This window comes from Polistes fuscatus, unplaced genomic scaffold (assembly GCF_010416935.1).
Source record: "Polistes fuscatus isolate 324 unplaced genomic scaffold, CU_Pfus_HIC Scaffold4, whole genome shotgun sequence".
Classification (NCBI taxonomy): domain Eukaryota; kingdom Metazoa; phylum Arthropoda; class Insecta; order Hymenoptera; family Vespidae; genus Polistes; species Polistes fuscatus.
Window position 1 is genome coordinate 13,119,068 of NW_025113118.1, and position 477,304 is coordinate 13,596,371.

The 477,304-nt window shown below is 35.9% G+C and overlaps 50 protein-coding genes, 7 long non-coding RNA genes and 1 other non-coding gene across 115 annotated transcripts; 29 read left to right on the forward strand and 29 right to left on the reverse strand.

Annotated features, from left to right (window-relative positions):
- Nucleotides 1-21,333: 21,333 nt before the first annotated feature.
- On the reverse strand, nt 21,334-25,214 carry LOC122520950 (transient receptor potential channel pyrexia-like). Its single transcript, XM_043641280.1, has 9 exons — nt 24,825-25,214; nt 24,274-24,526; nt 23,941-24,143; nt 23,608-23,829; nt 23,186-23,511; nt 22,853-23,111; nt 22,360-22,653; nt 21,970-22,223; nt 21,334-21,892 (listed from the first exon to the last, which is right to left on the reverse strand). Exons 1-9 carry the CDS (start codon nt 25,212-25,214, stop codon nt 21,724-21,726), a joined length of 2,370 nt encoding a protein of 789 aa, XP_043497215.1. The 3' UTR covers nt 21,334-21,723.
- Nucleotides 25,215-26,267: 1,053 nt separating this feature from the next.
- LOC122521099 (cysteine-rich protein 1-like) lies at nt 26,268-33,274 on the forward strand. The gene is made up of 3 exons (XM_043641540.1): nt 26,268-26,507; nt 32,316-32,468; nt 32,668-33,274. The coding sequence occupies exons 1-3, from the start codon at nt 26,468-26,470 to the stop codon at nt 32,709-32,711; spliced, it is 237 nt and encodes a 78-aa protein (XP_043497475.1). The 5' UTR covers nt 26,268-26,467; the 3' UTR covers nt 32,712-33,274.
- A 4,508-nt stretch (nt 33,275-37,782) lies between these two features.
- On the reverse strand, nt 37,783-130,831 carry LOC122521100 (nuclear hormone receptor FTZ-F1). The gene is made up of 11 exons (XM_043641541.1): nt 130,630-130,831; nt 124,282-124,311; nt 63,095-63,260; nt 58,765-58,962; nt 46,043-46,299; nt 42,129-42,214; nt 41,609-41,954; nt 40,308-40,388; nt 39,649-39,879; nt 38,964-39,059; nt 37,783-38,504 (listed from the first exon to the last, which is right to left on the reverse strand). The coding sequence occupies exons 1-11, from the start codon at nt 130,829-130,831 to the stop codon at nt 38,266-38,268; spliced, it is 1,932 nt and encodes a 643-aa protein (XP_043497476.1). The 3' UTR covers nt 37,783-38,265.
- Nucleotides 130,832-187,466: 56,635 nt separating this feature from the next.
- LOC122521408 (maternal embryonic leucine zipper kinase-like) lies at nt 187,467-192,134 on the reverse strand. Its single transcript, XM_043642119.1, has 13 exons — nt 191,859-192,134; nt 191,626-191,776; nt 191,422-191,531; nt 191,198-191,351; nt 191,012-191,118; nt 190,771-190,938; nt 190,492-190,689; nt 190,270-190,411; nt 190,111-190,197; nt 189,640-189,712; nt 189,417-189,567; nt 189,043-189,146; nt 187,467-188,961 (listed from the first exon to the last, which is right to left on the reverse strand). The coding sequence occupies exons 1-13, from the start codon at nt 192,000-192,002 to the stop codon at nt 188,691-188,693; spliced, it is 1,860 nt and encodes a 619-aa protein (XP_043498054.1). The 5' UTR covers nt 192,003-192,134; the 3' UTR covers nt 187,467-188,690.
- A 173-nt stretch (nt 192,135-192,307) lies between these two features.
- Nucleotides 192,308-194,609, forward strand: LOC122521409 (gamma-secretase subunit Aph-1). The gene is made up of 2 exons (XM_043642120.1): nt 192,308-192,905; nt 193,043-194,609. The coding sequence occupies exons 1-2, from the start codon at nt 192,673-192,675 to the stop codon at nt 193,524-193,526; spliced, it is 717 nt and encodes a 238-aa protein (XP_043498055.1). The 5' UTR covers nt 192,308-192,672; the 3' UTR covers nt 193,527-194,609.
- On the reverse strand, nt 193,911-198,258 carry LOC122521406 (mediator of RNA polymerase II transcription subunit 17). Its single transcript, XM_043642118.1, has 8 exons — nt 197,744-198,258; nt 197,442-197,624; nt 196,893-197,209; nt 196,626-196,838; nt 196,335-196,540; nt 195,684-196,256; nt 195,408-195,556; nt 193,911-195,332 (listed from the first exon to the last, which is right to left on the reverse strand). The coding sequence occupies exons 1-8, from the start codon at nt 197,830-197,832 to the stop codon at nt 195,119-195,121; spliced, it is 1,944 nt and encodes a 647-aa protein (XP_043498053.1). The 5' UTR covers nt 197,833-198,258; the 3' UTR covers nt 193,911-195,118.
- Nucleotides 198,259-198,790: 532 nt separating this feature from the next.
- Nucleotides 198,791-204,970, forward strand: LOC122521411 (RNA-binding protein Rsf1-like). Of its 2 annotated transcripts, none has more exons than XM_043642124.1 (3): nt 198,791-198,971; nt 199,577-200,167; nt 201,023-202,083. In XM_043642124.1, the coding sequence occupies exons 2-3, from the start codon at nt 199,584-199,586 to the stop codon at nt 201,048-201,050; spliced, it is 612 nt and encodes a 203-aa protein (XP_043498059.1). In that variant the 5' UTR covers nt 198,791-198,971; nt 199,577-199,583; the 3' UTR covers nt 201,051-202,083. The 2 variants fall into 2 exon arrangements, with proteins under 2 accessions (XP_043498059.1, XP_043498058.1); XM_043642123.1 differs by lacking the exon at nt 201,023-202,083 and adding an exon at nt 204,806-204,970 and having other exon boundaries at nt 198,792-198,971.
- LOC122521410 (centromere/kinetochore protein zw10 homolog) lies at nt 204,469-207,879 on the reverse strand. Its single transcript, XM_043642121.1, has 10 exons — nt 207,550-207,879; nt 207,258-207,460; nt 206,362-207,169; nt 206,143-206,291; nt 205,974-206,074; nt 205,728-205,903; nt 205,430-205,636; nt 205,209-205,346; nt 204,977-205,110; nt 204,469-204,729 (listed from the first exon to the last, which is right to left on the reverse strand). The coding sequence occupies exons 1-10, from the start codon at nt 207,584-207,586 to the stop codon at nt 204,514-204,516; spliced, it is 2,169 nt and encodes a 722-aa protein (XP_043498056.1). The 5' UTR covers nt 207,587-207,879; the 3' UTR covers nt 204,469-204,513.
- LOC122521412 lies at nt 205,018-205,685 on the forward strand. The gene is made up of 2 exons (XR_006304751.1): nt 205,018-205,138; nt 205,236-205,685. It is a non-coding gene; the product is annotated as an uncharacterized LOC122521412 (long non-coding RNA).
- A 521-nt stretch (nt 207,880-208,400) lies between the features above and the next one.
- LOC122521413 (protein bark beetle) lies at nt 208,401-222,996 on the forward strand. The gene is made up of 27 exons (XM_043642125.1): nt 208,401-210,080; nt 211,731-211,906; nt 211,973-212,166; nt 212,252-212,426; nt 212,487-212,656; nt 212,755-212,993; nt 213,064-213,313; nt 213,398-213,783; nt 213,870-214,525; nt 214,610-215,066; nt 215,163-215,553; nt 215,624-216,054; nt 216,145-216,390; nt 216,473-217,419; nt 217,498-217,973; nt 218,065-218,261; nt 218,352-218,750; nt 218,845-219,122; nt 219,206-219,459; nt 219,553-219,764; nt 219,860-219,984; nt 220,046-220,276; nt 220,345-220,470; nt 220,548-220,806; nt 220,879-221,080; nt 221,167-221,414; nt 221,496-222,996. The coding sequence occupies exons 1-27, from the start codon at nt 209,736-209,738 to the stop codon at nt 222,288-222,290; spliced, it is 8,865 nt and encodes a 2,954-aa protein (XP_043498060.1). The 5' UTR covers nt 208,401-209,735; the 3' UTR covers nt 222,291-222,996.
- Nucleotides 222,997-226,351: 3,355 nt separating this feature from the next.
- LOC122521440 (RNA-binding protein fusilli-like) lies at nt 226,352-248,783 on the reverse strand. Of its 5 annotated transcripts, XM_043642183.1 has the most exons (12): nt 247,689-248,152; nt 240,988-241,182; nt 240,606-240,834; nt 237,827-237,916; nt 235,408-235,462; nt 235,201-235,311; nt 234,500-234,770; nt 234,204-234,419; nt 233,883-234,116; nt 233,596-233,797; nt 227,197-227,429; nt 226,581-226,845 (listed from the first exon to the last, which is right to left on the reverse strand). In XM_043642183.1, exons 1-12 carry the CDS (start codon nt 247,863-247,865, stop codon nt 226,660-226,662), a joined length of 2,199 nt encoding a protein of 732 aa, XP_043498118.1. In that variant the 5' UTR covers nt 247,866-248,152; the 3' UTR covers nt 226,581-226,659. The 5 variants fall into 5 exon arrangements, with proteins under 5 accessions (XP_043498119.1, XP_043498118.1, XP_043498117.1 ...); XM_043642184.1 differs by lacking the exon at nt 227,197-227,429 and having other exon boundaries at nt 226,352-226,845; XM_043642182.1 differs by lacking the exons at nt 226,581-226,845; nt 227,197-227,429 and adding an exon at nt 248,186-248,783 and having other exon boundaries at nt 231,761-233,797; nt 247,689-248,012.
- Nucleotides 248,784-253,172: 4,389 nt separating this feature from the next.
- Nucleotides 253,173-256,474, reverse strand: LOC122521443 (GPI mannosyltransferase 3). The gene is made up of 3 exons (XM_043642193.1): nt 256,383-256,474; nt 253,669-256,231; nt 253,173-253,324 (listed from the first exon to the last, which is right to left on the reverse strand). Exon 2 carries the CDS (start codon nt 256,154-256,156, stop codon nt 254,678-254,680), a length of 1,479 nt encoding a protein of 492 aa, XP_043498128.1. The 5' UTR covers nt 256,157-256,231; nt 256,383-256,474; the 3' UTR covers nt 253,173-253,324; nt 253,669-254,677.
- Nucleotides 256,454-260,239, reverse strand: LOC122521444 (venom acid phosphatase Acph-1-like). Of its 3 annotated transcripts, XM_043642194.1 has the most exons (8): nt 259,722-259,834; nt 259,557-259,656; nt 258,581-258,630; nt 258,246-258,350; nt 257,863-258,128; nt 257,630-257,786; nt 257,222-257,551; nt 256,454-257,120 (listed from the first exon to the last, which is right to left on the reverse strand). In XM_043642194.1, the coding sequence occupies exons 1-8, from the start codon at nt 259,773-259,775 to the stop codon at nt 256,923-256,925; spliced, it is 1,260 nt and encodes a 419-aa protein (XP_043498129.1). In that variant the 5' UTR covers nt 259,776-259,834; the 3' UTR covers nt 256,454-256,922. The 3 variants fall into 3 exon arrangements, with proteins under 3 accessions (XP_043498129.1, XP_043498131.1, XP_043498130.1); XM_043642196.1 differs by lacking the exons at nt 259,557-259,656; nt 259,722-259,834 and adding an exon at nt 260,148-260,239; XM_043642195.1 differs by lacking the exon at nt 259,557-259,656 and having other exon boundaries at nt 259,722-259,856.
- On the forward strand, nt 260,238-266,868 carry LOC122521439. 4 transcript variants are annotated; one of them, XM_043642178.1, is made up of 10 exons: nt 260,238-260,311; nt 261,195-261,497; nt 261,611-261,871; nt 261,940-262,169; nt 262,240-262,480; nt 262,573-262,785; nt 262,872-264,567; nt 264,659-265,314; nt 265,393-265,520; nt 265,596-266,868. In XM_043642178.1, the coding sequence occupies exons 2-10, from the start codon at nt 261,324-261,326 to the stop codon at nt 266,620-266,622; spliced, it is 4,626 nt and encodes a 1,541-aa protein (XP_043498113.1). In that variant the 5' UTR covers nt 260,238-260,311; nt 261,195-261,323; the 3' UTR covers nt 266,623-266,868. The 4 variants fall into 4 exon arrangements, with proteins under 4 accessions (XP_043498113.1, XP_043498112.1, XP_043498111.1 ...); XM_043642177.1 differs by having other exon boundaries at nt 260,257-260,333; XM_043642176.1 differs by lacking the exon at nt 260,238-260,311 and adding an exon at nt 260,803-261,070.
- A 273-nt stretch (nt 266,869-267,141) lies between these two features.
- LOC122521448 lies at nt 267,142-267,452 on the reverse strand. The gene is made up of 2 exons (XR_006304769.1): nt 267,317-267,452; nt 267,142-267,215 (listed from the first exon to the last, which is right to left on the reverse strand). It is a non-coding gene; the product is annotated as an uncharacterized LOC122521448 (long non-coding RNA).
- Nucleotides 267,176-271,825, forward strand: LOC122521442 (polypeptide N-acetylgalactosaminyltransferase 35A). Of its 7 annotated transcripts, none has more exons than XM_043642190.1 (9): nt 267,176-267,304; nt 267,405-267,585; nt 267,662-267,745; nt 267,878-268,556; nt 268,657-268,774; nt 268,865-269,353; nt 269,462-269,593; nt 269,666-269,861; nt 271,738-271,825. In XM_043642190.1, the coding sequence occupies exons 2-8, from the start codon at nt 267,408-267,410 to the stop codon at nt 269,825-269,827; spliced, it is 1,842 nt and encodes a 613-aa protein (XP_043498125.1). In that variant the 5' UTR covers nt 267,176-267,304; nt 267,405-267,407; the 3' UTR covers nt 269,828-269,861; nt 271,738-271,825. The 7 variants fall into 7 exon arrangements, with proteins under 7 accessions (XP_043498125.1, XP_043498123.1, XP_043498121.1 ...); XM_043642188.1 differs by lacking the exon at nt 271,738-271,825 and adding an exon at nt 271,375-271,462; XM_043642186.1 differs by lacking the exon at nt 271,738-271,825 and adding an exon at nt 269,933-269,993.
- On the reverse strand, nt 269,611-270,980 carry LOC122521447. Its single transcript, XM_043642198.1, has 2 exons — nt 270,819-270,980; nt 269,611-270,752 (listed from the first exon to the last, which is right to left on the reverse strand). The coding sequence occupies exons 1-2, from the start codon at nt 270,876-270,878 to the stop codon at nt 270,327-270,329; spliced, it is 486 nt and encodes a 161-aa protein (XP_043498133.1). The 5' UTR covers nt 270,879-270,980; the 3' UTR covers nt 269,611-270,326.
- Nucleotides 271,042-272,451, forward strand: LOC122521446 (gamma-glutamylcyclotransferase-like). Of its 2 annotated transcripts, XR_006304768.1 has the most exons (5): nt 271,042-271,256; nt 271,375-271,673; nt 271,738-271,842; nt 272,066-272,168; nt 272,360-272,451. XR_006304768.1 is itself a non-coding variant. In XM_043642197.1 (4 exons), exons 1-4 carry the CDS (start codon nt 271,152-271,154, stop codon nt 272,085-272,087), a joined length of 531 nt encoding a protein of 176 aa, XP_043498132.1. In that variant the 5' UTR covers nt 271,043-271,151; the 3' UTR covers nt 272,088-272,275. The 2 variants fall into 2 exon arrangements, 1 of the variants encoding a protein (XP_043498132.1); XM_043642197.1 differs by lacking the exon at nt 272,360-272,451 and having other exon boundaries at nt 271,043-271,256; nt 272,066-272,275.
- Nucleotides 272,452-272,939: 488 nt separating this feature from the next.
- On the forward strand, nt 272,940-275,469 carry LOC122521121 (glucose-induced degradation protein 4 homolog). Its single transcript, XM_043641587.1, has 4 exons — nt 272,940-273,390; nt 273,859-274,026; nt 274,111-274,343; nt 274,559-275,469. The coding sequence occupies exons 1-4, from the start codon at nt 273,244-273,246 to the stop codon at nt 274,620-274,622; spliced, it is 612 nt and encodes a 203-aa protein (XP_043497522.1). The 5' UTR covers nt 272,940-273,243; the 3' UTR covers nt 274,623-275,469.
- A 1,869-nt stretch (nt 275,470-277,338) lies between these two features.
- LOC122520705 lies at nt 277,339-279,005 on the reverse strand. The gene is made up of 2 exons (XM_043640920.1): nt 278,006-279,005; nt 277,339-277,921 (listed from the first exon to the last, which is right to left on the reverse strand). Exons 1-2 carry the CDS (start codon nt 278,331-278,333, stop codon nt 277,563-277,565), a joined length of 687 nt encoding a protein of 228 aa, XP_043496855.1. The 5' UTR covers nt 278,334-279,005; the 3' UTR covers nt 277,339-277,562.
- A 457-nt stretch (nt 279,006-279,462) lies between these two features.
- On the reverse strand, nt 279,463-281,695 carry LOC122520538 (ras-related protein Rab-40B). The gene is made up of 4 exons (XM_043640610.1): nt 281,134-281,695; nt 280,840-281,033; nt 280,529-280,751; nt 279,463-280,451 (listed from the first exon to the last, which is right to left on the reverse strand). Exons 1-4 carry the CDS (start codon nt 281,291-281,293, stop codon nt 280,144-280,146), a joined length of 885 nt encoding a protein of 294 aa, XP_043496545.1. The 5' UTR covers nt 281,294-281,695; the 3' UTR covers nt 279,463-280,143.
- A 118-nt stretch (nt 281,696-281,813) lies between these two features.
- On the forward strand, nt 281,814-283,550 carry LOC122520537 (developmentally-regulated GTP-binding protein 2). Its single transcript, XM_043640609.1, has 5 exons — nt 281,814-281,982; nt 282,085-282,392; nt 282,448-282,878; nt 282,961-283,162; nt 283,239-283,550. Exons 1-5 carry the CDS (start codon nt 281,919-281,921, stop codon nt 283,323-283,325), a joined length of 1,092 nt encoding a protein of 363 aa, XP_043496544.1. The 5' UTR covers nt 281,814-281,918; the 3' UTR covers nt 283,326-283,550.
- A 68-nt stretch (nt 283,551-283,618) lies between these two features.
- Nucleotides 283,619-288,091, forward strand: LOC122520534 (ATPase family AAA domain-containing protein 5). 3 transcript variants are annotated; one of them, XM_043640605.1, is made up of 6 exons: nt 283,620-284,563; nt 284,642-284,897; nt 284,995-285,347; nt 285,613-286,741; nt 286,851-287,259; nt 287,340-288,091. In XM_043640605.1, exons 1-6 carry the CDS (start codon nt 284,008-284,010, stop codon nt 288,048-288,050), a joined length of 3,414 nt encoding a protein of 1,137 aa, XP_043496540.1. In that variant the 5' UTR covers nt 283,620-284,007; the 3' UTR covers nt 288,051-288,091. The 3 variants fall into 3 exon arrangements, with proteins under 3 accessions (XP_043496539.1, XP_043496540.1, XP_043496538.1); XM_043640604.1 differs by having other exon boundaries at nt 283,619-284,897; nt 284,995-285,329; XM_043640603.1 differs by having other exon boundaries at nt 283,620-284,897.
- Nucleotides 288,092-288,840: 749 nt separating this feature from the next.
- LOC122520536 (eukaryotic translation initiation factor 3 subunit L) lies at nt 288,841-291,006 on the reverse strand. Its single transcript, XM_043640608.1, has 3 exons — nt 290,881-291,006; nt 289,343-290,803; nt 288,841-289,245 (listed from the first exon to the last, which is right to left on the reverse strand). The coding sequence occupies exons 1-3, from the start codon at nt 290,899-290,901 to the stop codon at nt 289,111-289,113; spliced, it is 1,617 nt and encodes a 538-aa protein (XP_043496543.1). The 5' UTR covers nt 290,902-291,006; the 3' UTR covers nt 288,841-289,110.
- A 56-nt stretch (nt 291,007-291,062) lies between these two features.
- LOC122520533 (gamma-tubulin complex component 6) lies at nt 291,063-297,203 on the forward strand. 2 transcript variants are annotated; one of them, XM_043640600.1, is made up of 14 exons: nt 291,063-291,432; nt 291,519-291,730; nt 291,825-292,063; nt 292,133-292,220; nt 292,290-292,649; nt 292,728-292,838; nt 292,907-293,077; nt 293,153-293,448; nt 293,536-293,987; nt 294,064-294,256; nt 294,334-295,939; nt 296,002-296,211; nt 296,322-296,494; nt 296,592-297,203. In XM_043640600.1, the coding sequence occupies exons 1-14, from the start codon at nt 291,237-291,239 to the stop codon at nt 296,887-296,889; spliced, it is 4,605 nt and encodes a 1,534-aa protein (XP_043496535.1). In that variant the 5' UTR covers nt 291,063-291,236; the 3' UTR covers nt 296,890-297,203. The 2 variants fall into 2 exon arrangements, with proteins under 2 accessions (XP_043496535.1, XP_043496536.1); XM_043640601.1 differs by lacking the exons at nt 291,063-291,432; nt 291,519-291,730; nt 291,825-292,063 and having other exon boundaries at nt 292,130-292,220; nt 292,294-292,649.
- Nucleotides 297,180-301,512, reverse strand: LOC122520535 (isoleucine--tRNA ligase, mitochondrial). 2 transcript variants are annotated; one of them, XM_043640606.1, is made up of 15 exons: nt 301,202-301,512; nt 300,997-301,119; nt 300,723-300,882; nt 300,416-300,620; nt 300,021-300,325; nt 299,780-299,946; nt 299,467-299,703; nt 299,222-299,394; nt 298,998-299,136; nt 298,765-298,922; nt 298,444-298,596; nt 298,104-298,320; nt 297,762-298,020; nt 297,497-297,678; nt 297,180-297,417 (listed from the first exon to the last, which is right to left on the reverse strand). In XM_043640606.1, the coding sequence occupies exons 1-15, from the start codon at nt 301,424-301,426 to the stop codon at nt 297,181-297,183; spliced, it is 2,940 nt and encodes a 979-aa protein (XP_043496541.1). In that variant the 5' UTR covers nt 301,427-301,512; the 3' UTR covers nt 297,180. The 2 variants fall into 2 exon arrangements, with proteins under 2 accessions (XP_043496541.1, XP_043496542.1); XM_043640607.1 differs by lacking the exons at nt 300,997-301,119; nt 301,202-301,512 and having other exon boundaries at nt 300,416-300,636; nt 300,723-300,814.
- Nucleotides 297,249-298,978, forward strand: LOC122520539. Of its 2 annotated transcripts, none has more exons than XR_006304559.1 (2): nt 297,249-297,325; nt 298,626-298,978. It is a non-coding gene; the product is annotated as an uncharacterized LOC122520539 (long non-coding RNA). The 2 variants fall into 2 exon arrangements; XR_006304560.1 differs by lacking the exon at nt 297,249-297,325 and adding an exon at nt 297,918-298,095.
- Nucleotides 301,513-301,928: 416 nt separating the features above from the next.
- Trnar-ccu lies at nt 301,929-302,001 on the forward strand. The gene has a single exon. It is a non-coding gene; the product is annotated as a tRNA-Arg (tRNA).
- Nucleotides 302,002-302,062: 61 nt separating this feature from the next.
- On the reverse strand, nt 302,063-307,675 carry LOC122521432 (asparagine synthetase [glutamine-hydrolyzing]). 2 transcript variants are annotated; one of them, XM_043642170.1, is made up of 10 exons: nt 307,659-307,675; nt 304,793-304,947; nt 304,578-304,703; nt 304,262-304,498; nt 303,996-304,170; nt 303,678-303,907; nt 303,464-303,591; nt 303,021-303,310; nt 302,679-302,913; nt 302,063-302,582 (listed from the first exon to the last, which is right to left on the reverse strand). In XM_043642170.1, exons 2-10 carry the CDS (start codon nt 304,916-304,918, stop codon nt 302,408-302,410), a joined length of 1,722 nt encoding a protein of 573 aa, XP_043498105.1. In that variant the 5' UTR covers nt 304,919-304,947; nt 307,659-307,675; the 3' UTR covers nt 302,063-302,407. The 2 variants fall into 2 exon arrangements, with proteins under 2 accessions (XP_043498105.1, XP_043498103.1); XM_043642168.1 differs by lacking the exon at nt 307,659-307,675 and adding an exon at nt 305,235-305,948.
- LOC122521434 (MICOS complex subunit MIC27) lies at nt 306,144-308,213 on the forward strand. Of its 2 annotated transcripts, none has more exons than XM_043642175.1 (7): nt 306,144-306,294; nt 306,546-306,718; nt 306,860-306,996; nt 307,188-307,421; nt 307,668-307,849; nt 307,969-308,065; nt 308,138-308,213. In XM_043642175.1, exons 2-6 carry the CDS (start codon nt 306,564-306,566, stop codon nt 308,014-308,016), a joined length of 756 nt encoding a protein of 251 aa, XP_043498110.1. In that variant the 5' UTR covers nt 306,144-306,294; nt 306,546-306,563; the 3' UTR covers nt 308,017-308,065; nt 308,138-308,213. The 2 variants fall into 2 exon arrangements, with proteins under 2 accessions (XP_043498110.1, XP_043498109.1); XM_043642174.1 differs by having other exon boundaries at nt 306,155-306,281.
- On the reverse strand, nt 307,884-314,265 carry LOC122521436. Of its 4 annotated transcripts, none has more exons than XR_006304763.1 (4): nt 314,039-314,265; nt 310,915-311,193; nt 309,806-310,009; nt 307,884-307,990 (listed from the first exon to the last, which is right to left on the reverse strand). It is a non-coding gene; the product is annotated as an uncharacterized LOC122521436 (long non-coding RNA). The 4 variants fall into 4 exon arrangements; XR_006304764.1 differs by lacking the exon at nt 314,039-314,265 and adding an exon at nt 311,318-311,395; XR_006304761.1 differs by lacking the exon at nt 314,039-314,265 and having other exon boundaries at nt 310,915-311,315.
- On the forward strand, nt 310,961-312,142 carry LOC122521438. The gene is made up of 2 exons (XR_006304765.1): nt 310,961-311,047; nt 311,308-312,142. It is a non-coding gene; the product is annotated as an uncharacterized LOC122521438 (long non-coding RNA).
- An 18-nt stretch (nt 314,266-314,283) lies between the features above and the next one.
- LOC122521435 lies at nt 314,284-323,896 on the reverse strand. 3 transcript variants are annotated; one of them, XR_006304758.1, is made up of 4 exons: nt 323,370-323,896; nt 322,914-323,133; nt 318,895-320,891; nt 314,284-314,395 (listed from the first exon to the last, which is right to left on the reverse strand). It is a non-coding gene; the product is annotated as an uncharacterized LOC122521435 (long non-coding RNA). The 3 variants fall into 3 exon arrangements; XR_006304760.1 differs by lacking the exon at nt 314,284-314,395 and having other exon boundaries at nt 320,333-320,891; nt 322,906-323,133; nt 323,370-323,890; XR_006304759.1 differs by lacking the exons at nt 314,284-314,395; nt 318,895-320,891 and adding an exon at nt 322,620-322,802 and having other exon boundaries at nt 323,370-323,887.
- A 1,249-nt stretch (nt 323,897-325,145) lies between these two features.
- Nucleotides 325,146-339,306, forward strand: LOC122521433 (ets DNA-binding protein pokkuri). 3 transcript variants are annotated; one of them, XM_043642171.1, is made up of 6 exons: nt 325,146-325,714; nt 326,938-328,258; nt 334,574-334,809; nt 334,892-335,599; nt 335,688-335,937; nt 336,024-339,306. In XM_043642171.1, exons 2-6 carry the CDS (start codon nt 328,212-328,214, stop codon nt 336,292-336,294), a joined length of 1,512 nt encoding a protein of 503 aa, XP_043498106.1. In that variant the 5' UTR covers nt 325,146-325,714; nt 326,938-328,211; the 3' UTR covers nt 336,295-339,306. The 3 variants fall into 3 exon arrangements, with proteins under 3 accessions (XP_043498106.1, XP_043498108.1, XP_043498107.1); XM_043642173.1 differs by having other exon boundaries at nt 334,892-335,482; XM_043642172.1 differs by lacking the exon at nt 326,938-328,258.
- A 16,865-nt stretch (nt 339,307-356,171) lies between these two features.
- On the forward strand, nt 356,172-357,210 carry LOC122520794. The gene is made up of 3 exons (XM_043641064.1): nt 356,172-356,514; nt 356,740-356,973; nt 357,068-357,210. Exons 1-3 carry the CDS (start codon nt 356,362-356,364, stop codon nt 357,206-357,208), a joined length of 528 nt encoding a protein of 175 aa, XP_043496999.1. The 5' UTR covers nt 356,172-356,361; the 3' UTR covers nt 357,209-357,210.
- A 107-nt stretch (nt 357,211-357,317) lies between these two features.
- Nucleotides 357,318-360,272, forward strand: LOC122520792 (trafficking protein particle complex subunit 13). Its single transcript, XM_043641060.1, has 10 exons — nt 357,318-357,724; nt 357,897-358,065; nt 358,173-358,257; nt 358,331-358,458; nt 358,544-358,667; nt 358,739-358,835; nt 358,908-359,134; nt 359,216-359,316; nt 359,432-359,579; nt 359,650-360,272. The coding sequence occupies exons 1-10, from the start codon at nt 357,682-357,684 to the stop codon at nt 359,740-359,742; spliced, it is 1,215 nt and encodes a 404-aa protein (XP_043496995.1). The 5' UTR covers nt 357,318-357,681; the 3' UTR covers nt 359,743-360,272.
- LOC122520793 (GPN-loop GTPase 2) lies at nt 360,065-362,135 on the reverse strand. Of its 2 annotated transcripts, none has more exons than XM_043641063.1 (8): nt 362,117-362,135; nt 361,731-361,807; nt 361,541-361,648; nt 361,160-361,470; nt 360,889-361,094; nt 360,695-360,809; nt 360,406-360,601; nt 360,065-360,325 (listed from the first exon to the last, which is right to left on the reverse strand). In XM_043641063.1, exons 4-8 carry the CDS (start codon nt 361,278-361,280, stop codon nt 360,088-360,090), a joined length of 876 nt encoding a protein of 291 aa, XP_043496998.1. In that variant the 5' UTR covers nt 361,281-361,470; nt 361,541-361,648; nt 361,731-361,807; nt 362,117-362,135; the 3' UTR covers nt 360,065-360,087. The 2 variants fall into 2 exon arrangements, with proteins under 2 accessions (XP_043496998.1, XP_043496997.1); XM_043641062.1 differs by lacking the exon at nt 362,117-362,135 and adding an exon at nt 361,920-362,095.
- On the reverse strand, nt 361,305-362,173 carry LOC122520951 (proteasome assembly chaperone 3-like). The gene is made up of 4 exons (XM_043641281.1): nt 362,117-362,173; nt 361,731-361,807; nt 361,541-361,648; nt 361,305-361,470 (listed from the first exon to the last, which is right to left on the reverse strand). Exons 1-4 carry the CDS (start codon nt 362,171-362,173, stop codon nt 361,305-361,307), a joined length of 408 nt encoding a protein of 135 aa, XP_043497216.1.
- A 73-nt stretch (nt 362,174-362,246) lies between these two features.
- Nucleotides 362,247-368,515, forward strand: LOC122520791 (PAX3- and PAX7-binding protein 1). 3 transcript variants are annotated; one of them, XM_043641058.1, is made up of 17 exons: nt 362,247-362,424; nt 362,501-362,741; nt 363,010-363,188; nt 363,868-364,024; nt 364,099-364,198; nt 364,328-364,482; nt 364,568-364,650; nt 364,752-364,951; nt 365,095-365,284; nt 366,092-366,215; nt 366,395-366,583; nt 366,772-366,971; nt 367,070-367,220; nt 367,303-367,498; nt 367,592-367,790; nt 367,877-367,995; nt 368,093-368,515. In XM_043641058.1, exons 2-17 carry the CDS (start codon nt 362,567-362,569, stop codon nt 368,142-368,144), a joined length of 2,469 nt encoding a protein of 822 aa, XP_043496993.1. In that variant the 5' UTR covers nt 362,247-362,424; nt 362,501-362,566; the 3' UTR covers nt 368,145-368,515. The 3 variants fall into 3 exon arrangements, with proteins under 3 accessions (XP_043496993.1, XP_043496992.1, XP_043496994.1); XM_043641057.1 differs by having other exon boundaries at nt 362,504-362,741; XM_043641059.1 differs by having other exon boundaries at nt 362,541-362,741.
- A 100-nt stretch (nt 368,516-368,615) lies between these two features.
- Nucleotides 368,616-375,679, forward strand: LOC122521098 (vitellogenin-like). 2 transcript variants are annotated; one of them, XM_043641538.1, is made up of 22 exons: nt 368,616-369,463; nt 369,641-369,873; nt 369,955-370,200; nt 370,314-370,472; nt 370,540-370,682; nt 370,754-370,901; nt 370,991-371,175; nt 371,262-371,581; nt 371,662-371,837; nt 371,924-372,141; nt 372,222-372,441; nt 372,534-372,735; nt 372,853-373,069; nt 373,136-373,293; nt 373,356-373,501; nt 373,584-373,717; nt 373,811-373,940; nt 374,019-374,201; nt 374,279-374,608; nt 374,707-374,962; nt 375,062-375,341; nt 375,450-375,679. In XM_043641538.1, the coding sequence occupies exons 1-22, from the start codon at nt 369,451-369,453 to the stop codon at nt 375,619-375,621; spliced, it is 4,269 nt and encodes a 1,422-aa protein (XP_043497473.1). In that variant the 5' UTR covers nt 368,616-369,450; the 3' UTR covers nt 375,622-375,679. The 2 variants fall into 2 exon arrangements, with proteins under 2 accessions (XP_043497473.1, XP_043497474.1); XM_043641539.1 differs by lacking the exon at nt 375,450-375,679 and having other exon boundaries at nt 374,707-374,865; nt 375,019-375,116.
- Nucleotides 375,680-375,959: 280 nt separating this feature from the next.
- LOC122520801 (DNA-dependent metalloprotease SPRTN) lies at nt 375,960-379,596 on the reverse strand. 3 transcript variants are annotated; one of them, XM_043641077.1, is made up of 6 exons: nt 379,424-379,596; nt 378,447-378,586; nt 378,180-378,340; nt 377,901-378,009; nt 377,708-377,827; nt 375,960-377,639 (listed from the first exon to the last, which is right to left on the reverse strand). In XM_043641077.1, the coding sequence occupies exons 2-6, from the start codon at nt 378,543-378,545 to the stop codon at nt 376,017-376,019; spliced, it is 2,112 nt and encodes a 703-aa protein (XP_043497012.1). In that variant the 5' UTR covers nt 378,546-378,586; nt 379,424-379,596; the 3' UTR covers nt 375,960-376,016. The 3 variants fall into 3 exon arrangements, with proteins under 3 accessions (XP_043497012.1, XP_043497011.1, XP_043497010.1); XM_043641076.1 differs by lacking the exon at nt 379,424-379,596 and adding an exon at nt 378,841-378,878; XM_043641075.1 differs by lacking the exon at nt 379,424-379,596 and having other exon boundaries at nt 378,447-378,799.
- LOC122520800 lies at nt 379,120-390,970 on the forward strand. Of its 4 annotated transcripts, none has more exons than XM_043641072.1 (20): nt 379,120-379,330; nt 381,293-381,678; nt 382,567-382,694; nt 382,939-383,111; nt 383,230-384,138; nt 384,223-384,410; nt 384,636-384,675; nt 386,007-386,174; nt 386,803-386,941; nt 387,050-387,256; nt 387,351-387,521; nt 387,636-387,812; nt 387,917-388,071; nt 388,218-388,300; nt 388,515-388,847; nt 389,108-389,375; nt 389,534-389,610; nt 389,711-389,930; nt 390,020-390,465; nt 390,625-390,970. In XM_043641072.1, exons 2-20 carry the CDS (start codon nt 381,437-381,439, stop codon nt 390,740-390,742), a joined length of 4,242 nt encoding a protein of 1,413 aa, XP_043497007.1. In that variant the 5' UTR covers nt 379,120-379,330; nt 381,293-381,436; the 3' UTR covers nt 390,743-390,970. The 4 variants fall into 4 exon arrangements, with proteins under 4 accessions (XP_043497007.1, XP_043497006.1, XP_043497008.1 ...); XM_043641071.1 differs by having other exon boundaries at nt 381,314-381,678; XM_043641073.1 differs by lacking the exon at nt 386,007-386,174 and having other exon boundaries at nt 381,314-381,678.
- A 209-nt stretch (nt 390,971-391,179) lies between these two features.
- Nucleotides 391,180-393,849, forward strand: LOC122520802 (aquaporin-11). The gene is made up of 5 exons (XM_043641078.1): nt 391,180-392,043; nt 392,336-392,564; nt 392,657-392,931; nt 393,075-393,213; nt 393,306-393,849. Exons 2-5 carry the CDS (start codon nt 392,384-392,386, stop codon nt 393,500-393,502), a joined length of 792 nt encoding a protein of 263 aa, XP_043497013.1. The 5' UTR covers nt 391,180-392,043; nt 392,336-392,383; the 3' UTR covers nt 393,503-393,849.
- Nucleotides 393,850-393,989: 140 nt separating this feature from the next.
- Nucleotides 393,990-400,110, reverse strand: LOC122521527 (1-phosphatidylinositol 4,5-bisphosphate phosphodiesterase). Of its 2 annotated transcripts, XM_043642374.1 has the most exons (20): nt 399,874-400,108; nt 399,716-399,775; nt 399,499-399,639; nt 399,333-399,412; nt 399,124-399,259; nt 398,929-399,029; nt 398,694-398,860; nt 398,275-398,485; nt 397,922-398,180; nt 397,646-397,834; nt 397,367-397,532; nt 397,108-397,265; nt 396,769-396,972; nt 396,470-396,668; nt 396,205-396,375; nt 395,966-396,106; nt 395,727-395,901; nt 395,101-395,304; nt 394,661-394,907; nt 393,990-394,428 (listed from the first exon to the last, which is right to left on the reverse strand). In XM_043642374.1, the coding sequence occupies exons 1-20, from the start codon at nt 400,042-400,044 to the stop codon at nt 394,360-394,362; spliced, it is 3,249 nt and encodes a 1,082-aa protein (XP_043498309.1). In that variant the 5' UTR covers nt 400,045-400,108; the 3' UTR covers nt 393,990-394,359. The 2 variants fall into 2 exon arrangements, with proteins under 2 accessions (XP_043498309.1, XP_043498310.1); XM_043642375.1 differs by lacking the exons at nt 393,990-394,428; nt 394,661-394,907; nt 395,101-395,304 and adding an exon at nt 395,623-395,650 and having other exon boundaries at nt 399,874-400,110.
- A 457-nt stretch (nt 400,111-400,567) lies between these two features.
- LOC122521528 (sodium- and chloride-dependent GABA transporter ine) lies at nt 400,568-413,461 on the reverse strand. 6 transcript variants are annotated; one of them, XM_043642379.1, is made up of 14 exons: nt 413,074-413,461; nt 411,678-411,744; nt 410,985-411,609; nt 410,476-410,802; nt 406,753-406,943; nt 404,131-404,265; nt 403,621-403,846; nt 403,221-403,488; nt 402,812-403,040; nt 402,544-402,656; nt 402,321-402,461; nt 402,030-402,230; nt 401,766-401,942; nt 400,568-401,651 (listed from the first exon to the last, which is right to left on the reverse strand). In XM_043642379.1, exons 3-14 carry the CDS (start codon nt 411,551-411,553, stop codon nt 401,472-401,474), a joined length of 2,757 nt encoding a protein of 918 aa, XP_043498314.1. In that variant the 5' UTR covers nt 411,554-411,609; nt 411,678-411,744; nt 413,074-413,461; the 3' UTR covers nt 400,568-401,471. The 6 variants fall into 6 exon arrangements, with proteins under 6 accessions (XP_043498314.1, XP_043498316.1, XP_043498311.1 ...); XM_043642381.1 differs by lacking the exon at nt 411,678-411,744 and having other exon boundaries at nt 410,985-411,601; nt 413,115-413,461; XM_043642376.1 differs by lacking the exon at nt 411,678-411,744 and having other exon boundaries at nt 413,115-413,461.
- Nucleotides 405,316-406,639, reverse strand: LOC122521529. The gene is made up of 2 exons (XR_006304790.1): nt 405,978-406,639; nt 405,316-405,910 (listed from the first exon to the last, which is right to left on the reverse strand). It is a non-coding gene; the product is annotated as an uncharacterized LOC122521529 (long non-coding RNA).
- A 1,292-nt stretch (nt 413,462-414,753) lies between the features above and the next one.
- LOC122521530 (protein wings apart-like) lies at nt 414,754-420,296 on the reverse strand. 4 transcript variants are annotated; one of them, XM_043642385.1, is made up of 12 exons: nt 420,204-420,296; nt 419,523-420,005; nt 417,287-418,935; nt 416,932-417,180; nt 416,610-416,858; nt 416,295-416,519; nt 415,990-416,212; nt 415,684-415,899; nt 415,411-415,590; nt 415,239-415,327; nt 415,029-415,130; nt 414,754-414,928 (listed from the first exon to the last, which is right to left on the reverse strand). In XM_043642385.1, the coding sequence occupies exons 2-12, from the start codon at nt 419,704-419,706 to the stop codon at nt 414,782-414,784; spliced, it is 3,513 nt and encodes a 1,170-aa protein (XP_043498320.1). In that variant the 5' UTR covers nt 419,707-420,005; nt 420,204-420,296; the 3' UTR covers nt 414,754-414,781. The 4 variants fall into 4 exon arrangements, with proteins under 4 accessions (XP_043498320.1, XP_043498321.1, XP_043498318.1 ...); XM_043642386.1 differs by having other exon boundaries at nt 420,118-420,204; XM_043642383.1 differs by lacking the exon at nt 420,204-420,296 and adding an exon at nt 420,085-420,197.
- A 1,249-nt stretch (nt 420,297-421,545) lies between these two features.
- LOC122521162 (nucleolysin TIAR) lies at nt 421,546-423,972 on the forward strand. The gene is made up of 3 exons (XM_043641653.1): nt 421,546-422,530; nt 422,897-423,193; nt 423,552-423,972. Exons 1-3 carry the CDS (start codon nt 421,943-421,945, stop codon nt 423,837-423,839), a joined length of 1,173 nt encoding a protein of 390 aa, XP_043497588.1. The 5' UTR covers nt 421,546-421,942; the 3' UTR covers nt 423,840-423,972.
- A 5,462-nt stretch (nt 423,973-429,434) lies between these two features.
- LOC122521164 (spastin) lies at nt 429,435-434,814 on the reverse strand. 5 transcript variants are annotated; one of them, XM_043641657.1, is made up of 8 exons: nt 434,637-434,814; nt 433,464-433,725; nt 433,192-433,362; nt 432,358-432,624; nt 431,256-431,611; nt 430,669-431,000; nt 430,258-430,568; nt 429,435-430,079 (listed from the first exon to the last, which is right to left on the reverse strand). In XM_043641657.1, exons 2-8 carry the CDS (start codon nt 433,591-433,593, stop codon nt 429,916-429,918), a joined length of 1,731 nt encoding a protein of 576 aa, XP_043497592.1. In that variant the 5' UTR covers nt 433,594-433,725; nt 434,637-434,814; the 3' UTR covers nt 429,435-429,915. The 5 variants fall into 5 exon arrangements, with proteins under 5 accessions (XP_043497592.1, XP_043497594.1, XP_043497593.1 ...); XM_043641659.1 differs by lacking the exon at nt 434,637-434,814 and adding an exon at nt 434,434-434,452; XM_043641658.1 differs by lacking the exon at nt 434,637-434,814 and adding an exon at nt 433,805-433,892.
- An 87-nt stretch (nt 434,815-434,901) lies between these two features.
- Nucleotides 434,902-441,165, forward strand: LOC122521163 (pre-mRNA-processing factor 39). Its single transcript, XM_043641654.1, has 13 exons — nt 434,902-435,051; nt 435,288-435,412; nt 435,530-435,811; nt 435,891-436,385; nt 436,475-436,652; nt 436,741-436,991; nt 437,146-437,271; nt 438,082-438,230; nt 438,290-438,695; nt 439,134-439,298; nt 439,369-439,755; nt 439,843-440,129; nt 440,338-441,165. The coding sequence occupies exons 1-13, from the start codon at nt 435,003-435,005 to the stop codon at nt 440,630-440,632; spliced, it is 3,195 nt and encodes a 1,064-aa protein (XP_043497589.1). The 5' UTR covers nt 434,902-435,002; the 3' UTR covers nt 440,633-441,165.
- A 1,464-nt stretch (nt 441,166-442,629) lies between these two features.
- On the reverse strand, nt 442,630-446,285 carry LOC122521166. Its single transcript, XM_043641662.1, has 3 exons — nt 445,889-446,285; nt 443,290-445,633; nt 442,630-443,185 (listed from the first exon to the last, which is right to left on the reverse strand). Exons 1-3 carry the CDS (start codon nt 446,084-446,086, stop codon nt 443,037-443,039), a joined length of 2,691 nt encoding a protein of 896 aa, XP_043497597.1. The 5' UTR covers nt 446,087-446,285; the 3' UTR covers nt 442,630-443,036.
- A 734-nt stretch (nt 446,286-447,019) lies between these two features.
- On the forward strand, nt 447,020-448,443 carry LOC122521172 (26S proteasome non-ATPase regulatory subunit 7). Its single transcript, XM_043641672.1, has 5 exons — nt 447,020-447,272; nt 447,408-447,500; nt 447,574-447,752; nt 447,838-448,041; nt 448,132-448,443. The coding sequence occupies exons 1-5, from the start codon at nt 447,098-447,100 to the stop codon at nt 448,441-448,443; spliced, it is 963 nt and encodes a 320-aa protein (XP_043497607.1). The 5' UTR covers nt 447,020-447,097.
- Nucleotides 448,444-449,466: 1,023 nt separating this feature from the next.
- Nucleotides 449,467-461,557, reverse strand: LOC122521165 (protein artichoke-like). The gene is made up of 10 exons (XM_043641661.1): nt 461,519-461,557; nt 455,506-455,731; nt 454,254-455,424; nt 453,471-454,177; nt 452,611-452,935; nt 452,070-452,336; nt 451,413-451,773; nt 450,609-451,341; nt 450,149-450,534; nt 449,467-450,042 (listed from the first exon to the last, which is right to left on the reverse strand). The coding sequence occupies exons 2-10, from the start codon at nt 455,673-455,675 to the stop codon at nt 449,492-449,494; spliced, it is 4,671 nt and encodes a 1,556-aa protein (XP_043497596.1). The 5' UTR covers nt 455,676-455,731; nt 461,519-461,557; the 3' UTR covers nt 449,467-449,491.
- On the forward strand, nt 458,013-462,142 carry LOC122521169 (L-threonine 3-dehydrogenase, mitochondrial). 3 transcript variants are annotated; one of them, XM_043641668.1, is made up of 6 exons: nt 458,013-458,997; nt 459,161-459,424; nt 459,981-460,241; nt 460,680-460,946; nt 461,164-461,372; nt 462,083-462,142. In XM_043641668.1, exons 1-5 carry the CDS (start codon nt 458,862-458,864, stop codon nt 461,322-461,324), a joined length of 1,089 nt encoding a protein of 362 aa, XP_043497603.1. In that variant the 5' UTR covers nt 458,013-458,861; the 3' UTR covers nt 461,325-461,372; nt 462,083-462,142. The 3 variants fall into 3 exon arrangements, with proteins under 3 accessions (XP_043497603.1, XP_043497602.1, XP_043497601.1); XM_043641667.1 differs by lacking the exon at nt 462,083-462,142 and adding an exon at nt 461,496-461,563; XM_043641666.1 differs by lacking the exon at nt 462,083-462,142 and having other exon boundaries at nt 461,164-461,448.
- A 156-nt stretch (nt 462,143-462,298) lies between these two features.
- Nucleotides 462,299-463,907, reverse strand: LOC122521173 (DNA primase large subunit-like). The gene is made up of 6 exons (XM_043641673.1): nt 463,880-463,907; nt 463,550-463,703; nt 463,143-463,480; nt 462,803-463,030; nt 462,589-462,726; nt 462,299-462,385 (listed from the first exon to the last, which is right to left on the reverse strand). Exons 2-6 carry the CDS (start codon nt 463,698-463,700, stop codon nt 462,380-462,382), a joined length of 861 nt encoding a protein of 286 aa, XP_043497608.1. The 5' UTR covers nt 463,701-463,703; nt 463,880-463,907; the 3' UTR covers nt 462,299-462,379.
- Nucleotides 463,908-464,069: 162 nt separating this feature from the next.
- On the forward strand, nt 464,070-468,603 carry LOC122521167 (acylamino-acid-releasing enzyme-like). Of its 3 annotated transcripts, none has more exons than XM_043641663.1 (15): nt 464,070-464,221; nt 464,448-464,494; nt 464,660-464,877; nt 464,996-465,159; nt 465,249-465,397; nt 465,470-465,734; nt 465,813-465,961; nt 466,041-466,209; nt 466,767-467,021; nt 467,136-467,273; nt 467,348-467,568; nt 467,661-467,740; nt 467,801-467,848; nt 468,061-468,276; nt 468,455-468,603. In XM_043641663.1, the coding sequence occupies exons 2-15, from the start codon at nt 464,477-464,479 to the stop codon at nt 468,594-468,596; spliced, it is 2,232 nt and encodes a 743-aa protein (XP_043497598.1). In that variant the 5' UTR covers nt 464,070-464,221; nt 464,448-464,476; the 3' UTR covers nt 468,597-468,603. The 3 variants fall into 3 exon arrangements, with proteins under 3 accessions (XP_043497598.1, XP_043497599.1, XP_043497600.1); XM_043641664.1 differs by having other exon boundaries at nt 464,070-464,216; XM_043641665.1 differs by lacking the exon at nt 467,801-467,848.
- A 156-nt stretch (nt 468,604-468,759) lies between these two features.
- Nucleotides 468,760-471,155, reverse strand: LOC122521170. Its single transcript, XM_043641670.1, has 5 exons — nt 471,114-471,155; nt 470,882-470,998; nt 470,589-470,800; nt 470,273-470,519; nt 468,760-470,175 (listed from the first exon to the last, which is right to left on the reverse strand). Exons 2-5 carry the CDS (start codon nt 470,976-470,978, stop codon nt 469,706-469,708), a joined length of 1,026 nt encoding a protein of 341 aa, XP_043497605.1. The 5' UTR covers nt 470,979-470,998; nt 471,114-471,155; the 3' UTR covers nt 468,760-469,705.
- LOC122521171 (cell division cycle protein 123 homolog) lies at nt 471,021-474,013 on the forward strand. Its single transcript, XM_043641671.1, has 7 exons — nt 471,021-471,906; nt 471,977-472,081; nt 472,194-472,416; nt 472,503-472,625; nt 472,777-473,039; nt 473,325-473,524; nt 473,640-474,013. The coding sequence occupies exons 1-6, from the start codon at nt 471,703-471,705 to the stop codon at nt 473,388-473,390; spliced, it is 984 nt and encodes a 327-aa protein (XP_043497606.1). The 5' UTR covers nt 471,021-471,702; the 3' UTR covers nt 473,391-473,524; nt 473,640-474,013.
- Nucleotides 474,014-477,304: the final 3,291 nt, after the last annotated feature.

Below are 477,304 nucleotides of genomic sequence, written 5' to 3' on the forward strand. Positions count from 1 at the left end.
AGAGGAGGTAGAGGACAAGAGAGGGGAACAAGGAGACACGCGGGCACCCACTCCTCTGCTGAGAGAGAAAGAGAAAGAAAGAAAGAAAGAAAGAAAGAAAGGAAGGAAGGAAGAGAGAGAGAGAGACCCCCGTTGCAGTACTATCGGTGCATTCCCTGTTAGCGATGCAACTTCCGAAAGAAAGAACCAGATGGATACATTGATTTATGATTGCATACAAATTTTAAACAAATCACACCGTTTGCTTATCCAAATTACGAGCATTGTTTTAACAAATATACATTTTATTTGTTTAATTTAGTTGGAGAGCAAATCAAAGGGATGTCAACGATATCGTCAAATAATCGAAAAAAGGAGATAGAAAAAGAAGCAAGCACGAATAGGTTGGAGAAGTCGCTCGTCAGTGTCGTAAGTCGCAAGGATAACAGGACGATAAAGTCCCAAATTAGGCGGCTGAAGTTCTTCGGGTGCTATTCTCCTTCTCTCTCTCTCTGTTTCTTTCTTTCTTTCTTTCTTCATCTTCCAAGTCCATTCGTAGAGAGGATACTCGTCGACCGGTTCGAGTTCCAAAGTTGACGCGACGATCAGACTCTTCTTATTCCTTGTGTGTAACGTATACGTTTGTTTGTCGATTCGTTGCTATCATTGCTACTCGACGACCACAGCACTCGTTTTTCGTTCGTTGGTTGATTGGTCGGTCGGTCGGTTGGTTGTTGGTTGGTTGGTTGGTTGGTTGGTTGGTTGGTTGGTTGGTTGTTGGTCTGTCCGTCGTGCACGCGTACCGAGCAACCACACGACGATATCTCAACGCTTCCTTTAAATTAAAGTCGTTAAGAGAGAGACTCGATCGGCCTCACTTTTTTAAGGAGCCATCGAAGGTCGTATCGAAGCACACGAGTTATTTGATATTCTAGACGCGTTCGGAGAGAAAGATAGTTGATGAACCGTGGGGGTTGCTGACACCGAATAGAAGAGAAGCTATTAACGATACTAGACAAATAGTCACGTGCAGACGTATACCGTGACATCCGCCCCGACGCGATCAATCCTAACGCATGCTTACAACATTTCTTCCTTCGTATTATATTCTCTCTCTCTCTCAACGATTTTTCGAAATATTTATATTTAATTTTTATATATATGAGTGTTATTATTAATGGGGAAAATTATTATGCGAATATTATATATAAATAAAAAAAATGACTAATTGATGCGTGTACGAACTTTTGATATCCCTGCTAACGTATGTTATTCCATAGATGCATGTATATATATTTAAAACCTAAATTGAAATGAAGTTGTTCGTTGACGTGCACGACTACACGTAAATCCTTTATTATGTGCTAAAAAGTCATTTGTACCGGCTAATTACCCGGTTGTACCCTCGTCTTCCTTATTAACGTTTCCCCGTAACATAATGACAGAAAGAATGACGGAAAGAGAAGGAAAGATAGATAACAGAAAGAGATAGAATTATTGCACGGAATCTTGAAGTATTTTCACAGAACTTACATTCGCATTGTTCGCGCTCGATCGGAACGACGATCGCATATCCGTTTGAAGTTTTTTTTTTTTATTTTTCTTCGTTACGCAGGAAAAGAAAGAAATGCACAAATAATACACACACACGTACATATATTTTTCAATGCGTGCATACGCCTAATAATACTCGTGCTTACTTACTAATATGCGCATTTACATTGGCGCCGGTCGTTTGAAAAGAAAATCATCGTTAGAAAACGTGTTGGCACTTTTTCCTGGATCGGTGAAACGCAATTACGTCGTATAGAAGCGAACGCGTTATCTTTGAGTAGAGAGATAAGATTAGCGATTCGACGAGAGCGCGAAATCAATGTTTCATGTACGATCCAAAGAAAGAAAGAACGTGTCTATGCATGTATCATATATGATAGAAAAGGAGAGAGTTAGGTACTTCAATGTGTCACAACCTGACGATAAAAGCGTTCGCCGAGCGATGACCAATAATCTCCGCAAGAGTTCCTCGTGCACGATAATGAATTTCCCAGATCGTTGATCAGCGATCGGTGATTTACTTTTTCTCATCGACCTAACTCGCTCACTCTTACTTACTCTCTTGCGCTCCAATTTTACCTTCCAGGGCTGTATATTATATACACGGAGAACGCAAAGGACGCAACGATGTGCATCGTGTTCTAACTTTTTAATTTCATCAAATTACCGGAAAGGAATTTCGTCGGGAAGGAAAGAGATAGAAAAAATAGAAAAGAAAAGTGATCCTTAAGAATTTCCGTTCGTTCGTTCGATCGAGAAATAATAAAAAGGGATCGTTTTACAGTGCCAATAGAGGACACGACAGGTAAAGCATGAATGCCTGCCAATAATTACGAAGCTTGATATAAAATCAACTTCCTGAAATAAGAAATCGTTGCACGTTTCTTTATCGACCCTTTTAAAATATATATACGACACTTTTATATCTTTACGTCCATGTAACATAATACAGGGTTGGTCGAAAAGCCTAGGGTGAATTTAGGTTTATAGTTTTACGATCTGAAAATAAAGATTAGTTCTGAAAGGTCTCGAAAAGAAAAGAAAAAAAAAAAATAAAACATTTCTCAAACCACTTGGAAACTTTCGGACCACCCTGTAAAAGGATACTATAAACGATAGCATAAGTTATAAACGGAAAATTATTACTTTATATACCATTTTTAAGAAAGCATGATTGATAGTTAATCGACAAAAATATGTATTGTTGTCTAAAAACACGGAGTATATGTTTCGGAGTAACGTTATGATTTTAGAATTTTTATCATTTTTATGTAATTATTTAACGAAGTCTAACAAAAAAACTGATTTAAAACAATGTATGTTATCGGTAAATTTGATGTTTATATATTGGCTCGGTAACGAAATCAAGTTTAAAAAAGTCATCTAAAAACATCAAAGAAAAATATATCAAAATGATTTTCTATTTAAAATACGTTAATAGGTAATGTAATATTTGAACCAATATATATGTGTTAAAATAAACAGAAATATAAAAAGAATGTATTAGAAAAATAAAATAATTATTAATTAATCGATAGAAGTGTCTATTGTTGTCTAAAAGCTAGGTGTATAAGATCTATGTATCGTCCCCTTCGAAATTCACCGTTGAAATGAGACGTTGTCCTCTGAGAAAGTACTTTTATTGAAAGTTATTTACAAGACCTTCCGAACGTTGCACGTGTGTATAAAGAGAATAATATTCTTAATAAAGAGATTTAACGATAATAACGTCCTAATTTAAGCATTTTTATCATTTTTATGTAATTATATAACCGCTCCTGCGCAGTGGAGAGTTCGAAGGTAAAATTATTTAACCGAGAACGTTTCTTAAAAAATCTAACTCTTATGCCCCACCTTAAGAGTTTCACCTATTCGCAAGTAATACGTTTACGAAATCTAACAAAAAAACTGATTTAAAACAATGTACGTTATCGATAAATTTGATGTTTATATATTGGTTCAGTAACGAAATCAAGTTTAAAAAGGTCATCTAAAAACATACAAGAAAATTATATCAAAATGATTTTCTATTTAAAATACGTTAATAGGTAATGTAATATTTGAACCAATATATATGTGTTTAAATAAACAGAAATATAAAAAGAATGTATTAGAAAAATAAAATAATTATTAATTAATCGATAGAAGTGTCTATTGTTGTCTAAAAGCTACGTGTATAAAATCTATGTATCGTCCCCTTCGAAATTCACCGTTGAAATGAGACGTTGTCCTCTGAGAAAGTACTTTTATTGAAAGTTATTTACAAGACCTTCCGAACGTTGCACGTGTGTATAAAGAGAATAATATTCTTAATAAAGAGATTTAACGATAATAACGTCCTAATTTAAGCATTTTTATCATTTTTATGTAATTATATAACCGCTCCTGCGCAGTGGAGAGTTCGAAGGTAAAATTATTTAACCGAGAACGTTTCTTAAAAAATCTAACTCTTATGCCCCACCCTAAGAGTTTCACCTATTCGCAAGTGATACGTTTACGAAATCTAACAAAAAACTGATTTAAAACAATGTACGTTATCGGTAAATTTGATGTTTATATATTGGTTCAGTAACGAAATCAAGTTTAAAAAAGTCATCTAAAAACATCAAAGAAAATTATATCAAAATGATTTTCTATTTAAAATACGTTAATAGGTAATGTAATATTTCAACCAATATATATGTGTTAAAATAAGCAGAAATATAAAAAGAATGTATTAGAAAAATAAAATAATTATTAATTAATCGATAGAAGTGTCTATTGTTATCTAAAAGCTAGGTGTATAAGACCTACGTACCGTCCTCTTCGAAGTCTTCCGTTAGACTGAGTCATTGTCCTCTAGAAATTTACTTTTATTGAAAGTTGTTTATATGACTGTCCGTAATAGGAAATTCTATCTATTACGAATATTGTCTATGTTAGGCATACGTAGCCTTCGAAAAGTCATGTAAACAACATTTAATAAAAGAACTTTCACAGAGAACAACGTGCCAGTCTAACAGTCGACTTCGAGCAGAAAAATCACACCGAACGTATACTCCGTGGTTTGAAACAACGATATACATTTTTTACGATTAATTAACAATTAATTAAGGTAAATCGAAGACAATACTGTACACCAGTAATATTCTCAATTGTTTAAACCTAAATACATTTGTTTTAACGTTTCTATCTAGCGATGAATTTCAGTTGAAAATGTTTACTTAATAAAATATAACATTCAAAGTATGTTAACAGGTATGTAACGTTTAAATCAATGCACGTGTGTTTAAAAAATCTGAAATATAATTAGAGAGATGAATTAGAGTATTAAAATAATTGTTAATTAATCGAAGAAAATGTATATGTATATGTTCGATGCACAGTTGTCTTCGAAATCCATCGTTAAAAACGATTAAATTTCTTTTGTTGATTGTTGTTTATATGACTTTCCAAAGAGAAATAAATTAAATATGTATATAATATAGATAAATAATCTTGCAATAACTATCGATCGACGTATCGCGTACATACACAGACAGACACACGTACAACACACTTCCGTAACTTGCAGCCACCATGCCGGCGCGATCCAGCGTGGTGCACCGAATTTACGGTCAGAGGTGTCTTGTATACACATATGCACATATGTACACAGATATTCTCGCAAAATGAACTTTGCGGGTGAGCTCTCTCTCGCCTAGCGAGAATTTCCCCCATCGAAAACGATTAAACGATCGACGAATACACGCGTTTCCGTCGCGGTGGCGGCTAGCGTGAAAACGCGTCGAATCGAGGAACCAAAGGGAATAATCTGATCGTTGATCGGATCGCAATAAAAAAAACTAACGCGAGAGAAAGAGGGAGAGAGAGTGAGAGAGAGAGAGAGGAGGACCAAATATGGTTATCTACGAAAGCCAGAAAAATTGTGTTCGTTGCGAATTATCTATCCTTATCTATCCTCTACCACGTTTTCCCTTCTCTTCCTCCTCCTCCCTCTCTTTCCGTCTGTCCGTCTAACAAGCTTCGAATCTAAAAGTCGACGAGCATCCACGCAAGTTCGTTCCGGAATTGCAGAGAGTCGATGTCCATAAGCGCGTTAGGAGAGTAGTCGTCACGCATGGAACACCAAAGTAGGAAAGGTTTGCTAGTGGGTGTGCGGGGAAGGGGACCACAAGAATAGATAAAAAGAAAAAGGACAGTCGGTGCTGGGTGATCGTCTGGTGCCACGTGTGCACGCTAGTGTGGTAAGTGCAGGTTTATATACCATGGAAAGAAAAGGAGGAAGAGTAATGGTGGTAGTGATGGTGGTAGCGACGGTGATGGTGATGGCGATGGTGGAGGAGAATGAATACAAGAAGAGGTGGTGGAGGAGGAGGAGGAGGAGGAGGAGGAGGAGGGAAAGTGTGCTTGCCAGGCCCAGGCGTGTACCGAGGTAGCAAGTGTCGGCACCGTCGGCTACGCCCATATAAATCCCGACTTACCTAGTAGCTCCACGAGATACAATTATTTACGGAGACCGGTCAGCTGCCTTATTTAGTCCTAGTTAACTCACCGCCCGATGCCAACGACACGATTGATCGACCTTTCCATATACTTCTATCTCTCGGTTAGCTTATTAACTATTCTTATTTTTCTTTTCCCCATAACTAGACGATCTTTATTAATTCTTTTTGTTTTTTTATTTTGTTTCGAATAAAACTCGATCCTATATAATGAAAGAAATAAAGTTGGCTCGATCTCGGACGATTTTCGAGAGGATGCCCGAGAGGGACTTGGACTTCTTCCTCCTCCTCCTCCTCTTTTTCTTTCTCCTCTTCTTCCTCTCGGGTAAATCAGCTTGTAAATCATTCTCACTGCTTAAACCTGACATTAGCGTGACAGGGTACCACTATCCCTGCCTCTTGTCGTTTTAGCATGTGGTTAACAGATGCCACCGGATTCGCTGGCAACTTCTTTCCTCGATTAACCGATTTCACTCTATCCTTGGTTACTCTTGCGCGAACGACCTATCGTCAATTTTGATGCTAAATTTGTGACCATTTCCAAAAAGAGAAATGAACAGGGGGTAGAGCGACGGGGTAAATAATTTAACGAGAAGGAAAGTATATAATATATAATACATATATGTATATGTATGTAGGCGGGTGGTGGAGGAGAGAACGCGTCTCGATACCAACGAACCGAGCCTAAATGGCTTTGCGAGAGAGCCCATGCTCGCCGTGCGAGGAAGGGCAAACTTTCGAAAGCCGGACTAGCTGCTCTAAACAAAGAGCTTTACGACCATATTTATAGTTGTCGTAAAACACTACGCAGATTGCTAACCTTCGCTCGACGGACGCGCGGAGACGACGGGGCCTGTGCTCGGGCTCTTCTTCCCATCCTTTTCCATCCTCCTGATTTTCTCTTTTCTCCGGATTCATCGTCGTTTCGCCTCGTTCAAAGATTCCCTTTCCATCTACTTCTCTACTCCTCCTTATCCGCTATCTCTTTTACGCGCATTTCAAAATATCTTATCTCTCTCTCTCTCTCTTTCTAGACTTTGCTTCTCTTCTACGGTTTCACAGTTTCGTACGATGCTTCTTCCTATCATCATCCTACTTCATAAAAATCAAACCTACATAGATTCTTTTTTTCCGAAGGATAACTCCTTAATCGTAACCGTCTCTTACGAGGGACCACGGAAAAATGGCGAATAATTAGCGAACGTGGACTAATCGAATACGAGCCAACTATCTTTTTCTTCTTATTATCATTTTCTATTTAATTGTTCTTTTTCTTTTCTATTACAAGATACAAGTTGGAAGATTCGAAAACGGTGACGAAGAGTAACTTCTCTCTCTCTCTCTTTCTCTTTCTCTCTCGCAACGTTAATTGACTCGAAGTGGGGAGTCGTGCACAGTCGAACGACTTCCTTTGACGAAAATCGCTTCGACGGGCTCTCGGAAACAAGGAGACAAACCTGAATCGTAACCACCAACCTGAAAGAAAAACCGGTATTTCGGTGAACGCGCGCGCGCGCGCACGAGCGCATACAAACCTTATTAACATACGACTCTCTCTCTAACATCTTACGATGTCTCGACACCACCACCACCACCATTACGAATATATCATTTGTGTATTCACTTACACACGCATGTGCTTGTGGAGATACTAAAGTATCTACAAAAGATAGAGAGAGAGGGAGAAAAAGAAAAAGAAAAAGAAAACTCCCTGCGTGTCGAATTAAAACAAAATAATATTCGTCGATGTTTACCAAATTTCTTTGATTTTTAATAAAATTATTTGAACTAAATAACACGAGGAGGGATGGGGGAGGGGGGGAAAGAAGAAAAAAATATTCGCGCAAAATAATAAATTGCATCAATTTATCCGTACCTCTTTAACTTTCTTTTTTCCCCGGCTAATTCTGATGACCATCTAGATCCCTATCCTCCCTCTCTCTTTTTCTTTCTCTCTCAAACTAATTCATATTATCTGACAAAATGAAAGGAACACTTTTTGTTAGCCGAGAGAGAAACGCGTTAACATTTTAAATAAATTATTCGATAAGTTAAAAATTGCTTTAGCTCGAAACTCGTATTAGCAGACAGTAATCAAGCAGGCAACTAGCCAATCAGAAAGCAACACGGCACACCACGCTCGTTGTCCAGAACGATAGCGTAGAAAAGCTGGATGCTGGGCGGCTGCCGTTGTGCCGTTGGTGGTGCTATTGCTGCTCGTGGTGATGGCAATGGTGCTGCTGCTCCTGCTGCTGCTGCTGATGGTGGTGTTGGTGGTGGTGGTGATGGTGCTGGTATGGGCTCGTTTTGGCTGGCGTATCTCTCTCACGCGGCGGATATTACATTTAATAGCTGTGCTTTTTACTGCGCGCCGTGCGACGACGAAATCCCCGCGTTATTATTGGCATCGATGCGTACGCCGATGGGAGATTATCGAATCGTAAATGGAATATTAAACTTGCTGCGTCCGACGATTGATATTCCGTGTAAATAAAGTGGCCCAGATTGGGTACGGAACAAAAAAAAAAAAAATCGACAAAGTGGAGAAAAAATGTAAAATAGAAAGAGAGAGAGGCGGTAAGAGAAGGTTCAACAATTTTATAATAATTGCGATACATTCGTTACTTCTACTAAAATGTGTTTCAATTATGCAAAAAAATAATGTTTCAAGAATAAATATAATTTTCTTCCTCTGCTATATATATATATAATTGTAATTAATCCAAATATAAATATATCTGAAAAAGACAAAATATTCGACTGAAACGCATAAAGAAACGGAAAGAGTTGAAAACGTAGAGATGTAATATTCATAATGAATAATCTCGCAATCACAAAAAAATGCTAATAATAAATCTGAAAATATTAAAGGAGGAATGTTTTCGAACGAAGTTTTCAACGAATAATATTAGATCTATCGTTAATGAGATAATTGAAAGAGATCTGGTTACGTCAGAAGCGTATTCGTAATTCGCGCGAATCGAAAGAACCACCACGTGCTCGGCACGTGTCTCGAACACGCCGGATATCAGAACGGTTCGGGACATTCCACGAGACCGTACACCGGAAATTATCCTTTCATTTTTAACCCTATACATTTCTAATTTTAATCCCTTCTTAAGAATGTTATATCCAATTACGAAAAATCATTCGAGATATTTTTGTATAAATTGCGGATGAATTTATCCTCAAATTATCTCAATCGACACTATACGTTACATCATTTTATTCTTTTTTTTCAGGCTAAACAATTAAATTACGTATTAAATTATAAAATAATCGTTACTTTTTCCATTAAGATATTTTCGATCGAATCGATAATAATTTATTTAACGCAAGACTCGTCTAATTTTCAATCGAAATAGATGCTTTCTCGAAACGAAGTTCAAATGTTTGCAGGAGTCGAAGGTAAAAGAAAGAAGATAGGAGAAGCAGCATCACCTTCGGGGTATAGTTGTCGAACCAAGGGAATATGGGTGGGGTAACTTAGCCAGGATGGAAGAGGAGGAAGAAGAAGAAGGAGAGGAGGAAAAGAAGAGGGAGGGCAGCAGGAGGGGAAGGAGGACTTTCTCGACCAAGCTCTCCGAATGCAAGAAGTCCGGCAGGTAGGCTCGTTAGCGAACAGGTAGGTAGGTAGAGGGGAGAGACCAGGGTAGGTGTATAATGCTGACTGTAGTCGGTGTATCTGTATTCATATACCGGGTGTGTCATTCGGTCGTAGCTAACAAAAATTCCAATTTCACGGTTAATTTTACGGCTGATTAAAACTCAAGTACTCTCGGTCGCTAGAAAATCGAGGAGACCGGGTTCTTTGTGAGAGAAGAAAATATAAAAAAAAAAAAAAGAAAGAAAAAAAAAAAACCGAATCTATTTGAGTTAAATCGAAGAGAAAAAAAGAAAGAAAAAAAAAGGTAAACGATTGTTAAATCTTACGTCGTATAATATACCAATGTCGTAAAAAAAAGCATAGGAATGAAAGAAAAAAAACAAAAAAAGAAAAGATCCATAAAAAGGATTACACGTTTTACGTAGGGTACAATTAAGAACATTGAAATAATGTAGAAAGAAGTAAAATTTGAGTTCGGAACACCCAGTATGCTCGGGCGAGCGCAAGAAATGGGTGGGTTAGGTTCGAGAGAGGAGGTGAAGCGAGAGGAAAAGAGAGACGGACGTAGGAGACAGGCGTGAAGAGAGAGGAAAGAGAACTTGCTTGGGTGCCATGTGCATCGGTGAGCGGATACACATCGTGAGGTTCGGAGGGAAGGTATTCGGGCAAGTTCAGGGTGATGCAGCAGCCTTCCTTTTTCTCATAGGGGAAGGGGAGGAGGGGGGGGGCTCCAGAGAGGTTGGCTCGTTTCGTTCGCTCGCTCGCTCACAACTCCGTGTCCCAGCTTCCATCTTTCTTTCTCTTTCTTTCTGTATCCTGAGCATCCTACGACTGAGAAAGAGAGAGCGAGCGAGCCAGGCTCGTTTCGGCGCCGCCGCCGCCTACACGCGAACTCGTCAATTACTTCGCACAACGAGACACATCGTTTCTCCCTGCCTGCTCTTTCTCTCTCACTCTCTCTTTCTCTCTCTCTCCCGCATACGACTCGCATTCGCTCTGCATACGATATTCGCGCCGAAGTGCGATCCAGAGGCGGAGGCAGTTTCCAAGTAGCGACAAATCAGTCGCTTCTCGCGCGCACCTCTACACGTATTACGCGCACGCATACATACGCGCATAAAAAGACACATATACTCTAACGTATTCTAACGTATACGACCTTCTCTCTACGTCCGACTAATTTCTTACGACTCCTATTTTTATTGGGTCAGTATATTTTTATAACAAAAAATATCTCAGCGTGAAATATATTAAACAATGAAATTATTCATTTTCGGAGAAAATATTTGTCATGTGAGAATTCATTTTAAAATACTCCGATTAAATAAATCAAATTATACCTTTCTTTCCTTCCTTCCTTCCTTCCTCTCTTTCTTCCTTTCAATGCGAAGTTCTATTTTAAGCATATGCGTGCGTGGCTCTTTATCCGAAGGTATCATCTTCGCTCCGATCTTAACTCGAGAAAATTATCTTTAGGTCCTTGTCGCGTTACAAAAGGACCAACTACTAGATTAAAACTTCAATATTTTCATTAACGATGATTAATTAAACAATTTTTTATTTGATCCCGCATTTGTTTCGCTTTTTAGCACGTTCGAATTGTTCGAACGATGACTTCTCATCTTTCCTTTTTTCTATACCCCACCCCCCCTCAAGTGTATATATGTGTGCGCGCGCGCGCGTACGCGAACACGTCGATCTTCATTTGCTAAACTACCCAATCACAAGAGATAAGGGTTCTAGTAGACGACGCTGAATCGTACGAACTCTCATCTGTCCCTCTTGGAATTTCGTTTTGAAAAGAATTTTTCTTCATACGGAGACGCGTTGCGTTCTGTACAACATTGTAGCGTGTGTGTTAGTAACGTATTACATCGAAAAGAAGAATCAACGTGGCCCGCACGTTCTGCTTTTGTACTTTTCTCTCCGTTATTACCGACGAGTAGAGAGAACGTTTCTCTTTCTCTGTCTCTCTCTGTCTCTCTCTCTCTCTCTCTTACTTCGACCGCACACACGCGATATATCTCACGAAATTACAGACGGAATTTTTCGAAGCCACGTAGAAGCCTCTTTAAGAAACATAAGAGGACGCAAACTGGTTTTCGAATCTCGTTCGGAGGGAATTTTAAAAACGAAGTTCCTCTCGTTGTCGTCCACTTAGGAGAGAAGAATGAAAAACAGACCATTTTTCGTAGAATGTCATTAACGGGAGAGAACAAAATCAAATATCAAAAGTAAAATAATAATATAAAGAAAGAAAGAAAATATAGAAGCATCGATGAAACAACAAAATTTCACGACGATTAACATTCAATCGTTATTCTTTATCGATACCTAGGATATAAAAAGAATGCATGAAATTTGAATGAAATAAAGATACGCGTACAATATACGGATAAAATTCGTCGACTAACCTTCTTCGACTCTCTATTATGACTGAAGAGGATGAGAACGATCGGAAGGGGGATTCGGTGTCTTACATACACAAGTAGTCCTTGTTCGAGATATGAATATGACCGAGCATCGTAAACGATTAATCGAGTATAGCGAATTTAAACGGTGCCCAAACTCGACTGCTGTCGCTCAACGCTTGTTTGTCGTCGTCCTTTCGAGGATCGTCAGATTGCTCGAACAAATCTGACGATATTATCTTTATTCGACCACGTTCTTCGCATTCTCTCATAGAACGAATTTGGTTTAGGCTAATATTCGTCCAATGTTACGCTGCTCAGTATCCTACGATACACGTGTATTCGTTAATTATTCGAAATCTCGATATATATCTCGTTTGGTTTGATAAATTGACGAGTTAATTCAAAAAATCCTTTTACAAGGTGTGTATCCGAAAAAAGATCGTACGCGCAACGAAAGGAACTAGTTTGAGAGAGGAGCGAGCGAGCACTTTAAAAACGGATCTTCGGTGAAGTAATCGACGGGAAGATTAATCTCACCTCAACCTTCTTTCGCTTTCCTCGAAGCACCGTAATTAACCACTTAAGCGATTACGAAGCAGCCCGCGACGTATAATGTACTCTCCGCATGTTTCTTTGAAAGCGAGAACGAACCTTCGCTTTCGCTCGACAAACAACGATGCGCAACATCAACGTATCAACTTAGAGAGTATATACCACCCTCCCCTCCCCCACACCTATCTACTCCTTTTCCTAAACTTTTCCTTCCTTACATTTTTTATTCTAATCGAAAATCTACGCAATTTTTCCAACAATGCAATTGGAATTTTTTGGTTAACGTTTAAAAAATATCTCGGAACAGAGACGAATTTGTTTTTGTCGAGAGAGAGAAAAACAAGTTATATTTTTTTCTAACGAATACCGAAATTATTTCTAGCAAAGCATTTGTATCTTCGAACGTTCGAAGTTCTCGACACGCGTCGTCTCATGTTAGCCTTTAAGATCGGCTTCGAACAACGTTACTCGTTAAAATGTTTTGGCAACATGCTCGACGCTATGTAGCATGCGACGGGACTCGATTTGTCACAGAGTTGACATACAAAGAAGTCCATCCGAATAGGAGACGGAGAAAGAACGCAAATAAGGAACAAGGAAATCTTTCGATGATGATGATGATGATGATGATGATGATGATGATACAAGTTGACCACCGTGTCATTTTCAATTTACCCTGTCGTAAATTTCATGCGACTTCTACCACTAGGAGCCGAACGGATTTAAAAAATCGTCATTCCTTTCTTTCTTTTCGACAAAATACGAATGACACTCTTGTCTTTGGTGTCCCTCGAAAAACACGGAAATTCGGATTGACGTTAATCTAATTAAACGCGTGTGATATTAAGCATAACGCGTTATCTCTCGTAACGAGCTCGATGGAAATCAAATGAACTTGGATATATCAAACGATTACTAGTGAAACCGTTAAACTCGATGCGAATAATTAAAAGAAAGAAAAAAGAAAAAAAAATAGATAAAAAAAGAAAGAATAAAAATCAATAAGCAAATAAATATATCAATGAAATAACATAAGAAAAGGGAAGAGAGATGAAATAACGTTTGGTCGAAAAGTTGAGAGGTAAATGATCGACGCGATTTAAGATGGACAGGAGAAAAAAAAGGGATCAAAAGGGAGGGAGAGAGAGAGAAAATTGGTAGGCGGTCCAGCTAACGAGCGGATCGAGCATATTTCTTGGACGTACGAGCTCCTAAAAATGAAAACGAGCATCGACGGTAAATTCAACGTTTCAAACGGGTGTCTAAAGGAAGGGTTGGCAAGCACGTTACGTTTAGTTGTAATTTTGAATAAGCGCTGATACGTTGAAATCTTTTTTCTCGATGTAATAGCAATTAATAGAAACAGCTGATGCAACTAGTATCTTTTTATCTATTTACTCGATGGTCAATAACTCTATAAAAGACGACGACGATCCGAGGAGTTATCGAGTGGCGTCGAGTGTCGATATCTTTGTCGTAGTTCGATTCTTATCGCATTTCGATCGTTCTTAAACGACATTAATCGAAGAAATCGAATCGAGATATCCTCCGACTATCTCTTAGGAACAGACAAGCTTATCAGATCGTTCGGTATGTCAAGGAGGAGGACGGAATTGGCGCCTTCTGATGTCAACCTACCGCAAGATAGAAAGAGAAAGAAAGGAATTCAGAGAAAGAGAGATAAAACGTGAACGATTTTCACGCCCGAAGGCAAATCGACCATTTGAAAACGTGTTCCAAAGGCATTTCTCTCGAACCTGAACACCAACTGGACTGGATTCCTCTTTCTTCCTTTCTTCCTTTCTCCTTCGCATTCGACGATCAAAAAATAAAGATTCGCGACGTCGCGACAAGGTACGAGGAAACCTAAGAGAGAGAGAGGTTGACATCAAATTAAATTGGAAAATCAGTAGAAGCTAACGAGGAGACGTTGGTTTACGAGATAACGGTCTACACGTAATACGCATTAATATGTTGCACAATTCTTCACCGATTTTACACGGGATCATTTTGATTTGAAAGATAAAGAATAACGTCAATTCGGATTATAAACATCTTTCTTGCGTATAGCAAGCCTACCGTCGATATTATTTTTACTACCAAAAAAGAAATGCAAAAAATATTAGTTTAATTAGATAATTGGTCCCATAATTAAGGCGTCACAATAATAATAATAATAATAATAATAATGATAATAATAATAATAATAATAATAATAATAATAATATCCCGAGGATTCTCAATATCGAAACAAAGGGGCACCTTTTAGTATTCCAGTCGAACGATAATGGTTGGAATCGATCGGAACATTTCTCTTTCAAACAAGGTGTATGTATTTAGTACTGTTGGAACGTAGCGTACCGTTCCTACCACCTATCTACCTGCCTACTACCATCCTACATGCACAAACGCCACGTGCTCGAAAGTACTTTTTCGTGGAATTCTCGGTTAATCGAATAATTCGTGGACGCATTTCCGCGCTCCTAGTTGGCACAAGAACGCGCTATATTTCTCGGTGCAATAAAACCTCAAGTTTAATGCGAACACGAGTTCATTTATTTCGAAGATCTGAGAAAGGAATCGACCAAAGCGTCGAGAATAAGATTATTCGCATCTAAATTAATCAAATTGTCTTATTAATTAACAACTTTTTGTTTTATCTCTCTTTCACTCCTCTCTCACTCTCACTCTCTCTCTCTGCCTCTCTCTCTTTGACTATGCGCGCGACGATGTTACGCTCGGTTAGACTTAACGTCGTTTCTTTCATCGAATTTTTCCGGAAATTGACACACAAACTGGTATACCCTTTTTTTAGGTTTAAAAAAAATACAAAAATAAAAAATAAAAATTCTCGAATCCAACGTACTATATATTCCTTTAGCTTACAAACATTAATGCGACTTATGCACTTCTATTAATGCCCTCAATATAATCTACCAATTACGGAGAACAATAAGATGTATATCGGTGTTGCCGAAAAAATAGAACGCCGCTTTGTTATCTCTCTCTCTCCCTCTGTATATCGGATTAAATATTTTAAAATAATAGAAACGCGATTCGATTCGAGATCCGAATAAAAGAAACGTTACTTTAATTCTAGAAATTTAATTTGTTTTCTCGATAAACCGCTAAGGCTAATAAATATATAAATATTTGTATCTACTTAAAAAAAGTAATTAAGAATTAAATTATTTGAGTATCGTTGCAAGATGACACATAATAATTATGACACTTGATAAAAAAGGGAATAAAATTATACAACGGAAAAAGAAAGAGAGATAGAAATTTATTAAATTAACCGACATAATTTGCGTGCTTAAAAGTTTCCAGAAACTCGTACTATTTTAGTCTAATCCAGATGAAATTTTCTATGCTCGCTTTTTACGATTTTACGAAAAAATGAAAGCTACTTTACTCGTGGAAATATTAGCTATAAAAAAAAACCTATGAGGCTTTAAACAAATATAAGAGATAGAAGAAAAAAAATTGTGCGAAGATTAGTTTTATTTGAAATATACCTAGGAAATCAATCGAAAAGATTTTCACCCGGATAGAAAAAATATAGTAGGACCGTTTGGGAAATTACATAAACCTAGATGAATGCAATTTCAAATTCGTCTATGATATTCCCTATAACTACGACGAGTCGCTCGTATTGGCCTTAGATACGCGTCGTGATTGAAAGAAAAAAAAATGAATATGATAGAAGAAGAAGAGAGATAAAAAAGACTCACCAAAAACGGGACTGAGGTCGGACCTAGCCGACGTCTTGCCCGTCGTAGCGTAGTTCCCAGCGAGCGAGCCCTTTTCCTGCAACAACACACACACATCATCGTCCTTATGGGTTGGTGTCCCGTCTCTCCCGGTAAGAATAGAAGAATGACGTAGGACGTAGTTGTACTGATGAGGATGAAGACTAGTAGTAGTAGTAGTAGTAGTAGTGGTAGTAGTAGTAGGAGGAGTAGTATGATGATGATAATGATGATGATTATCGTAGCGCACCTCGGACTCCGTAAGGTCGATGAGGGAGCTCTTCTCTTCGGTGAGGTTTTCCGAGGACCTCTTCTCGTCCTCCCCCTCATCCTTGAAAACCTTGACCTCGTCCTCGCTACCGAGATCGTCGCCGCCGCCGCTGCTGCTGACGTGCGGCATTATTGCGGGCCGAGCGACGGCCACCGTCGTCGTCGTCGTCGTCTTCTTTCTTCTTAGCCCTTTTCTCCTCCGCCTCCTTATTCTCCTTATCCTTATCCTTATGCTTATTCTTCTACTTCTACTTAATCGTAGATCCTCCTTCTTGCACCTCTTTTTTATATCCGATCGTGATCCTCCCCCCAACAAAATAACAACGAGGAGAAGAAGCTTATATTATTACAATGATCCTCGTTAACGTCGCGTTTTGGCGCTTGTCTCTCTCTGGTCCTTTCCTCCTTTCTTGAGGCGGCATAGATGGGAGGAGGAAGGAGAGCGCCGTGAACGGTCCGCCCGGGGGGAGGGGCTCCCACGAGAACAGGACAGAACGAGAGAGTCGAGGATGGGAAATGTCTAGGCGGGAAATTCGAATTTATCCCTCTTTGACTCCTAGACTTTAATAATTTCTTGTCTTTCTCTCTCTTTTTTCTCTCTCTCTCTCTCTCTCGCTCGCTCACTTTCTTTCTTACTTTCTTCTTTGGCCTTTCATCGAATTCACAACTCTACTTCTCCCAGCCGTCGGATAAGAACCGCGATCCGCGAGATCAAACTGGACAATAAGTATTTCGGTTCACCTTCGGTCACTTTCAGTAAAGGGGAAAAGGGCGGAACACTGAAAAACGCACGATTCGTGAAACAAGGGTGGAAGGGCTAGGTCGGGGGCAACACGACTAGCTCGACAAAGCACTCAAGCACTCTTTCTTTTCTTCTCTTTAGATTTCTTTTTTTTCTTCGCTGAATATTCCCGCGCGCACAGTAAAAGAAGAACGGAGAAAACAACACAAATATGCGCGTGTGTATGTCGCACGCGCGAAACAAAAAAAAAAGTGAAAGAGAGACACCCCGGTGGCAGCGACGAGAATGCGAAGGAGAGGGTCGGTCGTCGGAGAAAGGAAGGGCACGAAGGGAAAGAAAACGGACCAAAAAAGAAGACAGATAAACGAAGACGAGATGCAATAGTAGTGGAAAGAAAGAGAGAACGAGAGAAAGAGAAAGAGAAAGAGAAGTCGAGGGACAAGGGAAGAGAGACGGATAGGACGTATGTTTTTACGTGTCGCGACGAGGCGTGCGTTGCGTGCGGGTGTAAGTAGGATGTATATATGTGTATATAGATATACGTGTGTGTGTGTGTGTATCTGACGCGCGCGCGTGGCCGCGCGCTCTTTTAGTGCGCGGCGCAACTGAGCCGAGCCTCGCGCTTTTCTCGCAGCGCGGATCCTCGCAAAGAAGACGACGATTCTGCTGCTACTGCTGCTACTGCTGCTGCTGCTGCTGCAGTTATTACTGTTGCCGCTGCTGCTATTGCTTCTGACGTTGTTATTGCCGTTGCTGTCGTTAACGATGTCGATTCTATGTTTTTACCAAGAAGAAAAAATGTTGGTTCGCAACGATAACTCTGTCGGTAATGCGTTTTATCCTCGTGTTGTTGGCGAAGCACGTTGGCGAGTCCGCGACTGCGACGACGAGGAGAAAGAGGCTGTTCGAGATTGCGAGAAGACGATGACGATGATAACGAGGACGAGAAGACGGTAGAAGAAGAGGATGACAGTAGTAGTCCGTGATAATGACGACGATAATACTGATATTTGTTGTAATGTTGTTGGTGCCGGTCCACGCGCCGGCCGGCCATCGTGACCCGCTCGCGGGATACCGAGCAGTTAAAGTACCGCGAGCGACCGAGAGCAGCCCCGCGCGACTAAGCTCTAGACATGTACGCTCGCTCGCTACTGTAAATCACCCACGCACACATATATCTATATATCAACAACAACACACTCCGCCAACAAGCTCTCTCTCTCTCTCTCTCCCTCTCCCCTCTCTCTATCTCTTTCTCTCTCTCTCCCCCTATCTATTTACCTATTTACCTATCTACCTATCCTTCTCTTTCTTTCTATCCCTTTTCTATCACGATGTACGCGGCGATGAGAGAGAGCTGGTGCGTGCGCGCGCGCTACTATCCTGTCTCTCAATTACTCTCTCTCGCTCGCTCTCTCTCTCTCGTGTCTCGAAACCAAATCGGTCGATCCACTCCGCCTGGATGCTCGGTGCCGACTGCCGGCGTCGCCGAGCTCGGGCGGGCGGCTCTCCCACGCGACGACCAATCACGACGGCGTATTCGCCGGCGCGCCGACGCGCCACCTCGCCCCCCGCAACACAGACACACCGGCCAGTCATGGCAGGCAACCACGACCGAGCCGAGCGAACCCGACCGCCCGCCGAGCCCGCCCGACCGAACCCGATCCTCCCTCCACCTCCGCTCTTATATCCAACTGATTCCTACTCCTACTCCATCGACTGTCTAAGAGAGAGAGAGGGAGGGAAAGAGAGAAAGAAAGAAAGAAAGAAAGAAAGAGAGAAAGAAAGAAAGAAAGAAAGAAAGAAAGAAAGAAAGAAAGAACAAACACACAAATTTATATATATAGTATATGTACATATATACATTACTTATGTATATATATGTATATACTAATCGTGCGTTGATCCAACAATCGATGCCGATAGATTTTTTTGTAAATTCCTCGATATATATATATTTATCTCGTACTCGATTCATTTTTATTTTTATCCCTTAGGTAAAAATTCCAAATCTTCGATAGTGGACACTTTCGTACCTCTCCAATAACCCTTTGCACGGATGATGTCTTTTTAATTAACAAAACGCTCTAGTATTAGCCACGAACGGTTTATGAGTGGGCTCAAGATTAGTTGGTAATAGAGTATTTCGTAGGTTGTATTTACGGATCTCGATAGGGGTTCGATAACGGTCGAAAACGGGCGCCATTAATGAGTTCGAATTCTAGCGCGTAATCCCTTTACTCGTAGCACGTCGATTCCTCCGTTTATCTATGTATGTAAGTGTTTATGTATGTATATACATTATCGTAATTATGCCAATTGCGTAATTGGAAATACGATCGGTGGTCGCAGGGGTTTAACGCCGCGTAATTTCCATAGTAACGGGGAAATCCGCGCACGAAGAACAACATTTACACGCTAGGATATGTATTTTGTCAACGTCGATTCGACCGAACTCACACTTTTATATCGATTACGTTGGTGTGCGCTTATGAGTCCATATGTGTATGTACTACACGCACACGTATATTCGTTAAGCGAATTCCCTGAGATTATGAACGAGGTGAGAGTCAACGCAACAAAATTTCGAGCATTACGCGTTTTCTGCAATGACGACGACGACGACGACGACGACTACGATGACTACGACGACTACGACGACGAGTTCAAAGAAAAGAAAGAAAAAAAATAGTGCTCAAGCACAGTGCTTTCGAAATTACGACGGTGATCGTCGACGAATCGCGGCTACACGTTGAAACGTATATAATCGTCGGTACGATGTTGAAAATTTAATATGTCGTGAAAGCTTCTAAATTCGTCATGTACCGTTGCACGTTTCCATTTCCGTGCCGACGATTTTCACTAATCTTTCTCTTGTTGCTTTTGCTTGAACGTCACACGTGTTCAGAAAGATTGAAAATTCTGACCAATTCCAAAGAATGATGATCGCTCGTTACGATTGGCCGATATTTACATAGAATCTTTTATATCGAGTTACCATTGGATAATTTGCCTTTCTTTTTATTTTGTTTTTCTTTTTTTCGATTTTACTGCAATTACATCTTCGTTTATAGAATGCGACATAAATTTAATACATATATATGTTTTTGTTTTCTTACATCTTTCAAATAGATTGGAAAACCAGTTTTAATTTTAATGGTCTGGCAGGGACATCTATAACGGCGAGAGAATGTAATAAGAACGGCATCGGTCTGACTCGGTGCATAAGAGAATGTTCTACTTTATCGACCTGTACACGGTTATGCGTTTACGTTTCCTCACAAAATCTGTAAGGTTTAAATACGTTACCTACCTACATCCTGCACGAAACTAGACGATATTCCTGTTAATAACGGCCGAGTAATGCTGATATACATGTATATACTTATATATATAATGAAATTTTTAAATATTTTTTATTATCCGGTAGAAGGGGTACTACTTTTACCACTTACATACTATTTTGTAAAAAAGGTTTTTTTATAAGTCATTATTACTATAATTACATTATTATTATTAGCTATTATTTTATAAAACATATCATATGTTATTTAATTTTCTTTATAATCTCTCTCTCTTTCTATATATATGTAAATATACACACATGTATGCATATTCTTATTAATCATTTAAATAATAAGAAATAAATGAAAATCTATCCTTAAAAATACAAAACAATACATCAACAAAAAAGTAGCGTTCGATACATTATGATACTATGCTTTTTATTTGTAAGAGTTTATTTTCTAACATGCGTATTTACCTTTTATTTTTATGTGTAGTAACGATCCATACAATTCAATGTATATGAAGAAAAAGAAAGACACGAGAAGGAGAAGGTCAAAGTCAAACGTTGGCGAACGTTAGCTATGTTTCTATTCCTCGATGAATTCCGGGAAAGTCCTTTATACGAGTACGCATAGAAAAACATTCCGAACGACTATCTATGCTTACTAGGAGGGGAGAGGTGACACATACATACAATACATCTTTTATTTCGTGTTTGAACGCGATACAGGTAAGACATAACGATTTCGCTCTCTGTGTAAACTTTTAATACTGGGTAATTAAATAATATTTCATTACAGTAATTGATATCTAATTAAATCTTATTTGATTTACAGATTGATGCAGTCATAATCGATGGTGCGAATGCATTGAAATTAGATAAAAAGATCTACAATCAAAATTACAAGATCACATATTTTTCTATAGTTTCAACAAGATTTTTATACCATAATCTCATTTTTTTTATGGTTTTAGGAAAACGCAAGTTCTTACTTAACAAATGAAACGTATGTATATATGAAATAAATGTTGAAAGTGCGTGTGAGTGAGTGCAGGTGTGTATGTTAATATAATGTATGTACTAAATGGACATTTTTTTACACATTGTTCGTTTTCCACGTAATTTCGAGCGTTTTTTGGAAATAGGCGGATTAAGAAGTTTCTGTAATTGATGAACTTGTTCTTGCAAATTGATTAACGAAGACATTACGTTCGTGTCGGTGTAGCGTGATTTGAAGCCAATTAGATTACTGAAACGAAATATTTCGATTGTACGTTTACTCGTTAAAACGATGACAATTTTTGATTGACGTAATTATTTACATACCTCTCATTTTGCTGATTATTCTTCGAGGCTAAAAGAAACAACGATTCTATTAATTTAACAGACATTCCACGACAGGATTCGCAAAGATTATTGTCGCGACAGTGCAGTACAATTTTCGTTGGCATTACGCGTTTCGAATCGACGATTTTCCTAAACCAAGAATGTAAGAAATTGCTTTTGAAAATTTGATGAGATGTCAGTTTCTCCAAATGTGCCACGAATTCCGCCTGTTTGAGCAATTGACGAATGTGGCCCTGAAAATAAAGAGCCGAGTGAAATCGCACGTCTCGTGTCTTCGTTTCTGTTTGCTCTGACAAGTTACTTCTTATTTGCGTTTTTTGTCTTTATGTATGTAAGTGTGTACATATATGTATATATATGAATACATACCATTTTCTGTAAGCCTTGGATGTCGTTGACGGCGAGGCCGATCATCAGGTTCATTAGAACCATACTCACGAGTATTACAAAGCCAAGAAAGATGACCCTAGAGGTAAACTCTAGAAAAGACTTATCACTCTTGGTATCGTTTGGAAAAAGACTCTCGTAATCGTACTCGCCCATCATCATTACTGTTGTCTTTACGATGGCCCTCCAGCAATCATGGAACTGTTCGTTTTCGTAAAACAAAACGGTAAAGCTCAATGCGAATCCAAAGACCATGCAGATGAATGCTAGGAGCACCTAAAAGTATTGAGTAACGAAAAGTTATGAAGTGGTTTTCATTACACCAGTTTACAGTACATCTGTTGCCGGAAAAATGTTACCTGTTGCTGACAACATATGTTATACATTATCAACCATAAAATTCACGTCAACGGATAAAAAGTTAAATTTTGTAAACTAGTGTTATCATAGGAATGCAAATTGCTATTATGCAAACCTTTAACATATTCGACAAGACTGTTGAGAACATAAGAGCGTAATATCCCCAAATTGGAAAACGTCCCATCAGCAACATCATTCGTATCCAGGCCAGTAAAATGGCGATGCTGATGAAATGTAACACAAACTCGGGAATAGGTATTTTCTCGTCTTTCGTATTTATGATAAGCCGTAGATTACTAACGATCATGCAGGCCATGAACGATAATGCAGCACTAATGATGGACAACCATGTTTCAAATTGTTTCATGTAGTGTCTGTAAAAATGTAAATAATTAGAATATAAGAAAAAAATCTGATTTATAAAAGATAAATAATAGATAATAATTACCTTGGTAACATCAAAATTTGGGTACCGTTATAAAGTAACAATATGGCTGAACACCAGATAAGTATGATTTGCAGTAAGAAAATGTTATATTTTCGAAGAAGATTTATGGCAAAGATTGATAGAGAGAGAACGAAAAAGGCGTAAAGGACGACAAATAGAAAAAAAAAGAAACGCAATTTGGCCCATTTCAAGCAAAGAAACGTCTCGATCAATGGATGTTGCAAAATCGCCAATTGTTCGTCATTAGAAATCGCAGCTATGAGAGCTATGATAACGTTGGTTTGTAGCTCGCTCCGAGGTGCCAGAATGCCAAAGTCAACGGAGATCTGAAACAAACGTTTTCTTTTTAATATATAAATAATATTCTAGTTGAAATTTATCGATTTCGCTCATTTTTACGAAATGATGCTAAAGCCAATTACGCGAGCATCTTTTCCAATATTTTTGTGACCGATTAGTTGAACATAAGAATCCATAATGTCCGTTAAAAACGATGTTGGACTTTTAATGTGGGCAAACACTGTGTCAATAACGGTGACGCCGCTTTTCGTTTTTGCCGATAAATCGCTACCGTAGTCGATCAAAACTCGGGCACATTCGCGATGACCTTTATAACAAGCTCGGTGAAGGGCTGTCTGACCAATCTGCAAAAAAAAAAGATATGACTTGCGTACATATACGGAGTGTGTGAAAAGTCGTGAATTTAACGAAACTAGTTGGAAGCACAGAAATACCAAAAGAGAAACTGGTCTCACCTCGTCGCGTATGTCAACGTGTTCCCGACGGATTTTTTGAAGTAAAATGATTAGGACTTCCAAGTTTCCATCGGATGCTGCAACATGAAGGGGAGTAATCTTCGAGTCGACGCATTGAAAAAGAGGCCACGCGTCTTCGTCGAGCAATCTTTTTACCGCTTCGGGACTACCCAATCTTGTTGCATGGTGCAATGCCGTTAAACCTGTAGAAATAAGCGCGTCAGAGTCGTATTACCTACAATTTGACTATTTTTCAAAAACTTCTTAAATAACTTGGCTCGATTTCTATAATGAGATTCTTTTTTTTACACCGTGGGTAATATAAATGCATACCTGTGTTCGAATCTACGACATTGGTCAAAGCCTTCGCGGAAACGAGAACGTCGATAATTTCAACGAACTTCGACATCTCGATAACGTCGTTGGAATTCACATTATGTCCTGCTAAAAGCAAAGCTGTATTACCACGCTCGTCTTGTGCGTTAACATTTGAACCGGCTTTCACCAAAGTTTTCACTACATCGGAATGATTATTCCTTACTGCTTGGTGCAAAGGAGTTCTACCGCAACATTCTGGTACCGGCAGCTACGATAATCAAAATTCATTGTTAAATTCCTCGCCAATTTTTTATCACTTTCTACTCGCTATCGGTTCGTTTATTTATTACCACGATATGTGTTTGCTAGCAATCGAACATTACTTTTTTTCCAATTTACGTAAAAAGGAATACTTTTTCTACACTTTTTCAATTTTTACCCTAAGTTGCAAATGACGACGTAAAGGAAAAGTACACCGTAATGCTGATTGTTAACGACAATTGTTAAAAACAAAAATGAACCGATAACGAGATAGCACTAAAAACAATAATAATGATCACACTAACGTCTTGACCAACGAGATAATCGGCATTATTCCTCGATTGTATTTGAAAATGATGATTGGAACAGGAATCAATGCCGATTCTACTTTCCTTGAAGCTGTTCCGTTTTATTAACCATTGGGTAACCTCGAGATGACCAGCATGCGCGGCATAAAACAAAGCACTTCTACCGATTTTATCGGAAGTATTAATATTAGCTCCTCTTTCGTAAAGTTGCTTCAACAAATTTAAATGACCCTTCCAAGCGACCAAGTGTACCACGGTGATTCTAAGCAATCCGATCGGTTCGAGGAGATCCTTGCTGTTATCTTTATCTAAAATTTCCAATGCTTTCTCAATTTCATCGTTCGCTATTGCCAGCATCAGTTTCACTCGATTTTGATTATCCTCCATTATTTTAACGATTACGTTTTAATACTCTAAAAAATAACAATATTCTTTTTACGCATAAAAATATAACTTGACGTAGTTATTTAAGTGCTTTTTTCGCATCGTGCTTACGTTTTGAATATTCAAAAAGAACTGCAACATTATACTCTATATGATTTAAGCAAGGTCGTCTATTTTTCTCGTAATCGGAGGATGTGGTTTTGCGAAGGATGTGGGTAGTATTTTGGCTTTAAAAAAGTTCTAATTTCATCTGATCTGTCGTGATTAACGATCGATCTGTTTTTATCAGGGCAATTGAACGTGCTCTTAACAACATCCTGTTTACATCCTCCGGATTAACTACTCCGATAGATACAATCGCAAATCTTATTATTCATTATTAAATCGATATTCTTACTTTCCTTCATTTTTCCTCTAAGAATCAATGATTTTTTAATCAACGGGAAAAAAGCAATTCGATTATTACCAAGAAAAGTCTGATTTATAAGTTCGTTATTATTTTTCCCCGAAGTTAATAGAAAATATTCGCTTGAAAAACTCGCAAAATCCTAATCTCTCTGCATTATCATAGCATGTATTCGCGTTTTAGTTTAGCCTTCAAACGTTTATCGCTAAACTAAACGTAAAAGGTATTCGATAGACCAAATAGAATAGCAACGTAGCGTTTCGCAACCTAAGTTGGACTATTTGGTATGCATTAGTATTGATATCGAATCCGCCAAATAGAAACGGATAACGGATAACGGATAACGTTTTCTTCCTCGGACATGTTTCAGAACAGGAAAGTAAGTTGACTGATGGATATAGGTGGCCTTAAACGTGACCGTTATCGGCCGAATGCACGTACGATTACGTCTACATGGATATCCCTTGAACTAAACTTACATAAGTGTTAATATGTAGATAAAAATATATACGAATATAGACGTATATGTAGATCTAAAAAGACACGTATGCACGCGGCACACATACATATATAGAAATGAGTCGTATTAAGCACCAACGATGTACGGCTTCACCTACGATATTTCTCGTTGAACGAAGGCACTCATACCCTGACGACGCAACACACTTGCGTTCTCACGTTCAATCAACCGTAGAGTATTGCGTTAGCTCGTAGAGAGAGAGAGAGAGAGAGAGAGAAGAGAAGAAGCAGAGGGCCCAGTACACGTTTGACCACGCTGCCGAGAACATCCTTCCACAACTCGTGCGACGTTAGCCAAGAGAAAACCGGTTCCGAGGATCTTTCAACAAAGATGCCCAATTGTCCAAAGTGCGGCAAACCAGTGTACTTCGGTATGTGTCACGTTGAACATGCTGATCGTAGAAGCCGCGTCTTTCATTTTCGATCATTTCATCTAACGATAAGTAGGTAGTATCTTACTTATGGCAAGGGTCGTGAGAAACTTTCCGATCTTCTCTCCGATTTACTCGCTAATATCTTTTACCTTCCGTAATAATGTTACAAATTGATTTAACAAATTTACTTCCCTCTTATTCCTCCCTAATGATGATTTACGAGCATGAGAAAGAAAGATAGAGAGGAGAGAAGGATAGGCAATTTGATGAAATTCGTCCATCGCAATCGAAGTTACTACAAATTATATAACAAGACGAGTTAGTGGTAATGTAAGTGTCGTCTCGTGATAATTGCGTTAGGCGAATCGATTAACTTCGATATTAATATTCTATCGTTTTCCGTCATCTTACCCACTCGTGACATTTTCCTCAGAAAGGAAAATAACGAACGTCGCGTTTTTTCTTTTTTCTTTTTTTTCGTTTTCTAATATATTACTCGTGCCATGTAATTTATTGAAAATTTATGAGAAACTTAGACGAGTAATACAATCTTGTCGGATTATAAATTAGATATACGTAAGCAAATGACGGCATCGATGATGTCAGGGTCTTGGACCTCGTGGTTTACCTTAACAAAGATTATGTCAGCGCTTTCGGCGTATGTAATCAAATATGGAATATGAGAACTCGCCGATATCATTGAATGCCTCTCTCTCTCTCTCTCTCTCGCTATATGTATATTTGTTTATATTTTTTTTTACCTCTTCGTTTTTTATCTATCTTCTTTTTCGTCTTTTATGTATGCGCGGAATACTCGATCGAATGCATAAATATTAACGAAGAATGGGCTCGATAGGAATACTTCTTCTCAATTTTCCTTTGCATATTAATGAAATATTGTAAAAATGAAATTGTAAATATTTTTTTTCTTATTTATAAAAGTATAGTATTGACTTTTTATTATCTTTTTCTATTGTAAAATGTATCGATCTTAGGAAAATGCATATGTATTGCACGAGTATGGATATAGATTGTAATTACGTAAATTATACGAGTCCTTGAACAGAAAAAAAAAAAGGACATTAAGAACGGAACGCAAATAAACTAGATAGTAAAATGAATTATTCACGAAACTTGCGATAAACAAATAGCCAGAGTCACGAGTAATTTACACGTGGTGGTGGGTGGTAGGTGTTCCTACAAATTCTTCATTTGTTATTGAAGAACGTAAAGTTTAAAATGACTCGCGGAAAATTATTATCATTTGTACATTTAACAATTGTATAACATTATTTAAGTATGATTCACGTTTAAAAGTAAAATTATAGGAAGTAGACAAGAGTCCATATTGCGTGCAATAAATGCATTATTCGTAAAACTAAGATCACGTATCAGAAATATGATATTCAATTGCAAAGTCCCGAAATATGAAATAATTAGTGATCCTCGAGTTACGAAAAAGCATTCGAGCATACTTTATGAGCTCTTCCAAAACGTTTATTAACATATTACGATAATGAAATAAACTCCTTGAACTTCGGAGTTTTTTGCAAAGGAAAAAAAGGAAGAAAAAAAAAGTCGCGTAAATACAACGTAACTATAATAGTATACAACACGTACACGTACACGTACGTATATACGGATATAGTAGCGGGTAATGAAAATAAAACTGTATGAATAAACGTGGACACACACACACGCACACACGCGTGTGGCGCATACTGCTAGAAAACACGATGCAATAGTATATACCCTTTTTTTCCATCCACCGGCACACTTAAATGTAAAAAAGTTTCGTATTAAGGCGGGCCGCTTTTAATTGCTCGCTTCCTCTTTCGAGTAGCACTCTTTTAAACGGCCCGAAAAGGTACTATTAGCGTTGAAAGCAGATTTTTCTGTATGCGTTTCTTCCATGCTTCTGGCAGCCCACCTACGTCAGCCATCGCTGGACGCATTCTAATTGGTGCAAGGAGGGTAGAGAATGAACGAAAAAAGGTGCTGTTAGAGGGGAAGGAAGAGAAAGAGAGAAGAAGGTTAGCGAATTAGAGAAATGACTCTTCTTTACTTGTCAAGTAGTGCGGAGTTTGAAAGGAAGAGGAAGGGTCATTGGCCTAAAGGCCAATGCTTAAAAGCTTAACAGCAGCACCCGGTGGTAGACGTTTTTCGCAGGTGCGAAACTCAATTTTAGGCTGATTTTAGCTAAAACGGAAATGCGATAGTCGTAAGAAAAGTTGGCCAACGTTGGCTCCAATCGTAGGGCGATTAGAATGAAGATCTTTGCATTTAAGCTATTTTAGATTATTCGTTTAACGATTCTTACGTTCGATGACAAAGTATAAGGATAAATTTAGAACGAAATAAAACTACGAAATAATGCGTATCGTATTTTGCAAAACAACAAAGACGACAAAATGCCCGGCCGCGTGGACAGTGACAAAGGTGCTTCTCGTGCTCTAGGGGGAATCGAGTAATAGGTAGATGATGATAATAAGACGAAAACGAAGGAAAAGTAGAAGAAGAAGTAGAAGAAGAAGAAGTAGAAGAAGAAGAAGAAGAAGAAGAAGAAAAAGAGAGAGGAAACTGGTTTGCAGAAGAATGGACCAAGCTGCTGCGGTAGTCGTGGCTATGAAACGACTCGGCCGGCTGAGTTTCGAGAAGGAACGGAAAGAGAGAAAGAAGTTGGTGGTTGAAGCGAGAAACGCTTCTTTTTACATGCCTCGACTCCCCCGAGCAAGCGAGATAGAAAGAAAGAAAGAAAGAAAGAAAGAAAGGAAGAAAGAGAGAGAGAGAGAATAGTCCGGGTTGCGTCTGGGATTCGCGGTATACCGTATGAAAAGAACGAGCGCGATAGAGACGGAGAATGAGTACGTGTGTCTGCATGTACGTAGGTGTATGCAGGGGTAGGAGGTTGGCTGGGAGGGTGGACGGTCTGCCGAGGAAGTAAAAAAGAAGCACGGGGGTGCAGGGAAAAAAAGATGGAGGAGAAAAAGTAGGGGGATGATGTTCCAAGGCTATGCAATCAGCAGCCGCCGATTGTTTGGCGCCCGACAACTCTGTGGGGGTTGCAACGTGCTACTGCTGCTGCTGCTGCTGCTGCTTTTGCTGCTGCTGCTAACGCAACGATCCGTGCTTGCACACCGTCTTTTCTCTCTCTCTTTCTTTCTTTTTTTCTTTCTTTCTCTTTCTCTTTCTCTTTCTCTTTCTGTGTCTGCCTTTTCGCGCTGGCAATGAACGCCAGCGATGCTTGACGATTATGCGCTCGCTTCTCCGCCGGCAGATAATTAGGAGTTAATTAACTAATGGCCCTTTATGCACCGCACCCTTCTTGTCCGCCGAACTCGTTCTCTCTTTCCTTCTCGTTCTTCTTCGTCTTCTTCCTCCTGAATGGTCGCGTTTCTCTACTCCTCTCGTAATTTTTCAATTCCCCTCGTAGCAGCGTGTACCGTTCTTTGTGTTTCTTCTTAGACGAGAGCGGAGGAACGTTTGAATGCATCCACCAAGCCGCACGCCACCCACACACCACTCTCCTCTTCTAACTCTTACTCTTCTTCTTTTCACTCGGTTTGATACGCCGTAATGGCGTGACACGAAGGAAAAGCAAGCTTCTCCTTCTCCCCTTCCCCATACCTGCTTTCTTCTTTCTTCTTTCTTCCGTGTTGCTACTTTTCGCTGCCTCCTCCTCCTCCTCCTCCTCATCTTCTCGAGAAATCCTAAAACGAACAGTATTTTCGAAAAGAAACTTTGCTGAAAGTCGGAGAAGATACGTGCTCGTTGCATCCGATCTGAGTTAATCAACCGATAGTTTTATTTCCTTATTAAACATTGCACTCAATTCATACGATGAAATTCGTTAGAGAATGAATTTCTCCCCTTGTAGAGAATTAGAACAAAGATAGATAATACATACCGATCGATCTTTCGTAGTCTAACAATAAGATACCAATACTTTGAAAGAAGAAAAAGGGAAGGATCGAAATAATTGAAACGAAAAGGACCGAAGAGCTTATCGAAGTGTTTACTATACCTAATATCGCGAAGAGGAATGATAAAATATTGACAAGAGCGTTGCTTTTGTGGAGTCGTTTACCCCGAGGTCAAGTCGTGACGAAAGAGTAGTAACGGTGATGGTGATAGTAATGGTGGTTGGTGGCAATGGCGATGATGGTAGTGGTGGGTGGGAAGGAAGGGATGCTCGGAAATATTTCTTATTAAAAAAGATTCGCGACGGACGGTCGGTCGGAGAAATCCTTTCGTTCGTTCGTTCGTTGGTTCGTTCGTTCGTTGGTTGGCTGGCTTGACCCGAATCGAATCGTTAGAAGGATAAATATTTATTAAGAAGCTTCTCTCGGGGGAGAGGGAGAAGCTGATGGCGGAGCTGAAGTAGCTATTAATTGGAAAGACGAGAATCGCGCGAAAGAGAGAAAGAGAGAGATAACGGATACGGTTCTCTCTTGCTTTTCAAAAGGCATCTTTTATCAGTTGACGTTCGTTTAACCCGATCGACGACAACGCGATCGCGTGTTGGAGGAAGAAGAAACGTATACCATCTATAAAGAGTTCGAAACAAAGATAAAGACGGAGAGAGAGAGAGAGTTCTCCGTCCGCTCGAAATATAAAGGAAATCTCAGAAGCCAGCGATACTCGAACCAACCCATTCTTCTTTCTATCTCCTTCTCTCTTAGTTATATCTCCTTTTCAACGATCGACGATACGTAAAAATGCGTAAATAGACGTTTTCATCAAGTATCTCTCTCTCTCTCTCTCTCTCTCTCTATTCTCTAACTCGAAGGATCTTGCTCGCCCACGCACGTGGGAATTGAACGTACTCGGAAAACATAATACGGGCGAAGGGTTAGTACGAAAGACCTCGGCTGAATGAAATGCTCTTCGAGATGGCATCTCTCTCTCTCTCTCTTTTTTTCGCACATCGGAGATAGAGATTTTTGTGAGGGCACAATTTCGTTCTCGCGCCTTTAATCAATGCTACGTGCAATTCGATGACGATCGTTCCCCATCGGGAACGGGCCATTCAATTTGATAATTACGAAATTGCTAATGGAAGAAATTCTCTCTCTCTCTCTCTTGTAACTTCTCCGATCTTTCCATTTTGATCGAAGGCACGGAAGCACACGAGGGAACGCGCGTCGCGACGCTTTCCTTTTCTTCTTTTCTACACCTTTTTCTTTTCTTATTCCGTTCTCTCGTTTCCGCTAGTCGCGTCGACGTTTCCCGTTTTTCCAGCTTTTCTTTCCTCTTTATTTCGCACTTCGTTTTTTACACGCGAAAGGAAAGGATACGTAAATAGTTGGATGAATGATGAATGGTAACAGATGCAGATATGTCGGTTTTACGGTAGAATATTTTTTTTCTCTTTTCTTTCTTTTTTTTTTCTTTTTTCTTCTTTTATTTTTTTTCCTTTCTCTCGGTATTCTTTCCTAACTCCAAGTCTATTGTCTTTTGACCTACTTAAGCTCCAACGATAATCCAAATTATCGTTTGGACCGTACGATGGATACTCGTGAATTTGAAACGCTGAAAATTCTTGAAAATTTATTGGCGAATTAAGAATGAAATCGATGAAATATGTCTAGAAATTTGTTAATATCGTAGGCAAATTAATTATACTATTCTGGACAATTCGTTGCGTTTCCAATTAATTCTTTTTCGTCGCTCTCAAAGCTAAAGGGTTTCTCAATCGAACACACCGAAGGGTTTCTTAATCGAACCAACGTAGGGCTTTCTCGATTCTTATCATGCTTGTTAACTTTGATTCTCTGTCATTCTTATTTTTATTTTTTTCTATAGCCGAACGGAAGACTTTTTTGGGTAAAGATTGGCATAGTTCGTGTCTAAGATGTGAGAAATGTAACAAGACGTTGACACCTGGTAGTCACGCGGAACACGAGGGTAAACCTTACTGCAATCATCCTTGTTATTCGGCCCTTTTCGGTCCAGGAGGTAAATAACTATTTGTTAATAAATAAAAAAGAAATTACTACAATAATGAGACATAAAGTAAATATAAAATACATTCAATTTTATGAAACACAATGAATCTTTTCTTATATCTGAACAAAATGGAAAACAATAAATATTAAATCGATCGATCTATTCGTTAATCCTTTGAACTTGATTAACGTTAATCATTTCATTTCAGGTTTCGGAAGAGGCGGTGCAGAGAGTTACATTTACAATAAATAAAATGAAACATTAATAATAATGTGTTCGCGTTCGTTAATTCATTAACGAACTTAATACTAGTATTAATTGTTATGAAGCTTGTTGTAAGAAATATATCCATCGGTATATATATATTTATGTATGTATGCATCTATTAACCCTTTGCACTCGAGAGATTATTCTCGGTAAGCACCCATAAACCGGGCAACTTACGAAATAATAGGTCATTTCGAGATAGCTCTAAGAAATTAACCAAATATGCGGAAAATCGTTTCGAGTGCAAAGAGTTAATTATTAAGTACAAATATTCGAATTGAACCGAATCGACTGTACACGTTGGAATATACAAAACTTTTAATATAAATTAGAAAAAAAAATATATTTTATGTAACGTTGACAGTTTTAAAAAAACGTGTCTGTCGCTGATATCCTAATGAATTTCAAATGAATATCAAATGAATTCTAATTTAAATGATTCATGCGATACTTACAGGTATCAGAAGAGACAGATCCGAGCTTTCGCGTTTCTCTTTGTATAATTTGTTTTTAACTCGACGATAAATAAATAAGAAAAATAAACGAAATAAAGAAAAGTGGGGATAAATAGAAAAGAAAGAAAAAAAATGATTAGCACGTTGGTCATTGCATATCTGACAAGAAGTGATATTGTAAAATCCACACAATTACATGATGTGTGAGTATTTATTTCTCGCTCTCTTTACAAGCTAAATTGGAACGCATTTATCGAGATAAGGATCGTCTTCGACGCAAGGATAACATCGTACTTTCTCTCTCTCTCTCTCTCACTCTCTCTCTACCTCTCTCTTGTATTTTTTATTAAAAGTTCATCATCGTTCTCTCATTGCTCGATCATTCTCGTTACTCCTTCGCACGCGCGAAGGCAACTTCAATTTGGAAAATCGATCACGTACGGAGATGGGAACGGCGATGCAGGCCATCGTATATAAACCTCTCAGTGTATTTATTTAAAAAGAATTTACAGAAATCATTTCATTCTCTTTCGATAATTCTTTTGTTCCATTTGTTTCGTTATTTAATACGTACGTTCGTTCTTTCGTTCGTTCGTTCGTTCGTTCGTTCTTTCTTTTTTTCTTCCTTTCGCAATAATTATGAGCAGGATGAGGAAAGTAAAAAAAAAGAATGAAAAGGGATTTCGTTTGATTGAACAAAAAAATACATGATATCAAAAGAAACGTAAAAATGAGAAAGAACAAAAATTAGGCAGATCCTTCCCGAAGTAGCTGGATCGAAAGGGGGTGGCGATGACGGTAGGAATGATGGGGTGGGGGGTGGATGAGAGTGATTGACGAACGTAGAAAAGCAACGACAATCAAATCAATAATTCAAATAATTCTTATAAATTCACAATTTGGATTTGCTTGTCGGTGACTCGTGAGAATTTTTTATCTCGCGTTTCTATTCTTCTTCTTCTTCTTCTTCTTCTTTTTTTCTTTCTCTTCTACGCCATACCTTTTTTCCCTTTTACTTCCGTTATCTTTAATCTTCTTTTTCTCTCTTTCAATATCCTATCGACTCATATATCGTTATTTTCCAAAATAATATCGTGTCTCGTTTCCATTCGTTTCCATCGCATGGATGCAAATGCAAACGTAACCGCGATTTATACAACAGATATAGCTACTTTCTTTTCTTCTTCTTCTTCTTATTCTTTTTCTTCTTGTTAAATCTCTTCTTTCTTGTATGTTTTTTTTCTAAACGGATTCTTTGGCAAAACTTATTACACATAGGTCGACGTTATAATTAATAAATAATAAAGACATTAAATAATAATAATAATAATAATAATAAAATAATAATAATGATGTGAGACGACGATGATGATGATGATAATATCGTAATAATAAAAGTAATAATAATAATAATAATATTAATATAATAATATTGTAATAGAAATAAAATAATAAGAAGAAGAATATTGTAATAATCGTGAGACAATAAAATGAAAGTATAGAAAATAAAAAGAATGATAATAGTAATAATAATAATAATAATCAATAATTATTACAATATAATAATAATAATAATAATAATAATAATAATAATAATAATAATAATATTAATAATAATCAATAATTATTACAATATAATAATGAATGAATTAACAATTGAAAAATACATATTTAGGGACGTGATCTTATGTCTGAATGAATGAATGTAAGACGCTCTCGACAGGGACCGCCACTGGTACCGTTTTCTCTTTTTGCCCTATGGTAGAATAAAAGCGGCCCTTTTCGATCGGTAACAACCCAACGTTTCCCTCCTCGTTATCGACCAGGAAACTTTGTTTCTTTCTCTCGAAACGTCGAATCAACGACGACAAGAAAAAAAATGTTCGTTTCGCTTAACAATTTCTTCGTAATTAATGATCGTTATCGTCGTTGACAAATAAATGTGACAGAAGATAAAAGAAAAGAAAAAAAAATGAACGTACGAAAGCACGATTCGTCGATTAAACGAAGGTGTCTTTTTAATAAACAAAGAACAAATAGAGTCGAATAAGAAATAACAATAAAAGAAATGATGTTCGTTATATCGTACGTACACGTTCGTATTTCAAAACGAGTGGAGGGAAGAACTGCGTCGAAAATGTTTTATAAGTTTTGTGTATTTTTTGGTGTATTTTTGGTTTATGAGCGCAACCTCATAGTGATGATGATAACATCTTCGTCGATTATTTGGATTATCATGGCGAAAATTTGGAACAAGTTTGGATCTTCGAGTCGTTGGGTAAACCTTTATCTAAAATGCGACATCAAATAAATTGATAAATTTGTATCGATCGAAGATCGAACTTGTAGAATTGCTGTAGGGGTGAGAGGGTGTTAATCATTAAGATATGTTTTTTCGTCTTAGATTCGTCAAAGATGCGTCCTGAATTTCGAGGAAAACTCTCAACTTTTTATACTAATTAATCATAGCAATGTACGAACGTAGACATTTACAGGAAACCTCTTTTATAACACGGAATTTCTACAATATGTTTTCATACTAATTGTAAGATAGATCGAGAGTTAGGGAAAATTAATGACCTCGATATCGCGCATTACAAATTCTGCTTTAGCAAGTATCTTACTATTTCAATAAAATATTATATATATCGTTTGGAAGGGAAACTTATTTTTGCTATAAACTCTTGTTTTCGTATGACTCGAATTCGCAAAACAGAGGATTTTTGAGGAACCTAACGACCGTGTTATATCGGGGTTACCTGTACGTAAGGTACACATGCGATCTCTTCCTTCGTTAACGTTAGCCATTAATTACGAGTGTTCCGTAATTGGCTCGCTCGTTACCGGCCAACGAAACCGCGGAAGCGACAAGCGACTTCCTCGTTTTAAAAGTAATCGAAACGGAACGTGTAACAACGAGCGCAACGAATACGTACGTACGTATATATATATATAATATATATGTATATATATATATATATATATATATATATATGTAGATATATATATATACATATATACACGTGCAATTATTATTAATTAAAATTATTTACATAGAGATAACGATCTGACATTCTTTCCTTTTTTTTATATTGCAATTAGACATTCGTTCTCGAAAATAAATTTATCGGTGGCTTAATAAAAAAAAAAAGAGAAAAGGAAAAAAATATTTCTTCGACATCGAGTTAGCGCTTTCGTTCCGCCAGCTTTTTCGGGTTATATTTTCTACGGAATAACAATAATGTAGGATTCGTGAAAAAGTTAGGCCGTTGGATCTGACTGGACCGGGTCTTCCGCTTTCCGGGCGACTGCACTAATCCTTCAGTTATCCAGGTCAACTTCCTCGCGAATGCCTTGAGGTGCACGAATGAATTGAGGTGCACTATCCCACAATAAAATACGAAATAATATTAACGCGTTAATTAGACTCTTCTTCTTCTTCTTCTTCTAATTTAAAAAAGAAATTAAAATTAAAATCTGCCGATATATCCTGTGCATTACTCGAGGCGGGAAACGTATGCACGTGAATACGCTTATGTACATGTCTTGAAAAAAAAAAAAAAAAAAAAAAAAAAACAGGAAAAAAGAACACGAGAGAGAACATCATTGAATATATATATATATATATAGAGTCGCACGATTTTGAAAAATGTCTCCGACTGACATGAGCGCGCGACGGCGTAAAAACATTGCCATCTTTTGTTTTTAAACGACGACGTTCACTCACTCCTTATTACTTTCGACGATCCGCGTGTGGTCTTTGGTTTCTACAAAAAATATATATAATATCCTTAACAGTAGCGATCGCGCGTTACGTCGACTTCTGATTTAAAAATCTCAATAAACTTATCGATTACTCTCTGCTATACCTTTATATCCTTAGGGAAGGGAAGGGATTTGAATTTTTAAGGATTTTATGGAACGGGCTGATAAGGAGTAATGAGGGGAGGTGGTATTTCTCGCGCGGACTACCAACGCTTTTTTTTTTTCTTCCTTGCTTACATAGGTATACTTTTCGATTAAATGGTGTCCGTATTCATTTTCCTTTTTTTTGTTTTTTTTTTTTTCTTTTTTTTTAACATTCCATACCTATCTCTTGCTTTTATCGTAATTTTAAATATGTCTTTTTTTTTTCCTTTTTTTCTTATTTTCTTTTTATCTCATTCGAATGGAAATCGAATAAGGACACCATTCGAATTGCGTTCGTAAAATTTTCCATACGAGAGGTTACTCCCGAGAAGAATTTCCTCATTGTACCTTTCCAGTCGTAGTTTGTGAACCCAGAGACAGGTGGTACGAGGATCAGCGCTCGCGAGCAACGCGTCGTATGCGTGCACGCGCGACGCAACGCTCTCCGATCGCTGATTGGTCGGCCAAATGCTCGCGGCAAATTTTCAAATACGAATTTCTTCGAGCGGGAAAATTGAAGCGATAACGAGCATCGAGTCAACCTATCAGCGCGCGTCGCGCGTCTTTCGATAATTACGCTATAAACGAGGATCGTTAAATTAAACTATCTAGCGGCTGCGCGCGTCCTAACGAAGAAAATCTCTAACGCTGTGCGGGAAGGTCTTTTTCTCTTTCCTTGATCTTCGTTCTTCTTTTGCTTCCTCTCGTTTCTTCCGCGTTAGAAGACAGTCTCTCTCCTCGCAGTTCGATAAACTTTTTTTTTCTTTTCTTTTTCCAAAATTGCTTTCCTCTTCGTATCACGAAATAAATAAACTACTAATGTAAGAGACGGTCCTTGCTTTCGAACCTCTTGGCTCGAACGCGTTTCTTTTTATTATTTTCGGCCGGATTTGTTGAATGAGAAGAAACGAGAACGAAAGAGGCAAGGATACGAGAAAGAGAAGGATGTTTCATTTCTTTGCTCAGCTCCTCTTCTTTCTCTTCATTTAATCCTTTCTCCATCTTAATCCTCTCTCCTAATCCTCCCTCCTGCCATCGTCATATTCTCAGCGTGAAAACTCAACAGGAGATCATAAGTCGGTAAGACGGTTTTTTAGAGTTTTCTGAATGATATGGCGTCCGTTTTATCCGCGATCGGTCTTTCAGAGTGAGGAATCACGTGACGCTTTTACCGATCAAGCCAAGTAAAGGTCGGTCGGTGTGGAGGCGTGATCCGGTTTGGTACAAGCGCTTCCGGTAGGTGATGCTGCACTCGCCCCGCTACTCGCTCTGGTAGCAGCCAATGGCGAACGACTAGCCACGTCAGTGGTGCTTTCCGCCCCACCACCACCACCATTGTTGCACGCTCCGCCCGCTTGCGCATTGTTTTGGGAAGACGCCAGCGTATCCCCGTTGCAGTAGTAGTACGTGGAATCTGTTTATTTATAATAAAATAACTATTTATTATCTTCTATTATTTGCAGCGAACGTCCCTTCAAATCGTAGACAATTATTTTTACTAAATTTTTCCTTCAAAACTATCGATATTGTACGATTTTAAGAGACGCTCCCTGCATGCATTTCTATTTCGAATCACAGTACTGCTAGCCGCGTCACCGAAACTCTAACGAGATTATCCAATTCTACATTTTTAGGATATTCGAATTAACGTTAAAAAACAAATTATCAACGTACGAATTAAGATTCCATAACCGATAACAAGTTTTGTAACGTTCGAATATAAAAAATGACAGGAAAAACTCTGATGCAACCCTCTCGTTTGTCTTTAATTCGTATTCGTGAAAAAATCTTTCGCACAGACCTACGAACGTATTAATTGTTGGTATTTCGTTGACCCTATGCTAATCGGTACTCATACTCACTGTTTACTTACTGAGCAACCCGCTTGTCGCTGCTCCATAGCCATATCCACTGTACGGTGCACTCGAATATTGAGAATACGCTGCGCTGTACGCGTAGTCGCCACCACCTGAACAGACACGCCAATTCGAATATTAGTTTAGCTGAAATATTCTATATTCGCAATTAGAACGTTCCGTAAATACTTTTAATCATAAACGACGAGTTGAGTAATTTATCGAACACTTTCAAACAAACGAACGAATTCACGATCTATGCACACATTTACAACAGGTAACAACAGTTAGACAATAGTGTTATATCGCGGATGTGAAAAAAAAGATGTGTGTCGTGTCAAAACAGCCATAAGCGTTTACTATGTATCTAGTTTTGCAAATGTGAAAGCGATTTCGTCGCGAATAAAAGATTTTCTCGAATCGATAGTTAAGGGATGCGATCAACTTTGAAACGGGATTACCATCCGTGGAAAGAAGGTTCGAGAGACGCGTTATCGACTTTTAGTCGGAAGGGTTGAAATTCACGGTAGGTCGGTCGGTCGATTGGTTGGTCGGTCGGTCGGTAAGTCGGAGATCACGTTAACCATGATCGTTGACTTACCCTCCGACGAGACGCGTCGCGGTCACGTGAATCGACCTTCGGAGGGTCTTTTACCCGAAGGTCAACGGTCTCGTTCGCCGCACATTCGTTCGTATACTCACCGGTGGCGTAATGTCCGAAACTTGGAAGCATCGTCGAGTAGGGTGGTATTGCAGAGGCTACCTGAGGTTGAGAAACTGGCGGCTGCAAGACCGTGAGTCCGGGATCCCCTCCCGGGGTGTTGGGGGCCGCGGGGGTGGCGTTCGTCTCATTCTGCAAGGAAATCGGGGGACTCTGCTCGCCCCCGCCGGCCCCAACCCCTACGTACGAGACTGCGACGGTACCGCTCTCTGCTATGGCCATGCACAACACAACACGACATTCGAGTCAAGCACTAGCTAACGATCAGCGCCTTACGTCTAAAGCTTATTTCAACCGATGTGAGTTTATTCTTCGGGAATCGCTTTGGGATTCGATCGTGGACTGGATAATTAGACGTTTAGGTATATTCAAGGATATAGGTATTAAAGTAGTAGTTAGGTATATTCGCGGAAGAACATCGAGGATGACGAAGAAGAGGAGGAGGAGGAGGAGGAGGAGGAGGACGGGATTGTAACGTTGTAGCGATATCGCGCGTACATCGAAATAACTTGAACGTATTGGAAAAACCAAGGTGTCCAGGCTTGAAATGATAATAATATACCTTAGGGCTCGGCGTACTTAGGAGCGTACACGAGCTCAGGCGAGAACCGTAAAAGAACTAAAGAGGTGGCGAACTCACCGGTGGCGTGGTAAGGAGACATGTTAGCCCCGTCCAATGCTTGCATCGTCAGTGGCGCGAGCGGCGTCAATGTACCACCTGCTATATCAAGGGATCCCCATTTTTCCGTTATTCCAATTCACCTATCGTTTACGATCGATCGATCGATCAAAGCGGAACGTTCACATTGATTTATCTTTATCAGATATTATTATTGGAAATCTAGTTCGTCATTTTTCAACTCTCTTCCCAACCGTAATCTTTATCAACGACGACGACGACGAGTCATTTTAAGACTTGGCCAGCTTTCTTAAAGAAAATTCTTCGCAAATCCGTAAAAAGATTCCCCCATTGAATTTCATGAGATGAACCGACCGTTACACGGCTCGCTTCGTCCATTCCGCGGAGGCATCGGCATCGGTAGCAACGCGTTCCGATCGTGTTACTTGCAACACGTTGCTGTTGCGAGCGGAATTAAACAAAAATCTCGCGATATCTTTCCCATGTCAAGGGTTACAACATAGGGAAGCAGATAACTACATACGTATATACGTTCCACCGTTGATCGATCATCGTCTTTAAACAGAACTAAAGAGAAAATGTTGGCTAGAGAATTTGCACGTGATGTTTCGGACAGGGATGATACTTAGAAAATGAGTAAAGGGGATGGAGAAAGAGTAGAGAATAGTCTAATAAGAAAAAGTACTTTTTGTAGAAGCTGGGAGCAAAGAGCGAAAGAATGAGAAAGAGAGAGAGAAAGAAAGAAGGATAGAAATAGAAAAAAGATAAATTCCTCGAAGGCTGAAAATTCCAAAAGAACCACCGAGTGAAGCCTTCCGCCACCTCTTCGGCCGTTGCCGCCGTTCCTCGGCACAGCTCATGCATTATTAAAGCCATGTATTTAACCGATATGGGTATGCAAAGCAAGACGTAAGCCGCAATAATAAGCGTACGGGGAATGAGGGGAGAAGGAAGAGGGGAAGGTGGAATCGTAGTCGGAGCAAGAGGACTGCGATCAACGTATATAGGTGTTGGATATGGTAAAGGAGAAAGAGTACCTAAAGGAGAATTAGAGAGGGGATGAAGTGGGTTCATGGCGTAGAGACGTATTATATACACGTATAAGGGGTTGCGGTGTACACACTATCCAGGATTTCGTGGCTTACGAGGGTTGGTCCAACGAAGCGGGAGAGTGACACGGGGAGAAAGAGAGAGAGAGAGAGAGAAAGAGAAAGAGAGAGATGAAGAGAAACAAAGATATAGAGAAAGAGAGAGCGAGAGAGAGATAGTAGTAGAGAGGGTAGATTTGCTTTCTCTCTCACCTATGGTGCCCCCTATGGGCGGGGTATAGAGATGCGGTGTTTGCGCCTGCGTCATCGTACTGATGGTGCCCAGGGAGTCGTAGAGCTCGGCGGAGGTGGCAATCGCGTTCCCGGGGAATCCAGCGTGTTCGTAGTAGGCACCACCGCCTCCTGCACCTCCGCCACCTCCGCCACCACCTCCTCCTCCAGCCGCGTTCGTCGTACCGTTGGCACCACCGCCACCGCCGCCTCCTCCGCCGCCGCCACCTCCGCCGCCGCCTCCGCCACCTCCGCCACCTCCGCCGCCTCCTCCGAGCTCGTTCAAGAGCTTGTGCTCGTCCTTGATGCTCCATTTACTCGACCACAGCTGCGAACAGAATGGAAAGAAAGAAGTACAAGAAGATCTCTCGAGTATTTCCTTTTCGTTTCAATGCGTCTCTATGTAAGTGTACTGCATGTCGTCGTGGTATGCGAGTATGTTTGTTTTCGAGTATCGAGGGTCAAGATCGTAGCTAGAAACTGATTCCTTTCGTATACTCACGTTAGAATAGAGTTGGTCGCCATTGTAATTACTTCGCTGTCTCTTCAAGTCGTCTTCGGAATGATCACCCAAGTCACGATTGTCGTCTGCAATGAAAACTACGAATGAATTGTAACATTTTGAAATATTCGTATCGCGAGGACAGTTTTTAACGTTGAATCGGAACACATCCAGGGAAATCGTTTTTGCACAAAGAGAGAGAGAGAGGGGGGGGGAGGGAATTGATCTCTACTCGATCATCTCCTCGTATTAGCTGGCTGCATATCAAGACGGGGAGAAATTAAAGCTGGCCCTCGAAACTAAATTGAATCTGTCGCTCTAGCCGCGCGAATGTTCGACCGGCTTGCCATTTCTCGCGAAGAGAGAGACTATGTATGGCATTGATAGATAGAGAAACAATTTCGATTCCATTATACGTCTTTATTATCTTGCGGCCATCCCGCGTCGCTTTAATATAGAAACACGGGACACGTGGGACAACGACAACGACGACGACGACGACGACGACGACGACGACGATGACGAGGACGGGGACGCAATTCCACATACACGAACGACAGGCAATATCATATAGGTGTGTAGGTATTATATTTTGCGCGCTTGATTCTCTTTCTCTCTACGACCATCCCCCTTTTACTCTGTAACCCTGTTGGTTCGTTCGTTCGTTCGTTCGTTCGGAGAACGAAAGCCGCGAAAGGGGATGTGTGCGAAGCTATGGACAGTGTTCCGCAGTGTGTAGCAGACGTAGAGCACCAACGTACGGGGTATCTCGAATAATTAAATGACCATTCGAGGGTAGGAGAGTCGAGGTAGGATGGGCTTGGCGGTGCCTAGCATAGGGCTCGTTAAACCTCCCTGTCAAGTTGTGATTGTCCGGCCAGTCCCGACCATTCGACCGGCAGGATTCGTTCCTGGACCGCTATAAAAGCCCCGTTTCAAACCTACCATCTACCCAACACACATCTACCCAACGCGCGCGCGTTTACTTTTGCTCTTTCTCTCCGTCTCTCTCTCGCTCGCGAATACCACCCCCTGCTCCGTGCCACTTGCTTGAATTTTACGATTCGATCAGCCGAGTTAATCCATCCCCTACAACTTGCAGGTATCTCTCTTTCTCTGCGTCTCTATCTTTGTCGGTGATTCCCTCGGTTATTGCCTCTCGTACACCGCGTTACCGTTCTGGGATTTCCACTTTTCTCTGTCGCCGGAACGAGTAAGAGCTTTGTTTTCATAGCTATGATCTTTCTTTCCTTATCTTTGTCCCTCGTTGGATATACGACGTTAGAGAAACGCGGGCCAAGTTAAACGATATAATCATTCATTTGTAAAATATTCATTCGTAATATGGAGAAATAAAAGTGGACAACTGGCGCCGTGGAACTTTTCGAAAAGTTCAAACGATTAATGCAAATTTTTATAGCGATATAACCTCCCTATCTCTTTCTCTCTTTTTTCAACTGACCGATGTTCCAAAATGACAAGAGTTACGACTCGTTCAATAGCTAGGTCAAAATGCATATCCACTGTCCCCTTTTTTCTTCTTTTTTTTGACGTCAATTCATGAGAACGTAATAAAGAGATTCGAGAGAAAGAGAGAGAGAGAGAGAAAAGAGCAGTAAATCGAATGATTCGATTGATGCTCGCGAGGGCAGCTAGAGAAGAACTCGTGAGCAGAGCAAGCACGTTATTCGAAAGCAATTGAGTCAATGTTAAGCAATACAATACACGAGTAATAATGGACTTTGGGGTGAATCTGGTCCCGTTGCCAGTCCCCTCCAACTTTGTCGTTCGCTACCGATCGTGTGTGTACATCTTTATATACATATATATGCTTGTATGTGTTTGCGTGCCACGTAGGGTGGGACAGGAACGGCCTTTGGAATTCTACGTGGGGCGAAAAGCGCGCAGATGTAACGCGACAACAAACAGCCTCGATAGATTGCAATGCTTCCCTCGAGAGGTTCTTCGTAAATTCGTAATAAGCTGGAGCGACCAAAACCTCGGCGACGGATTTGTCTTCAAATATACTTGTTTCTATCCTTTTAAGATTTGTCAACGACTAAACTTGTATTTATATATGCGGTAGTTATTAATGATAATTCACAAATTTGGTGTCTCCTAAAAATCGATCAATTTTGTAAAGAATCGTTGAAAAATATATAAATAAAAAATCGCCCATTCCCTTCGTAAAGCACGATATTTCATCGCAATTTCGAAAAAAGTTTTTGAATACATTTGTCAAATCTAGGAGATTGGTCGAATTTTATTCACAGAATGCATACAAGATAAATAGATCAACGCAAAATGCATATATTCATTTTTTATAAAAGCATTCGATAAAAAATGTACGTCGAGAGCTTATTTCCTGTGTTTTATTGCTAACGTAACCGAATACTGTTTTTTCCTTCCTCTTTTCTTTTTTTCTTTCTTTTTTTCGATTATTATGCACAGTGAACAGGACGACGCTACGTATTATTTAGAATAGCCGGAGAAATGAATTTGTTGACAATGAAATAGATGTAGTATACGAGACAAAGTGAAAAGTTATTGAATAGAATGATTTCGGAAGGAACGATAAGAGTCCAGCGTTTGCGTGTATGCAGAGACCAATAATATCCCAGGAGAGAAAGAGGGAGACTAACTAATGTGTCGTTGGGTCGAGGATATAGAAGCTGCTGCGGTCTGTGAAGTTTATAATCTAATACGTACACCCTCCGCGGCCGCAAAACATTGAGTGCTTTCGCCGCGGACGCAACCACTTTTGCGACCGCATCCGTCGCTCGCGTAATTCGATTATATCGAATTACTCGTGTATCATCGGCGCCGGTTTCTGCATCGGTACGAATCGATATATATGTGCATACTTATATACATTTGCGTCGTACGTGGCAAACGTCGTTCGTAATCCATTCCTAGAATATGTTCGAGTCGTATATTTTGTCGCGATACTTCTTCCTCGTCGATGTGTGAGCTTTTTTCGTCGAAACTCAATTAGATCGTTCGTAAAATTGCCATTTCGATGCGAAAATGTGTTAAATGAAAAATAATTATGGAAAGAAGCATCAAACGTTAACCCTTTAAAAGCCTCGGATGAAAAGAATTTGAATTAAGTTTACTGATTACTGTGTATATTCTTCTAACGACGAAAAAGTTTCAACTGGTAGATACGAAAAATTGTTCCTTATTAAATGACGTATAACGAATTGTTTATAAATTCGATGCGTACTTTTTGCTTCCGTTCTTTCTCTCTCTCTCTCTTTTTGTTTCCGCGAACGCGCATCGTCGTAGGTCACGTGTGTACGGCACGTGTCAGGAATATTTCGGGCCGCGTTATTCACGCAATGACAGCAGAATGAATCGCAGCACGTGCTGCGCGACGTTTGACCGATAACCTTGCCGTGTGTGTGGCTAATCTTACTCGAGCCGCGACAACCTCTCCTCTCGCGGTAACCCCGATCGCTCGTAAATAAGTACTCTCTCTCTCTCTTTTCTCCTCTCTATTCCCTTCTCGAAAACAGTTTTATTCGTTCGCTCGAAGTACAGGCAGCACCTTGCCACTAGGTTCGCCTTCATTCGAGAGATTTTATCGCGTCGAAAGAATAAAATAAACTATTACGGAGAATCTCTCTCGATTATTATCTCGATAAGTGTGTGTTCCTAAAGATTATATTTAGAATATTTATTTTTTTTTAATTGGAACCGTTAATCGGAGAAACCATAAATATGATAATTTTGAATAATAAATTGAACTAGTTGTATACAAATTCGAGATTAATTATCATTTATTATTCATAATTACCGCGTATTATACTTCGTACCGATATTAAATGATCGAAGAAACATTTTGTACAGATTCGAAATCCAGGATAAAGTATCGTTATAGGAATTCCGTATAAAGCAGAAGGGTGACTCACCGTCATCGGCTCGCTTTCTCTTGATGCTGTTGCCGTTTGGATCCTGATGGTGTGCGGGGATTCCGAGGATGCCACTGATGCTGTAGGCATTGGGAGCGGTGGCCGCAGGATGACCCGTCGGCGTTGCAGGTGCATGGGCTATCACCGACACGGAACCACCTGATCCTGGCTGACCTTGCTGCTGACCTTGCTGCTGCTGCGCCTGCTGTTGCTGATGCGCGTGCTTCGCCTTCTCCGCCGCCTTGTTTCTCACGATTCTGCGAACAATAGGTCGTCGCCGGTAGGTACACTCGGTTCGGTTCGACTCTTAACCCGATAACTCAATACTTTACGCTCGTGCACCATCGGGAGAACTTTGCAGCACGAACCGTACTATAATGCAATAGTAAATAATACATAGGCTCCTTCCAAAGAGAAATCTTCACAATTTCAAATAACATTACACGCGCCCGAGTAAATAGCCTTAACGCAAATGCGAGTTCTTCCCGATATAATTCCCAATTAAAGGATAATTATTTAAAACGTAAAAACGATAAGTATCGATCTATCGTCAGTTGAGGTGACTTTGCTGAACCATCGTGTAATCGTAAACGAGAAGGAAAGAGTTCTCGAGGAACCTTACGGATCCGTTGGTTAGGCTTCTTCTTCTTCTTCTTCTTCTTCTTGTTCTTGGAGCATGCAACCCGCGCTTATTATCCGTGATATATCGTGCGTGCGTTTTGAATGGTCAGCCGGTTGGACGTCGGTATCAATTACCTCGGTGAATATTCGCGGCAGCGCCGTTAATCTCACCGCGTGCTGCTTGCTCCTCGCAACACCGGTTTCGGTTCGCGGAAGAAGTTCATACGAGGCGCCAACGACCGACGGCTACGCCCTTTCGCCCTTCTATACACTTATATAACTCTTTCCGCACACGGAAACCAACGGAGTTTTATTATTTTTTCCTTCTTTTTAAATATCTATCCGCTTATTTGTTCGAGATATACCTAATTATATTCGGAGATACACCTTTATAGAATATTCATATTTTATTACGCGAGATTACGATCTTTCTCTAATTAATTTATTATTTTTTTATCGTTTAAATAGCTTGTTATTTATGTTTTCGGTATATGTATATTAATTATTACTCGATCGTAACACGCGAAAGAATGATAATTACGAAAGCGGATTATCTTGAAAATAGGAGCAAACGAACTAGGAAAAGCGAATCGATTTTGTTCGGAGGAAAATCAGCGATAAAAAAATTCAATGCGTCCTGAGAGACATCGATACGTTGAATGGTTTCGCATTACCAACTCCATTTTCTCTTTTCGTCTGATTTTGCGTTGGCTTTAGTCAACGGTGGTGGGTCAACGAATTCGCAGTTCGGGATGGACCAGTTCGTAATGGATCGACATTAAGTCCTTCGTTTCTGTCGTGAATGTGTTTGTGGGCTAGGTAATCGTGAGGGTGCGAGTAACGGCGATCAATCAGAGGACACCTGTTGCCCGAACTCCCTCGTTCGTTCGCCACCTTCGCCAATTCGCAACAATTAGCAACGATCCTTATCAAGGTTAGGCTCTAGGGTGATTAGAAGGTATCAAACGGTGTTATGCAAGAACGACCCGACTTATCGCCATACGTCATCGACATCAGTTGTATCAACGTTAACGTTTACGTAATCTTCCGACGATTATCATTGATTAACGATACAACTTTTACATACGAATTTCATATCAAATACATATGTAATATTGTTTTTTTGCACAGTTTCTAAGTGGAAGTTAGTTAATTTCCAGTAGTCTTCCGTGGTGAAATCGCGGCGCGTGTCTTTCGCGAAACTTAAGGAAACGTAACTACGAGCGTAGACACATACATAAGTACATAACTAAGTAAAAACGCGAGGCGATATACGTGGAACGAGTTAGCCGCACGCGGGCTATAACGAGCATAATCGGCAATTTAATTAAGTGCAACGACTCGTCGGGGCGTTCATGTAACAGTTTGAGATTTTATCTGTGCCGCGGTGCAAGCGAGACTACGAAGAAGGAAGGAATAAACAACACAAGCGCGTTTTCTTTAAACTAAGGAGCTTCGAGCAAAAGCACAGTCATCATTGGCCCCGTCATCACAGCCATCATCATCATCATCATCGTTGCTCCTACCATCCAGAAACGTGCTCGCGTTAATTGGCGCTGCGTGCCATGCCGATCTAAAGATTGCTCTCTTCTTTTATTTCTTTTTTCCAACTCGAGGATATCGATCGACGTGAAAAGTCGGATTCGCGGATACAAGGAAGGATCAAAGGGTTCTTTTATGGTTGCTCCTTGTCGAGAAAATCGAGGAGAGAATGGTGGAGAACATAAAAAAGAGAAAGAGAAAGAGAAAGAGAGAAAGGGTGGATGGAAACGAAGAGGAAATGTTAGGATTTGCTTCTCTCTCTATCCTTCTCTTTTTCCAGCCCTCTTGCACTTCATCTAATCATTGAGTGTCTCTGTTCCGTACGGACCACCCTCTCGTGGTTTTATCTACGCCCCTGTTGCGGTCTATGGCCCGTAACGTTGCACCTTGCCTCAGGATTCCGAGTCGAATTCCGTGCACTTTAATGCTTTCTTCTTCTCTCTCTCTCTCTCTCTCTCTCTCTTTCTCTTTCTCTTTCGTTCTTTGGGAAAGAGAGAAAATTCGGAGTCACGAGAGGGAACGAGCCACGACTTTAATCGAGTTCAATTTTATTCGGCGACAAGTGACGCGTTCCGGATCTCGTGGCAAACGGACGAATAAACGTCTTTTAACTATCTTATTTTGTTTTTTTTCTTTCCAATTGTAAGCAAAGAATACCGAATCGAATGTAAGATTCGAAGATTAATTTTGCTCGTAAAATCAGATTCTCGCGTGTGCTGCACCCGGAAAATTTACGAAAACAGGCAGGCAGGAAGGCAGGCGTTTGAAAGGATCGAAGAGGATTCAAAGGAAAGTCGTAGGTGACGCCTATTCGGTGCCGTAGACGAGGACGAGTAGAATTATGAGGGTGAAGCGTGTCGGGGGTGGCACGTGGTGGGAAGAAGCCATTCTTCCCCTGGCGCCAAACGATCGTTCCCAAACGGCCACTCCGAGTAAACTCTTCGACTTTCCTCGAAGCGTTTCGATCCACCCCTATGATCTTCTTACCTATCCTTCTTATCCTTATCCTTTGTTCTTGATAGTTTTTCAATGGGTTATTCAAAATCAAAAAGAAATAATAATATAACGAGATAGAATGTTCGAATGAAAAATAGTCGAGGATAGCTTATAGTGGTACTTGGTCGGTTATTATTTCAACTATACGACGACGAGAGACGCGATTTACCATCGAGAGTATCCATTTCTAGAAGCCATTTTCGACGTCGCCGTTTTTAAACGACTCCGAAAGCTGATTTAAATCACCGGCCGGTCGTACTATACTACGCTCGTATCCGCTCGTATCCGCTCGTATTCCAACGTAACGTCGATATCGTCGCGTTACTTTATCGGGACTGAGGCCAAGTCGATCCATCGAACGATAACTTTCGAAGATAGAGAGAAAGAGAGAGATGGAAATACAACATAAAGATCATACTCTCGGATCCTCGCATACATTTTACTCTTTACGTTATTAGTTCGTAGTTTATCTCGTGAAATTGTTTTTTTCTTCTTTTTTTTTTTTTATCATATTTCTTTATAGTTGCCTAGTGTGTTTTTTTTTTTTTTTTTTTATTAAGATATAAAATAGCATATTATTTTATTCGCCGAGTTTTTCATTTTTTAATCACGCCATAACTCTTCTCTTCTCTCTTTTTCTCTCTATATCCATAAACTCTTAGATTCTTATTCCGGTCTGTCTTGACGAATATAACGAGGAAAAGGCATAGGTACGAAGTATAGTTCGTTGGGTCGTTCTTTCGACGAACAAACGCGTGAAGCTTACGAGTTAGAAACCATTGGAGTAAGCTACTACGATGGCGGCCCAACGACGACGACGGCGACGACGACGACGACGACGACGAAGAAGAAGAAGAAGAAGAAGAAGAAGAAGAAGAAGAAGAAGAGGAGGATACGGCCGTGGTATGACTCTGGAACCACAAACTTTAATGTTGGCATTACTTTTATGCGCGACTTTATGCCAAGTATCCCATCAAATATATGACCCGCGCTTCTGCGCTCCTCTCCTCGTGCGCCTCTTCGCAGAGGGAGGAACGAAAAGGCGAGCAGCACACCTCTCTCTCTATATATACGTATATATGTACTATATAGTACATATACACCTATATACATAGGTAAAGTTACCTATGTTCGTCCTTATTCGCCACCCTCTTCTTCCACTGCTACCCTCTCTCTTTCTCATTCACCCCTCCCTCCGAACTAAATTATTGCGAATAAAACTTTATACTCAAATTACCTCTACGCGAACTTTATCGCATTTCTCAACGCGATGCTTTCTCCAAGGGAAAGAAGAAGAGAGAGAGAGAGAGAGGGAGAGAAAATGGAAGGAGAAATAGGAGGTTTCAGTCGGTGTTAGAAGAGGATTTAAATTTTCTCTCCAACGGAGAGCGTCGGAGCTTAATTTCTTCGGATTTAATCGCCATTTATACGGTCCGCTTTCGAAAGGAGTGTCCTTCGAGCGTAACGGGAACGCGCCTTTCTTAACATTTATAAAATACAGAAACGATACGAGATAGAATATTGTTATAGCACCTATGTTTTTCCACGAATCGTTATCTACTCAAGTATTATTTATATAGGTCGATATATTCTTCAAATTAAACTAATTATAATTAATATCTCATCTCTTTTCCACCAATCCGGTCACCCTCCCTCCCTTCCTCTAACTTTTTCGCAAATCAACCGACGACGACGACGACAGGTCTCTCTCAGGTGAAGAGATTTATTCGCGAGATTAATATCGGCGGCTTTTAAAGTTATTACAGGCCATTATATGCTCCCCATGGAGAATCGCGTGGAGGATTTCAATGGGGATTTTCGGAGGATTTAGCAGCAGCATCCAGGCAGATGCTACGAACTATGGACTAACGCGAGAATATAACTCTAGAACGGAACTCCTCTCTCGTTAACTCCAGAGTCAAGAGAATGAGAAAGAGAGAGAGAGAGAGAAAGAGATGAATAGTGGGTGTAGAGAGAGAGAGAGAGAGCGAGAAGGAGAAGAAGAAGAAGAGAGTAGCGAGAACTGTTCCGTCGCGCCATAGACACAATACGGGACTCGCTCCATGGCTATTGTACGCCCTTCAGAGGAGCACAATGCCTGGAAAAGGTGTATCCTGATATTCCGCCACTTCGTTCTCTCTCTCTCTCTCACTCTTTCTCTCTTTGTAGCGTACCAAGTTACTCACTCTCCGAGTCCTTCGCTCTCTTCGCGTTGATTCTTGAACAAAAGTTATACCCTTTCCTTCCATCCATCTTATTGTCTTTCTTTATCTAATTTGAAAATTATAGTTTGTTTAGTTATTTTTGGTATTATTACGAAATTATTCGTTATTTAAAAGATGAGTATCTTGGATAAATGAACATTTGTATCTATTTGTATTCCAAGGCAGACGATGGAGGGAACGCGTATCGTAGAAATTTCGGACACGAGTTACGGTCAATTCCCAAACTCGTAGCTTCGCAGTGTCGGTGTCTTCTTAATCTTTCGAGGGTTGGAAGAGTGCCATCGGAAGGATCCGCTAGGCGAGCACGAGGAAAGAGGAAAAGAACGAAAGCTATCGAAAAGAAAAGAAAGAGACACATTGAGTTTGCGCAGGAGTTCACGTAGATGCACGCGAGAGAACGTGCTTGCGGATCAGGTATAGGTATAGGTATAGCTTTAGGTATAGGTATATACACCTATATTCCTATATATATATAGATATAGCTATAGGTTAGATTAAAGCAGAGTATCGTAGCACCACACCATTTCTGCGCCACCCCAAATGCCGCATCCTAGTCATTTTGATGAAGTGTACCCCTCTGCTTGGGACGAGTATATTATTATACACGTACTACATATATAATATATATATATATATATGTTCGCACACGTATATACATTTATATATAGAGAGACACGTAGGATGCATTGTCGAACAGCAGCTGCCGTTTACCGGGTATTATATACTAGTAACTATATATATATACACAACTATATTAACGTAGGTAACGCGTAGAAATACGCGAAAGGCTTCTCTCTCTCTCTCTCTTTCTCTCTTCGTAGAGTCGTTTGCGTGTATATTCCCGTGTGTTTGTTTGCTCGATTCTTCGCCGACAAAAGGTGTGCATCCAACAATACTACCGGCCGAGTCAACAGTCACGACGATACCCTCCTAAGCACAATGTAACACACGATTTATAATGTATCGCCTTTACTGACACCTCGCACGTAAGTACACACGCGCGCGTGCGTTCATGTACATGGTATCTATATACGGTGAGAAGTCAAGAGGAGGATACCTTCCGTGTACGCGAACTATTATGAAGTCGACCGTGCACGAATGTCGAACCTTGTGATTTATTCGATGGAGAAATGGTCCAATGTATATATACTATATATATATATATATAAGATATATATATAATACTGCTGTCAAGGCAGTCAATTTTTTCCTCAATTCGTCTCTCTTTCCATCGGATAAAACCTCTCCTCTCTCAATAACGATTTATTAAAAGATTCCGCTTGAAAATATGTACGTCTTTGAAATGTTGGCCGAGCTTCCACTTCCACCAGCATTGTCGCAGCATGCATCGCAAAGTTGCGGAAGGCTCGTCGCCATTTTGCTTTGGCCAGTCGATTACCGAGAGAACGTATTGTATTCGACCGATCGATAATATTCGATTACGTATCTACACGATCGTTTCATTGACGATATCCTATTAATCTACGAGTACTTGGCGGTTCGTTAACCGTCGGTCATTGCGTTAATCACCGGACCATTAAACGTACGATTCCACGATTCATCGCCCGGTGAATAGCGGTTTCGCTATCATTTTTTGTCTCTCTCTCTCTCTCTCTCTTTCTTTCTCTCAAATACTACATTGGTTCTTTTATAACGGTGCTTTACTTCTTTGCTTCTTCTTTCGACTTCGTTGTCGACCACACTATAGTAGATCATTGTTCGATACTTTTTCAAGTTTCGAAACTTGCGATTTGATCAAAATACAAATAATGTTTAACATCTATAACCGCAGGTACAGCTATTCTTGACTGTTGAAGAGGAAAATAAGGCGGCATCTTTTTGACTCATTCTAGCGGCGAAGTACTTTTACCCCGTAGAAACTTCTCCGATTGCTACACGGGATATTCCGGGTTCTCGGGTATAGGGAAGGACGGGGGAAGCATTATGGGCCGCAGGTAGCGTACGATAGTGGAAGAGGGAGAGAGAGAGAGAGAGAGAGAGAGTAGAAGCGACCATCCGGTTTCATTGCGGTTCCGTCTGTCCTCTGACGTTTCCAAGGCAACCTGGATTTCGTGTCCCGGGCGACATCCTCATCTCCTCTTCTCTTCGTCATTGTTATCCTTCGTCCTCGTCCTTCGTCGAAATGTCGTCGAGCAGAAAGCCGAAAGTCTCTTTCTCTCATACCTGGTCTCGTACCAGCACACTCGTCGTTGCCTCTTGTTCAGGGAGAGAAACAAGAGGATGAGAGGAGGAACAGAGGGTAGTAGAGATAGCAGAGGGCCCGTAATTGTAACTTCATTTGAGGCTAATTTTAGGCGGGAGGGTATGATGAAACGCGGTAATAATTGCGTTATCCAGACAAAGGACGGTTATGGATACGCGCTGCTACCGCCACAGCCACAACCTCGAAGCATCATCCTCCGCCCACCCTTGAGGGTGCCGTCGAATAAGGTAGAAGCCTCTCTCTCTACTCTACCCGTTTCATCCCTCCCTCGGCAAATATGGCCGCTTTAACGAGGCACACCACCGCGATACACCATATTGTTCTCCTTCGATCTCCCTTATACGCTTTTTTATACTCTTTTATGCTTTTTTAACTATCTTCTTTTCTTTCCCGAATCGTTATCGAAACAAATCATCTACCCTTACAACGATCTATCTTTTATTTCAATTTTTTTTTCTGCGATTAATATTACGATCCGAGTTATATAGTATATCGATAAAGATAAATGACAGAGAAACCGTGTTAGTTAGCCAATCCGAAGCCGAAAGTAGAAAGACGACCAGGAGATCCGCGAACAGTCGGTCATATGAAAAATGGATTTTTTATACGAGCAGACGTATTATCTTAGTCTCTTCGACGACAGAAGAGGAAGGAACCGAGTCCCGTCTTGGACTCCCAACCCCTGCGAAGCAAGGAAACGGATGACGAATGCCGATTTGACGGTGGCTCGTCCCAGGGAAGAAGGGGAGAGTTCCCGAACCCGATGGAATGGTAAATAAGGCTACGTTCTAGGTAGGCAACGTTATTTATGAGGACGTAATTTAATAAGCGAAAGATGAGCAGGGAGATAGAGCAGAGAGAGAGAGAGAGAAAGGGAAAGATATAGAAAGAAAGAAAAAGAGAAGAAAGAAGCGGCATCCGGAAAGCCGAAAGTGGCATGAAAGTAGCAGTCGTTGTTGTATCCCATTGGTCGTATCCCCATGTAAAAGTAGTAAGCTCGTATATACTAGCTAGCAGCCATATGGCTCAACGCGAGAACACACATACGCATTACCTTTCTCTTTCTTTCTTTCTTTCTTTCTTTATTTCTCTTATTCGAAACTAAGTCTGTGAATTCCGAGGGTGAGAAATGATATGGAAGTAATGTTGCCCCCGTTTGCTTGCGCCTGGCCTCCGCGGGAGATTGACCGGTACGATAGCATCCAAGGAAAAAGTACTAACTGGTTCCCTCCTCCTACCCCTAAAGAGAGCTCGATGACAGATTGATACGATTCGAGTTCTGGATTTCCTACGACAGATTTTCAACCAACTGTTGTCGAACTCTACCGATCATTACGTCGAATTATACTTACGAGATAGATAATATAATACTTGATCGATGAGTTGGACGATATTTTCTTCGCGATTTCCTTCCTTCTCGATGTAGCCCAGTAGATTTAAATTAATCTTTCGGTCAGTTGCGTCAATTTTCTCCAAAATATAAGACAGACACCCGCGTATCTACGATTATTATTTCCGCGTTACTTCTTCTTTCTTAGTAAGTTCAAATAGATCGAACCTTAAGAGTTGAGGCTTTGTTCGAAAGATAAAATAAGATGGCGATAACTATTATTTCGGAGAGCTGTTATGGCTTGCTCGTCTTTAGGATAAGATTTATCTCGTCGGAAGATCGTCGGATCCGTGGCAGGAGTTAGGACGAAGGATGTTCCGGTGGAACAACAGGAAGTTAAGGGAGGCTTTCTCCCTTTCTAGGATATCGACTTCGTTGAAACCACAGAAGAGAGACGGAGACGGAGAGAAAGAAAAAGAAAGAGAGAGAGAGAGATGGAAAGAGAGAGAGAGAGAGAGAGGGTGAAAACGCGAGCCACGCTAAAGCAGAACGTCGTCGGGGGCTGTGCTCGAGGAAACGAGAAGAAGGAGGCTGTGAACCCGGCGTAAAGCCCTCGGGCAAACCTCGCTCCTTATCGATCTGCCCCTGAGACGAAGAGAAGAGTAAGAGAGAGAATAAGAGGGTTACAGAGTAGTAGCAGCGGCAACCTAGAGTGGTGAGTCTTTCCCTCTCTCTCTCTCTCTCTCTCTCTTTTCGGTGGTGGTTTGGATAGATATAGGTATATATAGATGTATATATATATAGGTATAGGTATAAGATAGACCTCAGCAGAGAGCCACCTACTCGAGCGTGACTCCGCAGCCAAAGTCGAGCCTATCAATATTTCCTCCCAAAATCCTTCCTCCGTACCTCTTTCATTCCTTCTTCGTCTTCCTTCTTCTTTATTCTCCTTTTCGATTCTTTCGAGTTCTTCTCTTTTTTTTTCTCCCACAAAGAGGTCGGGTAAAGTACTCTAAAGTTCTACAAAGATCTTTTCGTTCGTCATTTTTAAACACGCATATTGCCTTTTCCAAAAATAACAAGATATTTTTCATCGTACAGCGGCTCAACGATGTAATTAAAATAGAAATACGCATAATTTGATAAAAAGATATAAATATTTGAGAGTAATAAAAGATATAGATGATAATATCTACGGATCGCTAATCGGTAATATTATTTTCGAAGGACGAGTGCTGACTATGAGATAATAAGGAAATAAAGCGAACAAGAAAAATCACTCGGTTCATTCGTATAAAAGAAGAAGGTTAAGGAACAGGGGATGGAGGAGGAGGAGGAGGAGAAAGAGGAAAAGAAGTAGACGACGATGAAGAAGAAGCTCGGAACTGTTAGCGTACAATCTTCTTCTCATTTTTCGCCTTGTTTTTATCCTATCCTCAAATCTGTCTCATACTCGCGATATATAACCGTTATTTTTCGCGAAAACCACTCCATTATATCTTTCTTTCTCTCTTCTTTTCTTCGTGCACGTTTTTTCCTCGGGCAAAGACGTTCTTCGCGTCACCCCAACTCTTTCCTCTACTCATCTTCCTCTTTGGTAACTAGCTAGCAAGCTTTTCGTGGACCGTCTCGTTCGAAAGTGGCCCGACGACAAAACAGGACAATACTTTATATTAACTCCATCATTATTTCTTCGTCCGGAAAAGTAGTTTGGAAAAAGCGAGTCGTGCTTTCCTAATGGGTTGAAATCACAGGGAGGGAGGGAGGGAGGGAGGGGCTTTTCGATCATATCTATGTCCCCTTGTTTCTTCGAAAACTCTTCTTCTTTTCTCTCTCTCTTTGAATATAATAGTTCATCCATCAAATGAAATTTCAACGTGGTCAAAAAATCTCTTGGTGGCAACTAAGAACGACTAATCGAACTTTTACAACAACTCGCTATGGTTTATTTCGGAAGGAAATACGTTTACCTAGTCACAGTTGAGAAAGTTTTCGGACACGTCTAGCGTACGTAAGAGAGTGTAGAAGAAGAAAAGATAAGACTGGCTCACGTAGAGGGTGTACCAGAAAGGTAGTAGCTAGGTAAGTAACCGCGGGTTAAGTTTTTCCAGGCGATCTGCTATCCGGATTCAGATCAATACCTGCCATCTGGACCTTGGCTCGAGGAGGGCCACGAGGAGGGCCACGAGGAGGGCCGCGAGGAGGATCGACGATCTAAGAGAGAGAAAGACAGGGCTACCGAAGCGAGACATGGTGCGCGTGCGAGTGTGTGTGAAAGAGAAAGAGAGAGAGAGAGGTGGAGGAGTCACTCGAGCAACAAGCCACCGGCGCACCCTCGACTACTGGATCCTTCGAAGACGCATCGAATGCTCGGCCAAAAAGCCATTTCTGTAGCTACATACGCCTAGCTTTCACGCTGTTCTGAATACGTGCTTATCCTTTCCCTCTCTCTCTCTCTCTCTTTTTCTGTTTCTCTTACTCAGGAGCGAATGAAAATAACCGTAAGCAAGCCGAAAGAAGCGCACGAGCAAGTCTGGCGCATAGCATGACCGTCGAAAGTGTCCGCGAATCGACGAAACTTTATCGTCCGTTACATCCCTCTCAACGTCGCGTCGTAATATTATTTAGATCTTGATGGCCCTTACAGTCTCACGCTTTTCTTATCTTTATATTTCGTTCAAACGATCTCGCGTGCTCGGCACAATATATTCTACGATTTATCGTACAATGTTTTATTCGCGTTTTACATTTTACTTTTCCAAAGTATTTTTCTTTTTCCCCGTTATTTCCCTATACTTAGAAAAATTATGTTAAAATTTAGATAGAATATTCGATGGATAAAAGTAAAAGAGGAAGCAAGAATGTTAGATTAGTGGTTTAGATGCTCGTCAACGCGTTAAACTCATTTGCGTACGTTTCCATTAGCAAGTCCAGGGAAATCGGATTAGTTGATCTCGCTTGTAGGAAATTCGATCCGCATTACGCTCGATTAGATTATCAGTTATCCACTTGTAGGGCTAGTAGGAATAGGGACTCTAACAACACGCTAAAGTACACGAGAGATGAGGCGGATGAGACAGGAGATAAGGTCTTAAGTAGCGACTGATTAAATCTCGGGACATATGCGAGTCGATCAATGGCTCTCTCTCTGCCTTTTCTCCCTTTATCTCTCTCTCCTCCATTCCAAACGAAAAGAAAGAGAAGGAGAAAGAGAAAGAGGGAAAGGGAAGAGCAACAACAGCAACAGCAGCAGCAGCAGCCGAGTTGTTCAGTTTGTGCGGTGCTGATACGCTGTAATGCCGTCTCATGGGAGTTAGTTCCCCTGTTTTTCTCTTTGTAGGACGGCCCTTCGAAGTCGTAGGTAGTAGTACTACTAGTGTTCCACTCCGAGCCGCTGACCCGAGCCACGACGCGACGTAAAAACACTCGAATTAATCGGCTCGTTCCCGAAGGAACCTGCGAAAGGTCAATAGGATCGGGGGTGTCGAATTGGTCTGTGTTGTACACTTATCTCGATGCACACTTGTTCGAAATGAAGTGGCCGAGGGTGTTGTTGGTAGCACAAAAGTGCTAGGACTAATCGCTCCCATCGGTGATTCGAGCGGAGCATATGTCGAGCGATTTCGATGATCGAATTCCCCGCCCCTTTTTATTTTTTCTAAAAAAGGTCTCCGGAGAACTCTGTCTTTTGTTTCTATGACGGGGGGGTTCAGGTGTAGTCGAGGTTATCGTTATTCGGAGATTTCGAAGAGACCGATAAGATATGTAATACACGTTTACTTACCGATTGATCGAGGAGACGGAGGGTACGTTGTCCTGCGAGCAAATCCCTTCGGCTAACAACCTGTCTCGTATCTCCCAAGCAAACATCGTTGGATTGTCCCTCTTGTAATTAGCGATAGCATCGACCACTGGTGGCGTTGCTACCTTAGGTTTCGAACCACCTATCACGCCAGCCTTGAAGCTACCGGTTTCGTAATACCTGTGTTGAAACCAAGTTAAAATCACTTTAGTTCGTACATGCGTTACTTTCTCTACGTAAATTATTTTCAATTCGCTTCGAGATAATGCAACATTGAAAAAAATATGAAAAAAATGTATAAGAAAGGAAAAACAATGTCGATGGTTCAGTTTTTGTAAGAGAAAAGGGTAAGAGAGAAAAGATTGCGCATTTTTCCGGAGAGGCAGTCAGCCAACGTTGGAATAACGAATAGTCGTCCAACGGTGCGTCAACGGCCGGCTGTTTTAAAACAAACGGCTTCTGCCCCCTGCTGGCCTACCCCCGTCTCTCTCCCTCTCTGGCAGCCACCCGCGGCTATAGGAACTCACGGGCTCGCCAGCGGCGATGGACGATCGCGATTGGACCGCCGTGAACGCGCCCTTTGTGCCTAATTAGTTAAATAATATCTTCGCTCGTGCTTAAATTCAATTACGGCAGAAAGCCCGCAATAATGGTCCGCTTGTGGGCCGCCTTGATGGATGTGGGTCCGAGAACCTCGCTCGGCTTCTCTCCTACTCGTTCTCGATATATATCCTCCCTTTTCTAGCCGTTTATTTTGCGAACGTACCTACCATTCCTACACGACACTTTAACAATTTTCATTATTCTAACAGTAAGAAAATAATTCTGGCGTTATCGATCACATCGAATTCAAAATTGTTCGAGTTTTCGTGAAAGATTATTTCGAGCCAACTATAAACGATATCGTAGATTTTCGGTTTGTTCCGTGGGATCGTTAATGCGTTCTTACGGTTATGGCAAAGCCTAATATGATTTCGACGAAGGAACGCGGTCGGCACTTGACGCGGAACGCGCTAACGGCGAATGGAGCCGTCCCCTAGCGAGCTTCTAACGCCGTTCTTACTTTCGGGGGGGGAAGGGAGACCCGGGGGCAGACACGGGGAAACCAGAAATTGATCTACCACGCTAAAATTCGATTATCGACACTTCAACTTGTCGTCTCTTGCTTCTCGCTTTATCTCTCGATATGTCTCTTGAGAACCGAGAACTGAGAACTTCCCCGAATCCTCTAACTCGAACGCTTCGCGTGAAATCAACTGCGAACGATTCGAATGCCAAAAAGATTATTATTCTACGAAAAACAAATTTATCTATATTTTTACATTTGTCGATTAAACGAAGCTTTTTTTATACTCTCCGAGATTGTTAGCTGCGCGATACGAGAAAATATTTATCTCGTAATATTTTTATTAATCGATGTAATACCGACCCCCCATCGTATTGCAAATACTGATCGCGAATTTTTAATGATCCAATATTTATTGTAATAGTCGCGATAAAAGAAGAGGAACAAAAAAAAGAACAAGAGCGAGAATTATTGAGAATAACGTTGGATTTTGAACCTGCTGTTATAAAAGCGTTGTGGCACCCTTAAATAGTAGAGGTCACGGGTGGAACCCTTCGAAATTATTAGATACGATTATATCTGGCGTAAAACCCCATTCCAAGCACACATGGCAATACTCAACCGTTGACATTTCACTCTCCCTCTCTCTCTCTCTCTCTCTATCTTTCTTGATCTATGCCGTTCGCTTTGTAACAACTCTCTTTTTCTCTTTTTGTTCTGCTTCGGGCTCCCTCGCGTGAAATGGTCATTAGATCGTACGATTTTTCAAATCGACCGAGTGCTCTCGCTTAATTTCGATTTAAATGCGTTCGAAACAGGTTCACGTATGATTCACTAGACTTTCATTCTCCGGGCGATATAAACGTAGTTTTTCCTTCTTCTAAATCATTGTCGTAGATAGATCACGATCATTTCGATCGTAAATCATAATTATGATCAATGGCAATAAATATCAGTTTCAAAATAATATTTATGACGAAAATTTAGAACATTTTTTTCTTCTTCCTTTTTATAGTTACGAATGATTTCATTTGCGACGAGAGAAATCCTTGAACATTTACCGAAGGATTAATTTCCAAGTATTGCATAGAAATTCTGTTGACTTCGACCGCGTACAAAGATAAACCGATTTACTCTTTGCTTTACCACGAAGAGGAAGAAGAAGAAGAAGAAGTAGAAGCAGGGGAAGATCTCTTTGTGTCTGGACCAAATAATTTTGGGTCTCTTTTTGTTGCCTAAAAAGCGGTAGATGCTTATCCTTCTGTAAAGGTCTAGTGCACAAGCTTTTCAACACTAGGCGCGGCTCTTTTTACGAGCTTCTCTCATTTCGATCGGAGAATTCGGCTATTGAACGAGTCCCGTATGTCGGAGCGTAGCTTTTCGGTGGCGTTTTCGTGGCGTTTCGGTGGCAATTCGGTGCCCGGTGCAGACGATTCCTCGAAGACGAAAGAGAACGCGCGCGTTCTTACGAGGTTGTATCACCGACGCGTGACTGCGTAAAACGGCAACAACCTCTTGCGTTTTAACGCTGTTTCCTTCTCCCGAAAAGCCTTTCGGCATGGCGCGAACGTTCTCCAGCCGTAAAATTGTACAACTCGCATCCGTTTTTGTTATTTATCGTCTCTTGCCACTTCTTCCTTCTTCATCTCCTTCTTCTATTTTTAGAACATAACTCGTCGACGAAATTGCGAACGAAAGTTTTTATTTTTTCTTCTTCTTCTTCTTCTTTTTTTTTCGCGGAACATAGTTCTCACAATGTTTTTAGCTTCGACTCTCTTTCTCCAAGACGAATAAGTATAAAATTGCGAGAGTGAGACGATTCGAATTGGAGCGGAAAAAGGTACGCGATCACCTGTGTGGTGCGTGCTTTTACGAGCAATCGATTAATTCGTCGACCATTGGCTATTTCCGTTGGTTTGTAAATAAATCATTTAGGAAATCGTAATTTCATCGACGAGATCCATACACACGAGCACATGGGATAATCATTTGTTTTTTTTTGTCCTAGTCGCGATCAATTTCGACCACGTTCAAATTGCAATTCGCGCGATTCGTCGAGAAGCTATCGATCCAATAAGAAGAGAAAATTGCGTTCGCTCTCCATCTTTCTTTGTCGTATTGAAAGTAAGTACTTATCGATGGTACTACATACGTGCAACATGCAATAGCCGTTCGTTCTATTCATTGCCGCCCTTTCTAGTATCGCGTTCGTATTCGATAAATGGATATTGGATAACAGTCGATTAAGTTTATAACTGTTAACTTTTACGGGCCTGAGCGTTAGACCGTCCTTTCTGTCCGACCTATAGGAAACACATACGCGCATACCTACCTACATACCTACATTCATAAGCACACACGGATATGGAGAAAAAAGTGTCTCGTGTTCTCGCGGATCGCGATTGAATTTCAGTAATAAATACCACAAGTATAATTTCTATGACATGACATCGAATACATTCGTTATGTCCACTAGACGTTGACCTTTTTTTATTACATATTTTTCTTTTCTCTATTTTTTTTTTTTCCTTTTAACAAAACACTCTCCGATACTTTATTATTTATTTAAAAACATATAGATATATTCCTATATATTCGAACGCAACGAACTTTAGTTATTTTCTCTCGGTTTATCAATGCAGAGAAAAGAATCGAAGAGAAATGGATATATACGGGGGGGGGGGGTTTATTCTCTATGAAGGGTAAAATATTCTCTTTCCCTCTTTTACTCCAGTAGCAACAAATAATATAATCCGTCTATTATATTGAATCCATGAAAGAACTCGCTCGCATACATGACAATGATATTCTAAAGACGAGAAGGACGACGGCGGAAGAATGACATTCGGCCCATCAAAACGGCACGAGGCCACCCGTTATAGCCGAGCGGGGTAGAGGGTGGAAAAAACACGGAAACCGCATATCGTCGGCTCCCTTGGCACCCCCGCGTCTCCCCGCCAACACACAGAGAGAGAAAGAGAAGAAGGGTGTTTCCTTCCGGTCCTGTCGCTACTTCCCGAGCCTTATTTCTTACTCAAACTTCTAACGGCGTCTTTAATTAAATCACTCGGATCCGAAAATAGAGAATACTTTGTTCATAGTCTTTTTTTGTTTGTTTTAGCCGAGAGACGATTCTAATCGCGATCCTATGTTTCCAATATTTTGTTTTTTATGCGATATAACGAAGAGAAATAAATTGAAAAGGTAGTCCATTATAATAAGAGTAAAAATAAGAGTTACACTCACCTAGACAATATCTTGGATACACAGCCGTGAGATACCCTGAGTTGTCTCGAAATGTCGCACGGTCTGACACCACTGTGCGCGAGTTCGACGATCCTTTGCCTCACCACGTCCGGTAAGGGCCTCCCATTCACAAAGACACCACCAAGCTGGTTAACTCCACCGTGGCCTGGAAAAATGGAAATCGATGGAACATTAGTCGAGTCGAACGATCCTACCTACTCGAGCTTTAAGAATGTACTTTAGAATGGTCTAACGACGCTAAGAAGGAATGAAAGAAAGGAAGAAAGAAGGAAGGAAGGAAGGAAGGAAAGAAAAAGAAACAGAAAGAAAGAAAGAAAGATATCATTCGGGGTCAACCTTCCGTGCACTCTCGCGAGACTTTCGAGCTTTCGATTTAAAGCTTGCGACGTTCCACGAACTTCCTACAAGGATACGTATTGGACTTTGATCCTGTGGGGGGAAAAAAAGTATGAGAAGTGGCCTCTTCTTTTCTTTACCATTTCATTTAAATGGAATTTTTTTTTAACCAAGTTCTATGCACAAATAAGCCTGTCCCAATATTTAGACAAATTTTTAAGATATATTTGTCGTTAGAATTGCTTTACGATTTGAAAAATATTCCCGCGAATCGAATAAAATGAATCGCTTTGTGTAAAATCGATCGAACGAAGCGCGCGTACGTTTGTATTTTTTTGAGAAAAGTTTTGTTATACTGTATGTTTTCTAAATGGTAACCGAGTTATGGTTAACTCGACGTAGCAATGTCGTTGTTGAGAAAGCAGGTGAAAGTTGTATCGCTTTTGCGAGAGAGGAGTGGAAGTTATTGAACGTGACCGATCGTCCCCTTTTTCGGAAAATTGCGCTTTTCTCTTGAACGTGCCTGCTAAGAAAAATAAAGAAAAGGGAGAGTACAGGAAAAAAGGGAGGAAAGAAAGAGAAAGAATAGAATATGATTTTTTTGTCGAGAATTTCATAATACTGGAAAGTATCGTTGGAAAGGGATTATTGTAAATCGGTGAGATTTTCGAAAGATCTTTGCTATAATTTCTCATGGTTCTTATGGGAATTCTAGAACTACGTAGGCGGGTTCTCGAGGTTTATTTTCGATTTATCTTACGGATCTTTGGCACGAGTTTTGCTCAGGAGAATCGAACGAATAAAGCGATAACTTTTGGAGAAGAACCCAAACACCACCGCGCCATTTAATAACGTTCATTATTTCGCAGACGCGAGGTCTTAATTCACGTATGGTGTTTAATAACGCAAATGGAGGAGGGTTCTGTCTAGTGACATATGCCCTCGTGTTCGCGCCGTTGCGTCGATGATTCGATGATCATCTCGTAGTAACGCGTCGAGTGTTCCTTCTGACTTCATCCAACTCCGATCGTCCCTTATACAACGCATTACATTAAATTATCTCTTTATTCGCGTCTGGAAAAGCTCTCCCTCTCTTTCCCGTCTCCGCGAAACAAGGGGGGAAGGAACGACGAACGAAACTACGCGATTTATTTTCCGAATTTTGTTAATTCTTCTTTCTTTTTGATCAAAGCAATTACTTTTAATTTGACTGTTACCGATCGCGTTCGTTGCGGTTATCGTGGTCAACGCACGCGCGCACACTAACTCTAACACGTCTTTACACATGCACGCGAGCTGCCTCCCCGATGAAATCTATCGTTGCAATTACCCACGGATAATTGCGTTTGCTAGATTACATTTCGATTTGATTTATCGATGCTTTCGCGCGAACGATCTCTCTCGGTTTTGTAGATTATTTCATTTTTTACAGGTTTTCACTAGTTTTCATTTTTTATCATCATCATGGGATAAAGGAGAATACTTCACGCGAATACTCGAAATAGTATATTATTATTTACGTCGATAGAAATATATTCGGCATTAAATTTTGTTCGTACTTTGTACGGATTTTTCTCTATTTTCTAGTCGTTTATTTTTTGGGACAAAAAGATAAAAACAAATACAAAGTTTGTATCTCTCGCATAGAGAGAAGACAATGAGAGACTCCCCGATATCATTACTAGAAACGATACTCGCTTTCCGGTCGCAAATCAATTCGCTTTCGCGTTTATGGTCGCATCCCCGTGGCGTTGGCCGGTAGTCAGGAGGACATCGTTGGAATCATGGTGGCATTTCGACGGCAAAAGCACCATGACTGGCCTACGCGCGACTCACACACGCGGCGTCACGCCTGCTGACCACAACTATACGAGGGTTCTCTTTGCCAACCTCTCGACCACCCCCGCCGATTTGCCGAGAGAGAGAAGTAACAAACCGAGTCCGCTCGGTTTGCACTCGGTTTGCACTCGGTTTGCACTCGGTTTCCAATGGTATTACCGAAACTTATTACTCGAATAAATCGAACTCTCGATATTTTCGACCAAAATAACGAGCTCGGATTAACGAGATTAGGTTTATACTAATAACAGCGAAAAGATAGATCGATAGAGATAGTGCTGCATCGAAAAGAAAAAACGCTACAACTTAATTACTCTATCTTACTTTCTCTCCGTGCATTAGGTTGCGTCAATAATTAATCTCGATCTGTTTTCAAAAGATTTTCTCTCGATACACATTTTATATTTATATAATTAAATCGATCTTACCTAATATTAAAAACTAGCAAAGAAAGAGAGAGAGAGAGAGAGAGAGGTAGTATCGATATTGCTTATTGGTCAATCGAATACGATTCAGAAAAGTATATAGACCGGATCAAAAGAATCTGGCGTTTCGCGATCGATTCGTTATTTATAAATCGTTATACGTAGAAGAACAATAAGAAGAAATGAAAGATTATTAACGAATCGTGCCTATCGTCGTAGCCGTCGTCGACGATGCGACCAGTCATCGTAGAAAGTTAGCGAGAGTAACAGAAGAAGACGCGATAAACCCAACCCGCTTTCTGTACGCGCGATCCCAATTATAAAGTGTCTCGTTTTAATCGAACGAATCGAACGCAGCGGTATGAGAATGGGATTTCATCCATTACGATTTGCTCGATCGTATATTGGGAATACATCCGTCGGTTTAAATACGCGAATAAAATCGAGTGTGCGGTGAAACGTATCCGGCAAAATACGGATCGTCCGTTCGTTCGAAAATAACGAAGGTGGATCTCACCAACGAGGACTTTTACCTTCCTCTTCCCTCCCCCTCCCCCTATCGATTCTGCCATATTCTTTTTTTATATTCCTTCCTCTTTCCATCGACGATATAAATTCGATACGAACGTTCGTTCATTTATTTATGTATCGTATCGATGCATATGTATTCTATGATCAAAAAATCCCTTTCTCTCTCTCTCTTTCCTTCTTTCTCTTCCTTTCTCCGTCACTTTTTGCTCTCGCGCTTTTTTCACGTTCGATAATTTTTCTCGATCGGACTCCCTTCTAATCGATCACGATTCGTGACGCGCCGATATAAGAAGCTTCCACGGAGAGAAATAAGGTGACCTGGCTGTGCGCCGAGCTGTGCACCGAGCAGCTACCGCGGACTACTTTTCGATCTCTTGTCTCGAGTCTCCATTGTGTTTCCGTTAAGAACGCGCGTCCGAGGACATCAAAGAGATCATCGTTTATTTTTTCTATTTTTATCAGTGGGACTTAATTTTTATCCTACTACAACAATCGATTTTTGATTTAATTCGATATACGACGAAATAATTTTGAAAATGACACGCGAACTCGGTAGATCAAAACAACATTTTGTTCGTAAGATTCGACATCTCGCCGACGGATCGGAAATTCGATCTGGGAAGCCCGAACTCGAGTCAAAGTTATCGAGAATCGTGCGTTAGATTCGCGTGGAAGCACGATATAGATCCTCGAACGTAGTCACTCGATATTTCTCGTATCGGCATCTCGTGCCTTGCTTTGTTCTTGTATTGTATTACATACTCTCCTCCTCCTCGTTAAATATATATATTACTCGAGTCCCACCTGCATACGATAGAAAAAAAAAACACGGAGAGAAAAATTCGTACGCGATTATACTTCGTTGCGCTATATCCGCCATGTTTCTTCTCGTCTATAGTTTTTTCTACGCGTTTGTTTGTATTTTTCCAGGGAATCGCTGTTGAAACGAGTACGTCATACATCGAAATAAGATTCGAGCAAATATGTTGTACTTTTAATATCATTTAAAATGAATTCTCGTTGTATTTTAATACGACGCTCATTAAGTACATCGAATATGATTCAAAGTTTTCTAAAGAAATGATGACACGTATTTATAAGAATTTATGAAAATGGCGAATGAATTGGTAAGGTAATTTGCGACAAGCGGCGGATTCATTTATACAACTAATTAAGTTTATTTTTCTCGCCATCGGAAAAGGATTACTCTGGTTTGCGCGTCGCGAAACGATTTAACGACGAGCTACCGAATACGATTTGCGCGAATGAGAGCCCGTTCTCCTGCTCGTATTTTATAATTATTATCGTTTCATTAGCGTCATCGCGGATCCACACCAGACGCCTATATAAACGATCCTTTTCCTATATGTGTCGTCGTTTGTGCAAAACGATTATTAAAAGGATACTCGAATTTTTCTTCATTACTACCTACACCTTAACCTTGATTACTAATTAAACACCTACGTGAAAATCTTTTCGATCGACGTAGCAACGATTTATCTCGTTTGTATGCACGAAAAAAACCGATTACGTTTTTATCGAGTAACTTTTTTCCTTTATTTAGATTTATCTTAAATAATTTATCTCAAATTGAATAATTCTTCCGAGAGAGAGAACACAATTTGATTTTTATTGAAAAACGATAAAAACTTGAGAATACGAAACGTTTACGTTCCTCGGGGAGGGTGGAAGGGAACGATGAAGAGATAGAACAGCATGGAACTCATCTTTGAAATGATGATGATCTTGTACGTAGATGAGAGAACGCATCAACTGTGGTTAGAGTTTTTTCACGAGTTTCGAACGTGATTCGGGATCACGAAACGAAGGCCGTACACGATTGATACGTATTTCTGTCCGTTTTCTTACGAACGAAAGTTCGTAACGATCGTTTTGGTCTTTGGTCGGTGAAATTTTTTTCGCCTCCTCGATCGTTCTACTTTGTTTCCTATTCGTTGCTTATAATCGATTCGATCGAGAGAAATCAATTTTCTTCCATAGTTTTTCCTCTTTGTTTTCTTATCGATTATACAAATAAATTCTATCCGATGCAAGATTTCTAAGCGTTCGCAAATTTGCTAGTTTTTCAAATTAAATATTAAGATAAATAAAAGGAAAAAAACAGGGTAGAAGGATAGGAGGGACCTCTCGCCGGTTGGTCAGAGATCATCGGATCTAAGAATTCTCACGGATGGCTTACAAGTATAATATTCCATCATGTTCTGGTTGTAACGATAGGCAGCGGTGCTGAGGTCCATCGCAGCACTTGTGAGGGCCGACGGCCGTCGGGGTATGAGAATCCAGCAGCTGGCTCCTCTTTCTCTCTATCTTTTTCTGATGCATTCACCGCGAGGGTGTAGAAGAAGGAAGAAGAGCGTATACATATATATATACTGTACATAGGAAAGATCCGAAAAGGTGAGAAAGAGAAGACTTCCTATTGACTTTCGATAAAGACCTCTTTACACGCTACTTCAAAGCTACTTTCGTCCCTTTTTAACGACTGTTAGTTCTCTCTCTATGGCGATGGTCTACAATGGCTATCATCAAGAAGGGCTTTGTGCGAATAAACGACGGGTGGCTTTGCCCGGCACCCGGCCGGCCGTCGCTTCATCTCCGCCAACTTCTTCTTCTTCTTCTTCTTCTTTTTCCTTTTCCTTTCTCACACTTTTGGGAAAAAAATAGTCGATTCTCCTGGTCGCGTCACAACACTCAACTTAGAAGACACACCACTCAACTCACACTCGCGGCCACTGTCCGCGAATAATCCAACTTCGTGTCGTTTGGATTTTCCATTGGACGAAGATCGAGTCGAGGAGGAAACATCCTCGTTGAATCCTCTTAGCAATCGTCTAATATCGAGTTCACTGCATCCATATCGTTCATCGTCATCAGGGATAATTCATCACCGACGCCCGTATCGCTGATTTTTCGTATCGCCTTTCCATTTTGGACACTTACTTTTCGCGCGATCGAACGAAAGTCGATTTGAATAGAAAAGGAAGGGGAAGGTAATGCAGAATAAATTCGCGGTTGGAATCGCGAAAACACTGGATTAACAACTCTCGCCGTTCGGAGACGCGGAAACACGGAAAGGTGGCTTCTGCCTGTCGTCGGCGTACACACGTGATTTCGGCCAGCTTTTCCTCCCCCCACGGACGCAGGGAGCTTTCATCCCCACGCGGCCGACGACTCCGCCCTTTGCATCCCTCGAGCAGCATCCACTCGGGACAGGGAGACGTCCGATTGGTCCACGCCGGGATCACGTGTCCTCGCGAGGTGGGATCAAAGTTAACGCGCGACGCAGGGTTTCTACGGAAACGCGAGCGGCGTCGCGCGGGATAACGTCGTTATTGGCATCCACGGAGAGGGAGGGAGAGAGAGGGAAGGAGAGGGAGAGAGACGACACAGAGATCTATACGCGTGTAGGTATATACCTACGGGTGTCTCTTTTCGAAGGGGTGGTCGACGAGGCAAAGGTTGCGAAATAAACGTTCGCCGGCTGGTCTACCGCCAACAGTCCCACGCGAAATCACGCGGCGCACACCCTCGCTCTCTGAGCACTGCTTATTCATGAGCTTCTTCTTAACCCGAGGAGACCTTCTTCTTCTTCTTCTTCTTCTTGCGTTTCCCCTTACCCGAGGATTCTCTATCGATCTCACCTACGTATTTTGATCTTTCGCATTTTTCGATCGATTAAACTTGAAATAATTGAACGATGCGTCATGGCATGTTCATAATTATTTTTTGGCACTGTCTGTTTCACTCGAGATACATTTCTTCCACGTTTTAAATCTTGCCAAGGATAGTTTCTCTTGCCAAAAAATGAATAAAATATAGTCTAATTCTGTAGGTATACGTCTCCCCGTGAGAGTTACTGGTTTGTTGGTAAGGAGTTAAACTTGATCTATAGCGGTGGCTTTTTAAAAGCGTAATCGATGAGTCGACGATGACCCGTTCCGCGAGTCACTGTCCGTCCTCGTTATATTCCCAAGAGTGTTGTCCTTGAAAGTGACGTTTGCCAGATCGTATTGTAATCCTTCTTTTCGTTTCTACCTTTATTCTTTAATTCGTTGATAAGTAAGTATCTTTCGCATAAGTAAGTGTACGAGATCTTGAAAGCTCGGAAACTACGATGTGTTCCTCCAACGTAGACCGAACGTAGTTGGACGCGCATCGAGTCCTGGCACGGTTAATTACGAGACTGATTACGTCTCGACGTAAATCCCATGGACGGTGTCCGTACTAGGTGGAGAGGGATGGAAAAGGTGGACGAGGGAGTAAAGGGCCGGTTAGACACAGATACTGTACCCTGCTAGGTGGGGAGGAGTCATGGAAAAGTGGGGACGACGTATATACTGGTTTGCAATCTGTGCGTAGCACGAGCCTTGCCTTCTCCTTGAGAACTTCTTACCGATTGATATTTGCATACGTTCGAACTATCTATGTAATTCGAGATGTTTTTGCAATGTTTTTCGTTCCATTCTTTCTTTTATCTCTTTTCAAATTCTTCCTAGTTCGTTTCATCGTCCCTGGGATAAGCTTGCAAAGCGTTGGAAACGAGAAATCTTTTTGTCCGAACTAATTAATTGGGTAAGAAAACGGACTACCCTTGATCATCGAAATTCTTTCGACACGAGAGAAATAAATAGGAGTATCGAGAAGGAGAGGTGGTTAGTACACCTTTCTAAATGTTGCTCTGGGAAGAAGAAGAAGGTCTGGTCTGCGTTGGCTCGGATCGGCAGGATCGCCCGGAAGGTGCGGTCAGCCATCGGCGGCGTTGGTGGGACCGTCGGTGGGCCGCGAATCTCACAAGGGTCCGGTTTACATTCGTCGAGTGCGTTCCTTCTCGCGGCAACTGTATTCTTTCTTTCTGTCTGTCTTTCCCTTGCCTTCCACGGCATCTCCTTCCTCCTCGCAGCACCCCTTTTCCTCGTCTCGACACGACACAATCCTGTCATTAGATACGGGAGATCACGAGAAAGAACGAGTATAAACGCGTGTAGCCCATGTAAGCGTAGAACTCTTGTATTCACCAATGTGCGTCTCTTGTCAAACGAACGGATTCATTACGCAACGAAAGTCTTAGCGACACCGACACTGCTTGCTGAATACGAGCGGGGGAGAGATGAATGAGACTTCCTTCGTATTTATTCTTAGCCAACTTTGCATTACTCGGTATCCCGTTCGCGTCGATTAATAATTACCAATTGTTACAAATTAATCATATATTTTTTGGAAGTTGGCAGTTGCGAAAAGATTAATTCGTCAACGAGGAGGATTTGTGGGCTAGGTGGTTTCTCCGAGAGAACGGAGAAGAAGAGAGCATTATATTTCCATATTATATACTCTGACAGCTCGCTTACGACTCGAATGATACATAACACCGGAGGAAATATTATAAATATTCCGGTTCACCTGTTTCCGTGTAAACCTATGAGAGACTTATTCCAGTGACTTTTCTCACGAACGTAATCTCTGGAGGATCACTCGAGATTACCAGGATTGGCATATCATTTGAGCGAACGAACGACCGGCTCTGCTCGTGTTGACGTGCAATATGTCGCAACACGATTGCGTTGCTATTCGGCAACAAGACGCATTTGCGGCCGAATGGGGACGCACTTCTCTCCGAAGGAGAGAACCAGAGAGAGAGAGAGAGATAGAGGATCAGAGAGTGCCTCGTTACTAGAGCACTATCAGAGGGTGAAGGAACGTTGGTTGGTGGTTGAACAGATGCAGATGAGGTCGCTACTCTAGGTGCATCGATCATTGGGGTAATGTAGCTGCATCGTACTCTCTTGACTACCCCTAATCAGTAGCTAGACTCCCTCTCCTATCCTTCCTAATCCGTTGCCTAGCCACCACATTAATCTCATTTGTCATAGAGTCGAAGATCGAGGACCAAGAAATTCCCTAGTTGTCTTCAAACTTCTATTTAAGAGATAGAGCTTCTTCCTCCCCCTCTCGAATTTCATTTTGGATCCCACGATATTTAACAGATTATCTACCAGTTATGATCTTCTTTATTCGTTCTTTCGAGTTTGATAATCATTTCTCAAAGAGACCTACTTTTATCGGTAGCTCGAGTAATAGCGAATGTGTAGGTAAAGAAGAAGAAGAAGAAGAAGAAAGCGGAGGAAAGAAAGAAGAAGGAGAACGATAAGTTACGAGATTTGATGTAAATAGCGCACTTACTTATTCGCCACCGTCGCACGGCACAAGTTAAAAATACGGAGGCCAAAGTAAGGGGAGAGTGGAAGCAGAGACTTTTTTGCGTAATGAAAGCAATCAATTCAAGTCCCTGTCGCCTCCAACATCTCACTGAGGGTTCCATTTCTCTCTCTTTCTCTCTCCCTCTCGCTAAGGCTAGAAGAAGAAGAAAGAGAGGGTGGTGGGCACTCACCCTCGTCTCCGCAAGGCGCAACCCTCTTTCTCACCACTCCAACGGTGGCCACGACCACTTTTGTAGTCATCATAAAATGCCTTGCTTTCAAGTTCCGACGATTGCTACTCTTTCTTTTTTTTTACTCGCTTCCATCCACAATGAAGGTAACGGTGGTAGGAAATAACGAAATGGAGAGAGAGAGAAGGAGGGGTTGTTGCCGAAGAACGAAAAGAGAAAAGGGAGAAACCTCCTTCCACTACTCCGGGATGCTCGAGGATGCTGGAAGGAAAGAAGAAGAAGAAGGAGCAGGAACAGGTTACTTCGCGGAGTTCTTCTAGTAAGAAGGCAAATAATCCTCGGATCGAGCCGTGAACGCGAGAGGGAGGAGTACTTCGAGGGCGGTGAGTCGAACGATCCCTTTAAAACAGCACTAAAGTATCGTTAATCTTGAGAAAAGGAGCTCTTACTTTCGACGAGACAAACTGGTTAGACGCATCTACTTGATGCAAAAACAAATTCTCCTTTGCCAGAGCCACGATATAACTTCTGTCTTTTATTTCGTTTATCTTTCTTTTCTCTCGAGAATAATAAGAAGAAGTTTTGTTGTTAACTGCAATCCTACTCGAACGATAACTCTCTTTCTTTCTTTCTTTCTATCTCCTTTTTTATATACAAATTTTGTGAAAAATATTTCTTTTTTATGTATTTGAATATTTTTATTCGTTATATCGTCGTGTATGAAATGTTAAAATAAACGATCCACAATGACGTTAATACGACACACGTTTAATTGCGATAACGAGAATGAAAATGTCTCATTGATGAAATTAGTTATCCCATTTTGGAGATAGTGACACTGTTCGTACTCCATGTTGGATAATACGAAAGGGATTCCAGGATATAGTAGGAAGTTCGAAACGCCGCACCTTCCCGCGGGAAATGCTAAATGTCAAACACAGAGGCCTCCGGTATTCTCGTGGGATCGAAAGGCCACAGCATCGTAATATGATTACGTTCTGTCCGTCGCTCTCTTCCCCTTGTTTAATCCACGATTACTATATCTCGCATAGGGTCGAGTACTCTTTGTCCGATGTATTCGCATAGGTATATCACTTTGCTTTTCGACTATGACCATTCAATTTTCATACGAAATCAATAATAATCCTATGATTCGACGTTTAATTAGATCACTCGTTAACGATCAAATGAAATTCTTTTTAAAAACAATTTTATCGTAATATAAAATTAGAAAAAACATGATAGTATGCGTGCGCGAATTCTACAGGCAGCCATTGACATCGTAAATATGCAAACGTATTTTAAAAAAAATCGAACACTCGATATCGGAAAGACACGTATCTTCTTTCTAGTATTCTATCCGTTCTCTATCTCTCTCTCTCTAGCAGAAGGGACACATGTTCTTCGCTCGGCGAATCGTCTCGCGTCCTTGAACTTTCTCAATATTTATATTTAAACTTTCTCAAGGGTATCGTGTTTTGTTTCGAATTCCTAGGAGAACTAGCACGGCTCATTTATCTCTCTCGTTACGCGTCGAGTTGAGGTACCTACTGATCGTATAGCAGCTTCTTATCCTGTGCGAGAGTATCGATATTTTATTTGAAAAATGAATTTGTCGTTAAAAAATATATTAGGTTCTTTTCGTCGAGAGAGATTTGGTTGCATATTTTCGTCGGGTTGAATACGCTTTAGGATCGTTCCTCGTATTAGGTATGAATAGCAGAAGGGTAATGGACAAGGAAGGGTTATGCCACGTACCTATATAAGGGGATGCACTCGAGTGGTTTGTCGTTTGCGGTGGGTGGAAAGCTCGCGTAAGTCGGAGCTAAGTGGGTGCGCCGGTAGTTTCGGTAAGGCGCACGTGCTGCCGCGTGTCGCCCTGTCAGCCCTTTTCTGACATATATTTCTCCATGTATATGTAGAAGAGTGTATAGGTGTGATTGCGAGTTGTTCCATATACAACGTTCCTATACGAATACCCACGTACCATTGACTTACGATTTATATGGAAATTATTTAGCTACGTCCTTTAAATATATCCCATTCTCTATTTCTCCCTTCTTTATTTTTTTTTTATCTTCTTTTTTTTCTCTCTTTCTCTCTCTCTCTTTCACCCCATCAACCAACACAACTTTTTATCGAGAGGCCACTTCGTTTCAATAAAAGCACTTTAAAAGCTATCGATTGTTTGGGAATCGGAAGTTATACTCCCAAAGTAGTAGATCACTCTCGATGAAAGCATCCACAGATCGTTTTAGAGTTATTTCTCTCTTTTTATTATTATTGTTGTTAATATTTAAAAAGAAACGACGTTTGTATCATCTCTTTCTACATACGCGCATCCTCCGAGAAATTCTCTCGAGGACTCCCTCTGGAGAGTCTCTCTTTTCATTCCCTTAAAGATACTTTTTCTTGGAACACGGTTTGAATAAAAAGACCATCGATCATCCGTGATCGAAAAGTTTTCATAGCGATCCACCAACGTTCCAATCGGGAGGACCATTAATTTCACGTGCGCGAAGTCGATTTTAAAGTGGTACACGCATCCGCGCCATCTTATTTTCAGCTGGGATGCACCGATAAATTTGTTCCTATGATTACTAATTTATCCTCCTCTAAGTTTTACGAAATTAACTCCTCTGCACCACGAGAGTCGTGACAATAGGAAGATTATTTTCAAAGTTACTCATCCGAATAATTTCGCATTCATTATTAATTAATAAATACAATGTAAATAGGTCGAGGAAAGGGAAGATAATAGTCTGGAAATTGTTGGAAGAATTCGCGCGAATTCGAGGCTGCCGTTGAAGAAGGAGAATAAGGATAAGAAGATCCCGAAAGGAAATCTCTCTTCCTCCCCAGTCGTATGTCTGAGGTGATGATGTGGTCGTGAATAAGGGGTGGGTGGAGCGCCTCGAGGGGGTTTAACCTAGGGGTTGGTGCATATTTCACGCTCGGTGGTCCCATCTCGCGGAGACAATCTGAACCAGTGCGGATACATCATCGCGTGACGCCACGTAATAACCTCTAGGCCACCGCGAGAGAGAGAACGCCTTTCAAAACCCTCTTATTTATTCATCTCACCTCGTACACCTCTCCCTCTTGCTCTGCCTTTTCACCCTTCTCCTACCACCCTCTTCCTATCTTCCTCGAGCTTTATCGAGATAATTCCCCTACTTTTTTCCTTTGATTTTTCCTTAGATTGATCGATGGGGATTTTACGATTTTCCGAATTTTAATTAAAAATAATAATCGTTAGGCCCCCCGATGACGAGGGTATAACATTTGATAGAATCGTAAAATAAGTTGTCACATATGTGGACGTCTTCGATGGAGAAAGGCGAGGGGCGTAAAAAATTCGAAGAAAATTCTTGAAATAGAAGTCGAGTCCATCATCGAAAACACTTTTTCTTTCTTCGAGATTAACGTTGAGATAGGAAACCAGATGTTTGGTTGGACGGGAGTAAGTGCATCGACGAAGGATCGGTGACGAAGACGAAGAAGGCCTCTCTCTCTCTCTCTACCACGTTTTCTCTTTCTTTCTCTTATTCTCGTGTTTTGCACCCTTTTCGCGTGTAATAATAATCCGAGTCAACGTGATAAAAGGAAAACGAACGACGAGTAGGATGGGTATCTATGAACGACGCTACACGTACTTGAACTTTTCTTGGCCGTGTGGGCGCGCGCGCGCGAGCGCGTGCCAGAAAGGCTATTTGTCGGATGACAAACGAGCGGCGGGCTACGTGGGTGGCTTCGACGAGAAGCGCCGTGCAACGCTCCGTGCACCGCTCCGTGTCGCAAACTACTCCTCCGGATTCTCCGGATGCGTAAACTTTATCTAGGAAGTCTTTTTCTTACACCCGCACACATTATACGTGTGCAAGATCTACCAAAAAGGAAATTCAATCAAAATTAATAATAACTGTCCAACTATAATTAGTTTACAAATATTATAACATACTAAATATAGTATTTTTTTTTCATTCCGCAGTAATTTAATGTCGAAAATAAATATTTAACGTTGCGATCAATCGATTAGGATCGATAGCAATAGTTCGATATTTAATCTACCAGAACGAAGGAAGATTTAACGGCAGAAGAGATTTGATACTTTGTATGTGGAAAGTTTGTAAAAGAAAGCACTCGAAGAAGAACGAGTTAACGCGGTCTTCCATTCATGCAAGTTGATTGTAGCTCGCATAGGATACGTCGCTGGCAGTTAGAGTAGAAGCTGCTGCTGCTGTTGCTGTTGCTGTCGCTGTTGCCACAAATCCAAGCCTCCTCGTATCGTCGTTGCGGCTAGTAGACCCGGTAGATCAGTACAAGTATCATAGCTCAGGAGTGAAACACCGAATACATGCGTGCGATGGAGAGAGAATTGGTAGCTACTGCATTTCGGTACTGCACACACGCTTGCGCGAGAGCCTGTGTGTGAGAATGAGGGACAGAGAGAGAACTCACGTGCGATCGTCGTCGTGCGGTGGTCGGGAGGCACATAATGTCTAATGGGGGTGATTGTGCTCGCGCTCCGTGACGGATCAATCTGCCACCCTCCTCGATCCCCTTCCTCTACTACTACGACTGAGAGGGTGCAGAATTCTAGAGAGAGAGAGAGAAAGAGAGAGAGAGAGATGTGTTCCAGCCGAAAGCCAAGCACGGACTCGAGTAACGGGCCTATTCGTCATATCCATCGAGTTGCCTGGGATTAGACGTTGGCTGAGTTATTAATCGACTCGTGTCTGTTTCTCTATCATTGCTACCGTTCTCCCTCTTCCGAGTTTTAATCGGGAAAAACTAGACGTCTTCATTTCTAATCATTAACAATTTGTTTAGATAGATGTGTTAGAACAAAGTGTTATTATTAGAGTATGCGATCATTTAATTGTGCATAAATCTATCTAGATTACACGTAATGCAATTAGTAGAATAAGAACGTTCGGTAGAGAACACAATAGGCATCGATCGGTACTCAATCTTTTATGATTAACTTCCTTTTTCTATCGAACTGTAAACAAGACTCGTGTAGCTCCTTCTCGATCCGTCAATGGGCGCAGCTTGTTTTAATTGGCATTATTAATGGCGCCGATATCCGGGACGACGGCACGATCCATCCTTGGCCGATTTTTTTAGCCCCGTTTGTTTTCCTTTATTTTGTAGCGCAATAAAGGAGAAGAGGCCGTTATTAATTATTATCGCCCTACCGATCGCCTTTGCCGTGCGCTAGCTAGCTAGCCAGTGCGCCCTTTTTAAATGGAAAAAAGAAGCAGCAACTTTGTTGAGAGGAAGAGGGACAGGATTGCGATCTTACCAACGGAGGCTGGTCTCGTGGTTGGCGACTAGCAGCGAGAGGTACGATCAAGAATTTTGCTTCGCCTTCTAGGGTCACAGATGGCGACAGCGACTCCTCCGTTTCCGCCATGCTACCAATCGTTCGTCAAACTCTTTTACAAATTGCAACTTTGTTTGTTTCGAAATTCAAGTTGAACCTCTCGATTAACGACCATTCGATTATTCTCTTTTCGATCCGATCGAGATTAGATTTAGCAAGGAAAGCGTTCGTGATTTAAAGCGTGAAAATCATCGGGTACGATGATTCATGAACGAGATAAACGTTTCATCAAATTGCTAATATGACGTTTATTGGATTTAAGCAAACTTCTCGTCGTTTTTTCTTGACTTTTTGTAGATGAAATTGGTCGATTTGCCGTCACGACTATCGCGTTTTTAATTTTCTTCATTTTCGTTCGTGTAATTCATGGATCATTCGCAATATTGGAGAAGGATATACCGAGAATAGTAGAGGGGTACAGGAACGAATCGAATAACGCGTCGATTCGTGACTCGCATACCGACATGGGAAACACATTATCGATAATCGCGATCTTAATAGCTGCCGATATTCCAGATCACTACTGCCAATCGGCAAAATCAAAGCTGCAGTTCGCCTTGCTACGTGTTATATACGTTACTCAGCTTTTAGAGAAGCATATCGGGAATGAAAGAAAAAAGAAAAAAAAAAGGAAAAGAAAAAACAAACATTATTTTACGCTCTCCTCGCCTAAAATGTCATGGCGTACATACGTAATTACCACGTTTCCTTTTTCAATCGGTCTTATAATGCAAACGATTGAAAGCGAATTTGACGTTTCGATGGAATATTTTTTCGTATCGCTTATTTTTATTCTTTATGCCGGATTTAACAAAAAAGTAAAAGTAAAGGTAAATGAAAAACTTATATACGTATATTAGCTAACGACAAGCGCGGGGAGGTGTTCCAAAATGTAAAAGGTGTATTCGTTTCAAAAGTCAGAGGTAGAAACGATGAAGAGTATAAGAGGGAATTCATCGTTTAGAAGAGTAAAGGAGCAAAGCAGGAGGAGTCGTCAGGTGATCCATCTTCGGACGATTACTCAGAATCCTTCATCTTGAACGTTGAATGGACAAGAGCGATTGGAAAGCGTCCACTCGATCGTGAATAGTCCTTGCGAGTGACTACAACGACGACGACGACGACGACGACGACGACGACGACACGGCGTAGAACGATCTACCTGCATATCTCTGTCTCTGTCTTCCTTATGTTCTCGTATTGCGAATCTCGAGCGATACGCGTCGACGGACGGCAAACGCGGACTGTCCGTAGTTTTGCGGTCGTGTCGAGCAATAATTGACCGCCGGTCGTACTCGTCCCGAGCGCGTATATTATAAATGCGTGCTGTGTGTCGGCTACCAAGCAGCTGTCTCTCTCTCTCTCTCTTTTTCTCTTTATTTCACTCGCTCACTCGCTCACGCGAAAGAGAGCGGCGAATCGGGTAGTTAAGAAGTGGCTGGAGCTTCGACGTGACGTGTTATGGCTTTAACCGCAACAACGCGCCTCCAACCGCAGGAACCCTTTACTTTGCTCTTTACTCGCCGAGAGGGCCGAGCTCTCCTCTTCGCCACCGAGTCCCTCTCTCTCTCTCTCTCTCTCTCTTCCATAATTACTCTACGATGATACCAATGCTATATCGATCATCATCTACTGGCTACCTTCTTTCCTTTCTTCCCTCCTTGTGGTTCCTTTCGTTATTCGATTCCTTCTCCATCGAGTCCATAATCCTTATTAGAAGATCGTAATTATAGCTTCGTGTTATGTATCCAATAGCAATGCTTTATTATTGTGTTCGATTAAATGAGAGGGAAGTTAGTGGGATAAAGAACGATTGCACTCTCGTGTCCACAACGTGAAATATATATAATACGATGATCCAATTCACGATCATCCTTATTTATTTCAATCGAATTGACATTAGGAATATGTTGAACTTTTCGAGAGAAAAATAGGTGCGGATTTATTTTCGAGGTTCGTTTCGTAGCACTCATCGTAGGATGAGTCAGTCACGGTAGCGAGTATTGTTCAGCCGGACGAGGAGATACGACACAAATCATTTCCTGCCGTATCCCCGTGTATCCGCCTTTACGTTTTACGCCGATCCATGCTTCTGTGTGTACATATGCGAATTATATATCTTTGTTTCTTTTTATCTACGAGCGTGGTGCATGCATGTGTGTTGCGTATTCGCGCGTCACACGCTCGAGCGCGCGCACGCTCGACTCTTTTGGCTCGTGCACGCGACTCTTCTATCTCTCTTTCTCTCTCTTTCGAGTATATTTACATGCACCCATACAAATGAATATACGCAAACACGTAACGCGTATCTCTATCTCTCCGTGTAAACGTTGGAATATTTCGCGGATGGTGTGAGACTTTTTGGAGCGTTTCGAGAGACACGTCGCGCCTCCGATAGACGCGTATTTCTCCTTTACGAGCAGCACCGCTTGTCGAGATTTATCGAACGACACGCGTGACTCGTACCGGTTCTCCGCTCTCTTCGAGGGAAAGAGAGAGAGAGAGAGAGAGAGAAATTATACTATCTTTTTTTTTCCTTTTCGTTCTTTTATTTAAAATTACTTCGCAACACACATCGACGAGAACTTTCATGTACGATTTATTTTACAGCAGAACTGCCGTATTTGTCAATTTGACACCCGTTAACAACACCTGTCGGTTAATATTACTCTAATAATTTTTCTTTTTTCTTTGAAATTTAGTTAAAACGAGGAATTTCGAATTGAATAATCGACGATATCGATTTGTCTCGTTAATTTATCGACTGAAATGAAGAAAATTCTCGTTGCGTGTAGAACGTGGAATAATTTCAAATATCGGATGGATCAATTCTCCGTCTCTTTTCGATTAATGAAAGAAAAAAGATAGGGAAAGGGAATATCGAAGAAGAATCGAGGTTTCCTTACGTCCTCACGAAGTGCGGTGAGTCTCGGTAGTCGGCTGGTAGAACCTCGAGGATCGTGTCTACGGTACTTACGTCTTTACCACGAGGCACGACTGTAGTAAGACGATCACGTCGAGGCAATAAAATGACACGATACACCGCGGCAGGAAGATACAAAGGAGCTCGTGAATGCCGACTGACAAATACCGAATGAATAATTATGTCCTTTATATCCTCGTTGAATTTATCCTATTATCCTCTTCGAATTCATTTTCCGATGGACATCGAGAAAGTAAATAATTATACGTGAATTTATTCCAACGATAGATCTTCGATGAAATATCGACTAATATTGCATTTCCTTTTATTTCCTTTTCCTTTTTCGCGATTGTAATTGTAAGTTAAACGTTCGTAGAATCATGGCACGCAAATTTACGATATATTTCATTCGATCCTAGAAAGGGCCGCCGCCGGTTAAAATAAGATCGGTCGTTGGCCATAAAATGACGCGGAAGGTATGATAAAAGAAACGTATCGTAGGAGTAATCCACTGCTGTTATTCGATAAGAAAATATTCCAATAGGAATAAATAAATTGGTCATTCTCGAGTATTCTCGAACTGGAATACTTTTCATCGGGACTTATGAAAATTATTCAATTTGTTTTTTCAAGAAAAAAAATAATAGAAATAGAAACAGTTGCATCAGGGTGTATCGTAATAAAGGAACGATTCGATAGCTCTCAACCGGTTCACGGAGCGATGAATCGTGAACCTGTGTAAAATCTAGATATAAATTCACGAGTAAGGCGGATATCTAAGCGCGTGCTGCGTTAATCCTTAAGAGAAGCAATCGTTCTAAGGTGTTTGAGAAAAAGAACGAATGGATAGAGAGAATCGGTCTCTTTCGTGCATCGTCCTCTCGATTCGATTAATTCGATCATATCGAGGAAGGAGCGATAACGGGTTCCCAAGAAAACGTATGGCTTCCCTTTTCGCGTGATCTCGTGCGCACGGAGAAAGCGCATTAGACACGCTTAATCACGATATACGCGTGTGCACGACGTATATAGTTAAGTGTAGGTATATGTTCTACCTGTCTCGCGAATCGCTCGATTTGTTTCGTGCTCGATAGGAATGCGCGTCTCCTACGCTCGCTGAAACAAAATGAAGAAAGGAAAAAAAAAGAAAAAAAAAAAAGAAAAAAGAATATAGAAGAAGAAAGAAAGAAAGCAGCAGGATACGTTCTCGTTAACATTAATCTCCTCCATCCACGTATATGCTAATAATAATGACGATAATAATATCCTCGAGCCGGTGGAAGAGATTTACCAAAAGAATCCTTCTATCTTTTCGCTCGAGTGCACGATCGGATGTTCATATATATTTAAAAAGAATCAAAAATAGAGGAAAGAAAACCGATGACGTATGTATCTTTAGTAAAGGAAACGATAACACATATAGAGAAATTCTTGACTCGATACGTCCTGACGTCGAGTGAGGAGACATCTTGGAATAGAATCTTTCTCTCTTTCTTTCTTTCTCCTTGTCTCATATATAATAAATAACTCATGGTGTAACGAGCGAATCTCATTGGTATAACTGCTGCTGCTGTTGCTGCTGCTGCTGCTTGTGCTGGTGCTACTTCGGAGAAGCACGTGTCTCATTCCTTCTTTGCTTTTTCTTTATCTCTCGCTCATCGTTGCTGTGTGTACACGTATTATAGTATATAGGTAGGTGTAGTATTAAGGAAGAAAAGGATGAAGGATCTTTCCCCAATAAAGAGATAGGCGCGAAACGAGCGCGTAGATCGGTCACCGGTGGAAAAGTTGTACATATGTAGGCACGCTTGCCGGTATGCGAGTAGGTATATTCTCTATACGCTCGAGTTGGCATAGCGATACGCGACTTTGTAGCCCGGATAACCGCGAATAAATCCTCTAATCTAATTGATAGCGGCACGGTATGCCGCGGACGGTTCACGCGTCCCATACATTTACACGGATATAACCTATAGAGAGTAAACTCGTGGAACTTGGATGGCCCTAGTGTACTTAAGTAGCTCGCGAGCCACTCGCGATAGCGAGTCGAGTCTCTGGCATGAGCACCAACCACCTGGGTCCCCGGCCGTTGCCCGGTCATCCGCTTTAACAACACGAACAACTCGAACAAACGAAGAATTAAATGGAAGAAGAATCAACGATGGGGGAACAAATATTCGATAAAACAAAACAACGAGAACGATTAACTCGCTTCGATTTACGAGGTGTTACGAAGGTATTGACACTACCGGATGTTCGTAAATGCGATCGAGAACGTTTCCATTTGTAATCATATTTTTTTATTCCTATTTTTTCTTTCTTTCTTTCTTTTTGTTTTTTTATTTTTTTCTTTTTTTTTTAAATGGGAATAGAAATGTTAAGTTGGCAGTATTGTTAGATTGGTTAGTTGGGATCTAACAGTATTCTGTGTTTCAGTTGCACAATGGCGTTGGTTAAGAAAAAAGGTACAATGTGCATTGTGGTGAGCGAGAGATCAATGTCAATTGTCGGTGCTCGATGTAACATTAAACACAAATACGGTACGCGAGGTATATCTTGCAGAACGAGTCGTCGTACAATAGATTTGAAGAAATTGAAAGCGTCGAAAAAGAAAAATCAGCGGAACGGCCGAAACTTTTCCATGTTCGATATGTCGCACGACTTCTCTCTGGCAATGCGTATCTGAAATGATCTAGAAAGCGAAAGAGAGAGAGAGAGAGAGAGAGTGAGAGAGAAGAAAAGAGATTTGTAAGGGACAAGAGGATCGGTTTAGATTCGCTTCCGGTAGGAGCGGCCATCTCGATGGGTCGATGCCCCATACTTGCATCGAACGTCTTCTTCTTCTTCTTCTTCTTCTTCTTCTTCTTCTTCTCCTCCTTCGTTTTCTATTTTTCTTTTTCTACCATTTATTCTCCGTATTCGTTTCGAACACCTTCTTACGATAAATAACAGCTGTATTACTTAGCTCGTCGAGATGATTTTAATAAGATCTCTCGATGATAAGAGTTACTCGCAAAGTAAGTGTATAAGTGTATCTAATCGTTTAATCAAACCTTTTGTAAAGATATCTAAATGTTGATACGAATGCACGGATCTGTCAATTTTCTAAGGTTTTATTACAAAGATTTATATTGCATTGATGGGTGTTATCGTTAATATTATATGGATAGGATTCATTAATTAAACTAAACGAAACAAAATAATGAATGATATTCCGATAGAAAAACTAGCATTAATAGTTATTTATCATAAAATTACATTACGTTACCTCACCAGAATGTATTTCAATGTTCGAATGGTTATTTTGCGTATTTGGAGTTTTAAATCGTATCGATCGATCACCGCGAGTAAAAGTCGATAGATAAAATAATTCGATGGAAGTCCAAGAAAAAGAAAGAGAGAGAGAGAGAGTAAGCGTAGGTGTTGATCTATTTTTTTTTCTCCTAATTAATGCGTAAGCTCTTGAATACGCATGTACGTTTATGTTTGCAGGCCGGTTCGGTCTACGTAGATACGTAAGTCGTAGAAAGTGTACGCGAGTACATCCGAAAGAATGCGGTCTGTTTATAAAGTTATGAGTTATCTTACCGTGATCAGTTGTTCTCTCCTGGCACTTCGTTTCTTTCGCCTGACAGTTATATCGTAAGTGAGAAATCACGAGAAAGAAGTCTTCGTCTCTTACACAAATCTCTATTACTTAATACTTATTTTTATTTTACGATCAATGCGAATGAAAAAAATAAATTACTCATGCATTCGACGATACTAAAGGAAAATGCGACTGTAGGAATTTGCATAACAATAAATGCGTCGCATAGATAGGTTTGTTTTGACAAAAAAAAAAGAAGAATGAAAGAAGGAAGAGCCAGGTAGGAAATAAAAAAAAAAAGGAATAGGTTAGTTGTAAAATGTCGATCACATTGTAAAGAGGTTGGAACCGGTTCGCTTGTTTAGCAACGATCAGGATTCTCTCTCGGAGACTTTGCGGGGGCCTGGGGGTGGCGGCGGATCATTAGACGCGATATCCGTAACGATTGCGCAACGTTACGCGTTACGTATGCAAGAGTGGCAGGTTAGCTTTATGGCCGGCCGACATAACGAACATAACGAACGCGTTTCGTCCTTCTGTTTTCGTCTTGGGCCACTTGGAACACGTGTTCGAACGATGTTCATCGATCTTCGAGAGTGCACTCGACTCGAGCTTGTCGTCTTCTCCGACGCCACCGAGAGATACCTTTTCGTTTCCTTTTGCGTCTGGCTTCCTCTAAATTAGCACCGGGGAGAGAACAGGGACGAGTACTATTTCTCGTCGCGATCTTAATTAGTTCATTTTATGCGCGTACACATTTTCCTTTACAGAAATATCATTTAATATCGTAACTCGAGTTATGCTTCGAATAATGCGAGAGTGAAATCCTTTGCAAACAAAAAAAATATTATCAAAGAAATTCGATCTGCTTTGTACAATTAACGAAAGATTAATTGCAATTTGATTTTGATCGAAGGTGTGGAGAACTTTGATCTCGTTAACAAAGTCTACTTCCTTCTCTTCTCGTCTTTTCTTGTATGGACCGACCGATCGGCAAAGATGGTACCGTTTGATGATGGCTCAAGAGTCCGACGTTCGCGTTGCTGTCGAAATCGAGGAGGAATGGGAGCGCGGTTTAGTCGTTTCGTTTCGTTTCGTTTCGTCTCGTCTCGTCTCGTCTCTTTCTCTTGAAAAGATCCACGCAAAGTGGGATACAAGGATCGTCGTTCCGACCGCATCCGACATGTGAAAGCGAAACGATGCAATTTCTGCAGTAGCAAGCACTCGTGTGTTCGCGCGCAGAAGAACGAGCCTATCATAATCAATCGTTACTAAAGATGGCCATACGTGAGATAGAATGAGCAAAATTGCTCCTAGACGATTGCATTCCTTATCTAATTATCCACGTGACCTTTCGCAAACCATCCTTCCATCCGTTAGATCCATCTAATCGAAAATTATTTTTTTTGAAAAAAAAAAAAATCAAAAAATTAAACTTTACGATGAAAAATGTCATCAGTCTGATGTGGGACGACGTTAAAAAAAAAATTAAAATATATATATATATATAAATACCTGGAGAAAGGAAAATATTAGAAACGATCCTTCCTTCGTCGGATAGTTTTGCAATCGGAGAAATATGTCGATAAGATAAAGTTTTGATGAAAAAAATTAGAGAGATAAAAAGGAAGAGACAAAAAAGTCGAGGAAGGGTGTTAAGGGTTTTAGCTGCTAAGGAAGGAAGGAAGGAAGGAAGGAAGGGCCCCCCACGAGCCACGAACAAACTCAACTCTCCGTGTGGTCTCCGCTACGCCTCGCGGCGACCTCATCCCTTCTGCCACGACGAACCTCCTCCACCTTCTTTTTCTTCTTCCTCCTTCTTCTTCTCCTCTTTCTTCGTTCTCCTTCTTTTCTTCCTCCTCTTCCTCTTCTTCTTCTTCTTCTTCCTCTTCTTCATCCTTCTTCTCTGCTTCTCCTCCTTGTCGAACATAAATCTCGGTAGGTTGCATTTATACTTAATGTTGCCAATATCCCGCTTGATTCCCCCTTTATTCCCCCTTTATTCCTCTCTCCTCCGTTCTATCCTTATCCTCTTTATTAGCCGAGAGGCTCACCACCGGCACTCGCGATGTTCCTCTCCGGAGTTCACCCGGTCAACACACACTGGCCGGGGTTGAATTTATCGTCCCCCTTGGTAATGGATGGCCACGACGCCGTACGTCATCGATGTCTCTCGGCAGCTCTCGTCTTTCTTCTCTTACCTTACCACCGATCTACTTTTTCTTTTTTTTCCCCTTTTCTTTTTCAGAGCTACGCAACGAGGATCCGTGAAAATCCGTTGGATTGTGCATCGATTATCGTTCATATAAATCGTATATAAAACAAACAAAAAAATACTTTCTCGCAATCGTTAGAACGTTTCGTCGAATTGCTATTTGAAAATTTGTCTCGTTAAAAGGGTAGTTTTCTCGCGTATGACGTGGAGGAAGACTTTGGCGTATCGTGCTTAAGAGCGCGGTTCTTAGCAGCTATCCGCGAGCAGTCCGGGCCCGTTTTTCTGTCAATCTCCGCGTGATCCCTGTAATTTCCTGTCTAGAAAAGCACGCCGTGGCTTTAATGCTCCATTGTCTCAGTGTTCTACCTTCTCCTCTTTCCCTTCGGCCTCTACGTCCTAAGCGAGGACCCAGTACTACTCCCAGTTTACTCCCACTATTTCAACTGTGGCCAGTGGTTCTCAATATTTTTACAGATAACTCTTATCGTTATTTGTCTTTACACAAATAATAATAATGTGTGTGTGTGCGTTCTTGAAAAATCTATTTAATCAAATGCACCTTGTTTCAAAGCTGATGATCGTTTGGATCGCGTGATTTTTATATGACTTTCCCGGAGTACTCGTTTTATCGTTTTCCATCGATATAGAAAACACGATGCAATTTATTGAATCTTCTTGGAAATAGGAAAGATAGAAACAAAAATCTCTCGCGAAAGATTAACCTAAAGACCCAACGTGTTTCGTTATACGTCGTTATGCGTCATACTAATTATTAAGACATACAATAGAGAGTTTTCATAGAAGAAGAGGAAGAGAGGATCGATCCATCTCTTTCTCTCTCTCTCTCTCTCTCTCACGCACATCCACATTGTTTCTTTGGCGAATATTTTTCAAACGGCACGAATGTACGTTTCGAACGGGGTTGCGTTAAAAACAAAAAGGTAGGAGAGAGAGAGAGAGAGATAGAGAAACAAAGTGGACGCATAAAAGTACGAGCGAGGAGAGGTGGCTCCAGGGTCGAAGGGTGGTCGAGGGTGGTCGAGGGGTGCGAGGAGGGAGCATTGTGATGCGCGGGAGATCGGTCACACGATAGACCCGGTCAAGGACGTGCTCCGCGTCGGGTTCCCAAGCGAACAGCGGCCAACGTACACGCCTATCTCCCTCTTCGTCTCTTTTCCACGTATACAACGAACTTGTGTTCGTGTACGTGTGCGAGAGTATCTCTACACCGGCAGCACCACCCTTCCTACCTTCCATCCTTCTCCTCCCTTTCCTCTCACCTCTTTCCGATTCTCTTTACACTCTAGAAAAATGACTTTCGTGCGGTGCAGAAGTAAATTAGTCCTTTCGATAATAATCGATCGTCCTTCTTTTATCGAATTTATATTGCAATTTTTAGATTACTTTAGTAGTAGTAGACGTTGTTGTTATATATTACAAAAGAGAAAGAGAAAGAAATTATTGGCGAAAATAAATACACGGCTCCTACCGTGTATCTAAACGTGGTCTCTAAGACACGGACTTCCATCTAACTCTAACTGGTTGCTAGTCTCGCTTTATATGTGCATATTGCATAATACGTTCACATAGTTTGTAGAATTTATAAAATGGTAAGGAAGGAAATCGTCGAGAATAATGCACAACAATTTCGCGTAGCGAGTATTAAGAAGTTAGCTTCTTGCTTCGTTGGAAGTAGCAAATATTAAAAATTAAAAAAAAAAGAGAGAAAAAAAAATACGTGAAAAATCGTAAACGTGTCTCTTTGGTACATTACGAAATGGAGATCGAGTCGATATAATCGAGAGAAGGCGAACGAAATCGGTGTCACTCTGGTAATAGTTCGTCGCGCATGCGAGCAACGCGTGTTTAGAGATTTGCATGTAGGCAGGAGGTAAGTTTTGTCGATTCGTACAACAACGATCAGGACGAAAGCGTTAGGTACGCTTTCGCTGGCCGCGAAGGTTGCCGCGGTAACCTCGGCTGACCTCACCGTCGTTGTCCTTTTCTTCTACTACTCGAGCTTGCACCTTCTTGCACGCTGACCAACTCCCGATCGACGACGTCACGTATCGATTCCAAGGCTCGACACGATCTCGCTAACCTAAACGTGTTCCGACTATCTACTATTATAACGTGGCGCCTTTGAATTCCCTAAGAAAAACTCGATCGATTGTGTGTATCGAGAACGACGGAGAGCTTTCGCTATTCTTACCGGTAATAATCATCTTTAGCATAATAAGCTTGACTCGATAAATCGATATCCTAATGAATTTCACGCTTAAATGATTTTCTACGTGTAGTAGCTACGATGAGATATCGCTTACGTAACAGGCCTTTAATGAATACGTATATCTGCACGTACACATGCATCCTTATCTATCCGTGCTTCTATGTTACATTCGTTCCTACGTGTATTCTCTTATATTACAATTATCGTAAATCTTTTATTATTATCCTTTTCATTTTCTTCTTATAATACAAGTGTGATGTATAATTATCTCCGAGATACAACCTTTTTTACTCGATAAATGTTAATTACGAATAACACTTTCGCAATAATATTAGGAATTTTCTGTTCGATCCTAAATCCGTAGACGAGGAGAGTCGATGCGCGCATGTGCACAGGTGCATCCTCTTCGATTCGTTTGTCGGCCAAGTTCGGCACCGAACTTCCCCACGGCGTGCCTTTGAACTAATTTGACCTCCCGCTTCCTGCAATTTGGCATTCTTTAAAATCAATGTGCTCTCGACCCTTTCTCGCGGTTCCCAGCGCGTTAGCTTCTTCGAGACTTTGTCCAATTTCTTTCTCGTACGAACGAGACCATTAAAAAAAAAGGAGGGCACGGAAAGGGATAATAAAGGAAATCGAGGATGCTTAATATGCCTTTTGTTTAAGATCTTACCAACGCGACACACCTTCGACGTTTATATCGGACAGAACGGAAGGACGATTCTTTCAAATATCTTTTCACCGATAATGATTTATTAGTTGAAATATAATCTCTCAGGACAAATTATAATGGTTTTAGTAAAAAACGATAACAAATTATGTCGATAATACGTTAGATTACATATGTATCGTGTATACTCTATATATACATCTACGTGCGTGCGAGGAAGACAGAGTATTAATATAAACAAACGATTTCTTCAAGGATATTATTCGACGTCAGTCGTTCCGTAACCGTCAACCGAGCAACTTATACGAACGCGTGTCTCTCTCAACTTCCAAATTATTTCTTTGTCTTGCATTTAACGTAGCAATATTAATATTTAATTTTCAGACGAATTTGCACGCTTATCGATGGATGCCCATACATCTGCCGTCTCTTTTTATTCTTAATCAAGAGGAAGGAGGTTCATCGGTACGTTAAGCTCGACCAAGAAGGAAACCTTTCTCTTCGATCTAATCGAGTAAAATCACTTGATCAACTAATTACTTTTCTTTATTAAACGTTTTCATTTACAACATGATTTTAATAAATATAACATCGACATGCTCGAACGTTCATGGTAATTATCGCATTAAGAGAAGTCAGGACCAATTGAATCGGTTCAAAGATCAAGTAAGTCTTTTTCACGCTTCGAATCTTCGCGCATAAAAGCATACTAATAATCTCCTTTTTCGAGTAGCACTATTTTCTCTAACTCGTATTGCGAAAGGTTGTTGTTGCCAATCTTTCTCTCTCTCTCTTTCTTTCTCTTTCTCTCTGGGAAATATTTGCGAAATCGATGTCGCGAGCTAACGCTCGTGATATACATATATGCGTGTACGTATGTACGTAAACTATGGGCGAGAATTATGTGATAATTATGATTACTCACGTCGGAGTTTCGTTACGAGGCAAGCACGTGCGAGGGAAAACCAGGTGCTTCGTGAGAAACGGGGCTTCTTTGTTCAAACTTGTTTAGAAAACAGGAGAGAGAGTGAAAAAAGAGATGAAGAGATGGATGCGTGTTTTTATTACAACTTTTAGCTTATATTCGAATAACGCGATAAATATTAACGTTCCCTTTTTTTCTTTTTTTTTTTCATTTTCTTATACGCCTTTATTTTTGTAAACACCGTTTTAAAATGCAAGAAACTTGTTTATTCGATGCATACTTGCATAAATTCGTTGCACCGGAGATGAAGAGAATATTGCGAAAGCAATTGAGAAAATACAGTATAGCGAATAATATAATAGAAGCCACAGCAGATTGCACCAGATATCGATTTTCACAGTTTTATTGTCTGTCATCAGCAGAATCAATCCGCAAAAATTGAATTCGTCTTGAAACTGAATATCGAGTCTACACTTTTTTGCGTGCCTCGACTGTAATTTATTTATTTAATTGAATATTTTTTTTTTCCAGATTAAAGAAGATATCCTTAAAAACGCGAGTATACTTTGCGAAATTACATTTCATTCGTCGTAACATTTAGAAACCGTTTGCAAATTCGAATTATAATTTCCTTAAAAAGAAAACTCGTTTTCCTATCGTTAGTTAATCCATTATGCAAGCGCGAAGGTATTTTTTTGCTATTTAAAAACTGGTTTCCGATTATTTCAATTCATTTATCTATTGGATTGGCTAATAATTAATATCGGAATGTTAAGTAGTTTATAATAAAATTAATTATGTTAGTATTTTTAATTGAAAATCTTTATAATCGAATACGTAATAAAAAATAAGTATTTTGGATATCTTCTTCTATAGGAAATTACAAATTAGAAATTTGGAAGAGCAACCTAACGTCTTAGGATTGGATGGTTGCAATTTGTTAAGCAAAGTAATCCACTTTCGATGGTTACCGGATGGAAGCGAGCAAAGTAAGTCGGCAAACATAAAACAATGGGGGCCGCGGGAGTAAAGACAAGGACGATCCCATGATCGTCGTTGTCGTCCGTTGTCGTCGTCTTCTTTATTGTCGTCGGTGCAATTAACGATAGAGAAACTCCTCGTCTTTCAACTCGATCTCATTATATTATTTTACCCCATGGAATGTCTTATTCTTATCAACGAGAGAAAAATGATGTATCGTATCGTGCGAATGTCTATTCTTACGGAATTTATTTCTAATTATTATTCGTTCATTTTTAATTACACACCTTACGTTCCATTTTTTAATTAAAATAAGGTAAAATTTAGGTTTACTTTTTTGAAAGCATAAGTTACGTAGCAATGAAAGTAAGAATTAGACAATTTGTCTTTCTATTCTCATTCAAATATCGAACTAATTATTTTAAAAGATAGAAATCTTTGTATTCTTCCAGATCGAAGCGTAACATAATTTTCAACGATTAAAAAGTTACAAATTAGATTAGAATCGATAGTCGATCTAACGATCGATCTGCATTGTTTACGTTAGCGAACCTTGAACGAGAGAGAACCGTTGCCTCATAGATTACATAGGCGCCCTTTCTCCCATGCAACACACCATCGCGAGTAGTATGCACCGGTCCTATAGATTATTATGCTAATGACAATGCTAATCGCGTGAAGTCAGCATCGAAACACTCTTGTCGTAGTCGTCGTAGTCGTCGTAGTCGTCGTAGTCGTCGTCGTACTGCTTACCAAGAGAAAGGGAGAGAAATAGAAAAGGAAGAAAAAAAAAGTGAAGAAAGAGAGTTGGTAACGTTGATCGCATACTAATACTTCCTTCGCCATTAAACGACGTAAAACGCGATTTATTCGAGATCTCGCACGGATATCGTCGCGTTAACTGGCGCACACGAATACAACCATAACTTGATGGATACTCCAAGGGAAACGATCGTGATTTTTCCGAAGAACGTTGTTAACGATCGAAGATAATGAGTAAAGTAGTAAAAAAAAATAACCAACAGAATTCAAGGACATCGAGGAAAGAACGTTCGGACGATTTTTAAGAGATTTTTTAACGATCTTTTAGATTTCTTATAGATCCGGTTCGAGAACACTATGTTGTACAAGATGTTTTATAATTAACCATAAAATCTTTTAGTGTAATACAAGGTATTCATAAATGATGGACAACATTAAGAAAATGATTATCTATATAGAAACGATAATTCGTTTATCGAACAAATCGGAAAAAGCTAAAGTTTCTGTTACCCGAGTTGTTACATTTAAAAAAGAAAACATTTCTTAATTAACAATTTTTTTGTCGCTTTAATTTAGTATTTATTTTATAGCTTATTAATGCGAAAGACTCTCCGTATATATTTGCGTTCAGACGTGTGTTAGCAGTTTATCCCAGTGTACGTGCACCGAAGAAGAAAACTGACCTGCCGCGTTAGGTTGGTTAACGGCCACGCGACGACACCTGTCGCGGCGCGTTTTTTTTTTCTTAGCTCTTTTTTTTTCCCCTCGCGTGATAGTTCTTACCTACAAATTTTTTCCCCATGTAATTTACACGTATCTAACGTAGTAATCTACATAAATCATTAATACGATAATAGTGAAAAGAAATAGTTGAAATATTTCAAAGTAACGCGTTTAACGTCGTGAAAATTGTCGACGTTCGACGGTACAATTAAATCGAGTCAATTTAGTCAATTTTACTTTAAACATTTATATAAATTTAATAATAGATAGAGAGAGAGAGAGAGAGAGAGAGAAAAAGTGTCAAAGCAAAGGAGATATCGAAACATAGTCGACGCGTTTGAATCTTCCCGGAAGGCTCGGTTCACCGTTAACGATACGAACATCCTACGTAGGATCTTTCGAAGAAAGTAGGTTTAACGATTCGCAGCTCTAAGGAAGTAATTTGGTTTATCTTTTATTTTGACGCGGCCGGTTTTGCATCTTGGACTATAGGCGAGAAACGTTGAACGGTAGCAGCTCTCATTAGTCGACACCTGAAAGATAGGTTGAGAGCTAGGAATGAACAAAGTAGTGCTCGCGTTGCCCGCTCGCAACAGATTTCTCGGTTGTTTCGTCTTTTTCCTCGGGCTGGTCTCTTTCTCTCTCTACAATGAGGATACATCACGCCCAGTTGTAGGAAAAAGTGGATGAATTCGAGCCAGTAACGACATAACGACGACGATCGTCTCGCTAATGGGAACGAACGACGTGCCTTCGCGTGAGTATATGGTCACGTATTCGAAACGTTAGATAGATAGATAGATGGATGGATCGATAGAGAAGAAGAAGAAGAAGAAGAAGAAGAAGAAGAAGAAGGCTTGATATCTCTTCTTAGCACGAAACAGTCACGAAAGAGCCGCTAAAACGATAAAAGGAGTGTTCTCTTTAGGGCGGATCAACGTTGTACGATTGGATCGTTCGTTCGATATGGGAGGAGCGCTCGATCTCGATTTGCCACCAGCACGAATCCGAAGGATAATCGAACGATGATAAAGCCAGAGGAATAAAGGCCCTCGCGGCCTTGACGCTTCGCTTACAACAATTTCTTCGATTTATTTCTTTCTTATTTCGTTGGAGCCTATCTTTTTCGATATCGAGCCGAGCCCTTCCAAGTTATTTCGTATACACGCGTGTTCGATTATATAATAGATAGATTTTTCTCTAAGAGTATTTGTAATAATAATAATTATTATTTGAAAGAAGAAATAATAGAAATGGTAGGATCGAAAGGAACCTTTCGTTCTGTTTGCCGAGCACGTGTCCGTCCGTCGGCTCTGCGAGCAACATTGCCGATCGGAGAAACGATTTCTCGGTCTGCAGAACTCGCGCGCGTGGACCAGAAAGTCCGTACCTGTGTCCGAGATCGAGCGCACGACTCTAAGCTCGACTCTAAGCTCGACTATGCGCTCGACTCACATCCGATCGCGATAAATTATCGCAACGGCGTTCCCGGTGGTGGGCTCGGCTCGACTACGACTACGACCACGAAGACAAAGATGACAACGACAACGAGGATAACTCAAAATTACAACGTTGGCCCGGCCAACGATAGAAAATACTATAACGGAAGCCAGCTTCCGTGCGACTTCTTCAAAGTGCCATCGAAAATTATTAGATATATAAACGCGCTTCCGCTTGAAAATCTCTTCCCCGAGTATCATCACTCGCGAACGTTATACTAATCGATCCGTAAATTCATCTCGACGAGGTTACAAGAAACAAATATCGCAGGAAATTCGATTAAATTTTGTAGCTGCAAAAATTAGCGCGAAGTGGGTACCAATTGGAATTTCTTCGTCACTTCCTACTTTTTTTTTTTTTGATTCTTAGGAAGGAAAGAAGATAGCACTGATTGCGAGCGGCGGTGGTGGTGGTGGTGGTGGTGGTGGTGGTGGTGGTGGCGGCGGCGGTGGTGGTGTTTTCAGTGTGTATTTACGGAAATTGCGGAGCCCGCGGGCTCCTACTTTTCTGCCGACAGTGATTCGTATACTATAACGGCCGCACCGGGGGAGCGATTACAGCTCTGTTGCACTTCTAAGAACCGTTGTCCTTAAGGTCTCTAGACCTTCGAGAGTCCGTAGCTCGGTGCGCGCTTCTCTTCTTCTTCTTCTTCTTCTTCTTCTTCTTATCTTGGCAAGAACCTTCCGAGGTACTACACCTTCCTTCCTTCTCGAACACGATTTCCTCAAATACCCCGGCGTACCTCTACCACCGAAGAGATCTCCGAAGAGAGATCTGCCTGCTGTCTTTGCACAAACGAGAAAACCATTCCACTTACCTTCTATTATTTTCACATTTTTAATAAATTACTTATTACGCGCCATTTGTCAAAAATCTTCTCATTTCTTCCATGTATACGTGTAAATAGGTTGTTCCTTTCCAATGGGGGAAGTATCGGGATAAAAAATAATGGTAAAAATGAAAGTATCGAAGTAAGAAGAAATTGTATAAAAGGAAGAGGAAAGAACGTCACGAACGAGATGTTACGTTCCTGGAGAGTAGATTTTTGCGGCCGTCACGAAAGACCGCTAATAACAGCCGCGCGAATGGCTTATTTACATGCAACATCGAGGCGCCTTCGATGGATCGCGAGTTTCCTCGTGGTTTTGCGCGTGCCACTGTTTCATCGTTTCTCTTACAGCTAATACAAAGATATACACGCTGTACGGAACTATTTAATTTAACAACAATTTTATACAAATCTTATTTACTTTTTTACGTATACGTTGTAACAATTGTCGGTCGAAATTATTAGACGCGCGAAGAATACTTTGACGCGTATTGTACGTTTAATCTCGTATCTCGAATAAAGAAAAGATTTCATTTTGTCTTCGTCATTGGTTTCGAGATAATATCGAACGATTCACGAACGAACAGTACGATCGAAGAAAGATCGACTTGACCGTCATGGCGTTGGTGGTACTCCGAGTAGCCCGAAGGGAGGAAGCCAGATCGCATATCTTTCTCTTTCTCTCTCTCTCTCTCTTGCAGCAAAGTGGACGCCAGAGAAACGGGAACGAGTTGCATCCGCTAGGCGAAGGCGAGGCGGCCTTAAAGCCCGGAAGAAGGTTCGAAGGTGCGTACATCTGACATACGTGTTTGCGAGTATATCTCTGTGTAGATATAATTCTCTTCTACGTTCGATGATAATAAAATTAATATCTTTCTAACGGCGCGTACAATTTATTTTTTTTTAATTCTATAAGATTCGTATTTAAATTTAGATGTATTGCTATTTCTCTCTGTCTCTGTCTCGTGTACCGTTTTACTATTGAAACTAACCGTGCGGCATGTATCTAATGTTTTATACTTTTTTTTTTCCTCAAAAATTGTAAGGTAATACTTCAATCTAACCGAATAAATCGTAGAGTTGTATATTAATCTAGAGATTTCTCTATTACAAAATAATCTTCTCGAGTAGGTTGAAATTGGTTAAATGAAAAATAAAAAGATAATAATATAATGTTGCATAAATATTATAGGAAAAGAAGATAGTTGGAGAGGTTCCAAATGTATTTATAGAAGATTTAAATCCAGCTCGTTGTCGAGATAAGATCCTTAGATCCGATCGAACGGGTTTCTTTCGGACTCTCGAAACAGGATCCACGAAAAATACCGAATCGTAGCTCGAGGCTTTGTCCTGACCTGGGTTAACCGGTGGCTGGCCTCGTCTTTCTCTCTTCCTTTCATTTCCTACTCTTTCTTTCTCTCAGCGAAGATGCACCTGCAGCAGCAAGACAGCCGGTCGGTCGGTCGGTCGTAAAAAAGGAAACGGTGGGTCGTGCGCGCACTTTCGCCAAATGATTGAAGAGAATCTTCAACGAATACGTCTCTCTTTCTTAGATATATATATTTTGTTGCTCTACCTTTCTCTTTTCTCGTCATTCGTTTTATTTTCCTCCCGTCTTTATCTGTTTCACTCGATACGCTTCCTTTTTACGATATTCGTGCTCGTTCACGGCCGATAACGCGTTCGCATTTATTCTCGTACCGTGCGTACTCCATTTCACGCTCCTTTCCGGCTTAACACCAGGGAATGAAGTAATCGTATGATTTGCAAAATCCACGAGAACGCAAAGAGCTCTGTTAAATTTCACACATAACACCGTCCGTATTCCTTAGAAATCACGAATATATACACCAACCTGCTATATGTTACGTAGTTACGAGATTAGTTGGCACGTGTGCCGAGATTACGATCAAAGACTAAATTGATCAACGATTAGAATCTGTTTCGATCGAGTTTGCTCCTATTTTTTTTTCTTTTCTTTTTTTTTTCTTTTTCTTTTTTCATCTCTTATCCTCGAAGAAATTCTTTCGACCTATTACGAGGAACGATTTCGTATTTCGAGATTTACAATCTTTGTTAATTATGGCTCATTAAAATAATCGATCATTATGTTACATTTCATTAATTGAATAAAATCGAATAAAAGAAACGATAAATTCCGAATGGAATATAAATCAAATCTTTGTATAGAGAATAGAGTCTCTCTATCTTGGTTTCTCCGACCATTTTCCATCCTCCTTAACCTTGTATGCACGCTATTGGAATAGGAAGAAGGAAGATGGAAGATCCATTCACTACACCGATCTTCCCTTTCCATCGAAGTAGGAAGATGAATTTATGGAGAAGAGGACAGACGGTCGTGCACCGGCCGCGAGGTGCAGAGGTCACCGTGCAGGCGAGTTGTTCCCCTCGAGCCCTCCCGCATCCCGGGGCAAGGACGCCTACATCTCTCTTTCCCTTAGGCCTCTTCCTTTCGCCAAAGAATTCGCGCATTCCCATTAGAATTTGCATCGAACGCGAGCAGAGCGAGAAGGCTACTTACGCGGGTTGCAAGCACTCTCTTGCGAACAATCGAAACAAAGCTGCGCGCACCGCGAACACTCCGAGGAATTTCGAGCTTACGACCAGGCGAGTCCTGTCACACCTGCTACGAGTCTTCCACGAGTCCTTAATAAAGAAGCAAAATTAGATATTATTTGAATTTGTAAATTGAAAGATGGCTACGACCATTGACACCCTACGATCTTCTTACCTGGAACACAGGCTGCTCTCGTGTTAGCTACCTCTTGAAATTACGAGTAACGCGATATTCTCGTTTCGTTATTCTCTTGATGCCACGAAGAAGTAAAAGGAGGAGAAGAGCAAGGTAGGATAACTGGTGCAGCACAAGGTCCTTGGGGTTATCTATTCTCCGTGAGAGAGAAGTGCGAGACTAAGCAAGTGTAACGAAGAAAGAAAAGTAAGTATTGCTCGTATATAGGATGAAATCGTTATGGCGAGAGAGGCGTAGTTGCACGAAAGTCTACGACTAAAAAGTGACGAGAGTCGATACGTGCTAGGCTCGCTTAATTAAACCACGATTAGTCCGGATCCAACTACCTTAGAGTATCTTTTTCATCTTAGTTAGACGATGGACGACTTAATACAGGCAAATGAAACGAACGCGTTCTACCTTTGCCATGCGTTTTATCACTTCCTACAAATCCAAAGACACAACCTTTATCGCCAATAATTTCAATTAAACTCTCGCATACTTCGTCTATATAATATACGATACACAAATACCATTTTATATAATACTTATAATATATAATCTTTTTAATTGTAGTATTTTATTTTCTACGTGGCAACGTAAATACGCGTAGAAAAAAAAAAAAGAAAAGGAAAAAGAAAACAATGAAAATGATAAAAATGACAAGAAAATAATCGCAGCGTGGTAGCAACGATTGGCAATTAGCTGCTCGGCAATTAACGTTGCGAGATACTTAAAGAGTTCTCGAATACGTAATACACGTCATCAAAGGTGAGATTTCTCAATGGATTTTCTTTCTATCTATCTATTTATCTATCTATCTAGCGATCGAGATCGTGAAATCGGCCATTAGAAATGATCTTATAGAAATCGTGTTTTATTCTTTTACAAATAGCGAAGGAAGGAAGGAAGGAAGGAAGAATGAAAAGAAGAAGGATGTTAGAAATGTTAAAACTCGTATTCAGCTTATTATACGACGTCGTGACATAAGAGAACGGATAGTGAGTCAGAATAGGCGAGAACGGGGTGTCGATTGAGCGGTAAGATCGACTCTCTCTCTCTCTCTCTCTCTTTCTATTTTATGTTGGCACGCTGGCACGCTCTAAACAAACCGTTTATGCTAATTCCGGACAAGTATAAATCGCCTTAGCCGTGTTTAGGAGCGAGCGACTTTGAACGATGCAGACGTTCGTAAAACCGACTACGTGCTCGCTCTGAATTCAATCGAAACGATACAATGGAACTTTTCTTACTGTTCTTCGGGATCGACAGGATCGACGTATGTATCGATATATGTTCTCGATTAACTCGATGGCCACTTACCTGAAACATTAAAATAAGGAACGCGTTAGAATTGAGAGATTATATTGGAGAAGAAAACTATTTTAATTTTGTATCTAGACTAGAAATATCGAGAAATGAAATGGAACAAAACGAAAAAAGGGAAAATGAGATGGTACTCGCGTTAATCAGTATACCGATCGATATATTTTTTGAACGATCGTGGAACGCGCGTCGAAGTGAAAGCTAGCTTGGTCGGTAACCACGAACGATCGAACGGACGGACGGACGGACGGATTAAAAATAATGAATAGAATCCAAGGCAACAAGGAGCGTTGGCGTTATTAAGGCTCGAGGATTATTATTGCAGGGCCCGACCAAGGAGGAATTAGAAAAGGAGTCGTCTCTCCGTTCGAGAGCAAGTAGGCACCATCGACCTATCGATTCTCTGGCAATAAACTTCTTACCTCTCTCGTAAATCAATTCTCTATCGAGGATACCACTGTAAGGTACAAAGGTACGGGGTAGTTAAACTTTGAATATGCGCCAAGCTCGTTAATACTTCCCTATCTGGTAGACACAATCAAAAGAGACATTTTCGTTCGATTTCTCCCGAGTATTTTCTATGTATACGTACACATATCTAGACATTCCCGAGAATCGTAATTAATGGTTCTCAAAGGCGAGTTAGCGAGACGTTTTTCTTTCCACCTGTTTGGTGCGTAAGGAAAAGGGGGTTGGGGGGAGGGTAGAAAGAGAAAGAGAGAGAAAGAGTGCTACGAGTATTAGCATAAAAGTCTTCATTTGCGGTGTCGTGATCGCGGACGAGACAACCGCGACAAGGTCCAACGTCTCTCGGTGCAATAAATTAAATCGCGAAAGGGCCTCCGGCGATCTCGCAGGGTTCTGCTCCTCTCATCTCTTCATCTCTCCGTCTTTTTTTATCGTTATACTACGTCCTAACTGTACAGGCCAATTAATCGAAGTACCGAGAAGCTGGTAATAGTATATCTTTGTATGTGCTAGCTCGTCGAGACGGCTAGCTAGCTGTCCTCGACGCGCTAGAAGTAAAACGTGCTAATCTTCTCTCTTTATTTCTCTCCGTCGTACTTCATCTTTGTCTATTTCCTTTTTCTCCTATTCTCTTTTTTTTCCCATCTTTTTTTTCTCTCATTCGCATTTTCATTCTTTTCTTTTTCTTTTTCTTTTTCTTTTTTCTTTCGACTTCGGACAAATTCCCAGCTTCGAGGAAGTCCTTCGTCGCCGTCCGTCCGTCCGTTCGTATCAACGGATTTTATCTTCGACTTGTCCTCGACAAAGAAAATGCATTTTCAGTTTCTCTCGCAGCGTCTCTTCCGCTTGCGATCGATGATTTTTTCGTTTCTTTTTTTTTCTTCTTTCCTCGTAACGGGTATCTTTACTCGAAGCGTTCTACGAAACGAGCCGAAATAACGCGAGTGTCTCTTTCGCGATTCCGAGAAAGGTGGCGACTGTATAGGTACGACCTACCGGTCTTACCGCCATTATCGCTGCTACGCGGTCTTACTGGACCACTTGCGTAACCACGTTCTCCGTCTTACGTAATTTTGACACCAGCTTGTAACTCGCGTTAGCTAGCTGTTTAATGCGTTCAGGTAATACCGAATAATTATCTCTCACTCCCTCGGTAGCAATTCGTTTCTTCTCCCAACATACTCGATGAAATATGTAGTTAGGTATATTGAAACGAATGTCTATACTCATTCATTTGATCATAATTGATCGTAAATATTAACAAATAGACATTTTCTCCGTTGAAATATTTTCATCTATTTCCCAATTGATCGTAAGATGGAGCACGAGAAGGGTCGTTCTTTCGACGAGACGGGGTTAAGTCGGTACAAAGTGCATTCGCGAAGATAAATCCCGAGAGTCGGGGGAGTTAGGTTTAGATGCATCTGGCGATGCTGCAACGGAGAGAGAGAGAGAGAGAGAGAGAGAGAGCTAATCCGTGATCGAGACGCTGCGAGGGTGGCACGGTTGCATCGTATAAGGATACATGCCCGGATTCTGTTCTCTCTCTCTTCCTCTTTGCCCATAGAATTTGTAAACATAACCGTATCACACCATGGTGGCTAGGAGCAATGCAAGGCAAAGCAAGGCAAGGCAAGCGAGCAGGCCGTTGTTAAACATGAGATCGCATTGGATCTGTTGCGCTGCGTTGCACGATGCATCGCATTAAAACGAGTCCCGATGCCATTCCTCCTCCCCCTTTTCCGTTTTCCCTCTTCCACGAGAGACGAGGATACTTCCGCGTCGGCATTTTCGCGCGTGCGAACGACTCGGGGAAGAAACGTGGTTGTGTGCGATCTCGAGGACGAGGGGCCTTGTAATTGCCGTCATCGCGGCACGCGGCACGCGGCAAAAGCCGACCACAAATTGTCGCTGTCACGGTAACGAACGCAACCTGCCGCACCACTCGGCATAATGAGCCCGAATCCGCCGAACGAGCCACTACTTCCAACGCGATCGGATTTTCTTTCTTTTTTATTCTCCTTTTTTATTTTCGTCGGGTAAGAAATCGTATTCCCGGTTAGTTTCCTTCTTCCTCTTTGCTTATCTATCGATTTCTTATATTCTTTCATAAATCGGACACATCGAACCATAACGCGTTGTATTTATAAACCGTTAATCGATGTACCTACGATCTTAATCGCGTTCATACTTTTCAATCGGGTGTACGTTCGTGTAGGTTGTCTTCGCGTAACGAGCGAGCGCGCTTATGCGTATATTTATTTCATCCTTTTTACCTTCTTTACCTTCACGCCTGAACTTGACGATTATTTTTGCGATTTACGGGCGAGGCTACGGGCCTCTTCCTACACGTGACTATCCATTCCTTCAACGTTAACGGGAGATGTTTCTCCTCTCTCTCTCTCTCTCTCTCTCTCTCAGATTATCGAACGAGGGAGATTAGCGCAGATTGCTTTTAGAATAGTACGAAGATGAGGAAGCATGCTCGAGTTTGATTAACCATCCAAGCACAAACTCGATATACCTACGTGTGCGTGCGTGCGTGCGTGCATCTACCTTTATGGATGTTTCATTTAAAAATAAAACAGAAATATGAAATATAAATAAAAAGTATTTGAAAAATGCGCGTATAAACTTGTATGTAAACTCGCGTGTACTTTATCTGAAAACACATGTATCTCTGCGTAAATCCATGAAAATTCTTTAATTTGGCCTCATACAGATATTACCTACGGACATAAAGACATTTATAGGTACATTTGCGCGGGTATTAAAGTAACATTTTACAAATTCTACGACTTATCGATAATTTATGTGACAGGTGTATACTTAAACGTACGCACAAACAGGGTAATATCCTTGGATTCGATCGACAAAGTTGCAGTCGGAGTAAGCGACATCTGCGAGATCGATTCAATATTTTATAATTAAGAAATTTATGAAGACACGCACCGGGTAGCTCGTGCTCGTTGGTTCGGCTCGTCGATTCGTCGGCAAGTCGAGGAGGAGGTAGCAAGGTGGAGGAGGGTCCGATCGGATACGATATCGAACACGTAGGTATTTTTCTTCGAAAGGAGAGTCGTTTTCTCGCGTTACTCGCGAAAGGACCAGCGCAGTCTACGGGGAAACTATTCGTCCACGTTTCCGCTGCGGTTTGCCGAGGGTGATGGCTGATAAACACGGACAGGGCTCGACGTGTACCTACGTGTCGGCCGCTCGGACGTAGTCACGCGAGGAGTTGCCGCTTTTTTTTTCTCATTTATTTCTCGCTCTCTCTCCTCCTCCTCCTCCTCCTCCTCCTACTCTTCTTCTTCTTCTTCTTCTTTATCCCCTTCTCCCGTTGCTCCTTCTTCGAGCAGTCGATCGGTCGTTGGTCTCTTCCGCGTGCCGATTTAGACGTCTCCGTTGCGCGAGTGTATCCGATTCTGATCTAAACGAGATCCTCCGAGTACGAGAGGGATCGTTCTGACCTTTCCCTCTCTTTTCCTCTCTTTCTTTTTCTCCTCTCGCTCGTCTTCCAATCTAACCATCGGTCGTCTTTCTACCGAGATCGCGCTAATTCCTAATGCGCGTCTATCAAAACTATTTCTTCTTCTCCTTCTTCTTCTTCTTCTTCTCTGTTGGAATCCTCGGACATTTGTTCCTCTCGCCTGTGCTCTTGTTAACTCGCGATATTTTTCGATTCGGTCTCCTAACCAATGGCAACGTCGGCTTCCCGCGCTTCAACTTTGTAACCGGTCTCTACACTAATGGAATTAACTGGAATTGGCATCTGAATTTACCGCGGCTGGGCCCCGTGGTATCATCGCCCCCAGCTTCTATTAGATATTATCGTTTCATCCATTATATCTTTCCTTTCTTACGTTTCCTGTATCTTTACGGCACTTTTACGTGCTCTCGATCTTACGAGTAAACCTTTAACGCGAGTTCTATATCTTATTGGATTTGAATGTTATCGTGCGGAACTAAACGAAGCGACGACCCGTTAATTGTTCGGAAATATTTTCAACGATCGTAGACAATTTTCTTCTACGATATATTCGAACGATATCAAACTTTGTATTTATAAACCGACGCAACCCTGACAATGAGACGCGAGAAATTGTTCGTAATTGTATTCATCTTATTAGAAAAGCTAATAAATGAAAAAACATGATTGTCCTAGAGCGATCGAGCGGATTCGATGATCCGAAACCAAATCCTCGGTATCTTTCTCGGAGCGTGGAAAAAGCAAGACGAGAACGGTTTCGATCTCGTCTCTCCTCGAAGGGTCTTCTCGGTAGAATAAGGAAAGGAGATTAAAGTTCGCGAAGGGCCGCGTTCTAATAAACACGGAAATGATTCCGCCGCCGGAGGAGTTCCCATGAGGCTGCTCGAGAACGTCCGACCGGTGCAATAAACAATAACCAGCGGCTGTGACCGCAGAAAACGAAGCGATCGAAGAGAAAGAGAGAGAGGGGGGGAATCGATCGTGCGAGAGGGAGAGAGCCCAGGGGCAACTCTTTTGCTTCTACCTTTCTTTTTCTTCGCTCATCTTCGTTCGTTCGTTCGTTCTCCCGTACGATTCGTTCGATTCTCGACGATCGATTCTCTCAAACTCGAGCGTGAGATTCTCGATCCTTCGCGACCAATGCCAATAGAAATTCTATTCCGATTTTCTTCGAGGGCTTTCGTACGGTCGTTTGTTTCATTTACCAACATTATCCCGTGTTCATTGATTTTACCTAGATTGTAAAAATAAAAAATAGTTAGCGTCTCGGACATTGAAATACATAGATTAGCATAATACAAAGATCGACGTAAAACTCCGTATGATAAAATGAAAATAATAAAAGGCGATGCGAGAAGGGAAGAAGAAATCAGGAGCAGGAGGAGCAAAATACTGGTCTCATCCACCTGTTATGGCTCCTTTCACGGTTATACGAGCGCGCTCGAGGATCCTTCGGACGGAATGGTAAATTGCGTATTTACTCGGCCATATTCCGAAGGAGAAGGGTAAACCGCCAGGAAGGCCTAGGAGCGCTCGGTCAATAAAATATCATTGATATTCCCCTACGCGAGCCGAGAGAGTCCAGTCTAGCCGCGACGCCTCGTTAGAACGCTTGTTTATCGTCGTTATTATTACGTACCGCACATGCATTAGGCCTCTCCCCTAGCCCTCTTCCAACTTTGCCATGATCGTGATTACATACTTCTACAGGTGCTCGCAAAACGATCGTTAGGTTATCGAGAAATTGGAGAGTCCGTAACTGTGTTTTGACAACGAAAGAGAGAGAGAGAGAGAGAGAGAGAGAGAAAAAAAAGGTGTCGGACGATTTGTATCGGCTAGCGCAAGCATGATTTCGTTATCGTATACCAGGACGGTACGATATGAATTCTACTAGACAGCGCAAAGAATGGTTATCAAAATAGCTATCTTAAGATCTATTTATCGCAGGGGAACGGTAACCGACGCTTAGAAGCTCCATCTTTCTCGAAAGTATCGTAAGTATAGGAAGTTGGCGGCTGCGAAGTATGTATCCTCTCCTCCGTGTGTGCTTCTGGTAGCTCTAACCGATAACTACGCGCGATACATGCACTCGAGCTATGGATAAACGCGATCGACTAGGATCGAAGATACGCCGAACCTTTTTTCCCTCCTTTTTTTCTCGCTCTCTTTATCTCTATTTTGATCCTTAATCGTAAGTATCCGAGTAGGACGCCGAGGAAAATATCGGATTTTGTCGCGAGAAGTGCCGACTGATGATACAGGAGAGAGAGTAAGACGAGCACGTAGAAATACCGATACAGGCACCTGTTAAGAACAAGACTCGAGTATATCTTTCTTTAAGATCTTACCAAGAGGATGGTCTCTCATCTCGCTCGAGTGAGATGTCCTCTTTCGACGGTAATTTATAATAGATACCATCTACTCTTCGGTGTGCGAAACCATTTTTTTATCCTTCTTTTTTTCAACGACCTTTTTTCTTGCTTTTTTCCTCTCTTCGAGAGAGAGAGAGAGAGAGGGTGTGACAGTCGTATAGCTTTTGAAAGTATGCAAGATTGTCGAAGAGATCGCTCGTTATCCAGTAACAACGTAATGGCATGAAACCAATGAGAGAAGAGTATTATCTAGATGAAAGACTCCAAGATTATATTTACTTTTTATTCCTTATCCCATCGAGAAAAATCAACGCGTTTGAATATTTTCTAAATTTATTATAACGATCATTCTCGCAACTCCTATATTACAATGAAATATAATTAGAAATCAAATCGAGATGAGTCTCGAGTATCGCGTTTGGATATTTATTAGCAAGATAACACCGACGACCAGCCCTTTTTCAACCCACCAGAGTCCATTTCCGGGACAAAGTCGTGGCATCCTTCGACTCGATCGCTCTCTTTCCGCAGTTATTGTCGCACCGGCTCGTAAACATAATTACGCTCGGTTTTTATTTCCTTGCCTCTCTTTTCTTCTCTTTTTGTCTTTCTCTTATTTTTTTCTTTTTTTTTTTACGTTCAATAATGATATTCCTCTTACCTTTTACGATCACGGTCTGTTCTCTGTCAAGGTATGTGAAAGTTATTAGGAAACACGGTTTATTATATGCTTCTTTTGTTATTTATATTACAATATCCTTTTTCTATACATATGTATATAACGTACATACCTTTTTCTTGTACGTAAAGGAAAGATACGTTCTCATCGCTAATAAACTTTTCAATTTTCTTTTGTTCGTTATCACGTCGATAACCCTTTAAGTGCAATGTTTATCGTTCTCGATTACAACCGAAAAAAAGAACTTTATTTTATTTGAGACTCACCTTGTTAAAGATTTCCCATAGGAATATAGATGCATTTGTGTGCGCGTGTGCGTCTACACACACACACACACATATATATATTTATTGTATAGGTATTGGGCCAGTAAAAAGATTCGCGCGAGCACCATCGCCTAGCCGTGCCGTTTACTTTTAATGCACTATAAAATCTACTCGCCGGGAGAATAATTTGCGGCGCGAAGACGTTTGCTATATTACGCCGAGGATTCCAATAAAGATCGAAGGATACCTTCCGCGTATTCTCCGCTTATTCATCCTCGATATCGTTTTAACGATCGCTCCGAATTCTTTGAGTTCTTTTACGAAGAAGATTTTTAGGCTTTCTCTAAGATTACAATTATAGAAAATCATTGATAATGATATTAATAATAAATAATTTCATTTAATTATCATCCGCTAACATCGCGTAATATCGAGATAATCAGGATTAGAGATTCAATCGGGATACTTCCTCGTAAGTTGTTTAAGACCGTTAGAAAATCATCTCAATATTGTACGAGCAAAGTCCAAAATATGTTGAGTTTGTTCAAAGACTAGACGGAAACAAGCTCTTCCTCGCATGGTTGCGAGAACCACCCTAACGTAATTTATGAGAGACCAAGGAACACGACATTAGCTCTCTCTCTCTCTCTCTGATAAAAAGCCTACATTATGCGTAGGCTCTATCTACGTAGTCTAGCCATTGATGTTTTCATTAATTTCCCGAGATGGCCAGTAATTTCTATCGTGACGCGACGACGACGAGGAAGAAACGAAACACGCGAGATGCCGCCTAGGTAGCTAAGAGATACTACGAGGTACTACCTTAACCCAAAGTTATTGTTTATCGAATATCGTGTATGCATTTGTGTGCGCTATAATCCGATCGTAAAATTATTAAGCATCTTAGTAAACAGTTTCTTCTTCTTCTTCTACTTTCTACTCCTACCAGAAAGATTCACGAGAAATTCTCTCTTTCGTCGAGAATGTAATATCTTCATTTTACATAGAGACATATAAATAATACGAATGTTGATTTCTGAAATAGTTATATTCGTATCGCGTTACTCATGTCGTCGTCGTCGTTAGATTCGAATTTGGATACAATTTGCGCGGAAGATTGTTTCACGGTCGACGGTGAGAGGGTAGGAGGGGGAGGCGATTCATCCGAAGGATGATTGATAATGACTCGTAGTATAATAACAATGCTCGAACATTGCCGCTTGCCGTTAAGTAGTCGTGAATGTAAAGTGCTCGCGTGGATTCAACGAGCCATAGCGAAATACGCTTGCACCGTGGCCCCCACTTAATGGCTCGACTATCAACGCCGTCCGTTTACTCTCGATCCTCTCCAATCTCCGAGCGTGTAAGATCAACCTCTTCTGCGTGCAGTCTCGATCACGTAGGGAACGAATCATCTTAATAGCGCCAATGCCGATCCACGTTTCGGGATAGAAACGAGCATACGTCTCTCTCTCTCTCTCTGTGTATACCTATACAATTTAACAATTTATATTTAGATATGTAACACATCGAGATACGGACGGATAGGATAGATCGTAGAAGCTATTTCTTAAGGAAAATCATAGTTTCGTCGAGTATGCTAAGGTATTACGTTAGTTCGTGGCCGCTTGCAATGCCGCTCAGCGATATCATTATTTCGACTAGAATGATAATTGAACGATTGCGCTTGCTTGCGGCCCTAACAAGCTCCTCGCGGTAACGGCCGATTGTTTCGGGACACGTGCCCAACGCGAGCGTGACGATCAAGTTTCTTCCTTATTTTTTTCTTTCTTTTTTCTTCTTTTACTTTGTAACATTTTTATTTTTACATATTTTACATACATATTATAATATACCTGTTACAGGTAACTCGTCGAACCAACGTGTTTCTCTTCCCTACAAATTTCGTTTCTTCGTTAATTTCATTATAAACATTATTAATCAATTATTAATTCTTTGTGTGCACAGTTATTCTCTTTGTAAATGTAAGACGTTTATGCGCTGACTCACCGACCTATATAATTTCATTCAAATTTGTTCCGCTGACACACTGATCTATATCAATTCGAAGAATTTACGCGACTCGACTGGACCAGTTTTTCGACTATTACTAACGCTACCGTTACTAACCTGCTATTACTACGAACGCACAGGTGTAGATATTATATGAATTATAAATAGAAATCTCTTTCAAAACGATAACTCGCATTTATTTATTTGTAATAAGTAATATAAGATTTTATTTAATAGAATCAGCAATGTATGAAACCATTCGGATTTCGAAAAATCGAGAACCGGAAAGATTATAAATTCGAATAACAAATATGGTCTACGTTGTAGCTACTTCCACCGAAAATCATTTTGCAAGGCGGCGTGACAGGCTATCATCCTGAAACCGCAATCCCAGTTATTGTACACCCACCGACAGCAGCATAGTGCCGCAGTAAGGATGGGTCGGTGGACTCGGCTGCGGCCAGCCATTATCCACGTCCGGTCAAGTGTTTCTAAACTCTCGATTCTCCTCAACGTTCTTTGCTCCTTCCATTCTATTGGCTTGCTCGGAAACTTCCTTTAACTTTATTACAAACATTTTTAACGAACAATACACACAATTTGTAATTAATATAAATATTATTCTCAAAGAAATAGATGATTTTTCTTTGAAAAACTTAAATTTGTCGAAAATTCTGACAAATTATTTCGGCCAACGGTTCGACGATTCGATTTTCGCTCCCGACATACTTTCTACTCGACGATGCACGCATTTTCAAGCAGTTTGCGACAATAAGACTCGCTCTGATTAGTCCTACGTTCCTCGACATAGACGACTATTCTTCTCGATATTGCAATAAAACGGAGAGACAAGAAAGAAAGATGAGTAAAATTTGGAAAAAAGAACGAAACGTTGAGGATAGTTTGGAAATTCATTTAGTTAATCGATAAAACTCTTTCGAATTATTATTGTCTCCTACTGCATGCAACTAAATCGGGAATCAAAAATGCGCAACACTAGTTGCTTCTACCTGGTACGTATGTAAGTAATATGTTGTAACTATACACATATATTATAGCGTTGGTACAGATGGTCGAATAAAATGAGACGAAAATAAAAAAGAAAATAAAGAAAGAGGATAGAAGAAGTTGAATCTTTTTTCCATGGAAATTTTTTGATCGAAGTGGACGATAAATAGCCGCATCCAGTGGCGTACTACGTTGGTCAGTAACTATGGGAAATAGCGAGGATGGAACGTTTAGGGCCGAGGCCGTATTGAAATTCCGCTCCCGGAGTCAAAGGACGAACCGACGGGAGCTTCTTCCTTCTAGGATCAAGTGTTTCTTTCTCGGTGTATAGATATACATATATGTATACAAAAAAGAAAAGAAAAGAAAATAAAAGAAAAGAAGAGAAAAAACGAAAGGGAGAGGGAGAGGCTTAAGAGGCTCCACTGGTATTCCGGATCAATTAACCGAACGCCGCGGAGGTTAACGCGGATATGAAAAGGGACGACGGCGTTACTAAGCCGAGTGAACGAGGCCTTAGGTATGCGTGTACGCAGATGGTAGAGCTCCGCGAAATGCTCGTAACAGACTGATATATCGTGCGAACGAGTTCCACTGCTTAAGGAAGCAACAATCACGAGTGGATCTTTATTATTTTCACTTTTCTACCATTTGCTTATTTATTTTTTATGCCCCAACAATCATACAATATCCGTTTTTGTTAATTGACAAATTATTAAACGAATAAAAAAAAGAAGAGGAATATCTATTTATTGGACAGCATCCGTTTATCTCGTCTGCTTGCAACAAAAGAGAGAGAGAGAGAGAGAAAGAGATTGTCACCTGCAAAGGTAGACCTAAGTATTACGAAGCCGTTGCACCAGGTGTGTCCACCTTCCCTCGATAGAATCTCGATCTTTATCTGCTCTCTACCTTGTTTCATAGTGTAGAAACACTCGTCGACGATACCAACTTCTTCTAAGGTAGAAGAAGAGAGAAGTAGAAGAAGGAAGACAATTTTCTCGCCCATGGGCGAGAATGATTTGATATCTTGCTCTTAGTATCTATATATTTCAGCAATCAAGATAACATCTTACTTTCTTCCTTTTTCTCATAAGAAATAAGTATATTAAAATTGTGTTTATTTTATGTATACGAATCGGTCAGATATTTATGACGGTCATTTAGAAAATGAACAAAATATAAATCCCATCGATTGAAATGGTTATGTAAAATGAAAAGAAAAGAAATATCTGTATGATATAATAAACCAGTGTCATAATCGGCAATACTTAAAACGATTAGTTATCTAAAAGAATAAAAAAATGCCATAAATGCAAATGATGAATCGAACAAACGGATACCATAGGGTAACATAAGTGGCATTAGTTGAGAAAGTTAATGCGGACTTATTTGAAATAGGTAAGTAAGTACTATTCGATCTTTCGCATAGCCGACGGTATCGAAAAGCCTACGCCTATCACATTGCGCGCACATTGTTTATGAGATTCTTTAATAATCCTGCTAGATATGCATCGATCGACGCCATTGCTAAACGTTCGATATGTATAATACATGGGTTAGCTAGTAGCTTACCATTTCCAACGTAGCGAGTTCTCCTATGTATCCGCGAATATATCGCGACCTTTTAGTTTCTCAAAATCACAATCGAATTGGCCACATTCCGAATGTTATTAACGTTAATTAGGTATGTAATATCCCAGAGAAAAGGGAAAGGTAAAAAAAGATAAAGAGAGATAACAGCGAATGGAAAAAGAAAGATGGAGAGAAGTTTGGTCTAACAGTATTATGGCGAAACTCGAGCAAGTATATTACGGGAGATATCTGTTATGGTCTACACGCGTGTAGAGGTACACTTAATACTCCCTTACACAAAGTTCTCAGCGTAAAGTAAAATTGAAATTATTCCGGGTTCCTGGTATATATCAGTGCTAATCGAGACGGCGTAACTTAATACCACTCAGAACTTTGATATATACATACATATGGCGTCCCGCGAGCGCGGAAGCCGAGGATTACAAGCGGTCGTCTTTATCGGACCAACTTATCATAGACTTTTGTGAGCTGAGGCGGTTATGCAAATAGACCTCTCCCTCTCTTCTTGCTCTTTCATCGCCGTCTTTACTCTACCTTACTCGCATTCTCTCTCTCTCTCATTGTTTTTATATATGGAGGAAGCATACGGCCTGTAGAGAAGCCGGGCCTTACCGTAAGGCCCTTCTGGCGAACCGCCAGAGTACCGAGCACAAGCTCGCTTCTAAAACATACGACCATGAACATCGAGACTAGTTAACTTTTTTCTTTCTTGCTTTTTTTTTTTTCTTTTTTTACTTTCTTTGCCTGGAAGGACTGAAAAAGACATATCAAATACTTATAAGAATAAAACTCGATTCTTATATTACTTTCGTTTAATGGATATGCATAGTGTAGTGTATATCTATAGCGAGTCACGCGAGCAACTTTTCGAAAGTTTCTATTCTATCGCAAAAGGGACAATTCGATAACTTCCGACTTCTTCGATTACTTACATAAGTAAATGTACCTATAATCCGATGTTATTAATCGCGAGTATCGATACCTACTTAGAGCTATGTAATTATGAACACAAAACGAGTAATATTAAATGCAAACCAAACGGAACGATTAAAACGTAGTTGTTTATCTAAAACAGGAGCAACGAGTCAAGTTCAGTACTCGGTTAAAAATTGTGCGCTGGAAGAAGTATAGAGGATTTAAAAAGAAAAGAAAAGTTAATTTTAAAGTCTTATACGTTAATCGATTAAATATGTCACCCCGATCGAAAGTTCAGGGGGAATCGATGGATATTAATATTTATTCCGCTGGATCAACGGGGGAATGTACTTTCAGAGATTAGATCGAAAGGGCAAGAAAAATTGATCTTACGGTTTGCCCTGTAAATCGGAACGACCGCCTCAAGGGCGCATGCACGGAGTATCTTTCCTCTCTTTCTCTTTCCATCTCTTTTCAGCAGGGAAATCATCCGCATTATCCGCGAGCACGATGAGATTATGATAATTCCTAGGAGTAGCCGAGAGTAGCCCTCTCGGTACTCATTTTTCCCTTTCCATCCGGCACCGGCCGATATATCAACGTTACGTGAAACGGGTCAGTACTCGATCGACGATACAGATAAGACCTACGGAAGAAATTCTCCGCCACCGTCGTCGTCCTCGTCCTCGTCCTCGTCCTCGTCGTCGAAACGACGTGCTTGTCTCGATACTAATCGAAAATTGGATACGCTCCTTTGCCTTTTCTCTCTGTCTTTCTCCGCTCGGTAAGATAACGATTCGTTTGACACCGATGATAACATTAATTTATAATAATATCGTATTAATCTTTTAAGTGAATCAAGTTTGATCGCTTTATACCTGTTCGTAGAAATTTCAGAAAAATTACTTGAAACCAGTAGTGACACTTTAATTGGTATATAATATAAATCTAATATATTTCGTAATTATATCAATTATTAGCTATTTTTACTTGTTAGCATTTATCAAAATTGGATAGCATGTGGGCGTTTAATTTAATATAGCAATTATTAATTATTGATTGTAAAAATATTGAATTTTCATTTAACCGGACCGTCGTGTTATCGGCAATAGGAAGAAAGTCAAAATTGATTGGATGGAAGGATACGTCGAGGAAAAATAGGATGAAACATCTCTTTCAATTTGGACATTAGTTTAAAATAGAAGCTTGGGTGTACGTAGCAGGTTTCTAATCGAGCCGACCACGACGACTACGCGACGATTGGTCACGTCGCGAAAGATTTATGAAATACCCTCCTTCGCGTCGCGGTACCAAGTAGCGACATTTATATGCACGTTACATCCTCGATTACAGTTATTAGCTTCGCGTAATGGGTCAATAAAAATTTTATGTTATGCCCGTCATTCCTGTCGTAAAACTCGACGACGAAAAGGAAGAAGAAGAAGAGGAGGAGGAGGGGATTCGTAGATCAATTTTTCTCTCTCTCTCTCTCTCTCTCTCCTTCTCCATTTCTACTTGTAACGCAAATGTAGGAAATTTTTAACGTCAACGACTATCGAATCTTATCCGTTCTACGTCGATGCAACGTCGCTCGCGTTGTCTCTCGAAACTTTCACCAAGAAAACAACGGAATATATACACGATAGTAAGATTCGTGTTCAAGGCTAGAAGAAAAAAAAAGCTTTAGCTGGTCTATTAGATCGAGACGATTCGAGGACAAGTTGGGAAGGGAAAAAAGAAGGGAAAAAATGTTATACAATCGAAAGAAACATCTATTTGACATTAAAACGTTCATATATATATATAAATATGTGTGTAAAGCTACACTTACTTGTGGAATAAATACATAGAAAAAAAGTCGATATTTCTCTGTGAGAATGAACACACGCACGGAAAGAGAAATCGAATGGCCATCGAGAAGTTTGAAACAGAGAGCGAGCGAGAGAGAGAGGGGGGGCAGGGGGTGGGGAAATAAAGATACGATCTCTAATTGTTCTTGATTCGGTAGAAAAATGGATTCAGTGGTAGTATGTCGAGTTCTAGTCGACAAGGCCCCACACGTCGGGCCCGTTTACCGCCTCCTATCCAGGTTGGATAACGCGCGTATATGGGGCTCGCGCGCTCGCGCGCAACCGCACGCTCCGAGGCGAAAGGTCAGCATTGGCTACCGCCGCCACCGCCACCGCCACCACCACCACCACCACCACAAGTTGGAAAAGCGACGCAGAAGCAACAACATCGGACCACTTTCGTTTCGCAATTGAGCAAACTAAACTTATGTACATACGTACCTGCATACCTACCTGAATAAAATATCGGCGTTAGAAAATCGATACTAATTCAATATATCTATCTTCGAATCAGGTGGAAAATATCGCGATCGGATATTTCGTAATAAATTATCGAAAATAAGTTGTATACGATCGATCTCGATAAGAACGGAAGAGGAAACGATCTAACCGAAGGAGTTGGGTGAAATAATGCGTGGGTATATGAAGAAAATGTCTATCGATGGATAGAGTTGTTTAAAGCTCGATCTTACGTGTTCTCGAATCGTATATGTGTGTTCGTAGGTGTGGTAAAGAGATAATTAGAAACTTATCGACGCTTTATGTTGTTAAAATTATGGTAGATAGTTAGATAGGTTAAGGATAAGTAATAGCGGTAGTGGTAGTAGTAGTAGTAGAATTAAAAGTACAAGTAAGAGCAATAAAACTAGGTAAGGTCTATGCGTGGATGATCAAGCAATTATATCAGAATTATTAGGAACGCCTACCAAAGCACGCATTTTCTTATCTATAGAAACGATTCAGTTAGATAAGAAAACCGTCTCTCGATATATGTTCTTACTCTTTATAATTATATGTTCTATTATTATTTTCCTCGATAGATCTTTCAAATAGATCTTTCTCGTATATTACGATGGAAAGAAGAAGAAGAAGAAGAAGAAGGAAGAAATTCTTTTCATCGAGTACGGAACTACTACGCGAGGAACGGTGAAACTCTTTTTCTCTCTCTCTCTCTCTCTCTCTCTCTCTCTCTCTTTACCTGACAATACTCGTTTCATATTCGTTGAACTATGTAATGCAAGGAACAGAGATTAATAATTTGCAGTTCCCACCCCGGTATTATCGGGGCACGAGGCAGGCGGATTGCGAACATCGTCTGCCTAGATGAGGGAGGGGTGGGGGCTGAAAGAGATGCGGACCGGAGAGCGGTGTGCTCGGCAGCCGCGGCTGCAGGGTCGACCGGTCACGATGGCTCGGGTAATGATAGCCTGCCCTCGCCTCATAATCAGTCCCCCATCTTAATTTATGTTTGCCCCTGCCCGTCCGTTCGTCCGTCCGTCCGTCCGTCCGTCTGCCCACCCGTCCGTCCGTCCGTCCGCCCGTCCATCCAACTTCTCTTCGATGTAGGTACCTGCTCACTGCTCGGGCTCTTTACTCCCGCTAATTTACCGTAATTCGACTGCGAGACAGACAAGCCACGTCCTTTCGATTCGTCCTTCTCTAACCGATTTGTTAAGAACATTTTACTCGAGATACGCGACAGGATCGTTGGACTCTGCTTCCTGTCTCTGCCGATCAAATGGTAGTAGCCCTTTTCGATTATCCCTTTTTCTTTCTCGATAAGAGATGCCGTTTCTTTCCTATAAAATAATTCGAAGGTTTGGACGTTTTTGTATGAAAAGTAATATAGAGATTTGACGTAACTGTTGATAGGTTAAATCTTGATATCCCAGAAGGAAAGATTTATTCTCCTTCGATTATGATGTTCGCACACTTATCTGATTCTCCGGCCGTCATCTCGTCGCTCTCTTTATCCTTCCTATCTTTCGCGCCGATGACGAGCACTCGACGACTCGAAAGAACCTTCGCCGTTCGCTACTCTTTTTATTTTCCATCGTTCAAAAGAATGATTTGTATTATATTAGAGTATAAATGTAAGGTAATCGACAAAAAAGGTAATTACTCCGAGTTACGACCTAGTTTCTTCGCAGATCTATCAGCTGATCCTTTTATACGCGTACTTTAACGAAACTAAATAATAAAGCGAAACGATCCGGAGACAAATTTGTCCCTCTGCTCGTTAATCGAACGGTTGGATGATTCGAGAACCAGTTCGCGAGTGGAAAACTGGACTAGCAAAGAGATGTTTATGATGATGATGACGTCGGCACGTGCGGTGATACGCGTATATGCGCGCGTATATATATGCGAGCTCGCGTTTACTCGCGTGCGTCACTTTTATCGGGTGTTACGAGAGACACGAATAGTCGAGGAATGCGCAACTTCCGATCGGAATATAATTGCGAGATATCGAGGGTACTACTAAGTACGCGGAGGTCTAGGTCTAGGAATCCATTGCTAGCTAACGTAGGCACTCGGGGCTGATATAGTTCAGTGCTCGCGAGGGTGCGACGTGTGGCCTCGTTACGTTAATGGCGTCATGCTCTGCCGCCCCAGACGACTACTCCGCGGACCGCTTGGCTGAACCAGCATCATGCTTACTCTCTCTCCTTCCCGCTCCCCCTTCCTCTATCCATCCATCTATCTATCTATCTATCTCCCTATCTCTCTATCTCTATCTTCCTTTTGAAAACCCTAGGACAAACTTTGACCAGCCACTTCCGAACTTTTCGACAAAGTTCGAATACGCTAAAATCGATAGTCTAGCTAGCCGTTCGAACCATTTCCTTGTTTATCTCGCGAGATTTTCTTTTTCCAATCGAAATCGTCATTGAAAAATAAAGAGAAAAATAATTGGAAAGTTAGGATAGCAATCAAAGTCGGAAGCGGAGTTAGTTGCAAAGAGATTTGAAATGAAAGAGGGGGAGCCAAGGGTAAATCGTTTTCGAAGGCCAAGCATAAAGTTGGTACTCTAATTGGAGCTCGGCGTATCGGCACGGTGGCATCGATGCATCGATGCATCGTCGGACGAGGCATCGTTCACTCGGAGCTTGTCGATCGTGATCGTTAACGGATAATACGACGGCTTAGTACACGCTCGACATCGGCGACCACCTTCCCGACCACCTTCCCGACCACCTTCCCGACCACCTTCCCGACCACCTTCCCGACTACTTTCTCCGCTCGCTCGCCAACTCCGACTCCGTACTATTATCCAATCCGGAATCTACTCCGCTTGGATTTTTCAGCTCTCTCTTTCCGTCCTCCTCTAACTTCCTAGCTTATTGCATTTCCTTCGGATCATCCTTTCAGCTAAACGAAACTCATCGATTTTCTTTTGCTTTCCGTTTCAAACTCAATCGATTCTATCGGATTGAGAAACAATCTTATTATACAAATTGATTACCAGGAAACATTAGTTTCAATTAACACCAAGACTCGAAGTATATAAAGAAGACAAAATCTCGAGTATTAATCAGCCGCGGTCGTTCCTACAGTCCACTCCGTTAATATCCTAATAGCTTTCATATAAAATCGAATTCGTTATTAGAGATAAGAAAGAGACCAATAACGATCGTAATCTCTTTGAAGAAGATCGTAGCTTGGGACCGTTCGATAAGATATAAAATAAGTTATTCGAGTGCGATCTCGTGCCGGAAAACATTGATAAAGCTTAGTACCTCGGAATCATATCGATATCATTAGCATACTAAAGAGAATGAGAAACTTTGATAATAATTATTGATCTTCCCTGCTGCGAACGTTATATTCGCGTATCCTACGTTTAGTTTTGCATCTTCGTTTTAATTTCGCGCCAGATAACGATCGAGATAGAAGATTTTCTTTCTCGGGCGCAAGTGGCAGGACCTTATTGCGCTCGCCGAGAAGCAGCGAGAGCTTTAACTCTTAAGGCTCCTCTAGCACGAAAAAGTCTCAACGTTACACGCGATCCTCGAACGATTCCTTAGCGATTATCGCGCGCGCGCGCGCGCGAGTTCGTTTACGCACGATCGAACACGACGACGCACGTGCGTTCGTGCGATAAACGCCGGACGCTTTTATCTTCCGCGACTTTTTTTTGTTTCTTTTTCTTTATTTCCTCAAGGAAGATAGAAGAAGGATCATCGACATGTATCAAAGAATGCGATCAATTTTTCATAAACTCTACTCTAATGATAATCTTATCGATAAATAGAGATTATTATAATTAATGACAACTTTTTTCGTTAATACGCGATTTGTTTTGTGATATTAATTACAACAACTTTACGATAATGCAAGAGTGAGATATTATACAATCTGCTAATATTCAATTATCTCTTTTCTCGATGAAATATTATACAAGCAACTATCATATACATATATATATATCTTATCACTTTCATAGCGATTCGTCGTTTAACTTTCGCCCAGAGCTAGCGGATCTTTGGAAAAATTTCCGAATCGAATATGGTAGAACGGCTCGCTTATCTCGTTTATCGATAAACATCGGAGAGAAGGATATAACCGTAAAATCGAGCGGATATCATATTGCGAGTAACGAAGTATCCCTAAACAATGTGTCGGGTGGCGGCATGGACGCACCCACACTTGCAACGCTTCGGCTCGAATACTTTCCGTGCGCGAAGCTACGCCATTGATAGTAAAAGCTGGTGCAATGGCAGAGTAAGTATATGACCATTAAGGCGCAAGCAACACGCGAATAGCGGGCTCCACATTCAGGTTCTCTTTCTCTTTCTCTTTTGCGCTCTCGCAACTGCACTTCCTCCGACTGTTTGCGCAAGTATCCGACGTAGCGCGCTCGATAGCCGGGCATTACGAAGGTGCGTTTACATTGGCAGAAAAGCCGAGATACCTTAGAATATCTGTGTGTGCTCGTGTTGTAAGTTTGCGAAGGCACGTTTCTCTATCCACAACTATCTCTCTCTATCTTCCAACTCCGAGAGAGCGAGTTAACGCGTTTTAACCCGAAGTACTTCGCGGTGAGTCGCGGCCTTCGAATTAACTGGGATTTACACCCGAGCTGTGAAGGATGGAAGCGGTAACTGGCAACTTTGAGATCGCCTATGGACGATAAAAGGGAACCCTACTTTGACGCTTACCACGAACGAGATAGAGGAAGAAGAAGAAGAAGAAGAAGAAGAAGAAAAAGAAGAAGATGAAGGAGGAGGAGGAGGAGGAGGGCGGTACACGAGGTGTCAAGAAAAATGAAAGCAATTTTCTCTCGGTCTCTCTTCTCGAAGGAGGTATCTCGATCGAAATTGTTTCAAGGTTTACCTTGCTTTAACTCCGAGCTCCCATTTTCCCATGAAGAGTTAACTCGGAAAAATTCCAACTATTTCGACGATCTATTTCGCAGTCTTCTTTATTTCTCTCCATTTTCGTCTCTTTTTTTTTTTCTTCTACTTAAACTCTTAACAAATGTTACCAGATAAGAATAAAATTGTTTGCCAAGATGAACAAGCCGATAGAAAGAAGACGAGCTGGGAGTTCTCGATCGATAGTCGAGCTACGAGTCGAGTTCATCGCGTTTCCATAGAACCACCTGAAAAGATATCGCCGGATAATATGGAAATGAAGGAAGAATTTCGTAGCGATGATCGGTATGCACCGACGCGATGATACCGTTGCGAACCAGAGCCACACCCTTGTCCGTATACACGCATATACCTGTATCTACTTATATATATATATATAAATAGTAGTAGACACATATGAGTACGTATGTGTAGATAGAAATACTAGTAACACGTGGCAATAGTGGTCATAGCGGAGGTGCCGAAGGTGGTGGAGGTGGAGAGATCCCCGCCAGGTTTGCAACACATATACACATAGTCTTACGTTGCGACTACTACTCTACAGTAACCTGCGCTCGTAACCGATTGTATCTTTGGCTATCTCTCTCTTTCTCCAGACGTGCTATGTAGAGTCGAGAAGAAAAAGGAGGATTGCAGTTGGAATTCGAAGTGAAATCACCGGTTCCTTCTTCTTCTTCTTCTTCTTCTTCTTCTCCTTCTTCTCCTTCTTCTCTCCCTTTAATCTCGATCCATGCGAACCTATATCTCGTGCTGCGAATCGCCGGGAGGTGGAAAGAAAAGAAGGAACAACACGGGAGAGACGAGCAATACCATCGTCCACTCGTACGTTAATCGATTCGTGCTTAGAAAAACTTAATCTAACAATAAGTGAAATGGTGAAAAAGAAAGAAAAATATTGCGCATAGGTAGTAGTAGTAGTAGATATATACATAGGTCTGTGATGTACGGGACGTAAGAATAGAATGAGATATGGAATTCGCAATGGCGTGGACGATATTAATAAAAGATAGATAGTTAAGGTACGTGGCAAATATCGGCGCGTAGAAATCTTAAGGATTATTTTATTATAAGAAATGGGTAGAGCGGTGAATAGATTGCAGTGAATCAGCAGGCTCTCCTCTTTGACTCGATATAGATAGGCGATCGGGTGTGCGTTGGTAAACGCATTATAAGCCTCCTCCGTTGCACGCCACTCCCCTCCTCGTCGGCTAGTAGTCATTAAACCACTACTCTAGACAACTGGTGCTGATTATTTAGCAATACAAATCATTCGTCGTACGATCGTCCGTCTCTCTTCCCTCTTGTCACCCTAACTCCGTCTTTCTCTCTTTTTCTCGTTGGTGTTGCCTCTCTCTCTCTCCCTTTCTCCCTCTCTCTCTCTCTCTCCCTCTCGGTCTTTCATCCGGCAAGCAAGTTCTCGCGTGCGCGGGCGTGGTACTAGCGCATGCATATATACGTAACGCTTACACCGACACATCGATACACGCAAAGATCTTTCGCAGTGTGCGAACCAGCATCAGATACGAGCCAAGAGAAACAGTTTTGTTGATTAGCGAGCTCGTTGAACCGGCCGTATTACTTTGTCGAATCGTAGAAACGTTCGCTCGGTCGGTCTCGTTCGACGAGTTATGGCGGATGGACATATTTTAAATCCCACGTCTCCCTAACCGATACATTCAAAAAATTAGTGGATTCGATTGAAAAACTCTAATGGGGAAACATCTTTCTAAGAGAGAAAATATTGGAACGGAGCGAAAACGTTTTCGAGAAAAGACATCGATTTTGTTAGGAGTAGCCATTAGTGGGATAGCAAAAAGCGTTCAAGTTAAATAGTTTGAAGAAAGATAGAGAGTGCACCGTCACGATCCAGAAACAGGTGCGGAATCCTTGGTAATACGGATGCATTAGAACTCGACCTCGGTCTTTCCTTCTCTCTCTCTCTCTCTCTCTCTCTCTTCGTATCTCTCTGGCTCTCTCACGTTCGTCGATTCATCGTCCAGGGCATTTGCGATAACGCGCCGTTATCGCTTAGCCCGTCTGCCAGGTCGATGTTATCGGGCGTGCTTCTGCTAATCGGCTTCAACCGAGTTAGAGAGATAGAAAGAGGGTGAACATTTATTCGAAAGGTAGAAGGAAGAGAGACACGAGACGGCCAGCTTCCTGAATCCTTAGCTAAGACGGTGGCATGTCCTGATGGACGGTAGGAAAGACGCTTACTTTGCTATCGTACCTAACTTGTATATGCCGGTATCTTTGAAATCGGCCTACGATAGGCCGGGGTCATCTGGGTCAACTTGTACCTTCCTGCTTCGTCGTTTCTTCTTCTTTTTCTTCTGCAGAAAGTTGCTTGGCCTTCCTTTACGATCTATGTATCTCAGAGGGGTTCGGTCGTACGGAAGGATTATTCTGTTAGGATGATATCGAAGTAATTTATTGTCTCGTAGGATGAATCTAAATTAATAACCAACGGTTGCCTTCTTTTACGTTTTAACAAAGTATATCCCATTTAGTAGTTTTTTCTTTTTTTTTCTATCGGGAAAATCTTTATCGTTTTCCACGTAAAATCATTAATTTACCATCATTAATTTAGAGATCAAAGGTAGATCGTTGGACGCAGTCACAGTTTGCGAACCGCTAAGAACTTGAAAGTGCTTTGGCATAAGAGCGCCAGCCGCATAATCGCGAGATTACGTAAGCCCGGCGAGCTTGTGTTGTTACGCTATAATTAGGATCGACATAACCGCCGGCAAAGCTCGCCACGCTGCTCGTCTACGCTTGCCCGCGTGTAATCCGCGTCGTATTAATAAGCCTATCGATATAACGCTCCAACGGAACAAAAGGAAAAGGGGGAGAGAGAGAAATAAGTTGTCATTATCGCGCCGAGAAAATTCAGATATCGATTGGTTATACGATTGTTACGTTCCGCTTCGCGATCCCTTACATTTTGATTTCGTTAATCAATTATCCGATTGATTTTAAACGGAACGTTGAACTTTCTCTCGGAAAGATAATAACCATAAGCAAAAGAAAAAAGAAAAAAGAAAAAAGGAAAGAGAAGAAATTTCGAATCATTCGGGAAGGGTCGTAATTACGCGAAGCACCTTCTCGTCGACGTGTTTCCCATTAGAGATTTGAATAAGCAGCTAATAAATCAGATTTCGCGATGCGGTTCGTCGGGATAATTTACGAGAGGAATGATAAAAGAGAGAAGTGACGCGGAAACAACACGTTCCACGCCGATCGATCTATACTCCGGGCTAAGTATCGCTAAACGGGCGGAGTTAAGTAAATTAATAATCCCATCTCCGTAAGGGGAAGGGGGGAGAATATCGTAGAGATTAGTAGTAGTAGTAATAGGTAAGGTTGATGATGGTGTCCATCGAGTTCCACGGATCGTTCCACGGATCGCAGCACGGATCGACGGTGGTCACGAGCGTGAAATTCGTGCGGGCCTCGGTGAAAATCAAGATCTCTGCGAGTCTTCTGGCGGACGTATGCTTGATTAATACCCGCCCGTAATTACGCGGCTGCCCGAGGCTTTCGAAGGGCGTATGTGAGAGAAGAGGGCAGTCCTCGTTGATTCGCTCCAACGAAGAAGGATGCCGCGAGGCTGAAAGAGAGAGGGAAGACGAATAGGAAGAAAGAGAAAGGGTGGAGGAGGCTGTTAAGGCAACGCGAGCGAACGAAACCCTGACAGATTTCATCGTGGGCTGACGTAAACAATTTGCGAATGTAAATACCTGTTGAATATTGAGCGTGTTAAGAGAGGGAGAATGAGAGAGGGAGAGAAAGAAAGCCCTCACACCGCGAGTTTCTCGCACCTTACAGCCGTTTACCCTTTAAACTCGTGATTACTCTCCGCGCCACCTTCGGCCAGCCCTTCCACCCACCCACCGCGAAGGGAGACTCTACCTACGTCATTGGCATAAATTATGCGAACGTCGTAGCCGTCGGTGCTTCCAACACCTTCCAACACCTTCCAACACCTTCCAACACCTTCCAACGCGTTCCTTCTCTCCTTTCCTTCTTACTTCTCGAGCCTAAGTTTCGTGTAGATGGGAACGATCGAGTGGCTTGATATATAAAAAAAACATTTATCAAGATCCTACGTAACAGATATGGAGAGCCCGTGTAATATTCTTCTTTTTTCTCCATACTTTTTATTCGCTTCTATTTTTTTCAGTTAGTATTTATAATAGAAGCAGGATTGCATCAAAGTACACATTGATACGGAGTAAACACGTATACTAATATTTTATTCGAAATACCGATCGAGAATAATAGCCTTTTCGATGCTTTCATTAATACGATCTTTGATCGAATCTAATCCCTTAGAATTGGATCGAAAATGACGGTTACGATAGGAAATAAGAAGAAATTTGGTAAAACTTTCTCACTTAAGTACGCGGATAGATAAGAATCGTAATTTCTCGGTAGGAATTGCTCGTTGTCGATAAGAATGATAAGGAGTTCGATATTTAGATGACTCCCTCGTTTGGTCAAGACTTTCTTTCATTTAATTGCCGTGCACCGATTCTAACGGTATTGCTGATAACGGTCTAGAATAATTTCCTTCTTCTACTTACGCCCGTCGTGTCTCGAGGAACGATAATCGTTCGCCGCGTATTTCTCTTTTTGCCCATCTTATTTTTGTATTCAACATTTCCGCCAAAGTACTGACTCATTCGATAGAAAGTTACAAGCTCAGAGACACGTTGTTTATTATTATACGTATGCATTCTAATACGTCTAGGTAGAACATTGAAAAGATTTTACTCACCGTCTTGATTCATTCCATGGCCACCGTCATCTGAAAAAGAAAGAAAAAACAACGATACAATTACGGATCGGTGTCGAGAGACAATTCTTAAATAGATTTTGTACTATTTTAACGCGTTATAACACACGCACGCACGCAAAAATCGTTGAATAATTTTAGTATAACAACGATATTCGCATATATGTATATTTGTTCTTATTGAAACGTTGAATCTTGCATTCGAAAGCACTGTTACTCGCAACGAAATAAAGAAAGAGAGAGAAACGATAAGCGTCGCGCGTCTTATAGTTTAACTCGAATGTACCCGTTGCCTTGGGTCATGACGACCAAGCCTCGATGGAAACTCGCAGTGCAACCTATTTGTACTTGGACTTGGTCTCGGTATCGCCGCATCTCGCAATGTTCCTTTATTTAACCCCATAAATAACCGACGCTATCTCACCCCGAATGCTTTCGAAGGAGCGCGGACTACTCCAACGAAATATTACGTCCTGCCACTCAAACTGTTACGGAATTTACATACCGAGTTTCTATACTATCCGCATATTAAAAGTCTCCCCTCGTCGTATCGTATTTTGATAAATTGATTTATTCAACGTTACGGAGTTCGATAATTTGTAAATAATCCATTCGAAAGAAAGACGTAGAAGAAAATATACTCGTAAATAATTATAATCTCGTTGTTAAATAAATTCTCTTTGGTCTATACGAATTTTATAATAAACCTCGCGAAGCTCTATAAATAACTATGATAGGTTTAGTTTTTTAGCGTGAACGACAACAAGAAAAAAATGAAAGTAACATTAATAACTTGGAAGTAAATCGTTCGAACTTGTACGGGTTGTATGCTTTAGATCGATGATAAATGATATATGATACATATATCGTAAAATTGACCGATCTAATATCATCTTGTTTGTAAGATGGAACGATGGTTAAATAAGTATATTCGTGTAAGTATCTCTACGGGCATCTATAGATATGCATAAGTATGCAGAACGAAAGTCTAAATATTTTTCTAATAATTCTTTTTTTTTTCTAACGAATCGAACATTAATCTCTCGGATAATCTTATCGTTAAATAAGATCGTTAATGATCGGTAGAGACTAGGAATCAGTAAAATTTCTTATTTCGTTCGATAACCGAGTCTCGGCACGAAAATTCATACGTCGTCGTTGTTATTTACGATTATATCGACGTACCTACGTCATTACGCGAACATGAGGATGCCTCGCATATGCGGCATGATTATGACATTCGACGGGAGTATCCCCTTCCTCGTCGTCGTCGTCGTCGTCGTCGTCATCGTCGTTACTTCGATTAAATTTATTGAACGATTTCGAGATAGTCGGTAGACTTCTCCGGTAGCTACTTTTACAGTTAACTTCGCATCGCGGCATATTTCTTGCGAGGGATGAAAGACGAATATTCCATTAGACAAATATGTTGTCGGTGATAATAAAATGTTTAATAATTATTCGCAAGAGAATTCGAATAAGATGACGCACGGATAGAAACTTCCAACTTCTGTGATTCTCCTAGAAATGTATTTTTTCTTTTTTTTTCTATATATTTTGTTATTATCTTGCTTAATAATGTATTAGAAAGTATCTGTCAGCTTAAATCCGTATTAATACAAGTCATAAAACTATTGCACATTCATTAAAAAGAATAAAAAGAGTAAAGGTATATGAATAGTAAACGGTTCATTATTAAAATTCGCATTTTATTCTATCATAATAGGCAGGTTGATTTTTTTCCCAATAAAAAAGAGACAACTTTTTATGAAAATTTTTTTTATCGTAGATTCTTTTTTATTAACCTACCGAGAGATCATGAGAAAAGATTTACGCGATCGATCTCGAATGACGTAATCGCGAAGAGCAAAAATCGAGAGAGTCGACCAACTTTCATATTTCTTGCCGTCCTTTCTTATCGGGTGTCCGCGGTCGAGTTCACAAATTTTGTCCACTAATTTTGTCCATTGCGTTCGCGTCATCGTCATCAATAATTCTCTTTCTCTTCTCGTTCCTTCTTCTTTCCGTTGACAATAATTATGTAAGCTTTGTAAACGCCGATCGTCTTAATTACCAGACAACATAACGGAATCCAACCAAGAAGGTTTGTTCTCGCTTAGTCACGATCGCAAAAGTAATCGGAGAAGGTGAATAAGAAACAATAAATTGATTCCGAGCGCAACGGGCACCGATACGCGAAATAATCGTTAGGTAGCCTCTCGGGTTAGGGTTACTAAACGATTTCATTCGCATTCGCAAACACGGAGATTACGCAGCGAACGCTTTCCTACGCGTCGATGTATTTTAATGCGTGTCTATCTGTCTCGGTCTCTGTTTTATTCCTTTTCAAAGGTACTCGAGGTATTAATTACAAATTAATGCGACCGCTCAGAGACACGCACCATTAGAGATAATCGAAGGCTGGCAAGCGTTGAGTCCTGGTCCCCCACTTCTTCTTCTTCTTCTTCTTCTTCTTTCAAAGAGAAACTGAAAGATACATTTACTTACGCGTAAACGGACCTTCGACTCCCATAAGTTTCTACCAAACGCGATTAATTCGTAGACCGAGTAGTCGTGCAACGAGGGATCGACGAAGAACGATGTCGTACCGATCGCGAGATAAAATACAGAGGACAACAAAAATATCGCAAATTACAACCTATCGGAATATATTATAGACACCATTGAAAACTCGTTATATACATTCGACTCTGAGCTTTATTTTTTTATTCATTTATAGATAGAATATGGAAATTACAAAGGTTGATTAAGATTTTCTATTTGGACCTTGTTCGAAGTCGTATATTTCTATTTAAAAACTTTGTATTAAATGATGTCAATAATATATACGTTAAACAACGTTTAAATTTGCAATAGTATTTTTTCGCATTCGATAATTAATGATCAAAATGTCGCGATTAAAAATGTTTTCTTTCGATCTTTATTCGAATTTCGTCTCTTTCTCGTTTGATTATCTCGAAAAACGAAGGACTAGGGATTTTTAGGGGAATATTTCCAAGAGGAAAGGTCAAGCACGCTCGAGTCGTTTCCAGATTGACATTAAAGCCTCGAATGCACGGTCGATCACTGTCAGGAGCGAGTCGTTTTCTCTCTTCCTCGATTCTCGTTATTGGGCGCTAGATCGGCGATATCGATAATATATCCGAGAAGCACGTCGAGGAAGGTGGGCCATGCGATTGATTCGATTGCAAGCTCTTGGCTCTTCCTCTTGTTCCCTCCCTTCCGCCGGCCGATCATCGGCAACGTGAGACAACAAATATTTAGAATCGCATCGAACGACTAACGCGCGTATAATAAATATGATTAATACGTAACGATATGAATAATCGACAAAGCCTGGTATCGATTCTAAAAAGATCGATCATAAATCTTTCCTTCGCGAAATACAATTCTCCTCGCAATTAATCATCGTTCAAAAGTATTACCTACCTATTATCTCGATACGAAACTATCTATATCTTTTGATAATGGGAAAAAGAAAGAAGCGGTACGCGTATGTTGCATCGCGTTACTCGTTGTCCGTGGAATCATCCAGATGTGTGGTCTCGAGATTGGTCTTGGTGGTTTGGCTTTGTCAAATAGTTGATATCATTAGATTTAACGACCCCTTTTGGACTTTCTCCTCTTTCTCTCTCGTTCTATCTATCTGTCTACCCATCTTTTTCTCTTTGTTGATTTTTTTTGTTCGTATCGAGAGCTCATGCCTTGTCACTGGCTCCTGCCACGGCGGCGGCCTTTCATCTTCCTTAACCAGCACCACTGTCTTTCTCAGTCCCGAACGACTGTTACACGTACGTGCTCGCGCACAACCATGAAAAAGCACGTAAGCGAAGGGAGAGGAGGACGAAGGACGAAGGACGAAGGACGAACTCTTCGGGATATCCCGAGCATTGCTTCTTCTTCTTCTTCTTCTTCGATGGTTGTCGTTTACCAAAGCACGTACTCGAGAACGTATGCACGTAAATACACGTGCACGAGTACGATGAGTGTCCAGGATGACGGGCTGGAGGAGGAGATGGAGGAGGAGGAGGAGGAGGAGGAGGCGAACGTTCGCAAGGCATCCAAGCAACTTCAGCTAACTCGATTGTTCCGTATGGAACAAGGCCGTCTTTCACGCGCTAACTTCGAGTCCGAGTTCTCTCTCTCTTTCCACTTGTATACCTGGATGCTTTAGTTCGAGTGATATCCCGCGGATCGAAGATTTAATTAGGATCACTTTTACCGCGATTATCATCCTCGATGACGAGAACGAATGATCTTAAGCGTACGTAATTATTTATATCTATGACGTAGCAATTTATTCGATAATTAATCGGGGCGCGATATACGCTTATACGCGTAATTATTATTCGAAAGACTAATGAAAATTTCATCTATGCTTAATAGAAAAATGAATTTCTTGGAAGGAACATCCGACGCGGAGCGAAGACTCTTTGGAAAACAGTTGTTAAAGATATTGAAGGATAAAAGATAGGAATAAAATGTATATATATACTTGTATACGTATACATATATAGGATGTATGCGCTCGAGGATGCATCGTCATCCTTCGAGATCGTAATGGAAGCGCCGGCTGTGCCTTGCCGGGACGAAGATTTATCGGCGGCTTTCCACGAAGCACGTGCCTCGACCTTTTTGCCCGGTACCACATTCCTATCGGTTATATGTACCACGCCAAGCGGCTTCGGGGTTAAGAGTAAGTAAGCTCGTCTTCGATCGACGGTATCCCCTTGGATAGGGAGCCCTTTCGAGCCCTTGCTCGCACTCGCACTCGCACTCGCGATTTTCCCTTTCCTCTTTGCCGGTATTAATTATCGACCGGTAATATTCTAAGCTCGTGCGCAACCAAGAAGCACCGAGATAAGAACCCGTGCCTCCTCCTTTTATCGGCCATTATGGGGAGAACTTTAAGGGGGGAAAAAAAATTGAAAGAAGGAAAGAAAATCGAGGAGGACACCGAACAACCGATAGCGATCCACGACGATCGAGTAATTATCGTTCGGGAAGGAAAGAACTTGCATACTCGTCAAAAAAATAAATAAGTAAATAATGTGCGAGAGAGAAAGGAGATAAGAAGAAGAAGAAGAAAGAGAAGCCGCGTGTGTTTAGCGAGTAACAACTTATATCCCACACGCACACGGATAGATAGTACATAATACAACGCGATACCTAAAAGTTTCGCGATCGAGGTTGCTCTTACGGCGTTCGATTTTATCGTTCGATATGCACCGATTAGTCACGGCTTAAGTGCTGTTTGAACTCCCTGATTTACGCGTGCAGAAAAACACTGAGAGGGAGAGAGAGAGAGGAAAGAAAGGGGTTACAATCTCGCGTCTATGTAAGTAAATCCTATACGTGTAATTTCTTTTGGAATTAGCGCTGAATAAAATTACTTTCGTGCGAAGAATATAGTAAGGTCTTCTCGCAGGTGTACATACCGACATGTATATATGTATACCTTATGTATCGTGCTCGTGATGGAAAGGAGGAAGTTCTCTCGCGAAGGCGCAGACAAAACGGTAGAGAACGGAATAAAGAAACCCTCTCGAAGGCGTGCGTATCGTATTTGCTTTCGATTCGAAGCGGAGAAAAATCGAGCTCGATTCGCTCGATATGGGAAGACGAATGATTGAGAAAAAAGATTGAGAGAGAAAAGAAAAAGCGGAGAACGACTACGAGGAGCTCGGAAATGGTGCAAAGTAAGTACGACACCGGGTGGAGGGAGAGAGAGAGAGAGAGCTTGTATGTACGAGCGAGTGTCGGCATCTCACCTGGGGTCGTTTTTACGAAACCAGCGTCGACTCGGCAACGCGGACAAGAAGAAGACCAATTACGGCGACAAAACACCGACTATATACCGTCATCCCTCTCTTTCTTTCTCTTTTCTCCCGGAGAGAGAGTACCGAATGTCTCGCGCCACCTTGCTTTCCGATCGGCCGAAGAAAAAGCGCTTGAAACTTGCCCGATACGCTCGACTTTTCGATTTTTAATCAACGATCTTCTCCCTCTTTCTCTCTCTCTCTCTCGGGGAATTTTCTTTTAATAATGAAATATTACGATTTTATACGGACTCGCGGCCGCGCGTGCAAGCGCTCGTTATTCGTTCTTTCCGACGCTTTCGATGTCCATGAAATTCTATATCAATTTGTAAAAGAGACGCGTTTAAAAATTTTGTCCATTGAAAAAAGAAACGATTAGAGATATTCGTGAAAAAAAATTCTATTCCAAGGACAAGGAAAGATCGAAAATGTTAAGTAATAATAATAATAATGACGAGGAGAGACTTTGGATTCGTAAGAAGAAACATACGTTTTTTCTTGGAGTCCTCATGCATACCTCCGGGTGTCGCGGCAGCGTGATTGTGATGGTGGAGGGCTAGGGGATCCTGGGGATGCGGATGAATGGCGGCTAGAGTACTTCCGGCTGGATCACCTGGATTCACCGCGACCCCGACCCCCAGGTGAAGAGCACCATGCTGCGTCGCGTGGGCCGGAAGCTCCATGCTGATCATAGCACGCCACCCTCCTTCCAACCCTCTCCTCCCGACGCCCTCCTCCACCTCGGACAACACCTCGCCGATTTGGACGAGGCGTCTGGCTCCTCCCCGCTTCTTTCCTTTCTGCGAACAGAACAACATTTTTTTCTTTACAAAAAAACAAATGTTATTTTAGATATTGTATAATAAGCTGTATAAAAAATCGTAGACGCATCTATCTAAAGTGTATATCGAGTGACTGGTCGATCTCATTGTGTTTTTTTTTTTTCGAGTGTAACGCAGGTGTAATCCGTTCTATTCTTTCCAGACGACGACGACGACGACGACGACGACGACGACGACGACGAAAGATCGGTCACAGTTCGCGTCGGTCAGTGACTCGCGGAGAGATCAAGGAGATCAATGGTGAAAGAATAGAAGTTGGACGGTGTTTCTGTAGGTATCGGTATTCCTATACCCTTCTGGGTATAGTACGGGAAGGATGACAGAAGGAAGTTAGGTAGTATTCTCTCCGAGGAAGACGAAGGATTACAAAAATAAGTCTCGGTGGTCCAACCACGGTGGAATTGCCTTTGCCACGCTTTTTACGCCCGGAGTAGATAATTTCTTCGTTCCTTTCTACGTAATGGCCTGCCGGGTGATCTTTTTTGCTTATTATGTCCGAGAAGGCCGCCGCAAAGCGACACACCGGGCCGCCTAGCCGAGAGCCCCTCCGAGGGCGGCTCGGTGGGAGGAGTGATTCTTCTCCGCGAGGATGAATGAAAGGATGAATGAAGCGTAATTTCGTGTCCACGCTTTCTCTCTCCGTCTCTCCCACTCGATATTCCGAAACGATGGACTTTGACGACTACTTTCGAGACCAGCCAGCCACTTCTATCTTTTTTTCTTTTTCTTTTTTTTTCTTTTTATCACCGAGATTACTTTCCAAACGTCAAAGTCATTACCGCCGTATCAACTACCTAAATTAACCCGACTCTCTTCGTTTCGTAGAGATATACGAGCGTCTGAGTTATTTATACGATAAATCTCGTCTTATTCTCCGACGTATTCGCCGAAGAACGCGGTTCGTAAATTTTCAAGAATAAATTTCATTTTTTCCACTCCCCGCGTCCGTGGGAGAAAAGCTCGGTCGCGCACAAATCGTCATTCGTCGTTCATCCGTGAAATTCAAAACTACTCCCGCGTTCCGTCGATTTGCATCGCGAAACAGGACGTAGTAAACAGTCGGAGAGATGGTTGGGACGGGGGGATACAGATTTTCTCTTTTCCCTTGCGAACGGTCACGGTCAGACGCCCGAAAAGATGCACTTTTCGTGTTGTTTTTTTGTATCGGCGGGGGGGGGGAGGGAAAGGAAAATTCCGAGCGAATTACGACGGACAAAGCGTAAACGCGCGAAATAAGTTAACGCGGGAACAAAGTCGGCAGCCTTTTTCCCACTTAACGTAGACGTAAGTATGGGAACGCCGAGAGAAGCATAAGCGCGCACTCTTTACTTGACACCCTTGCCAACGAGAGAGCAGATACCGAACAACAAACGCCGAGAGTCACAGAGAGTTTAGCAATTCTCTACGAGGAAAAATAAGAGAAAAGGAAAGAAGAAGAAAAAGAAAAAAGGAGAAAAAAAAAAAGGAGGTTGCTCGGTTGAAAGAAAAGAACGAACGAACATTAGTCACCCAACGATTATATCGCATATAATTATATCGTATTATGCGCAACGTAAGTACGTAGATCTATTTGTAGAACGTACACCACCACCACCACCACCCGTGCGCGTAAATCCTACAGGTATTTACCGCTTTTACCAGACAATTTCGTTTCCCTACGTTTCCTCGATGAAATTGTTTATACGATCTATCCCGTCTAGAAAATAGTATTGAACGGGCAAAAAGAATAAGAAATTGGAAATAAGGTAGGAAAGGTTGGCTCAGGGGGAAAAGGAACTTAAGTAAAACAAAGTAGGCAAGTTGTAGTTGGGCAAAGTACGAGCGTAAAGATCGTGCGCGAGTCGGAAGAGAGGAATCGTCTTTTCTCTCCATCTTTCTCTTTGCAACCGTGGGAGTCGGCTCGAAGTATATACGTAGTCGCTAAAACCATTGTTTATGGTCCCTGAACGGCCGCGTACTTTACTAACTATCCCTCTCACGAGGCCCATAGGACTACCATCGCTACTCTCCTTCTCTGGCAGGCAGCACTCTTTACGTCTCTAAGAAGGAAGGTAAAGCTCGTCGGAGGTGGACGAGGAAACGCCAGAGTATAGCGGCAGCAGCAGCAGCAGCAGCAACAGTGAAACGAGTTTCGAGTCTTGGCTCGTGCACTAAGAAAGAAGAAAGAGAGAAAGAGAGAGAGAGAGAGAGAGAAAGCAAAATGGAATCGTGTTTGCGTAGAGAGGAAAAATCCTGGGCGCTACTCTCCTCTCGCGTGTGGTCGAACGATCGGGAAAGATCGTCCGAAGGGTAGCTCGTGTTTCTCTAACGAGCACAAAATAGAAACTACGCGCGCTCGACTATTTTATTTCTATCGATGACTCAACAACCTCTTCCTCCTGCCAAAGAGAACACGCCATGGATGATAGGACGCCTCCTAAATTTCACTAACGATAAATCGATTATTTCTTTTTCATCTAGGAACCATTCGAAAAGAAATGATTTCTTTATTTTTTTTCTCAAAATTGTCCATTTCCATCCTTACGGATGGTTATTACTCGTCCGGAGAAACATGAAAGTTCCATCGAAATAACGATCGAGATTTTTTTCGAGCGATCGAGAAGATTCGTAGAACTCGTTCATCCATTTGACGTCTACGATGTTACTACTCCCTTTAACGCAAAGAATCGAAGGACGACGATGTGCCAGCCGGTTAAACCGCACGTAAAGGATCTCGAGAAGACTCCTCTTCTTTCTCCTCGTCGTACCAAAGAGTATAGTGGTAGGATAGTTGGAAGCAACAGCGAAGAGTAGCAGCAGCCAAAGAACGGTGGCTCACTCGTAATGGCGGTGCTCTCGAGGCTTAACAACGCGTGACAATATGCATCAAGAAATTGCTCGACCGAGGAGCCTTCTTTCTCTCTCTCTCTCTCTCTCTTTTATATACACACACACATACGCGCACGTCTCAGCTACCGGAATTCTCGTACGCACGCGCGTAAATGCATCCATCGTTCGTTCGAAGAACATCGAAACTGCACCGAGTCTCACGCGAAAACAGTCGATAATACATTATGCAACTCTTCGGTCCATGAACGAACGAATACTCTCGCGTGGAATCTCCCAAAGGAATCTTCGGAAACGTGCTTCTCTTTCTCACCCTTTCCGATTATATCATCCTATCGATTTCACATAGATATATATATATGTGTATATTTATGAGAGTACGAATGACGATGATCCATAGATCCTTCGGAGTTGCTTACTTTCTCACGTATATTTTAATATCGATCTTTAAATTTACTCTAATTTTATGCGATATCCATTTTACGATATAACAGTTGCCTCTTTTATTTATATCATTATTAAACATAATAAAACATTGTAAATCTCGAGTGAAAACGGCTTTTCAATGATAAATATTAAATAATACTTAAAGATGTGCGCAACTGCGAAGGATAATTTCGTGGAGATCTCCCTTTTCCGTAGGCAATTAGAAAATTAAAGTACACGCTCGCGTTGGATCGGAAAGCGCAGCTCGAGCTTATCGCGAACTGGTATCGAAGCATCGATGATGATCGTTCTCGGTATCGGCGATTAACTCTAACTAGAGAGAAAAGGAAAGGGGATAGACGCGCGTGCATGAATATTCACGCGAGGCGTATCTACTCGACGAAGGATTACCATCGAGACTCTCGATCGAGCTTTCGAGCAAGAAAAAAAACGTCCTCTCTCTTCCTCTCTTGCTCATTAACCCCGTTACCTAGGTGCATGTATACACCATCGCTCGAACGATACCTACAACAGCGACCCATCGCAACGCGCATATATCTACATTATAATTGGATTTCCACGCAAACGAGAGTAGCTTAGTCGTTTCGTTTTCGATTTTACAAAGTTTATACGTTTCGAAGGAAGAAATTATAAAAGTAACTATAAACTTAACGTAGAAGTTCTCGAAGCGAATGGTAACAGAAGCTATCGAAAGATCGATCCAATTGGACGCGATCTACCATTGCGTCTAATTTAAGTTGAGAATAAAAATAATTTATGCGACTACTGGAGCATATCTCATAGCTCGGTCGACCCACGTAAAACGTATTTACGTTAGACGGTAAATATGCGGTTTTACGCGCGGGACGTTTGACAGGAGCGAAGTCGTCACTCCTGGGTCAAGTAATTCCAGTTTCTCGATGCTAAGAAGTTTTAACGAGTAAACTTATCAACGATAAAAGTGACTTCGTTTCCTTTTTCTTTTCTTTTCTTTTAGTTTTAACTTACAATTAATGTCCAGAGTAGCATTTTTATTTCGTACCTCGTCTTTTTTCCAAAATCTTATTACAAGCTTCACCGATGTTCGTTTCTTTTTATACGACTCTTTAGTCTTTCGAGATTATCGTCGCGTTGAAGTTGACGAGAATTCCTCGGAGACCGGTCGATTAGCTTCCAACCGAAGTATACTCCGAGGGAAGCTTCTTTCTGTTCCGGTTTTGCAATCTCTTAGAAATGAACGAACCGAGCACTTCGACAACTTTGCAAAGTCGTTCGTGGGAAATTAGCCGATTTACCTTAACCGTAGATTTTAACTAATTTCGAACGTTGTGGCTGTAACAGTCTTGCAAATATTCCTGTTTTCTTTAATATCATACAATTTACATTCCATATTTGCGGTTCGTTAACTCGTTTGTTAGTTTTTACGAGAAAAGATGCTATCGAGAGTTTGGCATGTCGGATCGTTTGGAGATAAAGGAATAACTCGACAAAAAATATAGTCGATCGTTTAGCTTTGTTTTCGAAGGGCTTGCTCGAGAGAGAGAGAGAGAGAGAGAAGTTGGCCGGCAAGTTTGAAAGAGAAGCACCTGTGTCGGTGGCGCGTGCCACCGACAGATTAATCCCAAGTTTCTCCCTTCGGTCCGGTCCCCGTCATACGCGCGGGAGAAAGAGAGAAAGAAAGAGGGTACGTGTGTATGTGTGCGTGTGTGTGTGTGCCAGCAGGTAAGAGGTACGAAGGTGCATCCCACCATCGTTGCGCCCGATCTGCAGCACCAACTTCTGCCGCGTGCATCTGGTAACGGCATCCCTCGTCTATTCTTCCGACTCCAACGTCCAAGATCCTATCTACGTTCCGTATAAACGCCGATCCCGCTATTATCGGTCCTTCCATCTTAACCGGTGCACGCCCTCCCACCTTAGTTTTAACCCTAAACGTGTCTTTCCTTTCTCCAACGAGTCTACGCAGTTTTTTTTTATCATATCACGGTCAAAAGTAAAGGATAATTTTGCTAATTGGAAAGAGTTATTAGCAGCGACAACTAGAATATTTTCCAAAAATTCCTAATCGTAATTGTAACGGTGTTAGAAATTCGCGTAACATTACTTTATACTATCGTTCGATTGAATCGTATAACCTTTTCGAATGTATTTTCCCTCTTCGTTAAATCAAAGGGGAGCATTGAATCATTCGCAAGACAATCGATAGACGGTCATTGAACGATTATAAACTCGATCGACTATCGAATCGAATATCTCCGCTGCGTAACGGCCGGTTCTACTAGTTGTATATACGACTAACGTAATAGAAAGATAAGTCGTATAGGAGTAACTCACGCGGTGGTACAGGGAAAGGCGTTTTCGTGGCGTAGGAGAAGGGCACACTAGGGTGCGGGGAAAAAGAACTGGACAAATGTAGCGAATCTAATGAAACCACCGACCGATCTTAGTTCTATTTCAATTTCATTCTATCGCGAGATGAATACTTGCAAGAAATGATGAGATACTTGCCATGCATCCAAATGCATTTGCTCGCATCGAATAAAAAATAAACTATAGTCGATAGATATTTTTCTTTCGATTGGCACGTATTTCTTCGAAAAAAAAAAAAAAAAAGGAAAAAAAATACAAATAGAGATTGTCGTCGGCGGAGAGCCTCGATTTTATGTATCGCGGTTATTAGCATGGAGAAAGTAGGCCAACGTTAGGATAAATCGAGTCTTTGAAGTTTTCGATAAAATCGATTTACTACCGAACTTTAAAAAACATTCGAAAATCCAAGTTCGAATAAAGTGTCCTTTTATGCTACACACGACGCGATCAACGAAATCTTTGCTTTTACTCGAAAATAATAACGATCGTTAAACGAATGCAAGTAAATTATATCTAGGCGCTTCGCCTGACACAAATACCAAAGCATTTACAAAGTAAAACGACTTAAATAACAAAACTAAAAACTAGGTAACCGGGTAATAACAGTTCTACTATAAATCTAATCGCGTCGAAGAGAATGTAAATTTACAAAGACGTATTTCTTAAAAAAGATTCGGTTACGCTTTCGATCGGATTTTTGTAAACCGACTAGGGTCGCGAAACTTTTATAATGCTCGTTTAACGGTAAAAGCCTGTTGCTCCGAGGGCTGGATAGTGCGAGAGAGAGAGAGAGAGAAGCTGTCGACGAGTTCATTGTTCTTTCCATTTCTGTAGAGCCTAAATCAGAGCGACAATGGTTCTCTTTAGAAGTCGATCGTCCGTTAAGAATAATCAAAGGATTATATACACGTTGTAACTGTAACGATCGCGTCCTGTTTCCGTCCTCCTCCTCCTCGGCCTCCTCCTCGAGCACCTTCCACTCCGATCGAGTCTAAGAAGACTCGTCCTCGTCTCTTCTTCCTCTTTCCTTCCTCTCGGGCTCGGTTATTCAGCGAGAATACCCGTTTCTCGGGCGACATCGAACGTTCGATGCACATGCACGCACTCGCGCACGCACGCACGAATGCATGCATGCATGCATGCATGCACGGACATGGGAGAAGGGAGGGTGGGGGAGGAAGGTGGGAGGAGGAGGCATGCACGCGCGAGCAAGCACCTGCTGAGAAACGCGTTCGCGTGCTCCAAGACGATACGTGCTCTTGGTAGAAAACATCGACGATCGCGTAACACGATCGATAAATTCGATCGGCGGATTCCCTTTTTATGAATTCGCTCATAAGTACTGGCTCGGTACCGTTTGTGTCATTTGTGTGCACCAACGACTATTGGCGTAGTAACGTAAATCATTCCAATTTATTCGAGTCTCGATCGAACGAGAGAAGTTTCGAATAGAAAGGGAAACGCGCTCTCTTTCATTTTTGTATAATTCGCAAAATTGGCGCGTCCGTTAATTTAGTTATTATATTTACAGGTTGGGAAAAAAAGAAATCAAATGAATCTCTTCTAGCGAGGAATAAAATAAAGGAGCAAGATAGGTATCCGATTGCTGTCGTTTAAAAAGTATTACATTCCGGGAGCATGGAAAAACAGGTAAAAGGTTCTAAGGAAAAGTGATAAGCATGCATCGTTGGAGGGTAGAGTTGGTCGCACACGTGAGGAGGTTCGCGATAGGACGAGGCGTCTCTCTTCCGACTTGCGTGGCGCCTTCGAGATCGGCGAATCTACCTTAGAAATACGTAGAGGTATCCTAGGAGTGTAGATACTACTACTACACGTAGGAAGAAAGCCGGATAAGCTCGCCGACTGTTCGTTGTAGGCTGCCAGTCCAGTCCAGTCCAGTCCAGTTGCCTTCCCAGTTGCCTTCCAGTTGCCTTCCCAGTTGCCTTCCAGTTGCCTTCCACTAGTTGCTAGTCCGCCCACCCTATCGTATACCCGTTTGTAGAGTCAGCGAAGGTCCAGGCCGCGTGCCACCTTGCATTTTTATCGATCCTTCCACGATAAGCGAGCGCACGCGGTGGATCTGCAGCGCAGTTTCTTTACACTTTCACGATCTTAGACCGGGAAAGAAAAAAACCAGACGACCGACGACTCCCCGTGTCACGACTTTCGAATACAAAGGAGACTTCAACGATCCTATACCACTAGTTTCTTATTCGCTTCTAATTTTCCCCATTAGATTCGTCTTTTTTTTCTCTTTCTCTATTTCTTTTTTCGGACAATTCAGGAAGTTATTACGTATCCCTCCGGCTCCCCCGTATAAATCGTTTTACTCTTAATTAGTCGACCGATTAATTTTAATTTACAGGAGTACGCGTCAAACTTTCGCATATATTTGATGGAAACGGCAATTAAATCTCTCCGAAAATAAATAGAAGATATTTGAATTTGCGAATTAAGAATGAACAGGAAACAAAGGCGAAAGTTTCGTCGATCGAACGATTCGTCTTCGACGTTAAAGTTCCTCGTTCAGTTCTTTCACTGAAATTCCAATGTTCCTCGCTAGTTAAAGAGAGACGGAGAGCAAATATATAGACGAGGAAAAGACGAATGGAAACGGTAAACGAAAGAGAGGGAACAAATAAAAAGAGCGGCGTGTACAATTGATCGGTCCTGGCACATCCTGCCCCGCCGCGTCTTCCACCCCTTCCTTCATGGGAAAGTCCTATCATCGAATGTTACTACGCTTTTTCGTAATCCTTTTCTTTCCTCTTTCTCTCTCTCTATTTCTTTTTCTTTTTTTTTTTTTTTTGAATCATGCTGTTTCGATTGCATCGAAGATGGACCATTTCGGAGAATAGTCGGAGGACTCGTCTTTCGTTGTCCCGCTATTCGGTATGATACGTAATGCACCGATATTATCGTGCTTTCGAACTGGCCAATGGAACGTAATGCACTATTTTCGAGAGAGAAAAGTTTGGATCGGCGACGATCAAAGAAGTAGGTGGAGGAGGAAGGAAAGAGCACGGGCCGTGACGAATGCAAAGACCGCTTTGAGAGACGTCTCATTCATAAATGGGGCCGATCGCAGCTTCGAGAGAGAGAGAGAGAAGTGTTACGCGTTTACCTGGCCGCCGCCAACGGAGCAGGTGTGTACAGGTGAAGCATCGAAGCTTCGTCTAAACACAGGAAAGGCCCGATATTGGCAGATCGGTTATGCCCGACGGAGACGAATCGATTGTCGCTCGGAGCGCCTCGAAGTAACTGGATTCGTCGACGATGATGACCGACTTCGTTCCTCCGACTTCGTTCCTCTGCTCGACCGTTTCCTCGGCCTAAGGCCAACGAGAAGAGGAAGAGGAGTAATAGGATGGCTATCTGAATATTTCATTGTTCGCGATATCGACAAATTCGACCCCCGAGTTAGGATCCAAATTGGACCCATTCGATAGTCTATCTATTGCGGTATTCCAAAGAAAATCAAATCGTTTGTTTTCTTTTTGGTATGCAAACACCGATAGATTTCAAATGGAATCGTTAGAAAACTTGCCGCGGAAGTTTTGTGTAATAAGAAGAAGACGGACTCGGTATATTTGTTCGTTTCTCGAAGAAAAACGAGCCCTCTTTGAACGTCGAGAGAGCTCGACCGGTCTCTCTCTCTCTCTCTCTCGTTTTTTTCCGTTGACTTTTTTCCGTTTTTTGTCGTTTTTCGAATGATCATCGGATCCGTGGAAAAGTGGGAACGCTGCGGGATCAATTGAGCCGCTCCAGTTCGCGGAGGATCCGCCGCTCTCGTCGTAAACGTCCGGCAAAACCGCGCTTAGTTACGAACAAGTTCGAGTCTATAAGAAGTACACCGATCACTCGGAGAAAGAAAGAGACGCTTGTCCGAAGGATAGAAAATAAAACAGAGAGAAAGAGAACACTCGAGCGGGTGTCGTTAAAGTGTCTTTTCGCGGTACGTTATCGTGTATCTCGAATAAATTCTCCATGCTTCGTGACTAAATAAAAAAATGCAAAAAATACCGCAAAATCAAAAAGAATGAAAAATAATATATATATATATATATACATACATATATATCTTCGTCAACGTCATTAATTATTTTTAAACGTGGACGTGGAAAGTAGCAGGTTGACCAACGAACGATGTCAACATTTGCTTTCGCGTTTTATCTCTAAATAAACAATACTATCGCATAATACGCAATAGTATTGCATCTACATCTTTTTCTACATCGTTTATTTGAACGTAAAATAGAATAATTTGCGAGCGAATATAAGGAGTTGTTTAAATGCAAATTATTTATCACGGAAAGGTATGGAAATGGAATGGAAGGATCGCTTCTTCGAACCGATCGATACCGCGTCGATGTTAAATAGCATCGCGAAACGAGTTTAACATGGAATGCGAGGTCTTTTTACCGTGTGAGAAAAAGTCTCGCGTCGTTGTTTCATACGGAATGACGGATAACGCGGAGAAACGAGGGAACGTTGAAAGAGGATCGACCGATCGATCGATCGATCCAACGATTCGATATAAATTGAGACGGGGGTGGCGGGGAACTAAATTCCAACGGTACATTTCTAGCCAATCCCATTCCGACGATCTGTTTCTTTCGATCCTATCAATTTATTTATTCTTTTTTTACGAGAAAGAAAAAAAGAGAAATCGTCCTCGCCAAAAATGCAAAATCTCATAAATACGCGGGCACGTTTTGGCCTCCGACACCGAGGATCGTGCGGTAAACCAGAAAAATATTACGTTTCTCTCGAAACCTAATTCCAAACTTTTCTCTTTCCTTAACGATATTCGCGGCCGATCTAAGAGAATCGTGAAAAAAAATAATTAAGTAATTTTTTTGCACGCGCGTTCAAATCAGAACTCGAAGAAACAAAATGCGAAAAAAAAATCTGGCAAGAAAAGGATATTAGAAATTTCCGATTCGTCCCCTCCCCCTTGGTATTTTCAACGACTCGGAGACTTATCTTTCGCTAACCAGGAAGATGTTCGCCAAAGTACTTATGGATTCTAGTCAAGTTATACTTACGTATCGACTCGCGCGCGCATGCACGCACACGCACACACACACATACATATTTATCTTACTTTCTCGCATAGCACATCGGTAGATGATCGATGCGACTGCAACGAAAAAGAATACGCATACGGGATCGCGTGATTTATTTCGTCCTGCATTCGCGTAAGCCTTCTTTACATGCATTCTATCTGGATAAGCTTTCTGGTATCGCGTGACAAGGTCCGCCAACGCATTTTGCAACGATTTTCAGAGTTGGTCCGAAGCCGGACGAACGATTCCAAAGAAAGAAAATTCTTTCCAACAGATTTTCTAACTTTGTCTCTCGTTTCTTCGAAAACTCCTCATTCGTATTTTCTCGCAATCAAATTCCTCAACGATCTTTATTCGGGATATCGTTTATACAATTTACAGTAAACCATATCCGCGTGATGTGTTACAGCTTATAAATGATTTATATCGTTACACATTTTTGTCTTTCCGGGGTTGGAACGATTTTTTGTCTTTTGTTTCTCCGAATGGGTCACCCATCCGTGTAAACTAACCGTTACTAACGTTGCTTGACTTTGTGACACTCCAACGTGTTTAGGCCGTTGACTATTTCGTTATATAATTAATTACGAACAAATAAATAATAACGAGAAGACAGTGTAGTAGTAGAAAAATAAAATTTACATTTAACGAAATCGTTTCGTAGAGTTTTACCAAACGTCCGATATTTTATATAAAAATTTACATTGGCGGGAGAAATGTTAGGAAATTTTCAAGTATTCGTTCGCGCGGTTCGATCGAATAGAAATGTTCGTAAGACAAGAGAAGAGATAACGTTAGTGTGTAGTAACATAGAATGCCGAAAAGCAGTTCGTTCGTAGCCTTGAAGGAGTCGATTAAAGTAGAGATATCCGCGAAGTAGTCGGCCATAGTAGGTACCTGAGATCGCGTAATGAGGCGACCTTGGACGAAGGCGGGTGGCACAGGAAGTCGACAAGGTTTTTATCTGGCCGACGACGCTCTAACGCGCGACTGGTTGCCAGCCAGAACAACGAAGAAAAACAAAGAGAAGCAACATCCTCGATTAATGCAAGACAACCTGCGTTTTCTCCTATCCAAATGTTTTTTATTATTATTATTTTCTTATTTTTCTTTCATACCTTTCTCTACAATTTAATACAAAAAATAGAAACGTCTTAGAACTTGCGTATCGTTTTTTTTGTTTACTCGAAAATGAAAAATCAGTATGGTGTCCTCCTACGCGATATTCCAGGGGAATAAATTTGCGATAAGAGTATCGGCACGAAAAACGTATCGGCCTTGCGGAGCCACGAAATAAGTCGACAATTCGTATTTGTTTTTTCCTTTTCTCTTTTTTTCTTTTTTTATTCCTTTAGGAAACGGATGTAATAAATTAAAGAAAACTCGTAAAATGTAGCTCGAGAAATCATTGTGATCGCGAGTACGTATAAGCGTTAGGTATGCATGTAGACGGAGTAAAACTTGTATCTCGTGTCCGAGATCGTACGGGAAAGCGAATCGTACTAAAGATAATATCAAAGAGCGCGCGATTAAAAGTAAGCTTGGGACGAAGGGAATCGCGACGATAATAAAAGGTACAAGACAACGGTGCGAGAGCAATTACTCGAAAAAGCGAAAGCGGATTCTTTCGCTCGAGTTTACGAAAGAGACGGGAACAAAGTAAAAAAGAGAAGTGTCGGATAAAAATTCTACGAAAAGTAACGGGCATACGAAATTGAAATAGAAATACATGAGTGGAAACAACGGGATGAGAAATATGCGTAGAACGTAAACGTAAAGAGAGAGAACGACTCGAACATTTTTTTATTCGATAGGTATTTTGCAAAAAAGAGAATCGAAAGAGAAAGAAGGAAGGAAAAAAAGAAAGAAAGAAAGGAGTAACAACTAGAATGGCAGAGGCACATAAAGTGACCCAAGGAGTTACCAGGAGCATTTATAACGTATCCGGAGAGAGGAAATATAGGCTGGAGAAGGGCACAAAGCACTTGTAAACCGTGCGGCCGTTGAGAGTACGGTAATATCCCTGAATTATTACCAAGACGCCCTCTCTCCTTTTTCGAGTATAATTGACGTCGCCAGGATCTAGAAGGAGGAAACGTTTCCGTCGACGATGACGGCCGGCACCAACGGCCGGCACCAACGGCCGGCACCAACGGCCGTTTCCTTTCCTTCGCAAGACCTTCGAAATATCTATACGAAAATTCAGATTTTGATTTAATACGTTCCCGTGTTACACTTTATGTCGGCCGCAACTCGATATTATAAAGAATACGATATACGATCGATGGCGAGGAGATTCGATCGAATCTCGATATCGCCGATAGCCCCCTGGGCTCGCAAATAATGATTGTTAAACAAGCGTTAGCGCGACGTTAGTGCGATGGCAATTGCATTATGGTCGTTCCAAGAGAAGAAACAGGAGAAAGAGAATTCAACGAGAAGTGCAATGGTGCGTACGGCGAGAGCTAAACTCCGTCCGGCACCTCGTTAAGAGGCGCCCAACAAAATATGGCGCAGATATAAAGTAGTATTATAATGGCTAAAGAAGTACCGACACTCGACTCGAGCATTACATGCTACCGATTATGCTACCACGACCAACGCTTTTCTATCTCTTTCCTTTTTTCACACCCAACTGCTTGTTTCGCGATTGCGTACGCGCGCCATTTATTAATTACACGATTAAATTAATACGATTTCGTGGATATAAGAATATTTCATTGTAAAACAAACTGAATCGTAGAACACGGACTGAAGTGGAATGAAAAAGATCCGCTAACAACGATCGCTTTTAATCGTATAAATCTTCCGAGAGAAAATGTACAAAGGGAATTTAATTAATATAGCGGAAGACGATTAAAGTCGGTCCGATCTCTGCTTTCGCAAGGAGAAAGATCGAATCGCGACGAGTCCGAGTCTCAAATTTTATCGAGTCATGGCCGTTGACGCCTCTTCCCTTCGGAGGAGCCTGACACAGAGCTCTACCCTTTTCCCTTTCCCCTTCTCGGTCTCCTCGTTATTGCGCAAAAGAAGGAACGCGGTCTATTAACTGGCCGCGTTATCGTTGCGTGCACTTCCAATTAGCTGGAGTTAACGCGCCGTGAGAGAAAATTTTTCTTTACCATCTTCCTCTCTATCTTTCCCTCAACTTTGACTGTAAAAATTGACCAACGATTATGTTAACTAGGTGGAAGGGGAACCTTAAAAAGAATAAATAAATCAGAGCAATTATTTCTAATAATTAACCGTAGTTAAGGGGACACGTTTCTAAATATTAACCGACACTGGTTACCGACAAATTTTGAAATTCTCGATTCCGTACATCGACCGTATAACATATATATTATATATATATACACATGTAGGACCCATTTTCAACGCGTGGCTTTTTCCCATAAACATTACTTTTTAACGCCATTATATCCTAGCAGCGTAGGAGAGAGAATATAAACGCATGCTCGTTTTATCTCTCCTTCTCCCTCTTTCTTTCTTTCTTTCTTTCTTTATACTTCGCGCGCTATTACTTAACTACTGTTTTCTTTCGTTCCTCTTCTCTCACGCGATTTCTTAAGAGACTCGCGTTAACCCACTCGCTGGATAGATAATCTAGCCTTTAACCCTCGACCGACTAATGCTTGCTCACTTCTCACTCCTATTGTTAGATTTTTCAAGTACATTTAATGCACTAAATGTTAGAAATAAAATCTTTATTCGTATATATTCTTTTTTATTTCCGACAAGAGATTCCTTAGGCGCGACCGCCATTGAATTCCACCGAGCGATAGAATCGAAGCGTGACATACACCTTCCACCATATCTGTCATTAACGACAAGTTGAAAACGTGTAAGCGGACGTCGTCGCCTTCCTTCTCTCAAACTAGACAAAGCTTCATAAAGCAGCTGATACGAGCGCATTGAAAACGTACCGGGTTCGGTTCGATTCGTTTCGATTCGATTTGACATCGTAAGACATCGGTTAGCTCGGATAGAAACGTAGGAGTTGACATTGCGTTTCCGTGAGTTTCTTTTACGGTATCTTTTTCGATTAGGTTGTACGACACAGAACTAGAACCAGAACTCGCGCGAAAACATTTAACAAGAGAGAGAATCGAATTTTTACGTTTGAAAGGTATATCGAAAAGTCGTCGAGGCAGAACGAAATTTATCGGGGCTCGATGAAAACTCGATGGGTTCCTTTTCATCAAAGGTAAAAGATAAAAGTTAGGCATATTTGAAAAATACCCGAAACACAATGGGTAAAAGGCCACATTGGTTGGGGTATTTGCTCGATTCAAGAAGAGAAGACGACGGAAAGTTTTGCTACGCGTGGTACGTGCTAGCAACAGGAGGTTATTTGCTAGATAAATCTTGACCCGCCTCCTTGCATGCCGCACGATAGTCGATCGACGCTTCGACCGATCCTGTGTACGAGAGAGAAAGATATGTATACCACCGGACCTCGATTCGCCTAGCTTTTCTCGAGGAAACGTGCTCTCTGCCGTTACCTACTCTGCCTAGACACGTTCCGCAGAACCTACGCCTTACACCTGATAGAACTTTGTATGCTACGTGCCTCGGATGATCGAAGAGACCGGGGAGCTCTTTTCGACCCTACGGAATTCGATCGTTTCGATCTTATCGCGATTAACGTACTTACCAAGTATCCTTTTGAGGAAACTTAACGACTTAATTAACCAACTTCCCTAATTAACCCAACGACCAATTTTCCTACGCTTTTTTCCTCGTAATCGAAAGAAAAATCGAACAGTGTATCGTGTTTCTTTTAGATTCTATCGACAGATAGAGCAAATTATAATTCTATCTACGATTTTATTGACTTACTCGCTATCAATCGATTCTAATTATGTTTACTAATTGTATATATGAAATTATGTAATAAGTCGTTAGAAGTTTGATCAAATGTCGACGTTATCGATTAATTAAGCATTTAATGCGCGCACTCGTAAACCGTTTATACGAATTTAGGTAGAATACTTATGTATTTCTAATTAGTGAATATAAAAAATGCAGTTACGCGAAGTTTGTTCGCCGGTACTCGTTTTATTTATTTCATTCTATGTGGAAATTGAAATTGGTGGTTGGTGGCGGATCGGTTAAGGGTTTTGCTCACGTGCCGGATCGGTAACGGCCACGTTTGCATGCACCTGATACCTATGAGAATGAGAGAGAAAGAGAAAAAGTCGTACGACCTACCATTACTCGACGCTAATTCGTACCGTGTCCGTTTTCTACGATGACGCACGTACCGACATGGAAAATATCCGGTCGTTTATGGGGGTGGTCAATGTATATCACATACAATATAAATGTTTTTATACACCTGTTGGAAAGGACCCTTTTAGACGCAACAACCTATTGTAAACGATCCTTCCTGTTTAACGATAATTACTCTCAATCGAGAAAGCCTTTTTTTTCCTTCCTTATAATTATCCATCCACAGGTAGCTATAAATTATTCGATAGAGACGCTTAAGCCTCATACGAAGCGACTAGAAGAGAATAGCTCCGATTATTCCTCGCGCGTTAGTTTATTTCGATTCAATTAGATGCACGTAAGACGCGGCTAATTACTTAACCTTTCGACCCATAAACGTGCTAACCTATCATCATCGCGAGATTATAAAGTCACGCGTTCTCTCATCGTGGCTATTAATTACGTTTGAGAAACAATCGGAAGATCGAGGTAACGACAGAGAGAAAGAGAGAGAGAGAGAGAAATAAACGCTACGATTATTCTCATTGCACTTTCTTTTTTCAATGATTATCTGTTTGTTTACATTAACGCGATCTCGATGCGCGTTAGAGTTTTACGCGTTGAAATACTTTGCAGGCAGAGGTATATATCTTTGGAATAAATTTGTCGGAGATAAAAGAAACGAAGCGACCTTGACAAGAAGCGTCAAAACGTTCGCAAATCACCGGAAATTTCCGTGGGAAAGTCTAGGTAGTATTCCACCGGTAGTCGTATCTTATATACCGAGATACATACCCACATGAACGAACGTGCATGCATATGTATGGTCGGATATAAAAGGTATACTACTCGCAAGTGTACGGGTCGGTTCGTAATAAGCGCGAGTTGGTATCAGGTGTGCCTCGCAGAAAGGTGTATCTCGTACACAGTCCTGCACTTAGGCGGCATCGTCGTTTCGATATAGTCGTGGTGGTTAAGAAAGTAAGAGAGGACGAGCGGACGACAAGACGACGTCATTCTCTCGCAATCGTTTCTTTCTTACGACGAAGAAAACACGAGAAAGTCAACTTTCGAGTCCTATTCGAATGTACATATCAAAATCGTCTACTACGCGTTAGGAAATGTAGTATCTATGATCCGCCACGAAAACTGACTACTGCATTTGAAGCACCCGCCATTACTATGCAACGCTACTCCAAGAATTTATCCTGACCACGGTTCGTCCATGCCAATTCTCATGAAATTCTGTCGCGTCTTCTTATCGCTAACCGAATGAGACGGAGAAATATCGAAGGTGCTACTGCTATGTCATAAATAAGCTGAAATTTGCTCGTTCATTAATCGGCGGCGCGCCGCGTGTCGCATCGCGTGATGATGCACCGCCGCTCTCTTCTATGCACGTTAAAAGCTTCGAGAAAACATTAATCACCTATCGTTTATTCGAATTCGATCGGGAATTACTTTTAAACGTCGACGATCTTGCCAACAACAACAACGACAACAAAAAATCGCACGAATCGTGGATTTTTATTATCGGAGATCTTTTCAATGATAGATGGCTAAGCGAAAAAGTCAAATGAAAGCCAAGAGACGTTTGCCGCGATAAATAATTTATGAACGAGAAGACGCGTGTTAGAGATAGCGTTCGCTTTTTACGCTCGAGAAAGTAACGATCGTCGAAACGATCCTCCGAACGATCGCTGAACATCCGAGAAACGTCATTTTCGAATAAGAACGGGCGCGCGTCTCAAGAATTTCTCGATCGAAAGGGAAAATTTCTTCTAGATAGGCGTAAGTCCTACCACTCGTAAATCATCTCGTCAATCGATCACAATGTTTATCCGCGTTCTCGTCGAATCTTCAAACGACTCGACAAAGATCAGAAAAAAGATATAAGTAAACGCATATGAAACACGTCGGTGATCTAATTATACGAGTTGGGTAATTAATTATTTTTCAAATATATTTTTTTTATTAAATCACACTTTCTCGTATATATTTGACAGATAAGATTGTAGAAAAAGGATAATCTATCTTGCGCCATTTAAATTTGACTGGTCAGCAGTTTACATACGCGCGTATAGGTATCGTATATAGATAGAAAATACACAGGTATATCTAGCCGTGCGATACGAGAGGGCGCGCTAATAATTCAATAATCTCAGCGGCAATAATTATTCTACTTGTCCGGCGCAATCGACCCTGATTGGAGTTAACTGCGCGGAGTACGTATATAGATCGTGCCGGGGCAAGAAAGTGTGTAAGCTCGTACCGGCTCCCTGATTGATACAGATGACTACATCCGACTGATGTGTGGCCCCGTACAAGGAGACGCGCGAGAACAGGTTCGCGAGTGTACCCAGCCACGGGGGTATGGATTGAGAAAGAGAGAGAGAGGGAGAGAGAGAGGGAGAGAACATCCCGAGCATTGGGAAAAAGAAGGGACCGCTCGCGCCATTGATATCGTTCCGACTGTCACTGACAGGTGTATTCCCGAGTTATTTACTACGTGCTTCGCATTTCTTAACTCTCCCTTGATTCTGTACATGCCTATCGATACTTTTTTTCTATATCACGTGTACGCATCGATATAACGTACAATTAATAAATAAAATAACATTTCACTCGTGGTGAAATATTTCTATCGCATCGTATATGATAAGTTAGAGTAATTAAAATGAATGTGTGCATATACTCGTAGAAATTCGATTAACTTCTAACGTTTGAATTGAATTTCTAAAAGCTTCGCATATATATTCGCTTTTACGTACCGCACGATCCTAATGCGTATGTGGTCAAATGAAACGCAAAGCATTCGGTAGCGAATTAGAAATTAGCTCCGTTAGATTTACATAGAGCGCAGGTGGCCGGCCGTTGCACTGTTTTCAGGATAAAACGAGTTTCGCGATTGAAAAAAGTCAGGGAGGAGGAGGAGGAGGAGGAGTAGGAGGGAAAGAAAACGACGTGTAAACCGGTGACCGGCATGTAATATAAAGATTCATGGACCAACTTCGAATCCGTCGGCGTTAACGGACGTGTTTAAAAATCATTCGAACCGAAGGTGAATTTTATCTCTCTCCCTCCCTCTCTCTCTCTATCTTTTTATCTCGAACTTATCTACCCACGTAATTCGTTCGTTTTATTCGTATAAAGAAAAAGGGAGTTATCGGCGATCTTAAAATACTTTGGCGCGTTATTTAATAAAAAAAAAAAAAAGAAAAAAAAAAGAAGAAAATAAGAAATAATAAAAGGAAATGTCAAGCTTGTTTTTTCTCTTTCTCGGACGTAACGCGCGAGGCAGGTAACGCGAAGATAAGTAACGATCGATGCGTCGTCAAGGAGCAGCACACAGGACGATAAACTTTGTGGGCTGGACTCGCGGTAAATTCATCTCTTAGCTTCGCCGCTGGAGATATCGCGAGTAAAGTTGGAATACCTACTCTGCGAAATATCCTCTCCTCGGGGGGGAGGAGCTCGGAAGCGGGAATGCATGCGAGAGGAGATACGCGTGCTTCTCCTAAGTGGAATAGATATACAGGCTGATTCACGTGCCGACTCGCGTGGCTCTCTTTGCATCCTTCCCCTCCTTTCTTTCCTTTCCTTCGCGCATCCTCTTTATTTCCTCGAAAATTCTCTACAGGATAAACGTATTTTATAATAAAGCTTTGTCAGCAAATTCGAGCGAGCTTTATAGCTGTAAGATATAAATTCGATGCATAAAAGAGGTAAAGTCAAATGAATCGAAGAAAAATCAAAATACAAGATGAAAAGGGGCCGTATGAATCGTCCTGTATAGGTGGGACCCGATCGAGCCCAGGTGTGGCTTACGCACACACTCTACCTATCTTACGTATCTTTCTCTCGCTCATAAAGGCGCATAAACAAACACGTACACGTGCCGAGTCGACTCGCTCTCGCGAACGCAAACCTTCCGAGAGAGTATCGCGAGAGCGTGTCTATAGGACTATAAATAGATTGGAGCTACCTGTAAACGCGCAAACCTGCAACCTTCTAAGCTAGGTCCTCGGTCCACTCTCGGTGGACGCTCGTCTTATGTTGGTCGGAGCTACCTACCACACCATTTTCTACCTTTCTTACTCTTTTTAAGTCTATCGGTTAACTGTACTCTCTATCCGAGAGAAAGAGAGCCAGGCCGCAATTAACTCGCTCGCCGCGGTTAATAAACTATAGATGGGGACGAGAGAGAGAGAGAGAGAGAGAGAGAGAGAGAGAGAGAGCACCCGCGCAGCATCCTTGACATGGCCACGATGAGATCGACCACCACCTAGACCGCATTCCGGACCGCGCGTGACAACCGTGCCCTGAGATCTTCTCCGATCCACTACACACCGCAACTATTACTACTGCTATCGCCCCTTGCTACTGCTGGTACTACTACTACTACTGCTACTACTACTACTACTACTATTACACCGCCCTGTTTCATTCTCGATCGAAAGGAAATCGGGAGCAGGAAGCGAACGGCTACTCTCCCTCTCCCGTTGCTTTCGATTTCAGCCACCGGTGATCGTTTCCGGTTGGTATCTACATCTACCTACATACCCATGTACCTAGCTATTTGTCCGTCTGCTCGTTTTACCCCTTGGAACGATTCGTGATATTCGATTCGAGCGAGCCCGATCGATTCCTTGGGATTTTCCTTCGATCGGTAGCGCAAACGGTCTTGGTATATATTTATCTATCTATGTATCTATCTATCTGTCTATCCATCTAACTATATCTATTCATCGATCATGCTCCGGATCATGGTAAATAGATAATAATGAAGTCGTAGAACGTGGTCAAGGCGAGAGAGATAGAGAGAGAGAGAGAATGAGAAAGATTCTTAAGTAAAAAAGATATCGACAAATAATACGCTTCGAGTAGATTTGATCGATCTAAGGATGCAACTCGACGACGTACAAATGATGTGGAAATAGAAAGAGAGTCCTGCTATAAACGGTATTAATACCGATACGAGTATACCGAGACGAGATGACATCTGTTTATGGACCAATTACGAGTATACGGATCGATCTCATCGCGAGAGAGTGCCATTTCTCGATTGTTATCTTTAACGCTTGATCAGCCCGCCGGAACGTTACGATTATTGGAGCTAGACCGAATCGTTCAAATATCCACCGGGTACCTAACGTACTCTCTTCCACGTTGGGATAGCGATGCCGAATAAAAAAAGAGAACAAAAAAAACAAATAATAATAATAATAAAATAAACAATAATCTAAAAAAAAAAGAAAAAGAGAGGAACGGTTTTAATTTCTTTTTAGAAAAGAGTTTCCCTCCCGTAACGAGCTACTCTACTATTTACGTGGACTGTCCTTTACCTTATCCCCCCATCCTCTCTATCTCATTTCTATCTTCTCGATTCACGGATTTCGTACGCTTCGATTACGCGCAATTATCGGGATTTATCGATTTTCTCGGCAATAGCCAATTGGCCCGTTCCCATGGAACGTAAAACGAATAGAGAAAATCTACAGATTCATCTGCTAATATATATATATATATATGCTATATTATACACTTTAATATATATATAGATGGGAGGATGAACTATGATTTTGTAGCCGAGAATCGGAGCATAAACAAGCGATCGAATTAAATGACGACGGGGGCCGTTAGATTCTCAAAATGGTCGATAGTATTTTGTATCCATCCATCCATCCATCCATCCATTCATTTCTCTCTCTCTCTCTCTGTGTGTTTCACATGTTGACTCCTTTTCAACGTGGAAAACGTCGCTCGATATATATCCGATCGTAGTATTATAGTTCGGCTTTCCGAAGTAGATCATTACCCAGACCACATTCCGATCTGGATATATAACGAGTAACAGCGCATAATAGTGCGGTAAAGTTTCCAATGCCAGCAAACGCATACGTTCGAGTGAGAAAGGGAGAGAAAGAGATAGAAGCTAGAACGAAAACTCCGAATGTCTCGATCGTTAGCCAACGGGAAAACGAGATTCGTTCGAGCATTATCGTAATAATTGCCGCCTCAAAGATGCCACGCCATGAATTTTCATTAGCGACAAGATCGAAGATTCATTCGATCGAACGGTAGCTCGATGCAAGAGTTACGTCCCCCCCTCCCGCTCCCCGGCCCCGCTCCCGGCCCCGTTCTCCTCGTCGAACCAGTCGCAAAGCATGGAAGAACATCGAACGATTCGATCGATCGAAATTGAGATATCGCGAATCGATTTGCAGCGAACGACAGGATTTCTTTTATTCGTCGTTGCTATAACCCCTCCCTCCTTTCTTCCCCTTCTTCTTCTTCTTCTTCTTCTAACGCATCGTAAAAAACTGTAAAACGAAGAGTGGCCCCCTCGAACGATCGGGGAAAATGGCCGATTTAACGTTAAACTGGTTCGACTTCCTGCTCTCCGCGAAACCTACGTATAATACCTACTATCATTCGTCGAGAGCTTGACCATACTAAACTTTGATGTATTTTAGAAATAAATTTGGAAAATAAAGCAGTCGAAAGAAACAAAGAGAAAGAGAGAGAGAGAGAGAGAAACTACAGACGGCAGTCGTTCTAAGTCAACGCGAAACGTCGCCACGGGAATTACGTCGACGTCCAGCTGAGATAATCTAAGACGATTTAACGTTCGGTCTCGATGATTGACCAAAATTTCCTCGCTAGGATGACGTACGATATTTATGATCAATGTCGTACCCGTTCGTGACATTTGCGATACTATTTTAATATCTTTCCATCTTTTCCATCGACCTAGTGATCCTAAAATCTTCGATGAAAAAATAAAGATCGAAAAAAACAGTCGATAATTAACGCGAATAATTATGAGAATAATTCGTCTACGATCGCGCGGACGCGCGTAAAAATGGATGAGCTTTTTTTAGAATTGAGATAACCGTTTTCTATTCCACCCTTCCAATTATTCGCTCGTTGTGTGCGTCGAGTTTGAACGTTACTTTTATTAACAAAATAAAAGAAAGAAGAAAGAAAAATTGGAGACTACGTTTAACGATCACCACCTGACGCAACAACTGCCCTTAAGAAGAAGACAGTTGCCTTTTGGTAAAACCTACTTATCGAGGGGTTGACTTTGGCGGGAAAGAAGTCAAGGGGGTTGCGAGCATACCCTCTATAAAAGGCAGATGCTTTCGAGAAAGAAACGATTAGAAACGAATTCCTTATTTCTCTTTCCCTCTCTTTCTCTTTCCTTCCATCGAAAATTATGTTCGCACGAAAAAGCCAAAATAACGTTGGCCGAGACGAAATTCTTTATCGGGAGATCTTTCGGTCGAATTTCTCGATGAGACGATAATAATTCTCGTGTGTGTCGACGATTCAACTTGTCAGATATATCATATTATCTATCTGCGCAAACCCTGGCCGGTTGTTTCGTCGATCGGAAATATGGATATTATAATGATCGTATTCCGTGATGATGTCACGAATTTACGCCATCGTTCTTCGTGAGAAGTAAAAAAAACTAAAAGAATAAAAAAGATGTAAAGAAAAAGAATAGGAGGAAGGAAGAATCATCGGAATTACGATCTACATACGTTAGGTACACACGTAAATAAATACATATCACGTGCACTTCTACATTGTAAATTGGAAATCGTTCGTTAACGATCGAAATCAGTTATTTTCAATCCACAGGATTTAAACGACGACGGTTTCGCGGGCGTCCATCTTTTCCCTTTCTGTCCGTTTTTACGAAGAGGAAAAAAAAAGATTATCCGATCGAGAAGAAGGAAGGTTGTTGAGCGTGTGTGCAACGATGATTACAGAAAGAGAGCGCAACGTCGGCCTTGAAAACTTGAGCGAACTCGTACGAAATATCCCGAGGAGAATCGTGCGAGTCAGGTATTTACAGATAGGAAAACAGGAGGGTCCGAGGGAGGGAGGGAGGGAGGGAGAGATCAAGAGGAGGAAGAAGAATAGACGAGAAAGTACGACGTGGCGCAGCGGTAGCAACCTAACAGCATCCGCGCTTTACAACTGCGGATAATAATTGCTCGATAATAATCGTTCCTTCTACTGTAATTATATTAAATCGATCTAATATATATATATATAAGAGAAAGAGGAGGGCGAGTAGGGTATTTTATTGCATCGACGAAACAACTACGCGAATCGAGACGAGACGAGACGAGACGAGACGAGACGTCGCAAAAGAATCACGTTTAGTTCGGTTATGGTTTTTAGGAGTAAAATTAAGGAAGAATAAAGGGAGCTTTGCGAAGAATGTTATATGCGTCATAATTGTTTAATTATAAGGACCGACCAAAAATGTTTCAAAATACTGCCCATTTTCGCTACTACTTTTTTTTTCTATTTGAGAATGAGAAAGAAAGAGGATCCCCAGAGAGGTTTCTCTCGTTGGAGGATCATTCCCGGCAGTTTTTGCGTGGATCGCTCGTCGGTCATTAGCTACGCCGGCGGATCTATCATTATTGCGTACGACCGACTATCTGTAATTGGCGAATGTAAACACAGAGTATGCGTCTCGACTCTACGTGCATACATACATACGCGTGTCCGGCCGTTGCCGTGCGTGTGAGCACGTGTGCGTAACCCCTGCGTGCACGCAAGCAACGTTGTTCTATTCGGGATTTATCTATGGTTGACGCCCGACGTTTCTTTCCTCTCCGAATCTGTCTACGTTGCTTTTTATTCTTTACGTACTTCAAATGTGCCCGCACCTACCTACATGTCCTTTGTCAAAATAAAATAATTGCAAGTTTTTGGATGAAAAATTTGACTAGATCGTTGGAAAGAAATCTCGTGAGAAAGGAAAAAAAATTCAAACGGGATCGCATTATTTTGAGATTAGAAGAGCTCGGAGAGTTGCTCGGAAAGAGGCAAAGTTAATGAGTATAATTGAACGTCGCGAGTCAGTGGTACGACAGCTTCGAATTATCGCGTCGGTGTCACGCGATGCTTGCAAGTATAACGGCATTAAAGCTGGTCAGTTTAAATATTCTCGCGTTTTCTCTTACTTTGAGAAACTAAAACTCCGATATATCGAACAAGAAAAAACACAAACTTTTAATCTTTATCAACTAGATTTTCTTCTAATATTAAACATATATTTTCTTTTATTTTCCCTTGTAATTTTGACATATCATTGACCCTTAGGAGATCTTAAATGGAAAATCAAATTGATAAAAAGATGAATCTCTTTACCTGTTAACGCGATTCCAACCCTAAACGTTGTTCTTCGTAGTTCTCTTAATATCCCACCGGTATCTTCTATTCGCGCGTTGAAGTCTCTCGTCGTTGGGAAGCTCGTACTCACTTTAACACCCCGGTGCACGGTGCAACACTTCACCGTTCCTGTCTTCCGTCGCACGGCTCACAGCGTTGCTCTTCTTTCATGCCCGCACAACGAAACACTAAAGTTTGTCGAATCTCGAGATACGGAAAGTATATCGATGGAAATAAACGAACGAATTAACAAAAAAAGAACAAAATAGATGAATTCTTTAGGGAGAGAGATGGGAGTCAACTTCGGAATATCCAACCCCTTGTCATCTCGTTATCGACAAAGGACACAGGATTATCAAACCGAGTGCGTATATAGAAGGATAGAGAAGACGACGATGTTTCGGTGTTGTTGCGGTCAATCAACGTAGATCAGGTGTCCATTAAGAGGGTCCGGCTCGTTGGTCACCGTAGCGCGAAACCTTCCGGATCGCTGATCCCGGGTCGATCGCGTGGCTGGACGCGGGGGTTCTCCCGAGGGTGGCGGTGGTGGTGATGGGGGGGGGCGAGGGGGGTGTCGACGACGTATCGACGTGGAAACGACGCGGAAACGACGACGACGCGGAGATCGGAAGGTGCCTCCTCAGTTGACCGTCGCAACGTGCCGAGCTCGCGTGGTGGACTCTGCAACGGGTCCACTTTTCAGCGGAGACCACTTTTGACAAGTTGGGAAGATCGAGGAGGGGTTGGTAGGGCGCGGGAGAGCGCGCGCGCGCCAAATTCGCGATCGGCGATCGACGATTGACGACGATTGGCGGCGGCACACGAGCTCGGAGAGGATTCGGTTTGGATTTTGGTTAGGCCCGCGAAGATCGACGTACGTCCTCGTATATCTACAATACTACACGTTCGTCGTTCTACCTCGTGGAGCGTGCAGCAGGAGGCGTGCTGTCCCGGACTGGACTAGTCTGGGCCCCAGGAGTAGAGAGGGCCGGTCGCGCTTCACCTCCGCTTCGCCGACCTCCCTCCACTCGACGTCGACTTCCTCCCTCCCTCAAACTCCTCAAGCCCGTCCTTCTTCCTTTCTCTCTCTTTCTATCTCTGTTCCCCTTGCCACCCCACTGCCACCCTCTCTTTCTCTCTTTCCGTTCCTCGCGAACACGATAGAAACGTGTGCCACGACGAAACGCGGCTTTACCTGTCTCTTTCCATCCCTCTCTATCTACCTACCTACCAACCTACCTACCTACCTATCTATCTATATATCTATCTATCTATCTATCTATCTGCCTTTCCCTCCCTCCCGTTCTCTCTCTCTCTCTCTCTTTCGAGATCGGCCTTCTATCCGTTTGTCCATCTCTCTTTCTCTTTTTCTCGGCTCGCTCCTACTACAACCGACTTCTCGCGATATCAAGGGGGAGAAAGAGAGAGAAGGGAGAAAAAAAGACAGAGGCCCCATGAAATCGGCCCCTCTTTTTTCCCTTTCCGTGCGACGCCCCCTTCTTTTCTTTCTTTTCTTTTCTTTTCTTCTCTCTTTTCTTTTTTTCGACCCGCCAAATTTGTCCTCGATCTTTCACGCATTCGAGTTATTCTACAATTATCTCGGGAATCCTTTTATTCGTAACTCGCAGAAGTAACCGTTCACCGATAATGACGATAATGACGACGATAAAGGATCGGTTGGATCCTCCAAACGCGTATCGATCTAATAACTTTAACGAGAGAAAAATTTACATCGGAATTGCCAGTCCACTCGAGTCGAGATTAACTCTTATCATTTTAGCTGTAATAGTCGATTAACTATTCCGCTAATCCTTGCCGACCAACGGTTATCTCGAGAACGTTTGTAATTACAAACTGTCGTTATGTTCTTCAATTATTTTTCACAACTATATATATAATATATATATACGATATCTCGAGAATCTAAATTTAAATTCTCTCGCTCTCGAAAGATAGCTCTTCGAATTACGTATGACGATTAAAAGATATCGCGTGCATTTTTGTAGAAAAAAAAATCGTTACAAAAATTATAAATAATGCGTGTCTTAATCATTAGGTCGACACAGAGTTAACACTTCGATCAGATTAATATAATATATTCGTCCCTTATCACGTTCGCCAGATGCTTCCGATCGATAATACGTCGTTGTAACAGTTGATTTCAAAAATTTGCTTTTATTTATTTTAAGCTTCGATATAAAATGCGACGGTAGATATACCCGTATATTTCTTAGGATTAGAGTTAGGACTATAAGAAAAGATGAGCGTGAAAAATCTTATCGAAAAAATGTTCTCCCAACCCGTCCATCGTGGCCCAGAGTTCACACCGTCACCGTTACGCGGAACCAAGCGGAACTACGCTTCCTGCACAGAACAAAACTTTGCGTTCCCTCCCTTCTTTCTCCAACAAAATTGGACTTTGGGCAAACTTGTTGCTTCTCCCTGACGTTAACATACACGGTGTACGCGTACAGGTATTTTACCTACGTGTATAGGTGTCTCTACGTGCTCCGAGTAAATCAACGCGTTTCCATAGGATCGAAAGAAAGCAGCATAGGCGTGTGAAATGGATAAAAACGGAAAGGGAACTTCTTGATTGGGGAACATTTTAATAACTGTCAGGACATGACCGACGAAAAATTTCTGAAAATGAACATACTACATATGTAGAATTAAATTTATCGAAGGATAACTAATGGTTATAATAAAACTCCTAAATTAATCCCATATTCCCTGCACTCTCATTCCACACGCGACGATCTTCCAAACTTTACCGAATCCAAACGGAAGCTTTTCTATCATTTTTACTTAAACATTTAATCATTTTCTTGGTCTACGAGATAAACAAGGTTCTACATTAAATAGCAATAAATAAATATGCTTATCTCTATTGTCTAAATAACAAAATCTCTCGTAGAATCGATGCTGCGTGAAATTCCGTGTTACGTGAACGAAAGTAACAAGAGTTCGTTAATAAAAAATAGTCGTTAATAATGACACTATAGGCAATCCGAATAGGTATACCCGATGAGATCGTAATTCATCGTGATGTTTATTACGAAAATTCAACGACGTTGAATTACATTAACCGTCTATGCTTGTACGATATCGTAAATATCGGTACCACGCCTTGTCGTGTGCGTTACTATCCGTAGTCAATATTTTACCAGGTTGCATAAGTACTCGTAACTCTTGCAGGATAGTATCCCGCACGTGCAAAGAGAAGAGGGCTTTAACGGTGGTTAGAACGGCTAACGTTAACCTTACTCCTATTTTTATTTTCTAATCGTACGATAACGGCTTTGCAAAATATAATCATATTCTAACCTTATAACGTTCTATTCGAATACGCCAATCGAGAAAAGAAATGGGGAAAATTGATCGGACGTCGAGGGTGAATTTAAAAAGACAGGACGCGGATGCCATTAACCCAGGACCAATGATCTATCCTGGCGGATATTACAGGGTGAATTCGATAGAGGGAATTGTAGAGGTATGTATAGGGGAAACGTTGCACCTTACGCCAGGAAAGTCAGCAAACAGGTGCCACAGCTGTTTCAGCAAGTGCAACGAATAACGAACATAGACATACGGACATTAGAATTGCCGCTGCAGCTTGTGCGAGTTGTACCGCCATCGCTCTAAAAGGGGTGCATAACTATTTAGGTAAAGTAGCCTGAGTGGGTACTACTGCGTTGATGTGTCCCTTTTGCACCTAAAGCACGACCGTTGAACCGTCGGCCCGAGTCGAACGTGTGACTTCTCGCTAAAACTTCATTACGTATTCCAACGACATGCGGATAAGAGAATTTCGTGCGAGCATTAACTTTCTTATCGAGCTTATCGATTATCTTCAGTTTGCCTGCATCTAAGAACCGTAAAAAGGGATAAGCATTAATAAACAACCATTGGAATTTATTTATATAGCAATATCGATTCGTCATTTTATATTATTTTATTTAGAAATATAATACATTTAAGCCCACTATTACGAATTCTAATTATCTCATATTTAGGAATACCACGGTGAACGAACTATTACGAATATTTGATGATAGCGTTTTTCTTATTGATGGTCTTTAAGAAGAATGTTAAAAAAAAGGTAAGAAAAAGCGCGGGAAGCACATGGCTCCGGTGGTGGTACTTAAAATAGAGGGGGAGTTCGATCAGCTGGTGTTCGTCTGGGTTGCCGAAAAGGCAACGGTTAAAACTCCCTTTCGTCCTTGTTCGCGAAGGAGAGCACATGGCCTCTAGGACGCGTTGGACTTGGTAACCCTCTAAGACACGCACGCGGCATCTTTTCCCTCTTCTACGTCTATATTCTTATTGGTAGCATACATTATTATCGTAGTAACGGCCGCGCGTCAACGGTCTCGGGCACCTGACGCCTTATAACGAGCGATCCTACGTAAATGGGCGGGGCCCTTTCTCGACCCTTTTCGTCACGATCACGTCGCCAACTTCTTGCACGCGATTTCTTCTTTTTCTTATTTTTTTCTTTATCTTTTAAAGCATATTCGCACCTACTTCATTTTATATTCATTCGAGGGAGAGAAAATTTCGGCTAAATCGCGCGTGTATGTGTATGTGTATCTGTTTTATTTTCTATATTTAATATTTTAGGCATGAAATATTTGCAAAGGGAGTTACTCGCGTTGGGTGCACGTGTGCAAGCGAGCCGATGCAGAGCCGATGCAGAGCCGATGCAAGAGAAACGCTAGAGGCGCTGGGCGTTACAGGACGCACGAGTCGAGAACTAGGAGAAAATAGAAGAAACCCTTGTGCGTGGCGGAATAAGCAAAGAAGATAACATTTATTTCGCGTGGAGGAGAGGATGATAACGCGCCTCTTAAGTCGATAAATTATATTTCGCATGATCGATGTTCCTCTCAGCGATTTACAATTATCTTCCTCGCTCGTTAAAACGGTAACTATGATATGAAAATGATGAATAAATGACAGTTGGAATGAGTGACCCATAAATGAATTTATAGCTAAGCCTAATAATGACGATGCAGACAAAATTCACGATCGCGATAGACGTATAGAATTCCACGAAACTACTCTTCTATCTGCATATCCTTCCCTGGGAAGGAGCTTTTTTCGTCTATCCTAGGATGTCGATGATGACGGTGCATTTTCGAAAAGGATATCCTGTGATTTTCAGTGGCACACGGTAGTGGATATGATCGATCGGACGAAAGGAAGAAAAGGCAGAAAAGAAAGATCGTAATCGTTTGGAAAAACAATTCTCGAAAGACCGAAAGACGATGTAATCGTTGGGGTCAACGAGCATACATCGGGCCGAAGAACGAAAGCAGGTGCGAGAGACCGTCTTATTCCGTTTCGGTGTGTGTTCTACCGGAACACGGTAGGGTAGGTAATGTCTTTCAGAGGAAAGAGCTCTACTTTTTTCTTCTTCTTTTTATCGAGCATTTGCATCGACGATGACTGTGTAGGAAGAGCGAGGGAGGGAGGGAGGGAGAGAAGAAGGAAGCTCTTGAAATATTATAAATGACGAGAGGTCGAGAGGTCTAACCTTCTTCTTCCTCTTCTTCTACGATACTCTTCTTAAGAGATCGATAGGCTTCAACAATAAAGTTCATGCTTCCCGAGCAAGAGCCTATAATCATCGGATTAAATTCTTAAAGAGCATCCTCTCTCTCTCTCTTCCTCGATCTTGATTCGTTCGCGCATACGCGTGAAATCCTTTTACAATTTCATCGAACTTTGTCACGGTATTTTATCGTTTCAACGCCTTCCTCGTCTTCTTTCGGCACCGGATTACGCATTTGCTTCGAGCCGAGTCTCATCTTCCACGTTCTCTGCCCCTGTGCGAATATAATGAGAAAATAACGCGAAATTACACACTCCGAGTGGAATAGGACGATTCGAGACGGTTGCAAAGGTGATCGACGACCGAGGTCGAACATTCTTAGCTGAAATTTTTCTTTCCTATCTTAAGGCAGGAATGAAAAGTTGCGTGTAACCCCTGAAGAGGATGCAACCCGATGAACGAAGAACTGGGAAGGCTCGTTTGTCGCGTGGACCGAGGGGTTCGCGACCCTGTCGGGACCGGCCCCGTGGTGGGAGAGAGAAAAGAAAGAAGAGAGGCCCGGAGGGGCCAGAGAGCAACGGCTGCACACGGGGCCGCGGGTGATTACGTCGCCTGTCGGCGCGGAACTGTCTCCTCCTACCCGCGGCGCCCACCGTGCTGCGATTGGCCAGGCTCCCTGCCGAGGAAACGTATCCGGCTCTCTTTCGTGTTTCACCTTACATAGACTACTACTACTATCCTTGCTCTATCTACCTATATATTTCTACATGTTCACCGTATGTCTGTAGAAGAGAAACAGCGACTCGTCCAAAGACGACGACGACCATTTCTTTTTCGGCCCCACTGCCATCGCGAACCGGGGAGGGCTTATTTTCTTTTATTCGATCACCATAGGCGACAACGCGAGAGGACTCGAGCGCCGACAGCACGCGACCACCGTTACTCCGGATCCTGGTAATCGATGCAAAACGATCTACCAATCCATCATTTGATTTATCGAACGGCTATTCCGAACGATACGAAATTGATTACCTCGCCAATCCGGTCGACCTTTTCTTCTTTTTGTCTTTCCACCATTTACGTGAAAAATCTACACTCGTAACAGTATCGATAGCACCATTACGTACGACGCTACCGATATGTTTGCATAATCTTGCGATAATAAGCGACGAGATCTCCCCACCCCTCTCTCTCTCCTTTCATATAAAATCTACTCGCGAAATAAAGTGGTTTGTAATACATATACGTACATGCATTCTCCTGCAAGAAGAGCAGAATTTATGCACCGTGCGAGCTCGATCATTTACAATGTAAATAATTTTGCCTGCCTTCCTTCCTTCCTTCTTCCAAAGGAGAGAGAGGACTACGATATCCTTTCAAAAAATTCCACCAGCTCGAAGAAATATGATTGGCCATTGATAAATGTTTCCGAGGACTTTTGTGGATGGACATTCACGCTTAGCTGAATCGATGTACCATTTGGCATTTATCAAAATCAATGGGGAAATACGATCAAGAAAATTGAATTAACCGAAAGAGTTGAATTATTAACGAGCACGATTCTCTACCGTTACGTCTTTTATTTATTTACTTGAAAATGTTACCTCTAGATATAAAAAAAAATAAAAGAAACGAGGGAGTTTGAGACAGGAGGAAATTGGAAAGGCTGGAGATTTATCGGAACGCGTCGAACCATCGTCTAAACACGCGACGACGCCATATCCATCGGACTTATCGCAAGAACGGCAAAAAAATAGTTTCACTCCCGTAACGAAGTGAAAATTCTACGGACCCGCGAACTCGCCGGTCTCTATACATCTAGGTATGTATATGTAGATATACATTTTATATACAGTTTTAATAACAACAATTAATATTAATGATATAAGAATTTGAAAAGGTACTTGAATCTCACTTAACTGCAATAAAATAACGTGAAATTAGCTTTTCCAATGTTTAAGACAAATAGAAAATATTTAAGGAAAAATTGTTCTTACTTAGCGTAATATACCTAAATATAATATAGACTTTGGTCAGACTTTTTATCTAGGCTAGAAAAAAAAGTTAATCAATTTTAGAAAGTTTGAAAAATCTTTCCATGACTCACGATCAACGTAGTATATATAACATTAGGCGTAGTAAGTAACGTATAAATAAAGGCCTCTGGCTAAAGGCATCATCCTACTTTCGTTTAAGGCGGAAGCAAATAAATAGATTCTCGCGATGCGAGAATACGTTTTATAGTTACGTATAATATATCAACGAGAACTTACGAACTTGATTTTATTTGAATTTTCTTGTTAGTTCTTTTCTATCAGAGGACGACGCGAAATTAGAATTCTTCCTATCTCGAGAATCTATCGTAACGTGTAAGGAAGTAGGAAGAGGCGTATCTATTTCTCTCGGTCCCTTTTGCAATGCTTTTAACTTCCGTAGACCCTTAATAGTTGCGTCTTCGCGTTCCAACAACGATCTAAGTATGGTAACGAATCGGATCGAGTGGAATGCGATATGCTTGTAAATAATATATTCGAGTAATTTTCGTCGTTGTTTTGCTCGTCGATGAAAACTGTTTTCTTTGAAAAAAATTATAAGAAATTTCACGCGTGCAACTAAAAACACGGTTAAAAAATGGTCCTCGGAAAAAAAAAAAGGAGTATGAAGATTTGCGGAAAATAGTCGAATTGAAAATATTTAGTCGAGCAAGCGAGTGTGACGCGTCTCGTTGACCCGCAGCGGAGGAGAACCGAGGCTAAACGCTAAAAAATCATCTATTTCTCTTCTTTCCCGTTAATCCGAATCGAAGGACTCTCCCACGACAATACGATTCGCATCGTATCGCGATATTCTTCTTCTTCTTTTTATTCTTAACAGACACTGACCGCGAAAAGATAATGAACAACGGTGTAAAGTCGATTTTCTTTCTCGTGGTTCTAGTCACCGAGCAGAATGATTCATTCTCGTCAATAAGAGTTACATTTATCTACGATACAAACTTCAAAATATATATTTTATGTTCCAATAATTGATCCAATCTTTACGCAAAGTGTGACAGAGAGAGAAAGCATATTGTTTCGGTAATAACTATTAATTAGAATATTTACAAGCTGGGACTTTCCGAAATCGAAAACGAGCATTTTTCGCGATCCGCTTTTATAATCGATTCTTCGAGAATAAACATATAAATTACTCTAGTATTTTAATATTTAACGCGAACTCACACTTTGCTAATCCACGTTGATCTATTCGACTAGATCGATGCGAGTAAAATTCATCCAAGCATAAAATTGATCTCGAAGAAGTCGGAAAAACAAATTATTTCTCAAACAAGAATATGTCGCGTGGAATTGAAAAAATCAAGTAAATAAATAAATAAAATATAGAATATTATTTGGGAAGTATTTATTATAGGAGCGGGGAAAGATAACGGAAGATGAATGGTTTGAGCGAAGTAACGCTTCGGGCAAAACGGTACGATATCGAACGAGGGTGTCGACTGTAAGCCGAGCGAGCACCTGGTCGCACCTGTCCTCTCACCGCGCTTCACGGATTGCCGTGCTCGCTGGACCACGACGACGAGGAGTCTCGAAAAAGTCTTCCGGCTAAACGCTCATCAACATTTACTTACCCCGAAATGATCGGGAATCAATTCCCTTTCTATTCATTTGCATGCCGGAAAAATCATTTATTATTTAATATAGAATAAATAATTTGTTGAAAAATGATATCTCGCGCGGGGATGGAGTTGTCATCGTTTAAATGTTATGCATCGTAGATAACGCAAAGGTGCATAAAATATTAATCATGTAAAACACGTGTAAGGCAGATTTGAGCGCGTGGCAGTTCGCGTGTGTCGGACTTTCCCTGGTCGTAACGACAAGCAAACTGCAACTGCAAACTGCTCGACGTCGATCCGTTAAAGATGATCACGTAATTTATATCGAAGCAATTTACAACGGTGATCCTTATTGCCTCTGGCAAGGCAGCAAGGATAACGGTACGGGAGGACGCTCGATGTCGCCGCGGGTCGTGCCTATGCTAATGAACGATTCAACAACCTCGACGTGCACCGAGCATTCATTCATAAACTATACCTTCTGAATGAACCCGTCTATACGAGCAAGAGAGGAATAAGGAAAGATTAGACCTTCTCCTGGTTTGATCCATCCTCGGGTCCGATCTTCGACTCGTGATTCGTACATTTTCTTCTATCCTTCTCTGCGAACAAAAAATCAAATCTCAAATATAAGATACATCTAACGCCCATAGACAAATATTAGAAAATATATCAAATGTAAAATGGAAGTAGACGCGAGTCGTGCATACTTGAAACGATATTATTACAGTCAGGTGACAGTCCTTTGCCGAGCTATTACGCAATTCGATCGAGTTCAGGTAATGCAATTAATAAAATTAACTTGGTCGATATCTCAGGATAGGAAAGTAGTCGCCCATTAATGAAGCAATCCGTTCGATACAGTTGTATGCGTTACGAGAATACAAGTTCCTCGAGTAGTTGCTACCGTTCGACAACTAATTAACATGGATTTTACAGAGAAAGAGATAACCCTCGACGAAACTTTATCAACAGTCCGCAAAAAGTCTTCAACGATATTTCACTCGGATCTGTTCTACTTTTACGACAAATCTAATTTCGAGTTTTGCCGGAAATTTCTTATTAAAATGAGATTTAGCCTTCATCTTTTGAAAAGTTAATCATCTTGAAAAGAAAAGAAAAGAAAAGAAACAAAAGAGAAGCCAAAGTAGAACCAAAATGAGACATAATCGAGTCCCAAATCAGGGAGAGGCCCGATCAGAAAGGTTATTTTCACGCGCGAGAATGATCGTTTCTCGTTCTCATTATAAAAGAGAAGAGTGCCGCCACGTTCGCGAGGTGTAACTTTGGTCTCTCTTTCTCTCGTAACGGGTGTAAGACGGATATTAGCATTCGCAGGTGTATTATTTACACGCGTAGATGAGAGCCCTTTGCGGTTTGCGGAGGCCTTCCTCGCTTCTCTCGGCGGGTAATCGACGAGACGACTCGGTCCTCCAGACTGGGATAGATTAAATTGGGACAGGTAGCTGCGAAGTGAAGTCAAGAGGATCGGAGTCACGTGCAACCTCATTGCGACCGGAAACATGCTATAAAGAGACCGCCGTTCTTCTTTATCTCTCCATCTCTCTCTCTCTCTCTTCTAAAAGATCTACGAGAACACCACCACAGAAACACAGGCAAGAGATGATTTGACCAATGGAACGAACGGGAATTCTTCTTCCACTTTTGACCCAAGCTTCGCGAAGTACCTCGAAAAACTCTAAATCAATTCTTATTTCTCGCGGTATTAGAGAGACCGAGAGAGAGAAATCATCTTGGTTTTTCGCTCTTCTTTTTTATCTCCTCGAATATACCGGATTAGATCCATTAAAGCTAGGCGAGAAAAGCCTGGTAGCCGAGAAATGACTATTAAAGCAAGATGCTTTCCGCGTAACGGTATTACGCGTGTTATGCATAAATAAGTAAGTCTATCTATATATATATATATAGAAAAAGAAGATGCTTTTCTTTAGGATGGAAAGTGGATTGCACGCGTTGGTTAAATATTATCGATTGCTGAATTATTCAAAACGATGTCGGACTCGTACGAGTCTCGAGTATGCAAGAAAGATCATACGAAGAAGAACACGAGGAGAGTTGGAGAGAAAAGTAGATCCCGTGAGTTCCCTCTCGACTTTTTTCGTCGTTGGCAATATAAAACATCGATGAGACGCATTCGTATAAATAACATTCTTGTTTCTAAGAACAAGTTGTGTACCTCTTTATAAGAATTTATCGATTACACGAGTTAGAAAATTTGCCGAACGATTATTATTAAATAAGAGAATGAAATCGCGGGGTAGTTATGAAGGAATTATGATAGAAACAACGCGAGTCGGTGGCTCTGTGCCGAAAGGAAAAGAAAAGAAAAGAAAAGCAAAGCCGATCGTTGATATTTAAGTACTTCCATACCTATTTATAAATCCTTGAGACGATCGATACAAAGTATTATTCGAGTTAGCGATCTTGTACGAGAATTGCATCCTGCATCGTTGCAACGTTCTTAGGTAAGGTTCTAAGGATCAAAAATACTTATGCATATAAATATACACATATTGCTCGAGGAAAGAGAAAAGATGCTTTCCGGTTGAAGAAAATATTCTCTTGCTAATATAAAATATTACTTGGACATTATTTTCCTCACTCGTTGTGGACTCCTTAGGAATACGAGCAGCTATGCGAGAGATCGTAGAAATTATTACTTGTCTTGTACGGTGTCAGTACGTTCAAAGCGAGAGAAAGAGAAAGACAAAAATTAAGGTCGTATCTAGTTCGCGCAGGACAAATTGTTTCTGAACTCGATCGCCTCGACGCGTTCCGATCCTTATCGCGCCGTTTCTTTTCCCGACTCGGAGGAATTCGAGACACGTTATCTCTCTCTCTCCATTCTTTTACGTTTCTTTCTTTCTTTCTTCTTCTTTGCAAATCATTCCAAAGTTCGTTAATTGTATTCGCGAGATTTTCCAGAATTTTCAATTCGATGCGATTTCGATCCGTCGATCGATCTAGCAATCGTTAAAAATGACGGTCCGCATAGTTGCGGCTAAACTACTTCCTGTCTTCTTTAAAATCATTTGTCCTTGCTCTCTCACGATCTTTCAGCCATTTCTTACGAACATTCCATCAAGCTGGAGGTCTTCGATTTGCGCTTCTTAGCAGAGCAAAATCCATAACCGGAAGGATTCCCGTTTCGCATAAAAAGGAATATTATTTTCAATAAGGTTAGTAAATGATAGAAGAAAGATATATATTCGAACGTTCATTTCTCCAAAGAGATGCATTTTCTTGTGCTATCGCATACTTAGAAACGTGCTTACATAGCTCGAATTATATAAGTATCTCACACTTTGCGAGCCGATCGTTTGCCCATGCGCGATCCTTGAACCGGCTTGTGCAAGCACAGCCGGTCTTTAAATACATTTCTAAACATAAGTGGGAGTCGAGTAATATATTCCAACGAACGAGTTCTAGATCCAAGATCGACAAAAAATACCTCAATTTACCGATAAACTCGAAACTTTATTAATCGTTTTAAAAAACAGATCGATACGAAAAAATATCAAACTTGTCTTTACCGATGTCTGCTAGCGATCGTTATCTCAACAATCTTATTTGTATTTTTTTATCATTTTCAATAGATCAAAGATAATATTCATTCATGATATTCTAAATAATTCATAGAGAAAAGTGGACAACACTATAATCGTAGAAAATAAAAATAGTAAACGCGCGCGCACGATTGGAAGGAGTAGATGAAAATGTGTAATAAATCAAGATCAAAGTCTTCGATATTACGGTATAAAACAGTAGAATCCTTTAGAGGATGCTTAGGCATCGCGTGGGTTGTCAAGATCGTGGCAGGATCGTGGCGGGATCGTGGCGGGATCGTGGCAGGATCGGTGCAGGATCGTGAGGTAGAATCGCGAGATAGGGTGCCAGCTACCGTAGGTACCTTTTCCCCATTGGCTTCGACAAACAACATATTCCAATCCGGTCCGTTCGAGAAAAGCTTATCGGTCGTCTTTATATTATAAATTAAGAGAAAGTATAGGTAGACCCCGATTTGGCACGAGTCTAAGGTAATAGAAGTAGAAGCAAAACGAGAACCAACTGGCAACGAACTCGCATAAGCGTCTTTCGAGAAAAAGAGAGAGAGAGAAACAACCATCAGCGAATCAGAGCTGAACTATCGTGCAGTATCAATGCTCGGGGAGCTCCGAGTTGACACAGATAACCGTTTGCGAGACGACGACGACGACGACGACGACGATGTTGTCGATGCGAGATTTTACGAGGCTCGCTAAATTATTCGCCTTAACGAGGGCTGACCGATGACAGCTCGACAGGACCGGTCGTTGATTCATTCAAAGATACTCAAGTGGAATTCAGATCCAACGAAATTGATTCCAAAGCTCTAACTCTAACTAAGATTTTTTCTAAGATCCGACATTATCGCCTCTAATCGATAATAATCATGCAGCAACATGACGATAATCCATGTTGAAAAGATTCAACGCAAGTTGCATAATAGAAAGTTGTAGTATTCGACTCGTAACGCGAGTATAATTCTACATTTTGAAAAGATCCTTCGTGATATACTCACGTATATGCTAATTTTTTTTTCTGCTTTGTACGATGCTCTTATACTATTTACACGTGCCAATCGCGAAAGTTAATTAGACGGAAAATACGCAACGTCAAAAGTATGTCGGTCGAATACGGAAGTGTTTTTTTTTTTTTCTTTTTTATTAATTACAAATTTTCGAGATAAATAATATTTCAGTGGCAAGATTTTTCGTTAGATCGATCATCGGTTATCATCGAATCAGCCGTGACAATCTATGTCGAATCAGATTTTTAAATAAACGTCGATCACTCCTATATAAAGACACCGTACAAGCTTGTTCGAGCGTGCTTGACAACGTGCCTGACTTATTATCTTTACGACTGCCTAACGCCTGGCACATGCCTGTCCTCAATGAAGTTGCTTTATTGTTCTTCCTGTCTTTCCTTGAACGACGTCTGGATCATTAGGTACTACAAATAAGTAAAAAAAAAAACCGAATGCTGATTGACGAATCTAATCTGATTATTATATCAAATCGTATGTTATATATCGAATGCCTAATCTCGGTTATAAATAATGCTACGTATCTACTACAATAAAACTTCATGAAAATTTATCAGAGAAAATAAATATGAATATTCTCGTATCAAGGAATCTTACGATTAACTAAGAGCAACAAAATTGCAAAAATCTCGACAAAAATTAAATAAAAATAATAATCGACGATTTCCAAAGCAACATTTCCAAATGAAATTTTGAAACGTTCCTCGATCACGAAAGGATACAATTTTTCTTAGACGCGTTCGATCTAGCCTCGTGCTCGTAAAACGATCAACTTGTTCCGAACGTCGAGCTCGTAAGTCGAGATCTCGTTGACTTAAGCCTAACTCGAATTCCGTCGTACACCTATACATACGAAATACGTGGTATTTGGATAAGTAAAGTACACTATCAATCCCTATCACGATCGGTATCGGACAGACGGATACAAGACACGGTAATGAACGATCGGAGAAGAATCTTGTAACAGGAATGTAACCTGCGCGTCGATAGATAATATTTCTTTTATAAACGAATCTGAAACCTTCGTGAACTACGTTGCACTAATAAACGTGCATACAAATATAAATGCATAATATTAGAAGTACTTGTGTGTTGTGCGTGTTTGCTCGCAAACACAACGGCTGTAACTCTCGGTGTCCGCCCCCTGATGTATAGCAGTGAAAGCTAGGTGTGGAATAAGAGGCGTGACAAATCGTAGAATTAGGTCGGCCAATGTATAACGCAGGTTTGTGCGTGTGCGTGAAATCGACACAGATATCGTATGGCCGCGTATGCGTGTATTAGGTGCAAATGAGCTCGTAGAAAATCGCGACTCCCAAAGCTGCAATGTATATCGTATATGTTTCTCTCTTTCCGTATCTATCTATCCATCCATCGATCTATCTAAAACCTTCCACGCTTGTCCTCCGCGTGCGAGCGTGAAATACACGCTTACGCGGTCCGCACGAGCAAGCACCAGCAGCAAGCACGTTTCCACTGGTGATTAATCCCCATGCGAGTCCGCCATAATTCGCCCCTGAATTACCTCGTAAACGGACCGAGCCACAGCCGACGGATTAAATAAGAGCTTTTCGATACGGCTTCTGGTCTTATCTTCCATTGCGATTTCTTCTTATTACCGAGCAACTACGCGCGCACGTGTAATCGTTGATCCTCGATTATTACGCGTGCTTCCACTACCACGAGTGTACTTCTGCGTGCAAATATTGTCTTATCCAAAATTATTGATTTACATTCGTTTCTTTATAAATGGAAGAAAAATAAATAGAGTAAACGTCCTACTCCCGGCACGTTGTACGACTCGTTCTTCTAGAAGACTAGTCAAACCAGTGTAACACGAACGAGAATAAAAGCGAGGAGAGAGAATAGAAGTAACCGGGATAGTGTATTGTCGCGCGACGATACAATACACTTGTGCCTTTAGTTGCAACCGCGAAAAATAATCCTGCTTTGTCTATGACGTATATACGTACTGGTATATGCACCGGGTATATCCTAGTGCTGCTTGCTCTTCGTACATACGTAAACACTCGAGGATGAAGAAGACACGCGTCTTCCCGCAATGTCCTTCTGCTCTTCTGCGATACTTACACCGCGCACAGTTATTCGAAACCCTCGACCACGGACGAAGCTTCTTTGACGATACGATTACTTTCTTACTCTTTGCAAAACCTTCCGATCATGAAACTATTTTAATGACTAAATCCAACTATTCTGACATTAATTATCAAAATTTACATAATAATTTTTTTTTATATATTTCATTGTCGGCGAATCTTTATTTTACGACGACGACGACGACGAACTCTCATCGAATCATGGAAAAAGGAAAAAAGAAAAAAAGTTTCGTCGACCTGTCGGACAAAGAAATCGAAATGGAGAGGAACAATGAAGCGTGGCTCTTTTGCTGAAACTCGGTAATCATTTTCCGTAGTTTATTGCGTCAGACTTATAGGACGGGGCAGATTTCTACGGTGCGGTGCTTTCGATTCTCCATGAAAGGCGGCGGCGGCGGACGCTGAAATACCGGTAAAAAAAACCTCATGACTCAATCACGAATCGGCAAGAGAAATCGCGCGACGCGACAAACTCGTCGCGGGATTCCTTTCCGTCGGAGAGAACCATTATTTTTTCTTTTTTATACATTCCGCAATATTCTCATAAACGTGCCAATTGTATCATATATTTTTTTTTCTTCTCCTCTACGAAACACATTTTTTATCAATCAATTATCATTATTATTTTTCTCTTACACATTTCAGCTTTCTTCAAATATTTGTTATTTTTTTTCGTTTTCTTTTTGTATAAAAATTGCTATATAAAATATCAATTGGTTACACTAGTGTATATAATAACTCGCGAGTAATATCGAATCGAAATGAGTCGGTGGTTGTTTCTTAAACTCTCTTTCGTCGTGATCATGGGCCACGAAAGGGCGCGTCATGCAGGAAAGAATGGTCGGAAAGAGAAGAAGCGAAAGAAAGAAAGAAAGAAAGAAAGAAAGAAAGCAAGAAAGCAAGTACTATATAAGCCGGATACCAAATGTTAGCGTTTCAACGCGAGAAGAGGTTCGTTTGAAAAAGAATGGCAGCATTTAAAGGGGCTTAAAGTCAGCACCGACGTAATCGCTCCTGTCGATCTCCTCTCGTCGAAGACGTGAGCCTCTCATAATCCTTCTCCCTCTCATGTTAGATAAGAAAAAGGAGAAAGAAAGCGACGATCTGTACGAGTAGTCGATTATTGGAATCATTGTGTTCCACGCGAGAATTCATAATAGGCCCCGTCGCTTCCATCCACTTTGTCTGCTGCTGATACGAGAATAAAGAGCGTCCCTTAGCGAATCTCAATCTGCCCTTTCCCCTCTTCTCCCTCTCATTGTAATCTCAAACTGTTTGGAAAAAGAGAGAGAGAGACGTCCACGATGATTTCCTCAGTCATCGTAGTACGGATCGAGTTTTGTTGAGATAAGATCCTGATCGATGGTACGCATGATCGATCTCTCTCTCTCTCTCTTTTTGTTTTTGCACGAAATGTAATTTGAAAAGAAAATGTCGTCAGGTGTTATGTAACTCTCGTTCCTTTCGATACGAAACGTAACGCGAATTGTCAAATATAGAAAGAAATAGGTTTGTTGGTTGTTCAATAAGAAAGTTAGGATCATGGAATCGTGACTCTTCTTGGACATTATTATTCGCGAGTAAGAAATGCTAGAGATTACACAAAACCCGATATCATTAATTCCGCTTTCTTAGAATTACCTTTATTTTTCGAAGAACTCGAATAAAAATTCAGTCAAATAAATAGAAATAAAATTGGGTTCGTTAAACGATGGGAAAAGTCTAAGAGAGAGGAAAGAGATTTCTCGGAATTTGTCGCACAGAAGAGTCCGAATCTAAGCGCGGGAGAAACGCGAATGGCCGAGTAGCCATCGGAAAAGACAGGATGTCGGAATAATACACATTATAGTCCGGGAATTATTACGCAGCGAGCGACGGTAGTCGGAGAAGAATAGGCAAGTATAGTTGAGACGATGCAACGCGATGCGACGCGATGCAATGCCGTGGTTGCAACGATGGTGACGGCGGTGACGGTACACGGGTATGCCGGAAAGACCAAACTCCCGCGTGTCTACTTGCTTTTCCTGCATGAATGAAATGTAATTTAGACTTACTCAAGTACCCGTATTTTCATTCATCCTACATTAATGTGCGTACAAGATTATGCGATTATTCCGTCGAGTAGCTGCTGCTGCTGCTGCCGGTTTAAACCGTCTACCTTTGCAAACGTTCTCGCGAAAAACTTCCGTCGAGATAAATGATCCTATAAATCCCGTGATTTTATTATTTGCACATTTTCTATATCGATTATGCGAACAATTTTTTTCCAACCATTTATTCGAATATGTAACATACGAACGTATCTATCAAATATTACGTACATCGACTTACTTCTTTTCCTATGGAATAAAAATCATTTTGTAGATCGACGAACGCGATACCGGGAATAATATTAGAATTAGAAACGGGTACCTGCCCGCACGAGTTCTATGAAACTGAAAATTATATAGGCTTTAATCGCGAAAGGCATCGAAGAGGTAATAGTGCTCGGACGCACGGCGAGGGTGGTACCGAGAAGGTCAAGAAAGGGGTAAAAATCGGTGAGGAGGAATCACGGCTGGATGCACTCCCTCCCTGCGTTCACGCACTTTTACCGTCGGACAGCATCGGCATCGTTGCTGCTGCCTTTTTCGATGAGGGGAACTAACAGCGTCCTCGGCGACCACGACCTGTTGAGTACGTACGATATTTAATACAAATTCCATCGAAAAAAAAAAAGTGACATTTAGTTCGAACCGAAGCATTTAATATCGTACGAGCGATATGTACTTTCTTAAAGGCACGTCATTCATCCTGCTCCGCTTTCTCTCGCATCGTCATTTTTGCAAATGACACTTATTAGCGAGAAGACCGGTGTAATGATCGTCCAACGACGAACGTTGCCACGACCCATCGCTGCTTATTTCTTCTTCCTTTTTCTTTTCTTTTTTACGTAATCACTCGCGACAACACTCTCTCGGGTCGCCGGCTTCTCTCTTGCATGTTGTTCTCTTCCTTTAAGGCATATATAAAAAGAGAATACGAAGAAGCGCGATGCCATTGATAGTTTTCCCTTCGATAAGTTCCAGTCACCGCAGGAGCATCGCCAAGGATGATAAGATTTGCTTTAACCGTTGCGATCCTCGTCGCGACGAGTACGCTCGCCGAATTCCCAAGCATTCGCAACAACGAGTGGAGTGCGTTCAATTTGCAATTTCTCGAAAGACGAGCTCGAGCAACAGGTGAACGACATTCTAATCGATCATCCAACGAATGTTTCTTTCGTATTTTTGTCCTATTCTTTAATCCATTCCAAACGATTTGCAGATCCAGCTGACGCCAGAATTATCGAATTACTGCGAAAGATATCGAGCGGTCAGTCCGATCCGAGAGACGACGAGGAACTCGTCGAACGTATAAAACAAGTGATAATAACGACGGCCACGAGAATCAAAACGTCTTCCGGATCGATCGAGGGTGCAGCGCGAAGAGCTCAATATTTAGTTTCCGAATTGACTTCGGCCTACACCGGGGCGATCTACAGATCGAAGAGCATCGACGAGGCGCGACGAAACTTTGCCAGATTTCAATATACCGTGCAACGTATCGTTGATTTTACGAAAAGTGGACGTTTCGTCGTCGCTTGAATTTTTTCGTCAAATTTCTTTATACTTAAAAAAGAAAAAAAAGGCAATGAATAAAAAATGATGATTTTCTAATCTTCCATATCTTCTATCGACTTATCCGAACTACGAGTTTAGAAACTTTGGACCTACCCTGTAGATAAAATACGTTTAATATCAAAGAGAGCGAATTTAATCGATTTCGAGGTCGCATCCGAGACGCCTCTAAAGTCGGAAAACAACGTTGGCATAAAGAACGAGAAGGAGAAAATAAGAAGAGAAAGAGCTGTGTTGTTCTTTTTACGTATTATAACGCGAAATGTGGCAAGAGAATTATTATCCTCGCTGACGTATCACCAGCGAGCGAGCGAGCAGACGATCCATTGTAAAAGCAACGTCGGCGTCGAGCTCATAATCTGGTGGCGATGTACGTAGGATCTCGGAGAGCCCGGAGAGCTGACCGGAACTGCGCCTATGCTCTCTCGCCGGAAGTGCCGCTGCCACATGTAGTAATATAAATTATAATGCCCTTACGGTTTTTCCTTTCGCGGGATTTGCATTTAAAACACCAACCGGAATGGCATTGTCGTTCAAATCGCCAAATTCAATTTTCATGGAAATAAGAAAGCCATCTGGTGTCAGCCTCGATCCACCTATCCTCCAGTCCCACCGATCGACGCTCGATCAAAAACCTTTTCAATTCGTTTCGAACCTATCTTTCGCATCGTTCATTGTCTATTTATTTCAAAACTATACGACTATAAAACGAACAAAAAAATCATTAAATTAATAGAATTATTCGATCCGTATAAGATATTTTATCGGACGAATGTAAAAGGAAAGCAAAAGAACAAATGGGCAAATTAAGGTCACTCTTCTCGCATCCGACAACGGTGCCAAGGCCTATCGAGGATCGAAATCGTTAAGAAACGACACGCTTTCACCCACACGTCCTAGGAAAACTAGTGCTTTTTTTCTCTCCATTTTCAGGGACGTCTTTCGTAAAAAGGGTGCTTTTTATTTGCATATAATACCTTTCAAATAAATAAATAAATATTTGCGCCTATTTTCGAATCGAAATAATAGACGCAAGATTCAGGAAAGTCAACGTAAGAAAATAAAATAACGTTAGAATATTTTTTCTTTTGCTCGTTGCACAAGAGGATAATAAACATCGCGTCGAGTCTGCTACCGTACCGACTAGATAGAGGTACAACGACGAAACAATGCGGCATTGTTCCGACAAGTTCGACCCGCCAAAGCAAAGACCCGAAGGCAAGCACCGTGTTAAAGTCATGAGCGCTATTACAGGTTGCACGTGCTCCTCCTCGGCTTCGGAGCCAGCACGAAACTTCAAATCTATTTTTTATTATCATACTTTTATATCTCTAAGTACGTACCAGAGCAACGATCTTTCGGTTACGCCTTTACGCATCTAATTCGCGTTTTATTTGAATTTTATAGAAATTTGATGGAACGACGGTGTTGGTTGATAAAATTGTATAATCGTCGCCTAACATTTCGAGAAGAAAAATTAGAATTAACTAGAATTCGTAGGCGAGTTGGAAGGTAATAATAAGCGTTGTTTAGCCGTAATACCGAAAGAGAATCGGCACCGGTATGCAGGAGCAGCATTCCGTAGGGCATAACTTAAGCGAGCACCGAGCTCACGAAGAGAGAAGAGACGGGTCACGACGCCATGTGTGCGGCCTACCAACCACACCCACCACCTATTTATTTATGTCTACCTCACGGCTTGCTTTTTGTTCCTAGATGGTCGGAGCTTTCACTGCGATGCCCCGACGCCGGAACCTTACGTTCGGACTTTCTTTCAAAAGTCCTTTTCCTGCCAAATAAATTCTCGAATTTTATATCAAATTAATTTGACGACGAGTCATAGATGCGTAACGAGAACATGGCGATACTTTGAAAATTATCGAATCAAAATATCCGATTCTATCGCGCGCACCCCAATTTTATACAAATCTGATCACGTATAATAAGCAATTATTTCTTATTCTTTTTTTTTTAACTCGCTACTCTCTCATCGTTAACCAGAAGAAACCGGTAGAAAAATGCATAACACGTGAGGACGATATAACCGAGCGATAAGCGAGAACTCGGACCGATAAACTTTCGGCATAACGCAAAGTACGAGGTCTCGCGTTCTCGAGATGGATATAAAACGTGGAAGCGAAAAAGAAGCCGAAAAGGGCTCGAGTCGTGACTTTTGAATTCCGACTGATGCACGATTCTCCTGAGAATTCGTATGATTTCAACGTCTCCGTGAATATTTTATTTTGTATTTTTTTCTTTTTTTACAACTTTCATTAATTTGAGACATTTCTACGCGCGCAGGGTAAACGCGAACCAATCAATTATCTTCAGATTCGGTATTTTACTTTTTACGTTTACACTAGCTGATTAGTAAAGGCAAATAAATCTCCCCCATCGTTATCGTCCTTCCAATGTTTACCGTTAAAACCGGTAACTCGTTCTTCTCAAATATACGATATCTTTGTTTCAACGTATTATACTTTACGATCTCCCGTTAATTTTCAAACGTTAAGCTTCCGATATCGTTTAGTCCGAAACTTTTCGACTTCGATATTCGCGTTAGAAAAAAAAAGTCTTAACGACTCGTCCGCGTATCAAAATTCAACGCATATACGTACATATTCATGACAATTAACAAACGTATGAATCAAAAAGTGTTAATTTATATATCCAGCTTTCGTTTTTGATTAAAATCTGCGCGAGTGATAAAATAAAGAAAGAAAAATAAAAAAGGAAGAGAAGTAAGGCAACTGTAGAAGGCACAAACTAGATTTAATCTTGGACGATAGAAACTCAGGTAAATATAACGATCGAGAATGGAAGGTGCGTGGCTAGATCGTCCCTCGGCGAGAAGAGAGAGAGAGAGAGAGAGAGGACTCCTCTTTCTATCCCTTTGGCTCTTGGGCTTCACAGGTCTCGCGCGCGAGTCGAGTCTTATCTCGGCACTCGATCTTGACTAACAATAAGCGAGATGGTAGGTGTGTATGGGTAGGTACGTATAAAGTGTTTCGAGAAGGAAAAGAATAGGTGACGGTGGCGGTGAGCTTTTCAAATAACTATAATGAGAGCAATTATCGTGCGCGCGGGCAAGCAGAGTGTGACGACGTACGAAGAGATGGCAGAGAGGATTAAGCGGAGAAACCAAAACAACAAGAAAAAACAAATTCGATAGTAACGACTACGACGACGACGACGACTACGTTGACAAAAAGAAAAATAGAAACTAGGAAAAAAAGAGGTAGAGAGGCAGGAAAAGAAAAAAGAGAAAAGAGAAAAGAGATAGGCAGCGCGTGGCAGGCGTTTCCTCCCTCTCGAGCAGAGTCTTCGAGCGTGCAACCGCCTCCTCCTCGACTACTTTCTTATTCGCTCCTCGCGTTACCTGAGTTCCTTATTCTCTTCTTCTGCCGCCTCCTTGCCGCCTCCTTGCCACCCCCCCAACCTCCTCCACCTCCCCCGGAAGACCGTACCCCGAGAGGAACTGCGGGTCAGAGAGCACGAGGCATATTCGACGCAGACTCGTGGCTCGTGCCTAGATCCATAGGCGTCCAACGTTATTTATTCTATTTATTCCTTTACGCAGGGTATAGCGACATTTTCGATATTAATCGATCAAATCGATGGAATAATCGGTGATATACTTGGGATTTTAAACGAATCTAGGATTATCTTTGCGTCAAAATAACATTCGATTTGATCTAGAACTTTGGATATAATTACGAATATTTGAGATGAAATATCAGAGGGTGATGGGTGGCGGCGTGTGCTAAAAAGACGTAACAGGGATGGCAAAATGTTGATATTTGGTAGGTTCGACGCCGATGCGAGGTATACGATATAACGAGAAACGTGTTGCGCGGAGAACGTACGGGAGCGAAGTAGCCTCGCTTATGGTCCGGTGGTGCCCGAGGAGCATAACAGTTCGCGGAGCATAACGCCACGAGCCATCATATCCTCCTTCGGCTCTTCGTCTTGGCTTGGCTTGGCTTGGCTTCTTCTCCACGTCGTCCATCTTCTTGCTGCGCGTAGGCGAAACGACGCACGAACACGCGCCGAGAGTCTACGAGACCACCAGATTCCTCTCTCTCTCTCTCTCTTTCTTGTTTTTTAACGCGTCCTCATACATCTTGCTTAATGATTGTGAGACTCCGTTTTAAGTGGCTTTAATATACGTATACGTATACGTATAAAATTGCGATGATTACTATTCGTTTCTTTGGCGAAAGATTAATATCTTCCTTTTACCTGTAACTTCGTTGGAATAGTTAAAATAATCGAAAAATAAATATTATATTTTGTCGACACTTCGAAGTCGATAGATTAGACAAATTTAGGAAATATTTCAATATTCTTTACATCGAAAATACGATACTTTATTTATACATTAAAAAATACTTAAATGTAACGCGAAGATTCGTTTGATGTTTTTTCAAACGAGTCTGGCCTAACGCTTATTCATTTATATCTAGCACATATGAAAAATATAATAACGCCGAAGTGACAAAAAAAAATAATAAGGATGAGAAAAAATGTGAATGAAATGCGAGATTTAGCGTGGAACAACGAAGCGTGTGCGTGTTCCGTTTACGCGCGCGCACGACGTGTTCCTTCGGTTTCCGCGAACTAGATCGGTCAGGTAGATATTAGGAGCATCGCGTCTGCCATTGCACCGGCAAGTGCACCACCGGCAAGTGCACCACCGACAAGTGCTCCTACTTGTCTGCTTCCTTGCTCCTTTAATTCTCTCTGTGGTTATTATTGTCCAGCGCGAACTCGTACGAAAAATAAACGTCTCTTCAAATTTTCTTGCAAAACTAACTAACAATATTTAATATCATATACGTCATTTACATTGCATTGTTATTTAGAAATAGATAGAAATAATAAAAAAATATCGTTAGTCCACGGTTCGATCCAGGACTGGAGAGAAGAGTAGGTAATCGTAAAAATTTTACGCGCCAGTGATCCTTTTCTTTCGCACCTTCGAATAAAGGAGAAAGTTTGACTTCCGCGTATACGTTACCCCTTCTCATCGCGGTATTCGAACTTCCGCAAACTTGTCCGTACAAAAGAACCAAATTTTTATTTTCGATTTCAGAATAATATAACTGCGACGGGAAAAAGAAGCCTCCTAACCGACGACGATCTGATTAAACTTTTTTTTCTTGTTATTATTGTCCATATATAGAAGACAGGATTTTACACTAACTCGTTATAAAAAGTAGAATCAAAAGTAGACTGTTGACCGAATAGAAAATAGCAAACGCGAAGATCCGAGTTGCGAGAAAGAACCGTTGTCCAGCGGCGAACGGCAGGAAGCCAATAAGAAGAAGCTAACTCGCGATGAGATTTTCGGTACGATAATCGTAGGGAAACTACGGACACCCATTGTGACAACCCCTTTCCCCTTCGCCCTCTTCGCCATCGCTATGAACACGATAATTGCGCCGGTAATAACTCGGTAAACAGACGCGTTCGCTATCTTCATCGTCGTTATTGTTGGTCAGGCGGGTGTTACTGACCGGTGAAATAATTATACACCGTTCTTTTCGTCGCTAAATTCTTGTGCAATTAAACATTTACAATACGCGTTAACCGCGTATAAGCTTACAACTATTTTCGCCTTTCTTCTTTTTCTTCTTCCTTAAAATCATTTAGAAATAATCCATTTTGTTTCTATTTGATAGAAACTCCTCCCTTCATTTGGAATTTCAATCAATTTTTCGAGTAGTTTATCCTGCGGTAGTTATTCGTATCCGTTTCTCCCTTACTGATTTTTCTTGACGGACGTTGACGCTCCAAGATAGAAAGGGTGAAGGGTAAGAAGAGGAAGGAGGGCGAGTGAATGAACGAGTGGATCCAAAGAGAAGTTGGAAGGAGGTAGGATCGCCAGGGCGGCACCTGACCGGAAAGCGTCACAGTCACCGCATTCAGCCTCGTTCTCCTCCTCCTCCTCCTCCTCCTCCACCTCTTTCTTTACCTCCACCGCTTTTCTCCGATTCTCTTTTTCTTTTTTACCATATTCCTTTCCCTTTAAAGGGTTGCTCGTTATAATATTTTTTACCTTATGTTCGAAATTGATGATAGATGTGTCCTTTTTTATATCCTAAAAAAAAATATACAAATATGCAAAAACATTTAATGCGAATACACGTTATACATACTCGATATATTTGTTCATTTCTTTCGGGAAAATAAACAAAGTCTAGGACGATACATTAATGTCCTGCATGGCGAACGTTAAATAAAGATTCAATAAGGTGAAAGAGAGAGAAAGAAAGAGATGGACGGTAAGGACACATAATAGCAGGATGTTACAACGCCCGTGTCCGGTACATAAGTATCTGGTTTCATAAATGAAAGTGTCTTCATTCATAGATACATATTTCCATACAATTGCAGCTATTGGTTCGTATCTTATGATATCGCCATTATGTGCAGACTGGTGCGTTACATATGTACATAGCGCCATTATATACAAATTCCTAGATAATGTCCTGCCACTGCTGCATTAATGATAAAGTTGTTTAGATCTTGCGATATTACGTGTGTCCAAATATATACACAGATATATGTAAATAAAAAAGGAATTAGACGGAGTAAAAAAATGATCGATTATGCGTATACGTCCTATTCCTCTTTCGAGAACTAAAGAAAAATCTCTCTTGTTCCGGTCTTATCCGTAAGAATAAATTGAACGGTGTGACAAGAAAACACGACTCTCTACCTCGACGCGCCCTCCTATACGCTAGGTAGGAAGCCATCCTTCCTAGCATCCAAAGTCCACACAGGAAATCTCAGACGCACCCACCGAAACACCCCGCCCCTCTGTCCGAGCCGATTTAATGTCTCGTTTCCTCCCGGACGATAAGGGGGCTACGATTTTATAAAAGTTCCATCGCACGGTACGCAAACGGAAACGAACATTTCTGGGGTACGAAGGCTATCCTTCGAAAATGTATGAACAAATTTTCGAAATATTTCTTATTCGATACAAAAATATAGATACAATTCGATTTCATTTCGTTTCATTTCATTTCGTTCCAATCACGCAAGACGCACAGAAATAGTTCGTGACTTTAGCAATATATAAGTTTCGCAGGTGCGCTCGGTCAAACCGATCAACCGATGATAAACGAATAGATACCGATCGATGCAAATATACCTTGCGAATGTATTCCCGAGACTCTCTCCCTACAACAAAATTTCATCTTTAAATGTTAATTATAATAAAAAGAAAAAGAAAAAGAGAAAAACATTATACGAAATCGTATCGAATGATTTGACTTGGAACACGTTGAGACTTGGAATATACTTGAAACGAGTTTCGATGGTAATCAAAAGAGGAGAAAGAAGAAGAAGAAGAAGACGCCATTTTGATTAGGACAGCTGGTATTCTCTCATTAAAATGAAAAATTCTTTTGCACCGTGTACGTGTAGGCAGTTAGCAATCGCGAATAGAGGAGGCACCGAGCGAGATAGTAAATTTTATAAAATAATAGCCCAACGGTGGCTGCATATTCATTTTTCCGGAGGGTCCCTCCCCACCTTAGTTTACCTCATCGTCGTAGTCGTGGTCGTAGTCGTGGTCGTAGTCGTAGTCTTCGTCATAGTCGTCGCTGTTGTCCACGATACTCGGACTACATATGTATGAGCTTCTAGCGAACACGGTAGTCATGCCTCGGCGAACTGACTCCCTCTCCGCGTTCTTTATTTTTCCTACGAGCTCTGCTAACGCAACCCTCATTTACTCCTACCAGAATATAAACAATAAGAGACTCGCGTAACCCAAAAATATAGAAGCCAACTGTATGGGTAAGCCGGATGATTAGCACTCCTTGCTTTCCTTCCGAGTGCAAATCGCATGACGATTTTTGTCGGGACGTTTCCTTCATTATTCCTGAAATTATTATTACGAAGAATTTTAAAGGGCTGGTGTGTATAGATAAATAGGTGAGAAGAATATAGAAATAAAAAGGGTGACCGAGTTTGTTTGAAATTTTTCTTACTTTCTACATACATTCTTTGCCTGTAATATGCTTTATGAATATGAATTAGTAACGTTATTGCATTGAATATTAAAAATGTATACCGTCATTTGAAACAGTAGATATCATATATAATCAATATATCATATAACATACTCTTTTATTTATGATAGATTATTATTTCTTGCTCTAATCGATACGTACAAATTATGGCATCATTGTATACACGAAAAAAAAAACAAAACGTATCAAAATTATTCGAAATTGTTCATCTCTTTTGAGTTGTCGCGAAAGGGATTTTTTGTTTAATTGGACGTTCTTAAAAAACAAGACGCTTCTGCTCGTCCGTTCGTTGGTTCGTTCGTTCGTTCGTTCGTTCGTTCGTTCGTTCGCATTAAAGAGCAATTAGCCGCGGCTCGCGATCACGCTGATGCCCGGAAGCGATAGAAGCCGGCCGCGCGTGCCACCCTTACACGCGCACACAAACTCAAACACGCGCCTTCTACGGCCTCGGTAAAGCTACCTTTCTTACCTTTTTCATCGTCTTTATACTTATTGCGATATTCAACAAGAGGCACGACGAGCGTGAAGAAACAGAAAAAACGATCAAGAAGAAAAAGAAAGAGGAAGAAAGAGAAAGAAAGACGGTGGACGACGTCCATCTTCTTTCTTTTCGTTTCTCTTCACCCTCTCTTTCTACCTCCCCTTTTTTCTACTCTCCCCACCCCCTTAAACTCTCTTTATCCCTACCACAAGGCGTCGTGCACTCAATTACCGTCGAAGATAATCATTATCACGGAAACTACATCGCTGGGCCTCATTGCCCCAATCCTTAATTAACCGACAGCCGTAATTGGCCGTACTGGACGTATTTACGTATGTACATTTATATATATATATATATGTGTGTGTGTGTAAGTATATATCTGTGTATACGACTATGTAGCCGTACGTTCCGTATGCGGTAAGCATGCGTTAAGAAATTGTACTCGCCCGATAAATATGTTCTGCCAACGTGTATCCTATGTGAGACCAATGGATTTGGATTCTCATAAAAGATTTATAACGACTAACATAGTCTACGATGATGATCATTATGCGAATGATGCGATCGCGACTACCAAATGAATCTTATTTGTAACGGTTGCTTTTTACTTATTAACTCTTATCAATGCGTATATAGTTATATCTTTATAAATATACAAGAACTTTTTTATAATTACTTATAAGAAATATTATAATAATAATAATAATAATCTTTTTTTTATACCAAATTGTATAAATTCTATTTTTCTAAGCTTACATTATTATTATAATACTTCTTGCCTATAACTTTCTCTTATCTCAAAATGGATGATCGTTTGAAAATCCGGGCTACTTCGTGGCATATACTCTTCATCCCTTCTTCCATTTCGACCAGAGACTTTCTCGAGATAAAATACAGGATGAATTAAAGACTGGGGCTAAAGTAACGCTTCCATATACGAGAGAGTCTCACGCACGCACAGGCCAGTTCTCAACGTTCGGTTAATTGTAATTTATGTTCCGTAGACTTAGGTCGTGCGCCATTGCATTAACTATACGCTTACGTGCTTAGATGTTCCTTCTTTCTTTTTCTTCTCTTTTTATCTGTTAATTCCTTTTTAAAATAAATTATCGAATCGGTGATATATATATACTAGGATACGAATAAAATATTATTTAGAAAGTACTATGTAAATTTCTCTGATATCGTGATTAGAAAAAATCGAATATTTCACTTTAATCTCTTGAAAGGAAAAAATCAGTTTTATCCGCATAAATTTTCTATACCAAAACCAAGCATGATGGTTTACGTTCGCTATATATATTTTCTATTCCAAAAAAATTCGTTAATTTAGTTTTTTAATTTAATGTTGTTTAAATCAATGTATATGTGTTTAGACAATCTTAAATATATGCAAAGTGCATTATAGTATTAGACATATCTTAAATGATTGTTAATTAATCGGAAAAAATGTCTATTGTAATCTAAAAACGTGAATTTACCATCCGATGAACCGTCCTCTTCGAAGTCCCCTGCTAGACTGAGTCATTGTCCTCTGTGAAAGTTCTTTTATTCAAAGTTGTTTATATGACTTTTCTTATAAGGAAATTGTATCTATTAAGAATACTGTTTACATTATAAACATGCGTAACGTTCGGAAGGTCTTGTTAACAACATTGAATAAAAGAACTTTGACAGAGGACAAAAAACTAGTCTAACGGTGGATTTCGAAGAAAATGGTATATAAAAAGGTAAATACACGTTTTTAAATTACAATATACATTTCTTTCGATTAATTAACAATTATTTGAATATTCTAATGCACTTTTCTTATATTACAGCTAAATTTTATCCTCGAAGTCACGACTGCGCAGGAACATTAAAATAATTACATAAAAATTACATTATTCTCGTTACACACATGCGCAACGTTAGAAAAGTCATATAAACAATATTTAATAAAAGAAATTCTATAGAGGACAATGGACTCGATTCAACGGTGGATTTCGAAGGGGATGGTATACAAAACATATATCCCGTGTTTTTAGACAACAATATACATTATCTTTGATTAATTAACAATTATTTCAGGTATAACGTACTTTGAACATTAAATAATTTCGATCTGATGTTTTATTAGATGGAAATTTTACTCCACCTCCTCGAAGTCATCACTGCGCAAGAACATTAAAAAAAATATACATTTGTTGAAAGAATTACATAAAAATGATAAAAATACTAAAATCAGAACGTTATAATCTTAAATTCTATTAATTACGAATATTACTCCCGTTATATACATGCGTAACTTTCGGAAAGTCATATAAACAACTTTTAATAAAAGAATTTTTATAGAAGAGAAAGTGCCAGTCTCAAGGTGAATTTCAAGGAAGACGGTTGATAGATCATATATTCCGAGCTTTTTAACAACAATAGACACTTCTATCGATTAATTAGCAATTATTTTAATATTCTAATGCACTCTCATTATATTTCAGATTGTTTGAACGCATATACATTTATTTAAACATTACATACCTTTTAACGTACTTTGAATATTAATTAGTTTCGATTTTATGTTTTATTAGATGAAAATTTTACCCCTTTTCTCCGAAGTCGTCACTGCGCAAGAACATTACAACAAATGTACATTTGTTTAAACAATTACATAAAAAATAAAAGAATATTAAAATGAGAGCGTTATAATATTAAATTTTATTTATTACGAATATTAATTTATTACGAATTAACAATTATTTAAGGTTATCGAACACAGTATTGTTCTCTATTAATATTTTGGATTATTTAAACATTCTAACCTAGTTATTAGTTCAAATTTAAAATTATTTTATATTCAAAGTATATTAACAAGTATGTAATATTTAAAAAATATATTATTGTTTAAACATAAGTTAAGTATATTCCACGTACATTACATTTTGTTTAAATAATTGAAAAATAATTAATTTAAGCTTACCTGTACGGAAAAGAAAACTTCGATGATCACTTATCGGAATGCGAAATAATACTTTTTTTATTTATTTCGATAATCGAAGTAATATTAAACTTTGATCTTTATGACGTTAATCGACAACTTCAAACTTTCGATTAGTCTATAAGATGTCAAATCCAAATTATACATGTATGTATGTATGTATGTATGTATGTATGTATGTGTGTATCCAACATAAGATCAATTTGATTTTTCGTCGATGAAAAAACAGATCATTCTATTTCGTAGATATATATATATACATATATAAAAGATCTCAAATGAAAAGGGTTAATTGTAATACATGTGCAAGGATCGATTTTTAAATAACTTTTATATGTTAACAATAACAAGAAGGGATCAAAAGAAAAATACAAAATTCCATCGGCGAAACCTTTGTAAACCCTTTTTCGATACATTTACCGACCGTAAAGTAAAAGTCATGTTCAAGCCTTATTTCTTCATTTTGCAAGGATCCAAAGAAAGAGATCGATCGATCGAAACTGACATAGAACGTACTAAGAAAGATATATATATCCACTCGAATAGGAGAGTTGAACACGAGTGAAGGATTCGACGAGCGGTCGAAGATAAAGGGATCGGTCTTACCTTTCCCATAAAACAAAACGGCTCCATTTTATGCTGATCGATTTGTTCTATTGTGATTTTATATCTTCACCTGTCTATACTTACATTCCCGCACCGATGCCAAGGTTCAAACGTACCGCGATATTTTAGATCCCTTTATCCCTTTCCTATGAACATCAAAACGAAGCTTTACATATTTCGCGATAAGGTCGGCGAAATTCAAAGATTCTACGTTCTTTCGGCGAGCTTTCTTACACACTTTTATACCAACTTGTAAGTATAGTTGGTACAAAGGGCTCATACTTACGATACCTATCGAATGCATTCCAGTTTTCAAAATGATAGGTAGAAAACAGAATACAATCGATCTGGTGCAAAATGAAAGTTGGAATTTGTCTTAAATATAAATATATATATATTTGTGTTTCACACACACACATACTATATGTTGCATTTCTTTAACTATTCATTAAACTCTATAATGATTCTTATATAAAATGTAACGTCTATAACAAGGACAGAACTTGTCTTATACATACGTTCTATGAAAGTTACTTTCATCATTGCATTTTATAATACCATTACACGTAATAAATTTTGCATATTTTTTGTTTTTTATTTTGACAAACTTATCATTTATATAGAAAAGCCATTCTATTTTGTTATAAAAATGAATAATATATTAATCATCTGAACAAGAATGTGCGATATAAAGTGATAAAATTTTTTATTTAATATTATATGCTTGCTTAATCAGTATTGTATATTTGAATATATGTACACCTCTGTTTGTTCTTTCTTTTTTTTTTATAGAATATCAAACATATTATATATACGCGACCGATGCATATTATCTGAGATCAAAATTTGTTAAATCTTGGACTAAGTAAGTAGTATTTAAAATCGTCAAAATGATCTCTTTTTATATCCATTTGAAAATGCTATTATTTTTTAAATAGGACATTTAGATTCGGAAGAACCATCTTCTTGCCTACTAGATATATCTTCAGCTGCCAAAGCTAAAACCTCTTCGCATACACGTTTATAAACCCATGCATCACCTTTTAATCTTTTTCTTCTAATACCAACCAATGGTTTATCATCAGAAACACCTTCTAATAAGCATACTTCTAATTCGAATGAACATGCATTTCTAGGTAAAAATGGTTTCGCATTATTTAGATCTTCCGTACAGTCATCTGTTTCTCCTTGTAGAGTAAAACTACGACAAATATTTATAATTTTATTAATTATTAAATCGCGTGTATTATATTTTAAAAATATATTTTTTTTTCTTATTTACCCTTTTTGATGGCACATAATTCCTTTACGCCGTAAGGCTCGTCGTAATTGTGATAAAACATATTTCGGACAATCGCTGGATGCCGATGACACATTACACAAACCCTTCAGAAGAAAATTGTTTAAATCATTTCATTAAATTTATATATATATATTATGTACGTAAGATATTTTTTGTAACTCTACCTGGAAGATACAGACTAACGAAACTCGATTTACTTTCTCTTATGGTTAATATATTAAAATATTATAACTCTTTTTTTTTTTACTCTTTCAGATTGGTCAATTCACGACTACACAACTATTGATCGAACTCTCTCATACTCACATACACACACACATACAACTGAAATTTTATAACGAGAAAATACATACTTTTCCAGAAAGTACAGTCGGCTGATCAGGGTCTAAATTTTCATTTTTAATTCGTCGTTTCGGAGTAAGAACACACCTAACGCGATGCAACCCCCTCTCCAAACCCATCATAACTTTTCTTGCACTTCCCGGCGTCGAAGATTGTGCATCTCTATATATAGAATATTTTTAATATCAGATATCAATATTATTCTATAAAGAAAGAAAATGACAATAATTTTACCTAAATTCTGTTGGTACGTTATTAGTAGGAGTAGATACGAGTTTATTTTTGTCAATACATTTTTTTGTTGGAACTGCAATAAAATATTAAAAATATTATAATAATTTTTATGTTAGCAGAAATATTAAAATGAAACACAAAAGTATATACTTGTAGAGATATAAAAGTAGAACATATAAATTTCACTGAAAGAGAACTTCTAATTCTTTCTCTCTCTCACTCTCTACTGTAATTATCCACTTTACGTATATCTACTGTAATGTATAGATCTTGGGAACTTCCATTAAAGTTTCTAATTAAGCTGTTAGTATCACCTAATTAATAGACAACTTTAGAGAACATATTGCAGGCAGAGAGAGTATAGATTTTATTACCAAAGTAAAATAGCTTTCTTAAGCTGTGCTTTATAAGAAAACAAATATGTTGAAATATATATTTGCTCGCATATAATTATAATAAAATAGAACTTACCAGGTGAAGAAACATCGTCTAATTCTTTACTTCTTAATCTTTTTCTACGAGGACTGTTTGGTTCTGTGAATTGTTTGCGATTTTTTTCTAGAAATAAAAATACAATTCGATATTAAAATAACATCGCAAATAACAAAAGGAAATTACTACAGTACTAACCAGCAACAGGAGTTTTGTACTGACTAGTTGGACAATCATTGGTGGCAGGTAACTGTCTAATTACTTTACTTCTTGGAGAGTGATCCAAATTTGTAATAAAATTATTCATTGCACTTTCGTGCTGTGGTAAATCCATTCCTATCTATATAGAATACGTAACGATACGTAATATCAATAATTAGGAACGAAAAATAGGTATAAAAAGTAATAATAAATATATACCAAGCCCTGTCTAAAATAAGACTTTGCTGAGGATGATATTTTTAAAGAAAGCCCACGTAGTTTTCTATCGAGTAATAATAAATATGTAGCTGTCCTATAATCAGTTCTGTCACTTTTAGCTAATGCGTTCCATATATCCGAACTGTGCTCTCCGCAAATAGCAGACATAGTACTTAATACGTCATCGTCTCTCTCAAACTGCATGTCCATGTAACAGAATATTTCTTTTATTGAAGTAGCCTGATATACCGATGAGAAAATTATTTTTAAATTTCTTACATTAGTTTTATGAACAAATGATATTGGATTAAGAAAACCTGATGTTATCCATGAATGATTGCACAATTCTTGAATCGTTATCCTTTTTTTTGGATCTCTTTGTAACATTGCACGAATTAATCTTTTGCTACTAACAGACAACCAGCTTGGCTCATCATATTTCCCGCTCTGAGTGTAACAGATAAATTTAAAGTAGCATTTAAATGAAAGGAAAATAATACTAAGGCGATGATGTTCTTACCAAAATTTTTTTGTATAAATTCTCTATACTATTGTCATCAAATGGAAGGAAACCACAGAGTAACGCATAAAGAATAACTCCCATACTCCAGATGTCTACTTCTGAACCTATTCAAAAATAATTATAATAATTTCTGGTTTTTAGTAAGAATAATAAATAATTTAAATTTTAAATATTGGTAAGAACCTAAGTATTTTTTGCCCAATATCAATTCGGGTGCGGCATAAGTTGGAGAACCGCAAGACGTATACAAATGCGATTGCATTCCACTTTTTGGTTTTGCGCATAAACCAAAATCGATGAGTTTTAAATTTTCATTTTTATCTAATAAAACATTTTCCTATAAATAAATAGAGCTCGTTATTTCTGTCTAATTATTAATATGGAATAAAAATATAAAACAAACATACAGGTTTAAGATCACGATGAGCATATCCTAGACTGTGCAAGTACGCTACTGCAGAAACAATTTGACGAAAAAATTTACGAGACTCTGACTCAGACAATCTATTTCTTTCGACTGCAAAAATAATAAAATTATGCCTTGACTTCTCATCGATGGTAATATGTCAGCGTAAATAAAATAAATCAAATAAAATGAAGTGAATAATCACCTATGTGGTCAAACAATTCTCCTCCTGAACAATATTCTATTACCATAAAATAATAAGTATCTGTTTCTATAACTTGATACAACTTGCATATGTGTTGATGTAACAAAGTTTTAAGTGCCTCTACCTCTAATTTAACCCTTGGTAAATCATCCTACAAATTTCCAATTGTACATATATTTCAATTTGTCTATTTTGAGAAAAATTCCTTTAAAATAATACAAATAATTACTTACGCCCAAGGCTGTCTTGTCCATGATTTTGATGGCTACTTTTTCTCCAGTTGCAACGTGAATACCGAGTTTAACCTTAGCGAAACCACCACTTCCAATGGTCCTTTCCAATTCGTATAACCCTTTGAGAGCTGCATATCGTACCATTATCAAAAAAATTCAATCAATTCAATAAAAATACTGTGCAAGCGAGTGACACTCGCTACTCGAATAATTTTTCAAACTATGAGTTTAACGTAAACAGTTTTTAAAAGCCAATCAAGATCGCTGCCTATTCATAACTAAATTCATAGCGTCAATAGTACCAACGTTATAACGTTAAGAAAAATAATAGCGAATGACAGTTGTTTTCCTTTGATATTTTGAACATTTTTCTCTGTATATATTTAATAGAAATCATGTCAAATATATTTTTTTTAAATTGTTATTTCTTTAAATGTTTGTAATACTTATATCAGTTGCGTAAAATAAAGAATGACGTTCAAGCTTTTAATACGAAGGATATCGATAAACAATCGATTATAGCAGTGGTTTATCTCGATGTATCTCATACAAAAGTGCTTCCATTATCAGTAATACGATTTCGAAAGATTGTTGAGAAAAGTCACACTTAACCTTATAAGTAGATTCTAAAATGTCAAATTGAAAAATTGTGTCTGTAGGAAAACGATAAATGCGCCCACTAAACATCGACATCCGAGCCGTAATAAGGCTGTGTAGGGTTAGAAGCAGTTAGCATTTGAAGAAAGGTCAATTGACAAAGAATAAGCACGCGCGAGTGATTAAGCATTCATCCTAACAACTAAAAACAACTAAAATGACGGTTATGGATTTTTTCGGTTGTGCTTTCTTGGCTTTTGGGCCTCCATTTGCCATGTTCACATTTACTATAGCTAATGATCCTATCAAAATTATTATATTAATTGCCAGTGCCTTTTTCTGGCTTATTTCTTTACTTTTATCATCCGTGCTATGGTATGCTGTTGTTCCACTTCAAGATCATCTTTCATTTGGATTAATATTTTCAGTATTGTTCCAAGAAGCATTCAGGTAATGCATTTGTTTACATTTGCTTTTTTATATATATATTTTTTTTATTTTTATATATAAATATATATATGTTTATGTATGCGCGTATCCCCTCGTGTAAGGACGGTGCGATACTAATTAATATTGTAAATTGGTAGGTACCTTTTATACTGGGTATTACGCAAAGCCGAAAGAGGCTTAGAAAAAGTAACAACAACTCACGTAGCTGATAGCAGACACGTGTTTGCATACGTTTGTGGCCTAGGCTTTGGTTTCATGAGCGGAGCCTTTGCTCTGGTCAATGTGTTAGCAGATGCGGTAGGTCCTGGAACCATGGGTATTCGACATGGTACGGAATACTTCTTCATTGTATCAGCATCCACCACATTGTGCTTCATTTTACTCCATACTTTCTGGGGCGTCATCTTTTTTGCTGCTCTCGATAAGCAAAAATGGGGACAAATAGTGTGGGTCGTAGCATCGCATTTGTTTGTCTCTTGCATGACACTATTAAATGTATACAAACTTTATGTAGCCAGTATCTCTTTCGCTTACATTGTTTTAGTCATGAATGCGGCTCTTGCCTTTAAGGTCGCAGGTGGAAAAATACAGAATATCGCTCAGTGCTTTTTAAGAAACTAAGAATTTATATAAGAAATACTTGGCTAATAAGGTATAGATTTAAATAACAAATATTTCGTTTTTTATAAGAATAAAAGTCTGGACGCAATACGTTTAATTTCCTAATAAATAACTAGTAAAAAATTTTATGATCTCTAGTTATACTTATTAAATATTTACTATCAGAATAAAAGAGAACAAAAAAAGAATTAAGAATAAACAAAAGCATCGAGAACCACAGCCAAATTGTAAATACACTATTTAATTGAATTCTTCTAAAATTTCTGTTGCAAGAGCTATTTTAGATAACCCAATCTATTTAACTTGGTACGCTCTAGCATTAAGTTTTTTGGTAAAATTGCTAGTCCGTCCCTTAATCCATTGAGATAAATGATAATACTGTAGTTATTGTTCAAACTGCAGTAGAACAAAGACAATGTTTTAATTTAAAATCTAGTTACATGATACAGTGTACAGCGTATTCATTTGGGAAAACTAATATCTACAATGTGTGTGACTGTATGAATGTATGTTGTGTATTTAATGTGTATGATATAATGATACAGATTACATTATGCAAAAGTTTAAGAACAGATTATTACTTGAATATAATATACAAAAGATGCGATAAGTAAGGAATTGTTCATTAATTTTATATATATATGATAGTTTGTTAAAAATGTAATTTAGATAATTACTAGATCATGTTATATCCTGCACTCTATTTCATTTACGTCATGTCATATTTCATAGTAGTTTATTAACCAACTCATATTACATTTCATATATTATGTAATTCAAATAAAAAACCATTTTTGTACAATCGCAGGTGCATTGATCTATTCCTTACCATCATCTCGGAAATTAAGTAAATGTTTAATGTACTTAAAATTCATTCAAATGTTAAAATATATTTTATATATCACTGTCTTTAAAAAAAGAACTCATTTTTTTTCACACGCATTAATAAAAAAATAATCAATTAATTTTTTGGATGGAAATGATTTTTCAGTGCATTATTGCTCCTATTCAGATCAAATCGCCATGCATACTTTTTGACTATTAATATCACAAATATATTTCTCGAATACTTTAATACGCAAATTTTATAACGTTTATAATCATTTTCTACATAATCTAAGTATAGGAATATATATACTTAGATTAATGAGAATTTGGTAGAATCCTTTTATCAACCCTTATCTCAAATTAATTATTACAAAAATATTAACTTTATAAACGTTAGACTTTTTGAAGAGCAGCATCTTCGGAGTTCTCTATTCTTTTTTATAACGTACATAAAATATAACAAGGTGATATTGAATATTGACTTATAAAATCTGTTTAATAAAAGTTCACTGGTATTGATATATAATAATAAGTATACTTATTGAAATTTATAGTATGTTACATAATTGCAATAGTTCGAGAAAAACTGCTCTTAAGAACTTTTCAATATATCGACATTATCTTGTTTTTCTAAAATAGCAATATATTGCGTCCAAATCTGTTAAATATGATACTTTGTACAATTGTCTAAAATAATATGATCTGTATGTTTTGCACCCTGTGAAATGGAGAACTACAAACGAGCCCTTTTATGTATAACGCGTTTATGAACTGCTTGTTAAAGAAGCCATGAGCAATTCCATCTTATTTAAAAAATTTTTTCCTTCCATTTTATCCCATCTAACTTCTTTGAACGAACCACCTAAATTTTCCCATTTCCTTTCTCGCACTAATTGACCTGGAAAGAAATCTTTTCTAGGAGAATGCGCTATGGCCACTTGTATTCCTGTTTGAGGTTCGCATCTTACGGCAATCATTCTGAAAATAAAAAGTATAATACATATAATAATTGTTATTAAAAGTAATTGCACAAGTATATAAATAATAAATTACCTGTCACCGATTGGTGAAGCTAAAATGCAACTGCTTGCATTTCCTAAAGGTTCAACCGCACCTAAACCAAGATGCGAACTATTTCCTAAAAGTTGCCAGCCCATGCATTTTGCCAAAGATTGTACTGCCGTTATTTGATGTTGATGTATCTAAAATAATCGCAAGATTATACATATTATATAAAACTAAATGTAGCAAAATTAATTAGATTTTATGTTCAACTAATTCTATGTTATTTAATAAGTTAATAGCAATCAATAATACTGAGAAACTAACCTGACAAAAAATTAAATCTCTCAACTCCTGAGGTTCATAACTCATGTGCATTACTCTGCCATCTCTACAGACGCATTTAAGTGATTTTTCTCCTACGTGAACAATTAAAGAAGTTCGATATAAACTGTCGTATCCATGTGTTAATATATTTATTTTGACGCATGATTGCGTAGGGGAATTTAATGCCATCCAATGAGATACGATCAAAGGATCTTTAACTTCTTTTGCTATAGTATCGAGAACGTATTCGGTACGTAATCTCATAAAAAAATGTTGAGCTTGTTGAATGATCTGTTCTAATAGCGTTTGGCTCTTAGCCATTTCTAAAAGTTCGTATCTATCTGCTGCTGTTGGACCAGCTAAACATCGACGTTTACTAGGTCCCAGTGGACCCGACGAAGGGTGAGGAAATGGATGATGAGTATTTTTATGATGTACTTCACGTAGTAATTGATGCAAGGAATGCTCTAGTACATGATCGTGATCAGTCTTGTGAGGCGGAGGCGCAGTTGGTTTTTTGTCATTTCCAGTACTATGACACAAACCTATGATCAACTGAATTCCTGGAAGCACCTGATACAGAAAATAATTTTGTATATTTCATAATAATAAACTTTTTAAAAAAAACATTTCAAAGAATATAATAATCACCGTTGCCATTATTTGATTTCCAACAACCATATGTGGAATCGGTGCACGTAAATGTACTGCCTCTCTTGCCAATTGACTAAATAATTCTTTACAAAATAAAACATTTTGCGCTGCTTCTAATTTTTGTTGCCAATGCATATCCGTGTTGGAACTATGAGCGCTACTATTAAGTAGACTAATATTAGCACTGCATAAATCCTCTTGATCTGAAAAACAATACGATTAATTCTTAAACAAATATAATCAGAATTATTATAGAATATGAAATTAATGTTATTTTTGTTATGTTACCTTTTTGACATAATACTTCGATATAAGCTACTCCTTGTAATTCGCTAGGTATAGTAACACGTAATGCAGATGCTTTTGAGTTGGATGGTCCATGAGATTGCCCGGTAGTATTACTACTAGAATTAGGCGAAGCAGGAGGACTACCATTTGGTTTTTCTTCCTCTTCCGCTTTTGTTACTTCAAACATACCAGTCTGCGTATACTTAGAGCCAGCTGCAATGAATTATTGTAAGAAAATAGATAAAAATGACATAAGAAAAATATTACCTGTTCTATAACTAAGATCGCCAATTATAGAATTGGATACTTTCTTTAAACGCCAATTTTGCCTTAATCTTAACAATTCGATGTGAAAATCTAGAGTATTACGATTCCTAGCTAATTCATTTTGACTATTTCGCAATCTTTCTGTTCCCATCATAAGAACGGAAGCAGCTCCTGCTAGTGCTTTCTTTCTAGCATATACTTGGACCATTGGTTTAACTTCGTTCGATTCTTGAGGCACAGGATCCAAAACTAAATAATGTTTTTCTTTCGCTATTGCAAGAACATCCGCTAATACGCATACCTCTGTTAATGCGTTCCTAAAACGATCAAATCATTGAAATAAAAGTATCTATTGTTTGTAATTATAAATATATTACGAATGAAATTTTTTCTGTGCATGTAAGGGTGCATTATGTGCGTGTACTTGAGATGAAAAAGCGAAGCATTGTTAGACGAAGAAACCACGTGTTGTTTTTTTTGTGTTATCATTTATTTTAATAAGCGGTCTATTTAATTATACAAATGAACCCTAATAGATGGAATAAATACCTTAATTTGCTTCTAACGCTATCCCATGGCCACAACGAAGATTGAAAAGATGCCGGATCCTTGGAATCCTCTTCGCTTTTATCACCATTTTCAGATTGTTCTTTTTTAATATCTTCTCCATTAGTTTTACTAAAATCTATTTTCTGGGCAATTTTAGCCAAATTTTCGGATAACGTAAGGGGACTGTAATATCGAAATTATACCAATTAAGGTTAACATAGATATCAAGATTTGACAACACGCAATGCTACAAGTAAAAGAGTTCCTTAATTATAGGACTAATTTATAAATTCATTACATACGCCTGATAAATTTCCTGTCCATCATAAGTGATTTCTTGAATTTGATTTTCAATCGGTGCTTCTACCGAAATGTTCACAGAAAACGCCATTATTGTTTACGTATTTTAAGTCACGACTGAAATTATGCATGCATTACACAAGACTCTGTTCACCATCTTCCCTTTAAAATAGGTGCGACATCAGCGCAGCACGTATGGACAAAATAGGAACTACAAAAAGCACAGGGGAACTGTGAGTAAGCTTGTTTAGCTAAAGGGTTATACTCCTTTCACACTTATCTAAATTCGCCTTTTCTACTTGTTTAATAGTAGCGTGCGTCTAGCAACTACTATTTTCGTTAAATAGGACACAATGCTTAAAGACAAGTGTATAATAAGTATCAGATATTAATAATAACTATTATATAAATTTGTGACAAAAAAAAAATAGATATTGTCTTGCAGCTTTGTACACCACGTGTTCAACTCTATAAACACATAAATTTCTGTTTGGATACCACGGAATATAAATTGGAAAATTTATTAAAAAGCTATTAAACGCATTTTGAAATTTGATATTTAATCAGTATAATTTGGTATTGTAGTAAATATTAATAGAAATATACAAATATAATATAATATATGTATAGCAGGTGAAAGTACGTAAATATTGTCTAACCATGTTGGTTAAAATAAATTATGAGACTAATGAATATATAAGAACTTGAAATAAAGCGGCGGGGGGGGGGTAAAAGCGGTCGTGATTGGAGAATCCGCTTTCTGTGATCGCTACGAGATGGCGTCGCGATCGCTGGTGAAAGTGCCATATATGTATATAAATGGCAGACGCGGCAATTTTTTAAATAACTATAATAAAAATGTAATAAAATGTAATGATTTTTGAAGAAAAGAGAAAGGAATGTATTAATAACGTAAATAATAATTGAATTTAATTAGGAAGAAGAAAATATAATTGATAAATGAGACGCAATAGAAAGATAGTATCGTTTAGAAAATTTGAAGCAATTGGAAAGGATTCGTAAAAATGGGCGTCTGGGTTGGAGACGTAGAGGCGTCGGATATAGTTTCTGTGCGATGTGGACCCCTACTGATTCGCTTCTATTGATTCCGTTGTGTGCATCATTCTGCCGCCGTAGCTATTTATTTCTTCCTACGGTTATTTATCAAATAATCAAATCGTTCTTTAATATTGTGCTTCGTCAAGATAATTACAAAAGAAAGTGAAAGGGGTAAGTACTTTATTGATACAGCGGGAAAATAAACTTGAAAATAATTGGCGCGTAAAGTCATCTATTCCGACTCCATGTATGTAGATATTTGTTTTATTTTCTACTCCTATTTTAACCTTTCGCGTTAGATTATATATTTGAAAATCCGTAATAAATCAGACACGATAACATATTAAGACAAGTTAGAACGAAATTTATTGACGTAGATAAGTTTTTTTCTAAGTCTTTGTTTTTCTTCGGCGGTTCTCGATAGACGCGTTTCATATAATTATGATTCTTCGTGGATCCAAATTGCTACAACTTGCATAAAGCATAACACGTTGTATAGTTAATGTCATGCTTGTAAGATTGATTGCTTCTTCACATAGATAAATATTTCTTAGTATTATCGGCATGTTTGAAGGTAATTAGATAGTATATACTTTAGTTCTAATTTGTCCTTAAGGATAAATTTTAATTTCTCACTAAGAATTTTAATTGATAATACATGAAGTTTACAATGAAGTTAAAAGAACATTAGAATTGTATTGAATTGTATTGAAAATGAGCAAACGAAATTTCTCAAGTCTTGACATTTCTTCCATGCTACAAACTAACTTTTTTAGATTTAAAATGACTCCGGAGGGCTATACTCGTGTCTACGTTGGTGGACTCAATGAGAGCATCAAAAAAGAAGACCTACAAATGGAATTTGAGAAATTCGGCAAGCTTAACAAGGTTTGGGTGGCCTTCAATCCTCCAGGCTTTGCCTTCATCGAGTTTCTCAATATGAATGAAGCAGAATTGGCATGCAATAGTATGAATGGCACAGAAATAATGGGTGTCAAGTTAAAAGTGGAAATTTCACGTGGTAGAGGTCGTGGTGGAGGTAGGGGTGGAGTAGGATTCAGAGGTAGTCGTGGTACTTCTGGTAGGGATTTCGGTTCTCGGGGTGGTGCTAGTATGGGTTATAGAGGAGGCAATACGTATGCAGATTATGGGGGCAGCTATTATGCAGGCAGGGGTGGTGGAAGTAGAGGTAGAGGACGCTACGGAGAAGATTATATGTCCAATCGTACCAGTGGGTATGTTACTCGAGACGGATATATGCAAGATGCCTATGGTACTACTAGCGGAGACACCGGAATGGAATACTACACTGGCAAGGATACCGGCACATCGAGGTACCGAAGCCGCTCTCCGGCTGGCCGTGGCAGGTACTAATGATACCCAGTCTTCGTAAAATGATTTTAAGTTGTATCATTATCATCTGCACGAGTTAAATAATGTTTCATTTCGGTATTAGGAAGGTAAAATATATATGTATTTAAATTTTTTTTATATACATATATATATTTATATATAGTGAATTTACATTTATAGCAAATCTTTCCATAAGACTATTACAAATTACCTTTATTACGTATAATGGTAAATTGTTTACGTAATGTCACATCTGCATATCTTCCAGGTACAATCGACTAATGCTTCTTTAGATTTTTTAATACTTCGTATTCAGTTTTAAAGTTTTAGTATAGGCAAATAAATACGGTAAATAGATTATATGTAAATCGAGAAATTGTAATTATTGACAAAAACATTCATAATAGGAGTTACAAAAGATTTGTTTTTATTGATTTTATTTTGCTTTTTTATATTTACGATGTGACAACTATTTTCTATCTTAAAGAAATTATTTTACTCGGATTCGTGCAAAATTTTAATGCAAATCATTGATTACTACCAAAGTCAACATTTTTAAATCTTTTTTTATCATAATTTTTAATTTCGCCCAAACTCATTGCCAAATATTAATAAATTCTTTCTTAAATTTCAATGGCATGAGTGTACATGATTAAAAGCATAATTGCATGATGAAGAGTCTTTGATCGCTAATTCAGAAAAATTAAATTATTGCATGCATATGTACATATATAAATATATATATATATATATACATGTACATATATTTATACATAATCGAGAGACTACAGACTCTCAATCGGTGGGAGTCATACGCCACAGATGGCGAAAATAATGTGACATCCTGTTTTGCACTTCCATGTTCACAGTCATCGTCATCTACGTGAATGCACATAAAAGAACTACGCTGCGTTGCCAATCTGAACTGCGGGCCAATCACCCACCCGCCTCGACGACTACATTTCTATCCAATCTACGCAGCGACGTGTATATACACAAGAACGACCATTGCAGTTTATGCTGCAATAAATATTTGCATTATATGATCTGATGTGACAGATTGTGGTCGTTGCCACTTTTCTTAATTAACAGTTCATAAGATTCTGTAAAAGTTCTATGCTCGATATCAAATGGGGAGAAAGATAAGACTCTATTTGTTGACATTTAGAGCTTTAACTCGTAAGAGTTATAACATTAATTGTGAAAACCAATTTATTTCTTGGGTAAAACACCCTATTTCCTTATATTTTATAAGATACATTTTTTACATAAATCATGGGTCTTAGATTAAATTCGTTTAATAGTTACATCCATGGTACTTATGCAAGTTTAAAAACGTATTTGCATTTTTTCTACTTGCCTGAAGGTAGCGAAGAATGGAGATAAATTAAGCTTGATATAGTAATCATGAAGTTTGTATAATTAGATACCGCGTCTCTGCGTGAATACAGTCTTTCCAAACTCTCGTTTTCCAGTGTATTGACGATACTTCTGAGTACAATCTTCGTATATCTAGTTAAAACCTTGCTTATGATCGTGCGTGTAGAAACGTTTTCATATAGGTCCAAAAGAGAGGAAACAAAAAGAAAAAGAAAGAACTATGCGCAATACAACCAAATGCAAACTGCTGCTCGTATATGGCCTATCGTGCTAACGCACTAACAAACAGTCCAGGCCCCAACAAATTTTGATACACAAATAGAGTGTGTGCAATCAAAAGTACGAGATCGTGAGACGTTCTTGCAGGCTATACTTTACGCTTCTTTCTAGCAATATATGTGCATAAACAGTCCTGCATTTGGAAGCATCTATGAGCGTCTCCTTCTAGATTTTTTTAGACTTTGAAAGATAAAATGATAAAATTATGGTAATGTTTTACCTCGACTGTACATGACTTGGAATTGGAAACGTATTAAATGATTTGCGCTCACTACTGCCCGCCACCCTGCCTGCCTGTCTGCCTGCCTGCCTGATTACTCTCTCAGTGTCTATATCCAATGAAAATCTTCTCTCGTTGTTTTCCCTTTAGTTCCTTTCTAAGGAAAATTTTAAAAGGAACTGAATTTTCACTAAATTCAGATATCGCAAGTGCCTTTGACTTATAAATATGAGTATAAAGCTATCTCCAAGTTTGGTCAATTACATGACCCTCGTTTTTCTCTCTTTCTCTCTCTCTCTCTATTTCTTTCTCTCTCTTTCTCTTTTTCTATCTCTTTCTATATATATAATATATATATATATTTCTGACTACAAATTACAAAATAATCTACTTTACAATTCGATGCTGTCGGTATAGTAATTTTATAATTAAATGAAATTCAAAATTACGGAGATCTTATATATCTAATACATATATAAAAGTTTTGATTTACATTATAATTTTCTTTAAGCAGAACATAAATGTGTATTTTTTGTTTTCATCCATAGCAAGCATTACATACAAATGCTTAATATTTATATTATTTTTCTTAACTTTTTGTTTCAATTATTTTAAATATAAAATAAGTAAAATAAAAATCAGTAAGTATTTTAGATGAAAAAATATTTATATCTTGGTTTTGTAACAGCATAATTTTATTGGTTTTGAACTAATTGATACATTATTTACATCTTATTGCTCTTTATTCAAATTTCATTTTGTTTATAATTAAATTGTAGGAGGCAGCTTGCGTATTGGTAGTTATATGTGTGTAGATTTCTTTATAAATATGTAAAAAAATTGAGATTGCACGCACACGTATAAACACAGGTATTTATAGATTTAATTAAAACAATAATTTGGTATTTGAAGTACAACTCGTAAAAGTATATTCTTCATGAAGATTGAAAATCATCGATGGTGATATTATTTAATTTTTAACTTTCTGTATATTTTTTTCACTGAAGAACATTTTGTACGATAAATACGATTCTTGGAAATTCTTGTTACGCAATTTAATCTTCTTTTTTTATATATATATCATTATACATTTTTACTCTTTTTGATTATAATATTATTATGCAAGAAAACATTATTAATTTTTATTGGTAATTTTATTGATCAGTTCATTTTTATTATTACATATAAAAAGAGATGCTTTCACAAAATATTATTTATTTTACAAAGATTTATTGCAACACGAAAGACATACAAAAATATTTTGGATGCCAAGAGTTTTTACTCACATACGCGAAATTGATTATATAAAAATAGATTGCATGAAAGCTTGTCAAATAATATAAAATTTAAAAAATATATGTATATAATTAGTGATGGGATTTAAAATATTTAGAGTCGTTTCAAATTCGTATAGTATACGTGATATAAAAGATAGGAATAAAATTTTCCTACTAAAGAAGTAATAGAAACGTAACGATGTAAGATTCTACTAGTGCAACGAAAATGACTAATTAATTTTAGATTAATTAGAAATTTTTCGTCATACATATGAAGATTCGAAGTACTTCAAAGTTTTTTAAATCCTATCTCTATATATTAGGGGGACCAGGAAATAAACCATTATTTTGTAGTGTAACATTCAACATTAAAAAGAAAAAGAAATTATTACTCAAAATCACAAAATATAATTTCCATCATTTTTGACCATTTCTTTCCATCTATTTTGTACACTCTCAATGCCTATTTTGCAAAAAACTTTGTGGTTTTGAGATAAAATATTAAATAAGATGACTTTCAACATCGTTCACATTTCGGAATTTTTTGTTTCTCAAGGAGTGCTCTACGGATCGAAAAAGATGATAAAATCGAACGGAGCAAGATTTGGTGAATACAGCGAGTGTGGTATAACTTCCCAGTTTAGCTATTGGATTTTTTCGTGGGTCATTTTGTTGAGGGCGTGGGTCGTCTTGAAGCAGTATTACTTTTTCTCGGTTGATTAAATACAGACGTTTTTCTTTCAATTCCAGGTCGAATCTCCCCAATTATTGACAATAAATTTCTGACTTTTAGAACTTCTCCATATAAATTTAATTAATGGCTTCCTTAGCCTTGCTTGCATTTAGTCCTTCATCAAAAAAAGCAACATGCAATGACGCAAGTGTTCATGAAAAAAAAACTTAACAAACAAAAAGTTCGATGACAAAAAATATCTTGCAAAGATTTTTCTTCCACCGTGTATGGATACATACTATCTCAAATTAGACCATCTAAAAATAATGGCGAAATTCTTGGTCCCTGGTTAATATATATAACTATGGAGGGGGGGGGGAGAAACATACATATCAAATGATAAAAGAAAATCTTTCAGATGAAGGAAAGTAACAGAAGAGAAATGGTCTGTTAAGCGAGGTGAAATGCATAGAATACGAATAAATGTTCTCTTTCCACTGGTTATTAATGACATATTAATACAGTATTGTATTACTTGATAGAAGCTAAGAGAACTGATCTTCTTTCTGTATTTTGAAATAATGCTCTAATAAGTTGTTTTACTTGAATAGCTGTAAATTCTTTTGCAAGAGGACCTTTCCCACTTGCCCATCTAATTTCAATTTCTTTTAATGATGCACCAAGAACTTTAATAAGTTCTAAAAATTTTCTCCACTTTCGTACATATTGTGATATCTCGTCAGATTCCTAAAAGTAAAAAGTATTCTTGTCAAATTTATACGTAATTAGCCAGGTACATGTTCTTACAGTTTCACTTTTACAGGAACAAATTGATGGAACAACTCTATCTATATCATCAACTCTTTGATCGCAGAATCGCACATGACTTCTTAACAGTGTTGTGGTATAATAAACAAGTTAATAAAAGTAGAACAAAAACTATTATCTCTATTATTTTTGAATCCTAACATTGAAATACGATCATTGAACTTACTGGAAATATCATTGGTGCTCGTGTTGTTACCATATTGAACATTATCACCAAGTCAGAGGCTACATCGGCAGGTATGTCTTCAACGGATGTAACTCTTATTATTAAATCTTCGACCATGGAATTAGTGATGCATCCTGCCAAGAATATAAACAAAGATAAGAGGTAGGTGTGACTATTGAATTTATAATAAATATATTAGAAAATAAAATGAGATAGAGATTATAAGACTTACCTACAGCTCTACAATAAACATTGATAGGTAAGACATCCAACCAGACAGTCTTCAACAATTCCAATTGTCTGATACATTGTCTTAATGCACGTTCGGTTGATGAAGGTAATTCTGAGACTTGACCCAGCACCGCTAAACCTAATTATATTTACAATTTTGGCTGATGCAAATTAAACTTACAAATAATACTACCATTTATATAAAGTTAAATTGTTACCGACCTGACTCTTTAAGTATATCTATAATAATATCTCTCTGATATCTCATGTGCTCTAGAAAACATTCGGAACCCACATTGCGCAGTATCAGTGTTTGGTCGGCAAACGTTAAGTTAAGTTGTTGCAATGATTCTGGTAGCTTGTCTCTGTATTCGTGTGCCAATGTGAGTAGATGGTGTGCGAGGTACATACAGTTGTTGTGGAATAAAGCTAAGAACAGTTGTAATATCCAGTGGCCAATAGATATATCTAGGACTTATTTGTCGTTTATTAGATTCCTTTTCATTTGACCGTTTCTTACCGACTTGTTGTGGTATTGTTTCCAAAAATTTTCTGTGATGTTCAGGTATTAATCCTGCATACATTTCAAATATATTTCTACACGTATAGAATAGCCTGACTGCGGAAGCATCTGAACTCTCGCAAGCTTCGTCCAAAATACTTCTTGCAAGATCTAGTATTTCTTTTGCACTTTTGCTAAAAAAAAAATACTTTTCATAATAATCTCTCTTTTCATAACATTATGATAATTTGTTACATTAAATACCTTATTTGACAAGTTGATAGTTGAAAAGAAGATTCATTTAAATATCTGTGAATTGGTACATCTTCGTTCTCTAATATATTGTTTGGAAATTTTAACGGAGTCTACAAATGAATAACTACAATTTTAGTATATTTGAATTGTTTAATCGTTTATTAAACACAAAATTTACCTCGGATATGTGTTTAATCGAATCATGAAGATCTTTCCTGATAATATTTTTTGCTTTTACCATTAAATCTTGACATATTTTATCGATAAAAATGGAGTCAATATTATCGGTGTATTCTTTTAGGAATAATTGTGTTTCCGTAATGAAACCTATGAAAAAAGAATTAGAATTATTTAAATAATTATATTAATATAATATAACAATAAATTTTGTGTTTACCAATTTCTACTAAATAACTTTGGAACTCATTAGTCTCTTCGATTACTGGTTCGAAATTTTTTAATTCTGTAGTAGAAGTAGGTATAGTTTTAGCTATACAATTCGTTATAAGACTTTCTGCTAATTGTTCTAAAATATGTGGCTGCATTTTCATAAGTAAAGTTTCATTATTGTCTATTACGATGTTAAAATATTCATGAAGATATCTAAATAATAATTTTAAATTATGCAACACACTTTTATAAGTTGGTGTTTTTTTTCTATCGATGTATTTGATCGTGAATATGTTTTCTTTGGAAACGAACACTGAGCATTCCTCATTGATAATAGGTTGAATTATACGATTCATAACTATATCTAAAAATTTGTCTAAATGATCGGAAAGTTTGTTGACATAATGCAAACCACGAATTAGATCTTCTATGTTTTCTAGTTTATCTTTAATATGAAGAGTTACAACTGCTTCATCTTTGTTATCTTCTATATCGGTCCAACAAATTCGTTCATCCCAAAGTAAAGAGGCATGAGACAAAAATGAATCGTGTAAATTTTTATATTCCTCTTTGATGACATTATATATTTCAAGAGCTTGTAAATTACTTTCCGGATTCTCCAATAATACTTGCATTGCGCATAAGCTTTTGGCAGTGTCAACGTATCGCTGTTCTTCTTGATACTGCTTTATCGATTTGATGTATTCGTTAAGCAATAACAATTGCTTGGATAATTGAAAACAAAGGTTTGATTCTTTTAATGCTAGTGAGAGATTTTGTAATTCCTTTGTGGAACCAGATAATTCTATTTTAATCTAAAATAAATATTACGGATAAATTCCAAAGGATCATTTTTTCAATTTATATATTTAATTATGATTTATTATGTATCTGCAAATCTACCTGATCATCTATTCTCTTTTGTAAATCGTTCATTTCCTGTGTAAGTATTTCAGCTGTCGAAACTAAACGTTGATTTTTTGTTAATTTCGAGGAAAATTCAATATAATTAACATCCATGAAATCTTTCACATCGTATTTTAGTTTGACTATTTCCTCCTGTATTTGAGCTATTTTATCTTGAAGATTGAGTTTTTCCACTTTCCCTATTTATATACAATAGAAATAAAAACATTATAAAAAGAATAATTAATCAATCAAACTTGATATTACTCTTATACATTTTGAATATTACCTGCTGTAATTAACACATCGGCTAAAAATGATGTCATGTTGAGAAACTATAAATATATTTAATATACAGAAATCTTTATGTTAAAATACAAAAAAGCTAATATTTCATTTAAATTTTGTACAAATTTTTAACATCGGTTTGGTAAAAATGCATTCAGTGTATTAGGTTGTTAGACAGAACATTTGTACATGCGCAATAGTATCAAGTTTCGATTGGTTAAATTTTAAAGCGGTAAATTTGAAAATGTTACATGTAATTTCAAGTTCACCATCATTATTTTGCGATATTTATAAGTTTTATATTTCCTTGGAACACACATTTTATGAAGTTCAATCTTTATATATATTATAAAGTAAGCAGATCAATGAGATAAATAAGGGAAAGATATTTAAACATATTAATTAAAACTATCGAAATTTGCCCTCTAAAAACGTATCGAAACGTATCGAAATGTATCGAAACGAATAGAAAAATTTCAAAAAAACAGATGTAATATTACAAAAAGTTAAATAATGATTAAGCAACGCCTATATTGTATGACTAATTGTACGATTCACTTTTATTTGACTTAATAAACGACGATAAGCCGATAATGCTATCAGTATGGTTAACCGTATCTTTTGGTATCTATTTCATTCCGCTACGATTAATTGGAAATGCTTTGATGTCTTTAAGAGACAAATATCATTAATCGTTGCTTTGTAAAACGAAAGAAAACAATTAAAAAATGATTATTCTAAAGAAGAAATTTGTTCTCCGAATTTAACCAAAATGAATTCTTACAATTCTAATTGAATATTTTTCTCTCGACACAAAGTATATACTTCATATTCATTATCCCTTAATTTCATAGAAATATTTGGTTTTCCTCGAGATGGTGAATGCTACGACGACGTCGACCGAGGGAGTGGGGATAAACTCACCTGTTTCACAACCTGCGTGACGTAGTTGCGTGGCGAGGGTCACGTGACAGGCGCGTTTACCTTCGAGTAGAATAGTAGGCAGTGCGGTGATCGCTAATGTGTAGTACCGATCCTCCGAGCACAAAGAGAGGAGAGGAGACAAGAGGAGAGTAAAGAAGAGAAGCGAAGGAGTTTGTAGTAGCGTCGAAGCGCTGCCAGTCGAGCAGTCAAACCGCACCCAACGTGACGCTACACCAGGTGGCTAGCGCGAATCTTAGTTCTCGTATTATTCGACAAAGAATAACGTTTACTTTTCTTTCTTCAAAATTCGATTCAGCAACGTTACCGGCAGGTCGACGAACTCTTCGATCATTATTATCCACAGGGAGACCAAGTTGGTGGCTATCAGTGTCGTCAAGGAGAACGCTAATGACGCTAAACTCGACGCTAAACTCGACGCTATAGACGCTTTCTCTCTCTTTACCTTCGATTCTTCAAAAAAATATACGAGAGGTGAGAAATAGCTGAGTTAAAGGACAAGAGCGTGCAATCCAATTGCGCGGCTCTATTTTTACCTTTCTCTTTTTCTCTCTTTCTCTCTCTCTCTCTCGTATTTTTTCTTCGTGTCATCCATCTCGAAAGGAGAAAACTTAACGTTCCGATTCGAATGATCGCGTGCAAGTGATAGTGGTAGTGGTAAATGTAATTGCAGTTTATGTTTGTGCATTGCACACGTGGGTTACCACCAAGTATTTTTTATTTTATATATATATATATACTTTCGATATGTCGAACAAGCATTGTAGATCGATGCTCGATCTTTCCACTCAGGGTGGATCGAGGACATACGTAGGTCGTTAGATTTGAAAATACTGAATCGCGAAGGAAGACTTTGTTGTCGAGAGAAGAGCATCCGTCCATCCGTCCGTCCATCCATGCAAGAGTTCACCAAGTACATAAGCCGAGTTCACTCTGAAGCATAACGTAACTGTTCTCCAGAGAAGCGCTGTGCCTCGTTAAATTCTCCTCGATAAAGATCTCGTGAACTAACTCGAAGGGAAAGTATACTATCGTTCCAAGTCTTGTCAAGGGAACCTAAAGAATCGAAAAAACGACTCGTTGGAAGTTTCCCTTTAACCGTAGGATCGTAGTTTGCTTAACGAGAGTGTATTGCGATCGTTTCGTGATCGATGATTCACAGAACGAAGCTTCGACGTTTCATAGAGTCATCCCGAAGAAGGAAAATAATAATCTTTAGTCGACTGCTAACGAATCATAGTCGAAATGATTCCCACTCATCATCTACTCGTATTCTCCATCACGATTTTGACTATCCTCGTTAATGGTCAGTTACGAGAGAGTACCGAGCAAAACTCGATTTACTACACGGAACCGGCACTGGTTAACTCCAATAGCACCAACAATGGGAACAATTACGATGGATTTACCGAGTTACACGGTGTTAGAATAGTCAGGGGACAAAAGGTGCTGCAGAGAGTTAAGAATCCTTACTTGATCAGGGAGGACCTTTTCGTCGAGAAAGATGGAGAGTTGCTTATCGAAGCTGGAGTTGAAATACAATTTGGTCCTATGGTTGGAATCACCGTTCGTGGTATCATCACGGCGAAGGTAACTGTATTCAAATACTCCTACATATGCATTTTCAATATTCCAAATAAATCAATGACTCTTTTCCCAAAACTCTATTGGTCAACGATACACGTTGCGTAAACGTAAGTTACGTTTCGATGTGAATGAATACGTGAGTCATCTCATAAACGTAAAAGTGCACGCTCGTTATCATCATCTGCAGCATATTTCGATAATGAGTCGTTGGTAACGATTTCGGTTCTTGGAAAATGTCACCGATACTTTTCTTCGTAGATTAGTACTCTACTTTTTATTACAATAAACGTAATAGTAACAGACCACCCGTAGTGGCCGAACCGTTGACAAAATTTCTTTATTTCATTCAAACATTAGTTACGACCAATAAAGTGATTTATTGATAAATTCTAATGCAAACGAATAATTTGTTCGTGTTGAAATTTATAAGGGAAAAGCCGAGTTGACGGGAAATCGATTCGTATCGCGTTATATGGAAAAATAAGTGAATTTCTTATCGATGGCCTAATCTGTTATCGAGATAATATCGAGAGTATTAACCGTTTGCACCCGAGAGGTTACAGAATATTTGTTAATATTCTTTCGTCGTGTTTTTAACAGGATTTTTGTTTTTTTTTTGTTTTAAATGTAAGACCGTTGACCCAAAGATCGAGTCAGGATATACCAGTAATGTAATTCGATGAAGCCAACTCCATTCTTAAATACACCTTTCCGGTGTAATAATCATAATCGGTTGTCCTCTGGAATATCATCGGATTGTTTCGACTTTCGTTACGCGCTACTTCTTCCTGCCGGTATCGCTACAGTTTCTCTTTCTTTCTTTATTTTTTCATAAAAATCACTTTACGACTTTTCGCAAGAACGGAAATGACAAAAAACAATTGTTTTACGATCTACGATGATGCACTTTTTTCCCTGGAACTGGAATGCGAACATTACACATTTAATAATTGCGGTTTCGAATATTTATAGAAAGATAACGCGAAATCGAATTTTATTCGAATAATAATATGAAATGAATTAGGTTTTGTCCAGTGATTTCCTTTTCTCTCTTTCTCTTTTCCACCGAACTGTCACGTTAATTGTCATCCGGTAAAAATGACGGTTCGACGATGCACTTAGAACGCCTCCGTCGAAGGTCATCAAAAGACCGGACATACCGGGAATAAGCGAGCAGAGTTTTGCCGCTGTCGTACGTTTATACAGAGTGGTCATAAATATTATGAACTTTTTCGTCTCGACTCCCCCTCGACTTTTATCGAATTACTTAGAATTTATTTTCTAATTGTAATAGCAAATGAAACCGAAATTCTGACATATTTGTCGACACGAAGTAGATGAAATTTTGACGAGATATAAGTACGTGTATGTATAGGAGGAAAGAGACAAACTGTGGCTAATCGGTCGATTAAGTACGGGATACGAAGAAGCTCGGAGGCATGAATGAATGAATCAGCTCGAAACGTCGCCTCTGTGCGTAGTAGTGCGTTTCGGGTCATGGATCAACAGACGGGTTCTTCTGCGTACATCGTTAACCTCCGACCTCGTTAATCCGCTTATACTCGGGAACAGGGCAAGATCTTTGCCCGTTTTTCCTCAGGAAGCTAAAGCTAAGCTTCGCTATCTGAAAATTGTGCCTATGTTGGATTTTAGGGAGAGCCAGAAGCCCCGATCGTATTCACTTCAGCGGAAAAAGACATCGAATCGGCAGCTGTCGTTGAATCGCGAGGTGCTATTGTACGGCTCGTCGATGGGCCATCTCCGTTAGAGGGAAGATTGCAACTATTTCATCAAGATCGATGGCGTTCCGTTTGTACCAATTCGCGAAAGTACGTTAGATTATGACGAAATAGACAATTGAACGATATACGTTACTAATAATGACATTTGGACAGTTGGACTCGGGCAGATTTAGAGACAGCGTGTAGGCAACTCGGGTTTCAAGGTGGTCGCTGGTGGTCCTGGATCGATCGCCAATGGCCAGCAGAAGCACGTTTACTTTACGAACAACCGCGTTGTCGTGGAACCGAATCTTTTTTGACCAACTGCGATGGTTGGTCTGAAAGACAACTTGGTGCTGGAGTTTGTGGTAAATTTTGAAAAGAAAATTGCTCCTACTACTATAATATAACATAGGACGAATCCAACTTAAGAAATGCTCTCTCAATTGTCAGATTATCATCCGGATCTCGGATTATCTTGTTTGCCACGACACGATGGATCCAGCAAAGCTATTAAACATTGGCGTGGTATTAAATTCGAGGGAGCTCTTTACGATCGACCATTGATTCAAGAAAATACTCTCTACGTAAGAAGATCTAAATCGATTCTACGACACGTGATCATTCGGTGAGTAAAATCGTAGAAATTTGTTTCATACGTGACATATGTCCTCTATTGTATTTCCAGTTACGCTGGTACCGGGAGAGATTATAATGTTACATCGGCAGTAGAAGTCGACGGTGTTCCACCTCGAATGGAATCGATATCTGTTCTTAACTCTGCTTTCACGGGTATTAATGTCGCTACACCCGATGCTCCTGTTGTCTTAACTAATTGTACCGTGAACAAAAATAAAGGTACCTTCCTATTTTATTTTCAATCTAATTAAGTATGTCAAAATGTTAAAAGAACGCTTTATTTTCTAAGTTCCAAAATTGGTTTCAATTGTGCACAGGCTATGGAATTTACGTGAACAGTTCGACCGGTATGGCACACATAGACGAATGTTCGATACAAGAGAATGGAGCAGATGGGATAAAATACATTCACCATGACGAAAGAACGGAAGACAAGCTAGACCGCACAGGCATTTTTGATCTATGTACTTTTCCAAGTACAACCAGTCAAACTTTTCCTGTCACGATATTCATGGAGCAAAGTAAATATACGCCAAACACGAAACGTTGTCCACAGGTGAGTCTTTATTATCGCAGAAATTTGATCCTTGACAAGGATTTTGACAACGTTTTATTTTACGATTCAGCACATTTTCACTCGGCCGGGTCACGTTCTGACGATACACTTTTTACAAATGCGAACGGACCGCAACGACAGTGCAGTCATTGAAGTTTACGACGGGATTAGTGGAACGGAAAAAATGTTAGCTAGCGTTAGAATCAGAAACAATACCTTACCTCAAAGTGTTACGTCTACCAGACAAGATTTGTATATTAAATTTATCGCTCAGCCACGTACAAATACGATCGCTTTCGTCAGATTATCATCAGGATACAGTTAGTAAATTAAATTCAAACGAATTTTAGACGAATCATGAAAATCTATTAGAGAGAAGCAATCTAACTTGTTCTATTTTTCAGGTAAAACATACGATTTGAACGTGACAGGTAGCACGATCGCGAGTAATAACGGTCGTGGTATAGTAGCAGAAAAATTAAGATCGGCTATTCACATTCATGAGACATCGGTGTCCAGTAACGAGCATACCGCTGGTGTGCACGTGTTGCATGGTGCAGCGGACGTCAACGTAACGGGCAGCCGAATTTCCTTTAATCAAGGAGACGGTATAAATATTACCGTTGCCGGTGGTAACCGCAACATATCGCGAACGAGTATTTCTTCAAACAGCGGATACGGACTCGCGGTGTGGCTTAATGACAGTTCCAGCACGGAATACGTTTACTTCAATCAAACAACCGTGCTCGAATATTCGCAGATATTTCGTAACAAGGATATCGGTGTCTTGGTAATGAAAATGGTTTTCGAAAGTTAGTAGTTATTCTTTAACGAGATATCAAATATATAATATACGTATATTTGATTTTTGAACAGATTAGTAATTCAACCGGAGATTCGTACGTCAATGTGACTGGCAATTCGTTTAATACCAGCTTAGAAACGGCATTGCAAGTGGAATCCAGTTGGAGAGTAAACCAAGGAACATTGAAGTTACAAATTGGCCATAACTCTTTCGTACAGAATACAAAATTAGGGATCAAATTGAGTCCAGCGCTTAATATAGATGCCTGCATCGAATACAATCATTTTAGGGAACATTCCAATGGCGGAATACTCATTAAAAATCCTCTCTACGAAATGTTTAATGTTTTACCCGCCGACATTACCATCAGATACAACGAGTTTTACGGAAATCGTGGGGCTTTCGTTGTTAGCATAGGTCTCTCGCCTTACAGCGATGTACAAAATTTATTATTCACGAAAAATTTTTTGCGAGAGAATCGCGTAAGAGAATTATTCGATAACGATGGCGAGCTTTTAACGTCGAGGCTTATTCCGCGTTCTCGAGTAGCAGCCGTCGTTGTCGTGTCTTCGAGCAACGTGCAAGTCTATCGTAATATTCTACATAATCCCGAATCGCCTTACGAAATTGGCTCACATTTGGAAGATCAAAGCAAAGTTATCAATTGTACGTTCAATTGGCTTGGATTTACGGAAGAGAATGAAATTTTTGAAAGACTATTTCACAGGTACTAAATATATCTCGAAGAATAATTTTGGATAAATATGCCCGTTTGCGTTTTACCTAATTGAAAATCGATTGTTATTTATAGAAATGACAGATATACTCTTGCCAGGATCGAATATCTACCTTATCTACTTCACAGTAGCAACCCCGGTGCCAATACAATTTTCTTGAATTCAATGTTCGTTCCAAGATTCGTAACACCGGGTACAAATTTAGTCGGCGGTGAAGTGGACGGTCAAGAAGTATTAAAATCGGGAGAGTACATCGTTGAACGCGACATCAACGTGAGACCAGGTGGCAAATTGGTATTGCAACCTGGCGTTACTCTGCGTTTTCCTCCAGCTGTAGGAATGATGGTGGCTGGTAAATTGGATGCACGCGGAAAACGGCCAAGCGACATTCTGTTCACTTTGAAGGAAGATATTTCTATGGAATCGCAGAACTCAAGTATCTTGGAAGATGCATCTCAATCTTCTACTCCAACGGATTCTATTCCGGTTAGATTGTTGGGAGGTAAAACGAATTTGGAAGGAAGATTACAGGTAATGGTCTGAAAATAGAAAGAAATTTGCACGATCGTGTCTCGCGATAAGAAGAAGGAAACCAACCATTGTGTTTCGTTTTGTTTGAAACTAAAGGTGAGAATAGGTGAAAAATGGGGCACCGTTTGTAATTACGGATGGACCCTGCTCGACGCATCCATTGTCTGCCATCAACTAGGTCTCACGCTTGATCCGGATAATTGGTTCATAGAACGCTCGCAAATTCCCAACGCAGGGATCAACGAGGACATCCTCCTTACGAACGTACGTTGCGCCGAGGGGGACAACGATATTTCCAAATGTAGAGCAGAGACGGCAGAAGATTTTGAAAATTCTTGTACGCACGAGAACGACGTAGGCGTTAGATGTTCCGAACCTGGGTGGGCTGGTCTTAGATTAGGACCTTTGGCGCAGAGGAGTGATTTGCAATTTGTAACTATCGAAAAGGCAGGCTTATTGGATTATACCACGAACTTGTTCAAATCAGGTAAAGCGTTTCGTCATCTAAATCGATCATTCTTTAATTATAAAAGCTAACGTGTCATTTATCGTTCCAGCCCTACAAATCGATTTTGCGAAACACTCGTTGGAAGGTGTTAAGATTATTAATAATCTTCAGGATGGTTTAGGTATTTTATATTCCGATATATATTCAGCCGATGCCGTTAATACGATTAGAAACAGCGAATTCTCTCACAACGGTGGAAGCGGTATAAGTTTCAAACAACTTGGCATGCGGATTATCAATTCTAGAATAGAAAATAACAAAGTAGCAGGTATAAGACACAATCCTGCATTATCTGCCGTTCAACAAAGAGAACTGGCTGGATGGTTTGCTCGTTTACCAGAATATTCAACAGAATCCTCGTATGATCCGATAATTATACCACGAATCGATAAGAAAATTAATCTTAATAATGGACAGACCAAGTATATCATTACGGACAGAGTGAAAGGCGAGTCGTTGCATCAATTTATCGAGATCACGGTAAATGACATTAACAAAAGTATAAATAGGTCCGATAATTTTAATATAATATACAAATAATTTGTTCTCTTTTCTTTTATATAATTACAGTGCACTCCTGGTTACGTAATCGGCATGCAGCTATTAAATCCGATAGAAAATCGTAGCACGGAAGAGATCGTGATACACGATTCGCAAGATATTTATCAGAATAGAAACGTTTGGCATATGAAACGCGATTTAACCATTTTCCCTGTTACTTCCAGTTCATTCGCTGTTGTATTGGAATACGAGAGCGGTGAAAATGCTCTCGGAGGAGCCGTTATAGTCATCTCATCGTTGTTAGCTCCAGTGCAAGTACGTGTTTTTTACTATTTATATCAGCAAAGTAATATTAGCCATTTAATCGATATTAATTAGAATGATTTATATTAAACAGAAGACGAGAAATAAAATAATCGGTGGACCTATTCCTTCGTTGATCGTAACCAAAACGAGAATCAAAGCTAACGGAAAAGGTGTATTCGCTTCTTACTACAATCGTTATTTAGACGAAGTTGGGGATCATTTTCTACGAAAGGCCAACGAAACGATACAATTAATCGGTTGCGAAATTTCTCACAATCAAGGAGAGGCCATTTACATTAATTCGCCTCATTGGAACATTTACGAGACCAACTTGTCCGAGATCGCTATTCATTTGAACGACACATTGATCACGGATAACGGGAAAGGAATATCGCAGTTCAGTCGGGACGCGAGACATTCGAATAATCTCTTTCATTGGATAATGCAAGATAGTACGATCGAAAGAAATCGTGCCGGAGGTTTCGAAGTCACTCTGCCCGATGTCTGGCAATACAACGAAAATTTCACTCATACTCTTTACTTCGACAACAATACTTGGCGCGACAACGATCAATATAGTTTCGTGATCGATGGACACTTTGCCAGCTTGAACGTTTCCCACAATCGTTGGGATGGAAATCGTTGTAAAAACGGTCTTATATCGATTCGTGGCATGGAGAAAAGAATCAAAATGAATAACAATAGAATAGAAGCCAACGACGGCGTCTACATGGTCGAGTTCAAGGCCTACAGTCAATCTGAAATTTTGGGCGATGTCAGTGCACGTTTTTACTTCAACGAGATTAAACGAAATCGAGGACTCGACCGTTATTATTCCGCGGGATCGCGTAGATCTTACGATTATCCAAGTTACGTCGTTGGTTTTCATGGTATACAAAAAGTACGAGTCAATAGGAATCTTTTCGGCGATAATTCTATGGATTACGAACTTCTCGCTGGTATCAAAACTGCAAAGATTAATAACGAGGTCGACGTTTCGGAAAATTGGTGGGGCACTTCCGACGACGTTGTTATTAGGTGAGATCGTAGATCATAGATCTAACAAATTCGCTATTTTCGCATAAAGGACATATGTTCATTAATTTAATGTTCTAGACGTAGGATCTTCGATTTCGACGATTGGAACAATCACGCTGTAGCCAATTATCGACCTTACTTGATGAGCGACTCCTTGGACGCATCGATTTCAGCATCCTGGCAAATCGGAGTGGAAGTTAATTTAGATAATTTGGGCGGCAGAATAACCGAAAGTTTAACGTTGTATTCGAGACAGGAACCGTACGTGATCAAATCCGATCTAACTATCATGCCACAAGCTACGTTACACGTTCATCCCGACGTGATCATGGAGTTTCCACCTAACGTTGGAATTTTGGTACTCGGTACTTTGAAAGCTGTCGGCTCGCCTGGCCACGAAATCGTCATGAGACCCGTCAAACGTAATGCTACTGTTCCGTCATCGGTTATACCGATTTCACCATCCGTCGAAACTTCTAACAAACTTTTACCAAAGTCCAACGAGATGATACGTTTGTGCAAAGATGCGCGTTGCACTTCTTCCGATAACGAAGGTTAAAATCACGACGCTTTTACGCCCTTTTTCTCGCATCGTGCTATACATACGAGCTTAAATATCCTCGAATTTTTTCTTTTTTTTTTTAGGATTTCTAGAAGTTTTCAATAGAACTACCTTACAATGGATTCCAATTTGCGACGAACGTTTCACCGAACGTAATGCTCAAGTTACTTGTCGACAACTCGGTTTTGATTATTTAAATGTATACGTGTCCTATGATCGTAGATATGAATTACATCCTGGTTCATTGACACGCGTTTGGTCCTGGCCGGAACCATTACAGGTATTTTCATTATTCCTTATTTTGACTGTTTCTCTTTATTTTTGTTTTCTTCATAAATAATAAGTCAATTCGAATATTATTCTTTCTTAGTGTTCTGGAAACGAGGAAAATCTCGAAGAATGTCAAATACGATTGAACGGTCAATTCTTTAGACACCGGCACGAATGCAATTGGGACGGACAATTCGTTTTTCTTCACTGCGGTAAAAGGAACATTGGCGATTATTACGATTATTGGGGTGGAATACGAATAGCCAATGGCGAATTTGAACATCACCTTTACGAACATCGTATTCACGATGTTGTCACTCACGAAACGATTAGAAGAGTCGAATCTGTGTTGAAGTATATCAATATCACTGGAGCTGGTATTTTGCATAACGAAAAATCTGCTGCTTTGCAGTCGATCATGAAGTCACCTACGATCATGCACGTTAATATAGATCGCAGTGCTTATCATGGTATAAATGTTGTATCACCCACTCATACAGTAAGTATACTGTATCCATACGAATTTCTATTAATTGCGATTACATGAAATTACACGTGCGAATGAATTTGTATATTTTTCCCTATATTCTTAGGTAGATTTGTTGTTTAATACTATTAAGAATGTTCTTGGTAATGGAATCAATGTGCTTTCTTTAACTGGCGAGGGTCGCGAAGCCGATGAAAGTTCTTTTACCCCGATCAAAGATCTAAATGTTCCCTATCATTTGTTCAGTATGATCGATATCTGTGATACTGCCAAAGAAATAACGATCGAAGAACGCGTTATTATATATTACAAATACGATAATCATCCTGTTAATTGCGTCAAAATTTTCCGCAGTCCTTACAGGTCAAAACCGTTTGGTTTCAGGTAAATTTTAATCAAAAATATTTATCTCTAGATATAAATTCCAAATTTGAACTTGTCGATTTGAACTTGTGTTACTTTCATAGGCTTCTGCAGTTCAATCTTTTCAATTCCACTGGAAAACCAGGTCGAGCAGACGGCATCACTTTGTACGACGGTGACATTTACAACGTTACAGCTAAAGTAATAGGTCACCTCGAAGTTGATAGTTCTTATGAGAAAAAGTTGTTTAAAACTCGTGAACCGAGTCTCAGCGTAAGACTGTTCGCAAACGGTGCAAGTAATATACACGGTTTCATTGCCGAAATTGTAACTCTTCCGATTTCTGCTATTGGTTTTAGTAAGTCGAATAATAGAAAATAAACAGAATTATATATATATATATAATGAATTATCGAAGAGATTAATTAATGATATTTGAACATTTCTTCAGATCGAGATGTGCAACACAATATATCTTACTCGGTTATTTCCAATTGTCGAGAGGGTGCTGTTAAATACGCGAGTGCTGGCGAAGTCAATGCGGTAATGACGCTCGAACGTAATCAATTTACTAATAATTGTGAAAAACTTTACGGTAACTTTTCGACTTGTAAATCAGCTATATGGTTAGACGTTCAAAATACGCAATCGTTATATTTTAGAGTAAGTATTAATCGTAGAATTTGAAGATGTTACGCACAGTACGATAAAAAATCGGCAGAGATTATATTTAATAATAAACGTATTTAATATTATAGAACAATTTGGTGCGTTTTAATCAAGGTGGACTTTCTATTAGAGCCGACTCGAGAGGATCTGCTACTTCTTTAAAAGGCTGGATTCATAATAATCTCTTTGCAGAGAATTTGAATAAACCTACTTTGTGAGTAATACTTGATAACATTGAAAATTATAAAAAAATCATGACTACCGTTCCGTTTCAGATACGTCGAGGGTCGTCACAGTAGCCCTTATCAAGAAGTAACGATATATAGAAATTACTTCGCGAAAAACATTGCTCCCTATGATAACAACGTCGTTTTGAAACAAGTTGTTAGCAATATGAGCTACAATTATTTTCACGCTAATCTTGGGTTACATTTATTAGAAATTTCGGGATTCGAACGCGTACGCTTGCCGATATATCAGAGCACTTCGCACAATGGTTTCTACAAGTGAGTAACGCGTGACCAATGTGTGTGAATTACCTTGCGTTTAAACTTATTTTCAAATGATTTTTTAGAAACTATGCTGTCGATCGAGAAGGACGTAGTACTATCCTTGCTGGTACTCCAGGACAACGTTACGTCGATAACGTTTTCTTCAATCCCGACAACGATTATGAAATGCTTACTATAAACAGATCGCAGTAAGGATCTATCGTTATTATTATTAATAATAAAAATATAAAAAGAGAATATATTCGATTGGAATGATTTTCTTCAGGGAATTAGAAATGTGGAGATCTCACGTGGACGTTCGTTACAATTGGTGGGGTTACAACGAAACCTTGGCCGTAGCTGGAAGAATTCGCGACCGTGGCGATTCTCCGGAATTGTTACAGGTCGATTATCAACCTTTTCACATGAACAACAAGTCCGTGTTAAGTGGCAAATGTCCACCTGCTTGGGATCTCGTTGGCGATACTTGTTATATTTATATCGGTGCGCCTATGGACTTTTACAGCGCGAGAGATTTTTGCCGAGTAAGTATTTTTCATTTGTTGAATATTCATATTTAAGTATATTGAAACGATTTTTGATCGATCGATTTGTAGACGGTAAACGCATCGATGCCTTTCATTATGGGAGATTACTTGGAACTTTGGAGATTTTTAAAAAAACAACAAGAACGTTTCGATTATTCCGAACGCGTTTGGGTTCAACAACTCGAACGCGTCGATCAGTGTACCATTTTTACCTATCAAACTATCGAGATCGATTATTGCGCTCAACCTAATCCTTTCCTTTGTGAAATTGGTACGTATCGAAAATGATAAATCATTTTTATTTACAGTCGGATTATATATTTATATATATATATATATATTATGCGCGATTTGTAGATCCAAAAGTTTACATCGATCCACTCTCCTGGAGAAAGGATATCGTCGCTGTAGGAGTTTTGGGAGCACTAGGCGTTGCATTGGCTCTGTTAACAGCTGCCATCGTTTTGTGGGTGTCCAAATCGAAAAAACGAAAACTCGAACGATTAGAAAGGCGAAATTCTATTCGACAATCCTTACATTCTCTACGATCGGTTGGTTCAACCTCCGGATTCACGGAATTGGCTTATCGGCGAAAACCTATTGCAGTAGGTTTATTATTTCAACGAAATTATCATTGTAAACTTTCTTTTTTATCCGACTCTATTTTATTCTACCATATTTTCTAGACGAAACAATCTACGGACACGCTCAACTCTAAATCGCTAGACTACAAAAGGATGCTTAACGGTGGAAGTATAGATTCTATGGACAAATCCCAATTGAATTCTTCCATGGAAGATAATCAAAGCTACGACGTATACGAGGCACACAATCCTCGATATTCTCCAAGTACGAGCGACTTTAAGAATACCGTACAAACCTACTCTAGCGCCCAACATACGGACAATCCAGTTTTCGACTTGACGTATCGTAACGAGGGCTTTCGAAATCATTCGACATTCGCTTCGAGAAATAACAGCGATTGGCCATTGGATAGTACCACCGATGCTGCACCCGAAAGTAATCAGAACGTTGACAATGTTAACGAAATTTCCTATCTCAATAATGCTTCTACGTTACCTTTACACTCGAGTTTGGCCTTGACTGATTCCATGAGTGAATTGAAACGCGATATCGATACTACGACTACTTACGGACAAGTCGATTATGATAAAATTCGTAATTACGACACGGCAACGTTAACACCTAGCCAAACATCCGAACCTGTTCCCGAATATCAATCAGATTTCAGTCCTCCTCTTCCGCCTCATCCTTATCATTATGATCAGGAAAATCGACCTAGAAGCGAAACTCTTCTCGAAACTAATTTAGATATCGGCGAAGAAAAACCTCTCCGTTCGAAAAGCGAAGTTTTTTTAGAAACTAATTTGGATTCGTTTTTGGTAAACGAACCAACCGAACTGACACAACTTTCAGCTTGTGCGCGCAGCAAGAGTCAACCTTTGGAAACAGCTATGTAAAAATACCGTAAGAGACCTTCGTTTTTTCACGAATTTACGTTCAAACTGGAAGACTGGAAGAATTTTGTTACCTCCAAATATCTTACGAATAACACTTTTATAATATGGAACATTACTGGTACTTGAAATAGAAAAAACAAACAACGCGTTTTGTGTGATCTTCCTCGAGGGAAAATGCGGTGCAATATGAAAGTTGCATTTTATAGATAATAATAATAATAATATAGTAACGTAAAATGATATAGAATTATCATCCAGAGATCTCAATACTCGAAAGTCGTGTTGTACCTTTGATTCCAATGATTCCGATGATCAACGAACTATCGGATTTTAGTTGTTCCCCTTGTACATTTGCATAGAAATTTTTCTCATTCCAAAGAAAATATCTTTCCTTGTTAGCAAAGTCGAATAATGCGAATGTAAACATTTCCTTTGGTCGTAATCACTTAGTAAAAAATATTCGTATGCACTTGGAAAAGAATGACGATTCCGATACTGCCAATCGTGCCTAAAAACAGTTCTGCCTCGTCTCAGTCAGTAATCCAAATTGTGATACGTAAACTCGAGCGAGTCTAAAGTATTTACAATACTTAATATGTAAGATTTAATAATTAATCGTTCATTCGCATTTCGTGGTATCGTCAGCCAAGAAAACCTTAAGAAGGACTATATCTATTCGTATGTTTAATTATTTTGTTAGCGAGAAGAAAAGTGACAAAAAATAATCAAAATTGATCGCACGTGTGTGTATGTATGTGTGCGTGCGTGCGTGTGTGTGTATGTGCGCGTTTGTTCGAACTTATTCAAATAATTTATTCGACGCGGTCCTTCTTAAATAAGATGATAATTTTACTAAAATAATATATAGTTAATATTAACGAAATAATCTCCGCCCATTTGTTGTAAGTTTATCTTATATGTAGAAGCACAAATTGAAACGAATTGTCTTTCTAAGAGAGACGTATAATATATACTAGGGCAATTTGAAAAATTCATAAAACTTTTTTCTCGTTCATTTAAAAATATTTCTCTTCATTGAATTTTGCACTAATTGCTCTTGTATATACATTATATACATATATACATATATAATTATAAGATAGTTACTTAAGCGCAAGGCATACGCATTTAATACTTTTTTCATTGATTTCATTTTTTTTTACCTTGACATAGCGATATATTATATATACATATATATATATAATTATATCACTTCCACAAAACTTACCTTTTATCTATATTTTTATATACGATCGGTATTTTAATAACGTATATTTATAAATCTATATATTTCTTCTCGATTAAGAAAAAATAATAAAACACAGAGAAAATACAAGCAAAATACAAAAAGGGACGAACAATAAATGAATAAATGAGAGTTGAGAAAGATCTGCGCGTATAATTCCATTTCATCCCTTCGACGTGATTTGTGGTATATAAAAAAAAAACCCAAATGCTTTCAAAACAATATCGAATATATTAATATTAATATCGTCAATATAACATAATTACAATATCGAATTCAGGTTACTATTTTATCGTCGCCATCCTGGCTGAGGCTGAAAACGTGGAAGGAAAATCGGCAATAATCATTTTATTTAACGAAAGTGCTCGAATTTAAGTGAAAAATTACAAAAAAAAAAGAAAATTAATTTATCGCATAAATTATGCATTTCTTTTTTTTGTAAATTTTCATTTATAGTTAAATCACACTTTCAAGATAACTGACAAATTCATGTGTAATTGGGATAATGAATACGCACGATGTGCGACGTTAATTATATAAAAAAAAAAAAAAAAAGAAAAGAGAAGTGGGAAAAAGAATTAGAAAAAATAAACCAGGTTTACGCGAATACGCCTCGTGCATGGGGGGGTATCAGGATGCGGAACAATCTCGCCAAAAGGCGCATAATTCTATAGGGATAAATTCTATATTTTGTGCTTTTGTTTGTACGTATGTGTATATATCTGTGTATGTGTGTTTTTTTCTCTCTCTATATATATATGCATCTTTTTTATATATATGTATATATATATATATATATATATATATCTATGATCTATTTATATTATATATGTATATATATATATATACAATTTCCTACTATAATAATTACGCGAGAAAGCTCACGTCGAGATCAAACTATAAACGCGAGTACTTTCGTTGCTCACCACAGAACTCGTATCTTAATTATTTAGAACAGTTACAACGATCATTTCGATCACCGATTACATTCAGGTAAAATTAGAAAACAAGAATAGATTTGGATTTATCCTCTTCGTGAAGAACAATCTGATGAATATTAAATTTGTACTTTATGACTTCGCTTTGTGGCATCGAAAATACGTTCATTTGATGATCTCTATTGTAACTTTGTTACATTAGGAAAGGAAAAAATTAAACTAAAATAAAACTAAACATTAATTATATTGCACCGATCGTGCGAATAATGCACGAATAATAATTGAGTCTGCTTTCGAACTTGATCACTTCCATCTCGTTTTGTAGGAAACAAAATCGCTGAAGAACGAAGGAGGAATCGCGTGGCAATGGCAGTAAGTCTATATATATATATATATATATATATAACAAACGAGCCGTTTAATGCAAATTCACAAGTACGTTTGGATATATATATATATATATTGTCCTCGATGTTGAATTATTTATTTGCATTACGACCAAATCTATGTGAAACGTGTCTCAATGATGATCTCATGGAGCTGAACGACGGATACGATGTGAAAGAGAAAGAAGATAGAAAAAGTTGGAAGAAAAACTCTCCAAGATTGCCGCCATTATGCTAGTTTTTTGTGTTAGCACCTTATGAAAAACTATAATAAAATATCGTCATCGTCATCGTCATCTTATGTACATGCGTATGCATTCGGGTTTTTACTATTACTAAGATTTACGAATATTTCAATTTCGAGTACAATTCAAATATTCAAATAGTAAGAGCTGTAGTATATATGTATGTATGTATGTATGTATGTGTGTGTGCATGCATGTATACATCACTATTTTAAAAGAAGACTAATAATAATCAATATACAAAGCGATTGAACAAAAAGAAGACACATATATAATACTAATCGGAAGACATTCGTGATATTTGTTGTTAAGAAAAATCTGTCTTAAACGCGTAAGAACAGAAATAAATGCGATTGTCACGCAATTCGTAAATTCCTTCGAATAAAGACGATAACTAACGCAATATAGGCAAGCTGATGCGCGAACGTATATAGAGAAACGAGAAACAGGATCCACGTATAGATTAATCGCGAAAATGACAAACAAGTATAGGGTGGGTTCTACAATGAAATGTTCGAATACTTTTAAGAACATTTTCATTATAGAAAACACTCTGTATTTCGAGCTAGAAACGATCTGCTAATTAACGATTAACGTAATGAAGGTAGATCTCTCATTAAGAAATATATTAAGTTTCATATTATATCAAACTTATTTCATTAAGTTAAGGGCTATTTTTCAATTAATTATCTATTCTAACGATATAAAAAAAAAAACAAAAGAAAAGATAACATAATTCGTATCTTACTAATCGAATTTGAATATAAGGATTCAAATTCATAGCACGTTCGCAACAATCGACGAGAGAATGTACCATCGAAGATTATCCTCATATCACCAAAGGTAATACGCTCTCACAGCTTCTTCGTTTCATTCGTCGATCTTTTTCTCATATATTTTAAATATATCTTTTTAAATAGAAACGTAACGCCTAATCTCTTAAAGATAAGGAACATCGTCGATCAACGTTATCACATGTAACGTTATTAACGAGACGATTCGTATATATGTATAAATAATATAAAGAAGGAGAAAGAGGAAAAGTAATTTCTCTTTCAGGAATTTTTATATATATATATATATGTATGTGTGTGTATGTGTGTGTATGTGTGTTCGTGTATATATATCTTTTTTTTAACGACATAACAATTATTTCATAACGATTGGGAATCTAAAATAAATTTAGAGAGGATACGCCTATTCGATCGTACGAGGATCTCAAAGGAGGAAAAAAACAAAAAGATAAGAAGAAAAAAAAGAAATGTAGTCTGCGCTATGTCTTACGATCGCTCGTTTCTGTCTCTTTGGAGTAGAAAAAAAGAAAAAGTAATGCCCAAATGACATGTGTCGTGCGCGTCGAAGTAGACCCTTAAAGGGTAATTAAAAGGACGAAGAGGACAAAATTTGGGGGAGGGATGCGTGTGCAAGTTTGACTGCAGCATATAGCCATACGCATGTAAATTCCTTCAAATCGATAAGGAAAAAAGACAGTGCGTCTGTTGGAACGAAGAAGAGAAGGCCAAAAAAGGAGTTTGCTAAAGTTACGGCTCATGGTTAAACCATAAAAACCTCGACGAAGGGAGTGCATTCTGGTTGGTGATGATGGCCCGGCAAGGCAATACGTTTTTCTGCCTCCACGCGTGTCAGAGTTGCATCGAGACGAGGTTCCGCGGATGGTGACGTTGCCGTAGTCACTGCCGCGGTTCCTGGTCCCAATTGTAAGCACTCGGTAGGTGTCAACTAGAAAAAATACAATTCAATGATTAATCGTCCATTTATATAGAATTTAATTACGTAAATATATATATATAATATATATGCATCGTCTCTTATCTAATGTTTCTTTGAGATAAGTAAAAATACTGACACAACCAAATTTATTTGAGTCAAAAAACAATTTTATATTTGACACATAATATCAGAGGTTTCGGTTATTAATATTATATTAATATCGTAATTATCTTGGAGATAAATATATACATGCACGTGAGTCCTTTGCAATGGAACTTTTTTTTTTGGAAATTTGAGGGAGGGAGAAATAGTTCGAATGCAAAGAGCTAGAACCTAATTGAATAGATAGGTAAATGTTACCAGTGTCGCTTGTTGAGGTATCGGCGCGATGCCACCGACGCTCGCCGGATTATAATAATTAGTTGGACTAACGGGAGGTGAGGGATAGGGCCAATAAAAGATTGGTGGCGGTGGATATGGGCCAGCGAATTGGGGTGGTCCTCGTGGTAGCATCGCGGTCGTTGGAGAGAAGATTGCACTTGTTACGAATGATGGCGGCGGCGGTGGCGGCGGCGTCGGCAATAATGTGCCTCCTAAATAAATCAAAATTACACAAAACACGATTATTTTCTTTTCTTTTCTTATACTATAATTATGTTAGATTAAATATATGACAATGAACGTTCGACGTTAATCATTTCAAAATATAATCAATAAATAAAACAAAAAATCGATCCAAATACGAAACGTTTCTAAATCAATCAGCATTCATTAATTAATTCATTAATACAAAGAATCAGTATGCCCCATGGCCTTTATATGTATGTCTGCTGTATGTACATTAAAGAAAAATGCCCACTATGCAACACAATCGTGACATTCGCAAAATCGTGCATTTCTTCTTCTTCTTTTTTTTTCCTTTTTCTTTCTATATTTATACTTCACTTATATCGTGGAAAATAATATTCTTTATTTAATAGTAAGATCTGCACGATAATGCTTTTAAATAGACGGTATTTGTACGGTTTCGGCGAAAATGATCATTTAGTTGGAATAGAATCGGATAGGTATCCTACATTTCGTTAAAACAAAAAACTTCATTCAAGATCGCAATAACATTATTCGCAATAACCGTACACATTAACCGCACATCTTCCAAAGGAATAAATGAATTGGAATTGGCCTACCTTAAGCACAGAAGTTAGTATTTGTAGATCCCGCTACCATACAGCAATCGACACTGCACATGTTTTATATATATGTACGCAGCACCAACTTGCGATTCCGCCCCTCTTCCAAATTACCAGAGTTTTACTTAGATTCTCTCCCTTTTTTTCTATCTCTTTCTCTCTTTATAAATTCCTCTTTAACACACCTTTCTCTCTCTCTCTCTCTCTCCTCTTCTCTCTTTATCTCTCATTTCTTTCTCTCCTCTCTCTCTCTTTCTCTCTTTCTTACCCTCCCAGCAGAAAAAGCCAATTTGCGTGCGACCCCTTGTGATTGTACCAAAACTTAAATTCTTACCTGTATCTACATAAATATATCTCCATCTTTCTTTCTCTATTTCTTATTCGTAAATGTTTTCCATGTGCATTTATGTAATCATTTAATTCACGACGTGCACATGGAATCATCAACAAATATGTGGATGTTTCGATTGAATTGTTCAATTCTTTGATACACGATGCGAATACAGGTCCACGTGTATTTTCTACGTTTAACGTACTGTAACGTACAAATCGTTGCCATGACACGATCATTGCAGTGATATAATTTGACCAATTTAGGGATATTTACAATTAAGTATAGAAAGAAAAAAATGAATCGATTATATGGTCGCAATGTCAGAGGGAAGAGAGATAACAACAGAAAGACTGATCAAGAGTGGCCACAAGAGAGTCAAATAAAATCTAAAAGGGAGATATCAAATGAGTACGTGAATCTAAAAAAAAACAGAGAGAGAGAGAGTGAGAGACAGACAGAAAGAAAGACATACAGACAGATAGACAGAGAGAGAGAGAGAGAAAGAGAGAAAAAGAGAGAAACAGACAGACGTAGAGAGTGAGAAAGGGAAAGAGGGAGAGAGAAAAACCCTGTAAGGAAGATAAAGAGAGAACCAAGAATTACGACACAGAAAAAATCTCCAACTTGATCCGTAGACACCAAAGATACCTGCGAGCCCAGTGAAAAAAAAAAATATACAGAACGTAACAAGAAACGGTGATTACACTTTTCGCTTTTTTCAATTTAATCGCGTAAAGAAAAATGTGATAAATGTTAAGGAAAATAAATATTACGCGGAATCATTTCTGATCTGAATTGAAAATTGCATAAAAAATGAAAGGATCGTTCTAGGCGAAAAGTATAAACACCGTGCGAGGTAATAATAATCAGGGTAAGAGTCCACCAACCCGCCAAGCAAAAAGATCTATATGTCCACAAGGCACATTTATTAAACATGTACATCGATGTAATAATCGATAATACAAGAGAGTGTATACAAGATGTAAAAAAGGATTTATGTGTTATGTACGTGTAGGTATGTTTTTATGTATATATGAAGTGTATATGGAAGTGTATATGCAATGTGTGCATATGTGTGCATATGTGTACTACTGTACCACCTTTCCATGTATATGTGAATAAATGTCCTGCATCCCAGTAAAAAAAAACGCTATTTAAAAAAAGGGCACACCTTTCGCAAGAAAAAAAAAGTACTAGGGAAGAGGAAGAAACGTAAATACCGTACACACGGTCGCATAGAATCCATTTAAAAAGAAATAAGGAAGGAAAATAAGAGAAAAATAATAAATCAAGGAAAACAAAAGAAGAAAGATAATGTTGTCCCACGCTCTGTGTCAACGAATAACGCGTGAAATAACGCGTGAAATAACGCGTGTCAGCTTTCGCCGGGACAATCGACGATATTATCGCGAGACATGGATCTAATTCGTTTAATAACTCTTTTCCATCAACCCCGCTACATTACGTAATATCAAATCACTTTCAAATGTTCAATTTATCTATTTGGCTTTTCATGTTTTCTTGCAAAAATGTTCTTTTCAAGCACAGATAATTACATATTAGGTAGTGAAAATAGTTCGTGCCGTTTCTAGATTTGCTTTACATTTATTTCTATTCATTAAAATGTCGCGAATTTTCTTACTTATGCAATATACATATGTATAAATTATCTGATATATATACCCGTATATATACCAGGTAAAAAATAAAATAATATAATGGCAAAAATATATAAAGGCTAAAAGTTAGGAGAAAGTAATTCGTAAAAGAAACGACACCGTGTCAGTCACCGTGTTAGCAATTCACAAATAACAAACACATTAAACGTAATGAAATAATGCCACAATATCTAAGATGCAGCTTTTGGAGTTAGTTTGGAAAAAAAAAAAAAGAAATCATAATAATAATAACAAAAAAATAAGATATGTAGTATGCGTGTGCTTGCACGTGTTATAAAATTATGCAAGGGCAAGGAGCAAATTTCGTCTTTTCATTCATCCATTCATTCTCTCTCTATACATTAACAAACAAACAAACAGAAAAATGAAAAGGTAATAATAATAATAAGTAGAAATAAAAGTGGTCGTTATGAAAGTCTCGCGGCAAAGTCGCGTGAGAGTTCCCAGCGAAAGCTAACGGCAAAAAAAATGTGATGCGAGACATGTAATATGCACGCATATATAATAGGGGCGCATCCTTCGTTATCATCGTTAACCATTAAAACGTAAGATCTAAATAAGTACCAGCTAGGGATATGAGAATAGGATGCTCGAGTTGGACACTTCGTATCGTTTTCGTATATAATCAGAGTTATCGAAATAAGAAGAAAAATCCATTATCGATCGACAACGTGTCTCGACTCGAGCGATTCTAATCGATCGACGACGCATTTATCCAAGATGCACCCGTGGTTTTCTAAAACGATCCGAGACGATAATCACGGAAATAACAATAATACAAAGATAAAAGAGATCTCTACCTGTTATTAAATTCATTAGATTGATTTTTCGTCTCGCAACGTTATATTCGACCCTATATCTAATTCATGTAATATTAATGCTAATGTAAAGCCGAATCAGGAAGCGCAATTCCGACTTTAAGCGTCGGCAGGCAAACCCGATTTTTTAATCTATGTAAGTTATTCTCACATCGGTAACGTCGGACACCCACTTCGTATACGACCAGAAAATGTGTCTATGTCTTCTTTTGTAACTACACGAAAGGAGAGAAATAACAACGATTATTATTATACGACTACGATAATAATGACAACTAATATGTTAACGACAATTATTTTACCAATTTTTTTTTTATTTTTCCTTAAAACACGCGAACGTCCGACGTTACCCAACGTACCAAAAAAAAAGGGAAAAAAAAACAATACTACTCGATTCTATATAATATGCTACCGCATCCTGTCAAACAAATATAGGCTTGTAGCTGATGAGATAATTGTAAGATCTACACATGTAAACGAGTAATTTAAAAAAGAATTATCTATATATAGAAATAAAAATTATTATTATTATTATTATTATTATTAATATTATTATTATTATTTATTATTATTATTTATTATTATTATTGTTTTTTATTATTATTATTATTATTATTATTAATATTAATATTATTACTATTATTACTATTATTATTATACCAAGAAAATAGTTACAAGATGCTAGGAATGACGGATCGAAAATGGAATGTGATAACGAAAAAACAAAAAGAAATGGGAAAACAACGAGCACAAAGAAGGAAACAACTACTAGACGCAATGTATGCAGTGTATGTGGTTATGATCGAAAAAAAAGAATCGGAAAAAGATAATAAAATGAAGTAGGCAGGTTGTGTCATCTCCTATTTCGAGGGAAGAAGGATCAAAGAAAAAGGAAGAAAAATATTAACAGGTACTTATACGCACGTCTCTTCTATAAAACATAACAACATGCAATCATTTCATTAACGCTTCTTATCCTACGTGTATATAGTTGCGCGATCGATCTTCTTTCTATTTCTCTCCTATAGTCTAGAATATTATAGTAAAAGTCTATGGCAAGAAGAAATGAAGTTTAAAATAATAATAGGAATTTTAAAATAAAAAGAAGAAAAAGAAAAAACTGATGATTTTGGGATTGGCAGTGAAATAGACAATTATTCTCTATTAGTACTTTGTTGCTAAAATTTTGAAGAAAAAACAATTAAATATGACGTAATCACTCGGCACGTCTTTCTTTTAATTCGAACGGAGAACACGATCGTGCGCAAATTTGAAACGTTTCAAATATTATTGCGAGACGTGCGCAAGATAAACGATGGAGAGAAAAAAAACAATTAATTAATATTTCTAGAATGAGAACTTACATCTACATAACATTGGACGGAATGTCCATATCCTTAAACAGCTGATAGAAATATTTTTAGCAAAATATATGAATTTATGTATATTGTTATTATTATTATTATATATATTCATTAATATAGTAAGATGGCGAGACGTTATTTGTGAAGAACTCGTCTCGTATGTACACCCTTCTTTTAAAATACGCTCTTGGGCGCGAAATCATTTCGTCAACGTAGAAAACTAATTTGTATCAATCGTTTTACGAGTTTATACTCCCGAGACTTTGTAGTATTAATCGTAATCGCGAGGAGTTAAAATCCTACATAAGATTTAATGAACGAAGAAAAATAAAACGATCTTAATCTCGTGCTGCCAGTGATAGTTTTATAAACTGATATTAAAATAATTGTGTTCTCAAAGTAAACTACGTAAGTACTACTGTGCTTATCACATTCTCGAATAAATTTTTCGTTTGGATTCGTTCGAAAGTGCATTTGAAAGTACATTCGAACTATTTAGGAGAAAAAAGGTGTATATTATGTATCCTTGATATAAGGAATCAATACGTATGTATAATTACGTAAGTAAAAATAAAGGAATATATAGAAGATTCGATTGAAAAAGACAAGAGAAAATGGAAAAAGTCTCTGTTCGTCCAAATGAAATAATTAGAATGGCAGATAGATAGCAAGTAGATGGAATGACAATAAGTATAAGGGAAAAAATGGACTCGTATCACATTTAGGGATAAAATTGAGCGGTATAGGGCAAGGCAGGAGCAGCGGTAGGGGCATGGGCATGAAAAGCTGGCGCTTGTGGGTGCCAGGCAGCACGCTTAGCGTGTACCGTAGCAGGTGTATCACTAGGAAAGGCGCTTTCCCAGGTTCTTTTCAGGCCCATCAATGCAGCTGGATTAATAGGAGCGGTTTGCGCGACGATGGGTGCAAAAATCCCATGAGAGGTCGGTGCCCTTATTATACGAGGGGGGAAGAGGAATAAGGGCGCGGGAGTTGGTTGTTGAGCATGAAGCGCAGCCACAGCCGCGGCCGCTGCCTGAGGTGTCATCGCGTACGCAGGGATTTGATGAGGTGGATTGGGCGCGGTAAGGGCCAAGGTCTTACTAGTCGCCGAGGAGGTAGGCGAGGCTGGAGTCGTCGAGGTGGGGGATGCGTTAGATGCCAAGGCCATCAGCCAAAAGTCCTGAGTCCTGATGGCCTGGGCCTGCGCCTGCGCCTGAGCATGAGCTTGAACTTGCGCTGCCTGTGCTTGGGCCTGTGCCTGTACGAGCGCCTGTATGTCCCAGAGGGGAGGCTGCGCCGTCGGTACCGGCATCGGTACCGGCGTCGCCGGACCCGAATGTGTCAGAGATGCGGGTGATTGAGTGCTCAACGTACCGGGTGATAGTAGAGCCTTCGTTGACGGCGGAGGTACTGCACCTGTCAATACCAGATTCATATCTTCCCCGCTACACTGGAAGACTTCGATGTAACGTTGTTTCTTTCCGAATACCATGAATCGGTGGTGCCGCTGACTCGCGCACGCGTGCGCCGAACTTTCACTGTCCATTTGTATGAACGCTTCTCCGGACGGTTGACCCTAACGACATCATATTATCTTTCATTTTTTCTTCTCTTCTATCTCTCACCCCCTTCTTTCAGCCGTTATCTTATTTTATTCTTACCTGTGCATTGTACACCATATGAACACCTTGGTAGATAATGTTTTTCGAGTGTTCTCCCATGAATTCTAATATATGCTCTACAAGTGCCTCATAGGGGAGCCCACGTAGTCTCACGCAATCCTTACGCGTGCCGGATGTAATTATATGTTGAGGAAGTAATGGAGGAAATTGCAGTGGTTGTATTGATGGTACTTGAACAACGAACGGCTTTGGATCGGTTGCCCTATTCAGGACCTATTGGTAACAAATATTGTTCGATATGGAATCAAAATAAATTTCGTATGGCTAACGATTCATTTGATTCCTTTAGCTTTTACGAACCTGTTGTACTTCCGCCGTTGTACTCCTAAATAGTTCAATATACCTACTGCCAATGCAGTCTCTGTGCTTACTCAATGCTTTTACAGCGTCTTCCTCTTGAGCGAAAAGGACGAACGCGTCTCCGGTCGCTCGACCATCTGGCTTTTTTACAAATAGTACGCCGTCTTCTCCGTCCAATACATGACAAGATTTTTGTCCGGATAAGAAAAAGTCGATCTTTAGAAACAAGATGTATAGTTCAATTAATTTGCCATCGCGTAACCTATTTACTAAATATAATAGAATTTAGCGCGTACCACTTGCTTAGCAACGCAGTCGTAAGGTAATCCTCTCATTCTAACGATAACCTGAGCCCCTCTTGAAAGGAAAGCATGCGCTTCGCTAGTAGTACCACCAGCAACCCCAACAAAATCTTCTCCGGAAGCTTTATAAACTTCTATATACCGTGTCCCCATATGATGTTTATGCCTTTTCAGTGCCATATCTCTGTGTTCCTTATTAACAAAACGTACTAAAGCTTCTCCGTTACGCCTGCCCATATGACTCAAACAAAGTGCTACGCCACCCCTAAAAATAAAGAATACCTAATAATTGTTTTTCTTTCTAAAAGTCTTGAGCTTTTACTTAAACTTAAAAGCTTGTACTTTGACGTATACCATTAATCATACTTATTTATACGATAAGCGATGATCTATTAGATTACAAGACACAAATCTATATGACCCACAGATAATATTTATCATAGTGCTTGACCATGCTGATTAGGAAAAGAAATCATTGAGAAAAATGCATGATATAAACGATAGCCACATAAATGAACGATTTATAATTCATAAAAAAATAAAATCGCACAAGGCCTGACCCATTACCTTCTTTACGTGATTCCAAGTGGCTTGTATAACAATATTCAAATAGTTAGTTAAGTAATACATTTATATTATTGTCTATTATCTCTAACAAGTATTTATAATCCAAACAGAATCGATATACTACTTACTTTGCAACATTCAGACCGCGGAAAAATTTGGCAATATCTTGATCCGATGATTGCCAAGGAAGACCTCTAGCTCTAACTACGCAGTCGTTGTCTACTTCTTCGTCCTTGGAACTAGAAGTAACCAAATTATCATGATTATTATAATTATATTCTAACAACAGTTTTAAGTGCGAGCATAACCTACCGATATGACTTTTAACTACTTACCATATTCCTGGTTCTAAAACTATATTTACTATCTCTGGTGTTTGGAAGACGTGACCTGAAAAGAGAAGAAATAAAAATAATTGATCATCTGTGAATTGTAGAGAAATTCTTTAGATAACTTTTATATTTAGTTTTATCTTTAAACGGCTATGAAAATAATTATAATAATAAACATAATAGACTCCACGTAGAAATTCCAAGTAACCTCGAGGTAGTGCTTCCATCGAGGAAATATATGTCTTGCGTTGCAAAAATACATTACTTTCCGATAATTTTTTCTCAAAAGACATAATTTCTTCGAAATCATTGAAAGCGTTTCTCTCGTTGAATCAACAGGTTGCTGTCGAACGCGACACCGCTGACTTGGCGAAAAACGTTAACAATTTCTTCATTTCTACGTAACTTCTTCCTTTATATTGTGTATACATAAATCACGCGCGATACGGACTTTTACTTTTAAACAAAACTACTACTGTAAAGTTCGAACGTATTTAAATGTCCTCCCTTTCTTCCGCGGTCCAATTAAGTTCTTCTTTTTGCTTGTGGATTATGCTTAAGGAAAGAGATAGATAGAGTTAGAGAGAGAGAGAGAGAGATATGAAGAAAAAAAAAAAGCGCGCACGAGGAGAAATTTGGACGTGACTGGAACAGATCTGCGCATGCGCCGACTACGATATCTTTGCTTCATTTTAAAATGGTGTCGAGAACATCGAAACATTTAATAAAATTTAATGTAAACAATTATTCAATTTGCTGCTCGAGTCACGTACTTACGATCAAATGCAAATGATTTTACCTTTTTTTTTTTTTTATGAAAGATACATAATCGATACCTAATGAACATTAATTATCAAAAGAAAATATTACATTGTACACCATATTGCTTTTTTCTTCGTGTTTTCTAATTCGTAACAGAGAAAAAAAACTTTATCGAATTGAACGTGATTTTGTGTAACTTCCTATTTCGTAATTCAAAAAAAGGAAAAAAAGGCATTTGTCTTGCAAGCTTTCTGGCGCTTCCTTCATCGTAATACTATATGCTTCGCTTTGTCTCTTATTTCTGGTACTAGGGGACAAAGTGCTTATTCGATTTGTTGCTTCGGCAAAACTACTTCGTATTTCTTGCAAGGAATACTCGTGCTATGCGAAATGAATCGACTGATTTCGAACGCGTACACCTTTATAAATTGCCACGACTGCTCTCTTATTGAATTTCATATATGTATATTATGTATACAAGTATATAATATATACGTTCCTGTAGTATGTATCGTATGTATCGGTAATTCGGTAAACAACTTTTTCCTTAAGTAGATAAAGGAAAAGAATATTTTTTCTAACGATATATTGAAAATATCAATTTCAATAGAGGGAAAGATCAATTTTTCATTTTCTCTTTTCTTTTTATCTTCATTCTCTATGCTCGTCAAATAATATACATAGATATACGATTACGCATACGATTCGTTCATATTTACGACGGTATATACTAATTTGTTTTTGCAATTTAAATCATTTAGTTGTATTAATAAAAACATGAAAAATGTATTGTTGCTAGTTGGGTATCACTGCGCGATAAGAAATATATAGCATGGCCATCGTATACTTGCACGCATATCTAAATCGCTGCGAAACTCAGCAACACATACATACGTATATACATGTATATGTTTATACGTGTGCTACGTAACAAACGAACAATGCGACCGTATACTCATCTTAAAACATTTATACACCCCTACCTTGGACATTATTAAAACATATCAATATGTTTTTTTTTCTATTTAGATTTGGAACATAGCATTAAATGACGTAGACATAGAAAATGATTCATTTGAAAATTTGTATCTATGACTATTAATAAAGGTTGGCAACTAAGTTTGTCGATAGACAAATCACATTGAATTCAGTTTTTTGATAGCAAAAAGTCATCGATAAAAGTGGACAGTACCCAATTGAATAAAGTTACATTTTTCAGTAAAAATTTTGAATTTTCCTTCTTATTTAAAATCCGCAATCACTTAGTTACCAACCTAATATATATATATATATATACAATATTTAAGCAAATACTATATATAATTATAATCGAACGGATATTGGATTTTTGGAAGAGCTTTTATCGCTTCAGCGTTAATCTTAAATATGTCTGTTACGGTCAAGGTTCGCTTGTATTGTTTACAGATACGTATGGAAAGAAAATCGGTCGAGTATACGGGTTATGATAGACAATTCGAAAAAATCTACGTGAAATATCATAGAAGAGAAAAATGAAGAAAGAAGATAATTCTACACGACCGTTAGACTAGATCAAAGTCAAAGAAATACATCCACCGAGATAAGGAAGAGACTTTCTACGTAATTTTGAATAAGTTCACCTAGGAAGTTTTAACCAAGCCTGGAAAAGTGTCTTTCTTACCATCTTTGATCATCCTCTGTATCACGCTAATCATGTCTTGTATTTCTTTTACGTGAAAATCGTTGTCCGTATCAGGTTGTAGCCCAAAGTCTAATTATCTATTGTCAAGGATAAATATACTTCGAAGACTTTACGCAGTGCATGAAATTATTTAGTCTAATAATCAGGATAAACGAACGATTTTATCGATCAATCGACATAGTACAAAACGTATGCATACAATCCTTATATCACCCGTTAAAATAAGACTAATTCAATTTTGTTCTGAAAGTTGTCAGGGTCCTCCTCGGAAGGAACGATCGCAAAAATAAATTGTTAAACATTATTGAAAGAAAAGTAAATCGTAAGAAGAAACGCTTTTGTGCGCATAATAATATATCTCGATCGGTCGTCAAGCCGTTACCAATATCTTCACCGGGCTGACCTTTAAACCATGTTCCGCAGGCGATAAGGCCGGTTGGTCAGCTGAAGCTTTCTCGAGGCGCTTGCCTTCTAAACGCGAACGTTCGATTCGACTTGTCCTCCCTCCCTCCCACCCTCCCTCTTTTCTTCTTTCTTTTTTTCCATCCTACTACGTAATCACTTTTCGATGAAACTAGTTTTCGTTATTTACGAAAAGCTAATTCTCTGCTATAATATATTTCAAAAGAACGTACATATTTAAGCTGTCATCCTCTTTTCTCCCTCCCCTCAGCCCCCCACCCCCTCTCTCTCTCTCTTCCAATAAAAACATGTCGTAAATTATTGGCCAATTCAAAGGAAGACGTAACACCGCGTATCCATGAGACTTCTCTTTTTACAAATATAACTTTAAAATTAGGTAATGACTTTTTAACGAAAAAAAAAAAACAAAAAAAGAAGGAGAAAAAAGATTCGACGAAATTCTTATCGTTACCTTCGTTGGTAACGAGCCCAATTGTGCATTCGCGTTCGTTCGGAGATTTTATCTTACTGATAAAAATCAAAAGTAAGATTCGTTGTCTCTCTCTCAAAGTAAAAAGATATAAAACTCGTGTAATCAGTTCGTAATCATCTAAGTTTTTCATTAAAAATTAGAAGAAAAGGATGAAAACAATCTGGCAAACAAACCAAAATGACAAATCCGTGTTGCTCGAGGCGCCGATCGACACGAGAATATACACGAGTATGCCGATCGATATATACGTGTACACACCCACATATCATATATATGTGTGTTGTCAGTCGCCACAGGTGGTTTTGTTTTATTAGCGTTCAGTTGATACAACACGACACGGTGGATGCAGAGAGAGAGAGAGAGAGAGAAAGAGAGAGAGAAGGCAAGCACATAAGGTGGTAAGCCATTGTGGCCAGCTCAAGTTGATGCCGAGGAAGGATCGAGATTAAGACTCGAGGAACTCGAGTGAATGCTTTTCTCTCTCTGTTTCTCTTGCGTTCACTCGTTCTAACTATATATATATATATTCTCGTGTTTCCGAATAAGAATTGGACATTTTTTTTTACGGTATCACAACTATCGTCTAACGTGCGTTTATTCGCATGATGAAGAAAAAGAAAAATAATATGACGCTGAGGTAAAGTCGAACTCGAAAAGAATAATAACGTTCGTGTAATAAAGGAATTTTCTTCGTTCACGCGACAATAGCAAGTCGACAAAATATTGCGGTACCTTGAAAGAACCTACCGATATTATTTTATTACCCTTGACCGTTGAGATTGTTTTCTTTCTTTTTTTTTTGTTAAACGGTCTGCTAAATTAGAAAATCATTTGAAACGACCGAGATTTCCATTCGCCAAGTCCCATTAAGAGTTTCCAAAACTTTTCCCAAAACTTTGACTAAAAAAAAAGCTTTTTCTTTTATTTTGCGAATTTATTAATAAAGCTTTTCTTCTTTTTTTTTATCGAACATGAGGATAACGTAAGGCCGCGTTATCGGGCAATTACTAAAAAGAAAAAAAAAAAAATAAACGTCAGCATACCTGAATAAGTTTAAATCAGACGAGGAGGCATTAAAGTCACGCCGGCCGATAAGCGAATCTTTTGTTTCACTTTGATATCTTGACTCTATTATAGGAGAAAAGGTTCGAACGATGAAGGTGACTCGAACACACTTTTAACGCGTTTTTTAACCGTACCAGCCAGACAAGTTCAGAGTCCGCGCGTACGATATTATTGGTGACACGAAATAAAAATCCCTGTGGCGATTACATAGCAGTAAAGGGAAGCACGGCTACACGATACGGGGGCATTCTACGACTGCGGACTGGTAGTAAGTATAAGCTTTCCTTTGCTTATTTGCTTGCTCCTCAAGATTCAACGCCGCCTGACGGCAATGCGTCTCGAAAATCTTATTTCGACCTCTTCCGCGCCTCCTGACGGCAATCACTTCAATAATTACTAACTTAAATATTCTCCACATCGATTCATTTACCGTTTTCGTTCGACGCGTCTCGATCCACACCTATCGATCATCGGTTTCTAATATAAACACCTTTTGGAACCCTGACACGCGATTAGTGGTACATCGCTAGGAGAGCAACATTAGGACCAACGCTCCTAACCACCCCCTCCTAGTTTCTGTCTTTTCACTTTATCAAAAACATTCGTTATCTTAAGTCGTTAAATTCTACCTGCTGACGAATATTTCATCGGTAAAGTAAACTGACGTGCAGCGACACGCACGACGCATGCGTCGTGATGGATTAATTCGTAGCACCCTTAATAATACGATTCATTTTGAAAGTAGTATCAATCCGATGGCGACGTCAATAACAAACAAATGTATCGATTAAAGGATACATTGGATCATTTCTTGTATGCCAAGTGTTGCCAATTCTCCGTGCGATGAGTAACAGCCAACAAATTCCTTACGAAGATCGTGAAAGACATTGTAATGACTTGGCAATTCGATATCCTTTTTGCAGGCTTCAGGATGCAAACATTGTCTCATCGGTGCTTGTCCGTCAACGATGAAACGAGGCTCGCCTCCCCCGGTCACGCAGGACATGGACGACCACCATCCTTCGAACTTGGGACAGAACAATTAAACAAAATTATCAGTCTTTTTCTAAAACGAGTAAACTTTTAATAACCCCGTCGAGTGTGCGTTCGTGTAACTACTAAGGAAGGATTAATAATGGCTAAATTAAAGTAAGAACATAATGTAAATAATAAAATGTACCTGTTCTATAGCTTGTTCCAAAGGAATCCCGTGTTCTCGAAGTGTACGCTCGGTCAAGGCTGGAGCATGTGCTAATGCCAACTCGCTAATGATTGCGCTACTTCCGGCGACCGGTGAATTGTCACTACCACTTCCCGGTGTACAACCATCGTCCATTATCTTTGGACAAACTATGTATTGTTCTCTACCCAATACCTGAAACAAAATCGATTATCCATTTCAAAGTTCCTTGCTTTTGTTTCCTTCCTTTTTCCTTTTGACGTGACGTAAATACAACTATGATGATATTCGCGATATTACGGTTGCAGTATCTCCTATCTCGTTACACTTTTTTTTTCTTTTTTTTTTTTCATATATTTCTATCGATCATCCGAAGAGAAATGTGTTATTGGTGCACAATTAAAATAAATGACACAGCGTTATCGTAACGAACATAATCGCTCAACGTGATGTTAAACTCGTATAATCTTCCGGATGATTTTTCTCAACGGAGAGATTGATCTATTTAATATCGTTTTTATAATAATAAATGAAACGCAATGCGTTGGAATTAATTGCAGTTGCTGATTATCGAAACAGTTGCATTTCTTAGGAATTGCATTATTATTATTATTATATCGAATTGTTGTTTTTTTTAATTGATTTCGAATTTACGCTGGCACTCGTCTGCATTTTCGAATCATTTTAATTCGATTTACCCGCATTTTCTTCTTTGGTCTTCCTGCGCGTACCTGAATTATTCGGTGCTATATTTGTCCGCGAACGTTGCACCTGCGAAATAATATCATGCGGGTAATCGATTCTTTTTTTTTATTTAATTTAACTTTATTTCATTCTATTGGAAAATGTATGCACGAATTTTTTTGCAGAGAAATAAATCAACGAAAGATATACATTGGCACGCGATAATTTAGACGCGAACGTTTGTGGGAAATATACCGATTACCGAAAGTAATTAAGCGATCCATCGTTAGTTAACGCTATGACGCTAATTGCAACTCGTAAAGATCGTTTCTCCGATAATTTCAGTTTAACGAACACTCTTCCATTTCGCTATTTATTTTTTTTTGCAACAATATTTTTCGATCCTCCTCTTCCTCTTTCTCTTTATTTTCTTTTCTGTTTTATCCGTTCAAAATATATATTCTACACGTCTTCGAGATTTTATTCAAAATAGTACAATATGTTATTAAATAAATTAACGAGGAATTCAAAACGATCGTTAATAGCTGAACGCATAGAAAGTTTATTGTATTCTCTGGACAATAAATATGACGTTAAAAATCAATAACTTTTCTTAAAGACATTATAGTAATCTATAGTTTGTAGTTTCACAATTGGAATAAAAATAATTGATTTTGAAAATCGTATAAAATAACTTTGAACTCGTCTCGTATAAATGTCGAAATTTATCGTAGGAAATAAACAAAAAATCTAAATAACATATACAAGTCCAATAAGATGGTTATGCACAATAGTACAATTTGGCCAGCATTATGCCAACTACCTGTTTATCCGTCTATCTATCTACTTATAATACACGTTCACGAACGTTGCAACGATGACATACCACATATTCGTTATCGTTCATATACATATACTAACATACATAGAAGAAACTTAATAGGCAGGTTTACTAACACGAGGTTAACGGATCAAGGTAGTTCGGTACGATCGTTTCAATCCTCGTCTTCTTCGAGTCCTTCTTAGGAGAATTTTTTCAACCGACATTAACAATCCCGACGCGTACAAAAAAACAATATATATATGTATATATAATCGCATTTTCATCAAAATGAAATTACATCTGATTTTAATAAAGAAAGAAATACATTGATTGCAAATACTTTAAGTAATATACATATAAACCCATTAAATATATACTGTGATTATTATAATACGGATAGAAAATAGCATATATGCTATAAAGCGAGAAGAAAACTGTTCTAATACTTTTAATTTTTTTCACGAATAAGAGGGAAGAGGGAGTTAATTTACTTGAACCTAGTTCAAATATTTTTCTAACGAGATAAGAAAGTTTTCTATTTCTCGCAAAAGAAACTGTGTACTTAGAATTAGGTAAAACAATTATTTCTACCATTTTCTTTCCCAACCGTACATAGAAATATCGTTATCATATTCGTAAAACGTATATTATTATATATTCGAAGAACTTTTCTAGCATGTTCGTACGTAAGTAAGTACTTACTTGCTTGCATATAGGATACATAATGCGTAAATATATATATCCATGTTGAAAATGCCTCGTCATTTCCAACTCGTACGTAATGCTCAATATTCTCGAGTGTAGTGCTAGAACTTTCGTCACCGATACGTTCCTTTATCGCACTCATTTTCGCGCATCGCGCGATTACAAACGATAGAATATATTAAAAAAATGAACCGCCTACTTCAACGATTACCTGCCACCTTACCCCCTTATCCTCTTCACCCCTTTCCCCCTGGCCACTCCCAGGTCTCTGCATTTCCATGTTACAACTCTTTTTTTTTTTTATCGTATAATATGAATAAAACATAATAATATGGATAATGTTCTATAATGATAAACTTATTTACAAGGAAAATTTAATTACTCTAAGGTAAAGGACGATCTTTTTATCATACGAATTTTTCCTATCATCGCGTATTCAACAATAATTCGAATGAAGAAATATACGCGAAAGAACTATTCCTAGACAAATTTAATCGCCGATAATGCATTACTTTTTTGTGTTTGCATTTATAACTCGAAAGAAATATTATTGTTAGAAACGCATAGAATTATTTCTAAGAAATCTTGCTAACCCGAGAAATTCTTGCTAATTTATCGCCAACTTCTATCAATTGTTCGATAAATCCCGTAAATAACTTGATTAGATCGAAAATATAATTGCACATTTGAAGATTTTGGTCTCAATAGAGATTCGACGTAGTTGCTCGTAAATTCTACACACGTTTGATCGATTCAAAGTAAATAGATTGAAATTATAAATTGCAAATTTCGTCACGCGCAACGCAATAAAAAAAGAGATAGAGAAAGGCGAACGGAGGGTTAAGGTTCAGGGCTCTTACAACGTTCAGAAGCGTAGTAGCAGACCAACATACGACAATTCGTCCATCGAACGGCTAACAATAAGAAGAAAAATAAAATGAAAAAAGGAGGAGAGGGAGAGGGAGAGGGAGAGGGAAACTTTAAGATGGAGGATTCTAGAATAGGGCGAATAATATTCACCGTATGCGTAATCAACGACTATGTTACGAAACAGAATTTAAATTTAGAAAGAGAGAGGAAGATAAGCGTAATAAATTAATCAGATATATTATACTATTTTTCTACTAGATGGGCCAAAAGTTCAAAACACATTTTAAAAATCAATTAAGCGGTAATGATTCCACGTTTTGGTGATCTTCATTGTCATATACGCGTGGAATATATCAGATAAATACCAGATAAATATCAGTTACTTTATATAATAATACATATTTTTATCTAATAATAACAAGTGATTTAACACGAGATAAATTGATCAATTTCGTGGAATTAATTCAGATAAAGAAATTTATCAAGTATATTTTCGTACACTATATTATAGTCTATATAATCATATATAAAATAATAACGTTATAGCATTTACGTGTAACTGTAGATTGAGACGTTTTTCCATTAAAGTTTTACATCGTATAATGTACGATATGCTCGCATACATGAGTAAAGAGCGAACCTTTGATATCGAAAAAGTTGGAAATTCGTAATTTCAGCGGAAATGAATCGGTCATTGTAATTGTTAAGAATATAGGGGAGGTCAAACGTCATTCCGACTGTTGTTTTACAAGATTATTCCAGGAAATCGGTTCAACGAGCAAAGGAAGTAAATGAGTAAGTAAATTTCTACATCTACTTATGTGCATATATATATTCCTTCTTCCAAGGTAAAAACGATGCACGCGATAGTAATCTTTGGACGGTGCTACGTGTAATGAGAAAGAATGAAAAAGATGGTTCTGGGGAAAGTTGCATAATGTAAAAAGAAAAAAAAAATATGACAAGCCGATACGAAGCTGGCAAGAAAAGAGGACCGAGCTCGTAACGAGTTTTTACGTTCGCACGTAAAAATAAATATAATTTGGAATGATCACGTTAGAAATCCAGAATAGACGCGAAGATTCACATAATTCTCGTGGCCAACGACGGTGGCTTCGTTTCTCAAGCACGTACCTGTATATTTATTAGTGTTATAATTGCATACATTTATATCTAACGAATTTCTAATTTCCACATCGTTAATAGAATTGGATTTAATTGAATTTGATAAAATCGAAGAGAAAACAATTTCACGTTAAATCGTTCATTTCGATTGACATGTATATACGTATGTGTACGTTAATTGCGCGTCGATGGAAGGTAGCAAGCTTTGGATTCACGACTGGAACGAAAAAGCTCCTGGTATTATTATCCAATTATATTCATGATAAATTGAAGCCCGAGGGAAGATGGAACCTTCGTATATCGATTCAAATTTGACTTTTGTCGTCGTCAAAATTTCAAATTAATTTCTTATCTTGATTTATACAATTAAAAAAAAATCGAATTCTCATTAGATCTGATATAGTTGATAACAGAGATATAAATATAATTATTTATTTTTATATACAAATACGGACTTTGAACGTTTGTAACGTATACAATTAAAAATGAATTTATTTGTGATAGATTTGAAAGGAAAAATCGACGAAAGTAAACGCACGCGTTCCAAAGAAATATTCAAATAAACGATCCGATGTTATTGTTCGTTTAAAAAAAAAAAGATAAGAATGCATCAATTTTGTGAAAATTTTTCGAAAAGTTATATCTACGGTCATTGTTCAAGAATAATAGGAAAAAATAGACTTAATGGGAAGCATACCGAGAGTCGAACAGAAAGCGGAAATGACCGACCACCTGGAAGGTATGGGTATTTCATGTAAGACGATTCACAAGAACGCATAAAGAAAAAAGCAAGGAGAAAAAGGAGGCACAACACCTGTCGTGCCTCGAGAACTTTCTTTTTTCTTTCTCTCTTTCACGTCTCTTCTTCTTCCTGGAATAATCTTCAGAAGGGGATTAACAAAAGGTTACAAAAATGCAATAATCTTCGTTGTAATTTATAAAAATAAATATATGTAGATATATAGGTATGGTGGTTACATAGATCGGAGGCGGGCGGAAAACGGTAAAAGAAAGGGTGGTGAGAGGAGGACTGACAAAAGCGGCGGGTGTAATCGGTGAAGCTGGAAGTAATGGGACGACCTTTCGAGGGCGCGACGCTCCGCCCCCAGCGGATAATTCGAGAAACAAAGCCAGCCAACGACACGCTCGAGTGGCACCGCACCCCTCTCAACCCGCCGTTACAACTATCCGAGTCAAAATACATTCCCTTTACATCTTTTGCTTCTGTTTAATCTATTCGTTTAATAAATAAATAAATAAATAATTGTTATATCGAAGATAATTGGGAGAGAAACAGGAGCAGTCGCGCTTCTTAATGACGATGACGACGACGACGACGACGACGACGACGATGACGACACAACGATGACAAGCGTTTAATACTGTCGAAGTCGTATTAAATCGTGCAGGATTAAAGTCGAACGTTAGACCGGTTTTTTTCTATTTTCTTGGTCAAAAGGTTAGCAGTAAACAAGGCGCAAAAAGCTGTTTGTAAAGTTCAAATAGTTAATGCCGCATAAAAAAGCTGTTTTTCCTTTTTACCTTGATACGAGAAAAAATAAATGAGGCAATATGAATAACGCGATATATATTTAAATTGATTTAAATTCATTGAATTTCTACGTTGTTTCCTCGTCATCGTGTGACGATAATGATTTTACTTGTTAATTTCGGTAAATTCGTCAATGGCCCGATAGAACGATAAAGCGATAGAAAGAGTCATTGTCAAGAGTCGATAAGTAGGTAAAATATTTTCGAATCGTATATTAAAATCGTAGCTCGCTTCTAAACTATTACGAATTCACCTGACGTGATTACGCTTTGAAGAGGAAAGGAAGTGCGTTTGAAAGAGAAAAAGATAGAGAGACATAGAATCGACCAATCACGGCATATTTATGCAGAGGACGACCAATGAACGCGCGAGTTACCTCGTTTCTCATACCACTTTACATTAGCTTCGTTATTTTGCGAGCATGACGAGACATAGATAAGTAAGTACGATAAGTAAATATTTATATAAAAATGCAATAAAAGCTACAATTTATCCGCTCTGTCGTTATTTCCTTTCGCGCATCAATCGTACGTAAGAAAAAAAGTAAGTAAATAGCTCTATTGAAATTCCTTCCAAGCGTTTTTTTCTTTATTCTCGAATAAAAAAAAGAATTTATCGTGTTGGTAGAAGGAGGAAAAAAAGGATAGAAACAAATCATTTTTCTGATTACGCGAAAACCTACTTTTCTTACTTCCTAGAAACGGGGATGACTTCATTGCGAGAGACGAAATAATAGAACGAAAGAGAACAAAAATCACAATATCGAAATGAAATAAATTCGGAATAGGCAAGATTTGAACGTTTGAAAATATCGAAGGAAGAGATCCGACGGAAACGAAGCGCGACGATCCCACAGGTGGTGGTGGTAGTGGTAGTGGTGGTAGTGATGGTGGTGGTGGTGACAACGTGTGTCGGTGTCATTAGATCTCGCTCAGAACTCACCTTGTTCTGGAGTACATCGAGAAGTACGTAAACGAGCAACGTGATCTGGCCCTCGTCGGAACCAAGCGAGTTGTTCTGAAGGCCGGCGGTCGCCACGTACAGGGCGACCAGGTGAGTCGGCCCTCTCGTAGCAACGCTCTGCATACTGTCCTCCTCGCGGCACCGTCGACCGCCCATATATCCCTTCGATATTATCTCTCTTCTTTCTTTCTTCTTATTCTTCTTTCAATTTTTACGAACGAACAATAATAACAACACAACACAATAACAATCGGTGAAACACAGTAATGGAAGCTTAACACTCGCAGAAACACGTCCTCCTTCCTATCTATTTATCTATTTATCTGTCTGTCTTTTTCTCTCCTCCCCTCGTTCCCACGATGAACGAAGATACGAAAGAGAGAGAGAGATAGATAGAGAAAAAGAAAGAAAATGAAAAAGGAAGATAAATAGAAAGAGAGAGAAAGACGTTGACGACGACGACGACGACGACGAACCGGGTTTCTCCTCTCCTCGATCCTTTCACAGGTACTCGATATCCAACAGCAACCACGACATGTCCATTCTCTTCTTGTCTCCTTCTTCTGTCAGCTTTCCAATTCAAAATTACGATAACTCGAAAATATTAATAAAAAAATAATTGAAAAATAGAATAAACGACGAAGACGAATGCGAGTGGTCAATTCTTAATAGCGCGTGCACCCTTCACAAGTCGTGTCAGCACACTTTCCAGTCCTTGTCAAGGTAACAAAATCTCTCCTGCCACGCTCTTCCTGTACGGAAAATATACGTGTGCGTATATTTTTAATTCCCTCTCTCTCTTTTTATTTAACGAAAGAGTAAGCGAACGAGCGGCAACATGATGGCGAGCGGCAATTCGATGACGGCGGCGACGACGGCGACGGTGGCAGCGACGACGACGACGACGACCGAGAGAGAGAAAGAGAGAGAGAGAGAGAGAGAGAGAGAGAGAGAGAAAGAAAGAGGAAGAGAAAGAGAGAGAAAGAGAGAGGAATAAATTCGAGTAGGAAAGGTTTTTGGTGAAACACTACTGGCCAACCCCGAACGTCGTCGCAGTAACGCGCACGTCGTCGTTGGCTCACCTGGCGACTGCGCGCCCGAGCGCTGCTCTATTGCCAAGACCACATCGTTCCTCTTCCTCCCCACTCTAACCTACCTATCTCATTCTGCTACCTTCTACCCCACTCTTTTCCCTCCTTACGAATGTATGCGTGAGACGGATATTACAGGAAGGTAGGGGAATCGAAACCGCGGAAATTTAACGCATCGAAATAAGTTTTACTCGTTCTCTTCATTTTCATCATTTTTTCTCTCCTTCTCTTTTTTCTCTAATTTGTTTTCTACCTAACGAGCGTTCACATTTCGTTTAAAGGCAAGTTAACGTTAGTTTGAATTCGATGCGTTGAAATTTGAAAATTTGAAGGGAAAGGCAAGTCGAAGCAATGACTAAGCTGCTGCTGCCAGGTGTTTAGACGTTCCAACTCGATTCTCGGCAAGGCTAACGATCCGTTAGGATATTATCCTAGCGTACAATTTCTAATCTTCCCCCTTCTTTCTTCTCTTTTCTTCCTTATTATTTCTTGTCTACTTTCTTTCTTTCTTTCTTTCTTTCTTTCGTTTATTTTTGAGAGAACAAATGCCGCAAGGACGCTCGGAAGACTGCAGATTTTCCACGCTCAAAGTAAGAGGGAAAGAATTCGTCTTCCAAGACAAAATGGCGATCGAGAACGTGGCGGCGTTCTCGGCGGCGTTCTCGACGGATAGGAAGCTCCCCAATGTCGCAGGTACGTATCTTCCATGGCTTCTACCCCTCCCCATTAACCGACCATTCCTTCTTCTTCTTCTTCTTCATCTTCATTGCTTCTAACATCCGGCTCTCTCTTTCTTTTCTTTTTTTATTTCTTCCTCTTTCAAAATTACAACGACGGCTCTGTTTTTTTGTTTTGTACTTATCGTTAAATACTGTAAATATTACTCGTACAAATTTTTAATCGTCGTAGGATGAAAAAAATGACGTCTCGCAAATTCGTAATAAACAAAAATTTGTTCGATACGAAAGTCGTAAAGATTTGAAACAACGCCATCGTAAATTTTTATAAAATAGCGGTTTTTTTCGGTTCTTCTTCGTTTTATTCTCTAATCGTTTGTTTTGTATGATACTTTTTCTTTTATATTTCTTTTTTTTTTTTTTTATCCTTTTTCATAAATAGCTGCGCGCCAATTTAATCAACAGGTTCTACCTACGCATACTCGTTCACGCTTGCACGTGTATGCGTGTAAATACTTTTCAGAAATGTGTGTATGTATTATACACATAGATGAAAGGCACAGTGAAAGCAGCTGCACGTTGTTCAATATTCTCGTGAGCGCGCAATGCCGACCTTGCTCGCTGATCTTCTCTCCTTATATTTCCCTTCGTATTTCTCAAAAAATCCTATTTTGAAAATTTTCCGATCGACGCCGAACATCGATGACGATAGTAATAATAATAAAAAAAGGAAAAAGAGGAGTACCTACGGACTCGGGGTGCAAAATGCAATTCCACCCAGTTGCGTAATACATTTGTACACGCTTAATTAAAAGTACGTACATTAAAGATCGATCGCGTATGCGAGTATTTTGGAACTTAAAGGAAAATTCCAATTCTCGTAAATACGTCTAGATGTATATGATAAAAAAAAAGTAGAAAAAAATAGGAAAAGCTAGTGAGCAACAGGTTGGTATGACGCCTTTCGAGAGTGTATAGGGAAAGGGCAGAGTAGAATTGAAAAAGCGAAAGATTGAATGAGCTCGAGTCGAGCTAAAGAGGCAAAGAGAAGGAGATAGATGAATATTTTATATACCTATGGCTACATACAATATATGCATATAGGTGTATATTCAAAGAGAGAGAGAGAGAGAGAGAGAAAGAGAGAGAGAGGGAACTGGTGTAAAACGTCTTTGGAAGTTAAGTACTTGGCGCTTGGCAAGTAAAGCCGGTGGTATCGTTACGCCTATGACGACGGCACCCGATTGGTCATTCACCTGTTGCTCCCCAACTACGATTGGTCGAGCACGGAAAGGTTGCGTGTAACGACCGTTTAGAAGTAGACAAGTGCATCCTCGAGTGGTCCATAAAACCAACGCGATGGCAAAAGCAATGAGAAAACTACGAATTTCAAAAATATCTTTCCTCTCGATCGTGTGCTCAAACTTTCCCTCTTTCTCATCTTCTTTTATTTCCAACTCCAAATGTCTTTGAGATTGTTTCTTTTTTTTATCTTTTTCTATCTCATACAAATCTTTATTGTATTTATTCATTTTCTTCGTAATTCGTGATTCGCTAATTTCGATAAAACCGCAGTATAAGCGGAGAAGCTAATCGTACGAGCTAAGATCAAAGTCTAATTTCCGAGTGCAAAGTCTTACGACGGTGTCATCGAGAAGCCGGTTTTCTCTACTATACCCGGACTCTGGACTGCCTCGCCCAAGTACATTGCTTCTTGTATATCGGTACTTAAATCAAAACATTCAAGTATCTATATACGTATACTCGATCACATTTGATCATTTTGTTCATCGGGAAAAGAACATTTTTTTCCGGGCCCTTTCCAATCGTTTTGATACGCTCTCGTATTTGAAATTATAATCAAATGTTAATAATATTATAATAATCCCCGTCGTACTTAAGTATTCAGATAATTCACGCGAATCATGAATATTTAAAAATATTTAAAAAAAAAAAAAAAACAAACATAGCAGGTAGTTTTTAATCCTTCCAAAGTACATTACCGTGTATATACTCGTGCACTTCGTGCATTTCGTACATCTCGTGCATCGGGATCATGTAAGACGAGATATCCGCCAATGAAATAAAGATCTCTCAACGTGAACGATTTAGCATTGACAATTAACTAACGAAGGCGCGCACGGTGAAGGCTAGGTAGATGGATCAAGGATATCGACGGTGAGACTCTGGGAGAAAGGGACGGTCTTACGTCACCGAAATTGCGTAATTTTTCAACTATTTCGTTGGCAATACTTGCCCAAGAATCGAGCTATGCGTTCAAAGTCATCAAATTTGATCAATGAAATTAAGACAAGGGCTGAACGAAGAAACCATGCAAAATTAGGAAAAATAAAAAATGTAGTACGCGAATAGAAAAGTGAAACGAAAAAGATCTAAATAGAAAATATTACCTCGGTCGTCGATAAATCATATCCGAATGTGTTTACTAGTTGATATTCTAATTAAAGCTAATATTTTTGTTAAACGTTTCTTTCTCAAATCGTTTGGAAAAATGGGAAGAGACAAAGATATAAACTTTCATTTGATTACCGGCGTGCGAATATTAATTAATATAACGGCAAAGTGGAACGACTAGAATCATCGTTCAAAGGATGATGAGCCTTCTCTAAGAACTACGAAACTATACTCTTGAGTGAATCCGCTTCGGATGCCATGGAAGTATATAAGGAGAACGGATTCACCAACATTGCACCGAAACTTTCTCTTCGTAGATATATTTATGTATCTTTCGTGTTCTACCTTCTGTATATAGCGCTTTCGAATCATTATTACTAATTGTAAGTTTATATACTCTCTATCCTTTTTCATTCCTTTTCTATTAAAAAGACAATCGAAAACATTATCGATTAGCGTGGAATTAACTAAATTGCCATTGAATGGATGTCTAGAAAAAGGGCTTACCTATGTTTTATGTTAATTTCATCAAATTTCCAATTAATTTCTCGTTGTATCAATCCTCAAAAATAATTCATTGTTTTTACGTTTTCCTATAAATATTTATAAAGCGTAACATAGACGCACTCGTCTTCCAAACACCCATTCAATTAAACCTATTTACGATTACTACATATAAATATATTCAAGATGACAAAGAGAGATATTAAACACCCTCGCTAATACGTTATAACCGCAATTTCATGAGTAGGTGTTTTTCCTTCGTATATATGTATACCAGAGATTGAGAAACGTCGAATAGTTATTAGAAGAAGGGACATAGACGAAAGGGAGTGCTCTCGATTCATATCTTTACAAAGTAGGGATAGAGTCGAAATCAAGTTTTATAAAGAGTGGTATGTACGATGAGTAGTATTCCTGAGGAAGCGAGCGTGATAGGAAGAGAAGAGAAGAGAAGAGAAGAGAAGAGAAGAGAAGAAAGAAAGAAAGAGAGAGAAAGAAAGAACAGTGAACGTAGAAGAAGGGAGAAGGGAGGTAGAAGGATGGAGAGAGAGAGAGAGAGAAAGGGAGTGTGTGGTCGGTGACCCGTTCGGAACGTTGACTCCATGTAGTCAATCCCCTCTTTATATTTTCTTCCATCCCGCTTGCACCACCTTACTGTACCTTCGATTACGAGCATACGACCGCGAGATACCTTACCTTACTTTGCTTCGTCTCATCCGTTCCATCCGCGATAGTTAATGATCGTGTCCTACCTTTGCTATTTCTTCTTCTTCCTCTTCTTCCTCTTCATCAAATCCATTTCCCTCTCTTTCATTTTCTAATCGAGCCGCTCCTCCCTCCTTAACGCGACGAAAAATTATTACTGTTTTCTCTCTCTCTCTCTCTCTCTTGCAAATCTTTTCCAGTCGCAGCCGCCATATTATAAATCCTAGCAGGAAAAGATGAAAATAAAGTTATAGAAAGCATAATTGCTTGGATGTCTAGAAGAGCGTATGTTACGTTATATTAGAAAACGGGCGTATAATATGTCAACTGTTTCTTTCATATATATTTCTTAAACAAATAATAAATTTTATCCGTCTTCTTCTCTACTCGGTTATTATGTAGCTAATGTTATTCTCCTAAAAGATACAAAAATACAAATTCAACTTGAATATAAATTGGGATTGACTTTCTTATCGTTTCCGAGCGCGCGCGTAAAACTTGAAATCGTGCATGGAATTTATTCAGAAACAAACAAGAAAAAGAGAGAAAAAAGTAATAACGGGTTACCTTCGATCCAGTTATGATGAGAAAATGCCGTTCGAGTAAGCGAACGTAAAAGATGGCGATATGCGTTCTCTGTTCTATGATACTTGCACGCGTCTTTTGCACAATAATATTATATTTTTAAATCAATTGTGCGCGTTCGTACACGGCTAGAGATCAAAATCTATTTTTAATAAATCATTCGATCGAATCTTTTTCTTCAATTTCTCGAAGAAGGAAATAACATCGAGTAACAAGATAAAGGATTATTGTTAGCTTCAATAATAACAGAATAAAAATCATTCGTTGAAAATGCTCACTTACAATTAGATAAATGTTGATCAAATTTAACTGTACGGTTAATCAAGTTTTGGCGTATTCGGTGCTACCGTGAATACCGTTAAAAACATTATCGTTCCTACGACAGGTCTTTCAGATTCGAAATTCTCTCTCTTTCCTTCTCTGAACTAACGGTACTCACGTACTTTGCTCATCCGCATTCGCACGCGCATCATTTCAGTCATGGAAAAGCACAAATTATAAAATGTAAATCTTCCAATTTGTCTATCCTTAATATTAAAAAACAAAAAAGCCGCTGCATCCTAATCTAATTTAAAAATAAGTACATAGAAATCTCGGTATGTTCCTTACCTTATCGCGTCGAACAATTTTTATTCGCGTAATAATAAATAACGTATATATAATGTACATCGTGCTATGATCAAATAAATCAAAACTTTTACCACATTCTTCCGTAATAATTATTCGAAAGTTCTATTCGTGACTATTATCAGATTTACTCTGTAGTTAAATCAAAAGTTACAACATTCAAAAAGCGAAAACATTATACCATATAGCATCAAAATTAAGTATTATATCATTTCTAAAGTGAGATTATGTTTTATCATTTTTTAAGTACCACTTTATATTTACTGCCTATTTTTTCAAGTAAACAACTGTTTACGCAAAGTTATAGTTAATTATAATAGGTCGAGTAATGTTAACTTTAATCTATTCATTTAATAAATGTTATTTAATCTATACGTTTGTATAACATTATATATTTTCCATAATTCGATTGTGGAAAATGAGTGTGAAAAACTTTGCTTAATAATCTATAATTTTCAAGAAAATCTTTTATCTTTGATGGAATATTATCAAACATTATTAGATGACTTGGTATTACACCATATTTCTGTAAATCATTATTTCTAATCCAAAGCATTGGATTTTCAAAAAATTGATCCGCCTCGTCTACGTAGTCATTAGAATTTGTAAAATTAGGTTCGCAAGTCAAAAATCTAATAGGCACGTCGATGTGCAAATGACTGTATAAGGGTGTGGCGTGACAGGGTGTTAGGAATAATATATTTACAGATGTACAATTTTCATTAATCAAATCGTTTTGTAAGATATTCATAATATCTAACGTTCCACGTTGATGGATCAAAGAAAAGTAAAGTCCAGGAATTAGATTGGTTATCGTTAAAATATATAAAAATATCTTTCTCAATAATTCTCTAGAAATTACTTTGACGTGAATGGTACAACTTGTACTTATATATATGAACATTGGCAGGAGCGGTAATAGAAAGCGAAATTCTTTGTGAGACAATAAAGAATAAACACCAAGCGTCCATCCAATAACTACCAACATTACTGCCTCTCTATGAAATTGTTTAGGACGTTTTATTATTTGCGGAAGCATTCCTAAGAATGTAACGCAATGAAGTCCTAGAAGGACAGGTAATGCGGAAAATATATACCACAATGTATGTTCTTTTCCATACATATCGCTTATTGATTGTAGAACATTTAAACGGAAAAACTCCCACCAAGAGATCGTCAAACTTTTGTAACAATAACTATCTAATATCGCAGAACCTAATAGATATATAAAACCAACCATGCCGTATTGACAAATTAATAATATTTTGTTTTGTAAACTGGTAGATAAATGATATATACATAAGGGTACCCACACGATAGCAGCAGTTGGTCTTATTGTACAAAGAAAACCAACTACCCATAGGTATCTAGCGCTTTTGATATTAGCGTTGCGCCAAGGAAACATGGATAAAGCTATGATAGTACAAACAGTTTCTAACGAGTTAATGAGTGTGCGTGTGGCACAATAATACCAATACCAATTAATACATAAACTATATAACATCCATTTGTTCTTGGTCCATTTATAAAATCTATAATCGGCATAAGCACTAATCATAGCTTGGAATAATCTTGGTAGTAGCGTTAGAGTAATAACAGAGTCTAAAGAAAAATTGGCTAATATCCGATATAAAAAACTTATCAAGAATGGATAGACATAGCTACGGATTTTCGCAGTCCATTCCCAGGTGAGAAATCCATATCCAAAGGCAAGACGATGGGCAACTTCCAACGATTGCCAGTATTCGTCTGGCACATGTGCGGTTTGTACAACGAAAACAGAAATTAATCTCCATAGAAGTAGGAACAAAAATGTCTTCAAATTTGCTGGAAAATACATCATGTGGAAGGTGCATGTGTATTATCGGTCAAGAATCCTATCTATTCTTGTCCATTGATTAAAAATATACTTCCTAACCTGAAAATAAATTGATCAACGTTTCGAGACTATGATACAATAATTGTTAATCACACTTTCACATAATAACGCATTCGTAAATGTGTATTCTAAGATATATTCGATTGAACGAAATAGATCAAGATAGTTTCGTAATAAATTAGTAACATACGGTCTGCTATCGTGGAAGGAATATTTTGACACAACGGATAAGGATATCGCAAACATGATAATATTCTTTGATAACATGGAATGTGCGTTATTTATTCTACTAATTCCTTTCTATCCTATTCTATCTTATTCTATCAATATATATATAGATATATAATCAATTTCATTTAATTGATATTATTTATAAAGATTATGTATACGTAAACTAATGCTCGAAATAACTAACGATAATACCGATTGAGTAACATAGTATTAGGTAAGATATATTTGTCTGAACGGTAATTGGATCTCGTTCTACGAATAAGCTTGGACTTCTCATCCAATCACTTTTAAACTTGAAATCATGTGACCTATAAATTTTCTTTTTAAAATTGTATAATATTAATCTCGATTATAATACTTTATTATAAATAACAACAAAATATTGAATGGAATTAATAATCAATAATGAATAAATTAACATTGAGAATTGAATGTTCTTTCTTAATCGATAATATTGCAATGCGATGAAATCATTTTAATTGGCACAAAATGATGTTCATTAATTAAGATATATTTTCTCGACAAATAGATTTTTCAATTCTTCTTTTGATATCGTATCCCAATAGCAATTTATGTCATCGTCAGAAGGAATAACGTCTTTCACTATATCTAGATATGTATCTATTGGGCAAATTTCATCACAGTTTTTAAGTTTAAGCGTAATTAATTGCTCGCTCACACCAGTCCACAAAAGCATCTATTAATAAAATAAAATAATATATAATATATATACTATATAAATATTTAGAGCAATCTATTATAAGTTTAAGAAGAGTAACAATAATAAAATAATATCACCTTAATAAAAAGTTTTCCTTCGGTATTACGTAATTTTTCTACTATAATCGTTGATCCATAACTAGGTAACTTGGGTATATGAATATCGTGTGCTCTCGTAAAAGCTGCTATATTAATCTCATGACCGCTATAAAGATAAATTTTCCGAGGATTCTTTCGTTTTTCGTTTATATTCATATTTTCTATAAATTGTCTGATCAACATGCCACCGGTTAAACGTTTTAATGTCGCTGTATACGAACGAATCTCATATTCGAGAAACACGATATCCTCCATCTTTTTATAAATTTTCTCGGTACACCATTCTGGTAACGTTAGATTCATAGCTTTCTGAAATAAGATAATATAATAATCAATTTGAATGGTTGTGAAAATATGAACGCGATTGAATTATAAATGAAATATTACCTGTGCTGCCAATAAATTAAAAATTTCGTAAGCCGCAGTGAGAGTTGTAACATTCATACCAGTTTTGTTTGTAAGATATTTTAATACATCCGTATAAACTTCACTTTTATCGCGTATTTCTTTTAATTGCCTTACTTCTTCTAAAGCTTCTTCGTACCTGCAACATTATAATTCAATCAAATATATTTTGTTATTTATATTTCGTATAAATGATTTTTAATTAAAATACCAACATTGGACAAGCTTGAGGCCTCAACAAATTATCCACTCTTTCTGGTGCATAATGCGTAGGAATAGCTAACCATGGTAAATCGGGGTTCCAGTTCTGTTTATCCGATGGTGGATAAAGACCTGCTAAAACCAATTGCAGGGACATTTTAGTCCGATCGATATCCGTGCTACGAGCGTATACGTCTTTAGGATGATATAAATCGCCCAAGAAATTATTGTAGCGTTGCCTCAACATTTTTCCGATCGAATATTCACGCATTTTTCCTTCCTATAAGAACGAGTAAGAAAAATACATTTATTTTAAAAGTATTTACTTTGTTTTTCATATGAAAACTTTTAAGTCAAAAAAGGTATCAAATTTACAAATGATTTCATTAATACTTACGTTAGTCAACTGAGCGACCCCCCATGGTTCGTAAGAAGACCCATTGTGAGGATCGTTGGGGTACATTTCTTTAGCAAGTGGCGCTCGTTCTCCATGTCTGAATAACTGTAATTTCAAAATAAATTTGTATTAACAATTTAATACGCTATGATTATGCGAACTAGAGTTCATTTATTATTTGATAAGACAAGGAAAAACTATCTATAAAATAATGACCGAATGTTCGTTTATGTGAAAATGATTATATAGAAATATATAAAATCTTGAAATCTCCTTAACATTCTCTTATCGAATCTTATCGAAAATTCCTATAGATAGAAAAAAGTCATATTTACCACTTGTACGAGTTCTAGTTCTAGTCCCAAACTAAATTCGTTGGGTTTACCTGAGAAAACAAAGGAAATTAATAATAAAAATAAATAGGTCGTTAATCCTGCTTTAATGAAATACATCCCGCGATGATTAACTCGATGATTAACGATTGACGATAGAAAATAAAGATAAATTTAAGGCATAAGATGGAAAAGTAAAAGTGTATGTGGTATGATCGAGCCGCAAAAAAGTGTTCTTGACCGTGTAGTGTTCGGACGCGTACTACCGCGTACTACTACTGTATCTATTTTATAAGATTAATATTTTATTATCTGACCTTTTAATGCGATAATATGTACTTATAAATGGGGAAATTATTTTATCATTGCACTTTAAAAAAAGTTCCATGAAAATGAAGAAATATGTTTAATCATTAAATGTTGCAATATTCATATTATAAGCATTGATCGCCTTTAATAAATTATAATATATACGTAGTTTGTTTAATTATTCCATAATTCAAATGTTAGCAACTACACATTTATAGATAAAATGACGTAACAATTAAACTTTTAACGTCAATCTCGTAAAAACAAGAAAATAGAAATAATTGTTTTTGACGTTATCTGATCACTTATATACGATAATCGTATTATTGCCCGTTAAAAAAATCTTCATAAATTGAAAACAAATAGATAAATAAAAATAATTACTTGTAAAACGTTGCAATATCATGTCATAGAAACTTATTGCCTTGAATATATTATATATAGATCATATAATTGTCGCATAATCCAAACATTAACAACTTTATTTATAGATAATGACGTAATAGTATAACTTTCATAAATATACCTAATGATATTTATTCACGATTGTGGCAATTTCGTGTGTGGCAAACGTGTGTTTATAAACGATGTACGAAGATGAAGATGACGATTTCGTAGAAATTAATGTCAAAAGAGATGAAAAAAAGGAGGAGAACAAATTTACCCTTACTTATAAAACAAGAATGATATAATAATGTAGCTAGGATTAATACGATTAGCGCAGTCCTCGTATCGAGTCTTGAACGTGATCTTGTTTCTTGCATGATGACCTAGAACTTCAATGTAGAAACTTGTATGTGTGTATTATAGGTGATATGCACGCCTATCTACGTACCTGCGTATGCACGTGCACATCTATATGCACTGGAACGTGCACTCGAGTGCACATCGCCTATCCTACTACACTGTTTTATTACTTTATTATTCTTATAACATAAAAGCTTCATAAATTCCATATTTCTTCAGATTTGTCTTTGTCTGTCAACGAATAGCATTTTTACAAATGTCAAATCATGTTTAATAATGATTGTACAACAAGAATGCAGCAACGATATGTAATAGTAGTAGTAGTAATAACTAACATAAATATCGTGTAAAATGCTTATTTGTGAATAAAACGAATACGTGGATCATACGCGTATCTTTTGTAAAATGATTCGATGCTTATGGAAATTATATATATGTATATATATATTATATAATATTTTTTTGTTATATATAAATATATATATGTATATGTGTATGTATATATATTACGTACTCTCGTTCGAGGTTTGATTGGACGCCGTCGTGAGTTTGTATTTCGAAGCGCACAGCACAAGTTAATCTGAAAATAAAGCAAAATAAATGTAACGAGGTAGATGATTGTATCAGTATTGTTTCATCTGTACTGTTCTCATTTGTGATCGAAGGGAAGATATATATGTACGTCCTTTCGTGCATTTTGGTAATATACTCTATGTTATCTAATCATCTTATGCCATCTTGTATCAAAGCTCAAAAGCAAAACTTTTTGAATGTTCAAGTAAACTATTTCGAAATGATCTCAAACGAGTAATACCTCGATTAATAATGCATTTGATATGTAATTATAAATATGTATGATATTAACGTTAAATTTCAATGCAACTAAGCAATATCAAAAAATTCAACAAAACGATTTGAAATTAATTTCATGAAAAATGCTTTTTTAAAAAACAAAATTCTCTTTAAAAAGAAGATGCACCGCAATTTCAACCAATCGGATATTAAGAATAATTGCAAGGTTGCATTGAGCATTTTCTAATTTGAAAAAATGAAAGTAAACAGTTGTTTTCGTCCAATCAAATTGAGTTTACGTCGACATCCGATTGGTCCGTTTACCGAAATACGTTCATTGGAGAAAGGCGCGAACGATCGTTTAGATTTACTTTTTATCATTTTTCAAATGTTAATTTGAATGCGAATAAGAAGGAAGTAACGCTGTGTTGTGTATGTCAGATTTAATATATTTCGAACATTTATTTATCAATATAAAGAACAGTTCAATGATTAAATTCAATTGTTTATGGTAAAAAGATGTCAATAAACGTCACCGTCAGTGGAAATCCCATAAATATACGCCGTGGAAGAGTAGTATTGTCGGATTTAGACCAAATTAAGAAAAATGAACGCGACCGTAGACGAAGATTGCGTCTAGAACAAGTGCGTTATGAATCAATTATCTTACGAAATATCATTTATATTTCTATAATGATTAATCTTTTATATGTTTATATCTATCTTTCATATGTTTTATTTGTATATGTATGGAAACGTTTATGTATAGGTTAGACAGCAATCGAAAGAAATATCTAATAGACTTTTGGAAAGAGCTAAAAATATTGCGCAACAAGAGTTAGGAAAATTAGAAAAAGATGACAAATTTGAACTTAAACGTCTTCACGAGAGAAAAATTATGGAGATCCAAGAAAAGTATCAAGAAGATATGGAAACTATTGGTCAGGCACACTTGGCTGCTGTTTTAGAATCAGAAGTACTAGCGAATATAGAAGATGAAACTGATAGAAATAGGGAAACTGCTTTAAAAAGAGGCAAAGAAGCTTTAGAACTATTAAAAAGTTCGGCAAAGGTAAATAATATATTTTTGTATTATTACATATTTCAACGCACAGAGCATTAAAATGTCTTGATAACTTATCGTGTAAAGGCCATTATAAAAATTAAATAACACCTGTGTAAAAGGATGACCAACATGCTATGCATCGACAAAGATTGCAGCAGGTTAGAGAATTGGAAAATAAAAGATCATCTTTGGTAGCTGAACTTTCTAAAAAGTCTGCCAGCCAGCAGGACGATTCGTGTAGAAATTTCAGTCAAGAGAACGGAACGTCTTGTCAACAAGATCAAACTAATGAAAATCTAAATAAATCTGCTAAAAAGAAAAAACTTAAAAGACTTGCTTCTAATAAATCTCCTGTGAAAAAAACTAAAATCAACGAAAAGGTATTATACTTGTTTCGTTTATAGTTTCTATTAGTATCTACATGCATAATTTTTTTGTTTTTTTATAGATTAACAAAGAATCTCAAGAGAGCCTTTTGCCGTTGCAACTTTCACCTAGACAAAAAATCCGCATGCAAAATGAAGCATCGAAAAAATGCGTTACTACCAGTAAATCTGACAAAAAATTAGAAAATATTGATAATATTGGACATACGGATCATAAAACTCAGGACGATAAAAGTCCACGACAGACAGTACCCATCTTAACCATTTCTACGAAAGCACAAAAATTAGCAAAGTACGTTTTAATATATGCAACATTTTTTTTTTAAAGAACATTGTATATGGAATTTTGTTTTTTATTTAAGATATAATCCAGGAGATTACATACAAGATTCATCGGATTTACTAAGCAATGACAGTCCTTCTCTTAGCGACGACTCTTCATATTTTTCTGATGTGTGCGATCAATCAACTTGTATTAGAACTCCAAAACATCATACGTCCTTAAGAGATAGTAAAGTGCAATTGTATGATCATAGTACACGTCAAAGAAATAATTATAATAGACCTCTGGACGTAGTCGAAAGATTGGATATAAGAAACGAGGTTTGTGTGTTAAGATGAAATTTAATATTTTAGGGTTACTTCATAATAGTATATAAGGTTTATTTTTATATCAATATTTATATATTTTATAGCCAAATGCAATAGATGCAGCTAAAGAGGTAGAACGTACCGAAAGTATTGAGTCTCATGCGACCGAAACTCATAAACTAGCTTCTCAGAAACGAGGTGATGATGCAATTTTACGAGAAAAAGTACGATCCGACTACCAAACGCTTATGAAAAGTTTAGATCATCTCTCGTCCGAAGAAAGAAAATTAAAAGCCAGCGATGTTCAACGTGATCCAGTAAGTATTATTTCTATCCCTCTCTCCCTTTATCCCTCTATATATACATACTTATAAATTTAAAGTATAATCGGTTTGTTTGATAGATGAATGATGTACAGTTACGAAAATCTCGTAGGAAAGAGTTACAACAAGAACATAAAAAAAAGTTATGTCGAAAATTTGAAGCTATGGCTGAAAAAAGTTGTTGCGCGAGCCATTGCCCAAACCTTATGGAGAGAATAATTACCCTTAAAGCAGATAAACAATCTGAAAATCATGATAAAAAAGCAGAAGGTGTTTGGAAGGAAGCACACTTTGTTGAACCCCATGTACCAGTGGTTAAGTCACCAAAAAGCAAGGATAAAAGGCAAAAGATATCGCGCGACGAGTTAATACTGGATATGTTGAAAAAAGTTGAGAAACAGAAGATGTTATTATTAAAAGAATTTGGTGCGAGCTTGCCAGATGACATTTATTACGCAAGTATGACATCCTTAACCGAACCTGACAAATCTGACGAGACTCAGAAGAAAATGCATCGAGAGACGTGTCTATCTCCCGAAGTAACATTAATAAACATGTCCAATGGAGAAAATAATAATAATAAGGAGGCCAGTAAGAAAGTTAAAAAAACGAGCGAATCAACGAAATGTGAAATGGCTGTGCAAACATCAACATTACAAGATGCAGGTATTGCCGAGGATAAAGGTATTCAAGTAGAAATAAAAGCTACGTGCAATGATGCGACCAATGCAATAAGCACCAACGAAGAACTTTCTACTAAACATTATCCGATCGAGCCAATAATTACAGTCATTACTCCTGAAGTAGAAAATAGTAGTAGCGGTTCTAATAATTCTATGATTACTGGCGTCATCATTGATATCGATAATAAAGAAGTCAAAGTTACCCCGAAGAAAAAGAAACGCACATTATCTAAACGAACGTCAATGAAGGCAATGCAAAAATCGCATTCTGCACCACCGAGTAAAACCTCTTCTCCCGTAAAAAGATTTTCTAAATCCTTACCTAGCTCCTGTCGTAGCAGTCCACGCAAAATTAACATTCAGTTCAAAAAGAATGGTTTAGATGTTAATGTAGATCCTCCTGACGATAAAAAACCAACTATAGATAGTAGCACGGATAGTTCTGCAATGTATTCTTCATTAAATACACAAAATTCATCTGTACGTGAACCATACGAAATTCCTGTTATCAAATCTCAAAAAAAAGTAATCAAAGTAAGAGATATTTCAGACACTTCTACGTCATTTGCTAGTCCACCACCTTTGGCACCTAAGAGACCAATTGGTACTGCAAGTAGTACTACACCAATTTTAGAAATGTTAGATTTTTCAACGTTCAGTACTATAGAAAGAGCAAAAAGAGATATCAGTCCTGTATCGACGCCAGAAACTCCTTCTCCTCGCACTATGAAGATACCTTCCAATATACCTCATACTGAGAAAATTGGTAAGGTACTTAGATATAGCGAGGAACTTGACGATACAACAACATCTTTTACCAACAAAGATACATATTCGCCTGTTTATGAAAAGCAGAAAGATATTTCATTGGCACAAAGTCTTTATCCGCAATATTTACCATCTTTACCTAAATCGTGTACTTGTCAAAATCCTCAATGCAAATTATTACACATTAAACTAGAAGATATTCAAGATTTTGCTCTCAAGAATTGTCCAGAAATTCTCAAGAGATATGAAGATCTTCAAAATACTTGTACCGAGAGAATAGCTTCTTTGACCGATCTTATTGAAAAAGTTCGAAGCGAACAGAGAGGTATGCTGAGAATAACTAAACTGTTGGTTATTTAATTTTTCTTTTTTCTTTTTTTTAAACCTTTACTATTTGCAAATTTTCTTCTTTTTAGGTATGGAACTTTCTGTAATAAGTCCTCAGGATGAAATGAGTTCTATGAAACTACATCCGGAAATGCAAAGTAGCATGAAGAACGTTCAAAGACTGGTAGAAAATATAGAAGCAATACATTATCAACTTGCTAAAACTCTTCACGAATCACAGAATGCTATTATGAAAGGTGAAGCTATTAATAAAGATCTATCTAAAGATACAGAAAATCAATCAGTACATTCTCAAACTAAAAGTAAATTAGATCATTCAGTAAGTACAACAGTTGAACATATCAGCGATAAGCTTACCTCGTCTAAAGCTAAATCTAAGCCACGAATATTAAAAGAAGAAAAAGTAAATATAAAGCTAAGCAGATTTCAAATGCCTCATAAATCATCGGCAACTATGACAACTGTTACACAAGAACGTAATTCGTGGCCTCCAGTTAAAATTCCGACTCAAGACGATAATACGATCGAAGAACTTTCAAAAGAGATTTTAGAAAAAAGTAGAAGTAAATCGACTGGTATGCCTGTATTTAGAAAAATTGCTGATTATGAAAATACAGATGTATTTCCACTTACAAAACCTGATAGTTCCAAGTCGATTGGTAGTCCTTCCAAAAATGGAGGAAATAATAATGTTCCGGTACAAACTACTGACATTACTGTCGAGGTAAATTATAGTTATATTTTGATCAATATTTGTTAATTAAATTATTTATTAATAAAAATGTATGTATATATTTTCTAGTCGGAGAAAGATGTAGTTTCCGAATCTGAATCTGTTGGTATATCTAAAGTATTACCATCTTTGGCCTGTGGACATCGCACGAATGGAAGAAATAAGCCACCGGTTACCTTACACAGTGGATTTTATAAGTATGTGAATAATTTCAAAATGTCTTATTAATTTATTAATATTAATTTGTCTTTAAATTGTATATTCAATTATAGAACAGAAATCGAATCTATGGGTCATGAGTTGTCAACGATAATAGAATTCGATACACCAGATACAGGAAATAAAAGTCACGTAACTATGAAAAGTTCGACAGCCAAATCGTTTGTGACGGACGAATCGCAGAGAGAAAAATCAGCAGTTAAAAAATCAGTTGAAGTACAAACAACGAAATCATCGGTCACTGTTAAACCATCTATTCACGTAGCACCCTTACCCATTCAAGGTTCTTTAGGTAAGAAAATTTCCCAAGCTTCTTCATCTTCTTTCGCAAAAAAGTCGACCGGAGAGATGTTGGCTTCTAAATTGCAAGAAAACGAACAGGCGAATCTTTCGCGAAGAACGCAAAATGAGATGCATCTAGAATATCGAAGGACAGATAATGCGACTGGATTAGAAGATTCGGTTAAAGAGAAAGTTAACAAACAATTACAGTGCAATACATCTGACAAAGAAACAAAAGAGGTGTTACAAGAAAGATTCGAAAAAGATAAAGCATCTTCTACCAGTTCAAATAGTTTTTGCGAGTTATCTGGAATTTCAGAAATTACTAGTACACCATCCTCGAGTTTACTTAAATACGCTTCGTCCGAGGAGATGGAAACAGCGCTCAAACAATTAGGTCTTAGTTGGGCTATAACAACTTTGAAAAAAACACGAGAAGCAAGTGCTCTAAGTTCTTCCTCTAATTCGGACGTAACGCCTTTAAATACTGCTAGGAGAATCATTTCTCCAAATAAAAAACACGTGGATCCTAAGATCGTAAATTTATTGGATTTTAGCGATGTATCTTCTATATCTATTAAAGAAGCTAGTAAAAGTACGGAACAAGCGGTTCTATTTAAAGGTAGAACCTCGACGCCCAAGTTACAAAATTCTAATTCTAATACCGATAAATCTAACTCTCTTCCTACCAATTCATCTGGAATAAGTTTTCAAGAACCTAGTGACAGTTTAACAGTTCCGAACGTATCGCTTATTAAAAAGAAACAACCTAACGCTAGACAATCAAAATATCCTTAACATAACTATTATTATATTGCATATATTCATATAATCATATATACATATAGCATATTTCGATACGTATTTTACAAGAAGATACGAATTTTGTATACATGTTATGATGTTACACGAATGTTGGTTAGATAATATAAACAATGAATATTTATATTTTAATGGTGATGTATCTATAATTATATTGTTTTATACATTGTTATTGCTGAAAACTTTAATAAATACATAAAGTATCTTTTATACAATGAAAAATGGTCGATCATTCGTACTCGAATCGTTAAAGAGAATTACTGACAAACTAAGAATTGAATTTTTATAAAAATATATATTTTCCGAAATAACTACGATTAGCTATTGATTGTCGATTGTCGATACCTATCGACAAACTAAATCGAGTCGCTACGCATGCGCTGAAAACTTATCATAAAGTATTAAGAAATAACGAAAATAAGAGAATGTCATTACGCTATATGGTGCTCTGTTACATGTTTTCTCATATCCACATATCACATTGATATTTTTCTATTTTCTATTTTCTATTTTCTATATGTAATGTCCATTTCCGTGCCAATTCTTGTACAGCCTTTTTGTCACATAACCTGAAAATATGTATTTCAATGTAATTCATACAAAGTAACGATTTGTATTAATATAAAGGGATATACACATAAGGTGGCATTATATCGCAGTAAGTACACACATTTAAATATATTTCATATGAATAATATGCAAAATGGGAACAATATAGTAATCTATTAAAAAAACAAATATTTTATCCTCAACATTAGATTATGCCAACGACGTACACTGCATTTCTAACTGGGGTTGTGATGGCATCGCTGACATGGATACTGAGCTTATATCTATATTCTACGCTCTCCCATAATGAAGGAAATAAAAATATTGAATCATCATTACCTTCATTCAATTTTCTACAAGCCTTAACAAACACCAAAAATTTTAGTAAAGGTATAATAATAAGCGTATTATCCTCATAATAAGCAATAAATAATATGTATATAGATATCTATTTACATTTTGATAGGCATAAATAATTATGAAAACAGCGACAAGCTGTTGCATCATTTACAAGCGGTTTCACTTAAACCTGCTGTAACATTAGGCGATGGTAAGATAACACTTGTATTTTTTTGTATTATTAAATAAAGTAGATGTAAATATCCTTATAAATTACCATATATTTATATTATATAATAATTTATTAATGGTTTGTACCTCTTATCATAATATATTTCTTTAGGATTAGATACTTTAGGAATGGTGAGGAATTTCGAAGATCAACGAAAAAGAGATGAAGGGTACAAAAATTATTCTTTTAACATCTTGGTATCAGATAATATTGGTTTTTACAGAGACATACTAGACACAAGATATAAATTGTGTCAAACGCAAAAGTATGAAAATAATTTGCCAAATGCTAGCATCGTCATTTGTTTCTACAATGAACATTATACAACGCTCATGAGATCTTTAGAATCTTTGATCGTAAGAACACCAATTTCATTATTACATGAAATTATTTTAGTGAACGATTATAGCGAGAGTGATATGTTGCACGAACAAATAAAACGTTACATTAATAAATTTAATGGCAAAGTTAAATTGTTTAAAACTGAAAAAAGGGAAGGATTGATTAGAGCAAGAATGTTTGGTGCGAGAAAGGCAACAGGGAACGTTTTAATATTTTTAGACAGTCACATTGAAGTAAATAAAGAATGGATAGAACCTCTTCTTTCAAGAATAAAATATTCAAGGACTATCGTGCCTATGCCAGTTATAGATATTATAAATGCGGATACATTCCAATATACTGGTAGTCCTTTGGTCAGAGGAGGTTTTAATTGGGGACTGCACTTTAAATGGGACAATTTGCCTGTCGGTACATTAATCACTCAGGAAGATTTTGTAAAACCTATCAAGTAAAAAGAAAATACCTATTGATAAATATATCTATTGATTAATTTTATCTATTAAAAAATAGACATTATTTATATAATTATTCCAAATTATTATCGACAGATCGCCAACAATGGCAGGGGGACTATTTGCTATCGACAGATCATATTTTATGGAATTAGGAGAATATGATCCTGGCATGGACATTTGGGGTGGTGAAAATTTAGAAATCTCCTTCAGAGTAAGATAAAGATCTATAGATATGTATAATAGTTGATGCAATATAGTCCAAATTATTACACGAATTAGAAATAAATGGTATTATTTACAGATATGGATGTGCGGTGGAAGTATTGAACTTATACCATGTTCTAGAGTGGGTCATGTGTTTAGAAGACGCAGGCCATATGGTAGTAACCAACAATACGATACAATGTTGAAAAATTCTCTACGTGTTGCCTATGTATGGATGGATGAGTACAAAGATTATTTTATAAGAAATGTCAAAAAAATAGATTACGGTGATATTTCTAGTAGAGTTGCTTTACGAAAAAAATTAAACTGCAAGAGTTTCGCTTGGTATCTCAAAGTTGTTTATCCTGAATTAGTGTTACCGGATGATAACGAAAGTCAGCTAAAAGACAAATGGTCAAAGTTAGATCAAAAATTGATGCAACCTTGGCATTCGAGGAAACGTAATTACGTCGATCAATATCAAATCAGACTTACTAATTCCACATTATGTATTCAAAGTGAAAGAGATATCAAAACTAGAGGTTCCAAACTCATTTTAGCCCCATGTTTAAGAATCAAATCACAAGTAAGAATTCGAAAATAAAAATCTCAAATAATAACCATCAAAGCGACATCAACAACTGGATCTTTGTGGTGTAATATTTAACAATAGCTTTTTTTTTTGTATACCTAGATGTGGTATGAAACGGCAAAAAATGAGTTGATACTTGGACAAATGCTGTGCATGGAAGGAGCAGGAAGGGTACCAAAACTTGGAAAGTGTCATGAAATGGGCGGAAACCAAGAATGGCGACATAAAAGCTCTGTAAATACAAACGCAAATTTCTTTTTCTTTTTTTCATATTTCTTGTTAATACATGCATGTATTTATATACAGAACGGAACACCTATTTACAATACGGCAATTGGTACGTGCTTGGGAACCTTACGAGCAAGTAAAAAGGCAGAAATTATCATGAATCTGTGTACAAAGTCTGACGTGTCATCAATGTCTTGGGATCTAATTCGTTCGAAAAAGGGACAGAAAGCAATCAGATAACGCATAAACGGTGCTCATAAAAAATATAACGTGTGTAAGTTACAAATTATAAAAAAAAGTATCTTTGATATATTTTTTACAGTGCATCAAATTGTTTGTGTATAGCAAAAGAAGCGATTTCTGTCTATTAGACAAATTTTCTTATCTATCATAATCAATTAAAGAAGAAGAGAAAAAGGAAAAGTGATATTTAAAATATGAACAAATTTATAAGTTTTTTTTAGTTTGTTACAAATATTTCTGTTTATAAAATACTATAAAAAATGCATAAAGATATATTGCTCTTGCATATCCTTCTCTTCTGATTCCTTGTAATCAATTTATGTCCAGACTATTGCAATACTTTTGCGCTGGAAATTCAGGTGCGTTATACATTGCATAGCATTTTTGTAATTGATTACATATAAATTATTCCTATTTTATATTTCACTTTAATAGCACTTTCTTTACATAGTTCTATGATAATTAAATAGCTCATATTTTCGGTCAATAATTTTATTTATGAATTGATCAAATTCCTACATTGTAATAATAATAATCTTTCCAATTCTTTTCTATCGTTCAGTCTGTGATTACCAACGCAGATTTCTAAAAATTGTTGCAAGTTGGATAAATCGCTATTAGGGCTATACAAAAAAATAATTAATGCGTAACGCCAGATTAAATACTCAATTTCATTAGAATAATCTAATAGGAGTGGATATAAATGTTGTATATGCTTCCAGTTTTGTTTTCCTAAATGTGACCTAATCTCTAACATAAATAAGCTTTTAGAAAATCCTGTAAAAGACACATAATCCGATATCCTTTGCAATGACGTACTTGTGCAATGTTGTCTTATTTTGTGATTCTTTTCGTAGTTTTCGTTATCCCAACTTCTCTTATTATTACTTAACCTATTTTGTACAAATTCAATAGCTTGTTTCTGTAAAAAAATGTAATATGATTGATTATAATTTAATTAATAATATTATAAATAATTAACACTTACCGTACTTTTTTCCTTAGCGAAATACACTCGACGAGATTTTCTCTTGTTTTTATCTGACATTTTTGCACATGTGTTATTGAAAAGTTAGTAGTAACAATTTTGCTTCTCCATTCAACATTATCTTCGCGTAGAATGCAGCATTAATAAAATATTCCAAGGGGTCGAAAATTGTCAAGGTTGGCCGCTAGGTGGCACTTAAGTCGACATTAATTGTAGCTCCTTATCTTCCGTTTGTTTACTCATCGTTAATTTGCGTTCAATGTTTCTTGTCGTGTCATATTTATTTGCATTAATTATTCGCTGTAATTCTGATCGATCTAATATTCTCGCAAGATGGCAAGTACATTCTTATACTTTGCTTATGGCAGCAACTTGTTAACGAAAAGAATTCACTTTAATAATCCAACAGCAGTACGAAAGGATATTGGTCGCTTAAAAGTAAATTGAGCAGATACATTGTTCTTTTTATAATTAAATTGTATACGTCTGTATACGATACGTAGAAACATTTGAGAGAGTGGTCTAGCAGTTGTTACTATTTCTCCAAATTTTCTAGAATTACAGACTTGATTTTATAACGTACTCTAAAAGATGGGGAGGAGCAGCAGCAACGATAGTTCCTACAGAAAACTCTTCTGTATGGGGTGCAATTTGGGAATTAGATCAATGTAATCTTTCTACGTTAGATTGTCAAGAGGGTGTTATGGACAATATATACTTTCCATTAACTGTTGATGTTGAAACTCCCAGCGGTGATGTTTTGAAATGTAGAGTATATCAGCAAACTATTGTACCAGCTAACTATATCAAACCAATGTGCTTGCCAATCGAGAGACTACCATCGCCTCTTTATTTGTATGTATTATTTTATCACCATTTTCTCTTCCTTCCTCTACCTATCTGTATTCTATCATTTCAGAGAAACAATTATTAAAGGTGCTCAAGAGAGTCAACTTCCTGATAGTTATATACAATTCTTAAAGATGATTTCGCACAATGGATTTAATGGAAAATGTGAACTTAGGTAAGATAACTGACTTACTTTCGCTATACATCTATCAAATTATTAATCCGCTATTATCGCCCATTGAAGTCAACAGTCAAACAAGTTCATTTTTATTTTTTATAATGTTCTCCATGTAAAAGTCTATTGGATAGGTTTTATGTAATTTAATTGTAAAGAGAAGAATGTATCTGTTCAAACTGAAATACTATTTACTATACTAATACAGAAATTTATATTGCAGCTTATCTTTGAAAGAAACTTAACATCTGCGACTCTAAACCTTGGCTAAATCTGGAAAATTCAGCTATTAATAATTCTCAAGTTTCCTGTACAATTTGTTTAAGGTATAACAGAGAACTTTTATTTTCACCAAAATCTATTTGTTTATCCGTACAATATTGAAAATAATGAATAAGTTGTTGTATATATAAATCTATATTACAGTACTCGTGTGCGTGCGTGTTTAGAAATAAGTAAATAATAAATCTATTTAATTAAATCATTATTATCACTGTATAATTCACATCTATTTTAGATGGGTTCTTTTCTAATACATCTTTATTCAATTGTGCTTCCTCATTATTTATAAGATAATACAGCATAGAATAAAATATTATCTCACGATAAGAGGGCAAATAATATTATGTGCATCATTAATATCTATTCTTACTCGCGTTTTTTTCATTTACAAACAACATATATATTTTATATACATTTAAAAGTCAAAATATTATATAATTAAATTTCACACGTATTCATTGTACTTAAAGTATTTAATATATGTATTAGGGTAGGGTGCTATTTTTAAAAATTTTTTAATAGTTAATATTCCTTTATTTTAACATAAATCAAATGTAATTCTAAATATGTATATATAAAAACTATTTGTAAGATAGTTTGTAAATAAAAGTCTTTTCAATAATACAGCATATAATATATATTATAATATTCTAGATTGAAAAATATTGTACTATACGATATTAAATGTGAAAAATGTATATAATAATCTATACAGTAATTTATATAATAATTGTGCTGTAATTCATAAATAATTTAAATAATTTTTCAAATCCCGCCATTTTTACTTTACCTTTAGCACATATCCTGTATATATATATAGGATAGTAAAATTGAATAAAAACATGTCATTGAGAAAATTGGGAACGTATTGAACGATCTTGGAATGTAAAAAATGGTGAGCATAAATAAGAAAATTTGTAGAATTAAAATATCCTGATAAAAATAATGAAAGAAGGAAAGAAAAAACGAGCAAATCCGTGGAAGTACAACTGGGTTCGAGGCTTCATATAAATACAGCCATATTCTTCAAATTACCGGCAGTCATTGCGCGAATCTTGTGATGTAGAGTTCTTCGGTCAACAAGAAGAAGTATTGAGAAAGCATTCACTTTGGCCGAGAATGCCGGTGAAAGTCGATGTAATTCCACCGCCGCCTGCTAATTCGAAGCAGCCGGGTGTTACCAAATCTTTGCTCTACAACGGTTCGCGCTTTCAAGGATCCCAAAAGTCCAAGGGCAATAGTTACGACGTTGAAGTTGTTTTACAGGTTAGTTATTCATTTTTCTCGAAATTACATGACAAATTTTGCGAAACTTTATTGCGCGTCACCTTCTTTATCTATTCTCTTTCTTATCTTAGTTTGTCACTTCATTTTAAAATGGCACATCAAATGAGAGTATTATTAATAATTAGTATAATATCTAAGCCCTTTAGATAAAGTTCATATTATCAATACGTTAAATACGTTCTCCTTTCGCGATATATTATTTCTTCTATACTGATACATTATTTTTCTAATATCTCCGTGATGTAATATATTTCCTACTTTTGAGACGAATTTTCAATTTTTTAATTGCCTAAGGGTGTCAATGTCATATTCTAAATATTGATGTTTACAAGAAATACATATATTATTATTACTCTATCTATTCGATCCTATGAGAAATGTATGTAGCCAATGGTTCGCTCAAATTTTCTTCCCTTTCCATAAGTTTGCATCGCATTTATGTTTTAGCATGTGGATGAGGAAAACAGCTACTTATGTGGTTATCTTAAAATAAAAGGTCTTACAGAAGAGTTCCCCACGTTAACCACATTCTTTGATGGTGAAATTATTTCCAAAAAATATCCATTTTTAACTCGTAAATGGGATGCGGATGAAGATGTCGATAAGAAACATTGGGTTTGTTTTTCAATATTCTATATATATCTTTAACAAAATGTACCAAGCGCAATTATAAATATCATTTACTTTCTATTATTTCAGAGCAAATTTGAATCTTTCTGTCAATACGCCAAAACTTTTAACTCTGACACATTTGATTACGAGGCATTAAAAGGGACAGACTTTGTGTTTATGAGATGGAAGGAGCATTTTTTAGTTCCTGACCATACTATCAAAGATATTAATGGAGCTTCATTCGCAGGCTTTTATTATATTTGCTTCCAAAAGTCTGCTGCAACAATCGAAGGTTTTTATTATCATCGAAGTTCTGAATGGTAAGTAAATATTAGATTTATTTATATAATCAAACTAGATAATCTAAAACGTGCGTATGCTTCAGTTTGATAGCTCAACAAAATACGTCTCCTTCAAAATACTTTCTCTGTTGAACGATATATTTTTAAAAAAGCAATTATATGTTTATACATATACTATTAGTTTAATGAAATAAACGATATGATTGTTATTAGATTATTTATTATCATTGTAGGTATCAATCATTGAATTTAAGGCACGTTCCAGAACACAGTATACAAATCTATGAATTCAGGTGAAATCCATGCTTTTACTATATTGCCTCTCTAAATTCGTATGTTTTCTGTCCCAGCATACAGATCTCATAAAAGTCCTTGGTATTCAAATTATTCATATATTCATTTCTATAAGATATATTTATTAATCTTACATTTACGAATTCGAATCTTGTTAAATTTGAGTTAGTTTTCGGTATAAATTTCCAAACACAACGCATCCGCGCACGCAAGTAAACGAGTATGGTCGTTTTTAATTCTGACATATAATATATGATGTGTACTATATTGCTTGGTATAATTATCAAAATGATGAGTAGAGTGCTTCTATGAGAGATATTTAATTCAAACAATTATTTATATAAATATTCATTGTGTGAGGCACTTTAATCAAATAAATTAATTGATACTTTTTGTCAATTGAAATCATTGTTGTTGATTATTTAATATTCATATATTCTACAACGAAGGCTAACTTCTTTGTCATTGTTGCATGAAATAATCTCGTAAAATTCTGGTATGTTTATTGTTATTTAATCTATTCTTTGGAAATTGTTTAAAACAGAATTAAATGATACAAAAGTAATAGTTATATATATATCTGATATTTAGAATTATATAGAATACCTATATTATGCAGTTTGGTTTTTCTTTCAAGTGTTACAAGTTTTATTCTTATACCTTTTCGATGTTAAAACTTTAAAATTGCATAACTGCTTCCCCTTTTCTTTTTTTAGCAATGTCCAATTTATCGTTCATTCTTTTAAGGAGTATTTATGAGATCTGCTTGCTCAAATAGGTATGATCGTGTTACGATGAGAGTGTAATATTTGATTTATATTTGAATGAATGACATCTAATGTGTGAAAAAGCCAAGGAAAGCTACTATATAAGAATACATTTAATTTCAGTCATTCAAAACATCCATGCATACGATTTTAAATATTTTATTCGATTCATAGTTTATTGACATAAGAATGGTGTGACGATAATATATATATATTATCATAACAATCTTAAAATACTTTAGCGAAAAAAGGTTGCTTACATCTGCATCGCAATGTTGATTAACTAAATCATAACACAGACAGTGACAAAACATTTTTCTTATTGTCAAAATGAAATATTTACTGATGCTAATAATGTTCTTTTTCCTTTGTAGTGTTACATAGAAACTTAAGGATTAGCAACCTTTCTTTGTCAAATATTTCTCTTTTATTACATTTGAGATTACGAACATATAAAAAAATTTATAATTACTTGTTACTCTTAAGAAAATGTTTTTAGACAAAAAGTATCAAGTATCTTCAGGCATTTTCCAATTACAAAAACACTATATAATCATACTTGTTAAAAATTTACAATTATTTTGTCATCGTCGATGTATCATTAAATGTGCCTTTTAATTGGAAAATGCCTCTTTTATCTTATACTCTTCCACTTTTCAAAGTTCTTTTGAAAGATCATTTTCCGATAGAAAAATTTCCATTTTAGACACGACCGCGAGGAGCGTGTCTTATTTATGGTTGTACTTAGAAGGTGTATTTTTCAAAAGTAGCAATAACAAATTGTATTATTTGTACGTAATATATGGCAGAAGATGTTTGTGTGTGTGTGTTTAATAACAAATCTACTATATTAGAGAATCAATAGGTAGTTACAAAATCGATAAGTTGCAAAAATGCACACATTCAAACATTTTCTGTTATTTTTTTCGAAATATTTTATTATTGTTATTGTATTAGTTTTTTCTTATTTCATTTTATTTTATTTATATTATCCCGTTAAAAAAAAATATGTCCCTAAAATGTTAGACCCACATCCGTTATATTTGGCAATAAGAGAGTATTTTTTTTAAATATTAAAATTATTTTTTACATATTTATTTTTATTTATATAATTTTATTTTTTGTTTTTTCAATGTTTTATTTTACAAAATCAAAATTTACATATGGAATAGTATATACCAACAAGATTATGTAGAATCTCTTTCGATTTTTCCGTTATTATATTAATAATTTATCCATTTTTGTCTAGTTTTACATATAATGAATATATAAATTATATTCCTTGTATATCTGAGTGATTATTGCATACTCTTTTACAAAATAACATTGTAAATCACTCATTAAATGCGAATTGAATAGATTAATAGTATCACAAGCCGGTAAGATTAATATGATGAAAAAATGATTTATTTTTAAATGGTCGTATTTTATTCAAAATTTATATATGTGATTTTTAAATACTTTTTATTTAATTGAGACAATTTATGCTTATGAAATAGAGGATATAGTTTCGTATTATAATTATTTAAATATTCTTCGTGTGTAAATTGCAATTTTAAATCAAACAATCAAAACCTACAAATGATTCGATTGATAAAAATCTGTATACGTAGACGTAGCGCTACAATCTCATTGTTAACAAATGAATTTAACTAATGCTATTGCATAAATAAGAATTAGTTTCTAGCATAATAGTAGAAAATCATAATTTTTTAAATGTATAACAGAGTGTTATGTGGATTATCCTGATGTAAAATTGCCCATAATTTTCACAAAAATTTAATAAAAATACATCTTAAAAAGTATTTTCTTATTTATAATTGCTTATATCATATTATTTACTTTTACGAGTAAAATGGTTGTTGAGTTTTCTCTTTATTTCATATTATTCCGTACACTCTATCAAATAATGTATATATGTAAATAAAAATTATAGCGGTGTCATTTTTTTCTTGCTTTTATATATTGCATTCGATCGATCACCGTCGCCAAGAGATGCAGACTGATCCTTTGTTTTTCTTCGAATGAAACTTCTAGATCTAGTAGATCGTTTCTTCTTTGGTATTTTTCTTTCTTTCTTATCCAATGTCAGTTTTCCTATCTTTCTCTTCTGTCTTACACTACCCTATTGTTAAATACGATTGAGCATCATTTAACATATAATATGCATAAATAATTATTTGTCATCGTATATCATTACATTTGAAAGAATTTTGCAAAAACAAGAAACATCATTTGGTGCTGTAGTCGATGTCTTATGTAAAACTGCTTCGAATCCTAAAAACTTGGTATCAAAATTGATTTTAGCTTTGATAACATCAGCAAACGAACTATTAATACCAAGCAAATGAGTATACAATTTGTTCCCTTTTTTTCTCCAAACGCTAGAGTTAGTATAGTTTGGTAAGGAAAGATTGAGTGTTTCTGCGATTTGCTTGGACGTTGATATCTGATTAGCAGTTATATTCGGGCAATACTTTGGTACACTTTCTTTTTCAGAAATCGATGAATCAGGTTGTTTATTTTGTAGGAGCACTATAAACATGTACATTAATTTGTATAATTAGATATATATTGGAAAAATCATAGCTCTGAATATAAGTTTTTCCATTTACTTACAGATGAAATCATTAAGTTGTTTTGAGAAAGATTTATTGCTCGAAAGTAAGTTTTGAAAAGTCTCATCTAAAATTTTATCAGGAAAAAATGTTCTAGCCAATAGAGATTCTTCCCAAGGTTCTTTTATAAGAGCCTTTGAACTAAATATTTTCCATTGCTGTTGCGAAACTTTGGCCTGCCAGTCTAAAGCGCAGTCTTCTAACTGTGTATTTATGGATTTTAATAGTTCATTGGCTTTTTTCAATTGCGGTGGTAGAGGATCGTATTCTTGAGTAGACAAACGTAAACTACTTTCTTCGTCGACATGTCCTTCTTCCAGCGTAGACATGATATTACTTTAGCGATAATACAAATTGTTCAAAATCAATTTAAATGCGCAGCATTGTTTTGTTGCATATATAACATTTATGAAATGAAATACACACGAAAATTAGAATCTATTGGAAATAAAATAGTTTTTTAGAAACCATAACTCTGCGCGTGAAACAAGTGAAGTTGTTGTTATGGAAAGCAGTTGCTATTACTACACAACTAATAACATTAAACATTAAGTAGCAAAAAATATATATAATCATCAAGTCATATTTGTTTTATACAGCAAGGTGTTCAATGAGGGATGTCTATATAACGTAACGTATACCAAGAATAGGATGATTCTGTTCGCAATCATATTTTTTTCTTTCTTTGTGATCTCTTTAAATGGCACTTTTCAATAAATCTTTTTACCACTATCAATGATTTATTATCCTAGAACCAAATATATACAATAATAATACAGTCAACTCTATTTTGTCGATTTACAATAATATAATTCTTTGACGAATACGTTTTTACATTCGAAGAACAATGAACGTTTTTATCTTTGAAATTGGGAAAATAATATATTTTATAAGTAGTTGATATTTTAGGTAAATATGTCTGTTGTTAAAATGTATATGTTGTACCACTAGTTTTTTTATTACAATCTCCCAGACAGTGAAACACAAAAATTTTATTTATATATAAAATAATGTTAAATCGTATAGTCATTTTATATATATATACATAATTTAGTTAAATTCTATATAGTATAAATATATTTCACACTGTATCCTAGAATAAAGAAATTTTTAAGAAAGAAATACAATATACACATTGCCCCTGTTAATCGTAAGACAAGATTTTTCATCGATCTTTTTCCACGCACAAACATTTCAGCAATCTCTGAATTGCCCTCTGCAAAACTATTATTTTATCAATTAATCTAACATAACGACGAAATATGATCTTAGATTAGGAAATATCTCTGGTCAAAGTTAATTATTAGAATGAATAATCATGCATAAATGATGGAGATACAATATGATTATGCACAAATATTACAATTTGTTAAAAAATACGTATAGTTTACATCAATATTATTTATCAAAAGTATGTTGTAGTTAGAGAGAATATATTTAAAATTATTATTAAAAAAATGTTTTTCAACAATATATTTCTATATATTAGATATCCTTTATAATGACGCTATTTTATCTTAACAAAAGTTCTACGCAGAGATGCCTTTCTGAAAAAGTAAATTTCATATCAACAGCCAAAAATACAATATATATAAAATCGACTTATTAATAAAATATAGATATACTCAAAGAGCGTGCATTCTTATATATGATGTTTTATCTATCTCACACGCACCTCATTTAATTATGAAAAACCACTTGCGTTTAATTATCAGTATCATAAAAAGACATATGCAACCATATTAAACATTTTTTAGCAAATGTCATAAAATTCGTCTCAGGTTCGTTTAACAAATGGCACCGATATAATTATTCGCATTACACCGTCGTCATTTAAGCTCGATGTTATCATTACAGATATTTTGGTAAACTGCAAACTTGAGGAAACATGGTGTATAGGACACCAAAACCTTTTTTGTACGAATAACAATAGTTAGTAATAACATTAAAGTGAGGTCTTTAATCTCTTAAATTGTTTTCATCTAAGAGATATCTCATCAATGATGTATTTATATCTCATTCTGCACAACGTTACATTGCCATATTCTTAATCGAAACAGGATAAGTAATGTAACAGGAATGGAAGAACTTTGATATCACGTTGCATGTTTGAACATAACTGCAACCCGAGCTTTAATCTCAAGATATTGTGCAGGAATTGCGACCTACACAGCTTGTCCGAGAGTCTGTCATACTACCAGGGGAGTTGCCTGGCGTGGATATTCCATTATGGCCCACCCCAACAAAACGAAGTTTCCTTTGATGAGAACTTAAGCTTTTACTGGTGCTACGGGTACGGGTGCCATTATACCGATGTCGCGAGGTCGTAGTCATTGCATATGATTTCAAATGCGATATAATAGATTTAGGCAATGGAAGTTGATCTATTCCATATACTGTTGTTCTCGCAACTATAGCACGGCATGCGAGTTCTTGAAGAGTGGGCACTGTACCAAGGAAAATATATTATTATATACATATATTATACAGGATAGATATCTTCTAAGGAATACATGGTACGTACCTTTGTTCGATCTCCATAGCCTCTCCATGCCGTTACGATGCAAAGCCATGCGTGAGAGCTCGGAGAAACTTTCTCTTATGTTAAAATCGCATAGAGGTGAGACTTCAAAAAATGCCATTCGATTTTTAGCTGCATATGCTTCTGCGTCGCGTTCTCCTACTTTTCTTTTAAATGCCAAATGAAGCCGATTGCCAACCAATATTTTTGGTATACCTGGTGCATGCTAGAACCATTGATAATTGTATATAAATTGTAAGTAAGTCGTAAACCTTATTATATCTTATTTGATAGTTTCAACGTTCTATGTATACCTCTTCGACTTCTTTTAACCACCTATCGATACCATCAAAGGACCATCTATTGGTAATATCGTAAACCAAAAGTATGCCTTGTGCTCCACGCGAATAAGACCTGATAATTGTACAAAATCTACCTTGTCCAGATGTATCCCATAATTGTAATTTTACTCTTTTCCCATCTAGCAGGATAGTTGTAGTTTTGTATGCTGAAAGCAATACGGCGATTGTCAAGGATTAATAATAACGTTAGGCATGGACATGTGATTAGAGGTTAGAAATAGATGAAGAGAAATATTAAGGAAGTACCACTGCCACTGCAGAAGGGTGATTCGGCGGCACCGTCTTCAAGACCACTTAGTATTTCTTGTTTCCCAACATCGCTGTCACCGACCAACAAGAATTTTAACAAGTAATCGTATTGCTTTTCTTGACGAGGCTTAGCCGTGCTGGCCTCACCTGTAGCCATAATACCTTTCTACTATAAACCCTGAGCATACTGCACAAGGCCCTCTGAGCAATGCTCGCCCCTTTTACGTTTCCCTTTATGTTACGTTAGATTGACGATTTTCTTTGAATACTCTTACAACATTGACATCTCGTCTTTATGTTTGTTTTTTTCTAACACGCCGTCGAAATTCGAGTTTACTACATCTATCCCGCCGTTGACTGTTTCAGATTTCCAAGCGAAATCATAACAAAACAAGATTGACAAATCCACATTGTACATTGCCTTTTATTCCCTTTCGCGTTCTCTCTTTCTCACTTGTTATTAGCTCTATTTAATTGCAAGTTTTCAATGGATAATCCTCGAATATAACGTCAACGATAACGATAACGATTGCTCGATACGTCCCATGCAGTCTCCTTTCCATGTATACGTCTTCGAGATATCCTTAAATGCGAATGACGCTTTATTTCTCGCATACACCTTTGTATCCTATCTATCTATCTATATGCATCAAACATCATGCACGCATATATATGTGTACATCTATGTAGGCTATAGATAGTCGCGTGCGCCTGAAACAGATCGGATTAGTATATTGGCAAATGTGTACTTTTTAACATAGTCAATAATATTTCTTTTAATAATGGGTATATTAGAAAAAATATCTGAAATTGAAAAGGAAATCGCAAGAACGCAAAAGAACAAAGGTTTGTCTTTCACTTGTCAAATAAGATTTCGATGCTCTCCTAACCGTATTTTTCTTCATTCCTATATTTCTATAATGAATAATACCTTTTTTTTTCTTTTAGCAACGGAATACCATTTAGGACTTTTAAAAGCAAAATTAGCGAAATATAGATCGCAATTACTGGAACCTACTAAAAAGTCGGAGAAAGGAGAAGGTTTTGATGTATTAAAGTCAGGCGATGCAAGAGTAGCATTAATTGGCTTCCCCTCTGTGGGAAAATCTACGTTACTCAGTACATTAACGCATACGGAGTCTGAAGCTGCATCTTATGAATTTACTACTTTAACTTGTATTCCTGGAGTTATAGAGTATAAAGGCGCAAACATTCAATTGCTCGATCTACCGGGTATCATTGAAGGAGCTGCGCAGGTAAAAATCAATGACCATTTTGATGAATTTTGTCTGCATTGCGTTATGTTTTCAGGGTAAAGGAAGAGGCAGACAAGTTATAGCTGTTGCCAGAACAGCGGATTTAGTTTTAATGATGTTGGATGCTACTAAACAAGATGTACAGCGACAACTATTAGAGAAAGAATTGGAATCTGTTGGCATACGACTTAATAAGAAAAAACCCAATATATATTTTAAAATTAAAAAAGGAGGAGGATTGGCTTTTAATTCAACATGCCCATTGACCAAAGTCGATGAAAAATTAGTCCAAATGATATTACACGAATATAAAATTTTTAATGCAGAAGTATTGTTTCGCGAGGACTGCAGCGCTGATGAATTGATCGATGTTATTAATGCAAATAGGGTATATCTACCATGTCTTTATGTATATAATAAAATAGATCAAATATCGATAGAAGAGGTAGACAGGATTGCAAGACAACCAAACAGTGTCGTAGTGAGGTAAACTATTGTCAACCTATTCTATTTAATCCTATTTTATTGGCAGTTTAGTACAATACACTCGAACATGTATTCTTTTCAGTTGTAATATGAAGTTAAATCTTGATTTCTTACTGGAAACTCTCTGGGAATATTTATCTCTAATAAGAGTATATACAAAGAAACCTGGCCAGCCGCCTGACTTCGAAGATGGACTAATTCTGAGAAAAGGCGTCACAGTAGAACACGTCTGCCATTCTATTCATCGTACGCTCGCCCAGCAGTTCAAATATGCTCTCGTCTGGGTACATGTTGTTCCATTTTATATTGAAAACATTTTATATTTTTAGAAACTTGTTTAACATATACTTTTTTGAACAGGGTACTAGTACCAAGTATTCTCCTCAAAGAGTCGGATTACAACATATTATGCACGACGAAGATGTTATACAAATTGTTAAAAAATAAATTTTAATTAGAATATCATAAGGGGGGGGGGAGAAAAAGAAAAAAGAATTGTACATGCGCTAATACATTTCTCATTCCATTTCATCGATTCCCAATTTTTAACGAAAAAATATTTTTCCTGGTTTTTTACCACCATATTCGAGAAATTAACCCAATGTATACGATCAAAGCATTATAGAAGATTCTTGTTTTAAAATATTACAATAAAATAGTTATTTAGCAATATTATTTGAATAATGATCAACAACGAAGCTCACTTCGCGATGACGTAATGTAAACAACGGTACACCGCTATCTATCGGTTTATACGAACCCTACATTTCTTTTCGTACAGACTCCAAGTTCGCTCTGATTGGTTCGCGTTGGTAAGCTGTATTAACCATCGATATAGTACTTTAAAGATGTTCCACCGACTAATCAAAAAAAGTAAAATCTTGTTTACAATCAATTTAAATCTATCAGTTGAAATCTATTTCTACGATTCATTGGATAAAACAAAAAATGTTATTGTAAATTGTCTTCCATGAAAATGTAGATGCAAGCGCTCTCTACATGGAAATAAAGATAGCAATTAAAATTGTTATCGCGTTTTGCCGCCAAAAAGTTGTGGACGTTTGCGCGTCCAGAGTTCTATTTAATATTATTTAGAATTATTTGAACTAAATAGTAAATTTGTAAATATATGTTCTCGACGATGAAGGATCTTACTCATTATTTTCAAGACAATGTCAAATCCCGTGAACCATGTCCAAACACGCCTGAATTAAATATTAAATTAAAGGATAAATCAGAATATTCTTGTAGAAAAAAACGTACTCGTGTTAAAATCAAGATATCTCGTAGAAATTCGAGTGGCAGAGTATGCAATATCATTGAGAATAAAAACGATTTAATCGATAAAACTCCAAGTCCATATTCTAAATCGTTGGGAAAAAAGAAAAGAGCTGCGAGCAGTGAAAGATCGACAAAAGAGGTTAAGGAGAAAAAAAATGAAGATAGTATTGGAAAAACGAAAGAAAAAATACTTCCAAAAGTTAATATTAATTATATATTAATAGAATCGGATAGCGATACTGAAGTGTTAGAAAGCGAGATAAATGATAAGCTTTCTTTATCTACAGACAAACAAATTTCAATTCAATCTCAAATGGAATGTAGTATAGAAAATTATAATGGATTCAAATGTAACACTGCACCTAGAAGCAATAGCAAAATCAATAAAGAAACAATTCAAGCAGGTATCGTTTATGAGTCTATTAATGAACATAAACAATCTAATGCATTTCAAGTTCTTATGAATCCGAATAAATCGATAGACAATATTTCATCGGTGTACCCTTCGTTGAAAAATGATACTTCCTCCGAATCAAAATGTTACCAAGACAAATTATTACTTATGAAAGACATAAGAAATCATTCAAAGAGAAAACTTACCAACACGGAAGATGATAAAAAAATAGAAGAAATTCCAGAAAAACGTTTGAAACGATTTAAAGAAAATGCTAAGAAAGATAATTATTCTACAACTAATAAACAGAATCATAGTTCAAATAATTTATTAAATTTTCTCAGGTAATATATTAAATGTTTTATTAATTTTTTATAAGAGAGACAAGTATTTATAATTTATTTAATTTTTTTTTCTTTCCTGTTTTGATTACTTATAAAGCAAATCGGCAATAGGACTAGAAAAAAAAGATAAAATAGAAGTTAACACGTCTACTATAGTTGTAGAAGCCGATGTACATATGTCAGAAGAATCTATGGTAAATTCATTAACCAACGTAGCAAAAACTAAATCAGATTTTGTACATAAGAAAATGACCAATAAAAATATTCAATCAGAATATTCGAACATACAAACGGAATATTTAAATGTAGATGAAATAGATTTAATAAAATCGGAAGAAATGAAACAAAATTCATGCGTAGAGGAAAATCCACGATTGTTGCAACGTGATAAGCCTAAATGGTCTTTAAGAATTAAAATGCTATCTCCAAAAAGTAAGGAATCTTCATCCGGTAAGATATATATTTATTTTATATAATTTTTAATTTTTTATAATATAATATAGAGCGCTGGTTTTATATACGACTACTCCTAATTAAAATTACATTTCTTCGTATTAATTATCAATGATGAAATATTTAATTAGAGTCTCCCAAATAATATTTGGTCGATGGCAATGATTTTTGACACTTTGATCTCTGATTTTGTCTGCATTAGAAATGCATTTCTATGAATGTGTAAACTTGCATTATTATATCTTGTTATTTTTAAATGCAGATAGCGACGAAGAAGTGTTATATACTCCGATAAGTAAAATCAAATGTAAGATGGAAGGTAAAAAACGATCTAAAACATCAAATAATAATATCAACGAATGTGCAAGATTATCTTTAAAAATAAATAGTCAAAGAAATAATTCTGACAAGCTGACTACTTCTCTTAACCATGGAAAGCAAAATGATTTTACCGAAGATATTATTTTTGAAAAAGAAATCAAACAATTAACATGCATAAATGAATGTAGAAATTTGAATGAGAACTGTATTAATACTAATACGAAGGAAATTTCCAAGGATTCGCAAATTATAGATAGTAACACTTTAAAAAGAGAACCTCATAAAAAACTAGCACCTCTTTTTATGAGACAATCTAAGGCAAACGTTGTAACCGAGGCTGCAAAACGTTCATTTTTTAAATCGGATACGATTAATAATAATAGTAAAAATATGGAGAAAAAGGTACCTATTTGCAATTTAACTTACTTTCCTTTTCCAAAAATTAGTCATATCAAGCAATTGAATAATGAAATTCAAACTAACGACGAACTACATACGTATAAAATTCGAATAAAACCAAATATGAAATATATACCAATGATATGTAATGGTGACAATTATAAATATATTTCTCAATCTCTTGAATCATTAAGTAATTCTCAAATAACTACAAATGCATCGAGTGAACAAAATACAGAGGAAATATTGGCAGAAATAGAAAAGCATTGCTCGGATACTAGAAATATATGGGAAACTATTAATTCTATAGCAAAGAATAAGTTTAACGTGGTACAATCAGAAAAATCAAAAAGTAAGAGAACAAAAAAAGATATAACGAAAGAATGCGACAAAAAGCTGATTGTAAACAATATTTGGACACAAAAATATAAACCGACTAATAGTTGTCAAATAGTTGGAAACGAAAATGCTGCAATAAAGCTAAGAGATTGGCTAAATCGCTGGAAATTGTCTGTACATAAAGAAGATAATAGCAGTGGGGATGAATTTTATTCATCAGATTGTAGTTTTACGAGTAAACGGAAAAATAATCAAGTAGCTGTGTTATTGGGGCCACATGGAAGTGGTAAAACTGCTACTGTTTATGCCGTTACGGAAGAGCTTGGTTATAGGTTTGTTCATTTTAAATATTAAAAAATTATTCTTTTTAATCTATTAGTTGAAGCATATTAGAGCCAGTGCGCCCACGCACGAACACTAAGATTTATAATATCTTTGCAGCGTATTGGAAGTCAATGCTTCGTCTAGAAGAACGGGAAAAAAAATTTTTAAGGAACTCGACGAAGCAACTAAATCGCACCGAATTAAAAAGAACGGAAGCAAATCGTTATTCAGGCCAATTTTGAAAGAGGCAAATAATTCATCACAAAATTCCTTAATTCTTTTAGAAGATATAGACTTAATATTTGAAGAAGATGAAGGGTTTATTTCTGCTATATCCCAATTGGTGTCCAACACGAAACGTCCTATTGTAATGACGTGCAAAGATGTTTGTCCTCATTTAAATAAAATGGCTCCCGAACAAAATCGAATTTATTTCCAAAAAGTAGTTGGTAATAGAGCATCAACTTTACTAAAATTAATTTCGTTAGCAGAAACAGGCTTTCAAATTTCGTGCGAATGTTTAGCAGTAAGTATTATCTAATGTGCATATTGTAGAATACTAAGCAAAAAGGCAGATAATTAATAAGATAATTTATATTTGTGTAGGAACTTCTACAGAATGGGGATTTAAGAAAAGCTTTACTGCAATTGCAGTATCTGCTAGTCTCGGGTTTCGCGCATGTAAATAAATATCCTTTTAATTCGAGAAACTTCGTTTGGCAAGATATGAAGTATTATCTATACCAGCCGGCTATAAAAGAAACGAAAAAACAAAAGGCAAAAGGCTGCGTAAGGAATAATAATAGAAATACATTAAATAATTTAGCGAATCAGTTAGATTATTTATCGTTGCTATCATCCTTAATTGAGATTAATGATCCTGCGCTCGATATAGTATGTACCAAACCGCAGTCCAGTTTATCTCTAATGGAAGACACAACGCCATACTCTGTTTCACAAAGTATAAGTTCAGAAATAGGAGAATGGATTAGTCGAAAGATAATTAAGGAAAATCACTTAATTGGTAAAAATAGAATCCAATATCAAGGCAGATTAAGCCTACAAAAGCAATTAAATGAAGGAGTCGATAGCGCTTTATCGCAAATTACATCTCATACTTTAGACAATCGATCTATATCCTTAGATTACTTACCATGCGTTAGAACAATATGTAGAATGGAAGAATATCGAATTGCGTCAAACATTAAGAGAGGTAATAGATTTTTTCACTATCTTAGTGGCTTCAAATTGCCAGCTTCGTCGACAAAGTCTAATATTTTATCGGCTGCGTGTAAAATGCTACAAGAGAAATCATGATATGATATCTCCTCGATCAGAATACATATAATATGCCTATACAAATGGATTTTTATTAAGGGGAATGGAAAGAAATCCATTATTTTTTATCTTAACAAAAAGCTCTATTAGTTCATATAAATTTTTAAATAATCCCTGTGTCCCTTATAAAAGAATAATATAAAAGTAGTTAACAATGCACCCATCATTTGTGAGTTTTTTAACATTCATTAATGTTTAGATCAAACATAATGCACTTCTTGATTGTATTAGAAATAAGTTTAAGTTATATTACACTCGACTATAATTAAGATATCATTAAGAAAAATATCATTTTGCTGGCATAAAAAAATAATATTCATATTTAAACGCACGTTTTTCCCTCTTATCGCTTATATTTTTTTTAAATACTTAATAATCTTTGAATTTTTTTCACAAAAATACTTCTCTTCACATTTTATTATTATAGATATAAATATATAAATATAAAATCGATCAATGCAAAGAACGTAGCGTTGTGTCTTTCAGGTAGGCACTAATGATTTTTTCGTAATGATTCATCAAACTCTTGTGTCGTTTTTTATCCCCAACTTTTATTCAAATGAATGATAAAAATGATATTTTTCTTATGTGTTAAGCATATTAATCATTTTGTTTTTTCTGTCTCCACTCGTTAATCGCCCTAGGCGATTTTATTAGCTCCTCTTTAATTATTTTAGGAGGGGATTGTTTAGTGATAAATAATAAAATATATGGGTCATGGGTACAGGCGTAAACAAAAAATATTAGAAGATGAAATTCTTCCCATGTATTTTTTCCCAACATTTATTCTTTATTGCAAATACTTGGTTTCTCCGCGAAACTTACTGTGAAATGTAATATTGATAAATATCAATGAAAAATATTTATAATATTAAAGCATATATTTATCGTTAGGTAGAATCTATGAATAATTGTTTTAGAAATAAGTAAACAATAGCAATAGTGCCTTATAAGAATTAAAAAAACAGAAGTAAATATATTTTCTTTATTATGAAATTTTATTATCCTTTTTACTTATGCATATAATAAATTGTTTGAATTAAATTTTGATGTGATGTAATTTGCGATTCAATTCCTCAAATTTTAAAATTTTACGGATGAAAAAATCTCCATATCTATGTGCTACTTTTGTATCCGCAATGTGAATCATGTCGTGATCTATATAGAAATCCAACTGTAAAAATATTATTTGTATAATTATTGAATTCGTAAATTATTATTTCAGTAATAATTAGCATGTCTTATAACAAGATTAATAAAAATAGATATACCTCAGAGCCGGATTGAAATTTGCCATCTAATCCTGATGCACCTTTTGTCCACACAATATTTTTCATCTTATGTTTGAAACATAACAAATGAATGGTCAACATGTTAACTTCTTTGTCCAAATCCCAGCTTTCGTCTTGTCTAGTGGCACTACCCATAAAAGTAGCTAATTTGCTTAAAGGTAAAGTCGTATATAATTTCAAATAAGAACGTATTGTAGGTAACATTTTTTGTTGCACGACTTCATCCATGAACACTTGAGTTTGATGTCTAATGGCTTCTCTAACGTAGTCTTCATGTAAGTTATCAGGATTAGGTGGTGTCAAAGATAAAAATCTAGGACACGCGAATAAGAAACACGACTCAAATTCTGTAAGATCTCCATATTGCATTTTATACATCTTTTCATGATAATTTTTATCTCTTAATGCTTGCTGCAAACCTTCATCTATACACTGCGGATGAAGAACAAGACAAATTGCCAACAGATGATACATTTGTTCCGTTTGCTTATTAATTTGATCATTCTGGTAACTTCGAGTTGCAAACAATTGTTTGGTGCGTTGAATATAAAGTAGAATACCAGAGAAGGTTCTAATCGCATCCGCATATCTACGCATCATCATATATGCAAATCCAACGTAATAAGCAGTGGATATTTGACAACCTGGTACATGAGAGTAAGCACTTTTTTTATATAGTTCAACATTCTCTAAAACTTTAATTGCCTGATAGTAATCGCCCAGTAAAGAATGTAATCTTAAAAGACCGACGAGGGAGAAATACCCCAACATCTTATACAACGAGTGTCTGCCAAAGATTCCTGCAACAGAGTCGGGATCCCCTCCGCTCGCATATACTTCTAATTGTCTTTTTATATTAGACTTGTCTACTAAATAATGAAGAACGTTTAAAACGCAGAGGACATCCCATATTTTACTGTGGGCATTTAAATTCTCTATTTCATCAGGCGTTTTGTTGGATAAATTTGCACGGTATTGCGTGAACGATTGAAATTGGTAAACAAATTCATCGATAAGTTCCCACAACCATTGATCGGGCAGTTCCAATTGAACAGGTGTATCCGGGTGTACTATGTAATTAAATAAATCGCAGTAATTATAGAAAGATGCAAAACGTTGCTCCAACGTTGGTCCTTGCATCCTAGCATAGATATGGCGATAATAAAGTTCCTTATAAAGAATTAGAAATACTAGATCATTGTCGACGATGTGAGCAATGCTCGATGCATCTGGCCAAGATGATTTATCAAACAATTGTTCCGAAATCTTTGGGAACGATGATTCGTATAAATTTTGAATTTCAAAAATCATTCCTTCGTTAATGCAATTTCGCAAATAAACGAGAAACTTTCGTACCACTTCGGGTACTTGACGATAGCTTAATCTGTCATATGGCTCAGCGTGTACATCCGGCGGTCCATATTCGTCATAGGGTTCATACTAAAAATCACATAAATTAAAATAACCAAAAACAAAAACAAAATATACAATAATAGTTGTCGAAAATTTCTTTTTACCTCATTATAGTCCTCGTACATAATGCAAAAGAGATATAGCGTCCAAGATTATCTTAACACACGCGACTTTTTAACCTTATTTTTGGGAATCTTTCAAACGACCAAGAACTATGCGAAGATTGCTAACTCTGCCTCTGTACTCGGTTTGGACAAAATAACATGATTTGTCCAGAGGGCAGACTACCTTTTTTTTTCTTAAGAAACAGCCTTACTATGCTCGTAGCGTGCGGTTAGGTTGTCAAAAAATAACAAATAATTTCATTGTATAATGAATGTGGAATAAAAGAAATGTCAGGTCACATTTTATAGAGATTTATAATCTTTTTTTTTACTATAATTAAAGTGTTGAGTGAATCATGAATTTGATAAAAGAAAATTCAGACGTTTACCATCTTATAACCGAACTAAGTAAACAAATATTTCAAAAACAGTGTCTGTCATTAGAACATCCATATCTGCAGAGTGTCAATGATATCGTTAAAATTAAAAAATTAAGAAGCAAAGCTTTTGAGATCTTATTAAATAAAAGCAAAATAACGAAACATGTCGATGGTATGATACATTTACAAAAACATTAATTATTTTACATTTTTGTAATTATACAATATTATTTTACATTACGCTTTGAATATTTACAGAAGAGGAGACGAAGAAAGATCCTGTAATAGAGATATACAAATATGCATTTGTATTAAAACTTAACATGAGACGCGTATCGGATGGTGTATTATTAGAAAGCCTCGTGGATGATTTTAGCATTAACGATTTACAAAGAGAAAGCACGGTGTATTCGGTTTTGCAACTGCTTACCAAATTACAAAATTATCATAATGATCAAGAGCCTGATTTAGTAAGTTCATTATTACCATTTAGTTAATGTATTTTCCATCGCTTACAATATTATCATGAATAACAATATATATGTATATGTCTTTGTATCGCAGAACATCTTTTACTATTCGAGTAGTAATCCTGCTCTATTGGAACCACTTCGGACGTTAGAGAATGTATCACAATTTCCAATATATCCTATAGAAACATTTATACTATCGAATAAATTGGATGCCATGCTAGATATTCAAAAATGTTATATTATCCAACAAACAACTGCTAATTCCATTAATAGATCATCTTTATATAATCAGAATATATTAACATATTCGAATAAAGTAGAGTCTTCTAGGTAAAATAAAATACACATAAAATGCATATAATAATATATTTACATAATAATTATTTAACGGAATTTTAGAATTGACATTGGTTGGTTTCCCATACCAAAGTGTATAACCGATTCCTGCTCTAGAGATACTATTTCATATTTCTTACCACAGACAATGGTAAGCGTTCGTTTAGCGATATGATAATACAACATTGCATTTAATAAACATATTTTCTTTTATAATTAGACAGACATGAATTATAATACAAATTATATGGGTAAGTGTGAAAAAGAAGCCAAAGTAGAAGGGGATATGCCTTGGTCGAATATGAAATATGTGAACAGATATAGTGAAAACCTTAATGATACATGGAGATCGTCCAACGAAAGCCTTCAGAACGAAATTGTAAATGTTAAAGACTTCTACGACGAGATATGGGATAACATAGATATAAAAAATACTTTCGTCCTCAATTATCATACATGGGAAACTTTGGGAGAATTAGAGTTTCCAAAGCAGTATCATTTTTTAACGGATACTCCAAATGCCATGTCCCATTTGACAAGAATAAAGCAGATTTGTACTTTGTTGTTACTTCCAAAAAGGGTAACATACATCTAACATATGCTATTCGATATCATAACATGTGATATGAATAAATCTAATATGGATTTTTTCTCGCAGGTTATCAATAATATAGATTTTCCAGAAGAAATCTCAACTAAAGAGTTTGTAATGAATATTAAATTATTGCTATTGGGTACAGAGACAAAATCTTTTAAATATAATAACAAGGTAGAATATATATCAATTATTGGCATAGTTAATCAACTTGTAATATTATATTATATTTCATGATTTAGATTGGGTTTTACATGTGCCAAAATATTGTTATTTATGGTATTGACAATGAAACATTGACCGATATTTGTCAAAGATTTATATTTTGGGGTAATTGTTTCAAATACTTAACAAACTTGACTACACCAAATTCACACGACGGAAAGCTGCTGCAAGAAGGTCTTATATTCAAGGTAAAGTAGCTTCTAACGATATACTAAATTGTTTATTTTTATATATTGCACACATATATTTTTAAATATTTTCAGGCAATGTGTACGAGTATCAAAGAAATACTTCTTCATTACAAAGCTGCTGTTTTGCGTATTTTTGAACATATTAACGAACCTACAGGATTACTGAATGTTTTGAGTAAAGTTCAACCGGTGGGTCTCTTATTGACAGAAGTAACTAAGCTCTGTCGATGCAGTAAGGAAAATGGAAAAATGGGTGAAAATAGCAATATTTTTGCTGTAGTTAACAAAATGATTACAAAAGTCACCCTTCCCCAAATCGCCTTTGTTTTGTATAACATTTTAAAATCCTGCTGTGAAGTTTATTTTCGGTATATACATATTTATTTATGTGTTCATTACATTTTTATTTCATTTTTTATTAATTTTCTACATTAATTTTCTGTAATTTTGCATAGATTTTTACAGAAATGGCTATTTGAAGGTATATGCCATGACATTTATGGTGAATTTATGATTAAAGAACATTCACAGTTTCTACGTACCAAAGGCCCTAAATTTTGGACCAAAAGTTTTACCGTACATCACGAATCGGTTCCAAGCTTTCTAAATCGGTTAACAGAATCTATATTACAATGTGGCAAAGCAGTAAGACTTTTGAAAATATGTGATCCTAAGAATCCCGTGTGCAACGTTTTTAATTCTTTCCAACCAGAATTAAAAGTATGCTTGAGCGTTACGATGTTACGCGAACAGTTGATCAAATGTAAAGAATATAAACGTAGAGGAGAAGAAGCTCTAGGTCGACCTATATCGCTTTCAGTGGCGATTCAGGATCAAAAAAATGTTGAAAGAGAAAAGGCCAAATTGGTCATTAATGCGCAACAGGATACATTACTGAGGATAAAGAGTTAGTACTCGTTATATGCAAAATATTCTATTAACGTTAGGAAGAAAAATTGATTAACTAACCATTATTTTGATAGGAGAGCAAGAAGAATTTTTGAAGACAACGATAGAAAACAAAAGAGAACTTTTGAAAGTACTAAAGGAGCAAGCTATTGAAGCTAATTTATATAAAGTAAAAGAAAAGGAAGCTGAAATGTTAACTGATAGATTGCTTATGGAACAAAATAATCAAAGAGAAGAAGAATTATACAACAGGAATAGCTCCGAACGGTAGAAGAAATATTATTTTTTATCTTATACTTAGAATTTTCATATAACTAATAAGGGGTTTCATTTATCTATTCTAGTGCTTATCTACAAAAGTATTACACTGATCTTGACGCTACTATTCAGAAGCAACAGGCACGTACGCAGTGGTGTAATAAAAGAATGAAATATTTTGATAAAAGGGTAGCTGCGTTAATGGAGGAAGATATATGGAAATGTACTCATGTATCAGATAGACAAGTATTGCAGAATCTAGAAGACAATCAAACCGAGGAAGATATAATACCTGAAAGAAATATATATAATCTTCAACACGTTTTAAATAATATCGAGTCAAATACATTATCCGACAATATAGCGCAAGAAGATGAAAATAGTAATTTTGAAGAAGTAGAAATTGTGGAGATACAAGCGTTAAAATCCCACGGAGTTATTTGCGCTGATAATATCAATATTATTATTCGGTCTGACGATGAAACAAGTATGTTAGCAAATATTTCTGATAATAAGAACACAAATAAATCGTTTACGGTTATCTCGGATACACAGAGTAGGAATTTAGATACTCTGTTAGAAAATCCAACGAATATGAACAATATTTATAAACGGAATAATGAGAGAAGTAGTTTGCAAGAATTTTTACGAAGCGAAGTAGCCAAAGAATTACGATTGGAGAATGATGATCTTACGAATGAAGAAATACATAATAACGATACAAAAATTTTAAACAGACCTAAAATTCTTGAAATAGACAAATTTGATAACATGACAGAAGCGCAGCGTAATAAAATGAAAATGTTAAAACATGAATTTGGCGTAACGCCAAATAACAATCAATCAAATTTATTTTTTATGGAAAGAACAATTCAAGATGATTTTATTATTAGAACCGACAACCTTTCTCAAGATAATAATAGAAATTATGCGTCAAGTGATGTTACAAATAATACAGTTAACGATCAAACAAAATGCATCGATGCAATGGAGAGTATTAGACGAAATAATAACGAAATAGTCGGTAAAACGAATAACCATGAAGACGTTGGATTTTTTGGTCAAATCAATAATATGAACGAAATTGCACAAATTTCTTCTATAACGGATAATTTAGTATCATCTGTAAATAGTTTGATGTCAAATTTACCAACTTTTGAAGACGTTTCCCCTTTAGATATCAATAGTTTGTCTTCGTCGTCAAACTCGAAATTAAATGGTGACGTCTCTTCCGTATTTCCAGGATATTACAATGTCAACATTTCCACGCCCTCGACTTCAAACGATAACGTTAATTCTTCCGATTTTACATCATTAACTATAGCCGATGTTGAATTAATAGATAATACATCTCTACAGGTTTATCTGGAAAAATCAATTATTATACCATTGCAAATACAAAGTCATATTGTTAACGACGCTCTTATTAAATATTTATTAAATGAGCATAATATGCTTTTACATTTGCAAAGTTTGAGAAGTTATTTCTTTTTATTAAATGGAGAATTTGCCAAATGTTTAACTAATTCTTTATACGCTCGTCTATACGAAATATCCGTACCAATAGAACTCTTCAATTCGGCCACTTTAACAAATGTATTGGAGCGAGCACTTATTAGCTCTTTCAGCAGCAATTACATGAATTCGGAATTGCTTAGCCTTTCGGCCATTGATATGCCGATGCAATTACATGTAGGTTTCAATATTCTGTAATTTGGGAGGACATATATTAAATGTAATTTTTATTATTGCAGATTTCTGATCCTCATGCCTTGGATTGCTTGTGCCTTAGTTACAAAATTTCATGGCCTTTAAATATTATCTTAGACGACGCAGTGATGTTACAATATAGCAAGGTGTTTAAATTTTTATTGATGATTGGTAGAGTACTTTGGGTATTGCAAGAAGATTTTCGTATGATGAAAGCTGAGCACGAAGCATCCATGTCGGAACAATATCACAAGGTATTTCTTACTCTTTCATATTACCCTCTCACTTTTTCTTACAAAATGAACATAAAATCGAAATATTGCTTTTCTATCTCTTTTTAATTTCTGAATTTCTTATTTGATAGCTTCAACTGTACAGGCATTCGATGACACAATTTGTCAGTGCGCTTCATAATTATATAACTTGTAGTGTATTACATGCAAGTTGGATCGAATTTGAGAAAGATTTGTGTAATTCTTTGACTCTGGATCAAGTTAGATTTTCACATGTAAATTATATCAAAAGAATCTTATCAAGGTAAATCTATAAACTTCTTTAATGAACATGTTATATATATTACGGACCATTGATATGAGATATGAAGTAATACGAATCTTTATTAAATCCTTTGTAGGTGTATTCTTAATACTCGTGGAGAAAAAATGCGAACATGTTTGGGTAATATTTGTAAAGTTATATTAAAGTTTCATAATCGATTAAGATCTCAAAACTGGATTTTTAATTCAGAAGGTTACACCCATCCTAATTTTAACAAATTAGAACAAATGTATGAAGTTTTCTGTGAATTACGTACGTATTTATCTCGTATAGCTCATAAATTAACTACCAGTGGATATCAGCCGCATTTAATACATTTTCTTAATATTTTAAATATAAATTACATGTACGATTTAATAGAGAAATCATCCTAGTTTTAGATTGTCAACAAATCATTTCAATTAAATAAATACAATTATTCTGATCTTTGGATATCGTTTGCAAAGATATCAAATAATCGCTCTTATATACTTATTTCATACTTTTTTTTCTTATAATATTTTATTTACGTATCTATGTACATAAATATGTTTTGTAGAAGATAACACTATCATAAATAGCGATTGTTCCTACTAGTAATTTATTTACTTAATCTCTGTAAAGATATCTTTAAATACATTTATTGTTATTAAACTGTTGTACTTTATAAGAGAATAAGATTATATTCAAGTAAATGCCGTTGCAGATATATTTTTTGTATCGAGTATATTAATACAACGTTCACATATTTCAGCTCCGTAATTTTCAGGATGTCTTCGACAACGTTTACATAGTTGTCTATCTATAGGATTTAAATGCACCTGTGTTTCGGTAAGTGCATCATTTTCTATGAGAGTTATTTTTGAAACTTGTAAAATATCACATAGTTCGGACAAAGAAGATTCTTTTTCTTTTTGAAGAATCTAGAAAAGCACAAGTATCGGAATTACTAATAAAACCATTACATATAGTAAACTAATCGATAGTACTTACAGTACTTACCGATAATAATTTATAATCTTCTTTAGTACTCATTATTGTAGCCGCTAACTCCCACGTATTTCGAGTAGCAAGTTTACTTACTTTACTTCTTAAACATAATGCAGCTTCTATACACTCGATGCTTTGCGATTGATTCCAAATTTCTGATACAATATAACTGGTACAATGAAGTGGTATGTATTCTAATATAAAGCAAAGATTTATTCTATAACGTGATATTTTTGAACAGAGGTCCATAAAAAGTTAATTACAGATTTTTATTTACCAGTATTGGCATTTTTAGTGCGATGTAACCAAGCTTCTTCTGCCAAATGAGGTACAATTGGTGCAATACTTCTCAATATAACAGTTAGTATTGCATCTATAACTTTGATAGTAGCAGCACGATATGGTGATGTTATTGGATCGCAATAAAGCTTATCTTTATTTAAATGACAATATATCGACGATACGTCGTTTGTCGTCCAATTTTTAATCAGTTTACATACGTTATGATATTGATAATTGTCATAGAGGTTCTGTATCTAAAAGAAATCAACCAAAGACGAATATTATTTTAAACAAAAAGTATAGTATTTTTCTTCCATCTTTGTTTTTAGGTACTTACTTGTTTATTATAATGATATAAGCTATGTAGCATGTACCAATCAAGATGCAGAAACTTTGGATCTATTACTAATTGGGATTCTGTATTAGAATTTAGAACACCCAACAAAAACCGTAATATTAATCTAAGTTTTTGTATAGATTCTTTACTTTCTTGCAATATTTCTTGCGTTGCACGTATTTGAGTGTGTTGACAACCATGACTGCCAACCCACCATCTAACAAAAGTATAATAAAATCATATATTATATTGAATGAAATTTGAAATTTATAAATATATTGTAGCCCGGTTAAGTTAGACATGCAAGGTTACCAAAATTCTCAAAATATTGTTTCTTTACCTTAATACATCAACTCCGTATGCATTTTTTTCTGAGTCACTCTTATCACTTTTTCTACCTTTTGTAATATCATCTGGATGTATAATATTACCTTGTGACTTGGACATTTTAGAAGCATTCTCATCTACCACGAATCCATGTACGAACAATGCTCTTTAAACGAAACATTATATATGTTATAGGGAAAGTGAGACCTTCAGGGATTATGAGCTTGTCCTAGGCATAGGCCACAATGCCAAGCAGTTTTTGTACAACTTAAATATATGTACATGCATAAATATTATTACTAGCTATAGTTACTACGTCATTTTGACTACATACTTGTACGGAGAAGAGTCCTGAAGTGCAACGGAAGTTAACAAAGAGGACTGAAACCAACCAGTAAGTTGATCTTGTCCTTCCAAATATAAATCTGCCTTTTTTTCTGGCAAAATTGCAGACCACGAAATGCCACTATCAAACCAAATATCCATAATATCCTGTAAAAAGAATATATATTCAATAGATGAGCATTTAATAATTATAGCTTTTGAAATAATATTTTTCTTTCGTACTTCACCCTTCTTCAAATTGCTTTTATCGAGTTTAAATTTGTTAAGAATTTTTTCTCCCACTAATTCTTCCGTTGAAAATTTCCACCAACAATCTATGCCATTTTTTTCTATAAGATCACATAATCTATTTATCCATTCTCTGTAAGCGAAAGATAAAGTAATGAGGTAATAAAAAGATTACAGATAATATATATAAAAGTAATAACATACACGCGTAGAATTACCTATTCGTAAATACTTGTCCAGTATTTTTGAAATACAAAGCAGGTATAGGTGTTCCCCAAGATCGTTGTCGTGAAATACACCAAAACGGTCGTTTTATAATCTGCGCATACAAGCTATTTAAAAAGGACGACCGGTTTTTTTCTGGAAATAGTTGTATGGTATCTAAAATTTCCTAATAACAATGAAAATTTATAAGTCAAATATTTGTAATGCTAGAATTGTTTTTATCAAATTAATAACTTACGAGAGCTTTTGTTTTAATGGAATTAATATCGACAAACCATTGATGACTTGCTCGAATTATAACTGGCTCCTTTGTTCGCCAATCATATGGATAACTGTGCTTAATAAACTCAACGTGTAAAATGTCTTGGTTCACGTGTTGTAAAACCTTTTCAGTGCCTTCGTCTAAAACTTTCAGACCTGCAAATTCAAGACCAGCCGCTTCCGTATATCGACCATTGTGATCTACTATGGATAACTGTGATCAAAGTTAAGAATGAGTCTTCTTAATTGTCTTTTAAAACATCTCTTTTTCAAATACATGCTATTCTTACAACTGGTATGTTATATCGAAGCGCGAGAAGAAAATCTTCAGGACCGTGCGCAGGAGCTGTATGTACTAATCCAGTACCAAGATTCATTGTAACATGTTCTCCTGGTAAAAATGGTAGTCTTTCTTTAGTGATCGGATGTAAATACTTAGCATCGCTCAATTCACTTCCTACAATAAAATACATATACCTTATTTCTTTTGGAAGTTTTGCAATTTATTTGTAATGTGTATAAATAATTTACCATTAATGGTTGCTATCGACTTTAAATGACCTATTTTTAATTCAATATTTTTTACCAATGCTTCGGCAATAATGTAAAAATTGCCATGAGCATCTTCTGTCAAACAATATTCAGAATTAGCAGAAAATGCTAATGCTTGATTAGCAACTAGAGTCCAAGGTGTAGTTGTCCATGCTAGTGCATATATTGTATCATTAGTAAATCTTTTCAATTTCAATGGTACGTCGCACATTTGTAAACGAATAATGGCACATTTGCTTTCGTGTTGTTCATTGTACACCAATTCAGCTTCTGCTAAGGCTGTTCTATTAAGAATGAAGATTTTTTGTAATGTAAATTTTAATTAGTAAATAAACTTAGACTTCTCCATTCGAGTAACTTTAATTTGATTGTACCTAGAGGAAGGAGACCAATACACTGGTTTAAAATCTCGAAAAATGAGCTTTTTCTCATACAAATTTATAAATTGCTGTAACTGATTTTGGATATATGAAGATCGATTTGTAAAATAGCATCCAGTTTCTTTCCAATCGGCCATTATACCCCAGGAAGAAAATACTTCTCTTTGTTTTATAATAGCATCTTCAGCAAATATACGTGCTAAAAATATATTATTCTATATAATGCAACAGAAATAAAAATAACTTGTCAATTTTCTTTGTATCCTACATTATATTGTTAACGCAAGGCGATATAATTTACCTTTATGTCGAATTTCTAAAGGATTCAATGTTTCATTTCCAATATTAAGGTTTTTAATTGCTTTAAGTTCAATTGGTAAACCATGACAATCCCAACCTGGTACGTAATGTACTCGCTGACCTTTCATTATTTTATATCGCATAGTAATGTCTTTTAAAATCTATGAATATATAATAAGATATTGTTAATTTATAAAATGCTCCACTTAAGAGGATCCATAGAAACGTGGCAGAGAAATACAACTATTAAATGAATTAATTGTAATATATTTAACCTTATTGACTGCATGGCCCATGTGAAGATCCCCATTGGCATAAGGTGGTCCATCGTGCAAGACAAAATCCGGTCCTACTAAATGTTCTCTTTGCCAATTATATAAATTTAAAAATCCACATTTCTATAAAAGTTAAAATTTTTCTTATTGGAAAAGTTATACTTTGAAATGTTAATTATAAAAATTAAATAAAAACAATATTTACTTCTTGCAAATATTTATCCATATCCACTCGCTTTTTTCCATTTAGTCGTAATTGAAAGTCAGTTTTAGGTAATATAACAGTTTCGGAATATTTTTTATTATTTTTACCTTTAGCAGCATCGTGTAAATTTTTTATGTGATTTTTGTATGACTTCGTAAATTTCAAAAAACAGAAATTGCAATGTTTTGTCGACATTCTTAGAGAATATAAATGTTTGTATTGCATTTTCTTTGTAAATAAATATCAATTGCACTATTTGTTATTGCAATGCAAAATTGGTTATTTCTTTCTTGCAAAGAAGTCTAGAGGGCAGTGGTAACCCTTTACCAAGGAGTTTCACGTTAGATCACTAGATGTCGATGTTACGATGTAAACAAAACAACAGCAAACACGTGGGAGACTTTGACAGTCAAGTCCTATCGGATTTCTTTATTGGAAATTCTGATGGCGTTGGCGTTTAAATGTTTTTATTTTTTAATAGAAAATTTATTTTAATAATATATTACGAGACAGCTCATTATTTTTACATTTGACACTCTAACTTTTAACATTATGATGAAAAACATTTTGTCATAAAATATTTTACTTCGTATTTGATTATGTTAAAATATAATTTATTGTGTACTGCTGTTACGAACGAAATAGATAATTAATTAATATTTTTAAAATATTTATTAGAATTGTATTTTTACTATAATTTATATTAATAATTATCTTGGAGTCGTAAGCCCCTGTGGCCTAATGGATAAGGCATCGGTCTCCTAAACCGGGGATTGTGGGTTCGAGTCCCACCAGGGGTAATAACATTTTTTTTTTCATTCTTTCTTTTAGTATTATTAATAAGTTAAAAATAGACATGTATTTTAATCTCGGACTATAGCTGTAATTAAATGAGAACTATCACTGTACATAATAATTAACGAGTTCGTTGTCCCTCTTAAATAATTTTTAAAAATAATATACGATTTTAAAAAAATTGCACTTCGTGATTACAAAGTATGATCAAATATACTAGCAAGTATTTTGATATCCGATATTATATAAAAGTACATAATTCTTTTATAAGGTCGGAGTAGAAAAGGAAGAATGTTTCAAAATTTATTTCGCACAAATTAACAATTATATTATGTTATTAAGCATGAGAAAATGAGATTACACATTTCCTACATATGTATCATATGAAAATCTTTTTATATAATTCCACCTTCATTTCTCAATCTCAGAGATAGCTTCTTGATGACCGTTATCACTATCTACATCTGCAGAATAATGTTTAATAAATCGTGCAGACGGATCCGCGATGTCTTTTACCCAACGTGGCATCCAAAAGTAAGGAGTAAAAACTTCAGCTTGACCACCGTAATATGATTCAAATACATTTCTGTTAAAAATGAGAAACATTCATTTGGTTTGATTTTCGATGATGATAATACTTCAATTTATTATTTAAATATTTGAAAAAGATTGAATCGCCTACCTATAATACAAGGCTTCTTTAGTCTTTGGTGTACAATGGGGATATTTAACGTGTGCCTTTGCTAAATCTTCATCTTGTACTTTATCTTCCACGATATCTTGAACGATTTGAAAAAGAGATTTTTTAATGGAAGTAACGCCATCGCTGAAGGCTTCTTTATGTCGCCAAAGTATTTTGGACGGTAGTATGTCAGTGCCATCAAATGCAGATCTTAATAAATATTTTTCTATTCCATCTGTATTAAGAAGAATTGAAATTAAAAAATATGAAAATCTTCATTCCGAAAAGCAGAATACATAATCTACGTGTTAAAGTAATTTAAACAATGATGACGTTAATTACTTTGCGGTTGTCTAATGGCAGCATCAAGTGATAAATAGTAATTTGTAAACTGTATATCAAGAAATGGAACTCTAAGTTCTAGACTGAATGCACTAGTTGTCCTATCAGCTCTTAAACCATCATAAAGATAAATGTCCTTTAATAATCTAATTGATTCGTTGTGCGCATCCATAGCTGTAGGAGCATCCCTGAAATAAATATATCCTTGTGCTAATTCATCTGCACCTTCTCCGCTAAATATAACTGTTGTTTCTGTATTTTGGGAAATGTATCTTGATATAATATACATCCTAAAATAGACAAATAATATTTATAATTATTAATCATTCATTCGGTATTATTTTTAATTCAATGCACTTTTCTTTTATTCCTTTCTTTAAACTATTTTTCAATAATTGAGCTATTTTCAATGAAAAATATATGAAATATATGGAATATTTTACCCGATAGAAGCTCGTATTGTTGTAATGTCAAATGTTTCTAAATGATAAATAACTTTATCCAAAATCTCAGCTACATCTTCGGGAGAGAAAATAATTTCATGATGTTCGGTTCCTATATAGTCTGCGACCTAGTATATAAAAACATATAAAAACATGTAAAAAAATATATATGATAGAATAGCAATAGGAAAAAGGCATGAGCAGTAGTAGTTACCTGTCTTGCTGCAATAATATCTGGACTATCTCCCATGCCTATTGCAAAACTTTGTATTTTGTATGGCAACTTATGTTTTTGTGCATGCTGTACAAGCGTAGCTGCAACTAAGCTGGAATCTAATCCACCAGATAACAAACAACCTATTCGCCTATCTGCCAACAAGCGTTTTTCTACAGCAGCGGAAAATAACTTTCTGATGTTCTCGTGTACGTCGCTATTATTTAACGCTACAAAATTGTATTTTATATCGGATTATTATGAACATTAGATAAATATGAGAAACCATTTAACTTAATATTTTGGTGTCCAACATACTATTCCAAGGCGTATAAGCTAGAAAATTAGGTTTGTCTCCGGGCTTGTGGTAGTTGATGGTTTGCAAAAGTCTCGTTCGACCGTCATTTAAAAGTTCATATTCCTCGTAATTACCAGGTACAAATGGTTGCAACGTGTACTCGTCTTGTATATGTTTGGATATATTAATGAGCCCCTGCATACATATACATATTGTGTATTATAAAATATATATCAATATACTATCTATTAAGATACATATTGGAAAAAGGTAGCTTTAATGTTACTTTGCTCTCAGAAGATATTCCCAAATGTCCAGCATTTGAATATAATTTGAATAAGGGTCTAACTCCATACGGATCTCTTCCTAGAATGATTTTTTTCTTTTCGATATCCAGTAAGCAAAATGCAAATACACCATCTAGAGATCGTGCTACATTATCCGATCCACCTTGGGCATATAAGTGCAAAATTACTTCTACGTCGCACTTGGTTGTATATTGAAAATTGTACTGCTCTCTTAGCTGTGAGATTAAAAAAAAATGAAGTTTATAGCATAATATAATAGCATGTAATATAATTTACATTGTTTGTAGGTTTTACCTTATTACAGTTGTAGATCTCGCCATTGCAAAGTAAAAATAAATATGGGTATTTGTTAAGCCTCATCGGCTGCATCCCATTAAGACAATCAACAATCGCTAATCTATGAAACGCAAGATATCCATTCTACAAAATAATTTTTTTAACATTTTAAATATAAATCTAATAAAATATTATTTTTGATTGTATTATTTGAAAAGAATTGTCATATATACCTTAACTCTATTATCAAATTCAAGCCGAAATGCTTCTGGACCACGATGAGATATTTTTTCAAAATTTTCACAGATACAAGTTATAGGCTTCGCGTCTAAACCAAATAATGCCCAAATTCCACACATTTTATCTACTTTCCCTTAAACTTCTTTCTCTGTAGATATTATTATTTGACGATTATTATATTCTTTTATAATATATTTGACAATTAAAATTATTATCTTATTTGACATATTTTAATAACTTATTTATAAATGACAATTATATTTATGAATAAAATTCCACTGTTATGCAAATATGAAATGATGCAATTAAATTATTTAATATTTCTACTTTACGTGTCTTTATTGACATTAAAAATTATGCATATATTTTGCATAAGAATATATGAAAAATGATGAAAAAATATTTATTTATTTCTATACAATTTCTTGTAATTACCTTGCAATGATTTATAAAAAAATAATGTTAAATTCCCTTAACACGTGGAACACATGCGTTCACGAGTAAACTACTCATAGGTTACACGTTACATGATCATTATTAGCAAATCGAGTAGAGTTTACGCGACCTTGAACCATGTTTTAAATTTGTTCAAAGCCGTCTGATATTTGATATTACGGGAAGAAAATCGCTCTTTGATAATGCATACTTTCGGAGGTTTCATGCTCAGTTTGAATAAGAACGAACCACGTACAATCAACAACATATTATATATATGTATCCACTCTTTGACTACTGACTCAAATTCATTTAGAAAAAATGATTAGAAAACGATGAGAGGTATTAGCTGCGAAGTAGCATCGTATACAGTTGTAAAGTTATAAAAGACTGTTACCGTAGCAACGTTTTCCTTTCTAAAAGTATTATTTTGTGTATGCTTAAGTTCAAATACTTAAATATCAACTCGGATTTTGTGGCTATTTAAATTGAGATAATATCAAGTGTTTTCGTATCATTCAATGGGAAATGAATGATTTTGTACACAAATTTTTAGATTACACAATAGGAAATATTTTTGGAAAGGATATAACGTGTCGGGAACCGCTTCATCGTTGCGATATTTATCAACCCGGTATTATCACCGAATTTGGAAGAGTCAGTATAAAAGTATGCGTATACGGTTTTTAATATATATAGAATTATTCTTAAGAAAATATTTAGTATTTATTTGTTCCCTCCTCAAGAAATTTAAATCTGTCGGTAAGTCAGTTTTTGAAAAATTTCTCGATCGGTATATTAGTTTCCTTCTTTACCAAATGAACGGGATTACGTATGCGTAATGCATCCGCATTGTGATTTGGTGGTAAATCGTCAGAGTTTACGTCATTCTAAGTTCAGTTAAAGACCAATATTATCTTTCTATATATTTTATAATCAATGTAATAATATTCATTACGAGTTGCTTTAATTATTTTATCGCAGTCCAAATAGGAGTGATTGTACGTATGCACAAAAAAACACTCATTTATAATGAACAGATTAAAGGTAAATGCGTTAGGTAAATGGTAATAACTTTAGTTTCTTCTAATTTTCTTTAGAAATATTCTTACATTTTTTTAATATTAATCTTTTCATTGAATTTTCTGTAATTAATATATCATTGTATTACCTCTGTATGTATTGACTTATTTCTTATTATTATTTAATGAGAAAACAAGTAGTATATATATTTCTTATTTCATTCAATGCTTTCGCCTTATTTTGTTCTGTCTCATATAATTTAAATATTATCCATTTATGTTTATACAGTTGGTGAAAAAGTTTTTAATGCCATGTGGACTTTGCGCTGCAGTGCCAGTAATTAGATCTCAATCTCTTCAAGATAATCTAGAATCTTCCAATCATAAGAAAGAAAATATGATTCGTCCATCCGAACTTCCTATTTATCCATTAGAAGATGTTTACTCCAAAGATATTCCATGGTAAACCATCGGTAATACGTTTCCTAGTTTTGGAAGAGTAGTACTTTTATGCGTTTTTAGATGCGTGTATATAGCACATTGTAATCATTTATACACGTATGTCATAGTAGAAACTTAGATTGTTAGAGACATTACTTGCAGTTCAAATGTTTATCCATCTGTCTTGGAACAACAATTTGGAACGATTAGAAAATCTCTGCAAGGCGTTATGTTGCAATGGCATACCATATCGGATACCGTTTCATCTAAGATAAATACTGGACTGGAGCATAGTCAATGTAAGGAAATATATTAGTTTATTCAAAATATTCCTTTTTCCCTACTTCTAAAATAAAATAAAATCAAACGATAAATGTTAGTTAATTGATAGTTAATATTATAGCGTTTTGCTAATCATACGCATAAACAATATCTTCAAATGCCAAATAGTAAATGTAATATTTCCTTTGCTTGTTCGATCTTGTTTTAGTTATGATAGAGTATCTTCAAGAAGAAGATAATACTATGCCACGATTTGGTGCTATTGGAATCGGTGGACTGACAGGTTTAATATTTGGACTTAGAGGAGGTATTATCAAAAAATTTGTCTATTCCAGTACGGGTGCTCTTACCGTTGGAGCCATTTGTTATCCTAAAAAAGCTCAGGAAAGTTTTGAATATGCCAAACATTATGCTAATGTTAGTTATAACTTTATTTACGGTGGTGAGTAGAAAGATTTTTTGATCGTTAAGTTAATATCATTATTTATTCTACCTGTCGATAAAACATTTTTCTTATCATTATATTTATTAGAATGTTAAATCTATTTTCTCTAAATAGCATGTTGTTTCTACTTGTTCAAAGTTATTTATAAAAGATATTTTGCCTACATAAGAGAGAGGATTTTCCCTATTACGAATTGTTCGTCGTTGTTTTAGATTTGAAGATTATATTACTTACATATTTCAGTGAAGCCAGGAGATGGCGAGCGAGCATTGCCAGATATTAAACTGCCAGATATGTCGACGTTTAAAATACCTAATACTTTTTCGGAATTCGTTGAATTGGGCGCTAATATGGGTCAGAGTATTTCCAGCATGGCTGGTTCTTTAAGCGAAAAAATATGGGAATTTACAACCGATAAGAAAGAGGTATATCGTAGATGAATGAACTTCTCGTGAAAAATAAATGATAAGTTTGTTTAATCCCGATCATGCGTGCTACGTGTATAAAACTGTTTTCTATGTAATCGAATGTCGTTGCGTTGCAGGTGACAAAATCTCCAACGAACTCTGAAAACAATAAAAAAGTCGATTGAAAAGACATCACCGGATTATTTAAATCGTAGTTGTCCGTCAAAATATATGGTAATAAATATTAGAGAAACATTTTATTGTTATTTATATATTAATGATATATGTATATACTAATTTTTATAGGTGTGAACAAAAATTTAGGTAATACTAATAGAGTGTCAAGATGTTTACAAGAAAAATAAATGTTATTGCAAAAGTTTTTTAAATCTCTCTCTCTCTCTTTCTCTTTTGCTCACTCTTGTAACAAGTTTAGAAATTTTTATATTATAATATGAATGACACCGCATGGTTGATAAAGAAATATATACACGGAGGTCGATTTGACGTTGCACACACATTTGCCTTTTGATTAATTAATCATATTAGTTTTGCGAGAATCAATATATTTAGTAATAGTAGTAGAATTTGTATAAAGTAAGTAGCAATCTATTATATTTATATAAATACGTATGTAATTTTTATATAATTTGATAATTTCTTAATATATTTTTCCACACAACATTTTCAAGTTGGATCGTACATATATACGAAAAAATGTATAATATTGAAATTTAATAAGTACATTGAGAACGTGTTATACCTTATTACAAATCTGTCATAGTAGCTTAATGAAAGTACTTATATCTTTTTATTTTCTTTCTACGTCCATTGATTCCTACTGGTAAAGAGAGAATGAGAGAGAATGAGAGAGAGAAAGAGTCCTCTTAATTGACTCGGCGTCGAGCGCGTTAGGGCCAATTGTTAGGGTAAATGTGGTAATGCAATACTGTCGTAGGATCTTCCCACATCTTTCCAACATGTGGCGCTTCATATTCGCCTAGCTGAATGTTACATTCACGTGTATATCTCTTGGATTGGTCTCGTTATATAAATGTACGTAGGTGAAGTGTAACACATACTACAGGTAGTTTGAATTCTAAGCTTAATACACGTACGTAGATTTTAGAGTCACGAAACTTGATATATTTTCAGCTATTTCATTAATAGATCAATGTAAATATTATTCAATTAAAATGAACAAAGAGAGTATATATATAAGATATGAATTAGATTTATTTAATTATTAGAAAAAGAGAGACAATAAATATTTCCTCGCTTATTTCGCGAACCGAATCGTAACGTATGTCGCAGCGGTATTTTGCATCGATTAACTATGTACATCGAAGTATAGATATATATGTTAAAGCCTAGAATATATTGCATATTAAATATTCCAGTAATTATTATAAAGCAACGTTGTTCTCTTGCTGATCTTAGAATGGCGATTGTAAGGAAAAATAAAAGATGAAATGATTGTAGTGTCATAGATTGCCTTTCCACTTATTCTTCCGCGTGCTACAATTCGCAAAGTATCCAATGGCTTGAAAGGTATATAATACTGAGGGGCTCCGAGGAAAGTTAATGCGCTGAGTCGAACGAACTTCCGGGTCTTCGGTGACCCTCGCTTGTACCGGAAGCCAAAGAAGTCACGAGGAGCCGTTACATCGAGGGTATAAAAGCATTTAAGGAGTTGGCGTTTTGTTCCATTACCGGAAACAAAGGTGTTATTACGAACTACGAAATGATACATTCGTATTCCTTTACACTTTGTAACTCTATTCTCTCTCTCTCTCTCTCTCTCAATATTTGAAATATTTGATATCGTAGAGATAAACTGTAGATACTTTTTGTCTCGTTTGGGTTGCGTTAGGGCAACCATTAGATTATTTGCTAATGTAATAAATATGTTGAATACGTATCGGTTAGATACAATATAAACGGTCATATAGGAACATACACGTAGATACTTACGTTAGATATAAACGGCGGACCATTCTTACCGAGCGACGACACGAAGCGATGTGGGATCGCGCCCTCCGTCGAAGAAACCGTTATGAGAGGTGAACGATAACGGAGTGCCCTCTTCCATTCGTTTCATCGTTTCTCTCCTGCTTCATCTCGGGGAATTGCTTCGTCTTGGAGGAACTCGAGAGGGTCTTTATGGCTGATTGCGAGCTACGTAAGCGTCAACGGAAATAGAGGAGGAGAACACTCGCGCGTTACGCGTTTCATCTTTTCGCGTCGTTGGCGTGAATTTTCAAAATTGAAAATCGAAGAGATTTCTCGGATGAATCGTTTCAGGGAAAGAGAGTTTTCCTTTTACCGATATAATTAGCAAAAGCACGAAAATCGTAATAGGTTTGCAAGAGATAAGGATCAAAAGTAGGATAAAGAGCGTGAGGATACGTCTGTGAAGGTGGATGAAGAAGCGTATATAATAGCAATCGTCAAGATAGGACCACGCGACAAATTGTCTAAATTAAGGCAGCATTGGGGTCATTTTAGAACATCGAGATGAAACTTGTCGAGTGTTCTCGGAATTGTCGTTAACCTTTAATCGTCTATTAAAGTGCTCTCATGGCAAGAATACCATAAGAATTGGAAATGTGGAATAAACAATCGTTGCAAAAGATAGACACTTTTTGCTTATCGCAAGCAAGTACTTTTCGTCTGGGTTGGTGCGCTCGAGAGTCAAAACTTTCTCAACGCGTCTAGATTGCGAAGCAAGTTGAAATGATTTCAATTAGAGATTTAACTTACAACGTAGAGCGCTGCCTCCAGGATGACTCGAAACAAGCGCGTTCGTTTGAAATATTCAATACGTAAACGAGGCGTAAACGACGCGTAATAGATGCGTAATAGTCGCCTAAAGGATGCGCAAACGATGATAAATGTTTGGAAGAAAATAATGTTTAATAGTAGGAAATAGAATTATATGGGGTAGAAGAAAAAGAAGAAGAAGAAGAAGAAGAGTGCAACGACGCTAAGTATTTTTCTAAAAGCATACGCGTGCCTTGGCAAAGTAACAAACGACGCGAGTACCGTATACGTATAAAAGCGTGTGTCCATCAGAAGCGTACTTAGGAATTTCAAGAGTGGGAACTCCGAGGTCCTGCTGGCCCTCATCTTCGGTGGCCTCTCGGTGAAGGTTGGAGGAGAAAGAGGAGGAAGGCATCGTGTACCGTTCTGTCCTCCGGAACCTCGGTTCATCGGGTCGGTTATTCCAGCTTCTCATACTCTTTAGAAAAAGCAGTCTATGACCGACCTGCTGTGCAGCCATTTCTCCCTCCTTGCCTCGCCTCGCCCCGCCTCGCCTCACCTCGCCTTCTTAGCTATTTCCTTTTATCGCCTTTTCTTCTCTATAATCGAACCAAGATACATACGTAGGAGCATTAACACCCCTATTCTCCATCATTAGTTATTTGTTATTTAGACGAGTAATAATCTCAACTAGTAATAGTTCAACTTAACAGGAATACAAACAGAAATGGAAGCAAAGCGATAACTTTGCACTGCGAGAATAGATGAAGCGAGTGCGAAGATGGAGACGCTTCGTCGAAGGATGTTACCATAGTTGGAGGAGGGAGGAATACCCCACCAGCACACACACACGGTATGCCACGCGTGATCGAGTTACTTGGACGAACTGGCCTGGCACAGGTGAGGTGAGGTTGGTATACGGCCTGCGGGACAAAGAACCGCAAGAAATACCGATACTACCTTGCTTCGGGATTTAAAGTCGCTGTTCGAACGAAAAGTATCTCAGCACCGTTATCCCTACTCGATGATGAATATTTTGACGCGTATCATGAATCGTGGGAAATAGTTCTTAGGACTCGCGTTGTTCGCTTATAAATATCAATTCTCAATCCAAATTCAACGCATTCGTCCAAGTATAATCTATTTTTTGTTCTATCTAAATGAAGTTTCATAGTCGTCGTTTAGCGATATACACTTGTATTCGATTTCTTTTGTCGAAGACTAAAATTCATTGATCATTCTTCGAATGCTATATAACGTTCGAATCGCGATCGCAACCGCACCCTTAGAAGGTCGTAGACACGTAAAACCTTCAAAGAAGATATCGTTACACCGAAACGTCGATACTTGGTAACATTGCCTCATCCTCCTGTGCTGTGGTTTATGTTAAAGTTCTTCAGTGATCTCGCGCGTCGTATCTACGTATCATGAGCAAAAGGCTACAAAAGTAGCGAAATCTTTGCCGAAGGAACGCATTTATATTGTCGTTAATGAAATCAAATAATAAAACGCAAGTCAACGCTGTTACCATTGCTCAGGATTTACGGATATCTGTTGTATATTAATTATTTCATATCAGGATCGTAGAAGCGTCGTCATGTTTGGAAAAAATACAAAGCTCTTTACGGCGATTAATGAGATTACTCGTGATAAGGACTGTTCGACTACTTGTACGGTTCTTTTATACGTATGAGGAATGATCGATGTATCAATCCTGATCGACGATCTCAAAGCGGAAGCCCCACCCGTTTTACCAGTCCTACCTGCTTGGCCTGCGGGATCGAGGCGTTTCCACGTAAGAATTCAACTCGTTTCCGGTTTCTCCGCGCGACAGGTTAGCGAAGAATCAACGACGAGTCTTTAATCCGATGCACGTGCATTCGTTGTAGCGCAGTAGCTTACGTGGTATACGTAAAAACTAGAATCTCTTTCTTTTTAGTATACAGTATTGGTAAGATTCATTAATGTAGCTTCACGAGCATTTCATTCCAGTTAAACGTGTACGAAAAGACAAAGGTAATTAGCAGCATTACTCTGAGAGAAAGACAAAATGAGAATTTTTGCTGGAAAATTTTGAAATATCTAAATAGTTAAGCATACAAACGCAAAAAGGGACACAAACGCAAGCAAATAATGTTCTAAAATACGATCTTAAATCGATTCCATAAGAAGGTTTTACTCGTATTCCTATTGTTACTGTTGCATCAATAACAATTTAGCGAGTCGGTTGGAGAAATGATAGAAAAGATGTATGCTTATCGAAGATTGGTTCGGTGATGGTCGTTATGGAAAAGTCATATCTCGTTTTATGTTTCATTAATTGGAAAAATGTCACTTGCGCGCTATACCGTTGTAGCCTGTCTTACCCTTAGGTCTTACCCCAGTCATATGCATTTTTTTACACTCATCCTCTCTTCTAGCGATTTTGTTGTTATTGCACAATGGTCCGTGTAATCAGGAGCGAGTGACTGTTGCCTGATGCGCACACCTTGCTCTCTTTTTCTTGTTGTTTTCCATTTTCTTTTTTCCCACATTCGCCGCGCTTTCTTTTATATTTTTCCCTTTCCAGGGGCAACCACAATGACGTCGGGGATTCGTCATTGTTCCAGGCGGCTATAAAGGCAAAAGCAAAAGCAAAAGCAAAAGCAAAGCCAAAAGCGAAAGCGCTCCAGCAATACTTTAATGCGCTCCGGTTTCTTTCAACAAACGCGACCCTTCCTCCGCGCGACGGATGCCATCGAAAATCTCATCATTTAGAGTGGCTTGCTTTCAAAATACGAAACATCGGCGAGAAGGGCTTCCCTTATATTCGTTGACGAGTATGATACAAGGTCTACGTATTCCAATTCGACAGATCAAAAAACTAAACAATTCACTTACGTATGTAGGAAGAAACTGAAGAAATTCCTAAGCTTTCTTATACTCGAATACTTTGGCCTATCGTCATTTTATAATAGATAGATGTAAAATAGATTTATCAGAGATAGAGAGACGAGCAAAAACGTATAAGGTCGGCGATGCGTTTGAACTGCGTGCAAAATGAAAATTGCATTCTACAACGTTCTAGCCGTAGTAGAATAGCGGAAGGGTGCATTTCCCGCTCCTGCGAGGGTTCAAATCCACGGATTTGGGGGACGTGGTAGCCGGAGGGTGGCACAAAAGAAACCAAAGTACTAACTAGGGCATTAGCAGAGAAGCCCGGTTCGACAAACAAATTCAGCCCTCTCCTAAATCAGCGGCCTTCGCTCCCTTCGCTGTATTCCCATTTTCACAAGAGCAGCTAGATACGCATTGCACGCTCTATCGATTAGGAAAGCGCAAGGATAAAAAGTAAAGCAAACGAATCGCGCTACGTTTTTATATATTGTGAATTATTGTACGATAAGCATACGCGTGGATCAACCATCTTGGAAAAATCAGGAGAAACTACCGATAAGCACTTACTACTTGGAAACACCGATCAAATCTCAACCCGTCTCCAGGATAAACCGAGATTGATTCAGCCTTGAAAATGGAGAAGGGAAGAACCACCAGCAGCAGCAGCAGCAACAACTCCGGGGACGTAACCCAGCTGCTCTAGGAATGACTAATACTCGGAAGAGTATTCTCGAGGTGTGGCCAAATTTCGGGCGGACGTAAGAAGGGGAGTTGTAGAGAAACGAGCTCAAGGGGTGAGTACGAGGCGAGGGATCCTCTACTACTTTCAAACTATATCTATAGGTGCATGCTTGCGTGTCCAGTATTGGATTCGTCATCGGTATAGATGATAGATATACGCAGGTATACGCGGAGATGGAGAATCTGCAAAAAGAACGTTCGTCGAATGATTAAAATTTGAAGAGACTAAGGGACTAAGAACGCATCGTGCATGATACTACCGATTATATTATAGTAGCAATGGTTATAATAATAATGACGATAAGAAGGAGGAGAGGAGACATCAGAGGAGGAAGAAGCCTCTCGAGCGTGGCCGGGCTACTTTACCCGCATGTGCACACGCGTGTCATTGACCGATGTGTCACGTTCATTTGTGGACTCGAACGCTCGGAATGATCGCGAAGAGAAGAAGAGGAACAAAGAAGGCGACGCGGTGACGTAGGACGTAGGACGTAGGAAAGAGATAAAGGGTGGGGAAGATCCGCGAGTCGAGGGCACTGGCTAATCTAAAGGAGCGACCCACGGGGTATGTCGTTCGCTAATCACCCTGATGAAGCTTGATGGGGCCAGCACCAATTGTCTCGAGTGAGATCACTTTGCGCGCTCCGTAGCGAACCTACGTACCTCGATATTTTCATTTTCTCCGCATTCTCCGATCGAACTTGCTTCGATCGAGATAAGGGGATAAGAAATAAAAAACCGATACATCTCCGAGATTCACTTTTACCTTTAAAATCTTGTCGCTTTTGATGAAATAACGGTAGGGTGTGCGACAGAACGTGCACAGATGGTACGTCCCGAGTGGTTTAGAATCTGCCGCACTACCATCCCCATATGTACGGATGATAGTAAAACTCTCGCTTCGGCCGAAGGGAGGGGGTGTCATATAACTCCTGCTCGATCTTTTTTCTCTTCTTTCATTTCTCTTCCCCTTTTTTTCTATGCGCTTCCCCTCCCCCGCTCTCGATCGTTATCGATCTCGTTGAAAAATGTCCGCATATCATCGCGTCGCGTCAGCCGAAATAAAGCAGAAATATATTAGACAAAAATGTAGGAGAGACGACGAACAAAATCTTACGCATACAAGTGCGAAGCCATAGGCTGCATAGCGCGTTGCGTTCCCTGACACGACGGAACGCAGGACGGAACGCAGGACGGAACACCCGACTGAACCTTGAGAAAATCCAAATCCCGAGGTCGTGTGAAAGGTTATTACGTTTTACATTACACACGTGCAGTAGTCTTCTTCTTTGCTCGCTTCTGTCGATAATCTTCATCTCAGCGCCACGAACAACCGCTTTACAGTTACGCAGTAGTGTGCGTGGTGTGCGCTCACAGATCTCAGAGTCGAATAGTTTTTTCCGTATATTCGAGTTGCGAGAGAGAGAGAGAGAGAGAGCAGAGTTGTTCGTTATTTGTACAAAGTCAAGATCGATAGATAAGCTAAAGTAATGATAAATGGTATTAGTTGATAATAAAAAATGTCGACGATGTTTGTGTGGAATGTATTTCGAATGGATCGGTAGAGTTCGTTGGCACCGCAGTGTAAAAGATACATCGAAACCCGCGACAGGTGCGTAAAGCACACTTCTCCAAGTTGCTGGCACACGTACATCCGGGGTAAGTACACGAACCGCTCGGTTTCTCATCGAGAATACGTAATCTCGTGACACGAAGGAGCATACCAATTCCTCCCGTTACACGAAATACCAACTCGAAAGACCATAGGCTTTTATACCAAAAGAGAAGGAGAGGTGTATTCTCGATTGTTGCGTTTAAGTAGATTTTCGAACAATCAACGGCATACCAAGGAACCTCTTTTTCGACGATTTCAACTATGGAATCGAAGATGAATTTTAGTCGAACGTATTCTCAAGGATTTTTCTAGAGCTTCTTTAGATATACCTATACACGAATTTATTCTCCGAAGGTCTTTCGCAATCGATAAAAGAGGATTCGAAGGAAATAAATTGTAGGCGAAAAAATACAAGGATCTGCGCGAAAATCTGAATGAAATGCGATGAAAAATTAATGAGAGTAGCGTGGAAAGAAACACTAATGTGTATTTTCTCTAAAAATAGAACATCTATTAATTGTCTAGATAGTGGAAAAGGTTGGAAAAGAAAAGCAAAGGCACGATCGAAGGAGAGGAACGAACGGAAGTTAAAGGAAAATGTCAGAGAAAGGAATGGTGGGTGGGCGGAAGTGCTCTGTGCACCATCAACGTGGATAGGAACGGAGCGGAAGGAGAGGAACGGGGAAGAGGGAAAAGCGGAAGGGCGGCAGATAGAGGAAAGCGCGGAAAGGATAGGGGTGAGAGAAGCAGCAGGGAAGGGTAGGTGGCGTAGAGGGTGGTCGGTCGGTCGATCGGTCGGTCGGTCGGTCGGTCGGTCGGTCGGACGGTTGGCTGATTGGTTGGTTGCTTCGCCGTCTGGGTAGGTGGCTGACTGGTTGGTCGGTTGGTTGGTCGGTCGGTCGTTTGATTGGTTGCCTAGAAGGGTGGTTGGGTTGGAAGCGGATGAAACGGGAACCGGAACAAGGGTGGGGCAGGAACACGACGCCGACGCCGACGCCGACTACGACTACCACGACGACGACGCTGACTACCACGATGACGACGACGACGACGACGACTACCACGACGCCGACGGCGGCCCCGGTCCCGATACGGCGGAAGCGTCGCGTTTGCCGGAAGTCGCCAAGGAAATGAAATGCCTCCCAGCCAGCCCAGCCAGCCAACCCTCGGGAGTTTCTGCGACGACTGAACAGGAAGTAACGCTCCGCGCCAGAATTTCTCCTACTTCTCTTTTCTGTCTGGAGAACGTGCAAGTGGATAGCATCCACCACCGAGTTGCCATCCAACTGAGCGTTTCTCAACGCGAACGAACATCACGATTTCTTCTCTCTCGCAATTACCATTTTACCATCTGCATAACTATACGTTGTTGCAGAAAACAGTTCAATTTCTTTCTATTTCAAAAGTATATGTATATATATATATATCTCGATAATAATGCTGATTAAATATTTTTCTCAATTCTCGATAGTTGAGAACCTAATGAAAGCAACATCCATACATCCTAGTAGGTTCCTCGCTAGTACATAGCTCGCGATAACGAGAATGCCTTAGTTTTCAAACATTTACCTTGTCTCGTAGTAAAAGCAAAAGAAAATCAACCGTCTATGATATGCGTTCGTTCGGATTACTATCCTTAAATACGATATATGCTCGCGCGACGTAGACTCAAGGCTAGGTAAGAGAGAGAGAAAGAGAGAGAGAGAGAGAGAGAGAGAGCAGGGTGTTAAATACATGATTTATCGTCTATCTCTGCTTGCTACGAATACCAGGATCGCATCAGCGACGCTTTCGAGCATTAATATGGACGGACGATCGTCGCGAGCGTTCTATGGGTTTCACACACGAGTTATTTCCAATCTCCCTTTATTTTTTGTCAAGTAATCTCAATTAAAGTACGACGACGAGAGATCTCTCGATTAAGTTTCATATCGAAATAGCAAACTGATAAAGAATCGTATTTAGCTTGTTTACGGCAAGCGAGAATCGATCGAACTCGAAACATCATGGCTGGTGCCTTTACTTTCTTCGCGCGTAAATATCAGCTTCGCGTAGAACTTCCCACAGTCGCTTTCGCAACGGTTCCAAATGTCAGATGCGCGTTACGGCTTCCTATAAAAGTTCGTTACATTCTTCTGCACGAGTATACGACGAAACCTTCCGATTGATCGTTGGAAGAATAGATAGGTACGTAGAAATGCGAATAAGAGGGATCTAGTTAGTAATCGTTTAGATTCAAACTATTTGGCACTAGCAAAGTAAATTCTCCGATTGTACGTACGCGCAAAATCCTTGTTCCCGAACTATAGATATATCTAGATAGACGAAAAACCTGTTTTGTTATTACGCGGATAATTTCATTTATCCGAACACTTTGATGAAGCTAAGAAAAAGAAAAGTTATGAAAATAGCGACTGTGTGCAACTATATCGAGTTCCTGTGCTCCGGACGATTGGATAACAGCAGGAAGCCGCCTTCGTTGCATAATATAGATGTTGCGCAATCGATACCTTCACCTTATGCGCACCTTATGTTGTCGTGACAAGAGAAAATCGGTGAACGGATGGAATTTCATACATTTGCAGATCGCCTGGAATTTTTTGCTAAAATTTCATGCTCCTTCGTAAAACTCGAAGGGTTTTCATTAAAAGGGACGACTGATCGCGCAAAAAGATTCCGTTAGTAATTTCGCTAGAAAGCGATTACGTAATTTCAGGTAACACTAATTTTTGCTTCTTCTTCTTCTTGTTCTTTTCGCATGAGAGAAAGGACCTTTTCGCGCGATTCAACTTGTTAATTATCATTACAATATATATATATATATCTATGCATCAATTTGAAGGATCGTATGGATAGCGCGCTAAAACTATTGTACATATATTTGAACATAGAGCCGTGCTTCGAGTAGGTGAAAGTACGCAGGCTTGGAGATAAGGTCACAATGATTTTAATGTTACTCCAACTCGTCGTCGGCGTTAGCGGTTATCGTGCTACGAGCATTTTCTCGAGGTCGCAAAGACATTCGATATACTCTGATTTGTTCGTTATAGGAGGAATTTATGAATACCTTTGTCATGAGCAATCGAAGTAGAATCTTTCCACCGACGTATCCTGCGTTTAATCCTCTTCTTTTGCTAAAGTTCGAACGTTAGATAGAAAGTAAAGTGGTTCGATCGTCGGTCGAGTCGGTAGAGCGGTTCGATAGGAACCTAAGGATGCGGAATGAAGTAATGGCTTCCTCCATTATAAGCGCGCTAACGTTTTACTCGAAAAATCATTCCTTCGAAAATGATTTGTCAAGTCAAAATTCTCGTTAAGAGACTAAAACGGAGGAACGATTGCGTTCTCTTAATAAGGTTCGGTTAACATTTGTCTAATCCGTGAGAAAATAAGATTTCGATAATGGGCGATTGTATTAAAACATGAGATGTAGATCGTTAAGTACGTATCATCGCTCGTTGGCGAAGGTGCGCCGAGGTAAGACGCATCCCGGAAGTAGGTGCGTCCAACGTAGTTCCTTCTTTTTCAGACCTGCTCCGATTCGAATAGTCTTACGACCATTACTGTTGTTCTTAGTAGTATTAGCAGCGGCTCGTTGCTCGTTGTTAACGTGGTAGTGCTTACACATCGGTAAGCAAGAGAGGGAGAGTAAGAAGGTGAACGCGTATTAGAACCTGTACACGAGCGTGTACTGCTCGTGCAAGCAAGTGAAGGTACTGCTGGACGATCGCTCGCGCGCGCGCAAGACAGAGAGAGAGAGAGAAAAGTTGGTTGTAATCTGTGGGAGAGGATGAGAAGGCAGCCAGGCATGTCGAAAGGAAAGGAAGCTCCACGGACCTCAGTTCCGCTCGTTCGTCTTCCTATCCGATTCTCTTTGCCTTTGCGAGTGCTCGCGTACGTAGTACCTAGACTTATGCAATTCCTACCTACCTACCTACGCGTTTTTCAAATTAATGCCAAAAATTTGCTTCGCGTAGGTCGAAGCGATCCGTTTTCAGGGTTGGTCTTTCCTTAAAAAAGACTTTTTGGTAGAGAGTAATGCTAATGTACTCTCGAAGATTTCAATAATACGCGTAGGGTAGGTGCGCCACGATACGCTCCTGTACTCACCTACATCGAGGACGTATCGTAATCGAGCCGAACGACACGCTTCCGAGCATTGATAACCGGTTCGTCGGCTCGACGGGTCAAATCATGAAGTCGCCATTGCTGTAAGCGTCTGCCGCTCACTTCAAGAGTTTCTTCCTTATCGTTCGTTCGATCGTCAGAGTTTACCACCACGTTCGAACGTTAACGCATTATTCAATTTACAATTAACTCATATTGCATTGGGGAACGAAAAAAAAAAAAGAAAATGATCGCAATTTCGGCTCGTCGTGGTTCGTAGATAATAAATGATAATAAGTCGAAGAATGGATAAAAATGCTCGGCCACCTTAAACAGTCGTACCTGTTAGTTGTTATGCTCGAAAGAGGAATCTCGAATGAAAATTGGCGATAGCAATGTACAATGTAGGAGCTAGTGTATTCGTTAGCGTATTAACAAGGAATTGTGTTACCCGTTGGTTGCTCCCGGATTGCTATAACTACGCTATTACCGTAACCGATTACATAAGCCGAGCGTGCGTTAACACACGGCTCGCGAGTCGGAACTCGCTTTGCCGGAGCTCTTAAAGCGCATGTGAAATGCGCCTTAAGGCATCGTACAAGAGACACTTTCTCCAAACGAACCAACGAATACTCGTTCGGTCGGATTCTCAGTCGAATAACCGAACGATTCTATTATTCGTTAAATAATCGTCTAATTGAAAAGTCAATTGGTCGAATATTTATATTGTAATATGTTACTATATGATTTCTGTGTCGTATGAATACGACACAGGTCTATCTATAGTTAAGATATAGCTAAAGAAGACTCGAAGAATAGCATGTAAAGATGTTGCACATCCGGGATGACGAGTGGAGCTGTTGGGCAAACACAACAGCAAACCCTGCCGCACCGTCGATTGCCCTCCTACCCTTTTCTTTCTTCTTCGAGCGCTCGTCCTCCTTCATTCCAGTGCTTCTGCAACACGGCATTTCGGATTAGGCGGAGGTGAGAGGAGCAGTGTCGTAATCGTTCGAGAAAAGCAAAAGGAGGAGGGGGAAAGAAGAGACCGGATTCCTGCAAAGGCCTCGTCATCGCTCCTTGCCATAGAATGCCTGGGCTCTGAGTTCAGATGTGGTGCTATCCTCGCGAATCCTCGCGATGAAAAAAAGCCCAGACACAATGAATTCGTGACTACTAAAATAACTTTGTGGCCGATCGATAAGTTGACCGCTTTTGGTGGGAATAACGTGGAAAGAGATACGATGACATTTCGATGCGACATCCAAACTAATTTATTATTCCTTTCTCCATCGGATCGCGAGTAATTCGGTCTTCGTTCGTTTTATTAACGAGTGATGGTCTTCGGGACGATATTTTTATTTGATTTTTAACTCGAGTAGTATTTTTTAGCATTTGGTATTTATTTTTCTTACGACGGAAGGAAACCGAGGTTCCACTCGTATATACCTACTCTCTTTCTTCTTTCTTACGGTTATCCTTTCCTCTCTCTTCCCTAACTTTTCTCTTCTTTTCTTTTTCTTTATCTCGTTCCTTTCCTCCTTTTGCGGTCTCCCGCGATTTCTAATTGGGCAACGCAATTTCCTTCCTTCGCCTCGCATGAGAAATTCCTGGATTGCGCAAGCGCCGCTGCCGGATTACTAAACCATTCCGCTTACAGCGTTCGATGCTCTATCGTAAATGCGATATGCGTCGATTACAAAGTGCCATCGAGCAATAAAATAATAAGATACGTGTCTCCGGGATTTCGATCGATCATTTTTAATTACGTTTAGAGTGATACCTCGCCAAAGTATTTCTATCCGTAGCTACCACTTTTCTACTAGTTTACAACAATCCAAAGGAATGTAATATTTACGACCAAAAATATATATTTACAAGTTAAAAAATGTCTCGTACAGGCGTGATATTAATCAAAACGCAGGTATATGGGAAATTTTAAGATCGGTTAGGCGAAGGAAAATTTCTTTTCTCGCACGACCGATTATCTACAATGGACCCGTGGATTCTTTCAAAATTTACGTGCGATCAGTCAAAGAAAGGAGGGTGGTCCTTTTGCTAGCTTTTCAAAAGCAGCTCCGAGAAGAAGAAGAAGAAAAAGAAAAAGAAAAAGAAGAAGAGGAGAAAAAGAAGAAAGAAGATGAGAAGCTTCTTCGCTCTTCCGCGCTATCTCAAAAGCGAATTGAAAGCGAACTACCTACTCTTTAAAATGTACATTTCTATACAGATACATATGCGCGCGCCACTTCCACGACCAAGCGTTCACGCATACCTTTACACGTCCAACAATTCTATAGCCAAGTATATACACGTATATGCACATTTGGAATATATTGTATAACCGAATGTTTAATAGAAAAAAAAAAACTCGACAAAATAATAACAACCGTTTTTACAATTGATTAATCTTTCGACGATTCATAGTAATTATTCGATTGTTTGTAAAAAAGATTTGATTTCTTAACTAATGGCAAGCCCGACGATTGCTTTATAAAACGTCAAAGCCGAGAACGATAAGAAAAAAAGCGATGCGCGTACGCCGTGAAAACATCTAAATCGTGTTTGGGGGTAGGGGGTAAACGCGCTCGTAGAAGCGCGCCTATAGAGAAAAGGTTCGAAGGTTCGAAGGCGTCCCCCGAAGAGTCCCTGGACAACGCAAGCTCTTGTAACTAAATTCTTTTGGCATTTCTACGAGACGATCCTTTTGGTATCATGTTACGCGCGTTCACGCTCGCGCAGGTGAACGTGTATTCATAGGCGGTAGACTCGGTCCGTTTCCCTTTCCTGCTCCTTCTCTCCCTTCTACCGTCACATGACCTTTTTTCTCATCTTTTTCGGAGACCCTTCCTTCCGTAGAAGTGAGGGTTCCTGTATCAAAAGGAAAGACCGAAGTTAGGGGGAAGAGACGCGCGATGATCGGAAGGGCTCCGAAGAAGCGGTACAGGTAGCTTCTCTTAGGACGCCCACAAACCTGTTTACCTGTTATATCCTGCCCTGCCTGCCCGCCCGCCCGGCTTATGAGTACCACCGATTCCTATGGTGCTTGTGACTGATGGTGCTGGTCACGGTGTTTGGCGTGTTTTTTTTTTCACCAAACAATCGTTCTTATGTTACTTACTTTTTACTTTTGTAATATATGTTTCGAACGCACCCAAGGAGTTTGTGAACTTTGTCAGATTTGCGTTGGGGTTGGAACGATCTATCGAGAAGAAAGAATGTCGAATAAAATATATTCGAGGGTAAATAGGAAGAGAAAGAAAGTAGAGATTACGTAACTCGTAGGAGTAGGGCGACGATGAGCGATGGTTTAGATATCGAAAGTAATATAAAGATAAAAATATAATTCGAAGCCGAAGGAATTTGATTTAAAGAGAGTACTCCCGCAAAATAATAATAGTCTTGGAAAAGTTCGTAACGTAATGAACATTTGCATACCTACATACATATCAAACTAGACTCGGCACTTGGCGCGGGCGGTCAATCAAAGAGCGACCTACAATACGAGCAAATACGAGCGACGTCGCGCGATAGATAACTTCGGTCTTCGGACACTTCGAAAAGCGGTTTGTCCGCGCAACGGTTTCATTCTCCTCGAGAGTGTCAACGATCGGTTTGGGTTAACTCGGTGCCGACAATCGCGATAACGATTACGAGGAAGCTACGAGGAAGTCGGCGAATCCCCTTCCACAATCTTTCGTCGGAGTTCCCTACCCGTTTATCGTAGCTGCACTTCGATTATTTCTCTTCGCGAAAGAAGACGCTTAACATCGGCGCCTCATTGGTGAAGCTCCTTCTCCAATGAGTGCCGCGGGAATTACATCGAGTTTGACTTTGGACGGCAGGTAGATGGACGCGGTACTTTTCAAAATTCTAAGCAACTAGTAAAAGATGAAATATGCGAAACCAGTAAGACGATATCGTCGCATCGGCAAGATGCAATTCTATCCGACAAAGAGGGTCATTTAATGCGAGATGAAATATATGCGAGCGTAAATATCCTCGTAGATGGTGCTGCCATCTCCCGGTAGATTCTCCCTTGCATCATATTTTTCGGATAAGCGACGACGACGAAGACTAGGAGGAGGCCGTTTGATAGTTTTCTCTCTTGCGTCAATTTCTTTTTTCATTCGAACCATTAGTTTTTTGATTCGTATTAGGAAAGATCGTTCATTGGCACTCGAATTGGACGAAATGAAAAAGAAATGTTGGGACTCGATGGGGTGCGAGTCCGAGAAGGGATGGAAAGGGTTGGTGGTCTCTGTATTCATCGGGAACACGTCGATCCAAACAAGTGGTCAGTATCTTTGAAGGAGAATTGGAGAGCAGTGGGACACAAGTTAACGCAGATGAACGGTGCGCATCGGGCGCGCGCATCGACGGCGCACACCAGTGGTGGATCAGGGCGCTCTCTTTCCATCTCTCCGAGTAGAGCGTTGGCGATATCGACGATACCAAAGTGGGGATAGAATCTGGCGGCAAGCAAGTAGGCGATACTTCCTACTGCATGACTCGCGCGACTTGGACGAGCTTAGTCACTCGGCAGCTTCGAGACGCGTGTCTTTCCATTTCGCTCCCTGTTACTATTTCCGCCGCTTCGTTTGCACTTTGCCACTCGTACGTGAGACCGTGCCGTCTCTATTACCCTAAGAGAGGAAACAAAAACGAATAGGAATAATAGACAGGAGAGTTACGGGAAATTATCGCTGCCGCTGTCACCGCCGCCGCCGTCGCCGTCGCCACCGCCGCTGCTGCTGCCACTGCCGTAACCACCACTGCTCTCAAAGAACACCACCAAATGTCTCTTTGACGAGCTTAAGCCGGCAGGCATATCTAGATCTCTCCCCTCTATCCTCTCTCCCTCTCCCCCTCTATCTCTTTCTGGGGCGCGCGCGCGCTCAATCTTTTTCTCCTTTCTTCTATTTCTCTCTTTCTCTTTCTCTTTCTCTCTCTCTCTCTCTCTCTTTCTCTCCGATCTTCTCGATCACTCCGCTATCCCTTCTTCGAATTTTATCCCATTTTTCCTTTCGCTAAAGGAAGGAAACTTTTCGAGGAGGAAAGACCTGCTTGCCGACAGATGGTTGATACGGAATTGTGACTTGTTAGAGATAAATGAGCCTCAAGTGTGCGCAGTTCGTGTGGATATTTAACATCCTCGTCGTTATTATTTTCTGTCCATCGAGTAGTAGTACATTGCGCAGCATCGCTGCTGAGCCGTCGGTGACGTTCGTCTAACTTCGACGTGTACTCACGTGCGCGAGCAGTGACGTTTTGTTAATCCACAGTTGGATCTCTCTCTCTCTCTTTCGGCGCGGGTGTGGGTGTCTACATACGTACGACGCGTGTATGTACGTACGTACGTGCGTGCGTAAGTAATTAAGAAAGAGGGTTAGGGAGAGAGGGAGAGAGGGAGAGAGAGAGAGAGAAAGAGGGAAGTTTTTCCCTCCAGAAAAGAAATAGTAGTTCGACTATTCGTTGAACGATGAACTCGAAAGAAAGTATCTCTATCGAGTGAATGCCGATTAAAAGTCATCGGAAGATAGATTGGTTAAGGGGTCGATCAACGTTGGGTCACATTGATGATATCGTGAGACGGTACGTCACGTCGCACAACAGCCACGGTACTAGGAGGAGAAACGGAAGAAGGAGGCGTGGAGAAGGTGGCAAGGGGAGGAGGAAGAGGAGCTGGAAGATCGGGACGTAACTCTAGCGGGGATGATCTAACAAGTTTCGTCGCATCGCGGAGAGATTCGATAAATCTGCCGAAAGATACTTTCATCGAGGTACTTTTTCCTTTTCTCCCTTGTATTATGGATAAACGATTCTCGCAATTAACGTAAAGAAAAGGAATATTGAGGTCGATCATCTCGCATATTTCTTACCTAAGATTCGATCCATACGACTTCCGCGTTTATCGTACGGATCTAGTATCATCCGAACGCGCGTTCAGTAGTTTCTTTCTTTTAAACTTTCCGCGTCGAGACGATGCAATGATCCACCAAATGGAATATCATATGTATCTTACAAAAACTTACGTCTTTTTCGAGGATAAATAATTCTTCTTATTAATATAATTTTAATGACAAATAAAGAAAACATTGAACGCGATAGCTCTGTCTAACACAGTTCATTCGATAAACTATTTGGGTCGCATCTTTGTTTTTTTTTTCTTTGCAGAAGAAACTTCGTATTGATAAATCGCAAGCGCGCGTCATCGAGAGAATCGTCATCTCTTTTATTTCTAATTCGTTACGAGATATCATTAGGGAGAGCGAAGAGAACCGTGAGATACGTTTGGATATTTTTTCTAACGGACTTCCTAACATCCTTATCGTTATCGTTATCGTTATCGCTAGATACACGTATAGTTCGATGAGCTTAACGCGTACCGATGATCACGCGATTTTATAACGCGTTGCGTTCCTTTATTGCTTATTTACATATTCAAATTTTGAAGGAAACGAGCTAACTAAACAATAACCTTCTTCAGCTTGTTTGTTTAAATTCTATTATTTATTCTTGTATTATTTTTTTTCTTAACAAGTCGATCGATGTTATTATCATCGAGTAGAAAGTGCGATAAATCGAGATTAGTAAATGAAATGTGAAGCGAGGAAGAATAAAAAAGATTCTCTCTCTTTCTCTCTCGTCCTGCGCCAGCAACGAGCAGCGCGCGTGTTGCGAAATAAATGTGATTATATTAATTGCTTATCCGCGTATGTTTCGTATAAAGTCGACGGAAAGAATGATTTAAATGCCCTCTTTTTTCCGGTTTCTCTTCGGTAAGTAGCAAATCGAGTAGTAGACAAACTCGCGTTGTTCTCGTTGAAACCATCGAAAATACTTATTTCCAGCTTTTTACTTTGGTTACGCGAGTTTTGTATTTTTTTCGGAAAGTTTGGGGATTTAGTAGAACGGGGATGGGTGTGCATAAAAAAATGTTTATATTTGATCAAGATAGATCGGATGAGAGAGTGGAAAGAAATAATAGGTCCATTTTGTGTAGGAATTCGTCGTCCGTCAGCATACTGCACGTTGCGGTCACCTATTTCTGTTTTGCTTCCTGGTTGCCGACGCTTCTGTGAGACAAGCTCGATGTGATTACATTGAAAAGGTCGTTTCTCCTCTCCTTTCCTCTCCACGCTGACTATTTCTTCCCTTTCTTCCCCTTCCCGCTGTTCACCTTCCCGTTTCTCGCCACCCCCCTTTGTCCTCTCTCGGTCCTTCCGTTTCCAGTCTCTCTTCTCCTACCATCGGATTATTCTCCCTCCCTCGTTTCTCTCTTCCGTCTTCTCCTTCTTACTTTGCCCCGCAGCACGCCGCACCGCGCCGCACCGAGCCGTTTCTTTTCCCACTCTCTTCCGACTTACTCTTCTCTACTGTCTGCTCCCAAGGGTGGGAGTATAATATATAGGTGTATAATATACCGATATATGTATATATGTATAATGCCTCTTGTTCACGCTATTATTCCATTTTTTCTTCCTTGCCTTTGCTTCTTTTTCATCTCTCATTATCGTTGTTTTCATTCCAAGTATGTATTTATTTAGCTAATCCTTTGACCATAAATCAGAGCGCGATCGGTAGCGGTAGTAGATATCTTCCGCGACGCGGAATGACACGCGCAACTACTTTTTTTATTCGTCTCGTATGAAAGCTTTGCCATTAGAAAATCTTTGAACACCGCGATCGATCGCGATTGCGAATAAGATAAAAGTGCTTCTTGGATAGCAAAGAGAATGCCAAGAAAAGGTACATACAATGGTGCGTGCGTGCGTGCGTGCGTGCGGCCAAGTACACACACGCAAAGATGGATAAAGGAGTGGCAAAAGGGGAAATACACGAAGGGTGGTGAGCTTGGTTGAAGGCGGCTTTGGTAAGAAAGCGTTTCGTCGTTGACGACGACGACGACGACGACGACAAGGATGGCAAGGAAGGAGCGAGGAAGGAGCGAGGAAGGAGCCAGGAAGGAGCGAGGGAGGAGCGCGGGAGGAAACCCGCTGGAGAAAGGAAGTGGGACGAGAGGAGGGAGAGCCCTTTCAACGCTATTGCGTCGAGCTCACCGGAAGAGCCTCGAACCCGGAAGTAAGAGAGAGGAAGCAGTATATACTGTGGCTTGGAAAGAGAAATGGAGATTTCTGTAGGACCCAGAAGGGAAGGGCTCGATCGATCTTTGCGAACATTGCGATAACGCACCGTCAACTTTGGAACGACCTTCGTACAAACATTTCATTCTTTTTATGCTTTTTTAATGTTTCGGCCCTCGACTCGGAACGGAGGATGATGCCTAGAGCGCAACTACTAGTAAAGAATGCGAAAGATTTTAGGTAACGCAAAGATAACGTTGAGGATAATTAACCTGATCATTTTTACTCCTTGCGTTGAAGCATAAATACATACATACAATTAGAATACACAAGGAAACGTACGCGTGACGCCACGCGGCTTAGAAACGGCTGAACACGTCAGACGCGAGACGTGTCTCCGACAGTTAAGGCGTGGTAAGGAACGCCATATTCGCATTGTACCTATCTACTTACGACATCTTTAATCGGCATAGTCTTCTTATAGGTTTCTTACAATTATTCGTCCTATCCATTAGTTGACCCAAAGTATGATCATCCAAAGTATATCGTTATGAAATCTTTGTAACTTCATTTTATTGAATATTTCAATCGATAAATACGATGAAACATAATATGTATGTTCGTCGAACGAAGGAAGAGGTATATCCGCTTCTTTTCTCATTTTATCGTTTTTTCTCTTTTGCTTTAGCGAAAGAGAAGAACCGGTCGGTATCCGGACCGGAAGCACGGACCTTGGTCCTCTTTTTCTTCTTTATCGCCTGTAAAAGAGGCGAGGAATGGAGCTTCATTGGCGTCTTGTCAGATCTTTTCCTTTCCGAAGAGGTTCTCTTCTTCTTTTCTCATTGTCCTTCCTTGTATTTGCCGTCGAATAGAAAGACGACCAGGCGCGCGTTTGTGTGCGTGCGTGTGTGTGTGCGTGAGAGAGAGAGAGAGAGAGAAACTCTGCTTTTCGTATTCCCGCCTTTTACCGTATCTTTTGACCGACGAAGCAAGAAAAACTAAGCAAAAGGAAACTGGCGGACACGATGGATGGCATCCGGCTCCTCTTGCTGTCGTTTGAAAGAATCCGTTCGGTCGGAGTTGCGGGGAAGAAAAAGATAGAGGAAAAGGAAGTGACGGTTGTTGGTCTTTTTCTAACGAGTTATCCAAATTTTTCAATATCTTTTTTATTTTGATGAAGGAACGAATAGAGGGAGGAGAGGTTGCTTCGTTGTCCAACGTTTTTCCTTATTTAACGTCTTTTTGATAAGAGGAAGCTCTTTGCAAAAAGTAAACCGATCGAAACCGACTTGCTTCCGTCCGTTTTATGTGGAACGTCAAGTTCCTTCTCGTATTTCACACATACGACGCTACTCACAGGGCAACAACTCTGCTGGCATTCCTTGCCGTCGGGATAACTATTATTACTAGTCGGCGGATCCGGGACAAGAGACACGACGATAGTTCTTCTCTCTCTCTCTCTCTTATATCTCCATCTTCCCTTTCCTCGCATTTTCTTTACTCGGAGCTCGCGAAAGGGTCTGAACTACTTATCTTTTATCTTCGCTCATCCAAGCTAATCTCGTCCTTGATATTTGCCCGAATTTTCAACCAACGATATAGGAGTCGAAGCTTCCTTTTTCACGTTATTTTAACGTGCCAATATTTGTTCTAGATTTCGTATTCGTTAAATTATTTGTAAATTATTCTTAGGGATAATAAATCTTAAAGTGTGCCTATCTCTTTCTCTCTCGCTAACGTTTTTGTCGTCCTTTAGTTACCAATTTGATTGTTCGCGCGCACGTCTTTCTATTCTCTATTCTCTCTGCATACTTCCCTCTTGGCACGTTTCATTCCCTTACGAATAAATTTCGTGGTACTTTTAGAAAACATGATTCAATTACATCGTTATACCTCTTTTATAGGAGTTGACGTTACAAAAACAGGGGAACTTATAGATCGTTTTATTAACGACCTAATCACCTATTCGATTATTCATTTAAATGTCGAAGAAAGTATTTGCGCGAGAACGCGTTATAATGCACGAGTTACCCTCGCGTCTTATGGTACTTCAGCGGCAGGTAAAATGCAGGTGACGGAAAAGATTTACGGACTACCTGCGACCGGCTCCTCCCACCATTCCTTTTTAATGGTTATAGAGGCCACAGAATTAAAGGGATCAGCCAGTCGACCTTACCTGCCAACGGATTTCGTTCCTTCATTTTTTGTTTTTATTTCTTTAAGAAAAAGCCTTCATCTTTTCACGATGAGTCTTTAGGTAGAAGAAACTTTTTCGAAATTTCCAATCCCGTTTCTGCTTTAACCTTCTCTTACTGGGAACTTCCGTCTATGACTTTAGTCAGAAGCAACAGTTATCCTTGAATAAAATCGCGGAAGATACGAATAATACGAAGGTCGCTGAATGCGGATACCGTTTGATTGTTGGACAAAAATATAAATAACATTTCTCGTAAGCGAGAGAGAGGGTATTTGTCTTTTTTTCTTCTTTTCAAATCTACAAAAATTGTCTTTTCTCGAAAAAACAAATTGCTATGCACAAAGGGAGCGTAGTTCATAAGTAGAGAATTACTTGTACGATAAGTTGGAAATTGAACAGACCTCTTCTAGCGTCGAGTAAGAGACAAGGAAGATCGAGATGAAACGAATCGCTTTCGTATGTGTGGTGGCATAGTACGTGTGCGTGTGTGCGTGCGTGCGTGCGTGCGTACGCATCGTGCGTGCGTGCGCGCTGATGTGCGAGAGAAAGAAGAGGAGGTTGGTTCCCATGAAGAGAAGCTGGTGCCGAGTGACGAGGGTGAACTAGGTTTTTTTTTCATCGACTTCCGGTCGACGGTACTCGCATGCACGTGCATCGGAGGGCTCGTCGCTGTTCTTTGTAACGCAAGCAGTAGTTCTCAAACATAAGATCAATTCGTATCGTCCAAGTTCTTGGAATCGGTACTCCGGACCGAGTCCAACCCCAACGCTTCTACTAGCGTTCACAAAATCTTATGGGAATATGAATAAGTGGAAGGCAAAATTTCGTGCTATATAAACTTTCAACAACATTGACAAATCTTTTCATCGCAAATCTTTTCAGCACAAAATTGCAGCTCGTCGTAACTTAGCAAAGAAAACCTTAGATCGAAAACAGTGTTCCGCTGGCGGATAAATTTATTCTCTAATTTTTGATCATGAAAAAACTATATATTTTCTAATAATATAGGATTAGATTGTTATTTTTATAAACAATTTTGTCCAAAATTTATCGTGTACCATTTCCACCAAAAATAATATTTTCAAAATATCATCCTACGCGCGCTCTTTGAAAGAGATAATCTATATCATACATCGTTATCGATATAAAATTTGCTTTGCTAAACTGTAACACTGCCATTTTGTGACGGCACGTAACGGAACAAATTGTGAATGTTGCGTTGTTGGAAGTGTATATAATAAAGTCCTTTAAACGAATTTTGTCTTGCACTTACCATATCCCTATAAAAAAAATTCCCAAAAATAGGCTATCTCTCGGAACACTAGAGTGGCGTTATCCCTTAAGTTAGGTACTTCATTCTTTTTTCGAGCGTGCAGATACGAACGCGAAGTATAATATGTATTTCGAAACCTTGGACAGACATCATGAAGATGTCGGATAAGAGAAGAAAGAGGAATGAGGAGGAATGAGGAGGAATGAGAAGGAAAAAGGAGAGCGAGCGCACGCGCATTTAAAGAAGAAAGAGAGAGTAGGAGGGAGGAGGGTCACTGACACGTCGCTGAAGCGTTTTATCAGTCGAGTGCACAGCCCACATAGTTAGGCTGCGTTCACACGTGCTCTCGTGGACATCGTACTCGGTTCGCTTTCGTAAACGGACGTATATGCAAGCAAGCGTGCACGCACGCGGAAAGAGAAAAACGCGAGAAAAGAGACGAGATGAGACGCGACGAGACTGAGTTCTTTCTATGCAGGATGGAAGTACCAAAGGAACGAGAAAGAAACATGAAAAGTCCAATGATTTCGATGAGCACCATTATCGTCCACTATCGCGACCGTTGTCTGTGCTCAAAAAACATCTTCCACCAAGTTAGAGTTATTGACATCGATCGCATATATAAGCGTACTTCTGATTGTACGAGATTTTTGTCGATGCTAATGATTCGTGCACATTTATTTTTTTTTTTTTTACCTAAGTACCTATTAATAAATCCAAGAACAATTGATAATATACATAGGCGCTTTAAATAGGCATTTTATGCGTAACCGAGTCATTTTCATTTCGATCGAATGCAATGAAAATTAAATACGATCGATGCAAGTGTTTCATTCCAAATCGCATGATCGAATTTTACACGACTTTGTATGTGTGTATGTGTCATCGCGAACGATAACCCAAGTTACGAATCTTTCGTAAAGAAAAAGAGTTAGAAAAGCGTCTCTCTATGCGCACCACATAATATCTGAATGTTGGGTGTTGGATGTTCAGGCTTACGTTAGAAACGATTTATCGCTCGGAGCGTTACGTGCACGCGTGATGATGTAGACTTGCTTAACCGTACATAGAGTTTATTTTTTCCTTCCTTATTATTTCGCAAGACCGTTAAAAGTTTAACAAGATTACTTAGGAATGCACGTAAGACGAATTTGCCGGCAATCATCATAAGGCCAATTTTATTTTCCGCATTGATGTTTTACGCACGCGCAAAGACAGTTTATAGATTTACAAAGAGAACACACGTTGGTGGTGGTCAGCAGCAGTCGTCGGCTTTGGGCCATCGGGCCATCGCCGTCGGGCCATCGTCATTGGATATACGATAAAAAGCACGTTCGTCTCGCTATTGTTATTCTTCCTTATCAATTTGTTTGAAGAAATTGCAATTGTTGTCCAAATTGGACAACGAACGTCCGTATGGAATATAAATAAGTTTCGATTGATGATTTTGAATCGATTTTTCGATTGATCGGAAATTCGTAAAAAGATCGACGAAGAGAAAGATGAAATATAAAATGAAATGTAAGATGAAAATATGGGATCAAAGAATGCTTCCTTGTTCCTCGATCTCTGCTAAAAGGAATATATGTATGTATAAGGAGTGGGAGAAGAATCCGGTAGCTCTGTATGTGCCGTTACGCTTCGAGCGTAGGCGCTCGACTTTCTCCGTCTGATCTCGGCTGGTATCGGTCGACCGATTTGGAGCCACGCGAGAGGAGCGCTTATATAGGCACACGCGTAACGAATGATTACGTTAGGAGCGCGTAACGCTTACCACGAGCTTTTCTCCATCCTATCGATCGATTATTATCGATTTTAATTGATACAATTTCAATTATCAACCTTCATCCCGCTAAAGATTTACTAAGATTTACGTTTGACATACACTTTCATTTATTTCAACGCGTAACGAGTATTACCAGTGCGTCATTTTCCGAGAACGCATTTCTTTGTCGCGATTTGCTCATATTTCCTCTCTACTTCGGTGCATCACGGATGAAACAATATATATCTTACATTAAGCGTTCGATCGTTAACGAAGAAAACTTCAAAAAAGCCACCTGTTATCGTTTTAACCGTACGCGAGGGAAAGAGAAATGACGTCGCGCTATATGATAAATTCCTGTGGAAGCAAGGCAAGGATTTTCCTCTTGCGTTTCCTGGTTGTATATAGGTATTTCCAAATACTAGTTGGTTATTATAATAGTACTAACATTTGTTCGTACTTTGTTCGCATAATCGATCGACAGTGTATCTAAATTATCCTTCATACGTAGATAATAATTAAAGAAACATGTACCGGACCCCGTTGAGATGTACGTGGAATAGGTGCACTCCCCACAGACAGGCGCCTTCATCTGTTGGCGCAACTTGTGTAGTTACTTACTTCCTTTTCGAGAAAGTGACACCGATGTTGTTGGCATAGCTCGACTCTCATACTTTACGCTACGTACATAGTACTCTCTCTCGTATGCCCTACGTTCCTATTTCGTACGTCTAGCATGAAATTACGTGAATCATTATTTAATCAACAGTTTGACCGACATTCGAAGACGTACGTATCTATTCGTATAGTTCATACAACTAATATTATAGTAAGTAATGCTACGACCTGGTGGATAGACGATCGTAGAAGTTTCGATTCTTTCCTGTCGTAGACCTTTTTTGCGAGAGATTCACCGGAACGAAAATAGCTTTGACGTCGATGGAAATAAGTTATGCAAATCCACATTGAGAACGGATACACCTTTTCCTGCTGTCTTTCATTTTGTATGCCTCTACATTATATGCTAATGATCGCGAAAACCTTTCGGATGTCTATCGTACGAGACAACATAGTCTCGAGAGACACGAGAGCGCTCGAGTCGAATTAGCGTGGTGGTCCCTCGTGGCTGATCGATACAAATCATCGTTTCGTAGTTTACCTCGAGATATTTCAATAAATCTTCTAAATATATTTTCTATAGCGTACACATCATATCGCATCACATTCGTGCACCTTACATTGACTCGCAAAACTTTGACTCGTTAACCGATTAATAGTTTAGTTAATCTAACTTATATTTGAAATATTTGTTCTTTGCAGGAAGACGAGGCGTGTTATGAAATTGTTGCCAGCGATTCAATTGCCACAATTACCGCCGGTTTCCGCCGCGAGCGGATTAACCGGGATGGATTCTCGAATACAACAGGGTATAACGTTGCCCTTTAATCCTACGGAATTGCTTTGGCGATACGGACCAAGTATGAACTTTCCACCAACGACGCATCCACCACCGAGTCCGTTGCTCGATTTTAAGACGCACTTGCCTGCGAGCTTAGGTAAGAGGAAACTCGAGGTCCTTATTACGTGTGTCCTTATTACGTAGCAGAGATTCAAAGGATATATTTATCGCGCTTACAGCCTCCGATCCGCGACTTTGGTCGAGAGAAGATGTCGCAGCGTTTCTACGATGGGCCGAAAGGGAATTTGATTTGCCGCAATTCGACATGGATATGTTCCAGATGAATGGAAAAGCACTTTGCCTTCTAACGAAAGCCGATCTTGGAGAAAGGTGCCCCGGGGCGGGTGACGTCTTGCACAACGTCTTGGCGATGCTCGCGCGCGATTTTAATCAGTTGCAAAGGTGCCTTCCCAGTAGTCCGGTAACTCCTACCAGACCGTCGGCTTACCCGCTTAGCCCTCATTCGCACCCACCTACGCCTACGTGGACGGAAAATCCATACGCTAATCTGGCTACCCTGATGTCGGCAAATTCGGTAACTTTGTCCCCGGCACCGTCCGTCGACAGCCAAGCTGGTTCGCCTGGGCACGCGGACGCCAATCAGATGCAGATTTATAAGAGCGATTCGGACGAGGACAATCATCAAGTAGGAGGAAGTAACAGTCCACCCGCTACACCTACGGCACTCGCTGCGCAAAGACTCAGCGAGGTTTGCGTAAAGGATCAAGCAAGTCCGACGTTACCTTCCCAAATGATGCCTCTTACTCCAGGTGCGTATAGGCCGGCCGCTGCTGCTGCTGCCGCTGCCGCTGCTGCTGCTGCTGCCGCTGCAGCCGCGAATACCGTCAGAGAATTCTTTCCTACCGACTCGTCCGAACCTAATACCAGTTCGTATCTGATGCATACAATACATATACGATACGTATACTACAAAATATACGATGGAAAATATTATAGATCTTTCTTCTATTGCAGATGGAAGGCTTTTATGGGATTTTCTTCAGCAGTTGCTCAACGATTCATCCCAACGGTATACCAATTATATTGCCTGGAAATGTCGAGATACCGGAGTTTTTAAGATCGTTGACCCTCCTGGTTTAGCACGCCTCTGGGGAATACAGAAAAATCATTTGTCTATGAATTATGACAAGATGAGCAGAGCTTTGCGTTATTACTATCGCGTAAACATACTTAGGAAAGTCCAGGGAGAGCGGCACTGCTATCAGTGAGTATACGCGTTCGATTAACTTTCTTTGTTTCCTTTTTTTTCTTTTCGACGAATCTTTACGCGCGATATCTCGCATTTCGCAGGTTTCTTCGAAATCCAAGCGAGTTGAAAAACCTCAAGACTATGTCTATATTGCGACAACCGACGCGAATAAAATCGGAACCGGAGGAGGAGGGAAGCATTACCGGAAACGGACTCGACGCGGAAGCGGACATGCCGACGGATCTTTCTATGTCTGGTATGAATCAACCGTCGAGCGAGCAACCTCTACCGTTACACGATCCACCTACCAAGTACAGAAGTCACGCGTATAATCTCGTTAAGATCAGTCAGGAACCGGAAGAGAGGAAGTGACGAGGGTCCTAGCGTTGATATCGCGCGACGACGCACGATTATATACGATAGTAGGATAGCATTGGACGTCTCTGCGATGATACGCGAAGAGACAACGAAAGCCCGCCGTCCAATATGGAGCGATATTCCAACGAAAGCCAAACTTCTTGGGGATCGAAGGATCGAAGAAGATCCTACTTTTTCCGAGGACTACTACCTGTGAAGAAATGGAAATCGCTGTTTGGTTACCAATTCTAGAATCGACTAGAATCGATCCAAGACAAGGAGATCGATAAAGTCGTAGTAAGATATTTCTTTCGATGGCAAGCTCGATATTCCGAAGGATGCCGAAGGATGCCGAAGGATACCGACGGATACCTCTCCAACTTCGTCCACGCACCGGTCAGAAATCCATCGCTTATTATAATAGTACAAGATTTCGTCAAATCCCCCTTTACAATCGGGCCATAATGGTGGATAAGATTTAAGCCGTCTGTGGTTATGAATCATTTTTCTCGAAGAATATGGAACTCATAAGAATGAATAAATATCGTTGGGTTTAGCATTGTCCATTAATGCCTGTTACTAAAGTGCAATCAGATAAATAACATCTATCGGTTAACGAGCAACACACTTTTTAAAGGACATTCAAACTTATTAACATGGATTGTGAAAATAAGCGTGCAAAATATTTTAACACAAATTACGTCTAATACATAGTATAGGGTATCGTCGTGATTTTTTAAAGCAGATTTACGAAATATAATATTTTAATAAAGTCGAATATTATATAATGTATAATGTTCAATGATTAAAACGTAAGCTGTAAAATGGGAGGGTCGAGGGTCGTATACTTGACAGAAGATCTCTATGCGATCTTTTTTCAAGTTACCTCCTCGCGGAATCAACATATATATATGGAACTTCCGCGCTATTCTCCCAACATATCGATTTTAGTAAAAAACGAAAGATCTGGATTGCCTATTATTGTATGTTTCGTAATGCATGATGATTCGTTATAACCGTCGCGGAAAAATACTTTAGTTTAACATAAGTGGTGAATCGTCGTGTCGAATCGGTGGACGCTTCAATGAAGCTTAAAGGTTTGCGGATATTCCGCTAATGTTTATCCATATCTCTTCTTTCATAAAACCCTTTTTTTAATGCGAAACGTTTTAGTTTTACCTTTTCCTCAAATATAGATTAAATATACCTTTATATGCATATACACATATATCCGTATGCGTATATATGTGTGTGTGCGTGAAATAGTATAAAGCTAATAAATCACATTATCAGTGCAAACATAATATAAGATATGTGCGCAATGTCCGCATCCATATGGAAACTTTGTTCGCAAACGATTTAGCGACATTCACATGCATATCTCGCAATCATTTAATTTAATCGTATATTTTAGATTGCTGAACGTTGTTAGTACAAAAACAACTTGATTTTTTGTTGCACCTCTTTCAACGATTATAACATATGAGATAAAAGTGATCGCCGTTTATTATCTTTCCTACTACTTTCGTAATTATGAAATTATTCAACACACGAAAATATTGTCAAATAAAGGCTAATACTTCGCGGCCTAGTTCATTTTTAAGCAGTCATTTGTGCCAACGACTATCTTTCTAGTTAATAAGACTGTATATGTATATTTTATTTGATTGTTTAAATGAACATTTTCAAATAGTCTAATTACGAGTAGTAACCGGTGAGCAAAAAATTACGCGCACCGTTATATAAAATTTATATATAGATAGCGTCGACTATATCTAAGAATATAGTCAATGTATATAAATAGGTTATTATCGTACAGAAAAACTGATAGAAAATGAATTCTATTAATGAAAAAGAATTTTATGGAAAATCGGGGCCAGAGTTATATATGAGCCGCTCATTTGCCAAATCGATTCGCTAAAATCGCTTATATAAAAAAGCTAGAGAAAATTTATTAAATTACAATTATATTAAAGTTATATAATTTATTCAGTCGTACAACATTTTCTTATTCAATGATATTTAAGCTCCTTATAAAGGAAGGTTCATTTAAATATGGACAATTTAGCTTACGCTTCTCAAATATATATGTTTTCACGTTTCAACAATTTTTAGTCGCTTTGGCCTGTGAACGACTCGTATATGCATATATATTATGTATGTATACATATATACACACACGCGCGCGTGCGAACGCGCACACACACACACTCACACACACACACATCCCCACACATACGCAATCATACACAAAGTTATGTAAAGATAAATAAATAAATAAATAAATATATATATTTTTACTACCAAAATTTATATTCGAAATTTATATATCTGTTACTGACGCGATTGTGGCTTACATTCCACGATTTCAATCTAGAATCATTTACGTGAATTACGAGAGATTTGATTGGGAGAAAAATACGTAAAAGTATGTAAGAACAAGTGAGAGAGAGTGAGAGAGAGAGAGAGAGAGAGAGAGAGAGAGAGAAAGTCGTTTTTCATGATTATGTAGTACTTTCTGCACAAAAGACAATTAAAAAATTGAAAATCTGAAACTTTGCGACAGTGCTCCATTAAGATAAAATCGATCATTTGAATTAGGCTTCTTGTATGCTGTGATTTTTATATTATGATATTAAAGAGTGACGAATGTAAGAGGCAAGAAGATGCATGTTCGCGTAATAATAAATACATAACGTTGTTTAAAGAAAACTATAACTACGTGTGTCTTATAGATTTGTGTTTGCGATATGTAAGTATATACATAAACGCGTGAAAAGTTTGGAAGAAAAAGAACAAGATTTTTATGATATATTTAAATGTAATAATTAATATTCATGCAGGAGAATCTCGTAAACATAAATGAAAGAATTTGATCTATTAAATCAACGGGAAAATCTCTACAATTGACTCGTCCTGCGTAAAATATATCGAAACTAGAAGTTAGCGACACTTTTATTATATAACTTGTTGCAAAAATAAGATGAACGATAATCGCTGTAAATATAAACTTATTTACTTATCAAAGCCTCATCTTTTTATTATTTCCGACTATTTCCTTAGTAGAGTATCTCTTACCGAGTAAAACAAATTCTAGAAAGAATTTCATTTGAATACTATAATACTGTGTTGTATTATTTAATAATGATTGAACTTTTAAATTTCATTAAAAATACTCCTTGACACGTTGACTGCAACGCGATTTTCACACGATTGTTTTACAGAGAACAATGACTTAGTCCAACGGCAAATTTCGAAGAGGAAGGTACATAGATCGTATGTTCATTTGTTTAAATAATTACATAAAAATGTAAAAATGCTAAAATCAGAGCGTTTACATTTTAATTTCTCTCTATTTCATATAAATTCTCGTTACACACATGCGCAACGTTCGGAAAGTCATATAAACAACTTTTAATAAAAGCATTTTCACAGAAGACAATGACTCATTACAACGGCGAATTTCGAAGAGGATGGTACATAGACGTTATACTGGGTGCTTTTAGACAACAATAGACACTTCTATCGATTAATTATCAATTATTTTAATATTCTAATGCACTTTCATTATATTTAAGATTGTTTAAACGCATATATATTTATTTAAACATTACATACCCTTTAACGTACTTTGAATATTAATTAATTTAGAATTTATGTTTCATTAGATGAAAATTTTACTCTCGAAGTTATCACTGCAACTTTCATTAAGGACAACGTGCCAGTTTGAAGGGGAATTTCGAGGAAGACGGTTGACAGAACATATACTCCGAGTTTTTAGACAACAGTAGACACTTGCATCGATTAATTAATAATTATTTTAATACACTAACACAATATAAATAATTATATTTAATTTTTATAGTGGATAAACATGTGTGTGCCTTCAGAAATGTATTTATACATATATTTTATAAAATAGTCATTTAAAGCGTTCAAATAGAAAAAATCTCCAAGGTTTGTTGTTAAATCCAACGATGATCGATCACCTGTAACAAGAAGAAAACTACATTAGTCATACAGTCAAGTGATACAATAGCCTGACATAAATCGTCCAATTCACAGATGCACTTTTTGAAATTTAATTCTCTATTTACTTTTATCAAATCTCTAATTACCATAGCAATAAAATTAAATGTAAACGCGTGATTTTACATTTACATAAAATAAATAGAAATATATATAAAGAAATAGAAAAAGTAAAAATACTAAGTTACTAAAAAAAATAATATCTATTAATTATTATGAAAGTCTTTTAAACTGCTTCATATAGAAAAGAAAAATAGCAAATTTAATACAATACGATCACAGTGAAAAATTTTAAAAACGAAACAAGAAAAGAGAAATTACTGTAATATTTACCGAACGTTATTTAAGCTTTAAAATTTAATAATATAAAAATTGTAATATTTCTGACTCTAACTAAACACATATGCATCTTTTAGACGATATAGACACAAATTTGGTGTCCCAAGGAGATGGAATGGTTCATCATCTCCAATTACAACTACAAAATTAATGACGAGCAAGAATGTAATATAATAAAATATAAAATATGACTAGAGAGCTATTTTCGAAAAGTTCGAACTTGCTGTTGAACCTTTGAAAATAACTCAATAGTCTGTGTAGTTGCCCTCTTCAGCCACATTTAAGTGGGGGCCTCTTCGGCATTAGCCTCTTCTTTCTTCATTTCCTGAAAACTGCATTGGACATTTTCTACGTGCAAGAAAGATAAGATCTTTCATACTACTTTAAGCAAATTACCTCATATTTTTTTATGATTTGAATCATTAATTATTAAAAAATTAATTGACGTTCACTGTTCATTAGCAAAGCTCGTGAACCATCAATGAACTTAGAGTTCATTGACATATACACGAGCACAATTAAATGAATGTCCAAGCAGTCAATAATCGATGACCTAATAACACAACGCACTTTTAATATCAAAAAATAAAATAGAATTGAAATAAATAAAGCAATAAATGTTATGCATTTTCTTGCAATATTTTCATTTCATTCATTCGTTATATTGAATTATATTAAATATTTCTAATTGAGAAAATCGCGACTGTGCGAAGTGCTAATATCATAATACTTAAAATTAAGTATCAAATGGATCAAAGTATTTATTTGCTAATTTGTTCGACTCTATCTCGTTCGAGATAGAATCGAAATAGAACTAAATCTTTCAAATCGTTGCAAATTCCTTTGAATCTCATGATACATAATAAAAATTACAGAAGAGTTACAAAATAAATTTACAAAGGAAGCATAATGGAATGAATAAACAAAATAAATTTTTGTAACAATTCTGTATAAACCAGGCGGCGAAATTTCCACTCCGGAGTGGAAGCGAACCTCGTGCCTTTCCTGGATCCTACCTACTTAAAATTAAAGTTTTCACATTCGCTCAAAGACCCACCCACCCACTCCACGATTCTCTCACATACCACCAGGGTGCAAAAGCCTAAACTAGAGAGCATGCCCCGGGGCACCTCCGACACCCTAGTTCAAACGCGTTTTCTAAACTTATGGGAGTACGTACCAATGCTGTAATCGTCTGCCAAGGCTAGTGATTATTGCATAAAAAACTACAGCAAAAATACAAGTATACACTAGTATATATGCATACTAGTAATATACGAGTATATCAAAGTTTCCACAAATAAATGCGGTAACTCTACTATGCAAAACGATTGTTAAAAAAAAAAAGTTCGTATCGTACACGTGATTCTACAAGTTATTTTTATTCAATAACTTTAAAAATTAATAAGCGCGGTATTACGTGTCGCGAAACGATGTACAATGCACACACCTAAACGCACACACAGGTGCAACGTACACCGTGCAATCACTAGCACAATGACAGCCGCCAATAGGGGAAAAACTTAAAACTAAACCTATACTAACCGTTTCTCACCCATACGAGTAGCACCTGGGCACACGTATAGATGAGAACGCAGAAAGTATAGGGGGGAGAAACGGGAGATTAGTACATTAGAAGCTGAAAATCCTGATCTAAAAAATATGATTAAAAACACATATATACATAAGACATAAATACATTTTTATAGAAATTTATCTAAGCGGCTAAGGACTCTACAATTTATTTGATAAATATTAACTTTTAATATCTTTTAATATCTTTTAATATATTTTAATATATTTAAAAACCTCGGACGACTCCTTTCATTAAGTTGGCTGTTCTAATAAAAGAACTGGGCTTTGAGCCACCACTTAACTGCAAGAATCTATCCGTCGCGAATGAGTTTGTCTTCTTGCTCATTTATTTATAATATCGAAGTATCGATATATTAAAATTAATCGCGATTAGATAAACTAAGTACGAAGCAATGCATGTAAGACATTTATTACATGCTTTTCTGGACAAAAACGAGTAAATAAATGCTCGATTTCACCACTACTAACCACGAACAAAACACGTAATAAAAAAGAAAGTGCATTTATTAATTGCATTATTAATTAAATGAATTTAACCGGTGAGACAAGAAAACCTATCCTGAACTAATATAAAATATACAATACAATATACAATATAATATACAATTTTCATGAGTAACTCCTAGAAAGGAATTACTCATGTGCTCGTCACTAATTTATTTAAATAATTACAACCAGTAACTCGTGCCGATTAGGACCTTTCATCCTCGACATGATTGAGCACCGGAGGGACTTTAAATTTTAACTCACGGCATAAGAAGTTCTACGATGGCTCCAAAACACTCCTACTTCGCAGCAAGTATTGTAGAATGCGAATATCGAAGATCCATCGAAGATCCATCGAAGATCCATCGAAGATCCACCGAAGATCCACCGAAGATCCATCGAAGATCCATCGAAGATCCATCGAAGATCCATCGAATCCATCGAAGATCCATCGAATATCCATCGAAGATCCATCGAAGATCCATCGAAGATCCATCGAAGATCAGAAAGTCCGTCGTCATATCTGTAAAATAAAATAGAACAAAACGATAAGTTATTTGCAATATAATCCAAAATCATATAAAATAAAATCGAATAAAATGTAAATAAAAGTAGATACTTACAATGCATTCCAATGGGATGAAATTCAATTGCACCATGGCGATGCACCTCGCGTGAATCTAAAAACGCGGTATAAACGAAAATAAGAAACTATAGATGAGTTTCTTATCGCGAAACCGAAATTTTATTATACGTCGAGCAACACTGATTCTAATTCGCGTATGATTTTAATTTACTATACGCCCGATCACTGATTCTACGCAACTAATTCAAAGACTGCTTTGCACACAGTCAATGCAAGTAGAAAAATCTTCATTGATGCACTGATTCTAATACGCGAACAGTCTGTGCGACTGTTTAAAGATAAAAATACAACTTTACTCGAACAAACTCTAATGCAATTACTGCATTGGTCGCAGTTAATTTAATATATAAATTTCAAAAATAGTTCGCGAACGCGACGGAATTGAAAAGAAAACGAACGAACGTGCTTCTAATCCGTGATTTTAATTATATTTAACGATACAACACTCCCGTATATTGCTTCGCGCACGATAGCAATGCACGAACACTTGCAACACTTCACAAACACAATTCACAAACACTTCCAACACTGATATATTCCTGATGATCTGAAACAGAAATAAAAACAAAATTATAAATATCATTGTTGTAAGTAAAAAAATTATTATAATTATTGAGAAAGTGTTTAAATAAAAATTGACTTACGTTTATTCTTCATTGATGAATGCACGATGGGTATCCTACCCTTAGGATGACGATGAGCACACGTTTAAACCGAATAAAAGAAACTTACGGAGTTTCTTAACCGAGCAAACGAAACTTTAACATGCGACGATCAACACTGACTTTACTTTCCGATTCTTTTGTATTTTATTTTTACGATGCAACACACGAGTACCTCATTGCCTACGCGCTCGATTGCAATGATGTTCTGAAACAGAAAAAGAAAAAGAACAATTAATATCATCGTTATAATAAAAAACCATTAAAGTTAACATAGAAACGTTTAACAGGAAAATATACTTACTTTTAGTCTTCATTGATGACTGCAGGATGGGTATCCTACCCTTAGGATGACGATGAATAAAATAAAATTAAATAAAACTCTGAAAAGCTGAAACATACTAAAAAGATTATAGAACAATATATCCTGTGAATCATTCCTGAAGGCATTGCACACTTTTAAAGATATTTTATCATAAAGAATCAATATAAATTCAAGCAATATTAATTGCCTTTATCTCACTACTTGTATAAAATTACATATAAAGTATTTAATATCAGTAAAAATTGTTAATAAAAATCGATAACGTTATATATATATATAATAGTTTAATACGTCACGTTCGTTAGATCTTAGCTCGTTGAAGGACTGATCAGGAATGAACGCGTAACCGCGTCCTTCATGTCGAACGTTCGGCTGTCTTCGTTTTGTTTTCGGCTGTCTTCGTTTCTTCTGTTCTCACTTCGAGAAATTCCTGGAATATACGTACACATTCGTTATTGCCCGTAGATAGAATATTTTGTTTTCTTATTTTCTCTCTCTCTCTCTCACTTTCGTTCTCACTCTTTGTATACATTTCTGTATGGTTTAAAAAAAAGAATAACGCTTACCTCGATGAATATGAAGATAAAAAAGAGTAAACACAATTGTTAGACTGAGTATATGTATTCCTGCTGGACTCTCCTAATGCTCGGTACCTAAAAAAGGAAAAAAAAAAGATTACATTAGTATAATATTAAGAAAATCAAATACATGAGTGTATGTGTACGAGCTACCTATACTTATGTATATATGCCTGTATGTGTGTGTATGTGACAGAAATCGAATTTAATACGTAATACGATCTTTGAATACATAATTATGAAAAATAATTAATTAGAGCATCATTAGAGATGGTAGTAAGTATCGATACCATGAAAAAAGCTGGAAATTAGAAGAAATATTGTTAAGTAACATTGGTGAGATTTGGCGGGATATCGAGATATATCGATGTTATATTCTCACAAATTTCTTACGAACTTTTTAATATTTCGTTTTGAAAACATTCACGTATGAAAATCTTATGTGTAGCTATCGTTTGATATATAATAGAAAGGTGTAAAATACTTTTTAATTACCTGAATTAAACGAGATGACGCAGTACGCTGGAACATATACAGCTGACAGAAAATGGCGTTTCCTCTACCTTTCCCCTGCGCCCCCTTCCGTTGCCACTGCGTTGCCTCTGCTGCGCATCTGCTGCGCGCGGTAGTATGCGCGGTAGTCCACTTTCAAAAAAAGTAGCGAAATCCGTTGACCAATGGCTACTTGAGATTTGCATTTTTTCCATCTATTATAGAAAAATATCGAATAGTTAAAAATAGGATGTAGGAACATAACAATTGTCGAAATATATTATATATTACTTTATTAATCCAAACAATCAAAATTAATCATTATAAGTCGATATCTATAGAAATGATGCCGTATATATGATTGCGTAGAAAAATGAATACCAATGTACATGGAATTTTTTTCTACGCAAATATTCTTTATCCTCGACATTATCGTAATCTTTCAATTATATCATTTGAAAGTCATTTGCTAGAAGAATCGATTAGTATATAGGAAAATTATTTACATTAGAAAATATTTTTAATTACCTGAGATTAACGGGACGACGTAGCATCCGTCCGATTTCCAGCACCGACGCCGCGGAAAAGAAAGAAGAATGATTAGCAAAGAGCCCTGATTGGCTGATAATTATTTCGGCTAATAAGCTGATTGGCTGATAATAATTTATACGACAAGTGACCAATTAGAAATTCCGAATAACAAATAGAAATGTATTTTACGCACCAAACTTGCCCCGTCACACGTACTTTCTTCATGACCACGCTAGTCAAGCTTGATATGATAATTTATTTTTTAAATAAATAAAAAATTTATTCTATTTTTCTATTTAAGGTACACTTGTCTTGTTAATATTTAAAAAATAACGAAAAGAATAAAGACAATATGCACTATAAACCTTATCACATTGCATAGAAAAACACAATCGTATAGAAAAGATACCTCGTTGCAGATATTTTTGAAACAAATGACAGAAATCACTATAGCCATCCTTAAAGAATTAAAGTAAATTGAAACAAAACAATTGATATTTCTAATGCCAACTATGAAAGTATAAATTCCCATATTCTGTATCAATATAAATAATTCTTATTATCTTAATTCTTTAAAGATGGCTATAATGCCTAAAGTCATTTGTTTTAAAAATATCTGCAACGAGGTTTCTTTTCTATACGATTGTGTTTTCTGTGCAGTTTTTAGTGTATAACCTCTTTATTTTATTCCTTATTTCTTAAATATTATAGAGGAACGTATACACCTAATAAGAAAATAAAATTATTTTTGATTTATTAAATAAATGAATTTTGTGTGTTTTTCTGTGCAGTGTGATAAAGTTTTTAGTGCATAATGTCTTTATTCTACACATAAGTTTTTAAATATTAACAACAAATTAACATAACTTGATACTTTACTAATACAATCTTATGATTTTCAGATTTGCAAGTATTTGAAGATTTGGAAAAGCACATCTATTAGGCTTTCTTACTGTTTTGTGTATCAAGTACATACATAAAAGAAGAGTTTACAAGATTTTAAAATGAATCCTGGCAATTTTTTGGGTATTTAAACAAGCAAACACCTCGCAGCTTTCTTCTATTATAATGGTAAATTTCAAAAATTCACATTTTCCATTAGTATATTATTAATACATTGTTTCAATATATTGATTGTATAATTGTTTAGAGAAATGTACTTTCTTTTTTATTTACATATACGTTAATAAATGCCAGAAAAAGTAATTTAATTTTTACATGTTACTGTATTAGTTGGAATTCATTCAATATTAACAATTGTATAACTATAATTTATGTATAATCATTACAGCTTTATAGTTTAGTCTTATTTAAACAATTGCATAAAAATTGCATAGATACTATCATCAAATGCATTAATACACTTTTCTTATGTTATAGCAAAATTTTATCCTCGAAGTCTTCACTGCGCAGGAACATTAAAATAATTACATAAAAAATAAAAGAATACTAAAATGAGAACGTTATAATCTTAAATTTTATTGATTAGGTGGATTATTCAATTTATACACATGCGCAACGTTCAGAAAGTCATATAAACAACATTTAATAAAAGTAATTTCATAGAGGACAACGTCTCATTTCAACGGTGGATTTCGAGGAGAAGGGATCACAGAACATATACACTGAGCTTTTAGACAACAATAGACACTTGCATCGATTAATTAACAATTATTATAATGCACTAATGCACTCTTTTTATGTTACAGCAGAATTTTACCAACGAAGTCATCACTGCGCAGAAGCATTAAAATAATTACATAAAATAGACAAAAATACGAAAATCATACCGTTTTAATCTTAAATTTAATTAAATAGATTTATTATTCTTTTTATACACATGCTCAACGTTCGGAAGGTCCTATAAACAACTTTCACTAAAAGAACTTTAACAGAGGATAATGACTCAGATCAACGGTGAATTTCGAGGAGGAGGGATCACAGAACATATACTCCTAGTTCTTAAGCAACAATAGACACTTGCATCGATTAATTAATAATTATTTTAATGCACTAATGCACTCTCTTTATGTTACAGCTAAATTTTACCCTCGAAGTTATCACTGCGCAGAAGCATTAAAATAATTACTTAAAATAGACAAAAATACGAAAATCATAACGTTTTAATCTTTAATTTAATTAAATAGATTTATTATTCTTTTTATACACTTGCTCAACGTTCGGAAGGTCCTGTAAACAACTTTCACCAAAAGAACTTTAACAGAGGATAATGACTCAGATCAACGGTGAATTTCGAGGAGGAGGGATCACAGAACATATACTCCTAGTTCTTAAGCAACAATAGACACTTGCATCGATTAATTAATAATTATTTTAATGCACTAATGCACTCTCTTTATGTTACAGCTAAATTTTACCCTCGAAGTTATCACTGCGCAGAAGCATTAAAATAATTACTTAAAATAGATAAAAATACGAAAATCATAACGTTTTAATCTTTAATTTAATTAAATAGATTTATTATTCTTTTTATACACATGCTCAACGTTCGGAAGGTCCTGTAAACAACTTTCACCAAAAGAACTTTAACAGAGGATAATGACTCAGATCAACGGTGGATTTCGAGGAGGAGGGATCACAGAACATATACTCCGATCTTTTTAACAACGATAGACATTTTTATCGATTAATTAACAATTATTTTAATATTCTAATACACTCTACTTATATTTAAGATTAGTTTAAACGCGTACACATTGTTTTTAACATTACATACCTATTAAAGTATTTCGAATAGAAAACAATTTTGTTACGTTATTAATTTATGATTTTTCTATATGACTGTCTTTACTTACTGTCGTGTTAAAATCGATTTGTATTACTGGCAATTCAAATTTAATGAATATTTATTGAAATTTGGGTCTTCGGAAGCGGTTACCTCCTCGTGGTTAGACCCGGGCAATGGTATTTTACTTTCAGTATAATGTTTAACATATTTTATATGTTACACATTCCATTGCAAGTAAAATCCAGCTAAAGACCGCTTACTATTAATATTATAATGATAATTAGTTTCCTTCATTTTCCTAATTAATATCATATTACAATTCATTACATTGTTTTCCCTTTAATACTACCTTCATATTATATCCCACATTAAAATACTCGATTTATTTTCTAGGAACAATAATCTTGTGCATTCTTTCAGACGTTTTTGACGTGCAGTGCGGTCGGTAAAGCACGTCTCGGTCGCGTTCGCGTTCGCGATAAAAAACTTCTTTATAGTTTTTTATTTTCGTTACCATCCACCCATCATCATCCTAAGGGTAGGAGACCCATCGGGCATTCATCACTGAAGATTAAAAGTAAGTATAATTTTTCTATGAAACATTTTCTATGATAAATTTTCAATAGTTTTCGATTACGACGAAGATATTAATCGTTCTTTTTCATTTTCTGTTTCAGAACATCATTGCAATCGAGCGCGTAGGCAATGAGGTACTCGAGTGTTTGCATCGTTAAACAAAAATCGGAAATTTTTCGGGTAAAGAAACTCCGAAAGTTTCTTTTATTCGGTTTATACGTGTGCCATCGTCATCCTAAGGGTAGGAGACCCATCGAGCATTCATCACTGAAGATAAAAGGTAAATTAATTTTTCTATTAAATATTTCTTTAATAATTACTTATAATTTTTAAACGATAACAATGATTCTAATCGTTTTTTTTTCTTTTTCTTTTTCCAGAAGGCTAAGTGTTTGTGTTAGTGTTTGAACTGCGTGCAATGCAGTTGTAAAAATTAGAATCAGTGTCGTGGTCGCGATAAGAAACACGTAAGTTTCTGATTTTCGTTGGAACCGTCTACGGCATCGTCATCTTAAGGGTAGGAGACCCATCGGGCATTCATCACTGAAGATAAAAGTAAGTATAATTTTTCTATTAAACATTTCTTTAATAATTACTTGTAATTTTTAAATGGTAACAATGATACTAATAGTTTTCTTATTTTCTCTCTTTACAGAAAGGTAAGCAAGTGTTGGTGTTTGATTTTTGAACTGCGCGCAATGCAGTTGCAAAAAATTAGAGTCAGTGTTTGTGCGAATAATTAAAAAATACAATTTTTATCGCGAAGTAGAGTCAGTGTTTGTACGAATAATTAAAAAATACAATTTTTATCGCGAAGTAGAGTCATGTTTGTTCGAATAATTAAAATACAATTTTTATCGCGAAGTAGAGTCATGTTCGTACGATAATTAAAATAAAATTTTGATCGCGAATAAGTCAGTTTGTTCGAATAATTAAAATAAAATTTTGATCGCGGAGTAGAGTCAGTGCATTCGGTCATCGTCACCTAAGGGTAGGAGACCCATCGTGCATTCATCAATGAAGATTAGAAGTAAGTATATTTTTCTATGAAACATTTTCTATGATAAATTTTCAATAGTTTTTGATTACGACGACGATATTAATCGTTCTTTTTCTTTTTTGTTTCAGAACATCATTGCAATTCGTGCGCGAAGCAATGTACGGGAGTGTTTGATCGTTTATAATATAATTAAAATCACGGATTAGAAGCACGTTCGATCGTTAAAATAAATTCGGTCGCGTTTCGCGTTTCGCGTTCGCGTTCGCGTTCGTGTTCGCGTATTTTTGAGATTTTATATTAAATTAACTGCGAGCAATGCAGTTAATTGCATTAGAGTTTGTTCGTATAAAATTATAGTTTTTTAATTTTAAAACAGTCGTACAGACTGTTCGCGAAGTAGAGTCAGTGAAGTGCATCAGTGAAGTGACCGCGTATCGGGAGTGAAATTTTTGTGTTTGCATTGACTGCGTGCAATGCAGTCTTTGAATTAGATTGTAGAATCAGTGTTTGTACGAATAATTAAAGTAACATTTTAATCGCGAAGTAGAGTCAGTGACCGGGCGTAAATTAAATTCAAATCATACGCGTATGTAGAGTCAGTGTTGTTCGCCGTATAAAAAAATTTCGGTTTCGCGATAAGAAACTTTTTATAGTTTCTTATATTCGTTTACCGCGATATTAGAGTCACGGGAGTGCGGGAAAAGTGCATCGAGGAATTCTCCCATGGATCTGATGGACGAGGGATGCAGCTGGACCATTTGCTACGAAGTAGGAGTGTTTTGGAGCCACCGCAGAACTTCTAATGCTAATTGTTCATATTGCATACATGCGTCATTTTATTTTAAAATGCCATATATATGTAATATAACATTTAGCAGGTCGTGAGTTAAAATTTAAAGTCCCTCCGGTGCTCAATCATGCCGAGGATGAAAGGTCCCAATCGGCACGAGTTACTGGTTGTAATTATTCCAAAAAATTATTGACGAGCACATGAGTGATTTCAAAAAAGGATTAGTCCTTTTTTGAAATTGCTCATGAAAATTGTATATTTTATTGTATGTTATATTATTAGTTCAGGATAGGTCTTCTTGTCTCATCGGTTAAATTCATTTAATTAACAGTGCAATTAATTAATGCACTTTTCTTTTTTATTACGTGTTTCGTTCGCGTTTAGTAGTGGTGAAATCGAGTATTAATTTACTCGATTTCGTCCAAAAGCATGTAATAAATGTCTTACATGCATTGCTTCGTACTTAGTTTATTTAATCGCGATTTTATTTTTCGATATAATAAAAATGAGCAAGAAGACAAACCCATTCGCGACGGATAGACTCTGGCTGTTATATGGTGGCTCAAAGCCCAGTTCTTTCATTAGAACAGCCATTTAACGAAAGAGTCGTCCGAGATTTTTATTATTTTTTTAAATTCTTAAAATCTTTTTAAAAGTCATTATAAATGACTTGTAGAGTCATAGCCCGCTTAGATTAATGAGAGAACATTTTTATATATAATCAAATCTTAGATTAGGATTTTCAGCAATTAATTACTAATCCCCGTTTCTCCCCCCTATACTTTCTGCGTTCTCATTTATGCGTGTGCCCAGGTGTTACACGTATGGGTGAGAAACGGTTAGTATGGTTTAGTTTTAAGTTTTTCCTCCCCCCATTTGGCGTCTGTCATTGTGCTAGTGATTGCACGGTGTACATTGCACATGTGTGTGCGGTTAGGAATGTGCATTGTACATCGTTTCGCGATACGTAATACCGCGCTTATTATTTTTAAAGTTATTGAATAAAAATAACTTGTAGAGTCACGCGTACGATACGAAATTTTCTTTTTTAACAATCGTTTTGCATAGTAGAGTTACCGCATTTATTTGCGGAAACTATGATATACTCGTATATAACTAGTATGCAATATATACTAGTTTATACTTGTATTTTTGCATTAGTCATTTATGCAATAATCACTAGCCTTGACAGACGATTACAGCAATTGGTACGTACTCCCATAAATTTAGAAAACGCGTTTGAACTAGGGTGTCGGAGGTGCCCCGGGGCATGCTCTCTAGTTTAGGCTTTTGCACCCTGGTGGTATGTGTGAGAACCGTGGAGTGTGTGGGTGGGTATGCATGTGTATTTTTTTGAGCGAATGTGAAACTTTAATTATAAGTAGGTAGGACCCCGGAATGGCACGTGGCATACTTGCACTTTTCAGTGCGAGTCCCCACCTCCGGGTTTTATACGGAATTGTCACAAAATTCTATCTTTTTTATTCTATCTTGCTTGACTTGTAAATCTTTTTTGTGACAATTCTGTAATATGCATTATGTATCATGATTCAAAGGGATTTGCAACCATTTAAGAAATTCATTTCTATTTCGATTGTATCTCGAACGAGATAGAGTCGAAATCAAATCCGCAAAACCTTTGATGAATTGATACTTAGTTTTAAGTATTATAACTAGCACTTCGCACTATCGCGATTTAATCTTTGAAATGTTTCATATAATTCAATATAAAGAATAATTTAAATAAAAATATTGCAAAGAAATGCATTGCATTTTTAGTATTATTTTTATTTCAATTCGATTATATTACTCGATAGTAAAAGTGCGAAGTGTTATAGGTCATCGATTAGCATAATTAACTGCTCGGACATTCGATTAAATGTGCTCGTGTAATATGTGCACAGTCGATGAACTTTTAAGTTCGTTGATTGTCCACGAGCTAGGATAGCTAACGGGAAACGCGAATGCATTTTGTAATAATTAATAAATAGAGTCACCCCCTTAACGAACATCGGAATTATTTGCATAAGATGTATGATGAAAGAAAATAAATGGAATTATTTCATATATATTGTAATGTGAAATGTATTTCATTTATATTAGTGTTATAAGCAGTTGAGATAATTGGGTGAAAATGTCTTGAAGTCGTTTCTAAATTGTACGACCATAATTTGGCATATTATAACGGTTTGGTATTAGAATAGAATCGATACTTTACATAGTTAATAATATTCCTTTCGGCGATCTCTCGACCAAAAGGTAATAATTATTTTCAATGTAAAAAGCTCAGGATGTTTTACTAATCACATTTTTCTTTTTCAGGGTTGTGTTAGGGTCGGTTAGGTTTTTTTTTATTACATAGAATCAGGGACGATTCTAATTCTATATCATTAATCGTTGTAATATGCCAAATTATGCGAATACTTTTTGGAACGATTGACGTTTTTGGTCAAAGATTCTTTTCATGCTCGCACGTAGGGAATGTCCGACAGTAGGCTTGAAGAAAGAAGAGGCTAAAAGCCGAAGAGGCCCCCACTTAATTGTGGCTCAAGAGGGCAACTACAGACTTAATGAGTTATTTTCAAATTCAACGCATGGTTGAATTTTTTGAAAATAGCTCGTTGGTCATTTGATATTTTTATTGTTTTATTTTTTGTTTTGCTCGTCAATAATTTATAATGGTTATTAAGAATGGTAATAATTAAAATAGTTTGCTTTTTGTTACAGGTGACCATCGTTGGATTTGCCATGCCACCCACCAAAGACCAAACATAATTTTTCCTAAAAATAAATCGAGTATTACGAAAATTTAATTTTATAAATGATATTTCATTTAAAAGATAGAAAATACTTTAAAATCATGATAGAGTACAATACCATTCCCGAATTCCCGCCCCAATATCATATCATTTTTTAATTTCCTATTACACACAATTTCCCCACTTTTCATTCTTCATTTCATTCGTAGAAACTAATTATCTTATAATGTTTTTTAATGTCCCTTTTATTGTTTTAGGTATCAAGATTTATTTAATTATTATATTATATATTTAATTAATTTTCGTTTTATTTTGTTTCAGGATGCGATTAATTCTAATGCATTTGTAAGTATTGGATTTTGATCTAGAAAAGGAATATGCATTCGATGTATTCATTGGTTGTTCTGTTTTCTGTTTCAGGTTCGTTTCCAGTATTTTTTTTAATGGGTAGCGGGTAGATTCTTTCTTTGCGAAGAAAGGTCTACTTCAGGGATGCGACCCTGCCCCCGCGAGCCATGATTCTATCTTACTCCCTAAGATAGAATCATGTCCTTACCTAAAATTCCACCCACACCAAACGATCCTTTTTTTAATATTTTATTTGCAGGATGAATTATGGAGAAAATAAATGTTAATGCTCTTTTATGTTTTTACAGGTATCATGGATCAGTCCAAATTTTTATAGATACCATGGATCATTCATTGCATTTTGGCAAATCTAAAATGATCTTTTCTTTTTCTTTTCCAGGTTCGTTTCCAGGCCCACTTTTTTTCTTCTTTCCTATCCCTTTGTTTTTTTTTGTTGCAGGTTCAATAAAAGGAGGACCAAAGGAGGACCAGACCAGAACTTAGTTATAATAAAATAATAATGTATAATTTAATGTTAAATTTTAATTTGTTAATTCTTCTCCCCTTAGCATCGCACTCGTGTGATAATTATTTTTAATGTATTTTTAATATATTTTTAATGAATTTTGTTTGTACATAGGTACTATGATATTTCGATTCTATTGATGTTTAACACCCCGTTTATCATTTTGTTATATGGTATTAAAACTTTTCTTTTTATTCTCCATAGTAATTGTAAGAATTTTCCGAATAAAACTCTTAGGGTGGGGCCTAAGAGTGGGGCTCATTAGAAAACGTTCTCGAGGTTTTAATTTTCTATGGGTTTCGACTTAGGTCGTCGGATGGGGACATCTTCAGGATGCACATCCCGGGTCTTCAGAAGCGGTTACCTCCTCGTGGTTAGACCTGGGCAATGGTATTTTACTTTCAGTATAATGTTTAACATATTTTATATGTTATACATTCCATTGCAAGTAAAATCTAGCCAAAGACCGCTTACCATATACATTATAATTGTAATTAGTTTCTTTTAAATCCCTAATTAATATCATATCCTTATTCCTTTTTCTCCTTTGTTCCTTTTATCCATTTAATATACAGAAACTAATTACTTTATAATGTTTTTTAATAACTTTTATGTATTTACAGATAATAGGGAGTAGTCCAAAATTATAGAATTTAAAGTTGCGATGTATAAAAGAGATTGTGCATTCGATTCATTCATTTTATCTTTCTATGTATTCATTGTATTCTTGTCTTTTTTTTTAATCTAGTAAGACTTTTTTTCTGTACCTGTTCAAAGACAATGGTTTTAAAGGGGTAAACTCGATTCGTGCGTCGGAGCTGATACACACACTTTTTAAATTATTAGTCCTATATAAAGCACGTTCGTATAATTTACATAAAGATTCCTTAATGATTAAATTATAATTTTTACTAAAAATATTTTGTACATACTTAAACTTTAACATTTCTCGTAAATATGAATGACTGTGTGTGAAGACGATTATTTAATTCAAAGGATGAGACAGTGGGCTACTCGAGTGAGCCACTATAGTGGCGCATCGACCTGGAAAAAATAATTGCAAAAGCCACTATAGTGGCAGGCCGGCTAAGGCGATATCGGTAATTGCAGTGCTCTACCTTTATCTTATTTACCGTCGGTAATGGTGGATTTCTAAATTTAATTTACTCTACGTCGGTAATACTTTATATTAGATTACCGACGATCAATTTTATTAAAGTAGACACTGCCATTAACAACAGTCGATATATTTTAAAATAGGTATCTACTATTATCGATGATTGGTATTGTAAAGAGTAGGAAACTGTAATTGCCGACTGTCGATATTTTAAAAGTAGAAAATTACTGTTACCGACGGTCGGTACAGGTTAACAACAAACCTTTGAGATTTTTTCTAGTTGAACGTTATAAATGATCACTTTTTAAAATATATTTTCAAATGCATTTCTGAAGAGACACACATGTTTGTAATATACATGTATACATGTTTACTAAAAATTAAATTTAATTAATTAAATACCTTCTATCGCCCACTTTTGGTCGCGCTAGTAATTAAAATGACACTGGGTAGATTAAAAAGGGGAATTGTGAGCATCAATATACTTCTGTATTCTATAGTATAGCATACAAGAAAATTATCGAAAAATAAAAATGCGGAACGTTGAAATAAAATCGAAGATACATGATTCTAAAACTATTATTGAGAAACTTGAAAAAATTACGGATACTAAAATGATTTTAATTAAGCAATTAGATACTTTCTTTGAATCCAAAACAGGCAGGTTAAAATTACGTCGTTTTGAAGTAAGTATAAGGAAAATAATCATCGAATATTACCTAACATTTTAATTTTTTTTTTATTATCTTACGGACATTCCTTTTACTTTTATTTTCTTTTATGTAATATTATATCAAATGAATCTATTATCAATTTATTTTGTACTGTATAAAATTTTCTAGTTTCTTATTTCTTTATAAAAATATTTTAGGATATAGTAATTCGAAAAGCACAACTCTGTCATTTTACAGGATGGAACTGGTGAATTAATTTTTTATGAAAGACTTAATACTACAGGTCCTAAACTTAGTGATTATAAAAAAATAGATTTAAATGCAAAAACATATGAAGATATGGATAAAATATTGTCTGCTACCAATGGTATCATAGGAACTATCAAAAAAACAAGACGATTATATACAATTGATCAAACTCGGATACATGTTGATGATGTAGATGATTTGGGTAGTTTTTTGGAATTAGAAGTATGTAATATATATATATGATTTAATAATTAAATAATTTCATACAAATGCTACATGTACACATAGAATATGTATTTACAGACAATTGTTTCAGGTTGTCTTGAAAGATAATCAAGATATTGATTATGGAACAAAAGTTGCCGAAAATATAATGAAGAGCTTAAATATTAACGCAAGAGATTTGATTTCCGTAGCATATATAGATTTACTCAATAAAATTAAGAACTCTGAATAATATATAGATTTTTCTATTTTATCTAACAATGGTAAAATTCTTTTCTAAAAGATATCAATGCTTCTATTAATTTTTTAATAGATTAAATTTATTATATATTGAACCAGGATATTTAATTCTAATAATAAAAGGAAGAAATAAGGGATAAGATATTTTCCATAGAACTTTCATTATTGAAAAGATGTTATATTTCTGCATGGAATACAAAAGTAGATAGTCAGTTTAAAGCTTTAAAATTTTTAGTTCATATTTTGCCCATGCTTGTCGCTGCAGTCGCACATGTTTTGGGTGAAGTTTTATAAACAGCTGATGGATTTTTCTCCTGTAAGAATCCTAGACTGAAGAATTGTAATTGTTGTTTAGATTTGTCAATAAGAAAAGGATCGGTAAAAAAAGAAATATTTATTTGTGCAGATAAGAATTAAATAATAGTTTGTTAATATTTGCAATATTTTGAGCTTTCTTATCAAAAAATGGAAACTAAACCAAAGAGTGAATATTTACTTGCTTTAAAAGGTAATACATAATATTTTGACACATGTTATGACATATTCACATATCATACAATCTGAAAAAGAAAAACAGTAATAATACTCTATTAATAATCCACTTTATTTAGATATGTATATAATATTTTATTTTTTAATACAAAGTTTATGAAATTAACAGTTTCATATATTTTTTCTAGTAATGAGATTAACAAGACCAACTTTTGCCAGTCCCATAGTTGTTACTTGTGACTCAACAGATTTACCAGGTAATACACTCAACAATGAATTAAAAAATGATTGTACAGCGTTACAAGGAATGGAGACACTTGCTATTGGACAATTTATGGTATTACCACAAAGTTTTGGGTATAAATTTTAATCATATATTTCTTTTTTTTATTTATAAAATATATGTAATTATTCTATGATTGTATAATACAATATAATAATATACGTTTATTAATATATTTTAGAAATATATATCTAGGAGAAATATTTTCTAGTTATTTATGTGTACATAATGGTAGCAATCAAGTAGTTAAAAATGTAACTGTTAAAGTAAGTGCAAGAAATAAAGAAAATTTATTAAAGATAAATATAAAAATTATAATTTCATTGTATATTTTTATAGGCAGATTTACAAACGAGTACCCAAATTATTTCACTCTCATCAGGGAATTCGTTAGTTAAAGAATTAGCTGCAGATGATACAGTGGATGAGGTTATTCATCACGAAGTTAAAGAGATAGGAACGCATATGTAAACAAATAAAACCATAATTTACTTTTTTTTTAAATTAATCGAATAATTCTATAATTAAATTTATTTCTTTATTTTATTTTAGATTGGTTTGCGAAGTTAGCTATATGCCTGCTAATTCAATGGGTCCTCCACAATCGTTCAGGAAATATTTTAAATTTCAAGTAGTTAAACCTTTGGATGTGAAAACAAAATTTTATAATGCAGAAGTAAGCATCAATAATTAGATAGAAGTAATATTAAAGAGTGAACAAAATAGCTTATATAAATTTTTATATAGTCCGATGAAGTGTACCTTGAGGCGCAAATACAGAATCTTACAGTAGGTCCTATTTGTTTAGAAAAAGTGTCATTGGAATCATCTTATTTATTTAATGGTAAGGAATAACATCTAACTACAAAATTTGTAATTGATAGTATGTGAAATAAATAATTAATTCTTTTTTCAGTATCAACATTAAATAAAAATGAAAAAGAAGAATCTATTTATGGGAAAATTAATTTATTGGATTCCAATTGTAGTAGACAATATCTGTATTGTTTAAAACCTCAAACGAGTTTACAAAAAGATCCCAAGATGATGCATAATGCTACTAATATCGGCAAATTAGATATTGTATGGAAAAGTAATTTGGGAGAAAGAGGACGACTGCAAACAAGTCAATTACAAAGAATGGTTCAATTATTTATTTATTGTAGATGAAATTTTACAACCGATTAGATTTATGAAATATTATTTCTTTATGCTTGAAAACAGGCACCAGAATACGGAGATTTAAGAGTTGTTATGAAAGATATTCCATTGAAAGTTTATCTCGAAGAACAAGTTAATCTCAAGTGTCACATAATAAATACTTCGTATGTATTAACTTATTTTTATTTTTATCCCATAATTTATGTTATAAAATATAAATCTCTATCTCTCTCTCTCTCTATCTGTACCTGTATCAATTTTTATTATTTATTATTATAGAGAAAGAAGTATGGATTTATTATTAAGTTTGGAATCAAGCGATTCAATTGCATGGTGCGGAATATCCGATAAAATAATTGGAACGCTAAAACCTGGAAGTTCTATTGATGTACCTTTGAGTTTAATTCCATTAGATACCGGCATCACTGTAAGTAATATATTTTATAAATACAAATCTTTTTATATAGATAAAAATATATACAAGTTTTATTTTATAGATTATTTCTGGTTTAAAGTTAATGGATACTTTTTTAAAAAGGGTTTATGACTACGATGATTTAGCACAAATTTTTGTCAATCAACTGGATTAAATGTTATATAGAATCATATTTATAATGTAAATTTTTTTTATATTTAAAAATTATACTATACAAATGATATAAATGTATATATATATGTATATATAATGAATATTAATCAATGGCCTCGCCTTGTTGAAAAAACTACTTCCCGTTTGATCACTAAAGTTAAGCAACAATGATCAAAGGTAGTACTTGGATGGTTGACCGCTTTGGAACATTGTAAACTGTTGATTCCAGTCTCAGGAGTGTGGAAACATATTTTTAAGGTTTCTAAAACCCTTAAAAGGGAGAGTATTAACAAAAATATATAATGAATATTAATATCGTCCAATTTCTTTAAAAAATTATATTTATTCAGAAATATGAATCTATAGTGGACATGTTTTTAGTTTCACTGACGGCACCAACCGCACACGCCAATAACGCTTGAACATCCTGAGGTTCATTTCCACCATAAATGTAACCATTAGCTTTATCAATAGCATTTTTCACTTTTAATAAAAGTGCTTGATTGGTAACATCCAATGGTATGAAACTTACAAGACTATAATCTTCAACTAAAGAAATTAAGGCTGCGTTTAGTTTCTTATACCTGTACAGAAGAAAATTCATTTTTATTTATAATTCAATTTAATTTCGAAATTTTAATAATCAAATAATGAAATAATTTACTTTGTAGTAAAAGGATCTTCGTCCAATTTCTCCAGAAGATAATTTAAATCAAGTACTTCGGTATAAAAGTCTATATTAAAGTCTAACTGATCCTTAAATTTTTTCATTTCATCAAATTTGGTCATAATGTTAACGTGAGGCAAACCTATTTGCAACATAGTGGTTGTACACAAAATTAAAGATGACAAATATTTTCCTATAGTCAAAACAAATACACATATTTATTCTTTAAATATTTAAGTAAGTGTATATAATCTTTTTCAGAGAACATATATATATATATATATACCTGGATCGCTACAATGATGTGAATCTATAAGATGTACACTACACAATCTTACTAAATTCTGAGTCAATTTCTCGACTATTGAACTAACAGATTTATGGTGTGTATAAAGTTCAACCTATTAATAACAAAATTATGATTTGACATAAATATCATTTTCGTATAAATAATTTAATTATTAGTACATATAATTATACCTGTCCTGGACAATCAAAAATAAGATAATAGTCTTTCAAATTTAAAACTTTAGTAATCAACCATTTAATATTAGCTTCTAAAAATTCCATACAGTAGATTAATGCCCCATTTGGACCAAGATCACATTCTAACATAACTTCTTCGTGTTTGATTAATTCTGATATATCTATTGATGGAACATATTCCATATTTTCATTGGCAGGATCTGAGAATAATAAAATATATTTTTATTAATTGAATGATTATAAAGTAATGTGTTATTTTACTTACCAATATTAATAACAGCTACTTTTCTACCCATTCGTTCCAAAAATTTGCACATTGCATTACAATAAGTAGTTTTTCCACTACCCGGTGGTCCAATAACAAATTGTCCAAATATTAAACTCATTTTTTTGTTGTATTTGTCTTGATATTACCACAGTTTCAATTCATTTATACTATTAATTATAGTTTTTAGTATTTCTGTATTATAATCTTTTAAACACATGGATAACAACATTGGCCTATCGATATTTATCTGTTCTGCCATATATCTAGCGGCGGCATGAATATCAACTTCATCTTTACCAAAAATAACTCTGAAAATTTCAAATTCAATCGTATTAGATGTAAAACGTTCGAAAAACTTTAAAAAATAAGATTACTTACTTCGTAGAAAATATATTATTGCTAAATTGATTTAAAGCTGATTCTCGATTCACCGTTATTAATGATCCAAGTTTCTTGAAATGCGATACGATTAAAAATATGCGATTACTAAAAATAAAATATAATTTTATTTAACAGTTAGTTGTATTATTAAGCTGTCATAAATTTGTCATATTCATTGTTACTTAACCTATAAACTGTTACAGCAATATCTGTATGATAACCGCCAGTATTAATTGCATAAACATGAGACATAGTTTTCCATTTCTGCCAAAATGATAAAAATATTTAAATTATAACCAAATTGATAAATAATATTTAATTAAATTAATTATTTAAAAAATGCTACAAAATGCTAAAAGTATAAAATAATCCTTACAACTGAAATTCTTTCTTTCCTTTTTTTTTCTATCAAAAGTTAATAATATTATGACGGTTTCTATGTCACGTAAAACACACGCCTTAAATTTAATGCTAGTTGTATATGCGATATAATTATAATCGATGACTGAAGAATAAATGGTAACTAATACAAATAATAATGCATTATTCGGAATAAAGAAATAATTAACTTACCAAAAGTGCAGCGACATCTGCATAAAGATGTCGTTGCAGTAGCAATGGTGACGTCATCTTGGCACGCTTGTCCAGTTATACGCGTAGATATGTACGCGATATGTATATATGTATAAAACATTTTCATTGGTTGTTAGTCTCCATTAAGTTTTTCATATATGGTTAGAATTAGGAAGTTATCCTCTACATTTTTTACATTCTAAGATCAATTCGCTCGTGAAATCTTGTATGGACGAGTTTATCGCCATCATCATCATCATCGTTTACTTACAATAACCAGAAAGATACGTTTCTGAATATATGCGAATGTGCGTGATATGATAACATCATTTTAATCTATTGTTTGTTCTTAATAGTAACTTCTTTATTGGTATTTAATTTCAGCAGAATTAGTGTATATATATAGGTCAAGTCAAATTTTTAGGTGTTGAGCTCTATTGCTGTTTAACAATGTCATTATTTAATAAACCAAAACGGAATATACGTCGGCGACCTTTCAATGATGAGGACGAGGATAATGAAAACAGGATGGAAATGGAAGATACTCAACCAGTCAAAGTAAAAGCTAAGAAGAAAGACAAGCCAAAACAAACGCTCCTTAGCTTTGGAGAGGAGCTAGAAGAAGGTAAGCGTTATATTTACCATGTTTAAATATCATTTCTTATGATTTGTAATATAAAGTAATGAAAGATATTTTGTATCCTTAGATACATAGACTTATGATTCAATATTTTAGATATATCTAAAAATTTCATCTTTTTAATTTATGCATTTTAACAACATTTTTTTAGTGTCTCAAACGATTCAGGATTAATGCTGACAATTAAGACGTTTATTAAAAACAATGCGTTTATTCTAACATTAACCGTTAACAATTTGTTGAATTTTTTTAGCGGATGATGGAGAAGTTTTTAAGGTGAAGAAATCTTCGAGGAGCAAAAAACTGATGAAACAGCTAGATCACGAAAGGAGAAAAAAGAAAGGTGAAGAGAAAATGCAAGCGGACTCTGAGCAAGCAAACATGTCCATTAAACAGGAAAAAGATTTAGAAATAAAGACAGATGATCTAGTAGTAAGCTATCTCTATGATGTATTATTATTATTAGAATTTCTCCAATTTATAATCAAGTATTAGTTTATTGCGTCTTAAAGTATATATTTGACACACACTCAAGGAGTATATACAACAAGAAGACATGTTCATTAACACCTATATTATTTAGAAATTTCATTTTGCTAGAATGGATAATTGAGTTTTATATAATGCAGGATATATATTCAATAATATTTCATATTTGTGTACATAATATCATCAGGTATTGCACTAATCAAATAATCTTCAATAATTCTATTTTTATTAATTCAAACAAAAAACTAGTAGTAAAACTAGCCAGTTTCATTTATATATATATACATATATGTATGGTTAATGTGTTATTATTAATATTTTCAAGTTAATTATGTTGTTTATTTATAATAGCAAAAAAAGACGCAACGATGTACTCTTACTATTTATAAAACATTTATATAAATAATTTTTTTCAGACATTAATTATTTCAATTTTGAAGTTTTGCATTTTTCTACATTTCTTATATTTATTGTCAACTTATATTGTTATCAAAGAAGCATGCGATTAAAGCTCTACAAATTACCACAATTTATCACTATTTCAGTTTTAATTTCAAAAAGCAATTTGTATTGTCCTGTTTACAAAAATTTGTTAATGTAAGGATATATTTTTTATTAACAGGTTAAAATAAAAAATACCGGACCACTGATTTTAAATGGAAGAGCTGCATTAGCAGCAGGCAAGGACGATTATACATCTGATGAAGAAGATGAATCAGGTTCTCATAAATTTCGAAAATCTACAGATAAAGCTGATACGATGAAAATACTACTTGAGAGTGAGTTATATGTTTACATAATAAATAAAATTCGATCATTTTTTTTTTTTAATTATAATGTTCATATTTTCCAGGTGGTTGTATACCTGACGCTGCTATGATACACGCAGCTAGAAAACGTAGACAAAAGGCTAGAGAATTGGGTACTGATTATATTCCTTTAGATGAACAAAGGTAATCATTAATTATTGAACTAATAAGGATTAATGTTAATACTCGGATAAAAAATTGAACGAATTATTATTATTATTTTTTATTTATTCATAAAATTTATATATACATTATAATATATATTTTTCGCAGTGATGAAAAGGGGAAGTCACGGTTAATTAGAGAAGAAGATCATGATAGAAGTGATGATGATTCTCAAGATCGTATTGATATGACCGTCAATACAGAAGCACGAGATAAAGAGAAGAGGAGAGAAGCTTTTCTCGCATCACAGGTTTCAAGCAAACGTTAGTTATTTAATATAAAAATTACTTAATGCGAAGGTTAAAAAAAAACATTTGTAAAATTGTAATATAAACTTTTGTGTTTTAGTTTCAGATGAAGAAAGTGAAAATGAAAATGAAGAAGAAGAATGGGAAGCTCAACAAATTCGAAAAGGTGTTACAGGGGCTCAGGTAATTTTATTGTATTCCATCTTTATGTAAAGATAACTAACATAAGCTTAGTCCTATAATATTGTAATAAAAGATGAATAAAAATGAATTGTGTAATATAGATTGCAGCAGTTCATCAAGATTCTATGATACAACAACAATTTACGTTAGGATTAAATGTTAATCAAATGGTTGCACCTGGAGTACCATTAGAAATGGTTATGATGCCAGCACCACCACCTCCACCAACTATTCAACCACCAGATCCAACAAAAGTTGTGCCTATTACACCCCAAGAAGTTATTAATAAAATGCGTGCAAGGTTCTGTTTCCTTTTTCAATACTTTATATGAATAATCAATACGCATACACACATACATATATCATATATTTCTAATGTACTTTTACACAATGTAACAATAACACACATATTATTATATAATATGAACGAATGAAAATTTATAGGTTGGATAGTTTAAAAGAAGTATATTCGCGTCATCAATTAGATCAACATCAACTTGAACAGGAATTAGTGCAGACTGTGAAAGAATTGGATGAAGGCGAAGCTCGTGCGCCGCAGCTTGCACAACGCTTCAGATATTACCAAGAGTTGCGTGGGTATGTCACTGACTTGGTAGAGTGTCTTGATGAGAAGGTGGGTTTATACGCTCTCACGTTTTTTTACGTGCACGGGGGTTATCCATGCAGAACTGTATCGACTGTTCAAATAATTCAGTTGACTTTGTATTATTATTTATTACAATGGAATATTTGAAAGGAATTAATTTCTTTTCTTTTTTTTTTTTTTTTTTTTCTTTTTTTTCTCCCCTAAAATATAAGTAAATAATATTTGTATTAAGTCTCTTATAGCTAGACAAAAATTCAAGATATATTAGAGCATAACATTGCATTTTCATGTTAGATTGTTTATGCTTATTCATTTATTATTGAATATATATTTATTTCTTTTCGACTTAAAATGAATGCAGTAATATGGTAGATATTATAAAATACATATGTAGAAGAAAGAAGGTAGCAATCACGTTAGTAATCATTTTACTAAGCAAATAAATTTATTTAGTTCCCGTTTACATCGTTTCTATTGCCGGGGGTCAAAATCTTCTCTGTATTTCTTTTAGAAATATATAATATAGCTATTAGTATAATTTTTGAATTTATATAAATGAATATATATATTGCAAGAGTGGTAAGTAGTTTCTATTTAAAATTTGTATGCTCACATACATAAAAAAAACAATATAAGAGAGTATTATGACAAAATAATACCTTTTTGTGTACTAGCAAAATTTCTAAAATATTAGTATAAATATTACATACAAAAAAAATACTTTCTCATAAAATATATATTACTATAACAAAATATATATTTTTTCTGGAGCATATATTCGTGTACCGTTACATTGTTATAATGTACGAATTCTAATATATCATTTTTTGTTAGCTGCCTTTGGTTATTGGATTGGAGCAACGCTGGCTGGATCTATATGGGGAACGTTCAATAGAACTAATGGAAAGAAGAAGACAAGATACGAGAGATCAAGCTGAAGAAATAACGACTGCAGCAAGTCAGTTATTTCAGTAATTATTAAATGTTACATTTCTTTATTAAATTAATTGATGAATACTTTTATATAACAAACTTACTAATAATTTTATTTTGTGAAAATATTTATTGCAATTATTTTTGCATATTATTGAAACAATTTTATGTATGTATGGATATTATAATACAGTTATTTTATAGGAGGTCAAGCAATAAGGAGAGGTCCAGAAGTTGAAGCACGTATTCGTCGAGTTACAGAAAGAGAAGGTAGACGAGCACGTCGTAGAAGAGCTAGAGAATTAGCTCCAACATTACCGAAGCATATAGATGGCATGTCCAGTGACGATGAGGTCACTGAACAACAAAATCTTGCATTTAAGCAAGCTAAAGGTTGTATATTATTTTAAATATTTACATCCTATTTGTCACATTTTAAAAATAATGTCATAAGATAAAATAATATACATCGTATTATTACGTGTGTTTGCACATTATTGATTTTTTTAATTGAATTAATTTAAAAAAATATATATATCATATATTAAATGCATATATTTTTTTTATTTTATTCTTTTTAGAGGAAATTGATAAAGAAGGTAAAGAAATATTTGCCGATGTAATGGATGATTATTGTACGTTGAGAGGTATTCTAACAAAATTGGAATTATGGAGAGAAACTGATATAGATGCTTACATGGAAGCTTACGTATCTTTATGTATACCTAAAATTTTATCACCTCTTATAAGATTACAATTAATAACCTGGAATCCTATCATGGTAATTTATTTTTGTATTTAATTAAATATATGTCTCGAAAGAAATTCTTCTTCAATAATAAGAGAGATTTAAATTCATATTTTATATTTTATTATTAGGAGAGTGCTGATATAGAAAGGACGAAGTGGTATAATACATTACTGTTATATGCATTAGATAAAAAAGAAACAGAAGATTCATTGAAACGAGATCCTGACGTAAGATTAGTACCGCTCACTGTTGAGAAAGTTGTAATACCTAAATTAACGGGTAACTAAATTACAAATTTGATTTGTCGATATTAATACTTATTTAAAGTTGTAAAATATTTTATTAATTGGATTATTTTTAGCTATTGTGGACAAAATTTGGGATCCAATGTCTACCTCGCAAACATTACGTCTTGTTGGTACAGTGAATCGACTTATTAGAGATTATCCAAATTTGAATGATACAAGCAAACCATTAGAATCATTATTTAATGCTATATTAGAAAAAGTCAAATCGGCTGTTGAAAATGATGTTTTTATACCAATTTTTCCTAAACAGTAAGAGAGTTTAATTTATCTAAATAAATCTTAAGTTATAGTTTTATGGATCGTACAAATGTAATATTTATTTTTACATCATGTTATTTTTAGAATCTTGGATAACAGGCATCAATTTTTCCAACGACAATTTGCTATGGCGGTTAAATTATTAAGAAATTTATTAAGTTGGCAAGGTCTTCTTGGAGATGCTCAATTAAAAAATTTAGCATTGGGCTCGTTATTAAATCGTTATCTATTAGCCGGCTTACGAGTCTCATCTGCACCAGATGCACTTTTCAAAGCGAATATGGTAATTATTTTAGCATATTAAAAATAAATTGATTAGTAATTTTTAATAACACATTATGAGCATATATAAATTATGTCTTTATTTAGATTATGAGTACTTTACCACGAGCTTGGTTGCAAGGTGAAACAATAGAACATCTTAGAATGTTTGCCACTCTTATTCAACAATTGAGCGAGCAATTAGATCAAGCGAATCCTGCACATAAGTAAGTTAAATAAAATTTTATTTATATCAGAATATATATGTAATAAATTTAAATTATAATATTACTAAATTATATAATATTGTATTAAATATTTTAGCGAAGCCTGGGAATACTCTAAATCCATCCTGAAGATAATTAAGCCTTTGTAATATACTAGGCTAGAATGTTCTTAGTATCATTTATTTACATTTTATAATTACTAATTGTTACCCATCCACAGTTTTATATACTTACAGATAAGAGGATATTATATAGTATACATTTTAGTACAATTACAATTAGATGTACAATATATATTATTTTATACAGTAATAATTTAGGCATTATTTAACATGTCTTTAGACACAAAAACAAAAAAAATAATACACTTGCTATAGTTGTATATAATACGGTGCACACTAAAAAATAATATTGTAAATATTCACTATTTCTTAAAAAAGAAAAATAACGTTCTTCATTAGAAATCATTAAATAGTGTGTACAATTAGTTGTCTTAAATAAATAACAAACATGAATTTTCTTTCATGTTTCTTTATCTATTTTCATATTTAAAAAAATTTAAAAATATCTTAAATTATTATACGTGTAATCTATATTAATTTTTTTTATATTATTAATGTACCAATATTAAACTAAAGAAAAAAATACATTAATATTACACAATTTTTCTGTATGATATGTTAATGACAAAACAGCATATATATATATCAATGATAAAACAAAATGCCTTTTTTTTCAAAACTTAAAGTAATTATAATAATTCGTATACTTTGAGTATTATTTTAAGTTTGCGTTAATTAATCATTGTAATCACCATAGTATATCGTAATAATACATGCTATGCTATTTTATATGGAATAATATTGTATTTTCGTTGGTACTTACTAACTGTAATCATCGATAATCATTTAATAATTATATCTTTTTAAATGATTATTTATCGACAGATAAGTGCCTTAATTGTACTAGAAATTTCTTTTGTCCTATTGAAGGCGTCATCATTGAAGTTATTTACTCTCATTAGCAACCTTGTTTTATTCAATGATAATAATGAATACGAACAATGGAGATATCGTAAGAGTATTTAACAAAAAGTTTATTTTATGTTGCATGCTATTGCAACAAATATATTAAACGTAATTTGTTCAATGATATATAAATAATATTATGTCTTTTATTTAAAAGTTTTAAATGTTAGCATCAATTCTTAGAATCTTTATCTTGTATGTATTTATTCCTATTTTATAGAGATTACATAAAAATGCAAGATAATATGATATGCATAGTCTATACCATTACAGATAATTTACTGAGGGGATAATTCTCGAATACATACAAATGATGAATATAACATGAATACAAGTATTTGTGGGTCATGAAGATAAGAGTTGTAAGGGTCATCTCGTGACTTCCCTGAACTCAGTTTATTTTAGTTGAGTTACGATCACATACACCATGAGATTTACAGGTATAACTTATTTTTCTTTCTCACTTTATATTTATTAGATTAGTATTTTTTTAAAGTGAATATCGGAATCGTTAAATATAAATATCATATTGTACAAATTTGTATTCTCTTTTTTTTCATTCTCGCTCTCCTTTCTGTGCATGTATATGTGTAGTGTGTATAATTTTTGTATTGTAGACAAAAATTTGGCTAAATATTTCCTTGCGCAGAAGCTAGGAAGGATTTTTGTTTTTATATTACTATGCAGCATACAACCAATACAGGGTTTATTTACTCCAGAAAAGGAATATAGATATTTGTATAATGCTACCTCTAGTTCAGGTGTCCTATTACCATCAGGTGCTGCATCTTCATGGGGTTTAAATGGAATTCTTGTAATACAAGCAAAAGAAAATGCTGCAGTAATGCAGGTATTTTGTTTACAAACTTTAAATATTATATTTCATTCCAACAAAAAATATGATATCGATGTATATGAATTTTATAAATAGTTGCAATCATTGAAAATGAATATCTGGAATGGCAAAATAGGAGAAAAAGGAGAAGATATAGATATTAATGAAAGCGCTGCAGACCTTTTAATGCCTTTTGAAGTTACTTATAAAATGGGACTTGTAGAAAATTTTACTATACAAAATGAACCTGTTTGGGTAACAAATATAAAACGCAGTATAGTAGGCATATTACAATTGGATCTTTCTAATATAGAAAAGCAAGCAGCATTCCATTCTACTGAAGCAAGTTGTTATAATATCATAATATATCATTTATAAATAATCATTATATATAATATTCTCAAATAAGAAAACAATTGTTAGATATAAAAATGTAATTTTTCATATGTTTGTAGATAAATCATTATGGTCAGTGTAACATAGAATATGTTATAAGTACCGAGAATAATGATGAAAAAATAATTAGAAAATCTTTAGATCCACGGACTTGTATAGGTCATCCCTTTCAATTTTGGACAAATGTTCCAAGAATGCAATGTCCTCATTCTGAACAAGTAGGTTTTAGCATATATTTATTTTTATATTTGTTAATAAGTTTATTTATGTTTATAATTTCTTTAGGATCCTATTTTAAAGTCCAGCGAAAGACTGTATTATATAAGATATAACAACACTGTACAAGATATTCTATATATCAATGCAACAGGAGGCATATATGTACAACCATTTCAAAGTTTCGGCGAAGCACATTTTTCTTTTGCAAAGTACGTTGTTTCTTTGTTTTTAAAATTTATTTTTTAATAGTAATAGAATAATATTTATATGGAGTATATAGGCAGAATCTTCAATTAATTACGGTACAAGACATAATCAATCCAATTTCATTGTACAATCCACATACCGTAACTTTGCAACACGAACTTCCAGAAGAAGATTTGACGCAAGGTAGAGGAATATTCGATAAAGATACTATTTTTAAAGTTGTAAGTTATATTTTATTTTAATCTAATTTGTAATTTTTATTATCTATTTCTCAATTTCTACAATAAACAAAAATATTACACTTTTACAGATAGGAAATTTATTAGATCGATTAAGCCAAAGACTTGAAACTCCTGGTTTGGATACAGAAACAGATAATCTACATAATACAACTATTTCTATTCTTCTCTATTATCTTGGAATGTTAGATCGTACAGACTTAGAAATTGCATACAATAATACTTCAGGAACTAGTTACAAAGAAGAAACAATACGGTATAAAAATAATATATTTATTATTTTATATTTTTGTGATTTGTATACATAGAATGAAATAACTTTAATTATTTCAATAATTGTAGGAATATGTTTCTGGAAACACTTCCACAAATTGGAAGTAAAGAGTCTGCTTTGTTTATATTCGATTTAATTCAAAGCAGTAAAGTATCTGATATAACAGCGATACAGCTCTTAACTCAATTACCATTTCATATTCGGAAACCAGACGTACAATTATTAGTCAGTTTACAACCACTTCTAAGTTTATCAAGAAAAATTTCTACAGAAATTCAGAATACAGCGATTCTTTCGTACGGCACATTGATTTATAAAACATGTTTTGTGTCCTGCCCAACTGAAATGCTAGAAGATTATGTACGTCTCTATCTCGATAAATTCACAGGTATACTGATAAAAAGTTTTTAAAATTTAAATCTAAAGAATATATAATGTGTCATATATTAATATTGAAATATTTTCTAGAATGTACTGATTATGAAAAAAAGATGATATGGTTGGAAGGTTTGGCAAATATACAATTAGGAAGAGTAGTTGAATTTTTGGAACCTATCGCAAGTGGGAATAATGCAGAATCACGTCATTTTCGTGTACTTGCAGCTTGGGCATCTCTTCCATCTGCACCTTTCAGACCAGAGATTGTAAGAAAATCTCTACATTCATACAATTTTATTATTGAAATATTAATAATTATGGAGAGTTTTATTATATATCTTTTTATTTATAGATATATCCTGTATACTGGCCGATGTTGGTAAATAAAACGGAGCATTTAGAAATGAGAATAGCTGCATTGACATTATTAATTGTTTCTAATCCAACACCAAGTAGATTAATATCGTTGTATTGGTATATGCAAACTGAACCAAATAAGCACTTGTATAATTATTTTTATACAACTCTAAAATCTATGGAGCAGACAACATATCCTTGTTATCTTCACATGTATATAAAAATTATTCTTATATTTAATGTATATTATTTATATATATATATATATAAATGTAATTATTTTCTCTTTTAAGGGGAAGTATAGCAGCTCAATTTACACGTGTACTTCGTAAACCTTCTAATGACGAACTGTTACTTACCGGTAATTATTTGTTTGACTACAAAGATTCATATAGAAAGTTTGGAGCCATGATTCATGGCATTGTTATAGCAAATCCTGCTACAAATATACCGGAAGCAATGCATGTTACTCTGAGTAATTATGGAAGTGGTACTACTTTAAATCATGTATCTGTGAGTATAACATTTAGTTATATTTTTAATATACATCAATATCGTATATATTAATTATTAATTATACTCTATGATATACATATTATTTATAGTTGTACATAAAAGCTGAAGGTCTTCTGCATTCCTTATCAACTTATCTTGAAAATCCAACACTAGTTAAAGATGTACTGGGTCGTTATAAATTAGATCAGAAAGAAACTGCACCAATACATTTAGAAATAATTGCACGAGTTCAACAGAAGACTGTTTTATGCTTACATTTAAATCAAATGAATATTGCAAAAATAGTTAAATGTCAGTATATTATGTTTAATTAATAGTTACATTTATATTTAATAATAACTTTGAATAATTTCTATTTGTAATTAATAAGAAAAACAAGTCTAATATTGAAGAAATATTATTTTCTAGATTTAGCTTCGTTGCCAGATAATATATATCAAATTTATCAAAATACAGAATTTCATATTAATCAACAACGAATCAATATTCCAATAACTATGGAATCAATACAAGTATCTGATATGGGTACAAGTGTAAGACTTGCCATGACAGCAACGTCTTTATTTTCAATGAGAGGAAATTTTATTCATTCGGATATTGGACGTAATAATCATGTTATATTAAGGTATACAATAGCTTGGAAGTATTAAAACTTTACAAAAATGATTCTTATTCTAATGTATATTTTTAGAACATCTATTCATGGAAGTGAAACAATTTCAAACTATAATCCACTGGTTGATTTGTGGCACGCAGCAGAAAGAGCACAATCTATCCACGGATATCTTCCTATCAATGTTACAATTGGATTAAACGAGAGACCATTTATCACATATTATACACCAGGAGGTATGTTTATATTTTAATTTTTAAACATTGAAGATATACAATAATTCTATCTGTATTTGCAGAAGATTTTAAAATGGGAATTACTGCTCATGTAAGAACAGTTACCAACATAAGAGGATTTAATGCTCAAAACAAGTTAAAACCTATTTGTCCTAATTGTCCAATATCGTATACAGTTAGGAAAGCATTACCAATAAATAAATTAAAGGTAAATTCTTATTCAATTCACTATAACATTTAATATTAAATTAAAAAGTAATTAAATTAAATGAAAATATATTTTTATCTAGCCAATAAATTTATTAGAACTTGAATTTCCTGCATTGGGAGGAAAAATATTTACAAAACTTTTTGATTGCGAAAATGCAATATCACGAGAAAGAGTAATAAGTGATATATTATCGTCCCACCAAGCTAATTACCAGTAAGTTTTACGTTATTTATATTCAAATTTTGATTGTTTATATTATATTACTTATATATATAAGCGTTTTATATTTATTTCGTATTATTTAAGAATTTGGCCAGGCATGGAAGTAGTTTTGGCGGCGGTGCATTTTTTAGATTATTTTACATATGTACCACCAAAAGGTAGTTGCGGATTAACTTTTTATGTAGGACCATCTGATACATTTATGCAAACTCAAGTTGGTAGAAAATTATATTTTTCATGAATAGTAATTTATTTATTCATATAAAAATATTATTTTAATATTATTTTTTAGATAAAACTTGAATATGTGAAAAATAAAAAACATCACATGTTATCTTTGACTAATCGTGAACTTCATTTTCAACGTATTTTGTATCAATGGAATTTAGCTGCTGTTTATGATATGACCAGCTGGATTTCAGACAGTCTTAAAATCAAAGCAACTCAAATTACACCTGATGGGAAAATAGTAAAGGTAATTACAAAATATATGCATATATCATTTGAATAGTTTGAACGTATAAATTTATTTTTTCAATATATCTTTTTCAGTTTTGTATTGAAGCTGATAGAGAAATGGACTGGGAATGGGACTTTTTAAATGTTAATCCTGCTTCCCCTTCTAAACTAAAATTAGTTCTTGTTTGGGGACCATCTAATAGCGCTAAAGGTAAATGTAGTGGTACGTCAATATTATTCAATGTAATTGGCGAAGTTAGTAAAGAACAAATTGAAGAAAGTCAAAAAGAAAAATGGCCGTATGATCAGTGCCGTAAAGATTTGGAAAAAAAAAATTTTATACCATACACTGATACTTGTTATGAAACTTCAAAAGAATTATCAATTTTAAGGAAGTATCAAATTTTTCTTAAATATGAAAATGTAAGTAGATATACAAATGCATTTGTTCAAATTATTCATAATGTATATATTATTAATTATATTTTTCTCTTTATTACATTTAACGATATTATTAACAGTTACCAGAGCCTTTGTCCAAAATCGTTTCGAAGTTAAGAGTTACATATGATCTACTTGGTGGAAATAGTCATTATACCAATAATTCTGGACAATTTTTTTTAAGTGCAGTCTTTCCTAAAGAATCTGAAAGTAGTGTACTGGAATTAGATTCAGACAAAGTGACTATACAATATAATTCTAATTTCATAAACAATTTTTTAATGCGAACACGAATCCATAAATATATAGACAGTGTTCTTTTTCATTCATTTTTTAGTAAGTTGTTTGAATATATTTATTTGTTAACTATGATATATATTCTTTCTTTTCAGGCAGTATAAAATAAAACTCTAAATATTCTTTTACCATCAATAGGCACATGTATTATAGAACCAAATATTGTACGATCAATTTACAATACCACAATTGTATTTAACTCTAGCAAAAATATTTTATTACTTGGTCAATGTTACGATGATAATCCAAGATTTGCTCTTAGAGCTTTAAGAACGAATAATAATTTAATAAATATACTTATTACCGATGAGACAGGTACAATAAAGATAGTTCAACATTTAAATGGAGGACATATATATAATGCTACATCATACGTACCGTTAGAAAAGTATACATATCAAAATTTTGGACCTAAATGGTATGCAACTTTTTTAATAAGTATTGTAATAATGTAACCGATTTCATACATATCTATAAATGTTAACAGTAAAATAATAATAAGAAGAAGAAATTATTAATGTTACAGGATAAAATTGCACGATCGGTCTGTTGATATATTATTTCCTAATATTCTTTTATATATGCATTGGACGAAACAACAAGTTGTCCTTTTTTTCCCAACTTATTTAACTGAATTCAGTTGTGGTATGTGTACAGTTAATAGCCTTGTTACAAGTCATATATATGAAGAATTATAAAGTGTAATATATTATTTTATTTTATTTATATAGAAGGTAATATTTGATATTATATAAATACAAGAATGTTATAAATTTCTCTTACAATTAGTATTCTAATGTAAATATTATAATGTATGTTTAATATTAAAGTACATAGCAGGATGGCACAATCATCTTATATTATTCGATATTAAGTATATTTTTAAGATTAAATTTAAATGAATGTAATATTCTATGAAATATATCTCTATACAATAAAAAATAAATAAATAAAAATAAAAATTTAGCTTTACGTTTAAAAAAAATACTTTTATTTATAAATATTATTCAACTTTTGTTAATATTACATTATGCAGTATAATATTCTACATATTTTCATTGATAATTCGATATATATATCTATTACATCACAACTAATATTTTTTAAGGCATGTATCCAAATGCTCGTTCATAATATTTTCTGTAAATAATTCCATGCAGACAGGACAAGGATAACTTCGATCTGTTGCACGAACATCTTCAGAATTGCTATTGTCATTATCATTATCAGAGAATGATATAGATTCATCATTAAACATTGTACCGATACATTCTTCTAAATGATCATTCAATGACATGGTAGATGGAATGATTGTGTTGCAAATTAAACATTTGTGAGTTTCATGCATGACATTAGGTTTTTTGTTTAGTTTTATATCAGGACTATCATCAATAAATATACTATTAGGTGATTCACAATCTGAAGAACTATCAATAACTATTATATTATCCGATGAATTTGATGAACATTGCTCTGGGAAACATACGTCAAAATGATTATAAATATCTGTAGTCTTAAATCTCTTATGACATATTGGACAATCTGTGGATTCAGATTCATGAGAATTTTCAACTTTTTGTCGTTTCGTTGATGATTTATGCATTACGTTACTTCGTTTAGGAGTAGTAAATATGGTATCTTTAATCGGGGAAGTATCCATTTGACTATTAACATTAGAATACGATGGAGTATCTTTTATATTGTATGATTTTTGTTCATCTTCATTCTCCAAACACGAGTCTATATGGTCGTTAATAATATTAACAGAAACAGTAATATTACATACAGGACAATTAACAGAGTTATTAGCATTCTGATTTAAAGTATTATTTTGATTTGCACTTGTGTTTTCTTGAACAGATTTTAAAACTGTATTATTTGTACTACCAGGTTTATTATACGATGGAGTATTTTTTGATGATAATGTTTGCTGCTCATTATTACTTTTTATAAAAAATTTATTTAATAAATTACTTTTGCCAGTATTAGAGCCTCCTATTTGTCCCGAACAAGAAAATTTAGGCGTATGATTTTTATTAACTACTTTAGGAACAGACGAACTGTTCGGCCCTCCTACACCCCATCCATGAATATTATTTGTATTATTACCAAGTTTTTTTAGTATGCCTCCTAGTTGCTTTGGATCAGAAGATTTAGGTATAGGATTTTTTTTAACTACTTTAGAAGTAGATGAATTTTTCGGTCCTCCTACACCCCAGCCATGAATATTATTCATATTATTACCAAGTTTCTTTGGAGTGTCATCTAACAATTTATTATTTATTTTTGCGTTAAGAGGACTACCGACGCTTTTAGGCATATTTTTATTCTTATTATTTCCTGATTTAAATATTTTTGATATAGGTGTAATTTGTGATGTAGATATATTATTAGATTTATGTTGTTTAGATGAATTATCATTGTTTGTTAACCAATCAGTTATACTATTTTCTTTCTGAGTATTTTTTGTTATAGCTTTCAATTTTGGATTATTCATTGTATTCTTATTTTTAAAATTTTCCGGTTCTTTGATTTTGATAAACTTCCCACCACAACTTTGTTGATGCTCTCTCCACCAAAAATCTGATGGACCTGGTGCACGATTCATCGCTCTACGTACAGTTCCAAAATATGGAGCCTTTTTATGGCAAGGTCCATCGCATCTCCACCAATGTTGTTGATACAATTTAACTTCGTCGTGAAAAGTATGATATATCTAAAAACATATAATATCTTTTTATTATTTTAATCTATGTAATTATTTATTCGTTAACATTTACATACTGTTATGTTCGTTCCAGCTTCTTTATTAATTCGATGCATATGTTTACAAAACTCTGGTCCATGCCCATCTCTATCACGATTGTTATTTGTCAGGAACAAATAACCATGAATCATTTCATGCTAAAATGATAAAAATACTTTTTATTATTTCATATGATTCGTAAAAAATGAAAAAAGAAACTATGAACATTACCAGTAATGTCTCAACAAGGTCTTTACGTGGTCTGAGCTTAAGCAGTGGAACACTGAGAGAAATGATACATTGTTTATTTCTTGAATGATAAGAACATATTCCTGCACAGCTGTAATAAATAATATTTATATAGACATATACTTTAATTATATTTACAAAAATATATATTGTATTAACTGTACCCATCTTTGCCTTATTTTAGTTATCGTATGGGAAATAGTTTTTTCAATAAACGAGATTGTTGACGATATTTACAAAAATAACAAATAACATTGATACCTTGTCATCCTGTTACTCCATTTGACCTCAACAGGTAATAGAACATTCCAGAAGAAACGTGTATTAAATTGCATAAATAATGTATAAATATTAGGAGTTGGATCTATTATCTCTAACGTTTGATCTACTAACGTTTTCGGTTTGTAAGATTTTTTCTTTTGCTGTAATTAATAACAATAATAAATATAATATTAACACATTTATTATTTAATGAAAACAAAGAAAAAGAGAGAGAAATTTGACACAACAAAGCAAAAAAAAACTTACGTCATCTGGTATAATTGCATTTTCTGTAACACCAACAATATTAAGTTCGTCGTATAAATTTAATGCTAATTCAAAGTCACGATTCCTTTGTGAATTCATATTTTAATAATCTTTCCTTCAAGGATTTATACTCGAACTGACTTGAAATAATCACATCTTATAAAATACCATTCATATATTTTGGATATTCTAATTTATTTAAATCTTTTGATATTTTAATTGGTCATTATATCATTCGTATAACTTTATAGTGCACGGAAGATTGTGTTACCAAAACGTTCAAAATACATACGAATGTGTTATTGTGTGTGTGTGTATGTGTGATTGATATTTAAATACTAATTAAAAACATTATGAAATTAACATAAGTCATTTATATTTTTCTAAGACTTACTCAGTACTTTTAGAATTATATTAATTGTTCATTTTTCTTCTTTTTGTAAAGTGTAATTAATTTTTTGTTTTGTTGTAATAATAATCCCTTATGTTTTTATAAAAAATATACATTTATTTCAATTGTTCGAAATAAACTTAGCTATATATTTAATTACCAATCATAATACGCAGATAGTCAAAATTACGGTTATGTATGTACGTATTTAAACAGAGGTTATATGAGATTTGAATTTTCGCGGTTTTCCCGTTATAGCCAACTTCAAGAATATCAAGCCGGAAACAACCAGTTCGTGACGCAGTGGCGTAATCTTTTGCGGCCTGTCTGTTACTTTGCAATTCGTTCAGACAAACGGGCTCGTAAAATGGCGAAATGTAGTTGTTATTTACTTACGTGGTATATAACGAAAAAACTTTGAGACGAATTAAATATATTCATAATTATTAGATTAATCAAATTAGTGCGCTATATTCGTCGTATACGGCCATTCGTGAGTATTATTTTAAAACGTTTATTAATAAATATTTCAATTCGTGAACGCACTGATGAAAACCGTTCATGCACTGAATTCTCTAATCCATACCTCTTGCTCTTAGTTAATATCGATAACGCCGCTAGATCGATTAATATAATGTCTAGCATCTTCTTTTCCGTTACTTTCTATTAATTGAATTGTTTATAACGTTACATTTTTACGTTAAGGTTATGAAAAGAATAGATTGTTCTTTTTTTCTTCAGATATCATGATCATATACACATTAGATTAAAATTCATTAATTATTATTTGTATACTTAACAATATTATATTATTTACTTTATTATTAACATTATACAGGATCAAATTTCGTTTAGTATCATACGCGTGATATGCGTACGAGTTTCTCAAGATCGATTCTTTTCCTTTGACTTTTAGGTTATGACTCGTATGATATATTTCATACGACGGTCATTTTTTATCAGGCAAGATTTACACGTTCTACTAATTTCATTAATTATTAAAAACAATATTAATAAATATAAATTAAGATAAATTAATAGTAAATATAAACTTAGATAAACTGAAATAATTGTAAAAATAATTATTTTTCTTCAACATTCGTTATTTTCATTAATTAAATTACGGGCACATGGATCTTTACGCGAGAACTTAAACACGTTTTGTTTTTTCTAATTTTAAATTATATATCTATATTTCTGTATTGTACACAACAAGGAAAATAATATAACGCGATTAGAAAATTAGATTCTTTTGTCATTTGTCATGATAATTCAATTATTTAGATTATTTTTCTATTTGATTTACAAATCATTCAAATACGAAAACGAAAGAAGAATGTTAACCGTTGTATATGATCATGAGATAAAAAAATATTATGTAAATTTTTCTTATTTAAATAGAAACACTAATTTCAAAGTATTGAAGTATATAATGTGAATTTAATACTTAATGTGAAATAAAAAAATCAGTCTTGTTTTTGATATATTATTTCATTTAATAATCATATAATATTATTTACACATATTTAATTATAAGAACATAATAGAGATTAATTACATTTATGAACTATTCTGGTTTTCTAATACGATATATTGCAACAAATACTTATCCCATAGCATAGGAATAATCACTACATAACTATTTTCTAACTCACACAGTACAAAATTTATTTATGATAAATTTGTTAGGTATTTAAATCTTTGATGCACATGTTGTACAAACATTCAATATATAATATGAAATTAAATTTGATTATTATTTAATTTTATATTATTTGATATGCCAATTAAAATATGCTTTTATTAGTATTAGTATTTATTACTTATTATTTATTTTATAGCAACAGTATTTAGTATAATCAAAATATTGATATACTAAGTATACTATACAATTGTATTAATGAAATTATTATGTCCTACTCATAGTTTAAGAAAGGTATTTTTCAAGTTAATAGTAATATTGCGTTATAAGCAGTATTATTTTCAAATGATAATCATCAAGGAATAATAGCAATTTGTGAAAACAATAAATTCATACATAATCTTTTGCTGCTTGATATTACAAAAACTCTTATGTATATGCTTCTGTGCTAAGTTATGCCTATTATGTAACTACTACGTCAAAAATTCAAATCTAAACAATCTTCAATTTTGACTGTCGAATTTACTTACATATGCGTGAACAAATGTATTTAGTTTTGTTATTATATTTTAATTTTCGTATTGCAATCTATTATCAAATACTTAACTAGCTTTTATATTATTTTTCAATTTAACTTTCTTTTCTTTGTCTGTCTTTTTCTCTTTCTCTTTCTCTTATTCTAATTTTATTTTTTAAAGACATAAAATATCTTTATTGAGATATATCTTTATACGTATACATATTAATATTTCACATAGGATAAATATATTATATGAAAAATTTGTTAGAGTAATTGTAAATTATGTTTAATAGGTCGTATTGTGTACATTCTAGAAACTACATTCTACAGAAATGATATTAATGGACTGGTATATTCTGGCACAGTAGCAGCAGTCAAATACTGATCTACATTGATTGAGAAAAAATTGTGTTGCGAGCAGTAAAATCTTGTGTAATATGGCACAATATTATAATTTTGTAACCAATGCCAGTGGTACATTTACTCTTGAAGAAGTACAGAGAATTTGCTCTGTAGAAGGGCAACATGTTCAGTTAGTTGAGAATATAAATAATGGTGGTAATGGTTCACAACAATTTTTGGCTTATACTCCTGCCCAACAAAACAGTGAACAAGCAATATTTTGCCAGCAAACTATTAACTTAGGGAGTCAAATCTCAGCAACGCAATTGGATCAAGGGTAACTTATGAGCATGCATTTCAAGTATTCATGTAGTAAAATGATTATCTTTTTTTGATTGATCTGAATGCTTTATAAGATGGGTATAAATCTAAATATAAAAACAAAATTTAACTCAATTTATTCATATATTATTGATTTAATGGAAGAAAAATAAATGTATTTGTGTTTAGGAGAATTGTTGTACTGTTGCAAAAATTTTTTTACACAATATTTATTACGAATTTTGATATAATCCTTATTGCATTTGTACTCGTGTGCCTCAAAGAATATATTAATAATATCATTTTCGTCTAAACATTGTCTTCTGTATTTTTTTTCATTAAATCATTGTTTTAACTTAAGTAGTAATTATCATACATCGAGATCATTACTATTTAGAAGACCTGAAATGTATTATTTTAATAAACATACAATGTATGAAACATATTATGAAACTGCTGATGTTAGAAAATAGTATGTGTGTGTGTAATTAGAATATATAAAATCATAAAATAGTCCTCTCCTTCTCTCTCTTAGTGTATCAATCTTATGTTTATTTAATTCATTTACTATTTATAAGTCAATATAATATTACATAACGTACTGTAATCCATGTATGTAAATGAAAAAAAATCAAAAACAAAATGTACCTTACAAAACTTCTCATATTTATGTTTCTGATGTTCGTATTTATTCTAACTTAGTTTGAAGTCTTTCAAGTGCTTCAAATGCTCCAAGTGATTATATTTTTAACTACAGATGCAAAAATATATCATTACGAAAAACTAAGATTGATACATAAGAAAAAAAAGCTAATCTGAAATATATGAAACAGATTGGTTCATTTCATCTTTTATCATAGACCCAAATAAAGTTAATATTTAATACTATTTATTTATTTTTTAGGCAAAACGTGTTTATAATTAAAACTAATGAAACACCACCGCCACCTCCTCCTCCAAGTATATTAAAGCCTAATACAGTTAAAGTACATACAGCAGCAGAAAATATAGTAGGTGTTGTGGATAATAGAGGTAAATATTGTGTGTGTGGGATAATTATATTTAAATTTCATATTTAAATTTAATTACCATATAATAAAAAAACATTAGAATACATTTTAATAAAATAAGTTCGTGCTTACTCTCTTTTTCATTTTTATATAAATTTTGGTAACCAGTATAGTTTGATATTTCTTTAAATTTATGTTGAAGTATAGTGTTCTTCATTATTTTTAATTTTTTTATTAAAAATTAATATAGTAAATTAAATTTGTAGTTACTAAACCATTGGTGGAATGTAGTAATGATAATCAACAGATACAATGGGTGAAGATGCAAGAAAATAGTATTAACGTAGATGCAGTTTCGAAACAAAATACTCTTTTATCTGAAAAGAACCAAACTGCTATTTTAAATAAGGGACAAACACAAAATAATATAGCAATATCTGTAAGTGATATTGTAGTTTGCATACATTAATCATATACATTTGTAATGTTTACTTTTAATGATATTTTAATAATATGTCTTTTTTTGTTTAACTTTACATGGAAATACTGAATATCAGGGTTATAGTTCTGAAACTTCAGAAAAGAAGTCAATCAAATTTTATCCAAATAAAAATCGACTTCCCACGAATAATATACAAACAGTGTCTCCATCCATTCCTTCTGATGGTTTAAATGCAACAGATCGAGTGCAACGTTACTATGTATCAAACATTAAAGTAACTTCTCCTTCATTCCATAATAAAGCAGTTAATGCAATTGGACAGAATGTAACTACGACATTTACGCGACAAGTTCGTGCATCTTTTGTTCAAGTGTCTCCAACACGACCTCCAGTTCCTAACCAGATGTCGAAAAATCCATTAAGACTACAGCGTCCAGAAATGGAACATTTAAGTCAAAGAATAAAACAAGCAAAATTACGACATTTACAAAATGATCAACGGTCGCAGCAAAATATAAGAAAAAACCAAGTATCTAATATGCCACAAAAGACTGTACAAAATGCTACAGCTAATTCCTTACAAACTCAACAAGTAACAACAAATGTAATGCAACAAAAGCAATTACAAAATATTTCAACACAATTTCAACAATTACAAAAACAATCATCAGTTGCGACTGTAGAACAAAAAAATCTACATCAAATACAATCCTCACCTCTTTCGCCTCTTTCGCCTCAACAAAATGTGCAAACTAATTCAGATGTTGATGGTGATTGTATCTTGCAAGAAAAATGCATTGTTAAACAACAATCTTCTCCATCTCAAACAGATTCAGAAAGTAGTGCAAGTGAAAGCATTGCTTACTTACAAAAAGTTATTAATAATCCTTCCACTACGATAGTACAGCGTCAAATACAAGGTAACACGGCAAAAATGTTGGTAATGTTACCAAATGGCGAACAGAGATTAATCACGTTTGATATATCCAATAATGATTGTACTGTACAAGATCTTTTGGAGCAGGTATCATTATTACTAAATAATTATTTGATTACTAATTTTTAATTCCTATGTACATAATTTCTTATAAGATATTAATGTTATAAGGCAAACATTACATTTGGTGGTGAAACAACTGTATGCTTAGTCTCGGATTCTACTTTTGGTATAAATTATATCGTGGAAACAGTGGCGCAGAGTAATGGTGCCATATTAAATGAAATACATGAGCACGACAGTAACACATCGCAGGATAGTACGACTATGGGATCTCGTAATACTTCTCGTACAATTAGGTAAGATTATTTTTAAATTGGAATATTGTCTTTATCACAAAACAGTAGAAAAACTACCTTAATCCTTTCGCTACGGGCGTGTTTTTCGCGGTGGTATTCCTACTGAACAGGCCGTTGTAACGTGCAGCAACAAAAACTGCTATAGTCTCCCGTAGTAGCGAAGGGATTAATAGAAGTTTATCGTATATTAATATAAATGTTTACATAAAAATTAATCTCTTTTAGTTCACCTGATGAAAATAGCAATCCCATATGTCAAAATGAGGTAAGCAAAGATTACTATTTTATATATAAAAGCATTTGGATTTATTATTTTTGATTAGTTTAATTAATTTTATTTTTATCTTTTTACTTTGCCTTTTAACGGTTCGGGTCACTTCTCTATGAATACCTTTTCACACTTAATTTCAATATTACCTAAGAGGTCCTATCTTTTCATCGCCTCTCTGGAGTCAACGACACACAGTTGACATAAGCAATTTTATTAATTAATTCGACATGTGTGTTTAATAAAAATAGTTAATTATAATTACTTGTGTGACAGAGTATGTTTTAAACGTATATCGATAAAAGTATTACATTTTAAATATACGTCATTTTTTTATACACTTTTCTGTTTGTTATATTATTTTTTTAAATTTAATTTTGAAGATATAACTTTTTCTTCGTTATCTTAAAAATATATAAACATTTAGGGGTATGGAATAGAGTAAATAACTTCATTATATTTCATAATATTAACACTTTGCACTCTGTCTGCTATCTTTGTAACGGTTTTGATCATTTCATTTTGAGTATTATTTAGATAGATATACGTATCTTCTTTTAATGTTTTTGATATTAATAAGTACATACTATCAAACGTGCATTTGTACTTTGATAAAGTTTCTGTTAGAAAATTATGACGAAATGATACCGTCGGAGGACCGCATAGTATTAATATATCATATAATAATTAATAGTAAGTTATTGTATATCATGTATATAAGATATAATCATTTTTCAGGTCTTTATTTTATATACAAAAAATTCATTTATTTGTGAAATATACATGGCAGATCAATATTATATAATATTTGTCAATATCTGTTAGATATAATGTATTATATATATTCCAAGATTTGTATGTTCATTAATTTTAAGGATAATTTATTTATATATAGAAATTTTATCCTGTATATATGTAGTAGCAATATCAATAATGTGTTACATCTGTAAAAAATAACTTTGTAATTTGATAAACAGTTATTTGGGCAATAGGTGTATACAAGATGAGTATTGTAAATTGAATCACCTAAATATTTTGAAAATAACACATTTTTCAAAAGAAAGTTCGTAAACCAAAGTTGGTGTAGAAACGACAACATTATTTCTTATTCAACTGTACTTTATTAACTTCTGTTTCAAACATTCTTTTTGAAAATGTGTTGTTTTTGAGAATTGAATTGTTTCAATTTAAAAACCTCATTCTGGTATATTAATGTGATATGAAGGTATATAAAAATAATAATTATTAATGTCAATCTGACATATGCAGAATTATTTTGTTAAGTAAATTATGGCAGAAGCTATAAGCTACATTTTGTATGGAATTAGGAGGCTACATACATCGAGGGGAAGCTTGCACTGTGCCCAAACTGTGGTATTAGCTCATTAGACTTCAACCGATGTCAAAGATGTTTGAAAAAATTGCCGGAGGACGTGAAGACGATACCTATGACTGTGGGTATACAAGAAAAAAAGGAGAACATGCTGTCTGTCAATGTAAGGATTATGACTGGAATGCTTGAAGACCAGTATTGTGCATTGTGCTTAATATTACAAATTGTTTTCAAATATAGTGATTGAGGGACAGATGAATGTCTAACAAATTCATATCATTCAAATTGTATTGGATTGCCTGGAAAGTTCGTATCGGTTTATTAATCTTTATGTTCGATTTATATTTTTAATGTATTAAATATATTTTTCTCAACATCGACATAAACTTTTCTGGCAACCATAAGATTATACATTAAATTGCCCGGAAAGTTTACGTCAGTTTTGAGAAAAATGTATTTAATACATTAAACACATAATTCGGCACGAATTATTTTCCGGACAACCTAATACATGCTTATATAGTATTACCGAATGAAGAGAATGTGTAGTTATTAAATATTATACATACAGCATAATTTTTAAGATATTAAATTTATTAATATAATTTTAAACTTAAAAATTTTCTGTACGTCGAAGTTTCAGGTGATATCAGTAGCAGATTTCTTCTGTGATCATTTTTTTGTTACTTTCAATTCCAGATGTTTATTTTTTTATTTTTTTATCTTCTTTAGTTTTAATAAAAATATTTCTTTAAGTATCTTAGATATATTATAATGTTATATCTTTGCAGACATTTTATAAGAAAAACAATGAACGAAACTCTTCAGCAAAGTTGGAAAAATTAGAACGCGATGGATCTGCTTATAAACGTGGTAGAGGAAGAGGAAGAATTTATGCATCAAGGGCAAAAATTGTTAATAAAGAACCAGGTATATATTTAGAATATATGAAATTGCATAAAGAACGAAAAACTATATTGCTCGGTAATTTTTATCTGCAACTGTATATTAATTGTATCGTTTTTTTTTTTTTTTTAGAATGTTTGACCATATCATCAGATGAGGATGAAGAGGGGAAAACTAGAAAAGTAGATGGTGTTTTCAGTAATGCAGTTTCAAGTAACGCAAGTAATAATTTAAACGAAGAAATGGAGACAATCCTTGATAAAGAACCAGTAATTACAAACAACTCTGTTTCTAGCACAAATATTGATTTTTTATCAAGCAACGAAGAATGTACCGAAGGTAATAATATTGATTAATTTTGTCATCAAAATAGATATCTTTATAATATATTGTTCCATAATATTTTTTAACGTTAATATAATTGCTTTTATAGGTGGAAGTTTAAAAAGTGAAGATTTAAATTTTACAAATAGTTCTACACAAAATTTACATACAGCTATTTTATGTAGAACAGTCAGAATAGGATCATATAAATATGTTCCTCCGGAGAAAGTATTAATAACTTCTAATGGAATAAGATTTGGAATACCCTTATTAGAAGATGGTAAAAATTAAATAAATATATGATATACATTTTAAATATCTTGCTCAGATGAAACATTAGCGGTATTTGGTATTTGGTAAAGAATATATTTTTCAACGTTGTTATATTTTGCAGATACGAGTTTTGTAACATTGGATGTGAAAATTCGAGATCTTGTAAAGGTATTAGTACATTTTGGAAAATCTATGCCAGTTATTTTCTTCTATACGTCTACAAGTACAGGAGCGATGATTCGCGAATTATTAGGAATGCAAGATCCAAAAGGACCGTATTATGATCCAGCTGGCAAGGGTAAGTAATATTTCAATGATACCTGATGATGAAAATCTCATATTTCTCTCTCTCTCTCTCTCTCTCTCTCTCTTTCTTTCTAAAATATTTATTGTTATGTACAGATCACACGCACAGACGTATTACTTTACTACCAGATAAGATAACGGATGAATCAAAAGTTGTATTGAAAAATGTATTCAATGCAAGAAAGGGCCTGTTTGAAGAATTGAATCCGAAAGAAGCTAATGATATTCTAGTACGAGCATCGCCAAAAGATGTATGTCATTTCGTTTTATATATTACTAAGTATATGTAAAATTATTATTAAGTATATCTAATTAAATAAAATAAGTCATGTATATAACTCTACAAAATTTATATTTCTTAATTTTTAATATTTATTCAATTTTATTTTCCTCACAGAATACACTTACTTCAGGTCTTTCTAGAAGATACAGTCAAACATCAATCTCTAATGTATCGAGTGCAAGCAGTGGAATACAAAAGTAAGAAAATATTTTATTTTAATTAAAATAGCATATATGATTTTATTATATATATTATTTATTTACAGTAAGTAGCTTTGATATTCGAAAACGATTTGTATTTTGCGAATTTTTCTTTTATGACTAAAATAACAAAGCAACAAAATAAAAATTATATGGTATTTGAATATTAAAGTTACAATTGTATGTATTTCTAATTTACTTTATTTTACAGGATAACAGTCTATCCACCACCCCCTGCAAAAGGTGGTATAGCCATAAATACCGAAGATTATTTGTGTCTTGGAGAAGATCAATTTTTAAACGATGTTATTATAGATTTTTATTTGAAATATTTAACATTAGAAGTCTTATCAGAATCAGATCAACACAGAACACACGTATTTAGTTCGTACTTTTATAAACGCTTAACAAGTCCTCACGCTCAAGCTGGTGAAAATGCAGTGGTCCTTTCTGCGGCTGCTAAAAGGCACGCGAGAGTACAAAAATGGACTAAAAATGTCAATATATTTGAAAAAGATTTTATAGTGATCCCTATCAATGAACAGTGAGTAAACGTATATATTAAATTTATTTTACACATTGTGTACGGCACTCTGTTTCGCTCAACGCGTTTCCAGGGCCCGCACATTTTTGGGTGCTCCAAAAAAACAAAAGCATGAAAACGAGATATCTCGTCACCCGGCCACAACGTTCGGCTTGCTGTAGACGAGATATCTCGTCACTCGTACGCAATGTGTTAATATATTTTAGGTATATATATTCATAGTAATAATATATATCTTTATATAACATTTATATATACAGTGCTCATTGGTTTTTGGCAATTATTTGTTTCCCTGGTTTGGTGGGTAAAGTTACTATAAATAATAAAATTCCTAAAGAAGAAGATGTGCATAAAACAATCCAAAAGAGTAAAAAATTAAAGGATCTTAAGATTCAAGCTGTGACAATTGGTACTACTACGATTACTCCAGTTACAACTACTATAACTATTGACCAAGGAGACGATGGTTCGGAAAGAGATGAAGCAGAAGGAGACGATGAAGAAATGGAAGTAGATAGTGACGATGATGTATGTCACATTAAACTATTTTTTGAACTATTAAAGATAACATTTAGAAATACATTGTTTTAATATATGTACATATATAGGGTATTTCACTTAAGTAGGTGGTTTAGTTAGGTGAAAGATCCTGTATATTAAAACTGCACATTTTTTGTTTATTTTAGGAAGAAATTGAAGGACAAGAAAGTAACAAAACTCAAGAAACGGATAACGGCTTACAAAATATAGATTGTGTAAAAGTGTAAGTATAATAATAAAAATTAATTTGATTATACGTTTTTTTTAATTTAAAGATAAGAACTAAGTATAATACTGAGAAAATATTTTTATTTCTTTTTCAGTCCCTGCATATTAATATTTGACTCTCTTGCGGGTGCGAGTAGATGTCGCGTTGTTGCCACATTACGAGATTATTTGAGTTGCGAATATGTTGCAAAAATGGGAATTGAAAAAACATTTTCGAAAGATACTATTAAGGGAGCATCTCCGAAAGTTCCTCAACAATCTAATTTTACCGATTGCGGCCTATATGTATTACAATACGTGGAGAGCTTCTTTAAGGTAATTTAATAATCACATTTTTTATGCATTATTATATATAAATTTGCAAATTATATATAATTAATTCAATAAAAAATGATTTATTTCAGGATCCCATTAAAAACTATACATTACCGATAAAAACTTTAAAAAATTGGTTTGAAGAAATAGTTGTTACAAGAAAACGTGAAGAGATATCAAAGTTATTAATTAAATTAATGAATGTTACAAGAGGAAGTAAAAATATTGCATTACCGGCTGTAAACTTTCCCACGCAAGATGGAAAATTAAAGCCAAAGCCGGAAAATCACCTTGAAATAAAACCTGTTAAAACTGAATTAGACATTAAGAAAAAGACTATGTCAGAGACAGAAACGAACTCTCGCGCAGTTAATAGCACAGTACCAGGTCAAACAGAAAGCCCAGAATCAAGTAGTAATGAGGTAGTAGGCAAAACTACTTATCAGATCATTCCTTTTTCACCATGTACAAGTTCTACTAGCTCGACTGATAATTCAACGGAAATGTTGATTGATACGAAAATTCATGCAGCGAGGTATATACCAGATTATACATTTAACATTTTTTTTTTTTTGGTATAATATTGTGGTAGTTTTGAAATAATGAATTGAAATTGGAAATGGTCTTACATATATAAATACAATAGTAATTTAATCGTTATTAATATCGAACACTTGATTTCATTTTATTCTAGATCACAGAATGAAATAATATCCTATTTAAAATCTAAACGGATTCCTAGGTTAATGGTAAGAACAGACGCTCAAGATAATTCTCAGGCCGCTAAAAAGCATAAAGGAGAATCTTTTTAAATCTTGTAAATAAATGTTATTTTCTTTTTTTATAACGATAAAAGTATTTTAATTTCCACGTTCATAAAAACACATGAAATCATTTACCTATGTAACAAAGTATGTAGTTAATAATTCATAAGAAGAATAAAACGAAAGCCCAAACCTATAAGAAATATCAACGTTTAATACGATTATCATAAACTTATAAGAATACGAATATTATGAATTAAATAATTTTCTTCATAATTTTACAATTTTATAAATAACTTATTTTCATTTAGTTTTCCTTAAAATAAATATTTCATCATCCTCTACTTTATAATCTTAAGAATTTTATATATATATACTTAGTGTTCTAAACAACTATTACTATCGCAAATATATCTAATATTAGGAAAAAGAAAAACATTTTTCTCGGAGTAATTTTTTTATAAGATTTCAAAGTTGCCGATATTTTTAAAAATAGAACCCAGCAATTTTTTCATAATTAATTTCTTATACAATTCTGGATAAAAAAAAATGTTTAGTATATCTCCCGATATACCTAGTCAATTAAAACTGCAACAAATAAGAATAAAGATATCATAGAAGTAATTTGTATGAAATAAACAGAGCATACACTTGCCCGAATCAATCTGAATAGATGTTAAAACGCTGCGCTGTTTTATAATCAAGTAATTCGGGTATCTAATAGCTATTTAAAGTCGCTTTGTATGTATGCATATATGGTTGATGTATATGTATCACTTGCTAGCTTAAATAACTTGTTCGAGTTAAATCTTACTCTGTGCAGTCTATGAATACCGGGAAAGATACGAGTAGAATAAAAGAAATGAAAAAATAGTGATCCAAATCAATGAGATTTACATCGATCAGTGACACATAGTGATACTTATTAGTGACAATCGTCTTACGAGTTTAATACATATTGTTTGATTATAATCTCATCTGGAAAACAGATACAAAGAAACTTGAAACCGTTACTCGAAGCTAAACGCGACATGTATTGCATAATGCAATAATTCCCTTAACGTTGTATGTATTCTAGAATATTAAACCTAACAGTATTGTTACAAGGCACGGAACAAAATGAAAAGTAAATGAAAAAATTTATGATACAGTCTTTATTTGATACTTTCTAAAACCAACTGACCAATCGCGTCTTAATTTCTTTTTAATGAGTTATTTTTAATTTAGTTTTAATATAGTTTTAATGAATTTCATTTCTTTCGAATTCTTCTTCGTAACATAGTCATTTGTAATCATACAACGTATTTAAACGGAAATAAAAACTCATGCGGAATTCTTCCTTGTAAGAAGTATGTAAATTTGATTAATTTTTTTCTTCTTTTACATTAACACGTAGAATGTTCTGTAATAATAAAAATTATTAGCAAACTTTATTGCAATTAAAAAAGTATAGATATTTTTTTGTGTAAAAATAAATTCTAATGAAAAAATGTGTAACAGAGATAAATATGTTTATTTATGCAAAACGGTCAACGTGTTAATAACTGCATCATTTAAATATATGTATTAAAGTATTAAATATGCGGTCTTATAATTCAATTCAACACGCCGAAATTTTTAATTATTGATTATATTTTGCAGATCTTCTTACATTTCTTTATAATTTATTCTTTTAAATAATTTTTCATCATGATTCCGAACATCATTGCTTTGGCTGTATCCACTTGTTACATTCTATTAACGAGTTTAATCGCATATTGGATGAGAAGATATGCCATTTATTACATAAAAGAACCTTTGATACAATCTTTATTTCTCGAAGGAATAGCAACAGCTGAATTATGCGGTGCCTGTTTTGAACTGATTATAAGTAAGATATATATATAAAGAAAAATTTAATTACAATTCGATTTATGAAAATATGAAATACACGCGAACTGTAAAAATAAATTCTCGTTATAGTTGCTGATAATTGGGGAGTATCCATGTACGCGATATATTTATTCGTATTAACGATTTGGTGGAGTTTGAATTGGGGCGATGCCAGTGCTTGTCCTTATACGCATCTCGAAGAAGCTGTAGAAGGAAAGAAATCTTTACGCATCGCTTTTCTCTTAATATGGGCAGAACTTATCGGTGGCCTCGTTGTATTTCGATATATACAATTGTTGTGGGCGTTAGAAATCGTACCTACGCACAAAAATAAGGCTTTTGAAGATTGCACTACGGATTTGCAGGTATAAAAAAGCCAAAAAATCATATATTCTTTTGGAAGACACCAATACGGTGATGGAACGAATTTTTTTTCTTTTAATGGGACTGCATATTTTCACTACAACAGTCTTATAGAAAATTTAATTATTCTTCTCGCCTGTTAAAGGTGCCTGTTATATTTGGTGCACTTGTAGAATGCCTAGCAACATGTATATGCAGAATAGTATCCCGTGGATTAGGCGAATTTAATTCAACTTTCTGTACTATCATCGATTCCTTCATTGGAACTTCTTTAGTCGTTGCAGGTTCGAACATATACTTTATTTTTTACATTGTAAAAATTTACATATGCATATATTTATATCAAATAAATGAATGAATTTTTCTTTTTTCACAGCGTTTAATTATTCAGGTGGCTACTTCAATCCTGCGTTGGCCACATCGTTGAAGTATGGTTGTTTAGGAACAACTTTTATGGAACATGTAATTGTTTATTGGGTTGGAGCTTGTGCAGGTTCAATCCTTTCTTTGAGGGTGTACAATATGCCTTTTATTCAAAATTTTATCAATAGAAAAAAGGAGAAAAGTTCTTAGACAAATTTCTTAGATTTTCGATTGACCAAAGATTTCTTCAAAGATTTTGTGTTCATTCGTTGATTGTTATTTAACATTAATATTTATTTTCTTTTTACCTCCTGTGTAACAGTTTTTAGAATAACGTTAAAAGTTAAGTTTAACGATTGATAAAAGTGTGATAAATGAAAGACAAAAGAACGCACACATTTAGGTGTACAAAAAAGTTAATTTATTATATGACAATAACTAATTCCAAGTGTACAAATTATATTGTAGAAATCTTCTAATTTGATTCATCAAGTGGAAGGATTATTTATTAAATCCTACATTTATTAATAATATGTGTTTTCATATATAGGTATGAATTTAAATAAATTATTTTCATGTATTAAAATAAAGAATGTATTCTTATAAATAACATATATATTTATATATATTATATAATATTTTGAAAAATATAAATCGCTCATTGAAAGATCCATCAAAGGAAAGAATAAAAATTTCATTTTGTAAATACACATTGAATATAATAAGTACAATATACTCCAAACAACGAGACACAACACATTTTTTTTACGTAGAGAAATCAACTGGGAGAAATATAAATATCTTACTATAACCTTTGACTTATTTATAGATATACGTATAAAAAACACGTTGTTTTCCTTAGGGTGACAATGACTTTTTGAACTCCAAGATAAAAAGATACGATAAGATCAATAAATAGGGATATATTATTATAAATGTGTTGTTTTCTGTGTAAAAGAGTATCAAAAATTGAAAAAAGAGTATATAAATCGCGTACATAATAAATTCAGTAAGATTTTATATTTGAATACGACAATTATGTATTTTTTAAGATGAAGACGAAAGTTTTATACGTAAAATTCAGTTTTAGACGACAAGTCATATTGAATTGGTTCGTTCTTATACATTTCGATTGTCTGAAACATAAATATACATTTGTTTAATAATTTTACGTAAGCACATTGTTGACCGATTATTTTTTTACTTTATGAAATCCGTTAACTCGTAAAATGACTAGCTAAACCCTGAAATAGCTATGCTGATTTGTTTAACATTCGGTTTACTGTAGGTTTACGGGACGCGCCATTTTGACGCATTTCAAATAACACGAGGAAATAAAATTGTATACACGGATGTATAAACACTTACCGCTTCAATATCTTTATCCAAATTGGCGACCTGTTTTTCGTGCGTAACTTTAAGCTTCTCCATTTCGCGACCTTGCTTGATTTGTACAGTTTTTCTTTCTTGCATGAATTTTTTCGTATTTTGTTCTTTCTTTTCTCGAAGCCGACGATCCTTATCACCTTTTGTTTTAAGAGCTTTATCGTTCATCACTTCTTTTGCCGTTTCTACAGATATCTTAGCCTGATTTGCATTCATGTCCTTGATATCTCTGTGATCGTACACAAATTTGTTATTTTAATCATTTGCATATATATCTACATCTATCTATAATTACAAAGTAGCTATTTCAATCGCAATAGCAACCGCATGCTATCCTAATACTAAATATATCAATATGATAAATGTTTTCGCTAAACAAAAAAATAATAATAATTTATAATAATATCAATTTTTATGATTACTTGTCGTGTTTTGCTTGTAGCTGTTTTACTTGCGCTGCTTGGACTATTTCGATAAGTTTTTTGAATTCATCCCGACCTACTTCTGTCTGATTTTTCAACATTTCCCACTCCTCTTTTCTATGCCTTTCGACCATAGCCGACCATTGCGCCGTTTGCTCACTTATTATCTTTTTCACATTCGCATCTTGGACCAGTGCACTTTTACTAAGACAATCATTTATAATAGTTATTAAATCTATTTCTATAAATCATTTGTATCTATTTTTGCAAAAATATATTTCTATTTCACAAGAGCTCCACCTTCGGAACACCAATGTTTTTGAAACTTTACGCAGTTGCAGAGGTCTATTAGGACCATAAACTGTGCATGCAGTAACACCCAATACTCAACCATTTGCAAAAGAAGAAAACTTCTGAGCCTAATACGACGACTCGCTGCGCCCCGAAAATGACGGTTCAACATTAGGAATATGTAATCCTTGCTTGACAAATTTACAAAATTATAAAAAAGATTAAAAAAAATCTGCGTTGACAAGGTCATACGGGGTCCCTGTTAGATTTGCAATTAGATTAAATAAACGATGTATAAAAATTAAAAAAAAAAAAGAAATAGAACAGGTACTTACTCTTTACCCTTTACTAATTTTTCGATAGCCGAACAATGATTTTTCTGCATTGTTTGTTTTTCCTTTTGATGCTTCTTTCTCATTGTATCCAATTCCTTCAATTGTTTTTTTCCCATTTTGTATGTTTTTTCTCTTTTAAGCGTATCTATCGTGATCGGTTCTGGCTTCCATTCCTCTTAAATTGTAATTTAATTTTTAATTGATTCCGTAAAAAAATAATGGCAATTTTGTATGTTTACCTTTCTTAGCCTCTTCTTCTTTTTTCTTTTTAGCGTCAGCTTTAGCATCGGTCTGTTCAATTCCAAGTCCTTTCATGGTTTCCGCTTGCTTCTCCGCGCCTTTGCTAAATCCACCCGGATCCGATAGCATGGCCATGAAATCTAAAATTCGTATTTATTTGCTCTCCTCTCTTAGCGTTTCAATTTTGAAAGAGATAGATACTTCAAATTTGATTTCGCATGAATCTTATTATGATTACCTTCGAATCCATCTGGCACGTAAATCTTTAATTCGATGTTACAAAATAACATAGGCAATGCCATTGGAAAATTAGCTTCAGTTTTCAACGATATATGCCTGTAGCCAGCTTGAAGACCATCCAATGGTAAAATTCTCTGCCCGAGTAATTTTCCACTTTCTTCGTATACACCTAAATGTGTATTTTATAACAAAGGATAGATATATAAAATCGTTTTATCAAATGACCGATGATTGGTATCATTTGTTAAGATAATCGAAATTACCGATTCTGAGGACAGCCAAGTCAGGTAATACAACTTTTCGAAATAGAAATGGTTCCTCGTTGTAGACTGGATTCAAACCATTTCCAGGTACCATTCTTGTTCTGAATTCTTTTTTTATAGTATCGGCCGGTAGACCGTACATGTCTACTTCAACGTAAGTTCCTACTTTTTTATCTGACAAGAATTGTCCCGCTATTATCTGTTATTATTATTATTTCTTATTTAATTATTTCTTACGATTACTTTATCTGAGAATATTATTTGATATTTTTTATTTCGTTTTCGATACAATGTTTTACCTGTACGGAACACTGCGCAGTGATAACACCATCCACATCTTCGGAGAAAGGATCAAAATTACGATCGGGTCGTCTCATGAAGTCAGGTTTCAATAAGTATCCAGTAGTTCCATTGTACTCGAATTTGCCTTGATTTAATTGCATAGGTAAATCAGGGGTTTGAAAGTTCAATGCCACCATCTGACAACCAGCATTCCAGAATACCTGGAGAAATCAAGATTTTCATTGAGTCGAGTTTTGGATTAATCCTCAGAGAATAAGTTCATTATTTTTTGCTAGGTTTCAAATATAAGATTTTCACTATTTGAACTAGATATCGAATGTAATAAGTATTAAAACCTGTGGCATATAATTTGAAGAATCAGCTCTTGTTCCTTTCGGATATATTCGACTCATTTGACGTTTGTTATAATTTACAAACTCAACCGAGTGTGTTTTTAAATAATTCAAAGCCGCCGTCTCGGAGAACGATGACATATTGTGATGTATGTTTTTTTCTACGATGATAAACGGAGAACGAGTAAAGGAAAATTTTCATTGAAAATGAATTTTACGGAAAACAAAAACATGAAATAGAATCATTTCAATGACTACGTACTTTCGGCTGTTTCGAAGCTTTGAAACTTAATTGGTTGAGCGTAATTGATCATAGATGATAGCCAAGGATGACAAGCCATTGTACTACCTGTGTATTGAATAGGTGGTGCTTCACCTTCGGCACCACCTTCGCCTGGCGGTGCACCTTCGGCCGGTGGTGCTTCCTCCTAAAAAATATTCATAATATTCCCAAAATATAATCACGACTGATAAATATATAGACGATGTCAAATATTCCGAATCATTCATCCGCAATAAATTTCGTCTTCATTTTATTTACCTTTGGAGGTTCCGGAGGTGGAGCTGCCGGAGCACTGGCATCCTCGACAACTTCATCTTTTGCCTCAAACTGTCCTGAACGAAAGAGTTCAAGTTCGACCTTCTCAACTTCAGGCTTTAATCTTTTATTCTTAATTAATATTTTACGTTTCAGAGCACTTGGGGGTGGAAGAGGGGAACCTGGTTCGAGCTAAGCTCAATCGAAAAAGAAAAATACCAATTCGATATTTCTTCTTGAGATATTTTTATGGAAAAAGAATTATCTACATTTAATTACCGGATAATCTTTCAAAGGTTCTTTCAAAAGTAGATCACCCAATATTTCATCACAATACTTAGCCAATTTATATTGTTGTTTCAGGCAACAATGATTCTCGAAGCTGAGAATAATTGGATAATCGGATGTAACGAAAGCTGTGTCCCTGAGAGCATAAATAACATCTTTGAAAAGAATATCCGTACACATAGCTTTTCCATGAGTTATTATGGGTTCTTCGTCTTCTCCTTTGCCATCCCAACAATCCAATTCAACGCACCTATAAAAAAATAAACAGAAATAATGATTTTTTCAATTGAATTTTTTAGAGATCTTAGAAGACGATTATAATTCATCGTGAAAATGTTGTTCACCTGCAACCTGCAAGCAAGACTTGTCTGTACATCTCTACCGTACTCTTTCCACCAATTTGTCTTCCACTGAGATAAGTATTGTGACTCGAGTTAATATAATAATGAGCGAGTGGTTGGTCCATGTCCATCCATTCTTCTAATTTATCGAGAAACACTGGCGCATTTTCGTCGGACATCAAATAACGTATGAAACCATCTTTCGTTAATCTTTCTACAAATATTTATATTATCTTATTAAATTAGATCAATTTTTTTTTTTAATATATAGACATTAGTAAATATATTTTTAATTTGATAAAAAAGATTTTATTTCGTCCACGACGAAGCAATAATATATGAACTATTTTCATGTAGAATCAACCCCTGCTCGCTTGTATCGAATATGCGAGAGAAAAATATATTATACGTATAATACTTACTCTCAGTTTTTGCTTTATCGTCTGTTTCATAATCGTTTATAATTTCTAAACATCTTTTTTCGTCGTAAAGTGGATACAAAATTTCGTTTAATCTTGGATCTCTTTGTTTTTCGTTCATAAATGTTACCAGTTGCTCCAGTCTTATGGAATCGGCTTTTCCTTTTGTTCTGAATAGAACAAATTAATAGAATAGATAATACGTTTCTGTTAAAAATATATTTTGATTAATACTCACATCGATTGGAAGAGTTCTTCGATATCATTTCTAGGACAAATTTTGAAGTATAAACTGTAAAATTTGTCAAAAGTAAACGCGTCCGGTTCGATTTTATCATTCTACAAAAATATTTAAACAACGATAGATATAATGAAAATATCGATTATTAAAGGTACGTAACTATAAAAGGGATTAGTTTTTAATGAAATTTACCTTTCCATTGGGTAAACCCAAGTCGGCTAATCCTTGATAGACTAATTTTTCCGTTTTACCTGACGCAAAAGTCTTTGATATTATCTTTACAGGAACTTTTCCTTTTGGATCTACTTGACTTCTTAATCTCATCCAACTATATATATAAAAATATACGAAATCCAAAGATTTAATCATGTAAACGGATTGCGATCGTAATAAATACTTACTGTTTCATTAATTGAATTGTTGGACAAACATTACTGGCTTTTGTATTATGCGTGATCAATCGTAAGCCAACTTGCCAATCCTGTCGATCAGTCGTTTAAATATAAACTTTTCGCGTCTTTGATAAGTTAATCCTACAAACGTATATCGATAAAAATAAATATCTACCTTCGCTGTTTTCGCGTCCGCACATACCACGTGCTGATAATGTATATTGGTATAATCGATTCCAGAACATATAGTTAAACTTTTTTCATCCAGTTGTTCTAAATTCCCGTGCTTACTTAATTTATTACATAACTTTGGATCCTGAGTAAAATTACAAATGGATTTTATTAGATGATCGATTAAATCGAAAAGGGTTTTCAAAATGTATCGTAGATACCTTTGGAGTTCCACCATAACGAATGTCACTGACCTGAGCTAACTCTATAACATCACCATCCTACATAAAATCAAAGGGTATATGATACTTGTTTTACTCGCAAAAATAAAATGAAAACGAAATGAGATATAAACGTTAGTGAATTTAATTGCGTTTACCTTCCCATCGCTTTTCCAAGAAATAAAAAAACCGTACTCGTCGACTTTAAACATACAATTAGGTTCGTATTCGGTCGTTTCTTTATCTTCGAACCATCGATCAAAAGTCGAACCATTTCTCAATAATTCCGGTACTTCTATTCGCCAATTAAACTCAAACTTTTTCGTCATATTATTCCCGTATATTCCTGTTTTACAGGGAACGAAGCGAACTTGAGTTTCCCAAGATTGCAAATGAAACGATTTCGTCTCGTAGTAGCAACTTGCCCTGGAGACGCATAACGCAATTAGTTTAATCCAATTTATCGTATGAGGATTCCCTCATGATCCGATATGAGTCGATCATCGATCCGTAGGAAAGGGATACATAACTTATATAAGCGTCTTCATCGTGTCAAATCTAATTTTTAATTAACGCTTAGAATTATGCAAGAACAATTGTTCATTTTCTAGATAAATTTGTAAATTTCCTAGATATCTATGCGTTTGTACTGTACGATCCAATAGTCGATAGCTGAAAACAAAGACAATTTTGATGTACGGCTTCGACGAACTCAACCTTGACAATAATGAAGAGTATTCTGCTCGCGTTTAGGAACGTGAGGAATTTGAATTGTAAGGCTTAGATTCGTTAAAAGGTTTAAGATTTAACGGGTACTGCGATAATACAAGGAATTTCGCAGAAATAACAAAGTTGCATAATCAACAATTTTATTTCTTGAAATCTACATTATTCGTTTATGGGACACATCGAACCTTCCGCTATTGAGATATTAAATTTATTTTGAACATTCCTTTCTTTGCCTATGTATTCTTCATTTAAACAAAAATCTCAATCATATTCGATAATAATTAATTAACGATTTATTTATTAATGACATTTCTACATTGCATGGTACTTAATTATACTATAACAATTTGTTTCTTCTTAGACGATTTCCTTAAAAATTGTGTCTTTGTACTGAACTAGACCATCTTAATGGTACCATGATGAATTTTATTTTTACATGATCTATATACTATATTTTACAGAAAAGGAATGTGAACATTAATTAAAAGCTGTATTACGTTCTTCTCCGTTTACAGCCACGTTCTCGACAACGATACATCACTACTTTACATGATTTATTTTTTTTTTCTTTTTCTTTCATTTTACGTCGTAACATCGCAGATAATTGCTATGTCAAAAATATCTTATTAAGTATTATTTATCTTTATTCCTAATGAAACGATTTTTGTTTGAAGCAAGTCATCAAGGTTGCAAAAAGCAATCTTTTAATTATTTGCATTCGATATTAATTTATTCCGCTTACGTCTACTTATTTAAAAAATCAATTTTATACATCTCCGATTTGAAAGATGAAACGAGAATAGAAATGAATGATCGATGATCTAAGATTTCAATAGTTCACTTTCGAACCATGCATTCATTTAGATAAGAATATAGAAACGCGGGTGATCGATAAAAATTCCTCGAAAATATTCATGCATCATCATTCAGTGATATAAATGTGTATATATATATACACACATACAACGATTATGGTCGATTTGATGATTCATGAGATTGATTTAAAAAAAAATACATTTACGGAACATCATGATTGCGGCTTTGAGATAAGATAATTCGCGTTTAGTTGAATCGGATTAATCATATCCTGTTGAGGAGGGAGATCCTTCGCGGTTTCTTCCTCGAGATTGTGCATGGGTTCCGTACAATATTCCTGTCCGCAAAGTTTGCATGCTTCAAAGTGCGGCTTGATAGAGTTCTTCAATTTCTAAAAATAAATATGAGATCGAAGGAAAATAAATGTGCGTGCGTGGTTTCGTTTATCTAACAATTCGAAGAATTTTGAGAGTAGTTGTGTACGAGGAAAAACGTTGTATTATACCTCGGAGAAAGTATTGCCTTCGGATTTGACAAACACATAGATAGCAAAGGCTGGTATGCAAATCAAAGAAAGCGATGCTATACCCCAGCCTATAGCTTCTGCCCACCAGGGATATTCGTATTCACCGTTTCGATAAGTAGGTGGTTCGTAATCGATCAAACTGAACACCCAAACAGCCTGAAATATAAACAGGAACGAATGATCGATCAATCAAATTGAATGAAAAGGAAAAACGATGATAAATCTGATCGAATGTTTACTTACCAATATGAGAAGTGGCGCCGCTACGAGCCAACAAAACCGAAAATACATAGAAGGCAATCTCCCGGTCATTTCCTTGACATTATTACATAATCTTCGGACACCGTAACACCAGGATATGGCAATGACTTCGAAGAAAGCTAAGAACATTATCGAGAGAGACGCGGCATAATGATCTATCAATTGGAAGAAATAAATCCCACCCTGAAATGAAAAGCACGCTACGGATTAGATGATTCATTTGATTATATTATGCGAACAAGAGGATCGACGCTGCGCGACATCGATAATTACCTGCGTGATGTTGGGCAATCCAAAGAGGAAAGAGACTACGCATATCACGAGTACCAGCATCTCGTGGCAGAGTAGACGACGTTTTACCCAATTTGGAAATCCGTCTTGAATCGACGTCACCACGACTTCGACTATGGCAAACTATAGGCAATAAAGAAATGATCCAATTTTTTCGCAATTAAATATCAGTGTTGAGAAAAATGGTAGAATTTTTGAATTGTACCTGACTGTTCAACGAAAGGCAGACCATCATAAAGAAAAATAATACGGCCCACAGTTGAGACGCTGGCATCTTGGCTAGAGCTTGCGGATAGATGACGAATACTAGGCCAGGTCCTTGAACGGAAATTATGATTTATCTATAAAATGTTAGGAGACTGACGTTAATCTAACGATTGTATTCAAGGAGGTATGAAAAAAAAACTAAACAAAATATCTACGTCGTCTCCTTTGAATCTCAAACCTGATAATTCGTCAATTTCGAGACTTACCATCGCTGAGGACTGCTTCGACAGACATGTTTTGTTCTCGCGCGATGTTTCCGATCGTTGCGAACGAGAAAATCCCAACGAGTAAACTGCTACAAGCATTTATCAGTGAAACCGCTACGGTGTCCACCAAAATGGTATTATGAAATTTGTTGTAACTCGCAAAGCAGATCATCGAACCGAATGCGATACCCACAGAGTTGAATATTTGTGCCGCGGCATTGACCCATACCTTCAAATTACGAGAACGACCGTGAACCATTTAACGTTGGAGCGAAACGATTATTTCGTAACGCGAAAAGTCGAATTTTCGAAATCGACGATTAAGAAATTCTTCATTATTTTCATCGTATAAATGAAAATAATCGTTAGAACGTATTTCTATGATAGATCCCATTATTTTTGGGCGTACCTTCGCGTCGCCGAGTAGCTCCCAGCGTGGATGGAAGAAAAATTGGAGGCCCTTGTCGGCACCTTCAAGGGTGAGGGAGCGTGTAAGGAAGACGACAATTAGAAGAAAAGGTAGCGTTGCCGTGAGGTACCTTACTTGTGCGGATGATTTGATCGATTTCCAAATCGAGAAGTATACCATGATCCAGGCTGTTATCAGACAAGCTACCAGTTCCCATCTCAGTACTCCGGGTTCCTCGATGCCATTACTTATCTGAAGGACTTTGCTACTGCAAATTAGAAAAAAAAAAAAAAAAAAAAAAAAAAAAGAAAGAAAAAGAAACGTTTATTCGTTGTCCCAAGAGAAAAACAAAGCTAAAGCATTTTAATGAAAGATTTACGCGCGTTTGCTCGGAAATTACTCGAAAAAATCTTCGGAAGGTGTCTTTGATGCATTGAGCCTAGTTCGATTATCGACGATACCATTGGCCGGTAACCAACAAGCTGCCGTGTTCCATGAATTATTACAATCCGACCATGGCTGATGAGCTCTGAATGCGGCGAAAAAATAATATATCGCGTATGCTATGATCACGTTGTGATAGGTCGACATTAGAAAAGATATCACCACCGATGACAATCCAGCTCCTATAGAAATCAAACAAAAGAGAAAAAACAACGAATACGTGAAAATATTCTTATCGTTAGATAAGTAAAGTAAGTTACCGAGCCTCGATCGAGTTTAATATCGTTAATTAGCTGGGTCAAATTAATGCGACAGCTTTTACACTCATTCTTTATCCACGTTTTAACGAATTAAACTTCGTCGAGATCAAACGTCAAGTTTTTCGTAATCGTTCTAAATTCCTTTTAACGATTACGATACACGATTGTATTTTGTAATTATTCGTTATTATATTTATCAAACGTACCTTTGAGAAGCGGACATATTTGACCAAGGGCACCGATTGGCCCTCGTCTCGTAAATTGTCCTATGCTTAGTTCCATGTACAATAATGGTACTCCGCAAACTACGAGTATTAGGAAGTAAGGTACCAGAAATACCCCTGCAAAATGAATTTTATTCGCAATTAGTGAAACATTCAATTTTCTATTTATCGTATTTAATTAATCGATGAAAAACTTAACGAAATTCAACGTCAGTTGCATTTCATTTTTAATTTAACCAATTTAAATAACATCTATTATAGCAAACGCTAAAAGATTTTCCATTGGTCGACTTAAGAATCAGATTAATCGGGTAACTGGTATTAAATCTGTACGATGGATTTATTAAAAGCTTCGTTAAAGCAACTCGTACTTAATGCTACTCTACGTTAATCGTCGCATTGTGGGTAGTTCCAAGGTCACTGGATATAACTCTTTATTCGTAATAAACGATGATCACTATTACGGATTACAATTTAATTCAGGAAAGAAGAGTCATGTTTTTCTCTATTTCTATATGTAGGTTTACTTTTTTGTCCGGAACGGTTATAGCTCGGTTGTCTTATTGTAAACAAGTCGGATTTAACTCGTGCCTCGTAAGAATATTAAATTAATTATTTATAATTATTAATTATTCATTATTCATTATCGTCGTTCGTTCATTCGTTTGAGAATTCCTTTTTCGAAGAATCATACAAATTTATCCGTGGTAAACGAACCTTATCGCGAAGAGATGCACGTTCAAAGTGTTATCTCGTGGAAAATACATTTTTCATGATGAATTTAATTCGCGATTCAAAGAAATAAATCAATTACCAGAAATAAATGCGATACTTTAGAAATAAATCATTTTTTAAGATTTCTTTTTTTCTAGAATCATTCCAAATGTTCCGATCCTGATCTTTCAATGAGATAAACGTGAGAAATGAAAATGACTCGTCAAAGAGCTCATAAACACGAGCGAAGGATGCTAATTATAAACGTAAGAGTTTAGATCACTTAAACGTTTCACGTAGATTTGCTAGACCGAATCTCGTATGTTGGATTAATTCCTCTTTAAACGTGGCATCCGATCCGAGAGCTTGAAAGACAGACAAAGAGAGAGAGAGAGAGCATAGTTATTGTTCCTCTACGATGCAAATCAGTCCGCGGCATCCGATCTCATTTTCCGGTTGCACGTCTCTCTCAATTCGAACGTACGATGAGAGACTCGAACGAAATTATACTCTAGGTCCGATTATTTCCACCGGTGTCATTGAAATCATTTACGGTGGTACGCTCCTCCGGTGTAACCGAGTTCTAGCAAGGTCATGTATCAAGTTCCGAGAGAACGAATTGCGCCACTGCGTCCGGAGGCCGAGTGCTCTTTCAGACTTTGAAGATTATCCGCAACAAGATACACCTAAGTGCACGGTTACCTTAAGAGTATTTCAAACTACCTATATACATTTATACAAATGTGTGTCGCAAATATATATGACAACAGGTTTGTTTTAAATTCCCTGGCCTCGAATTTTCATCTAACATAAGTCTCGCTTAAAACGTGTTCTATGATAAATACGCAAAACACATTCTATGTGTGTACATACCTCCTCCCCACATTCCCATCCCACCCCACTCTGTTCAAATAATACTGCCTTCATAACAGCTTTTTAACTCTCGTTGACGTAACATTAGGAAATGTGCATATATATATATACGATTAGATTTTGTAATAATACTTTGTATTCACTAGTCAGATATAATTTTGCGTTACTCATGAACCTAGAATGGAACTCCGTTTAATTACCCGGAACCGTGGAATGCTCGAGAGATAATGAATAAAACATACAATCTGCGAAGTTGCTTGGATTCATTCATATTTTCAGCGAGCGACGATTGACTTACGAAAAAACTCCAAAATAAAATATCACTTTCAAATATTACTACCTATACTCGCGTTAAGACGTAGTCTTCACCTTGAATAGATAAGGAATAAAAAGAATGATCATTTTTTCATCAGGTTAGAGAATTATACTCGATTCTCATCTCATCCGTTTACTTTGACACAATTTTTTTGCAATCCTAATCTCTCAACGTACGTATCTCGTAATCCCTTTGGTAACGTTTTATATTCTTAGATTTGTTATCTTCGAAAAGTAGATAAAACAAATTAAAATCAAAAACAAAGAGGATAATGATTCTAAGAAATAAGTAAAACTTACGATGCCTCGAAGAGATCTCAGGTGTTCGAGTGACGTATTTAGCACAATTGATGATGCGACAGATAAATAAACGCATCTTTCTCTTATCGCCGTAACTCTAATCACGCACGAAAGATACGTGACGACACAAGGAGAGTTTATTTGACGTAGGCGAATCTGTTTTTGGATCTTTCAAATGACGTAACGATAATCTACTCTAAAAGGTTTTCACACGAGATAAGTACAATATTTGGGTTTAATGCGCGCGTCTGTATTCTCTATTTATTTATTTTCTTTTATTTTTCTATACTATACGATATATATTAATATATTTAAAATATATATTTTAATTATATTATAGTATAGTAATATGCAATTAATATAATATATTTATTTAGAAAATATTATAATATATATACTCACCACCACCACTTTTGTAGCACAAATAAGGGAACCTCCAAACATTTCCTAGGCCAACCGAGTATCCGATACAAGCAAGGACGAATTGAACTTTATTAGCCCAATGCGGTCTTCTGGGTTGTCGATAATCTCCAGGATCGTCGCCATCGCCATCGTCGTAACTCGTACAAGTGGATAGATCATCTTCGATGGAGCTGAACAAACGAACGCGACGGTTTCTAGTCAACGTTGACGATAAATAGGATCGAGTAAATGTAGAGTACGAAGAATTACATGCAATACATCGACACGTGCTTTTCATTATTCTAGAAAAAGAAGGTTTCTCGGATAACATTACGCGTGATCAATATTTTCTCGACTAATAATGTCATTGCAGCGTAACCATTTAATCGTAAGTTTGAAATCCAGGACAAGGTAATTGTTTGGCTCTCGATGTTCATTGTAACGCGATGAAAAAAAGATGAACCATTGCATTTACTTGTTCATTCGTTCATCATTCATTCATTTGTTTATTCTTGTTCTTCCTAGCGAGCTTTAATCGATTCAGCGTTACAATGTTACTATTATTATTAGTAAGTAGGTGTACCGTGTAAGAATAAAATTGATTCGCGTGAGAATATCAGGTTGCAAGCCACGCAGATGTCATTAAATACGTCCCGGATTAACATGCGACACGCGAGTAACAATCGTTCCTTCGATTTCTTTCCTATTGAAAAACTCTTTTCCTGTTTACGATAATCCTAGATTTAGGGATGTAATATCGCTAGAAAATTAACATACCACGATGCTCGAATTATATTATAATTATATAAAATTATATTAAATATTATAAAATGATTTCTATGGAATTACGCAAATCATTTGAGAAAAATGAAGGACAGTTTTGGGTAAAGGAACGAAAGATTTCGACGTTTCGTAGGTCGAAAAATTCGCGGCGTAAACGAGTTTGTTTGTCTACCTCCCTCCCTCTCCCTCTCGAGGAATTTCTCGTGTGAAGAGGAAAGCCTTGTTAAAGGGTAAGTAGATCGAGTAGGATCAATTAAGTAGAGAAATGCGTTCCGTCCTATGACCTTGTCACTCGATATACCTAGATCGCAGTATATAACAATAAGTGTGAACAAAAATTCGTCGGAGTTTTTTTTTTTTTTACGAGCCCTCTCTCGAACGATTATTATTTATAATACCGATTGTAAGCGCGAACAGGCGCGGAATGTTGGAGCTTAAATGATGAACGAGAGGACTCGTACGATTATCATATACACTCGACACTTCGAGAGAAATTGTTTTAAATGTATATAACATTAATGAATCTATACATCCACGTGTAGCACACTTGAGTATACATACAGTATCTCGAGCACATATGTTTTATAATCGACAATTTATAGATATCGTGGGATGACGAGCATGCATCTCATACGTGAACGTGCATATAATAACATAAATAAGTACATTAATTAATCATATATCGTCGATAATGAAACGTAAAAATATTCTATAAGTGTTAAGTAAGTATATATACGTTCTAACAAGCGACTCATCGATCTTACAACGAAGAATTGAAAATTCTTTCGATACCTATGGCCTACGCGAGCGAACGTAGGAAGTTCTGTGGATGTTTCTCGTAAAAAAAAAAAAGAAAAAAAATAATTTGAAAAGGAAAAACATGACACCGCTTTAAATAGCGTACCATCATTTACAATGAAAGAAGCAGGACAGCTACAACAATGTACACCTACTTACAACAAAAGTACGGGGCTTACATTGTACACCTATTATCCACTTACGTCTCTGGGACAATACGGCGGAATTGCAGTCCCTGGATGACGAGACCACGCTTCGCTAGTAGTTCAGAATGACACCTCATCTATCTATCTTTCTCTATCTTTCTTTCTCTTTTTCGTCCTCGCTGAATTTGTAATTAACATTCATTGCAAGATAAGCGCGCAACAGAGTTTTTCGCGAGTTTGATTTTTAATTATCTCGAAAGAGAAGAAGAAGATTTTTCTCCGTCTTTTTCTTTCGATCGTTCTCTCCGCTCTTTTATCTCGTAATAAACGTAACGCGACGTTTATTGCGTTTCTCTTCCTTCGGCGAGTGCAATAAACATTCATTAATCGCTATATTGTTTACTTTAACCGCTATTTTCTTTCAGCGCAACAACGTGACAAACATGAAAGTTAATATGTATATGTGCATATGTAAATACATTAGAAGTTTAAATCATAATTCTTAGGTAAACGCGTGAGAAGAAGTAACTAACGAAGTACAGAAAACTTTCTAAGAGAATCGTGTAATGTCGCGTCGAAGATGTACGAGTACGGAATCGTGTTAAGCACACACGTTGCCTAGAGATTCCAATTTTAAACTGACATACGAATCGAGAAGTGATCTTATTTTTATGCCAAACCTGCCCTCACCGATGTTTATTCGACGCGTTAACGAGTGGCCGCGAAAATTCTCCTGACATTCGCACTTCTCCTCGTTCCCCCCCTTATTTTCTTCCCCTTTTTACTCATCTTGTATATTTGTACGATAAATTGGCGTTATCGTCTTTTCTTTTGCAAAGAATTATTTTTCAAATATTATCTCTTCGGAAGAAACGTAATATTTATTTGAAATAGATAATCGTTTAAACTTAAATCGAAGTGTGCACTAAATTAAAAACACCAACGATGACGTTTAACTCGATGCTTTCGTAAGCGTCGCAGCAGCTTGATGCTCCGTTGAAAAGAAGAAGAAAAAACGGTAAAAAACGTGACATCTTTATGATAGGGACGTATTTTTCATGAACCATGTTCTCGAACATGACGTGCTTCAATTTCCATACGAATCTCGATTCCGTATTTTATCTGACAATGAGAAAATTGTTAATGAAATATTACAAGTGAATTTAAATAACAAAGAAAGTTTTACATTCGATCTTTTGAAACATTTAACTGGACAAATACCACGTGTTAAGAGCAATAAACGACGCGCATTATAAGGATCTCATTTTTCTATTAAAACGCATTCAAATTCAAATATTATTTGGCACGAGCTATTATAAAAAAACACCGAGGATTGGTGTCAGCAGGTTAAAAGAAAGAACTGTATGCACTTTTTCCAATATTCAAATTAACTCCGCAACTTTCTGAAATTCTTCCAAAACTTTTATCGAACCACGTTGACATTTTTGATTATTTTGTGGAAATTAAATTCTAAAACTGCATAATAAAATATATAGTCGCATATCAGATTCTTGCATGCATCCATAGTATTGTGCCAATCGTTATGACGGTGGACTAACAATAGATTACAAAATAAATTATATGATTTATTTTATAATATAAATAATTGTTATGCTTGATGCACTGTCATGATTACCGGCACAATTGTTATATAGAAAAGTTGAGATTACACTCCTAGAATCGTTCGAATCACTCGGAGTTTTAATTAAGCCGTTCGCAGATCAAAGCGATTAACTTCGCTTGTCGAATTCTTTAAAAATACTTATCTTTTTATATTTAGAATAAATAATAAGGCTTTAACAGCGCTAAATGAGAAAAATTTGGCGGGGCCATTCGATAATTACGAGTTCATCGATTTCCTCTACTTTTTCTTTCGCGGAGTTAATCGATTTGGCAAACGAGTGGCTGCTCGATTGTAAATAGATCTTGATTCGTATCGAAAATCTCGCGAAGATGTTAGGATGGCAAGAGGATCGTAGGTAATGCGTTCACTTACGGCGGCGGATGTACCAAGTTAAGGAGCTCCGACGGCGAAGTGGGAACTCTACGTATCGTGAGCTTCCGCCCGTCAGAAGAGCCCATGCCGATCGATGCTAGAGAGCGTATGGAGACGGAATCGGTGAACGGACGACCAACCTGGCCGTTGCCATCGGAGAAAACGATCGAAGCCCAGCTGGCAGCTGGTGGTTGATGTTGATGGTAATGATGATGGTGCTCGTCCATCGTGGCGTTTGATTTCAACGAACGCATACTGGGGTAACGATGATGACGAGCAACGTGATGATCGATCCCACGACTGCTTCTTCCCGATTGTTCACTCGGTCTGCGCAAAAAATATTCATTTCCGATCGAGTTCTTTCCTACCGGATCAACGTTGTATCATACACTTTGCAGAATTCAAAAATAAATAACGATAAACTCGTATCACTTTAATGACGATTTATCTGCAATACTTTTTTGAAGAAAAAAATGTAGTCATTAATAAGTTAAGAGAAGATGTATTACATGATCGGTCTTGATTGATGAAGCTTCGTTTGGGACTTGTCGTGGACGCTGTCGGTACTGCCGCTATGTCCGCTAGAACCTAATCTGAGTTCGGGATCGTATCCAGTGAGAATCTTGCCGGCTTGGCTGATCCTGGCCTTCCTGGAAGAGCCAGCGGAACTCAAGAGTCGACCCCTCTCCTCGCACGGTGAATCCGAATCGACGTCTTGCTGCGACTCTCGATGATGACCATGAGTAAGGTGATTATGCTGATTCTGATGATGATGATTATGATTACGATTATGATTACGATTATGATTATGTTGCTGCTGCTGTTGCTGCTGCTGTTGCTGCTGCTGTTGCTGTTGCTGAGCACTTTTAACGACATCCGGATCGAGGTCGTCCGAACCATCCTCTTCTTCGGGCATAGTGCTCATCTTCCGTACACTTTGTAAACGTCCGTTGTTAACGTGTTGTTGTTTAGCTAGTTGGCAATTTTTATTGTTGCCAACGTCGGTAATCGTCACAGGACCACCGTTGCTGTGGCTGCTACTGGTGCCGCTACCGTTACTACCGCTGCTGATGTCCATAATAGCATGACTCTCAGGTAGATTCTAGTCGTTATGAGCGTATCAACCCTGAAACACTAAGGTGGATGAACCGCTTGAGCGAATTACGTCCGGTATCTACGTTCCACGTGCAACTTTAACTTGCCTTCTCCTTCTTTCTCTCTCTCTTTTTCTCTTACAATCATAATCAGAGGAGGATCGGGTTATACTTGCTGCGCATTTAGAAATAAGAGCGATATTGTTTTATCTTTTCTAAACGTGTACTACAAAATTTTCCGAGTATTTATAAAATTATAAAAATTACGTAAAATTCGCGTCGAAAAGTGATTTTTTCTGATTCTCCGCGCGATAAAATAATTATCGATCGATGGAGTCTAAAAATGAGACTGAACAAAAATACGTAACGTTTTAATATTATAAGCTATTTGCTCTTTATCTAATTATAAGAAAGTCTAAAGCCAGTTTTCGTAATACGAGATACGACATATTTATCTCGTATCGGTTAAATACAAAAATATTATATATGTATGTATGTCAATATATACTTTTCACATAGAAAATCAAGAAAGAGTATAGATACTCGTTGAAAGTCGATAAATAGTGATAACGTTATTATGTATGATATATCGTATCGATATATTAGCGGGATCATCGACGTGTCAAAATATTGATCGATCTCGAACTATCAAGATCGAAAAAAAGACGATCGATTCGCGAAAAAATATCGTGTCTAAACATTTAAGTCAATTTTCTTTAGAATATAACGTTGTACTTCCATGTATCGTTAAAATATCGTTAAAGCATCTCTCTTTCAACGAGATCAAAATGTTTCATTCGAACGTATTCCTTTAATGGATTTTACATTATTATAGAAAACGTTTAGCGTTAGATTGCAAGTTATGAAATATTATGATATTCAAGAAAAAAGAAAAAAAAAGAGGAAAATGACGTGTAACGAGTTAAGGAGTGTATCCATTAGTAATACTTTCTTCTTTTTTTATTCTTTTTCACCCTAAATTATGTACAAAATTATGTACAATATTTCTCGAGACATTAAAGAAAAAACGCATTGTTTTTGATAAAAATATTTATACGTTATTTAAAAATTGATTAATATTTGTAGAGATCGGAATTCCTACCATGGTGTCGCGCACAGCATAAAACGATCTAGAAAAATATTTGTAAAATCGATGATCCACGTTAATACTCTTCGATCTTTTAACAAATTGATGAAAATATTTGCAATAGAAAAGAATATCAAAAATCCTATGGTCGATAAAATTTCTTTCGAGTTGTATTCGAACCGATCCGCACCCACGACTCGACACCCATCGAGTCCTATCACCGTGGGTCAAAATAACGAGGGGAAGGTCGATTCATATGGCCGGCTAATAAAAACGTCTAAAAATTAGGGGACCATCGAAGAAAAACATTATAAGATACGATAAACATATGTAATTGTTAAAATTGAAAGAATGATAGAGATAGATAGATAGATAGATAGAAAGAGAGAGAGAGAGAGAGAGAGAGATGCTCCTTACGTGGAACGCCGTAGATGAAATCGTGTTATCAGGTGGAATACCTGTCACATCGTAAGAGGCCTCGACCGGATTAAGTGCATTCCAATAGCGCGACTGAAACCCATGAGTGCCTTCTCTCTCACGAAGGTAGAGATAACATTTACTCGTACGTGTAGAGAGCGAGAGAGAAAGGCAAAAAAGGAGAAAGAAAAAAAGGAAAAAAGAAAAATAGAAAAAGAGAAAGACGTATGTAAGTGTAAGAAAGAGAGAGAAAGAAAGAGATAGTTGTCGTTGAGGCTGGGCACACAAACACGTGTGCGTCGGCACGAGATAATTAATAAAAAAGAAAAACACTTTCGAATAGCGCCGCGAGAGAACGTCCGTGGCGAGAGCGAATTTCCGGTGTGGGTGGAGATAGGATCCAAGGGGAACAAATCAAAAGGATCATGGATCGTAGGAATCGTTAAAGTGAAAAATAAAAGAAAAAACAAGAGGAGAGGAAGGGAAAAGGAAGGAAAGAAGAAAATAAAAGATAGGATGAGTCGAAACGCAATCCTACACGTTGACACACACGACGCAACGTCGCGCGACGTTGTGTGCGCGCCGATCGCGTGCCGCGACTCGCGAGCGCGAGCGCGAACGCGAATACAACGCGTTGAGCGCGCAAGCGCGCAAGCGCGTACGTACGGTTGCGCAGAACGTTACCGATCATCGGCCGAACGCTCGCAGTCGATCCGATCGCTCCCGACTCCAGTCGGGTATCGCCGAGCGATTACGCCTGAATACCTTACTTACACATAAACAATTCTAATCGAAACTGTTCTATCTAAAATAGTTATGATATTTTAAGTAATCGTAAACTCATTTTTTGTACCTTTCAATGTAACATTGCTATAATTATCATCGATTTTTCCGAATGCAAGCATTGATGATCGTAATTATTGTAACGTAAAACGATATACATAACAAAATAAGATAAACCATTGAATGTAAGATACAATTATAATTTATAAATGTACATTTACAAGGCTTATAGTTAATTATAATTTTAATATTAAAATAAGCTTACGTAACACTATTTTGAATATTGAAGGGTCATCTTAAACCCAACATTATCAATTACTTAACAAGTTTGAAAACACATTTATGTAACTTTTAAATGATTGTACAAAGATAAATTCATCTATTACTATACAGCAAATAAACTACACTCTATATATGATAATGTTCACAATATTATTCATCATTCTTTTTCATTCATTTAGAATGAGCAAATTCAGAATGATATCCAATCGATACTCATATAAAGAGGTACGTTTTTATAATTACAAGATCAATTACTACGATTTGCATTCTTTTATCTCCATATTTAAGTAACAACTAAAGCTTAAAATCTAAAATTCTATGAATAAAAAGCAAGTCACATGAAAAGTAATAAAACATAAAGTAATAAATTATGTAAACGAATAAATATATATATTTGTATATATATTGATGTATGTATGTTGTTGTGTGTATGTATGTTGTGTGTGTATGCACATATATATATATACACACATCGTATGAGGGCGTGTATATACACGTATATATACACACACACGCGATTAATACGAAACAGGTATCCAATCTATGAAGTAACAGGGATTCCTTTCTCAGACATAGATAACTTTGGCTCGTTTTGTATGCCAGGAAAACAGAAAATGGTGTCAATATGTGCATAATATATTAATCAAGAAGTCAAATCAAGCATCATATTGGGGTCTTCCAGTGCTGGTAATGGTAGTTCATTTCTTTCTTCTTCGGTTCTAACATCCGACATTTTTAGGAACTTAATCACCTTTTCAGTAGCTGCTATTCCACAACTACTTACTTCATTCTGTTATAAAAAAGACAAATAAACGGAATGTTTTAACAATTAGCGATAAACGATATTATTAAGTATAATATATAAAATGAAATGATGGATAAATAATTACCGATGCTGTTAAATTCATAAAATTGAAAAACTTTTGAAGTACAGATACCATTGTGGAAAAGTTGTTATCTGGGAGTCTACTACGTACCAGTGACTCGTAATCCTAAAAAATATCATAGTATCTTAACATGACAATATCTTATCTTATTCCGTAATCTACTTTTGTTAATGTGCTATATCTCTACTGAAGTATAAATCAAGCAATTTTTACCTTGTTATCCATTATTAAGTATCCAAGTAAGAGAACAACATATGCACCTATTAAAGTATGTTCCATGTGGCGTCCAGCCTTTTGCAATACTAAAAAACGAAAACAATTAATATAATAATTAAATTTATATAAATACATTTTTTTTATATTATTAAAAAATACATATACGAACATTTGGTAACAGTTTCTTCGATAAATTCTTCCTGGGATTTTGTTGTCGTTGATACCGTTTCTGTTTGTTCTGAATCTTTTTTACCATCCAAAATTGCATCGGTTTTTTGTTCTTCAGCTCGTGCCAGTTCCTCTTGTTTATAAAAGAGATCTATCAAAGACTCTACACCACTTTCTTCAGCTATAAAAACAATTTCATTAATAAATATTATTTTACATGTTTGGTAAACATATATATTTAAATAATATGTATTCGCGCATAGAAAATACATACCATCAAAAATATTTTCTGTAGATGGAGGAGCCTTTGACTCGATAAGAAGTTGTTTATTATCATCACATTGTTCTACTAAATTTATTAAAAGAATTAATGCCAACATCATCATATCAAATCGTTTTTCTTCCGGTAGCGATTCTGGCACGCGTAATAAAAGGTATAAAGTACAATCAACTACACCACTTTGAGATCCCACTAATTTGCTTCCAGAAGCTGCAATGAAGTAAATATAATTATAACGATAAATAAAACCAATCTCATTACACTAAAAAATGAACATTATAGAAAATTCAATAAGCTTACATTGTCGATTGAATCGATGAGTGAGGTTTATGAGAACTTTGATAATAGCAAAAAGACACTCTCTGACAACAGCACCAGTTGAGCTCTTATCACTTGTATCTGTAGTCGGATAAATGGGAATCTCTTGTCTACATAGGTTATAAAGACTTGCTAAAGTACTTACTAATACACCATCGCCATATTTCAACAAATATACTTGATTCTCTTCATTCATATGTGTAACCTAATTATAAATATAATATACATCAGATTAAATAACACTTTTAGTATAATTCGCATTATAATTTATAATAGGTGGTCCTTACGTTTTCTAATACACGTAAACATCTGTCAACTTTACGTAATTTATCTAATAATGGTTCTGTCCAACGAGCTCTTGTAACATCATGCACATTAATGTGACGGTGACATTCCCTGATTGTTTTTATAATATGCTCTAAGCCTCCTAATTCTCTGAGTTCTTCTTTAAACCACTCTCCTGCACGTTTAGATGTAAGACTGAGAAGTGTCTCCATAGCTAATTGCCCAACCTACATAGATAAATTAATTTTAATATATATTTTATTTTAATTTAAAATTAATTAATATAGATTAATAATAGTAACGTATAAATTACTTACAGTAATGTTATCCAAATTTAAATGTTTAGCATGCCCTTGAGCTTGAATGTCAGCACACAACTGTCGTACTTTTTCCTTATTTTTTAATAATTCAGCCCTACTAAGGCCACAATCGTCAAGCGCATCTTTATGACTGGCATCAGATTCTAATAAACTTAACATTAGTTCTAAGCAATCTCGATCTAAATCCATCGCTAAACGGTCTTGACTTAACACAAACATTACAGTCGCTGTACACAGACCAAGACTCTAATCGCAACACAAAATAATATTAAAATTTATCCTTTTTTTAGGATATTAAAATAGTAAATAAGAAACATACTTGATCTTTAGTGGCATCGTGTAGTGCTTTAAAGAATTTGGCAACAGTCCCATGAGCACGTACATGCATACGAAAGGCTGGAGCCATGCATTTACTTGCTAAGCGTATAGCTGAAAGGCAACGTGTAGCATTTGGATTATTTTCTCTTAAAGTATCCAATATATATTCAACGTCATCATTAAACTCCTGAAATTCTCCACTTTCTTGAATCTGATGGGCCTTTTTCACATTCTTTACTACAGTGTAAAACTAAAAAAAGTATTTTATCATCATCAATAAATCTTAATACAAATAAGTTTTATTACCTAGATATAACGCGTATGTGACTTTAAATATTTGTATAATATATACTTACACCTTTAACTTTTCTGCAACAACGAACACTCGTAACAGCTTCAGAATCATCTGTAAAGTCAACATCAGTTTCAGGATAAGTCACAACTCTTGTAAGTTGAGAAGGCTCAAATTCTCCCGCGTATGCTTCAGATCCAACGGCACTGTGTGATCCTGAAGCTGTAGTTGGAATAACATTTCCAATATTAGGTGCATCTGTTGTACTAGATTCTTTATCACTATCGCACCACTTATGTTTATACAATGCACGTCTTTTATTTCCATTTGTTGTTCCTGTTGAACGACTTTTAAAAATGCTACCTTTCTTAGTAACAGGCTTGGATGGTGCATTAGTTGCAGGAGTATTTAAAGTTTGCGATTCTGAAACTGTACTTGTTACATGCAAAGGCATTTCATTTTCAACATTGCCACTCACACCTTCGCTATCATCGCTACCTGAAAACCAATCCTGATCAACTAATGTCTTGGCTGCTGCAGTTTCAGAATCAGCTACATGAGCAGACGATTCCAATTCTACTTCAGGATCTGGTTCCGCCTCAGTTTCAGCTTCTGGTTCTAATTCTTGTTCTATTTCGGCTTCTGTTTCTTTCTCTAGTTGTCTATTAGTTTCAGGTATCACTTCGTTTGTAGGTAAATCTATAGAACAATGTTGAACCTCATCCGAAGTAATTTCAGTGTTATCTTCAACTTCAGGGACATTTAAGATCATTGGTCTTGTTTGCATAGGATCTGCATCACTCGAAAGAATATCGATAAGTTCTTGAGTCGTAGTTGGCAGTGGTTGGTCTCGTCCAATTAAAGGTTCTATTGTTGGTTTACATGGATAAGTTGAACTACAATCAGTCTTAACAATATCATAATGGGATATAAGAGTGTTATTGGAAAAATCTGTAACAGATTTTCTAAGAGTTAAGGAGAGTCCAGAACTATGTGTATTTGAAGTAGTTGACGCTGTAGTGACAGCAGAAGAGCCTGTTATGTCCAGATGTAAATTTTTTGCACGACTACGCGTCGTTCGTCGCATATCAGAATTTTCTAATGGTATTGATACTGTAGATACAATAGGTTGTTGAGAACGAGTTGTCTTAAGATCTGTTTTGATTGATGGTTCTATGTTACTTTTACGTTCAATATCTATTTTGGTGGGACTAGTAAGAGGTGTAGAAATTCTATAAGTTTCAGGCTCCGGATCCTGATTATTCTGCACATCTCCGCATACTAATCTTGCAGTACCCTTACATATTCTTAAGACAATGGGAGGCTTTCCTTCTTCTCTATTTGATATTTCATTGCCAGTATTATCTATAATCTCCGATACTTTCTTTGCAGGAGTATGCATTGGTTTTGGTAAGGGCTGTTTTGGCAGGGACTGTTGAGGCTGCTTTTGAGCGCGTGCTCTACCATATTGAGAATCAGGTACTTGTTTGTATATTGCCACATCTTGGCGAGATTCTTCTACTACCGGTGGTACATTTCTACTCTTAAAAAATTTCTTCGGTTTTGCAACCGCCTGCGTAGTTTCTGTTTTACTAGCTGGATCAATTTCAAATGAAAAGGGATCTTTTCCAGAACTCACGCGTGCATTCTGATTACTATAATCGATTTTCATCCTTTTTGCACCAAATGAATTATGAATATTATCTCTTCTTCCTATATATGAATAAAAAATATAATTTATATATTTAAAATATTCTTCTTACTATATCCAAATAATATTTGTATTATTTAAATTGCAAAAAATATAATCAATACTAATCACTTATAACCAATGTGCACATTTAAAAAAATTATATATGATATAGTTAATTTAAGTTATTTCAAATATACATGTTATGTGTTGCATATATATATATATACATATATATATATATATAAAACAAATAAATTCTTGAATGCTATACTTTTTAAATACGACAATATGATGCATGTTTGGTATTAATATCTTGCATATATACGAATAGAATTACATCATATAAAATAACTCATTTGTAATAAGTAAAAAAGAATAATAAAGATAAAATAAAAAAAGAAATAACAGCTATACTATGAATGAGTCATAACGAAAGAATGGGAGAAACATAGAGATTAACAATTTCATAACAAATGTTTGAGACACAAAAATACACGAATACAAATAATTTCCTGTATAATTGAGTATAATTGTTTGTTGAATCATTGAATATTTTAATCATGCGAAGAAGCATAATAAAAGTAATAAGAAAGTAAAAAATACATACCATTGATATTCGTGCTTCTGATAGATGTAAAAGATGTTATACCCCATTTTCCAACAGTACCTGCTGACTTGGCAGCAGAAGGTCTGTTACTATTTTCTCGAAAAAGTTTATCAAATTGAATGCTTCCAGGTGTCACACTACTGACCTTGCGACTGTAAGATTTAGTATAACTACGAGACGTCATTTTGAATATTCCGATATTTTAAATGCAGTCCACATCCCATAAGACACAAATAACAATATCTCTCTTCATTCTTTACAATTTTCGTATTATTAATAAAACATAACTATAGATTCGAATAATAATGACGATATTTCGTTATAACATTCGGAAAGTTTGTAATAAATGCGTCGTATCTTTCTCAATAATAGCTAAATTACTATTAAAGTACTACGACCTTAAGAAAAGTAATTTCGGATCTCACTAAAGAAACAAACGCCATGTTTCGATTGCTATTTCCCTCGATGCACAAAATATATTTCCTGTTAAAAAATAACAATTTCTAATTGATTATATTAATAATTATAACCTTTTTCATTAATACGCAAACGATTTTATTACACTTATTATTATTTCCTTTTTCATATACTCAACGAATTTAACTGGAATTTATTAATCATAACATGCTCGTAAGCCATCTGTCGATATGTTTTTCGTTTAAGATTTAGACACATACATACCACATGCAAAAAAAAAGGAATTATACACTCTGCACCAGATAATAATACTTATCATCTTATCCAGTAGATAGAGCTAGATAGAACCAATCGTAAACTATCTACATTACCGATTGAATGGACGCATTTAATATTGTCCAATTAGAATACGATTTATTACATAAAACAATCACGTAATACTAAATGCACTTTAGTTCCTACCAAATCTACATATTATTTATTAATAGTAAATTAATGTTGACCCATATATTCATATAACTTCACAATAAATATATGTATATATATATATATATATATATTTATATACACACACATATATATGTATAATATAATTAATAAAAGTCTTTCAGAAAAAATGAATATATATGCCAACATAGATTTTAAATATAGATAGGATATGTATATTACTCATATGTTTTATCAATAAACAACAACATGCAACACACTATACGACATTAAATACATTTCACTCTCCCCCCTTCCGTTCGGTGTTCAAATTTTATTATTGACTAACCAATCGGATTGAAAATATTATCTTTGCTTTTCTTTTCTTTATTTTCCAGATATTCGTTACTTTAGTAAATACGTGAAAATTTGTAATATTTAACCAACCAATCATTTGTATTTGAATAACCTATAACCAATAACCAATCAACGTATGTAACTTAAGGTGCCATCTTTATAAACGTTTCTTCCCTGAAAATGCTTTAAAATAAACTTACGAGAATGTAGATAATTATTTTATCATCAATTATTTTAATATAATATACGTTTCAAAAAATTAGTTGCTTACAATCGTTATAATAACCTACGTAATATGATATAAATATAATTAATATAATACAAATATAAATATATATAATTATACGAACACACAGAGTTCATATTAAGATGGCAGAGAAAAACGGAAATACTTGAATAACTAGCGGGAAACATTTAAGTTTTAGATTAGGATGTGATATTTTGAGATAAACAACTTGTAATAAATTTTTAATTAAATTTTCCTTTTAACTTTAATAGTTAATACAAATTAATAGTTTGTCTAATTATAAAAAACATATGTATGGTGAATTTTTTGAATCGTTAGTCAAATTATTGTTGCGTGCGCAAATTGAAATAAAAGAAATAAATAAATAAAAGAAAAATTAATAAACATATATAGATATAAAAAAAAAAGAAATATACGCAATTAAAAATAATTATAAAAAATATGATTATATACGAATAAATGCGAATGCACAATGAAAAGTTAGCTTTGTCAAAGCGTTGGACTAGTAATTTCTATATGCCAATGGATAATAAGCATTTTCGCGCTACCTGTTATGAAATCCAACGGGCTAAACGAAACACGTGTTCTTTAGTACTTTGTTAAAAAAAAGTTGGGTATAAGAAGTAGTGATTTAATGGCACAAAGCTTTTTTATGTATTATTTAATAACGTTAAAATTTCAAACGGTATATTAATAGTATTATTTGGAAAAATCTGTACATTTATGCCGTTGAATAAAGGGGAAAGTGATTGTACAGCAGAGCCGCCATTTTATCGTAGTATGACGTAGAGGCTGGGTGTAGCTTCGCGTTCAACCGTCCGTTCGCTGGAAAACGCGAGAAAACGAACCTTCTGATGCTGGGCTCAAGATAGATGCTCTCAAGGGCCACTGGAGGTGTAAATTGTATTTTAAGTCGACATAACGTAAGAAAAGTAGTAATATAAGCAAAATAAGTTCCCCCGATAGAGCAAGAATGAGCGAAGAGAGTAATCCACGAACGCTTTACGTGGGAAATCTTGACGCTTCGGTGTCGGAGGACCTTTTGTGTGCACTGTTTTCACAAATTGGTGCAGTAAAAGGATGTAAAATTATAAGAGAGCCCGGAAATGATCCTTATGCATTTGTTGAATTCACAAATCATCAATGCGCGGCCACGGCGTTAGCCGCCATGAACAAGCGATTATTTCTGGATAAGGAGATGAAGGTTAACTGGGCGACAAGCCCTGGAAATCAACCAAAGTTGGATACGAGTAATCACCATCACATATTTGTCGGTGATTTGTCACCAGAAATCGAAACGGAAACTTTAAAAGAAGCTTTTGCTCCATTTGGTGAAATTAGTAACTGCAGGATTGTACGTGATCCAACTACAATGAAGAGTAAAGGATATGCATTTGTATCCTTTGTGAAGAAGTCTGAAGCAGAAGCTGCAATAGGGGCTATGAATGGTCAGTGGCTCGGCTCAAGATGCATTAGGACAAATTGGTCCACCAGAAAGCCACCGCCTCCAAGATCGGAAAGGCCACGGCACTCTAACAATAGTAAACCCAACTATGAAGAGGTATGTTTAATTTTGTATAGTTTTGTTTTTAAATCATCTTCACCTTATCGGAAGCTCACACAAAGTATGAACCATACAGCGTCTGGAATAGGATGAATACATAATTAGTATAACTAAATTAGATAGGTTTCCGTAAACGCTGTCTGTTATACAGTTGGGTTCAACTTTTGAGTTTAGATTTACTTTTGTTTAAGATGATTTGAAAGAAACGAATGTCAATCGAGAGTGTTTGATGCTTTTGTTAATGGAATCATAGGTAACATATATTACATGCATTTAATTGTTGTGTGATAAGACTATTTTAATATCGCTTTCTCAACATTTGTAACAATTCTATATTTTATTTACATAACATTTGATTGACAGGTATATAACCAAAGTAGTCCTACCAATTGTACGGTATATTGTGGAGGTTTCACAAATGGCGTTACGGATGAGCTAATTACGAAAACATTTTCACCATTTGGAACCATTCAAGATATAAGAGTATTCAAGGATAAAGGTTATGCATTCATCAAATTTACAACTAAGGAAGCAGCTACACATGCCATAGAATCTACACATAATACAGAAATCAGTGGTAGCATCGTCAAATGTTTTTGGGGAAAAGAAAATGGTGATCCCAATAGCGTTGGCCCTAATGCAAATCATCAAGCTCAACAGGTTATTGTTATAAATTCATTAAAGAAGTTTCTCATTCCTTTCTTTCTCATATTATTATATCTCATATTAATTTCTATATAAACTTCAATGTGGTATAGAAATTATATTCTCATCAAAACTTATGTACGTTGGTTACTAACAATTGAATGAAAAAATATTTTTAATCTTTTTATAATTCAACCAGATTTATGGACTGGACTTTTATTTTCTTTTTAATTATAATTTATAAAAATATCTTTAATAGTTTTTAAATAGATAGGATCTAGGAAGTATATTTCTAAGGTATTAAAAAATAAATAAGAAATAGAAGAGAGGTGTTATAGTATATAAACATATGATATAAATCTATGTCTTATAGGTTTCTACTGGAGCTGGGCAGTATGCCTACGGATATGGACAACAAATGGGCTATTGGTATCCTCAAGGCTACCCACAGATGCAAGGCCAATTTCTTCAACCTGCTCAATATTATGGCCAATACTATGGACAACAATATATGAATAGTATGAGGATGCCTGCTCCTGGTGCTGGTACCTGGCAGCCTGCACAAGCAACTGCAGCACCACCAACTGCGACTGCTCCACTACCACCTGGTCAACAACCAACTATGGTAACATATACCATGCCACAATATCCAACACAATGAAACTGATAATTGGTTAATATCAGTTAAATGTTGCGTGCAAAATATTTGCCCAGGGGGCTTTTATATATTTGTTCCAGCATATACCAGTTCTAACAATTGTGTTAGTATTTTGAATTAAAATTACGTATCAAAAAAATAAACGAGTAATTTTACATAAGTATGTATATTTTTGCAGAATGTGTATCGATACTAAAAAAAAAAACACATGTATACTTATTTATGTATACAGAAGAGGAGATTAGTTTTGTCTTTTCTTTTCGTATGATATTATTAATGATTTCTTAGAAAATTTTAAGATTGGATTTTTACAAACGTTTCAAAATATCGAAAAGAATATTATTAATAATAATAATAATAATAATTATAATAATTATAATAATAAAATAATAATTATTACATCATAATAATAATAATAAAATAGGTTGTTTTTTTTTTTAATGGAAACTGAATTCTTTTTGACCAAAATATAAAAGACAAATTGAATGAAATATAATAATTTACTGATAAATTTAATGTATCAAATGTAACATTATGATTAATGCATATAATGTTGAACGAGGTATATTTTTGAACTCTTCTTTAAAGCCCCTGATTTGAGCCCTGCATTCGTTGTGCTGCGTAAGGTGTTCGTATGTATGCGATTATTACGTTGTTATATTTTTTAATATTTTTGCCACAATTACCAATCTTTAGTTTGTCTCGAATCATTGATGAACAATATGACAGTATGTTCATTTATGATAAACACCGAGTATGATGTTAACGGTAGATTAAGATAGAAAAAATATAGCTAAACACACAACGCCTGTGATGTAGCTAGATTTTGTGCATGTTCCGACGTATGCAGGGCCCTTTAAATAAACAGTGCGCGTTGGTTAAAAAGAAAACGAGTTAAAAACTTCTCGTTATGTGATATTTATCGTCGGTGGTGTAATGTATATATAATTTTGCTACAGTAACAAAATAAATAACTTTGTCTTGAAAAAAATATCATCGGGCATATATAATTAAATTTAACTAAAAACTTAGCCAAGTGAGAAAGAGCGAGCGAGAGAGAGAGAGAGAGAGAGAGAAAGCGAGAAAGAAAGAAAGAAAGAGAGAAAGAGAGATCTTAATAACCTGTAAGTTATATTAGTGACTCTTCTCTATTTGTACAAAAACATAGTAAGTTGTGAGGAGTAATAAAGCGTATAATTTAAGTCTAATAATAAACAAAGAAACTGTAGTAAACATTCATATACTTCCATTATAAGGAGCTACTTTTGAGAAAGGCGTTGGTAATAATTACAAGCACACAGGGGTCGCTAATATAGCATATTAAAATAAATTTTAAAAAGAAAAAAAAAAGATAAAAACTCCACACATTGAAAATATCCAAAAGTGAGAAGTACATATATTAGGTTTTTCGCTATTTTAATATATCAACAATATTCATGATTTAAAATAAAAAAAATAATTTAAAATCAATTGACAATCAGTCGAAAAGTAACAAGATACTTTCTGTGCTTTTATTAGTACACGGCACGATATGCTAACCCTCGTGTCTTCCAAGCAATATTTTCGAGCTAAATTTCAAGAGCACAATTAATCTAGTAAGTTTTGATCGTTATTTCATATCCGACAATAAACTTTGATTTCTTTAATATAATAATATTAAATCGTTCTAAGAAAGATTCTTGCTTTATTCTTAGTAAGTTTTATATGTGTAACATTTAGTATTTCGTTATTTTATTGTGTTGTATAAAATATAGAGAAATATAGTAAACCAGAATGAATCGTATTGAACACAGTAAAATAACAAAATACAAAATATTACGAATATAAAATTTACTAAGAAAAAGCAAGAAACTTTTGAAACGATCAAATGCATTAATGCCTTGTGTCTCATAATTCGAACATTTATTTAATATAACATTCGTATACACCAAAGATAAAATAAAAAAAAAAGATATCATACAATATAAATATATCATAATAATTATGAAAATTCATATTAAAGAAAAAAAAAAAGTAAAAAAAAAAAGAAAAAGAGAAATAAGCAGTACGCTGTGTAAAACTCCTTTGGCATAGCGAAATGATTTTTATCATTTTCTTGTTAACAATGATGAATAATAATTCAATGAGAGCTTAGATGATAATCAAGACATTGGAAAATTTACTATCTCTTTACTTCGCCACCGACGGTAAAAAGCCATACAACTTTGAAAACAAATTTGTATAAAGTCATTACTGAATGTAGTAACAGCAGAAACAGAAGATGGACATATGTAGTATGGCACCTTGACTGCGATAAATGATATCGAACGAAAAGAAGCCAATTTCAAGAACTTTTGAAAAAAATAATAATCAGAGAATCGAGGAATGATTAAAAAAATAATGGTTAAAGAGTAATTTAGGTACATCAGGGTGAGTAACCCTCGAAGAAACTTAGGATAATGTTATAATAAAAACAAATTGTCCTTTGAATGAAAAAAAGGAATAAATATTTAAAATACACGACATTCTGTATTCTTTTGTATCCTACATTATTAAAACATATTTTAATCGTATTTTAATACTTCTTTTTCCATCCGTATTATACAGAAAAAGAAAAACGGTTTTCTTAGAGTTTCCAACATGTATCATTTTATTTTATACCAAGAGTTACGCGCTTTTACAATAATTATTTATATATCAATTAAAAAGACAATTTTTCTCTATATCGGGTTATATTTAAATATTAGAAATATTTTTAAATGCATAATTTAATGAGACCCACAAAAAGGCAATTTCCTATTTCATAATTTGAAAGTGGAATTTAATATTGTACATAATAAAAAAAAAATATATATATATTGCTAGCAAAGAAATCCTTTTCAATTGTGGTAGCGTCAAAAATTCCATATTGCTAGATATTTAAATTTGTAATGTACTTATGATATATATATATATTTATGTGAATATTACAATGCTATGCAAAATTGATTGTGTGCATAATAAATAAAGCATGGAAAACGCATTTGCGATAGTAGCAAGTAATTATTTTTCAGTGGAAGTATTGCATTTTTCATGAATATAAGTAGATTGTTTAAATTAGAAATTTATTAAGATATATACTATCGGAAAATTTAAAAAAATCTGAAAGAAAATTGATGTCATTAAATCTAATGATATTGAAGTCCTTGACGACCCTCGGGAGTATATGTATAAGAAGGATACACTTTGTACTATCCATTCCATCGTAATTTTACTGCATATATAGGTCTTACATTATGGTAGCAATAAAATGGTAATCAAAGTATTACAATTTTGTACAGGGTATGAACTATTAAAGTACGAACTGCGAATTAAAAGTTACTCTATTTAATTAAATAACGGTAAGGAACGTCAACATTAACTATTTGTCATTAACAATATTTTTTTCAACGTGAACATAAATATGTAACATCACATACATAAGGATTAGCATATTCTACTCATAATACAATATATAATATTAAGATGAAAACGCACACGTGTTTTTATTTGAGTATCTAGGCAACAAGACAAAACTTAGAAATATATTATGCAAGAAAGGCTATATTTTTTTTAATACAATATTATGCACATCGATCTGATGAAAATGTTCATTCGATTGACTTTTTTAATTTTCTTTTTTGACTTTCTTCTTTTCAACTATCTTTTCTTTTCTTTTTACTCTTTTCTCTCTTGTTTTCTCTTTTTCAAAAATTGCTACTGAAATTGCAAATTATAACTTCCAATGCCTAAGACCTAAGTTATTTATAGCATCCAAGAGAGTACGAATTATCAAAGATATTTACCATGTAAGACTTAGAATATTATATTTTTAAATACGCGATCGAATTATCATCACAGTGTGCACATTTGTTCAAAAATTTCAAAAATGTATGTGCATACATTTTTTTTCAGCGTCCCAATCAATAATTAGATATAGCTTAAATAGCATTAGTTAATATTATAACAAGTTAGTCAGATGTTACCTTATAAATTTATCATTATATGATATAAAAGTAGCAAAATAACTTAATCAAGGCTGAGCATGTTTAGAATGGAAGGCCTGTTTCTTTTCTTTTTTTAAACGTATTTTTGTCATTTCATTTGATTATGCAAAGCTGACAATTAGAAATTACATCGAAGAAAGTTTTTTTATACATACAATGCATATAATGATGCATACAAAGTGAGCATAACTTAAACTTAGGCAGTGAAAAAGTACAAAATTTTATGATAAGCAAGTATCACAATGCAATCGAAAACAGAGCAGGTTGGATTAATATAACTGCGTTGGCACTTTTAATTTGTTAATGTGCTAAGAAAATTTATACAAAACATCATTTTATATTAGCTCCAACACATTAATTATATTTTAGACCAGCGTCAGAATTTCCACCATGCCCTAGTTTAACGAATGCAATGGCAATGCATATGTATTAATTTAAATATTTTAAAAATCTATTAACATTTTCACAAATACAAATTACATCATAACACAACGGTGTTGTTTCATTTTACAATTACATATAATTACAAAATGTGAAGATGAAAAAGCTATAATTTATAAATGACAAATCATTAATTTTTCAATAAATTCTACATACTATTTTTCTGTTATTATAATACACGTAATACGAATTATTTACGGTAACAAATAGAATAATCAATTCACTACTAAAATAATATATCCAATGTGCATATCTAAGTGATTAATACGATCTATTATTTAAATTTACTGATTTTACTGATATTATAGAGTATAATAATTTATAATAAATATATAAGTAAGGACACACAATTAAACGATAAAAGCTCGTAATAGAATTTATACTGACATTAGCTTATCAATTATATACATGTATTCATTATTAAGTCACAGATTGTTTCGATCACCTGAACAATGATTATTCTATATTTGAGCATTGGAAGCAATGGACGAATATTATATACCCATACGTATACATTGTAGGGTATTATCTTTTTACATCTTTTCATAATATGATATTGTTTATTTTTTCGATTATCATCATATTAACCGTAAATCACTGTAATTTTTCATACCCATTACATTCATTTCGTTGTTTTGTATAATATGTATTAAAGTAAAATACCATCGTCTTTGGCAGACAGCATTAGTCAAACAAGTTATAATACATTGTTCTAAATAACGATCAAATAAATTTTTGAGCTGTGCTTTAATATAACAATATCTATAATGTAATGTTGGAAGTGTACAATTTTCTGTATGTATATTTGCGTTTGAGTACTTATGTATGTGTATTGTTTTGCATTGTATTACATTGCATTACAATATACACTTTTACTATTTCATTGCTTTTTAGTTATAATATAATTAAATCTCATTCTTATTATTTAAGTAGATGCATGCTGCTGCTGATTATTTTTAGATGCAGAACCATATCTCATCGTTTATATCAACATATGTATATCAACAATAACTTATTATTTACAATACATCTGATATAAAGTACTTTTCTATAACTTTGCTGTATTAGGTAGCAATTATTCATTATAATATTTCAAATAATGCTTTATACTGCATCCAAGCAATGAAATAAAACTTTGAATAAAAATTTGACGAACAAGCTTATTGCAAATAACAAAAGTTTGAGAAACAAATAATCAAATTATTAGGACTCTATATGGTATTAAATATAATAAAAACGATTACGATATTATAACAAAATAATGACTAAAATACAAACTGAATTTTAGTCATAAATATTATTTTCTCATTTTAAATATAATATAATGAATGTTATATTATATATGATATTATATTGCATTATCAAAAAAATATCATTAATCATATGACTAGAATATTGATTCGTTTTTGTTAATGTTTCTTTTTTCGTTAATTATTAATTAATATAAATATTGAAAAAAAAACATTACACATATTTACATTATAGTCAATATGTTCCAGTAAATGACTTTATGACATTTTTTCTTCCTTTTTTTCCTTCATAATCTCCAATATATATCGTACCGTAAATATTTTTAAACTTATATAGAAGAACAACTAATTTGAAAGCCTCTTCCCAGAGACGTTTAACTTAAATCAAAGACTTACATCACCATACGCAAAGTTCCATTTTTCATATGCAGCCAAACTTGCAGGTGATACTGATCTACGAATTCTTTTAAGAGAATCACGGAAATCTTGCATTGTAATATTGCGTACAGAATTAAGATCAAGTTCTTTTACTTGATTTGGATTCAATTCTGTCAAATAATAATATTATTTAAACCACCATTTATAGAATAAAATTATTATTATTATTATAGGCTGGAATGGTCAAGTCATCAATTTCCATCCAATCCTTTTCACATATAGTAATTTTATTATAACACATGCTATATAATAATAATAATAATAATAATAATAATAATTGTACGTTACCTCTGATAGGACCAAGAGCTGCATCTTTAGCTAAACCAGTTAAATCACTTCCAGAATATCCTTCTGTTAAAATCGCCATTTCCTTAAGTTCATCCTTTGTTAATGGATCATTATGTTTTGCTAAAAGTCTCTGAAGTAACATAATTCTTGTTGCTATATCCGGTAGCGTTACATATACTCGTTTTGTAAATCTTCTTAATGCTGCCTCGTCTAATTCTTGTGGTCTATTCGTAGCAGCCATTACGAGTACTCTCTCCTCAGGATTACATGGTAAACCATCAAATTCAACAAGAAATTCTGTTTTCAATCGTCTGTAAAGAAAAAATTGATTTAAGGATACTATAATATAGTATATTAAATACTATTATAATATTATACACATTTGTAAAAGTATATTTTTAATTAGTATACCTCGAAGCTTCATGTTCATTATCTCTACGTTCACTTAATAATGAATCTACTTCGTCAATAAAAATAACAGATGGTTGTAATTCTCTTGCTATTGCAAAAAGTGCCCTTACTAATTTTTCACCTTCCCCTACATATTTGGAAGTTAGGCTAGCAGCAGATATTGAAAAAAATGTTGCATTGCACTGCGTAGCTACGGCACGTGCTAAAAGAGTTTTTCCATTTCCAGGAGGACCAAACAATAACAATCCTCTTGCAGGAGTTCGTAATCCTGTGAACAATTCTGGTCGCAATGAGGGTAATATCACCATTTCTTGCAAAGCCTGTTTTGCAGTCTATAAATTTAAATTGTATGTTACATGTATACAATCAATTTAATATATATATTTATTTGTATCTACACTCCGCGACAAATTGAGAAAAATTCAATATAAGTCGTGAGTTTTATCTCCTTCATTCGTAATGTTATTATTTACTTTATGTAGACACGTATTCTGTAGAACCTTATATTGTATAAATGTAATTATTACAATCTAAAGTGTCTTATAGATTTATCGCGGAGTGTATTATTAAATGGTTGATTTACAAACCTCTTGACCAGCAATATCTTCCCACTGTATAGCTGTTCCACCTTCTAAAATTTCATCTAATATAACTTGAGCAAGCTTTGGATCTACACCTTTCAAAAGAGGTACTTTTCGCGTTGGTGTACTTCTATTGCTGTTTGATGTAGTTGGTGTTGCAGGCCTTCTTAAAGGGGAACCATTGCCAGGTACGGATAATTGTCTTTTCACAGAAGGTGGTGTTGATGATGGTTTTATGGGTGTCACTCTATGAGTAGGTTGAATATTTGTTGTGCGTCCCATACTGCGTGGCAATGTCTGACTTTTACTCATATTTGTACCCATTAATCGTTTCCCAGGAACAGATAGTTTTCTTCCTGATGCTGTAATTACAACCATGATATTGATAATGCAAAATAAATTTAAATAGATAGGTATAAATGAAAATACAAACATTGTGTGCAATCAACAAGATAAGGTAAGAATATTTATAGGCACATAGAATATCATTAATGTCAATAAAATAATTTTTGATGCCAACGTAAAATATTGCATATGTATTTGTTAATGTTTGAAAGCAAATTTATATATCGAAGAAGGATAATATATTTTTTTTTTTTCATCTAAAGTAAGTAAAATTTGCATAAACAAATGAAGTATTCATATACAAGTGGAAGTAGGATCAATAATAACATTAACACATTTTTATTGCTAATAAAGTATTCATAAAATTATGTATCAGTACTTGAAAATAAAGTTTACTAAAAAAAAAACATCATTTGATATTACAAGTAATACACATATTTATCATTTTAAATTAAATACATTTAAGGAATCACACAGAAGTCCATTTCCAATCTCATCATATGCACAAAAAAATATATTTACTGGGTTTTTGTTTATCTAATCCTATATATCTATATAAGCAGGGATTATTAGTAGTAATATTTCTATCAGATTACATGCTCATATTTATTCATTACATCACACTACATGGGCATATTTGAAATGCATTTTATCTGAAGAAATTAAATGCATGGAATTCCAAAAAGCAGAACTACAAGATAATTATAATCTACCTACTGTCTAATTAAAATTATTTAAGCCCAGAATATCAGACAAACAATACCTTCAGAAGGATGCACGCAACAGTTTTTTGGAGATCGTGGCCTTAATTTGGGAATCTGAGTGCATGTGTTCTGTCCTGTATTTACTGTTTGTGAATTATTCAGATTTTTATTATGACTTATATTTAAAGAAGCTGTACGAGTAGTCTGTAATGTGTGTACACTGCGACGAGCCCTCAGAAGTTTTCCTGGATGTTCGTTGTCCAATTTATTTCCAGAAGTACGATATTCATTGGCGATATCCAGTTTTTTCAGCTCACACACACTCACTACAAAAAGGAAAAACACTCTCTGCCATGCTGCAGTAGGCTAAGTAGCTAAATAGGAAATAAGACTAAACATAAACCCATTAAAAAAATAGGCTATGTTAGGATATTATTCAAACTGCATCAATTTTTATCGCAATTAGATATGCTGCTATTAATAAGTTGGCCACTAATTTTCCAAATGCATTAAGTTGTCTTAATGACATAGTTCTGATGGTTGTGAAACAGAATTAATAATAGATTGTGCCAAAGGTAAATCTTGTAATGAAAAATTATGCGAACTGGTATCACCCATCACACACGCGAGGACTCACTCACACACACACACACAAACATCAAGAAATAATTAGCACATAAGCATGCTAAATACATCAATCGTTTTTGTGCTATTGCCATCACTTAACATGTGCCGTAAAATCCAATTTTTCTTTATAAAGAACAATTGTGATCAATGTTTCATATTCATACATAGAGAATTACATTAAAACATTATAATTCATAGTTTCTTTACATAATATAATGCAATAGCGCAAAAAGCATATAACAATGAATAAATTTACTGATACAAACCTAAGAAGTCAAGTCTATCCTTAGCCATTGCTAAATTTGTACACATTTTATCATGCAATCTTTGTGCATGTTCCCACACTTCACCGCGGCCACCAGTACATTCAACGGCTATTCCTTTTTCTAGTTCACCAATTCCTTTCTTATAAAGTTCTATAGCCATTTCCTTTTTACCTATTAAGAAGTAGAATTAAGAAATAATTCAAGTTGCAATATTTTTCATAATACATATAAAGGTATTTCTCCTTCTCTAAAATAAGTTTACATATCGTTACCTTCGTTATCTTCATCAATTTTAAGCGCTTTACTAATAAATTCAAAAGCTCTACGGTGATGATGCTTTTGTTTAGCAAGAAGTGGATCGCCAGGACCCGGTCCGATAGCTCTCTTAGGTACTTGTGACATTTCTTCGCTTTCAATTTGCGTAGTATTAATAAAATTACTATCAGACTTTTGACCGACAACTATTTCAAGCTGGCAACTATGTTTAGTAGCTTGTCTTCGTTGAATCAGTTGTGAGGTAGATGTATATAAGTACTTAAACACCACAAAAAGTTGATAAAGCAAAGTTCTTAATACGTTAAACAATAATATAAGGGGAAAAGAAACAATATACAAATTGCGTTTGTGCACCGACGGTTGTGGATTATCGATAAACCGATGACTATGATGATGGTGATGATGATTGTGATGATGATTGTTGCAATTAATAGTCGTCGTAGTTTTATCACTATTTTCACTTTTAGTCACGCAAAGCTTTTTAGGTGACTTAGTACCGAATTTTCGTACCGGTCGCCCACCATCACTGTAAGACATTTCCTACTGGATCCTCAGATTCAGATAAATTGAATTGCACTTTTCGATGTCAAAAAAATCTATTAGAACGAACCGTTCCGACATTCCCGAGGTAAAACATCGAGGTGTAAATAATAAGTAAGAAATTTTATGTCGTTATTATGATGTTTTTATAAGTGCGATCAATGAGTGAAAATGAGTTGTATGTACTGACATGCAGTACGTCAATAAAAATTGATTTAAGTGAATGAGAATTTGAAACTGTTCGTACGACTAATTGACAAATAACAGAAGAGTTTAAATTTTTGATAGTATTTTGTAGCATAGCATTAAATTATCGTTAAATTCTATTGAATTTTTCATTAATATTATAACAGATAAATTTAGTAGAAAAAGTTAGAAAAACATATCACAACATTGATTTGTTTTATATATTATCTTTCAGCTAACCACATCTATACACTGTTGGGACGACCTTGACAATCTTATCATGCGGTTCAATATACGTTGCGCGTACACCTTTGGATCGTTTTCATTGTTTCTTTGTAGCGTCATCAATTTTTTTCTTTGTAGTTTTATCAATTTTTCTTATACATTCATTTCTTCTTAATTAATTTCTATTTTTAATGATTTTCATAATATATAATACATACCTGTTGTGTAATATGCTTGATATTATTTAAATATACAACATTTTGTCGAAATGGAGTAAGTTGTAATTAGATTTCTAATCAGCCAATCAACATCATCGTAAAATGTTTTGGAGGCTTTTCAACGTTGATTCGTTCTTTTATCCAATAAAAAACTTGCATGGCAGGGTCACGTGATCATTTGTTACTAGAAAGCGTCACTCCATTTGCTGGTCGCAACAGATATAACACTTCGAAAATCTATCTGCCGTCTTTACAATTTCTATGATCTGTGTATCATATATTTCTTACTAAAGTGATTTCATGTCGCCATTTTGTGTTTCAATTTTGCGCTTTACATTTTAGAGAGATTTGGTTAAAATATAAAAGATGTCCTCTGCAAGTGATGATGAAACCGAGGTTACTTTAGCTGAACCAGGTATAAATATATTTAATATCTTTTTCAATAAGTTTGGTTAAGGCAGTAGTAATTATTTTACATATTAGATATATTATTCCTATGTGTTACGATCTATTGAGATAAAAAAAAAGTGCATCGTACACCCGGCAGTAATCATCGTTTACGTACCGCCATTGAGCAAAGGGCGTCACGTATATAGACTGTTTCATTAATTGCATCTATTAATCATATTCAATTGTTTTTTTCTTTTTTAGTACAACGTGTAAGATCTGGTCGTGCTCGAAAAACACCTGTAGTAGCGAAAAAGCCACCAGTGAAAAAGCTTCTAGCAAGAGCTACACGTTCCTCTAAGAAAATTCCAGAAATTGAGGAAATCGAGGTATGTACAAAAAAAGAAAAGTAAATTTTTCTATTGTAAATACAGTTCATTATTACTATACGATACTGGATTTGGTTGAATATGATGTTGAGTATGATGAAAGTTTTTATTTTGTAGGAGGAATCTCACGTGCTACAAGTTGTAGACAATCTCTCTGAAAATGGTGTGCAGAGATTAAATGAAATCATAATTGAGCGACACAATGATAGCACTCAAATGTTACATTTAGAATTAGAGGATTCTGGAGACACTAACATTCATGAAGTGACAATAGATCAAACAATACAGTCGGAGGTAACAGTGCCAGAATTAGAAACTCCCCCTCCGCCAAATGTAAATAACATTCCTAATACGCCTATATTATCTTCATTTAAAGTCAAAGAAGCTACACATTTAATGGTATGCAATCAAAACTATATCGATATTTATATTTATATCGATCTTATAACATTTAAAATAAAAAATGGTAATTTTACAGAAGGAACATTCTGGTGCAGAATGCAATACAATAATTATAGAAGAAAGTAGCATGGACAAGGAAGACATGCTTTGCGAAACTACGCAGATTGAGATGGAAGGACAAAGTTTAAGTAATGATGGAATGATTAATCAGCGAGTCTTGATTGATTTTGAAGAAGTTGTAACAGAAGATGGTGAAACTATAACACAAGTGACCAAAATTTTGGATACGGATGGAGTTCAATCAGAAAATGTAATCAGTCATGTCGATACAGGTATTGAAGTTATGGAAGTTGATGATTCACAACAAGAAATATCAGAAGTTGTAGAAAATATTGTGGATAAAGTGGAGCCGGATACTGATGCAATGGAAACTGAAAATATAGAACTTTCGAATTTAGAAATTTCTGAAATGAGCGAGTCCAGCTTTCAAATTGATAATGGTATTAAAAAAATAGAACCAGATACAGAAGCAGTTTCAGAAGATGAATTACCGAACGAAGCATCGACTAAGGTAATTCAGAATTTTATAGTAAATTCTTACATCAAATTTAATATATTAACATCAGATTATAATATTTTCTTTTTCTTTACATTTGTAAGGAACCTGAAACAGAAGCAGTTTCCGATGAAGAACTACCAGCAGCTGCTCCTGCTGATTTAGGTGAAACAGAATCTGTATCGGAAGATGAACTACCACCGGATAGTGAAAAGAAAAGAAAAAGTGGTATTAAGTCTGTTAATAAAACAATGGAAAAAAAAGCTAAAACGGAAGGAGGAAGTCAGTAAATTATATTTTGAAAACAATTATTTAACTTATATTTATTTGTAACATGGATTTTAATTATTTTTTTTTTTTACAACTATAGATAAGAGGAAATTAAATGCAGAAGGAGAATACGATCCAAGTTCTCCAACTTCTGAAAATAATGATGAAACGCCTGCTAAGAAAGTAGCACTATCTAATGAAGCGGAACTTGGAGATAATAAACAAGATATTAAGCCAGCATCGCCAAAAAAGAAAACTCTTCCCGAACTAGAAAAATATTGGAAAGCAGTCAATGAAGACCCATCTGATTTTACAGGGTGGACGTATCTTCTCCAATATGTTGATCAAGAGGTATTGACAATGATATCATATTTTTTTTGTCTATTATCTACTGCTTTCTGCATCCTCTTTCTTCGTTTAGTATATTTTCTTTTTAATATTATTTTATAATACAAGCTTACAACACACAAATAAATACCCACACAGATACACGAACGTGTTTTAGAACGACGCAGAGGCAGCACGTGAAGCATACACGAAATTTTTGGAGCGGTACCCTTATTGCTATGGTTACTGGCGGAAGTTTGCTGATTACGAGAAGAAGAAGGGCAACCCCGAAAATGTCCAAATGGTGAGTTAATTCGTTTATTTCTTCATTAGGTTTATATATATATGTATGTATATATATATATATATATTTCTTATTATGATATATCATTTAATTAACGCAATCTAATGAAAATAGCTCGAGTTAGGAAGACGCGTGGGCAGTGTGCACGCACGTAAATATGGTTTTCCCTTCCAACAGCCTAGCACGTCTTGCGGCACCTATACGACTCTTCGTTTACCATATAGCTACTTATTTAATTATTCTGTGATATCTATAATGCTAATTACGTATTATTGTTTTATCAATATCGATAATAACGATAACTCTACGTGCGATACGTAAGTCACCTCACGAAGGCTAGTTTATTTCCATTTGCGATATATTATCGTTCAAAACATTGTGTGTAATATTTACTTGTAAGCATTTGTACACATAGCTTACTACAAAAAGTATTGTAACTTAAGCATAAGATGTGGTAGCTTACTTAATGTAAGTAAGATTGGGTTGGGTGTTAAGTCAAAGTCAGAAACAAAGACTTAGGATGTGCACGTGCCAGAGAGGGAACAAGAATGAGTGACGGAAGACACTGAGGCACCCAGAATGGATCACTCCTTGAATTTAAGGTGAATTCAAAATGCTCTGCAATCTCAGTGTTAATTATATCAATCTTTATTTACAGTACGCGTACGGTATGTGAGTATACGTTACTAAAAAAAAAAAAAAAAAAATCCGTAATGCTTAACAAAAGCTAAATATAGGTATAAGACTACCCGGCGTCAGTCAGATTATTTATAAACTCTTCTAAAATGTGATTACCAATCATTACCACAGGTATTCGACCAAGGTTCGAAAGCTATTTCACTCAGCGTTGATCTCTGGTTACATTACATCAACCACTGCAAAACTGTCTACGAAAAGGATGAAGAAAAACTACGTGAACAATATGAAAGGGCTATTCAAGCATGTGGATTAGAATTTAGGTAAGTAAGATCAATTTTATATTATATTAATTTTATATTCATCATTTTTATTCTCTCAGATCTGATCGTCTTTGGGAGAGTTATATAAAATGGGAATTAGAAGGCAAACGTTTGAGCAGAGTAACGGCATTATATGATCGTTTACTATGCACTCCTACGCTTGGATATATTTCTCATTTTGAAGCCTTTCAAGAGTTTGTTTCTTCAAATCTACCAAATCGCATTTTAAGTGTAGATGATTTTCTTACTATTCGAGCCGAAGTCAAAGCTCTGTTGAAAGCAGATGACGCTACTTCGGCATCAGCTGCGGACGATGCACCGCCAGGAGAAGAACCACCTCCTCATGAAATGCCACCTACAGATGAAGAGACACGTGCAATTAGAGAAAAAATTATCAGTAGTAGACGTAAAATGCATAAAGCTAATGTTAATGCGGTGGCTGCTAGATGGTCATATGAAGAAGGGGTAAGTTGTTTTATTGTAACAATTAACATAATCGTTATGATAATTTATTATATATGTTATCATTAAAATGTGAAATCCGTTAATTCATGGAATAGCCATTGGAACCATGAAATAATTGATAAGCACGTATATAAAAAATAATATTTTTATAATTAATAAAGATTGTATAACACTTATATGTATTAAGTCTTGCATAAAATATCGTATGCAATAAGTCCAAAAAATAGCAAATCTGGTATTGGTAATTTGTAGAATTTGCTTCCGATTGTGTCACAAGAGAATTCGTGTCTTTTTCTCGCTTCGCTTAGATGCAAATTCCTACTCATTCAGCAATAGCATAAATAGCTATTAAGATCTAGCCTTTATACATTTTAACAGTAACATATATATCTTAACACAAAAACAATCGTTAATGATAATGTCGTCTTTGAATAACAGATTAAGAGGCCCTACTTTCACGTCAAACCTTTAGAACGATGCCAGTTAAAGAATTGGAAGGAGTACTTAGACTTTGAAATAGAACAAAAGGATCAAAATAGAATAATCATTCTTTTTGAAAGATGTCTCATAGCGTGTGCACTTTATGATGAGTTTTGGATGAGGGTACGTTAATTATGAGTATTTTTTCCTTTCTTTATTGACAAAATCTATTAAATTTTTTTCTAATTTACAGTTTGTACGTTATTTGGAATCTTTGAAAGGTGATAACGTAGACAAAATAAGAGATGTTTATTCAAGAGCATGCATGGTTCATCATCCAAAAAAACCTAATTTACATCTGCAGTGGGCAACCTTTGAGGAAGGTCAGGGTAATTTTGAGAAAGCTGCTGTTATATTGGAAAATATAGATAATGTACTACCCAACATGTTACAAATAGCGTATCGAAGAATAAATTTAGAACGCAGACGAAATGATTTAGAACAAGCTTGTACATTATATGAAAACTATATAAGCAACAGCAAAAATAGAACAATTGCTAATAATATTGCAGTTAAATATGCTCGCTTTCTTTGCAAAGTTAAAAACGATGTGGATAAAGCTATCAAAGTATTATTGAAGGTATATTTATATTCTTTTCTTTTGCGATTGTTAAATTTAATGTACAAAAAGCTATTGTTTTTATTTATTCAAATAATTTGTTCACAGGCTACAGAAAAAGATAAAGATAACCCAAGATTGTACTTGCAATTAATAGATTTGGGATTACAAAGAAATCCAGTTGACACACAAGAAATTGTCGGATACATGGATATGTTTATAGAAAGAGAACATGCTGATTTGGAACAAAGAGTTTTATTTGCACAACGCAAAGTAGAATTCCTTGAAGATTTTAGTCCTGACATTCGACAAGTTTTGAAAGCACACGAACAATTCCAAAAATGTATAAAGCAAGCTAAAGAACGCAAGAAGACAAAGAGTGATGATAATAAAAAGTACAAATTATTATTATTATTATTATTTTCGTTTGATATATATATATATATACATATATTTAGAGAATTATTTACGATATTACTAATTATTAAGCTATTACCGAGTATACTTATTTATAATATATTTGTGAATTTTTATTAACATTTTTATTATTAAAAATTTTATGCAAAATAATATATATCCCATTTTTTTTAAATTCTATTATAGTGACTCTTCTCCTCCGAAGAAAGTCAAAACTGGAGAACAGTCAAATATACCTCCACCACCATCTGTAGGTTCTCAGTCTTATCAGTATAGCAGTGGACCAAGCGGACCCTATCAATCACCACAGCAGTTTCAAGGTGGACAATATGGAGGTCAAGGTGGCTATCAACAAGGTTATCAACAATATCCGCCTCCATCAGATCCTAATTATGCAAATTATCAAAACTGGCAGTATGGACAAGGTGGTCCACAAGCATATGGACCTTATAATCAATGGGGTTCATACAATTATTATTAAAGGATTATTCAAAATTTCTTGTGTAAGCAGTTATTATGCGTTATCATATTTGTTGTATATTTTATGATACTTACTTTTTCCATTCAATTTCAATTTATCCGAGAAGAAGGAAAAAAGGAAAACAATTGTTTTCATCAATTTTATCGATAAAAAGTAAATTTTCTTCTAAATTTACTAAACTTGCTTTCCAAAGTGCTATTTCTCTTGGAAGTATTTCTATGAATGCCTTTTGAATATGATAAATATGCACTTAAGCTTCTAAATGATATGTAAATGAGTCAATGTATTGAAAAATATGCCTATTAATGAGTTTACTGTCCCGTCAAGTTATAAACATGTTCCTTCAATTTCAATGTCATTTTTCATATAAATTCATTAGATACAAATTATTTTACATACATTTAACAAATTTACGTTTGACACGGCAATAAGCTATAATCGTTTTCTATTCCTTTTGACATAAATCGAATAGTTGAAAATTGAAACAGCTTACTCAAATGACATGAAATAAAAACATAAAATAGTTTCTAATATACCTCCCCTTTCCCTCTCTATTTTTTTTATACATAGCACAAGGATTATTATGTTTGCTTAGATATTCAATTATAAAAATCCCAACTTTAGTTACTGATAGTGTAACATGTTATTGAGTGCATTTGCACAAATCAAATGTTACGTCAACTAAATTGAAGTATTTACAAATCGTAACTATAAATATTCATTATTATGTTTATTTTGGTATTAAATACAAAATAATACTTTTTTTTAAGTACGATACTTACAGGTACGATCTAATGTATGCAAAATGCATTTATTATAAATTGTATATGTTAAGAACAAAATTCAATTTTAATATAATCTTATAAATTTGCTTTCATTCAATTATTACATTACTTTATATATAATGAATCGCAGGAATATTTTCAATTTCTTCTATGCAAAAATGTATTTTGGGATTATTAAACTTTTAAATTAACATCAATTTTATTGCAAAAAAAAAAATGATTTTATATAAATGATAAGAAAATATAAAGGCACTATAAAATGCAAAGCCAAGTACTACAAACAAAAATAATTGTATTTTTTTAAATCTTATATATTTCTTTAACGATAAAATATTATTTTGCTATAAAATTTATATCAATTGGAAAGCGTAATAATCTTAAAATAGATTTCTGTGTATGAGAATCTTAAAGCTTTGCATTACAAGCAATTATTAATTATTTCCAATTTACAGTGGGATCCGGTATGAATATTCTCGTAACCTACTGTATATATATGTGGTACTATATTAAAATTGGTGAATTAAAAATATTTTCATTAATATCTCTGTCATTAGCAAACTTTAATAATTATACTAATGATCAACTTCTATATATGTAGAGAGTTCTTTCATAGGGCATATATCATAATTTATTATTGATAAAACAAAATTTTGAAAAACCTGTCATAAAATGTTATGTAAATGAATGAATTAGAAATCTAGTTTTGTTTGAAATGTCAATTTGAAAAAGACCAATAGTATAACATTTTTGTAGTGAATTTACCTTCGATTAAACACTTTTTAAAATTTTACTTTTGGTATTTACCTACCATAATTTTTAAATATTAAACGAAGGTGCAAATTTCAGTATGTATGTTTACTGCTGCTGACTCAATGTGGCATAGTTGTCTCTTTAAACATTTAGTCTAATAAAGCTGAAATGTTCACAAATATCACTTATCAAATAACAGAATTAAGATTTAGACTATGTAATGTATGTGAAATTGTTCGCAAACTGATGTAAATAAAGGAATGGATATAATCTTGATTCCAATGCATTCATAAAATACTAATAGAATAGTTTGTTTTTTCTATATCATTATTTAGCTTTAATTTAGTTATTCCTATTAGAAATTTATATTTTCAATCTGCGATTTGTTAGGAGCTATAATAAATGATTCAAGTATACAAATTTTAACATTCTTATTTAATTTAGTATAACAAATGTGTAATATTTATTTTGAAAATGTTATTTTCATAACATTAATATTGTATTTAAATTGAAAGTCAATTGTAGTTTCGTACTTAAAAAATTAAAATATTACAATAATATATATATATATATATGTAAATATATGCCAGCGTTAAATTGTTTAATTTAGTTAAATCGTGAAAATCCTAGATTTTACTCGAAAAAGAATTTTAAGCGTTTAACTAGTCATTTCATGAATTAACAGATTTCATAAAGTAATGCTAACATATATACTAAAATTAGTTATAGAAACATAAGTATCATAAAGAAGGTTTAGTTTCGAATATAACAATATTTAAATAGAGTAATAAGATTAATAAAAAATATTATTTTAACGAATAGAAAAGCCTAGTTGTTTTGGGATAAATTGTTTCGATCAAAAATAAGTATTATTCAACAACAGCACTTGTGGCCATTTGATTTACTCCACAGGTTCCATCTCCTCTATAAACTCTATAATATCCACTTTCACCCCAACGAGGACCCCAACTATTTTTTATCACCCAATATGGTAAGTCTTTCTTGAATAACGGATATTCTGAAAAATACACATTGATTTAAATAAACATTAACTTTATTTTTGATATATGTTAAGGATGATATATTTAATACAAAATTATATAAAATAGAAATAATACTTACTACGGATTCCGTATCCTACAATAAGAACACCATGATCCAGATTATAAGGATTGCATAAGAATTTAAAAGGATGGGATATTCCACCTATATAAAACTGCATCGCATTAGCATTGATCCCAATAGATATAGGACCGTTTTCGACTAGCCACTGTGCCATTTGTGTTTCATTTGATGTAATATTAACTGCAGAAACAATTTCAACTTTAGCTTTATTTTTATTAAAATAACATTTCTCATCTATGCCTTTATATGGATAATCCATTTCTAATTCAAGTCCTCCTAAATTTTCTATAGCCCTATAAGCATTATCTGGCAATCCACCATCGCAAGCATCATCCAATTTGTCACAATCCACTAATTCTTGTTCAGATAATGAAAGTAATTTTCCATGCTTTATCGCATATTGTCCCTCTACATTACCAGTTACAGAGAAAGCCCAACATGATCCACATTGTCCCTGATCTTTCACAGGTGTTACAGCATTATAATGACGCCAATCATACTCAATGGGCAACTCAATATCAGGTATTTTTGCTTGTGGCATTGGTATATAATTTTCTAAACGTAGATCAGGGCGCAATCCTAAGTACCGTTTTTTAAATTCTTCAGATGTTAAATCGGCAAACATAGTAACTCCATATTCTCCAGTACCTTTTTCATATCTTCGTAATTTTTGTATAATTTTAAGATTTGTTTTGAATACCTCAAAGCGATATGTTTTTTCTTGTTCGGTTAAATATTTTTTATTAAAATTAACAATAAATTCTTCGAATAATCTCTCATGTTTCATACTTTCTGCCTGAGCTAACATTTTTCGACTATAACCAGCACCTTTAAGACTTCGTTTACTTCGTGCAGAATGATTGCAATTCACTTGAACGTTTGGAGAACCTTTGTCTACCCAAGGTTGCGACCATATAGTGAATAAACATTCTTTAAGATCACTTCCTTTTTGTAATTTACAATTATTTTTGGTTCCTTTAGGGCAATCGCTCACACCTAATTTTACTTTTATTTTATATAACATACCTGAAACAACTTGAGCAGTCGCTTCTGTAATTTCAACGATGATCGGTTCATTCGTACTTTCCAAATTTTGAGAAAATTTGTTTAAACCAAGATTTGCATATTCTACTATTTCAGGATCATTTACATTTTTATTAGAAGGTGCTCCAACTAATTGTCTTTTTATTCTTGTAGCAGCATCATAAATATCGGGCGAATAAGATCTTTTTATTTTATCAAAGGATAGATTTGAATCAATATTGTTTTGATCGCTTAATTGGTCATCTTTGTCGCGTATTGATTCTTCCTCAGATACTATTTCTTTTTTATTAACTGATGATTGTTGACTATCAGCATTAACATTTTTTTTAATAGGTATGTCAAAATCTTCTAAGAATTCTTGAAATTCTTTGATTTTATCTGTAAAGTGTTTTGGTTTTTCTTCATCGTTAGTTTTATTTATTAATACTTTTACAAACGAATGTTCTGTAACGAGTGATTCTTCATTTTGAGTATTAGAAGGTAAAGTATGCGTTAAATCGTCTGTTATTATACTCTTCAAGCCTTCGTAAGCATTATTTTTAGTTACTATGTATGATTCATTTAATAAGTTTTCAGCTTTATTAAAGTTATCAATACTAATTGCTGTGCAATTATTCTTTGTTATTTGGCGAGTATCGTGTTTAAATGGTTGTTCTTCAAATGTTATCAAACAGGTTTTGATTGGAACATTAGATTGTAATGTGCAATCCGATATACTTGTCAATACATTTTTTAAACAAGAAGATTCGCCAATTTTAACCCAAAGTTGATATTTTATAATGTTAGAAGAAGGTGGAACTGCACGAGTTGCTCTAACAATGTCAATTACCATATGTTTAAAATCATTAGGTAGAATCTCGTCCATTTGTTTTTCAATTTGTCTGTTAAAAGCAAGAAATCCAGGTAAATGAGTATTCAAATCGTACGGGCATCCAGGATAATAATTAGAATTAGATATTTTAACGGATATGATTTGAGGATCATTTTGATCTCCCACAGATTTAATTTCCTGATCTGATGTAGTACTTCCATTTTGTATAATTTCTTTGTTTAAATTAGCCATAGATTCCTGATTTTCATAATTTGGCTCTTTATTTTGCTCTGGTACTTCATTACTTTGAGAAGATTGAGGATACAAATATGTACATTGAATAGAATCTTTTTCTACTTGTATATTATTAAACTCATTTTGCTTAAGATTAATTGTACATGCTTCTGTGGGACAAAACTCTCCAATTTGTTTACAAACAGGATTTAAATTAAACGTTAATCTATATATAATGTGTGATAGTTCATCCTGAAAAAAAGAAAGATAAAAGTGTTTTTTTTTTTTTATAGTAGATACATATATGCATGGTAATATATAATTAATTATAAGTATAAATTATAATTAATTACAAATACAATAAACGATCAAATTTGTGTTACTTTAAAGATGTTTACTTTTTTTATCCATATAAATGGATAACAATTAATTATACTATACTTTATACAATTATTATTAGTTATATATTGTTTGAAATGTAATATCAATTAAAATAATATGATTTACCAATTTTTCAGCACTAATCAATTGTCCACCAGTATAAGTATGATGCGTTGGCGAATTTTCATTCAAAGAATGTAATGCGGTTTGTATTAACGAATCGTTTACACTTTGTAAAGGTATATTTATAGGACTAGAGAATACTAGAAAAATCAAATTACAATAAAATATGAACTTATTTAGAGAAAACCGTAAGTTCGCCATTATTCTTAAGAATTCTTAACTGCGTCGTTAGACTCCCACCCTTTGATCTCTCACCATGGACGTCTAACTCTATTTAACTCTTTCTGAGTAATAAATGGTGACTGGTGGGCAGTCACTGATTAATGGAATATTTATATCCTCGTCATGCGGTACTGAAAGCTACAAAGATAGCTGAGTTAAATAGATTTTGTTTGGAAGGATCAATATATGTGTATATATATATATATATATATTTATATACTAAGTGTTTGCTTAATTACGCAAGAATGTAATAATAATAATAATTATTATTATTATTGTTATTGTTGTTGTTTATATATATATATATATATTATTATTATTATTATTTATATTATATATATATCGACCTGAGGAGTTATTGACCACAGATAAAAAAAGGTGAAGAAATATCATTAAATGTTTTTTTGAGCGTTTTCTGAATTCAATTTCTATCTTTTTTCAAAGTAATTATAGCTTAAGTTGCAATTGTTTAATATACTATTGTAATCAAATATATGATGAACAACAGTTTCATTTTCTTAGAATTAATCTAAATATTCAAATGAGAAAAATATTCTTTTAACATTCATTAGTAATCGAGTTCAAATTATGCCGCTTTTGTCTTATTAATATCATTGGTTCATATGAATAATATATGTGTGTAATGACCAATGTGTAATCACAATATTGTAATTGTTTATTGAATACCATATTTATGATATTTTATTGTTATAATAGTTAAACTATTTAAATATATATAGAGAAAAATTGATTAGATAAAAATTGGTAAAGAATAGAATAAGTAATTTGAACTAATATTCAATAATTTTAAACATATTATAAAAAATTTGATTTTGCCGCTTTAAATTGTAGTGCAGCTTTTAGAACTACTAATACGCCATCTAGGTAGATTTTATTATAAGGTTGTTAACAATAGTGGTTAGTGATCGTCAATAATTGCAATTTGTCATCATTCTTTAGGTTAGAGGCGTTATTGAAGACAGCTAAAAAATGCCGAGTCAAGAAGTTGTTACTACGAAAGTAGTGGTCCACCCTTTAGTTTTATTGAGTGTGGTGGATCATTTTAATCGTATGGGAAAGATTGGAAATCAAAAAAGAGTAGTTGGTGTACTTCTTGGTTGCTGGAGAGCCAAAGGTGTCTTAGATGTGTCAAATAGTTTTGCAGGTTAGGGTTTTATATTGCTATAAATATACATTCAGATTTCCCAGCTCCTGTTCATGCTATTAAACTTTTATTATGACAGAATATAGATGGGGAAAAAGATATAAATAATCAATAAATTTTTAATATTTTTTTCAGTACCCTTTGATGAAGATGACAAGGATAAGAGCGTGTGGTTCCTTGACCATGATTATCTTGAAAATATGTATGGAATGTTCAAAAAAGTTAATGGTAATAGATAATATGATAGTTTTTATATTGTATTAAATTGTTTCCAATAATTATAAAAAACATATATTTCTAGCTCGAGAGAAAGTAGTAGGTTGGTATCACACGGGACCTAAACTACATCAAAATGATGTTGCTATCAATGAATTGATCAGAAGATATTGCCCAAATTCTGTATTAGTTATTATAGATGCTAAACCAAAAGATTTAGGTCTTCCTACTGAGGCATATCAAGCAATAGAGGAAGTACACGATGTAAGCTTATTTATATATAATATGAGTATAATATAATATTATATATAATATATCCCAATATATTTATTGTGTTGCTTTTTAATAGGATGGTTCGCCAACGTCTAAAACATTTGAGCACATACCTAGCGAAATTGGTGCAGAAGAAGCTGAAGAGGTCGGAGTTGAGCATTTATTACGTGACATTAAGGATACAACAGTTGGAACACTTAGTCAACGTATTACAAATCAACTTCTCGGGTTGAAAGGTCTTCATGAGCAAATAAGAGAAATAAGAGATTATTTAATACAAGTAAATCAAATTTTTGTGCACACGTTAATCTTACTCTTTTTCATTTTACAATTAACAAAAAAATATATAAACCTTTTGTTTTTCTTCTAGGTGGGTAATGGTAAATTACCAATAAATCATCAAATTGTTTATCAACTGCAAGATATATTTAATTTACTACCAGACATGACACAGAGTAGTTTTGTTGATTCATTATATGTTAAAACAAATGATCAAATGTTGGTAGTATATTTAGCAGCACTGGTAAGATCCATAGTCGCTCTTCACAACTTAATCAACAATAAATTAACTAATCGTGATGCCGAGAAGAAAGAAATGGACAAGAAAGATGCCAAGAAAGATGAGAAAAAAGAAGAAGACAAAAAAGATGAAAAAGAAAAAGGAAAAACTAAAAGTCAATGAATGAGAAATATTGTACACCTCGATAAAAAATTTAATTTGTGAATTAAAAAATTAGAACCGTCTAAGTTTAGAATAATAATAAGCTTCGCATATGTAAATAGCGATGCTTGTTTATAATATATACATAATGAATTTGTATTCTGCAACAAAAGTATCAACAGAGATTAATTATTAAATTAATACAGAACGACGAGAAGTTACCCATTTTCACGCTTTCAAAATCATCATAATCACTTACTAATTATTTCCAATTTAAATATATAGGTTCTCTTGTAAATGTCACACGTACGTTGTTATTACAGTTTTTAATGTACTACATGACGGTGTATGAAATGAAATGGTCTATGAAAAATGTGGAAATGAAGACTAATTGTAGTTGACACATAATTCATTGATACATAATTACATGTTGTTTTGTTCCAGTTGAAAATCAATAATATAAGTTAATCGGATATTACGAATTATGTGATTATACTAAAATAGAATTTTTCTATGAAATTATCTGAAATGGATTTATCAAATGGTTATAAATACTTTATAAACATCATAGAGACACTGTATTTTGTAGGAAATGCAATTTTTTACTTAAAATATTGTAGAGTCTAAATAAACAAAAATTTTTAAACAAATACGCAAAAAACAAAGAAAGATCCTACGTATGCAATGACCTATTATTATTGTTCAATATACGTACAGTCGTTTATTTGTTATTTTTGAAGTGAAAACTTCTTTAGAATCGTTGTGATTTGAAACTCGACATATATTCTTAAAAAAGATATACATTATTTTTTATTTTTTATTTTTTATTTTTTATTATAAATTTTATAAAATATATACCAATATATGAATTACTATTAAATTCCGGTTTCATACTTGTACACCTAATAAGAACTTTGCTAAATTTGTATTGTACGAACAAATTATGATTATTTAAAGTAAAGACAAACACAAATAATTAAATGCAACTTTATGCAATAAAATTTTTCTATATTTTTACATTTGTAACTACGATGCTCGAGAAAAAATAGATTTAGTACTTCAAATTAGATTATATATATATAACAAAACATAATTGAAATAATAACAAAGATCGATAAGTACTTACTTTAATGCTATTGCTATAAACTGTTCCGATAAATGGTTCTAAATTGGTATCATTGTAATGTTGAAAGTACCAATTAAAACGATTATCTTCGATTATTTTAACATTATCATATACGGTAGTCGTTTCTTTGTTGTTTGAAAATGTATTTTCAATATTTTCAATATTTCTTTGAACAGCACCAGCTATAGGATTTTCTTTATCCTGGTTTCGACTATGGTCGGTAGTTTCAGCTAAATATGGAGATGGTACTTTTGTTATAGTTGGCCTACCCAAAGTACGTAAGCCAGTTGTTGATATGGAAGAAGAAATTTGACCACCTGGTGCCAGAAAAGTTGACAAAGCTGATGCTTCTGTCTTACGATTCGCTTGCGAAGTTCCAATAATTTTATCTTTCAATTTATTTGTCGTTGTAGTCTTGGCTGTCATAGTCGTCACCATTGTTGTCGTAGAAGAAGAAGTAGATGGATAGTACGTTGTAACTATACGAATATTATCTATAAAAATGAACCATTTCCTTTCATATCTTATCGAAATGATGATAAGAAAAGAGTTAAATACATTAAAAAAAATCATTAAATGTGTAGTTTCGATAAATCTTACCAGTAGCTTCATTTTGTGGATTAATCATTGTCATAGTCGTTTCCATTTTTTGAGCTTCCATCGTCTCAGTGTTCCGAAAGATATTTTTATCTGTCATCATTTGAAAATCATTTAAATTTTCATGATTATTATTAATTGTTGTTACTATTACTTTATTAGATGGAAATGTCATTTTCCCAAAATCAGTTCTTGGTGTCGTCCAGACAATTTTACTTGCAATTTCCATTCGCGAATCATTAATCATTTTACGTTCTTTCATATTCATTATTAATTTATTGCCTCGATCGAGTTCTGCTGGAACAAATGTATCATTTCTTTTTCGTAACGTTTCGTTAGAAAGTAACGACGATTTAATACTTTTCGTCAAATTCAATGAAGAGTATGGCCTAAAAAAAAACCAAATATTCTAATTATATACTTCCATTCGAATGTGTGACATCAAATTATTATAATAACATACTCATTTTCAGTTAAATTGTTAGAAAATCTCGAAGAGCCAACGATATTTGAGATAAAAAGTTCATCTTTACTTTTTGAGCCTGTTAGAGACTTGTTAGTTCTCGAAACATTATTTTCTAATTTAGATTTGGTATCATTCGAATGTTTCAAATTACGTTCTTCTTGTATGCGAATATAATTAGTACCCTGATCTAAATTGTCTTTCGGAGTATCATTCCTTATTTGTCTTTGATCGTAAATAAAATGAGGCAAGTCAATCATAGGAACGAAACCACCTTGTCCTCGTGGTAAAGGTATAAAACCACCCCTATGAATTTCTGGCTCGGTTGGTGGAAATACTCTGTAACGTCCTCTACCAGGTCTACCTCCTGATGTTTCTTTCCTTTCTGCTTTTCTACCAGTATTACCCCAAAAATTCAAATTCAAATTAGGCAAAGGAACGCCAAAGAAAGTAAACCCTGAACTACTCGGCGAAGGTGGTATTGTAGAGGAATTTTTTTTTATTTGATTCGTTGCATTCTTCGTATTTAAATATTTCGTACTTTCCGAATTTTGTATAATTTTAACTGATTGAAAAATTGTAGCTTCGGTTGATACTATTGGAAGGGAAGTAGACACGTTCGAATGATCATTTAAATATTCGTAATAATCATTTTGATGAGAAACGGATGGTCTCGTGGTCGAGCTTTCTAAATTCATCCAGAGTGATACCGTTTCCGTAGCTCCGTTCAGTCCTACCAAAAATTCATTAAAATATGATCTGTAAATACAATTCTGATAATTATATTTGATTTTATTTGCTAACCTGAAGCAGGAGTAACGTTATTAACTATTTCAGCTTCGCAACCAGGATGAACGGGAGAAACAATTAGTCTTTCGTGTTGACAATCTTGACGAGACAATCTGATTTCTTTAAAGAGAGACCCATCGGCACATCTCGGACCTTCCGACGATGCTTGTTGTAACCATCCCCTCAACCATAACATACCGCAAGAACACGATAAAGGATTTCCATCGATATCCAAAATAGCGATATTGGATCTTAATCTTTTAAATGCATTTTCCGAAACGGACGCCATTCGATTGCTTCTCAAGCTGAGGACGCGTAATCTTGGCATTTTGTCGAAAGGTGAACCCTGTATCGCGCAAATTCTATTGTTATCCATCTAAAGAGAAAAGTAAAAGTAAAGGAATTAAAAAACCAAAAAAAAAAGAAAACAAGCAGAAAGAAAAATAATGAAAAAGGAAAAATTAAAAGATGAAGGGAACGCGTATACAAATACAAACGAATAATTAGTTTCACGGGACGCAACGGAGCAATTGCCGAGTTATTCCACGCTTCAAGGAGAGATTTCACTGTTCGCGAGAAAGTAACTATTCCCCGCTTGATGGTATTAACAAAATAGTCTCCAGCCTTTCTCGAAAAGGTTCGTTAAAGATAGATATTAACTTTTATTCTCACTTTTAATTCGACTAGCCATTCCATCGCAGCCAAGCTGTCGCTGGATACTCGAGCCAAACGATTATTACTTAGATCTAGAACTTCTAATGATTGAAGACTTTCTAAACCAGCGTATTCCAAGCTCGGCAAATGATTATTGCTCAAATTTAGAAAGAGAAGATGAGGCACGCCGATGAAAGCCTTACTGTCGATTTCTAAAATATGATTTTCTTGAAGTTCCGCACTTTGAAGTAAGGGTAATTCGGAGAATGCACCTCTTGGAATTGTCTGACAACAAAATTTATATGAATATATGTGCTTATTTAATTATTATATTTCTTCTTCGTGTATATACAGGGAAGAGAATTTCAATTTTTTATTAAAAATCTTGATATCTACTAATGCATTAAAAAACACGGTTCCATTAAAAAAAAAAAAATGATATGCCCCTTAAAGTAGTTTAAATTTGTCTTCAAAATATATTCCGATTGATATGCTCCACCCTGTATATTAATCATATAAATATTTTCTATTAATATATAATTGTTGGAATATACAATACCTGTATACGATTTTTTCCAAGTCTTATAGCTTGTAATTCAGCCAATCTTCTAATCGCATTCTTTTCGATCACCCTAAGATCATTATTTTCGAGATCGATTATAGATAATCTTGGTAAACCATCAAAAGCACCCTCTCGTAATTCCCTTATTCGATTTCTAACCAGTCTTAGTTCGAGTAAAGACGACAGACTGCTCAGTGTTTCCGGTGACAGGATGTTCAGTTTGTTGAAGCTCAAGTCGAGGATTTCGAGAGCCATTAAACCGTGCAACGATCCGGGTAACTCGGTCAAAGTGTTGTGCGACGCGTACAATTCCCGAAGGTCCCTGTAATTATCATGGCGATTACGTATTCTTCTTTATATCGAATGCTTCCACTAACTTTTCATAATAATTATTTAATCCTAGATATATTTACAGGTATAAAAAAGTATGTACGAATAAAATCATTTTATTTCGGATTAGAAAAACTATGGCCAATACTTAATATCATTTGCACAGTTACACTTTGCGTAGTATACAGTAATCTATACCATTTTATGAAAATATGCATATAAAATAGAAAATACGCGAAGCGTGTTAAATAATGAATGATAGAACGAGAAGATAATTATTAAGTAAGTATGCGAAGAGCTTTCTACGGATCAATTTTCTAATGACGTAACGAAGTAAACGCGAGTGAGAGTTCGAGTAAACGTCGAACTATCGCTCTGTTACCAATTGATGATCGTCTATTACAATATTTTTCCTAACGATCGATATACAAAATTAATTGTAGACAGTAATACGATTGTAATAATGATCGAGATCAAGTATTCTATCATCGTCATCATCGTCAAATAATTGTGTACTATTTTCTTACCTTGTATTTACGAACGTGGAATGAGGAATTTGCGCAAGATTATTTCTACTAAAATCAAGCCTTTGCAGCCTGGTGTTCTCTTGAAATATATCCGGTCTAAGAACTTCCAAACGATTTCCACGAATATTTAAATCCATTAAAGATCTCAGCGATCTAAAACTTCTACCGTGTAACGTAACCAATCGGTTGTACCTTAAATCCAAATGTTCTAATTTGGATAAACCATCGAAGGTACCATCTTCTATGACTCTAAGCGCATTGTATCCCAAGATCAATTTACGAAGATTGGCCAATTCGTTGAGAGCACCGGGTGGTATTCTTTCGATTCCGTTGGCACTGAGATCCAATTTTCTTAAGACCGGAAGTGCAAGATCTTGAGATGCGATAGATGGCAATGCAACGATTCGATTCATAGGCATATGAAGGTGTTCTATGTTTCTCGGCAAACCCGGGACAATTTCTAACATTCGATTCCAACCAACATCGAGTTCATATAAATTAGTCAAGTGTCTGAAAGTTAGAGGATGCAGGATGGATAAAGCGTTTCCAGAAACGTTCACGTGTTCCAAGGCAGGCGTATCTCTGAAAGATTCTGGTTCTATCAATCCTATAGAATTACCGCTTAGATCCAAATGTCTTAAATTAGGTAAATTCGCTAAAAGACGTGGCTCTATGTGTCGAAAATAATTTTCGGAAAGATCCAATCCCTGAAAATAACATATCGTATATCGGTAAAATGTTAAACAATGTATAAATGATTGATATTTTGAAAAAGAATCTTACTTTGAGCGCCGGCAAATTCCAAAATGGGGCTTCCAATAAATTTGACAATGAATTATTTCTAAGACGAAGTTCCCGTAGAGCTGGCATAGAAGTAAACGTTTCCCTTTGCAAGAATCCTAACCGATTGTGATCCAAATGAAATCTTTCCAAAGTAGGATGACCTCTCAATGCACCGTATGGAATTTCTTCCAATTGATTGTAACTTACATCGAGAAATTTTAATCTCGGCAAAGCTTCCAAAACCGATCGTATTTCGGCAATGTGACTGAGATCGTTATTGATAAGCCACATTTCTTCCAATCCGTTAGGAGATCTCCGAGGAACGAATTCCGGATGTATACGATGTATCAGATTGTGATTGAGATCGATAGTTTTCAATTTCGGTAAATGACGAAACGATCCGGCAAATATTTCAGTTATCAGATTACGCGACAAATAAAGACGATTCAATAGAGGGAGATCGACGAAGGAACCTTCCGCGAGCCTATTAATATGATTTCGATCGAGTCGTATCACCGAAAGCAATGGAAGATCCATGCAAGCTCGACCGACCATTCCAGCGTCGGCGATATCATTACCGACCAAAGATATTTCTTTCAATTCCGGAAGATCGATCATGGTACGAGGATGAATCCAATGAATACCGCAATCCGTAATATTGATCAATTCCAAACGCGGCAAATCGCGGAAGAGGCCAGCTTCCAATCGAACCAGACGAGGACTACCAAAAACGTGTAACTCTTCGAGATTCGGAAGTTCTTGAAAATTCCTCGGCGCTAATTCCAACAAAGCGGGTGAATTTATTTGAAGATATCTCAATTTTGAAAGCCCGGAAAATTTCGGTAATCTTTTCATAACTCGACTTTGCAGAGTTATGGCTTCGAGACCTTGAAGATTTTCAAGACTGTCGATAGGTAACGAACGTAAATCGGATTCCACGATGAAGATTTCTAACAAGGAATCGTGTAAACCTTCCAACCAACCGGACGACACTCTTTCTAATCTATTATTTCGTAACATTAAACGTAAGACTTTTAAAGTAGCGAATGCTTTTCCCGGGAGACTAGGTAAATTATTATTCTCGAGAATCAGCTCGTCTATCGGACGATCCACATAATGGCTAACCGCTTTCAATCCTTCCAGGACTTTTGCTAATTCGCTATGACTGCACCTTTCAATGGAAAAACAAAATAATCATTATTATCATTAAACGTTCAAATAAATAGAGAAAATGTTTCTTTTATCGTTATACCATATTTGGATTTCCGTGTCGCGAGTGGAACATCTGCAAGGGAGAATTCTTTCTTGCGGTGGACATCCGTACTCCGATGCGATCTGACCGTTGATATCGACGACCGAGTATAATATCAAATACCAGCCAACTATGAAGGCACTTTTAATCAATTTTAATGGTCTAATCATTTCTGGCTTATACACCACAGTTTACGACGTTAAATATCCGTCCCGTCCTGCATTTTCTGGAAGGAGCAAACAAACGATAATACGCGCGTAGACATTTTTCGAGAGATGCGTACATACACCTATGCATATATATATCGTAAGAGAGATCGTATATACGTTACGGTTACAAACAACTAAATTGATGCTCCGTACCGTAAGCGCAAAGCCTAAAAGACCGCTAGGACAATCGTTATCCGTAATAATTGCTGTCGCACGCGAGAGTTCTTTTTTACGAAGGCGTAAACCGCTTTGCACGCGCGAAACAAATGCAATTTTGGGGATGAAACTTTTTCAAATTTCAACGAGGGATCGCGTGAAATATCTTTAACAATGTGTACGTATGTATGCAAGTATAATACATAGATTTTATAACAACACAATCGGTCGGCCTGAAAAATCGGTCAAACGTGAATACCGTAGATGGAATAGTGTTTGATAAGTCATTCGAGAAAATTAACATTCGATTTCGCGAGAAGAGAGAAGCATATTCGTTTCGTTTACCAAGTTTTGCAAGAAATTTTATTGCACTATAGAAAATAATGAAGCAATGTAAACGCGATGACACGTCTATTTTTAAACGATCTCAAATAATTGAACTTTTATTTTATTTTCTTTCGAATTTTCAAACCGAATACGCGCGTACGATACGCACCCCACCCAATAATTCTGTGATTCCATTTCTAATCGAAAACCCTAATAATCTCCCCAACCTAATAGGCAAGTCGTTGATCGAACGATCGAGATTACGAGGGAAAGTGATTTGTTCTTCTTCTTCTTCTTCTTCTTCTTCCTGTACTATCTTTATTTCTCTTCGACATAGCTCTTATTTCTCTTTCTCTCTCCCTCATTATCACTCTCCCTTGCGTATATCCTTTGCCGGATAAATTTTCATTTCAATTTATCGCGATTAACCGATAAAAGGAAAGCGCGCGTTGTTGGTAATTAATGGAAAAACAAAGCAAAGTAATTTGTATAAGTACCTTTTGTTGTGTGTCGCGTATCCTTGCTATAAATATGCAAAGTAAGAAGAATAATTCGTTTGTTGTTTCCCCCGAAATAAACACTTAATATTTCTTTTGAAAAATATTACTAAACGTTGCTAAAAAATAGCGAAAGTTTAGTAAAAGTTTACTTAACGTTTTGATCGAAGAATCCGTCCTTCTTTTTTAATTTTTTGCGTATAAGACAGAAAAAAAGACAGACTGACCCGGTAAAAGCGAGTTCGAGGGAAGAACGATGACTGAGACGCGTGGGTGAAGGTAGTCGAGATACAAGAGTATTGCGAAGTACGTGTCCAGATACCGTGAAGGAACGCTTCCAGGAAATTCTCCCCTTTTTTCACGGATCTCTCCGTCAATGCGTTGATCCGTTTTCTCTAATTGAAATATTTCATATTTTCTATCGATCATTAGATTAAAACGCAACTTCATTTCAAAAATATCCACAACACTTGTGTTTTCAATTTAATTATATATTTTTTCGAAACAATACGGTACTATTTAAAATTTAGTCACACACACACACGCACACACACGCAATCGCTAAGATCCCAATATAAGATTGCCGATGACATAGAAAAGATATTTCTGGATACATAATAATGAACGTGCGACGAGTATGTTAATACAAAGTTCTTTTTTTCGCAATGCAAATTTTGACTATCGACAAAATTTGAATAGAAATTTTTTGACAATTCGATCATCTATATTAAAAGTGCACAGAAACGTATTCGTTACCATTAAAGAAAAGCACCACGTTTCAATTTTGAAAATTTGATCGAATAATCGGTCAAATTTATTACTATTGACAGGGAAGTACATCTTTTAGGTATTTCAAATAAATTTGTTCGATTTTTTTCGACAAAAATCCTGTTACCGATACGTTAGATTTAATGAATTGTTTCTTTTTAACTTACATTAAACTCGATAAACATCTCCATTTAAATTCGATAGTTTTTATTAACGTGCAAAAAATTGATCGATAACTGGTTTTTAATCGATACGATCTCGTTTGATGAGATGAAACTATTCGTTGTTTGCATGTAATGTCTTAGAAAAGTTTAAACATAGAAAAAAACGCATAATACATGCATACTGACCTTAAACGAATAACGAACAAAAAATTAATTACGCGAATATAATAATATTACTGTTTTCAAACGATTATTCCATCGTTGTTGTTTAAAAACGTTGTTGTTTAAAACCAATGATCTTGATATGATCATTTGTAAATGGATAGATATAAAATATGTACCTAATATTTATATCGTACACATTTTATTGTCCGTTTATAGGCCCTATCATCAAAATATCAGACAAAGGTGTAATTTTCGTATCGCTGAAAAACGTACACATGTTATTGTCAGTTGATATGCCCTATCGTCACGTTAATAACGGATATCCGAGAATAAATGATCAAAATGATGATCGAATATCATATAATGTTTTATATGACTTCTTAATAAGTGCGGTATTTAGGAGACTTGGTGGTCAACGATTTTCGCGATAAAGTTGCCGATAAATAAGATGATCGAAGTGAAAGAAGAACTAATATTGTTTATAATAAACATTTGAATCTTTATTAAGAATCTTATATTAGATGGTCAAAGTGAATCTCGAGTTGTTATTACTGGTCTACGGATGCAAATTTGAATATAAAATATAAATATGAAATAAAATCTCGCGTTGTAAATCAATTTCTTGTATAATCATAACGCAACACAATAGAGGATAGAAAAATTACAAACGTATACGAGAGGGAATAAGAAAGAGAGAGAAAGTCAAAAGAATACAAAAAATGATCCTCGCGCGCATATTTATCGAACAAACGAATAAAAACAAGGAGTTAACGCATATATTTTCCCAACAGGTTTTTGATATAGCAGAATATAAGATATATAATTATGCGAGAATTTCTTGCTTGTTTATCAACTTGGAATAGAAAGGAGAGAAACGAGAAAAGATTGATCATTCGAAGAGATCGGTAAAACGAGACGAGGAGAGTTCTTTTCTAATAGTCGCAAGTGACTTGTTTGTTCCGTGAGTTTGACGTGATAATATCAAACACAGCAAAACTGAAAGAGAAGATATTTTCTTTTTGCCGAAGAAAGGAAAGAAGAAAAAGTTTACGCATAAACGATAAAAGAATATGTTTGCTAGAAATTTGAAAAAATTATCCTGTTGTATTTTGAAAAATTTCACGAAGAAAAATTCAATCATTTCATCTAATAATCTTCTTCGTAACATAAGCGATACGAAACGTTCTCCAAGGATACTTATAACAGGTAAGAAGGTTTACCGATCATTTATCATCGATCTACGATTTATGAAATTATACAAGAGAAAAACTTTGAGAGATCTTCGATCGGGACATTAGATTTGATCGTATCGATAGAAAAATGAAGAGTAATTATCTTGCTTATTTACATTAGTGACGATATCTAACAGGTGGCCTTGGACAACTAGGTACAGAGTGTGCCAAGTTACTACGCAAGAATTACGGAAAAGATAATGTGATTCTTTCGGATATCATTAAGCCGACGGAGGAGAATCTGGCTAATGGACCATTCATCTTCGCAGACATACTTGATTTTAAAAATCTTCAAAAGATCGTCGTTGACTATAGGATCGATTGGCTGATACATTTTAGTGCTCTTCTTAGTGCCGTGGGTGAACAGAATGTTCCTTTGGCAGTGAGGGTCAATATCGAAGGTTGTTTAAAAACATTTCAAGATTTTTTTCTTCGACATTTTTTAGACATTTCTTTTTTAATAAATTATTTATTTTCCTTCTTGAAGTATTCCGTAATGATAGCTTATCAATGAATTATATGTACATGCATATATCGCTAACTCGCTTGGTTTGTATCTAGTCTATTATGCACGTTCTAGAAATGAAACAAAAACGGATCTTCATCGTCTACTAACGACTTGCAATTCAGTGAAATCAAATGCCGTGGTAACTAGCGAATCTGTCGTTACGTTCACGATCGTATCGTTCTGGTTACGAAAGAAAGACCACGAGAGAAAGTAAATTGGCCCCGCTTAGAATTTGATTATTTTTGTTTTTTCTTTTCATACCGCACATTTATCAATTCTAAATTCAAATAAAATATATTCGTTTTATTCTCTTTTGAATGAAATACAATTTTATACATTATGCATATACACCACAGAAATATTATCATTTTGATACCCGTCATTCCTCCTTCCATCAGTTTGTCTTTCTTAGGTGCGGACAATTATATTTCCTTGCATTTTATTTGTAGGCATGCACAATGTTATTGAATTAGCCAAGCAATACAAATTAAGGATTTTCATACCTTCAACGATTGGTGCGTTCGGGCCGGATTCACCAAGAAATCCTACACCAAACATTACGATTCAACGACCTCGCACCATTTATGGTGTTAGCAAAGTTCACGCCGAACTTTTGGGAGAATATTATCATCACAGGTTTAACTTAGATTTTCGATGTCTTAGATTTCCAGGAGTAATAAGTAGCGATCCACCTGGAGGCGGTACCACTGGTACGTATTCAACGATGATTTGAACAAAAAATAGATAAGATATATAGATATAATACATATACAAATGACACAACGAGGAGTAGTTTTCTTCAGAGAAGACGATTTCTTCCATGCGATACGTATAAAATAAAGAGATCTGTAATGATTGCCATTAGGAGCCGCAATAAGTACGTTTTTTACGAATAAGTAGAGCGTGATCTTTGGCATGATTATAAATGCGCAATGGTGCAACCAATTCTTCGATGGTTACAGTACTACCAACGATTTCTTTATCTCTACAATTGTTATTCGCATCTTTTTCTTATAAAAACTAAAATTTTAAAATATATTCAGAAAAATAATGATGATGATAATAATAATAATCAGCTTGTAACTTCTATTAAATGTGATTCATTCATTTTCATTCTCATATTACAAAATACATAAATATATTTACAGATTATGCAGTAGCTGTTTTCCACGAAGGTCTGTTAAACAAAAGATACGAGTGTTATTTAGAACCCTACACTCGATTACCGATGATGTACATCGACGATTGTCTTTCAGCTCTTTTTCAATTTTTAAACACACCTAATGAAAAGCTACAAAGGCGAGTGTATAACGTTACCGCTATGAGTTTCACGCCAGAGGAACTCTTTAGCGAAATCATCAAACACGTTCCAGATTTGCAAATTAGTTATAAACCAGATAGCCGGCAACATATCGGTTAGTAGAACCTAAGGATATCGCTTTATTGAAATTATGTATAAATACCTTTTAATCTAAATATAATAATATTTCGAGAAATTATTTTTTGACCATTATTCATTTACAATGCGAATGTGCGCATATATACGCTAATGATGCAAATGGGTTAATAACATTTCCCGAATATCATTTTATTCTCTTACCATCTGTGCATGTATAATTTCAATATTTTTAGCGGAAAATTGGCCACAAATTTTGGACGATAGCGAGGCACGAAAAGATTGGGGATGGCAACATAAATACGATCTAGACAAACTTGTAAGTGCAATGATACGAGATGTTAGTACACACTTTTTGCCAAAGTACCGTTTAAAGGAAGTCAACAGCTATGTATAATAGTATGCCGTAAATTAGCGAAAAATTTATATAAATACAAATGAAAAGGTATATAACAAAATAATGATTTCTTTATAGAACGCAAATGACATATAAAAGACTTGACACAAATAATCATAATCTAAAAAATAAAATATAATAAATAATCTTATTATTACATATGTGTTTCAGTATAAATAGATATTACTTCTTACCTCGATGAACTTAATCCGCTAAGTCTATATCCATTAATTCTGCAATTTCATCATCATTTAATAACTTTTCAATATTTAATGGATTCATTTTTTTAATGCTGCTCAAAGGAGTTGTATGTATCTTTTCTATTCTCCTAGATGGTGTAGAAAATTGCTCGCTGACTCTAGAAGGTGTAAGATTACCTGCCTCGCTTCTTCGCGGAGTACCCGTCAACCTTTCCGATCTTATATTTGTTAACTGCATTGAACTATCCGCGCTATCGACTACGCAATCAAAATATTACCTTCCATTATTTCTACGATTTCTATTGAGAAATTTTTGAAAGATCATAAAATCTTCATTTACCTGTAGTTTCGTTAGCTTTATTTGCTACTTTACGACTTTCTGCAAAGTATCCATTTGGGTGGACAATCGGTTGTTCTGGTAATTGCTTATGTAATGATTGAAAATGTCTTGTACACGCCAACGAATAATGTCCCTCTTTTGCTAATTCGGCTATCTCTTTTATATCTGTATTAATAACTTTTTATTAATTTAACATCTTTAAATATTTTTTTTTTCAGAATTCTATAAATAAATAAGTAAATAAATAATACCTGAATCAAGGATGCCATGAGTAGATAATTTTTGCTTTAATGAATTCTGATCCATATGTCTAAATGGGCAACCATGATATTCTCCAGGACCAACAGAATTACTTATAATTTTATTACAACCAAGAGGTGTATAATTTGTTTGTTTTCCCTCTTTACCATATATGTGCCTGATACTGTACGCATATTGCTTTTCAAATTTATCTGAATCTATTTTTTGGGAAAAAGCTTCCCTCCAAAATTGTAATGCATCTTCTAAAGAAACACCTATTCCTTTAAGAAATAAACCATATTGAATACGTCCAGAATTCTTTAAGTGGTGATTAACACGTAATGCTTCGTGAAGAGATCTCATACATAATGGATAAGATGTTTTTGATAACTATAATGAGTAAATCAAATATTAAATAAAATAATAAAATCCAAAAAATTTGAATATACGTATATTCATTGTTAATATATTTTCAATTACTTACTTTCTCTAGTTTTTCAATTGGAGTATTTGTGGTTGACCAAACTACTCGAGCCATTCCAGAGAATGTGCCAGGTAGGCCATTAATAAAACTTATCAATCTTTCATCGTCAGAGGCATTTAAAAGATTCATTTTTGCATCCTAAATGATCAAGAAATAGACAAAGATAATGAATACAATTAATGTTAAAATTTGGAAAGTTAAGAAAAAGTCATACTTCTATTCCTGTGATTAGTTTTTGCCTAAAGTATGAAATACACAATGAAATCAGATCATTTCGTGGTACATATGCCATTCCATCTTCGAGATATACTTTACGCGTTCTAACAAGATCAATTACTTTCTGAAATGGTACTTTATAAAAATCTACTGTATCTATATTTGTAATTTTGAAGGTAGACATTTGAAGCTCTTCTCGAATTTTTTCTTTTTCTTCATAGGATATCTATATAAAAAACCTTAGCATATTATTTGTATATTATGTATATATAAATAAATAAATATGAAAATATTTATACTGTTGACAGCATTGACAATGTTTGAAAAAATAAACGTACGTGTTTGCAGTTGAGCTTATGTATAGTTAAAAACTGATCAACGCCTTCTTTATCCAAAGATGAAAATCTCATTTTGAATAATTCTACCTCTTGATTCATGAACCATTTTGCTTGATCTTTGTCTTTGCAATACGCTAGACTCAGAATATGATGCGATATATTATCCTTTTTTCTGGCTTGAAGATCGAATTCTGCATCGGACTTACAACCAGTTCCACAAATTAGATTTGCATAATATTTAAGACCATCCTTTTTCAAACTATCTCTCAAACTATCTCTACGTGCTTCTATTGTCTTAAGATCAGTTCGTAGGGAAATATTTTCAACCATACGAAGAACTAAAATGATGCGTATATTTAAATATTGATTTATTAAATGAATATCTTTAAAGAAATAATAAAATGTACCTTTTAATCTATCAAGAGCTAACTCTTGAAATTCAATTAAGGATATTTCACCTTCGGGTGGAACATCATATACTTGCAAATCATGTGGATAAAGTGTCTTCAAAGTTTTTATTTCATTTGTAACGGTACAATGTTTAAAAGCAAAATCCATTTTCTGTATTAATTATTAATAATTAATAATAATACTAACAATAATAATAATAATAATAATAATGTATTATATATTTAAGCAGCTTAGATGTACCTACTTAAACTTATTCTTAACGATAACAAATGATCATTAACCTTTCATTGTACCTATCAATATAAAATAGATACTGGCGTACTTACCAAATGTTAATATTAATTCATAAACGTGTATAGCTTTAAGTGTATAAAAATAAATATTCTTATATATTCTTTCACTTTTTTCAACAGAAACCTATTTTTGTTGTATAAAAACACACAACAATCGCTTTTCACTGTCTTGTAAATTTCCCGCTACTTTCTCCCGTACTCGTGTACAGTAGTTTGACAATCGTCGCTCCATCTACTGTCAGCAACTGTACCTTCCTATTACATCTTTATATCGACCTTTATCTAAACAAATATAATAAATCGAAACAAAGAAAAATTCAAATTTTCTTCGTCATATAATTTTGGATGTTGTAGCCGATAGATTTTGATCGTACGGTAACCGTGGATTGTGGATTTTTGTTTATTATAAAATAAAAATCTCTCCTTCTCTCTTTTTATTTCTCTCTCTCTCTATATATATATATGTATATACCTATCTGCTTGATTTAAATACATATCATAAATTGTTGCGGTGACTTTACCTTTTTGTTATCGTGAATGTTATTTATGACTATTGCTTATCTATCCGTTTAAAATAATGTTTTTAACTTGTCCTTTATAGTTACTCATCTGCAAGACAACGAAGATACAATGGCAGTGTCTAATCGAGTAAGAATTTTTCTTTTTCAAATGTTACTTTAATTTGAATTCTTCTTTAATTGTGAAATATATATTACACTGTAGTAATTTATTTAAATAATTTAACTCTTTTGTTTCTCTCTTTTTTCACATCCTTTGTATATCTTCTCAAATGAATATATTTAAATTTTACAGTTAGAAAAAGTTGTAAATACTTACAAATTATTATCAAAAAATACTACTCTGAATTCAGCTAAAATTATTAATGTTACAAGTAAAAATATATTTGTACAAAGTGTATGGAATCAAAAGAATCTAGAAAAACAAACTAATCAACGTTTTATACAAAATCATTTTCTAAATAAAGATTTTCAACCTGCAGTGGAAAGTTTTCCAATTGATATTACACAAGAGTACGTATCATCTTTACTATAATATCTACTTATTAATTTACTAAGTAATTAATAGTATAATTTTGTTTTTTTACTATAACAAAGTTATAATAAAGTAATTTTTGTTCTTTCTTTAAAGACTTTTATCAGCTATTTCGGAAGATGGACTATTTAAAGCTATATTACGAAGTAGTACCGTTGATAATAAAACAAAACAGTATATTGAAATTTGGAACAAACAAAATATGATTAAAAACTATGATTTAGCAGCGTTAGATGTGCATGGTGATATTTATGTAGAGAGTAAGAGAAAATATTTTGAAGTTTTTGTTAGAATTCTAATCTTTATCGTCAAAACTTTTGGTTTATCATTTGTTGTATAATTATTACAGCCGAATTTAGTACTTTCGAGTGGTCTCCGGACAGAACAAAATTATTATACATTGCAGAGAAAAAGTTACCAAAATCTGAAGCATTTTATAAACAAAAGTCTTTGGATAAGAAAAATAAAGAAAAAAAGGAGAAAGAAGAAATAATACCTGTAAGACACGTTAATGTATTTCAAATTATTTCCAAACTATTGATATTATTTTCAAAATAATCATTTTCATAGGGTAATGAGTATATTTATAAACCTGATTGGGGAGAACAATTAGTAAACAAACACCATCCTGTTGCTGTAGTACTTGATATAAAGACAGACTCAATAACAATACTATCAGAAATACCAGATCAATATTCTCCAGGACAGTTGCTGTGGATGAAAGATTCTAAAAGTATAATAGGTGTTGTTTGGATACACGAACCAAGACATTTAGGGCTTGTTGCGTGCACGAATAGAAAATCATGGATTTTTTCTTTGAATAACGTGGAATTTCGTAAGAAATCTATATTTTCACAATCTTCAACGTAATTATAATTATTTAAGAGACATTTAAGTATATTGAATTGTTCAGGTCTATTAACCAAAGATGGGTGTGCAGTAAGAGCACCTAAAATTAGTCCAGATGGAAAATATCTTGTCTGGTTAGAAAGAAGTGCTAGTGGACCGCATCATAATGCTCATAGGCTTATGTATCTCGACCTTGAATGCACTCAAAAGGAAGTAAGTCATATCTTTTATTTTTGTATAAAACATAGACATGATTTTTTTGTAAAATGTATTTTTTCTTTTTTTATTTAAGCCTATTATAATTACTGATATTATTGACTCTGTTAAAACTATTCACAATGAAAAATTATTTTATGGAATATATGGTCGATTACCACAACGTTGTTGGAGCAAAGATGGTCGATATTTGTTTTACAGTACTGCTCAGCGAACAAATATACGATCTTATGTAATTGATATGAGTAAGAGATACCATATTTATTAATATACATGTTTCAATATATATATGGGCATAACTTCAGGAGTGTTTTCAGTATGCTTTCTAAAATAACAACAAAAATTTGTATAATTATATATGCCCGATATTATTTCCGAATTATAGCTGTTTTTATTTTCCAATAATTCGTATAACTTTACTAATTGCTTGCTTCAACTCTTTATACAAGTAAGCTTTTTATCTCATGTACGTCACCGTATTCATAACAATCTTCAGCAAATTTAAACAACACGCGAAATTTTTAAACGAGTAAAAAAATATATGATAAGATGTTTGGAAGTTTCCATTGAAGCCAAAATTAGTCACTTTGAATAGTTTCTATAAAATTCATGTAACAACATGTATAATACAAAAATTGTTGTAATTCGAACACAAATTGTGATATCGAGGATATGAATTTATTTCTTATTTTAGTACAATAAAACCACCCTTGAAGTTATACTTAAATTTTGAAACACCCTGTATATTCTAAGAGAATGTATTTACTCTTTTGATAATACTAATTAGATATGTTTTATACAGAAGACAAAAATATGATTGAGATACAAAATGACGAAAGTTCTCTCACCATCTTAGATGTAAAAGATGATATAATTGCATTTGTACAAACGTCTCTTTTAAAACCACCGACACTTTATGTAGGACGTCTTGATCCCACACAGTTGAAGAATGGAAATATTACTAGAGTCAATATCACTGATTCGCAAAAGATCGATGGCTTCGAATCACTTATGTATGAACATACAATTTATGAGTATGATAATGATGATGATATTAGTAAGTATTATGATTGTACATACAAGCGAGTATATGATTTACATAATTATATTTAAGTATGTGTATTATTAGTTTCTCCCTTCAATTATAATATCTTTAAATATATTATTACAGAAACATTTAATTTTACGTATTTTGGGCCAAAAGGTGGAAAAGATAAATCAATACCGTTAATAGTAGTACCACATGGAGGTCCACATTCTAATTTTGTTAATGCTTTCTCCTTTGATTATTCTTTGCTTGCCCTCATGGGTAAGCACTATGCTTTTCTTTTATATTTATCTTCTTTTTTAGTATTTTATATTAATATTACATACAAAATCAAGGTATGGCAGTGTTACAAGTTAATTTTCGTGGCTCTACTGGAATGGGTGCGAAAAATGTAGAATTTCTGCAAGGAAAAGTTGGCGATGTAGATGTAAAAGATTGCGTTACTGCCACTAAAGAAGCTTTAAATAAGTACCCATGGCTCAGCCCTTCACATGTGGGTGTTTGTGGTGGTTCTCATGGTGGATTTTTAGTAGCACATTTAACTGCTCAATATCCAGTAAGAAACAAAGTTATTAAACATTTATAACAGTCAAATATGTAATATAATATAATAATTATTATAAACACACACACACACATATATTTCAGGAGCTATATAAAGTCGCTGTTGCTAGAAATCCAGTAATTGACATTGCTGCTATGTACACCATTTCGGATATCCCAGACTGGTATAAATATTATTCCATTATCAATATTATTTATTGTTAATCGTCCAATTTGTATTTCAGTCGCAATACTTTAACTGTGGAAGAGATACTTGCATATCAGCATAATGTGTAAGCTTAATTGTTAACTAAAATATTATAAAAGTCCATAATATAATTAATGGTAGACTGAAATGCAGTATTATTGAACGTAATATTTAATATGGCGTTGCATATATATGTATATATTTACATGTTATATATATATATATACATATATAATATGTGCAAATATATACATATATATATTTTATTATGTTTATACTATAAAAATCTTTATTTAGGTGCAAAGCTGTGATAAATATGTATGATCCAGTTGTACCGTCAACTGTAGGAGTCATGGAAATGTTTGTAAAAATGTATAATTCTTCACCTATTATTCTTGTCGATAGAGTTAAGGCTCCTACTCTTATATGTATTGGCACAAATGATCTAAGAGTTCCATCTTCGCAAGGAAAACTGTGGTATAATCATCTTAAAGCTAATAAAGTGAAAACAAAGTAAGTAAATATAATTAAGTCAAATAATATATCATATATCAGGACTCTGCTATAATAATATATATAGATATTCATGGAAAGTTTCGGATCTCATGTCAGAACAGTGACTTGAAAATACAAATTTGTTCGCTAAGCCTATAGAATATATTGGATATAATTTATGTTTTTCAATTACCAGAATGCTTGTATATGAGGACAATCATCAGTTGGGATCAGGTACTGCTGAGATGGATTCTGTTATTAATCTTTGTTTATGGTTAATGGAACACAATAGTATTGATAAAGAAGATAATTCTGTCTTACCGGCATCATTGAAATGATAGAAAAGAAGAAAAAGAAAGGATAATCTATAATAATATATAATAACAAACATTTTTGTACAAGAAGAAGAATTTTTATTAATTATTTTTCTGATAATAAACAAAATACGGAAAAAATAATATTGTAAATTGTTTCTCTAAATGTTCAATACTCGTGTCATTCTACCTTATATATAAGGATATATATTTACAAAATTTCATTATACAAATACATTGCAAATTGTTTACACGCATACGCATATACACGTTTGCATATTAAGGCCTATATTATCGATACAGATTATATTTTTGTAACGCTTACTCTTTCGATACTTTTATTAATCGTTGATCGCAAAATAAATAATAATAAAATAATACGATAACATTGAAATAAACTATATTTATGGTGTAATGTTTGTATTAAATACTGATATAATAACCAATATAATATTGAGACAAATGTCATGGCTAGCTCAAAAGTATAAAAAAATATGTTAGAATTATTTATATATTACAAATGTCAATATAAATGTTTTTTCTAAAGTTATTTAAATTAATGTAAGTTATATCATATCTAAAGATTGTATGTTTCAAGATTTTTATACAAAATTGTTTAAAAGAAGTAATACTTTATTATATTTTATGAATTCTATAACGTATCAAAATATAAAGTATAAAACTGATTTTCATATTAACTATCTAATTAATCACTATAATTGAAACTGTTTAGAAAATGCACCTTCTTAATAAAAAATACAAAGCATACTTAATAAAAAATTTATTTAATAAAAAATAAAAGTTATGAATATAATCATGTGTATACACCATATTAGAAATATGTTGTAAAAGTTGATTGTTGTAAAAAAAATGCATTATAAAGTTATTAACTTTGATACTCATATAGAAAAAAAATGAAAAAATGAACCGAATTAGGCAGAGATTTGTACTCCATTATTTACGACTAATTTTAATCCTAAGATTAAACCTTGGATTCTACAAGACTTATTCCTGGTTTTATTTCCCTATATACTTGTAAATATACATAGTTAAAAAAAAACAGCATCACCTAATTAAAACATTAGGTAATAGACTGTAAAAATTTGATACAAAAAAGGATTATCATTAATAACTTACATTTGCTGCACAGTAGAATTATTTTGTTCTGGAAATAAGGAATCATAGCTAGGTGGAAGATCTTTATCTATGACAGGAGGTGGTACAACAACTTCTAACATTGGAGCTGTTGGAACTCGACGGTTAATAGTAGGTTCAGACTCTTGTACACCTGATCTAGCTAATCTATCCGATGAGCGTGCGCTTGGACCAGAACAATCCAAAGACCAAAAGATCATATCTTTTTTTTTACATGCCCATACGCACACACCAAAAATAATTGTACACACAACTAGTGTCGTCACAGCACCCATTGTTATTTTCGTTCCAGTGCTGTGGGTGAAGACGTCAATACTAGTTGTACAATTGACTTCGTCTTGACAAATATTTGGTACGCAATTTTGATATCCATCGCAAAAGTAATTATGTAAAATACATGATTCAAACTTTATTTTTGTATAGTTAGTATTTAAGTTTTCCTTGCATCCTATAAATAAAATTGTGAAAAAATATATATTTATTTTATTCGTATACTCTAACGGTATATTGTCGTGCTTAATGCATCAGATATATTTAAAACTTACTTTTATACGGCGTATAAACAATGGTGAGAGAAAGAACTTCTTCCGTAAGCAAGTGTTTCTCTTTGGAAATAAATACTGTGGTTTCTAACTTGCCTTTAGTGTCAAATTCTGCATAAGTGCTTCCAGAAAAAAATGATGCAAATTCATAAGTACTATTTTCTGTTTCAGGGACTGGATAATATTTAGTTCTGCTGCGATCATAATTTCCACAAAATTTTTGTGTTTTTTGCAAGTCGCTCCTTTCGAACTAAAATATATATTTATATATTTAAGCTAACGAATCAATCGGATGAATTTTTTTTACAAATTTGTTCACCTGTACGTAATCTAAACACTGTGTCTTATTACGCCTGAATGTCATTTTTTGTATCACACCAAACAAACCATCTTCTTTGTTAGTTTTAATAACAAATTTACAATATGTATCAGCATTTGATTGATGATCAACTGTAATATTAATTACGACTGCTAAATCTTTATTATGTTTATTTGATCCAATATGACAATCTTCCTCATTTTTTATATCATCTATAAATGTCGAAAAAGTGACATTAAAAGTATATAATTAATTTTATTAGGTTAAATTTACCAATATATATAATAACTTACATTTGGTATATTTAGAATGTTGTAAAGATAATCCTAAATTGTTTAAAAATGTAGTAAAAATTATAAAGTATATCAATCTTATAACATCTTGGTCCATTTTGTATTAACGGTCATAAACTATAATTAAACAAAATCCAATTGCAAAAAGTAATAAATTAATACTACTAATTTTTATATTATAAAATGTAATAAAAGAGTTTCACTAGTAGCATTGGCTACCAACTGAGATTACCTTCACCTAATATATTTCACATTTGACTTTACATTATTTTATAAAAATAATACCATTATTAACGGAAAACAATAATATCATTTATTTTAGTATAAAGACTTATTTTTGAACAATAAATTTTTAATATAAAATGTATAAATATCTATATAGTTTTCCGATAAACCATAAGATGCTTGTATTTGTTTCAGGTAACTATTACGAACAATTACGAAACAGCCCGAGTTCTTCCGAAGATTTTGGGGAAGAAGTGTAGGTAGTCATAAAGGGCAGTTGATACTTTTTTTTTCAAAACTATAGTATTACGATTTAGATTCTTTTTGTTTTTCAAATGTGTTCTTATTAATATCAAAGAATACAGAAGTACATAGAAGATCACATGTTAGGTTGGCACTTTAATATTCACGATTAACGTCTAGTTCATTTCGCATTGCTATGTATTAAGGTTATAAATACAACTTGATGAAAACAATCTAATTAAAAATTAAATTTATTCTTTATAATTAATACTATAGTACAATAGATATTGTATTTTATTAATAATTGACTGCGATTAATTTTATAGTTTAACAATTCTTTGTTGTTATAAAATATGATTAATAATTTTCAACCAGAATTCTCATTCTGTTCCTGGTATAAGCAATTTAAAAAATGCTCATTAGTAGCTACTGTTATACCAATTCCTGATGATGTTCTGAAATACTTACAGTACGACATATTTTTATTACCTTTGGAAGCTATAAAACATAGCTCGTCCGATAATGAATGGAATGATTCTTCTTTACAAAATGATAAGGTATTTATATGTTTTCTTGTTATTTAATTTTTTTTCTAAGTATAATAAATATTTATATTGTCATTTATAGGATTCGGAGTATCAGCCATCCTTTCCAGAATTTAGTAAAAGCATACAAGATGTAATTGATGAATATGGGTCTGTATTTATTAAAAGTAACTGGAGCTCACCTTCGGTAAGAAGAATATCGTATTATTAATTTTCATTATATTTCACTATCATATTGTTTTTCAATATAGATAATATGCAAATTCATTATTTAAGTTGTATCATATAATTTTTCTAAGGATGCAACATGGGTAGCACCAACAAAGAGTCTACAGTGTAAGACTTTAGAAGAAGTATATTTACTATTGAAGAGTTCAGACAGAATAGCAAATGATTTAAGCGTTCTTAAACGTTGGTCAGATAGAGAAGATTATCCTAGACCATGCTTGGTATTGAAACAATGGCGGGATATAAATCCTTGCGCAGAATATCGATGTTTCGTCATAGATGATGAACTTATTGGTAAATATTATTGCTTAAATTATTATGCGCTTGTCTCATTGTTTTTGAGCACTTTTTAAATATATAACTAATTTTAATACTTACAGGAATTAGCCAGAGAGATATGTCGCAATATTATACCTATAATGAGTCAGAAAAGTACAATATAAAAGCTGATATTGAAAAGTTATTCACGGAAAAGATTAAAGGAAATTTTTCATTGATTAGCTGTGAGTTAATGTGCCTATTAATATATGTATCTTTTCCTGGCATGCATAAATGATGTACATATATTTTACAATCATTTAGATTTTATATAATGCATTTGTTCTTTTTTTCTTTTTCCTTTTTTTAAACAATTTTCTATAAAATTATTCACAGATTCATTTGATGTAATACGCAGTGAGAATAAGAATATAAGAATAGTAGATTTTGGTCCTGTTAATGAATTTACTACGAAAGGAACTCTTTTCACTTATGAAGAATTAGAAAATTGTATTAGCGATAAACCTGAATTTAGATTCATTGCTGAAGATATTGGTATTCAACCGACACAGACGAAACATTTCTGCGCTCCGCGAGAAATCAATGAATATTTCCAAACGTTTAATAATGAGTTTAATTTAACAAGTGCTATTCAAAAGGTAAATAACATTTGTATAGTTCTATAATTAATTATAGAACTATATTATATATATATATATATAATTTAACTGTCAATAGTGTCTATAGGTGTCCGATGTGAACTAGTTACCTATAGCGAATAAAGCACTATTGTCACGTTTTGATTCTAAGTGCACTCTAGTCAAAAGCTTAAGGATATAAATTATTCAATAATGTATATTTATATCATTTGATATTGTAGTTGTTTCTTGTGTTTGATTAAACATAATTTCCATTTTTCTTTTTCTCTCTTTTTTTTTTTACAGGAAATAGAAAAACAAAATCAAGATCAAGATCAAGATGAAATGATAGATGGTGAAAAAAGTACTTAAATGTATATACAATACAATTGAACTAAAATAACTATTTATCTTGTTTATAAAACATAATATGCTTTTGTATTACTAATAACTTTATGATCATTCACCTGTTGAAACTCATTAAAAAAACTTCCTTTCTTTCTTATGTAAGACAAATTTTTATAAATAATAATAGATAGTTTAAGATCCAAAGGATAATTTACTTCTTAAGGATAATAACACGTATAGGTACCTATATTAATTAGATAAATTTTTTACTAGGGTTCCATACAACCTTGTCAACGTCGATTTGTTTAAAATTTTACACAGTTGTAGAAGTCCATTAGGATGCACTGTGGATTATGCAATGTGCAAGTAGTAAGACCCAATACTCAATCGTTTCCAAGAAAACGAAAAGTTTGAAGCATAATACACGCCGTTTTAAAAAAACGGTGTTTCGAAGGTTTGATGGAGGCTTCGTTAGACGATTTATTTTTTGTCGATAGAATTTTAGTCGACCGTACAAACTTAGCTGTTGCATTTATATATCCTTGGTTTATAAAAAATAATTCGTCAATTTGTTTATCTATGAAGGAGAAGACGACGTCACGAACATATAAATGAATAAACACAGAAAAGGATGTTTTTTAAATACAGAACTTCCATTTTTATTCTGTCAGACCCTCTTCTATCATTACATTACATAAAACGATTAAACGCTATCCTATCGCTTGAAAGAATTATCATAATATTGCAATATTTTTCGAGCCGTCGGCTTTACCGAGCGACGTCCCTTATATAGAAAATATGTCTTGTTTATGTACAATATGCAACCTTCTAGACTCAAGTTTGAAAACAGATCCTCGATATATGTATGTACCGCCGGTCAAATTTCTTCGTTATTTCACGTTGTACAGTCACATCCATGGAGTGTGTTCTCTGTGTTGTGTGTGTGTATGTGTGTGTGTTATGTATGTATATGATGTGTGTGCGCGCGCGTATGCTGTGTGCTTTCGTAACATTCTCTCTTCATTTTTAATACTCTCTTTTCGAAGGATAAATTAAGAAAACTAATTAATTGATATTCTCTTTCGAGATATAACTATTTCGAAATGGACCATCATCGGATGTATGTATATATATATACATACATACATATATACATACATATATATATGATGCACATATTCATAAATACATAGTTTCAAACGCGTATATGATTAATAATACTCGCTATACGTGTGTATGTGTATACCGAAGTCGTGATCAAATAATTTTCAAATAATTTTCTATATTTAATCATTATTTTAAATGATTTTCTCTTTAATAAAACGGATATATCATAGAAGCAGCAATTTGTGCAATATCTCATTATTTTATAACTCCGTATTTTCTCAATCGGGTATATATTTACATATGAACATATGAATCTATTCATTACGCACATGTCTATATGAAAATACGTACATCGATTACGTACATCTATCACGAATAAATGTGGGGTAGTAGGTAGGTAGCCTGTTACGCCCATTATTATTTTACCCCCCTCCTGCCTCATTGCAAATACATATGTCATTTCATAATTGTACACTGCTTTAAAACGTATCATCTTGTGGTTTAATTGGAATATATATATACATGTAGAGATGGTTACAAATATACGCATACATACATATATATTCCAATATATATACATATATACGTACACGTAGAAATAATTAAAATAATTATAATAATATAATAATAATAATATAATAATAATATATTAATAATAATATAATAATAATAATATATTAATAATAATAATAATAATATATTAAAAATAATAATAATAATAATATAATAATATATTAATAATAATAATAATAATAATGACGCGCGTGCCTATAACAAAAATGTTCCCTTTACACCCGTGTTTTCACAGTATTTGCTTAATTAAAGGTATGCATACGGGGTTAACTTTTCTTCTATTTTATTATACGCTTCGGACATGACTGTACTATATGGTTTTCTTTGTTATTATTTATTTATTTATTTAATGGTTTTGTTTGTATTTTGAAATCTGTAGCGCACTTATCTCAAATTGTGTTTTACTTTTTCGCCGGCACACGTACCTTCTTTTTAATCCCTTCGCACCTCTTACTAATAATTTATTTACTTTTTTAACAGATTTGTGCTAAATGACAATACGTAGCTTAATGAATGTACGTTTTAATATTTTTTTTTTGCAGTGCATGACCTTCTTTTTGGATTACTGCGATTCCTCCTTTTATTTAATTTTATTTTACTTCTTTCTTTCTCTCTCTCTATCTCCCTCGTTTTTAATTAGCTTATTCCTTTCTTTTTCATTTATACATCCACCTAATTTTATTTGTCGTCATTTTTACTTATTTTTTTGTTGTTTTTTTAAATTCTTCACGCTATTACACACCACTACCCACTACATCGCCCGTTTGTTTACTCGGTAATAAAATGACGTATAACGATCCAAATACTGTTTGGGTGTTTGCGAGTGACGAAATAGTAGTCTCTTAACAAATATACGTTACAAAAACTCTTAAATGGTATCGTTTAACAGCTTCTTTGTGTAAAGCGGTTCATATTTTTTATGTTATTTTATTTTAATTTATTATTTTTTGTTTGTTTGTTTGTTTAATTATCTCTCTTTCTCTCTTGTTTAAGTACCAGCAGCTATCTTGTGAAAACTTTGCTTATCTTTCAAAGTACCTCTTCTTCTTCTATCAACTTATTCTTCCTTCTAACCGTCTACCTTTCCTTCCCCACCTTCTTCATTCATATAAATTTCTTTTTTCTTTTTTTTTTTCTCTTTTTATTAATTTCCGTGTTGTCATTGCTACGATTTATAACATTTGTTTCTATTATAAATGCGATTGGTACGACGAATATGTGTATGTGTGTGTGTGTTGTGTGTATGTGTAAATGGCAAAAGGTTCGTTTCACGCGAAAAAAATTAATACACGCTTTTTTGTTTGTTGTCGCTTTAGGGCTACAAATTATTTGCACTTCCTTTCAAAAATATGTATTTATATTTAAGTGCGAAAAGATTACTCCTAATTTACACGCAAAGATACGATCTCCAAATCAACCTTCAATCCCACCCCCGAGATTTCCCTTATAATTTCTTTTTCTCTCTTAATGTTGTTCAATATTTTTTCTCTCTTTCCTTTCCCTACAATTTTTCCCTTAATATTATTTTCTTCTCTTTTATCTCGTTCCATTGTTCGTCTCTATTATTACTTTTTTTTGCTTTTTCATTTCATTTCATTTTTTTATTTCTTTATATGTATATATATATATGTGTTTGTTTGTGTGTGTGTGTGTATTTGTGTTTAAATGTACAGGAAGATAGAGTTCATTCTTTTCCTTCATTATTGGGAATAAATAGGAAACTAAGATTTTTCCTTTTTCTCGATCCTATATCATTTGTCGTCTCACCTTAGATTTTATTTTATACAACGAGTCATGGCCCACTGAAAGCGAAACTAGCATCGAATCAACTCTTCTCTTTTATTTATTTAATTATTTATTAATTTTTTTTATTCTTTTCCCACCCCTTCCCCTTCCATAGGATTCCGGCGGTGAAACTGAAGAATTGCGATTAGAAAGATTAGAAAAACAAGGTGTATATATATATGTACGTGTGTTTTAGGTATTTTACAATCATATATTATCAGAAATAGATAATAGAGTTATGAAAGATATAGATATATAGATCTAACGCATAAACATGGTCATGATCTTCAAATTTGATGTATCACGTATTAGATGGATCAGTAGTAATTGTTAAGTCAAAGTAATATTCATCATATCATTGGTTTCAACGAAGTTGGTATCGATTGTTAATTAAATTTATTTCTGGTCGAGTAGTTTCTTTTTTATTGATAAAAAAGAACAAGAAAAAAAACAGAGGAAAGAAAAGATAATTA

Coding starts and splice junctions, on each gene's coding strand:
- LOC122520950 (XM_043641280.1), bottom strand. CDS start 25,214: ATGGAGGATAATCAAAATCGAGTGAAACTGATGCTGGCAATAGCGAAC. Junction 23,830..23,940: donor ACGTTGACATACGCGACGAG/GTGAGACCAGTT, acceptor TTTTTTTTGCAG/ATTGGTCAGACAGCCCTTCA. Junction 23,512..23,607: donor ATATTGGAAAAGATGCTCGC/GTAATTGGCTTT, acceptor CGTTTGTTTCAG/ATCTCCGTTGACTTTGGCAT.
- LOC122521099 (XM_043641540.1), top strand. CDS start 26,468: ATGCCCAATTGTCCAAAGTGCGGCAAACCAGTGTACTTCG. Junction 26,508..32,315: donor CGGCAAACCAGTGTACTTCG/GTATGTGTCACG, acceptor TTTTTTCTATAG/CCGAACGGAAGACTTTTTTG. Junction 32,469..32,667: donor GGCCCTTTTCGGTCCAGGAG/GTAAATAACTAT, acceptor ATTTCATTTCAG/GTTTCGGAAGAGGCGGTGCA.
- LOC122521100 (XM_043641541.1), bottom strand. CDS start 130,831: ATGATCAGCATGGAGCTTCCGGCCCACGCGACGCAGCATGGTGCTCTT. Junction 39,880..40,307: donor GTCTCCTTACCACGCCACCG/GTGAGTTCGCCA, acceptor GCATGGCCATAG/CAGAGAGCGGTACCGTCGCA. Junction 38,505..38,963: donor AGCGACAAGCGGGTTGCTCA/GTAAGTAAACAG, acceptor ATAAATAAACAG/ATTCCACGTACTACTACTGC.
- LOC122521408 (XM_043642119.1), bottom strand. CDS start 192,002: ATGGTACGATATGCAGCTCTCAAAGGGTTATACGAATTGGAAAGGACC. Junction 189,147..189,416: donor CGACTGTACTTTCTGGAAAA/GTATGTATTTTC, acceptor TTTCTTCTGAAG/GGTTTGTGTAATGTGTCATC. Junction 188,962..189,042: donor ATTATGTGCCATCAAAAAGG/GTAAATAAGAAA, acceptor TATTTGTCGTAG/TTTTACTCTACAAGGAGAAA.
- LOC122521409 (XM_043642120.1), top strand. CDS start 192,673: ATGACGGTTATGGATTTTTTCGGTTGTGCTTTCTTGGCTTTTGGGCCT. Junction 192,906..193,042: donor TTGTTCCAAGAAGCATTCAG/GTAATGCATTTG, acceptor GTAAATTGGTAG/GTACCTTTTATACTGGGTAT.
- LOC122521406 (XM_043642118.1), bottom strand. CDS start 197,832: ATGGCGTTTTCTGTGAACATTTCGGTAGAAGCACCGATTGAAAATCAA. Junction 197,210..197,441: donor AGCGTTAGAAGCAAATTAAG/GTATTTATTCCA, acceptor TGATCGTTTTAG/GAACGCATTAACAGAGGTAT. Junction 196,257..196,334: donor GAAATCAAATAATGGCAACG/GTGATTATTATA, acceptor TTTCTGTATCAG/GTGCTTCCAGGAATTCAGTT.
- LOC122521411 (XM_043642123.1), top strand. CDS start 199,584: ATGACTCCGGAGGGCTATACTCGTGTCTACGTTGGTGGACTCAATGAG. Junction 200,168..204,805: donor TCTCCGGCTGGCCGTGGCAG/GTACTAATGATA, acceptor TCACTTTTACAG/GAACAAATTGATGGAACAAC.
- LOC122521410 (XM_043642121.1), bottom strand. CDS start 207,586: ATGACATCATTTTTAGCCGATGTGTTAATTACAGCAG. Junction 207,461..207,549: donor CGATGTGTTAATTACAGCAG/GTAATATTCAAA, acceptor GTATATAAATAG/GGAAAGTGGAAAAACTCAAT. Junction 205,111..205,208: donor TGTTTATTGTAGAGCTGTAG/GTAAGTCTTATA, acceptor TATTCTTGGCAG/GATGCATCACTAATTCCATG.
- LOC122521413 (XM_043642125.1), top strand. CDS start 209,736: ATGATTCCCACTCATCATCTACTCGTATTCTCCATCACGATTTTGACT. Junction 218,751..218,844: donor TTGTATCACCCACTCATACA/GTAAGTATACTG, acceptor CTATATTCTTAG/GTAGATTTGTTGTTTAATAC. Junction 220,471..220,547: donor CTTACTATAAACAGATCGCA/GTAAGGATCTAT, acceptor GATTTTCTTCAG/GGAATTAGAAATGTGGAGAT.
- LOC122521440 (XM_043642182.1), bottom strand. CDS start 247,865: ATGGGCGGTCGACGGTGCCGCGAGGAGGACAGTATGCAGAGCGTTGCT. Junction 241,183..247,688: donor TCGATGTACTCCAGAACAAG/GTGAGTTCTGAG, acceptor ATTTTGTTTCAG/GTATTGGGTAGAGAACAATA. Junction 240,835..240,987: donor TGGAACAAGCTATAGAACAG/GTACATTTTATT, acceptor TTCTGTCCCAAG/TTCGAAGGATGGTGGTCGTC.
- LOC122521443 (XM_043642193.1), bottom strand. CDS start 256,156: ATGATGTATTTTCCAGCAAATTTGAAGACATTTTTGTTCCTACTTCTA.
- LOC122521444 (XM_043642194.1), bottom strand. CDS start 259,775: ATGTGCACTCGAGTGCACGTTCCAGTGCATATAGATGTGCACGTGCAT. Junction 258,129..258,245: donor GGGTCGCTCAGTTGACTAAC/GTAAGTATTAAT, acceptor TCGTTCTTATAG/GAAGGAAAAATGCGTGAATA. Junction 257,787..257,862: donor AGGCCTCAAGCTTGTCCAAT/GTTGGTATTTTA, acceptor ATAATGTTGCAG/GTACGAAGAAGCTTTAGAAG.
- LOC122521439 (XM_043642176.1), top strand. CDS start 260,945: ATGTCAATAAACGTCACCGTCAGTGGAAATCCCATAAATATACGCCGT. Junction 261,498..261,610: donor TATTAAAAAGTTCGGCAAAG/GTAAATAATATA, acceptor CCTGTGTAAAAG/GATGACCAACATGCTATGCA. Junction 262,786..262,871: donor GCGATGTTCAACGTGATCCA/GTAAGTATTATT, acceptor TTTGTTTGATAG/ATGAATGATGTACAGTTACG.
- LOC122521442 (XM_043642190.1), top strand. CDS start 267,408: ATGCCAACGACGTACACTGCATTTCTAACTGGGGTTGTGATGGCATCG. Junction 267,586..267,661: donor CACCAAAAATTTTAGTAAAG/GTATAATAATAA, acceptor ACATTTTGATAG/GCATAAATAATTATGAAAAC. Junction 267,746..267,877: donor TGCTGTAACATTAGGCGATG/GTAAGATAACAC, acceptor ATATTTCTTTAG/GATTAGATACTTTAGGAATG.
- LOC122521447 (XM_043642198.1), bottom strand. CDS start 270,878: ATGTCAGATAAAAACAAGAGAAAATCTCGTCGAGTGTATTTCGCTAAG. Junction 270,753..270,818: donor TCGCTAAGGAAAAAAGTACG/GTAAGTGTTAAT, acceptor ATTTTTTTACAG/AAACAAGCTATTGAATTTGT.
- LOC122521446 (XM_043642197.1), top strand. CDS start 271,152: ATGGCAAGTACATTCTTATACTTTGCTTATGGCAGCAACTTGTTAACG. Junction 271,257..271,374: donor AGGATATTGGTCGCTTAAAA/GTAAATTGAGCA, acceptor CAAATTTTCTAG/AATTACAGACTTGATTTTAT. Junction 271,843..272,065: donor AATGGAAAATGTGAACTTAG/GTAAGATAACTG, acceptor TTTATATTGCAG/CTTATCTTTGAAAGAAACTT.
- LOC122521121 (XM_043641587.1), top strand. CDS start 273,244: ATGCCGGTGAAAGTCGATGTAATTCCACCGCCGCCTGCTAATTCGAAG. Junction 273,391..273,858: donor ACGTTGAAGTTGTTTTACAG/GTTAGTTATTCA, acceptor TTTATGTTTTAG/CATGTGGATGAGGAAAACAG. Junction 274,344..274,558: donor TATCATCGAAGTTCTGAATG/GTAAGTAAATAT, acceptor TTATCATTGTAG/GTATCAATCATTGAATTTAA.
- LOC122520705 (XM_043640920.1), bottom strand. CDS start 278,333: ATGTCTACGCTGGAAGAAGGACATGTCGACGAAGAAAGTAGTTTACGT. Junction 277,922..278,005: donor ACAACTTAATGATTTCATCT/GTAAGTAAATGG, acceptor ACATGTTTATAG/TGCTCCTACAAAATAAACAA.
- LOC122520538 (XM_043640610.1), bottom strand. CDS start 281,293: ATGGCTACAGGTGAGGCCAGCACGGCTAAGCCTCGTCAAGAAAAGCAA. Junction 280,752..280,839: donor GGTTAAAAGAAGTCGAAGAG/GTATACATAGAA, acceptor CAATGGTTCTAG/CATGCACCAGGTATACCAAA. Junction 280,452..280,528: donor GCTATGGAGATCGAACAAAG/GTACGTACCATG, acceptor TCCTTGGTACAG/TGCCCACTCTTCAAGAACTC.
- LOC122520537 (XM_043640609.1), top strand. CDS start 281,919: ATGGGTATATTAGAAAAAATATCTGAAATTGAAAAGGAAATCGCAAGA. Junction 282,879..282,960: donor CCAAACAGTGTCGTAGTGAG/GTAAACTATTGT, acceptor TATTCTTTTCAG/TTGTAATATGAAGTTAAATC. Junction 283,163..283,238: donor TCAAATATGCTCTCGTCTGG/GTACATGTTGTT, acceptor TTTTTTGAACAG/GGTACTAGTACCAAGTATTC.
- LOC122520534 (XM_043640603.1), top strand. CDS start 284,008: ATGTTCTCGACGATGAAGGATCTTACTCATTATTTTCAAGACAATGTC. Junction 286,742..286,850: donor ACGGAAGAGCTTGGTTATAG/GTTTGTTCATTT, acceptor ATATCTTTGCAG/CGTATTGGAAGTCAATGCTT. Junction 287,260..287,339: donor TTTCGTGCGAATGTTTAGCA/GTAAGTATTATC, acceptor ATATTTGTGTAG/GAACTTCTACAGAATGGGGA.
- LOC122520536 (XM_043640608.1), bottom strand. CDS start 290,901: ATGTACGAGGACTATAATGAG. Junction 290,804..290,880: donor TGTACGAGGACTATAATGAG/GTAAAAAGAAAT, acceptor TGTGATTTTTAG/TATGAACCCTATGACGAATA. Junction 289,246..289,342: donor AATTTCAATCCGGCTCTGAG/GTATATCTATTT, acceptor ATATTTTTACAG/TTGGATTTCTATATAGATCA.
- LOC122520533 (XM_043640600.1), top strand. CDS start 291,237: ATGAATTTGATAAAAGAAAATTCAGACGTTTACCATCTTATAACCGAA. Junction 291,433..291,518: donor AATAACGAAACATGTCGATG/GTATGATACATT, acceptor GAATATTTACAG/AAGAGGAGACGAAGAAAGAT. Junction 292,064..292,132: donor AATAAAGTAGAGTCTTCTAG/GTAAAATAAAAT, acceptor ACGGAATTTTAG/AATTGACATTGGTTGGTTTC.
- LOC122520535 (XM_043640606.1), bottom strand. CDS start 301,426: ATGCAATACAAACATTTATATTCTCTAAGAATGTCGACAAAACATTGC. Junction 299,395..299,466: donor CCATTAAAACAAAAGCTCTC/GTAAGTTATTAA, acceptor CATTGTTATTAG/GAAATTTTAGATACCATACA. Junction 299,137..299,221: donor GGACAAGTATTTACGAATAG/GTAATTCTACGC, acceptor TTTCGCTTACAG/AGAATGGATAAATAGATTAT.
- LOC122521432 (XM_043642170.1), bottom strand. CDS start 304,918: ATGTGTGGAATTTGGGCATTATTTGGTTTAGACGCGAAGCCTATAACT. Junction 304,499..304,577: donor AGATCTACAACTGTAATAAG/GTAAAACCTACA, acceptor TTAATCTCACAG/CTAAGAGAGCAGTACAATTT. Junction 302,914..303,020: donor TGCCATTAGACAACCGCAAA/GTAATTAACGTC, acceptor TTCTTAATACAG/ATGGAATAGAAAAATATTTA.
- LOC122521434 (XM_043642174.1), top strand. Junction 306,719..306,859: donor TACTCCAAAGATATTCCATG/GTAAACCATCGG, acceptor CATTACTTGCAG/TTCAAATGTTTATCCATCTG. Junction 306,997..307,187: donor TGGACTGGAGCATAGTCAAT/GTAAGGAAATAT, acceptor ATCTTGTTTTAG/TTATGATAGAGTATCTTCAA.
- LOC122521433 (XM_043642171.1), top strand. CDS start 328,212: ATGATGCCTAGAGCGCAACTACTAGTAAAGAATGCGAAAGATTTTAG. Junction 328,259..334,573: donor AAGAATGCGAAAGATTTTAG/GTAACGCAAAGA, acceptor TGTTCTTTGCAG/GAAGACGAGGCGTGTTATGA. Junction 335,938..336,023: donor GGAGAGCGGCACTGCTATCA/GTGAGTATACGC, acceptor CGCATTTCGCAG/GTTTCTTCGAAATCCAAGCG.
- LOC122520794 (XM_043641064.1), top strand. CDS start 356,362: ATGCGGAACGTTGAAATAAAATCGAAGATACATGATTCTAAAACTATT. Junction 356,515..356,739: donor TAAAATTACGTCGTTTTGAA/GTAAGTATAAGG, acceptor GTCATTTTACAG/GATGGAACTGGTGAATTAAT. Junction 356,974..357,067: donor GTAGTTTTTTGGAATTAGAA/GTATGTAATATA, acceptor CAATTGTTTCAG/GTTGTCTTGAAAGATAATCA.
- LOC122520792 (XM_043641060.1), top strand. CDS start 357,682: ATGGAAACTAAACCAAAGAGTGAATATTTACTTGCTTTAAAAG. Junction 358,459..358,543: donor AAAGAGATAGGAACGCATAT/GTAAACAAATAA, acceptor ATTTTATTTTAG/ATTGGTTTGCGAAGTTAGCT. Junction 358,836..358,907: donor ATCATCTTATTTATTTAATG/GTAAGGAATAAC, acceptor TTCTTTTTTCAG/TATCAACATTAAATAAAAAT.
- LOC122520793 (XM_043641063.1), bottom strand. CDS start 361,280: ATGAGTTTAATATTTGGACAATTTGTTATTGGACCACCGGGTAGTGGA. Junction 360,810..360,888: donor TTTTTGATTGTCCAGGACAG/GTATAATTATAT, acceptor TGTTATTAATAG/GTTGAACTTTATACACACCA. Junction 360,602..360,694: donor ACATCATTGTAGCGATCCAG/GTATATATATAT, acceptor TTTTGACTATAG/GAAAATATTTGTCATCTTTA.
- LOC122520951 (XM_043641281.1), bottom strand. CDS start 362,173: ATGACGTCACCATTGCTACTGCAACGACATCTTTATGCAGATGTCGCT. Junction 361,808..362,116: donor CAGATGTCGCTGCACTTTTG/GTAAGTTAATTA, acceptor TCATTTTGGCAG/AAATGGAAAACTATGTCTCA. Junction 361,471..361,540: donor AATAATATATTTTCTACGAA/GTAAGTAATCTT, acceptor TGAAATTTTCAG/AGTTATTTTTGGTAAAGATG.
- LOC122520791 (XM_043641058.1), top strand. CDS start 362,567: ATGTCATTATTTAATAAACCAAAACGGAATATACGTCGGCGACCTTTC. Junction 364,199..364,327: donor ATTCCTTTAGATGAACAAAG/GTAATCATTAAT, acceptor TATTTTTCGCAG/TGATGAAAAGGGGAAGTCAC. Junction 365,285..366,091: donor TAGAGTGTCTTGATGAGAAG/GTGGGTTTATAC, acceptor ATTTTTTGTTAG/CTGCCTTTGGTTATTGGATT.
- LOC122521098 (XM_043641538.1), top strand. Junction 372,442..372,533: donor CTACTTTAAATCATGTATCT/GTGAGTATAACA, acceptor TATTATTTATAG/TTGTACATAAAAGCTGAAGG. Junction 374,202..374,278: donor CTGATGGGAAAATAGTAAAG/GTAATTACAAAA, acceptor TATCTTTTTCAG/TTTTGTATTGAAGCTGATAG.
- LOC122520801 (XM_043641077.1), bottom strand. CDS start 378,545: ATGAATTCACAAAGGAATCGTGACTTTGAATTAGCATTAAATTTATAC. Junction 378,010..378,179: donor TGGAGTAACAGGATGACAAG/GTATCAATGTTA, acceptor TATTTATTACAG/CTGTGCAGGAATATGTTCTT. Junction 377,828..377,900: donor ACCTTGTTGAGACATTACTG/GTAATGTTCATA, acceptor TTATCATTTTAG/CATGAAATGATTCATGGTTA.
- LOC122520800 (XM_043641072.1), top strand. CDS start 381,437: ATGGCACAATATTATAATTTTGTAACCAATGCCAGTGGTACATTTACT. Junction 382,695..382,938: donor AGGTGTTGTGGATAATAGAG/GTAAATATTGTG, acceptor TTAAATTTGTAG/TTACTAAACCATTGGTGGAA. Junction 384,139..384,222: donor TACAAGATCTTTTGGAGCAG/GTATCATTATTA, acceptor TAATGTTATAAG/GCAAACATTACATTTGGTGG.
- LOC122520802 (XM_043641078.1), top strand. CDS start 392,384: ATGATTCCGAACATCATTGCTTTGGCTGTATCCACTTGTTACATTCTA. Junction 392,565..392,656: donor CTGTTTTGAACTGATTATAA/GTAAGATATATA, acceptor TTCTCGTTATAG/TTGCTGATAATTGGGGAGTA. Junction 392,932..393,074: donor ATTGCACTACGGATTTGCAG/GTATAAAAAAGC, acceptor CGCCTGTTAAAG/GTGCCTGTTATATTTGGTGC.
- LOC122521527 (XM_043642374.1), bottom strand. CDS start 400,044: ATGACGAAAAAGTTTGAGTTTAATTGGCGAATAGAAGTACCGGAATTA. Junction 399,260..399,332: donor ACAATTCAATTAATGAAACA/GTAAGTATTTAT, acceptor TTATATATATAG/TTGGATGAGATTAAGAAGTC. Junction 394,908..395,100: donor CTACAAGCAAAACACGACAA/GTAATCATAAAA, acceptor GTACGATCACAG/AGATATCAAGGACATGAATG.
- LOC122521528 (XM_043642381.1), bottom strand. CDS start 411,553: ATGGACATCAGCAGCGGTAGTAACGGTAGCGGCACCAGTAGCAGCCAC. Junction 410,803..410,984: donor CATCAATCAAGACCGATCAT/GTAATACATCTT, acceptor TTTTTTGCGCAG/ACCGAGTGAACAATCGGGAA. Junction 403,489..403,620: donor CCTTCCGAAGATTTTTTCGA/GTAATTTCCGAG, acceptor TCTAATTTGCAG/TAGCAAAGTCCTTCAGATAA.
- LOC122521530 (XM_043642385.1), bottom strand. CDS start 419,706: ATGACGTCTCGTAGTTATACTAAATCTTACAGTCGCAAGGTCAGTAGT. Junction 415,328..415,410: donor CGAAGAAACTGTTACCAAAT/GTTCGTATATGT, acceptor TTCGTTTTTTAG/TATTGCAAAAGGCTGGACGC. Junction 415,131..415,238: donor ACTTAATAATGGATAACAAG/GTAAAAATTGCT, acceptor GATATTTTTTAG/GATTACGAGTCACTGGTACG.
- LOC122521162 (XM_043641653.1), top strand. CDS start 421,943: ATGAGCGAAGAGAGTAATCCACGAACGCTTTACGTGGGAAATCTTGAC. Junction 422,531..422,896: donor GTAAACCCAACTATGAAGAG/GTATGTTTAATT, acceptor TTTGATTGACAG/GTATATAACCAAAGTAGTCC. Junction 423,194..423,551: donor CAAATCATCAAGCTCAACAG/GTTATTGTTATA, acceptor TATGTCTTATAG/GTTTCTACTGGAGCTGGGCA.
- LOC122521164 (XM_043641655.1), bottom strand. CDS start 434,004: ATGTCTTACAGTGATGGTGGGCGACCGGTACGAAAATTCGGTACTAAG. Junction 431,612..432,357: donor TTGCGTGCATCCTTCTGAAG/GTATTGTTTGTC, acceptor TTGTAATTACAG/CATCAGGAAGAAAACTATCT. Junction 431,001..431,255: donor AAGATATTGCTGGTCAAGAG/GTTTGTAAATCA, acceptor TTAAATTTATAG/ACTGCAAAACAGGCTTTGCA.
- LOC122521163 (XM_043641654.1), top strand. CDS start 435,003: ATGTCCTCTGCAAGTGATGATGAAACCGAGGTTACTTTAGCTGAACCA. Junction 435,812..435,890: donor AAGAAGCTACACATTTAATG/GTATGCAATCAA, acceptor GTAATTTTACAG/AAGGAACATTCTGGTGCAGA. Junction 439,756..439,842: donor CTATCAAAGTATTATTGAAG/GTATATTTATAT, acceptor ATTTGTTCACAG/GCTACAGAAAAAGATAAAGA.
- LOC122521166 (XM_043641662.1), bottom strand. CDS start 446,086: ATGGCGAACTTACGGTTTTCTCTAAATAAGTTCATATTTTATTGTAAT. Junction 445,634..445,888: donor TGATTAGTGCTGAAAAATTG/GTAAATCATATT, acceptor TCTTTTTTTCAG/GATGAACTATCACACATTAT. Junction 443,186..443,289: donor TGTAGGATACGGAATCCGTA/GTAAGTATTATT, acceptor TGTATTTTTCAG/AATATCCGTTATTCAAGAAA.
- LOC122521172 (XM_043641672.1), top strand. CDS start 447,098: ATGCCGAGTCAAGAAGTTGTTACTACGAAAGTAGTGGTCCACCCTTTA. Junction 447,501..447,573: donor AATGTTCAAAAAAGTTAATG/GTAATAGATAAT, acceptor ATATATTTCTAG/CTCGAGAGAAAGTAGTAGGT. Junction 448,042..448,131: donor TAAGAGATTATTTAATACAA/GTAAATCAAATT, acceptor TTTTTCTTCTAG/GTGGGTAATGGTAAATTACC.
- LOC122521165 (XM_043641661.1), bottom strand. CDS start 455,675: ATGATTAGACCATTAAAATTGATTAAAAGTGCCTTCATAGTTGGCTGG. Junction 451,774..452,069: donor AATGGCTAGTCGAATTAAAA/GTGAGAATAAAA, acceptor TTTTCTCTTTAG/ATGGATAACAATAGAATTTG. Junction 450,535..450,608: donor AACAATTTAACTGAAAATGA/GTATGTTATTAT, acceptor GTTTTTTTTTAG/GCCATACTCTTCATTGAATT.
- LOC122521169 (XM_043641668.1), top strand. CDS start 458,862: ATGTTTGCTAGAAATTTGAAAAAATTATCCTGTTGTATTTTGAAAAAT. Junction 458,998..459,160: donor TCCAAGGATACTTATAACAG/GTAAGAAGGTTT, acceptor GATATCTAACAG/GTGGCCTTGGACAACTAGGT. Junction 460,947..461,163: donor AGATAGCCGGCAACATATCG/GTTAGTAGAACC, acceptor CAATATTTTTAG/CGGAAAATTGGCCACAAATT.
- LOC122521173 (XM_043641673.1), bottom strand. CDS start 463,700: ATGGATTTTGCTTTTAAACATTGTACCGTTACAAATGAAATAAAAACT. Junction 463,031..463,142: donor ATAAGCTCAACTGCAAACAC/GTACGTTTATTT, acceptor TTTTTTATATAG/ATATCCTATGAAGAAAAAGA. Junction 462,727..462,802: donor AACTAATCACAGGAATAGAA/GTATGACTTTTT, acceptor TTGATCATTTAG/GATGCAAAAATGAATCTTTT.
- LOC122521167 (XM_043641663.1), top strand. Junction 465,160..465,248: donor TGGTGATATTTATGTAGAGA/GTAAGAGAAAAT, acceptor TAATTATTACAG/CCGAATTTAGTACTTTCGAG. Junction 465,962..466,040: donor TTGAATGCACTCAAAAGGAA/GTAAGTCATATC, acceptor TTTTTATTTAAG/CCTATTATAATTACTGATAT.
- LOC122521170 (XM_043641670.1), bottom strand. CDS start 470,978: ATGGACCAAGATGTTATAAGATTGATATACTTTATAATTTTTACTACA. Junction 470,801..470,881: donor ACATTCTAAATATACCAAAT/GTAAGTTATTAT, acceptor CGACATTTATAG/ATGATATAAAAAATGAGGAA. Junction 470,176..470,272: donor TGTTTATACGCCGTATAAAA/GTAAGTTTTAAA, acceptor TTTTATTTATAG/GATGCAAGGAAAACTTAAAT.
- LOC122521171 (XM_043641671.1), top strand. CDS start 471,703: ATGATTAATAATTTTCAACCAGAATTCTCATTCTGTTCCTGGTATAAG. Junction 471,907..471,976: donor CTTCTTTACAAAATGATAAG/GTATTTATATGT, acceptor TGTCATTTATAG/GATTCGGAGTATCAGCCATC. Junction 472,626..472,776: donor AAATTTTTCATTGATTAGCT/GTGAGTTAATGT, acceptor AATTATTCACAG/ATTCATTTGATGTAATACGC.